Raw genomic sequence first — 576,716 nt, forward strand, 5'->3', positions numbered from 1 at the left:
GGGGGGAACTTTCAATAAGAAACATAATTTACTAATTCAACAAATATGTGGTGGGTACCTGCTCTATACCTGGCCCTGTGCAATGTTCTGGGAGTGCAAAAATGAAAAGGACATGGTCCTTGCCTTCAAAATTCTTTTGATTAAGTGATAGAGACAGATACATAAATAACTTTCTAAATATATTGCTGGAAAAACATAAAATAATTGCAGGCAATTTTAAGATGTAGGCATGTCTAACATGCTAGCGTATACGTATTCTTCTAAGGAGTGTCACGGAACTGTGCACTCTACACTCAGAGACACCAATGGACAAAAAGCTTGAATGGCTTCCCCTGTTACAAAAACATGAAAACACAAGAAACTAAATTTGGGCTGTGGGAACAAGAGAAGGGAGAAAAACATATTTTGCTTAAATGTCTATCATACTTATAAAGTTTGGTGGCTCTTCTAATAAAGTCGCTTTCTGAGCTTTATGTAATGATCCTGAATTGTGAAACAGTTCAGCTGCTGACAGTGTAAACCATTACAGAAAATATCCTTCCCATATCTCCAAAAAGTTCTGCTTTTCTCCTTTTGGCAGTTTGTCTAGTGGTGACTGTGGTAACAAAAGAAATGAAAGGCGAAGAAAGCCTTAGATCCATAGTGATAAGAGGGAGTGCTTTTTTTTTGTCTTTCTTGGCAGTTAGCGTGGGCATTTATATTGAGAGTTCACTAACAAGCATTTTCATTTTCAGTGTAATAAAACTCTTTTGTAAAGGTTTGGAGACAGAACTGAGGCATTCACTCATTCTTTTGGCTACCAATTTTCTATCACCAAGTAATTGCTGGACATTGGGCAGTGAAAAATGAGGAAGACCAGGCCCTTGAATTCACGCAGCAACTTATGGTGTCATGTAAGCAACAAATGTCCATAATACAATGGTTAATTCTATTAACCATATACCATTAAATATACAGTCTCCATTTCTTCACTCCTTTACTAGATATGTACTGAGTTTCTTCCAAGTACCAAGAACTACATTACACAAAATTGTGTGCAAAAATAGACAGGGCTTCTTTTCTCAAAGAGCACATAGTCTAGTTGGGGCAGACTTAGGTAGAAATGGTTAGCTCCCTATACAGTTTCCAGTCTCCCTTTTTCCTCTGTATTAGAAGCCTGGTTTTTATCTAGGCAGCAGTATGCCCAGCCCCTAATAATGTATTATGATTAGTCTGAGCCCTGGTTCCCAAATTGTGTGCCCAGTCATCCAGCATGCCACACTAAACTCACTGAGAGGCCACAGCATAACTTAAAAGTTTCAAAAGAACTGATTTGGTCTCAACATCTGTCAGACAGCATGCCAAGTAGCTTGAGGTAGTTCAAAGTTTCCACAGATTACGTTACATTCCTTTAGACTATGTCACAACTTTATAAAGCTGGGTTTTCAGCTGTGTGCTATTATTTAAAAAAAAAACAATGTATGGTGTGAAAATCACTGAGGCAAAGGAAATGAGGGTGGCAGTGAGTGTCCAATCTGCTTCCAAGATATGAGTAGTTGTAGCGCGCTAAACAGACATAAAGCCATTAGTGGTTGTGGTTTTCAAGAATGAAAAAAAAAATATTTTTCTCTCAATTTATGTGCATTATTTTTCAAACAGAACATTTAGATATTTCCTTTGGCACCATGAAAAATTACTGAGACCTCAAGAGAGCTATGAATCAAGAAAATTTGAGAGCTTTTGGACAAAGCCAATCACGTCAATCCTGTTTCCTGCTTCCCTAGCTGCCTTGTATCTAGTGATGAGCACATGATCCAATTCTGGCTTAAGTAGAAATCCCCTGGGGTGGGGTGAGGGTGGGGGCATTCTGAGAAAGCATTAGCTTTCTGGATAAAGAAAAATGACAAAAGCTGTTAGCTGTCCCTCTTCTTCCTTTAGTAATAGAATCCTCCAAAGTTCAGCTAAAGAAAACATATTCCAGCCTGCTTTTCAGCTGTATTTGCCCAAGTGACTAAACCCTGGCTAAAGGTATCTAAGCAGATGTGATATATGCCAATTCTGGATCAAATTCTTGAAAAGAATTGACATGTCTCCTGCTCCTTTCCTCTTTCTTGCTGGAACACGGAGAATTTAAACAATTAGCCTCAAATACACATGAGTAATATCGACAGAACTGAGCTTGGAATACCAGGCCTCCTTATTTCTAATCCACTCTTCTTTCTGTATAATACATTCATTGAGGTCTTGGATCTCTCTTCGCTGTAATTCTGTATACCTTATACCTTATTTAATATGTTAATACTGAAAATTCCCTTTGCTATGATGCCATATACTTTATTCAAATATGGTAAGTTCACTTGGTTATAATGCACAGACCATAGTATTTTGGTTATTAAACAAGATTTACTTAATTTGTGCATCGACTGAGTTTCTTAAGCTGTACAAGCTAAGGATTATACCCTAAATCTTGGTAGTTTCCCTCTCCAAGCCATAGGTCACTTTTGACTTAGATAATTCCTATCACTAAGAACAGAAGAGAGGCAGAGCTTTAGCAATGTTCTATGAATGAGGGGCTTCTTTTAATCAGAGCTGTGAATATGAAAGATTGATTGCTTTTATTCTACAGGATATAGGGATTTCCACTTTTACTTCACATAAAATAGCTGAAGTAAATATGACTTACAGAGATGTAAAGACAAAAAAACATTTAAATGACAGACATGAATCACAGATTTTAAAATGGCCAAAGAATTCACAAGGAGATTAGCAAGGACTAAGTCACATCTGAGACAACTGACTTTGTTATTAAGTTGTTGGGAGTTTTATAAGGCAACAGTTAAAAGGAATTTCAAGAAACAATAAAATTTTATTTCTTTAAAATATATAATGACATTTCCTCTACCATTTGCCACACTCAGATTCACATAGCATTATGAAATTATTGAATTCCTTTAAATGTGAAAAAGAACTATTGAATCTCCAAAAAGGTGATAATACTGAAGATGTCTGCAAGGTATAACCATTGTTCTGGTTTGCTTAAGCTGCTGGAAATGCAATATACCGGAAATGGATTGGCTTTTACAATGGGGGCTTATTAGTTTACAAATTTACAGTTTTAAGACAATGAAAATGTCCAAATTAGGCCTCAAGAAGTAGATACCTTCACTGAGGAAAAGGCCAATGGTGTCTGGAACACCTCTGTCACCTGGGAAGGCACGTGGCTGGCATCTGCTGGTTCTTTGCTCCTGGGTTGCATTACTTTCAGCTTCTGATTCCACTGGCTTTCTCCTTAAGCATCTAGGGGTTCTCTCTTAGCTTCTCCAGGGCAAACCCCGGGATTCATCTCTTAGCATCCCCAAATGTCTGGGTCTGTGTTGGCTCTGAGATTTATCTCCCTCTCTGAGCTCTCTTCAGGATTCCAGAAAACTAATTAAGACCCACCTTGAATGGGTGGGGTCACATCTCCATGGAAACAACCTAATCAGAATATCCCACCCACAATAAGTCTGCACCCACAAGACTGAATTAAAAGAATATGGCTTTTCTGGGGTACATAATAGATTCAAACCAGCACACCTATATACTCTATCTCTAGCCAACTACAGGACTCCTGGCAAGACTATATTATGTTTGCAAAGCCACAATCACTGAATCACAACTTTGTGGTGATCCAGAGTTCCTCAAACTTTACCTGACTCTCCTTGATGGCTTCTCTCAAGAGAGATTCAAAAGATTTGGCTGTGTCAATATGGTAAATACCACATTCTTTCAGTGCATTTACCACAGCTTCATTAGAATACCCCCTTACGGAAAGTACCTAGGAGAATAAAAGAAGAAAGATGATGATCACTAACATTTTAGGATGGTTACATTTTTTGTATCATCTCCCATTAATTTGAGGTCTCTTATGTCATACAAATGACTTCTTTGTGTAATCTAAACTCTTTTCTTTTTTCATGAGGCTGAAAATGAACTCATGGTGAGTTTATCTAATATCCAATTTAAAGACTGACTTTGTAGCTGTGTAAGGTAAACATACAAAGAAAATACACATTAGGTTCTAAACAAAGTCAATGTAGGCAAAAAAACAAAGGGGTATTTAGAAGAAACATTTTAAGTGGAAAGTACTATATTTCATTAGGTTTATGTTAAAATAGTTTTAGTGACTGCGATGGTTAGGTTCATGTGTCAACTTGGCCAGGTGATGGTGCCCTGTTTTCTGGTCAAGCAAGCACTGGCTTAACTGTTACTGCAAGGACATTTCATTACTGGTTAATAAACCAGAAAGCTGGTTTATTAAATCATCTGAAATTAATTGCATCTGTGGCTGATTACATCAACGATCAACTAAGGGAGTGTCTTCCACAATGAGAGAATCCAGTCAGCTGGATTTAATCCAATCAGATGAAGACTTTCAAGGGCGAAGAAAGAACTTTCACCTCTTCAGTCAGCCAGCCTCTCCTGGGGAGTTCATTGAAGACCTTCATTGGAGTTGCCAGCTTGCGGCCTGCCCTGTGGAGTTTGTGCTCATGCATCCCCACGGTTGTGTGAAATACTTTTATAAAATCTCATATTTACAGATATCGCCTGTTGGTTCTGTTTCCCTAGAGAACCCTGACTAATAACGGTGACTTATTTCTGAAAATGGCTTAGTATATAAGCATTCATTCTCATAAGTGTAAAGCAATCCCACTGGAGTTGAAAGAAGTTCTGAGTCGAGAAATGAAGAGAAGTTCAATAACTGGGCTACTCCCCCCTACATGGGATCTGACACCCAGGGGTGTAAATACCCCTGGCAATGTGGAATATGACTCCTGGGGAGGAATCTGAACCCGGCATCGTGGGATGGAAAACATCTTCTTGAACAATAGGGGATGTGAAATGAAATGAAATAAGCTTCAGTGGCTGAGAGATTCCAAAAGGAGCCGAGAGGTCACTCTGGTGGGCACTCTTATGCACAATATAGACAACCCTTTTTAGGTTCTAATGAATTGCAATAGCTAGCAGTAAATACCTGAAACTATCAAACTACAGCCCAGAACCCCTGAATCTTGAAGATGATTGTATAAAAATGTAGCTTATGAGGGGTGGCAATGTGATTGGGAAAGCCATATGGACCACACTCCCCTTTGTCCAGTGTATGGATGGATGAGTAGAAAAACAGGAGCAAAAAAAAAAAAAAGCACCCAGTTTCACTTTAATTTTTATTCTTATTACTTTTATGTGTGTGGTAATGAAAACGTTCAAAAATTAATTTTGATGATGGATGCACAGCTATATGATGGTACTGTGAACAATTGATTGTATGCTTTGTTTGACTGCATGGTATGTGAATGTATCTCAATAAAATTGAGTTATTAAAAAAATAATAAATAAAATTAAAAAAAAATAACTGGGCTAAACATAAAGGGTGCTAAGAAGCTGGAAATCTGAATCCAACCAATAATTTTCTCCCTCTGCATATGTTGTTGCCTCTGCCTAGAACACTTTTCCTCCCCCAAATTCTCTTAAAATCCTTCCATGTCACCTAGCTAGCTCCTCTTTAGAAGTGTCTAAACTTCACTTCAGGGAAGCCATACTGGGTTCCCAAAAGTTATACGCTTCTACACACCCTGCAAAGATCTTTGCAAAACCCACGGCACTTGAAATCACTTATCGAGTCTGCTTTTGGTTAGATTATAACCTCCATTAGGGTGGATCAATTCTGTCTTAGCCATTTTTAAATCCCCAGCACAGGCTTATCACTTAATGCATGTTAGGCATTTGATAAATAAATATTTGTTCCATAAATGAAAAAACAAAAGAAGGGAGAGATCCTGCACATTCAGCTGGGATGATCGAGAAAGGGTTTATGTAGGAGGAAGCTTGTGAGGTTGGAATTGAAAAATGGATGCAATAGTGATGGGCAGTGAGAATCGTTGGGGTTGAGTCTTGGAGACAAGAGAGGCAGTGGTGTCCAGAGAAGAGTGAAACATCTACTGTGGCTACAGAATATGGACCATATAGGAAGGTAGGAAAAGATTAGGCTGGAAAGGAAGGTCAGAGTAATATGGTGGGGGAAGACCTGTCTTAGAGTTGTTTGTAGTTGATGGAGAGATCATGAAGGAATATGGTACACAGGCTAAATGAGAGGGGAAAGAGAAGATATATAGGAAATCTGTTAGTGAATTTATATAAAAGCCTAAACTGGCAGGCTGACAGCAGGAAATAAATTGAAAAAGAAAGAGCAGAAATAGAAAGAATTACAAGTTTAAGATGTATTCTGTGGAGAAAGACTAAAAATATTTAAACTATTTTGGGGGTGGTAAGAAAGATAAGCCAGCATGCCTCTTGAGATTTTGTGAGGGTAACTGAAAAAAAAAAAAAAAAGGTTGGAGCCAGGAAAGACAGGATAATCTGACTTTAGGGAAGGAAATGATGAGTTTATTTTGTAATGTTAAGGTAGATTTTTTAAAATGCATCAAGAATATAGCCACTGTCAACCAGTGGCTAAAGACTGATGTACAACTTTAACCCTAATGATAGTTTCTATTTACATTTCTGGTAATTCCCTTAGTTCACAAACTGAGACTTTTGCATCAGGGAGTGCTTTGAGCCATGGAGTAAACATAGTGTGTCTTCTTGGAGAAATAGTTGCACAGAAAATTTGAGACAACTGCCAACTAACTTGGCCCATTCTCCCCACCCCTGAGTACAAGTTTATTTTGCTAAGTAATTGTCTAAATAGCCTTTTGCAATTCATATAGCTAAAAAGTGAAAAAGAAAAATTTTAAACCAGATCTCTCCAAAGTACTACACTATATATTATTGAATAATTTAATGGTGCTTGAGTTTTAATTAATAGTATATTTAGCATCATTCACTCTGTTAATGACAACATAAGGTCAAATACTGGCAACAATATTTTTCAATAATGAATTAGCAGGGGCTCCAAGAATGCAATCAAAGCAAAAGTGATTTTTATAGCACTGCTTGTAAGACAGTAAAGACAAGATCATCATATAAGAGAAAAAGATTAGTGTGGTGTTCCCTAGTCCAGCGCCCCATTAATTAGACAGCTATGTTAAACATTCTTTCAAGATCCAACCCATCCTCCAAACTTTTAGAACACAGAGCTGACATCATTTCCTACTCAAAACCGTGTAAGCACAGCTTAGAAAGTTCTTCACAATCTGGTTCCAAATTACTCTCCGAAAACTAATCTCCATATAATCTCAACTCCAAGCAAATGACACTATTAATTAATTAACAAATAAAACTAATATTTACTGAATGGATACTACATGCCAGGTGTTTTTTGAGGTGCTGGCCCCAGGCTTCAGAGAGCTGACAGTTAGCTGGGAGACTGTTCAATTGAATAAGTAATTAATGAAAAATAATTAATGTACAAGCGGCTACACTAGTTGAGATCATGGAAGGCCTTCTTGAAAAAGTAACTTTAAGGTTGAAACTTCATGGTAAGAGAAGTTTGTCAGATTAAAAGGAGGAAACAGGGTTGGGAGGAAGAGTACTCCAGCCAGAAACATGTAGAAACAACAATATGTAGGAAGAAAGAGTCAGGTCAGTTGAAGAAAGGAGAGGAGATGGTGGGAAATGAGGCTAAAAGCAGGTAGGCAGAAGCCAGGAGGAGGACTTAGTAAACAACATGGGACACAGAACTTCTCTCTAAGGACAACGGAAAGAACAAAGGATTGTAAGCAATGGATGGTGTCTCGGTTTGCTAAAGCTGCTGGAACGCAATATACCAGAAATGGACTGGTTTTTAACAATGGGGATTTATTAGTTTACAAATATATAGTTTTAAAGCCACGAAAATGTCCCAATTAAGGTTATCAACAGGACAATACCTCATCTGAAGAAGGCCGCTGGCATCTGGGGTTCCTCTGTCAGTTAGCAAGCCACGTGGCCGGCATGTGCTGGTCCTTTGCTCCCAGGTTTCGTTGCTTTCAGCTCCTGGTTCCAGTGGCCTAATCTCTGAGCTTCTGTGGGTCCTCTCTCAGCATCTCTGGGTCTTTTCTCTCTCTCTGCTTTCTGGGCTTTTACTGTCTTTTATCCTCTCATAAAGGACTCCAGTAAAAGGATTAAGGACCCACCTTGAATGGGCTGGTCACATCTCAATTGAAATAACCTACCTGGAAGGTCCCACCCATTATAGGTCTGCACCCACAGGAATGGATTAAAAGAACATGGCATTTTCTGGGGTACATAACAGCTTCAAACTAGCACAGGTGGCATGCACAGATCAAATTTGCACTTGAATTTCACTCTAGATGCCACTTGGAAATTTCATTAATGCATAAAATAGCACCACTACCATTTCCACATGTACACCCTGCACTGACTTCTACAGGTAAATGTGGAAACAGATTAATGAATTGCCTAACAGAACTGTAGTTTTGATTTCTCATCAGATTTAGTTTAAGTATTGAAAAATACAGTAATTAAAAACACAAAGGCCTTTCTCTTAGAACTTTAGAATACATATTATTGTATTTTTTTTTAACTTTGTAACCATAATAAGCAAACTACTTTGGACCACTCCATTTTAAAAATGTTTCTTAATGCATGAAATGTCATATTACAGCATTACCGAACCACTCTATAACCTTTTTAAAAATTGTGTTAATTTAATTACACAAATATGATCAATGAATACAGAATTATATAACCACCAAGAAGAGTTACTAAAGTTTTCATAATGGTCTCTTGGCTTTTCCGCTGCTGATATTGGTGCCAAAGAAATTAGGTTATAACTATTGTTTCTTTTTGTGGCTGAAGAGACATTTCCAAGTACAAAATGAATGGAGTTCATTCAGAGTCCTTGCAAGTGGGCTGTGGTTCTTTTTCATGCATGATAGGCCCCAGAAAGGATATTTAGGACAAAACCAACGTTTACTTTTTTAACCCTTTGAAACACAGTTCTCACATTTTAAAGGAGTTCCATGAGCTGGTTTACTTAGGTTTATTTGTTCTTTCATCACGATTTCCAAAAAATAAAATTAAGGATGCCAGATAGTCTACCACTCAGGCAAAACAGCTGAATTCTTTCATATAACAGGGTAAATCATATGTTGTTTAAAACCAAAATTACAGAGTACCTAGGAATTTCCAATAGACTAAACCTGACACCATGACATGAAATAATAACATTTGAGAAAAACAGAACTTGGGGGAGATAGCAAGTCCCCGTGAAAGGGAAAAAGGTGAAAAAGGCATGCATATTTCCATAATACTTATCTTTTTTTATTGTTGTACCTCAATACATCAGAGCTTAATCAATTTTTTAACTGACTTTTTAAAAAAGACAAGAAATGCATTATGACAGTTGGGAGAAAAAGAGGTGTAACCCACCTTCTCCACACCCTTTTCGCACTTAACATTAATACTTTGTGTGGTCTTTGTCTTATTCAATATCCTGTCTTGTTATGACTGGATTGTTAAGAGTCAAATAACTACCATCAACAATACATTATCAAATTGAAAGCCCTATTTTTTGTTAAGTTTATCCATTTGGTGAGTTTACTTGTTTCTTTTTTAAACCACAGAACATACTCCTGAAGGTATCAAATTTACAGGGTAATAGAGAAGTAAACTATAACCTAATGCTATGGCTTCAGAACAACACAACCAGAAGATTTTAATGTGAGAGGAAAGAGGAAAGGACTTCCAAATTATTTGACCTATAAGTTCAATATCTAAAGGGCCCTAGTATTTTCTCCTGCCTTGCAAGGTAACTTGGCCCAGAGGTGTCTCTCTCCTCAAAGTAATTTGCAGGTTGGCCTACAAAGAACATATAGTAACCCAGTGAAAAGAGAGTAACAAGGTGGAAAGGAGACAGGTTCTTGGTATCTGCTTGCACTGTGGCCTGCATCTCTGTCAACAGTGACTCATGCCAAACTGAGTGCAGCATTCAGTGGATGGCTGGGAAGCCTTTGTCCTGCACACTTTACTCACCAACAGAGTATCATTAATACTCATTCACATTGTATACTTTTGAAGCACTTAATAGAAACTCTTCCTAACGGAGATAGTAAAGATTAAAGAACATTTCTGATACTTGAATAGTTCTCGGAAGAAAAAAACTAAATCAAGTGAAGACATCTCTGACACAAGTTATGCAAAGAGAGAGGACAGAAATTCTTTTCCCACATACTCTTTAGGCTGAAGATAGATAATTGCTCATCAATTCCTTCATGTTTTATTAAACAAACATTTATTAAGCTGACCACATATCCAGAGCTGTATGTAATTGCTATGCATATATTCTAAGCATTTATTATTTAAATAATTTTATTGTACTATTATATAATTACAGGGCAAATTATAGTTGTAACCATATCACTGGATTGGAGAGAGGAAAAAAATGAGGTAAGAAATGTCAAGTTCTATAAGCAATATTCATGGTGCATTGTAAATGTGCAATAAATGGTGGTTATTATAGTTGCCTCTGGATTTTTGATCCAGAGGGATATATAAGGTTGTGAAGCATCCTGAAACATAGATTTCTTGCATGCTTCCTAATTCCTGAAGTTTTAAAAAATTTTATAATTTTAAGCTTGAAGTCTACTTTGAATCTTGGCTCCAAGACTTAATCTCTCTGTACCTTAGTTCAATTATTTTAGCTGGATCTTCTGGATAACTTGCTGCAGTTTCTACATCAGCATTTGCTGCTTCACGTTGTACCATAACCAGAGAATGGACTGTCAAGTATTAGGATTATCAGTTCTCAAGTGAAAAGATATATCCAGGGCAGAATTTCTGTCCTTAGGCCTAACCTATGAAGGCAGGGATTACCCTGGTATCCAGGGCTCATACTTGATACTGTGGATACTCAGTGTGTTTGGGGGATATATTTAAGGTCAGAATTTGTACTGAGTGAAGATGCTGTGGACATCGTTGAAATGGCAACAATGGATTTAGAATATTACATCAACAAAGTTTGAGAGGATTGACTCCAATTTTGAAAGAAGTTCTATTGTGGGTAAAATGCTATCAAACGGCATCATGAGCTACAGAGAAATATTTCATCAAAGGAAGAGTCAATAGATGTAGCAAACTTTATTGATGTCTTATTTTAAGAAATTGCCACAGCCACCCTAATCTTTGGCAACCACTACCCTGATCAGTCAGCAGCCATCACCACTGAGGCAAGCCTATCCACCAGCAAAAAGATTTCTACTTGCTGAAGCCTCAAATGATGGCTAGAATTTTTTAGCAATAAAATACATTTTTAATGAAGGTATGTGCATTCATTTTAGACATAATGCTATTGCACTTAATAAACTACAATATAGTATAAACATAACTTTTATATGCACTGAGAAACTAAAAAATTTGTGTGACTCACTTTATCGCAATATTCACTTCATTGCAGTGGTTTGGAACCAAATGCACAGTATCTCTGATGTGTGCTGGAACATAGAAAGAACTAAAAGATATCAGGAAAGCAATGAATGAGCAACATGAGAGTCTCATTAAAGGACAGAAATTTTAAAAAGGAACCAAATAGGGAAGATGGTGCCGAAAGCGAAGAAGGAAGCCCCTGCACCTTCCAAAACCAAAGCCAAAGCAAAGGCTTTGAAAGCCAAGAAGGCAGTACTGAAAGGTGTCCACAGCCGCACAAAAAAAGATCTGCACTTCACCCACATTCCGGGAGCCCAAGATGCTACATCTCAGAAGACAGCCCAAGTATCCTCAGAAGAGCACCCCCAGGAGAAACAAACTTGACCATTATGCCGTCATCAAGTTCCCCTGACCACTGAGTCAGCCATGAAGAAGACTGAAGACAACAACACACTTGTGTTCATTGTAGATGCCAAGGCCAACAAGCACCAGAGCAAACAGGCTGTGAAGAAGCTCTATGACATTGACATGGCAAAGGTCAACACCCTGATCAGGCCTGATGGAAAGAAGAATGCATATGTCTAGCTGGCTCCTGACTATGATGCTTTGGATGTTGCCAACAAAATTGGGATCATCTAAACTGAGTCCAGCTGGCAAATTCTAAATATAAGTTTTTTGACCATTAAAAAAAAAAAAAAAAGGAACCAAATAGAACTACCAGAGTTGAAGTCCATAATAACTGAAATGAAAAATTCCCAGGAGAATTTCAACAGCAGATTGGAGCTGGCAGAAGAAAGAATCAGTGAACTCAAAGAGAAGACAATTGAAATAAGTCAGGCTGAGGAGCAAACAGAAAAAACAAATTACAAGAAGTGAAAATAGTCTAAAAGACCTCTGGGATAACATCAAGCATAGCAATATACGCAGAAGGAGAAGAAAGAGAAAAATTCCTTATACTAGGAAAAGACATAAATATGCACATCCAAGAAGCTTGGAGAACACCAAACAGTATAAACTTAAAGAATAATACCCTCTGTCACATAATGATCAAACTGTCAAACGCAACAGACAAGGAGAGAGTTATGAAAGCTGCAAGAGAATAGAAATGTGTTATGTATAAGGAAGTCCCAAATTGATTAAGTGCCTATTCTCATAAGAAACCGTGGAGGCAAGAAAGCAGTGGGTTGAAATACTTAAAGTGCTGAAAGAAACCAATTGCCAGTCAAGAATTTTATATCTAGTGAGACATTATTTCAAAACTGAGGGAAAGATTAAGATATTCCAAGATAAATAAAAGCTGAGGTAGTTCATCATCTGCCCTACAAGTGATGCTAAAGAGAGTTTTTCAAACTGAAAGGAAAGGACACTGGACAGTGGTTCAAAGCAGCATAAAGAAATAAAGTCCTCCAGTAAAGGTAAACATTTGGGTGATTCTAAATGCCAGTACTATTGTATTGTTTGTTATCTAACTCCACTTCTTAACTACTAGAGGTGCTAAAATGCAAGCATATAAAAGTAATGATAAATCTTTTGTTTGGGATATACAGTGTACAAAGATATAATTGGTAACAAGTACAAAAGAAGGTGGGAGTAGAGAAGGATATAGGAAAATTGTATATGTATGCCACTGAAGTCATGTTAGTCTCCACCATATATGATTATTACACATTTAGGGTGTTAAATTTTAACCTCAAGGTAACCATAAGGAAAATGTATGAAAAATATATCCAGATAGAAATGAGAAGGGACTAAATATGGTACAATACAAAAAATCAAGTAAATATGAATGTAGGCATTAGCAGAAGAATTGTGGGACATAAGAAGTATAAGACTTACATAGACTAAATGGCAAAATGGCAGAAGAAAGCCCTGTGTTATCAGTAGTGACTTTAAATGTTAATGGATTAAACGCTCCAATCAGAAGGCAGAAATTGGCAGATTGCTTTAAAAGAAAGCATGACCCAACTATATGCTGCCTGCAAGAGACTTACCTTAAATTCACAGACATAAACAGGTTTATGGGAAAGGATGGGAAAAAATATGCCATGCAAGCAGCAAAAAAAAAGAGGGCTGTGAGAGCCATACTAATATCAGATAAAATAGACTTTAAGTAAAAATCAATCGTGGGGGACAAAGAAGGTCATTATGTACTGATAAAGGTGTCAAGTCAACAAGAAGATATAACTATTATAAATACATATGCACCTGAGAGCAGAGCCCCAAAATATACAAAGAAAATACTGACAGATTTGAAGGGAGAAATTGGCAGCTGTACATTAATAGTAGGAGACTTCAATACACCACTCTCAATAATAGAAAGAAGATAAATAAGAAACATCTAGACAGCAGATAAATAAGAAACAAGACTTGAACATTACTCTAAATCAACTAGACCTAACAGACATATATAGAGCACTTCACCCAACAGTAGCAAAATACACATTCTTCTCCAGTGCACATGGATTATTCTCTAGGATAGACCATATCTTAGGTCACAAAACAACTCTTAATAAATTTAAAATTATTGAAATCATACAACACATCTTCTCTGAACCACAATGGAATGAAGCCAGAAATCAATAACAGAGGGAGAAATGGAAAATTCACAAATATATTTAAAGTAAACAATGTACTCTTAATCAATGGGTCAAAGAAAAAGTCACAAGGGAAATTAGGAAATATCTTGAGGCAAATGAACATGAAAATACAACATATCAAATCTTAAGGGATGTAGCCAAGACAGAGCCAAGAGGGAAATTTATAGCTCTAAATGCTGGCACTAAAAAAGAAGAAAGATTTGAAATGAGAGACCTAACCTCAAAACTCAAAGAACCAGAAAAAGAAGAGCAAACTAAACCCAAAGCAAGCACAAAGAAAGAATAGAAATAGAGAAATAAAAAAACAATAGAGAGAATCAACAAAACCAAAGTTGGTTTTTCGAAAAGACAAAAAAAAAAAAAAAAAAGACAAACCATTAGTTAGACCAACAAAGGGAAAAAGAAAACATAACTTACTAAAATCAGAAATGAAAAGGGGGATGTTACTAATGACCTCACTGAAATAAAAAGGTCTAAGACAGGATGCTATGAATACCTGTATCCCAATGTAGAAAATAACTTACATGAAATGGACAAATTCCCACAAACACACAAACTCCCTACACTAACTCAAGAAGAAATAGAAGATCTTAACAAACCAATAATTAGTAAAGAGATTGAATCAGTAATCAAAACACTCCCAAGGAAGAAAACCCAGAACCTGACTGGCTACACAGGAGAATTTATCAAGCATTCCAAGAAGAATTGACACCAATCCTGCTCAGATTCTTCTGAAAATTGGAGAGGAGGGAACACTCCCTAATTTGTTCAATGAGGCCTACATCACTCTGTACCAAAACCAGATAAAGAAAGCACAAGACAAGAAAATGACAGGCCAATATCTCTTATGAATGTAGATACAAAAATCCTCAACAAAATACTAGTAAACTAACAACACATTTAAAGAATTATACACCATGATGAAGTGGGATTTATCCCAGATATACAACAGTGGTTCAATATAATTTAATTAGTGTAATTCATCACATTAACAGAATGAAGGAAAAAACCCACATGATCATGTCAATTGATGCAGAAAAGGTATTTAACAAAATACAGCACCTTATTTATAAAAACACTTAGAAAACTAGGAATAGAAGAAATCATCCTCAACATGATAAAAGGCATATATTAAAAACCCACAGCTAATATCATACTTAATGATGAAAGACTGAAAGTTTTCCCTCTAAGATCAGGAGCAAGACAAGGATGCCCTGTGGACAGTGGATTGTATATCATGGATGATTGTATGGTGTGTGAATGTATTTCAATAAAACTGAATTTAATAAAAAAAAAAAAAAGCAAAAAAAAAAAGCAAAAAAAAAAAAAAAAAAAAAAAGACAAGGATGCCCACTTTCATTACTTTTATTCAACATTGTACTAGAATTCTTGCCAGAGCAATTAGGCAAGAAAAATAAATAAAAGGCATCAAAATTAAACATTCACTATTTGCAAAGGCATGATCTTATATACAGAAAATCCTGAAAAACCCACAACAAAGCTCCTAGAACTAATAAGTGAATTCAGCAAACTGGCAGGTACAAGATCAACACACAAATATCAGCAGTGTTTTCTCTATATATTAGAGATGAACAATTTGAAGATGAAATCAAGAAAAAAAATCCATTTACAATAGGAACTAGAAGAATTAAATAGATAGAAATAAATCTAACCAAGGACATAAAGAATTGGTATACAGAAGACTAGAAAACATTGCTAAAAGAATTCAGAGAAGACCTAAAAAAATGGAAGGATATTCCATGTTCTTGGATTGGAAGACTAAATTTTCTCAAGATGTCTATTCTATCCAAAGCAATTTACAGATTCAATGCAATCCCAATCAAAATTCCAACAATCTTCACTGCAAAAATGGAAAAGCCAAACAAAAAATTTATATGGAAAAGTAAGGGGTCCTGAATAGTCAAAGCCATCCTGAAAAAGAAGAATGAAGTTGAAAGACTCACACTCCCCAATCTTAAAACTTATTACAAAGCTACAGTAATTAAAACAGCATGTTACTGGTATAACCACAGACATATAGACCAATGGAATCAAACTGAGAGCTCATATTGCAACCCTTGCATTTATGGCTAATGGATTTTTGACAAGGAGGCAAAGACCATTCAATTCGGAAAGAACAGTCTCTTCAATAAGTGATGCTGGGAAAACTGATCCCCATATGCAAAAGAATGAAAGCGTATCCCTACCTTACACCATATACAAAAATCAACTCAAAATGGATCAATGACCTAAATATAAGAGTCACAACTATCAAACTCCCAGAAGAAAAGTAGGAAAGCATCTTCAGGACTTTGTGTCAGGCAATGGTTTCTTAGACTTTATACCCAAAACACAGGCAACAAAAGAAAAAAATAGATAAATGGGACCTTATCAAAATTAAAAACCTTTGCACTTCAAAGGACTTTATCATGACATTAAAATGGCAACCTACACAATGGGAGAAAATATGTGGAAACCACATATCTGATAAGAGTTTAATATCCAAAATAGGTAAAGCAATCTTTCAATTCAACAACAAAAAGGCAAACAACCCAATTTAAAAACAGGCAAAAGACTTGAATAAACATTTCTCCAAAGATAAATAAATGGCCAGAAAACACAGGAAAGATGCTCAACATCATTAGCAACTAGGCAAATGCAAATCAAAACCACAATGAGATACGATTTCACACCCACTAGAATGGTTACTATTAAAAAATGGAAAATTACAAGTGTTGGAGAGGATGTGGAGAAATAGGAAAATGCATACATTGTTGTTGGCAATGTAAAATGGTACAGCTGCTGTGGAAGACAGTTTGGCAGTTCCTCAGAAAGTTAAGTACAGAAATACCATAAGACCCAGCAATCCCACTTGCTAGTATGTACCCAAAAGATTTGAAAGCAGAGACTCAAACAGATATTTGCACATTGATATTCATAGAAGCATTATTCACAACTTTCTACCAACCTAGGAATGGATAAACACTATGTGTTATATAAATACAAGTTAATATTATTCAGTCATAAAAAGGAATGAAGTTCTAATACACGTGACAACATGGATGAACCTTGAAGACATCATGTTGAGTGAAGTAAACCAGACACAAAAGGACAAATGCTGTATTTTTTCACTGATATGGAACATGTAGAATAAGCAAACTCAGAATCAGAATCTAAAATCTAGGCTACCAAGGGACGGGTTGGGAGTAGGAAAAAGGGAGTTAAGGCTTAAAATTTAAGGCTTAAAATGTAATTCTTAAAAGAGTATCTATTTGAGATGATGGAAAAGTTTTGGTAATGAATGATGGTGATGGTAGCACAACACTGTGAACATAATTAACAGCACTGAATTATATATCTGAATGTGGTTAAAAGAGGAAATTTTTTATTGTACTTACAGTACTAGAATAAATTTTTTTTTTTAAATTGTGGTACTGCACAACACAAACAGTGAACCCTAAGTTAAACCATGGACTACAATTAATAGTACAAGTATAAACATGTGTTTTCATCAATTGTAACAAATGTACCACATCAATACAAGTTGTTAGTAATAGGGTAGTATATGGATATCATGTATTCTATGCATGATTGTTCCGTAAACCCGCAACTCCTCTAATTAAAAAAAAAGAAAAGAAAAAGAAATAAATTTAAAATAATGTAGTGACTCTTTAACCAGGCCACACATGCCTTTCTGGAAAACTAATGAAATAGCTGTTTTGGAAAAGTCATTTATAAACGATATTTCTTCAAAGAAAATTGTATTTTCTCCTTTTAGTCGAATGACAGGGATACGTTCTAACAGAAAATGTTTATACTCATTTATTCTGCAACACACATTTAGAACCAGCCCAGGAATCACTCCAAAAGAAGAAATAGGGGGACACTCAGCTGGGGCTGCTCTAAACTGCCCCACAATTGGGCCTGTTGATATTTGAATAAAGAGGTACTTTAATCCTTAAGTATTTATTAGGGAAATGTGATGGTTAGGTTCTTGTGTCAACTTGGCCAGGTGATAGTGTCCAGTTGTTTGGTTAAGCAAGCACTGCCTGGTGGTTACTGTGAGGGAATTTCATGGACTTATAGCAGCAGTAAATTGATTGCATCTATGGCTGATTACATCTACAATCAACTGAGGAGAAGTTCTACAATGAGAGAGGCCTCATCCCATCAGTGGAAGGCTGTAAAAGGAGAAGTGATGATTTCAGCAGTTGCAAGAGAGAATTTCCACCTCTGCTTCAGCCAGCCAGTTTCTTCTGGGGAATTCATTGAAAACCTTCATCAGAGTTCTTGGCTTACACCCTGCCCTGTGGAATCTGGACCTGCCCATCCCCATGGTCACGTGAGACAATTTTTATAAAAATCACATTTTTCACAGGTATCTCCTGTTGGTTCTGTTTCCCTAGAGATCCATAACTAATACATGTATGTATGGATTGCTGCAGCCACCTTGCAACAGCAGCAAGACTGGCAAGAAGTTCACTTGAGTATGTCCATACCTATGGGAGTCACTCTTTAGGTTACATAGGGCCAGGACACAAAAGTGGCTGAACGCCAGAGGCGTGCATGTGAGATTTTTGGGAAACATCTGGATATGTGTGGTTTTTTTTCAAAACAGATGTGCTCAGGGCAGGCTGGGTTCAAGTTTAAGAGCTGAAGTTCAGCATGCTTCTAGGGAGTTACAGGGAGGGATGCCAAGGAGGGTGGGACAATCCTGGGTCAGGGAGGGGATGTTATATGTGTTATACAAGTACCAGTAATATTAAATATTAACATTAATTAATCCAAGGATTGCCAGCCTGCCAGAATGCTACTGACCCCAGAAGGAAGCAAGCCTTCTAGCCTCTGAAACCACGAGCTAATAAATTCCTGTGGTTTAAACCAACTCACTGTGTGGTGTTTGTCTTAGCAGCCTAGAAACTAAGACAATTCAGTATTTGTAATACAAGTTGAAGTCTGTTTTATCAGGTAGCAATCAATGATCATTATCCTATAAAATGAATAAGGAAATATATCAAAATACTTTTCATTTTTAAAAACCTTGTTTGAAAATAAAATACCTCCCTTCTCAAATTTTCTATTAAATTTGAAGTAGTCATGTGGCTCACATAAATTATAAAAAAAAACTGAAGCCAATTATTATGAACCATTTAAACCATGTATGGTTATTTCAGAACAGTGATATGATTATCATTTAAGCAATGTTATATGATTATCATTTAAGCAATGCTAAGCAAAGGCACACATGTCCGCTTTTCTATCTACCTATCTATAATTTATCTATTTTAGGGGTGGGAGGTCAGACGGACGCAGAAAGGAAATCCCTCAAATAAGTTTGGGAATGAGAGAAATTTCCCTTTGCTTCTTCCTTCTAATGGATTCGATTAGATCATTGGAAACTGTTTCAAACAAATCAGAAGTCTCCTAGTGTTTTTGGAATACAAAGCTCAAAATGTCTAAATTATAATCTTAGAGCAGCAGTTATCTCAGATAACCTACAAAAACTTTTTTTATATGTGCATATAATGCTGGATAGAACTATGGTATGTAATAGTTAAGGGCAAGAATGCTGGAGCCAGACAAGCCCATGTTCAGTTTCATTTTCTGGAATTCACTGTGGGACTCAGGATGAGGTTCTTAGACTAAATGCATTATTGTATATAAAGGGCTTACCATTTGGTAAGCACTCAATAATGGGAGCTGGAAAAAAAAATACACACACACACATACACACATTCATGTATATATGCATATATGTATATATAAAACAATGCTAGAGTTACATAATAAAAATCTTCACAGATAAACTTCAGTAATAAAGGTTATTGTGCCGGTTTGAATGCATTTTGTCCCCCAAACGCCATTATCTTTGATGTAGTCTTGTGGGACAGACTTTTGGTGCTGATTAGATTTGCTTGGAATGTGCCCCACCCAGCTGTGGGTGGTGACTCTGGTGGGATACTCCCATGGAGGCATGGCCCTGCCCATTCAGGGTGGGCCTTGATCAGTGGAGCCATATAAACGTGCTGACTCAAAGAGACTAAACGGAGTGCAGCTGTGAGTGACGTTTTGAAGAAGAGCAAGCTTGCTAGAGAGGAATGTCCTGGGAGAAAGCCATTTTGAAACCAGAACTTTGGAGCAGACGCCAGCCACATGCCTTCCCAGCTAACAGAGGTTTTCCGGACGCCATTGGCCATCCTCCAGTGAAGGTACCCGATTACTGATGTGTTACTTTGGATACTTTATGGCCTTAAGACTGTAACTGTATAGCCAAATAAACCCCCTTTTTATAAAAGCCAATCCATCTCTGGTGTTTTGCATTCCGCAGCATTAGCAAACTAGAACAGATTTTGGTACCAGGAGTGGGGTGCTTTTGCTGCTGAGTTTGCAAATACCAAACATGTTGGAACGGCTTTTTAAATGGATAATGGGGAGTTTCTGGAAGAGTTGTGAAGAGCATGATAGAAAAGGCCAAAACTGCTTTAAAGAGACTGTTTGTGGAAATATGGACTCTAAAGATAGTTCTGACGAGGCCATGAACAGAGATGATCAATGTGTTGTTGTGAACTGGAAGAAAGGCGATCCTTGTTTTAAAGTGGCAGAAAATTTGGCAAAATTGAGTCCTGGTGTCAGATGGAAGGAAGAATTTAAAAGTGACAACCTGGAATACTTAGCTGAGGAGATCTCCAGACTACCTGTGGAGGATATACCCTGGCTTCTCCTTGCAGCTTTTAGTAAAATGAGAGCAGAAAGAGATGAACTTAGAACTGAACTCCTGAGTTCAAAGAAACCAGAAGCTGATGGCTTGGAAAGTTACAAGCTTCCAGGGGGTGGAATCCCAGAAGCTACAGCCCAACATGAGGATGTAACCAAACATGGAACCCAGCCACCATTTCAGTACAAGCCAAGATTGGAGATGGAATTATCCAGAAAGGATTTGTGGAAAGTCCTATTGTCTAATGGGTTTGATCCCTGTGTGCTTCATGCAAAGCCAACAGAATTTTTGCGAAATCTTTATAGACAGAGCCATTGCTGGTCTGGACTGGAGGAGACAGACAAGGAAAAAATTGAAGGAAAAATTTCTTCAAAGACAGAGCCATGGAGGTTGAGGTCTGGAGTCAAGAGGTTTAGGGCTGGGAGAGCGGAGCAGCCCACACGCATGGAAAGGGTGAGTTTGCCCTGGAGGTCGAGGGCGGGCTTTCCACCTCGATGCTCTGGAAGAGTTTTGCCACCTCAGGTCACAAAGAGGTTGGAGCACATTCCCAGGGAATTGGGGAGAGCCTGGCTGCCACCACACTGTTCTGAGGGGGTTGAGCATGTGCCCGGGAGATGGAAGGGAATCCGGGAGCTGCCCCGATGTTTGAGGACGGTGGGGCCGAGAAGGTGGTCTCCCCAATGTGTGGGTATGTTGGAGCACTCATGTGAGCATTTGGAGAGGAAAGGGCTGCCGAAAAGGCCCTTAGGAAGGGTTAGGCTCCCACTCTCTCAAGCCCCAAGGATGCAACGTTGTTCTATAAATGACTCTCAGACTTTGAAATCTAATGAGGTTTGTCCTGCAGGTTTTAGGAACTGTTTTGGTCCTGTTAACCCTGTTTTCCTTACTGTTTCTCCTTATGGCAATGGGAATGTTTATCCTATGAATGTCTGTCCTTTGTAAATTGGAAGCATATAACTTGTTCTAAGTCCACAGATCCAAAGCTAAAGGAGAGTTGTGCCTTAGGACCCACCATGCCTGTAATTGATTTTGATGGGATCTTGTGCTTAACTTTTGGTTCTGAAATGATTTAAGTTTTTGTGATATTGTGATGGAATGAATGTATTTGGTACTTGGAAAGATAATGTCATTTTGGGGTCCAGGGGGTGGAATGTGCCGGTTTGAATGCATTTTGTTCCCCAAACGCCATTATCTTTGATGTAGTCTTGTGGGACAGACTTTTGGTGCTGATTAGATTTGCTTGGAATGTGCCCCACCCAGCTGTGGGTGGTGACTCTGGTGGGATACTCCCATGGAGGCATGGCCCTGCCCATTCAGGGTGGGCCTTGATCAGTGGAGCCATATAAACGTGCTGACTCAAAGAGATTGAACGGAGTGCAGCTGTGAGTGACGTTTTGAAGAAGAGCAAGCTTGCTAGAGAGGAATGTCCTGGGAGAAAGCCATTTTGAAACCAGAACTTTGGAGCAGACGCCAGCCACGTGCCTTCCCAGCTAACAGAGGTTTTCCGGACGCCATTGGCCATCCTCCAGTGAAGGTACCCGATTACTGATGTGTTACTTTGGATACTTTATGGCCTTAAGACTGTAACTGTATAGCCAAATAAACCCCCTTTTTATAAAAGCCAATCCATCTCTGGTGTTTTGCATTCCGCAGCATTAGCAAACTAGAACAGTTATATTAAAAAGAAAAACAACTATATATATCCCTGAAGCTTCTTAACTAGAAACACATAGAAACCATGAAACTTCAGAGTCTTATTACAGTTTTACATATTCAGAGTTGAATCTTTGACATGCAGAAAGGACTAGATAAAGACCAGGGAAATGCTAAACTACTAGAGATTAATTCTTTTATTACTCTTTAACTAAATAGTTCCAATACCTCATCAGTCAAACACACTATTAAATGCTACACTATTTTTTGCTCTATACTTGAATTAAAATGAATCATAGTTCCTAGTTATAGGATTATTTGAGATTCTTAGTTGCATTACAAGGTTTTTATATATTTGATAGGGGCATGAACATTTTCCTTAGCTTCCGTTACACAATTATAAGAACTTTTTCATCACAGACTTAACATTATAATAAAATTGTTCTTTGAAAATTGAATCTTATTTTAAAAAACTGAATGTGCATGTACAAATGCCCAAAGTGTGGACAGCTGCTCAAATAATAAGAACTCTTGTATGAGGACAGGTGCTGTTGTTATCCCCCAAATCCACAACACAATTGTTGGTTTATAGGAGGTTTATTTGGAAGAAAAAGATTTAATAAACATTTTTAAAAGTCAATATCCAAGTTGTAAAAACAAGACATTTCAATCCATTCCTTGTGCAAGAATCAACTCTTCTCTGAAAAGTCTGAAGAAAATTATAAGGGGCTGTCTACTGCTTTGGATGTATATCGATTTCCTAGCGCTGCTGTAACAAATCACCACAAACTAGGAGGCTTAAAATAACAGGAATATATTTTCTCAGGGTTCAAGAGGCCAGAAGTCTGAAATCAAAGTGTCAGCAGGGTCATGCTCTCTCCAAAGGCCCCAAAGGAAAATTCTTCTTTGCCCCTTCTAGCTTCTGGTGGCTCCAGGTGCTTCTTGGCTTGCAGCAGCATAATTTCACTCTGTGTCTCCTATGGCTTTCTCTCATTTTGTCTCTATGTGTTCAAATCTCCCTCTCCTTTCTCTTATAAAGATACCAGTCCTTGGGTTTAAGACTTACCCTAAGTCCAGGATGATTTCATCACAAGATCCTTAACTAATTACATCTGCAAGGACCCTGTTTCCAAATAAGGTCACATTCTGAGGTTCTGGGTGGACATGAATTTGTGGCAGGACACTATTCAACCCGCTACCGGAGGTGTCTTGATATCACATGATATCACCTAGTCCCAATTTAGGACATTTAGAACAGCTACCTAAAAAGCTCAAGGAACTGCTTCACAGTATTACTAAGAAACACCTGGTATGTTTCCAAAACCTGAAGAATTAACTTGATTTACAAATTGTTAAATTACTTCAGGGCAAGGAACATCTTACTCATTATGGTTTGGCCAGAGCATAGTATAAATTAGTCACTGAATATCTGAAGGAACATGGCAAATTTAAGACCTCTATCTACTAGAAGAAAGACCACACCATGGTAACATTACACGGTTTCACTGGCTTAAAATCTATGGCCAGGATGATCTAAAGCAGGATCTCAACCGGGGCGATTTTGCCCCCTAGGGGACATTTAGCAATATCTAGAGTTGTTTTTGACTACCACTACTTTGAGGATGAGGTCTTCTAACGGGAAGAGGTCACAGATGCTGCTAAACATCCTACAATGCACAGGACAGCCTCCTAAAGTTAAAAACAAAACAAAACAAAAAACCTGTATACAGTCCAAAATATCAATAGTGCCAAGGTTGAAAAAAGTTAGCTGAATGGTCATGATGACAGAACTCATTAAACCACACTTTGTTTAAATTAAAAAAAAAAAATTCATTTTAAGATTCAGCACTCATCTTCTAGAAAAACAATACTGCTGGAATGGAAATGTAGAATTAGAATGAAGAGACCTCCATTTCCATTCAGTTCATAGACAATGTTTCATACATCTTTGTGTTTATCACAAGTGATATTTTAGAACTATGGAAGAACATAAGTGATAATGATATGCCAACACATATGAAGTCTCGTTCTGCCTAGAAGATACACTGACTTTTGTTAGCGAGCTGTTTAAAGAGGTCGAATACGGAAGGGCTAGATTTGTAGTAGACATTTGTCATAAGAACACTGAAACAGGAGAGGTAAAGGTGATAATGGTAACGATGATAGTTAACATTCATTGAGTGCTCTCTGTCTGCCAAGTACTATGCTAAACACTTTAGTATAGTGTTCTCATTTTTAAATGGCAAGATCGATCAATTTTGGATTTAAGTATTGCAGAAACAAATCTTATTTGCTCATTTATATAAAAATTGTTTTGTAATTTCTCTTTTATATGCCCCTCTCCTTGCCTAGTTCAGAATTTCTGTAGGACAGGGTCCCTGGTCTTGTCATTGTTATCCTAAGGGCCTGGCACTTTACCACAAAATAGGGCATTCATTAGAGGTTTGTTGAGTGAATGAGGGTAACAATGTTCAATGAAACCTAAATCTAGGGAAACTATATTAAAACCCTCCAAATTCTGAGGAAAAGAGAGGTTGTCACAAGTCTAGTCTGTGAGCTCCAGGATATTGCACATAAGAGTCTGGCACATAGTATGCACTTAATTGGTATATTTTAAATTGAATTTATCTGGAAACTGTAACAAGTTTCACAAGTTTTACCAATACGGGGCTATCTTGACTCAGCAAATGCAGTTACTCCTCTTGTTCAAGTGTACTTATTTACAGCTCTTGTGTGGTTCCTGCCCTTTACAGGTTTCAGCTCTGATAATGCCACTTAATAAAGGTCAAAAGGAGGAAATAAGTCACTTGGGTAATTTCTTAATTCAGCTGTGTATTTGCCAGTGTGAGATGCAAAGGGGTTATATAAGTAAAGACAAATATTTCTTTCTAAGTCTAAAGCAGGGATCTACTGCAGCCCAGTTAGATTGTTACCTTATCTGGGGAGCCATCCTGTGGTGCTGTGGTGGATACTGTGGAAAAAAGAGGAAGAAACATAGGGACAAGTTAAATGTGCTGAGGCAGAACTACATTTCTATTTTGGACATACCATTTAGATGCCATCAACAACCAACAATCCTGATGTTTTACCAACAAACACAAGAATTACATCTCTTCCTAGAACTCTCAAAGTCTCCCCTTAATCTTAAAAAGTAAGTATATTTGTGTAACAACGGTAATTATAAAGTACTTGTTGCCATTCTTTTGATTTAGAAATGATTTCATTCCCTTTATGAACTCATATTTGTGGAAGACACTCACATACATGCTTCTCTATCATATACCACTCTGAGAAAGTTAAATTGAGAAGTTTCTGCCCTCCAGGAATCTGAGTCTTATTCCTGTCCTTGCAAATCTTCTAATCTAAAATATTGCATAAATTATTGTTGTAATCAGATTGACAATAGCAAGGCCTGGCAGAACTGAGTAGAGACTATATGCCCTCAGAGCACGGAGAAGGTTGAGTAAACATAAAATATAGCCTTCCAAGTTCTTTGAACACAATTTCTGAGTTTTCTAATTCTAAAATGAGAAAAAAAAAAAAACTTTCAGATCATCTCTGATACATTAGGGTCAGAATCTGTTCCCCAGGAGCAAATCCCTTCTCAGTTTACTCGCCGATGGTGGAAAGGTCCCAAGTGGGCAGCCAGAGACCTGCCACACATACAAAGCACTTGCAATCCTTCTTGTTTTCTTATTTTTCCTGTTTTCATTGACAGAAATTTTTCCCTGCCCAAAGAAGGGATGCAAATGAAAGCAGCTGTCCAAAGTGGAGGATGTTCAAAGACCAGAGAAGAAAGAGAAAGGAATGGAAGGTCAAATGAGGAGAACATCTGAGGACAAGAAGACTCTTGGCAACTCTGCTAGTACAAAAGTCGAAGGCAGAAAACATACTGGGAGACAGATGGACGGGTGGCAGCACATGGGCAAAGTGATGCACCCACAGGCTTTCAAGCGACAACTGAGTATTACATTTTTACACAGAATCACAAGCTTATATTACTTCCAGGGCAAGAAAGAATATTTCTTTTTCTAAATAGTTTCCTCTGATTGCCAGTGGCCACTTTTGTGGTTCCTGTCATATACTCATTCATGTCTCTGAATCATGTCACAGATGAAGATCTATTTAAAATTATATGAATCCCTTCTTCTGGTTTCACTATTTAAAGGTTATAGTGAAAATATTAGTATCCCATTCTGGATTCTGACTTCGATAGCTACAGTTGGAGGAATCGGTATATATACTGTGTTTATTTTTTAACCATAAACTTTACAGTTCATTAGATTCATTAGATATTAAAATTTAATCTTGAAATTATTATAAAATGATTCACTAGGTAAAGTATTGAAATGATTATTTTCTTTTGGGGGAGAACTTGAAAGAAATAAAGTAAATACAATTTAGAAGCATTTCAGAATAAATTTTATAGCTCATTAAAAAATATATAAATACCCTACTATAACTTAAGAGTTTTAGAAACCTTTTATGCAATTTATTTACTTATAATGCAACATTAATATAAGAATTCCAGAACGTTGGAATTCCAAAACAGATTGAAAAACTCAATGGAGTGCACAGATTCTAGGAGGCAACTTTGTTTGAATATATTTGCAAATTTGAATATCTACATTTTTAGCACAAAAACTTTTCTATTGTCTTAACTTCTTTAAAAGTATGTATTTACAAACAAGAAAAACTGTGAAATCAGACCTTTAAATGTTTAATCTATGTAGAAATTTCATAAACGTAGCTGTAGAAGAGTAAACACTTTTTACAGACGACTGCCAAATCTGGAAGCCTTTTCTTTTCAGTCAACACTTTCCCACCACCGTGAGAACCATTTCTCATTAACAACCAAATTGTTCTCAGATGCTGTGCAATAAGAAGTTTCCTTAGAAACCATTGGTAGAAGACTGTGGCTTTCTTCCATAGAAATCTCAAGCAGTGAAAAGGCAGATTTTCTGGCATAAATCAAACCCAATTTCTAGGGTTCACTAAACCCTTTCTCCTGAAAATAATGTGTTCCGACTTGATTTTAGCAGTTAATAGTACATGCAGAAGAGTGGTGTGAAGCAGTTTTAAATTATTTTTATTCCATTTCTTTTGCCATTCAATCAAAATCACTTGCAGGACCTGTTATACCTTGATGAAGGTTTAACTGCGCAACTAATGGGCATGATAGTACATTTTACTATGTGGCAAAATCTGTAATTGTTTTTCTCAAGTTTGTCCAAGTTAACTAATCTTTGTGTTGTTGGAATAATACTATCTGTTCTGATTCCAGACTTGTTTTTGCTTGTAAGTAAACTTTTTAAAAGAAGCTTGGACAACAAAGAAGTTTTTGTACTAAAAGTGTAGGTATTTTAACTGGCTAATGTATATGAAAATATACCAATAATGTTGTAGGAAGTTTCTTGATGCATACAAGTGCATATGAAATACAGCAAGAAGAGCAATGTATCAACAATTATGCCCCAAGTGTGGAATTGGCAGAGTACTGGGATGGAATCATTCTCTTCCATGTCTCCATAACTTTTGCACACATTGTTCTCTTTGCCAGCAATGGCCACCTGCCTCCTAAAGGGACAGAGTCCTTTCAGACTCTGCTCAACCCTCTCCTCATTCATTCATTCAACAAATTTTTACTAAGCACTTATTATTTGCTAGATTCTGTGCTAGTTGCCAGGGTGAACAACACAGATACTTTTCCTCGGGAGCTAATGGTCATTATGAATCCTTCCTTCTTCCCTAACTTCCTCAAACAGGTAAGTTTTTGGTCAGTGCTAACACTGCCCCTCTTTAACAAGTAACTAAAAAGCACCTACTAGGTACTAGGAACTTGCTGTATCATATTGTAATTATTTATTCATGAAACTCCTTCCTGTATTTGACATAAGCTTCTTGAGGAAAGAGCCCTTATTTATTTATCTTTGTATTCCCAGTACCTAGCACAATTCCTGGAATAGAACAAGTACAAAATAATGCTTATTGAATGAATAAGTGAAGAAGCTATACTACTCCAGACAAAAGAATAGGTTTTCTGCTTCTTGACAACTATCAATAACATACTCCATGTTTACAAAAATATCTACCCTACTTCACTAAAAACTTCAGTACAAAGTTAAGGAAACTTGAGAAATGGTCAACCAAGAAATTTGGCAACTGGAGTCTCTGCCCTATTACCAGGCTAGTCTTTGCCAAGACTGAATTAATAAGCTTGTAGGATGATTCACCTAAGTCCAAAGAATATTTCAAAGTAGAAATTGTTCTCTTTAATTAGATAACACAGGCCTTGTGGCAATTTGCCTTTCTCACCCTGCTCCTAACCATACTAACCTCCTTGTTATTCATTGAATTTGCCAAGCAATTCTGCCTGAAGACCTTGGTGCTTGTTGTTCTCTGTGCTTCGACTGCTCCTTCCCAAACCTTTTCAAAGTTCACTCCTTCACTCCCTCACTGTCCTTCAGATCTCTGCTGGAATGTTACCTTTATAGTGACTTCCTTGACACCTCATCTCAAACAGCAGGCCCCACCCCCTCTACTTTGAGCTCTCTCTACCCTCTTTACCCTTCACAGCACTTAGCACTTATCACCATCTGACATATGATGCATTTACTTTTTATTTTGTCTATCTCCCCCTACTAGCATGTACACTCTACAAGACTAGGTATTTTGACTATTCCTAGTGATTCGAAATATACTTTACCTGTAGAAGATAGCCTAAAAATATTTGTTGAATGAATGACTTGGTCAACTTAAAAATATTGTATATTCAGCATGAACTCTCTATGTTGTACTGTCCTAACAACTGTGGACCACAAATATGGTAATAGTTACCCTGAATTTGTGGATTTAGAAGTTACTATTTCAAATATCTAATAGGCACCCTGAAACTGATTCAGAAAACTAAACCTACCTAGTATAATTGTGCTCCCACATTTTTTCCTCCTCAAATTTTGTCTCAAAATCTTTTCACTAGAACAGACATTTTTGTGAACAACAGATTTCTAAGCATTTCTTAACTGTCCATGCAAAAACAGGGAGGGAAATTGAGACGTGACCCCTCCCACAAAGGTAGTTTTAATCTAATTAGGGACCTAAAGTGAAAGTACTATTTCCTCTATTGACAAATTCTTACAAGAAAGTCTCAAGCATAGCTAATTAGTTCTAAGTGTGTTTGGGAGTGGAGTGAGGGGAAACTTTAAATTAGGAACCTCAATTCATTGACTGTTAAGAGATCTTTTTGTTTTATAAAACCGTTTATGGAAATAAATCAGGTACTATAGTGTGTTTGGCTAAAATCATCAAATCCAAGAAAAGACCAGTTATCAGAAGGGTGTCAAGAAAAAGAATAATAGAAATTTCTAAAATACTTTGATTTCTTCAAAAATATCAAATGCATGAATATTTTAAATAAAACATTTAGTCACCTTCTTTGTTTCCTTATTTCTGATAATTATCCAATGCATCTTAAACTTCCCTATGAACTGTTGTTGTATTATCTGATTTGGGGTTATAACAGATATTATCTTACACCAGATTCTCATAGACATGTAATACCCCAACAGTTTACTTAAATTATGATAAAAATAAAATTGAGATTATTCTATTAATTCTTTCTTCCAGGTATGAAGCTGCTTCTTATCTGTCCTATCTAGTTACTACCCTAGTTCTACTGATCTTTCCAAAAGTTTTTCATAACATTTAACCTTCCTTCTCTGCCCCTCATTTTACAAACATACATGCACACACACATTCACAAGAGGAAAGAATCCTGGTCAAAACATACTTTTCAGCTTTATCTATGACATCATATTAGTTTTTCACTCCAGCCATCTGGCTTCCTTTCCCAGTCCCTGAATTTTTTAAGTGGGCAGGGTGTTTTAATTTGGAACCTGGTATTTTAGTTTGAAACTGGCTTGCCATACTCTATCAGTACTTTGTAATATGTTTGAGAAAATCAGCTCTCATATATATCTTATTTTTAAACCCTCAAAATACTGAGAAGACTTTCAAAACTTGGATTAGATTAAGGTGCAGATATGTTAAGACTTCAGCAACAAGGGCTAGATCTGTAGCATAGAATACAAGGCTTCTGGTGGGAAAGCTTGCCTAGACTCCATTAATTTGATAATACTGATGGTGGTGAAATGCTCTCTGATGTGTAATAAGTTTACTGGTAGAGAGGTTCTGGTTATATTTTTGAAATACAATTGAAGACAGGCACCAATGATATTAACACTCAAAGGGGTTCAAGGTAACCTAGTTATGAAGAAGCAGAGCTAAATTTTAAGTCTATATTTTGCTGGCCCCAAGATTGTTGCTCAGGCAATAAAGGTTAAGATATAAATTCTATGCATAGAAATTCATGCTCTTGCAATAGTTGTGTCCATGTCATTTCCCATTTCTAAGATTGACAAATTCTTTGAGGGTAAAGACTATTCATTATTTATCTTTGCATACTTTAATTAGAAAAAAGTCAGAAGATAGACAATAGGCTTTTGATAAATGCTGTTGAATTTTTAAAAATTAAATGAGATTTGTACATTCCTGCCTTGTTACTTTTACTCTTATTGGGTATTTTTGCTTGACTCATGGAATGTCCTTCTTCAAATTCTACTCAATCTTTAAAGCTTAGCTTAAATCCAGAATCTTTATCTGAGGTCACAGAGATCTCTTCCTTCTATGAACTCCAGCTTAATATTTTATCTTTTCATTGTTTAAATCTTAATATTCTCAAAGGTATCACCAGCTCCTTTGCATCCTTCACTATTATGCTTACAGCAGTCAGCTAACACTGGTTAACTTAAACCTAGAAGCAAAATTCTGTCAAAAATCTATCCGCCTAATCAACAATTCAAAACAGGAATGAACATTCAAAACAGGAAAAGAATTATAAACTTCCTAACTGCAGCCAGACATTACTATAGTCTGGGTATTGCTATTTGGTGTGCAAAAGAATTCCTTTTGTCCTTTATGAGGAATTAAGTGCCTCCAAATCTGAAGCATGGAGATTGTCATCATGTTTGTAAGGTTTTCTTTAAAAGAACAAAACATTTCCTTATGAAAAGAGATTCTCAGAATTTTCTAAAAAGAAAAAATATTAATATACAGTTGATATAAATGCTGTTTAAAACAGAATACTTGCAATAAAATCTAATAAGAGAAGGTGAAAAAAATCTAATAAGAGGACAAATACTTTTGGGGAGCTACACTGAAGCAAATCTCGTTATTCAAATCAAGTTTCAACCTTCATGATTTCTAATTATTTCTAGTCTGCTGTAGGAAGTAAATGAAACAACAATCATAAGAACTATACCACTTGTTAAGTATAAAAATACAAGCAAACATATTCTACTTTTGAATCAAGATTTTTACTTCCTTCTTTTGGGTAATCATTAAGAGTTCTATATTATAAAAGGCTTGGATTTTTTTCTCAACACAACTTTCTACCAATTTTCAGAGTGCTGGGGAAACTCAGTATGTAACTGAGCACTGGCCTGATATTTGTCAGCATCAGATAACTATGATGTCAGAGTCACACTGAGAATATGTTTCCTGATTCCTGTATTTCAGTGCTTAATTTAGAATGTTTCTTCTCTAGCCCAAGATTATAGTTGTGACTGAATAATTCCAAAACATTGTCATTTGTATGCAATATAGCATCATCATGCCTTTAAAAAACTGATGGTAAAATCAGAAGCAGAATTACTGTGAAGCTCAGGCTATAGGGCTCCTCTTTGTAGGCTCCTTCAGAGGCCCTTACAGGGACCCTAGCAATGTACTTAATGATCATATACTTTTGTACACTATGTAAAAATAAGATTTATTAAGCATAATTGGTTAAGACCAATGTCTTTTTTAATTATGTAGGAATGGCCATAAGCATTTTGGGATTCAGCTAAGAAGAGGTCAAATTAGGAATACAGTTAGGTTGGATTTAGTGAGATAGACCTACATGGCCTGCAGAGTTTTGTGCATGGTTAAATTATAGCTAGTCAAGCTAATTCAAGTCCTGTTTCTAGAAATCATCATATTTCTGTATATTGATTCATCCAGAATCATGACACAAAGGGTGCAGGTCCAGAGGTCACATTGGGTATGAATGTGTTCTACAGTGTCCACACAGGAAAAATGTGGGTAAGTGGAGAGGAAAGAAGGTTCTAAATGTAAGGAGCCAGAAAACCTTCCCAGTCCAGCAGATAATGTGTTTTGCAAGAAACTTGAGAGAGGCTTTCTCAAATTTGACAACACTCCTAGAAACTCAGAAGACATTAATAAAAAGTTATAAAATTGAAAAAAAAAGCTTTTATTCTATGAATAATTATTAAAATATGACTTCTGATTCCATCCATGAATGATACTTGCTTTGGGAATTACCTTCCCACTGTAGACAACTAGCAAACCAGACAAAATATATGAAACAATGATTTTTAGACATTATACAAAGGGGGCACAGAATTATGATCGCCAAAAGAATTGTGATCTCTCAAAGAAGTCTTCAGAAGAGTTATACATTAGTAGTGGGTTAAATTAGTTCCAAAATAAAGTACCACTATAACAAAGCTTAAAGACAAACCTTGAGAGAATAAAAATTGAATTGAAGTTACTTAACTGCATAACAGAACAAATCCAACACTCTTTAAGAAAAATGCAACAAAATCCAGTACCCAACAATGTACTGTCTGGCATTCAGTCAAAATTTTCCAAGGATGCAAAGAAGTGATAAAGTATAACCCATAATCAGTAAAAACAAAATTAGAAACTTACCCAGAAAACAAACAGATGATGGAATGAGTAGACAAGGATCTTAAAACAGCTATTATAACCATTATAATTTGTGTATTCAAGGATGTTAAGGAAAACATGAAGATGATGGAAAGTGAAATGCAATGTACAAAAAAGATACAAATGAAACTTGTGAAGATGAAATATACAATAGATGAAATAAAAATATACAGGGTAAACAGCAGATAAGACACTGTAAAAGGAAAAATATGTGAAGTTGAAATTAAAGTAATAGCAATATAAAGTAGTCAAAATGAGCCATACAGAGAGAAAAAACAAACCTAAAAAAAAAAAACAAAACAAAAATAAAACAGAACATCAGTGACCTGTGAGATAATATCAAGCAATCTAACCTATGTTTAAATACAATTCCAGAAGAAGGGTGGATGGCCTATAAAATTTTGAAGAAGTCATGGTGGAAATTTGTCCAAATTTAATGAAAACTATAAAGGAATCTAAATGAACCCCAACCAGAAGAAACATATAGAAAACCACACAAAGGTAAGTCATAATCAAATTGCAGAGAACCGGTGATAAAGGGAAAATCTTAAAAGTCCAGATGAAAAAAGACATATTATATTCAGAGTGACAAAAATAAAAAATGACAGCAGAATTCTTATCCAAACTATTCAGGCCAGAAGACAATGGAAAGACATTTTAAAGTCCTGAAAGAAAAAAAAAAATGCCAATCTTGAATTCTATACCCAGCAAAAATATATTTCAAACATGTAGGCAAAATAGAGACTTTTTCAAATGCACAAAAGTTGAGAAAATTCATCACCAGCAGAGCTGCACTAAAAGAAATATAAAGTTCTTCAGCCAGAAGGAAAATAATATCAGATAGAAATTTTCAACTACACCAAGGAATGATGGATATCAGAAATGGTAAATATGTGGGTAAATATAAAAGACTCATTCTTATCATTTTAACTCTCTTCAAAAGATAATTAATTTCCTGCTTTAAAAACTGAAGTTTGTAAGAATTAAATCAATCATCAAATTAGTACAGAAAGGTAAGGAGCCCCAAATAGCCAAAATCATTGTGAAAAAGAATGAAGTTGGAGAACATATACTTCATGATTTTAAAACCCATTAGAAAGCTACAGTAAGCAAAACAGCATGGTACTGGCACAAGGACATATATATATATAGACCAACAGAATTGTATAAGAACTCACAAATAACCCTCACACCTATGCCGACTGATTTTTGACAAAGGTGCCAAATTCACTCAGTGGGGAAGGATAGTCTCTTTAACAAATGGTGCTGGGAAAACTGGATAGCCACATGCCGAGAAATGAAGGTGGACCCCTAGTTCACACCATATATAAAAGTTAACTCAAAATTGATCAAAGACCTAAATATAAGAACAAAAACTATTAAAATCCTAGAAGAAAACATAGGGAAACAGCTTTGGGACCATCTGTTAGGTAATAGATTGTTAAACTTTACACAAAAAGCATGAGCAACAAAAGCAAAAATAGATAAATGGATGTGCTGGTTTGGGTATATTATGCCCCCCAGAAAAAGCCATATTCTTTAATGCAGTCTTGTGGAGGCAGATTGATTAATCTTTTTGATTAGGGTGTGACTTCTTGATTAAATATTTCCATGGAGATTTGGCCCTTCCCAATCAGGGTGGGTCTTGATTGGTTTACTGGAGTCCTTTAAAAAGAGCCAGATAGGGCCAGACGCTTGCTGACACTGATGCTTAGAGATACTTGGAGATGCAGACTGAAGGACATTTAGCTAAGAGATGAAGCCCAGAGTGTGCCCTGGGATATGCTAAGACAGGACCTCCAGGCACTTAGAGAGAAATATCCTGGGAGAAAGAACCAAGAACACACAGGAGCCAAGAGAGGAGCTGGAACACAACCTGGGATCAACAGACACCAGCCACATGCCTTCCCAGCTAACAGGGTTTTCCAGACCCCATTGGCCATCCTTCAGTGAAGGTATCATCTGTTGACACTTGGACACTTTTATGGCCTTAAAACTGTAAATCTGTAACCAAATAAACAGCCTTTATAAAAGTCAGTCCATTTCTGGTATTTTGCATGAAAGCAGCATCAGCAAACCAGAACAATGGTACAAAATTAAAAACTTTTATGCACCAAAGGAATTTATCAATAAAGTAAAAAGACAACCTGCTGAATGGAGAAAATATTTGTAAAACTTACATCTGAAAATGGTTTACCATCCAGAATATATAAAGAACTCCTGTCCCTCAACAATAAAAGACAAACAACTCAATTAAAAAAATGGAAAAGAGACTAATATAGAAGGTATGCAAATGGCCAATAAATATATGAAAAGATGCTCAAAGTCATTAACCATCAGAGAAATACAATTCAAAACCCCAATAAGATACCCCTTCACACTCACTAGAATGGCTACTATTAAAACAATGGAAATAATAATAAGGAGAAGGAAGGGAATAATAAAAATAATAGTAGTAGTCAACAAAATAGTAAACAAACAAAACAAGATACAATAGATGAAAACAAAATATTCAAAAAGATCAATCAAATTAATAAATTTTGAAACAGATTGAACAGTATAGATGGGTCCTCAAAACGACTACAGTCAGCATAACAAGTATAGGGGCTACTCTCTCCATTGCTCAGAAGCTACGTGTTCTCTCTCACATCTGCTGCTCTCTGCACATTTGCTCCATCCTTCTTCTGCATTCATTGCTCTGTACTTACTCATCTTATACATGACCCAAAATGCTTGCCACTGGGCTTCTCGCTCTACATTACAACCTTTCATTACAGCAACAGGCACCAACTGATTACAGTATCTTTGTAATTTCATTAAAATTCTTGCAAGAGAGTCTCTTTCCATGGTCACAAAGAGATTACTATTAATTCCTGTTACTTGTGTGTATTTTTAGGGGGTAAAAGGGACTTATGTAGGACCACATATTATGTAAAGCTAATTTTTCCATAGGCTGTGGGTGAACCAAGTTAACTTAGAAGGGGAAGTTAGAAATAAAAAGTAAATTAGTTGGTATCTACTATTACTTCAAATTCAACATGTCTAAAAACAGCCTCATTAACTTTTCCCTTTAAATAGTTTGCCATTTTGGATTTCTCTATTTCATTATCCCAATTACTACAGTTCAAGGGCATATAGTTGTTCTTAACTTCTCTCTTGTCCACAGCCATCGATTAGTTAATCACCAAGTCCAACCTCTGCAATGTTTTTCGTATCTGTTCAGGTCCTTTCCTTATCAAAATCACTTCATCACTTGAACTTTGTATTGTGTTACCTTCTAAGGAAGGACTACTGTTCCTCAAACTAGTTTCCTTGACTCTATGTTCTTCCTAAAATCTTCCCTGCATTAACTAACTCATTCATTTATTCAAAAAACATTTTTAAGCACCTACCATGTACCTAACAATGAACCCTTTATTGAAGATACAATGATAAATACAGCTGGTTCCTGCTATCAAAGATTTCAGTTTGGTGAAGCAGACTAACATTTACATGAATAAATACAATTAGTATATTAAATCGTAGTATGAATAACACAGAAGAGTAAGTAATGAACTCTGTCTGGGAGAGGATGGCATGCGAGGCTTCAGAGAGATCAAGATGTTTAAGCTGAATCTTAAACAAAGGGAATAACATAAATAAAGGCACAAACATCTGGAAGGTTTGGTGTGATGCTCAAAGAATAGTGATAGTAGGGTGAGGAGTGACTGGAGTATAGGGTTTGTAGGGCACTGAGGCAGGAGCCAGAGTAGAGAAGTCTTGTTTGGCATACTTAAGTGTTAAAACTTCAGTTAAAACGTCATTCTATAGGTAATGGGAAGCCATTAGAAAATATTAAGCAGGAGACATGATTCAATATGTATTTTAAAAGTGAACAATGGGCAAACATGGAAGGAAACTAGAGATGGAAAAAGGACTGGAGACAGTGAAACAGGTTAGGCATCTTCCAGGCAAGAAAATGATACAGGATGCAGGAAAAGCGATATTTTTAAACTTGGCAGGACTTGATAATCAAGTGCTGTCAAGTTCAGGGGTGAAAGGAGTCAAGGCTGCTGAGGTTGCTGGCTTGGCCAAAGGGAATTATGTTGGAGTCAGTAATGCAAAAAATGAGTATAAGAGGAGGGGCAAATTGTAGAAAAAAGAGTCTAGATTTGAACATGTTGGGACTGAGGTACATTTGGACATCCATATAGTGTCTAGTAGCAGTCAGACCATTAATACAGTCAACCCCCACTATTCATGGATTACCCATTTGCAAATTTGCGTACTTGCTAAAATTTAATCGTAACCCCAAAATCAATACTTGGGGCACTTTTGTGGTCATTTCAGACATGTGCTGAGTAGCAAAAATTTGCATCCCAGCTGAGGGTGAACAAGACTATGCTCTGCCTTCTTGTTTCAGCTCTCATGTTATAAAGAAATGTCCCTTTCACGGTCTATTTAGTTTCATGTTTTTCACATATTTTTGCTTTTGTTGGTAATTTCACTGTTTAAAATGGCCCCCAAGCATAGTGCTGAAGTGCTGCTGACTGGTCCCAAGTACAAGAAGGTTGTAATAGGCCTTACGGAGAAAATGCATGTGTTAGATAAGGCTCATTCAGGCATGAGTTCTAGTGCTGTTGGCCATGAGCTCAACTATATATTACAGATATATGTAATGTTAATGAATCAACAATATATATTAAATTAGTTGTCTTTAAACAGAAGCACTCATAAAACATGGTTACGTCAACTGGTAAAAATGCTGCTACCAGAAGCTTACAGGAAGCTTACCTGTGTTTTTCCTAGGGGCAATGGTCCAGTATTCACTAACAATTCAGTGTTCACAGAGACTTTATAGAATTAAGTGTAATGAATAATGAGAATTGACTGTAGTATCATTCTTCCTAAAACTGTAATTATCACCCCCGGGCTTAAGACTCTCCCTTGGCCTCCCACTGTCTGCAGGACATCACTTGTTTGCATTTTCACATTTACATAATGATTTAATATTCCTAAAAATTACATTTTAAAATTATTTTTAGGTCAAGAGCAGTTTTCTGAAAAACTATGTTTGTGAAATCTACATAAAACTACATACAAAAAAGTCAGAAGTATAAAATATATCTTCATTTACATGAGTATATACCTAGTCAAAGAAATAACAGTAAAAAAGGTTCATATAGTGCCTAGGACAGCAGTTAACAGCCCAAGCAGCTCATTTTTAAAGAACTTTTTATTTTGAGATAATTTCAAACTTACAGGACAATTGCAAAAATAGTACAAACCCCATACAGAGAACTCCCACATATTACTAGCCCCCCAAATATCCAGATCCTTTAATTTTATAATTTGTCACATTTGCTGCATCATTCTATCACTATTCTCTCTCTGTCTCTCTCATGAATATTTGAGAACAGGTTGCACACATCATATACATCATACTCCTTGAATAAATGATGTTCCCATTTACATTTCCTACAACAAGGATTTTCACTTATGTAACCATCTTAAGTGCAGTTATCAAGTTCAAGGAGTTTAATATTGACATAAAGCTTATATTCTATATTCCACTTTTTTTTTATAACCCAATTATGTCCTTTTGAGTCTTTTCTCCTGCATTTTGGATCCCATGCAGTAGTATGTATTATAGTAATTGTCATTATCTCTTTAGTTTCCCCCCTTCCTTCCTTCCTTCCTTCCTTCCTCCCTCCCTTCCTTCCTTCCTTCCAATTGTGGAAACATGTACAACATAAATCTTCTTACCCAACCACTCCCAAGCATACAATTCAGTGGGATTAATCACATTCACAGTGTTGCAGTACCTTCACCACCATCCATTACTAGAACTTTCCCTTCACCACAAAGGGAAAACCCTTCACTCAAATTTTGCATTAACTTCCCATTGCCCCTACCCCCTTTTCCCTGGTTACCAGTACCCTACTTTCTATGAGCTTGCATATTTTCTGATATTTTCTTGTGATTATCATGGGGATTAATTTTAACATCATAAATCTACAACAATTTCATTTTCTTTGACAACTTAACTTCAATAGCATCCACAAGCCATGTTCCTATACTCCTTCATTCCCCCCATCTTTATGCAGTTCTTTTCACAAATTACATATTTAAACACCAAGAGTCCAAAATCTTTGATTTATTATTACATTGTACACATTTGCCTTTTGTATCCTGTAGGAAGTAAAAAGTAGTTACAAATCAAAAATACCATAGTACTGGCATTTACATAACCCATGTCATTATCTTCACTGGAGACCTTTATTTTTTCATGTGGTTTCAGTCATTTGTCCAGTGTCCTTTTCTTTCAACCTGAAGAACTCTCATTAGCATTTCTTGTAGGGCTGATCTAGGGATGACAAATTCCCTCAGATATTGTTTATCTGGGAAGGTCTAAGCAGCTATTCTTGCTAGAAAATATGAATGACTTCTCTCCAGCTCAATTTGGAGCAAATGCCTGAAATGGTTCCAGCCTATGTCACAGCACACTGAGCTTCTTTTCTTTCTTCTCTATTCATTTCCACTGGAATTTGAAAATGACAGAATTGTTGTTTTTACTGGGTTGTTTTAAAATGAATAAAATGGTTTGTGGGTAGCAAAATTGTTCTTTCCAGAAACTGGGAGCAGAGTTAAGTGCTCTGACTTGAAGGCAGACCACGTGGATTCAAATCTGCGTCATCTCTTACCAGACGGGTTTTCCCAGGTGACTTAACTTCTGAGTGTCTATTTCCTCCTTTTTAAAATGGTAACTTTGCAAATTATATAATACATTATAATAATAAAAATACACATAAAGTGTTTGGAATAGTCTGGCATATAGGAACCACTATATTATTACTGTTGTTGTTGGTTGGCTTTGTGTAGAGCTAATAAACTGTCACTTCTTAATATGAAAAAGAGCACAAATGATGATGTCCATGGTCCCTTTCAATTCTAAATGTCAATGTTTATGAACTTTAAAATTGTAAAATACAAAGCATATATTATCTCAAGAAAGCTATTCTATTATGATAAATTTTTATTTAAATATATTGTTATTTAACAAAGCCCATCTACAATATGAAAACAGTACATTCTCTCTATTTGAAAAGCAGTGCTTTATTAAACTGTGATAATTAAAAAAATACAGTTGAGCAAATTCATAAAATAAAAAGCTAGAATAGATTTTAAATATAAATGTATAATCTGAATATATTTTGTCTCTGTAGATGTATGTTGATTCATTGATTTGCAGAAAGAATAAAACTAAATTAGGATCCACAGAATCAAGGCTATTTGATTATCTTGAAACTTCACTTAATTAACCTCTCTTCCCTCTCACAAATCCTCACAAAGGGTGATGCCACCTAACTCTCACCATGCAAAGGAAAACCCTGAAATTGCATTTTAACATTGTCAGAGCTTTGCAAGACACATGTCATCACAGACATACACAGCTTGCTATTGCTGGGATCTAACCACTTAAGTACTTTAATTAAAAGAACCAATTTTTAGTGTACTTACTCTTAATAAGTAGGAAATTATAGGTTCCAACCACTCTAGACAAGGTTTCCTGGTGTGCCTGAAGGGACGTTTTCTGTAAGAAAACTATAAAACACCATATGGATTCCAAACATGCTGTGTATGTATTCAATATTAATTATAGGTGATACTTCTAGGATTTGCTTTGAGAAAAAAGAATGTCTTTGAAAAATGTGCAACTGACATTTGCAACATAAAATCAGACAGAACACTGAAGCGGATGTCATTTTAAAGAATGTATGATTAATAGCAGTCATTTGTTTTTGGAACTGTTACTGGAACTGCACAATATGGTCTGCCCTCTTATCTCAGAACTACAGTTGTCCTGTCTCCTTTCCAAGCAAAACCCCCAATACTGTACTTGACAACTTTCCCTCTGTCATTCCCACTTGTCCCAAAATATGCTTAAGTTTTATATCTCTGTGCCTGTGTACAGATATAAAGATATAAATATCTTTATTTCGGAAATCTACCTTTATCTCTATAATTTATCACCATATCTCTAATTCTCACTGTGGCTTTTGCCTCAAACTACACTCCTGTTTTTCTTTTCCTTTTACTGACAAAGTTCCAGAAAAATAGGTCGTTTCCACTGTAAGCTCTCACTCACCCATTCTTTAGTGTCTTGTAGTATAGCTTCCATCTCACCACCTCTCTGAAGTAACTGAAGTCCTCCTAATCACAAAATCCAATATCCCCTCTTAGTCCTCGTTTTCCTCAGGTGGCTGCAGCACAGATTCTTAAACACACTTTTTATTGTTAAATCCTTCGTTGGATTTTAAGACTCCACTCACACTTTTACGAGCTCTTTTCCTTTCTCGTGTACTTTATTGTGTGCTTATTCCAAAGCCCTTTGCCCTTCTCTCCATTCTTCCTCCTGTAGGGTAACTCCTACTTTGTGACTTCAGCACTGCTTCTGTTTAGATAACTGAAAACCTAAATCTTCAACTCTGATTTATCATTTGAGTTTTAAACCCTATTTTTCAATGAGAGTGATTTTTTCAATTCTGCATTTTATTTTATTTTTCTTTACAGGTATTTTCTAATAAGAACCACACAGTACTTCTCCGTTCTCACCACTATTTTAAGCATTTTATATATATTAACTTGTTAAATATTCACAACAACCCTATAGAACAAACTACTATTGTTCTCTCTTAATTTAAATAAGCTGTGTGAGGCACTGAGTGGTTAAGTAACTTGCCCGAAGTCACATGGTCAATAAGTAGTGGAGCTGGGATATAAACCCAGACCATCTCACTCACAGTGAATCTTAGGTAACTCAGACACCTTTGAAAATTTGGTGAAAACTATAATCATTCTCCACATAAACACACACACACAAAGCAAAAAGTTTTCCATAAAATTTTAGAGTTCATTTCTTAGAAGTCCTTTTGTGTATTCTAGGTTAAGAACACCTTTATTGGAAAGACCTAAATCATTACAAATGTACTACTAAGAAGAAAAAGTAGCTGGATTTAACAGTTTCATTTGATTCCTTAATTTGACTCGAGAAAAGTATAATTTTTGCTATAGGTAGAAACTTCATAGATACTTATTATAATGAAAATGGTGAACATAATGCTTTTTCATTCAACATATATGTGATAAATGACTCCCAACCTAGAAAGGAAGACAAAACATGTAAACAAGTAATTACAAAGTAATGCAATACTTATGACAAGAAAAATAACCTTTGTGGATTTGTGGAGAATAATATGGACAAAAAAGAGAGCAGTGAACAAGGAGATCAAGGAAAATATTATTATAATGAACCATACAATAGATGATTAGGGAGACCCTAACGGAAGGCAATGAAAGTGGTAAGAAGGGAAGAGAGACAAGGGTTACTAAAGAGGAAAAATCTGTCCAAGTTAGGGACTGGTTGGTTGTACAATATGGAGAAGGAAGAATAAAGAATGGCTTTGAGGTTTCTACATAGGATGGTTATATGTAGAAAGATCATTAATAAAGATATGAAACAAGGGGAGCAGGGGGTTGAGGTAGGGAGAAAAATTGCATCTGGACATGTTGGATTTAAGATGGAATTGAGGCTCTCTTTCGTCTCAGCCGCTGACATGCCTTTCAGATTGAGAAAGACCCGGAAACTCCAGGGCCACATGAGCCATGGCCATGGCCATATCAGCAAACACCAGAAACACCTGGGAGGCCAGGGTAATGCTGGTGGCATGCATCACCACAGGATCAACTTTCACAAATATCACCCAGGTTACTTTGGGAAGGTTGGTATGAGACATTATCACTTGAAGAGGAACCAGAGCTTCTGTCCAATTGTCAACCTGATAAATTGTGGACCTTAGTTAGTGAGCAGACATGGGTAAATGCTGCTAAAAACAAGACTGGAGTTGCTCCCACCATTGATGTGGTACGATCGGACCACTACAAAGTTCTGGGGAAGGGAAAGCTCCCAAAGCAGCCTGTGATCGTGAAGGCCAAATTCTTCAGCAGAAGAGCTGAAGAGAAGATCAAGGGTGTGGGGGGAGCCTGTGTCCTTGTGGCTTGAAGCCATGAGGAGGGAGGTTCATTAAACGCTAACAAATGCTTTTCCCTTGGGGTCTTTTTTTTTTTTTTTTTTTTTAATCATCATTTTATTAAGATATATTCACATACCACGCAGTCTCCCTTGGGGTCTTAGTGTAGACTCGGAGCAGAGTCAGCAACAGGAACCCACCTTAACCAGGTTCTAAAAGAAATGTGGAGGCCTTAGCTAATTAGCAAACTTGAACCTTACTTTCATTTATAAAATGAGAATGATACCTCTTGTAAAATTTTAGTTGAACACCTGTTTGCATTATTCACAGGGGGTGGGAGAATGTACCCTCATCTGTTCCTTGGGGATTGAGACAGTTTTGATGGATTTGAGGCAGTTCTATAGAGCTAAATTCCTGATCCTAAGGGTTGCCTCCTGGGTTCCTCAGCTTGGACTGAACCATTCTAGTTACAACTAGAATCTAGCATTAGTAGTATTTCTTACAGTCAAAATGGTAAGGAGAAAATCAGGAAATCCTGAAGGCCAGAAACTGAGTCAGGTTTTCTAGGGTTTATATCTTCCTGTTGAAGCCGAACTATGATAATGACCAGTGATCCTGTGCACTAAAACCTATAGAGAATGGCCTTTCCTGAAGACAAATTCTAGTTTTTTATCACAGAATGAAAGAATTTGCTTATAATACCCCAAATAGCAATTTCTCAGCTTCAGTTATTTAAACGTTTATTCTCCATTGGCCCCTTATTTACAAAATTAGTAAGTACCATAAAATAAGGCCTTGAGAATATGTATGTGTATATATGTGTGTGTGTGTGTGTGTGTGTGTGTGTGTGTGTGTGTGTGTGTGTGTGTGTGTGTGTGTGTATATATATAAAGATGGAATTGAGGCATCCATGTAGATATGTCTAATAATTGGAAGTAAGATTAAGAGCTCAGATAAAAGACAGGTGAATATTCCAGATGTATTTTGGACATAGTGAAGAAATGGAAATGGATGAATTGTATAGAGTGGCATGAAGAATACAATAAAAGGACCGAAGACAGAAAACCAAAATTTCAGGGGAAAACAAAAGTCTGCAATTACTAAGAAGTAGTCAGAAAGGTAGAGAACCTGAAGAAAGGGATCACAGAAACCAAAAAAGCAGAGACCAGTAAGAAAAAAGAGCCAATTAACAGTGACAAGAAATATTAAAAGGTCACATCAGATAAGAACTGAAATCCACTCATGGAATTTGACATTGAGTTGTTCGCTACCTTAGCAAGAGATATTTTGGTTACAAAGGGAGCAAGAGTGCAATGGACTGAAAAGTGAAAGAGAGTTGAGGAAGTACAGGCATGAATGCAATATATTAGTAGGAACAATAACTGAAATGCTCCAGAAAACGTTTTTCCCTTCCTTCAGCTGGGGCTCCCCCATTAACAAATTATTTATGTGTTCCCAAGGCAAAACTCACTCCTTGAGGGGTTCCCCCAGCAACAGGTGCAGTCACAGCTGTTTAAATGCCAAGAATTATGGTAATTAGTTTTATAGCACAGATGAACAAATTAGACATTACCATAGAAATGCTGGTAATACTTTTATGAGATGTATAAGAATCCCTAGAAAAATTTCAGATTTCTCATAGAAGGAAACACAAATGTTTTCATTATTAAATAATATCACTTTAAAAAATTATTTGTAATCTATGTACTATTCTGGTATCAGAAAAGATTCAGTGTGTTACACATCATTTTGTTAACTGGCCATACTTTAAGTCTGGATGAGTAAAGAAAAGCACATTTAATAAAGAGTGCATGCAGGACAAATGGGTGCACAAGATTATTTCATGATAATAGTTAAATAGAACTTAAGTTGATTGTTCATTAAACTAACCATTAGTTTATTGCCAATAAAGTCAATAAAAACTGCTACTTGGAATGAAAATGCCATCTAAAATATTTGAATTTCATAATTGGTAGGAATTTGTTTAACATTTAATCTTAATATTGATTCAATAAAATAATAACCTTATGCGTGTTTCTTCTTAACTAAAAAGATATACAAAAATTATTTGGGACTCCGCAAGACTAAAACTACTCCCTGAGGGGCTTCTCCCAGCATTTAGGAGAAAAGCAATATGATTTATGGATTAAAACAAAAATTTTATGAAATGTTGCCTCTTTTTTAGCACTGATACTGGGGTAGAAGACTTACACTTAATTTACTGGATAATAATGATACATCTGGCTTTATAGTCCGTGAAAATTATACTTAATTCAATAATTTTTTCTTCAGACTCAACATGTGCAAACACTTTAGTAAATGAGCTTACCTCTTATTATTTCTATTTCCTATATAAAAGATAAAATATAAATAAAATAAAATTACTTGGAAAAAAGTAAGAGAAATATTTTTTAAAGGCAACAGTAAAAACAAATGCTATCCAAAAGCACAACAAAGGGCAAGCCAGTGCCTCTGCAATAAATAGCTACAGGTCACCTAAGAAGGGGAAAGTTAAAGGGATAATGCAGGGAGGATTTCTTAATCATAGCTGAAAGTTTCTGAGGATTTCACCATCAGAGAGACTGAGGCTTGGTCTCTGGAGGAGGTATATGCCAATTTATAGTTTCCTACATGCAGGCCCATGCACTGGCAAGGAGCAAAGCTGGTTTTCCTCCCAGCAGCAGCAGCAGCAGGCTCCCCTAGCTCTGAAAGGTCACCCTTAACCTCAAATTCTCAGCTATTATCACTTCCCTGCCTCGAACAGCTCTTATGTTTAGATGAAAGTTTTGGGCATAATTTTTACCCAGCAGAACTGATAACTTGGAGCCTTTTTCTACATGTAATCACTCAATGAAAATTACTGAGTGTCTATTATGTGCAACACAAACAAAAACAAAACACATGTTAAACATGGTAGAAAGAGGAAAGAATGAATGGTGGTCAGTAGAGGGCAAATATAAAATACAATCTTCCTCTTTTAAGAAGATGATTATTAATTTATTTTGTTCCTCTCCCTTTAATCCAACTAGGCCTAAAGTGTGCCTGGCATTGGCAATTAAGAGAAATATAAGACATTAATCAAGTCTTCAGACTTTCAAGGATTCAGTTAACGCTACATCTGTTTGCTGATCTCATGCAAGGGAATAAAATCTTACCATTTTAAAGTTGAAGGACGCATTAGATAGGCAGTACAACATAGTGGTAAAAAGTTTTTGAGTCAGATGGAATTCAGATCAAATCTCAGACCTAAGCACTCTGACTTTTAATTTTCTCATTTATAAGATAGGTAATATTATACATTATTTATTACATATATATATATGTATGTATGTATGTATCTCATAAGGATGTTGTGCCAATTAAATGAGAAACATATTTTAAAACAGCTAGTATAATTCCCAGCATATGGCAGACAATCAATAAAAAGGCTGTGATTATTATTAGCAGAGCATCTAGTATAAGCTTCTCATTTACTAGATGAGAACTGATACTCCAAATGAATGTCTAAGGCCACCCTGCTAGTGAGCAGTCAAATTAGGACTAAAACCCAGGATGCTTTAACTGAGGGAACCAAGCATCACTCTGAAAACCAAGCATTTCCAGAAAACGTGTTAAGGCATTTTTCATGTATTTTACAATACTCTAGGCTTTCAAAAATTTTAATCAGGTGGTACTTCTTTTAATAAGATAACGAGACAAATTTTTCTCCACTGCCTTTCCAAGACCTGCACAAATATCAATTTTCTCTTCCAGTACCAGCAACTGTCATATTTTTTTCTTTGATTTTCATTAGAATGTAGGTTAAAATGATACACTTTATAGGAAATACATGTTTTAGTATACCTACAATTGCCTTTGAATTTACACAAAGTATTTCTGTTTTTCTCCTCCACTACTCTCTGCCACAATACAGGGACAGTTCTTTTCCCTGCTTTTGAAGAATGCATTGCACTGACTTTACTTTGCTCTTCTCCTTGGCTTGTCTTTATTTTCAGTATTGATGGATCATATTGGTAGAACTGTAACTGAGCTACTACTTGATTTTCACTGTGCCCAAAGAAAACAGATGAGTAGCAAAGATAATTTGGAGTCAGGCAGTAGAAGAGCCATTTGAAGGGAGAGCCAAGTAGACAAGACCCTTAAGCCTCACTGGAGTGATCAATCCATCAGACTCACTGTATTCCAGCCTATAAATATTAACTATGTTGCTTTTACATCTCTTCCTTGCTGAACTCTGAAGCAGTTGATACTATGGAAAAACTTTAAACTGCAGTCAGTTGAACAGTTCAAACCTAGGCTCCACAACACACTAGCTTTGTGTCTTTGAGCTACAACTTTTCTAAGCCTCAACATACTTGTGCTGGTTTGGATAGATTATGTCCGCCCCAAAACTACATTCTTTAATGCAATCTTGTGGGGACAGATTTATTAATCTCTCTGATTAGGGTGTGACCTCTTGATTAGATTCTTTCCATGGAGGTGTTACCATGCCTATTCAGTGTGGGTCTTAATTAAATCACTGGAGTCCTATAAGAAGAGCTCACAGACAGAAGAAGCTCAGAGCAGCTGAGAGGGACATTTTGGAGAGAAGCTAAGAGCTGACACTGATGCTTTGAGATGCTGCCCCAGAGTTTGCTCCCGAGAAGCTAAGAGAGGACCCCAATGCTTAGATGCACAGGAGCTAAAAAGCTAAGAGATGCTAACCCAGGGATTGCCCTGGAGAAGTGCAGACACCAGCCATGTGCCTTCCTTGCTGACAGAGTTGTTCTGGACGCCATTGACTGTTCTTAAGTGAAGGCATCATTTTGTTGATGCCGTAGTTTGGACACTTTTATGGCCTCAGGATTGTAAATTTGTAACCAAATAAACCCCCTTTAGAAAAGCCAATCCATTTCTGGTATTTTGCATAATGGCAGCATTAGCAAAACAGAACACTACCTATCTGTAAAATGGAGATTGTACCTATCCAGTAGGGCTATGATAAGAGTTAACTGAAATAATGAACATAAAACACCTGATTTACAGCAGGATCTTAACAGGACTCTTCTTTTGTAATCCTGATTTTGACTTGACAGTCTGATGCTTATCTCATTATATTCTTTATTTTTATTATTCATTTAAAGTACATATTTAATTTATGATGAAGGTAAATTGGAGAGAACATGATTATGTTATTTTTAGACAAGTGGCTTTCCATTTGGAAAAGAATTTTTACACACTATCACATAACAAAATAAAATGTTATTTTGAAAATATAATGCACTACGTATGTATAAAGGTATACAAAGATACTAGCAACTAAAATGTTAAGCAAGAGGTTTGCTCTGGGTTAGTTCTAGGAAGGTTTTCATAGTTATACATATGCTGAGTTTTTGTTTTGTTTTGTTTAGTAAATTTACGTACAGTGCAGTAGGCAGCTCCTAAGTGTAAAATTAGATAGGTTTTGGTAAATGTTTTCATGTATGCAACCAACAACCAATCAAGAAAGTTCCCTAGAGCAACTTTCCAAAGTCAAGTCCCACTCTTCATAGGCAAACACCTATCCATCATCATAGTCTAGTTTTGCTGTTTTTAGATTTCTCATCAATGGGATCATATAGTATGAAATAATGCTTCTTGTGCTTAATACAATGTTTCTGATAGTCATCAGTGTTGCTGTGTGCATCATTAGCTGATCTTTCAATTGCTTAAAGTATGATATTCATCATATGATTATATCACAATTTTTCAAAATCCATTCTCCTTCTGATGGACATTTGAGTTGTTTCTGGTTTGAGGCTATTATGAACAAACTGCTACAAACACTTTTTTTTTTCAAGTTTTTAAAATTATTATTTGTGGGCATATGCATTCATTTCTCTTGGATAAACATTGGACACCAAATGGGTAGGCCATAGGGAAGGTGCATGTTAACTGCCAAACAGGTATTCAAAATCGTTTTACCATTTTACTGTGCACAAGCAATGTATAAGAATTCCAGGTACTCTACATCCTTGCCAACATTTGGGGTTAATCTTTTTAATTTTAGCCAATATAATGGGTATTAAGTGGCATCTCATTGCTACATTAATTTGCATTTCTAATGACTAATGTTGTTGAGGACCTTTCCACATGCTAAATGGTCATTGATATGTATTGTCTGGGTGAAGTGTCATTCAAGTCATTTTTAATATTTTGTTATTTGTCTTTCGGCTTTTCAGTAGTAGGATTTAATTGTTTATTCTGGATAAAAGCCCTTGGTCAGATACATGCATTGTGAATATTTTCTCTCAATCTGGGGTTGTCTTTTTAATGAACAGAAGTTTTATTTTTATTTTTTATTTTGATGAAGTCCAATTTATCAACTGTTTTTCTTTTGGGTTTAGTGCTTTTTTGTGCTCTCACTAAGAAATTCTTCTTTATCTTAAGGTCACATAGATATTCTCCTACGTTTTCTTCCAGAAGATTTCTATTGCTAGCATTTACATTTATGACACTTGTGACCTCCTGTACTCTTGAATACCCTTCCTGTTTGATAGATTTGCTTCTACACAGAACTAATCCTCATATATTCTGAGTCCAGTCTGGTAAACTGACTACAACCCCCTATTTCTTCCTTAGGTTGATAATGAGAAGCTTTTACCTCTTTATCAGCTCTGTCTCTAAACTCCAATAAATTCCATACAATTTTATTTAAATCGCTGTAAATACTGTGGGGTACAGAAGTAAAATATACATAACATAAAATGTATCATTTTAACCACTTTTAAGTGTACAATTCAGTGGCATTAATCACATTCACAATGTTGTGCAACCCTCACCAGCACTATCAATTTCCAAAATTTTTTCATCACCCCAAACAGAAACTGTACCCATTAAGCAGTAACTCCCCATTCCCCTCTCATCCCAGCCTGTTGTAACCTCTAAGCTACTTTCTGTCTCTATGAATTTGCCTATATGAGATTTTTCATATAAGGGGAATCACACAATATGTGTCCTTTTGTGTTTGGCTTATTTCACTTAGCATAATGTCTTCAAAGCTAATCCAGGTGGTAGTATGAATCAGAAACTTCATTTCCTTTTTTCTTTTTCTTGTTTAGTTTTGTATTTTTTTTATTATTATTCATTTTATTTCATTTCCTTTTATGGCTGAATATTTATATTCTACTGTGTATATATACATTATGCTTATCCGTTCATCTGTTCATGAAAAGTATGGATGCTTGAATTGGATCTGGGTTAGAAATCAGGCTCTACCACTTACCACTGGTGGGTCCCAGGGCAAGTAACATAGTCTTCATTTTAACAGGGGGTAGCAGTGCTGATTTTGTAAAGCTGTTGTGTGAGGGTTGTTGTTAATATGAAGAACCTCCTAGAATAGCGCTTTTTTCATAGTATAGACTAAGGGAACCTGGTTGTTATGCTTTAGTTTATAAAATTTAACTTGTGATTAAAGTTGGACAGATTGGGAGTTCTGAAAAAGCATCCTAATTTTAATTCTGACTTCACTGTTTATCAGAATTATTATGCTAAAAGCTATAATAAAAAAAAAGAACAAAATGAGTATAAGACTTGCATAAAACAAGCCAGAAAATTAAGGGACACTGTGAATACAAGCAAGACAAAATGGTAACAGTTTATTTCTAATCCAGTGCCACCCAACAGAACCTTCTGTGATGATGGAAATGTTTAATAATCTGGACTGGACTGTTAAATACAGTAGCCACTAGCCACATGTGTCTATTGAACATTTAAAATGAAGCTAGAGAGGCTGAAGAACTGAATTTTAAATTGTATTTAATTTTAATTAATTAAAATTTAAATAGCCACATGTGTATCCTTGTTGGACAATGCAGTATCTAACCTAAAGCACAGCATCTAGCCCCCAAATTTAAGAAAACTACTTGGTAAATTATTTTTTAACCAAGGGTCTCAGTTATACAATCCTATAGAGACTGAGGTATAAGAATGTACTAAATGAAACCTTAGGAAAAAGAAGAGACATGGATTGAGCTAAGTGCTTTACTTGCATTTTCTCATTTAGTTCTTAAGAGAATCCTGCAAGGTAGGATTTTATGGATGAGAAAACCGAACCACAGAGTGGTTATACAGTTTGTAAATGAAAAAAGCAGAAATTTAAAACTGGTTCTTTCTGATTCCAAAGATCTGATTCCAGGATTTTTCAAAATATATTTCACAGAAGGTAAATAGCTCGGAAGTGAAAATAGGAACTGTTTTGAGGTATATTAGAGAATTTTTTCTTTTTAAAAAAAGCTTTATTGAGATATAATCCACATACCATATAATCCACCCATTTAAAGTAAACAATTCAATGGTTTTTAGTGTATTCAGATATGTGTAACCATCACCAGTCAATTTTGCAACCATCACCACAGTCAATTTTAAAACAATTTCATCACCTCAAAAAAGAAACCCCCAAAACCTTTAACTATTACTTTCCTATCATTCCCACTCCAACCCCCCACCCCCAACCCCCGCCAAATTACTAATCTACTTTCTGTCTCTGTAGATTTGCCTATTCTGGATTTACATATGAATGGCATCATATAATATGTACTCTTTTGTGACTGATTTCTTTCACTTAGCATGTTTCCAGCATTCATTCATGTTATAACTTGTATCAGTATTTCTTTTTATGGTGGTCTGATAATATGGTCTGATATTAATCCATTGTATGGATATACCACATTGTTATTATTTATCCATTTGTCAGTTGATAGACATTTGGTTGTGAGAAATGTTTTCTTAAAAGGAAGCTGAATAAGACCTTCCACCATCTTGAGGAACATGTGATAAGTGGAACACATTGTGGGAAACACTGCAGCCCTGCCTCCACAAATTTAGGCACAGATGACGCCAAACTAATCCAGCTCCACAAAACCATACAAAAACAACTTCTGAAAGAAGGAAGTTCCAATTTGGCAAAAGTGGAGAAATTATCCCCCAAATTAATAACTGACTCAAAATAAATGTACAAATGATAAATTATTATTGTTTGAAAATGTATCTACTATGCCTGTATTTTTTAAACTCTGAAATGTCTGGATCGAGTATCTCCACTAGTCTTTTCCATTAAAACTAGGTTTCTGAATTTGTTGCTGAGTTAAAAATTCATTGATGTCAAAATAATTTCCTTGTTTTCTGCAGCCTTGTGACAGAGAAACTAAAGGAAAAACAGAGGCTTACTGAATAGCTCCTGAGGTCCATTCCAATTGAGTTCTGAATTTCACACATCATATTACACTAAGGACCTAACAAGACTTTCAAGTGATTTCCCCATACCAAATGCTCTGAAAAATAAATAAATAAATAAATAAAAATAACAAAATAACTAATCTACTCTCTTGTTTATTTTATAGTAAAATTTGGCTTGAAAGAAATTTGAGTCTAAGCCTCAAAAGATCTATATATGATCAAGTTGTTTCTCTCATTTAGTAAATTAGAAGATCAAAGGAGAAATAATTTAAAGGGTGATTTACCAGGAGAGTTAAAACTACTCAAGTCTAACTTTTAATCTCCTGTTGTATAATTATTGAATCATTTTTCTTGGTTCTAGCACACTCAAATATAACTGAAAGTACTAAAGAAAAATAATGTTCTTCACGTGTATTTACTACCACAATTCTATCTTTGCAGTGAAGCAAGAATGTGCTACACCAAAAAATTATAAAACCACCACCACAACATAGAACAGTGGTGTTTGACCAATTTTAGCTGGCGTCAAGTACCAGTCTACCCACCCATCAGTTTCAAAGAGCCATACCATGGGGCACTGTCCCTGGTGCCGCCAGCAAGGCTGATGCGGAGAAGGTGAGGCGGAAGGAAGACCTAGGGCCTGCTGTATTAGACACTGTCTGTAGTCTTTCCAAATATAGGATTCTATGGATTCCATTCTACAAAATAGCAAAGATCGATGCCAATGACGTTCCAATCCTTCCTGGGAGTATTTCTTAGTTGTTCCTTCCCTGTGCTCTATCTTTTTTTTCCCATTGAACACTGGTTTGAAAGCAGAATACAAATATTTCAAAACCTTAAGTTTGGCAAAGAATACTAAAGTATATCTGGGGTTTGAACTATCTGGACAGTCCCAAATGCAGATAAAAAATCTTGTTTTCAATTCCAGTTGTGGTAATATTGAAATAATCTCATATGTAATTGCCATGCACAGTCTTTCCAGGTTAAATAATTTCATTCATTTTTTTCTATCATTAACTATTACATATGCAGCTCTTACTTCTGGTCTTGAATCAGTATATTTCTCAAAAAGCATTTTTCTTTGGCCTAGGAACTTATTACATCTATCATGTATTTAACAAAATACTGTTTAAAAATATTAGTATATCCAATTTCTTCTCCAAATTATCACCAAATATACTTAAGACAATAGCGCTCTATGCATTAGCATGACTTCCCCTTTCCTTTATATCCATAGCTTAATAGCAATGCTTTAAATGCTTTTAGACTGTTCTGAACATTAGGTAGAAACCAATGTGGTGTTTTCAGATGCAGAAATGCCATTGCAATAGTATAGTTTACCTGGGGGCAAAGCATATGAGATGAGATAAAAGAAGTTAGCGGGGCCTTATAATATAGGGTGTTTTAATTGGCCAGAGGAGCCCGCTGATGAGTTAGAAGTAGGAAGTGATATAATCTGACTCACATATTAAGATTACTCCGGCTCTTTGTTGAGAATGGACTGTATAGGAGGTAAGAGTAGGAGCACTGAGGCCCATTAGAAACCAGCAGTAGTAGTGAAGTACCTAGCACATTTTGTACCTGGAATGGATCACTTTTTTTTTTTTAACACTCTCCCGTTCTCTATGGGACAAAATTGTTTTCAATAATGAGTCAATAATGAAATAGTAATAATCATTATTTTCTTGATTTGTTCTTTAGTTTTAAAAAATTAACAATAAATAATATATTTCAATTTTAAAGATATTAAAATTCAGTAAAATATTTCATTCATAAACTAAATTTTGCCCTGAACAAACATAATATGCCTTGCAATTTGCATTGCATTGTTTCACTGTTTTAAGTTTTAAACACAAATATAAATTCAAAGCAGTCACACAGGTCAGAATTGAAGTAAAGTTCTGTTTCTTTAACTTTACAACCCACTATACTATTGTTTATGTTGAATCTATTATTTAAACAAAGGAATATCAAATGGGTTGGTAGTATCACATAGGTGGGAGTTATGAAATACACCTGAGAAAAGCTCAAACAATTTCGAATAATTATAAATGCCACACCAGAGGTTGGCAAATTTTTCTATAAAGGGCCAGACAGTAAATACTTGAGACTTTAGGGCATTATGGTCTGTGTTGCAACTATTCAATTTTGCCTTCATAGTGCGAAGGCAGCCCTAGCAATAGTGAATGAATGAAAATAAGACTTTATTTATGGACACTGAATTTTGAATTTCATACATAATTTTCATGTCATGAAATACTATTCTCCTTTTCATTGTTTTCAACCATTTAAAAATAAAAAAAACATTCTTAGCACTTGGCTCTACAAAAATAAGCAGCAGGTGGATTTGGCCTCAAGGCTATAGTGTGCAGACCTCTGGAAAGTTAAGTTTTTCCTAAAGTTCAGTTTTTGTTAATGTTCCATACCGTTCCCTTTTGCAGAGCAGGTTTATTTCTAGTTCACTAAAAACTAGTTTTTTTTACAGTAGTTCACTGAAGGTATACCCTTTGGATATAATCTCTTTACACAGAGGTCTCTGGCCCAACTGTCCAACTTTGGACAGAGAACTTCATCTCTGTCCTCAGTGGCCTGAGTTGTGCAAACTGAACTCAGGGTCCAAAGGGTTTTGCACAAATCTCTAGGACAAAGCTTGAGTGCTAACTTATCTCTTTGGAGCTCTGTATGCACTTTGCTTCTAGACTCTGAATTCCTTAATTTCTTGTCAGCTCAGTTACACATTTTATCCAGCATCTGTTGCCATTTTCAGGAGGAGAGTTATTCATAGTATTTTGCCATTCTGCTAGAAACAGAATTCCTCCAATCACAAGTGATTTTTATTCACACTACCTAAAAACACTGTGTTCTCTACCATTTCCTTAACTTATAAATTTTCAAAGTGTTGGAGGTTTAAAGTTCTAGGGAAATCAGAAAATCTGAGACCTTAATTATAAACATCAAAACTTAATATATAGACTGTGATAAAGGGATAAACCTAGGAAGCGCTGTCAAATACATCTATACTTCCAGGCCCTCAGGAACAGCAATTGGACTGTAGCTTAATCAGCGCTTTTATTGTATAGAAAAAAATACATCAATATGAAACATAAAACAGTTCAGAAAGGGAAATTTATGGATATGGGGCTCACAAGAACTCTGTTAATTAGTTTGCTGTTGCAGAAGACAGATATTTCTTTGGCTCTTCCCAGAATCTAGGTAATTATAGCCACTTACCTGATCAGCTTTTATGCTCGTCAAGTAACCTCAAATTGATATCTGAAAGATATCAAATTGATATCTGAAAGAAGAAAGAAGTGATCACTTCTTTCAGATATCAATTAGGAATACACATTCATCACCTCTCCTCAAACCCCAATAAAAGTCAGTAAGTAGGCAGCCAGTTTTTTATATATCAGAAACAGGTAAACGTAAATAGTATTTGTCCATTGCTAAGAAATTGGTATTCTCATTCTGAAAAATCTAGTTTACATGTTTGCAAGGCTGGGGTCTATATGTAATGCTGTCCCATCTGAAGCAAGTTGGGCTCCATGGACAATATACCATCAATACAGTCCTCCCAAATCATGACATAAATAAACTCTAGTTTTCTGGTGACCAGTCTTCTAAACCATCATGTATCCAGAAAGAGCTCCCATGTGTCACCTAGATATTATAAAGAGAAGAGAATTAGACCAAGCTATTACAGCAGAATCCAGTTTAATTAATTTATTTTTCCTGTTCTCCTGCTATACTGTTTGTCCCTTTATTATAGTATACATCACATCACTATATGTTAGGGTTACCCTATAGCATAGCTATTTATGCTGTCTTCCCCACTTGACCATAATCTCTAGAGGATACAGATAGTAACTTATGCTTCTCTTTATCCCTTAGAGTGCAAAATACATAGCCCTATGCATGACAGACAAGCAAAAATTTTTGTTGACCAAATATTTGCTGGATTGAACCTGACACAATTAAGGCCAACTAGGTACTGCAGGGTTTCAAATTAGCTGTGTGAGGAATTAAACTAAATCTCTGCAAGTGAGGGACACTCATGAATATACAATAATCTGTCAAAAATATGATCTCTACAAAAATAAGTAATTTCAGCTCTCAGACACCTTTTTTGGGGGGAAGAGCAGACACAGGAGGGAGTGGTACAGTATTTCAAATGATTTACAGAGATGAATATTAATCTCAATTCTCCGTGCCTATTTATTTTTGTGTTCAACAGGTTAGAAAATGAAAGAAAAATCTGGTTTTATTGAAATTTCACCATAAAATGGAGATTATGTTTATAGTAATCAAATGTTATGATAGCCTTAGAAAGACTTTTCTAGCATCCATTTCTTTGTGGTTTTAAACATGATTAAACTGAATGCAGAATATTATTAATTTGGATCTGAACTTATTTTTATTTTTTGACATTAGACATAAACTTCTAAGAAGCTGGATCCAATTTGGATCACAGTCAGGTTTTAATCAATCCCAGCCCTCCCCTCTCCATTTTATGTTTATGGCCATCCACATTGATTTATAGAATCAAAACATCTCTACTCATTTTTTCATTAAGTATACTCAAGATTGATTATCACTTCATGTGTAGATCACTGCAAGAGTATATCAAATCACTTCCCTGTTTCTAGACTCCCCCCTCTCTGCTCCATTAAGCATATCTTTACTTGACTGCTCTTAAGTAGTACCTTCACCAAGACATCCCACAAATATCTATTTAGCATCTATTATGTGCAAAGCAATGATAAGTGCCGTGGAAACTATAAAGATTAATAAAACATTGCCCTTGCCCTTAAAATCTGTATTCTAACTAGAGAAATAACATGCTATAGTAATAAAATATAGGAAATTAAAGGAGGGAGAAAGGAAAGAAGTTTCAGCTGAGGTGAGGTAGGAAAACATCATGGATGAGAGGCTTCTGAATTAGAACTTAAAGGATAAGATTCCTATGGGATAAAGTAGGCAAGGAATATTCCAAGTGGAAGGCACAACGCTGAGAAATAGAATGGCAGTGGCACAAACAGTATCTTCTGGCTTTTTTGTTGTCAGCTCTTCCAGGAAAAGTAGGTATAAATGCAGGCATTCCCAAAGTGTGTCTTCATAATCTTCTTTCTTCTTTTTATTCCACAGATGTTCATCTTCCTTTATGTTTTTTTGGCATTATGTTTATGTGGATGATCTCCAAATACAGGTTTCTCACCTTTTCGCTGAACTACAAATTAGCACTTCTCATGTGCAAACATCTCTGTGGACATTCCAGCAAAGGCATCTCAAATTCAACATGATCAAACTTTAACACATAAGTAACCCTCAAACTCATCTTAAGATTGTAACTGAGTCAATTTCTGTAATTTGTCTCTCTGCTCTCCAAACAATTAGATGCCAAATCCTTTTTATTATACTTCTGCCATACTAGAACCCTCCCTCACTCTTAACTGCTTTGCCTATATTCTCATCTTCCTTCCATCCATCTTCTTCTCTGTACAAGTGCTCTTTCTAAAAAACCACAATCAGATTCTATCACTTTCCTGCTTAAAATTCTTTAAGAGCTCCTTATTGCCTTCATGAAAAAATTCAAACTCTTTAGCATGGCATACGAAGCCCTTCATGATCTGAACTCTGCCAACTTCTCTTCACTTTGAACACAATGACACACTGTGCCACTGAGCTCCCAGTCCTCCTAAAGCACAGTACCCTTCAATGCTTCTCTGCCTTTACACATTCTTTTATCTGAGTGCAATATTATTATGTCTTTCTTTGCCTAGATAACTGTCATTCAGCATTCAAAAGAGGCCAACACCATCTCTTTTAAGGTTTCTTCTCTGATACTGCCCACCTCCCACTGGAACTTTGTTCCTTTCTATAGTGTCAGTTAGTTGCCCCTTCTAAGTGCCCTGAAGCCCTTAGCTTAGCTCTGTTACTGCATTTTTTGTTTAACACTGGTAACGGTTTTATTGATTTGTCTCTCCACATACCATGTATTTTTCTATATTTCCAATTTCTAGCCTATTCTGGCATATCATGGGAACCAATTAAATGCTCATTAAATGCATATCTTTTATCCTCCAGTCCATGGCAGTGATTACATTCCTAATATAGTCTGCATTCTTCTGCACTCCTAGTACTTAAAATGTCCTTGCCTTCTGGTGTCTGCCTTCTGAAGTCTTAACCATCACATATATTTAGTGAGTAGGGAGCTTTTACAATAATTTATAATAAACGGTCCATGGAAAACATGTATCAAAGCCTGAACTTCAAATGTCTGTCATCTCACTTTGCTTGAACTGAAGTCTACTTATAAAGGTCTGATTTTCCCAGGCAATAAGAGTGTAAGACAGACATCAAGCCTCTGCAACTGGTTCCCTGTATACCAGATTCCTTACTTCCATAGATCTAATTTTCTCTATATAAATTTGTTTTTCCTTAAGCACTGGGTAACTGTGATGGTCAATTTAATGTGTCAGCTTGATTAGATTACGGTATCCAATTGTTTCAAGCAAGCACTGGTCTGATTGTTACTGTTCGGGTATTTTGTAGATGGATTCACATCATTATTCACTTGATAGCATCCACAATCAACAAAGGAGACTGCCCAGTGGAGCAAGTTGCTATATGACGTGTCGTGTGAACACAGGCTCAGGCACAACAGAAACTTTCAGCAAACGACAGCCTTTTACTTACATAGCACAAAGGGTCCAAAAGGGCAGGAGAAGAAATTGTGGCCGGTCTCCTGGTGAGGACAACTGCTCGGGTCAGGGTTGGTAGACAGCAGCTCCGCATGCTCTACTTCCCATCTGAGAGGAGAAAAGCCTGCACTACCCAAGAGTAGGTATTTATATACCCAGGGGGAGGGGGCCCTTCTACTGCAACTTCCCACCCTGATAAGCAGCTGGAACTTCTTGTTCCTAGTTTATGGTTTAAGGTATGGTCAGTTCATTCCCTTAGAACTAACATCTTCCCCAGGGCTGCAGAATGCAAACATAATGAAACATATGCACAGAACAGAAAAGGGAGGGAGTGTGGGTAGGCCGAGGACTTGGAGATGGCAGCTAGGCATGTTGGTGACTTCCCAAACATGCCCTCAGAGATAAGGGGAGTCACCTCATCTAACCAGTTGGAAGTCTTAAAGTGAGAACTGAGGATTTCAGAAGTCAGAAAGAATTTCAGCCTTTACTTTAGGCAGCTAGCTTCTCCTGGGTAATACAACTTCACTTTCTTGGATTTCCAGCTTGTGGACTACCTTACAGAATCCAGACTTGCCAATCTCCATGGCTGTGTGAACCAATTCTTATAATAAATCTCTTATATCCCATCAATTCTGTTTCTCTGGGGAACGCTTAGTAGAGATAAAAGCCTAATTAATAATTTTAGCAGCAAAGACATTTGACCAAGGCCAGGAATCTGAACATGAAGCAATAAGAACATGGATATAAGGTGGGAATAAAGCCATATCACTGTCCATGGGGCAAAGGAACAGACAGTACCCAAGCTTGTTCATGAGCCAAGACCCAACCCCCAAATAAATTAAATGAGGCAAAATCTAACCAAGAAAAGAAAAATAAGGATAAAATACACAAGAAACTAAACTGTGCTTCAAGCTGAAAGAGCAAAAAAACAAGGACATAGCTGTGACAATCAGCAAGGTGGATGACCTTGAAAGCTCAGAAAATTTAACCAGAAGCAAGAACAAAGCAGGTGAAATAAAATAATTCAAGAAACTGAAGACTACAGTCATTGGTTATAGGTCAAGAATCTCAGCACATTTTGTCTACTGAAGCCCACTCTTTAAAGCTGCTACACCAGGCAACATACTGCATGTATTACTAGTTAAAAACCAAAACAAAAACAAACAAGTTACATAAGATCCAGGAACTATCCAAGTAGGAGCACAGCAGGTGACCCATAATAGTCCAAGAAATAGGCAACTGGTCACTGAGCTACAAGGTTGCAGTTGAGCAGATTTTATGTAGTAATCTATGTGACTGGCACCTCATAAAGTTGTGCAGTGCACAACTGTTCACAAGTACTCAATGACTCTGGCAGTTTCAGAAAGGTGAGTGCCTGGCTTTGTGGGAGAGTCTAGCTCTGCAAAGGGAATTCATTCATGGGAAAATGAGGCTGAGGGCATGAACTCTCCCAGAAGAATGTGAATGTGATATAAAGTTCAATCTTTTGAAATAACAAGGCAAAGATGTAGGTCCTGAGGAACTAGGTACAAGACAAGGAACCCTATTACTGAGAAACATAGGGAGGCCAGACAGGAGCACAGATAACAGAAAACTGAATAAATAATGATGCAAGTTGCAAGATTAAGTTAGGGTGAATCACATCCTATGCTTGCCCAGGATTTTGAAAATAGAAACCTGAGTCCACTCCAAGAAAAATAAGTCTGTGGAAATGCTGCAACTTGATATAGATTGGGGCTTAATTTTGGTTTAAAGTTTCTAGGGTTACCATGAAAAAAAAAAATCACTATCTGTAAGTAACATAAATGACCAAAGTATTAAATCTAAAGATTAATTCAAGGTGAACACATTTAAAAATAATATTATTATTAATAAAAACCTGAAGGTTTTTTTAAAAAATTATATTCTGGTTACACTAATTTCCAGGCTTAAGGAATTACTTTTTGCTTAATGTTTCATATCAAAATCTGTTAAAGGGGGAAGGGTACGAAAGGAAGAAGAGGAGATTAACAGCGTTTGAAACCACAAAACAAAGCAAGTGCCCACAAGTGCAAAGAGCCTACCTTGGTGGATCCTGATCTAGTGTTCTTTCCATCTAACCCACTGCTTCTACAGAAGAAAGTTACTTAATCTTTCAATGTATCTTAGAAATCATCCAGCTGAAAGCATTCTTTTATTGGCGGGGAAAATGGTTTCGTGTAGCAGTGGTTCATTCTTCTTCATTGCTGTATAGTACTGTATTAACATACCACAATTAATTTATCCTTTCTATTGTTGCTGGACATTTAAAAATAAGGAAAAAAAAACACAAATTTTACTTTGAGATCCCAAATGAACATTATTTTTTCTGCTAACAAGCAGATTTTGTTCACTAAAATACCAAGAAGCAAAGTCCATTTACATATAAACCATCTTTTACTTTAAGTTTTAACAAACTGCCAGGCAACATTTCTTTGGTACCAACCAAGTTTACAGTGTTGTATTGAACCAAGTTTCAGTACTGAACGACAGAAATACAAAGTTTTTTTCTGAAGGTGTACCTCAGAGTATAATAATAATGTTTAATTAATTTGACTTCACTTTGCGAATCAATAAAATACTGTATCTAGAGGATTAATCTGTAATTACTGAACATATAAATGATTTCATGGAACTTTTGCAAATGGGGAAAAGAAATGAGGACCAACCTAGATGGGGTTAATGGGGCTGACTGTCACATTATAATTTAATGGACACTGTGGATAACTATTAAATTAATTTCAAGCTCTATATTTATATCTGCCAAGGTTTACTGAGTCTTTACTGTTTGTCTGGCACTATGCTAAGCCCCTTATATATATTTTCTCCTTTATCTTCATAATACTTTTGTGAGGGATAGATAGTAATATTACTATCTACAATTAACAGATGAGGCACTGAGGTCTAGAAAGGTTATACACACTACTGAGTGGAAAGCCTAGACTTAAACCAAGGCCTGACTGACACCAAAATTTGAGCTTTTGTTCATTTCCCTCTGCACAGTTCTTCCCTTCAAGTCATTTATTTACAATTAACCTTGAATTTACAATTATATATAATATGCATGTCATACACAGACATATATTCGTGCATTCAGCATATTCTTATTGTGTATCTACTATGTGCCAAACATTGTTGTAGGTACTTAGTAAACATCGGTAAATAGATTTAAAAAATAATAATAAACAGGCCCTAGACTTGTGGTAATTACATTCTAGTGGGAGAAGACAGACAATAAAAATAAACATACTAAATAAATTATAGCATTATGTTAGACACTGGACGGTGCTATGGGGGCACAGAGAAATGAAGTGATTGAAAATGTTAGTTGCAGATTTATTTGGGTAGCCAGCTGAGACCTCATTGTGGAGGTGAACTTTGGGTAAAGACTTCAAGGAGGTGGGGTCAAAGGCATACGGATATCTGAGGGGAATCCGGGAGAAGAGAATAGAGATGAGGTCAGAGAGGTCGAGGAGTGGTGTAGTGGGTGTGTGGCTAATGTAGAGTGTGACAGATCACTTTTAAGAACTTTGGCTTTTGAGTGAAAGGGAATTCCCATCTTCTCCCACCAAATCTCGACTAATTTAGATATGGTTTCCTAATTAAATCTTAAAAGAACACAGAAAGTGAAAATACATTATCCCTAATTCTACCTTTTTAGCAATGGACTTTGGAAAAAGGAACTACCAAGTATAAAAAAGGAATAGAAAGAGAAAAAAAAAGTTTAAACACACATATACACATACAAACACAAAGGGAACATCCTGGGGAGCTATTTTACACAAAAAACAGGGCTCCAGAAGACTTCCTTAGTCAGTCTGCATGCTTACTCTCCTACTTTATCTATTAAGCTGGGGTTAATGACAACAATAAAAATTCCTGTACTTTTCACAGTAAATGGCTCCAGATTTGGGGAAGTTTTTGTTTTTTACTATTTATACATCTTTTACATTATCACATAATTAATGTAAAAATGTAGATGAGTAAATAAGATCCTTGAATAAAGAAAACTGTGGCTCTTTTTCCTAAGTAACTCAATGCACAATAAAGTAACTTCAAATCTCTTCTTACCCTTGGTATATAGCTCCTTTTCCTAAAGCAATGCTATCTTTAATTATCACTTATTTGTGAATTGTTAGAAAATAATGACTATCAATCAATCAGGGTCTGTAAAGCTCTACAAATATTAATCAAGATTTCCTCTAACAAAGACAATCCCTGGGAACATGTAGGTTAAAAGGCCAGTTTCAGTGTAAAATAATATTCTCTACTGACATTAAGGTCAGATGAAGTTTTTAGCCTTTCTTCTTTTTCAATAGACAAACAATGAGCTCAAATAGGAAAAGTGAAGGAACACTTCTTTAGATACAGGGTGATTATAATTTGTTCAAAATGTAATGCAGTGTCTCAACTATTTTGTTATCATCTTAAAATACAAGTACTGTATGATGTATTTAAGTCAATAGAATGGAAAAGGCATGGTATTAATCTCATGGCTGTCTATATATCTCTCTCATATTTTATGACTATTGCCTGAAGGCCTCAGACAAGATTCAAAGAAGACTTTCTGACAGTGAGGGTATTAAAAATGAGTTGCTGACAAAGGTTATAAAAACATATTAAAGATCTTTTAAGGAAAGTATAAATGTTCACCCTAAGGGATTATTCAGTATCGTCCTACCTGAATGCAGGAATATGAAGTAGAGAAGTCTCTGGGTCTCAACTATCCTTCTTATTCTTTAAACTAAAAAGGCTTTTACTTCAGCCTTTTTTTGTTTCTCTGTTACTATTTTCATCTTTTTTCTGGTAGGTATAAGACTCTCAAATTTGCTAGAACATAATAAATAAATATCTACTTTGATTAATTGCTTTCATTATCATTCAAATACACCACAATGTTGCTTAAAAACAAAATTATCACAGCTCTGCCTAAGTTGGGGGAAGAACTATCATTTAATCAGCTATATCCTTAGGCATATTTATTAATCTGCTACCTAAATGAAGGGTTTATCTTTCAAGCAAAATGTAATCACATATATACTGATGTCTGCAACTTCCTTGAAAATGCACCAAAAAATAATATGACTAGCTGGATGGATAGATATATGATAAAGCAAACATAGCAAAATGTTAACAACTGTAGAATCTAGGAGGTGGCTATATGGATGTTACTGTAAAACTGTTTCAACTTTTCTATGAGTTTGAAATTTTTCATAATAAATTGTTGGGGAAAAATGCAATCACATTAGAATGTTTTAAATGGCAAAATCCCACAGAATAATTCTGTAAAAAAAAGGACTAAGCAAGACCTTGCCTCTTATATTTGTAGAGCTGGGGAGAAAAAAAAATTACCATATCCCCTTTCCATTATTTGTATACCTCCGAAAATGTCTAAAAATGTGCACCCCTATTGTTCCAGTTTGCTACTGCTGCCGTTTACGCAAAATACCAGAAATGGATTGGCTTTTATAAAGGGGGTTTATTTGGTTACAAATTTACAGTCTGAATGCCATGAAAATGTCCAAATTAAGGCATCAACATGACTGTACATTCACCGAAGGAAGGCCAATGGCATCTGGAAAACCTCTGTTAGCTAGGAAGGCACGTGGCTGGTAACTGCTGATTCTGGGTTGTGTTCCAGCTCTTAGCTCCTGTGCATTCTTCAAAATGTTGCTCTTAGGACATTTAGCCTCTCTTAGCTTCTCTGGAGCAAACTCTGGGCTAGCATCTCCTAAGTTTCAGCAAACGTCTGCTTTCAGCGGCTGTCTCCAGAATGTCTCTCTGAGCTGCTCTCTGGTCCTTCTGTTTGTCAGCTCTTTTATAGGACTCCAGTGATTAAATCAAGACCTACCCTGAATGGGCAGAGTCCATATCTTCATGGAAATTATCCAGTGAAAGGATTCTGATCTAATCAACACTAATACATTTGCCCCCACAAGATTGCATTAAAGAACATGTCATTCTGGGGGACATAATACATCCAAACCTGCACATCTATTGAGAAGTGAAGGCAGGTAGGAAGATTTGTTTGTTAAAGAATTATACAATGAAATTAAGTTCCTCTGGCAGAACTTTGAAGAGTGTAATTATTTCTGCATCTAAAAATATAAACAAGCAATAGTTCAATTCTTTGCCTACCCACATAACTTCATTTTCCATGCAGATTTATTCTGAACAGAGGTAAAGTATATCTTCCTTTGGATTACTTAATTATTATATTTAGCAATCTCCTTTTACTTTGAGCCTGAAATTATTCCAAGATCTGAAAACTAAACCAAACCAACCATAAACAATTCCAGTACACTGGAAAATGTGTTTACCTACTCAACAGTGTGCATATAATGTATATATGATATGTGTCATAAACCTTTCAACATAAATGAGCTTCTAAAGTGGCATAGGCGAGGCCATGTTTATCTTTGATATTCCATCAATAACTTTTGGATAGTTATCTAAAACATACCACTCTCTGCATTTCATAAAGATAGAAATATATAACTCCAAAGAAATTGCTCAGCTATTTCTTTAATATCTACTATGTGTCAGGCACTGTGCAAAGCCTTAGGGATAGGAATATGAATAAGACATAGACCCTGACTCCATGAAATTCATGGTTTGGTAAAGAAGACACACAGACAATTACACAAACGCTTAAACTGAATGATAAGTATATGCCCAAGCACTAGCTTGGGACTTGTGGTTCTCTGGGGTGGCTGTCTGAGCTTAGTCTTAAAGAACAAGTAGCAGTAACCTAGTTGGTAGAGAATAGGTGAGGGTATTCCACGCCAAGGCGGCAGCCTGACTAAAGGCATAGAGGCACAACGCAGCACACAGTGGGCAGAGAACTATAAGCTAGAGATAAAGCTCAAGGTGTAGAGTGGAGAGAGGCTGAAGAGGTAGGCAGTGGCCACCCCAAGGATAGTCTTGTAGAATATGTTAAAGCATCTGGATTTTCTCTTGGTCTTAAAAGCATTTTTTAATAGGGGAGTGACATTTTCAGATTGTCTTAGCTAGATCTATCCGGCCCCTGAGAAAAGGATGAATGTAAGGGAGACATGTTGACCACCTCCAGGAATGAGAGAATGAGGACCTGAACCAGGGTGGTGGTAGAAGTATAGTTTCTATTGTGAAGATGGGCAGACATGACAGATTTGATGTGGGGCTGACTCCCAGGTGTCTGTCTATGGATGATGACACCTCCCAACCAAAGTAGATTATACAGAAGGAAAAGTCAAGTTGAAAGGGAAGGTGATGGATTCAGCTTTGGATATACAGAATTTGACATGCCTCTGGGTCATGAGTTATCTAGGTGAAAATATTCAGCAGAAAGTTAACTATAAAAGGCTGAAGGAGAAGTCTGAATGAGAGATTAAAATGAGAGTCAACAAAAATATTCTAATATTCACTAAAAATAATAAAATTAGGGGTGAATAGTCAGTTTTTCTTTTTTAATTTTAGACATTCTAATAGGTGTGTGGTAGTATTTCATTGTGGTTTTAATTTTCAACATTGTGGTTTTAATTTTCATTTCCCTATGTCTAATAATGTTGAGTATCTTTCAAACGCTTATTCGCCACTCATAAACCTTTGGTGAAGTGACTGTTCAAATCTTTTGTCCATTTCTTTTTGTCTTTTTTTAATTGAGTTTTCTTATCCTTGAGTTTTGAGAGTTCTTTATATATTCCGGAAACAAGTCCTTTTTATCAGATATATACTTTGAAAATATTTTCTCCCAGTGGGTGGCTTGTCTTTTCATTTTCTTCAAAGCATCTTTTGAAGAGCATAAGCTTTTATTTTGTGGCAGTCTAAGTTATCAATTTTTTCTTTTATGGATGATGCTTTTGGTGTCAGACACCATCTAAGAAATCTCTGTTTTCTTCTGGAACTTTTATAATTTCAGGTTTTCCATTTAGGTTTATTATCCATTCCTGAGTCAATATTTTGCACATGGTGTGAAAACGGATCTTGGTAATGAAGGAGATAGAATAAGCCACAAAGAGTGTACAGAATGAGAAGTGTAAAAGGTGGTTGGAACCTGGGAAGAAAACATAAACCAAGGCTAAGGAAGTGGAGTCTGGCAAAAGGCGCAAGGCACTGTCAGAGAAACACCAGGAAAACGCTGAATAATCAACAATGTTCACCAAGATAAGCAATGTAAACTGTCTTTTTAACTTGGATGAGGTCACTACTGACCTTAGGAAGAGCATTTTCGGTCAAAACAAGCCTTTCTAACATCAGAACTATAACCAACCACTTTATAAGAATTTCCCCTTTGGCAGCATTTAAGGCCTGAAATCCCTGAACACTCTTTAAAAGGGGGGGTTCCTGGCTTCCCGACACTGAGGATGCCTCCGGATTCCAGTCACTCAGCTTGGGACACTCCGGAATAAGGTTTTGGGGACAAACCCGAAGAGTCACTGCCCCGCTGGGAAATCAGAATCACACCACTGGGTTTACCAATGGGACAGCTCACCCGGGAGAAAGCTGGTTAAACTACAACAGGGTGAGAAGGCAGGAATGGAAATCTGTGCACTTGGGCAAATCCGGAGCAAATGAGGGAAGTTCCGCCTACCCGCCGCTCTCATAGCTCGTGCGTGTGGAGGAGAGGCACTCAATGCTTGCAGCATCCTCACTTTCCCCGCCTCCTCCCACGTGTTGCGCGCGGCGTCCCCATTCCGGGTCCCGATCCTCCCCGACCAGGATCTCCTTCACTTACCCAGTCTCAGGACGGGGATGCTTAAGCCATTGGCCAGCGGTGGTCGGGGGATTGTCGGGTACCTTCCGGAGGCCACGACTGTGGGCACAAGAGGGGCTCCCTGGCCTACTGACCTTTCGCCTCTCTGCCTCTGCATCCCAGCGGGAAAGTACGTGGTCAAATCAAGACCCCCGACTCTCGGCTCTAAGACTACATCCCCACCCCCCCCAGTTAGTCGTAAAGTGCAGTAAAGGCGCCGGCGTTTTGCGGCAGCGTATGTGAGGCCGGCGGCGTGGGTCTATACTCACTGTGAATCCGCAGCTTCGGCCGCTTCCTCAGCGCCAACGTCACGGTTAGGAATTTAGAGAAGATTGAGACAGCTGCGGTTTTTTTCAACGGGTAACTGGCTGCGCCAAGTTTGGGTAAAGAGTGAGAAAGCGCGTGAGGGTTGTTTAAAGCACTTTACTACAACCGTTAATTAAGAGGTGTGGAATAAGATTCTCAAACCTCACTTCGTGTCTCTTGAGTGAGACACGTCACTCCTCTTTGCGCTATTTTGGATTATATCCTCGTGTTCATCACTGTATTTTAGGAATCCTTAGTGCAGCTGACACTTGTCTTTTTTGTTTGCTTCGTCCTGCAGTATCTCTCTCCTTGGTGTTTGAAATGCTTTACCTGATCGGCTTGGGCCTGGGAGATGCCAAGGACATCACAGTCAAGGGCCTGGAAGTTGTAAGGCGCTGCAGGAGAGTGTATTTGGAATCCTACACCTCAGTCTTGACTGTAGGGAAGGAAGCCCTGGTAGGTGCTTAAGGTTCTCCAGCCTTCTGGAAAGATAGCTGTCTAACATCTGATTTTCATTATAATAAGCAGAACGATTTTCAAGGCTGCTTATTTAATCCCTTTAAAATACACTCCCTGCATTTAAAGGCTCTGAGGAGCACAAGAATGGACACCATACACCAAGGAAGTGACTTGGAGAATGAAGTGTGCTTTGTCCCACTTCAGAATCTAATGTATGGCTTTCTCCAGTAAATCGAAAAGGAAGGTTATTTTACACCCCTGGGAATAGTTATCAGAATCCCTTATTTCATGAGATAGCCAAGAAATCCTTCCTGAGTTGAGTGCTAATGAGGTGCTGACGCAGCCTTAATGAGTTGGGTATATATTCAGAAAGCTGAAACCTTCCCCACTTTGAAGTATTTCCATAGGGAATGGTAATCACCTTTCTTTATGATTTCCAGAGAGATATTACCTTTAAATCCACATCTCCCAATAGGGCTTAGACCCATACACTTGTACGTATTTAGTGAGTATGGAGACTAAATAACCATAGGATTTGTTGGAGTATCATACATTTAGCTGGCTCTCCTTAAGGGCTCAGTAAATTTCAAAAGAAGGGCCAAGTTCAGGTATATTATCAAACTCCAAGTAAAATGGGATTTCCTTAACAAAGAGATTTATGGACATGTTATGGAAAGAGGGAGAGGATTTTAGAATTGTCTTGTCTACATGAGGATCTTCCAAACAAAGAGGTGACCAGAGAAGTTCAGGTATTTTGGCCTCTCAGTCTCACAACTTGAGAATTCTGAAGGTCTCAGTTACTTTAAAATTTTTAGGAAGGAATTAAGTCCTGCTACTTGAATTGGCCATGCATTGAAATAAAAGTTATGTCTATGTCTAATGACTGTTAGGGAGAAACCAAAATAACTTAAGTTCAAGATGATGGAAATATTCTTCTCTAGTCAGTGATTAAGAAAAACTAGAATGAACCTGAAAATCATGTAAGAGTAGAGACAGATAACAGCTTTTTAGGATAAGGTGTTAGAGCATTGCATAGAGGAAGGTTTGGACTTAGATGCCCCTCCTAGCTCTCCCACATGTGACCTTGGACAAGTCCCTTAACTTTGGTTTCTTAAAGTGTAAAATGGGACGAAAGTGTTCAGAAATGGTAGTCGTAATGGACATATTTCTAAACTCTCCAGGAACCTGAATTTCTTTGTTTTTCAAATGGAGATAATAACCACATTGGAGGATTATATAGGGTTTTGTTAAGTTACTCTAGTGAAAGTGTTTAGTAAATTTTTAGTGTTTGCCAAATGTTAATTTTGGTTGTTACAGTTTTTTTAAATATTTTTTTTTTCAAAAACTTACCGGTAGAGTTATTACTTACAAAGTCAAGGTCTGGGGCTAGGCCCAACCTCATCTAGAGGTAAATTATTTGTATTTTGTTACGGTGCTAGAATATCTCTTCCTCCACAATAGTAATTGCTAACATTTATGGAACACTTAACTGTGCACTGTTTAAAATGCTTTACATGTAAAATCATGGGATTATTGTCTAATTACTTTTCTCATTTTACCAGGCATTCTGTATTGAGGTCCGCCACTCTTGACCTCTACTGTGTCTCTGTATTCTTAGAGATAGTTAATATGTATATAAAGTATAATTGTCACAAAATTTCATTGGTCTTCCTCCATGACCTCCTCCACGTTCTCAGTTCATGTTCTTCCCTGAGCATCTTGCCATACAACAGCTGCCTTACATGAATCCTTTTGGAATAAAATAAGGTATAAATAAATAAATTCATGCCTTATATTGCCCAGTAAAATCTCAGAGCCACTTTCTCTTCAACCAGTTCCTTTCTCCTTTCCTTCTCTCCTGTTTTATCTTTCTTTTTTAAACAAATTGATTTGAAAAAAATGTGGCATGTGCTTACCCACCTATATATACAATCTGGTCTCAGTAACTATAGATAACTACTGCACAGTGAAAAAAAAAAGATTGGAAAAATCCATTTTCTACAATGGACGTGTGCTTTCTTTTAACGATAATCACAAAATGATAATACTTTGTAAAACACATGCACAGGTGCTGCTAAAGAAGTCTGTAATTTATCTGCTCTTTTATTGAAAGCTGCTTTCAAATTGTCAAACAGGAAGTATTATCTGTATGTTTTCTATTCAAAAGTTAATCTTGAGTTGGTAAATTTAGGAAAGAATTTTGGATTTGGTATATATAATCTGAATTTCTTCGGGTATGTTCTGTGGACAAATTTTGATCTTATTTGCCTAGTTGGTCTAACACACATCTGCATTATATAAACAAGTATAGGCAATGATCTTTGTGCTTGAATGGTTCATGATTCATTTGTATTATACCCTGAATAGCTTAAGTAATAATAGGAGATTTAAGTAACAATTCATGACAGCAGTGGATGGGAGCAACTGTAAATTCATATTTGTGGGAAGAACCTAGATGTTCTTATCCAAACCAGCACTCATACTTTCACCAGTGAAGTCGTATAAGCTGTCACAAATGTTAAATAATTACTAAATAATAATTACAATTGGCATGAGAGAGATCACTTCAAGCTGTGGCTCCCCGGGAATGCTGTGGAAAAGATGGAATTTGAGCTATATTTTAAAATGATGCATTTCAACTAAAAAATTTTTTTACATCATGGTCCAAATAAAAAATGATAATATTTGTAAAGCACTGCAGGGTAAACGGAGGAAGCTGCTCATGGCCAGAGGGGACTAACTCCAGGACTCCAGCTTCCCTACAGAAAGTGGAGGGGACCACTGGTCTTTACCTCTCTACACCTCATTTGCAGCAGATTTGTGAAGTTCTGCTTCTCCCAGCTCTATGACCTTGGACAGTCATTTAACTTTATGCTTCTGTTTCTTATGTGTAAAATGGAGATAAAAATAATACCTATTTCATAGATTGTGGTAGGTTAATTGCCACTAAACAGTATGACCTACAAGGCTAGGGGGTTATGTATGTCCTGTTCACCATTGTCTCGCAATACCAAGCATTGAGTTTGGCATGGAGGATGTGCATAAAAATTTTTTGGTGAATGAGTGAATAAATAAATAAGTGGATAAATAAATAAGTGGATAATAAACAATGTCTTATTTCTTTCTCTTTCCTTTTTTAGATTTTTTTTTTTCAAGAGGGCCAGGTGTTTGATTATTTTGGGATGTTTGTGTGCTTCTCTTTAAAGAAGATTTTTAAAATAAACATTCTGTTGTCTTAATTAGACAGATAATGAAATGTTTCTTATGTTAGGGGAAGTGATAAATTTGGAATGATGCGTGGTAAGAATTCTTGAGAGTGTTTTTTTTTTTAAGATCATTTATAAAATCTGGGATAAGTTTATTGCTTGCAATAAGCTAGTGGTATGACTTTTAGTCCTTAAGAAATATTTAAAAATTTAGAAAAGGCCATTGCTTGCTTCAGTTTCCAGTAAACATGGGTATGTTCTCTTAGACATGTCACATATGAATGTTCTGCAATATTTAAGTTTTCTGGTTTCATAAAACCAAAGTAAAGCACATGAAATTAATGATCACAAGAAAACACATGACGAAGTGAAAATAAAGAGCGTTTTTCTTCTGTAAAAACACCATTGTTACATCCCAAAGTAATCTAGGCAGAGAATGAGGATATATTCGCAGGGACCCCTGGGGAACTGGAGAAGAATGTGGAAATGTTGGACTTCCCCACCTGGATTGTTACTGGTGTTCTCGCAAACGTTGAGGACTGACAGTTTGGTAGGATGAGCCCTCAATCTTGGGGCGTACCCTTGTGAAGCTTGTTGCTGCAAAGGAGAGGCTGAGCCTACTTAAAATTGTGCCTAAGAATCTACCCTAGAGAACCTCTTTGTTGTGCAGATGTGGCGCTCTCTCTCTCTCTCTCTCAGCCCACGCAGCAGGTGAACTCACTGCCCTCCCCCCTGGGACTTGACTCCCAGGGGTATAAATCTCCCTGGCAATGTGGGACATGACTCCTGAGGATGAGCTTGGGCCCAGCATCATAGGATTGAGAAAATCTCTTTGACCAAAAGAGGGAAGTGAAATGAAACAAAGTTTCAGTGGCTGAGAGGTTTCAAATGGAGTCGAGAGGTCACTCTGGAGGGCATTCTTATGCACTGTATAGATATCCCTTTTTAGTTTTTAGTGTATTGGAATAGCTAGAAGGAAATACCTCAAAATGTTGAACTGCAGCCCAGTAGCCTTGATTCTTGAAGACAATTGCCTAACTATGTAGCTTGCAGGGTGTGACTGTGATTGTGAAAACCTCGTGGCTCACACTCCCTTTATCCAGTGTATGGACAGATGAGTAGAAAAATGGGGACAAAAACTAAATGAAAAATAGGTTGGGATGGGGGAGATGGAATGTTTTGGGTGTTCTTTTTTACTTTTATTTTTATTTATTTTTTTGGAGTAAGAAAAATGTTCAGAAGTTGATTCTGGTGATGAATGTACAACTATATGATGGTACTCTGAATAGTTGTACACTGTGGATGACTGGAGGGTATGTGAATATATCTCAGTAAAACTGTATTAAAAAACACCATTGTTAGTATGGAGTTTTGAAACATTTTCTCTTGAGAAGGTATGAAGAGAAGAGGAAGGGATCTTTTACATAATTGAGAGAGATTCTAGTTGAGTATTAGGAAATAATCATCAGAGTCGAAACTGTAGCCTTTATTTTTGGATGCTTTATCATTTGTTAACTTACTCATTTGTTTGACAAATATTGTCCAGATACTCCTACTACAGCAGTCCTTAAAACTTTTAATGAATAAAGCAGACTTCTCTGTATATAAGAAATAGCATAATTTATCTATGCATTCACTTTTACCATATTTGAATTACAGATTACTCCACAGGAAATCGGTTATCCAATTCATGATCTTGCATAATAGCTTATACTTGTAATTACGACCACTAACACAGTAGCTCACTGTTTATACTTACATCCTACCACTCCAGTTAAGGTCTGCCTACTGGGTTTGTTCTCTAGATTTGAATTTCAGGGGATTAATCCACAAAGCAATGTGTATGGAGGCTTGCTATATATTTAGAATTCTTTTATCCCCCTTACCTTTTTAGCAGGAACTAGGAAATGCAGTTTTAAATGTCTTTCCTGGAATTACATAGGAATGCTTGCTGGTTCTGTAAACAGCTCAATCTTAATTTTCTCTTATTACTCAGTGAAGCTGCCTTTGCCTTTTATGTTAGCCAGGGTCCCATAGATTTTACCATAGAAGATTTAATAAAACCTGAATTGTGAAGTGTGTTTAAAATTATTGTTTAATAATGTGTCATCATGCTTCTAAAATAAGGCTCATATGTATATACTCTGTCCATCCTATAATGTTCTGCCTGGTCTGTAAGAACTAAATTTAGAGGTAGATTTAAAATGCAAAAAGCTTCAGATGTTAAGATGTCTGCCTCCTCTTGGGATATTAAGATAGCCCCAAAGACAGAGTTTAATTGCAACATGTTGTAGAGTGGTAGCTCATTGATGAGTTGTATTCAATGATCTGTGTTTGGCTGCTTGCCAAGATTTGCACAAGCCTCAGACAAAGATTGTTTTGTGTGTGTGTGTTGAAGTGGTCACCTGCTAGCTCTTATTTTGGTATTGCATTTGAATCTTTAGGAAGAGTTTTATGGAAGAAAATTGATTCTTGCTGATAGAGAAGAAGTTGAACAAGAAGCAGATAATATTTTGAAGGATGCTGATACCAGTGATGTTGCGTTTCTTGTGGTTGGTGATCCATTTGGGTAAGCCAAAACAGATATTATGAGTTTTAATTTTTTTTTAAGCAATAAGAATTATTTTATTACATTTAAACCTTCTTTTATCTGCCAAGTCCTTATAAAGGACTCTGCTTACCTAGGATCTGTCTAAAATTTTGTAGTTTAAACTTTCATTATCTTTGAGTTTATTAAGAAAACTGCTCCGTAAAGTTGTCATCATATCACTACATTAGTTATCAAGTATCAATGCTGAAGTTTGTGTCATTGGTTCTGCTGTTCTTTCATAAGGTCACTTAGGACATTAAAGGACTTTTAACTAGCATTGTTAGTATTACATTGTCAAAATGTATATAGTATTACATTATACTATGTACAAAATATTATATACAAAACGTATAAGTATTACATTATCAAAAGTCATACTTTAATTTGCTATAAATAATTATAAGCATCTGCTGCTTCCTTTGTCCTAGACTTTTTTTTTTTTTAATCATCTAATATTTGGCAATACTGCTGTCACTTTACTTGCCTTGAATTTATTTGTTTATTAAGCTCCTGATTTCAAATCTTACACCCTTTGGGAGCTCTGGTCTTCCCCATTACCGGAAAGATGGGCTTCTACTTGACCAGTCAAGCATCATCAATCTTTAATGTCAAGCCAAACGGAAGAGTTCTTTGTCACCAGCTGTTGACCCGAGATTTATGTCACAGATTTAAGGAACATAAAGACAGCTAAATCACTGTGAGCCCACCACCAAGAATGTTTTTCAAAAGAATAGAATTACATGTGCGTGTGTTTGTCAAGAAGAAAGTAGTTTATATCGATATGAGGTGTCAGGGATTGTGTATCATTACTATACTTGGTTTTAAATGACATTGGATAGTCACACACTATAATATATTTAAATAGCTTGTTTTTTCTGCCATTTTCTGTAAAAGTCAGGCTTCCTCCAAATTAGCAGTACCTGTCTTCCTTTTCTAGACCAGAGGGTAGTAAAATAAATTAAAGGTTATGAAAATCCTATATTGAAAATGTCTTAGGACTCTGGTAGGATTTTCTTATCAAACTGACTCATTCTGCCTAAAACGCATGTTTTCTACGTGACGCTTTCCTATACCAAACTCCTTGACTTGTTGGTACCACAGTTCTTATAGTCACCTAGAGAGAGATCTCAGAGACACTGTTGGCTTTCATGGTACCAATTCAATAACAAGGTCCAGTAAATCCGTGTTACTCAAAGTGTGGTTTCCAGACTGGTGTCAGCCCACAAGCTGTTACCAGTCCATGATGAGATACGTACAGAAATTGAGAGTGAGCATTTAGAAACTTATAGCAATTTTAAACAATAATTTTTTGTCTGTTGAATCTGATAATAAAAAAATTGGTACTTATATTTTCTTTTTCTAATTCATTTTTATTGCATTTTTACAAAACTATTTTTTCCATGACAGTTTAGAATTTTAGAAAAAAAATTGGCCTTTCACTGCAGATTGTTCGTACTTTAGAAAAAAATTGGCTTTTCACTGCAGATTGTAAAGCACTGCTGTAGACTTGTTTTGCCAAGTTTTTCCTATCCTTTTATTCCTTTCTGGTCTGACTGCCACCATTCTACCAAATTCAAGTTATTATTATTATAATCCTGATCTAATGTAGAAGGCTTTTGCCTGATCAATGTACAGAGTCTTAACTCATTATTCATGCTGTGGTCAAATTTATATTTGTAAAACCCCAGTTCAAAAATCTTAACCAGGGCTCATAATTGAAAACTATTAGCTTTAAAAAGATGGGACATTAAAAACTGTCCAATCTGCCCTTCTTCCTTACGTCTTTCCACTCTTGTATTAAAGCCCACACTTACGCCACCCTGTTTGCTTTTCTCTGATCTGCATGCTTTCTGGACCTCACACCTTTGTTCAAATTGTTTCCTTCATTTGTAATGCCTTTTCCCCTATCTCTGAATCTCAGAAGTCTACCCATCTTCCAAACCACAGCTCAAACATAACATTCTCCATGATGTATTCTCTAATTACCCCAACCAGAAGTTACATCTCCTCTTAACTGGTGACATATATTATCATGTTAGTTTTCATATAGTGCCTTAGAGTATATTTTTTTAATGTGTATATATACTCTTGCTTTAGATTTGTTGGCTGTCCCCAGCTTCTTTTGCAATAGTTGGCATTTAGTAGACATTAGTTAAATATTAATTGAAAGAGTTGTTGAGTATTATTTTTTTCCAAGGTCACAAAGGAAGACCAGGCATGTTTTGGACTGACATTATCCATTCCACAAATGTTCTTTCAACACCTGTCTTGTGACAGGCATTCCTTTGTGTATACACTGGATGGTAAAACAGGGCTTAAAGTTGGATGAGGGAAGCTGACAAACAAAGAAAAAAATATTAAATGTTAATAAACCTGTAAAGGAAAAGGTAGGGAATAATAGGAAGACTTATTTATATAGGATCATAGGGAAAAGCCTTGCAGTAGTGGTACTATTTAAGCATATACTTGAAGAATGAAAAGGCATAGCGAGAGGAAAGAGTATTCTAAGCAGAGGTAACAGAAAGAATGTGTCAAAGAAACTGAAAGACCAGGGTGTCTGGAGCATAGTGAGTGAGAGAGAAAGGGGCATGAAAAAGAGTTTAGAGGTGGGCAGGAGCCAGTCCGTTTAGGGACTCGAGGGAGGTAGTACTCATTTTAAGTACAGTGATAAATCTTTTGATGATTTTAAGCAGGAATGAATCACAATCTGATTGACGTTTTTGAAAGACCACTCTTTTAATAAATTTTAGAAAGGCAAGAGTGATTTTGTTAGAGGAGAGAAAAGGGCAGGCTAGGATGTATATACTTGCCATGATGGAATCAGGTATTTCCTTCTGGCTATTCTGATTGATAACACTAGAAACTAAAAAGAAGTATCTATATAATGAGTCAGTAGTCCTAATCATTTGTCCAATCCGAATCTCTCAGTTACACCTCTTCCTTCTCATTTGATCATTCTCTCAATCTTTCAGGGATACCTGAGCAATGACCGTTTTAGGTTTTTTCTGCTGGAAAGGTGTGTTGACCTTCTGGGATAGAGAAATGCAAGTGGTTGATGTTCTTGGAGAGACTGGTACCTATGGGTTTCAGGGCTTATCTGGCATAGGAGCAATCTTGAGGCCCTAAGTTTCTGGAAAAATAAACTTACTGAGTAATACATTTAGAGTCTTAGATAGAGCCCAGGGTATTCTTTAGGGTTTTCAAGAATACTTTAACCCTAAATTCTTAAGGAAGATAATTAAAAGTATTGCTTAAGTCAGTTGATGTAAGTTTTGTCTTTGCCCTTTTATCCAGGTTATTAATAATTAATAATTAATAATATTAATATTCCAGGAAGTTAATCATATAAAGAATGTAAATGCCTAAAAAAAAAATACTGCAACAGTATGTCTGACTCAGTCACTTGAGAGATGACAGTTTTAAACATTCTATATTCCCATAAGGAGGAATTGAACAGGTTCTTTGTTAAACTCTTTCTCATGATGGTTCTGTTTTGTTATTCCATTCTGTATTTCAATATGCTAAGTAACTGAAGTGATAATTCATATAAATAAATGTAAATATGTTTAATAATAAATGAAAAATAATTTTTTAGCCTTATATTATGTGCCTTTTCCCTCATGACATACACAGAAATGTCCCATTATTCATCTGTCTCCTGTGTCCTAAAGTAGGTCATTTAATTGCCTCCATTCCATGTATTTCATTTGAACGGTGTTTGGCACCTGGTAGTTGTTCAATAAATGTCAGCCATTGTTATCATTAGACCATTTTATTCTCCACTATAAATAAAGCTGCCATGTACAGATTAGTGTAAATGATCTTTCCCTTTCCTCCTACTTCCCTGTCCTACATTTTGGATTGTTTCCTTATGGTAAGATTTGAGATCAGAAAATCAAAAGGTGTAGACACTTTTATGTTCTAGCACATAAAGCATATTGTCAAATTACTTTTCAAAAGGATTGTACAAAATTACAGTGCTTCCAGTAGTTCATGAGAACAAGATTTTCACCATCATCTTAAACATTAGTGGATTTCCGTATCACCAGCCTTATCTTTGTCAAATATGGTGGTACTATATTCACAAGCAAATATTATTATAAAACAAAATTGAAAATAAACATACCAAGTCCTATACATTCAAATGTGTCAGCTTTATTTGATTGATTCCATTGATCAAATCATTTTTGGACCTCTTCTTTTGAATTTGCCTTTAGAGCAGTTTCAAGTAACAGGCACATTATTGAGACAGATTTATTACTATATTTGGGCACATGTCTCTAATCAAAATCATATTGATATGTGTGTGTATTTATACACATACCTGTTCCCAGTTACCTTGAATGCAGCATTTTCATGAGCTATAGACTGGAAAGAATGCTTAATTTTAATACAATGGCTTAAGCCCATGTTTCAAATCATTTTTTTCTTTTTCATGAAACAATATGAACTTGGTAATCATGATGATAAAATACCAATTTTATCACAATTTTTCATAGCAGAAATCTAAGGGGATTACTTAATCACATTTATGGCAGTTTTCACGAAATTAAATCACTTTGCCAGGTCATTAAAATCTTATGGTACACCAACCACATCTGGTCATTTAAATGAACTGTGATAGAGTTATGATTTTAAACCAATTTTCCTTTCTGCTCATCAATTTAGATAACCCACCGAATGACTAATTCAGTTTTTCTTTATCCTTTTATAAGAGTCTTTATCTCTTTTGAAGGTGATATTAAAAACATTCTTTACAACTGGCATTCATATCATTTTTAAAAGCTTACTCTAAATCATATTAATGATTGTTTTTCATACTAGTTTTTATTTTATGTGTGTGATTAAAAACAGTCTTCCCTGGTGGGCATTTGTTAATCTGTATTTAACTGCCTTATGGGGTGAAAGCCCTTGATCTTCCTACTTAGTATGCATTGACCAGTTGACAGGTTCCCCTTGTTTGTATGTAGTTTCTCAAACATGCTAATGTTGCTTTCCCCAGTGGGGGCTGGAGTTTTCATCCAAAGGGAAAAAGGCCTTTAATAATGTAGTTCTCAATTGATGTGGGGTTACATTTCACAGTATCCATATTTATATTTACATATATTCTCTCTCCACCACGGTCTCCCTAATTAGAGTCATTTATATTTATCTACCAAAAAAGGAAAGGCAACAGGCAGAATACATAAACACACACACACATATATATGTATATACACAGTAACCATACTGAAAACAGTATAAAGAAAATGATGCTAGACAAATGTAAAATTCAGCTAGGATTATATCAGATAGAACTCTAATATAAAGACTAAAGATTGACAAGTCTTGAAAATGTTCTGTAAATAGAGCAGAAATAAAGGAGAGGTCTAGTTGTGCCATAATTTAGAACTCTAGAGCAGTGTTTTTGTGGTTCAGGGACCTCAGGGTGTTCCTGAGACCTTTTCATTGGGTACAGAGGTTAAAACTATTTTTACAATAAAAGATGATGTTATTTTTCTTTCTTTCATTCTCTTATGAATTTACCATGGATTTTTCCAAAGGCTATGTGATGGGTAATACTGCAACGGATTGAATATTAAAGCAGATAGGAGAATTCAGATTCTTCTTTTGAGCCAGACATTAAAGAGGTTTGCAAAAATTTAAAACTACCACTTTTCTTGCTTTTTATTTGTTTTTTCTTGTTTTGCTTTGGAAAATGCAGTTATTTTTCATAGAAAATGTTATTGTTGCTATGTAATAGATTTATTATTTTTTAATGAATTATTTTTTTTTAAATTTCTGTTTAATTTTGAATCCAGTAAATATCAATAGGTTAACCCATGTAAACAAACTTTTGGGTGTAATTTTAAGAGTTTAAAATTTGACCCTGAGAACAAAAGTTTGAGAATTGCTGTTCAAAAGGGTTAAGTTGCTGAATTTATGATCCAAAGATGTCTTTTGCAGGTATTAACAAGACAAAAAGAGCAAGTGAAACTTTCCTTTTTCAATAGCTGCCAAGGCTGCTTTAAGTGTTAGAATTGCAATTCAGTATGGTGAAGAGCATGTGTAGTCTTAACACTTTTCTAACGAAAAAGCTCAGATAAAAGCTTTGTGCAGATGTGTAGCAGAATTTGAGGAAAAGTGGGGCTTTTGACCTGTTGATTGACTTGAACTTATGAAATATTGTAATTTTACTGTCTTAAAAAATTGTACCTTCAGTTACTTGAACCTGATTTTTCTCTCTGAAGGGCTACAACACACAGTGATCTTGTTCTGAGAGCAACAAAGCTGGGAATACCTTATCGAGTTATTCACAATGCTTCCATAATGAATGCTGTAGGCTGCTGCGGTTTACAGGTAATGCTATAAAGATGGGTGTTTTTAATGGAATTAAGCAAAAATTTTTATTTTTTACTGATTGTGAGTAGATTTTATTGTATTTCATCAAATATAAGTCATACTATTATTTTATTTTTAAACTGTTTTACAGTTACTTGTGTTATTTTTTTTCATTGGAATAGACCATTGAGATTTAGCTAGAGAGAGATTTTAATCTTATATCCAACTTGTGCCTACATAAAAAGGAAAATGAAGCTAATTAAATTGGATAAATATTCCTAAAACCTTTTTATATTCTTCCCAATGACTTGCTTGGCATTCTTGAGGCCACTTTTTTTCCACACAGTGTTTTCTTCTGTACTATTAAGAGCATTGTGATGTAGCATTTCATAAAAGAATTTATAGAAGAGTTAAAATGTAGTGATACTCGGCTATTAAGCCAGCTTTGCAATTGCTGATGGTAATGCAACAATGCTGATTCTGAGGGGTTAAAAGACTGCTCCCCAACTGTTGCCAAGATTTCCTTCCAAGCTGCTGACATTCATTTTCCGAGTTTAATTCTTGTGTTCTGATGTTTGTACTTGCATAATCCATAATAGCTTTGACTACTGACTGTCACACAGGGGTTTTGAGATGTCATTGACTGTAAAGAAACATTCTTATTGTGGATATGTTATAATAGGAAAAAATGTGTGTTTTAGAAATTATGAAAGACAGTACTCCCCAGTATTTTTTCTTGAAATGCATAATTTAAAATAGATATTTACAGCAAGGAGATGTATTAGCATTACACACTAATGGTGTGTCTAGCTTTAGAAAGACCTACATTTTCTGTATTACTAGGAAGAGTAGCTCAATTTAATTGGCTAATTCTGGCTGGTTTATCTTAGAAATATTTCCTTTGATTGTGAAGAACCAGAGTAAAAATAAACAATTCCCCTTTCAAAATTTACCACTTGGCTCTTAGTTAATTTGCAGTGGCATAGATTTTGCTACTAATGCATATTTTAAAAAAAATTTCATATTAAAAAAAAATTGCCAGTTCAAGTCTTTTTTTTTTTTTTTTACACTTGAAACCCTTTTGAACATTTCTGGTTTGGAATAAATTGAATGTTATTCATAGAACCATAAATTGTTATTGCTACAAAGAATGCTAGAGAGCTGTTGATGCTTAGTTTCACTGATGGAGAAAATGAGGCCAAAGGTATTCCCAAGTTCATTCAGCTGGTTAATGGCAAAGATGGGGTTAAAAACCAAGTCTCTTGATTCCTATTCTAACATTCTTTCCTCTAGACAATGCTACATTTTAAGACTTGATGATTGCCAGGAGAAAGGAGATGAAGGGGGAAATAAATTATCGTGTGATAGGCAAGATACGTAAATCTTAAGCTAAAGGAATATATTTTTCATATTGGCCTTAATTTTATTCTGGAGAGGAAACTTAACTCTCTTTCTATCATATTTTGCTCTAAATTGTAATTATCTAAAGTTTCTTGCTTTTTTTTAAGCTTTTTATTTTAATGATCTTTATCTTCATGCCATGTAAATCTGTTATCCGGACTGGCTAGAACGAAACCTAGTGTGACCCTCTGGGTTTTCCTTCTGATCTTTTACACTGTTAGATATGTCAGATATGATTGTTCTCGTGTATAAAATGGATGAAAGTATTTGAAAGAGAATTTACTGTAAGAATTGACAAATTGTTTCCTTATTAACTCTTAGGAGTATGTCCACGTGTGCATTTACTTCCATAAATGTTTTAACTCATTTTTCAAAAATATTTAGCTTTCTCAGAGATTTGTATGGGATTTCTCTAAGCAGCCACAAAGTATTTTTCCTCCATCTTGGTTTTATTATCTAATCTGTATGAAATGACTGACTACTTGTGTAAAAACAGGAAGTGCCCTTCTAGGTTCTGCCTTAGGTAGTGATGCAATCTTTATGAGGGTATAGTTCTTATATGACCCAAGTTATTCATATCCCAGAAGAAAGAGATAATTATTGATTCCTTTGCTACAGTTTTCCAAAATAAAGGCATTAGAAAAAAATAATATGCATGACATACTTAAATTTAAAAATGCATGTATGAATATCCTGCATAATGCAAAAACTTCGGCAAAGTCCCCTCCCTTAGACTATCGGTTTATAACAGCTGATGTTTTTCTATTTACTATTTAGACTGGCATTTATGGGAAAAACAATTACCTACACTGGTGGTTCTCAGACTTTGGCATTCATTATAAACACCTGGATGGCTTTTAAAACAAAGATTGCCAATTCAGTGGGTCTGGGGTAGAATCCTAGAATTTGCTTTTCAAACAGCTTCACAGGTGATCCTGATGGTACATGTTCCACACTTTGAGAACTACCTGTCTAGATAAATAAAAAGTTTCTTAGAAAGTGAAAGAAGTATGTTATCTTTCCTTTAGCATGGCAGGATTGAAAATGTAGATTTTAGTTCCCAGAAGTATGCTTGCTAAATGTAGAATATTAACAGGTTATCTTCCCATGCTGTCTTGCTCAATCTTTTAAGAGGGAAGTGGGCATCACTTTCGAAAGACATTCTGTCATCTCTGTGAAAGTGTTGTCCCATGCTGAGAAAAAGAACTAGCCATCAAGTTATTGAACAGAAGTGATAGTGTGGGTGCTGTGGCAGACCTGAATAGTAGTATATGCTTTCCAACATCTTTCCCTTAAAATAAAGAGTAGCAATATGTAACTCAAACCCTAGAAATGGGCAAAAAACTTTAAACTATCAGGTTATCAACCCCTATTGAATTATCCTGTTGTGTGTGTGTGGTTTTTTTTTTTTTTTTTAATTTTCTAAAGAAGCAGCATAGGTTTCAGAATTGACCAATGCATGTTTTTCATTAACTTTGTAGTTTATTAACCAACAGAAGACTCTTGATTATTAGTATTTTTGAATGCAAGTAGTTGTATAGACTAACACTTCCGTAAGTTAAAATGCATTCATAACTACATGTAAATATAGATACAACCAATTGAAATGTATTCTATTATAGGTATGCCATTATTGCATGTAATGAATGACTTCAGAGTTCATCATAAAATTTCCTGCCACAAACACCATATTCCTAATGGTAGTTTTCCTTACAAAATGAAAAGTATATTAGAGGCTGCCAAGTTAGACATTGTTAAGAGGAATAGTGATTCATTCATTCATCAGATACTTGTTGTTTGCCTCCTGAGTGCTCTTGGATACAGTGATAAACCTGACCACAAGGTCCCTTCCATCAAGGAGCTTACATTCTAGTGTAAGGGAGAGGCATTAAACAAATAAGAAATGAAATAATCAGGTAGTGCTAAGTATAAGAAATCAAGTAGACTAATATAGTAGAGAATGGCTAGGTGACTACTGTAGTTGAGTGGTCAGACGAGGCATTTAAGATCAGAAATGAATCAAGAAGGAACTAGCATGCATATTCTAGTCAGAGGTAATAGATAGTGCAAAGGCCCTAATGTAGGAATGAGTTTGGCTTGGTAAAGTAACCAAAAAAAAAAAAAAAAAATTCTTGTTGGAGCATAGCAGACAAGGGGAAGAATCATCTTAGGTCAGATAGTTTGGTAGTGATCACCAGGCTATCTAGTTCGACAGCAGGACCTTGGATTTTTTTCTAAGTGACATAGACTGTCATTGGAAGGTTTTAAGCAATGCATATACTTGATCTGATAAATATTTTTTAAAAGATCTCTCTGGCCAGTGTTTGCAATTAGATTACTGCCTGGCAAGATCAGGAGTGGGAAAACCAATTAGGAGGCTGTTTTAGTAGCTTAGAGGAGAGATGGGATGGCTTGGACTGCATGGGGAGAGTAGGGTGTAAGACGAGTTTGGAGCAGTTTCTATTAAGAGAATAGAGATTTAGGGAGATAAAGAGAGCCATTTCTATTAAGGAGCAGTTTCTATTAAGAGAATAGAGATTTAGGGAGATAAAGAGAGCCATTTCTGCTTTACTGATAGACTTAGGAAAGAAATGACCTCTACAGGCTAATGGGTCCTTTCCCACCATCTCCACTGCTACAGTATTATGGTCCTTACCCCCACAAACTTGTCCATGAGGCTGGACCTTTCTGTCACCATTGCTCAATTGTCTTCCTGCTTTGGTTTGTTTATTACAATAACTTGTCACTTCCACAGCAGTTGCTTCTTGGCACTAAGAGCCTTACACCAATCTTCATGTGCTTTCAGAACCAATATCAATCGTGAAATTGATTGTATAGAAGAGTATGATTAGGTTTATCATACTCCAACACTCTTAAGGGCATGGATGCTGTCCTGAAGTCTCTTATGCAGAATTAGTCCTGGCATAGATATTAATTTAAGTACCATGTATGTTCAATGAAAGAAGCCAGATACAGAAGACCACATATTGGAGGAGTCCATTATATTAAATGTCCAGAAAAGACAAATCTATAGAGACAGAAAGTAATTTAGTGGTTGCCTAGGGCTAGAGATGAGAACAGGGAATGGGCATGAGGATCTTATTGGGGTGATGAAAATGTTGTAAAACTGAATCTAGTGATGGCTGCACAACTTGGTAGATTTACTAAAAATCATTGAATTTTATACTGGAAGTGGGTGAATATAAAGATATGTAAATTATACTTTATTAAAGTGTTTTTTTTTTTTTTTTAAGAATTACAAGAAGTTTGCCAAATAGACAAAAGGACATATGACGTTCTAGCAGAGAGAGAAGCACATGCAAATGCAGAGAGTTGGGGAAGCATTTTTGAGACCCTGTAAGGTGGTATTACAGAAACACACACCCACAAATACATACATACATTTATACCACAGAAACCTTGGCTACCTAGGGAGTCAGTTAATACAAGACTTTATATGTTGAGTAAAATTGGTAGAGGAAAAATATAATGGAAAATGTTTAGAATTTAACTGCAAATTAAAAGATCATGGTTTTACTATTTGTTCAGGCATTAACTAAGGAGTCATCTTACAAGAGGTGGGGATGGGGCAAGGGTGAGGAGGGAGATTGGACGAGATCAGTGGTTTTCAAACGGCGTCGCAGTCTATGAAGATGCTTTAGGGATTCTACAGATAGTGAAGACTTTATACCAAAATATTGAAGAGCTCAATATTTGTATTACAAATAAAAATATTTTGTATTTTACTTTTCATTACAAAAAAAAAATACAGTGTCTTTAACTGTATTATGTTCTGTTTAGGGGTTGGTTCATTTGGAAAAAAATATTTGACACTAAAGGGAATGAAAATTATTAAACTAGAGAAGCTGTAATTTCTTTGAGTCCTATAGATTTGGCAGTTAAAAAGCCAACTTGTTCTACAACTTTTAGCAAAAGTTTCCTTGGCCAATATGTGTTAGTTACTCAGATTTTCATTGGATAAATTTTAGGAGTATTTTTCATAATTAAAATATTGGTTCTAATCCATATGCTCTAAAATCATGTTGTTTGAAATTTCCAAGTAACAGGTATTTCTTAACACTTGTATTATTCTGGCATTTGCAGATTTTTCCAATCCATTCATTTGTCTAGATCCAGGCAAGTTGGTTGTGATTAGACATTTCTGAAAATGTAAGTTTGTTGAATAAATTCATCAATCTTAACAAATCAGGGATTTTTTTCAGTACACAAAAGACAGAACAAAGTTCTTCTTTTCTTGAATTCTCTGGGTTTAACATTTCTGTAAAAACATTTAGCAGCAGTGCTTCCGTTGGCATTGTTTCTGCTTTAGAAGAACTATTTTTTAAAATAACACTTTTCCTCAATAATAAATGTCATATGTACTCATTGTAGAAAATTAGGAAAATGCAACAAGTATAAAGAAAAAAGTTAAAAAAGATCCAGGGTCCTACCACCCAGAGGTAATCACAGTTAATATTTTGATACAGTCTTTTTCAGTCTTTATATTCAACACATACTATGTGTACAATTACCTGAACTTTATAGACCAAACAAAAATAAGACTAGAGTGTAATTCTAAAATACTGTCTTTGCATGGTATTAATTATATATTATTGTTGTGTGATATAATACACTGATTCTTCTTTACAAATTTGGTGACTAAGATGATTTTCAGACATGAAAAAGCAGATAAATGAGACAGTTCCATGAAATGAAGTAGCAATGACTTCTGGATAAAAACAGCATTATCAGTTGTGGCTGACTTCAGGGGAAAGGTTGTATAATTTCTCATTATTATGAAATGCTTCCACTCTCTCTGGGTGTTGCGTGAGTGACCTTGAGTTTTGCCATATGTTCCTCTGTTTATATAATACATTTCTTCTTTGGAAAAATGTATATTAATTTCAAAAAATAACAACTCATTTCCTTCCTTTTTTCATACCATAACACCCTCATGGTGGTAATCAGCATTGTTGACCTTGTAATAGTTTGTAAGCATTAAATTGTTTTCATTGTCATCCAGTGACTAAGGCAGAAACTAAGGCCTAGCTTAGTACAAAGAACACTAAATTGGATAATAAGAATATCAGAGCTCTACATTACTAAGTTCTCTATTCATTTAGCCATTTAGGAATTATTTTTGACCAGTTACTTACAAATCATGAGCATATTAAAAATTTCTTCCCTCCTTTCCATTTCTTTTACTGTTTCTAACCATTATTTAAATAGCTACCTTGCTGTCATTCTCTTCCACTTCATAGTTTTCTTTCTGAATTGTATATCAGATTGTGTCACTTTTCTACTCAGACAACTCTGGTAAATCCCCATCTTATACAGAGTGTATATGTATAGGTTTATATCTTTACCTCACGTAAACTTTTTGACTTACTTATCTTCACATCTTCCATAACATTTTATTACAGTGCCATGCACTTAATATGCAACAAATACTTGCTGAGTTGAATTGTGTAATTATTTATTTATTTATTTCTCATTCCCCTACCCTAGACTTTGCTCTTGTCTTTGGAATTGTAGGCTTTAAAGTGTAAGTCTTTCATTTAATTCATACGTGGATTCTCTCCTCTATGTGTAAGAACATAAACCTTTTAATGCCTCTGTCTGCATAGTCATTCAACTTTAACTATATACCTAGTGTATGGCCATGTGCATAAGCTTTCTTAGTGTCAGCAAAAGTCAATGTTAAGAAAAATAAGATTAAAAAAAAAAAACTGCCACATGATTGGTGTTGGTATAGAAAGAGAAAACTAGTAATTTATAATCATGCAAATGCAGAGTGATTATGTGGTTTTATGGTACAGTTTTGGCTACTCTGCTAGTTCAGCTTTTGTTCACCTCACAAATGTAACTGTTAACACTTAACAGATGTATATAGATGTTAAATCTATACACAGATATATGTATATCCTTATTTAGGATATACCTCTATGTAGGATACATGAAGCTTAATAGAGTCCTTAGCAAGTTAAATTTATACTTTTCTGTATGCATAGCACATTATTTTTTAACTTGAAAACTACAAAATATTTTTATTTGTAATACAAAATAAATCATTCACGCCTATTTATAAAATGAAGTTTAACAAATCATTTGTGCTCTTGAAAGCTTTTATAATACTACCTTCATTGAAATTGACCTTTCAGTAATCATATACTATTCAACAATTTATTTAAAACACTTTCTGCTTCCATCAATATGTTATCCACTATTTAATATTAAATATATTAGAAAATATTGCCCCTTTCCTCAAAAAATTGATATTCCATGTAATGAGACAAAGTATATCTTTAAAAGCAACCTGGACACAGCAAATCTGTATTCAAAAATTCAATTCCATCAACTGTTTATTGAATTTTATCATGTTTAAGAAATGCTAGATATTGTAAGGGATAAGAGTCAAATAAGAAATAAGTCTCTTTAAGGAACATACTATTAATTAAAAGCCATACACTGATAATATAAGGTAAAGTGCAGTTTATAGCACACAAGCAGTATACAGTATATGCAAAAATGTAAGATATATGTTTGTTGTTATAGGAATTCCAGAGAGGGGGAAATGTTTATGAGTTTAGTCATGAAAGACTTCTTACAAGTTGTAAAACTTAAGGAAGTATCTCAGGCAATTGATTGGGGGAAATTAGGATAGTTATTGTCCATTTATTTTGGTAGGGAGTCACAGCCCTTAATATTTATTTATATGTTCCCAGAATAACAGAGGTTGCTGTGATGAAAATTAATGTGAGCTACAAGTCTCTGATTTGGGTGAAGCCAAATGATGAACCGCCAGTTCTAAAAGAATTTTAAACTTAATCTAGTGACATCAAGATGGCCCTAGGTTCTTGAACAGAAGGGAGAAGGTAAAACAGCAGAGTTCTAAGAAGGTTAATATGGTTGGATTGGAACAGATGAGTGGTGTGGCTGTACTAAGAAAGAAGAGATTACTTTTCTCTGAGAACACCTGGGAAAATTGACTTCAAGGAAAAGATGGTGTTTGAACTTAGTCTTGAATGAGAGAGAGGATTTGAGTAGACAGTGATGGAGGCTATAGCATTCTAGGCACAAAAACAGATGAACAACATGGGGGAGGAGGGGAATATAGGACATATATGAAGGAACAACTTGCTTGGTTCCTGAAGTGGATATTGGGAAATCGTAGCCAGTTTCACAGGGCCAAGGCCAAGGAATCTGTACTGAATTGGATAAGAATAATGAACCATTGAATTTTTGTTTTGAAATAAAGTTTGATTTATTGAGAAGCTGCAAAGACAATAAAGAAAGTTCTTTTATACCCTCCACCCACTTTCCTCTAATTTTAACATCTTATATAACTGTGCTACATTTGTTAAAATTAACAAATCAACATTGGCAAGATACTACTAACAAAATTACAGATTTTATTCCGATTTCACTCATTTTTCCACTACTGTCTTTTTTCTGTTCCAGAATATAATCCAGGATACCATGTTGCATTTAGTAATCGTTATCTCCTTGGTCTGATCTCTGAGAGTTTCTCAGTCTTTCCTTGTTTTTCCTGACCCTGACAATTTTAAGGAGTTCTGGTTAGGTGTTGGGTAGAATGTCCTTCAGTTTGGATGTCTGATGTTTTCTCTTGGTTAGACTGGAGTTTTGGGTTTTGTGAAAGATTACTAATCAAAGACTTAATGTGCCCTTCTCATCACATCATATCATGGATTATGTGTTGTCGATAGGTCTTTAACCTTAATCACTTGATTGAGGTGGTGTCTGTCAGGTTTCTCCACTGTAAAATTAATATTTTCCCCTTTCCATACTCTATTTTTAAAAAAGTCATTAAGTCCAGCTTGCACGCAAGGTGAGGGAGCTAAACTCCACCATCTGGTGGAGGAGGTATCTGCATAAATTATCTGGAATTCTTCTGTAAGGAAGACTTGTCCCTTTTTCCCCATTTATTTATTTATTCGGTTATTTATTTCAGTATGGGCTTATGGATTTTATTCTTTGAGTTATAATTCAATACTATCATTTATTTTATTGTTAAAATTGTTCATTTGAACATCAGGAGCTCTTCAAGTTAGGTACCTGTATCCTTTTGAAATTCCTCCATCCTATTCATGTTTTTTAAAGTGAAGGCTGATGTTTATATTGGCAAGTTGAAGAATGTGCTTTCAGGTTAATATGGCAGGGATTTTGAGGATGGATTGGGGGAGGAAATACTATTGGCAGAAAGGTAAGTTAGGAGACTATTAAGGTAGTTCAGGCAAGTGTTCTTGAGGGCTTGAACTAAGGTGGTGGGAAAAGAATTGATACATTTCTAGTAACTTTTAAAGCTGGAAATTGACAGGAATTGGCTTTGGTAAGATGTCAGGAATTAGAGAGGCATGTTAGAAGCAAGTCAGGTGTTTTTAGCTAGTTTTAGAGAATTGCTTAATGCCATTCTAACTATTGCCCAAGACTTCCCAACTTTGTGACTTTGTTCGTACAATCTCATTCTTCCCCCATACTCAACATCCCGTCTAAATTTTATTCATCCTTTAAGGTCCAGCTCATGTGCTATCTCCTCAGAAGTCAATTTTTGTCTTAAGTGGGGTATGTACTGAGTTCTTATACTACTTATAGTCTGCATCTCACAATCATTTAATAATTATTATTGACTACCTAATACTTATCTTTCATCTTTCCTCACAATAACTGGATAGTGACTTATATGTAAGAAATGGATAATTTTGAGTTGAGTTTTCGTGTATCTTCAATAGATAAGATATGATCCAAGATCAAATTAGGCAAACTGCCCTTTCTATAAGTTACTCCAGGTTAAAAAAAAAAAAAAAAAAGGGTTTATTATTTACCTACTGTTTCTAAGAAGACAGCTGGTTTTGTAGTCTTTAAATTTAGATTTGCATCAGAGCAATGTTTTGGTGAAAAATAATCACAGTACATTAGGCTTACATTATAAGTCAGTTCAATACTTAGGCTTCTGCAACCTCAGTTCTGGTTACTGGATCGTTTTGCTTCAGTTTCTTTTTATAGTTTACTGGTAGATCCTTGAATTGTGAAACACAAAGTACTGGTACTTCTGTTCTTTGAGGTACTGACATCTAAATGGTGAAACTGTTTGCATAATGTTCCAGGATTCATTGAAGAAGCTTGCACCATAGCCACAGGAACAGTCACAGTTTATAAATCAGGGTCCTAGAAAGCAGTGCTTCTTTGAGGTTTTTTTTAATCCCCCAAATTAGACAATTCAAAGGGCTTTTACACAGAATGCTTCAGTTAGTGATTATGTGTGACTAGCATCTCAATTCTGTTTTAAATTTCCTCTTCCTTTTGGAGTGAAGAACTTAGAACTTAGTTATTAACTTCCATGACTGTTTTTCCATTATTCATAAAATTTTAAGACTGTTTAAAGTATTTATATAATGTCATATATAATTTTCTTTAACTTTAATCATTTTTCGTTGATGTTATTCATGAAATAATGTTAGTATTTCAAATTTAACCAGGATGCCAAAAATTCTTTTTAGAATGTAAACTGTTGAATTTGTCAGAATTACATCGTAAATGTAGTTTCAAATATTTGGTAATGTTTTTGAGCTTGCTCCGATAAGGAAGCAGTTGGATTCTAGCAGGACACACCATTTTAGAATATCTTCATATCTTATTATAAATATCACCATTATTATATCATCAAGTCTCTAACATTTATTGAATCTTTCCTATGTGCAGGACATACTAGGCACTCTATATGCTTTATATCACTTAATCTTTAAAACCTGCGTTATTAGATTTATAGTTATTATCCTCATTTTGCAGGGAGTTTCCTCCCGAGTGTTAGGAAGGTTACATGACTTGTCCGTGATCACCCAACTGGGAAGAACCAAGGCCATGACTCCAGATTCTTTCCCTACAGCATGAGGTACCAGTGAGACTGTGTGAGGGCAGAGCTCTGATTGCTTGTCCCCTCATACCTGTGCCTAGCATAATGTCTGGCACATAGTGGATATCAGTAATATTTGTTGGACATATATACCTCTTATAGGACAATAAAAATAACATTTATACAGTGCTCAGTATGTGCCTAGCTACTCTTCAAAGCCATTTATATGAATTCATATAATCTTCCTGGCAATCTATGAGAGTGCTTTTATTACCCCCAATTTATAGATGCAGAAATTGAGGCATGTATATGTTAAGAAACTTGCCCAGTGTCACAGAATTAGTAGTAGAGAAGTGTTAGCAGAATTCAGAGTCGAACCCACATCTCATTTCACAGTCTGGGGCTTTGGCTATAATTCCAAACAGCTTTCTTTGGGTCTTACTGTCTATTTATATTAATGTGTTTAAAACACATACATCTGGGGGAATGAGGGACAATTAGACATTGATAATTTAAATGACTGGATTTAAAATACATCTCCCAAAATGTGCTCAGGAAGCATAAGAGCCCCCCAAATCCATTTAATTCAAAACTTCATAGAGCAGTGGCCCTCAAATTTAACTGGTTATCAGAGTCTTTGGGGGGAGGTTTTTAAAAATACAGATTCTTCTTTCATTGGACTAGTGGTAGGGCCTGAAGAGTTATATATATATTTTTTTAAAGTCTTCCAGCTGATCCTGATGTTCATTTAGGTTTGTATCCATTGACCTGAAGGACAACACATTACATATAAAAGTTCTTGATCCACTATCTTGTCCACAGTCAGTAATCAATAGGCATTATTTTTCCTGTTTCCCTTTGCCTCACCCCATCAACTTTTTATTAAGTTTTAAAAACTCTTAGTAGCCCACGGACTATTACACCTTCCTTTGGAGTTTTCACCTGCCCTTTCTCACATGATGTGCCATTCATTCTTTTTTTTTTTTTTTTTTTTTAACATACTTACAGAAATTTCTATCTGGGTGTCTTTTTTTTTATTAATAATAAATTTTATTTTGAAATAAGTTCAATCTTACAGGAACAGTTGTAAAAACAGTACAGACCCCCTACATAGAATTTCATCATACCCTGACCCCCCTCCCCTGATGCCCTGATCCATCACCTTTAAGATCCTGTCACACCACTCTTTCTTTCCCTTCCTCTCTCCCTCCCTCCCTCCCTCCCTAACACCCATCATCTATTGCTCTATCATCTGAACATATGGGAGCAAGCTGCACATATCTTTGAACAGGCAATATAATTCACATATACCTTTCCCATGGACAAGAACATTAGTTTATGCAATCTCATTAAACGCCGCTAAGAAGTTCAAGAAATTCAACATTGATATAAAGCTTACATTCTGTATTTCCTTTTTTTTTTTTTTTTCCTTGTGTCCCAGCTGTGTCCCTTTGAGCCTCCTCTCCTCCGGCCTCAGATCCCGTCCAGGATCATCCTTGGCATTTAATTGTCGTCTATTTAGACTGTCTTATTTTTTTTTTTTTCAGTTTTGGAAAGATATATATAGCCTAAATCTTCCTATTCCACCCCTCCCTAGCATTCCCTTAGTGGGATTAATCACATTTAGAATGTTGCAATGCTATCACCTTCTGACCATCCATTTCTAGAAGTTTCCCTTCACCCCAAACCAAAACCCCTACTCTCATTTCTTAACTCCCCATTGCCCCTTCCCCCACTTCTTGGAACCCCTACTCTATTTTTTGTCTCTTTGGTCATATTCTTTGATACTTTCTTTGTGTTTACCATGGGGCTTAAATTTAACCTCTTAAATCTATAACAATCTTGTTTTTCTTTGAAACCAAGTTAACTTCAATAGGACGTGTAAACTGTGTTCCTATACTCCTCCATTCCCCCACTTTTATGTAGTTCTTGTCAAGAATTACATATTTTACATTGAGTTCAAAACCACCGATTTATCATTACAGTTTATGTATTTTAGATCCTGTAGGAAGTAAATAGTGGAGTTATAAATCAACCATACAGTAGTATTGGTCTTTATATCTACCATGTGATCTTTACTGGCAATCTTTATTTCTTCATGTGGTTTCAGTCAATTGTTTAGTGTCCCTTCCTTTCAGCCTGCTTAGGACTGATCTACTGGTGATGAAGTTCCTCGGCTTTTGATTGTCCGGGAATGTTTTCATCTCCCCCTCATTTTTATCTTTCAGGTGTTTGTGAATTCTCCAAGTCTTTGATGGTTATTGACTTCTATTTGTATTCCATTGTGGGCAGAGAATGTTCTTTGAACAAATTCATTTTTATATTTTTTATTTTATTGAGGCTTGTTTTTATGTCCCCGCATACAGTCCATTCTGGAGAAAGATCCGTGATCACTAGTGAAGAACGTGTGTCCCAGTGACCTGGGATGTAATATTCTATATATGCCTGTTTAAAGTCTCTGTATCTCTCTTTCATTTCCTTGTTTCTCTGTTGGTAGGGCTTGCTTTAGTATCTGAAGTAGGGCAGGTCTTTTATTAGCAAATTCTCTCAGCATTTGTTTGTCTGTGAAAAATTTAAGCTTTCCCTCAAATTTGAAGGAGAGTTTTGCTGGATAAAGTATTCTTGGTTGGAAATTTTCCTCTCTCAGAATTTTAAATATGTCATGCCACTGCCTCCTCTCCTCCATGGTGGTCGCTGAGTAGTCATTACTTAGTCTTATGTTGTTTCCTTTGTATGTGGTGAATTGCTTTTCTCTTGCTGCTTTCAGAACTTGCTCCTTCTCTTCAGTATTTGACCGTCTGATCAGAGTATGTCTTGGAGTGGGTTTGTTTGAATTTATTCTATTTGGAGTTCGCTGGGCATTTATGCTTTGTGTATTTATATTGTGTAGAAGGTTTGGGAAGTTTTCCCCAACAATTTCTTTGAATACTCTTTCTAGACCTTTACCCTTCTCTTCCCCTTCTGGGACACCAATGAGTCTTAAATTTGGACGTTTTATTTTATCTATCATGTCTCTGAGATCCATTTCGATTTTTTCAATTTTTTTCCCCATTCTTTCTTTTGTTCTTTCATTTTCTGTTCTGTGCTCCTCGAGGATGTTGAGTTGTTGTTCAGCTTCCTCTAATCTTGTATTATGAGTATCCAGAGTCTTTTTAATTTGGCCTACAGTTTCTTTAATTTCTGTAAGATCTTCTATTTTTTTATTTACTCTTGCAATATCTTCTTTATGTTCTTCTAGGGTCTTTTTCATGTCTTTCATATTCTGTGCCATGCTCTTCTTCAAGTCTTTTATATCCCATGCCATGCTCTCTTTGCCTGTCTGTAGTTCTTTGATTAATTCTGCCAGGAACTGTGTGTCTTCAGATCTTTTGATTTGAGTGTTTGGGTTCGGGTTCTCCATGTCGTCTGCTTTTATCATATGCTTTAAGATTTTCTGTTGTTTTTGGCCTCTTGGCATTTGCTTTACTTGATCTTTAATTTGGTAGAGTTGCAGTTTGGTGACATACACTTTCTCTAACTAACCAGCAGATGGCGTCCGTGAGTCACTTATTCCCCTCAAGTCAGTTCTCCCCAACTTTGTGTTATGTGGGGATCTGATTCTTTTGGGGTCCAATTGGTGCACTTAATTTGGGTGTGTTGTCGGTGCTGTCTGCCCTCAATGAGGGGCGTGTGCCTGAGTGGTTAGGGAGAAAGGGCAAGTTTAACAATCAGACCTCCCAGGTATTCCCAGAGATTTAAGGTTGTTCTCTGCCGCTGACACAAAAGTCCTTGGTATTGGTGTAGGTTCCCTGGGATTTCTGAGTGGATCCCCCCTCCCTGCTGTGCTTTTCCAGGACCTCTGTTGAGGGGGGGAGGGCCATGCCACGTCACAAGTGAGCGCCGGCCTCCAGGGAAGCTCTGGGTCGCCAGGCTGTGTAGGAGCGTTCCCAGCCCACTTCAAAGATGGTTGAATGGGACAAGTTAACTTCCCCCTTTCTGCACAGCTCCACTCTCCCAGCTCTGGGACAGTCAGCCGTGGGTGTATTCAAGGCCACTGTCCACGGCTGATATTGTGTCGTGTGAGCGGTGCTGCAGGAAAGACTCCCTGTCAGGCTGGGTTTCTTGTCTTGGTTCTGCGCTGCGTGCTTGGCCCCGGGCAGGAGCAGCCCCGCCTGCTGTGGTGACGGCCGCGAGGCTGGGCCTCTTGGCTCGGCTCTGCGCTGCGTGCTCGGCCCCGGGAAGGAGCAGCCCTGCCTGCTGGGGTGACGGCCGCAAGGCTGGGTTTCTCCCCTTTGTTTCCCTGGACCCGAGACAATCTGCAGTGGGTGTGGGAAGGGGTATCCTCCACCCCAGACACCGAGGCGTTAGTCCAGACCACTCCCATCTTATCTGCAGCTGTTCCCGGGCTTCTCTCTTTTTTAAAAAAAAAAAAAAAAAAACGCCAGCCCAGCGTCTCCCCCCACTGCAGCATGGCCGACTGATCAGCCTACTCACTCACTCATTTCAGAATGCAGACTCCTGGTTTCACCAAAAGCACATTCCCTGTGGCTTTAGCAGAACTTGTCCAGCTGGTGCTACTTTGGAAGTGGTGTTCTGGGTCCTTTCTGGTTTTTTATCTAGTGTTTTCCATGGAGGTGTACTTTTCTCTCTCTCACCTAGTCGCCATCTTAGGTTCCTCCTCGCCATTCATTCTTTATTATTTTTTGTTGTTGTTGTTGTTTTTTTTGTTTTTTTTATTTTTGTTTTTTTTATTTTTTTTTTTTTCCAAGCATGTGGTGATTTTTATTAAGAATAACTTTGGTTCTAAGAATTCCACCCTCGATTCTGTAATACTTTCCATTAAAAACAATTATACAAGAGCAAATACAAAAAATATTAAATTATGAAAACAAATCCATTAAGGCTCCCTTTATATATATTATATACACTCAAACAAGTCAAGATTTTTCAGAGTAGAAGAATAAAGTCAACTGTTTTAGCTTAAAAAGCAATGCTACTTCACTACTAGGAAACTATAAAACACTGAACTATTTTAAGAAAAGCATTGAGTGGAAAATGGAGCCAGTTTTGTCAAAAAGTGGCTCAAAGCACAAAACTGCTCAGGGGCTCGGGTCCTGGGGATGGGAATGTACATTCAGGTGTGAGGGGGATTGACTGCCTTTTTAAACTTAAGCTTGCTTGACCAGACCACTGCACAGCTTCTCTGTGCTCCCACAGCTCACTCATATAACATCACTTCACACTATTTACAAGTCATCTTTTGCCCAGACCTTGTACTTTTAACTACAAATAATTCTGCAGGTTTCTGTGGGAAATTAGGAGGGAAATGCTTTTGTAATTTCTTTCCCCCAGCAAAGACTGAATTCTAGGTAAGTTCTAGGAACAGAATTGGTCCTTCTAAAGGAGGCTGTTGGGGTCCTTGAGAGTTTTATCAAGCAGCAGAACTGCTTCTGGGGTACAGAACTAAACAACTGATATCCAGTTAGATAAAAGGATATCAGCCAGGCATGAATCTTAACCACATCGTTAGTCCATATACACACACAAAAAAAAATTCCAGTTAGTGTGGAGTCAGAAATGCACCAGTCACCACGCTGGCTTCCCTCAAAAGGAAGAATGACGGAGAGAACCATTAACTGATCCATCCTTCCAGAGCAAACTGTTACGTAGCAAAATTTTATCTTAAGCGGCTCATATTTTATCCAAATAGTACTTGCTGATGAGATAAAACAATCCATTTCAGGTGTAATTAACTAACATGTCGTCTAACTAGCAGTATCACTGCATTTACTTTTCTCTTGTTCACCGTGGGAATCGACATGAGCCAGTCGTCAACCATTAAGATGAAAGCATCTCCATAGGAAGCAAATTTCTACTAGGTTGATTCAGGATTCAAAAGCTCAGGATCCAGCATTCAATGAGCCTTTAAAGGAGATGTAAGAAGAGTCTTGAATGTAGGAATTACTGGCTGCCTCGTCCGTATGGAGAACATCCTGAACCATGCACCACTCAACTGAAAGAGCCCCCTGTGCTGATCACCCCTATAAAATGGATTTTGCTGTTGTCTGTCACTTGGTCTTTCCTTCAAAGTGTGCACTGGCTAAAATGAGGACCTTGGGCAGCCTCTCCCTTCACTTCAGCTTTTCCTGAGACACGATACAGTAGTCATCAACATCTTCAACAGTGTCACCACACGAAGGCTGGCGAAAAGTCCTTCTCCATGAGAAACAGATGAAAGAAAAAATACAGGCAAAGAAACATGTGACCACGAACCAGAAACTTCCAAACCTTGGATTCTAATGATATTCAAAATGTATGAATGCTACAAATCTTCCAACGAAGTCTCCTTGAGTCGACACTGGCTTCACATTAAAACACACAAAGAACGCATTGCCCAGCTCCCAATGGGAACTTTCCTTACACTCTCAGAAGAAATCAAAAGATTTTGGACCCTCTCCTTTTGACACGGGGTTGGGCTGTATGGACTAGTCTCTATTTGCCAAAGGAACAGGAGAATACATCATCTAAAAGTATATGTCTCATCTAACGCTGACATTTTAAAACAAAACAAAACACCCTTTTCATTACTCAAAGCAAGAAACGGACCTACACAATGCACCTCGTCTGTGCCGGAATATCATCATGTAGCATACTATTATATAGAGAACCAAAAAGGATGAAAATAAGATGGAGACGGATGTTAACACATTTTGGTTCACATGGTTTTAAACCTTCTCACCCTATTTCTGAATTCTAGTGCTGGGCCCAACAGTAACATTCCCTGGTGTCAATTCTAACAGGGATGGACGTATAAATTGAAAAAGAAAATGTTCGGTTCTCAAAAGAGTTCACAGATATTGGCTAGAACAGAATAAATGCAAACTAAGGCAAATTAAACTATCTTACAGATAACAAGAAGGATTAAACACAATTTCTTTAGCTTTAAACAAAAAAAAAGGCTCTGTGCCCCACTAAAGTTGGATTGGAAGGAAAACCAAACAGTGCAACCCTCAAGAATTTATTCCAGTGTCCTCTTCTTTTTTTAAAGTCTCTGAACACAGGTTCATTACCCCAATGGATGTGCTGGTCAATGTCCTTCATTTGGCGAATGGGAACTGCAGCCATCCCAGGCGACTCACCCACCCAGACGGCAGGGGGAGGAAAACCCAAACCTGTCCTCCGGACAGCGCGAGAGTCCTGTGGGCTGGACGCCCTTGCAGGGGCTCGTCCTGAGAGGAAGCGCTGAGGAGGGTCCCACGGACACGGCTGGGTGCGGACGGACTGGCCGTGCCAGGGCTCCGTGCAGCCCCTTAGGACTCCTGGGCCTGGGCGACCTCATGGCCTGTTCTTCGGAGATTGCCTTTGACCTTCACGAGCTCCGGGGCATTCTCTTGCTCTTCTTGTGACTTCTGCTTCTCGAGTTCCAGCTGTTCCAGCTTCTGTTGCCGTTTTAATAGTTCAATTTCCAAGTCGGATTTCTTCTTTTGTGCTTCTTCTTCCTTCTGCTTTATTACTTGGTCTCGTTTTCTCTTTTCCATTACCTTCTGCAGTTCTGGTTTATTCTGAGGGGCAAGACCTCTTTTCTGATTCATGAGAAGTTCTCTGTGAAGATCCTGATGGTTCCGAGATGTTTTGACAGGATTGATTAGTTTCTGAGGCCGAATCAGCTCAGGATTGTCATCTTCAATGTAGTCTGGCTCGGCCATGATGCTCCTCGGAATGAGATATGGACCCTTAAGGCCAGAGTCCTCAGACAGGCTGTCTCAGCGCGCACAAAGGGGCGCGGCTCCCGGCGCTGCGGGCGGCCGGCGGGGACGACCCGAACGCGGGCGGCGGGCGGGGACCGAGCAGCCTCCGGAGTCCGATCTGCGTCCAGTTCGGGCACCTCCTCGCCATTCATTCTTTAGTGATTGAAATTGATGAGTTGGGCCACAGTTGCCTGAATAGGAGTGGCCAGTGCTCTGGATAGTAAATTTTTAAATTCCACATACAAGTGCCAATGTTAACATGCTTGATTTTCTATAAGGCAGATGTGTTGCATATTCTAATAAACTTTGAAAAGGACAATACTATTAATGCTAACATCTTACTGGGTTTTGCAGACTTGCACCTACGTAATTGAAGGGATGTGTTCAGAAAAACATAGTGATAATTTGCAAATGATACAAGGACAAAAATATTAATAAAGTACCCTTTTTTTTTTATAATGGTGGGAAGGGAGTAGAATTAGAAAGAGATTGCAGAAGATCTTGTGACAGTAGGACTTCAAAATGTTTGTGAAAGATTTCCTCTCCTAATGAGGTTTAGACTGGATGTTGACCATGTCCAGTGGAGTGAGGGATAGAATGTGGTCACTAAAATATGCAGATAAATTGGTCTGTACCTCCCGTAAGTAACCTGGGACTACTGCGGGAGGGGATGGAAGGATAGGTCTAGTAAAATATTGGTAAAATTAGTCTTCTAATTTAATATGAGTGACAGACATGCATCCCTTTGTTGTGTGGGATGGCCATAGCTGCTAAAAGATTCACCCTCCTCTCCTGTAGGCCACAACCTGGGAATCCTCTCTGAGTTTCTCTCTTTTGGATGTGCATATAAGGGTCTGTAGCTATTAATAGAGAGAAAGGTAAAGAGTGACAAACCCTTTCTATCCACCCTCTTCTGCATAGCTCCTTCCTTCCTTTGCTCTTCAGATTTCAGAAGCCTATTTTTAATTTTAGTTATTTTCTTATTCTTCCAGGGGATGCATGAAGTCTGTGCTCTTCCAAAATATTATGGACAAGTCTTACTTCAGACTCTTGTATCATAAAATGTTAAACATTTAGGAGCTTAAGTAGGGGAAGTTATAGATCATCCAGTTCAGTTCCCTAACTTCACAGTTGACAGCCCTGACAGGTTCTGGGATTTTCTCAAAGCCACAAAATGCTAAGAGGAGAACTCAAAAGTATTAAAGATTGATTTTCACTGTGGAATATAAGAAGGGCCACTGAAGAGAGCCTTTTGTATTGCTGCAAAAATCTGTTGTGTTTAACCACAAAGGGGTTGGCATATACTTTAAAGACAAGGTAGAGTCCATTTTTCTTAATTAGGTCAAAGAGGAAAAACTACTGGAGAGATACAAAAAGCATTAAGAAAAGCAAAGCAACAGGTTGCCTTTGTGGCTAGTGAAAAACCTTAATGGGGGGATGAATAGGTAGTTCTAGGGCTAGGAAGTACTTTTAAAAAGAAGGGTTGGGGTAGTGGTGAGTTATAGGAAATAGAGATAGAGACTGTTAGGCATTTTATACATATTAACTCATTGAAAGATGTTTTGTTTTTTCCATTTTCAGATGAGGAAACTGAGACTTAATAGTTATACACACAGAAAATTACATCCCACAGGATTTGCTTTACCAGGACCTGGGACCATTCTTGGTAGCTTGGCAAAGAATGAATGTATTCTAAGAATCCCACATTTGAAGTCAACATATTTTTCACAGAGAAACCTTGTTAACATATGGCAGAAAGTTTCATGACTCTGAATACTTGTAGTTACATAGGTCTTTGTATACCAACCTATGAATTTGACTGCTATCCAGTACTAGCATGATTTCTGTGAGACAATACCTTTTAAGTAAGCAGCTTTCAAATAGACTTTGGCAACAAAACCCATTGCTGGGTAAATTGGGGTCTGGGGCTGTATGAGAAACATGATGAACCTTCCCTAGAGAAATCAAAGTCACCATTATGAGTATCAATTATAATTTTTAGTATCCCAGTATGTAAAAACAGAGAAAAGTTGAGCTTCTATAGGTGAAGTGGGGGTGAGGTGGCACCTGGGGGAAAGGGGGAGATTTAGGAAAAGGCTCTTATCATTTAAGTCTCTAATGAGGAAACAAATAGAATATTAAAGGGGTATAGGATTTGAGAAATGACGAATTAATATAGAATGTGGGGATTTTGAGACAGCTTGGTATAAAGGAGCACTCCCTCAGACCTTGATTTGAGTTTCTTTTTTAATTACTAGCTAGCTGTATGACCTTAGGCAAGTCACTTAGTCTTTCTGAGTCTCATCTATAAAATGAGGATAATAATATTAACCTTGTGAAACTGGCTTTGACTGCTCAGAAGTTTTTTTTTTTTTCTCCCAGTTTCTTTGAATTTCAGTAGTTTTAGTGGCTAGTGACTTCATGGCTAAACCATGAATTGGTTGCATGTGTTCCTATACTGAATTCTAAAGTATTAAAAGCTTACTCACTGAACATCTTCTTGACCAAAAGGGGGATGTGAAAGGAAATTAAATAAGCTTCAGTGGCAGAGAGATTGCAAAAGGAGCCAAGAGGTCACTCTGGTGGGCACTCTTACGCACACTTTAGACAACCCTTTTTAGGTTCTAAAGAATTGGGGTAGCTGGTGGTGGATACCTGAAACTATCAAACTACAACCCAGAACCCATGAATCTCGAAGACAATTGTATAAAAATGTAGCTTATGAGGGGTGACAATGGGATTGGGAAAGCCATAAGGACCACACTCCACGTTGTCTAGTTTATGGATGGATGAGTAGAAAAATAGGGGAAGGAAACAAACAGACAAAGGTACCCAGTGTTCTTTTTTACTTCAATTGCTCTTTTTCACTTTAATTATTATTCTTGTTATTTTTGTGTGTGTGCTAATGAAGGTGTCAGGGATTGATTTAGGTGATGAATGTACAACTATGTAATGGTACTGTGAACAATCGAATGTACGATTTGTTTCGTATGACTGCATGGTATGTGAATATATCGCAATAAAATGAAGATTAAATAAATAAATAAATAAATAAATAAATAAATAAATATTATGGCTCTAAGGACCACACTCCCCTTTGTCTAGTTTATGGATGGATGAGTAGAAAAATAGGGGAAGGAAACAAACAAACAAACAAACAGACAAAGGTACCCAGTGTTCTTTTTCACTTTAATAAAAAAAAAAAAAAAAAAAAGCTTACTCACTGAAAGGGGCATCAGAAAACCACCATCAGCTACAGACCAAAGAGAACTTTTATACCTTTATCATGACAGATTTGACCCCCAACATACTGTTAATTTGGTTATAAAGGGATTATATCCTTTCCTTATCTCTATGAAATAGTAGTTAGTGAATTGTTCCATTATTAATTAATTTTTTTATTTTTTTCTAGTTATATAATTTTGGAGAGACAGTTTCTATTGTTTTTTGGACAGACACTTGGAGACCAGAAAGTTTCTTTGACAAAGTGAAGAAGAACAGACAAAATGGCATGCACACATTATGCTTACTAGGTAAGAGATTTGGAGTTTCCCTGAAGTCACACTATGGTGTTGTCATATTGTTCTCATTTCAGTGGAGGTAAGAAAGGACAAATCTAGCCATTCTGGGAACGCTACATTCTTTCCAGTACTCTCAGGGACACATGCATCTTCTTTTCTGCATACAGCATGGCTGTGCCACACACACACTACAGCTCATGATGCCCCCCTTATGTTCTAATAGATCTTTTCCAGCATCGCGTATCTTACCCATTTTCCCTCAAGTCCTGTTCTTCTCAGTTTACTGCAATTCAACAGACTTGTATTGAGCATTTATTCTGTGCCAGACTTCATCTGGTGTGTTCCTATGAATGGTCTTTGGCTACTATAGTACTGATGCTATCAGAATCATAGGATGATAGATCTGAAGGAGACTCTGGAGATCGTCTTATTCAAATCAGTGTTACAGATGAAGAAATTGATACTCAGAGACATTAAATCATTTTCCCAAAGTCACCCAGCTAATTGTTGGCAAAGCTGGTTAGAATCTAGGTAGCTGTTATTCACAGCTCTTTTCACTGTACCAGGCTGCCCAGATCCTCTTTCCTGTCTATGAAGGAAATAGCCAGCATCACTGTTTCTCTATATATACCAATATGATGGTACTGATAGAGCTTTAAAAGGGCATACATTTCATTTTCCATTAGAAGCACTGGAATTGTACTGATTCACCTTTGCTAGCCAGTTTCTGTTCTAGCAACATATGTTGTAGTACTGGTATGAAAGCTTTAATCTGTGGCTGAAGAGCAGACCAGAGCTAATTGATCTTTAATAACTTTGAAAAGATACTTACACTTGAAATCAGAAGACCAACCTCAGTGCTGTTACTTACGAGTTGGAAAATATTGTGAACATTCCTTAACCGTTGCCTTCATATTTATCAAATAGGAATAAGCCTTCTGGCTTCAACAAGTTGTTCACAGCAGTGCTTCTCAAATTACTTGTGGTGAAGAACAAGTTTTGTATTTTTTTTTGTATGTTTTTTAAATTTCTAATCCTTTGTGTCAATGTCAAAATTACTACAAATGTTTCTAAACACTCTCATTCCTTAGTTATTTCATCAATTGGCAATAACAAAAGCTCCCATGCTAAATTAGTACTCGGATCACATTTTTAATAGAACTATTTTAGTGATACCTAAAATCAGATTGCACAGCTTCTGGGCAGAGAGTGAACCCATGATTAGTACCTCCGATATTCAGAAAATTAGACTCCTGTTTGCCAAAAATTTTTGGATTATTTGCTTAATATAGCCAGATCTCTATTATTCAATAATATGTAATTTATGCATTATCTGAGCCCCAGTCAAGATCTCTCTCTCTTAATAGAAAATATTATAATTCAGTTTTACTAATGGTTGGCATTTCTTAAGGGGCAGAAATTGGAAATTATTATCTCGTGCAAGGGTTTGCAAACTAGGGCCCACAAATTGAATAAAAAATACTGCCTGTTTTTGTAAGTAAAGTTTTGTTGAAACACAGCCATGCTCATTTATGTATTGTCTGTGGCTGCTTTTGTGCTACAATGGCAGCAGTGAGTAATTTTATGGCACACAGAATCTAAAATATTTTCTGTCTGGCCTTTTATGGAAAAAGTTTGCTGACTCCATATTTAGAGTGAAATTTTATCTAATCAGATACAGTATATCCTAAATCCCTCCAGTGACTCTTTCCCATTACCTTGTATTATTTTTTCAGTCTTACCAACCATCTTAATGATTTTGTTATTATCTTGTTTTCTACCCTGTTTCATAAGAACATTGTTCTCTCCTAATTTCTACTAGAGTCCAGCACAGTGTAGCAGCTCAATAAATAATTATAGAAATTAGTTGGTTGAAATGTCTTTTAGTTGATTTTCTCAGACATCTTACTATTCACTGGTACAGGAAATCTTTAACTCTTGCTGTGTTTTTTTTTCACTTCCAACTAGAACACATTTCTTTTATTCCATTCACAGTGATACCTAGCTAATTCTAGATCTTATCTCCCCAGGCCATGACTAATTGTCTAATATTTTTTGGCTTATGTGCCTGTATCCCACCATTAGCTGCTGTAATATGTTTTCTTACTTCAGCTTGTTGTCAGTGCAATTTATGTACTTTATTATTTATTTATTTATTTTGGTTTGTAGTTTTGTCCTTGGATTTTTCATGTGGAAAGAGACCAGTTCTTACTTTTTGGTTGTCCCTACACACATTCTAAGGTACTTGTTAGTTATTGTTGAATGTGCCATCAGATATATCCATCTTGTCTTCCCTAACTTAGAACCAGTTAAGACAAGCAATGGTTAGGTCAGAGTACAATGATAGGGGGAAGGACAGCTGTTAAAAGGACTTCTGTTAAAGGAAGAAGTGGAACATAAACCTGTGGGATGAAAAAAATGGATATTCCTTGGAGGTCCCATATCTTTGTATCCGTGTGTGGGTGTGGGTGTGTGTGTGCCTGTGATTTACAACAGGACTGAGGGCTTTTAAAACAGAATAGGGAGAGAAAAGTATAAGAGGCAGGCTACCTGATAATCTCCCCATAGTTCCATAAAAAATGGGGTGGGGAGGTGGGGAATGAATGGGTAGAGCAGCCTTTATCTTTTGGGAAGCTTTGGAAAGGCATGTAGAAAATCAGTTTACAGATATTTATTGAGTGCTGGCCGTATGCCTAATGTGGAGTTAGGTCTGTTTGGGATAGTATTAGACATGGATCCTGCTTTCAGGTGTTTGAAATCTGGTTTGGAACTAATATGTTACACACATGAAAGTTTAAAAAACAAGTTCTATTGTATGGCGAAGCAGGAAGGACAAACCAGAACTTTGGCTCTTATGCACTCTATGAGCTGCCTCTTTTCCTGGCTTTCCTGGGAAAAGACAAACAAGGCTAAACAATTTGTCTTCCTTGCTCCATTAACAAAAGCAGGAACAGGGCGTGAAGTATAGGATATCATGATTTTAAATCCTCAACCGTCAATCTCATCATTTTATCATCTGGAATTCTCATCATTTAATTTAGCATGTATTTATTGAATGTCTGCTTTGGACCCATCCCTGTAGGGATTATTGAGATTAAATCCATGGTAGGAAACCACAGAGAATTTAAAATTTATTTGGCAAGACGAGACTAAGGTATATAATGTAATTAGAGATTGATAAAAAGTAGCATTCATTGCATAGATTTTCAAAGAACAGAGCATTTGAGGGGGGGTCAACAAAGCTAAAAGTGGATAGATTAAGAAGAGTTGTTGAATTGAGTGTTAGAGAGCCACACAACCAAATTTATTCAGTAGACATGGAGATCTAATGGGTGCTTTGCATTTTGCTAGGTCCTGGGGATATTAAGATGAATAGGAGCTTCTAGAAGCTTACAGTCTAGCAAGTAGAAGTAGAGAGGGGGGAATAATTATGGCCTCTGTGAAGATAAGGAGTAAGTATTAAGACTGGTCTGGTTGAAGATATGAGACTAAATCACTAATGCAGTCTTATGCCTGTAAAAATTCTCCCCAACATTCATTTTTAATATCAGATTCTGTAGAGTGTATCACTGAAAAAGTTAAAAAACAAAACAAAATAAACCACACATACCTTGAAAATGTTAAATTAAAAACCTTATTATCACAAGTAACATTTCAGAATTAATGTGTTTAAAACATTTTATAGAAATATCATTTAAAGTTGAGTTACGCCATTAATTGTCTGCAGTCCACATTATCGGTAACAGATATGCAGGATTTTCCCCATATGTGCCAAACAAATAGGAATATTAAATAATTAATGATACTTTGAACCTGAAAAATACTTGTCACCACTGGTCCCAAGAACATTTAGAAATACATATGAGATAAATCTCTGCTATTCTTTCCATGCTAACTCTTAGTATCTTTTATAAGAAAAACTATCATAATCACTTAGAATGTCTTCAGGAGCCTATCAAAAAGAAGACCTCTCAGTTACACTATATTTATTTTTGCAAAAACAAACTTTGGCTGAACCATTTTGTTTTCAGCATATAAAACAGGAAGCAGCTGTTGCCCTTGCTGTTGTGTATTGAGTTCCTGTTAAAGTGTAGAGTGGTTCTGCTTTTTTACCTTTTACCAAATAGTTCTCTCACCACCAGTGATTAAAAGGTGTAAAGAATCTAATATTTGTAATGCTTGGACTGTCAAGTTTCATGAGAGCAGGGATTGTGTCTGTTCTGGTCCCTGTTGTGTGCTCCATATCTGGCATGGTATCCAACCCACAGTTGACACTTGGTAAATACCTGTTAAAAATATGAATATTTGGTCTTAAAAATGTTTATTCACAACTCTGATATGTTACCACACATAAAGAAGCAAAATCTCTTAAAAATTTAGTAAGAATTTTTTCTATTTATTTTATATCCATTGAAGCTTATATTCAGGTACCTGAATAATAGAGAAGAATATGAACATGACAGGAGTTTTCAATTGGGCCTATGTAGTTACCAGCTAGTAGAAATGAAATAAAAAATTTTGATTAGTTGTTAGGGTATATGCCAGTATTCGTCTAATTCATTTGTCTGTCTTCTTTTCCAAGAGGAAATTAGATCCTTCACGATGGTCTTAGGGCCAAGCTAGTGACCTTTGTACAACCACAAGCTTTCATTCTTCTTTATATTTCCATAAGAGAGTACCTTAGATGAACATTTTGGAGACCCAAATATTAAGGTGGCTTTTAACTGTAGTTTATACATTGAATTTTGGAACAGTACAAAATCAAATCTAAAGGGAAATATTTTTCGTTTTCTACAGACATCAAAGTAAAGGAACAGTCTTTGGAAAATTTAATCAAGTAAGTTCTTATTCTGAGAATGCTTATATCTATTTTAATTTCTTGAAGAATTCTTTTAAATTCTACTTAACATGAGTTTTAAGGATTGTTGAAAATCACCTTTCATTAACAGTTAAAAATTAAACAATTATTCTGTGAAATGGTAAGCAGTGCAATAGAATGTAAATAGCAATAGATTTCATAAAGCCAACACTTAGAGGTGTGGTTGGCACCTAATAGGCTCTCAATAAATATTTGTGGAACGAATTGGTTAATTGGTAGTCAGAAGACATGAGTTTGAGTCTCAAGTCTGCCACTAGTTTTGTGCTCTTGGGCAAGTCACTTCCATCTCTGAGCCTTGTTGTTCTCGTATATAAAAGAGAAATAATCCTGTTTAGAGTGGTACAGTGTCTGATGATGCAGTCACTGCCCAGATGTGGCTATTGAATATTTGAAATGTGACTAATGTGACTGAAGCACTGAAGTTTTAATTTTACTAATAATGATACTCAACTGAGTTATTGGAAAACTTTAAGTATGTTTAAGACAACTTTAACATGTGAATCTACAAAACAATAAATTTTATGAAATCTAAATACAGATCAAGTATTTCCAATGAAAATTTTACATCTGAATTAAGATGTGCTATAAGTATAAAATACACCTCAGATTTCAAAGACTTATTACAAAAAATACTTAAAACATCTCAATCTTTATATGAATAAGTGTAGAAATATAATATTTGGATATGTTGGATTAAATAAAGTAATATTAAAAGTAATCTCATATTTAAAAAAATTTCGTTAATGTGGCTAACTAGAACATTTTAAATTATGTATGATGCTCATATTTCTATTGGCTACTGGTGACTTATAGATGTATTTTGAGAATCAGAAAAATACTGTATGTAAACTTTTGTAGGCTGAAATAGCTATGTTTTTGTTATTATGACCATTGGGCACACCTGGTAAGCTTTTGCAGCACATAGAAGTAGATGGATCTTACCATTCAAGATTTTCAGATCTTTACACATTTAGTTTATTTTCTTAGAGGAAGAACCAAAAAGAGAATATGTGGCTTAAACATGGTAATAAAAATGAACCATATATAACCTGATTATAGTAGATTATAGACTCTGTTGCCACTTATTTTTAAATTATTTTGGCCCAAGACATCGTTTTGAGTAAAAGTAACTTTGATTTTGACATCTATCTGTAAATTGTTAACTTTTTCTTAGTGAGATCAGAGGGCAGTTTAACTAAAACAGTGAAAAATCTTAATCACTCCAACCATGATTTAGTTTGTATTTAAAGTAGGTATCACATGAAAGCTTCAAACAGAATGATGACTGTGGTGCTTGAGTATACCAAGGGGAGTACTTGCATTAATAACTTATTATGTAATTCATGGCTAAGAACACTGGCATCTACTTAAATATTACAGGGGAAGGAAGATCTATGAACCTCCTCAGTATATGAGTGTGAATCGAGCAGCTCAACAGCTTCTGGAGATTGTTCAGAATCACAGAATACGAGGAGAAGAACCAGGTACTCAAGACCCTATAAGGACAGATTACTGGGGGCCAGGGTGGGATTAGGGAATGGGGAGTTAATGCTAATTTGGTACAGTTTCTGTTTGGGATGATTAAAAAGTTTTGGTAATGGATGGTGGTGATAGTAGTGTAACACTTTAAATATAATTAACACCACTGAATTATATATTTGAATGGGTTAAAAAGGGAAATTTTAGGTTACAAGAATAAAAGTTTTTAAAAAAGGGATTCTTGATTGACCATTGCTTATTTTATTCTCATTAGTAGGCCTTCTTACAGTCATGATTACAAATAGTCTGCAGTCATGTTCTATATGCAAAGCTTGTACCAAGTTCCCTGCATGCCTGCTTGTTTTATTATAAATAATTCATATACAGGACTGTACAACCCAAACAGTGAACCCTAATGTTAATTGTAGACTGTAGTTTATGGTACAATTGTAATATTCTTTTATCAGTTAAAAAAAAGGTACCACACTAATATAAAGTGTTAATAGTAAGGGGGTTACATGGGAACTGTATTTTCTGCATGATTTTTCTGTAAATTTACTACTTCTCTAATTTAAAAAAATCTTAAAATAAAAAATGTAAGTAATAAAATAAAGTATAAAAATAAAATTAAAGACCCTGTAAGTGCTCTCATATATCCCCCTATTGATATAATCTCTGACACACTCTGACATATACCAGCACCAAGGCCACCAAAGCAAGAGTCTGTTTTTGCATTGCACTTTTTCTTGTCGTTTTTTCCAACTTTAATTTAAACCCCATAAGCTGCAAGTTATACTGAAAGAAAATAATAGAGTTCTTTCTGGTAAAATTAACACCATTACAGATTTTTCACAAAACATCTGTAAATCAGATTTGATGTAAATCATATGTTAAAGTATAAATATCTTGGTAAGACATAGAACTTCCATTTGGCCCTAATCTGTGGTAAAATCTGTCCTGCAAAAATGTATTTATTCAACTTATGCCCATTCTCAACACTGATACCAGTTAATAGTTTTCTTCAGGGTAAAGACATGATAATTTATCCTTATATTCCTAATATCTAGACACAGTGTGTGGTATATAATAAAGTGTCAGTCAATCTTTATTGAGAGGTTATTAAATGAACCTGTCATTTTCTTTTATAAGGTGCTGATGCCTTTGAGCACCCATCCCCTGATACATAAGCAGATAGATCAGGAGATACATTAAGACATTCTTAAGTGACCATTGCTTAGTTTATTATCATTAGTAGTTCTCCTTATTGTCATGATTACAGATAGTCTGCAAGAGTATTCTGTATCCAAAGTTTGTAAAGGGTTCGCTGCATGCCTTCTTGTTCTCAATAAAAATCATTTGCCCATTTTGATCATTTTTCAATTAGGACAACTTTTCCAACTAAATAACAAAACCATTAAAGGATCCGCCTTTCAGCTACAGCACCAGAATGAGTAATAGTAAAGGTTACTGAAGTTGGATATTTTGAACTTTTAAATAATGCCATATTATTTGTTAAGAGCTTTATAGTTTACTAAGTACTTTCATATCCATTATTAGCCCTCATACCCATCATTTAAGAGACAAGAGTATTCCTAAATTCAGATCTATGTATTTATCTCATAATCCATTGTTTTTTTCTAGTATATCTTAGTCAGTATGACTGTATCCTAAGCAATTTATTAAAAACATAAGTATTGTACTTTGTTCACTCATAATCGAAAGACAAATGCTTTGCAATTGTAAAGGGTATAGATAAAGCTAATTGTTTATCAAATTCTAAAAAACTTAAACTAGGGTAAGCCTTTGGGAGTCTGAAAGGATAGAATTGGGAAGTGCTACTTTATATGCCAGGTAGTGCAAAAATAAGAAAACCCTTAGATAAGTCTTTGGATAATCGGTCCATAATGAATGAGGAGATTTGAGATATTTAGGGCATCTCTAAATGGACTCTTGGTACTAATGTTTGTTTCAATGTTGTACAGGATGACTCATTTGCTGAATTGAATATCAGTATCTTTTTTTTTTTTTTTTTTTTTTAATCAATCAGCAATCACTGAGGAGACACTCTGTGTTGGCCTAGCCAGAGTTGGTGCTGAGGACCAGAAAATTGCAGCAGGCACCTTACAGCAAATGTGTACTGTGGACTTGGGAAGACCTTTACATTCCTTGATTATCACAGGAGGCAGCATGCATCCTCTGGAGATAGAGATGCTAAGTCTATTTTCCATATCAGAAGATAGTTCAGAACCCCAAAGCGTTGATAGACTCTATACATAGATATTTTCTATTGTCTATTAATTTCAGTCATATATACTCATACACATATTTGTATAACTAATTAAACAAGTCTTTTGGTTTATGTAATAAGTATAAAACAAGTACCTAAGAAGAAAGACTATGACTCAACAATGTTTGATTTCCTTTGGCAATGAATTTTTCCTCTATGATATCATCAGTTATTGCTGCTATTTTGGCAACTTTTCAGTATATACACATGTGGTGCTTGGATGTCCAGAGGCAGTTATTTTAAAAGCATTTTCACCTTTGGAGTCAGTTTATTCGAGGGGTTTGCTTGTAGTTACAGAGTGTAACTTTGAGAGGTAACTGGAATGTGAATTACTTTGATTTAACAAAAAGCTTCAGTTTTAAGAGGTAAGAAATGTCAGGAGTGGCCAGGAAAGCAAATAAAAGATTGGTAACAATTCACATTCTTTTTTTTTTTTTTTAATCATTCTCTTCTTTCTTAAAAAAGGTGTCCTGACTGCAAGCTAGTTGTCCTGATAGTGTTTAGTATTAGTGCATATAAACAGAGGTGGGAAGAGTAACTTTCCACCCAGCAGTCATACTTACTTAAAGCTTAACAGAGCACATGCCACAAAATGACACCCTTCTGAATTAGCTTGTCTTGTTTAGCTTACATCCTATTTATGTGGCTCATATTCTTCTATATTTTGGAAGTTGTGTAATTGTTGAATTGTGAATGTTCAGCCAGCTATGTACAGCTGCTGTTTGGTTTTAAATAGTATCTTTCACATCCAAGCTGTCAAATGGAAAGCTTGCTGACTACAAGATAAAATTTAAAAATTGAAAGTTGGAAGACAGAAATAAATTAGTCAAGATTCTATATACCACCTAACTCAGTTAATATGCTATTAATATATGCAACTAATCACATTCTTATTTGTTGTAAATAATGCTCCATTTATTATATTTTATGACTAGAGTTTTACACTTTTTGTCAGTTCAAAACTGAAATAGCTTTGTGATGGGGTAGTTAACTAGTCAGACTGAAAATTTCCATGGTCTGATCAACATATCTGACCTCTTTGCTTAGTAAAGTTTTTAGAAATTGAACAAAGACTTCCCTACTTCTTGGGAGCATCAATTAGCTGGAGATTCGTTTTTGATAGAAGATACTTTAATAAATATAAGCATTCCATTTTCAATCTGTTGGACACAAAAGGGTAAAGGGCCAAGTACAATTAAGTACGAGCTCTGCATTATTTTCTTTTAAGGTGTTAAATGAAACATTTAAAAATGATAAACTGAAGGAGTTCTGGTTCTGGTAATGGCAGAATAGCTTGTAATGGAGAAATTCTCCTGATTGTAAATTCTGGAAAAATAAAATAAAAAAACTAAAAGGCAGTGGGAATTGACCAAAGGCAGGCTGAGACTATGCTTATTTGGCTTTTTCTCTTAGGGCATTCCCCAGTTTGCCTGGTGAGGGGCAGTTCAAACTCAGAAGAAAATCGTCATCTTTCTTACTTGAGGTTGTTTAAAGATGGAATTGGGGACTGCTAGAAGAACCCAAAAGTGGGAAATCCTAGAAATGAAGGAGCCACAAAAGAGAGGAAACTTCCAATCTGCATAAAATTTCCCCTCAAGTCCTTGGCAAACCTCTGAACTGTTTATGCATAGAGAAGACTCCAAGAAACTGGTGGAAAGCCACAGCTGGAAGACTGAAAAAGCTGAGCAGACATTCCTACTCTCCATTGTAAGAGAAGACATTCAAGTTTGGATCCTGACAAGTTAGGACTTGATAAGTTCCTTCTGTTTTCCATCAAAACCCCAGAATGGCCATGCATAGTGGTAAAGACTGTGCCCCAGGACTAGAGATAAGAAAAAAAATCTTAAGCCCTCATAAATTGAGGCTGACTGGCTGATAATTTTACTGCCCTGATAGAATTTAACATGCTTCAGAGTGAGCTAACAGAATGAGTCTCTATAACATAGCAACAGCAATGAACAGAATACAATAAAATATTGGGAGGTATGCAAAGAAACAGGAAAATATGGCTTATGGTAAAACAAAACAAAACAAAACAACAAAAACTAAACAGTAGAAAGTTATCTTAATGCCACATGTTGGAATTTGCAGACAAGGATTTTAATGCAACAATTGTAACTATGTTCAAAGATGAAAAGGAAAGGTGATTGTAATAAGTGAATAGAAGTGGGTACCCTCAGCAGAGAATTGGAAAAAACAAGCAAAAAAGTCCGAGTGGAAATATCTAAAATGCAGAATTCACTGGATGGGCTTACCAACATAGTAGAAATGACAGATGAATAGAAATGATCCAATCTGAGGAACACAGAAAAAGGATTAGAGTACTGTGCGGGACAATATCAAGCAGTTTGACATATACGTAATTTGGTTCCCAGGAGGAAAAGAGAAAACAGGGCAGAAAAATATGAATGAAGGCCAAAATTTTCCCAAATTTGGTGAAAAGACCAATTTACAGAGCCAATAAGTACAGTGAACCTTACACAGAATAAATACAAAGAAAATTAAAACCTAATCAAGCAGAGTTAAAACTGGATGAAAACTGAAGATAAAATCTTAAAAGCCTCCAAGGAGGAAAATTCTGTTACATAGAGGGGAACAATAAATGATGGCCACTGATCATCAGAAACAGTAGAGGCCATAAGACATTGAAAACATTAAAAGACTTAAAAGCACAGAGATTAAAAACAACAACAACAACAACAACAAAACCTGGTCAATAAAGAATTCTATAGCCAGTAAAAAAAAAAAAATAGCCTTTAAAATTGAAGGTGAAATAGAGCGATTTTCAGAGAAACATAATTTGTTATTAGCAGACTTTCACTACAAGAAAGGGGAAATTTTTTAGGCTGAAGGTAAATGACATCAGATACAAGGAAGCAAATAATAAGTATGTGAGTATAAAATACCATTTTTTTCTTCTCGATGTTTTTGAGAGACAGCTGTTAAATTTAGGATGAAAATTATCTGATATTCTGGCATAACATATTTAGATGTAAAATGTATGTCAACAGTAGCAAAAGGTGCAGGGGTTAAATGGAATTATACATTATAAATTAAATTTTATGTGGAGTTGTAGAATACTAAGTAAGTAGACTGTGATAAGTTGAGGTTATAATTATACATATTATAATCCCTAGGTAACCACTACCAAAAAAACAAAAAAAGGCAAGGTTAAAATTTTTAAAGGGATTACATTTGAACACCAAAAGATATATAATTAACTTAAAGAAGGCAGGAAAGGTTAAAAAAAAATAGGACAAATAGAATAAATAGCAAAATGGTAGCCTAAATCCAACCAAGTTGATGATTACATTAAATGTAAATGGAGTAAATCCTTAAAGGAAGAGATATCCAACCGGATTTTTTTAAAAAGGCCCAACAATGTTGATAGCAAATGATACCATACACTTTAAATATAAATACACAGACAGGATGAAAGTAAAAGATATGGGAAGGGGGTTTGAAATAGACCATAGAAACTACGCGTACACTCGCAGGAAACTGGAGTGGCTGTATTAAGCGCAGACAAAATAGATCGTATTAGAAGGAGTATGCTGGAGATGAAGAATAACTTTTCATAAAGAAAAAAATAATAGGCTTGTCAACACGTAACAGTCCTAACTGTGTGTGCATCAAATAGGAGCTTCAAAACACATGAAGTGAAAGTGGACAAAACTATAGGTACCTAACAACAACAACAAAAAATCCACAAAGTTGGAGATTTTAACAACTTTATCTCAGTAACTGTTCCGGTTTGCTGGAGCTGCCATTATGCAAAATACCAGAAACAGATTGACTTTTTTAAAGGGGATTTATTAGGTTACAAATTTACAGTTCTAAGGCCATAAAAGAGTCCATACTAAGGTATCAACAAGAGGATACCTTCACTGAAGAAAGGCCAATGGCATCTGGAACACCTGTCATCTGGGAAGGCACAAGGCTGGTGTCTGCTGGTCCTCTGTTCCTAGGCTGTGTTTCAAAATGGGTTTCTCCAAAATGTCTCTGGACTTCTGCCTTCGCTCCTCTCTCTCAGCTCATGTGCATCCTAGCCTCTTTCTCCCAATGTGTTTATCTATCTAAGCATCTGAGGGTCTTCTCTTAGCTTCTCTGGGGCAAACTCTGGGCTTCAGCCCTTAGCTTAGCATCTCCAAACGTCCTTGTCTGCATCGCCAAGCATCTTCAAGCATCAGTGAGCGTCTGGGTATGTGTCGGCTCTTAGCTTCTCTTAAATACTCCAGTGAACCAATCAAGACCCACGTCAAATGGGCAGGGTCCACACCTCCATGAAAAGATTTCACCCTGAAATTGGGTTAAAAGATTGTGGTTCTTCTGGGATCCATAACAGTTTCAAACCAGCACAGTAACTGATAGAAGTAGATAAGTAAAAATATTGAAGATTTGAAGAGCACTGTTAACCATTTGACCAAATTGATATTGCTAGAATACTACAACAGTAGAATACACATTTTTAAGTGCATATGAAACATTCATCAATGTAGACCATATGTTTGGTCATTGACCACATGTAATTAAGTTAAAAATTGCTCACAAAAAGATGTCTGGAGAAGTCCTGAATATTTGGAAATTAAGCAACACGTTTATTCCTAACTGAATGAAAACTTGGGTGCAGATAAAACAGTGTTTAGAGAGAAATCTGTACCTTAAAAAAAAAAAAAAAGCCAATAACAACAGTAAAAAAAGGGTTTAAGACCAATAATCTAAGTTTCCACCTTAGAAAGCCAGAAAATGAACATGTTAAAATAAATAGAAGGAAGGAACTAACTTCAACATCAGAGCAGAAATCGATGAAATAAAAATGGACAATTGAGAAAATTAGCAAAATCACTAGAATGAAATAAAATTTTAAAAATCTAACAACCTTAAAAGTTGACCAGGATATGGAGCAATCTTACAAGTTAAAATCAGATAGTGTGATTCCTCTAACTGTATTCTTTTTTTCAAAATTGTCTTTAGCTATTCTAGTTCCTTTGCTTTTCTACATAAATTTTACAGTGAGCTGCTTGACATTTACAAAAAAGCTTGCTAGATTTTGATTAGAATTGTTTGATTATGATGTGTCCAGCTGTGGATTTTTTGGATTTATCCTATTTGGGGTCTTCTCAGCTTCTTGAACCTTTCACCAAACTTAGAAATTTTTTTAGCCATTATTTCTTTAATTTTTTTTTTAGCACTGCATGTTTTATCTTGTAATATGATATGATAATATCCTAAAATATAATGACAAGACATTTTTTCCTCTCTCTTGGACTTAATGCTGCCACATAATGGCTTCTCTCCTTTTGATATTAATGTATAAGGTATTATTGCTCTCTTGTAAAAACTCTTAGTTTAGAGAGCCTTGGTTTTCCTAGGAGGAAGACAAGTGACAGAAGATGAATGTTAAGTATAACTTGGCCTTTTAGAATTTTGGGTATCAGTAATCCACATCTTTTACACTTGGTTAGCAAAGTAACATTAAAGACATAAAATTAGCTACTGTATGCTTAATACTGAATAGTTCAAAGCATAACATTCTTTTACTAAGCAATTCAGAGGAAAAGAAGTCTGCTCTAAATACTATAACTACAAATGTAGTAACTTTGCCTTGTTTTGAAGTTCTATAGAAAACATTAAGACCTGTGCACAAATTATTGCTCAAGGGTATGATGCCTATATAGGGCAGATAAATCCCTGTGAAGTTGAACAGCCTTTTTTTTTTTTTTTTTTTTTTTTTTTTTTATTTTTTTAATCATCATTTTATTGAGATATATTCACATACCACGCAGTCATACAAAACAAATTGTACTTTCGATTGTTTACAGTACCATTACATAGTTGTACATTCATCACCTAAATCAATCCCTGACACCTTCATTAGCACACACACAAAAATAACAAGAATAATAATTAGAGTGAAAAAGAGCAATTGAAGTAAAAAAGAACACTAGGTACCTTTGTCTGTTTGTTTGCTTCCCCTACTTTTCTACACATCGATCCATAAACTAGACAAAGTGGAGTTTGGTCCTTATGGCATTCCCAATCCCACTGTCACCCCTCATAAGCTACATTTTTATACAACTGTCTTCGAGATTCATGGGTTCTGGGTTGTAGTTTAATAGTTTCAGGTATCCACCACCAGCTACCCCAATTCTTTAGAACCTAAAAAAGGTTGTCTAAAGTGTGCGTAAGAGTGCCCACCAGAGTGATCTCTCGGCTCGTTTTGGAATCTCTCTGCCACTGAAGCTTATTTCATTTCCTTTCACATCCCCCTTTTGGTCAAGAAGATGTTCTCCATGAACAGCCTTTTAATCTAACTTAATGCCTAAGGCGGAAGACAGTGATAGAGAATAAGACAGACCTTACTTTATATATAATTTTAGAATTATGGTATTTGCAAAACTAAATGGTAGTGTTCTAACTGCTGTGAAGCTGTACCTATGCTTAGATATGAATTGGAATTTGTTTACTTACACAATGTCAGCCTTTTAAAATACTATTTTGTGCCTATATTCAAGGAATACCTGGAATTTTTAAATTTTGTTTTGTGTTTAAACCTTTGGCTTTAGTGATGGCTGTCTTTTTAAAAAGTGCAATTGACTTTAACAATCCATACAGAACCATTTTTCAAAGAGGAGTTCAGCTTCATTTTAATAAACGTAATTCATCCATTTATTCACTAAATTTTGATTGCTTACTCTGTGCATTAGAGTATTATCTGTTAACATTATTACTCATTTTAGTTATAGAAATTTAGCAGATCAAGTTGAATTGTACATTTAAATGTGGGTAGCATATGCTGATAAACTTGAAATTAATGGTAGATTTTTTTTTTTTCTTTTAAGCTTGGAAGTAGAGCTTAATGAGCTGACAAGTTGTTTTAATGGACTATTAAAGTGCTCTGTTTTTTGTACAGAATGAAAATAGTAAACTGCTGTCACTCTGTCTACATCTGTTGGACTTGCTTGCCCCTCTGTTTTTGCTGTTTCTCTGATCTGGACTAATGAAAAATTTGCTTATTGTAACATTGTGGGCAATGAGGTTGGATAAGGAATTGCAGAGGAATTTGTTCAGAGAGGAGTTTGTACTTTATAAGCATTAGGGAGCCACTGAAGATTCCTGAGCTAGAGGATTGGGAAATGGGGAAGCTCTCTTAGTCTGTCAGTATAACACACAGTGGCTGTTGGGGGAAGGAAGCAAATACTCTAGATAGATAAAGATTGGGTAGTGAAGTGTTGTAGTAAATAACTTGCTAAACCTTAGCATAAACAGAAGAGACTGCTTTAAGGGGGTGTAAAGAGGGCACTGTAAACTGGCCAGAGGCTAAACCTGGAGAACACAGGAAAAGCAGGGAGTCTGGAAGGTGCTCTAGATCTGGCAGGTCAAAGTCCAGTATGCAGTAGGGTGCAAACAAAAGCTGATCAGGAAGCCAGGATAGGGGAAATGTTTTAAAAGGTCCTGCACAAAAGTCTGGTTCAGCTGAAATTCCTGTACTTCCTGCCTAAGGCAGAATTGTTTTTGTAGTGGGGATGGGGTGGGAGTGGGCTAGAGCTGGGCATGGAATAAATGGGAAGCCACGCAGTTCTCAAAAGTGATATTTGCTCTTACCAGTGAAGTCCAGGATTGGGTAGAGTCCTGGAAAAGGTGAATCGAAAAGATTTTAAAGGAAGAAAGGGACTTAGTGATTGTGGGTTCAGGAAATGGAGGTGTCAAAGGCAATGTTTAGATTTTTTAGAATTCTGTGAGGAATTCTAATAGAAATTGATAGTTGAGAAGATATTTGAGTGGGAAAGATGGATTCTTTCTCTAGAGTTTGAGATGCGGTAGTTCTCCCATGCAGTGACAGGAAGGAGGTCACTTATTGATGGCTTTTGAACAACTTTTACAAAACAGGGAGGAGTACGGCTATATTTACTAGGAGCTATGGAAATGGCTAGAAAGGGAGTGGAAGAAGGACATGTAGACCACATGTAAGGAATTTAACAGGAGACACATTGAGGATAAAGCCCTCAGAGTGTGGCAGAAATTGTTAGTAAATGGAGGCTGCTTTGATAAGAATACCTTTGAGTAGGTAGGGATGAATGGGGTTTTGTGGAAAAATTATTTTAAGAACAACTGCTTCTGACTAGAGGGGAAAATTTGGAAGGATAGTGGAGACTCATGTCAGACGCTTTTGGCCTTTCATGTGAGAGCATCCATGGAGAGTAAGAGGAGGGAAAAACAAATTTGGGGTTAATGGAACTATCTGGAAATACTGGGAGACATCTGTTTATGAGGTAATGTGATGAATAAGAGCCACAACGGTGAAGATATTTTCAACTTCCTAGCATCTCTTTTAGAATCTATTCCAATCATACTTAGGTTCACAGTGTTTGTTTCACTTCATCAAACTGATAGGCAATTCAGGAAAAGGTTTTTAAATAGGAATTTTATTGAAAGAATTTTGATACAGTTTATGATTTTTTCTAAATACATCTGAGGTTAAATAAAATATACACATAAATGCCTTCAAGTAGAAAAAAGTGAAATATACATTAAGGATCTGTTATATTATACTTAGGCAAATCACAATTACTCCCTTTAGCATATTCAACTCAAATTATAACACAGTCTTCGAAATTTGACATTCCAACCCAGTTTGTATTCAAATGTTTGTTTTTATGCCACAGTCTTCGTCTAAGGAATCAACCCCAATACAAAATTGGGTATATTTAGAAACCATTAAAAGCAGGGATGTAAAGTGTTGTAGGGGTGTTTAAAATAGGCTAACAAGGATTTTGGCAACTTTTCATTCACAGTATTTCTGATATAAAAGACCCCATTCTGTTTATTGATCTAATTCACAAACATTGGACAAAATATCACTCCGGCAGAAATGTTACTGTATTTGCTGCAGTTAGAGGAAGCAATGGGATTACTTGACAAACTCTTGATACATAGGGTTCAAAGTAGAATCTTCATTGAGGCTGCAGGCTATGCGTGATGTGATGTATACATAAAATCCAAACACTAAATTCAGAATAAAGCTTTTTTTCCTCTTGTATAAAATGGAAATTCTACAGTGAAAGCAGCAATGAAGAGATGAAAAATAAGGGAAGATATACAGGGAGCTCTACTAAAATTTAGTATTTGGAGGGGGAAAAAAGGAAAAAAAGGTAAAGATGATTCTAGGAAATATTAAATCACTTAATGAATATATGTAGTGTTGTTTTAATAGAAGCACCTCCAAGAAATACCTCTGAAAGAGTTTTGGATGATAGTACTTCTGGGAATAAATTAAGAAGACATGTTATGTGCACAATTCCTTCAAGTAATATGAATATGGCAGTTTTCAATAAAAACAAAGGAGAATGTGGTTTCTGATTTGGCTGTACAAATATAAAACTTCAAGTGACCCAGATTCCAAAATCCCAGTTCTGCTAAATTCATGTGCAAAACGGATCAACATCTCTATACTTCCACTGTTCGTGTATTAAAAAGAATGAATGGTTCACAAGACCACTTGAAAAAAAACTGACCCAAGAAAATAGTCACTTATTTGTACAAAAATGTCAAAGGAATTCTAAGATGTCTTTTATAATAAACAGTTAACTTACTGCTCTTACCTGTCCCTAAAACTCACTTTTGTATTAACAACTATCTACAGTATTTCCTTATTAGTTAAAACTTTTTTTTTTTTTTTTTTTTTTTTTTTTTTTTTTTTTTGCACATTAAGTGTAAATACTGTGCTAAGTTTGGGACTAAAAGGATGTATGAGACAAAGACAGTCTTCTAACAAGCTTTCCAACATCATGATCATTTTCAAAGCCATGGGAAGAGTTCAAAGTTGAATATTAAATTCAAGTATAGATTATTACTATTTATGAAACGTATTTCTTTGTTTTGAAAAGGTACATATAAAATATATCAAATCCTACCTATCCCTCTGCTGCAGCTCAAATTTTTTGTACTTCCTGGAAGGCAATCCCTAATAAATGAAGTTAAGGTCTCTTGGCCAGGAGTTCGGGTTCTCAACGCATACTGGTACAGAGGGCTCTATCTTTTGATAATCAATTCCTTTAAGCAGCTTACTCTGTGAATGTCATTAAAACTATCTACTTCTTTTTGAAAAAGTCTTGAAAGTGCTTTATGAAAGGAGCTCTGATTGCTCTTTTTAGAACAATTTAAGATCCATTGCAAAGAAAGGACATAAGATTAAGAGGACACCTATGGAAGGAACGAGTCTAAATAATACACTTTTCCCCGTATCAATTCTGTCAGGGTGATTAACTTACTTTATAGGAGTGTTTCAATCTGCTAAAACTTCTGGAAGCTTTAAAACATTGTTGACTGACATAAAACAGAGTAACTTGGCAGAATAAAGTACTGGATTTAGAACCAGTACCATACCATTGGCTATCACTCAGGCAAGTAATTTAAATTCTCTAGCAACAGCTTTCTCACCTGTAAAATAGGATTAATACCTTCTTCACAAGGATGTTATAAGAATTAGATGAGAAAATATATTTGAAAATGCACTGTCAATCATATAGTCATGCAAATATTAGTCAAATTTCTTTCTTTATAGAAAAGCCGTAAGGAATAAATGTGATTGCATAAGAAAGGCCACGCAAAGGGCCTGGCACATAAATGCTTAATACAGGTTATTTCCCACCCTTTCTTTTGGTATATTGTGCAATTAGGAAACAGTTAAACTTAAACTAAAGGTGCCCTCATCAAAAAGACTCACATCCATTTGACCTTTAAATAGAACTATACTCGATCTCCTTTTCTGCGGATATTTTTTTGACACATAATTTTTCATTGTATTTGAGTGTGTCTGAATTCTGTGGTAAAGACCTGAATCACTAAGGTTTTCCAGGGAATCAAGTCAATCTTCTTCCATTGATAAAGCTTTTAATGAATGTTTTTCAGTGTTTTTCAAAGAATAAAATATTTTCTTTTTTTACCAAAGTTCCTGTGAACTGGAAAGTAACGTTTTAAAGATGGGGACAAAAGAAAAAAGTTAAACTTTCCTAAGGTAATGCTTTGATAAAGATTTCAAAGTAGCAATTTAGCAATTAGGATTAGGACAGACTTACATTTTTACTATTTTGAATTAAAAAATGTGTTTTGTTGTATACAATATTTAATGCCCAATTTTGCATTGTGTTAAGAATAATCTTAAAAATGCAGAAGCTCCCCATGACTGAAAACTAAAGTAGCAAGACTGAAATGATAATGATCTGTGAATTAGCCTGGCTTCTAAAAGCTACCAGTTCAAAGAACAGAAACTAAATAAAGAAACTAAGCAATCATATTGGATTTAGCCTTGGACAAGTAACAGAAAAATTCACTCACAAGTTAAAAGTATTCAAAATACAGATGTCTTTTTTTTTTTTTTTTAAATGAGGAACTGGTTTCACAAGAGTTAAAAAAGTAAAAAAGTAAAAAAAGATGAATTATATCTTCCATTAAGCATTGTAAGGAAATAAAATTCTAAACCTTATAATTAAATTTAAAAAATGAGACTAAAAATGCCATTATAAAGTGCCTTAATGTACCCAAAACAGAAGTCGGATATCCTTTATTTACAAATGATTTTTTATCACATTTACAGAAAGGCAAACATTATGGTGGAGAGGCAGCACAATAGAGTAGAAAGAACTCTAGACTTGGAGTCAGAAGACCTGAATTCTAGTTTTGGCTTTGCCACTAATTATTTCTGACCTTGAGTAAATGTCAACTTTTCTGGGCTTCAATTTTCTCATCTGTAAAATGAGAGGTAGAACTAGACTGCTTTTAAGAATAGTCCTGACCACCCTTGTAGATGAAAATTTTATATTAAGCAATGAAATACTGTTATTCTTAAATGCCAGTACTACATAACAGAATACTATACAGTAGGTAAAAACATTAGCTAGAATTCTGATCAACTGCATGACTCAATGATTTGGCTACTTCATAAAGATGGTTTTCTAGCAGCACGAAAGTCACAGTACTTTGGCTACTGGTACAGTATGTATAGACTTTGAGGAATGCTAAAACAATCCAAATACAAGGGAAATCACAATGCCAATAACATCTGCTACCATTTCCTTATACCTCTGTTGCAGCAGACAGCATGGGGATGACAGCATGAGGAACTCTGAGCTACAGATAAACAACATACTGTCCTTCAAAAAGACGCACTAGGGGTTAGCAAAATGAGGAAGTTTGTGCATATGTTAAGTCCTTAATCTTGATTAAAATAATCTAGATTTAATAAAACAAAACTAGCATAGATATATTTCTGTTTGGGGAAGCTTACCTGGCAAGGTAAACTGTCTGAGTGATACAAATTTAATCTTCAAAAAGTATTTTGATATTTCGGTTTTTAAAATATTAGCAAAGTTACACTCAGATTTTTTTTTTTCCCAAGAGTTAGCCCAACATAGGGCCATTCTAAATTTATAACAATAATTAGGCATATTTCTCAATGAAATTGTCTGCTTTAATAACACATCTGGGCCAAACACACCGTTAAGAGAAAAAGGTGGCTTTTTCTCATACCTTTTTTTTTTTTTTTACTGCTGCAAACGGAGATATACTGGCATTTACGAAGTTTAAATGTTAATGCCAGCCTGCTAAATGATATGATGTGAGCTGGCAATCTCTTGTAAAAAAAAAAATAAATAAAACACAACATCAGAATCTCACATCAGTTTAATACTCTATACGCTCTATGCCTTGTCAAAGGTGGAATAACGCATTTGTGTACTGAAAGTACAGTTAAAGTGATACAATTTTGACAATTTTGAATGGAGGGCCTAGTGAAAGGCAGAATTGATCTCCAAAACCCACTGGTAAATTTTACAGGCCAGGGGAAATATTACATCCATATGTGACATATCAATAAAATTATGCATAATTAGTTTTTAAAGGCACATATCCAAAATATCTGCCTCCATCTAGATCGGTCATTTTCTATAATATGCCAAAACCCACAGAATATTCCAGAGTTCCCTAAGACTTGGTTGGTATAGTGGTTGCAAACTTCCAACTGACTATTTAAACTTGTAATGAAAAAGCAGTACCATTATCAGGACTTTTCCTTTTGTACTTTCCCTCCCAAAAGATCTCAACAATTGATTCAGTTAAATACACACGACTTCAGAAATTTTTAACTTCAGAACTGCCTGGCAGTAAGCAAAAATGTTTTGAAAATACTACTTAAATTACAAAAAAGGAGACTATCCACAATTCATGGTAATCTGCAACAGTTTGGAAAAGCATAAAGAAAGTGGTAGTTTTCCTAATATGTAAGAGTTTATAAATTGTACATCACAAAGAGTCAAAAAAGATACTCTAAAACTTAGGCAAAATCAACAGCTATTTCTGTCACATTAGTAGAAAAGTGCTTATTATTCATCTACATCCTAAACAATCATTTCTATCCTTTAGGCATTTTTCAACAATTTCAATTTTTTAAAGTTAAATGAGACTGTGATAAAATGAAGTACAATGGGAAATATGTTTATCCAAATCATATTTCTTCATAAAGCACAAAATGATAGAGTGTTCAAGCACTTGTCATCTCAAATTGCGATTTTATTTTTCAAATACACAAGGACCTAGAAAATCAACTTATTTAGTATCTAAGATACCTGTGTTAGGAAGAGTTCTACATCACCACACTTGCTCCATACCTGAACTAGTTCAAACTCAGTAAATCGCTGCTTTAGGATTCCTAAAAGCAATTATATTTGTGCAAAGCTTGCACAGGGAAACAAACTTGTATGACTTGGTATTTGAAGAATGAGAAAGCAAAATAACATTGTCACAACCATTTTTGCCTTCAGTCTGCAATGCCTATTCCTTTCATTAATAAAATTCATAAGAATGGCAAAGAGATATGGGAAAGTTTTATCATAGGCATTGTAGCGTTTTTAGAAATTTGGAATTTAGTAGATATTTCAGTCAAAACAACCTGCATAACAGATGCATGTGCAAAGTTTTGAAAATACAGTCCATGAAGTAATTTAATGTGATAGCTGAATTTGTTTTAAAAGTAAAATAACACCTTTTTTTTCTGATGAGATAAAACAATACAAGGAAAATTTTTATATATCTAAGCCTATGCTGTAATACAAAAAGAAAATTTGTATACATCACTAGCAAGAATCTTATTTTGTACAGATTACAGAATATTCATTTTTAAAAAGACACATACATGACCTTTGATGATACATTTCTATGCTGGCAAATACATTTTCTGATACAAAGGCACTTCGAAAACCCAATATGGTTTGGTTCATAAGTTTGCAAAGTACAAACAATTTTACAAACATATGGTTATACTGAAGGACACCAACAATTGTAAAATTACATGTAAAACCAATTTCCATTTCTTTTTTTTTTTTTAATAACACTGGTTTTGTGGGAATGAAAACAGCGGTTTCCAGCAGCTTCAGTGAAGACATTCCAGAAGACTGGAGGCCCACAGTCTGAATGAATCTCCTACTGGCTGGGGATAAGGAGTGAGGGGTGAGGTACAGGATGAAAAAAAGAAACAAAACCCACACCCCAGAACAAAACCAGAAACTGATGAAATCAAAATGTTTTGAAGGGAAGAACACAAAAAGACAAGACCAAAAGTCCAGGAGATATCCTTTTAATTCTGATCCGTTTGCTCTGTACTCCTGGCAGAGTACAGATGGCTGACTCTACCTGGTCTACTTGGTGCTAGGGAGTTGTAGTGATGATTGATTTCTCTAGTTTAAAAAGCTGGGTACAATGTTTTGGATTGTACAGTACCAGAAAAATTTGGTCCAAAAAAGCATAATTTCTTTTCATTGCCTACATGGCTGCAAAGTCAATCTGTACATAAAGCTGTCTCACTCCAGCCTAAAAAATTAAAACAAACAAAAAAAAATTAGAAAATCAAACAAGTCAATAACAGACTACACATTTCAGAAAAGTGATTCTCTCTTTTTTGTTTTAAATAAGGAAAGAATCATTTTCCTATCCTGCTTCAGGAAAATAATTCTTGTTTTCCATTATAAAGTACTAGAAAATTATTCTAGAAACAAATATATTTGTAAGTTGCAAAAAAGATTTTCCATTTATCATAGAAAAGAAAACCATGCTACTAGTCACATACCCTGTCCCAAGTGATATTTAGAAAAATGGGGTTACCCATCTACCTCTACTCTACTAGAGGATACCATAGTGCCTAACTAGTCAGCTACTAATTAAAATCAACAAATTAACGCAATCTAAATCCTCCCATTATAAATGATTAGTAAACACTTTAATAAGCATAACCATCTACTGAATATTTAATTATTTGACACTCCAACTCTTCTCTTCAATTTTGGATATGATCTTACTACTCAAGGACACTGCTCTGAAAATTGTCCCCTACCTCTCCGGTATTACAAATTTTTCCCTCTCTACTGGATCATGTTCCTATTAGTCTACAAACATACTGTAATTTCTCCCATCTTAAAAAACAAACAAACAAAAAAAAAAACTTTCAGTTAACCCCACATCCCTTTCTGGCTCTAGTTCTAATCTCTGTTCCTTTTTCTGGTAAAACTCCTCAGAAAAACTATATTTACTGTCTCCAATTCCTTCTCTCTTGAATCCATTTCAACCAACCTTTGCCTCCCACCACTTCCCCAAGACTGTTTGTCATGGTCACCTACAAGTTTCCTATACCAGTGCTCAAATCTCAGCCCTCATCTTACTAATTAATCTATCAGTAATAACCCAGGTGATCACTCCCTCCTCTTGAAACACTTTTTCCCTTCTTGGCTTCCAGAAAATACCAATCTGGTTGTCCTTTTACTTAACTGGCCTCTCTTTCTTAATTGCTCTCATATGCTGGTTCTTCCTCCTGTCTTTGACCATTAAACACTAACTACCCAAAGGCCCAGTCATCAGAACTCTTCTTTTGCTATACTTGTTTCCTAAATGATCTCATCTGTTATCCAGACTTCATATGCTCACACCTCCCAAATTTATATTTCCAGAACTCAAGTCTTATAAACCAACTATCTACTTGACAGTTCTACTTGGATGTCTGACAAGCATTACAACATAGCCAAATGATTAGTTTCCTTCCCTCAAATGTTGAACCTGTGGTCTTTGACAACTCAATTCCATTCTTAATGTTGCTCAGCTTAAAGACCTTTCTCTCATACCCAGTATCCAATCCATAAGCAAATCCTTTGGCCTTACCTTCAAAATATGCATACCTACAATCTGACCACTTTACATCAATTTCCACTGCTACCACCCTGTCAAGGCCACTATCATTTCTCGCCTACATTTTGCAATGGCCTCCTATCTGGTTTTCCTGTATCTTGTTTTTTTTGCCTTTGCCCTTCTTTGTTCTAGTCCCAGCACAGCAACTGGAGTGACGTTATGCTCTCATTCAAAACCCCCCCGCCAAAACTTATCTTCCTGAATCCTTACAAGTCCTGAGTTCTTAGCCCCCACAGGATCTGGCCCTGGATTACATGTCTGATCTCATCTCTTACTCCTCTCCCATTGTTCACTCTGCTCCAGCCACAGTGACCCTCTGGCATGGAAAACCTTTCCTCCAGAAATGTTCGTAAGACCTACTCCCGCCCTCTCTCATTTTATCTCTACTCAGATGTCACTGAGACCCACCTTAACCACCCTATATAAAATGCAACTACTGTCCAAATAGTCTTAATTTCTTGTCTCTTTCAACAGAATTGTTAAAGAAAGTAAAATGGGCAAAATAGATTGAATGCCAGTTGGCCTATGCTTATCCCCAGGTCCTAAAATGATAAAGAAATTAATAAGAAATGAAGTAGCTTAAGGCTTTGTAATAAAAAAAGAAAGATGAAAAACAAATTTTGCATAATAATGAGTTAATTACTATACCAATACATTTTCCCCCTAATGGACTAGGCTTTCCACAAAAGCTCAGCAAAAAGAGTCATTCCCTTTTAACCATCCCTCCCTATGGAGACAGCTCCAAGTTTTTCAGCTTCTCATTTTCCTCTTTTAATTTCCTTTAGAGACAAGAGTGGAATTTCCAAAGAATCCTAGGGTAAGTCACCTACTCCATGAATGTAAACTATGTTTCCTATACAGGACAAATATTCCAGCAGATAAAATAGTGCTCAGTTCCATTTAATATTCTATCACTAAAAGGACACCAGGAGTCAGAGACTGGCTGAGAGGTTATCATTAAAATGTAAAAAAAAAAAAAAACAAAACAAAACATACAATGGTCATTGTGTCTGATATCCAGAGAATAATGTACAAACCACAATTCAGTCAATGTCTTTTAAAATTGGAAAGTTATTTTTAACACTTACATACTTCTAAGAAAATAAATGTTAGCCTGGTGCCATAGACTTAGAATACCCCCAGTAAATATTCATTGTGGAAAAGGAAAACAAATCAGAAGTAAAAATTTATAGAAATTAACAGGAATATGGCTACAGAAAATTATTGGTTTACTTATATTCTTTACCAGTTAAAAATAACAGAAAACTTCTACTTTAGTTTTTGGCTAAACATAGTATTAATCTTTATCCCCTTAAAATGAAGTCTTCAAAAACTATCTTACTCTTCCAAGTGAAACCCTAAATCATTTCAGAATTAGTGAATTAGTGAGTGAATGTGATTAAATTATAAATAAGGATCAATGACTTGGGTCTCTGTTACAGTTCCTTTATCTGTAAATTGGAAAGAAAACCATCCATCTTGTAAGAACTGTAAATATGTTAACGCTGAAAAAATTTCAAGTCTTTTTATGAGAAATATACCTAAATGCAGTAGTCCAATTTTTCTCAAAAATAATTTTATTATTTTCAATAATAAATTTATGAATAAGATATAATTTTAAAATGTGAAAAATGAAATGAAAATTCTCCTGCAAGCCCTGGGCTATACTCATAGCATGAGGTATGCATTACTAGGGCATAAGTAGAAAAGGAAAACAAATTAATAAAAAATTTCAAAGTTGCCTATGTCAGAATTTAAACAGTGATCACCAAACAACTTTAAAATCATTAAAAATATGTAATGGAAGTCATTAGTAGGGTAACTCCCCCTCATCCTTGGGAAAAATGAGTTGAACCATCTTCACTGAAAGCCTCAATGAATCTTTGGTCTCTGCAAGGAAGGAAATAAAGTTGCTTGACTTTAGCTGACAAGAAGGCTTAAAATGTTTTTCAGAGCTTAAAATTTTCAAAGCCCAAATACAGTTTCCAAAACCAAAGAAGCAGCTGAATAAACTTTCAAATTCAGCCATTTTAAAAGCCAAGAATTTCTAAGGTTACCAGAAGAACCTCCCTCCACTTACTTCATTTACAACTTCAGCATTTCTCAAGCAGGCACACAGCTGCCTGCATATTTCTAAACCAAGAAATTTCCTTCTCAGAGGAACAATTGTGACTAAGTGTCAAAGTCTTAGGAGAGAATCAGGGTGTCCTATGGGTCGAAAGAAGCTCTCAATAACTGAGTGGGAAGACAGGGTATAACCAGGAGAAAAGGGAAGGTAAAGGAGAGACTAATGATCTGAAAACAGCTGTGAAAAGCAAGGTGACTACTGCTGGCCTCACAATATGGAGGAGGTGTGAGAAGGATTCAGACGTACTGTGAAGGTCTAGCATGCTTCTGACACAGACTTACTATAAGGTCTACTAAGAAAGAAGCTTAGTTGTTAAAATTCCAGATTAAACAAGCATGATATTGTTTTCTAGTAGAGTAAGTCATGCTGTCTCCTAGTTATACATAAAATTAATTCAATTATTCCCAAAGGAACTTATGCAACATTACGCCTTATTAGAGACAAGAGAGTGCTTAATTTATCCTAAGGTCTTGAATTTAACTCAAGTGCATATTAAATTATGGTACCCAGGTCTGAAGATGTATATATAAATACATACACATACATACATATATATCATTATGATCTTTGTGCCTGTAAGTTAAAAAGAGCAATGGGAACTGAACAATATTTTTACATTGTTGGCATATGTAAAGATCATTTTCAGTCAAATGCAGTTTTAAGAATTTGTCTATTCAACAAATTTATTATACATATATATGCTCTTCTAAACACTGAGAATACAAAATCATGACATTTGGTAGGAACCTGCAACAAATATGTACAATGTGAGAAGTATATCATAGGATAAAGTAATTCTGCTTAGGGTGTTCTCTAAGGCTTCAGAGAGAAAGCAATAATTGAATTGGACCTTTATGTTAGAGCAGGATTTTTGTCCTACACAGAAAAGTGAATAGTGTGGTAGGGTTAGAATATGGAATACATAGCAATTAACACCAGGAAAGAGGCTTGAAAAGCTAATTGGGCCATGTTAGAAAGTTTGGGCTTTATCCTAGGTGGCAATGGGAAGCCACAAAAGTTATCTTTCAACATTTTATTTTGAAAAATTTTAAAGTTAAAACAGTGGAACAATGAATACCTATTGCCATCACTAGATTCACCAATTGTTAACATTTTGCCACATTTGCTTTCTCTCTACTTACATATTTATTTATAGTCTTTTTACTTTTGCTGAAACATTTGAAAATTAGTTAGACATCGTGATACTTTACCAAATCCTTCAGCATGTATCTCCTAAGAATAAGAACATTCTCCCATAACCACAATACCATTTCATACCCAAGATATTTAAAATCTAGCTACACAATTAAGTTCATATTCAAATTTCTTTGATTACCAATAATATTCTTTGTAGCTGTTTTTTCCCAATCCAAGATCCAATCAAGGATCATAGATTGCATTTAATTGTGAAGTCTCCTTTAGTCCAGAATAATCCCACTTTTTTTTTTCTTCCTCCCTTTTACTTACAATGACTCTTTGAGAATCCAGGCTAATACTTTCGTAGAAGGTCCCACAGCTGGATTTGTCTTTGTTCGTGATTAGATTTGAGTTCAATATTTTTGGCAAGAGGACTACACAGATTTTTAAGGCACAAAACCAGTTTCCTCATTACATCTAGGTATTAGATAATTTTGACAGTAGTGTGGATGCCTAGATTTTTGCTACATGTTCCTAGGAAACTAGACCAAAAAAGTATTTCTGTTCTCTCTCATTTTAGATATTATTGACATGGTCCTATTCTCCCACTCTATACATAACACAATAATAATCACCCTTGCTTTGATTAGCACTCACCCAACTATGTCAATTCATGATTGCATGAGCATTAACTGAAAAGAATTTGGTTGCAGGTAGGAACCAATTAATTCATGATTCCAAATACAATATTAAGAAAAACCCAATAGCATATTAACCTATTAAAATCACACAAAAGGAAACTATGGCTTTTCTAGCGTACAAAAAAATAAACAGTCTGCTTTTAGCGAAAGCCACTGACAAGTATTTTTCTTATTCCAAGCACTGTTTTGGAATTCTTGGCTTCAAAGAGTATCTAACAAGTCTTAGAGAGGAACGTATGGTAATGGAAAATCTACTTTTCTTGAAAGAACTTAAATCAGTACAACTAAGAGTAAGTAGAAACTATCTTTCTTAAGAGTATTAACTAAAATAAGGATCTCCCAAATTTGACTCTGTGGCCGAAAAAAAATCAGTTTTATGCCTACTTCACAGCATAGTAGCAACATATAGTTGATATGTTAATAGTAAATGTCTTATAAACTAGTAGATACAATAGATTTTAAGACTCTTGGAAGAAGTTGGTAAAATGGTCTTACCTGAGTAAAAATATTATGTGTTTGGCTTAAAATCCACCTTGCATCAGCATCAGGTGCTACTACTAATTTCAAGGTCCCAACATAAACGTCAGAACATAAAGTCCAGAAGTGCTGGTCTTGTAAATTGTAAACTCCTTGCAACTGCTGCACCTAAAATATAAAGTACAGATACTAATATCATAATCAAATGTAAGTGCCCCTCCCACTTAAATTACTATGAAACATACCAGTAAATATGGATTCTGCATTCAAGTTTAAAAGATGGGGGTGGGGGTGTGGACGTTTGACTTAACAAATATATACTGAGTACTCATTATGTGCCAGGTACTACAACAGGACAGAAATCAATGATACAGAGATCAGAAAATGACAGTATTCACAATATCACAAAACTTGTTCTTTGTAAATATTAAAGAGTTAGAGGAGTCAGTGTTTCACAGAACAATTCTTCACTATGCACGAATGTCCCAGGAGAACTAAACGCCAGTGTACACACCCTTCCCCATCATGACAACCAAATAAAGGGAGGCCTCTTAAGTTTTTCCAGTGACTTCCTAAGGTTTCAATAGCCTTAGGTTAGAAAATACTGCCAAGACAAACCTCTGATTGAGGGTGAAATAAATAAATAAATAAAAAGAAGATGCAATTAAACAACATAAAATGAAAAGGGGAATAATAAACACAACAGATTTAAAAAACAAATTAAAGGTACTATGAATACTATATGAATGTATCACATATGAATATACAAAGTACTGCAACTAAATAGAATATAAACACTTCTTAACAGCTCTACTGAGATCAGCCTAGTCCAAACCAGCATTATCTCTGGTGTGGATTATTATAACAGCTTTTTTTTTTTTTTTTGCAATTTGACAAAAATAGTGTATATATTTTTTATGAAAAATAACTTTTTCAAAGCAAAACAATTAGTGAGAAGAATGGCATTGTTTTACTTTTTTTTTTAAAATTCAGTTTTATTGAAATATATTCACATACCATACAATCATATAGTTATGCATTCATCACCACTATCTATTTCTGAACATTTTCCTTACATCAGAAAGAATCAGAATAAGAGCAAAAAAATAAAAGTAAAAAAAAGAACACCCAAACCATCCCCCCATCCCACCTTATTTGTCATTTAGTTTTTATCCCCATTTTTCTACTCATCCATACACTAAATAAAGGGGGTGTGATCCACAAGGTTTTCACAATCACACTGTCACCCCTCGTAATCTACATTATTATATAATCGTCTTCAGGAGTCCAGACTACTGGGTTGGAGTTTGGTAGTTTCAGGTATTTACTCCTAGCTATTCCAATACATTAAAACTTAAGAGGTGTGTAACAGCTTCTTAACTGGTCAACTGTCTAGCCTTGCACCCCTTCCACATATTCCCAACACTATAACCAGGGTGAGATCCTTTTACTTTAGGTCAGATGCTGCTACTCCTCTGTTCATAATCCACCAATGGTTTCCAATCTTAAACTAAGTAAGAACCCACATCACAGGGCCCCCCTGTTATTTTATTCACCTCAGCTCCTACTCCTTCTTCCCTTGGCCTGCTTTCATCAGCTACACCAGCCTCCTCACCATTCTTTGAACAGGCCAGGCACACTCCAGCCTCAGGATACCTGCTAGTCCCTCTGTCTGGAATGCTCTTCCTCCCATATTTCTGCATGTTTCACTTTGTTGGGTCATTACTCAAATATCATCTTCTCTGAGGGCCCTATCTAAAATGACAATTTTTGCATTTTTATATTCTTCCACTTTATTTTACTTTTGGCACTTACCATTACATAAATATGTATTTATTTATGTATGTATTTATGTATTTATTTCAACTGTTTATTCCCTTTATATGTTTTCTATCCACAGCACCTAAAACAGTGCCTGGCCCAAGTAAGGTCTCAGTAAATAGTATATACATCAAATGAATAAAAAGACAATTTTGAAAACCTAGAGAAAATGGATAAATTTCTAGAAATATAGAAAATGCCACAACACAAGAAAAAAATGTAGAAAATATGAATGGACTTTTAGGTAAACTGAAATGGTAATCAAAGCTCTCTTTTTTCAAAAAAAAAAGCCCCGGACCCAGAGAGCTTTATTGGGGACCTCTACCAAAATTCAAGTACCAGATAACCTTTGTTTTATACCATTTTTCTAGAAAACAGAAGAGATGCCAGCATATATTAGCAAGAAATTATCTTGACCCCAAACCAAATAAAGACAGTAAACCATAAGCTAATTTCTCTTACAAAGTAAATTAACTAAATCCAACAGAGTATTAAATATATATATATATACCATGTCTAAGTTGTGGTTATCTTAAGGAGAAAGAGTAGTTTAACATTACAAAACCTATTAGTTATTCTTCAGTTAATGGAATAAAGGAGAAAAAACCCACACAGTCATTTGAATAAAAGCATTGCAACAATTTAATAAAGTTCAAAACCTATATATAATTAGAAGAAAAAAAAAATTAGACACCTCCTTAACTTAATAAAGGCTTTCTACCAAAAATATATGGCAACATATAGAAGTTTGGACCAAATGAAAATAAAATCCTCTTCAACTCTGAGATTCTCTGATTTTAAGTAATCTACTTGGGAAATTAACTAAGAAAAAATTGTTCTTATGTCTAACCAAAATATTTATTTTAATCAGAATTTGATTATTGTAGATATCATTTTCTATAAACTAAAAGATAGTTATATAGGGGAAAAATGTGAGACAATACCTAGAATGCAATCTATAAAATCTGCTTTTACTGGGGGAAGGAGATCAAGGTATACTTTCTCTTCTAAAATTCACGTCTAGGACTCTAAAAGGCATACATAGTTTGAACCTGATATCCCTGCTCATTTTTCTAAATGACATCCTCATGTTAGTGAAAGAACAACCTGCCTGAATAGATTTCCTCTACCTCCATGGAAACAGCAGTACAAATATATACTAGCAGGTATCCTAAAGCATGGACCAAGGAATGATTCCTGTGGAAACTGGCTTTTAAAGCTTCTCAAATTTAAAATTGTGGGAAAGTAGCAGATGAAGATGAAAACCTGTGCTATTATTCTTCCTCTGGCAGGGTGACACTGGAGAAAGAGCTGAGCTTTAGATTTAGAGTCAGAGTGATGTGGATTAGAATCCTAATTCAGCCAATTAGCATGTGTCTCCTTGGATGAGTTATTTAAATTCTCTGAATCTCAATTTTACCTGGGGAAAGAAGGATGATACTTACCTCGTAGGTTATTGTGAAGAACAGAAATAATATATGTAAAACATTTAGTATAGGAACCAGCTTATAGTAGGCATTCAGTAAATGGCTGCTCTCTCTTCCACAATTATGCTGATGGGTCCTATCTTAAAATTATGATTATGAATCTCAAATAGGCAACACTTTACTTTCACTATGTCAAAAATATTTACAGCTCCTTTAACCTCTGCCCGCCTTATCCCTCCGCATGATTACAATACTTGTATCTCACAGAGCAAACAGAAGCATGTGGTAAAATAATCCCTTATCCTGTACCACCAAATCTACCAGTCAACCCTCATCTATGTCAGTACTTTCTACCTTCCCTCATGTCTTTTTGGATACAGTACCCCTGCTCCTACCTACAATTAACTCCCCCATGATGCTTTGGGTACTATTCTTTCTCTCCTTCTTGAGAACTTCATTCCTTCAATAACCCCCTTCACTACTATATTACCAAGTTTTTCCCCTCTATTGGACAGATCTCATCAGTAACAAACATGCTCTAGAACTGTACTGTGCAATGTGGAAGTTATTAGCTACATGTGGCTATTTAAATTAATGAAATTAAATTAAAAATTCCATCCTTCAGTTGCACTAACTACATTTCAAGTGCTAAATAGCCACATGTGGCTTGTGACTTCCATACTGGACAGTGCAAATTATAAAACATTCCCATCATGATAGGAAATTCTTTGGGATAACATTGTTCTAAAATATCCTATTTTAGAAACAAATACCCTCTCTCTTGATACCACATCCATATCCAGGCTTTCAAGTCATTTCTCAGCTCTCTTTCATAACATTTCTTAAGAGTTGTCTTAGTCACTACCTAATTCCTTGATTCATTTTTTCTTTCATCCATTCAAATAAGGCTCTTCTTCCCAAAACCCCACGAAAGTACTCTTGTCAAGGTCATTAACGATGTTCATGATGGCAATCAACAATTACTTCTCATTTCTTCTCCTGCTTGACTCCACAGACATATTCTGCACAATTGATATCCTCCTTCTTCAGCTCTGGGATACTACACTCTCCTGTTTTCCTGCTCCCTTACTGTCCATTCCCTGTATTGTTTTTCTCTCTGTGCCCTAAATCTGGAGAAGAGAATAGAGCTAAGAAAACAGACTATAAACTCTCCCAAGGTAATCTCATACAACCCCAAAGTTTTCAATGCTACCCATATATCAATGACTCAAAACTCTTTCTAGCTGTAACTTGGTCTCTAAACTCCTGATCCGCATATCCAACTACTTATCTGTTATTTTTCCCTAGAAGTAAAGAGGCATTACTATTTTAACATACACAAAATTGAACTCTTGAATTGGGGAGATTTTCACACTCAAACCTGCACCAACCCAGCCTCAATCTTAACAAATGGCATTAACATCGACCTACTTGCTAGCCAATACTTACAAATCACTTTTAATTTCTTTTCCCCCTTCTGTTAATATAATCTGCCTATAATGACATATCCCAAATGTTTACTTCCATCTTCACTGCTACAACTGTACTCCAAGCCACCTTTTTTTTTTTTTTTTTCATCTAGATGATGAGAGCCTCATAATTGGTTTTCTTTGCTTTCATTCTCCCTAAAATTCATTCTCTACATAGCAGGCAGAATACATATTTAAAAACATAACTTAGATTTATGTCTCTCCCCCTGTCTAAAAGCTTTCCAATGTTTCCCAATGCATTAGAATTAAATATAAACCTCTTAGTATGACCAAAACCCCTATATGATCTGGCCACTGCCATTCTCTCTAACCTTACAAGCACTCTTCTCTTTATTCATTATGCTTCAGCCACAATGGCTTATCTTCTATTCCTAAAACACACTAAATTAGTTCCAGCCACAGGACATTTGCATTAGCATTTCCCTTTGCCTGGAATGCTCTTCTGCAGGATTTTCATATAGCTGGCACCTTCTTGTCTTCAAGGTTTCAACTTAAATATATCTTCCTCAGTGAATCTAATGTAACCATCCATTTCTATCACATCATCCTGTTTTATTTTTATTATAGTAAATATCACTGATTTATTTATTTAAATAAATAAATAAATTATTATTTAAATAAATAAATAAATTATTATTTAAATAAATAAATAAATTATTTATTTATTGTTTAGTGCCAGTGTGCTGGTTTGAATCTGTTATGTACCCCATAAAAAGCTATGTTCTTTAATGCAATCTTGTGGTGGGATCTATTATGGGTGGGGTCTTTTGATTAGATTATTTCCAAGGAGGTGTGACCCCACCCATTCAAGGTAGGTCTTAATTAGTTCACTGGCATCCTCTATGAGAGAATAAAAGGCAGAGACATTTTGAAGAGAGCTCAGAGAGATCCTCAGACAGAAAATGCCCAGAGACATTTTGGAGAACAGGAGAGAACAGGAGAGAAGCTAAAAGATGAAGCTCAGAGTTTGCCCCAGAGAAGCTAAGAGAGAACCACAGATGCTTAAGGAGAAAGCCACTGGAATCAGAAGCTGAAAGCAATGCAACCCAGGAGCAAAGGACCAACAGACCAGCCACATGTCTTCACAACTGACAGAGGTGGTCCAGATGCCATTGGCCTTTCTTCAGTGAAAGTATCCTCTTGCTGACGCCTTAGTTTGGACACTTTTATGGCCTTAGAACTGTAAATTTGTGAACTAATAAACCCCCATTGTAAAAGCCAATCCATTTCTGGTATTTTGCATTCTGGCAGCCTTAGCAAACCGAAACAGCCTATTTCCCCACTATGCTATAAGTTCCTTGAAAACACAGACTCTGTCTATCTCATTTACCATTACATCCCCAGTACCTTAAAAATGCTTTGCACAGAGTAGGAGCTCAAAATATTAATGTAGAATAAATCCTTATATCATCTCTTACTCATACTCTATATTTTAAAAGAGCTATTCAATTTTGAGACAAATTCTACTTCATTTTCTTCAGTAAAGTTCAATGTTTTCCAATGATTTTATTCTGTTTTGTATAAATGGCATTCATGGTCAGCATTCAGTTTTGGAAGAAATACTAAATTATACACACATGCTATTCATGTTTAGAAAAGTTTAAAACCCTAACAGTTTGGAAACAACATAAAATCTGGAAGCTCTGCAACGTACCCTCTGATAGCATTGTGGCAAAGTATTTTCCAACAGAGGTGGAGTTCTCTGCATTAATATTCCAACAGACTCTCTTAAAAGAGGAATAACACTAAAAGAAAGAAAGACAAAAGTTCATTAAAGCCACATTCTGACAATCCCATCCTGTAAGAAAGTAATAATATACCTCCCTATAGCAGAATATAAGATTAGAGTAATATGAGGAAAAAGAATACAATCATCATTCCAAATTTTTTCATGTAATCAGTGAGTCATTAACTAAAAGTAAGAACTAGAAAAAACATATATCAATGTATGAAAGAATAAACTTATAATAATCAATAATATTGGACCACCTGAAAAAATCTAAATACAGCAGCTGTTCAACTGTATTTAAAATATGACTTCAAGCGGCCAGAACCTTCCTCTCATGGCCCACTGGCCCTTTATATTTACCAAATATTTACATGCATTTATCTGAACACCACTGTTAAGGAAGATACACAAAACTAATATGGTACATTCAATCAATATTTTTCAAACCTGGTTATACATCCTTCTTACTTCATTATTTAAAAGATACAGAAGCCTGGATAAACCACAGATATAGTGAATCTGCATCTCTAGGGATGGCCCAACAGTCTGTATTTTTGATGTAGCTGGTCCTTGACTAATATTGGCAAACTACTACTCTAGGCTATTTGGATGGTTAAATGTACAAAAGCAATTACAGTGTAATGGTGAGGTTGTTTTTTGTTTTCATTTCTGACATACTGAATCAGAATCTTTGAGAGAGGATTTAGGCATCTATGTTTTAAAAAGCTCTGCAGGTCATTCTGGTGAATGAGGGTGCTGATCAACCACTTGAAGTAGACTAAGAGGGGTAGTTAGAAATAACTTCATTACATTTAATAGCTTAAGCCAGTGCTCTCACATGAAACTTGCAGAATATCAAGATTTCCAAAATAAAAATCTCTCCTGATTATAGCTGTAGACGATGGAGCTAAAAGGAACATACACCTTTCAGGAAGGTCTCATGGGAAGAGTAGACGTTGAAACAGTACCTTAAAGGATTAGTGGTATTTCTGACAGTTGGAAAGGAAGAAGATACTATTGAAGACCCAAAGGAACTGAGACAATGCTTGTCTTATTCACTATTATATTCCCAAGGCCTAAAGTAATTGTCACCAAGTGGGCCCTCAGTAAATACTTGTTGGTTGAATAAATGGTAAATATGTAGCTATCAGATGTTTTAGAATCTGGATAGAAAAAGGGAAAAGCCACAGGGAAGAAATTAGGAGAATGTTCTCATACTTAAGTGTACAGTGACTAGCACTCGGGTAAGGAATATAATAATAGGAACAAAGACAAATAGCAAAATTAAACCGATATTGTGAGAAATTACTAGCATTTAATCAGATATAGTGGAAGAAACGGTAAGAGCAATGTCAAGAACAAATGACGATTGAAAGTAAAAAGGGGTTGACAGTTAATGAAGATGAAAAGCTCAATATGGGCAAGAGTTTCAGTTACATGCAAGTGAAAATATTCTTCAATTAGATGGTGATTTAAGAGCCAGAATAATTAAGAAGTCATCCTTAATTCTTTCTTCTCCCTTATGACCCTCATACTCTAGATTACCAATGTCTCATGATTTAACATCTTGACTCCATCCCATACCCTCCATTCTGCTACACATGTCTACTTTAATCTCCATATCTTTCACATGATTATAATAATCTCCTAAAACGTCCCTTTGCCTCTTGTCTTCTATCCTCAAGCTCGTTGTGATTGGCAGCTTCAAAGGTGGTCCCAGTGATTCTTACCTTCCTGGTTTTCATGCTCTATGTAAGCCCCTCCCCTTGAGTAGGCTGGACCTAGTGAACAGGCAATGAACAGAGTATGGCAAAAGTGGTAAGATGTTACTTCCAAGATCAGGTTTAAAAAAAGGACTCTGATTTCCCTCTTGTTCACCTGCCTCTCTTGCTCTCTCACTTGCTCATAGAAGCCATGTTGTGAGCTGCCTTATGGAGAGGCTCAGATGGCAAGGAACCAAGGGAACTGAATACTGTCAACAACCACTTCAGTGATCTTGGAAATAGATTAAATAGCCTTGAGATGACTGCTGCTCTGGCTGACACCTTGACTGCCACCTTGTGAGCAAGCCTAAGCCAGAGAGCCCAGTTAGCCATGCCCAGATTCCTGAGCCACAGAAACGATAAAATAACAAGTATTTGTTGTTTCAGCCACTAAGTTTCTGTGTAATTTGTTACATAGTGTGGTGGTTTGGTGTTATATGTACCTCAGAAAAGCATGTTCTTAAACTTAATCCATTCCTGTAAATTCACTGTAAGTAGGATATTTTGATGAGCTGACTCCAATTAAGGCATGGCCTGCCTCAATCAGGGTGGGTCTTAATCCTATTAAGGGAGTCCTTTATAAGCAGAATGAAATTCAGACACAGAGAAAGCCAGGGGAAGCAAGAAGCTGAAATTCAACGGAACCCAGAAGAGAATGGAGAAGCTAGGAGAGGTTGCCATGTCCACTGTCATGCGACAGAGGAGCCAAGGACCAAGGATGGCTGGCAGTCAGCCCCATAATGGCCAGTCTTCGGGAAAAAATCATCACCTTGATGGCGCCTTGATAGTGCCTTGATAGGAACTTTCTCTTAGCCTCAAATCTGTGAGCTAATAAGCTCCCACTGTTTAAACTAACCCATTGCATGGTATTTGCCTGAGCAGCCCAAGAATCTAAAACACATACCATCAGTAACTACTACAACCATTCTTTATAGAGCTATTAGATTAATGTATCCAAAATAAGTATCTGACTATATCCCTTCCCCATTATAAAATCTTTCAAAATCTTCTCACTAGCTAGGGAATAAAGTGTAAGCTCCTTAACACGGAATATAAAATCCTTTGGATGTGACATCTCTGGCTTCACCTCCTAGAAATCCTTCCTTCACGTTGTATGCTCCACAAACACAAAAATACTTACACTCGATCTTATGCTGTATTTTACTTTCATGCTTTGGCTCATGTTGTAACCTCTGCTTAGAATGTCCCCAAACTGGCCTGTATTTTTTTTTTTAAGCCCTCATGTTTTACTCCTTATATGGTATTTTTTCTAATACAAACTGTCCTCCAAACTGTATGAAATATCCTTTGTGCTCCTATAAAAAAATCTTTGATACCAATGGTATTATTACATTGCATGATAATTATTAGCTTGTATTTTTCTCTCCCTCAAAACTGAAAGCTACTTTAAGGCAGGGATTGTGTTTTATTTATGTTTGTTTCTCTAGCATCACAGACAGTGTTTGGCAAATAAATGTTTATGGAACAGGATGATAGCTGAATCCATGTAACATAATTAATTCAGGAAATTTTAAAAAAGTATATTTAAGTCCAGGGATCAATGACTAAATTTTATAGAATGTCTAGAGTTAGCAGTTAGGAAAAAGAACTAGTGAAGACAATAAAGGTACTATTGGTAAAGTATCAGAGTAAAAAAGGAAAAAAGTAGTAAAAAAGGAAAAAAGCAGTAGTAAATGCCAAAATGAAGGAAGAAAAATAAAAATTGAAAAAGGCCACTAGATTTAGCAATAAAAATAATCATTGGTAAAATTTTACGAGGAGCAAAATCCAGGTTGCAGAAGACTAAGGAGTAATGAATGGGTGGAAAGCAACTGGAAGTGGAGTTAATTTTAACAGTTAAAAAATATTGGTTCATCGAAGCTGAGCTGTCATTAAATAGGTAAAGACTTCCTGGATTTACAGAAAAAGGAAAGAAAAACATGATGGCAGACTAATAAGGTACAATTCAATCACTGGTCATTAAAAAAATGAATTACAACTATCATGGCATTTTTCTTTTCCCTCCCCATTCTCATTTCTCAGGAAAAAAGGAGCAATTATAGAATATTTTTGTATACCTAACTTATAATTTTTATGTTTTCTCACTTCCTTAACATACTTCTCAGAACAGGAGGCACAAAAACAACTTTCTTCAAACTATTGTTTGAGAATAGGAAAAAAGTATTTTTTCCCCTAAATATGTGCCTCTGAAATTTAGCCATTTTGATAATCTCTTCTCCAATCTTTATCCCAAGGAACTCTAATAACGCCTGGAGATATCTGAGGTGGAAAAGACACTCAAATGGAAATCATGACGAGTTCTAATTCAGTAAGCCATTAAACAGCTTTGGGCAAATCAAATAACCTTCCAGGCATCAGTTTTCTCATCTATAAAATGAGAGAGTGGATTAAATATCAGGGCAATTTCTATCTTCAATAAATTTTTTTATTCAATAAGAGAAAGTGGTCAAACCACAAGGACTAGTAGAGAGAGAATATATTCAGAAAAAAAGGGAAATATGTTATTTTTATATACTAAAAAAAGCAGCCACCATATGGAGCATACGATATGCTTAGCAAACCAATGTACTCCATCATTAGTTAAGCAATCCTCCAGATGAATTTTATTAAGAAACCAATATAAACTAAGTGATTATTAAGCACCTCCTATATGCTTGGCATAAGATTTTCTAGAAGCAAATAGAACCTTACTTTTAGTTGTGGAAATGGAGTCCTAAAGCACCAAAGAATTTTGAAAAATTCAATTCAACAAACATTTATCATATGCCTAACATGTAAATCAAGTGCTAGGTACTGGCAATAAAGATAAATAAAACAAAGTATCTTACATCAAAGGAAGTTATAACTTTTTTTCCTTATTGGCTTGTTGATAACTTACTTTTAGATGTACCTTTAAAAATAAAGGAGAGAATAGAAGAGGACATGCACCAGAAGGCATATAGTATACACAATGAAATTACTGTGGTCTATTTAGCAATACATGTGAAGTGTTTTTTGCAATAAACTTTAAAAATAGTTATTGTTTAAGAATACTTAGGTTTAGTCTAATTTTTCCCCCTAAGGACCTTGAGTGAAAACACAGTTGAAGAGATGATGAGTCCAATCTATAAAAATCCTTGAAGAGATGAACCTTAAAACCTCAGGATATTTCCTTAAACAGTCCTAGAGTCTCTTAATAAAATCACCCAGAACAACTATCGACAATTTTATTCAAATCTTTGGGTGCATTCCATTCATGTTGCCTCCCAAAGTCTGCTACTCCCTGCTGCCACCTTGGTAAAACATAATCTAGTGCTTCCCTTTTTCTCCTCTTTCACATGAGGTCCTTAGTTTGAGGATCCTAGAACTAGTAAACAAGTTTCATAATCACAGATAAAAGACGATTAAAATTAAAAAGGAATTTATAGCCTACTCACTGTAACACTCGAGAAAATAAAATATAGAGCACTTTTTTTAAATACAGATTGAGGTTTTTATTGATTTTGCTATACTACAAAATTTGAAATGGTTGCCTGCTTAATAAAATATTTACATTTAGCAGTAATAACAAGCCTTTAACCAAAACATATGGATGTGTCAACTCTAATTTTCTCCAATATGTAAGAATTTCAGTTTTAGGAACTATAAGCCATGGAACTGGTGGGGGAAAAAGGGTACTTGCCAAATCACAGGGTGACATGTAATTTAGAACCAATGTTAATTTCCATGTTAATTTCAAAGGTCGTAAAAATGTAAAGGAAACCTGTAATAACTCTATTTTTTGTCTTTTAAAATTGTGTTTAACTCAGGAGTTTGTGGCCATTTTTTTTCTGATTAACTATCGTAATGGGGAATCATAAAACAGATTTTAGCATGGATCTATCTAGCCATAATGAAAGGATATGTAGAAAAAAGACAAGCTTAGCAAATTCCTTACTGAGCTAAGTAAGCATTTGGAAACAATTAGAGGTTCACTTCTGGTTGACTAACCCAATTCTAGCTTTAACAATGAAACACCATTTTCCTAGCATATATAAAAAGGGATGACTCATTAGGTATATGAGTTTACCAGCAAAAGAGGGTAATGATTTTATTCTTCAAAAGCTGAAAGTGAATCAAATTTATAATTACACAAACAAGAACATAAAATTAATTGTGAAAGCTTTAATCTTAAATGCTAACAGATTAAATGAGCAACAGTTACTTATTACTGTTTACTGCCAGTTACTTTACAAATAGAACTACATTTAAATCTTGCTTCAGAAGCAGTTTTTAATGAAAGAGTCTCACCATTTCAAAAATAACATTATCTAACAGCAATTATAAACAAACAAAACAAAAGAAAATTAAAGATATGCATTATAAAAACTTCTGAAGAATAGTCAGACTAGTCACAATCACAATACTTAACTGAAAAATTTCAGAGAACTGAAACTGGTGCTTAGACAAAGAGAATAAACATCCAATAATTATAATCAAAACAAGATTACTGATTCATCTTTGTGAATTAGTTTATGGGTTAAGCCTCCTGCAGATTATTAGGGTTTCTTATAATCTACAAACATAGAGAAAGATGACTGTACTTTTTAAAATAACCCATACATTAGAAGCTCTGGCATATGACATACACTTGAAAATTTTTAGGTTAAAAAAAAAGCAAAAGAAAATTGACCAAAAATTGTAAAGTATTTTACATTTAAACATGATGGTCCTGTGGCAGGCTATAAATAATAGTCACAGTTGCACAAATACACAATTATTCCATAATGATAGACAATTACCTATTAACCCAGACTTTCACAAACCTAGTATAGAATAGATAACCCAAAATCACTGCGGATTGTGGCTTACTTTATAATTAAGCCAAGTTCCAGAAACCTATGGTTTAAAACAATGTATATTTACAGAGTACCTACTTTTCTACATAATGGAGAGAATATGTTGCCCCTACTTTACTTAGTAAGGGGAATAATAAATTGCCCTTAGTTGCCTCAATAATGGGGATAATAAAGCACCCTTAGTTCTTGGAGCAGAAGTTTGGAACAGGTTATTCTTTTCCTTAAACTTCTGGAACTTAGTTGTAACACCTAATGCTTCTGGTCTCTGGACTAAAAACAACAGTAAATATGTCAAATTAGTAAATAATTAGTAATATCTTTGTTTATGAAGCACTTAAAAGTTTTTAAAGTGCTTTTGTAAAATTTTTCTAATTTGACCATCATTACAACTTTAAATAACCTTAAGAAAACTTTAGAATTACAGAATATCATATGCAGGCAAAATCTTAGATCATTTAGGCTCAATTCTATAAAAATCAATTGTCTCATTTTACAGATGAGGACAGAATCAGAGAAGTTAACACAGCTTGCTCTTTGTTACACAAGCATCCAAGCATAGGTGAGAATTATACTTAAGGAGAAACAATCAGCATTCCCAGTTCTTGTGAACAGTTTATTATCTTAGTAAAAGCTCTTTTCTTTATACTCATGAATAAGAAACTAAAATCATACCAGTAACATAAGTAAAAAAAAAAAATCTTAAAATGATCCATTATTTATCCTCATAAAGAGCAAAGGTATACATAAAGAAGAAAAATGAGTAGGAATCTACACTAGTATCCTTTAGTTGATGGAGTAGGAAAATAAGAAGAGATGATGGAATCAATGAATAAAAAGGCAAAAAGCACTATAAAATATACATGGCTTCAAGAATAGATTAGGCAAGAATAAATTCAATATATTTAAAAGTGGTAACATTTTTATTGAAAAGATAATGAAAACTCTACTACCTCTGAACCAACTGAAGGCAGAAGATGAAGCTCTTTAGGAAAACCTGTTTTAGAAAAGTATAGAAGTGAAGAAACAAGACTTCAATCACAAAAGCTAGATGAGATGGCAAGAACTATTTATTATGACTGTCAAAAATCAAATGAATTAACATTCAGGTAACTTCAGAGATCACAAGTTTTAGCCCAAAACAGAAAGTAGAGTCCTAGGAATCAGCAAAAACATCAGCAAGAAAAATGCAAGAATGGGACCAAAGCATTGATTCATTTCTGGGTTCAACAAGGCTATTAAGAATTTGAACTAAACAGTATCTTTCTAGTTTAAGTTAAAAAGTGATATATTTGTACTGATGTAATCTACACAGTGTTGGTGTTCAAACCCCATCATTTCCTCAGAATATAGTAACAGAACTTTTTTTTTTTATATTAAAAATTTTTTATTAGAGAAATTGTAGGTTTACAGAAAAATTCTGCAGAAAGTACAGAGTTCCCATATACCCACCCCCTATTATTGTCATGCATTAGTATGATACATTGTTACAACTGATGAATATTATTAGCTATAGTCCATGGTTTACATTAGGGTTCACTGTTTGTGTTGTACAGTTCTATGTTTTCTTTAAAAATTTTTATTCTTCTAACATATACAATCTAAAATTTCTCCCTTTTTTTTTTTTAATCTTCATTTTATTGAGATATATTCACATACCACGCAGTCACACAAAACAAATCGTACTTTCGATTGTTTACAGTACCATTACATAGTGGTACATTCATCACCTAAATCAATCCCTGACACCTTCATTAGCACACACACAAAAATAACAAGAATAATAATTAGAGTGAAAAAGAGCAATTGAAGTAAAAAAGAACACTGGGTACCTTTGTCTGTTTGTTTCCTTCCCCTATTTTTCTACTCATCCATCCCTAAACTAGACAAAGTGGAGTGTGGTCCTTATGGCTTTCCCAATCCCACTGTCACCCCTCATAAGCTACATTTTTATACAATTGTCTTCGAGATTCATGGGTTCTGGGTTGTAGTTTAATAGTTTCAGGTATCCACCACCAGCTACCCCAATTCTTTAGAACCTAAAAAGGGTTGTCTAAAGTGTGCATAAGAGTGCCCACCAGAGTGACCTCTCGGCTCCTTTTGGAATCTCTCTGCCACTGAAGCTTATTTCATTTCCTTTCACATCCCCCTTTTGGTCAAGAAGATGTTCTCCGTCCCACGATGCCAGGTCTACATTCCTCCCCGGGAGTCATATTCCACGTTGCCAGGGAGATTCACTCCCCTGGGTGTCTGATCCCACGTAGGGGGGAGGGCAGTGATTTCACCTTTCAAGTTGGCTTAGCCAGAGAGAGAGGGCCACATCTGAGCAACAAAGAGGCATTCAGGAGGAGGCTCTTAGGCACAATTATAGGGAGGCCTAGCCTCTCCTTTGCAGCAACCGTCTTCCCAAGGGTAAAACCTGTGGTAGAGGGCTCAACCCATCAAACCACCAGTAACAGAACTTTGACTCTAAATGGCTAAGCGTATTTGCTCTGGAGAACTCCAGTGACAGATGGGTACTGGAGAGAAGTAGAAAAGTGATAAATGGTGGATGTAAAACCTTTCAGGGTTTGGTTTGGAGCTGGCTCATCATAGTGGCAGAGATTATATGAACCTTGTCAAGTGGCAAGAATTGGTGATGGGCATTATGAAAACCAAAGTAACCAGGTTAGAAATACAATGAACTGTATTCCTCCCTCCCTCTCTCCTTCCTTCCTTCCTCTTCCCTTCCTCCCTTCCTCCCTTCTCTCCTCTTCTCTTCCTTTTCCTTCCCTGCCCTTGCCTCCCCTCCCTTCCCTCTTTTTCACCAAAGAGTGACTGATGGTCAGTTAACATGAAAAAAAAAAAAAAAGCATGTCACAGTAGTAAAAGCAGATAACATTTTAGTGGATCGTGTCTGCTTCCCAACAACATTCCTTTGGGAAGGAAGGCAAGCAATTAACACTCATGCTTCCTGTGTGGCAGGCACTATTCATTTGAACACAGGCAGTTTGTCTGCATAGTGAATGCTCTTAATCGCTCTGCTTTACTGGCTCCAATAAAGTGGTTTTGTGGGCTCTCTCAAAGAACCTACACCTACCGGAGAGTCCTGACTTCAGAAGTGGATCTTAAAAGACCCCAGAAAGAGCTAACAGCTCAGGAACAGATGAACAAGAAAAATGACCTGAGAGGACCTTGGCAAAAGGCAGTAACAGCTAACAATGCAAAAGTTTTCCACCATCGAGAGCTGACTGGATTAGTAAACATGACCAGAAACAAATCACTGACACCTAATTTCTGTTCTGGGCCTATATTCAATGCTGACTTTCAAAAGCCACATGTTTGCTAGGAGTAACCCCAATATATGAAATAAAAAGCAAAGGAAAAAGAACTCTTGTTCACTAAAATTAAGCTTTTAAAAATATCATTGTGTGAATATATATTTTTAAATAACATATCAAAGTAGATTTCTAATCAGTATATTATACTGGTTGCTCACTACATTAAAATATTTAGTTGCTGAGGTAGGAGCAGATATAATGTTTCCAAAGGATTAAACAAATGAACAGCGTAACTGATGTGCAGGCTATACCCAGTGTTGGAGACTTTCAAACAAATTATATCAGTGAACAGTGAACATTAAAACTGAAAACCAAAAGGGGCTGATGGGCTTTTTTTTTTTTTTTTTGCAGTAAGTAAATTAAGAGTTGAAAAATCTTAATATACGTTCCATCTTTTTTTAATTTAATTTTATTTTTTGAAAAGGTAAAACATGTAGATGATTTCGAAGTCAAAGCTATAAAAATATGTATTTTCAAAGTTTCCCTTCTAATCATTTCTCCCTTTGTGTAGAAATAACCACATTTATTATCTTCATTTTTGGTTTATTCTACCACTGTTTTTTTTAAATTATAAGAAAACATGCAGATTATATTTGTATCCCTTCTTCTTATATAAAGATATCAGTGCTACCTATATGTCATGTGCTATTTTGTTTTCTTAACAATATATCTTGAAGATCATGCCACATAACCATAGAGATCTTCCTCACTGTTTTTGTTTTCTTTTTAGAACTGCAAAGAACTCCTTTACTGGTAGAATTCTTTCAAATCTTTGGCTATTACAAATAAAGTTACAAAGAATGACCTTATAAATATGTCCTTTTATACTTCTGTCAATTTATCTTTGGGATACATTCCTAGAAGTGAGACTGCTGATTCAAAGGTAAATACATGTGCAATTTTGCTAGACAGTGCCAAATTTCCCCTCTACAGAGATAGCAAGTACCATTCTCATTACTACCAGCAAAGCCCTGCCAAAAGATAATGCAAACTAATGAATATTTATACTCCTGATAGGTGAGAAGTAGTATCTCAATGTAGTTTCAATTTGCATTTCTTTTTTTATGAATGAGGCTGAACAACTTTCACATGTTTAAAAGTTATTTTATTTCTTTACCTGCAAACTAAATAAAAATATTTTCCCCCTATTTTTCTATCAGGCTGTTAGTCTTTTAATTTAGTTTAAATTTTATTTTTAGGAGCTTTCTCTATATTAAGAAGGTTTGCTTATGATCTCAATTGCAAATATTATCCCCGTTTATTATACCTTTTGGCTATGCTCATGGTTCTTTTTATCCCCATGCCAAAGTTGTTCTTTTTTATGCAGCTTAATTCAACAATTTTTTCTCACTGATTCTAGATTTTGACCCAGTTATTGCCCTAATATTCTAATGCTATAAACTCATTCAGCCATGCTTTCTTCCAGTACTAGCACAGTTTCATGTTTTACTTTAAGAGCTCTAATCTATTTGGAGTTTATCCAGATATACAGTGTGAGGTACAGATCCAAATTTACTTCCTCCAAATGGCTAGCCAACTATCTTAAGCCCCTCCATTTCCACTGATTTGAGATGCTTCTTTTATTAATATAAGCACTAAATTTCTCTCTCTATATATATATTTCTTTGCTTCCTAATCTGTTCCATTAGTCTTGTTTCCTTTTCCAGGTATCTAGCTATTTTAATTGTAAAAACTTTATATTTTATATCTTTTCCAGGGTTTTCTTGGCTATTCCTGATTATTTTTCCTTATAAACTTTCAAATCAACTTTTACTGCCCCCTCCCCCTCACCAGAAAAAAGCCTATTGGTATTTTTATTAGGATAGTTTTAACTTCATAAATAAACGTAAGAAGAGTTGACATATTATGATGCTGATTCTTCAAAAACATCACAGTCGACAAAAACACGACTCTGTTCAGGTGCACTTTTGTGTTTTCCAAAAGGGTTTTAAATTTTTCCTCACACAGGTTTTACATATTTCATCTCAAGATTAAACTTTGTTGTTGCTATTGAAAAGGTGTCTTCCTTTTAATTATATCATTCAACTGGATTTTGCTTCTATATAAAGGGTATTGATTTCTGTATGTTAACTATATCTGGAACTTATAAATAAGTAACTTTACTAAATTATCATTTTTGTATAGTTTTTCCATTGGTTTTACTGTTATACAAGCATATACTTTGTAAAAAAAAACTCAAGAACTCTCTTCTTTCCTATTCTTAAACCCTGAAAACTTTTTTTTTGTCTAATGTTATTGGCTAATGACTGCTAATAATACTATATAAAATGGTAGGGGCAATGGGGACAATCTTTGTCTTAATCTTGTTTTTGGTGGGAATTACCCCATAAAGAAAGACAGTAGCTTTTGGGCTGTGATACATATATCATATTAAGGAAGTATTCACTGATTTCCTACTTTATGACTTAAAAAAAATCAGAAATGGGTATTTGCATTTTTTTAAATGCCTCTCCCCAAAGTGTTTAATATGATGAATAATATTAATGGACTCTGTAATACTGATTCATCTTTGCATTCTAGGAATGAATCCCAATTGGACATGCTATACTATTCCCAAAACACTTGTTTAAATAGTAAAATTTGTCTTTTCAAATATTATCAGATTACACATAACAATGTAACCTGAAACACAAATGATTTTCATTTCAAATAGTCTGAATTTAAGGTCTCTAGGCATTTACCAAATCTTTCTAAGGGCTTTAGTAAACACAGAAAAAGGATAAGACTAAATTGATTTATTCTTAGGGACTAGAATCCCACTAGCACCATAACTAGAGAATATCTTGAGATAATACAAACACTTAACAGGAGAGCATAGCCTAACAGTAAAGCCTATGAGTCAGAGTCCAGAAACCATGTCTGAAACATGGTATAAATGACAAGTAGCCTGTGCTTCAGTTTTCCTGTCCATCCACTCATCCATCTACTCTTTCATTCCACACTGGCAAACACCAACTCTTTTCTAAGCACTGGGTTAGGTATTTAGAGTATAGCAGAAAATTAAGATGTGAAACACTCTAAGGTGACTCCCCAGTGAGTCACACCCTTGTATAATCTCTTCCCCTCCAGTACAGGCAGAACCTAGGACTTGTTTCTGGCCAATAGAACAGGGCAAAGGTGAGGGACTTTGCAAAGGCAATTAAGAAACCAAATCAGTTGATTCTAAATGACTCAAAAGAGAGATTATTCTGGGTAGATTTGACTTAATCAGATGAAAGCCCTTAAAAGAGGGATTGGGGACCTCCCTGAGGTCAGAGACTCCTGCTAATGTTGAAGGAATAAGCAGTCATGAAATCTACAGATGCATAGATATGATTTCTGCCAACAATCACATGAGCTTGGAAGAGGAACCTGAGCCTCATATGAAACCACAGCCCTGGCCAGCACCCTGCTGGCAACCTGAGCAGAGGACCCAGGTAAGACCTGCTCAGATTTCTGACTCACATATGTGTTGATTTAAGGTGGTAAATTTGTGGTAATTTGATACACAGCAACAGAAAACTAGTACTTATGGTAACTCTTTTACAGTCTGGTAGAAGAAGAGACATTCAAACAAATAAGTTTAAAGAAATGTGATAGGTGCAATAACAGAAGTATTCACAACACAACAGAAACATTTAATTCTGTATAGCATTGTCAAATCAGGCTTCACGGAGGGGTGGGGCAAGATGGCAGCATAGAGAGGTGTGGAATTCAGTTAGTCCTCTAGAGCAACTAGTAAATAGTGAGGAACAACTAGTAAATAGTCTAGAACAACAGTTGGGGGACAGCCATGACTGTTCACACATCGTAACACCAGCCTGGAATGGGTGGAATGGCTGAGATCGTAGCATAAAAGCTGTAAGTAAAAACTGTTGAATCAGCACCCCTCCCCCACCAGCACAGTGGCATAGCTGCAAAACACTGCTGTGGGAGAAAGAAGCAGTCCCTCCTGGGAATAAGGGAGTGTAGCTCAGACAAGCTCCAACTGCAGTATTAATGAACAAATCTGGACTGCTGAATACAAGCTACAAGCACAGATAAACTTTTAACAAGCAGCAAAGTACCCTGAGGTCACTACCAGTGGAGACGAGGTGGGACTAACAGAAAAAAATACAGAGGCTTTTGGAGATAGCTGAGCTTAGAATACTAGAAAACAGCTGTGTCCCAAGAAAAGGAGTACAGAGGACCAAGTACTATCTCTGGTTAACAGGTGAAACTGGGGAGCCAGGAACTGGCTCTGAAAAGGGACTTTCTTTCTCCACTCAGAAGTGGAGTGGCTCAGTGGAGAAAGCCTCAGGCATTCTCAGTTCTTCCCCATGACCCAGGCAGGAAGAGAGACAAAGGAGTAATTCAAGTGCAGAAGGTAACTCTCTAGGGGGTATATCTTCCTTAAGAGGAGGGGGCAGGGCCCAGCTCATGTGGCTGCCCTCCCTTCAGAATGCAGACTCCAGAGCCTGGGGGAAAACAATCAAACTAGAAACAACTTAAACTTGGCTTCTGCCACCCTTGGTCTCTGGACAGGACAGGGTCTGCTGAAAATTAAAGGGACCACACCTCTTTACACCAGTGGGGAGCAACGGGCTGACAGGCACCACCTGCTGCACAGGTTAGGAAAAGCACAGCATCTAGAGGCCTCACGGGAAAGTCTGTCAATCTTTTAGGACACACCATCAGGGAAACCTGACACTGAATACAGCCCGTTCCTGAGACCTGAGCCCGTTCTGGTTCTGGGAAAATCTGATTGGGGCAATCAAGGAAACCAGTGGCCTAGACAACAGAAAACTACAAAACACACTAGGAAAAATGAAGATATGGCCCAGTCAAAGGAACAAACTCACACTTCAACTGAGATATAGGAATTGAAACAACTAACTAAAGATCTTCAAATAAATATGCTAAATAAACAGAAAAACCAATTCAATGAGTTGAGGGAAGATATGGCAGAAGAGATGAAGAACATAAAGAATACATTGGGTGAACATAAGGAAGAACTCGAAAGTTTGAAAAAACAATTGGTAGAACCTATGGAAATGAAAGGCACAACACAAGAGCTGAAAAACACAGTGGAGACATACAACAGCAGATTTCAAGAGGCAAAAGAAAACACTCATGAACTGGAGAACAGGACACCTGAAATACTACACACAGAACAGATAGGGGAAAGAATGGAAAAATATGAGCAATGTCTCAGGGGATTAAATGACAACATGAAGTGCATGAATGTACATGTTATAAGACTATGTGCAGATTTCTCAGTAGAAACCATGGTGCGATATATTTAAGATACTGAAAGAGAAAAACCACTAACCAAGAATCCTATATCCTGCAAAACTGTTCTTCAAATATGAGGGAGGGTTTAAAATATTCTCTGACAAAGAGACGGAGAGTTTGTGAACAAGATACCTCCTCTGCAAGAAATACTAACGGGAGTGCTAGAGACAGACAGGAAAAGACAGGAGTGAGAGATATGGAACACAATTTTGAGTGATGGTAGCACAACAATGTAGGTACACTGAACAAAGATGACTGTGAGTATGATAGAGGGAGGAAGGTTAGGAGCACGTAGGACACCAGAGGGAAAGAGGAAAAATAAAGACCAGGACTATATACCTTGGTGAAGCCTCGAGTGCTCAACAATTGTGATATAATGTACAAATGTTTTCGCATGGGAGAGAACAACTGAATGTCGGCCTTGCAAGGTGTTGGGAATGGGGTGGTATTAGAGAAAAAAATGCAATCGATGCAAACTAGAGACTATACTTAACAGAAACATTGTATTATACTTCCTTTAATGTAACAAAGGCAATATACCAAAGCTAGATGCCTGTAAGAGGGGGATATAAGGGAGGGGTATCAGATTCTCGGCATTGGTGATGTCATCTGACTCTTTCACTGTACTTATTTTAAATCTATCTTTCCTTTTGTTGCTTTTTAGCTGTCATTTTGTTTTTCTTTCTTTTTTGTTTTCTTTTTTCTATGTTCTCTGACTCTTCTTCTTTCTTTGCGGAAGAAATGGAGATGTCCTTATATAGACAGTGGTGATGGTGGTGAATGGATAAATATGTGATTACACAGGGAACCATCGATTTGTTTACTTGGGATGGAATTTTTGGTTGGTGAACAAGACCATATTAAAAAAAAACACAGGTTGATGAAGAAACCTTGAGGGCACTATATTGAGGGAAATAAGTCAGACACAAAAGGACAAATATTGTATGGTCTCAATGCTATGAACTAATTGTAAAATATAAACACATAGACATGAGATATAAGTTACCAGGATATAGAATAAGGCTAAAGAAAGGGGAGCAATTGCTTATTATGAACAGAATGTTTAACTACGTTGAACTAAAGTGTTTGGAATTGGACTGAGATGACGGTAGCAAGTTACTGTGAGAATAACTAACAGTGCTGAACAGTGTGTGAACATGGTAGAAAGGGGAAGCTTAGAGTCACGTATGTCACCAGAAGGAAAGTTGGAGGTTAGTATAAAACAGTGAATCTTGTGGTGGACTATGTCCATGATTAATTGTAGAAAACAAGAAATCTCTTTCATGAACTAGAACAAATGTATGACACTATAACTAGAAGTTAATAATAGAGGGGTATATGGGGAAGAAATATACCTATTGCAAACTGTGTACTACAGTTAGTAGTATTTTAATACTTTTTCATCAACAGTAACAAACGTACTATACCAATACTATGACTCAATAATGGAGGGGCAAGTGGTTAGGAGTATGGGAGGATTCAAGTTTTCTTTTGTCTTGATTTCTTTTCTGGAGTAATGAAACGTTCTAAACATTGAAAAAACATTTTATTGTGGTGATGGATACACAGCTGTATGATGGTATCATGGGCAATTGATTGTGCCCTTAGATGATTGTATGGTATGTGAACAATCTCCATAAAATTGAATTAAAAAAAATGCTAATGTGAGGTACACAGGTTTTGACAAGGTAAGATGGTTGTCATGGAGATGAGTAGTAATATATTTATTTAAGTGAAAAGTGAAGTAAGATTTCTGACAGGAAACAAAGGCTGATTTGACTAACTAGGTTGATAATAAAGACAGGCTTTGCCAATTAAATTATAAAGAGGATATTTCCATAAATGAAATAAACTATATCTGCAGTTTGACAGTTTTGATTAAAATGTATTAAATAAAGTTTCAAATATGAGACACAAATGGAAAATACAGCATTGAATATTTGTATTATAGGCATAAGTTTATAATTAAGCAGATTGTTACACAGATATATAGTATGCTCTGTAGGTAGTAACAAAAAGGTTTTTATTTACTTAATATTAATTTTATATACTTAATATTAATATTAATATTAATTTTAAAAATTAAAAATTAATTTTCCCCAATACTAGACAGATGAATTATAAGAACATTTAAATCATAAGCTAAATGAACAGCTACATGAACACTAATATACTGATCTATAAACATCCCTACTGGTAAGTCTTGCTTTTTCCATTTACACAAAGATACAATTTGAATAATTTCTCAGGAAAATTATTCTATCTTAACACTTAAGAAGATGTAACCTCTGACTTTCTCATTTTTGACCAAGATGTGAAAATATCTAAGTGCTTAATCTACGTAATAGAGCAAAGAAAAGATGAGATTCCTACATTCTAACCTAATTTAGTTTATAAGTTCATAAGCTAAATGACTCCTGGTGGCCTCTATTCAAATCTGTAAATTCTAGTTAGTTTCTGCTTTCTAGTACTGTTTGTTCTCAGGTCCTGATAGCTCACTGACTGCACAGTCTATTTCTAAAGAAATAGACTATACCTTGTGATTTCCTACATTCCATTATTAGCCTGGGCTTCTAACATGCTAAAGGTATCGTGTATAAACACTTCTTGAAGTACAATCATTGAAGTACAATCATTTTCATACAATCATGAAAATTAGAAGATATAACAAACTCCACACTTGAGGAAAGAAGGTCCAGAAAGTTGAAAGTAACAGAGCCAGAACTATAACCCAAGTCTCCTGATTTTCTAGAATCTAGGTCACCAGAACTCAGCAAATATTACTACACACAAGGCACAATGATACAAAGATGAACACTCCGTTCTATTCCCATACTCTGGTATGTGTATGTGTGTATACAGCGATACACTACCACATATAATACTATCATTTAAACAACCAATAATGAGCCGTTTCAGGGTTCCACTTGTTGGACAAGGTCTGCTACATCCACAGAGACTATGCACTTGGTGAATCCAAGAGTCTCCGTTCGGAATTGACTAAGTGTTTGAGGCTGCTGGGAAAAGGGCAGCCACACCACAATGGGGAGACACCTGGGTTGCATTTGGAGATGCGTTAGTTTAAAAACCCAGAAAGTGGCTGCAGATCTGGCAGTGAGAGTTTCGCAGTTGAGCACGATGGGGAGTGCCTTCCAGGCCCCAGACACCCACCTCAGTATCTGGCATGGATGATAGCCTTTTGCACACCTGCAGCTTATTGTCCCAGAGCCAGAAATGGGTTGCTGCAGCAGGCGGAGGACTGCAGAAGTGGGAAGTTACCATACCCCATATAGCCATCTTTTCAGCAGGCTGGGTAACACCTCTTTGCAGCACTGCAGCCGAGGGCTTCAGCTGGGGATTTCGCTTGCCTGTGACACTGCACAGTCTTCATCCACGGAGGCCCACAGAGTGCACAGCTTAGAGGCGGGGTCCTGCAAGGAAGTGCCAAGAGCCCGAAACCAATCCCAGTGACTTGTGGGCCCATGGCAGAGAGAGACTGTGGGGAATCTGAGCTGAAGGGCTGGACTCATGCAACAGCTTTAAGATTCTGGGAATGGCTGGGAGTTCTGGATCTTAAAGCTGTCTTCCCTGTCTAACTGCATAGGGAATACCACCCACCCTCGAGGCTGGCGGTCCCAATTGCACATGGAAAATTGGTACACTGACTGGACCTCCACAAGGTTTAGACCCCCACTGGCTGCACATATGAAGTTGGGGAGAACTGGCTTGAGAGTAATAAGTGGCTTGGGGGTGCCATCTGCTGGTAGGTAATGGAAAATGCACTCCACCAAGCTGCAGCTCTGTCAAATTATAGATAATTGTTCAAATAAGCCTGCATATCCTAAAAGAACCCTATCAATATGAGCAAATGCCAAGAGGCCAAAAACAAGAGAAAATTTTAAAGCATCAAAGACACCAGAAGATATGGATAACCCAAACACCCAAATCCAAAAACTAGAAGAGACACAGAACTTGGGGCAATTAATCAAGGAAATAATCACAAACAACAAGGTCATGGATCAGGATATAAAGGACATAAAGAAGACCCTAGAAGAGCAGAAAGAAGAATTTGCAAGAGTAAATAAAAAAATAGATGAGCTTATGGAAATAAAAGAAACTGTTGATCAAATTTAAAAGATCCTGGAAACAAATAGCAGCAGATTAGATGAACTTGAAGAAGGATAAGGGAACTTAAAGAAAATGTTCTGGAGAGTGAAAGTACAAAGCAATGAATGGAGATAATAAATGGAAAATTTGAAATGGATCTCAGGGATATGATGGATAACATGAAGGGCACAAATATAAGAATCACTGGTGTTCCAGAAGTGGAAGAGAAGGGTAAAGGTCTAGGAAGAGTATTCAAAGACATTGTTGGGGAAAGCTTCCCAAACCTTCTAAATGACATAAATACGCAAATCATAGACACCCAACAAACTCCAAACAGAATAAATGCAAATAAACCCACTCTGAGACATATTCTGATCAGATTGTCAAATGCTGAAGAGAAGGAGCAAGTTCTGAAAGTGGCAAGAGAGAAGCAATTCACCACATATAAGGGAAACAACATACAACTAAGTAGTGCCTACTCAGCAGCCACCATGGAGGCGAAAAGGCAGTGGTATCACATATTTAAAATTCTGAAAGAGAAAAATTGCCAACCAAGAACTCTTTATCCAGCAAAGCTCTCCTTCAAATTTGAGGGATAGCTTAAAATCTTCACAGACAAACAAATGCTGGGAGAATTTGCTGACAAGAGACCTGCCCTACTAGAGATAGTGAAGGGAGCCCTACCAACAGAGGAAAAAAAAAAAAAAAAAAAGGAGAGAGAGGTATGGAGAAGGGCTCAGAACTAAAGAGTTTTACTAAGAGTACATTAAAGGAAATAAAGAAAGAGAGGGAAAAAATATATCTCACAAATAAAAACCAAAGGATATGATGGCTGATTCAAGAAACGCCTTCACAGTAATAACATTAAATGTGAAAGGACTAAACTCCCCAATTAAAAGATATAGATTGGCAGAATGTATTAAAAAACATGAACCATCAATATGTGGCTTACAAGAGACTCATCTTAGACACAGAGACACAAAGAAATCAAAAGTGAAAGGATGGAAAAAAATATTCCATGCAAGCTACAATGAAAAGAAAGAAGGAGTAGCAGTATTAATCTCAGATAAAATAGACTTTAAATGCAAGGATGTTATAAGACACAAAGAAGGTCACTATATACTAATAAAAGGGACAATCCAACAAGAGGAATATAACACTCATAAATGTCTATGCACCCAATCAATGTGCACCAAAGTACATGAGACAAACATTGGCAAAAACTGAAGGAAGCAATAGATGTTTACACAATAATTGTCGGAGACTTCAATACATCACTCTCTCCTACAGACAGATCAACCAGACAGAGGACCAATAAGGAAACTGAAAACCTAACCAATCTGATAAATGAATTTGACTTAACAGACATATATAGAACATTACATCCCAAATCACCAGGATACACATTCTTCTCTAGTGCTTACAGAACTTTCTCGAGAATAGATGAAATGCTGGGCCATAAAACAAGCCTCAGTAAATTTAAAAAGATTGAAATTATACAAAGCACATTCTCTGATCACAATGGAATACAACAGAAGTCAAAAAACATCAGAGATTTAGAACATTCACAAATATCTGGAGGTTAAACAACACACTCCTAAACAAACAGTGGGTTAAAGAAGAAATAGCAAGAGAAATTGCTAAATATATAGAGACGAATGAAAACAAGAGCACAACATATCAAAACTAAAGGGATGCAGCAAAAGCGGTATTGAGGGGAAAATTTATAGCTCCAAATGCATACTTTAAAAAGGAAGAAAGAGCTAAAATAAAAATACCAATGGAACAGCTGAAGAAGTTAGAAAATGAACAGCAAACTAATCCTAAAACAAGTAGAAGAAAAGAAATAACAAGGATTAAAGCAGAAATAAATGACATCGAGAACAAAAAAATAATAAAGAGAATAAATAAAACCAAAAGTTGGTTCTTGGAGAAGATCAACAAGACTGACAAACCCCTAGCTAGACTGACAAAATCAAAAAGAGAGAAGACCCAAATAAACAAAAAAATAAATGAGAGAGGTGACATTACTGCAGATCCCAAAGACATTAAAAAAATTATAAGAGAATACTATGAAAAACTGCACACCAACAAATTAGATAATGTAGAGGAAATGGACAATTTCCTGGAAACACATGAACACCTAGACTGACCAGAGAAGAAACAGAAGACATCAACCAACCAATCACAAGCAGAGAGATCCAATCAGTCATCAAAAAGCTTCCCACAAATGCCCAGGGCCAGATGGCTTCACAGGGGAATTCTACCAAACTTTCCAAAAACAACTGACACCAATCTTACTTAAACTCTTTCAAAACACTGAGGAAAATGGAATACTACCTAACACATTTTATGAAACTAACATCACTCTAACACCAAAACCAGGTAAAGATGCTACAAGAAAGGAAAACTATAGGCCAATCTCCCTAATGAATATAGATGCAAAAATTCTCAACAAAATACTTGCAAATAGAATCCAGAGACACATTAAAAAAATCATACATCATGACCAAGTAGGGTTTATTCCAGGCATGCAAGTATGGTTCAACATAAGAAAATCAATCAATGTATTACAACACATTAACAAATCAAACGGGAAAAATCAAATGATCATCTCAATAGATGCTGAAAAAGCATCTGACAAAATCCAACATCCTTTCTTGATAAAAACACTTCAAAAGGTAGGAATTGAAGGAAATTTCCTCAATATGACAGAGCATATATGAAAAACCCACAGCCAGCATAGTACTCAATGGCGAGAGACTGAAAGCCTTCCCTCTAAGATCAGGAATGAGACAAGGATGCCTGCTGTTACCACTGTTATTCAACATTGTGCTAGAAGGGCTAGTGAGAGCAATACAGCAAGACAAAGAAATAAAAGGTATACAAATTGGAAAGGAAGAAGTAAAACTGTCATTATTTGCAAATGATATGATCTTATATCTGGAAAACCCTGAGAAATTGACAACACAGCTACTTGAGCTAATAAACAAATTTAGCAAAGTAGTGGGATACAAGATTAATGCACATAAGTCAGTAATGTTCCTATACACTGAAATGACCTAACTGAAGAGACACTCAAGAAAAAGATTCCATTCTCAATAGCAATTAAAAAAATCAAGTACCTAGGAATATACTTAACCAAGGATGTAAAAGATTTATACATAGAAAACTACGTAACTTTAATAAAAGAAATAGAAGGGGACCTAAAAAGATGGAAAAATATTCCCCCGTTTATGGATAGTAAGGGTAAATCTCATTAATATGTCAATTCTACCCAAACTCATCTACAGATTCAATGCAATGCCAATCAAAATTCCAACAACTTACTTTGCAGACTTGGAAAAGCTAGTTATCAAATTTATTTGGAAGGGAAAGATGCCCTGAATTGCTAAAAACATTCTAAAAAAGAAAAACAAAGTAAGAGGATTTATACTCCCTGACTTTGAGGCTCATCATAAAGCCACAGTGGTCAAAACCACATGGTACTCGCACAAAGACAGACATATTGTTCAATGGAATCGAATTGTGAATTTGGAAATAGACCACCAGATCTACAGTCTTTGATAAGGCCCTTAAAACCAATGAACTGGGACATAAAAGTCTATTCAAAAAATGGGGCTGGGAGAGCTGGATATCCATATCCAAAAGAATAAAAGAAGACCCCTACTGCACACCCTACACAAAAACTAACTTAAAATGGATTAAAGGCCTCATTATAAGAGACAGTACCGTAAAACTCCTAGAAGATAACATAGGGAAACATCTTCAAGACCTTATATTAGGAGGTCACTTCTTAGACCTTACAGCAAAGCACAAGCAACAAAAGAAAAAATAGATAAATGGGAACTCCTCAAACTTAAAATCTTTACCTCAAAGGAATTTGTCAAAAAGGTGAAGAGGAAGCCAACTCAATGGGAAAAGATATTTGGAAGCTATGTGTCTGACAAAAGACTAATATCTTACATATATAAAGAAATCCTCCAACTCAATGACAACAGTACAAACAGCCCAATTATAAAATGGGCAAAAGATATGAAAAGACATTTCTCTGAACAGGAAATACAAATGGCAAAAAAACACATGAAAAAAATGTTCATCTTCATTAGCTATTAGGGAGATGTAAATTAAGACCACAATGAGATATTATCTTACACCAATTAGATTAGTTGCCATTAAATAAACCTGAAACTACAAATGTTGGAGAGGATGTGGAGAAACTGGAACTCATTCACTGTTGGTGAGACTGTATAATGAGATAGCCACTCTGGAAAACAGTCTGGTGGTTCCTTAGAAAACTAGATATAGAGCTAATCTTTGATCCAGCAATTTCACTTCTTGGTATATATCCAGAAGATCTGAAAGCAGTGACACGAACAGATATTTGCTCACTGATGTTCATAGCAGCATTATTCACAATTGCCAAGAGACGGAAACAATCCTAATGTCCTTCAACAGATGAGTGGATAAACAAAATGTGGTATATACACATGATAGATAACTATGCGGCAGTAAGAAGGAATGAGGTAATGAAACATACGACAACATGGATGAACCTTGAAGACATAATACTGAGTGAAATAAGCCAGGCACAAAAAAGAGAGATACTGAATGCTACCACTAATGTGAACTCTGTGAAAAATGTAAAATAAATGGTTTATATTGTATAATGTAGGGACCTAGCGATAGACAGCCATTACTGCACTTACTGCATTTCTTCCAACTTTCTGTCAGCTTTTAACTAGGTTCCTTATCTGAACCACAGAACACAGAAAATGATGTGAATAACTATTTCTCTATTACCCCAAGGATAGTACATAACCAGTACCTTTATACTTGCATAGGTGAGAACTCAATAGTTATGTATAGTTGATGCATTAGGGCATTAGGGCTGAAGTCTTTCCTAGAATGTTTACTGAGAAAGGCTGTCAAATTAATCAGTATTTATAAATGTTCTCACTACGATCTTTTGTTTTACATATCATTAAGAAATACAATTACTTAGAAATAATGTTCTCATTTGTTCAATTTTACAATTTGGATACATATACAAGCAGCAAGTTAAAATCTTGGCAAACTGTTTACCTGTATCTTACTCCTCAAAAGTATAGCTCATAAATTACAACTTCTCTTGAAAGGTAAACCACAAAGGAAATTGTTAGGCAACACCCAAAACCATTTTTGAAAAAAACAAAAAATCTCCATAATTTCTCAAATATATGACTATTTGAAAATATGGTAGCTTCCTACATGTTAAAAAAATGCCTACATTATATTTAATATAGGCCATAAAAATGATCTATTCAACCACAGAATCAACAAGTTTTATCAAAATCAGTATCTGGTCCAAATCCTGTACTTATGAACAATAACAATCAACTGTGATTCAGAATTTCAAGGTGACAATTTTCTTTTCATTAGTGCATTTTCTTTCCACTTAGTACATCTATGGAAATCACTTGTCATTTCTAAAGTATATAATTTAGTTTGCCTCTAAAAGTTGGGATATTTTTCCCTCCAATATGATGAGAAATAAAGGCACTATTTTAAAACTTTTTGCAAATAACAAATTGACATTTTCTCTTAGTTACAAAGCTTTTTGTCTGTATTTACAAATGATTATGGTAAAAGGATACAAAAGGGTATCTGGTGAATTGTAGAAAACTGATTAACAACTCTGAAATCTCTTATAGGAAACATATTTTTTGAAAAATAAAAAATTACACTTTCACTCTTATACTCACTGTCCTGTTTTTCATTAGGAAACAAAATTCATCACAGTGCCACCCAGTTTTACCCAGAAAATTATAATATCACCCTCTGCCTGTGTTAGAAAACACTGAGAGAAAAACTTTTTTTCCTAAGAAATCACTTTCACTTGGAAAGTGAAAATGGAACATTGGGTAGCTTAGAAGGAATAAATGTAGATTTCTATGGCATGCTCTCAACTGAGCAACATTAGCCTCAGAAAATATACAAAGAATGCCATTAGTTCTCTTGCGCTTAAGGAATTTTAAATATATATATATATATATATTAAGGGTAAGGAAGATTACTCCTTTATATTCTATCTTGTTGGGTCTTGAAGATTTTTCACCTATTTCCTAAAATCAGCCTTGGCTAATCAGGCAAACTCTTAACCAACTGAAAACATCTCAGTGATTTCTTTGCAAATATTTCATCATCATATGGACATCTAAGTAAATTAAGTTTGTTTTCTTAACAGAAAAATGACTGAACTGGGATTTCTTTATTTTGTACTTAGGGGCTAATTTTTTTTTTACTGTCTTCCATTTAAAAAATTATCTGCTTTTATAAGATATAAGCTAGAAATGTTGGTCTAGCTTAGAGAAATTAGAAAAGTACAATTTAAAAATTAAACAACCCGGAGAGAACCAATTAACATTTAGGGATATGTACATACACACACACAGACACACACACACATACACACACACACAATATATCTTTTCCTCTCATATGTGTAAAGAGAAATATATACTTAAGATATATACTTTTTACAAGAATGAATCATTCCTATGTGTTGCTCTGTATCTTGTCATTTATTGTCATGGAACTAAACCTTTGCTCCCTCATAAAGCATCCCAAAATTTTAATGACTTAAAATAATAACTGTATTATCTTCCATCTAGAGCCTGTTCTAATGAGCTGATGTTAACCAAATTTAACAATCAGTACACACAGAAACTGAATAGTGTTAAAAAAAAGCACACACACACAAAACAAAGTTACTGTAAAGAAATACTGTTAACACTGGGAATATAACCTCTAGGTGTTGCGCTCCTGATTTTTCTTTACTTGTTCATGCTTTTCAGCATTTTCCAAATTTTCTATAAGGACCATATATTACTTTTATAATCAGAAAAGTTAAAAAAAATTTAAGTCAGAATATAATTTTATCTACATATTACAAAAATATTAAGAAATTAACAAGAAGTTCAGAATAAAAGAAAAAAGCCTAAAGAAAACCACAAAAACTTGGTTCTCTTGGCTGGTGGAACTATGGGAAATTTTTGCCCTTATTCTTTTCTTTATTTTACCAGGTTTCTTTGTCAACATAACTATTTCCATAATTTAAAAAAAAATAACTACTTTTAAATATGCAATTTTCATTAAATCCTCAGCCTCTTCTCTGAGCAGTCATAGCACGTCCTTGCTCTACCTGAAAACCAGCTCACCTTAGGATGTTAAATCCAACTCTCTTGTCTATTCCATACCTTTTACCAACCAGCTAAATAAGACTGGAGAAAAACATACAACTATACTGGTTGTTTTCACTTTAAATTCATGACCACAAACCTCAAAGTGGGACCTCAGTGCTGCCAGGCTATGACACTGTTATGCTTTATAGCAAAAGGCCTTAAAAGAGTTGATACTTGCTATCTCCATTTCCTCCCTCTCAGTCTCTTGAAGCTACTCTGATCGGGCTACTGTAATTATCCTCCCTCTCTCATAGATCTTCAATTTTTTTCACAGTTCCTATTTTCTAAAAAAACAAAACAAACAAAACAAAACAAAACAAAACAACACAAAAACTAACCTATCTTGACCAGACAACCCCCTTCAGGTATTATCCCTTTCCCCCTTTACAGCAGAAGGCCTTGAAAGAGTTGGCTATACTTGCTCTCTCCGTTTCCTCCCCTCCCATTCTCTCTTGAAGCTACTTCAATCAGGCTTTCATTCTCATCACTCTTCTGCAACCACTCATGTCTAAGTTACCAATTATTGGTCACAGCAGCATTTGACAGGGTTGACTCCTTCCTTTTTGAACCACTTTCTTTACATAGCTTACAACATGTGCTCGTATCTTTGCTCCCACCTCACCGGCCACTCCACTTTACTCCTTTTGCCAGTGCTGCCTCATTTTCCCTACTTCCTCCCATGCTCAGTCCTCAGACCTCTTCTCCTTTCTATCTCTGCTCATTCTCTGGGTAAACTCATCCAATCTCATGGCTTAAATACCATATAAATACCATACAAACCCCAACCTCTACCCTGAACTCTAGATACATTATCTATCAGTCTCTGCCTTGCTCATGGTACTCCAGCTACACTGCCCTTCTTGCTGTCTGTCAAACATGTCAGGCAAGTTCCTGCCCTGTGTTTACACTTGACATTCCCTCTACCAGAAATGCCTTTCCTCTGAATAGTCCTTTGCCCCACTCCTTCACCATTCAGTCTCCACTCAAATGTTACCTCATCCACAGGAGTCTTTCTAAAATAGCATCCACTTACCCTGATTCTAGCACATATCACCACCGGACATTACATTAATTACTTGTACGCTCATTTGCTTTATTAACTGCCCTCCCCCATTAGAATGTAAGCTCCATGAGGGTAGGGTATTTGATTATATTGTTTATTGCTGGCACAGAGTAGGAACTCAAACAATTATTGAATGATTTTAAGATACATAAAAGTTTTATAGTTATCTCTAAGGGGTGGGATTATGAGAACATTTCAACAGATAAGTTACACATTTCAGTAATGTTTGAATTTTTTTATAAATCAGTATGTATTACTTTATCAGAAAAAAAGAGCAAATAAAAATATGAGAACTTAACAATAATGAAAAGAAATCAAATTATATGAACCTGAGACTATAAATTTATAAAAACTACTGAAGAAACGTATAAATAGGTCAGTAGGACCTAGAAAAAGATGATAAATAGGTTTTATCTTAAAAGTCAACTATGGTTTATTGGTTGTGGCTACTTGGAAGCACAGTATTGAAAGAGACCATGAAGCTAAGTAAGGTTCACAGGAAAGAATACCACAATAAGGAATGTCTTCCAGGAGACTGGAAGGGTGGGAATGGTGGCATTCATGCCAAATAAGCACCACACCATGACTTTAAATCTAGATGTGGACTATTTTCAAATCTACATATTTAGCTCAATGTCCTGAGAATTCTATATTTGTACATATTTGTACAACCACTGCCTATCTGAAATCTCCATATGAATGTTTAATGGAAGATCTCAAACGAGTAACAACCAAAACAGAACTTTTGATCTGCAGTCTCCTTCAAAAATAAACCAAAAACCATTACTCTTCCTCCAATCTTCCCTCTTTCAGAAATGACACCTTTGTTCACTCAATTGCTCAAGTAAAATTCTAGGAATTATCTTTGACACCCCCTCTTTCACTCGCACCTCACCCATAGATTCATATCCATAAGCAAATTTCATTTGCTCTATGTACCCAAAACATTTTCTAACTTTATCTGTGTCTTTCTATGTTTGAGATTAGTACCCAGCCTCTCACTTGGCACACTGTAGTAGCCTTCTAGCTGATCTTACTGTTTGTATTCTTGTCCCCTTACAATCCATTACCCACATAGCAGCCAAAATGATTTTTAACAATATAGATCAAATAACATTACTTCCTTAGGGCTTTCCACTGCACTTGGAATAAAATACAAACTCCTAACTCTGGCTAATTTTCCCCAGCCTGTTTCTCCAACTCTATCTCAAAACACTCTCCCCTTTCTCCCCATGCCTTTCAGTCATACTGGCCTCCTTTCAGTGGCAAGGTTGTTTTCACTATAGGGTTTTTATATTACTTATTCCCTACATTAGAATGTTCTTCCTCAGAAAGGCTTTTTTTGTGACCATTCAGATGTCTCCCTAAATGCTCCCTCTTCAGAAGTCTTCCCTTATCACAGTCTGAGGTGGCACTTCAGTCACCCTATCTTAATTCTCTACCCAGCACAAATAACAACTTGGTATTTGAATATCTATGTATCAATCTGTCTGCTGTTTCTCTTCTCTACTATAAGATCAAAACAACAGGGATCTTCCCTTTTTCACCACCCACTGGCCAGATAAATATTTCAACACCCTATTTAATAAATATTTACTGAATATTATTATGTGCAGTTTTTAAGTGTATATTATATTTCAGTAAAAAGTTTTTTCTTTCTGTGTGTATTTATGTATTTGTTCATATTTGTGAAATAACTAAATGGCAACAGAACTAAATAAGAATTCCTTCTTTGGAAATAGAGAAAGTAACACTTCGAGGTTGAAAAACATGAATTTAATTTTGATTCAAATATGTGCTGTATACCAACATTTTGTCAGGCAGAGTTAGGTACTGACTTTACAGTCTGCCTTCATGAAGCCTGAGAGAGACAATATAATAGGCTACTTTAAAATAGTAAGTAAATTCATGAAAGAAGCAGAAGATGCTGCAGGTATTTTGGACAGAAGAAATATGAGCAAAGCCCAGAATCCAGAAAGCTCAAACGTGTTCAGGGAACTAATTTACTGTAGCCAGAGAACAGAGTATAAACTGCAAAGTGGCAAGGAGAGACAGAAGAGATAAACTGAGGTAGTATCATGAAGCCCCATTAAGGAGTTCATAGTTTATTCTGAGGGTTACAAAGAGACACTTAACAAGGCAAAATAATTTTTATATGTAATATAATCCTCATTAAGGAGAAATCATTTTGGCCACAGTGTAGAGAAGAGTTTAGAGAGAAACACAGATGCCAACCTGGAGGTTATTTCTTCCAAGAAAGAAATAATAGTGACTAGAATTAAAGTAGTAACAGTGGAGACAGAGAAAAGTGAATATTAAGATCCCACTTTAAGAAGTTTTAGCAGCAACTAAGAATTGTAATATAAAAATGAATAGAAGGAAACCTGAAAGCATATGTAAAAGCTACTAAATTTATTGTTAGGTTTCATAGACTACATGACACTTAAACTGAACTTTTAAGGAAGAACAGTCAGATTTCCAAAGATGAAGAAAAGGCTTTCCAAGATTTATGAAAGACTTTTACATAGCAAAGTTGCTTCCTAATACAAATAATATAAATTAAAAAGAATTACCTACATGTTTAAAATGTATAGCCTATTTTTAAGAAAAAGCTTTAAAATTTGCATTTATGACTGATTTTAATGGACTATAATTTCATCGTAATCTATTAAACAAATCTATTCTATTCAATTATAAACCATAAAAATCATCACAGTCTGCCCTCTAGTAGGTCTTTGTTATCATTACAAAAACAGTTTTACTGACAGTAAAATCATTTGGATAAGAAAAAGCAGACCAATCAAAAAATATATATGTACACCTTTAAATAACTGAAGAATGTGAAATAAAATCACATATTATCTTACTATTATAATAAAAATTAAACCAATAATAAAAATATCTCAGGGTGAGATAATCTTAAGAAATAATAACTATGTAATCTAATTCAGCAAATATTTATTCAGAAACCACACATACATACACACATATACACACACACCTCTATACACACATTAGCACTGTGGTAAGCAATAGAGAGGTAAAGACTAAGAGACAGATCCTTCCTCAGGAATTTTATAATCTTGATGGGGAGACAGAAATAAATACACTTCAGTAAGCATTTTTACAAACTTCTAAAATAATGTGATTTTATAAATTAAAAATAGCTCTAGCAGAAGTGTTTTGAAAATTCTTTTGCATTTGATAGTGCAAGATACTAACCCCAAAGAATTAAGATTCTAACTATAATTAATACATTTTATGCTTCCATTGTTCTACTCTACACATGAAGCACTGGATTCAAGAAAACTACTACTGATTTGAATTATGGCCCTAAAAGCTTAATTGCTAAATACCAAAAAGAAACATCAAACTCTAAGCAAGAAATAAATGGCAACCACAGACAGGGAAAAAAAAAGGATGGTAAAAAGAGAAATAATGTATATAGGAATGTGCTAAAGATCAAAAGAAAACCAACATACTAATTTGTGTGTTACATATGTAATTTAAGTAGCATATTTATCACTGATTTCTCTCTTTAATACTTGAAAATAACATCCTAACACTTACCTTATAACTATAAGCATGGCTATAAGAATTGAACAGATAGGATCTGCTATCATCAGACCAAAATTTTGCATCATTATGGCAGATGCAATTACACCGATACTCCCAAGTGTATCTGCTAGAATGTGTAAAAATACACCTAGAAATAAAGCATAATCATAATTAAAATAATACATTTTGAACAATTTCAAATACAAATATAAAAAACTATATTCTTTTTTATATCTAATAAAACTAAATTCCAATTTGAAAAATCAGAAAGAATGTGGATTCACAGTACAGTTAATATGGAGTAGTACCTTTATGAATTGAAATAATCTTTCTTTTGTCAAATCAGGAGTTAAAATATCTGACTTGTAAATGATATTTGCTCCTAATGAGACTTGCTATTTTGTTATAATGTAAATGAAGTAGAGAGATGAATTGATTTTAAAGATTGTACACATTCATCTCCAATTAAACAAGTTCAAAAGTTACTTTGTTAGGGGAAGAAAATTGCATTAGGCTAAAAGAATTAGTCAGGGAAACATTAAGTTTATAACTACAAATATATGTACACACAGAGCCCTCTGCTGGTGATTCAAATAATTACCACGTGAGACTAGAATTTCCTGTGGAACCTAACTCTACTAATCCTTTTTATATTTATTAAATAGCCTAAAGATTCTATCACCTAAAGTTACATACTAAGCTCATACTCAATGTGAACAAAATCAGGAATTTGAATATTTAAAAATGGACATTAAACATATTTTGAACTTTAAGTATTCAATTAAATATTAATTTGGTAGAATAGTAAACTGTTATTCTAACTGCCCAAGAACCTAGTATACTATTAACATTTAATAAATGACACTTGTCTGGAAAACCCAATAATAATATCAAGAATTATATAATCCTTTTTAAAAAAACTCGTGAACAATAGCAATTAGTCAACATTTAGATCATTAATAGGTAAAATTTACTGTATAGCAAACCACTGTCTCAGACTTCAGCTATACTTCGCTAAAAATAAAGCATTCTTCAATAGCATCAACTACCACATCTGAAAATAAATAGCTAGAGTGTAGAAAGTGTGTATCTACTTTGAAATATTTTTATTATGCATTGCACAACTAAAGGTAAACTGTAACTATTTCAGGTATAGAAACATAGATTTACTTAAACTTAAAAACTCTTCGTAATAATTTAAAAATTGACTATTAACAAGTCTAATTGAATCTTAATATGCTCTAGGAAAACATACTTCAATTCATCTGCTACAACAGAATTTTATGTCAAATATGATACTAAATATAACTCATCCTTCAATACCAAGATATACTTTTTTATTTGTATAGTTTGAGTTTTATAACAATTCCTCAAAAAACTAATGGTACTCTTAAGAGAAAGTTTTCTATAACAAAAACATCATTCAGAAGCTTACTCATAGAAAAAAATACTCTGTTTTCTAGGGTGAATATTTCAAACAACAATGAATTAAGCAGATTAAGTGTTGGGACCACTTTAAGTTTTAAAAATAGTACAAAAAATACGCATCAAAGTTTAAGCTACAAATTCTTAAGAAATACATGCTTTTAAACTTTCACATTCTTTAATTAGTGTTTTGGTGGAATCAGAAATGAAAATATCTCTACACACTAAATGGAAAAGACAATAATCCTTTGTTCTTGATTTTCCTTAGATTGGAAAGTCCCTGGCTACACCTTATTTGCTGACCTGAAAACTGGCTTTATTAGCATCATTAACTATCTGAATTCTTACTTTCTAGTAAATCTTTAAGAAGAAATATTAATAAAGAAAGAAATATAAACTAGTATGTTTAATTTAAATAAAAGTTGAAAGCCTCCAAAGACTTGGTAGCATACTGTTATTCTAGGTATCCAAGAACCTAGATGCAGCAAACAATTGAAAAGTTCAGTTCACTCGTAGTTTTTCATGTGTATTTATCTGGTTGTTTTGCAGGAAAGTTTTAATACCAGGCAGTTATCTCTATCCTTCAGTTATCTCTATCCTTCAGCTCTCTACTGGGCTGCTTCAGCTACCATAAATTGATGTATACTCAGAAAATATAACCAAATATTCACAATAGCTTGGATAAAAGATAATTAGGAAGTCACCTAACTACCTCCCCATCAACTTGTGATGATTTCCAAAACTGAAAATAAATTTTATCAAGGCTAATTTATAGCACTGGATATAAATGTATCAAATATGCATGATCATAAGCTATTTCAGGAGATACTGTTCTAAAACAATTGTATATATTTTGCCAATGGAAACAAGTGACTGGAAGACATATTTAAAACTCCTGGAAAAAAACTCCTCAGTAGGGAGGAGTTCACAGGGAAAAACTCAAAGTCAAGAGTTATATCAAGAAATAATGGAGAAAAATAGATGCAGTCAAAACTGGACCACAGGCTACTAACAAAGTTAGATTGAAGTCAAAAGTTAATAAAGGCAGAATATAAAAGTTTGATAATAAAGTCTAAATAGAAACTCAGAGTCAAAGATCGGTTTATATCCCAAAAGAAAAACTACCATAGTTCAGAAACAAGATTGATTTTCTCTGGCTTATAAAACTTTGCAACGTATTTATCATGACATGTATGTTTAGGTATCATCAGTTGATGCCAACAGATATAAATGACTGAGGTCTCACTTTGCATTGCATTTTTAGCACTAAATTTTTGCACAACATAAATTATTATTCTTGGAAACACTACTATTTAATAATTTTACTCAAGCAACCATATTATTGTATTGTTATGATAGTCATAGGCATAGGTATGATTTATACTTAACCAGTATTGTTTCTGAATATTTTGTTCCTCTTCTTAAATCTAAGAAAACAGTCAAATAACAATCAAAAGGATTTCTGCTGATATACCAAACACTATACATAAAATAATCTCTAGAAAGGTTTCAATTTTAAACACAAATACTATGTTATGTATATTTCTTAAAGGAAAACTTTAGACAACTCAAAACTATGAAATCAGTTTCATATAGCTGAAAAAAAAAACATACAAACTGATTCTCATACCTTGTAAAATCTGTCTGCTGGGTCCTGTTGTTTCTTTTAAGGAGGTACCATCTGCAGAGAGTTAAGTTAAATTATTTTAAAACATGTCTTCAATTCCTGATTCAGATTTTTGCAATTCAGAGTACTTTGATTCAAATGTATCATGAAGGATGCATGACTATACAGCCACGTCAGACCTACAAAATTATTTTTAAAATTTAATATAGTAATTTAATGGAGATAAACATGGGCAATTTGAAAATACATCAAGGATATGGAATATTTACAAACTTACTTACATTAAGCAATCTGATAAAAAGCACAGTAAATAGAAAGAAATGGGCAAGTGCTCTCATATTCATAAAATACTTTATAATAATAAGCTTGCTATGCTAATTTTACAATCAGAAAATACAGAGAAAACCAAATCCACTGTTTGCAATTATAAGAACTCTAAGAAAAGAAGCCAGGACAGAATCTAGCATAACTTGACTTGCAAACAGTAAGCAGCTTTCTAATACCTTCTAAGTGGATGTGCTTTCTCTGTTTTCACACAGAACAGATAAGAAAATTTTTTCATTTTGCCTTTATGATGAAAAGGTGAAAAAAAAACTGTAATTTCTATTCTTAAATTTTTTGAAGATTACTGAATCAGTTTTAACAATGAAGCAGAAAATAGGTAAACTAGATAAAGGATCAGCAGGTCATTAGGAGGACCAACAAGCTCCATGATCATGACTAACATCCACCCACTTGAGGTCATGGTTCTTGGTCCAGCACCAAAGGCCGACATAACCTTAACTCTAGAACTTTGATAGGGCACTGTAACAATGCTAGAAGACATATAAAAGCATAAGACAGTCTGGATATGGCACTGCTATGTGAGGAGGAAGTTATCCTGAAAATTCTGCTGACAGTCCAAAGTATAACTGTTCTACAAATCCAGCTCCTGATCAAGCTACTGGACAGGCAGTCTCCAAAACAGATTTCTATCAGTAGTAGGTCTAGATAGTCATTTTTGACAGAATTATTTTTAAAAGTATATTCTGCTATACTGTCATAATAGTTATGTAAGAAAACATAAATCTGGACTATATATAAAATCTAAAAGTACTCTTGAATATAAAATTTGACATTTATGGCAGAGATTGGCTAGTTGCTCACAATTTCTTCTTCATTATTACTGGAATACAATATTAGGCTACTATAAATATCTGTTGAATTCTCCAAAAATAAACTGATAAGTTTTTAAAAGATTTGTTCCCAGTCTACCAAAATAGAAATGTAAAGTTTTTTATTAAAACCTAAACAAAAAAAGTATCTTTCCTCTTCTAGCAAATTACTTAAAATTATTTTTGTATACTACCTTCATGCAGTCATAAAAAGAAAGTAAGATTTAAATTCTGGTTTTTAGTACTATTTATTTCAGAGGGGTTGGGGAGAACTGGAGAGAGGGCTGGAGAAAACTTATCCAGTATTTAAGAATTATAAAACAAATATAAATAGCATTTATAAATTCAACAAACATTTAATGAGTTGCTTCTACGTGTCAGGAACTATGAAAGAATCTGTCAATAGAAAGGTCAATAAGACAAGGTCCTTGAGCTCAAGGAACTCACAGTCTAGTGAAGGAGAAAAACCATAAAAAGTAATTACACTGATTGGCTCTTTCTTTTGACTTTTAATTTTGTCTATGTGGAATACCATAAACAATTTAGCTGAAATTCTCTCTAGGTTAATTCTAGAATCCCATGATTATGCCAAATTAAACATTTTGCAACACAATCATTGTTTCCATTAAGTAAGAGTTATTCAGGGTTTTATGTAAGAACAAGTGAAATACCTCACTTAAAGTAATAAGAAGTAATACAGGTAAGGGATTTAGTTTCTAGATTCTCAAAATTCAAAAGAAGCTTTTCTAAAACTTATCTGCTTGAAAATGCCCTGATGTCATATTATTTCTTCTTTTCCACTCACTCTTCTCTCCCTTAACCTAAAAAAGACTACCTTTCATCTATCTAGAATCTTACTAAAGTGCATTGGCTAGGGTGTAAAAAAATTCTGAAGCAACAAAAAAGGGGTCAACTGCAAATACTGGTGGCAATGTGAGGAAAGTAATAACTCTAATAGATGGTTAGCAAATCCTTTTGTAAGTCAAGTGGTTTCCAATTCTTTGCTTTTAATAAAATATTGGAATCAGCTAATGGAACTATTATTAAAATAATTTTTGATGACAGGTTATGTAATTCTTAGAATATAATTCTGAAGGTGTTCGAAGAATTGACTAAAATTGCTATAAAATCATTCCTACTTAAGATTTCTCAGTACTTACATTTATAAGGATGGAAAACAGGAATAGAAGTGATCCTCAACTATGTTTCATGCTAATAAGTATAACTAATCCATAAACTAATTTAGAAAAACAAAAGAGCTCTAACCATCTGTGCCAGTTTGAATGTATTGTGTCCCCCAAACACCATTATCTTTGATGTAGTCTTGTGGGGCAGACATTTTGGTGCTGATTAGATTTGCTTGGAATGTGCCCCACCCAGCTGTGGGTGATGACTCTGATGAGATATTCCCATGGAGGCATGGCCCCACCCATTCAGGGTGGGCCTGGATCAGTGGAGCCATATAAATGAGCTGACTCAAAGAGAAGGAACTCAGTGCAGCTGTGAGTGACGTTTTGAAGAGGAGCAAGCTTGCTAGAGAGAAACGTCCTGGGAGAAAGTCATTTTGAAACCAGAACTTTGGAGCAGACGCCAGCCACGTGCCTTCCCAGCTAACAGAGGTTTTCCAGACGCCATTGGCCATCCTCCAGTGAAGGTACCCGATTACTGATGCGTTACCTTGGACACTTTATGGCCTTAAGACTGTAACTGTGTAGCCAAATAAACCCCCTTTTTATAAAAGCCAATCCATCTCTGGTGTTTTGCATTCTGCAGCATTAGCAAACTAGAACACCATCTCATTAAGATACGTGTTTCAAATAAAATGCTGCTTTTTTATGGTTAACAATTATATCAAAATTTGAAATATAATTATTTTAATTAACTCTGTACTAGTAATAATGGCAATAACTTCATCAAGAAGAAATGCTTAAATGCTTAGTCTTATGGTCACAGGAAATAAAAACTTTAATATATAAATATTTTACTGTCAAAAAGTATAACATGTCATCATTTAAAGATTTAACAAAAATATACCCATTATTATAAAATTCTGGAAAGGAAATAGAATGGAAAAAATAGGATGATGAAAAATTTATAGCTGTCTGTATGTTTTTAAAATGGGTGAAAGTGGGTGTCAAATCACTACAGTATTTAGAGTCCACTGAATATATTCAGTAGAATAATGGAAAAGTTTCATTCTAAAATATCATTATCCACAAATGTGTCAGAAATTATACTCTCTGTAGCTTTTTAAATGAATAACAAAACTTTTTTAGAAATCATCTTAAAATGTGTGAGAGAATATACAGCTTTTTAAAATTATTTTGGGATACATATGAGCAAACAAGTCTTGAAAAACAAGTTTTTAAAGCATTCCAGTATATAAGTTACAAAAATTTCAGAGACTGAAAAATTAGGGGCCTAGAATATTCAGTCTCCAAGGCTGCTTTCATATTTCCAAATCTAAAGTTTTAGGATTCTGTCTATGATTGTGGCAAGAACAGACAATAATTAATCATATAATCAATATAATGATTAATAGAATTCTGTCACCTAAGCAGCTTCCGTCTTGTAACCTATACTCTGAAATTTCCTGCACAGACTATTTAAAATACAATTCTAAAATAAAATATTATTTATTTAAATTGATAAATACCTGATAATTTAGCACCCAAAAGCTATAGAAGTAAGCATATAAAGATTTCTAAGGGAAGATGGAGGGAAATATCAGGCAAAAATCATAAAAAATTACAATAAAAATGTGAAAATTAAAACCCCCATTGTATTTTTATAAGACTATCTAGCACAATAGGCCTAATTATACTAAAAAAAATCATGATTTCATTTGCTAAAATTCAATTATTCCTCATTCACTTACACTCATTTAAAATACTGACATTTTACTATGATATGGCTTACTGGAAAAAAGCTACATCCATGGCACCATAAAGAATTAATTTCATGATAAAATAAAAATGAACTGGCTCTGGGAGCCATTCAATTGATTCATTAAAAAGATAGTTGATTGTAATATCCTTTTAAAGACTACTTCAACTAGGAAAATAATCTATATAATTTCTGTTCCAGAGACAATCCACTTTGAAAGTCTTTAGGCTATACTCACCATGAGCGTGAAAGTGTCCATGTCCATGAGCATGATCATGGCTATGTCCAGTGCTATGTTTCATTTCATGACTGTGGCAATGATCTCCATGGCTATGTGACAGATCCAGAGCACCATTAAAGAGGGAATGACTGTGTCCGTGACCTAGAATATAAGGTATTAGAATGGTAGATATATAAAAGCATATTATATAAATGGTTACAATAATACAGGTATAGGTAAAAAGAGACAGCTCTAAAACCAAATTCAATTCAATAAACACTTGTATTAAGTGTTATTCATTCATTAAATAATACTAAGTTCCTAGTACAGAGTACAGTAAGGAAATGAAAATATTGAAGGAAGTGATGGACCTTATGGAGATTAAAATAAAATCAAAGTACACAGAAATACTGATGTCATTAGATAATGTTATCATTCATTCAACATTCCAGGCACTGGGGATAAAGGAGTTAAGAACACAGGCAAAAATCCTGGCAAAAACTTTGCGAAGTTACTATCACACACACTAACAAAGATAAACAAGATGTTGGAATATGGTCACATTGAGGCGGAGGCAGGGAAGCTGCTGTATTTGGTAAAGGCAAAAATCAGTAAAATTACATTAAAGCAGAAACCTTAGCAAAAGCCAAGAACAAAATAATTGGCAATCCTCTCTCCACAGAAGAACTAAAAACCACTTAGTCATCAAGAAACAAACAAGGCCCATCTTATACAAGCTATTCCAAAGCACAGAGAAGAACTGGATGTTATCCAATTCAAAACTATCACTTAGAAACACTTCCTAAAAATTCTAAATACCAGTAAATCAAATCCAGCACTGTATTATATGAAAAATAAATCATGAATATGGCAAGATCAACCTCTGGAATGGTAGAGTGAGGACTGGTGAACTAGCTCTCCCCCTAAAACAACTAAAAATTATCCATTTCAGAGCTCTGACAATTACCCAAAGCCACAGAACAAACTGAAAATCATCTATCCAAGTGAAACTACTAACCTCAGTAAGACAGTAGGGGTCTGTGACATTTTAACATGAGGCTCCATTTCCACTCCATCTCCAGATCAGGGATGAAGTTGCCAAAAACCAGCAGTATTGCAGTCAACAAAGAAATCTGATCTTTGGAGAATCAGTAAAAGCACCATCTCCAGAGCACAGTCAATATTTTGTCCAAACTTGCAGTTCCCTGGAAAATCTCTGTTCCCAAAGGGTGGTGGCAATAAGACTCAGAGTTCGGCTCAACTTGTGGAGCTGGGAGACCTTAAAGGGAGAGGGGCATTACCAAAACAAGAGCAAATTCCTAGAATATCTCAGCTGTCCAAAGCTAGGATTTCAGTTTGAGCAAATAAGAGTCTAACCAGGAATTTCAAAGGAAATCCTTGAGAACTAGATAACTACTGGCAACTTTGAAAACCTCCAACATATTCTTATGGATCTAAAAAGCTGTGTGCTCAGGAAAAGATGTGGGTAAAGAGAAATCATCAAGCATTCATCTCCTGCTGACCTGGAGGCCCAGGACAAGCAGAAGTGAAAGCAAGGCAGTCTTGTAAACTGCTTAGCTTTCAGGTGTGCTTTCTCACACAGAGAGCCTTGGCAAAGGGTGAAAGACACACAGGCAAGGCATTTAAAGAAATCATCTGAGTAATCAACGACTGACCACTAAACCATACTGACCCAAGGAAGCCAGGTTAAAAATAGAAATAACTTAAAAAATGCAAGCAGAGAACTCAATGGCCATACACTACAGGGAATAGAAGGTCTGGTGAATTCATCCAGGAAAGTTACAATGCAAAAAAGCAAAACAACAACTAAAACAAACAAAAGCATCAGCAACGACAAACCCTGGGGCCAGGAGGGGAGGGGAGTAATTTGATTCCATAGTTGTTACAGTACATTGTCTAAAGTGTTGTTTTTAACAAAAATTACAAGACTTGCAAAAAAACAGGAGAATAGGCCACATAAACAGGTAAAAAAAGCCACCAACAGAAAATGTCCCTGAGAGGGCCCAGATTTTGGACTTATTAGGCAAAGACTTTAAATCAGCTATTATAGGTATGTTCAAAGAACTAAAGGAAACCATGTTGACAGAATGAATAGAAATTATGACAACGACTTCCCAAATAGACAATATCAATAAAGTAATAGAAAGTATATTAAAAAAAGAACCATACAGAAATTCTGGGAATTGAAGAGTATAACAACTGAAATAAAAATTTACTAAAGAGGCTTAGTAACAGTATTTGAGCTGCAATAACAGCAAACTTGAAGATGGGTCGATAGCTATTATCTAGACTGAGGAGTAGAAAGAAAAGAAAATGAAGAAAAATGATCAGAGCCTCAAAGACCTACAGAAAAATGAAGCATAACAACATAAGTGTAACAGGAGTCCCAAAAGGAGAAAAGAAAGAAAAAGAGGCAGAAAAAAATTTTGAAATAATAATTGCAGAAAACTCAAATTTGATGAAAAATATGGATCGACACTTTCAGAAAGCTCAATGAACTCTGAATAGAATAAACTCAAAGCCATACATAGACACATTATAGTCAAACTGATGAAAGTCAAACACAAAGAGAAAATCTTGAAAGCAGCAAAAGAAAAACAACTTATGTACAAGGGAACCTCAATAAGATGAACGGCCAACTTCTCAACAGAAACCATGGAGGTCAGAAGACAGTAGGATAACATCTTCAAAGTGTTGAAAGAAAAATACTGTTAACGAAGAATTCTATATCCAACTAAGCTCATCTTTAAAAGAACAGGTGGAAATTAAGTAATTTGGAGATAAACAAATCCTGCCCTGAAAGAATTATTAAAGAGAAGTCTTTTAGGCTGAAAGGAAAGAACACTAGACAACACAAATTCATCCAAAATAACAGAGTACTGATTAGTAAAGGAGGTATTATGGATGGGAGTATAAACATTTTTATTTATAACATCTTTTTATTTTCTTCTCCTATCTGTTTTAAAACACAACTACATTAAGCAATAATTATAAAACTGTGTTGACGGCCTTCTAACATATAGAGATATAACTGGTTAGACAATAATATTAAAGAGGAGTGTGGAAGGAACAGAGGCATAGCGAGGAGTTTTTATATACTATTGAATTTAAGTTACTATTACTCTGAAAAAATTTGCTTTAAGATGCTACCTGAAATCCCCAGGGCAACCATTAAGAAAATAACTCAAAAAATACATACAGAGAAAGACACAATAAGAGAATTAAAAATGAACACTAGAAAATATCTATTATTTAAAATAAAGCCAGAAATAGAGGAACAAAAATGACAGAAAATATTTTTTAAACAATTATTAAAATAGCACACATAAATTTTATCTGACTGGTAATTACTCTAAATATGAATGGTTTTAAAATACCAATCTAAAAGCAGAGAATGTCAGAGTACATAAAAAAATTATCAAACTATATTCTGTTTACAAGAGACACATTTTAGAGTCAAAGACAAACAGGTTGAAAGTGAAAGGAGGGAAAAAAACATACCAGACAAACCAGTTTAAAAAAAAGAAAAAAAAAAAAGCTGAAGTGGCCATACCAATATCAGACAAAATAGATTTCAGACAAAAATTATTTTGAGAGACAATGAAGAGTATCTTGTAATGTAATGATCATAAAAATATACGTACTAACAATAAAGTTCCAAAATACATGAAGTAAAATCAAACAAAATTCAATAGAAAAATAAACAATTCAACAATGATAGCTGGAGACTTCAATAACCCACTTTCATTAATGGATAGAAAAACTAAGCAGAAAATCAATAAGGAAGAGAAGACTTACACAACACTATAAACCAACCAGACCTAAAAGTCACCTACAGAACACTCCACCCAACAATAGAATACATATTCTTATCAAGCGCACATGAAACATTCTCCAGGATAGAACCAAATGGTAGGCCATTAAACAAACCTAAATAAATTGAAAAAACATTAAAATTATAAAGACTACATCTTTTGACCACAATGGAATTAAACTAGAAATCAACAGAAGAAAATTGGGGGAATTCACAAATATGTGGATATTAAATAATATGCTCCTAAAAAACCAACATGTCAAAGAGGAAATTATAAGGGAAATTATAAAATGCTCTGTGATTAATGAAAACAAAAACACAATATAACAAAATTTATGGGTTAGTTACAGTGATGCTTACAGAGATATTTACAGCTGTATATGCCTACATTAAGAAGAAAGCCCTCATAAATAAATCTAACATTCCACCTTATAAATTAGAAAAAGAAGAGCAAATTAAATACAAAGCAAGCAGAAGGAAGAAATAATAAAATATTAGATCAGAAATTAAAAAAAGAAAAAGAATAGAAAAATAGCTGAAAAAAACAATGAAACCAAAAGTTGGCTCTTTGATAAGATTAAGGAAATTGACAAACCTTTACCTAGACCAAACATGAAAAAAATTGAGAAGACACAAAATACTAAAATAAGGAATAAAAGAGGGGACATCACTATGGAACTTAAAAAAAAAGGGATTATAAGGAAATACAATAAACAACTATATGCTAACAAATTAGATAACTTAGATGAAACGGACAAATTCCTAGAAACACACAAACTACCAAAACTGTCTCCAGAAGAAATAGAAAATCCAAATATATCTATAACAAGCAAAGAGAAATTTTAATTTTAAAACTTCAAACAAAGAAAAGCCAAGCCCACGTGACTTCCCTGGTAAATCCTACCAGACATTTAAAGAAAAATAAATGTCAGTACTTCAGAAATTCAAGAGAGAGAGAGAGAGAAGGAGCACTTCCCAACTCACTGTAAAGGCCAAAACCAAGCAAAAACATCAAAAGAAAACTACAGACCAATATCCCATATGTATATAGATATGAATATTTTAACAAAATACTAACAAACTGAACCTAGCAATACATTAAAAGGATTATACATCATGACCAGGTCAGATTTATTTCAAGAATGCCAGGTTGCTTTAACTCTCCAAAATAATGTATATACCATTTTAATAGAACAAAGCATAAAAACCACATGATCATCTCAACAGATACAGAACAAAGCCTTTTAAAAAAATCTAGTACCCTTTCAGGATAAAAACACCCAGCAACTAGGAATAGAAGAGAACTTCCTCAACCCAATAATAGATATTTATGAAAACTCACAGTTCAAATACTTAATGGAGAAACGTGGCAGGATATGAGTAATTCAAAAATAAGCTGCATTTCTATACACCAGCAATGAACAATCCAAAAATGAAATTAAGAATACAATCCCACTTATAATTGCAGCCAAAAGAACAAAATGCCTAGGAATAAATTTTACAAAAGAAATGTAAGATGTATACTCTGAAAACTATAAAATATTGTCGAAAGAAATTAAAAAACTAAATAATTGGGATTAATGATTCAGAAGACTTAACACGGTCAAGACTGTAATACCCCCAAATTGATCTTCAGATTCGATGCAATTCCCATCAAAATCCCAGCTGAAATCTTTGGAGAAACTCTAACCCAATCCTAAAGTTCATATGAAAATACAAGGAAACCAGAATAGCTAAAACATCTTGAAAAAGAAGAACAAAGTTGGAGGACTCACACTTACTGATTTCAAAATTTACAACAAAGCTCCATTAAGCAAAACAGTGTGGTACTGACATAAGGACATACATGTGGATCAATGGAACAGAATTAAGGGTTCAGAAAAAAAACCCTCATAATATGGTCACTATCATTTGACAGTGGTACCAAGACAATTCAATGGGGAAAAATAATCTTTTCATAAAACATTTCTGACCCACCAGGATATTTATATTCAAGAGAAAGATTTTGGACCCTTACCTCACACCATATACAAAAATAAATTCAAAATGGATCACAGACCTAAATATAGGAGGTAAAACTATAAAACCTTAGAAAAAAATCTAGGCATAAACATTCATGACCTTGGGTTTGGCAATGGTTTCTTAGATACAACAACAAAGCACAAGCAACAAAAGCAAAGCTACAAAAACTGAACTTCATAAAAATTTAAAACTTACTGTATGTCAAAGAACACCATCAATAAAATGAAAAGGCAGCCCAGAGAATGGGAGAAAAGATTTGCAGTCATATATCTGATAAGAGACGTGTATCTAAAATATATATATAACTCTTTCAACTCAAAAGGAAGACAAATAACTCAATTAAAAAATCAGTGGGGGAGGGACAAGATGGTGGAACGCTGAGCTGTGTCTTTCAGTTACTTCTCTGCGGCAGCTGCTGATAGCCAGGAACTGTGTGGAACAGACGCCATAGAGAAATATGAGTTTGGACACATGGCACACAACTGTCTCCAGTGAGTGTACGAGCTGAGATCAGTGAAATCTGTAAGTTCTCATGGCCAGGAGGCCCTTGCCCCTTCCTGACAGGCACTGTTTTGTGCTAGTATCCCGAGGGAGGAGGGGCTGTTGGTGCTGGGAACGAGGAGGGAGAACTGCAGTTGCAGCAATGATTAACAAACTCAGACTGCTGAACAAAAACTCCAACCATAGATAATCTGAGACCAGACACTGGAGAATCTGGGAGCAGTCAGCCTGGCAGAGAAGAGATGGGGCTAGCAAAAATAGCAGGAAAAACAAAAACAAAAACAGACTTTTGGAGTTGGGGGTGAACATAATATGGAGAAGGACTAGGTTCAAATAGAACCTGACACATTTGCAAACGGGGGAAACCAGGACCCTTCAATGAAAAGCTGGTTTTTCTGGTTTCATGTTTGCTACTCAATTGCCTTGTCTTTTTGCATTTCAATAGCCCATCAGAACTGCAAGGATGGAATTAAGGGCCTGTCTTTAAATAGTCTATACTGGACCCTTCTTTTTCTATTGTCTTTTTTTTTTTTTAATCTTTTTTTATCTGTTTTTTTAAATAACTGTTCTAAGGAGCCCATTACAGAAAGCCTCAAAGACTTGCAATTTGGGCCCAGGCAAGAGCAGAGCTAAGATAGCTCTAAGAGAAAGCAATAAGTCTAGTGGGGGAGAAAACTTACTAAAGACCATAACTTCCCCAAGAAAGCCCTCCTTTGGGGAACTCAGATGCCAGGGGCTGGAATTCAGAAACCAGCTTCAGTGAGCCATGCCCCTGACAGGGTCAGGGTCACCAGGAGAACAAAAGGCACTGCACCTCCTCACAATGGTGGGGGAGCTGCGGGCTAGCAAACGCCACCTGCTGGACAGCACAGGAGAAGCACAGAGTCTAAAGGCCTCACAGGAGGGTCTCATTCTCAAGGGAACTCCACACCCTCCTCCTGAGACCTGGGCCTCTCTGGACTGGAAAAACCTGACTGGGGTTGACCACATCTGAGGAGATGCCCACACAAAAAGATTACATAGAGGCAGGGCAAGAAACAGAAAAACAAGAGGTGAAAAACTGTGATCAACTAAACAGAATCTAAGTTAGAGGTCTAGAGTAAGCTGAAAGAGGTGGGCTAGGGGCATGAATGACACCTGAGGTAAAGACAGAAGATAAAGACTGGGATTGTTTAACTCAGCAAACACTGGAGTGGTCAAGGATTGTGACTAAATGTACAAATATAAAACTGTTCTTGCATGTGGGAAAACAAAGAATGTCAACCATGCAGAGTGTTGGAAAGGGGATGGTATTGGGGAAAAATAATCAAAGCAAACTGGAGTCTATGGTTAACAGTCACACTGTAATGTGCTTCCATTAAATGTAACAAAGGCAATATACCAAAGCTAAATGTGTATGAGAGGGGCATGTAAGGGAGAGATATGGGATTCTTGCTATTGGTGTAGCTACTATTATATTGTATTGTATAATATTTTATTTTCTTTTTATTATCTTTTTATTATTCGTTAAAAAAAAACTTATTTTTTGTAGTAATCAACATGTTCAAGTGCTGAATGGGGAGATAATGCAAAACTGTATGATGATACCATGAATAACCGATGGTACATTGTGGATAATTATATGGTTTGTGAATATAGCTCTATAAAATCATATGGAAAAATATAAACAGGGATAAAAGTGCTGGACAAAACATGGAGAGCAAGATGTATGTATTTACTGTCGGTTAGGTGGTAGAATGGTATAGGCTTTCTGGAGGACAGTGCAGTGGTTCTACACGAAGCTAAGTATGTAGGTGCCATAAGGTCCTGCAACCTCATTAGGCCGCATTTACTTGGAGTACCTGAGAGCAAGGACATGAATGGACATTTGCACACTGGTGTTTATGGAAAGAGTATGCATGATTTGCAATGGGTGGAGGTGGCCTAAGAGTACATTAACTGAGGAACAGAATGGTGATCTCTTGTGTGTGCATACAATGGAATATTGAGCAACTACGAGAACAAGTGAAGCTGTGAGACACGCCACAAGGTGAATGGAACCTGTAGACAGCATTTTGAGTGAACTATGCCAGAAACAAAGGCAAACACTATAATGCTTCACCAATATGGACTAACTACAATGTGTAAACTCAGAATTGAATCTCAGAGCACAGCCTAACATGGGAACAATTATTGTAATGGTCCTTAGATTGTAAGTTCTTACAGCAGTCAAATCTATTCCTGAATTGTAATGGCTGTCTCCAAACTCTGAGATGCTGATCCCTTTGTGTATAACCTGATGGGTCTCTAGAACATTGGGTGTCTGTTTTACACCTGAAACTCAGAGCCAGAACTTGGCAGATATGAATGTCAGCATTAGCACATAGAGCAACTGTTAAAAAAGTTGAAAGAGTACAGACTTCAACTAGACAGATGAATGAAGCAGATGTCATTAGGACTAGGACAAACTGGGCCAAAGGGTAAAGGACAATACTGACTGTGTTTTAAAACCTCAAATTCCATGTGGGACCAAGGGAAGAGATGGTTAGTTGGTGCAAGAGATAATATTTTCTAAACAACTCAACTCATACAGTTTTTTCAAATACCATAATTACATGGAACTTTTAACAGATAGTGAGACCTAGTAGATCTGCATAGCTTACTGTAAAATAGCGGCACATCCCAAAGTAATTTGGGCAGAGAATAAGAATATATATGCAGGGCCCCCTTGAGGAGCCAGGGGAAAATGCGGAGGTATTGGGCTTCCTCACCTGGATTGTTGCTGATATTCTCACAAACATTGAGGACTGATGGTTTGATGTGCCGAGCCCTCTATCAGGGAACTTGCCCTCATGAGGCTCATTACTGAAAAGAAGAGGCTAAACCTGCTTATAATTGTGCCTAAGAGTCTCCCTCTGAGTGCCTCTTTGTTGCTCAGATGTGGCCCTCTCTCTCTAGCTAAGCCAACTTGGCAGCTGAACTCACTGCCCTCCCTCCTACATAGGATCTGACTCCCAGGAGTGTAAGCCTCCCTGGGAACATGGGATATGACTCCCGACATTGCGGGATTGAGAACATCTTCTTGACCAAAAGAGGGATGCAAAATGAAACGAAACAAAGTCTCCACGGCTGAAAGATTCCACATGGAATCAAGAAGTCACTCTGGTGGGCAATCTTATACACTACATAGGTAACCCTTTTTAGGGTTTAGTGCAGTGAAATAACTTTGACTCTTGAAGATGATTGTATAGCAATACACCTTACAAGGGGTGAAAGCGTGATTGTGAAAGCCTTGTGGATTGCACTCCTTTTATTCAGTGTATGGATGGATGAGTAGAAAAATGGTGGAAAAGAAAACTAAATGAAAAATAGGGTGGGGGTGATGATTTGGGTGTTCTTTTTTACTTTTATTTCTCATTCTTTTTTTCACTTTTTCTGATACAGGAAAGCTGTTCAAAAAGTAGATTGGGGTGATGAATGCCCAACTATATGATGGTTGTGAACAATTGTTTGTATATTTTGAATGACTGTATTGTATGTGCACATATCTTAATAAAAATGAATTAAAAAAAAAAAAAAAAAAACAACCAAGGATGGTGGCATAGAGAGGAGTGGAAGTTAATTAGTCCTGCTGGAGCAACTAATAAACCACCAGGAACAACTAGTAAATGATCTGGAATAACTGCTGGGGGACAACTGTGACTGTCCACACATCGTGCACCAACCTGGATTGGGCGGAATGCCCAGGATCGCAGTGCGGAGTCTGTGAGTACAAACTGTGGACCCAATCCGGGAGCTCCCTCCCGCAGCGGCAGCCCGAACTGCAGAGCCATGCTGTGATAGAGAGCAGCACTCTCTGAACAAATGAATATCCCTCAGTCCACCTCCAACTGGGGTTTTAATTGGCAAATGTGGACTACTCAATGCAAGCTACAAATTCCCAACAAGCATCCAGAGGCTTTCAGTGACAACTGACCTTCAAGAGTCAGGGGACTTCTCTGTCCTGGGAGGGGGAGCCATAGGACCAGTGCTATCCCTGGCAGACAGGTGAAACTGGAGGCCATGGACTGGCCCAGAAAGGGGGATTTCTGTCCCTTCTTCTCTCTCTCTCAACATGAGCAACTCAGTGGAGAAAGCCTCAGCCATTTTCAGTTCCAAGCCCTCTGACCCAGACAAGGGTGGAGACAGCAGAGCCAGAGAGACAAAGACCCTATTTAAATGCAGATGATAACTCCCTAGGGGGGTCTATCTTCCTTAAGAGGAAGGAGGTAGTGCCCAGCTCTACTACCCACCTTCCATTCAGAACGAGAACCCAGAACCTGGGGGAAAACAGCCAAAGCAGAAACTAAGTGGGCCACACCTCCTTACACCAGTCAGGAGCTGCAGGTTGACAGGAGACACTTGCTGGGCAGGTTAGGAAAAAGCACAGCGGCTCGAGGCCTTACAAGATGTGTCAGTATTCGAAGACACACCCTCAGGGAAACGTGATACTGAATACTGCTCCCTTCTGGGACCTGAGCCCATTCTGTTCTGGGAAAACCTGATTAGGGTAACCAAGGAAACCAGATGCCTAGACAACAGAAAACTACAACCTACACTAACAGAAATGAAATTATGGCCCAGTCAAAGGAACAAACTTAGACTTGAACTGAAATACTGGAATTGAAACAACTAATGCTAAATCAATTCAAAAAGTTAGGGAAGATATGGCAAAAGAGATGCAGCATATAATGAAAACAGTAGGCATACATAAGGTAGAAATCAAAAGTTCAAAAAGAAAAACTGGCAGAATCTATGAAAATGAATGGCACAACACAAGATGAAAGACACAATGGAGGCATATAACAGCAGATCTCAAGACGCAGAAGAAAACACTCAGGAACTGGAGAACAAGATATCTGAAATCCTACACACAAAAGAACAGATAGGGAAAAGAATGGAAAAATACAAGCAACATCTCAGGGAACTGAATGACAGCATGAAGCACATGAATGTACATGTCATAGATGTCCCAGAACAAGAAGAGAAGGGAAAAGGGGCAGAAGCAATAATAGAGGAAATAATCAATGAAATCTTCCCATGTCTTATGAAAGACATAAAATTACAGATCCAAGAAGCACAGCATACCCCAAACAGAACAGATCTGAATAGATCTAAGCCAAGACATTTAATAATCAGATTATCAAATGTCAAAGACAAAGAGAGAATCCTAAAAGCAGCAAGAGAAAAGTGATCCATCACATACAAAGGAAGCTTGATAAGACTATGTACAGATTTCTCAGCAGAAACCATGGAGACAAGAAGGAAGTGGCATGATATATTTAAGATACTGAAAGAGAAAAACTGCCAGTCAAGAATCCTATATCCGGCAAAACTGTCCTTCAAATGTGAGAGAGAGCTTAAAATATTCTCTGACAAACAGACAATGAGAGAGTTTGTGAACAAGATACCTGCTCCACAGGAAATACTAAAGGGAGCATCACACACAGACAGGAAAAGACAGGAGTGAGAAGTTCAGAACACAATTTAGGATGACAGTAGCGCAGCAATGTAAGTACACTGAACAAACATGACTGTGAGTATGGTTCAAAGAGGAAGGTTAGGAGGATGTAGGACACAAGAAGGAAAGAAGAAAGATAAAGACTGGGACTGTATAACTCAGTGAAACCTAGAGTGCTTAACAATTGTGATAAAATGTACAAATATTCATGAGGGAGAACAAATGAATGTCAACCTTGCAAGGTGTTAAAAATAGGGAGGTATTGGGGAAAATACAATCAATGCAAACTAGAGACTATAATTAACAGAAACATGGTATTATGCTTCCTTTAATGTAACAAATGCAATATACCAAAGCTAAATGCGTATCAGAGGGGGACAGAAGGGAGGGGTATGGGTATGGGACTCTTGGCATTGGTGATGTTGTCTGACTCTCTATTCTACTTTAGTTTAATGCTATCTTTCCTTTTATTGCTTCCTAGCTGCCATGTTTTGGTTTGTTTTTTTTTTTTTTTCTTTTTCTTTTCTTTTGCCTCTCTACCTTCTTTGACCCTTCCTCTTTCTTTGTGGAAGAAATGAAGATGTCCTTTTATAGATAGTGTTGATGGTGGTGAATACATAAATACATGACTATACAGGGAACCACCAATTGTTTACTTAGGACGAGATGTATGGTGTGTGAACAAAACCGTCTTAAAAAAAAAACGGGTTGATGAAGAAACCCTGAAGGCACTATATTGAGTAAAGTAAGTCAGACACATTAAGGACAAATATTGCAGGGTCTCACTGATAACAAACTAATTATAATAGGCAAACTCAGAGACATGAAATATAAGTTACCAGGATAAAGAACAAGGCTAAAGAATGGGGAGTGGTTGCTTATTATGAGAAGAATGTTCAACTAGGTTGAACTTAAGTTTGGAAATGGACACAGATGACAGCAGCATATTGTAAGAATAACAGTGCTGAATGGTACATGAATGTGGTAGAAAGGGGAAGCTCAGAGTCATGTATGTTACTAGAAGAAAAGATAAAGGTTAAAAGATGGGAATGCATAAAACAGTGAATCTTGTGGTGGGCAATGAATGTGATTAACTACACAAATATTATAAATCTCTTTCATGAACCAGAACAAATGTATGATACTATAACTAGAAGTTAATAATAGAGGGGCATATAGGGAAGAAAAATATACCTATTGCAAACTGTATACTACAGTTACTAGTATTTTAATGTTCTTTCATCAACAGAAACAAATGTACTATACCAACACTATGAGTCAATAATGGAGGGGGGTGGTTAGGGGTATAGAAGGATTTGAGTTTCCTTTTTTTGTCTTTATTTCTTTTCTGGAGTAATGAAAATGTTCTAAAAATTGAAAAAAAAAAATTGTGTTGATGGATGCACAGCTATATGATGGTACCAGGGACAACTGATTGTACACTTTGGATCTTTGGATAATTGTATGGTATGTGAAAAATTTCAATAAAAAAAATCATTCCAGTGTGATAATGGAATAGTCATACATAAACAGACCCAATACCCAATATATAAGGAAATTTAATATATGGAAAAATGGTATTTTAGTTCCATGGGGTAAAGGACAAATTAATCAATGGTCCTCAGAAAACTGCTTATTCATATTGAAGGCAAAAAAAAACTAAGTCCTATCTCACTCCATTGCAAAAATAAATTCCATATAGATAAAGGACCAAAATGTGTGAGGAAAAAAACCACCAAACCAAAATTTGAAAAGTATTAAAATATAAGAGGATATGTTTATGACCTTGGACAGGAAATTCCTTCTTAAACAAAGTAAAAAACATACCAGATAAAGTTTAAGATAAAAAACTAGACCATATCCAAATTACAAGCCCCTATGTAAATGTTAAAAGACAAGCCATAGACTAGAAAAGATATTTGCAATGCATTAACAAAGGAGTAGTATACAAAATATAGAGAGAACCATTACAAATGGATTAAAAATAAGAAAATAGAAAAGCAGGCAATAAATATAAATAGGTAATTCAAAGAAGAATAAAAACTGGATGGCCCAAAATCTTACAGAAAGATATTCAACCTCAATACTAATCAGAGAATTCACAAGACAAAATGAGACTTTTAGAAAACTGTTTTAAATCTGTAATATTAAGGTATTGATATGGATAGGAGGAAATTAGTAGGACCAACAATAAATGTGCTAGATGTAAGCATGAATGACTGGGCAATTTGCAAGTGTCTGTTGAAACTAAAAAAGTATACAACCTATGTTCTAGCGATTCTTATACTCTAGCACACTGCAATTTAAAGAACCTTCTGTGATGACAGAAATGTTCTATAACTGTGCTATCAAATATGGTGGCCCCACATGACTACCGAGCACGTGAACTATCGCTGGTACAATTGGGGAACTGGATTTAATTCAAATAGCCATATGTGACTAGTGGCTACTGTACAGGACAGCATAACTCTGGAAAACACCTGCATGTAGTCACAAGGATATGCTTTACATAGATTAGTGAAAAACTGGAAATAACTTGAAGTCTATCTATAGAAGATTGGCTAAATAAACCATGGTAATCCATACCACAGAATCTCATGTAGCAGTTAAAAAACAAGGTAGACTGATGTATACCAAGTGGAAGAATCTCAAAGACAAGGTAAAGTAAACTTCATATACACACACATATATACTTTTTTTAAATAAATGATTATAATTTTTTAGTAAATAGATTTTTTGTGGTTTTCTTATATTTGTTTAATATAAATGATATCATACTGAACAGATGAACTATAGAGATCTGGAAGGATTCATACTAAACTGATAACATGTAGGTCTAGAAAGCAAATGAGATGGAGGGATATGGAGAAGTGAGGGGGATGACTCAGGAATATATTATCAATTTTCAAAAGTGAATAATAACAGAAATCTTGTAGAAAATGAAAAACAAAGAGTTCTAACCATCATACCAGAGCCATGAGAATGTCCATGACCTCCATGCTTGAAAACAAATATTCCTATTAGGTTTACCACAAACCCAAGTATTGAAACAAGTAGCAGTCTCTCATGGTGTACATCTGGGGGGGCTAGTGCTCTCTAGAAAACATATAACACAAACAAATAGCATTGACATAATTTCTGACTGATCAACTGGTAACAACATAAAATGTGTTTTAAAATTTTTTTATTTTCAGAATTAGGAGAACACTAAAAATATCTTCCAAAATAATTTATGGATATATATGCTGCATATCCAGTGGTCATAAACTGTAAAAAAAGGTAACAATTACTATTTTTTGATAAATATAAATATTTATAAGTGTGACTATTAAGTTCAAAACCTATCCCTTTCTGATATCTTAAAATGCTGCCTTTAATATTAAGTTTATTAATCTTTAAGTTTTCTTTTTCACTATTCTATTTTTTTAAACTACTAAATAATAAAATCCACTGGCAGAACTCCAGGTTCTATTTTCTTTAAAAACTTTTCCCAACTGACCTCATTACCCAAATTGTGCCTTTACTTTTCATAGTGTCAACACTTTATTTATGTCTTGTAAAACACTTTCATTTACTTGTTTTCAATTTCAAGTAGTTTCACATACATTTAATTTTTTCAATTTACTATTATTGGATTAGATAAGATCACAATAAGATCAAGAAGCTTACAAAAATAGTTAAAAAACTTAAATACTTGATAGTGTAAAAAGCAACTCTATTATATGTATCATCAATAAATAAACATTTTCATGACAGAAAAGTAATTAACTAACTTTATCATTATCTACTATACCTCAACTCCTTCTGAGAAAATAAAAAAAGCAGTGAAGATCAAAAATAGGCCATTAACAAAGCCAGCCAGAACTTCCGCTCTAACATACCTAAAGAGGAACAAAATGAACAACTGAATTATTAAGTTATTTCTTAAAGATCAAACCATAAATTTATACAGGTTCGGAGATTCTAAACCATATTATATGGTTATAAGTAACCAGCGAAATTCCAGTATTTATAGTATAATACATTTCATTTTACATATATTGTAGAAATGAATGAAAATGATTTTTAATTATTATGAATTATGTTTAATAGCAGAATGCCAAAAAGGCACATAGATTTCTACAAGGCAACCAAAAGACCTTCTTAAAGTAAGTAAGTTTAGAAAGACCTGTCATAGAAATATAAATCTCAAGTTGCCCCTTGAGAAGGAAAACAGGGCCAGACAAGTGGGCAAAGAAGGAAGGATGAAAGAATAAAAAGTAAAACAAAGGGGCTAGAAAACGGAATTTTTATAACTCATTAATCCCTCCTCTTCTAAGAACTCCTTATTCTTTCTGATTTGTACCTTTCGGCTTTTAAATCTTTGGAAAGTGAAGCTTTGATTTGAAAGAAAATATATTATTTCTGAATTATTCCAGAGGCAATATGAGATTTATATTTCTATCACTTCTTTTTCTAAGATTAACAAATGTAGCAAAAACTTTTTAATTACCTATTTTTAGAATCAATGCTAGCTTCATATAATTCTAAATAAGCTATTTTTTAAAATACCTGTCTTTTTTCTCCATGGACTTCTGAAGCTTTCTGTTTCCTACCTGTGTGAAGCATTGGGGAAAGATTTTATTTTTCTATAAGGTATATGTGGCTTAGTTAAAGTCATTAGAAATAACTTTAACTTGGCATTTTTACATATTTAAGCATTATTCAAAGGGTGCTGATAGCTGGTAATCACTCTGGTCCTTAATATAATAGCAGCATCAAAATGCTACTTTCTCTAGCTTTCTCTGTTAACTTCTAGATAATATAATTTTTACTTTGAAAATATTTTTAAAGTAAAGAAAATAAACTACTTAAAATGCATACTATCCAGTTATGTTGGGAGTTTGCCCTGTCAAATACATTCCAACATAGTGTGTGTGTGTGTGTGTGTGTGTGTGTGTGTGTATATATATATTCATATTCAGAAATAATAGATACTTCTACCTTCTAAGGCATGAAAATGACTTATATTATTTGTCAAAACATATACATACCTTTTTCTGGAAAAAAGTTCATTAAATTCAAATAATTAGCAGTCTGCTTAGGAATTTATCTAATAAATCAGCAGGGTTAGAGTCCAAAACATAATAAGCTTTTCTTTTAATCCCCCTTCTTGTCCCATAGTTAATGCATGATTGAAAACCTTTTGCCCTTGAGTTCAACTAAATTTCAAGAACAAAGGAAGGGATGTCTTTCAGGCATCTTTTTGTCCCTAATGCCCTAGCTTAGTGTTTCATAAAATCTGATAAATTGTTGGACTAAAGTGATTTAATTAGGTTTAATATATTTGCTAAACTTGGTCACAGGTTTAAAATGAAAACTAGACATACTTGCATATACAAACGATTGGAATTGGAACATGTAAATCATGAATGTGGTAAGTGGCATTGCCTAATTAAGTGTGGTTGGTATTTGGATTGTTCAACCAGAGCAAAAAAAGATACAAGCATACAAACATGTATGCATGCATCTACCCACCTATTAGATGTACATTACTTTTATGCTGGTTTTGCTGTTTCAAACTTGAGCGTTTAACAAGACACAAAACTGATTTTTATGTAAAGAAATACTGGAAAGTCTTTGCTGCCTCTCAGATTTCCTCTATTATTTCCTCTATTGCAGGAATAAGGGGAGATCAAGATAAGAAGTAACAAAAAAGTAGCAAAAATATTACTCTCTTATCAATTAGTAAAATCTGACTTTTACAACCTGCTATGAGACTGAAGGTTGCTAAAAGCCATCTTATAGCAGGTGATAATGCACTCTAAATGGGAAATAGCACATATCCCAAGAATTAAAGAATAAGGGAGAATTTTGAAGTCATCTACGGTTTATCCAAAAAGACTGTTTAATAAGATATTCCGGTTAGATTTTAGACATACAACATATATGAATTATTAATTTTCCAACAAACAAAAAGATAACTTTACAGATAATCTTTTCTAATGATTCGAAATATACTTAAGAATCTTTTATTACCAACAATTCAAGATTATTTGATTGTCACCAATACAGCACTGTAGAAAATATTCTCATCTGAGCCATTAGCTATTTGGATTTACAGATACACAGAATTTCTTGTTCTATATTTATCAAAACATTATAATTACTATTTTTTCCTCATTTTTTATAATTTTACACATAACTATATCCCATTTGGTTATAATTAAAATCAATTAGACCTGCCATAAGAACTTCATATATCTCTCTTAGCACTTGTCACAATATACAGTTATTACAGTATTTTTACAGAACTGTTTCCCATCAGACCACAAGTTCCTCCAAAGTAGGAGCCATGTCTTACTCACCTTTGTATCATCAGAACTATCAAAGTATTTGACTCATAGTGAGTCCTCAATAAATATCTGAAGAGAGCATGTGTCTTTAGCAGAATGAAAGTAAAGCTGGAAAGAAAGATTAAGTAGTGAGGCAGCAAGAGTAAAGGAGAAAACAAGTGGCATAAGACAGTGCATAGAACTGGCAGGATATGTACAAGAAAGGAAGAGAACAAAAGAAACTGGATAGGAAAGATAGAGCTCAGAGAAGGAGAGGGAAAGTGAGATTGGGAAAGAAAGAGGAAAAAGAAACAGAGCTGAAGTGTTAAGAGAGGGGAGAGGGAGATTGAGAAAAAGCCTGTGAAATACAGTGGTGAAGAGAAGATGGAGAGAACAAGGAAGAATAAGAGAGAAAAGTGTGTGGGTAGTGGAGGGGTGGAGAAAGGGGAGAGAGAGGGAGAAGGGGGAGATAAAGAGGGAAAAGAAGAAAGGGAGAGGAGAAGGGCAGGGAAGGAGAGAGAGAGGAGGAGGAGAGAGAAAGATCATAGCATAGGCCCAACTAGCTAGAAAGAAAGAACAAGAGGATGAGAGAGAGAATCACTATGAGAGAGAAAATAAGAAAGAAGATGAAGAAAGGAAAGAAAATGGCAGAGTACTCACAGAGAGGGGAAGAAAAAAGAGAGAAAAAAATAAAGAATCAACAAGTAAGCAAGAGAAAGAGAGGAGGAAGAAAGAGAAAGACAGTGGGAGGAAAGAGAAAGAAAATATTAGTCCTGAGCTCTGCTTACACACAAATATAATTGCAAGGCAAAATATTCTATGAGCTGATAAAAGGAAAAACTCAGGCAGCATAAGTCAAATAATAGAAAATCGATTTCTTCTCCCCATTAGAAATGGCAAAAAGCAAACTCTGCCTATAAGACTACTCAGCTCAGAAGTGAGACTAGATAATCCAATATAATCCCTTCAGCATAAAAACATTCCCCAAATATCTAGTAAATTGTCCAAATTTAGCAAGAGTATGAAAAGAAGAAAAAAAAAACATAAAATTTTCACATACTAAAACTTTTTTTTCCCCCAAAAATGATGTTAAGAGTTGAGAAATGCCCCTATATAATAACAATCTCACCTAAAAATTTTGGGTAAAATCAAGATGTTCTACCCACTAAGCAAAATTGCTTGGCGGGGGAGTGTATATGATAGATTATAATTATGTAATGTTCAAAAGCAGAAAAAACTAACCCATGATGTCAGGAAAGTAGTTACCCTTGGGAAGGTGAGTGGGAAGGAACTAGAAGGAGGTATAGGGGTGGGGAGGTGGGGGAAGTTCAAGAATGCAAGTTACACAAGTGTATTAAATTTATGAAAAGTCACTGAAATCAAGATTTGTATATTTTTCTGTATACTTATACTTTAATGAAAAGGTTTTTAAAAAGTCTTACCCATAAGAGAAAGCATCATTATCTCTCCATTTTGAGATAACAGAAGCTGCCAATCCAGCCAAAATGGCAGTGCTATCGAAAAACATGTGGAAAGAGTCGGAAATCAAGCCTAAACTGGAAAAAACAAACAAACAAACAAAAAACATATTATAATAAAAACCAAATAGCAGGCATCCTTCTCTAAAAATTTAAGATTCAGCCTCAGCTTACTGGGAACTCCTCTTCTAAAAAATACGACATATATATATATATAAAGATATTAAGCATAATTTTTGAACTTCTAAAAAAGAAATCTTCACACCCCCAGCTCAAGGAAAAGCTCAGCTCCTGTTGAAAGAGGGGTATAAGCAAAAGCCATATACTGTTGGGTAAGGAGGGATCTGCCGACCCTCTTGGTCAATGGCAAAGTCAGCTGCCACCAATGGAGAGACAGAAAAACAGCCATCTGCTACTGGGAGCAGGGCTGAAACAGGGTAGGAGTCAGGGTCTTACATGGATACAAAGCAAAGGTCTACAATTGCTGGTGGAAAAGCAGAAAACTTGTTCCTTCAGGAAACCTGCTCTCTTCCACGTTTTACAAAGTAAACCACAAAGAAAAAAGAGAATTCTAAAAAAAGACACACAAAAAAAAGTAGGACAGAGTATCCAAACTTGGTCAGATGATATCAAGCAGACTAAAATGCATGTATTTAGAATCTCAGAAGGGGAGAAGAATGGGGTAGAAAAAGCATTTAAAGGGAAAATGTTTGAGAATTTTCCAAAATTAATAAAAGAAAATAAACCATAAGTCCAAGAAGCTTAATGAATCCCAAGGAGGGAAAACACCCCTACACACATCACAACTTGCTGAACACCAAAGAAAAAGAGAAAATCTTGAAGGTAGCCAGAGGAAAAAAAGAGTAAAAGAAAAACTGTATATAAAGAAACAAAGATAAGATTAATAACAGATTTTTCAGCTGAAACTATTCAAACCTGAATGCAATGGCACATGCTTAAAGTACCAAAAGAAATATGTCAACCTAAAATTCTACATCCAGCAAAAATATCTTTCAAAAATGAAAACAAAATAAAGACTACTTTCAAACAACCAAGACTGAAAGAATTCACTGCCAGTAGACATTAGTTAAAAGAAATAATAAAGAAGTCTTTCCAGTAGGAATATGATACCAGATGGAAACTAAGAAATAAAGAGTACTTTAAATAATAAATAGGTAAGTAAATATAAAATATTTTTTCTTACTTTTAACACCTTTAAAAAATAATTGAGAACAGAAAAACAGTAGGAAAAAAAGATCAACAAATCCCGAAGTTGGTTCTTTGAAAAGATCAACAAAAATAACAAACTTTACCTAGACTGACCAAGAAAAAAGACTCAAATTCAAAATTAGGAATGAAAATGAAACATTTCTACTAACTTTATGGAAATAAAAGGATAATAAGGAAATACCATTAACAACTGTATGCCAACCAATTAGATGAATAACTTAGATTAAATGGACAAATTACTAGAAACACACAAATTATCAAAACTGACTCAAAAATGAAATAGATTATCTGAATATGCCTATAACAAGCAAAGAGATTGAATTAGTAATTTTAAAATTTCCAGTAAAGCCCAGGGCTACAAGGCTTCACTGATAAATTCTACCAAACACTTACAGAACAATTAATACCAATCTTTCACAAACTTTTTCTAAAAAATAGAAACAGAGGGAACACTTTCCAACTCATCGTATAAGACGTAACGCTGATGGTAAAACCAGACATCACAAGAGAACTACAAACCAATAACTACTGTAAACATACATGCAAAAATTCTCAGCAACACTAGCAAATTGAATCCAGCAATATATAAAAAGGATTATATATTATGACCAAGTGGGATTCTTTTCTCCCCAAGAATGGAAGGTTTATATAATACATGAAAATTGATTAACATGATTCAACCGTATCAAGGAATAAGGGACAAAATCCACATTATCATCTCTATAATGCAGAAAAGCATTGGACAAAATCCAACACCCCTTCATGATGAAAACACTCAACAATCTTGGAAGAGAAATGAACATTCTCCACTTGATAAAGGGTATCTACACAAAATCCACACCTAAAATCACCATCCTTAATGGTCAAAGACTAAATGTTCTCCCCTAAGATCAAGTACAAACTAGGGATGTATACTCTTGTCACTTCTATTCAACATTGTACTGCATACTCCAGCCATGGTAAATAGGCAAAAACTGAAATAAAAGGTATTCAGATTGGAAAGAGAAAAGTAAAACTACCTCTATTGGCAGATGACATAGCCTATACAGAAAATCATATGGAATCTTCTAAAAAAACTATTAGAATTAATAAGCAAGTTCAGCAAGGTTGCAGGATACAAGATGAATACACAAAAATCAATTTTATTTCTATGAACTTGCAATGATCAATCTGAAAAGAAATTAAGTCAAAGAGAATGTGCTAGTTTGAATGTATTATGTCCCCCAGAAAAAGCCATATTCTTTGATGCAATCTTGTGGGGCAGACATATTAGTGGGGATTAAGTTGGAAACTTTGGATTAGGTTGTTTGCATGGAAATGTGCCCTACCCAACTGTAGTTGATAACTCTGATTAGATAATTTCCATGGAGGCGTGGCCCCACCCATTCAGGGTGGGCCTTGATCAGTGGAGCCATATATATGGGTTGACAAACAGAAGGAACTCAGTGCAGCTGAGAGTAACATTGTGAAGAGAAGCCACAGCCAAGAGGGACACTTTGAAGAAAACACAGGATCTGCAGATGAGAGACAGTTTGAAGATGGCTGTTGAAAGCAGACTCTTGCTCCGGAGAAGCTGAAAGAGGACAAATATCCCACGTGCAACTAAGAGTGACATTTTTGAGGAACTGCTCTAGAGAGGTACGTCCTGGGAGAAAGCCATTTTGAAACCAGAACTTTGGAGTAGATGCCAGCCACGTGCCTTCCCAGATAACAGAGGTTTTCCGGACACCATTGGCCATCCTCCAGTGAAGGTACCCAAATGCTGATGTATTACTTTATGGCCTTAAGACTGTGACTGTGTAACCAAATAAACCCCCTTTTATAAAAGCCAATCCATTTCTGGTGTTTTGCATTCCGGCAGCATTAGCAAACTAGAACAGAGAATAAGAATAAAATTTAAAAAGAAGTGCAAAACTTATACTCTGAAAACTACAAAATATTGTTGAAAGAAATGAAAGAACTAAATATAAGGAAAAACATCCCATGTTCATGAAATCAGAAGACTTAACATTGTTTTAATGACAATTTCCCCAAATCGATCTACAAATTCAATACAATCCCTATCAAAATACCAGTGGATTTCTTTTGGAGAAATTGACAAGCCAATCCTACAGTTCATATACAAGTAAAAGGGACCCAGAACGCTCAATCTTGCAAAAGAAGAACAAAGTTGGGGGGCTCACACTTTCAATTTCAAAACTTACTACAAAGCTACAGAAATCAAAACAGTATAGTACTGACATAAGGACAGATACATAGATCAATGGAATAGAATTAAGGGTCCAAAAATAAGCCCTTTCAATTACAGTCAATTCAGTTTTGACAGTGGTGCCAAGACAACTCAATGGGGAAGGAAGAGTCTTTTCAACAAATGATGCTAGGACAACTAGACATCCATATGCAAAAAAATGATTTTGAACCCGTAACTCTTGCCATACACAAAAGTTAACTCAAAATGGGCTAAAGATCTAAACATAAGAGCTAAAACTATAAAACCCTTAAAAGAATATCTAGGAGTAAATATTTATGGTTTGGGGGTAGGCAATGGTTTCTTAGATATGACATCAAAAGCACACGCAACAAAAGTGAAAACAGATAAGCGGGACATCATCAAAATTTTACAACTTTTGTGCTTCAAAGGACACTATCAAGAAAGGGAAAAGATAATGCACAGAATGGGAGAAAATATTTGCCAATTATACATTTGACACTCGGCCTGTATCCAGAATACTTAAAGAACTCTTATAACTCAATTAAAAAATAATAACCCAATAAAAAAGTGACTTGAATAGACATTTCTCTAAATGACTTGAACAGACATTTCTCCAAATAAGATATACAAATGGCCAATAAGCACATGAAAAGCTGCTCAACTTCATTTACCATCAGGGAAATACAAATCAAAACCACACTGAGAAACCACACCCATTAGGATAGCTATAATCAAAGCAACAGGTAAGTGTGGGTGAGGATGTGGAGAAACCTGAACTCTCATACACTGTTGGAATATTATTCGATAATATAGATAAACAAAGTACTGATAACATGCTACAACATGGACAAATCTTGAAAACATTATGCTAAGCAAAGGAAACCAGTTACAAAGGATCATATAGTGTATGACTGATTCCATTTATATGAAATGTCCAGACAAGGCATATCCACAGAGACAGAAAGTAAATTAGTGTTCCCTAGAAGTGGGGCAGGTCAGGGCATGGAGGAGTTAGAAAGTTATGAGTAGAGGTGCAAGGTTTCTTTTGGGGGTGGTAAAAATGTTCTAAAATAACTGATTTTAATGATAAGTCATTCTAAAATGAATAATTGTTGTGATGGTTGTACAATTCTGTGACTACATCAAAAGCCATTGAATTGTACACTTTAAATAGGTGAACTATATGGTATGTGAATTATATTTCAATAAAGCAGTTTTAAAGAAAAAGATAACTCTCTACAAGCAGGAGTCAGCAAGCTATGGCCCATGGGCTAAATCTGCCCTACCATCTATTTTTGTAAATAAAGTTCTATTGGAATACAGATATACTCATTTGCTTACACATTATCTATGGCTCCTTCTGGGCTACATCAGTTGAGAGGAGTAGTTGTGACAGAGATCTTATGTCCCTTAAAGCCTAAAATATTTACTATCTGCTGTTTATACAGAAAGTTCACTAACTTCTGGTATAAAGCAAAAACAGGAACAATGTGTTGTGAGGTTTCCAATATGTAAAGTAGATGACAGTAATAGTACAGAGAACGGAAGGAGGAAAAGTAAGTGTATCACTGTGAGGTTCACATATGATAATGCAAAGTGACATTATTTGTAGTAAGTTAAAGATTTGTGTTACAAACACTAGAAAAACCACTAAAAAAAAACCCACTAAGGGAGGGTCAGGAAACCTTACTGAGCAGAGGCCTGCACCAATACAGACAGTTTTCTGCTATTATGGGGGGAGAGCCAGGAAACTTGCTCCAGCCCAAGACCAACCATAGGTGTAAGGCAGAGTTTGGCTGTCATGGGGAAGGGTAAAAATGTTGAGAAAACCCTAACCTAAGGCCCAGGCTCACAGGACCTGCCTAAGACTGAATCTGTGTCAGGTTAATGAATATCCCTATGCCCTCACCACAAAACTGACACTGAGTAACAAGCAAGAGCAGTCTACAGCTTTGGGAGGACCAACAGCATGAAGAGAGAGCTTCTGTGGCACATGCACACAGAACTACTGAAAGCACAAGGTAATAGCAGCCCACTACCAAAGAAATTTTAAGCAATAACAAAATCTAAACCTAGCTCAACTCCTAACAGAAGATGCCCATTTCCAGTCATAATTACTATTTACCTCAATATCTACTGCTCTTTACACAATGTCTAGCATTTGATCAGGGACCCTCATTGTCAAGAGATAAAGCAGTGAACATAATGAGACCAAGAAATGGCCCAGATATAGGAGCTATCATAGCTATGATTAATATGTTAAAGGATCTATAAAGGATCTATGGAAAGGTGGAGAAAAAGCATGAACCAATGGTAAATGCAACAGAGAAATGGGGAAATATGGAAAAAAAGATCAAATGGAAATGCTAGAGAAAAACAAACAAACAAGATATCAGCAATGTAGAATTCCTTCAATTAGCTTAGCAGACTGCGGAAAGAAATCAATGAACTTGAACATAGGTTAACAGAAATTATCCAAATTGAAGTACAAATAGAAAAACAAAAAAAACAGACCTATGGAATGATATCAAATTGTCTAAAGTTGTATTGCAAGGTAGCCTGAAATATTTTTAAAGCAATCCTATCAACAACTCAATCTTTAAAACCAAGAGCACTGTTTCTGAAGTCAGAGTATCTGGGTTCAAATCTCAGCTCCACCTCTTACTAGGCCTGTGACCTTCAATTTGCTTAACTTCTTTGTACATCATTTTAGCCATCACTTAAGCAGGGTGATAGTATAAAAGTGTCATAGTTGTTATAATTGGGTTAATAAATGTGAAAAGCTTATCCCAGCATTTGCCACATTAAAGCCACATTATTATTATTATTATTATTATTATTATTATTATTATTATTACTATAATATATAGTATTCCTAGCATGACCCATAGTTCTTAACATTAGGCTAGATGCTAGAATTTTTATCAACTGGAAGCACTACAAACTGAATCAAAAACACTCTTCAGCCAAGTAGAAACAACACAGTTTTCAAATTTCTTCATAATTTGGAATAGCTGTAGAATTAGAAATCAAAGTCAAATACATTTTTCATCCACATGAAAAAGCACAATAATTTATAAATTTCTCCCAAATCATTAAAAGCATTTTGGAAAATATCTTAAATTTTATCATAAATCTTGTATCTTTCATCCAAATATACATGCATCAAAAACTTTACATGCTGGCAGTACTTAAAGCATGTCATCTGATACTCAACTCAAAGCAGAATGAGAATGAATGCATTAATGAAGAAGTTGAATACGCAAATTTATACCTGAGGAAGACAAGGAAAGGGGCCCAGTATTCATGCAATTCTCTCAGATTTGATATTTTAAATTTTGTCCTTGGACAGTTAGATCATGAGAAAAATACACCCTGGGACCGTACCAGCTGTGTTTCACTGAAAAAAAAGATTTAACTCATGAGGAATGAAAGATCTCTTGGAGAATTGAGAATTTCTTAGTACACATTATAAAACCACTCATAAAAACAGTATGATTTTGTTTTCTATCCCCACATAAAGAACAAAAAAAATTCCTTTTAAAATTTGATTTCAGAAAGCCATCTTCCAACTCTGATAAAATGGCATAATTGTGTTGTTGTGGTTAAATATGAAAATGAGAATCTTTACCCATCCTGCTTCCCTTCTTGCCTTGACCTTACAGAATTTTATAACTAAATTTAAAAGTCAGTTTCAGCAAGTACATTAGCCTACATGTTTAACAGGCTTATTTTTTCTCCCTATGCATGGTTTTTAATGTTTTTATTTCTTATTTTAAGGGATTTATTGTTGTTGGGGATTGCATCATGTCCTCCACAAAAGACATATTCAATCCCAAACCCTGGTCCTGTGGGTGTGAACCAACTGTAAAGAGGAACTTTGAAGAAGTTATTAGTTAAGGTGTCCCCAAATTGAATGATAGTGGGTCTTAACCCAATAGGGCTGAACTCCTTATATGCAAAGGAAATTAGACATGGAAAGAGAAGCCACAGGGAACAGCCAAAAGCTGGAAGTCAAGGGAACCTGGAAGAGAAAGAACACACTGCCATGTGCATTGCCATGTGATGGAAAAGCCAATGAACCAAAGATTGCTGGCAGAACCACAGAACGTCAGTCTTTGGGAAAAAGCATCCCCTTGCTGACACTTTGATTTTGGACTTTTCTTAGCTTCAGAACTGTGAGCCATAAAATTCCCTTTGTTTAAGGCAACCCACTGTATGGTATCTGTTGCGGCAGGTGGACTACTAAGACATATGACTTTCATTTTAAATGGCTATGAACTAGTTGTTTTTTTTTTTTTAATTTTTATTGGGATTGTTCAGATACCATACAATTATTCAAAGATCCAAAGTATACAATCAGTTGCCCCTTGTACCCTCATACAGCTGTGCATCCATCACCACACTTAATTTTTGTTCAATTTTTAGAACCTTTTCAATACTCCAGACAAGAAATAAAGTGAAAGATGTAAAAAGAAAAAAAAAAAAAACAAAACAAAAGAAACAAAAGGAAACTCGAATCCTTCCATATCCCTAACCAACCCCCCTCAATTGTTAACTCATAGTATTGGTATAGTACATTTGTTACTGCTTATGAAAGAATGTTGAACTACTACTAACTGTAGTATATAGTTTACAATAGGTATATATTTCTTCCCTATATGCCCCTCTATTATTAACTTCTAGTTGTATTGTCATACATTTGTTCTGGTTCATGGAAGAATTTTCTAATATTTGTACAGTTAATCATGGACATTGCCAACCATAGGATTCAGTTTTATACATTCCCATCTTTTGACCTCCAATTTTCCTTCTGATGACATATATGACTCTGAGCTTCCCCTTTCCACCTCATTCACGTGCCATTTGGCACTGTTAGTTATTCTCACATCTTGCTACCGACACCTCCGTTCATTTTCAAACATTTAAGTTCATCCTAGTTGAACATTCTGCTCATACTAAGCAACCACTCCCCATTCTTAAGCCTCATCCTATATCTTGGTACCTTATATTTCATGTCTATGAGTTCACATATTATAATTAGTTCTTATCAGTGAAACCCTGCAATATTTGTCCTTATGTGTCTGGCTTATTTCACTCAGTATATTGCCCTTGAGGTTTTGTCATTTTTTTTTTTTTAATGGTTTTGTTCACACCCCATAAATTCCAACCTAAGTAAACAATCAATGGTTCTCTGTGTGGTCACATATTTATGTGTTCACCACCTTCACCACTATCTATATAAGGGCATCTACATTTCTTCCACAAGGCAGGAGGGAGAGTCAAAGAAGGTAGAGAGGCAAAAGAAAGAGGAAAATAAATCACATCTAGGAAGTAGCAAAAAGAAAAGTAACCTTAAATCAAAGTAGAATAAAGAGTCAGACAACACCACCAATGTCAAGTGTCTAACATGCCCCCCATCCCTCCTCTTATCTGCATTTACCTTGGTATATCACCTTTGTTACACTAAAGGAAGCATAATACAATGATTCTGTTAGTTACAGTCTCTAGTTTACGTTGATTGCATCCCTCCCCCAATGCCTCCCATTTTTAACACTTTGCAAGGATGACATTTGCTTGTTCTCCCTCATAAAAGAACATATTTGTACATTTCATCACAATTGCTGAACACTCTAGATTTCACCGAGTTACACAGTCCCATTCTTTATCTTTCCTCCTTTCTTCCGGTGTCTCACATGCTCCCAAACTTCCTCTCTCAACTGCATTCATAGTTATCTTTGTTCACTGTACTTACATTGCTGTGCTACCATCTCCCAAAATTGTGTTCCAAACCACGCACTCCTGTCTTCTCCTATCACTCTGTAGTGCTCCCTTAAGTACTTCCTGTAGGGTGGGTGTCTTGTTCACAAAGTCTCTCATTGTCTGTTTGTCGGAAAATATTTTGAGCTCTCCCTCATATTTGAAGGACAGCTTTGCTGGATATAAGATTCTTGGTTGGTGGTTTTCTCTTTCAGTATCTTAAAATATATCACACCACTTCCTTCTTGCCTCCATGGTTTCTGCTGAGAGATCCGCGCATAGTCTTATTAAGCTTCCTTTGTATGTGATGGATTGCTTTTCTCCTGCTGCTTTCAGGATTCTCTGTCTTTGACATTTGATAATCTGATTATTAAGTGTCTTGGCGTAGGCCTATTCAGATCTATTCTGTTTGGAGTATGCTGCACTTCTTGGATCTGTAATTTTATGTTTTTCATAAGAGATGGGAAATTTTCATTGATTATTTCCTCTATTATTGCCTCTGCCCCTTTTCCCTTCTTTTCTCCTTCTGGGACACCAATGATACGCACATTCTTGTATTTTGTTTCATCTTTAAGTTCCTGGAGACGTTGCTCATATTTTTCATTCTTTTCTCCATCTCCTCCTTTGTGTATAGGTTTTCAGGTGTTTTGTTCTCCAGTTCCTGAGTGTTTTCTTCTACCTCTTGAGATCTGCTGTTGAATGTTTCCATTGTGTCTTTCATTTCTTGTGTTGTGCCTTTCATTTCCATAGATTCTATCAGTTGTTTTTTTGAACTTTCAATTTCTGCCTTGGCTATGACCAGTGTTTTCTTTACAGCCTCTATCTCTTTTGTGAAATATTCTCTAAACTTTTTGCATTGATTTAGCATTAGTTGTTTAAATTCCTGTATCTCAGTTGAAGTGTACGTTTGTTCCTTTGACTAGGCCATAGCTTTGTTTTTCTTAGTGTAGGTTGTAGTTTTCTGTTGTCTAGGCATCTGACCTCCTAGGCCACCCCAATCAGGTTTTCCCAGACGAGAACAGGCTCAGGTCACAGAAGGAGGAAATATTCAGTATCTGGTTTCCCTGATGGTTTTTCTTAGAGGATTGATACACCTGTGCTTTTCTGCCCAGCAGGTGCACCTGTCAGCCTGTCACCACCTGTGGCCTATGGCTCTCCTCCCCCAGGCTTTGGGGTCTGGTTCTGGAAAGGCAGGCAGTAGACCTCTCCTTCAGAGAGGTCATATGCATACCAATAAGTTCTTTGTTTCTCTGACTCTGCTGATCAAAGTGTTCTGATTCAAAAATGGCTGAGGCTGTCTTTACTGCAAAGCGCTGCAGGCTGAAAACAGCTGAGGTTTTCTCCACAGAGACAGAAAGGGACAGAAAAGCTCCCAGGTTCACCCATCAGCCAGGGATAGCACTCAATCCTCTGGGCTCCCGGTCCTGAGACAGATATGTCCCCCGACTCTCCCAAGGTCAGTTGTCACCAAAAGCCTCTGTCTGCTTGTTGAAGATTCACTGTCTGTATTGAGCAGTTAACATTAAAACCCCAGTTGGAGTTGGGCTGAAAGAGTGCTGCTCTCTAGCATGGAGAGGCTTCCATGAGGGAGGGGCTCTCGGCTCTTGGCTCTCAGCGCTGGTCCGCGGTTTTACTTACAGATTTTATGCTGCAATCTTGGGCATTCCTCCCAATTCAGGTTGGTGGATGATGAGTAGACAGTCACGTTTGTCTCCCCACAGTTATTCCAGGTTATTTACTAGTTTTTTGGTCATTTATGAATTGTTCCAGAGGGGGACTAACAGTTTTCCACTCCTCTCTATGCCACCATCTTAGCTCCTCTGAACTAGTTTTTAAAGGCAGGGTATTTATTCAAATAAATATAAATGAGTATTTATCAACTTATTGACTTATATATTTAGTAAAACACTAACTTTTTTTCAACAAATTACTTTGTATACATTCAGTGGACACCAAACATTCATTGTTTTAGTGAAGAATAAATACGGTAAATTTCTTCTGTATAAGATAGGAATCAGGTTTAGATATAGTATAGCAATTTAAATTCTCATCAAAATGAGATTTTAATTCTACTTAAATTGTAAGTAAATTTAATTTTAATTAAAATGTTATTTTATTTTCAGTATTTATTAAAATGTGATTCTACCAGAAAATTTAATCCCTCTTCTGAAGTGGAAAAACATCATGTTTTCTTTTTGTTTATTTTTTTATTTTCAAGAAAGTAGGATTTTTTTAAAAAGCAGTCTCATTGAGAGATATTCACTTACTTTACAATCACAGAGTTGTGCATTCATCACCACAAACAATTCTAGAATGTTTTCAGTACCCCAAAAACATACCCCTTAGCAGTCACCTCTCAATCCCTCTAACCTTATCCAGCCCTCGGTAACCACTAATCTAATTCTATCTCTATAAATTTATTTATATTTAAAGTTCATATAAATGGAATCATTCAATATATAGTACATTGAGTCTGGTTTCTTTCACTTAGCATAACACACTTTTTTAAATTGCAATTTTTTTTTTAATTAGAGAAGTTAGAGGTTTACAAAAAAGTCATATAAAAAATACAACTTTCCCAGATACACCCCTATTGTTGGCACTTGCATTAGTGTAGTACCTTTACTGCAACTGATGAAAGAATATCAAAATACTACTTTTAACTATAGTCCATACTTTATATTAGGTGTATTTTGTCCACATACACCCTATTATTAACGCCTTGTAAGAGTGTCATACATTTGTTACAATTCATGAAAGAACATTTTTCTATTTGTACTATTAAACATAGTCCATTGTCCACAACAAGGTTCACTGTTACACAGTCCATGTTTTGTCTTCTAACTTTCCATCTAGCAACATACATGACCTAAAGCGTCTCTCATGTTTCAACCACACTCACAAACATAATTCACTATTGTTAATTGTACTCATGATAATGTACCCATTTCCAAACATTTACAATCAACCTAAATAGAAAATCCGCACAAATTAAGCATCAGCTACCCTTTCTCAACCCCATTCTATGACTTTGCTTAATATAATTAGTTCACATAAGTGAGATCATACAACATTTGTCCTTTTGTATCCAGCTTATTTCACTCAACATGTCCTCAAAGTTAACCCGTGTTGTAGCATGCATCAGGACTTCATTACTTCTTACAGTGAATAATATTCCATCATATGTATGTACCACATTTTGATTATCAATTCATCAATTGATGGACACTAGGGTTGCTTCAAGCTTTTGGCAATTGTGAATTATGCCATTACAAACATCGGTGTGCAAATGTCCATTCAAGATTCTGCTTTCAGTTGTTCTGAGTATACACCTAGTTGCAAGATTGCCAGATCATATGGAAATACTATATTTAGCTTCTTAATGAATCAGCAAACTGTCTTCCACAGCAGCTGCACCATTTACCTTCCCACTAGCAGTGAATGAATTCTTCTTTTTCTCCACATCCTCTCCAACACCTGCAATTTTGTTTTATTTTAATAGTGGCTATTCTAGTGGGTGTTAAATGATATCTCATTGTGATTTTGATTTGCATTTCCCTAATAGCTAGTGTGCCAATTTGAATGTACTATGTCCCCCAAAATGCCATTTTCTTTGATGTAATCTTGTATGGGCAGGCATATCAGGGTTGATTGGATTATAATTCTTTGAGTGTTTCCATGGAGATGTGCCCCACCCAGCTGTGGGTGATGACTCTGGCTGGATGATTTCCATGGAGGTGTTACCCCGCCCATTCAGGGTGGGTCTAAATTAAATCACTGGAGCCATATAAATGAGCTGGCAAACAGAAGGAACTCAATGCAGCTGAGAGTGTCATTTGGAAGAGGAGCTACAGCCAAGAGGGACACTTTGAAAAATGCACTGGAACTGAGAGAGGAGCTTCAGCTTACAGAGACATTTTGGAGACAGCCTTTGAAAGCAGACTTTGCTCTGGAGAAGCTAAGAGAGGACAAACGCCCCAAGAGCAACTAAGAGTGACATTTTTGAGGAGCTGAAGCCTAGTGAAGAATGTCCTGAGAGAAAGCCATTTTGAAAGCAGAACTTGGAGCAGATGCCAGCCATGTGCGTTCCCAGCTAACAGAAGTTTTCCGGATGCCATTTGCCATCCTGCAGTGAAGGTACCCGACTGTTGATGCATTACCTTGGAAACTTTATGGTCTTAAGACTATAACTGTGTAACCAAATAAACACCCTTTATAAAAGCCAATCCATCTCTTGGTGTTTTGCATGCCAGCAGCATTAGCAAACTCGAACAGCTAGTAATGTAGAGCATCTTTTCATGTGCTTTTTAGTCATGTGTATTTCCTCATTGGAAAAACTTCTATTCAAGTCTTTCATCCATTTTTAAATTAGATTGTTTGTCTTTTTAATATTGAGTTGTAGGATATCTTTATATATTCTAGATATTAAACACATATCAGATATGTGGTTTCCAAATATTTTCTCCCATTGAGTAGGTTGCCTATTCACTTTCTTGACAAAGTCCTTTGAAGCACAAAAGTTTTTAGTTTTGAGGAGGTTCCATTTATCTACTTTTTCTTTCATTGCATGTGCTTCGGGTGTAAAGTTGCACTGCCTAAAACAAGATCTCAAAGATGCTTTCCTACATTTTCTTCCAGGACTTTTATGGTCCTAGTTCTTAGATTTAGGTCTTGGGTCCATTTTGAGTTAATTTTTGTATAAGACGTGAGATAGGGCCTGCCTTTCATTCCTTTGCATATGGATATCCAGTTCTTCCAGCACCACTATTCTGTCCCAGTTGAGCGGACTTGGCATCCTTGTCAAACATCAATTGGTCACAGATGAAAGGGTCTATTTCTGAACTCTCAATTCCATTCCATTGGTCAATATATCTACTTTTATGCCAGTACCATACCAGTTACAGTGTTTTGAACACTGTAACTTTGTAATATGCCTTAAAGTAAGGAAATATGAGTCCTACACTTTGTTCTTGTTTTTCAAGATATTTGTGGCTACTCTGGGCCCCTTACCCTTACACATTAATTTGATAATTGGCTTTTCCATTTCTGCAAAGTAGGTGTTCCTGTTTGCTAAAGCTGCCGTTATGCCAAATACCAGAAATGGGTTGGCTTTTATAAAGAGGATTTATTAGGCTACAAATTTATAGTTCCAAGGCCATAAAAGTGTCCAAACTAAGGCATCAACAAGAGAATACTTGTACTGAGGTAAGGCCAATAGCATCTGGAACACCTCTGTTAGCTGGGAAGGCATGTGGCTAGCATTTGCTGGTCCTTTGTTCCCGGGTTGCATTGCTTTCAGCTGCTGATTCCAGTGGCTTTCTCTCTCAGTGTCTGTGGGTCCTCTCTTAGCTTAGCATCTCCAGAAGTCTCTCTGTAGGCATCTCCAAGTGCCTGGGTCTGTGTCGGCTCTTAGTTTCTTCCAGAGGCAATTTCTGTGCTTCATCTCTTAGCTTAGCATCCCCAAACATCCTTCTGTCTGCACCTCCAAGCATCTCTAAGCATCTGTCTGCACCTTGTTCCCATAAGCGCTCTTAAAGGACTCCAAAGATCTAACTAAGACCCACCCAGAATGGGCGGAGTCACATCTCCATGGAAATAATTTAATCAAAGGTCTCACCCACAGTTGGGTGAGTCACATCTCCATGGAAACACTCAATCAAAAGGTTCCACCCAACAAGACTGGATTAAAAGATTATGGCTCTTCTGGGATCTATAAGTTTCAAACCAGCACAGTAGGCTATTAGAATATTGATTGGGATTGCAGTGAATCTCTAAAGCATTTGGGTAAAATTGACATCTTAACGATATTTAGTCTTGCAATCTATGAACACAGAATGTCTTTCCATTTATTTAGGTCTTCTTTGATTTCTATTAGCAAAATTTTGTAGTTTTCTATGTACAAATCCTTTACATCATTGGTTTTTTTTTCACTTGTACACCAATGTTCATATCAGTATCATTCACAATAGCCAAAAGCTGGAAACAACCCAACAAATGAATAGATAAACAAAATGTGGCACATACACACACAATGAAACATTATCCAGCCATAAGAAAGAAGTTATAAGACCTGCTGCAATGTGGAAGAACCTTGAAAACACCATGCACAGTGAAGTAAGCAAGACACAATATCAAAAGTTGTATGCTATCACTTGCAACAGATGACTAGAAATAGCACATTCACAGAGATAGAAAGAAGATTAGAAGTTTTGGAGGGATGGGGGAGGTGAGAACCTTGGTTAAATTTATTCCTAGATATTTGATTCTTTTGGTTGCTACTGTGAATGGGTTTTTTTTTTCCTGATTTCCTCCTCGGCTTGCTCATTACTAATGTATAGAAACACTACTGATTTTTGCATTTTGATATTACATTCCACAACTTTGCTGAACACATTTGTTAGCACTAATAGCGATCTATATATATGGCTATATATAGGATTATGTAATCTGCAAATAGTGAAAGTTTTACTTCTTCCTTCCTTTCCAATTTGGATGCCTTTTATTTCTTTTTCTTGCCTAACTGCTCTAGCTAGAACTTCTAGCACATGTTGAATAACAGTGGTGACAGAGGGCATCCTTATCTTATTCCAGATCTTAGAGGATCTTTCACCATTGAGTATGATGTTAGGTCTGAGTTTTTCATATATGCCATGTATCAATTTGAGGAAATTTCCTTCTATACATGTCTTTCAAAGTGCTCTTATTGAAGAAAGAATGCTTTTCTAAAATGCCTTTTCTGTGTCAATCGAGAAGATCATGTAGGTTTTCTCCTTCAATTTGTTATTGTGGTATATTATATCGATTGTCTTGTTCTAGTTTGCTAATGCTGCCGGAATGTAAAACACCAGAAATGGATCGGCTTTTATAAGGGGGGTTTATTTGGTTACACAGTTACAGTCTTAAGGCCATAAAGTGTCCAAGGTAACGCATCAACAATCGGGTACCTTCACTGGAGGATGGCCAATGGTGTCTGGAAAACCTCTGTTAGCTGGGAAGGCATGTGGCTGGCGTCTGCTCCAAAGTTCTGGATTCAAAATGGCTTTCTCCCAGGACGTTCCCCTCTAGGCTGCAGTTCCTCAAAAATGTCACTCTCAGTTGCTCTTGGGGTGTTTGTCCTCTCTTAGCTTCTCCGGAGCAAAGTCTGCTTTCAACAGCCATCTTCAGACAGTCTCTCATTTGTAGCTACTCTCTCAGCTTCTGTGCATTCTTCAACGTGTCCCTCTTGGCTGTAGCTCCTCTTCAAAATGTCACTCTCAGTTTGCACTGAGTTCCTTCTGTTTGTCAGCTCATTTATATGGCTCCAGTGATTTAATTTAGACCCACCCTGAATGGGCAGGGTAACACTTCCATGGAAATTATCCAATCAGAGTCATCACCCACAGCTGGGTGGGGCGCATCTCCATAGAAACACTCAAAGAATTACAATCTAATCAACACTGATATGTCTGCCCACACAAAATTACATCAAAGAAAATGGTATTTTGGGGGACATAATACATTCAAACCGGCACACTTGTGTTGAACCACCCTTGCATGTCTGGGATAAAACCCACCTGATCATGGTGCATAATTCTTTTCATGTGCTGTTAGATTCAATTTGCAAGTATTTTGTTGAGGATTTTTGCATCTATATTTCTTTAGAGAAACTGGTCTGTAATTTTCTTGTCTTGTAGTATCTTTATCTAGCTTTGGTATTAGGGTGTTTTTGGCTTGATAGAATGATTTAGATAGTGATCCCTCCTCTTCAATTTTTTGGAAGAGGTTAAGCAGAATTGGCATTAATTCTTCTTGGAATGATTCGTAGATTTCACCTGTGAAGCCATCTGGTCCTGGGCTTTTATTTTGGGGGAGGTAGGTGTATTAGTTAGGGTTCTCTAGGGAAACAGAATCAATAAGAGACATCTATGAATATAAGATTTATAAAAGTGACTCACGCAACTGTGGGTATGCATGAGTCCAAATTCCATAGGGCAGTCAGCAAACTGGCAACTCCAATGAAGATGTTCGATGAACTCAGGAAACAAACTGGCAACTTCGACGAACTCCTCAGGAAATGAACTGGGATCTTCTACGAACATGTTCAATGAACTCAGGAAACAAACTGGCAACTTCGACAAACTCCTCAGGAAACGCTTCGCTGGGAAGCTGAAGAAGAAGTGAAGATCTTCTATCTGTCTTGCTTAAAAGTCTTCAACTGATTGATTGGATTAAATTCAGCCAACTGCATTCTCTCATTGTGGAAGACATGCCCTTCAGTGAGTCATCAGTCACAGCTGCAGCCAATTGACTGATGATTTAATAAACCAGCCTGTTGGTTTACTAACCAGCCACAAACGTCCTCACAGCAATGGTTAGGCCAGTGCTTGCTTGACCAGACAGCCGGGTATTATCACCTGGCCAAGTTGACACATGAACCTAACCATCACAGGTTTTTGATAACTGATTCAGTCTCTTATCTTGTAATTGGTCTGTTGAGGTCTTCTATTTTTCCTATAGTCAGTGTAGGCTGTTGATGTATTTCTAGGAATTTGTCCATTTCATCTAAGTTGTTTAATTTATTGGCACCCAGTTGTTCCTAGTATCTTCTTATCATCTTTTTTATTTCCATGGGTTTAGTAATGTCCCCTTTCTCACTTATTTATTTGCAACTTCTCTCTTTTTATCTTTGTCAGTCTAGCTAAGGATTTGTCAATTTTATTGACCTCAAGAAACCAACATTTGATTTTGGTAATTCTTTCTCTTTTTTTATTCTCAATTTCACTTATTTCTGCTCTGATCTTTGTAATTTCTTTCCTTCTGTGTTCCGGTTTGCTAATGCTGCCAGAATGCAAAATACCAGAAAAGGATTGGCTTTTATAAATGGGGTTTATTTGGTTACATGGTTACATTGCTAAGGCCATGAAGTGTTCAACGTAAGGCATCAATAATTGGCTACCTTCAGTGAAGGATAGCCAGTGGCATCCATAAAACCTCTGTTAGCTGGGAAGGCACATGGCTGGCATCTGCTCTGGAGTTCTGGTTTCAAAATGGTTTTCTCCAAAACGTCAGTCTCAGCTTCCAGTGGCTGTCTCCAAAATGTGTCTCTCAGCTGCAGCTCTGGCTGGGCCTGTGTGGCTCTTTTTAGAGTACTCCAGTGATCCAATAAAGACCCACCCTGAATGGGTGGGGCAACACCTCCACAGAAATAATCCAATGAAAGTTCTTGCCCACAGTTGATTGAGTCACATCTCCATGGAAACAATCAAAGGATTCCAGTCTAATCAACACTAAATACATCTGCCCACACAAGACTGCATCAAAGAACATGGCATTTGGGGGACATAATACATCCAAACTGGCACATTCTGCTTGCTTTGGGATTAGTTTGCTGTTCTCTTTTTAGTTCTTTCAGGTGTGGAGTTTGGTCCTTGATTTTTAGCTCTTTCTTTTTTAATGTAGGCATGTAGGGTCATAAATTTTCCTCTCAGTACTGCCTTCACTACATCCCAAGTTTTGTTATACTGAGTTCTCGTTTTCATTCATCTCAAGGTATTTACTGATTTCTCTTGCAATTTCTTCCTTGACCCAATAATGTATTTAAGATTGTGTTCCATATATTTGTGAATTTTTCAGCTCTCTGCCTGTTATTGATTTCCAGCTTCATTCCCTTACGGTCAGAGAAAGTGCTCTGTATAATTTCAATCCTTCTAAATTTATTAAGACTTGTTTTATGTCCCAATATGTCATCTATACTGTAGAATGATCCATAAGCACTTGAGAAGAATGTATATTCTGCTGTTTTGAGGAGAAATGTTCTGTATATGTCTGTTACATTATGTTCATTTATGTTATTCAAATTGTTTCGTTATTGATCCTCTGTCTAGTGCTCTATATACTGAAGAGTTCTATATTGAAGTCTTCATTATTGTAGAGATGTCTGTATCTCCCTTCAGTTTTGCCAGTGTTCGTCTCATGTATTTTGGGGTACCATGGTTAAGTGCATAAATATTTATGATTATTACTTCTTTGGTGGATTGCTCCTTTTATTAATATATAGTATCTTTGTCTCTTATAAAAGTTTTGCAATTAAAGTCTATTTTGTCTGGTATTAGTATAGCTACCCCAGCTCTTTTTTGGTTACTATTAGCATGGAATATCTTTTTCCCAACTTTCACTACCAATCTATTTGTGTCTTTGGGTGAGTCTCTAATAAACATATAGTTGGGTCACACTTTTTTTTTTTAATCAATTTTGCCACTCTGTCTTTTGATTGGGGAGTTTAATCCAGTAACACTCAATGTTATTACTGTAAAGGCAGTACTTACTTCAACCATTTTATCCTTATTTTCTTTATATCAAATTTTTGTCTCTCTTTTTACCCTTTTAGTTACCCTTACTGATAATCTTCATTTCTATACTCTACTCCAACCTTCTCTCTCCTGTCTTTTCCTTTCAGCCTGCAGAACTCCCTTTAGTATTATGTAGGATAGGTCTCTTTTTTATGAACTCTCTCAGTTTCTGTTTATCTGTGAATATTTTAAACTCTCCCTCATTTTTGAAAGACAGTTTTACCAGATAAAGAATTCTGGGCTGGCAGTTTTCTCTTTCAGTACCTTAAATATATTATAACACTGCCTTCGTGCTTCCACGGTTTCTCCTGAAAAATTGACACTTAGAATTTTTGTGGTTCCATTGTATGGGATGAATCACTTTACTCATACTACTTCCTGGATTCTCTATATTTTGCATTTGACATTTTGATCAGTATGTGTCTCAGAGTAGCTCTATTAGGATTTATTCTGTTTGGAGTATGTTGCACTTCGTGGACGTGCATATTTATGTCTTTCATAAGAGCTGGGAAATTTTAAGCCATTATTTCCTCAAATATTCATCTACCCTTTTTCCCTTCCCTTCTTCTTCTGGGACACCCACTATGAATATGTTTGTGCATTTTGTTCTGTCATTCAAATCCCTGACACACTGCTCAATCTTTTTTTCCATTCTTTTCTCTATCTGTTCTTCTGTCTGTAAGATTTCTGTTGTTCTGTCTTCTAGTTCACTGATTCTTCTACTTGATCAAATCTGCTGTAATATGCCTCTAGTGTTATTTTAATCTCTTCTATTGTGCCTTTCATTCCCATACTTTGTTTCTTTTTATACTTTCAAATTCTTCATGCTCACCCAGTGTCTTCTTAATATCCTTTAAATATAGGATATATCCTTTATCCTTTAGCCATAGTTTCCTTCATCTTCTTTAATTTGTCTGAACATGCTTAATTGTTTCAAATTCTACATCTCCTCCAAAGTTTTAATTTGTTCCTTTGTCTGGAACCTATTTCCTGTTTTTTAGTATGTTTTATCATTTTTTTTGTTGATGTCTAGGCACCTGGTTATCTTGATGAGTCTACCCTGAAGATCAGTTTCTCTCTTTTGCCTAGGATTTTATTATTGATTAGCTTTGCATTAGGCTTTTCTTTGACACTTGGTTAAACTTATTCTAGACCTTTAGGATTGCCTGTTTAACTAATCAGATTTTTCCAGCTCTTCTTCATCTGACTCTTGCCCTGGATATGAGGTAAAAAACTTAAGACTGCACTAGTTGTGCAACTGTTTCACCCCCAGAAGAAAGCTTCCTTTCCTCTGTTCCATCTCCCGGAATCTTGATCTGTTCTGTTTTTGTTTTGCCTCTATCTTTTTTTTTTACACTCTTTTCATTGCCTCTAGCTGTTTTTTTGCCTGGAGGAAGGTTACCCCGGAGAGGATTTTCTCAAGTCAGTATTTCCCAGCCAAAACAGGGTCAGGGAACTATGAAGGAGGTGCAGATCAGCTCAAAGAGCCCTGGGGAGAGGGTAAGAAAAGATACCAGAAGACTTTTTGAGGACTCCCCAAGGCTGTGCTTTCTTTGCCTGCCCAGCAGATGGAACTCTTCAGCAAACTCTTACTGGCACCCCTAAGGAGGTATGGTGTCTTTAAACTTCCACCATCTTCACCCTTGCCAGAGGTGGGGTTGAAACAATGGCTCCAGCCTTCCCTATATAGGACAGGCTCAAGAACAACTCAGAGCCAGATCCAGCAATCCAAACTTGCTTATTAAAAGCTGTGATCAGTGCTTGGCTGTGCCCTCATTCTTGGGCAAGAGGACTTCCACATCCCTCTCCATCCACAGCAGTCATCCAGGGACGAGACCCCAAGGTGGCCTGCCTCAAGATTGAGGGAAGGGTACTGACAGCCACCCCAGAGGGAACTACTGGTTTAGCTCTTCCTCCCACTCTTCTCTGGATGCTATACAGTGCTCCTCTGGCCTCCGGAGCCCTAGTACAGTTGTTTCAGACAGTTCCTGCCTGTCCACTAGCTGTTTTGGAAAGGAGTGAGTTCTGAGGCTTCCTACTCCATCATCTTCCCAGAAGTTCTCTAACATCATATTCTCTTAAAGCATTGCAATATAAATTTTTTCACTTAAAATTGGTATAATGATTTGAAAATTATTTAGCTAAGACTAAGTCAACAAACTCGTGAAAAAACAGTTTACTTCTAGTTCTCTGCTCATCTATCATATGTAAAGATACTATTCATGAGGAAAATAAATAAATCTTCAGTAGTAGCAAATGTTTCTTATGAATTATCATTTATAATGATACATGCCATACATTTCCTTATAAGAAAAAAGTAGCATAGAGAGTATCTGAAGTTACAGGATTTATATACTAAATGTAACCTCAGTAAATCATGATAATGAAAAACTAGTTGCTAAAAGTTGCATACTTATTTAGGCTCTATGGTGGTTTGAAGCTGTTACGTATTCCAGAGAAGGCCATGTTCTTTTAATCCATTCCTGTGTGTGGAGACCTATTGTAGCTGGGACCTTTTGATTAGATTATTTCAATAGAGGAGTTGCTCTAGGGTGGGTCTTAATCCTTTTATTAGAGTCTTTTAAGAAAGATGAAATTAAGAAAAGCTCACAGAGAAAAAGCCCTAGATGAGCTGAGAGAGGAAGCCACTGAATACAGAAGCTGAAATCAACAAAATGTGGGAGAAAAGGACCAGCAGATGCCGGCCATGTGCCTTTCCATGTGACAGAGATGTCCCAGATGCCAGCAGCCTTTCTTTAGAGAAGGTATCATCCTATTGATGCCTAATTGGGACATTTTCATGGCCTTAGAACTGTAAATTTGTGAACTAATAAACCCCCACTGTAAAAGCCAATCCATTTCTGGTATTTTGCATTCCAGCAGCTTTACCAAACTGGAACAGAAACTATTTAACATGTGTTGCAACTAAATCAATTATTTATATGGTTTTTTATTTGTGAGAAATGTGTTTTATCCATTTTTGATCATAAATGAGAAAAAGATTTTGACATTTCGTGTGTGAAACATCTTTAAATTTAATTTTTAAACAATGAAAATGAACACAGAAATGACTATGACATACAGAATGGGTTTGTGGGGGTGGGGGAGGGGGTATTTACTCAAGGAACTTAAAATTTAGTTGATTCTGACACTCTTCCAAAACGCAGAAGAGGAAGGAACTCTCCCTAAGTAATTCTATGAAACTGGCATTACTCTAATACCAAAGCCAGTAAACAACATCACAAGAAGAGGAAATTACAGTTCAATTTCCCTTAAAAATATAGATGCAAAAATCCTCAACAAAATACTATCAAACCAAATCCAACAGTATATTGAAAAGATTATATACCATGACCAAATGGGAATTATCCCAGGAATACAAGGGTAGTTCTCATAAGAAAATCAATGTAAATACACCACTAATAGAATAAGGGGGGGAGGATCACATGAGCATATTAATTGATGCAGAAAAGGCATTTGACAAAATCCAACACCCTTTCATGATAACACTCAGAAAAATAGGAATTTACGGTAACTTCCTCAATATGATAGAAAGTATATATGAAAAACACAGCTAACATTATACTCAATGGTGAAAACCAAAGCCTTCCCCTGAAGATCAGGAACAAGACAAGGATGCCCACCTTCACCCCTGCTATTCAGCATTGTACTGGAAATTCTAGCCAGAGCCAATAGGCAAGAAAAATAAATGGCATTCAGACTAGAAAGGAGGAAGTAAAACTATTTCTATTCACAGGTAACATTATCCTTAATTGGAAAAACCCAAAGTATTCACAAGAAAACAAATAGGGCTAATAAACAAATTCAGCTACAAGAGTAATATGCAAAAATCAGTAGTGTTTCTATAGGGCAGCAAAGAATATTCCAAAATAGAAACTTAAAAACCAAAAACAATTCTACACACAAAAGCATCTAAAAGAATATCTAGGAATAAATTTAACCAAGGAGGTAAAGGAATTGAACACTGAAAACTATAACAACTGCTGAAAGAAATTAAAGAAAACCTAAATAACTGGCAAGACATTGTGTATACATGGATAGGAAGCCTTAATATTAAGTATCAATATTACCCAAAGTACTCCACAGATTAAATGCAATTCTTACCAATATCCCATCAGCCTTTTTTGCAGAGATAGAAAAGCTAATCCTCAAATTCATATGGAATTGCAAGGAACCAGTGGTTGGTTGAATTTTGTGCACCAGAACAAAATATTTACTTAATCCACTCTTGTCGTCCCATTGTAAATAGGACCTTCTGATGATGTTATTTTTTAGGTAAGGATGGCCCAACTGAATAAGGATGGGCCTTTATCCTATTACTGGAAACTTGATGAAGAGAAAGGTACATGGAGGAAAAGAAGATGTAAGTCTATGGAGTCTGGAAGAAAAAGGAGAGGATGTTGCCATGTGCAATGCGATATGATGCAAAAGCCAAGAACCTGAGGATCACTGGCAGCCAGCCCCAGAATGCCAGTCATCAAGGAGAAAGAATTACCTTGTTGACACCTCAATTTTGTACTTCTCTTAGCCTCAAAACTATGAGCGATAAATTCCTGTTGTTGAAGTGAATCTATTGTGTGGTATTTGAATAACAGCCTGGAAACTAAGAGAGGCTCCAAATAACCAAATCAGTATTGAAAAAGAAAAAAAGTTGGAGGTCTCACCCTTCCCAATTTCAAAACTTATGACAAAGTCAGTAATCAAAACAGAGTGCTACTGGCATAAAGACATATAAACCAATGGACTAGAACTGAGAGTTCAAAAATAAACCTACACATCTAGGGTCAACTGATCTTTGACAAGGGTGCCAAATACATTAATTGGGGAAAGAATGGTCTCTTCAACAAACGCTGCTGTGAAAACTGGATCTCCACAGTCAAAAGAGTAAAGTTGGACCTCTACCTCATACTGTATAAAAAACTAACTAAAGGATCAAGGGCCTAAACATAAGAGCTAAAACCATAAAATTGTTAGAAAACATAGGGATAAAAACTTCATAATCTTGGATATGGTAGTGATTTCTTAGATATGACAACAAAAGCATGAGCAACAAAAGAAAAAATAGATAAATGGGACTTCATCAAAATAAAAAATTTTCATATGTCAAGGACACTATCAAGACAGTGAAAAGACAACCTACAGAATAAGAGAAAGTAATTGCTAACCATTTATCTGATAAGGATTTAATTTCTAGAATATATAAAGAAATAATACAACTCAACAATAAAAAGACAAATAGCCCAATGGAAAAATGGGCAAAGGACTTGAACAGACATTTCTCCAAAGAAGATATATGAATGGCCATTAAGCACATGAAAAGATGCTCAACATCACTGGTCATCAGGGAAATGCAAATCAAACCCATAATGACATACCACTTCAAACCTATTAGAATGGTTACCATTAAGAAAGCAGAAAATAACAAGTATTGACAAGGATGCAGAAAAAGTAGAACTCTTATTATGTTGTTAGTGGCATAGTAATATGGTGCAGCCATTATACAAATCAGTTTGGCAGTTCCTCAGAAGGTTGAATGCTGAATTACCACAAGACCCAGCAATCCCACTTCTTGGTATATACCCAAAAGAACTGAAAGCAGGGACTCAAACAGATTGTTTGCACACCAATGTTCAGAGCAACATTATTCAATAGGTGGAAGCAACCCAAGAGTCCATCAACAGATGAAAGGATAAACAAAATGTGATATATACACACAATGGAATATTATTCAGTCATAAAAAGAATGAAGTTTTGAAATATCCTACAACATGGATGAAACTTGAAGACATCATGTTGAGTGAAATAAGTATATATATACAAAAAGACAAATATTGTATGATCTCGCTTATATGAAATACACAGAATAAGCAAATTCACGGAGACAGACAGCAGATTACAGGTTACCAGGGGATGGGGGGGTGAGAAGGAGGGGGGCGTTATTGCTTAATGGGTACAGTTTCTGTTTGTGGTGATGAAAAAGTTTGTGTAATGAATATTGGTGATGACAGAACAATATTAGAATGCAATTAATACCAATTAATGGTACCTTGAAAGTGGTTAAAATGAGAACTTTTGAGTTGTACATATGTAATAATAAAAAGTTTAAAAAAATTTCAAACCTATAGAAACAGAGATAATCCTGTGATATATAAGAAATTGTTGGTCAGGCAACAGAGGGAACTAAAAATTGTGTTTAATAAGACTTAGAAAGCTAGATTATGAAAAGACCCAAGATATTTCTATATCTGCCATGGCATCAACGTATGTACCCCGTATCCAATGACAAAAATTAATCTTGAGAATAAGTGGTTATGGATATGGAGATAAGCATACATGGGCATAAGAAGATGAATACCTGCTAAATGATCTAGGTAATACACATACTAGTTTAAAGCTGGATTTCAAACCTAGAGAATATAACACCACCATGAAAGAGAATAAACTGGAAGAATACAGAGCATAAGGAAAGAAGAACAGGTCACCTACAAGTAGAACAAGTCACTTACCACTGATATTTTATGTACTTATATATTTTGACAAATGGCTTGGAAAACAATGGTTTTAGTAATTCCTTTAACAGGTCACTGCAGATTAAAAGAATTACTATATAGCCAACTTCACATGAAAGAGATGGTTTAGGTACTTCAAATATGAATCCCTTGAACAAGACATTTCACATGGTAACTTATGTAATGGAAGACCATAGTGAAATATAATGTATCGCAAATATAAAGTCACTGTAGCAAAACATGCATTGCATGCCAATATAATCTTGATACAGCCAGAATGTATACCAAAATTATGGCATAATTTAGGAAAAGGAAATATATTTATAAGCAAGAATAAAGTAGGATTATTCAAATACAAGTTAAGACAATGTAAGCTGCAGGTAGCACTTTAAACATGTACAATACATTGAATAGTATTAATATTACAGGATTAAAAAATTAACCCATGACAGTATATCCTTCAGATACATATGTCTGATTCCCAGAAGATTCAAATGGTTATTACATAAAGATTTTATTGTGTTTCAATATGCCTTTACACCCAACTGGTGACTGGGTTGGTTTTCATCAAATTCTCAAATAAGTAAGATCTAAAGACAAACCAGTACACCTAGAAGGACTATGATAACCTTATTACTAACTGAAAAATTTCATAAGACCTGAAATTATTCAAGAGGAAATACCTGAATACTAGTATTTCATTTTCATAAATTTACAGTGGATTTACCACTTTGCAAAGCAATTTCAAAGACAGACCCAAAGCTGACACCAACAACCATCAACTCGTGAGATTTAAACTTCTAGAAAACTATATGGAATTTTCTGCAGTTCAGACCAAAAGAAAATCATGGAATAGCTTTAAAATTAAATTAAAGAGAGAAGAGAATCACATATATTTCTTCATATCCCATTTATAATCCTCTTCCCCATTCCAAGACTTATGTAGAATATCTCAGATATTCCCTCTCAGAATCTTAAGGGTCAAATTCAATGCCACACCCCCACATGTTTATAAAGAAAGGAGACAGGGAATAGGTTTCTCCCAATTCCAAGAAAGTAGGCAAAGCTAAGGCATACAGAGTAGAGATACAGTCTCCCCAGCTGCCAAAAGGAGGAGGAGACTTGTCACTCTCGTCTGACAGAGGGGGCCACTGCACGAGATGGGCCCTGAGACGCAGCCCTGCCAGACTGATGTGGTGACGAGAAAGCAGCTCAGCAGCAAAGGTGGTGGTGGCAAAGGTAAGATCTGCACCTCCTGGTGAAAAGCTACGTGGCACTGAGCAAACAGTGCTCCGTCTCCCCCACCCGCTTCCGCCCCAACCATTTCCCCCTTTGGTTACCAGTTGCTCCAGATGCCGTAGAGTAGTTCCACAAAGGCGAAAGAGAGATTCAGGCACAGGAAGAAAAACAGGTTCCGGGACGTCTTGTCCGACAGGATAGACCTAGACAAGACATCAGTGGGGAAGGGCCAGGAGAGTCATGGGGGTGCCGGAACGCCGAAGCCGGGTACCCCTTTCAAGACTCTCCCAGTCCACACACTCCTCACAGCTGGCCGTAGGGTGGGGGCTGCCCTGACACCCCCTCCCTGGACCTCGGGCCACCCTTAGGTCTAGGCCTTCTGCCGGACACCTCCTTCCCGCAAACATAGCACCCCGCACCTAAACCAGCCCGAAATCTTGCCGAACAGATTGAACTTGGGTGGTTTGTATTCATCATCCTTGATGGACAGGGGCAACATCTTCTCTGCCCGGCGAAGGGCCGGGTCTACTCCTCTCTAGAAGTGACTCCGTGGGATGGTGGCAGTGACAGTGGTGAAGCCTCAGATGGGACTCGCCAGCGCTCGTCCCGGGCCGCGCGTGCCTTCCAGACACAGACACACACCCGGGAACTCGCTGACTTCCGGCCCGGGCCGCGCAACGAGCCCTGGGACGGGAAAGAAGGGAGAAGGGGCCGCGGGCCGGGGGCGTGGCCTGCACTGCGGCGGGCGGGGCCTACGGCAGGAGCTGGTGGGAGCTGCGCCCTGGGGGGAGGGTGGAAGGGGAGGCGATTACGAAGGGGTTCCGAGGCGCCGACCTGGCGTCCAGACTCGCCACCTGGGATTAGGGAGAAACTCTGAGCTGCCAAACCTGTAGACTAGGCTGGCTGGGAGGTTGAGACTCCGCTCACGTCCACCCGGCCGTCTCCCACCCATTTTCTCGGGTGCACTGGCGCCTAGTGCCTGCCTTTCGCCATTTTACTTGTTGGCATTAAATTCCGTTGCAGTAGGTAGCAGTGCTTAAGAATCTAGGCGGCGGCATGTTCTCTTGCTTCCAGTCTGCAGGAGGCGCAAGTGATGGTTTTGCTGGGTCAACTCTATGGACATCCAAATCCTAGTAATTCACTTCTTCCCCGAAAACAGTGCCTGACCCTCCTGTATTGCCACACAGGAGGCGATCAGTAAAAGTCTGTTGAAAGAAAGAGTATTAAATGTGTTTAAAAGAAGCCCTTCCAAGGGAGCGCCTACGAGAGGGTTTTTCAATTGAGAGGTTTGGTTAATGCATTGCTTCCCAGGCAATCTCAATCCGCAGGAAGCCAGCAACTCGCTTGCACATCCCTCTAGCTTCCAAGTTATCCCTGGGGCAGCTGCCGAGGCTATAATTCTTATATAATTCTCACTGCCAATTACAGGGACGTGCAGGGAGAAGCTGTCTCGTGGATGAGACCCGAAGAGTGTGCGGAGCGCCAGCAGGTGAGCCCGGCGGGCCTTCCTGAACACCCACGGCCAATGGAAATGCTCCTTCGGGAGCCTCTCCGGGAAATTGCTTGGGTATGGTCATGTGGTCCGTGACGTGAATGATTAAAAGTTGTTACCTCGAGGAAGAAATGGGGGAAAGAAGGATTGGCTTTCAGAGGTGGGCTGGAAACTACAAAACCGAGCTTCTTGGGAATTGCCTTTTAGTCTAACAGGAAGTGAAGCGTCACCGAGAAGGAGGGGCACCCACTGGGGGACTGTCTCCTGCTCCAGGCGCTCACTTTGCGGGAGGCGCTTTTTCCAGGTTATCAATCCAGCGAATGAAACGGTATATGCACGCTGCTTGGTTTGCAAAAAAGAAGAAGTAAATGAACAAGCGAGACGCCCCTTCCGTTTTATGACTACCAAGCTGCAAGCACATATATCGGTTGACTCCACTGCAATCATCTGCACTCGTGGTAAGGAGACAGCAAAATGCTCTCCTGTTAAAAATTTTTGCAGTGAGGATTTATGCATGTTTGGCTCTCGTTCTTGGAACTTTTGTAGGGGGAGGCGGGAGAAGAGGAGGTTAGTTAATTCGGTGGTTTTATTTTTCAACATACAGTTTACTCGTTCTACAGTTTTGTTGTTTTTAAGTGTTCATGCTAATTAAGACTGCTCTGAAGAGAGACAGCTATGTTCCAGAAATTAAGTTCTGGAAAGAGAATTTTGTATGCCTTTCTTGGCGTAAATTTCATTATTTTAATTTGAACATAGACATATTTTCAATAAGTAGCATTTATTTTTATATTTTTTAGGAAGCTTTTATAATACCAATAGACTGAATTTTACTCTGCTGCGCTGCTGGGGAAACATTAATTGGGTGCAAACAAGGTAGTTTAAAGATAAATATTTCCATGGCAATTGAGCTTTTCTCCAAAACTGCTTTATTTCTTTACGATGTAACTTATTGGGGGAGGGGGGAATTTATGGAAATATTCAAATTTCGGCAACTGATTGTCAGCATTCTCTTAATGCATCAAGGTCAACCGCAATTTGAGTCTGTATTCTTTGGAAATAAATTCTGCATTTTGTTAGGTATTGCTAGAATTCAGAAATTGCTCAACTGGTTTATGGAAAAAGTTGCATTACCCTCTTTCAAAGAGTTTTGACATAAGTTGGAGAAATAGGGAGGTTTAATTTTGGTTTTGTTGGTTTTCTGGGACCCCCAAGTACCCCCAGAAAGATATAAGGTAGACACTCCCTTTCAAAAAGTGGCAACACCACTTGGATGGCATAAGGACAACTAAATGCATTAATTAACATATGTGAACCATCAGGATAATTTCTGGCCCATAGTAGGACAATAAGTGCAATATGAAGGGTAGATGGACAATGTTTAAATCAGGAGTTCTATGAGTAGAAAATGTTTGATGATGCCTCACTTGTCATCTTGAAATAATATTTATCCCATATATGTTAACTCACATATAGTTACATCAAAGTTAGTTTCTTTCATTCATTCAGCTGTCTTTTAGTGAGTGTAATCTATGTGCCAGGCTCTGTGCTAAGCACTGGGAGCTAAAAATCAGATAAGTCAAAGTTATTTCCCTGGAGGAATTTTATGGATTGAAGACGATTTGAGGAGAGGTAAATAGCCACAAGCAAATCAGTCTAGGATTTTAAAACTGTGTGATGTTAAAAATGTAGACAGGAATGCCCTTGGAGCAGTAAGGAGGGACATCTATCCCTCAATGAGTCTTTCTATATATACTAAACCATTGTTTTTGCACTTTCAATAACATAGAAGAATGTGATTTTGGACAATCAAAAATGATTCTTTGGCTTTGTTTAGGTAGTCATTACAGATATAGTGTATGAAAGTCTCCAATCAGAATTTTTAATTCCTTCATATAAGATTAAATATATTTATAATATTAGAAAATATATATAGTCCTGAAAAACATTTTAAACTGTTAAATGGATTTCTACTCTGAACTTTTTAATATGTATTTATATTATCTCCTACTAACTAATTGCATTAGGCAGACTAAATGGAAAAAAATCCAGCTGCCCAGACCTGTGTTCAGGACTGTGAGAAATGAAAGCAGCAAGAATTAAGGGGCAGAAGCTCATCTCCAGCCATGGTTCCAGCTCCTTCTGGTCAATAGTCAGCAAGGATAGGAAGGATGCCATCTGTCATTCCTCAGTAAGCAGTCCTGGCATTTATCTGAAACCCTATTTTAGACCCTGTGGTTTTATAGATGCTTCAGATTGACTGCCTTGGGATCCTTTACTGAAAAAAGAAATCTTAATAGTGGATAAAACTAGAGATACATGTAAATCTAGAAATTGAATACAAATGCAAGCTGCTAGTGCTGTCAGAGATTTTTCTCTGTGGCATATATGCTGTGGTTTCCAACGTGTAAACATATCAGATAGTTGGCATGATGTGAATTTATTCTGCTTCTGTATCCTCAAAAGATGAAATAAAAAATATAGCAATGTTAATTCTAAGCGACATTAAAAGTGTTGTTATTTTGGAATTACCTGCTGATTGACAAAAATGATGCAGAAAATTCTTTGATTTCCCTTAATAGTGTCAAGAGAGCCTGTTCCTATCAATCCCTGAAGCCATAAGGAAAATTTAAAAAAAAATTTAAACTTTACTACAATGAGGTAAGTACCATTATTTGTATCTGAGAAAAATTATTTTCTGTAGAGGTGTTTCTGTTTCCTTGGAAATAAAAGTTCTTACTTGAACCAGGGTCCTTTAGAAAATACCAGTAAGGCCTCTTTTAGGACCCATCCATTGAAATTATAATACACATCATAGAATGAAGTCAATACCTATAAAGTTGCAATATTGTTGTAGACTAAGACAAAGCTGAAAATAGTGGAAACTGTAGGAGACATTGAAAATACAAAGTAATCCAAATGTGAGAGTTGGGAGCTTGGTTCTGACCTACCACTCTTGCCGTGGATCAGGAAAAATTGTTTTATATTCTCAATCCCAGCAGTACCATCTACAAAATGAGGTGGTTATATTAACGGCCTTTTTTCTAAAGATTCAAAAAATTACAGATTTGAGGTAATTGCAGAGCGTGATAGGGGAAAACTTCTGACAACTCTCATTACTATTGCTAAACTATATGAAAGCAGAAAGTGGGTCTGTCTGGTTATCAGGTCCCTAGCACCTGATAGTGTGGGGCACATGGTAAGCACCTATAAATATTTGTTGATTGATAGCCCACCATGAATACTTTGACCTTCCCCTAATAAAGTTAGAAAGCTCACATGAAGAGGGATTTTTATCAATTTGAAGTTTTAAAGATGCATACATCTTAGGTTTATTGTCTAAAAATAGAAGTTCTAATTCATATGCATGACGCCTATTTCTCTTAGAGAAATGATTTTGCAATGCGAGTTTATTGCTGAAAATGAGTATTTGTTAAAAGTGAGAGGGTTTCATAGACTATTCTGGGATCTTCTGCTTAACAATCTTGCCTCTCCTCCATTTTCCTGTGACTAAAATAGATAGAGGTTCAAATGAAAAGCTTCAGTATCCTGGAAGGGTAAAAGTAATATATTCACAGATGTACTTGCTTTCTTTTTGACCCATTTCTGGAACTAATTTTGCATGGCACTGTACTGAGCTAAAAATGCTTTCCTATATCTAGGCTTTCTTCTTAGGATGCATTGACTTCTTGGATCCTTACCAGTAATGAATGTGTGCCTCTTAGGAATAAGGCCTTTCTTACCCCTGCCCTAATATATATCCATTGGATTGGTCATCCCCAAACATTATCATCATAATAAGAGCTACAATTAGTTGACAATTCCAGGAGACAGATACAAGGTTAGAAAGAAATTTTCTCTAGCTTAATTCAGACCTGTGCGTTTTGAGGATTAAAGATAGCAGATAGTGCTTTTAAAAGATTTTATATGTGATATCTATGGTATTTCCCCTTAAATCAATGACAGTGAAATAAACTCTACCAGTGATTATAGTGGCTGAAGGTACATTGAGAATGAATCTGAGGCTTATATAGACTTAGGAATAATAATAATAATAAAAAGCCAGACTGATGAGTAGCATCAGTGGGGTTGGGGAGGGATATGGAAACATAGGTAGCTAGTGTCAGATATACCTGTTTTAAATGCTGCCCTTGTTGTTCAACAAGGGATAGCAACAAACAAGATAAGATTTAACAAAGGTCTATGAATACTGAAACTTTATATAAATATATATATTCAGATGCTGGGGTGTTGGAGTAGCTGGAAGGAGGCTAATGACATTGTAGAATTGTACCCTATAACATCCTTTGAAATTTGTTCAACAGCTACTTGTTGAATTGTGTTTTGAAAGTCTTCACCTTTCTGTATATACCCTATATTGCATAATAAGGAAAGAAATGAAACTGTGGAACTGTACCCCATAACAATTTTTGAAATTACCTATATAACTTCTTAAGCTCTACATTGAAGATTAACACCTTTCTGTAGGTATGTTATATTTTACAATAGTAGAAATAGCTGAAGTTGTAGAACTGTGACCCATGACATTATTTGAAATTTGCTCTCTAACTGCTTGTTAAATCATAGTTTGAATGTTATCACTGTTCTATATATATGTATATATATTTATATATATATATATATATATATATTTGTATTAGTTAGGGTTCTCTAGGGAAACAGAACCAAGAGGAGATATCTGTAAATAAGAGATTTTATAAAAGTGTCTCATGCAACTGTGGGGATGCACAAGTCCAAATTCCGTAGGGCAGGATGCATGAGTCCAAATTCCGTAGGGCAGGCAGCGAACTAGCAACTCCAGTGGTCTTTGATGAACTCCCCAGGAGAGGCTGGCTGGCTGAAGAAGAAGTGAAAGTTCCCTCTCCCTTAAAAGTCTTCAACTGATTGGATTAAATCCAGCTGATTGAATTCTCATTGCAGAAGTCATGCTCTTTGTTGATGTAATCAGCCACAGATGACTTAATAAATCAGGCTTCTGGTTTATTAACCAGCCACAAACATCCTTGCAGTAATAGTCAGGCCAGTGCATGCTTGACCTGGGCACCCATCACCTGGCCAAGTTGACATAACCATCACAGTCCACCCCTTGTCAATTTGGCAGCTGTACACATCACCTTAAACCGCACTTGATCTCTAAATAGAACACAATAACAAACATACATTTTGCCTAACAATACTCAGCTGTCCTGCATACAACTAGAAACACACTGAATCTCTCCACAAGAGGGTACAACTCCTTGGGTAACATTAACTCTTGAACTTGATATCCTATAACTTAAATACTATGAAATAAATGAACAATACAACTTATGTCATATGAAAAGGGGATAAGATAGAGAAGAAAACAAAGGTATTTGCTTTATGGACAGATAAAAACATACTCAACAAAACAAGGATGAAATATTCATGCCATCATAATCCTCATTTTTGTAATTGTTCACATGGTCGTAGTACATATTTATCACTACCTTCTTCCACTACCCATTCCATGTTCCTTTTACCCTCAGCAAGCACTTCAGCTGGCTGTGGTTCTTTGCCTGGTGGGGTGACCCAAACCTTCATTCCTGAAGTTTCTGGGCCATTGGTAGTTCTACCTGGATTGGGTTGTTGCAGTTTTCCATTGACTTTAATCACAGGGTATAGTAGTACTAAGAGACACCCTAGGGGATTTCCTGTATTCCAAGAAAATTCTTCTTTACCTCCATTGTGTAGTTGCAGTCCTATTTCCCCTTGATAGTCAGGATCAATCACCCCATCCAGTACAGTAATCCCCTTCCTTGATTCAGAGGTATGAGAAGCCCAAAGTGGCCAGGTAGCAGTCCTAACTTCCAGTTCAGTGGAATTATTGTTGTGTCTTCTGGTGGGAGCACTCCTCCTTTTGGAACTAAGACCTGTAGACCAGCAGAGCTTAAGGTTGCAGGGACAGGAAGCAAACATTTTGCTAGTGTATTACTAAGAGTGATAATGAGTGATGCCACTTCCATTTCCACCCCTTGATTCCTGGACCCATGAATCCTGGCTATGGGAAAAACAGCACCATAGAGCAGATGCTGATTCAGAGCATACACAGCCTCCTGGAGAACACTGCACCGGTCCTGCAAGGTATTGCCACCTCGTTGGCACCATAACTGAGTCTTCAAAAGGCCATTCCACCATTCTATCAACCCAGCTGCCTCTGGATGATGAGGAACATGTTAAGGACAGAGAATTCCATGAGCATGTACCCATTCTCTCACTTCATTTGCTGTGAAGTGGGTTCCTTGATCAGAAGCAATGCTGTGTGGAATACCATGACAGTGGATAAGGCATTCCATAAGTCCATGGATGGCAGTTTGGGCAGAAGTATTGTGTGCAGGGAAGGCAAATCCATATCCGGAGTACGTGTCTGTTCCTCATCATCCAGAGGCAGCTGGGTTGATAGAATGGTGGAATGGCCTTTTGAAGACTCAGTTATGGTGCCAACTAGGTGGCAATACCTTGCAGGACCGGTGCAGTGTTCTCCAGGAGGCTGTGTATGCTCTGAATCAGCATCTGCTCTATGGTGCTGTTTCTCCCATAGCCAGGATTCATGGGTCCAGGAATCAAGGGGTGGAAATGGAAGTGGCATCACTCATTATCACTCTTAGTAATACACTAGCAAAATGTTTGCTTCCTGTCCCTGCAACCTAAGTAATTTGTTCTACTTAGAACAAATTACTGTCCCTTCCATGATGAAAGTGGTCCAATGTAATCAAACTGCCACCAGGTAGCAGGCTGATCACCTCGGGGAATGGTGCCATATTGGGTACTGAGTGTCTCCTGCTGCTGGCAGATTGGGCATTCAGCAGTGGCTGTTGCCATGTCGGCCTTGGTGAGTGGAAGTCCATGTTGCTGAGCCTTTGCATAACCTCCATCCCTACCACCATGACCACTTTGTTCATGAGCCCATTGGGCAATGAAAGGAGTGGCTGGGGAAAGAGGTTGACTGGTATCCACAGAATGAGTCATCCTATCCACCACTTGATTATTAAAATCTTTCTGTGCTGAAGTCACCTTCTGGTGGGCATTCACATGGGACACGAATAGCTTCATGTTTTTTGCCCGTTCAGAAAGATCTATCCACATACCTCTTCCCCAGGCTTCTTTATCACCAGTTTTCCAATCATGTTCCTTCCAAGTCCCTGACCATCCAGCCAAACCATTAGCAATGGCCCATGAATCAGTATATAAATGCACCTCTGGCCAGTCCTCTTTCCAAGCAAAATGAGCAGCCAGTCACACTGCTCAAAGTTCCACCTACTGGGAGGATTTCCACTCACCACTGTCCTTCAGGGACATCCCAGAAAGGGGCTGCAGTGCTGTAGCTGTCCATTTTTGGGTGGTACCTGCATATTGTGCAGAACCATCTGTAAACCAGGCCCAAATTTTCTTTTCCTCAGTCAACTGATTGTAAGGAACTCTCCAAGAGGCTCTGGGCTAGGAAAGAGAAAGTAATGTGGCAGGAGTGGGGGCCATGGGCATTTGAGCCATTTTCTCATGTAACTTGTGCCTTCAGGACCCACTTGAGCCCTATCTTGTATATACCATTTCCATTTTATGATGGAGTGCTGCTGTGCATGCCCAACTTTATGGCTTGGCAGGTCAGACAACACCCAGCTCATGAGAGGCAACTCAGGTTTCATGGTAACTTGGTGGCCCTTCGTTAAGCATTCTATCTCTACTGAGGCCCAATAGTAGGCCAAAAGCTGTTTCACAAAAAGAGAGTAGATATCTGCAGAAGATGGTAAGGCTTTACTCCAAAATCCTAAAGGTCTGCATTGTGATTCTCCTATAGGAGCCTGCCAGAGGCTCCAAAGAGCATCTCTATTTGCCACTGACACTTCCAGCACCATCGGATCAGCTGGATCATATGATCTTAGTAGCAGAGCAGCTTGAACAGCAGCCTGCACCTATTACAGAGCCTCATCTTCCAGTCCCCACTCAAAACTAGAAGGTTTCCTGGTTACTCCATTAATTGGCTGGAGTAGCACACCCAAATGAGGAATATGTTGTCTCCAAAATCCAAAGAGGCCAACTAGGCATTGTGCCTCTGTTTTGGTTTAGGAGGGGCCAGATGAAACAGCTTATCTTTTACTTTAGAAGGGATATCTCAACATGCCCCACACCACTGGACATCTAGAAATTTTACTAAGGTGGAAGGCCCCTGTATTTTTTTTTTTTATTTATCTCTCATCCTCTGACATGCAAATGTCTTACCAATAAGTCTAGAGGAGTTGCTATTTCTTGCTCACTAGGTCTAGTCAATGTGATATCATCAATATAATGGACCAGTGTGATGTCTTGTGGGAGGGAAATGATCAAGATCCTTGTGGGCAATATTATGACATAGGACTGGAAAGTTGATATACCCCTGAAGTAGAATAGTGAAGGTATACTGCTAGCCTTCCCAGCTGAATGCAGACTGTTTCTGGTGGTCTTTACTAACAGCTATTGAGAAAAAAGCATTTGCCAGCTCAAGTTGTATTTTTTAGGGTTCTCTAGGGAAACAGAACCAATAGGAGATATGTGTAAATTTGAGATTTTATAAAAGTGTCTCACACAACTGTGAAGATGCGCAAGTCCAAATTCTGTAGGACATTATGCACAAGTCCAAATTCCATAGCTCAAGCAGCAAATTGGCAACTCTGATGAAGGTCTTCATTGAACTCCCCAGGAAAGGCAGGCTGGCTGAAGAAGAAATGAAAGTTCTCTCTCTTCTCCCTTAAAAGTCTTCAACTGATTGGATTAAATCTAGTTCATTGAATTCTCTCATTGTGGAAGGCATGCCCTTCATTGATGTAATTAGCCATGGATGCAATCAATTGACTAAAGATTTAATAAACCCACCTCTGGTTTATTAACCAGCCACAAATGTCCTTTCAGTAATGGTTAGGCCAGTGCTTGCTTGACCAGACACCGGGGCACCATCATCTGGCCAAGTTAGCACAGGAACCTAACCATCACAACGTTGAAGTTCGCAATTAAAAAAAAAATTTTTTTTTTTGAAAGAGCCTAGTAAGAGTAAATGAGTTCTTTAGGAGGAAAAGTGAGGAAAAATCGTTTAGGATGGAGATGATAGAGTTGGTAGAAAGTGAGAAGAGTTAAATGATGCATCTAAAAGAAAAAGTGAAAAGAACAGATTTCCTGAATATGGGTAAAATCCTAAAAGCAGAACTCCACAGAATGCTATGTAGTACCTGGAAAATAGAAAGCAAACCTTCAAGTACTATTTCTGGCATTCTATATTTTTCGGTGAAGTAAATGCTAATTTGCCAAGAATAAAATTTTAATTGAAGAGGCTTACTGTGGGTAGTTGTGAACTGATTTGAGTAGCGTTTTCTTTTTCTGCCAGCCATCCTGTAGTTGGTTTTTGTCACTTTCTGAACTCAAACTAAATTTTCATTCCTCAAAGTAAGACTTTTTTTTGACAGTTTGTATAAATCATATATGCTGCCTGCCAGATTAAGTAATATAGCTTCTGATTATGTTACCTCCTAAAAGTTTGCAGAAACTCATAAGGATGGTATTAATGAACAAAGGATGATATCACCCCAAGCTCCATGTCCAAGAGCCTCCATAAGAAAGGATGTGCAAAAGTATTTCATGCAGAAAATCTTTGAAAAGATGTGGAAAAAAAAACAGGGTTGTAGGCCATCTTAGATATGTTAAGTAGCTTCGGCTCTGAACTGAAGGGAAAAAGGATGGTCTGTGCTTAAGGACACATTTCCTGACTTCTCCTTGTCAGTAGATGAACAGTGGCCCAGGGCTGTTCATGAGGGAAAGGAGTCTTGGGTACTGTTTAGTCTTAACTGGGCCTAAATTTGCATTCAATCTGTGTTCCTTGTTAAACTCTGAGGCATTTCTTATCCGTTGTGAACTTGAAAACAATTTACACATAGATTCCCTCCATTCATATACAAGAGTTGTGAGCACTTTTTCAAAAAATAGTCCTTGGTACCATTCTGGGTTACAAATACTAATGGAAACTGCCCTTAAGATACATTCAGACTAAATAAGGAGATGGAGGCACAGCCAATCACTGTAATACCTGGAAAGAAATTGTAGGAGCACTGTGTTCTGAGTTGACAGGAGCACTGAGGATGGAGAATGGTGAGGAAAACATTCACAGGGGACATGATATTTGAGAGACTGATGGGGGGGTGAGGGTAGGACTTCATCACATGAAGAAAGAGAAAGACTTTTTAAGTAGAGAAAATAGCACATACCAGCACCTGTAGTCATGGATCAGCATGCTATGCATGGGTACCATTTGGAGGTGTGTATATACATATATATACCACATGCCTCTTTGCCTCCATTTTAATATTTTCTGTCACCAGCATGCCGTAAACCTGGACAGAAACTGCTCTTCAATTGTACCAGCTGTCTCATCTGGTTCTTTGCTGACATGTTCATAGAAGGAAGGCCCAGGTACTAAATAGTGCTCTGGATTCCATCTTGGAATGATTTTATCTCTTGACTTCTGAGGACCCTTTCCTAAGCATCTATATCTTACGATCATCAGCTTTTAAATAAGCACATGTTTTGGAGGATGAGCCAGAAGAGAAAATAATCTCATTGTACAACATCAAGCCGCTTATTGCTTGCCTACCTTATGAGTCAGAGAACAAAATGAATCTTTGTTCATATTGTGCTCTGGCATATTTGTTTTCAACTTCTCCTTGTGTAATTATTGTTTTTCCAACATGAAGGAAAATAGCCTTAAGGAATGAATTCTGTATTCATCAGAGATCCTTTTAGGGAACTTTGGTAGATGATGTAGTAAATAAATAAATAGCAGACCTTTGAAGATTTAAATTGCCTGCTCCACTTAAAGACGTGTGAAAGAATTTCTGACTTGCTTCATAGAATATTTATTGTTTATTTTCATATTCTATTTTATATCCACATTTAAGAAAATTTCTTAAAATTTCAAGTAATGGTCCAGAGTATTGTGGGAAGATGGTGGAGTAGGAAGCTCCAGAATCAGTCCCTCTAACTGAACAACTATTAAACAGACAAAAGCAAAACAAAACAAAAAACTTTCTGAATCAACCATTTTAAAACACAGAAGTCCCATAGAACACTGTACATCATTCAGGAAAGAGCAGGAAGAAGAGGCTGGTAAATTACACTAAATATCCATAAATTGCTCTCTTTGCATGGCAGCTACTGTCACTGGCATGCAATATGGGATCTGGCCCCTGGCATAGCTTGCTGGCACCAGAAACAGACATAAAAATCCACTTCCTCAAGATCCAGGGTTGGCATGAGCCAATCACTGCTCTCGGTTTTGATTAGCTACTTCAGATCACTGGGGGCTTGTCTCTGAGGGCAGCCATTGTTCCATTCCACCCCAGACAAAGATGGCAGAGATTTAAAGATGGTGTGCTTCCTTAGAGCTGTGGAGGACAGTGGAAAGGCTGCATTTGCTAGATAGGTCAAGAAAAGACAGCTTTGGTGAGCCTTGGAAGAAGCTTTTGACTCCCTTCCGGGCACCCCCTATCCCCTCCCCAGGGCAGTTGGAGCCAGTTGCCACTCCTTTTGTGGATCATGGCCTTGTTCTGACTGGAAAAGATTGACTTAGGAAGCTGCTCTCCGGCATGCCCCCACTCCAAGAATTTACCTTTCAGGCAAAAGCAGGTTGAGACAGTGAACATATTCAAAGAAATAATTGAGGCAGGTGGCCTGGGGCAAAGGCTTACCTGCTTTAAGACTGTTGGGGAGACCTGGAGAGGAAGGAGGTCTGTCTCCTGGGAGTAGAGAACATTCAAATTCCTGTAAACAGTGGAACTCTTAAGGCCACTACAAAGCACAAGCTCAGGAAAAGACACAGACCCGAAAGTCAGGGAGGTCCCTGTACTTTGCATTCATCTTGGATGGATCTTCCTAATAGGAGGGAATATGTACAGTGTGCAACAGAATATAAAGACAAACAGAAAACAAAAATGATGGCCCATTCAAAGGAAGAGATAAAAATCCAGAAAAAGTCAGTGAAGAAGACAAGACTGTGGACATACTGGACAAAGACTTAAAAATTGATCTTCGATATGCTCCAGATGAGGGAAAATACAGAGAAAGAACTAAAGTATATCAGGAAAACAATGAATGAACAATAAGGGAATCTCAATAGAGAGATAGAAATTTTAAAAAGAAGTCAAATGGAAGTACTGGATTTAAAGACCATAATTATTGAAATGAAAAATTCCCTGGAGAGTTTCAACAGCTGATTGGAGCTGACAGAAGAAAGAATCAGCATGTTTGAAAATAAAATATTGAAATGAGTCAGGCTGAGGAACAGAAAGAAAAAAGAAGTATAAAAAGCAAAAATAGCCAAAGACGACTCTGAGATACCATCAACTGTACCAGTAAACGCATCGTGGGAGTCTCAGAAGGAAAAGAAAGAGAGAAAAAGGCAGGAGGAATTTTCAGAGAAAAAATGACAGAGAACTTCCCCAACTTAGCAAAAGATGTGAATATGCACATCCAGAATGCCCAGAGAACAGAAAACAGGATAAACTTGAAGAAAAATATACCCTGTCACATACTTATCAAACTGTCAATGCAAAAGAGCAGGAGAGAGTTCTGAAAGCTGCAGGAGAAAAGCATCGAGTCATGTAGAAGGGAATCCTAATTAGATTAAGTGCTGGTATCTAATCAGAAACTATGGCAGCAAGAAAGTAGTGGGTTGAAATACTTAAGGTACTGAAAGAAAACAATTGCCAACCAAGAATTTTATATCCAATGAGACTTTCTTTCAAAATTGAGGAAGAGATGAAGAATTCCCCATTAAACAAAAGCTGAGGGACCTGCCCTACCAAAAATGGTATAGGGGTTCTTCAGACTGAAAGGAAATGATGCTAGACAATGGTTCAAAATGGTACAAAGAAATGAACACCTCTGGTAAAGGTAACCATTGGGTAATTATAAATGCTATTAGTGTTGTATTCTTTTGGTGTGTAACTCCGTTTTTTGCTTCCTCCAAGTGGTAAAATGCAAATGCACAAAAAATAATGGTTAATCTATGGTTTGGGACATACAGTGTCGAAGATATAAATGGTAACAAATACAAAAAATGATTGGGAGATGGAGGAGTATAGGAGAAGTGTATGTGTAAAGTATTGAAGTCAAGTTTGTATCAAATAAAAAAAATGATTGTTGTATAATTAGATGTTAAATTTTACCCCCATGGTAACAACAAGGGAAATATATGAAAAATATATCAAGATAGAAATAAGAAGGCACCCAATATGGTACAATACAAAAAATCAAATAAATATGAAAGTAGGCAAAAATGGAAGAATTGAGAGGCAAAAACAATGTAAGACTTAAAGACTAAATAGCAAAATTGCAGAATGAAGTCCTACATTATTGGTAGTGACTTTAACCATCAGTGGATTAAACTCTCCAGTCAAAAGGCAGAGATTGACAGAATGGAAAGAAAGCATGACCCAACTATTTGTGTTTACAAGAGACTCACCTTAAATTCAAAGTTCACAAGTAGGTTGAAAGTGAAAGGATGGAAAACAATATACCATGCAAGTAGTAACCAGAAGAGAGCTGGGGTAGCTATACTAATATCAGATAAAATAGACTTTAAGACAAAAGCTGTTAAGAGAGACAAACACAGTCATTACATGCTGATAAATGGGTCAATTTCATGAAGAAGATGTAACAATTATAGATATATTTGCAACTAATAGCAAAGCTCCAGAATACATAAAGCACTGACAGATTTGAAGGGAGAAACTGATTGTTCTACATTAATATTTAAAGAGATTTTAAAGCACCACTACTTCCAATAATGGATAGAACATCGCAATGTGAGATCAAAAAGGAAACACAAGGCTTGAACAGTATTCTAAACCAACTAGACCTAATAGACATGTTTAAACACTTCTCTCAAAAACAAAATACAAATTTTTCTTAAGTGTACATGGATCATTCTCCAGGACAGACCATATGTTAGGTCACAAAAAAAAGTCTCAGTAAATTTAAAAATATTGAAATCATACAATGTATCTTTTCCAACCACAATGGAATGAAGGTAGAAATCAATAACAGAGAGAACTGGAAAATTCCAAATTTGTCAAAATTTGTCAAAATATCTTGAGGTGAATAGCAATGAAAATACAACATACCAAAACTAATGGAATGCAGCCAAGACAGTACTTAGAGGGAAATTTATAGCTCCAAATGACTGCATTAAAAAAGAAAAGATTTCAAATAGGAGACCTAACCTCAAAACTGGAAGAACTAGTAAACAAAGAGCAAACTAAACCCAAAGCAAGCAGACAGAAAGAAATAACAGATTATTGCAGACATAAATGATATAGAGAATTAAAAAAGAGAATCAATAAAACTAAAAGTTGTTCTTTGAAAAGATCAATAAAATTGATAGACCATGAGTTAGACTGACAATGAAGAAAAAAGAGAAGACACAAATGACTAAAATCAGTAGTGAAAAGGAGGGCATTACTACTGACCCCACTGAAATAAAAAGGGCTATAAGAGGAAACCATGAGCAACTGTACACTAAGAAATTAGAAAACTTAGATGAAATGGATAAATTCCTAAAAACACACAACCATGTGCACTGACTCAAGAAGAAATAGAAGGGAGGCAGGGCAAGATGGTGGAGTGGTGAGGTGTACGTTTTAGTTACTCCTCCAGGGAAGTAGGTAGAAAGCTAGGTACTGCATGGACCGGACACTGCAGAGCAATTTGACTTTGGGCATACTTCATACAATGCTCATGAACACATGGAACTGCTGAGTTCAGTGAAATCTGTAAGTTTTTGCAGCCCAGGGACCTGCACCCCTCCCTGCCAGGCTCAGTCCCATGGGAGGAGAGGTCTTCAGCCCTGGGAACGAGGAGGGAGAACTGCAGTTGCGGCCCTTATCGGAAACTCATTCTACTGATCCAAACTCCAAGCGTAGATAAACTGAGACCAGACACCAGAGAATCTGGGAGTAGGCAGCCCAGCGGAGAGGAGATAGGGATAGCAAAAACAGCAAGAAAAACCCCAAAAATAAAAGCAGAGGCTTTTTGGAGTTCTGGTGAACATAGAAAGGGGAAGGGCAGAGCTCAGAATCAGGCTCATTTGCAAATCCAGAAGAAAAACCCCAGTTTCTCTGCCTCCTGGACCTTTCCTTAATGGCCCTAATTGCTTTGTCTCTTAGCATTTCCATAACCCATTAGATCTGCAAGGAGGGCCTTTTGTTTTTTTAAATCTTCTGTTTTTCTAAAACAATTACTCTGAGAAGCCCAATACGGAAAGCCTCAAAGACTTGCAATTTGGGTAGAGAGCTCTGAGACAAAAGGCAATAAGTCCAGTGCCTGAGAAAATTCACTAAACACCACAACTTCCCAAGAAAAGGGGGGCATCCTCTCACAGCCATCATTCTGGTGGACAGGAAACACTCCTACCCATCGCCGGCCCCATAGCCCAGAGCTGCCCCAGACAACCCAGTGTGACAGAAGTGCTTCCAATAACACACGCACGCACCACAAAATCAGGCATGGACATTAGCCTTCCCTGCACCCTCAGCTGGTTGTCCCAGAGTTGGGAAAGCAGAGCAGTGTGAATTAACACGCCCAATTCAGCCATCCTTTCAGCAGACTGGGAGCTTCCCTACACAGCCCTGCAGCCCAGAACCACCCTGGGGGGACGGCACTCACCTGTGACATAGCACAGTCATCCCTCAATAGAGGACCTGGGGGTGCATGGCCTGGAAGAGGGACCCACTTGCAAGTCTCAGGGGCCATACGCCAATACCAAGGACTTGTGGGTCAGTGGCAGAGACAAACTGTGGCAGGACTGAACTGAAGGATTAAACTATTGTGCCAGTTTTAAATCTCCAGGAACACCAGGGAGATTTGATTGTTAGAGCCACCCCCCCTCCCTGACCACCCAGACACACACCCCATATACAGGGCGGGCAACACCAACTACACAGGCAAGCTTGGTACACCAATTGGACCCCACAAGACTCACTCCCCCACTCACCACAAAGACAAAGCGGGGGAAAACTGGCTTGATGGGAATAGGTGGCTCGTGGATGCCATCTGCTGGTTAGTTAGAGAAAGTGTACGCCACCAAGCTGTAGATCTGACAAATTAGAGATAAGGATTTCAATTGGTCACCAAATCCTAAAAGAACCCTATCAAGTTAAGTAAACTCCAAGAACCAAAAACAACAGAAAATTTTAAAGCATATGAAAAAACCAGATGATATGGATAACCCAACCCCAAGCACCAAAATCAAAATATCAGAGGAAACACAGTACCTGGAGCAATTAATCAAACAACTAGGGATGAATAACAAGACCATGGCACAGGGTTTAAAGGACATGAAGAAGAGCATGGCACAGGATATAAAGGACATCAAGAAGACCCTAGAAGAGCATAAAGAGAAGACATTGCAAGAGTAAATTAAAAAATAGATGATTTTATGGAAATTAAACTGTTGACCAAATTAAAAAGATTCTGGATACTCATAGTACAAGACTAGAGGAAGTTGAACAACAAATCAATGACCTGGAAGATGACAGAATGGAAAATGAAAGCACAAAAGAAAGAATGGAGAAAAAAATAAAAAAAAATTGAAATAGACCTCAGGGATATGATAGATAATGTAAAACATCCAAATAGAAGACTCATTGGTGTTCCAGAAGGGGGAGAGAAGGGTAAAGGTCTAGGAAGAGTATTCAAAGAAATTGTTGGGGAAAACCCCAAATCTTCTAAATACCATAAATACACAAATCATAAATGCCAAGCAAACTCCAAATAGAATAAATCCAAATAAACCCACTCTGAGACATATTCTGATCACACTGTCAAATATGGAAGAGAAGGAGCAAGTTCTGAGAGCAGCAAGAGAAAAGCAATTCACCACATACAAAGGAAAGAGCATAAGACTAAGTAGTGACTACTGAGCAGCCACCGTGGAGGCGAGAAGGCAGTGGCATGACATTTAAAATTCTGAGCGAGAAAAATTGCCAACCAAGGATACTTTATCCAGCAAAGCTCTCCTTCAAATTTGAGGGAGAGCTTAAATTTTTCAGAAACAAATGCTGAGAGAATATGCTAACAAGAGACCTGCCCTACTAGAGATACTAAAGAGAGCCCTACAGACAGAGAAACAAAGAAAGGAGCGAGAGACATGGAGAAAGGTTCAGCACTAAAGAGATTCCGTATGGGTACATTAAAGGATATTAATAGAGAGAGGGAAAAAATATATATGACAAACATAAACCAGAGGATAAAATGGCTGATTCAGGAAATGCCTTCACGGTTATAATGTTGAATGTAAATGGATTAAACTCCCCAATTAAAAGATACAGAGTCACAGAATGGATTAAAAAAATGAACCATCAGTATGTTGCATACAAGAGACTCATCTTAGACACAGGGACACAAAGAAACTGAAAGTGAAAGGATGGAAAAAAATATTTCATGCAAGCTACAGCCAAAAGAAAGCAGGTGTAGCAATATTAATCTCAGATAAAATAGACTTTAAATGCAAGGATGTCATGAGAGACAAGGAAGGCCACTACAAACTAATAAAAGGGGCAATTCAACAAGAAGAAATAACAATCATAAATGTTTATGCACCCAATCAAGATGCCACAAAATACATGAGAAAAACACTGGCAAAATTAAAGGAAGCAGTTGATGTTTCCACAATAATTGTGGGAGACTTCAACACATCACTCTCTCCTATAGATAGATGAACCAGACAGAAGACCAATAAGGAAACTGAAAACCTAAACAATCTGATAAATGAATTCTATTTAACAGACATATATAGAACATTACATCCCAAATCACCAGGGTACACATTCTTCTCTAGCACTCACGGAACTTTCTCCAGAATAGATCATATGCTGGGACATAAAACAAGCCTCAATAAATTTAAAAAAATTGAAATTATTCAAAGCACATTCTCTGACCACAATGGAATACAATTAGAAGTCAATAACCATCAGAGACTTAGAAAATTCACAAATACCTGGAGGTTAAACAACACACTCCTAAACAATCAGTGGGTTAAAGAAGAAAGAGCAAGAGAAATTGCTAAATATATAGAGACGAATGAAAATGAGAACACAACATACCAAAACTTATGGGATGCAGCAAAAGCAGTACTGAGGGGGTAATTTATAGCACTAAACGCATATATTAAAAAGGCAGAAAGAGCCAAAATCAAAGAACTAATGGATCAACTGAAGAAGCTAGAAAATGAACAGCATACCAATCCTAAACCAAGTAGAAGAAAAGAAATAACAAGGATTAAAGCAGAAATAAATGACAGAGAGAACAAAAAAAAACAATAGAGAGGATAAATAACACCAAAAGTTGGTTCTTCGAGAAGATCAACAAGATTGACAAGCCCCTAGCTAGACTGACATAATCAAAAAGAGAAGACCCATACAAACAAAATAATGAATGAGAAAGGTGACATTACTGCAGATCCTGAAGAAATTAAAAGAAATCATAAGAGGATACTATGAACAACTGTATGGCAACAAACTGGATAATGTAGAGGAAATGGACAATTTCCTGGAAACATATGAACAACCTAGACTGACCAGAGAAGAAACAGAAGACCTCAACTAACCAATCACAAGCAAAGAGATCCAATGAGTTATCAAAAAGCTTCCCACAAATAAATGCAAAGGGCCAGATGGCTTCACAGGGCAATTCTACCAAACCTTTTAAAAAGAATTGACACAAATCTTACTTAAACTCTTTCAAAACATCAAAGAAAATGGAACACTACCTAACTCATTTTATAAAGCTAACGTCAATCTAATGCCAAAACCAGGCAAAGATGGTACAGAAAAGGAAAACTACCGGCCAATCTCCCTAATAAATATAGATGCAAAAATTCTCAACAAAATACTTACAAACCAAATCCAAAGACACATTAAAAAAATCATACACCATGACCAAGTGTGGTTGATTCCAGGCATGCAAGGATGGTTCAACATGAGAAAATCAATGTATTACAACACATTAACAAATCAAAAGAGAAAAATCAAATGATCATCTCAATAGATGCTGAAAAAGCATTTGACAAAATCCAACATCCCTTTTTGACAAAACCACTTCAAAAGGTAGGAATTGAAGGAAACTTCCTCAGTATGATAAAGATCATATATGAAAAACCTACAGCCAGCATAGTACTCAATGGTGAGAGACTGAAAGCCTTCCCTCTAAGATCAGGAACAAGGCAAAGATTCCCGGTATCACCACTGTTATTCAACATTGTGCTGGAAGTGCTAGCCAGGGCAATCCGGCAAGACAAAGAAATAAAAGGCATCCAAATTGGAAAGGAAGAAGTAAAACTGTCATTGTTTGCAGATGACATGATCCTATATCTGGAAAACCCTGAAGAATCGATGATACAGCTACTAGAGCTAATAAACAAATTTAGCAAAGTAGCAGGATACAAGATTAATGCACATAAGTCAGTAATGTTTCTATATGCTAGAAATGAACAAACTGAAGAGGCACTCAAGAAAAAGGTACCATTTTCAATAGCAACTAAAAATATCAAGTACCTAGGAATAAACTTACCCAAAGATATAAAAGACCTATACAAAGAAAAGTACATAACTCTACGAAAAGAAATAGATGGGGACCTTAAAAGATGGAAAAATATTCCATGTTCATGGATAGGAAGGCTAAATGTCATTAAGATGTCAATTCTACCCAAACTCATCTACAGATTCAATGCAATCCCAATCAGAATTCCAACAACCTGCTTTGCAGACTTGGAAAAGCTGGTAATCAAATTTATTTGGAAAGGGAAGATGCCTTGAATTGCTAAAGACACTCTAAAAAAGAAAAACAAAGTGGGAGGACTTATACTCCCTGACTTTGCAGCTTATTATAAAACCACAGTTGTCAAAACAGCATGGTACTGGCACAAAGATAAGACATATTGGTCAATGGAATCGAATTGAGAATTCAGAGATAGACCCCCAGATCGATGGCCAACTGATCTTTGAAAAGGACCCCAAAGTCACTGAACTGGGTCAAAATGGTCTTTTCGGCAAATGGGGCTGGCAGAGTTGGATATCCATATCCAAAAGAATGATAGAGGACCCCTCCCTCAACCCTAAATAAAAACTAACTCAAAATGGATCAAAGATCTCAATATAAAAGAAATTACCATAAAACTCCTGGAAGATAATGTAGGGAAACATCTTCAAGACCTTGTATTAGGCGGCCACTTCCTAGACTTTACACCCAAAGCACAAGCAGCAAAAGGAAAAACAGATAAATGGGAACTCCTCAAGCTTAGAAGTTTCTGTACCTCAAAGGAATTTGTCAAAAAGGTAAAGAGGCAGCCAACTCAATGGGAAAAACATTTTTGGAAACCATGTATCTGAAAAAAGACTGATATCTTGCATATATAGAGAAATCCTACAACTCAAGGACGATAGTACAGACAGCCCAATTATAAAATGGGCAAAAGATATGAAAAGACGGTTCTCTGCAGAGGAAATACAAATGGCCAAGAAACACATGAAAAAATGTTCAGCTTCACTAGCTATTAGAGAGATGCAAATAAAACCACAAAGAGATACCATCTCACAGCAATTAGAATGGCTGCCATTAAACAAACAGGAAACTACAAATGCTGGAGATGTGGAGAAATTGGAACTTTTATTCAGTGTTGGTGGGACTATATAATGGTTCAGCCACTCTGGAAGTCAGTCTGGCAGTTTCTTAGAAAACTAGATATAGAGTTACCCTTCGATCTAGCAATTGCACTTCTCAGTATATAGCCGGAAGATTTGAAAGTGGTGACACGAACAGATATCTGCACACCAATGTTCATAGCAGCATTACTCACAATTGCCAAGAGATGGAAACAACCCAAATGTCCTTCAACAGATGAGTGGATAAGTAAAATGTGGTATATACACACGATGGAATACTACGCGGCAGTGAGAAGGAACAATGTCGTGAAACATATGACAACATGGATGAACTTTGAAGACATAATGATGAGCAAAATAAGCCAGGCACAAAAAGAGAAATATTATATGCTACCACTAATGTGAATATTGAATAATGTAAAACAAGTGGTTTGTAATGCAGAATATAGGGGAACTAGCGTTAGAGAGCAATTAAGGAAGGGGGAAAGATAATCCAGTAAGAACAGATAAGCTATCGTGGGTAAATTTAACATTCTGGGAATGCCCAGGAATGACTATGGTCTGTTAATTTCTGATGGGTATAATAGGAACAAGTTCACAGAAATGTTGCTATATTAGGTTACTTTCTTGGGGTAGAGTAGGAACATGTTGGAAGTAAAGTAGTTATCTTAGGTTAGTTGTCTTTTTCTTACTCCCTTGTTATGGTCTGTTTGAAATGTTCTTTTATTGTATGATTTTTTTATTTTTTTAAATTTTTATACAGTTGATTTAAAAAAAAGTTAATTAAAAAAAAAGGAAAAATATATGCAGAGCCCCCTTGAGGAGTTGGTGGAGAATGCAACGGTATTGGCCTGCCCCACCTCTGTGGTTGGTAATGTGCTCACAGACATAGAGGACTGGTGGTTTGATGGGTTGAGCCCTCTACCACAGGACTTGCCCTTGGGAAGACTGTTGCTGCAAAGGAGAGGCTAGGCCTCCCTATAATTGTGCCTAAGAGCCTCCTCCTGAGTGCCTCTTTGTTGCTCAGATGTGGCCCTCTCTCTCTAGCTAAGCCAACTTGGCAGGTGAAATCACTGCCCTCCCCCCTATGTGGGATCAGACACCCAGGGGAATGAATCTCCCTGGCAACGTGGAATATGACTCCCGGAGAGGAATGTAGACCCAGCATCGTGGGATGGAGAACATCTTGACCAAAAGGAGGAACTGAAAGGAAATGAAGTTAGCTTCAGTGGCAGAGAGATTCCAAAAGGAGCCGAGAGGTCACTCTGGTGGGCACTCTTACGCACAATATAGACAACCCTTTTTAGGTTCTAATGAATTGGGGTAGCTGGTGGTAGATACCTGAAACTATCAAACTACAACCCAGAACCCATGAATCTTGAAGACGATTGTATAAAAATGTAGCTTATGAGGGGTGACAATGGTATTGGGAAAGCCATAAAGACCACACTACCCTTTGTCTAGTTTATGGATGGATGAGTAGAAAAATGGGGGAAGGATAAAAACAAAGAAACAATCAAAGGCACCCAGTGTTCTTTTTTACTTTAATTGTTCTTTTTCACTTTAATTATTATTATTGTTATTTTTTGTGTGTGTAGTAATGAAGGTGTCAGGGATTGATTTTGATGATGAATGCACAACTATGTAAAGGTACTGTGAACAATCAAATGTATGATTTGTTTTGTATGACTGCATGGTATGTGAATATATCTCAGTAAAATGAATATTTAAAAAAAAAAGAAGAAATAGAAGATCTCAACAAACCAATAACTAGTAAAGAGATTGAATCAGTAATCTACACCTCCCAACAAAGAAAAACCCAGGACTGGATGGCTTCCCAGGGGAATTCTAGCAATTATTCCAAGAAGAATCAATAGCAATGCAGCCAGACTTTTCCAGAAAGCTAAATAGGAGGGAGCACTCCCTAGTTCATTCTACAAGGCCAACATACCGCTTATATCAAAGCCAGATAAAGATACCACAAGAAAAGAAAAATGTAGACCAATATCACTTTCGCATCTAGATGGAAAAAATCCTCAACAAAATACTAGCAAAGCCGAATCCAACAGCACATGAAAAGAATTATACAACATTACCAAATGGGATTTATCCCAGGTATACAAGGGAGGTTCAACATAAGAAAGTGAATTAATGTAATATAATATTAACAGAATGAAGGGAAAAAAAAAGCACACATGATCATCTCAATTGACACAGAAAAGGCATTTGACAAAACCTAGCTACCCTTCTTGATAAAAACGCTTAGACACTAGGAACATAAGGAAACATCCTCAACATGATAAAGGGCACATATGAAAAACTGACAGCTAACATCCTTAATGGTGAAAGACAAGGATGCCCACTGTTACCAGTTATTCAACACTGTACTGGAAATTAGTCAGAGCAATTTAGCAAGAAAAAGAAATAAAAGGCATCCTGATTGGAAAGAAAGAACTAAAACTTTCCCTAATTGCAGATGATATAATCTTATATGCAGAAAATCCTGAAAAACGTACAACAAAGCTCCAAGAGCTAATAAACAAATTCAGCAAAGTGGCAGGGTACAAGATCAACACCCAAAGATCAGTAATGTTTCTATACACTATAGAAAGATATAACAATTGAAAGAAGAAATCAAGGGAAAAAATCCATTTATGATAGCATCTAAAAGAATCAAATATCTAGGAAGAAATCAAATCAAGTATGTAAAGTACTTCTAAACAGGAAACTACAAAACATTGCTAAAAGAAAAATCAAAGACCTAAATAAATAGAAGGACATTCCATGTTCACGGTTTGGAAGACTAAATATTGTTAAGATGTCAATCCTACCCAAAGCAATTTGCAGACTTGATGCAAAATTCCAGCAAACTTCTTTGCAGAATTAGAAAAGCCAATCAAGGGTAACGGACCCAGAATAGCCAAAGCCTTCTTGAAAAAGGTGAATGAAGTTGGAGGACCCACATTTCCAGATCTTAAAACTTATTACAAAGCCACAGTAATCAAAGCAGCATGTTACTGGCACAAGGACAGTTGTATGTACCAGCGGAATCAAACTGAGACCTCAGAAACCAACCCTCACATTTATATCAACTGATTTCTGACAAGGGGCAAAGACCTCTCCATTGGGATAGAATGATGTGTTCAGCAAATGGTGCTGGGAGAACTGTCTCCATTTGCAAAAGAATGAAGGTGAACCCCTACCACACACCACATACAGAAAATCAACTCAAAATATATCAAAGACCTGAATAAAGAGCCAGAACTGTAAAAATCCTAGAGGAAAACATAGGGAAGCATCTTCAGGACCTTGTGTTAGGCAATGGTTTCTTAGACCTTACACCCAAAGTAGAAGCACCAAAATAAAAAATAGATAAATGGGTCCTTATGCAAATCAAAATCTTTTGTACCTCAAAGGACTTTATTCTGAAAGTAAAACAACACCCAACAGGAGAAAATATTTGGAAACCACATATGCAATAAGGGTTTAAAATCCTGAATATATAAAGAAATCTTTGAATTCAACCACAAAAAGCAAACACACAATTAAAATATGGGCAAAACATCAACATCATTTGTTGAAAAGGCTACCCTCCCTCTAAAGAAGTGGTTTTGCTCACTTGACAAAATTCATTTTAACATATTTGTGTGGGTTTATTTCTGGGTTCTAGATACTGTTCCATTGATCTATGTATCCATCTCTCTGCCAGTGATATATTGTCTTGATTACTGTAGCTAAATAATGTCTTAATATTAGAGTAATTCCTCTACCCAGTTTGTTTTTCTTCATCGAGACTGTTTTAGGTATTCTAGGGCCTGTGACTTTCCATATAATTATTAGAATAAGTTTATATGTATCTTTTTTAAAACCTCACTGTGATTTTGATAGAGAATTACATTGGACCTGTGGTTCAATTTTGGTAAATTGACAACTTTGATAGATTTGACATCTTCCAAACCATGTGCACAGTTTATCTTGCCATTCACTGAATTCTTTCATGAGTATGTTGTAGTTGTCAGCATATGGATCCTGTATATGTTTTGTTATGTATATACCTAAGAATTTCATTTTTAGGGGAGTTTTTATAAATAGCATCTTCATTTAATTTTGGTTTCCACAAATTACCTTTTAGTATATAGCAATGAGATTGATTTTTTTGTATTTTGATCTTGTATCCTGAGATTTGACTGAACTCAGTTATTAGTTCTAGGATTTTTATTTTTAGGTTTCTTGGGATTTTCTATGTAGATAATCATGTCTTCTGCAAATAAGGACAGTTTTATTTCTTCTTTACCAATCTTCATGCCTTTGATTACTTTTTCTTACCTTATCACAGCAGCTAGAAATTCCAGTCCTATTTTGAATAAAAGTGTAGGGAGTTTTCCTTGCCTTGTTCTCAGTCTTGGTGGTTACACATTCAGTATTTCACTGTTAGGTATGAAGTTAACTGTAGGTTGTTTTTATAGATTCTCTCTTTCAAATGGAATTTATCTCTATGCCTAATTTTCTGAAAGTTTGTATTATGAATGGGTATTAGATTTTGTGAACTGTGTATATCCATCAATACGATCATTTTATTTTTCCTCTCTAACTTGTATGGATTACATTGATGTTTAAAATTAATTTTACTTAAGAGTTTTGAAAAGTACCAAGCACTCTATCCCCACCAAGCAACAACTCTCCCTTTTGCCCTCCTACCATCCACTGGTAACCTCTAGCCTGTGTGCTCTATGAATTTGCTATTTCTTGGTATTTCATTAAAATGGAGTCATAAAAAAAAAAATGGGCAAAAGATTTGAATAGCCATCTCTCCAAAGAAGTTATACAAATGGCTAAAAAGCACATGAAAAGATCCTCAACATCATTAGCCATTAGAGAAATAGAAATGAAAACCACAATGAAATACCATTACACAGCCACTAGAATGGCTAGTATTAAAAACATCAAAAATTACAAGGGTTGGAGGGGATGTGGAAAAATAGGAACACTCATTCTTTGCTGATGAGAAGTAAAACGGTGCAGCTGCTATGGAAGATAGTTTCAAAGAATTGAAAGTTGAGACTCAAACAGATATTTACACAATGATGTTCATAGTAGCATTATTCACAGATGCCAAAAGATGGAAGCAACCCAAATGTCCACCAACTGATAAATGGATAAACAAATGTGGTATATATATACAATGGAATATTATTCAGCCGTAAAAAAGGAATGAAATTCTGATAAATATGACTACATGGATGAACCTTTAAGATGTAATAGAGTGAAATAAAAGACACCAAAAAAACAAATATTTTATGATTTCAGTAATATGAAATATTTATAATAAGCAAACACATAAGAATCAGAATCTAGAATACAAGTTTCCAGGGGACAGAGTGGGAATAGGGAATAGGAAGTTGTTTTTCCCATTGCTTTACTTTGTTTTGTTTGGAAATTTTTTTTATATTTGATAAATAAAGTAATTTTAAATAAAAAAAAAATCCAGGAAAAAAATGTTAAGGCTGAGAATTTCTATTTGGGATGATGGAAAAGTTTTGGAAATGGATGGTAGTGCTAGCAGCACAAACTTGTGAACATAATTAACAGCACTATATTTATATTTGAATGTGGTTAAAAGGGAAAACTTTAGGTTGTATATATGTGACTAGAATAAAAATTAAAACAAAAAAATCCGTGGTACTGCACAACACAAACAATGAACCCTTTTAAACCATGGACTTTAGTTAATAGTACAAGTATGAAAATGTACTTTTATCAATTATAACAAACGTACCACACCAATGCAAGGTGTTAATAATAGGTGGTATATGTGAATCCTGTATTTTATGCATGATTGTTCTATAAACCCATGACTTGTCTAATTAAAAAACAAAGAACTGTGAAAAAATTTCAAATAGTGCCCTTCCAAACGTCAGTCTCAGACATTAAAATATCCCTGACTTAATAAACCAGCTGTTCACTCCTGGTTATATGCTCAAGAGAAGTAAAAAACATACCCACATAAAAACTTGTATATGAATTTTTACAGCCGTGTTATTCATTATAGCCAAAATGTGGAAACAACCCATATGTCTAGGAACAGATAAATGGATAAAAATTAAAATGTGGCATATCCATACAATGGAATGTTATTCAGCAATAAAAAATAATGAAGTACTGATATATACTACAACATGGATGAACCTTGAAAACATTATGTTTAAGCCACTTGCAGAAGACCACATAATTCCATTTATATGAAATATCCAGAATAAGCAAATCCATTGAGGCAGAAGGAAGATTAGTGGTTGCCTGGGCTGGGGTAGGGATTGGGGGTTGGGAGAAGTAAAATGGAGAGGGACTACTAATGGGTACAGGGTTTCTCATTGGGTGTTGAAAATGTTTTAAATTTACATTATGGTGATGGTTGCACAACTCTGTAAATATACTGAAATCCACTGAACTGTACACTTTAGAAGGGTGCATTATATGGTATGAAATATATCTCAATAAAGCTGTAAAAAAAAATCCCCAATGTATCAGATATAAACTTTTATATTATCTTCCAGGTACCCTGGGGACAGTCTCATGTACTAATTCTTGACACATCCTTGCAGAATTTACCATAACACAGGGGAAAGAATCATGAACTGTGCCAATAGGAGATCTAGGTTCTTATCCTAGCTCTGCTGCTGGTTAGCTGTATGCAGCTGTGTGGCCTTAGGCAAGTCCCTTATCTTTAGACCTTGGGTTCTTTTCCAGTTTGCTAAAGCTGCCTAAATGGAAAATACCAGAAGTGGATTGGTTTTTATAAAGGGGATTTATTAAGTTACAAATTTACAGTTCTGTAATGGCCTTAGTTCTAAGGCCATAAAAGTGTCCAAACTAAGGCATCAACAAGATGATACCTTCACTGAAGGATGGCCAATGGCCTCAAAAACCTGTGTTAGCTGGGAAGGCACATGGCTGGCGTCTGTTGATCCTGGGTTGTGTTCCAGCTCCTCTCTCAGCTCCTGTGGGTTCTTGGTTCTTTCTCCCAGGATGTTTATCTCTAAGCGCCTGGGGTCCTGTCTTAGCATAACTCAGGGCAAACTCTGGGCTTCATCTCTTATCTAAATGTCCTTCTGTTTGCATCTCCAAGTATCTCTAAGCATCAGTGTCAGCAAGCATCTGGGCCTGTGTTGCTCTTTTTAAAGGACTCCAGGAAACCAATCAAGACCTACCCTGAATGGGTGGGGTCAAATCTCCATGAAAACATTCAATCAAGAGGTCACACCCTAATCAAAGAGATTAATCAATCTGTTACCACAAGATTGCATTAAAGAATATGGCTTTTTCTGGGGCACATAATTTATACAAACTAGCACAGGTTCTTTACTGTGAAATGAGGAGGTTGATTGAGAAGGGCTCTGACACCCCTTTTAGCTCTGAGTTTATGTCTTTGTTCAATGAGGCATATAAATATTAGGACAGTTTTAGAGATGTGGCTATGTCCCTCATTGTTTGAGTATAACAAGTAGTCATGGAGTTTTCAGAGGCCAGCTGATCCCTATCATGTTCAAGTGTGGCTTCTTAAGTAACTTACATAGAGAGCAAGGTTTCTCAACCTGAACACTTGGCATTTTAGGCTGCCTAATTTTTTGCTGTCAGGGGCTATCCTGTGCATTTTAGGATGTTTAGCAGCATTCCTGACCACTACCCACTAGACAGCAATAGCATCCTGCATCCCCACCCCCAAGTTGCAACAATCAAAAAATGTCTCTAGACTTTGCCAAATATCCCCTCTGGAGCAGAATTACCCCCAGTTGAAAACTTCTGATGTGGAAGATGCTGGAGGAACACTCTGTCAAAATAACTAAAAGGATGTGCTCTCCATCTATGAAGAGCTAGCAAATTATAGTTGCAAAAAAAAAAAAAAAATCACTGGAGGAATTTTTTATTTTTCAGATTATAAAGAAGAAGGAGGATTTTTGTTTTGTTTTGCTGACATTTGCTGTGTTTATCAAAGTTAAATTTAATCTATGGAAGTCTTAGTTGATGGGAGGACAGGAAAGGGAATAGAGAAAGAGCTGTCAGCTGCTTTCTGGAATCAGGCAGTGTATCAGTTAATATATGCAGATATAATTTAAAACAATATTTAAAACCCTGAGAAGAAGGCTTAGGAATTGAAGTCAAGAGAATTGGCAGGTGCCTATTTACTTCTTGGTTCTTCTCAGGTAAGAAATCAGTTATCCAGATGTATTTTATCTCATATCTCCAGTTCAAAGCTGAAAGCTGTGAATTAGGGGACAGGATTTTTATCTAGAAAAACAACAGAAGGCAGCTATAAACTGTGAAATCCAAATAGCCATGAAGTCATCATTGCAGTCACTATTAGCTAGCTCTCCATGCTGTCCTGAAGCTGTTTTTAATGGGCCTACAATAGAGTTCCAGACTTTAGCTATTCTCCAAGCCCAGACGTGCCCCATGCACTGCAGTCCATAAAGCCTTAGCTCTCTTGCTTTTCCATATAGACTAAAAAATTTACATAATTTTATTGGGCTGCATTATTTAATAAATACCACATGAAATATTTACATTGTGTTTCTAAAGATATAAATTATTCATAACTCCTAAAACCTTTTTAATACAGGTAGAATAGGGGATTACAAGCTATCCAAAAGAGGAAATTTCTATGATTGGGTAGAGCAGATAAACCCCTATGAAGAAGTGTAGATAAAAGTGAAGCAGTCCCTCATGAGTGTCATTGACAGTGTATGTTTATAGTGGACCATAGTAATTAATTTGCATTATTTTTCTTTGAAAATAAAGAAAAAAAATAAAGCTGTCCAATAGTAAGTTATCAGTTTCTGCTTCAGAGACTATGTACGTTTTATGTACTTTTATGTACGTTTTAAGATGTGCTGTTTCTACCTAGTTACTGAAAATGAGCATAAAGATCTTATTCAGGGTATACTTTAATGCAATTGTCAAAATGATTCTTTATTGTGAGGGCTCATAGCAGGACATTTTTGCACAGAATTGAAAATATGTATTTTTGGACCTGATTTTGATTCAGTATTAAAAGGACTTTCAAGGCCGTTGAACTAAGATCATTAATTCATAATGGTTTGTCTTTGGTTGACTACATTAACAGTATGTGTCATTTTAGAGGACACATAAATGCAAACTTTGTAGTCTAAAGCTTTATATTACTGTCCTTGAAAAACAATCATGGTAAAGCTAGGGTTATTTCAAAAGTAATTCATTTTATTCATATCTTAGAGTGAAGCCATGATGGAAGGGGAGACACAAAATTGCTTTTCTTAACAAAATAGGCTTCAGAGAAAAGTCCAGGAGAGAATATCCTTGAAAGCACTCCAGAAAGGTAACTGCAAAGTTGACATTGCTTTTCAAATCTGGACTCATGAAAAGTGAAAGCTGCTAAATGACAATGGCCATTTCCTTGTGCTTGTGAATAAGCGCTCTCTTTGTTTGCACAGGCCCCAGCACACTGCACATCATGGAGTGAGTTTTGTACACCTCTGCCCCCCTCAGAATTCTCCCATTCTCGTAAACTTCAAAGGAAGATGTTAAAGGCATGGTTTATATTCTCTTTGTATATCCTTGCTGAAACTATAGAGAACCTAACAGAGAAAACTGTTTCTACAATTATAAAACATACCTAAAAACAGGAAATAAGGTCATGGAAATGTGATTATAAATTTAACCACTTTCAAGTCTCCTCAATGAAAAACAAAATGTTGGTCAGCCATCATTTGGAAAGTCAAGTGAGATTTAGTTCAGAATCTAATATTCCATTAAACAAGAAGATTTAGACTGCAGTCTTAACGGTTGCCTATGGAATGATAGCCTAGTCACAAATGCTGAGATCCAGCCATGGGTGTGAAATCAAGACCTTAAATATCTGTGTATATATATGCACAAAGCATACTTTTCCAAGAAGGTGGAAAAAAACAAAAATACAATGTACAGAGGCAATATGTACAGAAAGGAGCAGTAATATGTACAGGCTGAAGTCACAGCCCTATAGTGTTAGCATACTATAGCTATACTAGTCTAAACCTAGTGAATGAGAATTCAAGATAATGCAACTTTTACTGTAGCCTGCAACAGCTACGGAAAAGTAAATTAAACAAAGAGACATTTAACTCTGGACATTTATGCTAAATGGAAACTTAAAGCAATATTTTAAAGTAGATCAAGCATTTTAAGTATTTCTGGAATATGATTCTATTTTCAAATGAATTCTACATTTATTTTTGAGCACTTGGCTGTAGGAAATATCAGAATGATTAAAATATCGTTCTTGCCCTTAAGGAACTCACCATCTGCCCTATTCTATTATGCAGTTTGACAAATGATATACTTAATACATAATGTCTATTAAAAGAAACAATCCTTTAGGCTGCTAGAGGCAACCTCGTAAGTGGAAAGGACCCGTGTTTGAATTACAGTTCAACCAATAGCTGGTCATGATCTCCTAGACAAGTTAACCTTTGAGCCTCACTTTCATTATCTTTAAAATTAGATTAACATCTTCACTGCTGCTGTGTTGTATATGTAAAGGACCTAGCACGATTCCTGACACAGGCACAGGGTAGGTACTCAATAAATGGTTCTCCCACAAGCACGCACACACGTACACCTATATCTTATGTATGTCATTGTACTAAAAAAATTTGTATTTTCTAATTAAAGAACAGCAGTAATGACAACCATCTGAAAACAGGCAAGAGTACTGGAGGCAAGACACAGAGAAATGATGTCAGGAAAAGAGGGAAAATGAGCCTGTCTAGACTGGAGAAAGTATACAAGTTTAGCCAGTTGGGTGTGTCAGTTGTAAACCTGAGATAGTTAGGCCAAGGCCATGGGCATCAGCCTGTCATTTCCACTTGGTGCTGTGTGTCCCTGGTGATCTTCTTCGCGAATGCCTGCCCATGTACACGAGGAAAACCAGGAGAGTGTGAATGGTCCCTTTGCTAGGAAAACACTGTAAATATACAGCCAACTAAGGTGAGTTAGCAGTGAGAAGTCTTCCAGCTTTATCGTATTTGTCTGTATTGAACAATAGATGAGAGTTATCTGTATCATACAACCTAAAAAGAGAAATTTTATCAAAAGTATTAAGAATAGATAGAATATGTATCAGTTAAAGCCACCGTGGCTGTTCTAGTTTGCTAATGCTGCCGGAATGCAAAACACCAGAGACGGATTAGCTTTTATAAAAGGGGGTTTATTTGGTTACACAGTTACAGTCTTAAGGCCATAAAGTGTCCAAGGTAACATATCAACAATTGGGTACCTTCAGCGGAGGATGGCCAATGGTGTCCAGAAAACCTCTGTTAGCTGGGAAGGTATGTGGCTGGCGTCTGCTCCAAAGTTCTGGTTTCAAAATGGCTTTCTCCCAGGACGTTCCTCTCTAGGCTGCAGTTCCTCAAAAATGTCACTCTTAGTTGCACTTGGGATATTTATCCTCTCTCAGCTTCTCCGGAGCACGAGTCTGCTTTCAATGGCCGTCTTCAAAATGTCTCTCATCTGCAGTTCCTGTGCTTTCTTCAAAGTGTCCCTCTTGGCTGTAGCTCCTCTTCAAAACGTCACTCACAGCTACACTGAGTCCCCTCTGTCTGTCAGCTCATTTATATGGCTCTAGTGACTCAACTTAGACCCACCCTGAATGGGCGGAGCAACACCTCCATGGAAATTATCCAATCAGAGTCATCACCCACAGCTGGGTGGGGCACATTCCAAAGAAACACTCAAAGAATTACAGTCTAATCAACACTGATAACATCTGCTCACATAAGATTACATCAAAGATAATGGCATTTGGGGGACACAATATATTCAAACTGGCACAGTGGCTAATAATATTTCATTCTTTCTGATTCTTAGAGATCTTTTTTTCTTAAGGGTATTTTTTAAATGTTTAGAAATTTCTGGTTGATTTTTTTTAAAACAAACAATATTTTTAGAGCAGTTTTAAGTTTATAGAAAGATTGCACAGAAAGCACCAGGGTGCCCATATACTGCCCCCCCCCCACACACACACACACATACGGTTATTAATATCTTGCATTAGTGTGGCTCATTTGTTACAATTTATGAACCAATATTGATAATTATTAGTAATGAAAGTCAATTATTTACACACGGGCTCATTCTTTTTTTTAATTTTGAAAAAATTTTATTGTGGCAACATTGCTACATAAATTTCCCATTTCAACCACTTTCAAGTATACAGTTCTGCAGTATTAGTTACATTCACAGTGGTGCTACCCTTAGCACCATCCTTTACAAAAACTTTTCCATCACCCCAAACAGAAACTCGGTACCCATTAAACATTAACTCCCCATTCTCCACTCCCACCCCCACTCTCCCCTAGTAACCTGTAATCTACTTTCTATCTCTGAATTTGAATATTCTAGTTTTTTCATGTAAAGGAAATCATATAGTATCTGTCCTTTTGTTTCCTGGTTTATTTCACTCAATGTAGTGTCTTCAGGGTTCATGTATGTTCTAGTATGTATCAGATTGCCTTTCCTTTTTGAGGCTGAATAATACTCCATTGTATATGTACCACATTTTGTTTATCCATTCATTTGTTGATGGACACTTCCACCTTTTGGCTATTATGAATAATACTGCTATGAACATTGGTGTACAAATATCTATTTGAAGTGCTTTCAGTTCTTTTGGGTATATACCTATGAGTGGGATTGCCAGGTCATATGGTAATTCTCCATTTAACTTTCTGAGGAACTGCCAAAATGTTTTCCACAGCAGTTGCACCGTCTTACGAATGTTGCACCAGTTTACAAATTTTCCTGTTTCTCCACATCCTCACCAACACTTCCTATTTTCTGGTTTTGTTGTTGTTGTTGTTGTTGTTGTTGTTGTTGTCATCGTTTTTTAAGCTAAATAAATATGAGCATCTTTTCATGTGCTTATTGGCCATTTGTTTTCTTCTTTGTAGAAATGTCTATACAAGTCCTTTGCCCATTTTTTCATTGGGTTGTTGGTCTTTTTGTTTTTCAGTTGTAGAAGTTCTTTATGTATATTCTCGGTAATAAACTCTTATCAGATATATGATTTCCAAATATTTTCTCCCATTCTATAGGTTGTCTTTTCAGTGGTTTCCAGTCTTTTCATAAGTAAATTTCTTTGAACAATTATTTTTCCTCATGTCTGGCTTTTGTACTTGACTAAAGTAGTAGAATAGATCCAGGATCTGATAAAATGGATATGAAGACTTAATTGCCAAAATACAAAATAAGGACATCACTAAAGGCTTATGGAGGCTTGTGGAGGCATAAGTAAAATCTGGAATCAGAAGCAGAAATAGCAGAAGAATGAATAGTGGAAATAATTGAAAGCCAACAGACCTACAAAGAGGCAGCAAGGATGGAACTGAAAGTATAGTATAAGCCAGGAAATCAGAGTTCTAGGTCTCTGTAAAAACTGTGAGATTTATCCTTTCCTCACATATATAATTGAGAGTGTTGATGAACAAAAATTTTTGACCAGTGAATATCCAGGCCACATCCCTCAGTTATTTGTTCACCCACTATTCTGTAGCCAACTCTGGAGATACAAAGAAGACCCTTTAGGAACAGTGAGAAAAATAGGACATTAAATAGCTGATGCCTCGTGATCTGTACTGTGAGAGAAGGGACTGGAAGCTCAAGAGCCCCACTCAGTTCAACCTGGATTTGAATCCATGTACTATACCCCCAGAGCCTATAATATGATACACAGCGTGGGCTCTGGGGGCAGATTTTCCTGGATGTAAATCCTAGTTACATTACTGAAGGTGCTCGGTAATCTTGGGAAAGTTAATCTGTTGGGAAAGTCCAATCTATTCAATGGAAATAATAATAGTAAAAGATGAATCAGATCATGTCATTCCCCTGATCAAAACCCTCCAATGGCTTCTTACCTCAGAATAAAATTCATCTCTTTAATGAATCTGACAAAACCCTATATTGTTTGACCCCTGCTTATGTCACTCTTATTTCTTCTCTTCATAAGCACTTACCACTATCCCAAATTACCTTTTGCATGTGTCTCCTTTGTTATATGTCTCTCCCCACTGTCTCCTCTGCTTCTAACAGCAGGGACCTCATCTGTTGTACTCATTGCAATATTCAAAGAACCTATAACAGTGCCTGGCACAAAGTAAGTACTCAGTAACTATTTGTTTAATTTGTTGAATGAATATGGCATATGAAGCGCATAGTACAGAGCCTGATAAACCCACTATAATTGTTTGCTGCTGCTACTTTCATGTATTAGGGTTCTGCATATGGTTTCATTTGGAAAAAAACTTACTTTTACAGAAAGTGAGTTTAAAATTAGTGTGCTAATAAGGGAACTACAATCCCATTTAAAAAAAGCAATCTCAGTTGCAATTTTTTAGTAATAAAATGAAGGCAAATTTTAAAATATACTGCTTAATTCTTCCTGTTTGGTGTATATACAATATTTTGTTTGCAATTGCAATACAAGCAGGCACAGAAGGGAGGGAATATTAGACTGTACTTTCTATCTCTTAGATCTATTTACCTTGTCAAAGAGGAAGGGAGAAATGAATTTGAATCAACTAAAATAAGATTGACCTCTCTCCTCCCTAAAACAAAAAAGCAAAAGCATGGTACCTGGTAAGTACGATAATGTTCTGTATTTTATTTCTGTTTCTACTACAGGTGTTGCCACATCTGCAAACTTCCCGGGAGAGTAATGGGGATTCGAGTGCTTCGTTTCTCTTTGGTGGTCATCCTTATGTTACTACTGGTAGCTGGTGCTTTGACTAGTTTACTTCCTAATATCAAAGAAGACAAGCTGCTCACCTTGCGTAGGGAGATAAAGTCCCAGGGCAAATCCACCCTGGATTCCTTTACTCTCATAATGCAGACCTACAACAGAACAGATCTCTTATTGAGACTTTTAAATCATTATCAGGCAGTACCCCATCTGCACAAAGTGATTGTTGTGTGGAACAACATTGGGGAGAAGGGACCAGATGAGTTATGGAATTCTCTGGGGCCTCACCCTGTCCCTGTGATCTTTAAACAACAGACAGCAAACAGAATGAGAAATCGACTCCAGATCTTCCCTGAACTAGAGACCAATGGTAAGTTGCAGTTGGGTTCTTGGCCTGGAAGGGCTGAAGCTAGCCAGAGCTAGAGGTGAGGATGCAAGTTTCTGGACCTTTACTTGTCTTAACTGCCTGGAGAAACTGGGGGGATTTAATTATCTGAAAGTACTTTGAAAGCTTAAAGGATAATTTCTAAGGTGTCAAGAAACAGTTTCCTAGGAAGGAAATCATGTGCATTTTGCAACAGTGACAAAGAGGTTAATATCGTGAAAAAAGATACCCTTTAATTACATATTGTTACATTACAGAAGATAATAAAATGCCATTTGACTTATGCCTATTACTTTTCTGCCACTACCCTCCTCCCTAATCCCTCTAGTTCATAGCAGTTTCATGAGGTTGTAGCTTGTGTAAAACAACCTTGGTTTTATTTATTTATAGGTTCATTCATTTTTAGATTGATGAGTGATAACTAGATGATAATTTTCCCTGCAGACAGTTATAAAATCAATTACCATTCAAGTAAAAACTTTTTCTACTAGACAAATCTCTCTGGGAATACATTTCTTATTTACTAATTGGGTCAGCAAATGCTTCATCTGAATGATTTATATAATGACAGTATTGTATCTTACTAATTTTGTTTTCATTTCCAAACTGTTTAATTAAAATTTTTTCCCTTTCATTTCAGCAGTGTTAATGGTAGACGATGACATGCTAATTAGTGCCCAGGACCTCGTTTTTGCCTTCTCTGTTTGGCAGGTAATATTGCTATATCCTTTATAAAACCATCTTTATAAGGTCTTATCTAGGGCTTAACCAGGGGTAATATGGTTTAATGCAGGAGTTATCTAAAACATTATAGAAAATATTTATCTAAAAGACAGATTAATTTGTTATAGGACAACCAAGATTTTCTGAGCTGAGTTTATGTCAAACTGAAAGTCAAACCTATCATGGTGTCTTTTATCTATATTTGATTTGTATTATGGTATATTGTAGAGAAGAGCTAGAACAATGAGGAAGTGATCTGGTGTAACTAAAACTAGAATCCAGAGATATTTTCCACAAGTCTACAGATACGTATTTCAAATAAGTAATGTTTTTCTGATCTAAAATTGTATATAACATGTTTTAAAAGAAAGCATTTATTACACCCACAAAATTTAGTTCTGGTTCTGAGACCACTATTTAGAAATTCCACAGTAGTAATTCTGCATGCGCCATTGAGGTGGCAAGTTTTTTTTTTCCTAAATCCTAGCTGGGATAAACAGGTATAAATGCCTTGCCCTCCTATAAAAACAGTTCCCTCCCATTGAGTATGCATTCACAATAGCTGGCTTTTTACAAAATGCACTACAATTACCTAAAACCAGAACTGCATACAAATACTCTGAAACCCTGTCAAATAATTAAACACTGTGCTGCCAAATAAAGTCTAATTTGCACCATAGTTACTCTACTTAATTTGCTACTTGGATATAACAACATGAGATATTAATAGTAAGTGGTCACAGTATCTGCAGATATCAGCATTCTAAAAACTTCAGTTTTTAACTTCATGCTTGGCGTACTGATCAACAAATTGAATTTTTTTTCCGTATCAGCAGTTTTTCAGGCCCTGTAAATAAAAGCTTCTTAGGCAAAAAGTTCTAAAGTAATAACTCCAGCTGTGAGATTTCTATTTAAAACAAAAAGTCAGTTTACACAAATATCAGAAGTAGAAAAATACAGACTGTAGTTAATTAGAACATCCTGAGTAGGCCATAATTAAAGATGGATAAACACGATTTTAGGCTTTATTCATAAAAATATCAAGGACAATTTTAATTCATTGCCCAAGTGTAAGGTGATTTCTTAAATTCAGACCAATCAGTGCTCTGCAGTGCCCTCCATATGGTAACTATTTGGCATATGTTGGTAAACCAGATTAGCCAGTCACCTCTGCCTTCGCACTTGTCCGTGACCTCTGCATTTAGTGCTTTCCTGTGGTAGCCTCCCTTCTCTCCCCCAGCCACCTCTGAAATTCCCTTCATTCAAGTGGTACATCCCCTCTGAAACATCCAGATTTTATCCCCCACTCTTCGACTTCCAGGAATACAATTGTCATTCTATCCTCAATGCTCCCAACACATTTTCCCCAACTGTATTTACAACTTTCTCACAGTATTATAATTTCTTGTTCACATATCTGTATCCCTCTCTATACTAGGGGTTCTTTGAAAAGGGATTTAACCCAGCCTCATTTTTTTTATGTGTCCCTAGCTCATTGTCTGTTCAATAAGTGAATGAGACTCAAAGTATTTATGAGATTGAACTAAACTTTTAACTCTGTAAGTTCTTACCAGTTTCCCATGTTTTACTGGTTTTTTTGTTTGTTTGTCTGTTTGTTGATTTTTGGCTGTTTTTAGTCACTCTCACCTTAATGCTATTAAGTGTATTGATACCTTCTATTCTTTATTCAAAGATCCTGACACATCTCTTATATTTTTAAAAAGGAAACATCTGAGCTGAAAGAGGATAAAATATAACATTGTTTAAAATAAGCAGTGACTTTCAAGAACATTGACTTTAACATGGAAAAACAATGAAATCTCACATGTAGATCTGTAATTTTATATACCTCTCAGAGATTACAAGTTTTTAAAAATGATCATGTTAAATCTCATTATTTCCTACAATAAATAAATAGCATTTATACAATCAACTTTGAAGGATTGGACCCTTTGGTGACTGGAATTTGCTAATATCAGATAATGTTTGAATTAGAACATTTGTGAACTTGGAAAATTTGTTTTTGGAGAGATTTGGGTTGTGATGGAATTTGACCGGTAAACCTGTCAGGACACAGATTTATGAAGTTGCCTGTAGTTATTGAAATTGAGATACAGAAGCTACAAAGAAATAAAGTTGATAAACCACTTTAATTCTCTCTGTAATATCACTGCTTTCTTCACCATGTCTCCTCTAAAGGAATACCACACTCATTTGTTTTTCCTTCTTTTCAGCAATTTCCTGATCAGATTGTAGGATTTATTCCTAGAAAGCATGTCTCTACTTCATCAAGTATTTACAGTTATGGAGGTTTTGAACTGCAAACACCTGGGTTTGGAAATGGTGACCAGTACTCTATGGTGCTAATCGGAGCTTCCTTCTTCAATAGCAAATATCTTGAACTCTTTCAGAAGCAACCAGCAGCTGTGCATGCTTTGATAGATGAAACTCAAAACTGTGATGATATTGCCATGAATTTTATCATTGCCAAGCATATTGGGAAGGCTTCAGGGATGTTTGTGAAACCTGTAAACATGGGCAATTTGGAGAAGGAAAACAACGGTGGATATTCTGGAATGTGGCATCGAGCTGAGCATTTCCTGCAGAGGTCTTATTGTATTAATAAGCTTGTTAGTATCTATGATGGCATGCCCTTAAAATACTCCAACATTATGATTTCTCAGTTTGGTTTTCCATATGCCAACCACAAAAGTAAAATGTAAAAGTAAAAAAACAAACAAACAAAAACAAACCTCAAAACTGCTTGATATTTGAGTAGCTTCTCTGTGTTTTGTAGTTTTTTTTCAAGCAACATTATGAACTTTTATCCATTCCAGAAGTCTCTACAAAGGAAAAAATGTGCAGTGCTTCTAGGATATAAAATTCATACTAACTTTAAAACCAAGAAGCTGGTATCATCCAGATAAGTCTTCTTTTGAGGAGCTTTTATCCAGGGATATAACTTCTGAGTTAGTGATTTCATTGTTTACATTCTGGGACTGTTCTACAGTGTCTTTGAGTCCTGGCATTTACCTTAAAGAACTATAGCAAGCTTTTTCCAGGATCAGAAACTCAAGAAAGGCATTTCTCAGCATTTTCACTGAAGGTTGATTGTTTTAATAGGAAGCTTGAATGTCTCTTTAGCAAAAGCTAAAGGTGGGAAAAAAGCCATGTGAGAAAAGGATAGTCACAATCCCGTATATGAATAAGAGGAAAATGGGTCATTACCAATGTCTGCTTCCCTTCTGACCCTTCCAACTAGCCCTCCCAGAACCAACTCATCCCAGCATGGTTTTTTGTCCATAAGTCTGTTGTGACTGGCAGGGTTCATTTTAGTAGCTGAAAGCTGTCTAGTTGTCTGCTTGATTTTTCTGAACATTTACTGCATGGTCACAATAATAAAAATGCAGCATTTCTTTCTTATATGCAGCTAAAGGAGTAAATGTGTTACTAGATTCGGGTCATGCATTTTGTGTAAAATAACTCTTCCTAAAGAATGACTAAGTAGGAGCTGACTGAAGTTAAAACTCTTGGTAACAAATGATATTTATTTTTTGAGTGTAGGTGATCTCTGGGATACTAAAGAGACTGTGCATATTGCACACAAAGCCAATCTCTTGCATTCTGAACTTCATTGTTTTAGTTGTTTTTTTGTTTGTTTGTTTTCCAAAAAAGACCCAAAGCACCATTCATCATAATTAAATTCCAATTACATAGGTTGAGGAAAAAATAAGGTCATACCAGAGGAATTCTGTGGGGAGTCTGCAGCAGTTAATTGTTAAGTGTCCCCATTCGGTTATGTATATTTGAGGATCTCTTCCACACCGTGTCTTATGTTTAGTCTTTGTTCGCTGCTGGCAGCAAGAAATACTTAAATAGGCCTCTTCTCCTTCTTCTTATTATTCTTTTTATGTAATGTCAGTATTTTTCACAATTGCAAAATTGTGAATATATTAAAATAATCATGGTTAATGTCCCAACAATGAGGACTCTGCGCAGCTACTTCAGTATATGTTGCTTCTTTACACTGGAGTGTGTACATGTTTTCATGCAGTCAGAGAAAACCAACAAAACTCAGAACCTCACTAAAAATTTATCATGTTAATTATCTGCTCTGTCTAACCTCATGATTTCTTTTTGCCTCCTGGGATCTCACTAGCTGATAAATAAAATAAACTTTTACCACCTGTGTGTTCTATCTGAATTAAGCAAACTCTTGTTTTTATGGCTGGTGTTTTTTTTTTAACAGATTACTAAATATTCTGGTATATGGCCCAGAATAAGGTAAAGGCTTTAGCTACATTCCCAGTGGGAAAATAGTCCCAGATTTTAGTTCCCGTTTTATATTCTTAAACTTGTCTTAAGCATCACATAAGTTAAGCATATCATGTTTTCAGATTTTAGAGCAAATGTAAAACCAACGTGAAAATCACTTGTATTATGGCTAAAATCCTACCAAAATCTTTTTTCCCTGAGCACCTCTAAGTCCTGCTCCAAGTGAACACAGAAAAGATGCTCAGGCTTAAAACTGCTTAAGAGAAGCAACATAACATAGTGGTTACGTGTGTAGGCTTTGCCAGTAGAGTGCCTGGGCTCAGCTCCTCATATTTACTTAACCATTAGGAGATATTTACTTAACCATTAGGAGCTTCAGTTCCCTCATCTGCAAAATGAGAATACTGTCTGCCTAGGGGTTTGTTTGAAGAAATAAAGAAGATAACTTTTATAAATATGGCACTATGCCTGGCCCATTTTAAGTGCTCAATACTTAGAAGAGCTGTTGAGGTGATATTGTCATTGATAATAAGGGTATCAGAAAGGCACCTGCACCAACCAGATGAAATAGGCGGGAAATTGTTTCTTAGTAACAATTGACAAGAGACCATGGCAATTTTCATTTAAAACAACAGAATGCCAGTATATATATTTTCCAAAATAACTTTTTATCTTAAGAAAGCAGAACATATTCATTCTAGCAATTTTGGAATATTCAGAACAGTACAAAGAAGGAATTAAAAGCCTACCACCCCATTAACAACTGCTTAACATTTTAGTGTGTATTCCTCCAGCTTTTCTAGGTATACATTTTAATAACATGATTTTTTTGATATTTCATTCTATGGATAAACCATAGTTTATGTAATCAGTAATTATATTACCTTTTTATTTGATAATTTCTTATAACAATATTTGGATAAACATCCCTGCCTTGAACAGACATTTTGAGCATATTTATGATTTATTTAAAATTAAGTCCAAGAAGTTGAATACTTGGAGCTATCTAGTAGTATGTATGGTTTTAGGGTTTTTCTGGAGGCTAAAATGCCTCCAGAAGTGTTGCCCTAGCTATACTATTACTACCACCTCTGAGAGCACCTGTTTCCCATCAGTCTTCCTAAAATTCCCTGGTATCTAAACATTTCTTTCATTTCTTTTTCATATACAAAATAATTGAATTCTTCAGGGTTTGAAAGGACTCAGACTGCTCATTCATAAAACTCTGTGCTAAGAAACCTGAAAAAGCAGGCAGTCATCTGTCAAATAATAGATTTGAGGACAGTGTAAGCTTCAAGAAGCTTTTGAAGTGTCTCTAGATCTTACTCCAAGGTTTATAGTATAAACAATGAATTGCTGATCTTTTCCTGATCCCACCAGTAAGCCATTTGGAAGCAACAAAAAAATGGGCACACATTCTCCCTGGAAAAGCTACCAAGGCGTTGGCCCCAAGGTCAGGTGTAGATTATATGTGTGTGTGTGGTGTTGGGGGATAGAGGAGGCAGGATGGTGGGAGAAGGGTGGAAAATAATGCTGTGATGGAGGGAGGAATATGAAGATGCCTGAATCTCAGCAGATGCTACAGTGACATCAGTGGTGACATCTGATCATCCTCCTGTTTCATAAACAAGTTATTGTTTCACTAGGGGTCTCCCCCAACTTTCTGGGATAAATAGTAAAACTGTATCTCTCTCTCCTCTCTGTTCTTTTCTTTCTTCCCTCTCTCTCCCTCTCCCATCATTCTCCTCTTCCTTCTTCCTTCCATGAAGGCCCTATTAATGTAAAGCATTTATATTTGTAAAGCAAATATTTTCAAATAAAGACATACAGTGAATGAAATATAAAGAATATTTTATGCATTGGAGACATGCATTGAGTCTTATCTCAATTTCCTTATCTGCAGAATGGGGGTGAGGATACTTGCCTAAAATTTCACAGGCTGTTTTGGAGAACTGTAGGAAACTGAGTCTTCCATGTTGCCTGAAGCATATCTAGGGTGGCGGCTTAGAACGCTAAGCCTCAGGCCTGCATGGAACGCCATGCAGGCCCACCCTGTAAAGATATGTGTCTTGTGACTATGGCGACAACATTTACCATTGTCCTAAACCTAGATTGTTCCTTCTGATATGCAACAGGATGTAAATATAGGTATCTGGTGGGCTCTCCCGAGCCTGAGGACATTTAGCATATACTCCCCGATCATCTGAAATAAATAACTGGAGCAAAGGTGCATTATGGTCCACTTAGCACGAGATGCAGTGGGCCCCCTGCTCCCTTAGTTCTTAACTTTGTGTCTGTGTCTCATTCCTGCACCGCCCTGTCAGCAACGAGTGGCGCCCAATGTGGGGATTGAAGAACTGGACCTGGTTCCTGACAGAAGAATCGCTTGAACGACTGAGGTACAGCGGCGCTGGAACTCGGGTGGAGGTAATGGCCGTCTTTTGTATGCGTTCCTTGTAGAACAATCCCGAGCATTATAAGCAGGGTAATGGGTAATGTTGGAGGACACAATAAATATGTTCCCTATATTTCCCTCTTACGGCAGCTGCTGCGGGCCAGCAGTGTCAGGGTGGGGGAGTCACAAATCTTAGAATTGCTGGAGGTTATTGAAAAATACTGCTCTTGTTTCCCTACCCTTGGCTCCCTTGAATTGCATGACTGGGAGTGGGTAGGTAAGGAATTGAAACAAAAACATATGCAAGGAGTTAATTTACCTATTACTATTTGGTCTACATGGTCTTTAATTAAGTCTATTCTTGACTTAATTTAAAAACTGATGATGACGGGATATGAGTCTGATGACAATACTGGTCCCAATCCTCTTTCTGATAATGATAAGGGTAAAAAAGATCCAGTGAAATCTCAAGTTTTTTATTCTTGTCAATGCCCCAAACCTCCTTCTGCACCTTGCTGGGAGGAATGGCCCCCGCCTCCTCTGCTGCCTCTTCCTGTGCATAGGTGTACCCTAGTAGTTAAACCTGCCTGCCTCTCTGGCATACAGCAGGGTCTGGCAGAAGCCAGGCAGCAAGGAGATTTAGAGGCCATATGTTGTCGTGTTGCCTTCCCTGTTACGGTTCATGAAGTAGTGCCTCCTGGCCGAGACGCTAATTTTCCTGATGGAGTTTATACTTACTTCCATGAGCATGTCCCATTTGCAGTTCTTAAAGAATTGAAAAAAGCTGTACAAATGTATGGGGTTCATTCCCCTTTTTCAGTTGGCATATTGCAAAGTTTAGCTGAAGGTTCTCATCTAATTCCCATAGATTGGACCACATTAGCCTGTACAGTCCTTAGCCCAGGAGAATATCTACAATTTAGGACTTGGTGGACTGAGCATGCAGAACGACAGGCTGCACATAATCGGCAACAGAAAGTAAATATAAATTTAGATCAATTACTGGGCCAAGGAGCTTATTCCACTGTTGAAAATCAGTCTGTTTATAATGATCAGGCAATCGAGCAGATTCGCCGTTGTTTGCAAGCTTGGCACAAAATTGAAGCTAAGGGTAAAGCTGCACAATCCTTTCAAAAGGTTTTACAAGGGCCAAAAGAATCGTATCCAGATTTCATTGGCCGGCTCCAAGAGGCAATACACCGGCAGATTACTAGTTCAGAGGCTGCCAATACTATTTTGCAGCTGCTAGCATATGAAAATGCTAATAAAGATTATCAACGAGTCATTGCCCCATTTAAAGGTGAAACTGATCTTACTGGCTATATTCGTTTATGCCAAGATATTGGGACTGAAGGTTATAAAGCAGAAATGATGGCTCAAGCCATGGCTAATTTGAGAGTTGGCTTTCGTTTCCCAGGAAAATGCTTTTCCTGTGGAAAAGTGGGTCATACCAGAAAAGAATGCGGTCACTTTAAAAATAAATCTCCACGAAAGCAGCCTGGTATGTGCCCAAAATGCCAAAAAGGTCGACACTGGGCTAACCAGTGCCGATCTGCTTTTCATAAGGATGGCACCTCCCTTTCGGGAAACAGCAATCGGGGCGGGCTCCCAGCCCTTCATAGGAAGGGAGCATTCCCATTCCAACATCAAAATCTGCAGGCTGTCCCTCCACCAACTCCAAGCCCTCCATCTTGGAGCTTTCCCCAGCTACAGCAGGGAGCGCAGCAGTAGACCTTGCTGCCAGTGCTGAGGTATGTCTTCTCCCCAATAATCCTATTAAGGTCCCCACCGGCTATTATGGCCCCTTACCTAAAGGGACAGTGGGTCTTTTGCTTGGATGCAGTTCTCTCAATCTTAAGGGTGTTCATGTACACACTGGAGTCATTGACTCTGACTATACTGGGGAAATTCAGGTGGTCATGTCTTCTTCTATTCCATGGACTGCCCATAAAGGTGAAAGAATTGCTCAACTCTTATTATTACCTTATGTACCTGTTGGTTCCTCCTCTAAAAATCGGAAAAATGGAAGTTTTGGTAGCACAGGAAAGGCAAGAATTTTTCTCACAGAGGCTCTGCAGGAGCCGCGCCCTATGTGTACTCCTACAATTCATGGGCATAGCTTTACTGGGCTTATAGATACGGGCGCAGATGTCTCTATTATTAGTCAACAACATTGGCCCCGACATTGGCCTTTGCAAGAGGCACGAATTACTGTTGTGGGCCTAGGCTCCCCTCAGGGACTTATGCAAAGTGTTCATATTTTGCCTTGCCTTGGCCCTGAGGGACAGAAGGCCACTTTACAACCTTATGTGGCTGCTCTGCCTCTTAATCTTTGGGGCAGAGACCTACTTGAACAATGGGGTGCTACTGTACATATCCCTCCTCCTAGTGGAGTGTACAGTATTCAAAGCCATAAAATGATGGCAAATATGGGGTATGCCCCTAGCTGTGGGCTTGGCGTACATTTGCAAGGTACCCCTTCACCCACACAAGTCTCACCAAAATGGGATCAATTTGGTTTAGGATATAAACCTTTTTAGTGGTGGCCACTGTTCATTCGCCTCCCCAACCTGTCCCATTAGTATGGACTACAACAAAACCAGTATGGGTAGAGCAGTGGCCACTTACAAAAGAAAAATTAGAGGCTTTACATGAATTGGTTCAAGAACAATTGTCCTTGCAGCATATCGAAGAGTCTTTTAGTCCTTGGAATTCTCCTGTGTTCCCAATAAAGAAAAAATCAGGAAAATGGAGAATGTTAACTGACCTAAGAGGTGTTAATGCTGTCATTCAGCCCATGGGACCTTTACAACCTGGGCTTCCGAACCCTAGCATGATTCCTGAAAACTGGGCTTTAGTGGTCATTGATATTAAAGACTGTTTCTTTTCCATCCCTTTAGCTGATCAAGATAAGGAAAAATTTGCTTTTACTATTTTGTCCCTTAACAATAAAACCCCTTCTAAACGATATCAGTGGAAGGTTTTACCACAAGGTATGCTAAATAGTCCTACAATATGTCAATATTATGTTGACTGTGCCTTACAGCCTGTCTATTTAAATTTTCCTAAAGCTTATATAATCCATTATATGGATGATATTTTGTGCTCTGCACCTCAGGAGACTGAAGTAGAAGCTTCGTTCTATGCTGTTCAAAAAGCTTTACAGGATGTAGGATTGCATATTGCTACTGACAAAGTGCAATGTACTTTGCCTGTACAGTATTTGGGTTCTAGTATCAATAGACTTACAATTCAACCCCAAAAAGTACAACTCCGCAGAGATGCTGTTAGCACCTTAAATGATTTACAAAAACTACTAGGGGATATTAATTGGCTTTGCCCCAAAGTAGGTATAGCTAACTATGAGCTTCCCAACCTATCTTCTCTCCTTTGTGGAGATTCTAAATTAAACAGCCCTAGATCTTTAACTTCAGCTGCAGAGAAGGAATTATAATTAGTGGAAGCTAAAGTTCAACAATCTCAGATATCCCATGTTGATTCTACACAACCTTTATCTGTACTTATCTTTTCCACTCCCAAATCCCCCACAGGCTTGCTTTTGCAAAATGATAAGCTTGTAAAATGGATCTTCTTGCCCAGTTCTTCTGTAAAATCCATTTCCCCTTATCTAGATCTCTTAGCTACTTTAGTTGCTCAAGCCAGAAAAAAGGCAAAACAAGTCAATGGTTTTGACCTTCATTTGATTGTGCTCCCTATAACTGCTAAAGAATTCTCAGTTATTTTGCAACAACATCTAGCTTGGCAAATTGCTCTAGCTGACTATGTTGGCCAGCTGGATAATCATTATCCAAAAAATTATCTTTTCCAGTTCATTCGACGTACACAATGGATACTGCCTAAGTATACTTCTTGTGAGCCTTTAATCAATGCTCCCATTGTTTTTACTGATGGGTCATCTAAAGGCCGAGCTGCCTATACTGGCCCTAAGTCCAAAGTTTTAGATCTTCCTCATTTCTCTGCCCAGCAAGCTGAACTGGCCGTTGTAATAGCTGTCTTAACAGACTTTTCTGAGGCTGTTAATATTTTATCTGATTCTGCCTATGTTGTTCATGTAGCTAGTAAAATTGAAACAGCATCCATTAAGCAACAGTTGCCTCCTTGTTTATTTAACCTTTCTCTTGAGCTACAATTAGCTATTCACACTCGTGTATCTCCTTTTTATATTACCCATATTCGTTCCCATACCAACCTCCCAGGCCCTTTAGCAGCTGGCAATGCTGCTGCGGATAAATTATTACTGCCTGTTATTTCAGAAACTTCTCATTTTCACTCGCTTACTCATCTTAATGTGCAAGGACTCATGGCTCAATTTTCCCTTACTAGAACACAAGCTAAAGATATTGTTTCTTCCTGTCCTAATTGTCAACTGCTTACTGCTCCAACTTTGCAGGATCCTGGTGTTAACCCTCATGGTCTAGCCCCCAATGATTTATGGCGAATGGATGTTACTCATATCCCTTCCTTTGGCTGCTTAGCCACTGTTCATGTCAGCATTGACACTTACTCTGGCTTTCTTTGGGTTACAGCACAAACCGGTGAAACATTTCGACATGTTCATACTCACCTTTTTGCCTGTTTTGCCTCTATGGGCTTGCCCCGTGCTTTAAAAACTGATAATGGCCCAGCCTATACATCTGCAAAATTTGCTACTTTTACTACAACTTGGGGCATTCATCATACCACTGGTATTCCTTATAATCCCCAAGGACAAGCTATTGTTGAGTGTGCCCATCATACTTTAAAAACTATGTTAACAAAACAAAAAGGGGGAGATGATGGAACTCCCCATGAACGATTATCAAAAGCTTTATTTACTTTAAATTTTCTAAATTTTTATGAAAAACTGGGTGGCACTGCCGCAGAACAACATTTTCCAGCTGAAAAGACAACACTGAAACATTATTTCCAGAAAGCACCTCCTATATGGTGGAAGGACATGCTAACTAATGAATGGACAATGGGTACTTTATTAACAAGGGGAAGAGGTTATGCTTGTGTTTCCCCAGGTGGCGGACGAGCGCCACTTTGGATACCGGCCTGATGACTGAAGCCGTACCATGAACCCAGCAAAGAAAAGAAAATTCCTATGGGACGTCGAGCCACCAGTGATGCAGTTCCAGGGTCTGACGCTGAAGACAACAGTGATCGGGCCAACACCCCGAACTATGGAAGCCCAACATCCAACTTGGGGTCAGATAAAAAAGCTGTGTCAGGATGCAGGAAAAAAAAATCCAGAAAGCCATGCTGCCAGTAACAGGTCCTAACCTGACTGCAGCAATGTTGGCTCTTATTGTTGTTGCTGTGAGTATATCTCCAGCATGTGCTCATTCTGGAAATTATACCTATTGGGCTTATATTCCTAACCCCCCATTGCTGCAACAAGATATAAACATTGGCAATGCAAAAGAAAACAGTTCGTTCAGTTTTCCCTCCTTCTTATTTTGGCTGCCTGGGTCCAAACCATTGTTGGGCATGGAGGCCACGGGGCATAGGCTGTCAAGGAGACAAAACTAACTCTCTTGGGGGGCATTGCCTCTCCCTTACATCACCCTGTATGGCCCCGGAAGATGGCTGGTTAGCCAGAAACGGGTAAGATTCCTCAGGGAAGGAACAACCTAAGACAGGCACAGTCACAGAGGGGTCATCAGGAGAAAACTTGGGGGCCAACAGAGGTGGGGCACAGAACCTCACCCCCCCCCAGCTTTGCAAGGGTCTGAACCCTCACCCCTTTTAAGGGAGGTCTCCTGCCCCCGTGGCTACTTTGTTTCCCACGCCCAGCTCAGATTAGAGCCCAAGTGGCAGACAGAGATCTGGCCAGCGGCTAAAAATGGGGGACATGTGGGAAACTGAGTCTTCCATGTTGCCTGAGGCATATCTAGGGTGGTGGCTTAGAACACTAAGCCTCAGGCCTGCATGGAACGCAGTGTGGGCCCACCCTGTAAAGATATGTGTCTTGTGACTATGAGGACAACGTTTACCATTGTCCTAAACCTAGATTGTTCCTTCTGATATGCAACAGGATGTAAACATAGGTATCTGGTGGGCTCTCCCAAGCCTGAGGACATTTAGCATATACTCCCTGATCTTCTGAAATAAATAACTGGAGCAAAGGTGCATTATTGTCCACTTAGCACGAGATGCAGTGGGCCCCCTGCTCCCTTAATTCTTAACTTTGTGTCTGTGTCTCATTCCTGCGCCGCCCTGTCAGCAACAGAGAACAAAGAACATAATGTGTAGAAAAATACTTTGTACTGTCAGGAAAATAAAATATTTTTTAAAAAGCTGTTACAGATAAGGGAAGAGCAGCTTGGCCAAGAGTTAAAGAGACTTGGTTGTGAATTAGTTTCTTGTCAAAATTATATCTTAGAACATAAAAAGAAGTGAAAATAAATATGCAAATGCTGAAACAATTTAAGAAGCCCACATTAGCTGAGAAGGGGCTATTTAAATGAGTATTTATCTAACCTAGAGATGACTCTTGATGTTCTTTCTCTTTTCATATGTCAATATTTATTTTATTTGAAAATAAAAAGAATCAAATTCCTGCTTGGAATATTTTAAGTCATTTTTTAAAACTGAAGAAAACTTTATTTTACAGTGGCGGTTCTTAATTTGAGCTGATTTTGCCCTCTTCCCTACCCCACCCCCAGGGACATTAGCAATGTCTGGAGACATTTTTGGTTGTTATAACTGGGAGTATGCTACTGGCCAGGGATGCTGCTAAATATTCTACAGTGCACACAACAAAGAATCATCTGGCCCAAAATGTCAATAGTGCAGAGGTAGAGGAAAAAAAAAAATGGCTTTGCATTATATTATAGAATATTTAGTTATTTATATACCACATGCTATATCAAAATGCAAGTTGCATTTCCAAAGTTTTATTCTGTATAACAGTGCCTATTGGAACAGAAAGTGAAGGAGAAAACATGCGTGTATAAGTGATATGTGATCTGGAGCATGATTTCATAACTGAACCCTGATCAAAGAGCCAGAAATTTCCCTGGTTAAGATTTATTTCTGACTCTTTTTTTCTTTTCTCTGATCCAAATGCATCTTTCTATTTTCACATCTGAAGAAACAGACAATGGAGCTTCATTTTCTTGGAAGAATAAATGAATACAGATTTTGGAAGCACTACAGAGCACTATTACATAATACACTGTTGAAATAACACATCCCTAGTTAGAGAAAGTAGGGACAGTTGAGTTGAAATAAGCCAAATGGAAATTCTCAAATAATCATATTAATGTGCACATATTTGTGTTCAAATATTTTTTATTTAAGCAATAAACTTAAATAATACAAAGGTGGTAAAGACAATATAGGAAAGAATCCTGGAATGGAAATTTTTTTCTAATATCAGCTAGGTAACCAAGTTATTCCAATTTATCTGGATCTCGGTTTTGACTTATATAAAAGAGAGAATGCATGAAGTAAATGGTTAGTAAATTTCTTTACAGTTGTAAAATTCAGGGTGTTGAATTAATAGGTTTTAAATGGGCCATGTTATAGTTCCTGACAAGAAAAATAATCCCCTCAAGTTTAGTTCTGTTGGAGCCTTCCCTATGTACAAAACCCATCTCTCCAGGAGTGCTGTTTCAAAGTGAATGCTAACTTAATAAACATTGCTACTGTTGTAGTATTTTAGGACCAAAAGAGGATAATGGTGATAGGAGGAGGAGGAGGGGATGATGATCTCATCATCCAGTGGCAAAGAACGACTGGAAGAGGTTATGACTGAAACGGTGTTTTACTTCTTAGCAAAATTTCTGGTTAAAAAATGCCACCATCCGTTAGGAAGAGCCCAAAGAAAGTTGTAACAGGCTAAGAAACCCCTCATATCAAATTGAACTACAATTCAGAAAATACAATGCACAATCTCTAATTTGTTAAACCCAGAATACAAATAGGCATTTCAAATAGGTATATTCAAATAGGTATTTGATTCCATTTAAACACTGAATTTGATTCCATTTAAACACTGAATTTATAGAATTTACTGTCTTACCAGCAGATGTCAGTGCAACCTAATTAACTGACTAACGTTTTTAGCAGTTGACATAACTGCCAGTAAACTGAGTGAAAATAGTCTTAAAATAGCAAAGTTTAAAACCTACTGTCAATGTTTTTGATTAAGTATATCTTCTTAAGTGGCTCTATAGAAAGAAAATCAATCCTTTCAAAGTTACTAAGTTAAAGTGGGCCCTTGCCTATGTAAATCATATTACATAAGTTATAATACATTATTATCACCATAATTTGTGTGACAATACCATTTCGCAGTGACATATAAAAGACATGACCTTAATTAAGTACAAAATGCTAATGTGTGTTGAAGTGTTAGAATGGCACATTATTTTTTAAATTCACACATCATAGACATTAGAGCCAAACGAAATTCATTTGCTTCTGGGTGACATATTTACAACCCTTGGAGAAACACATTAATTTCCTAATGAATCCCAAAACATCATCAGTGTGAAGCCATTTGTTTTCTAGAATGTAGCCTGTCAGCAAAAGTCATTAATGGCAGTAACAGCAGCGCCTATTATGAGCTGAACACTTGGCTTACATTATCCCATATTACCTTTATAATAATCTTGCAATGTAGATAACAATTGATATTTAGGGAGGTTAGGTAATTTGCCTAAAGTTACACAGCTAGTCTGAGTGACAGACCACATATAATTCCAAAGCTGAACTCCTCCCTTTATGTAATACTCCATTCTTTACAAAAATACCATTTTATGACCCTGTATTGAAGAGGCCTCTTGTTGCCTTTTCATCACACTCAGTGCTAAAGCTGTATTGTTTACCAATGTTTCTACAACAATGATATGGGGCACTAGTAGAATTAGGTTAAAATAAAGATAAAATCATGGAATATGTGTATGATTGTTTTTTAAAAGTAAAACACACCCCTTTTCATTTGCCATTGTGATAAATACATTACGAAGTGTTATTTTTATTCATGTTTATCTTGTTCAATGTTTTCTGGGCTTCTTGGATATCCATATGACCATCTTTTGCTAAGTTTGGGAAGTTGTCTGTCGTTATTTCTTTGAAAATTCCTTCTGCCCCTTTCTCTCTTTCTTCTCCTTCAGGAATTCCCATAATGCATATATAACTATGCTTGCTGGTGTCCCAGAAGTCTCTTAGGCTGTTTTCACTTCTTCTAATTCTTTTCCTTTCTGCTCCTCAGCAGAAAGAAATTTCAATTGTCCTGTCTTTGAATTCACTGATTCTTCTGCCAGCTCCAATCTGCTGCTGAAACTCTCCTGGGACTTCTGCATCAACAATGAGCCATAAGTTAAATCATGATCTATAATTAATAGTACAATTATAAAAATGCACTTTCATCACTTGTAACAAATGTGCCACACCAATGCAAGGTGTTAATAATAGGATGGTATATGGGAATCCTGTATTGTATATATGATTGTTCTGTAATATTTAAAAAGCAAAATTCATACTTTCTTATAAAGTTAAGCATATACTTACCATACAACCTAGCAATCCCATGCCTAGGTATTACCCCAAGAGAACTGAAAACACATCTACGCAAAGACCTGTACATGTATGTTTATGAGAACTTTATTCATAATTATCAAAAGCTGAAAACAACACAAATCTCCCTCATTTGGCAAAATGATAAATTGTGGTATATCCAAAAAACAGAATGCAATAAAAAAGAACAAACTATTAATACATGCACAACATGGATGACTCTCAAAAGCATCAAACCAAGTGAAAGAAACCAGACACAAAAGGCTACATACCGTATGATTGCATATATACGTCATCCTGGAAAAGGGAAAACTATAGGGAGAGAAAACAGATCAGTGGTTGTCAGGACCTGGAAGTCGGGAAAGGGGAATAACTACAAAGGAGATGAGGGAAACTTTGGGGATGATAGAAATATTCTAGACCTTGATTGTGATGGTGGTTACAAGACCATACATATTTGTCAAAATTCACAGAACTCTACTTTAAAATCAGTGAATTTTACTTTACTTTTTTTTAAAAAAATTAAAAGCCATTAGACACATACCAAGCATTAGCAATGTCCTCATTAGTAAAATTTCTGATTATTTGAGTTAAGTAACAAGAAACAGAAGAGAAATTGTTAACCTGAACCCTTGCCTTGGGATATCTTGCCTAAACTGACCCTATATTGGCTGGCCATCCACCAATGTGTTTTGTGACCGTGAGAGAGTCATTTCTTCTCTCCAAGTCTCAGTTAACTCACTGTAAGGAAATTGCTTTAAATATTTAAATTCTTTAACCTCGAACTTGTAAAGTTAAAAAAGAATAAACAAGAAAAAGACCAGGTTCACCACTCCAAAAATTCTCCCCATTGCTTGTCATTAAAAGAAAGCCTATGTCTAATGTTCTGGGCATTAAAAGAAAGTCCATGTCTAATATATAATTCCTTTGATAGGAAAATGGGGTTAATAAATATTAGCTATAATCACTCAGCATTCTTTTGGAGAGGAGAGTTATATAATTTGGCCAGTAGGTGTCACACACTCATTTATGAAAAACAGACAGGTCTTCATATCAGAATGCTTTTAAAAAGAATATTCGCTTAATATTTCCATCTGAAATGATTATAAACATTGTTTGTCTGTATAAATGCTTAAGGGAAGATGTCCTAAATATTCAGTCTGCTCCTTATTTTTTTTCTTGGCTCTAATCAAGTATGGTAATTAAATCCATGCACCAAGATGGAAAGGAAAAAATCCCTTTTCCTCCATCACATTTAACGTTTCAAACAGTTTTAGAAAATGGAGAAAAGGATTCACAAATATTACTTACCCAGTATGGTTAGCTCAGTCCTTTAATAAGAAGACCTTCATTCTCAATTTCACCTTCCACCTGCAGCCTTCCTCTGGCATTTCTCATATGCCATTAAACTTTATATATCCAAAATAAAGCAGTTTCCACATGTCTTGTAATTATTTATGTATAAGTCTATATCCTTCCTCTTTAACCATCCCCCAAACTATAAATTCCTAGGAGTTACCAGGATTACATCCCCAAGTATGCAGCATAGTATCTTGCGTTCGATAATTTTTGTTGATGGTGAGCAAATCAACAAATGAATATTTGAATCAATTGTATTTTCTCAAAACAGTTGGTATCTCTATGACTAGGTGAAAAAGAGTGGCTCCCAATAGGTTGGTCAGGTAAATTGAAAAGCACATAGAGGCACATGGCTATTTTCTCTGGAGGGATAATTGGGACAATTGTGGCTTAATGACGCTAAGGGCAGCAACATACAGAAACCTAAAATTGGGGGCCACAGAGTAGATACATACCTTATGTAATGGACCAGCAAGATAGTCTTAACCTTTTTGTGCCAAAGACCCCTTTGGATTCTCGGGAAGCCTGTGGACCCCTTCTCAGAATAATGTTTTTAAAAGCATGAAATAAAACATGTAAGATTACAAAGAAAACTGATTATATTTATATATACTTAAAATATTTTTGAAACAAATTTGTTACTAAGATCTAGAAGTAGGTCTAAAAATTCATAATTTCATAAAAGTGAGGAGTGTAAATGATATTTTGAGAAACTTGTGACAACTGTAATGTGAGATGAAAATATATTTTTGACAGTTTACAGGTACTGCTAATCTTCTGTAGTTTTTGTCTGAATTCATAATCGAGGAAAACGCTAAATTTTATGCTAGTGAAATCAAAGATAACTTTTTCTCTTTTCCAAATACATAGATCCCCTAAATTCTATATGCGGACCACCTGAGGCAGTCTATAGACCCAAGATTAAGATCCCTTGGGCTAAAGGGAAGCTAGTCTGATGGAAAATAAGGAGTTATGAAAGATGAGGAGCCAAGAAGGATTTTCCTTTCTCAGGTAGAGTCCTATATTTATCCTTTTCTTCAGAGCCAAGCTCACAGTATTCACTTCCTTACCTCTCATTTACTCTTTGCTCTAATTTACTAGGGATCATACATACCCTGTCACTAACATGAAACTTCCCTTGCACACGTCACAAAGTCCAAAGGGTACCTCTTGGTCCTCACCTACGTGATTTCTCTTTGGCTTTTTCACTGTTGATTACTCTCTTTAAAACCCCTTACCTCCCTTGATTTGTCTCTTTCTTTTCTTCTTACCTCTTTAGAGGTTTCTTTTCAGCCTCCTATGCTACCCCCTCTTCTGCCTGTGGATGTGTGCCTGAAGTTCTACCTACCTCCTGCTCCACTTCTCACTCTGCACAATTTCTCTGGATATTCTTCTCATCTATCTACTCTGAATCTTTAGCCAAAGCCTCTTTCCTGAGCCTAGATCCCTATATTCAACTAACTATGGCACATCTTTTCTTAAATGTACCAAGGATCCCTCTAAATCAACACACACAAAATTAAAATCCTTTTTTGCTTGCTACTTCCTCTCTTATGTTCCCTATGTGGATACTGAGATCTAAGAGCTGCCCAAATCAGAAGTATGGGAGCTATTTTTACTTCCCCTTCTCTTTCCCCCCAACAGAAAATTAATTGCCAATTTCTCCAGGTAAATATCTTTAATATTTCTCAAACTCATCCCCTTTTCTCCAGCTCTACCATTACTGCCTTAGACATTTAATAGCTAACAGTCATTCATTGCATACAGTGTGGTGTACAGCGATAAGTGCTTGATTCACACTGTCTTACTTAATTCTCAAATCACTCCATGGGATAAGAATTAAAATGCCCATATTTACAAATGAAGAAATAGAAGCCAAGGGAGGGTGTTCCAGTTTGCTAATGCTGCCATGTTGCAAAACACCAGAAATGGATTGGCTTTATAAAGGGGGTTTATTCAGTTACAAAGTTACAGTCTTAAGGCCATAAAGTGTCCAAGGTAAAGCATCAATAGGGTACCTTCACTGAAGGATGCCCATTGGCGTCCGGAAAACCTCTGTTTGCTTGGAAGGCACGTGGCTGGCACTGCTTGCTCCCAGGTTGTGTTTCAAAATGGTGTTCTCCAAAATGTTCCTCTTGGGACATTTTGTCCTCTCTTAGCTGCAGCTGCTCTTCAATATATCACCCTCAGTTGCTCTCAGGTCCTTCTGTGTGTGAATTCCTTTATACGACTCCAGTGATCCAATTAGCACCAACCGGAATGGGCAGGGTAACACTTCCATGGAAATTATACAATCATACGTTTCACTCACAGTTGACTGAGTCACATCTCCATGGAAACACTTAATGAAGAATTCTAATCTAATCAACACTAATATGTCTGCCCGCACAAGATTGCATCAAAGAATATGGCATTTTGGTGACATAATACATCCAAACCGGCACAGACGGTTAAACTTTCCCAAAGTCATAAGGCTTTTAAATAGCAGAGCCAGGATTAGAGCCTCAGTCTGTTGGACTCCAAAGCCATTTGCCTCCATGTCGCTCTCAAGGTGTCTGTATTGTCTTCCTTCAAGCTGTTCATTATACTACAGATAAAATTCTTTCTCTCAGAGGCAAATCTGATCACCTTACTCTGCTCCTGTGATCCTTCAGTGCCCCCCAGCGCCTTCACCCTAATGTCAAACTCCTAAACTGGACTTCTTGAGCTGGCCCCTGATCACCTCTCCAGCCTCCTCTCTTGCCACCACCCAGCTTGTCCCCCATGCTCAGGTGATTTTTACCCAAGCCACACATCTTACTCTCCTACTCCCCTCACCTAGCTAACTCCAACTCATCCCTCCGGCTGATTTGTTCATTCCTCCTTCTTGAGGAAGTCTTCCCTGACTGCCCCAGGTCTATGTTAAGATACTCATGGACTTTGCTCTAGTTTTAGCATTTACCATTCTGTCTTGTGATTATATTTTTACTTCTCTGAAGCCTCCTTTGGACAAGGTTCCTTGAGCACAGGAACCATTTCTCATTATTCATTTTTATAGTCATAGTGTAAAACCCAGCACCTGGATCACATGAGTGTTTAACAGTCCATTATTCAGTTCACAATTTCTTAGTATTTTCTAAATGTTTACTTTGGTCAGGAACTTTTCAAGAAATTGAGGCTACTGTGGTGAGCAAGACAATTAAAACCCCTCCTGTCATGTAGTTGACATTCAGACAATAAATAAATGAAAAAGAAATTCTGATAGTTTGAAGGGGTAGGTACTACAGAAAAACATATTCTTAAATTTGTCCACTGCAAGCAGGACCTTTTGATGAGGCTACTTCAGTTAATGTGTGACCCACCTCAATCATGATGGATCTTAATTCTATTACTGGAGTCCTCACAAGAGAAAGAAATTCAGACACAGAGAGAAAAAGCCATAGGAAGCAAGAAGCTACATCAACAGAACAAGGAAGAGAAGGAGAGACCAGGAGATGCCACCACATGCCTTGCTATATGGTCAGAGGAGCCAAGGATTGCTGGTAGCCAGCCCAAGAATGTCCGAGAGAAAGCATCATCTTGATGGTGGCTTGTTTTGCACTTTCTTATAACCTCAAAACCGTAAGCTAATAAATTCCCATTGTTTAAGCCAACCCATTTCATGGTATTTTGCTTGAGCAGTCTAGGAAATGAAAACATAAAATATATAATTTCTGTTACTGATAAATGTACTGTATAGAGAATAAAATAAGGCAATCTAATGGAGAACAGCTACACAGACTTCCTTGTCTAAAGGAATCAGGGAATGCTTGGGGAGACATTTGAGATGTGGCCTGAATGATGAGGTTTAACCATGCAAGATCTGGGGTAAGAGAATTACATTATAATGGATTTTCAGGTAACAAAATAATGGCTCTACAGGCAGACACATACATCCTATGTACATGTGTATATATATGCTGATTCTCATTATTTGTGGTAGTTATGTTCTATAAAGTGGTTGTGAATGCTACATTAGCAAATACTGCACCATTGCTCCCAGGGGAAATACAGGCTAGGGTCCTGTGAGCCTCTGGTCACAACATTTTCATCAACCAATCAATACAGTCTTGTTTCATGTGTGTTTCTGTTTAAAGACACCTTATTTAATATATATTGCTGGTTCATTAACTATAAATCGTGACCAACAGCACTATAACTCATGCCTGAAAGAAGCTTATCTAACACATATTTTCTCTGTAAGTCACATGACAGTCATGAGTTGTTTTCCTTAAAATATCATAATTACTAAGCCTGCCACTGAATGCAGCTTTATTTTCCTTTATTGGGGGCTTTTCCATCCAAGTTCATGCAAAATTTGTCAGAAAACTTTGAGAGGCACTCTTTTATTACCATGATTGAAAATCAATATCTATTCTATTCTTTACTCTTTTAATTTGCAATTTAAAAGTAAGAAGGAAATTATTAATTGTGTAGCATGACCTGGTGTTAAAAAGACCGACTTTCCTTTTGTTGTTCATCTCCAGTTAGCTGGGGAAAAAAGAAAAAACATGCTCCTAATCTTAATCCATTCCTGTGGTTGTAAACCTATTATGAATAGGACCCTTTGAAAATGTTATTTTAAAAGTGTAACCCAAATGAATGAGGTTGAACTTTAATCCTATTACTGGCAGAACTTATGGAGACAAAGCCACATGGAGAAGAAGCTGGAAGTCAATAGAACCCAGAAGAGAAAGGAGAGAGCATCACCATGTGACAGAAAAGCCAAAGACCCAAGGATTGCTGGCATCCAGCCCCAGAATGCCACAGTCCTCAGGAAGAATTCATCGCCTTCCTGACACAGTGGTTTTAGACTGCTCCTAGCTTCAAACCCGTAAGCCAGTAAATTCCCCTTGTGTAACCCAGCCCATTGTTTGGTACTTGTTTTAGCAAATTGGAAACTAAGACAGGAATAGTAATTTCCAAGGATACATTTTCTCTTTTAGGAGGCTGTACTGTTGCTTCTAGTCATCTGATTTATTCCCGGCTTTCAGTGATTCTTCAAAACTCATTTTGAGTGCATTAGTAAGTATGCACACAATATATTATAAATAAGACCAGCTGGGCTGCTGACTCTGGCTGTGTTCCAATTGTTATTGTTTTTACAATATTGGTTTTTAGTATTTGAAAATCTTTTTGTAGGGGTCTATTTTTTGTCAATATGTTTGTGTGTACAGGCAAACAAATTTAGCTTATTATGATTAACACAATTCTTTTTATAAGATCATTATTGAGTAGGTCCAAAATTAATAATTCAGTCAATCTCAATTGCTCTGATTTCTTCAGCCTTGTATGGAGACCTAAACTGGTCTTGTCTCATGAACACCATTAAAATGGACTTAAGTAATAACAATAATGGGTTTTCTGGCAATAGAATAATGACTCTATAGGCAAACATATACACCTATACATATATTTGTATATATGTTCTGATTCTCATTATTTGTGGTAGTTATGTTCTGTAAAATGGTTGTGAATGCTAAATTAGCAAATACTGCACCATTGCTCCCAGGGAAATATGGGCTAGGGTCCTGTGAGCCTCTGGTCACAACATTTTCATCAACCAATCAATACACAGCCTTGTTTCATATGTGTTTCTGTTTAAAGACACTTTATTTAATATATATTGCTGATTCATTAACTATAAATTCATGACCAACAGCACTATAGCTCATGCCTGAATGAAGCTTATCTAACACATTTTATTTTCTTTGTAAGTCACATGATAGCCTTCCTGCACTTAGGAGCACTAGACAGCACTTCAGCATCAAAGTCACCAACTATGCTGGTTTGATTGCATTATGTCCCCAAAAATGTCATGTTCTTTAATGCAATCTTGTGTGGACAGATGTATTAGTGTTGATTAGGTTGGAATCCTTTGATTGCATGTTTCCATGTAGATGTTACTCAATCAACCATGAGTGAAATGTTTGATTGGATTATTTCCATGGAGATGTGAACCCCACCCATTCAAGGTGGGTCTTGATTTGATCACTGGAGTCCTATAAAAGTGCTCAAAAACGGAAGGACCTCAGAGCAGCTGAGAGTGCCATTTTGGAGATGGCCACTGAAAGCAGACTTTTGCTGACACTTTGAGGATGCTAGCCCAGTGTTTGCTCCAGAGAAGCTAAGAGAGGACAAAACATCCCAAGAGCAACATTTTGAAGAAAGCACAGGAGATGAGAAAGGAGCTGGAACACAACCCAGCATCAGCAGATGGCAGCCTTCCCAGCTATCAGATTTTTTCAGGTTTTCCGGATGCCATTGACCTTCCTTCAATGAAGGTATACTTGTGTAGATGCCTTAATTTGGACATTTTCATGGTCTTCAGACTGTAAATTTGTAACCAAATAAATCCCCTTTATAAAAGCCAATCCGTTTCTAGTATTTTGCACGATGGCAGCATTAGCAAACCGGAACACCAACCCAAAGCACAAAATTGCAAAAACCGTGGCACTAAATAGACCAGGAAAGGGACCCTTGTTTACACTATGAGAACTAAAACAAGAAGAAAGAGCATTGCCTTGCTCAATTTCAGGTGGGAACATGTGCATCGGGCAACTCAAATGTTTCACTGTCTGCGCATGTCTGTAAATTACTGTAAAACTGCAGGGGTATTGATTTTTGGGTTACAAATAAATTTCAGTGAGTAGGTGAATTCACAAATCCAGAATCTATGAATAATGAGGATCAACCCTATATATATATTAAGGTAAGCTAAGCCAATAAAGTTTAAATTATAAACTAGGGGCAGGAGAATATATCTTGTTATTTTCTGTCTGTTCCAGAAAGCCTAATGCAGGTTTATGAATATAGTAGATATTCCAGACTTAGATGAATGAGTAAAAGTAGGTGGGGAGTGGGGGGAGGTGGTATCTGTAATGAACTTAGATGGTAAAGGCAATTGCTTGGGTTGACATTCTGGCTCCATTACTCACTAGCTATTTGACTTTGAGAAAGGCACTTGAACTCTCCATGCCCCAGGTTTTCAGCCATTAGCTGTGAATAATAAATATGCTTACCTCATAGGATTTTGTGAGCATTAAACAAATTAACACATACAAGTATTTAAAACAGTACCAGCACATAATATACATTTAATTAGTATTTGTTACTGTCATTTGGAATAGATGTGCTAAGATGGAGCATTTTTCTCAATACTTTGTATGTACATATTTTCTAAATCTATTACTTCAAATTGATCAGCACAGAATGATTGCTCAATGAAGTTTCTTACTTCTGTGGGGGTTAAATGAATGTTAAAGGTCCAGTTCAATTCCTGACACATGAATAAATACTAGCTTTCCTTCTCCCTTTTGTCCCCTACCCTACCACCTCCTTTATTTCATGCCTCTTTCTGATGACTTATTATTTTATTATGAGTAAGTTTTTGGCGTTGCAAATCCCACACCTTGGATCTCAAGACATCTGTTATTCTTGTGGCTCTTCATCTTCATCAAATACAAAAAGTGGCCCTTCGTCATCAGACTAATTGAATTCACACCTTGGCTCTTCCATTTAACCTCTTCAGTCTCTATTTGCTCACCTATAAAAAGGTGGTCAATAAATTTATTTTACAGGGTTGTTGAAAGGATTAGGGCAATTATAAGTTATGTTTCCATCACAATGCCTGCTACGTAGTAGGTGATCAAAATATATTAGTTCCTTTTCTACATGAACTCATTTCCCTTAGTTTGCAGTTTTCTGCATTAACTTATTTCTTTAAAGATTAAGATAAAATTCTTAATTGACTTTGACCCATCTTTTCTATGACATTTCAAATTTTCATTTTTGAAAAGAACTTAAAGTATTTTTCCACAAAGCTGTTTTGAATTTTCCAGCCTCTCTTAAGGATTGGTCTAGGGCCTAATAGAATATAAAATGTTACAAAACATCAGTTCTTCCCTCAAAATGAACCTGTAATTCACTGGTAGTTATCATTGTCATGTTAATGGCTATTTGGGAGCATTAACCATCAAATTTCTAATATGTACTGAGTAGTGAGCATGGAGTCCTCAGGTCACAAATATGAATATTTAAGAAAGTAATTTTATTTCTCTGTAACAATTTAGTTTCTATCTTAATATCCCCCTTTTGCCCTTATGTCAAATAAAATAGCCTTGCCAATTCTGGGTAAACCCAGTCAAGTTTCTGGTTTCCTGACTAGTTTCTTCACCCTTTTCTAGGCGGGGCATAAGAAAATTAACTCCTCTCATGCATTGTTGTTTGGGCCTCCGAAACTCAGCAGGATAGTTTCTACCTACCCCCACCTACTCGCACAACCACTTCCTACCACTGACCCTGCTCCATGGTGCTGTGTGGAATTCCTGCAGCTGATGTTCCCTTCAAGAACCCCCTACGATCTTACTATTTAAAGTATGGAACATGGGCCAGCAGCACTGGGATCACCTGGGAGCTTGTTAGAAATGCAGAATCTTGGGTGCACTCCAGACCCACTGAATTTGCCTTTTAACAAATTCCTGTGTGATTTGTGTGTACATTGAAATTTGAGAAGCCCTGTGCCAGTTTGAATGTATTGTATCCCCAAATGCCATTATCTTTGATGTAATCTTGTGTGGGCAGACATTATCAGTGTTGATTAGATTTCTTTGAGTGTTTCTTTGGAGCTGTGTCCCTCCCAGCTGTGGGTGATGACTCTGGTTGGATATGTCCATGGAGGTGTTGCTCCACCCATTTGGGGTGGGTCTAAGTTGATCAGTGGAGCCATATAAATGAGCTGACATAACAGAAGGAACTCAGTGCAGCTGTGAGTGACATTTTGAAGAGGAGCTACAGCCAAGAGGGACACTTGGAAGAAAGCTCAGGAGCTGCAGATGAGAGACAGTTTGAAGACGGCCGTTGAAAGCAGATTCTTGCTCCGGAGAAGCTGAGAGAGGGCAAATATCCCAATTGCAACTAAGAGTGACATTTTTGAGGAACTGCAGCCTAGAGAAGAACATCCTTGGAGAAAGCAATTTTGAAACCAGAACTTTGGAGCAGATGCCAGCTACGTGCCTTCCCAGCTAACAGAGGTTTTCTGGATGCCACTGGCCATCTTCCAGTGAAGGTACCCGACTGCTGGTGTGTTACCTTGGACACTTTATGGCCTTAAGACTGTAACTGTGGAACCAAATAAATCCCCCTTTATAAAAGCCAATCCATCTCTGGTGTTTTGCATTCTGGCAGCATTAGCAAACTAGAACAAGCCCTTATCCCAAAGAATTGAAAACAGGGTCTTGGACAGGTATTTGTACACCAATGTTCACAGCAGCATTATTCACAGCAGCCAAAAGATGAAGGCAACCCAAATGTCCAGCAACAGAAGAATAGATAAGCAAAATGTGGTGTCTGGGAATATTGTTCAGTCATAAAAAGGAATGGAGTACTGACGCATGCTGCAACATGGTTGAACCTTGAAGACATCAATCATATTGAGCAAAATGAGCCAGACACAAAAAGACAAATATTGTGTGATCTTGCTTATATGAAATGCCTAGAATAAGCAAATTCATAGAGACAGAAGTAGATTAAAAATTACCAGGGGATGGGGGGAGGGAAATAGGAATGAGATGTTATTGCTTAATGAGTAGAGAGTTTCTGTTTAGGGTGATGATAAAGTTTTGGCATTAGATGGTGGTGATGGTAGCATAACATTGTAAATATAATTAATATCACTGAATTGTACATAGCAAAGTGGTTAAAATGGGAAATTTTGTGTTGTATATATATTACTACAATAAATGTTTAAAAAAAAAAAACACAAACAAAGCCCTAGTACCTGGTTTGCAGAAATAAAACATACATCCAATCAGCCCTTCAGAAAAAGATAATTTGAGAATAGTTGTCAATATATGAGATACAATATGAGATGCAGAGCAGAGTTTCAATATATCCTCAGACTCCTGACCCTATCAATGGGTTCTATTGCTCCCTCATTCTTAAAGAGCTAATTATGATGGGGGAGGTTAGGGAAGTAGGGCCAGGAACCCTAGTAGTGATCTTCACCAAAATCTTATTTCCTGTTGCCACCCCAACTGTTTTCTTTTCTTAGCCCAGACAAAGATGTAAACTATCTTCTTCTGGGTGGGGAAACTGGCCCAGCAAGTATGTGATTAAATTGTTTACCATATAACTGAGCATTTTTAACCTAAAAGCCAAGATTTTTATATTTTCATTTTCTGATTCTGCTGCAAGTCCCTCTCTTTTCCTTGTTCCTCACCCCTCTGCTTGGGGCAATGGGAGAATCCAGTCTAGTGCCTGGGATAGGGGAGGTTCAGGGTGAAAGTAAACATTAGTCAATATTCACAACAGCATCCAATAACATAGGGATTTCATTTAGGGTTTAAAATATTTTAATTTCAAATAGATTTTGATTTTCTGGAAAACTGAAGCATAATTAATCCTCTCATATTGGAAGTCCTTCTATGAGCCTTTATTTTATCACCAGAGACTTTACTATAGATTTTTTTTGGTTTAGATAGTGAATATTCTTGGAAGTGATTAAGTCTCTTGTCTTCAACTATTGGTTTGGTGTAATATCTGGTATGTCAGAGCATCTGTTATTTACTCCAGGAAGTCTTCCTTGACCCCTTAAGATTGCGCTCCCAGAGCTCCAGTATGTGAATCTATAACAGCATTTAACACCCTGTATGCTCGCTGTCCATATCCCTAACCAGACTGCAAACCATTGATGACAGGGTTGGTGTCTATTTCACCGTTTCATCCCCAGTGCTTACCCCAGTGCCTGGCTCATAGGAAAAGTACAAAAAAAAAAAAAAAAAAAAATGCTTGCGTGAATGCATAAATAAATTCATTGGCATTATTCAAATCTCTCCCCACCTATCCTCTACACATGAGAAGAAGAGAATAAGCATAAAAATTGTCATAGAGGTTTTTTAGTCCAATCGCTGACTCAAAGTAAGAATTCTATATATAGAAGCTCTACAGAGAGTGGAGCTTTTGCTAAAATAGTTCCAGAAAAGGGAATATACTTAGCATTTTCCATTTATGGGTAGTTTGCATTTTTAGAAAGTGCTCTTTTTTTTTTTCAATTCAATCAAAATCCATCTCCTTGATTCTATCTGCCCTTTGGAGTTTTGTAGATTTGCACTTCTATAGGATAACTCCCCAAATTTGTTAAGAAGACACAAAATCAAAATAACTTGAATTGTGGTAAGTACAGTTAATCTTCCATAGAAATCACCATCAGCTGCAATGTGTTTCTTTCCCTCCAGTAGAATGCACAGGTATTGCTTTTGGATTCAGGATATTTATAGAACTGTCAGAAGTGGAAAGAGGAAGGAATACTGGTGGGTTCAATTACTACATGTAAGAAGAGGAAATTGCCTTGAGTTTTAGCCTCATCTTCAAGGAGAGGAAAACTCTGCTTAGAAATTTTATGATATATGTCACATAGCAAGATATGAACATTCGTTTCTGGTTATGAAGTTTTATATTAGAAAATGCTCAGCCAAATTTCTCCATATGCCTTTACTCTGTTCCCGTATACCAACTGCCTAGTTGTCAATGTCACCCCAAATTCCACATTTATAAGGCCAAAATCACCTTCTGTTCTTAACCAACTTATATCAACTACTCCATTGGTGGTACCATTATTCTCTCAGGCATTATAAAACATGAGGTCCACTTATCCTGCTCATTCCCCCATATCCTGACAGCTATCCAGACATCTGTATTTCTCCTTTGTAGTGTTTCTCACGTCTACTTCTTCCACTCCAGTTATATTGACAGAAAACCCTCATTAAAGCTTCCTTCAATTTTCTGCTTCCTTCGCATTTTAATCCAAAGAAATACCACAGCCATACTACTTTTCCTTAAATACTACTATCATCAGTCTATCAGCTAATTTAAAACCCACAATGTGTTGCTGTCCTGCATCAGAACCTAAGCTCACCTACCTCCATCTCAAGGTCCTCCCCCCATCCCCAAAATGTCCACTTCCAAACTGTCCAGCCTTATTTTAGCTACTGCACTCCCCATTCAACCCCCTCAAAACCTCATGTTCACTCTAGTCAGCAGCCTTCTTCATCACAACCTACTTACAAGCCCCCCCACCATGAACATGCTACTTTGGCATTTGTATCGAACTGCTCTCTCTTCTGTGCCAGTACTAAAGCCTGCCTCAAGTCCTGTTTTTCCCCACAAATTTTTGTCCCAATTATTCCAGGCCTTCTTTGTCTCCTTCTTGTTCTTTCCTTTAACATTTTTATTGTGAATTATTATACAAAGAAAAGTGAAGAAAATTAATGTGTACAGTTTAACAAATGGCCGTAAAGAGAACACCCACGTAATCACCACTCAGATAGGAAATCGGATATTACTGGAACCCTGGGAGTCCCATACACTGCCTCCCATGTATCCCTCCCTGGTCAGTTTTACAGAACTAATAGGCTGTACCTCATAATTTAGCACTTACAGAATTAAGTGCCATCTTGCCTTGCCTTGTGGCATTAAGTGTATTGATTTTATTCCTCCTACTCAACTTTAGGCTCTCAAAGGGCAGAGACAGATTATTCTTTAGAATACCCACAGGGTCTCCAACACTGCTAAGCAAATACTAGGTATTCAATGAGATACTTGCTCATTAATTATAGACTTGGAAAAAGCTATACTGAGGACAAACAATATGTATATTATTGTCCAATAGCTAATATTGTTATATCTTTGAAAGACATGTCAACCTTTAGAAAATGACACAGTTAATACATTCTTAAGTTCTTTACCCACGTACTGCGCTCCTTGGTTTTAGTTTTCTTTTCCTTTATATGGTGTTCAGTGTTCTTGGAGATTTTTCAGGGAATTTCCAGTTTTGCAAAGCAGAATACAGAATATTGTGTTAATTAATAAAAGGTCCATGGCAACAAGATGGAAATACCAGAGATTTTCTCCCCTATTTCAGTAAATCACAAAGTAGCTTTCTTTCCTCCACTGCAAAATTCCCTGTTTAAAAAAAACTTTTCATTGTCTACAAATGTCTTTAGGATTAAATGCCTAAGCATGTGTTAACAACGTTCCATTTCTTATCAGACGGAACTTCTAGCAAAGATTCCATGTCAGGAATAGAAAAGAAAAATATTTACTAAATGAATAAGGAAATAGTAAGCATAGGACATGAACATTTAAAAAGAAACTAATACCTAAAGGAATTCTTTGTGTAAGTAAAACACTTGACTCAAAGGAAAGATGCAATGTTAAATTGCATTTAAAAATTATGAAGCATGTCAATGATGACATATAGGAAATAGCAATAAGATTATAATCAGACCATAATAATTCTAATATTTGGTCAGACCAGTGAATCATTGGGCTGTTGAACTAAAGTATTCTTTATGTAAGGGAATCTGAGATTTAGCAGCAGAAGGAAGAAAATCCACACTTTTGTCTAATACTAGTGCTTGCAAGACTAGGACAAAATTCATTGTATTGAAGAATTGTTTCTGGCTTGGGTTAATTATAATCAGACAGTAGAGACAAGCAGGAAGAACATACACCTTTATTGAAATGCATTTATTTACAATGGCTTAGTTCTTGGATAGGCTAAGATAGCAAGCTACTGAAAATATTGCCTAAGAGTCATGACATTCAATCAGTTAAGCCACTCAGTTTAATTGACATGCTTCAGAAATGCAAAGTAGGGCAAAAACTATTTAGAAGACTTAGTTTTTCATTTGTTCAGTTAATTCAATTAATAAATATTTGTTGAGTTCCTAGCATATGCCAGGCCCTGATATAGTCTCTTAGGATGTATCAGTGAACAAAACAGCAAATTTCCTGCTTTCATGGAGTGTGCATTCTAGTAAGGGTACTCTGATTGATAGTAACTGATATAATGTGCTATGCCATTTTTTATGAATTTCAAAAGCAAAACATATTGTTTATTTTGTTTTCAAACAATAGAAAGACTAAAGAATATAATATAACACAAACCTCAGGGTAGAGGCTAATTCTGGGTAGGGAAAAGATGGGGAAATGGGTTCAGGAAGGAACAAAAAGGTAGTGTGCCAGTTTGAATGTATTGTGTCCCCCAAATGCCATTATCTTTGTGGTCTTGTGTGGGGCAGACGTTTTTGGTGCTGGTTGGATTTGCTTGGAATGTGCCCCACCCAGCTGGGGGAGATGATTTTGATGAGATGTTCCCATGGAGGCATGGCCCCGCCCATTCAGGGTGGGCCTTGATCAGTGGAGCTATATAAATGAGCTGACTCAAAGAGAGGAAAGTGAGTGCAGTTGTGAGTGGCGTTTTGAGGAGGAGCAAGCTTGCTGGAGAGGAATGTCCTGGGAGAAAGCCGTTTTGAGGCCGGAGCTTTGGAGCAGACGCCAGCTGCCTTCCTAGCTAGCAGAGGTTTTCCGGATGCCATTGGCCATCCTCCGGTGAAGGTACCTGATTGTTGAGGTGTTACCTTGGACTTTTTGTGGCCTTAAGACTGTAACTGTGTAGTGAAATAAACCCCCGTTTTATAAAAGCCTATCCATCTCTGGTGTTTTGCATTCTGCAGCATGAGCAAACTAGAACAGGTAGCTTCAATTATATTGGTGATATTCAAGTTCTGAGGATGGGTAATGGATCTGAAACTGTATCTATTAGGAGTTGGAATGTTGTGGTGGTTAAACAGACTCGAGTTAAAATCTGAGCTCTGTTTGCCCTTGAGGAAGTTAATCGAAATCTATATAAAAATTTTTTTTATTTATAAAAATGGTTATAATAATACTTTTCAGACAAGATTATTAAAAGGCAGCCATTATTATTATGTTAATATCAAATTCCAACTTAGAGCAATTTGTAGTGGTTGCTTAGAGTGCAGTGTTTTGAAGCTTCTGGTTAGGATGTTGCTGGATGTGAAGGAACTTTGCTCCTATGGTAACAACAAGAAAAAAGTCCAAGCAAATAAAGATTTTCTGTGGGGCTAGAGAAAAGGGGACACAAGGAAGACTTTGGGAAGTAAATTCCAAAAAGAAATGGGCCATTCATATTTTATCAGGAAGCTGTGGCTATTTCCATACCTGGGTGGAGGGTGTGGAATATCTGGTCTGCATCCAGATACAGGATATAGTCTGTCATAGATGGAGAGACATGACATGGATAAGGAGAAATATTTTGCTTTAGCCTTAGATGACAGTATGTGCTGCTGAGGCAGAACGGCATCTGGAAGAGCTCCAAATACTAAACAAATTGCTAGACATGACAATTTTCTGACTCCACCTTGAATTTTTACTGAGAAGGTACTGAGATGGGATGTAAGGGAGTGAGGGTGCAGTCCTTTGCATTTTTGTGGTAATTGGATTCTAGTACTGTTACCGGTTTGCTAATGCTAGTGTTATGCAAAATACCAGAAATGGATTGGCTTTTACAAAGGGGATATTATTTGATTACAAAGTTACAGTCCCCATGCCATAAGTGTCCAAACTAAGGCATCAATAGGGTACTTCACTGAAGAATGGCCAATGGCATCTGGAACACCTCTGTCAGCTGGGAAGTCATGTGGCTGGCGTCTTCTTCCTTTGCTCCCAGGTTGTTTCAAATGTTGTTCTCCAAAATGTTGCTCTTGGGGCGTTTTGTCCTCTCTTAGCTTCTCTGGAGCAAACTCTGGGCCAGCATCTCTAAAGCATCAGCAAAACTCTGCTTTCAACATCCACCTCCAAAATATCTCTCTCAGCTGCAGCATCAAGCTCCTTCTGTCTGTGTGCTCTTATAGGACTCCAGTGATTTAATTAAGACCCACATTGAATGGGTGAGGTAACACCTCTATGGAAATAATCTAATCAAAGGTATTACCCATACTGGGGTGAATCACATCTCCATGGAAATACTCAATCAAAATGTTTCACCCAACAAGATTGGATTAAAAGATCATGGCTTTACAGGGGACATAATATATCCAAACTGGCACAAGCACCCTGTCAAATTGAGCCCCAAAAGTGTGTCAAACATATATGAAAATATATCCCAATTGACTCCTAGCTCAAATACTAACAAGATCAAAAAGGGAGAAACATAGAAAGCTGTGGCTTTGGATTAATCACAAGTGAACTTAATCTAATTAAAATTGTGACCCAGCCTCCTCAGTTCAACATGACTCCAGGAGGAATCTGAACAATCAACCCTTTGCCCTAACTGACAAAACAAACAAACAATCTCCTGGTAAACACAATATTATATTTCAATGCTACTATTCTTTTTATATATATATGATGTCTGGAATGCAAAAAAAAAATATTACAAAACATGAAAAGGCAGAAAAACTTGTTCCATGATCCAAAGGAAAAATGGTCAATACAAATAGATCCACTGTTGAGTGAGTATTGGAATTAGTACACAAGGAATTTAAAACAACTAATATAAATAAGTTATAGGAAAAGATGCATACCAGAGGTAAAGAGATGGCCTATTTCAGGAGAGAATTTAAAGCTCTAAAATAAGCAAAGACCATGCAACATCTAAAATTGAAAAATAATATATTTGAAGTAAGAATTACATTGGATGTGCTTAACAGCACCATCACAGCCAAAAGATTCATAAACTTAAAAACAAGTCAATAGAAATTATCTAATTTGAGGCAGAAAGATAAAAATGATTTTTAAAAATGAACAGAGTATCAGGAACATGTATCAAATATCAAGTGGTCTAATACACATGTAATTAGAATTCCAGAAGGAGAGGAAAGAAAGAGAAGAGGGCACAAACTCTGAAGAAATAGTGGCCTAAAAATTTCCAAATCTGATGAACTAACACCTGTTCATTATAGGTGGTTGAAATATGGGTGTTTGTTATATTACACTACATTTTTCTTTAGTTTTTATACTTTTCAATATTAAAAAAGATCCATGTTTAAAGGTAAAGGCTTTGGAGTTAAACTGATTGAATCTCTGCACCACATATTCCATAATTTGGGGCAAATTTCTTTGACTGTATAAGCTTTACTCCCCTTATTTATTTATTTTTTTTTTATTAAATTCAGTTTTATTGAAATACATTCACACACCATGCAATCATCCGTGGTATACAATCCACTGTCCACAGTATGATAACATAGTTATGCGTTCATCACCACAATCTATCTCTGAACATTTTCCTTACATCAGAAAGAACCAGAACAAGAATAAAAAATAAAAGTGATAAAGAACACCCAAATCATCCCCCCATCCCACCCCATTTGTCCTTTAGTTTTTATCTCCATTTTTCTACTCATCCATACACTAGATAAAGGGGGTGTGATCCACAAGGTCTTCACAGTCACACTGTCACCCCTTGTAATCTACATTATTAGATAATTGTCTTCAGGAGTCCAGACTGCTGGATTGGAGTTTGGTAGTTTCAGGTATTTACTTCTAGCTATTCCAATACATTAAAACCTAAGAGGTGTTATCTATATAGTGCATAAGAATGTCCACCAGAGTGACCTCTCGACTCCATTTGAAATCTCTCAGCCACTGAAACTATTTCGTCTCATTTTGCATCCCCTTTTTGGTCAAGAAGATACTCTCAGTCCCACGATGCCGGGTCCACATTCATCCCCGGGAGTCATATTCTGCATTGCCAGGGAGATTTACAACCCTGGGAGTCGGGTCCCACGTAGAAGGGAGGGCAGCGAGTTCACCTGTCGAGATGGCTCAGTTAGAGAGAGAGGGCCACATCTGAGCAACAAAGAGGTACTCAGGGGGAGACTCTTAGGCACAATTAACATGCAAGTTTAGACTCTCCTTTGCAGTAACGAGCTTCATAAGGGCAAGTCCCATGCTCGAGGGCTCAGCACATCAAACCGCCAGTCCCAATGTTTGTGACAACATCAACACCAGTCCAGGTGAGGATGTCCAACACATCCGCACCTTCCCCCAGATCCTCAGGGCTGGGGAGGGGGTGTACTCCCCTTATTTTTAAACTGTGTACAATAGCATACCCACCTCACCGAGAATGTTACAAAATAATAAAGTTTTAGCACAGTTCCTGGTATCTAGTAAGCATTCAATGAATGTCAAGTTTCTACTCCTCATTCTCCTCCTCCTCCCTCCTCTTCTCTCTTTTCCTCCCCTCCTCCTCCTTCATTTCATCACCTGGGGAATTTGCAACCCAGTGATCATGCATATGAGTATAAGCCAAATTCACATGTAATACAGAAAACTAGGTAAGAGTCTACTTCCAGACCATTCTAGAGAGGAAGTTGCTTCAAAGAAGTATGGTACTACATATTTATCAACATCCAGAGGAGATGAGCCAGCAGACAGATAGAAGAGACTGGAATAATCAGGGTCTAACTTTACTTGAGGACATTGCCTTTGGATGAGCACACCTGTCTGCTGAAAATACCACAAGGCCTGGAGAATGGTGCAGGGTAGCTTGCCACTTGGTGACTAAGTTTTTGTTATGGTGAAAAAGCAAAACAGTTCAATGAGCCCATCAATGACATCATGTCTTCCAACTTCCTTCCCAACCAAGTTGTGCATTTGGTTTGTCTTTTTGGCAGAAGAGTATACTAGAATGATGTGTTTGGGGGCAGTCTACAGGAACTCTGTGTCTACCTCTTGATGGCAAGCAATCCTTTACACATTTAATTTGGTTTTACTCTTTTAAATGGTTCCCTAATATTTATTTCCATTGGCTGTTAATTTCACTATTAGGAAGCGCTGAGTGCCTTCAGAAAATCTGGGAATATTCATTATGTTCTCTCTTTTTTTAAATATTACTTCTTAAAATATTAAGTGAGAGAAGTTAATGGTTTTTATCCTTGGGAAAACCACTGTTTATACCTCTTTCAGGTTAGTGTTATTTCTTACCTTAAATTGTGATCTTTACCCCACTCTATTAATTCAAACATTTTAATATATTTAGTAAAAAAAATTTTATTTGCCAGGCATTGTTCTTGGTGCTTGAAATACACTAGTGAATACAACAAAAGCGTGACCAAGACCTTGACTCAGTTGAGCTCGCAGCCTAGAGGGAGACAGACAATAAGACAACAAACCTACATACTATAATTACCAGTCATGGTAGGTGCAGGCTGCTACACGAATGAGTAGCATAGGGACTGGTGTGGTCAGGGATGGTTGAGGAATTGGCCTTTGAACTGTAAGAGGAAGGATGCTTAGGAGGGCACTAGCAGAAAATCTTTTAGACGATAGACTTAGGTTAAGTTCTTGAGGGAGGAAAGAAGGTGGCGTATTTAAAGAATTTAAGGAAGGTTAGTGTATTTGAAGCACAGTGGCCAAAGGGAATACAGCCTAAGGTGAAGCTGGTGCAGAAAAGGTGGAGGTGGATCATGCAAGGCAGGCACAGCCAAGAGCAACACAAAAGTGTTCAAGGGTTTTCAGAGGAGACTGACATGGTCTGCTTTGTACAATGCCAAGTATTGAGGGCACAGAGGTAAATAAGACAGTCCCTGCCATCCAGGAGCTCACAGTCTAAGTGGGAGAAAAGGTAGGGAAATGTTTAAAATACAGTTAACTTCCCTGAATTACCCTACTTCTTCATTTCCCCACATCCACCCCTAGATTAGTTCTTTTCCCATCCTGAATGATTGTCAGAATTCTCTAGGTTTACCTTTATCCCTCTAACTACCACATTTTCCTCTTTTTGTATCTATTTTCTTCATTATACTTTGAGTTTCTTGAAGGCATGCCCAGGCTTAATACAATACCTGTCCCTTAGTAAATGTCCAATAAATGTTGGTTGAATGAATGAATGAGTTCATTAGTGTATCTCTCTTAGCCCAATCTCTCTTTTAGGGTTTTCCCCTAAAAGCAGACACTGAGACAAAGATTTAAATATGAGTAGTTTTGTATGTGTGTGTTTTTTTTAAAAATTTGATTGCAGGGGTGGGAGGTGGGAATAGAGAAGGAGAGGAAACCAATGCAAGGGTGGGTTATTGAATTGGCAGCCTCTGTGGGTACCTGTTGGTTTAGGTACTCTGTATCCTCTGAGAAACACTATGAAATACATTTTGGAGCCATTCTCCTGGAGGAAGAAAGCAAGCAGCATGTATCAATGGGTTCCTTTTGCACACTGATCAAGGGAAGCCCCACAGGTGTTAACTCCCCCCAGGACTGGCTACATAATTTGTGTGGCCTGTACGAAATGGAAATGTTGAGCCTTTGTCTGAAAATCATTAAGAATTTCAAGACGGCAACACCAGAGCATTAAATCAAACACAAAGCCCTTCTCAACACAGAGCTCTGTGCTACTGATCCTCCTACCCTTCTGTGTTATAGATGCTTGAGTTACTGTGGCTTTATGATACGTCTACTTGACTAGACTGAAATACAATTCCCAGAGTTCATGTTTCCTATCAGCGTGGGCCACAAAAGAGATTCTTGTGCCAGATTTGGAGGACAGACATGATTTTTGCAGCAGCCATTTTCTAGCTCACATATTTTGTTTTTTATCTGCTGGCTTACCTCGTTGTAGTGAGGCAGCTAATGGGCCTGCAACTACTCCACTTTCCCAGAGATCCTCTTTCAGGTTCTCCAACCCCTGGGCCAGGAATGCTCCATGAGGAAAGGCCCTGGCATCTGTGGGATAAAGCATACCAAGGCCCCAGGCAAGAAAAACTGACACAGACTTCAATCTACCTTGTGGTCTCCAGCTTGTTCTTACTCTTCTTTACATAATATCTGTCTTCTCTTGTTAACTGCCCATGAACTTGAAGCTCCAGCTTCAGACACAAGGACAACCTTACAGAGACAGCCTAACCAGCATCCACCATGGTCAAATCCCAGGTAATGAATATAAATATACATAAAATTTACCCAGTGGTTCTGCTTCTCTGATTGAATGCTGACTGATACTAATACTGAGCAGGTTTTCATAGGCATCCTAGACCTGAAGGCATCAGAGAAGCTCCAGGCAGGTCAGGACGTGAGAGGTGCACAGAGATAGACTGTCAAGTTGCAAAGCTGGTCGAAGCAGGTATGACAAGTAGCGGCAGCAGGGGCTGGAATAAGAGGTGAGGCAAAAATGATGTGAATTACTGTGCAAGAGGTGCCAGATACAGCATTAGATAATAAAAATATGTGTAAGATGTTAGGGAAATGCCCACTTCAGTTGTGGGAGGTGGTATTAAGGGATGGATGCACAGTTCTCTATCTAGGCAGAACAGTGTTCTCAAATAAATGTCATCACATTTGTTAATGGTAATTGCAACATTCCTGATATTATTAAAGCTCCTTACTTGCCTTAGTTTCAGATTGTTTCAGGTTTCAATTGAATATCCATATTTGGTAAGGAGGTTGATGCTTCTGCTGCTGTAAAAGTACAGCTTGTCGACATGAAGCTAGAATGAATTTAAATGTTCTTGCTTCGTAGTGTACAGAACATCCGTAAAATTAACAGCATGGGACCTTTTTGGGGACAGGTTTTCAGTACTTCTTTTATAAATGCAGGGTTTAACATTTTGTTTTATAACTTGCACCTCTCTTTTCCTTTCTTATCTTCAGCATCATTAAGGAATTTTTTCAGCTGTAACAAAATGACAAAAAATAGATTGCGTTTAGTACATATTCATAGTATGTTTGCAAAATTCTTGCTTACATTTTGCCTGAATATAAGTATTTACAGCATAAATCAATGCTAAATATATACTAATAAATAGAAACTACATAATCAGATCTGCCTTTCACTAGCTTTGTGTTCTTGGGTAAATAAATATAAACTCCCTTGGGCCTAACCTTCCTTTTTATGTAAGATGTTTTGGTTAGATACATTTTCTTCTAGTTCAAAAATTCTGTTATTTTGTATTATTTTACAATAAAATTTCCAATCAACCAAGAAGTCCAGAAAATACCAGGAAAAGTAACATTATATCAATTGTTATTATTACTGAGTCTAAAGCTCCTTTGGTATTAATAGTTTTTTTTGTTTTTTTTTTTTGTTTTTTTTTTGACAGCTTGTGGATTCCCTTAAGAGAGGAAAAGTAACACCCAAATGCTTATTACACTAAGGCATATTACCTTTAGATTTTTATCATTTAAAAGCAGCAGAAAAAATTCCCTTTGGTATTGTCTAAAAAAAGCAAAACAATTCATTTTTAATAGCAACACATCAGCTTAGTAAAAATTTGACACACACACACACACCCCTTGAAGAGTACCTTGAAAGAAAAATCAAAACCTTTTAAAAATCTTCATAGCATCAGAAGCTCCCATTTTCCTTGGGAAATTCCCATGCACCCCCCACTTGAAGAGTACTTTGAAAGAAAAATCAAAACCTTTTAAAAATCTCTGTAACATCAAAAGCTCCCATTTTCCTTGGGAAGTTCCCATGATTCATGAAATTCAATAGTCTAAAAATTCAGATCTGATGAAAACTGAAAGAAAATTCATTAACAATTATGTTTATTAATATTTTAGAAAAACAAAGTTTAAAATTTTAATGAGTGTGTTGGACCGGATATGAGACATTCTGAGACCACTTTTTTGACCAGATTCCTATCAAAAATAAAAGGAAATCCAACCCAGTGGCCTGAAAGGGCAGCAATTCTCTGCAGTAAATGAAAGCTCATTAAACTAACAATAATGAATCAAAGGGATGTCAAATATGAGAAGGTGAAAAAGAGGAAAAGAACCCTCTAAAGCTTAGAAACTGGAAAAGGGGATTTACCATGCAAGTTGTTTGTGACTATCATCACCACCAGCAGTGCCACAATTTCTCGAACTTCTATCTCCTAATGCTCTACTGGGTGCTGTAAAAGCGTACATGAGTGACTATCTCTGCTTGAAGCTAAGTACAGCCACTTAGGGAGTCCAGGCATGTCTGAGAAGATTTGGGCAAATCTGTTTTCATGTAGGCGCAGAGGATTCTCCTGGGAAAGATTTCATTCTAAGGGAAGAATGAGCCAGATGCCATGGCTCTGACACAATATCAGAGACTTAGTTATCAGAAGAGAGCAGAGAGTCTGAGTTTACCCACTCCTCAGTCACAGGGTCACTTAGATTTATCCCCCGCCTAATTCCATGGACTCTGTCTGGGTCAGGAAGAGAGAGAGAGTAAGGGTGAGCTCTAAAAGTCCATTTCCACTAAAGCCCGGAAGACACTGGGGCACAGCAACAATACTTTGGCAGTCCTCTAATGCAGTGTAACACAAAAAGGGGAGAGAGGCTTATCTCCTCTTTACCACAATCCAAGAAATGGCTTTGGCACCTTGAGGAGACGGTGGAACTGGAAGGGCCTAGCAGTGGGAGGTAACAGATTGTTTTAGTTTCCTAGGCTGCTCAAGCAAATACCATAAAAGGGTTGGGTTAAACAATGGGAATGTATTCACTCATGGTTTGAGACTGGGAAAATCTACAAATAAAGGTGTCATCAAGGCGATGCTTTCTTCCTGAAGACTGTGGTGTTCGGCAACTGGCCATTGGTGATCCTTGGTCCTTAGCTTGTCACGTGGCAAGGCACATGGTGGTGTCTCCTGGTCTCTCACTTCTCACTTTCATTCCGGGTTCTGTTGATGTTCAGCTTCTTGCTTCCTTTGTGTGTGTTTGTGTCTCTCTCTGTATGAATTTCATTCTGCTTATAAAGGACTCCGGTAATAGGATTAAGACCCATCTGAATGAGGTGGGTCACACCTTAACTGAAGTAGCCTCATCAAAATGTTCTACTTACAATGGGTTCACACCACTGAACTGGATTAAATATAAGAATATGTTTTCCTAGGGTACATATAGCTTCAAACCACCACACAGATAATTCAAAAGGGGCCATGGATGTAATGTATGTTCATGTTAACTGACTATATACTCATTAGCACTTCTAGAAATTCATTATCACATTTAGAAACTCTTTAATCAAGGGGATGGGTGTATTAGTCAGTAGAGAGTAGGCTGTCATAACAAACATGTCACTTCCACCAGAAACCCATTGGTGAGAAGTAGTCCCATGACTCTGCCTAACTGCTAGGGAATGTGTAGGAGCAGATGATATTTTTTTGTAAGCATTACTGTCTCTTCTACAATAGGGGGCAGATGCTGTAAGGAGCAAATAGGTGGGGGCAAAATTTAGCAAAATTTACTCTTTATTTTGACCTCATTCGTTCCCACATACTGCTGAGGCCTATGGAAATGTTATATACACGATGCTTTCTTTTAATCTTCATGACAGCCAGAGAAAACAGATTCACAGAAGTTGAGTAACATACCAAAGTCACACAGCTGTTCATGTGTCCTTGACTCCAAAGCTATGCTCCTTTCACCATTCTGTTTGCAAAAAAAGTTATATACTTTAAAATAACCCAAAATGTTTACTGAGTTTCTACTCCATTCTTTATGATTTCTTTTAGTTTTTTCACAATCACCAGTGAGGCAAGCTTGGTACAATTCTCAACAGGATCAGAGAGGTTAAGTAAATTAATCAATGTCACAACGTCTTGAAGAAGAAAGGCATGATTTGGCCTCAGATCTTCTGCCTTCAACTCTATTATCATTCATCCTTTCAAACAGTTGCATGCAGAAAGGTTAAGAATTTACCCAAGATCACACAATTAGCAAACAACAGACTGGAATTTGAAACCAAATCACACAACTCCCATTCTGATGCTCTCTCCACTGTACCACAACGCTTCTCCTTAATTAGCGATGGAGCCATTTCAATTATACATATTATAATTGTTATAAATCAGAGGCTATGAACTAATGTATCATTGCAGCAACTACTACTCTGAAGAATAAAAGTTTTTCTTTTTTTATTTAAACCTTTGTTTTTCCTCTGAATAAGTCATTGAACATCTCTAAAGCATAGACTCCTCTGGCTTTCACAAATTGAACAAAAATAACTTTTCCTTTAACAACATTAAAAAGACCCAGAGGCATCAAGTGTGTAAGATACTTAACTCTTACCCTTAGGATGCTTTTGAAGCAGAATTTATAAAGCAAAACTCAAACAATTGTCAGTTGATGCAAGTTGAGAAGGAAGGTAGGTGGAAGGCTATCAGGGTAAAAGAAGAGTTTAAAGGAAACAGTAAAGATGAATAAAAACTGAGGACAATTATTTTTTTAAATGTAAGGGAAAATGTATGCCACAAAAAATTATAGGAAAACAGATCGTATGGTAAGGATTTATTACAGTGCAAGAGGTGGAGTCAATGCAGAGAAGAGTCTACTGCACTAGAGAAAGACACTGAGAGTTGGAATAGCAACTAATTTATATCCCATCCAGCCCATTTGCAGATAAGGTTTGATACCTGTCTCAAGTAGATTAAACATTAACAGTTTATCTGCAACTAGACTGATTTCAACTTTAGCAATATAGTTTGTTTTAAAAAAATGACCTAGACTCTCTCTCTAAGCCAACTCTGCAGGTAAACTCTCTGCCCTCCCTCTTACATGGGGCATGACTCCCAGGCATGAGCGTGGCCCTGGCATTGTGGGATTGAGAAAGTCTTCCTGACCAAAAGGGGGAAGTGAAATGAGACAAAATACAGTTTCAGAAGGAAATACCTGAAACTGTTGAACTATAATCCAGTAGCCTTGATTCTTGAAGATGATTGTATAACTACATAGCCCTTAAGGTGTAACTATGTAATTGTGAAAACCTTGAAACTGACATTCCTTTTATCAGTGTATGGACAGATGAGTAAGAAAACAAAGACAAAAAATAAATAAATTATAGGGGGGATATGAGGTATAGTATGTTTTGGGTATTCTTATTTTTTTATTTTTAATGCAATTTTATTGAGATACATTCATATGGTATACACGATCATCCAAAATGTACAATCAATTGTTCACAGTATCATCACATAGTTGTGCATTCATTACCATAATTTTTTGAACATTTTCATTACTCCAAAAAATAAGAATAAAAATAAAAGTAAAAAAGGACACCCAAAACACCTCATACTCCCTTTTCCCCCTTATTATTCATTTATTTTTTCTCCCCCTTTTTTCTACTCATTTGTCCACACACTGGATAAAGGGAGTGTGAGCCACAAGGTTTTTACAATCACACAGTCACACCACATAAGCTATATAGTTACATGATCATCTTCAAGAATCAAGGATATTGGATTGCAGTTCAACAGCTAGCTCTTCTAATACACTAAAAACTATAAAGGGATATCTATAAAATGCATAAGAATAACCTCCAGAATGACCTCTTGACTCCACTTGAGAGCTCTCAGACACTGAAACTTTATTTTGTTTAATTTCTCTTCTCCCTTTTGGTCAAGAAGGCTTTCTCAATCCCACGATGCCAGGTCCAGGATCATCCCTGGGACACATGTCCTGTGTTGCCAGGGAGATTTATACCCCTGGGAGTCATGTCTCACATAGCAAGGAGGGCAGTGAGTTTACCTCTTGAGTGGGCTTAGAGAGAGACAGGCCACATCTGAGCAACAAAAAAGTTTCTCTGGGGGAAACTCTTAGACACTATTATAAGTAGGCTTAGCTTCTCCTTTGCAGTAACAAACTTCTTAAGGGCAAGCCCCAAGACTGAGGACTTGGCCTACTACAATGCTAGTCCCCAGTGCTTGCAAAAATATCAGGAATTCCCCAGGTGGGGGAGCCCAATGTTTCCAAATTTTCCACCAGGCCCTCAGGGGGGCTTTGCAAATACTTTTTATTCTCTGTCCAAATTACTCTGGGATGCATCCGGGTTTCATGCTACTCTGTACAAACCAACAAGATCTCAGCCCCTATTCAAGGTTCCTTGTAATTATGGTGTTTGAATAAACTGACCATACAAGTTAAATTATTTAGAATGCTACAGAAAGTATAGATTTTGCACCAAATAAACATCTCTTCCTTTGGTCTCATACAGAAGCTGAATTTTTAAAACACAGTCAATATCATCTTTTTCCTTTTAGTCTGGTTTACCTTAGTTCTAATCAAGTCCATTTTGTTCATATCTCTAATTGAAGTCTGATCTTTTTTTCAGCTTTTTTAACATTTGCTGTATGGCATAATGCTGACATTCATAGCTGCAGAACTCTGGCTCTGAGTCTCAGGTGTCACACAGATACCCAAAGTTACAGGGACCAACCACGTTATACACAAACTGCTTTAGAATTTAGAGATGACCATTACAACTCATGAATAGATGTGACTGCCATAAGAGCTTACAATTTAAGAATCTTTACCATAAGCCTTCCCCTGATAGCCTATGCTCTCAGATTCAATTCTCAGAGTTTGCACATTATAGTTAGTCCACATTAGTGAGGTGTTAAAATGTTTGTCTTTTTGATTCTGCCTTATTTCATTCAACATACAGTCCCCAAGGTGCATGCACCTAGGTACATACCTCACAACTTCATTTCTTCTTGCCACCCCTCGATGTTCAATTGTATGTATACACCATAGTTCACCATCCCATTTATCAGTCGATGTGCCCTTAGGCCACCTCCATCCATTGTGAATCATGAATATGGCTTCCATAAATACCAGTGTGCAATGTCCACTCATGTCCCTGCTCTCAGTTCTTCCAAGTGTATACCCAATAATGGGGTTGCAGGACCAAATGCCAACCCCATAGTTAGATTCTTGTGGAACCACCACACTGCCCTTCAGCTGGGCTGTACCATTCTACTTCCCTACCAACAGGGAATAGATACATCCCTCTCTCCACATTTTCTCCAGCACTTGTATCCCTCTGTTTATTTTTACAGTTTTATTCACACACCATAGAATCCACCCTAAGTAAACAATCAATGATTCCCAGTATAATCACATAATTATGAATTCACCACCACAATCTATATGAGGATATTTCCATCTCTTCCCCAAAGAAAGAGGAAAAGGAGAAAAAAATGAAGAATAAATATACAAAAGATAGAAAAAAAATAAAAATAATATACAATGAGAAAGTCAAACAACATCACCACCACCAAGAATCCCATATCACTCCCTTATATCCCCCTTGTATAGAAATCTAGCTTTATTATATTGCTTTGTTACAATTAATGGAAGCATCTTCCAATGCTACTGTTAAGTATGGATTCTAGTTTGCACTGATTATATTTTTCCCCTATACCATCCAATTTTCAACACCTTGCAGTGTTGACATTAATTTGCTCTCCCTCATTTAAAAACATTCTTATACTTGTACATTTAATCACCATCATTGACCACTCTAGGTTTTGCTAAATTCCTTCTGTACTCCTTCGGCATCAAACGGCTGATCTCTAACCTCATTCTGTCTCCTGATAACCTGTGTTCTCAACTCTCAAATTTCACTTATCATTGTTAGTCCATATTAGTGAGACCGTACAGTTTCTTTCCTTTTGTTTTTGGGTAATTTCACTCAACTTAATGTCTCCTGTCTACCATTTTGTCTTTTGGATTTTATATGTCATATCTTACTTTATTTTTATTTCATTCCTCTCTCTCTCCTTTGCTCTTATGATAGTCTTCATTTCTGCACTCCTCCAAACCTCTCTCCCCTGCCTTTTCCTATCTGCCTATAGTGTCCCCATTAGTATTTCTTGTAGAGCAGGTATCTTGTTCACAAATTCTCTCAGTATCTGTTTGTCTGAAAATATTTTAAACTTTCTCTCATTTTTTTTCATTAATTCAATTTTTTAAATGTTTTTAAAAGGTGGTTGTGTTCACCCACCATAGTTTCTGTCCTAAGTAAACAATCGGTGGTTCCCTGTATAGTCATATATTTATGAATTCACCACCATCACCACTCTCTATATAAGGACATCTCCATTTCTTCCACAAAGAAGGAGGAAGAGTCAAAGAAGATAGACAAAAGAAAAAGAAAAAGAAAGAGAAAAAAAAACATGACAGCTAAAACGCAACAAAAGGAAAGACAGAGTTAACCTACAGTAGAATAAAAGAGTCAGACAACATCACCAATGCCAAGAGTCCCATACCCCTCCCTTATGTCCCCTCTTAAAGGCATTTAGCTTTGGTATATTGTCTTTGTTACAATAAAGGAAGCATAATACAATGTTTCTCTTAACTATAGTCTCTAGTTTGCATTGATTGTATTTTTTCCCCTATACACCCTATTTCTTTTTAATTAAATTCAGTTTTATTGAGATGCATTCACACACCATACAATCATCCATGGTATACAATCAACTGTCCACAGTATGGTAACATAGTTATGCATTCATCACCACAATCTATCTCTGAACATTTTCCTTACATCAGAAAGAACCAGAACAAGAATAAAAAATAAAAGTGAAAAAAGAACACCCAAATCATCCCCCCATCCCACCCCATTTGTCCTTTAGTTTTTATCCCCATTTTTCTACTCATCCATACACTAGATAAAGGGGGTATGATCCACAAGGTCTTCACAATCACACTGTCACCCCTTTTAATCTACATTATTATACAATTGTCTTCAGGAGTCCAGACTGCTGGGTTGGAGTTTGGTAGTTTCAGGTATTTACTTCTAGCTATTCCAATACACTAAAACCTAAGAGGTGTTACCTATGTAGTACATAAGAATGTCCACCAGAGTGACCTCTCGACTCCATTTGAAATCTCTCAGCCACTGAAACTATTTCATCTCATTTTGCATCCCCCTTTTGGTCAAGAAGATACTCTCAGTCCCATGATGCTGGGTCCACATTCATCCCCGGGAGTCATATTCTGCATTGCCAGGGAGATTTACAACCCTGGGAGTCGGGTCCCACGTAGAGGAGAGGGCAGTAAGTTCACCTGTCAAGGTGGCTCAGTTAGAGAGAGAGAGAGGGGGCCACATATGAGCAACAAAGAGGTACTCAGGGGGAGACTCTTAGGCACAATTATATGCAAGTTTAGCCTCTCCTTTGCAGTAACGAGCTTTATAAGGGCATGTCCCATGATCGAGGGCTCAGCACATCAAACCGCCAGTACCGATGTTTGTGACAACATCAGCACCAGTCCAGGTGAGGAAGTCCAACACTTCTGCTCCTTCCCCCAGATCCTCGGGGCTGGGGAAGGGGAGCCTGTAAATATATTTTTTATTATCTGCCCAAATTACTCTGGGATGTGTCACTATTTCACTCCAGCCTATACTAACCTACTGTATCTCACTTCATATTCAAAGTTCCATGCAATTGAATACCACCCTATTTTTAACACCTTGCAAGGTTGACATTCATTTGTTCTCCCTCAGGAAAACATATTTGTACATTTTATCACAATTGTTGAGCACTCTAGGTTTCACTGAATTATACAGTCCCAGTCTTTATCTTTCCTCTTTCCTTCTGGTGTCCCACATGCTCCTAACCTTCCTCTTTGAACCATACTCACAGTCATCTTTGTTCAGTGTACTTACATTGCTGTGCTACCATCACCCAAAATTGTGTTCCAAACCTCTCACTCCTGTCTTTTCCTGTCTGTCTGTAGTGCTCCTTTTAGTATTTCCTGCAGTGCAGGTATCTTGTTCACAAACTCTCTCCCTGTCTGTTTGTCAGAGAATATTTAAACTGTCCCTCATATTTGAAGGACAGTGTTGCTGGATATAGGGTTCTTAATTGGCAGTTTTTCTCTTTCAGTATCTGAAATATATCACCCCACTTCCTTCTTGCCTCCATTGTTTCTAATGAGAAATCCGCACAGTCTTATTGAGCTTCCTCTGTATGTGATGGATCACTTTTCTCTTGCTGCTTTCAGGATACTCTCTTTGTCTTTGACATTTGATACTCTGATTATTGAATGTCTTGGAGTAGGTTTATTCATATCTATTCTGTTTGGGGTATGCTGTGCTTCTTGGATCTGTAATTTTATGTCTTTCATAAGAGATGGGAAATTTTCAGTGATTATTTCCTCTATTATAGCTGCTGCTCCTTTTCCCTTCTCTTCTCCTTCTGGGACACCCATGACAGATACATTTATGTGCTTCATGTTGTAATTCAATTCCCTGAGACATTGCTCATATTTTTCCATTCTTTTTCCTATCTGTTCTTTTGTGTGTAGGATTTCAGGTGTCTTGTTCTCCAGTTCCTGTATGTTTTCTTCTGTCTCTTGAGATCTGCTGTTGTATGTGTCCATTGTGTTTTTCATCTCTTGTGTTGTGCCTTTCATTTCCATAGATTCTGCCAGTAGTATTTTCAAACTTTCAATTTCTGCCTTATGTTTGCCCACTGTTTTCTTTATAGCCTTCATCTCTTTTGTTATATCTTCCCTGAACTCATTGATTTGGTTTTTGATTTGATTTAGCATATTTCTTTGAAAATCTTGAATAGATTGTTTCATTAAAGTGAAACAATATCTCAACTGTATCTTGATTGAGGTGTAAGTTTGTTCCTTTGACTGGGCCATATCTTTGCTTTTCCTAGCATAGATTGTAGTTTTCTGTTGACTAGGCATCTGGTTTCCTTGGTTACCCCAGTCAGATTTTCCCAGATCAGAATGGGTTCAGGTCTCCAAATGGGGTTATATTCAGGGTGTATCTTAGAATGACTGGTTTTCCTGTGAGGTCTCCAGTCACTGTGCTTTTCCTAACCTGCCCAGCAGGTGGCACCTGACAGCCTGTCACACCTGACTGGTGTAAGGAGATGTGACCCCTTCAGTTTCTGTTTTGGCTGTTTTCCCCCAGGCTCTGGGGTCTGGTTCTAAAAGGAAAGCTGGGCCCCACCTCCTTGTTCTTAGGGAAGACACACACCCCTAGGGAGTTATCATTTGCATTTGAATTGTCTCTCTGAGTCTGTTGTCTGCACCTCTGTCTGGGTCAGAGTGCTATGAACTGAAAATGGCTGAGGCTCTCTCCACTGAAAATGGCTACAGCTCTCTCTCAGGTTGAGAGAGAGAAAAAGGGACAGAAAGCCCCTCTTTTAAAGCCAGTACATTGCTCCCCAGTTTCACTCATTAGCCAGAGGTAACAGCTAGTCTTCTGGGCTCCCCCTCCCCAGACTGATGAGTCTTCTGGTTCTTTAAGGTCAGTCATCACTAAAAGCCTCTGTCTGCTCATTGGGGGTTTGTAGCTTATATTCAGCAGTCCATGTTTGTTAATTAAAACCCCAGTTGAAGCTTGGTTGAGCTATATTCACTTGCTGGGAGAGTGGTGTTCTCTATCACAGCAAGGTTTTGCAGCTAAGCCTGCCATGGGGGGAGGGGGCTCCTGGCACAGTTCTGCAGTTTTTGATTGCAGATTTTATGCTGCAATCTCAGGCATTCCTCCCAGTTTGGTTGGTGTATGATGTGTGGACAGTCACAGTTGTCCCCCAGCAGTTATTCCAAATTATTTAGTAGTTGTTCCTCGTTGTTCATTAGTTGTTCCAAGGGACTAACTAAATTCCACTCCTCTCTGTGTCACCATCTTGCCATCCTCCTTCCCTCATTTTTGTAGGACCGTTTTGCTGAATATAGAATTCTTGGTTGGCAGTTTTTCTCTTTCAGTATCTTAAATATATCATACCATTGCCTTTTCACCTCTATGGCTTCTACTGAGAAGTCCATACATAGTCTTATTGAGCTTCCTTTGTATGTGATGGATTGCTTTTCTCTTGCTGCTTTCATAATTCTCTCTTTGTCTTTGATGTTTGATAATCTGATGATTAAGTGTCTTGGAGTCAGTCTACTCAGATCTATTCTATTTGGTGTATGCTGCGCTTCTCAGATCTGTATTTTTATGTCTTTCATAAGAAATGAGAAGTTTTCAGTTATTATTTCCTCCATTATTCTTTCTGCCCCTTTTCCCTTCTCTTCTCCTTCTGGGACACCCATGACATGTACATTTGTGTGCTTCATATCGTCATTCAATTCCCTGAGATGTTGCTCATATTTTTCCATTCTTTTCCCTAGCTGTCATTTGTGTGTAGGACTTCAGATGTCCTATCCTCTGGTTTATGAATACTTCCTTCTGCTTCTTCAAATCTGCTGTTTTTTTGTCTCCATGGTGTTTTTCATTTCTTCTACTGTGCCTTTCATTCCCATAAGTTCTGTTGATTGTTTTTCCAAACTTTTAAGTTCTTCCTTTTGTTTGCCCAATGACTTCTTTATACTCTTCATCTCTTTTGCCATATATTCCCTCAACTCACTGATTTGATTTTTGAATTGATTTAGGAGATTTGCTTGATTAATAATTAGTTGTTTAATTATTAATTCCTGTATCTCTGTTGAAGTGTAAGTTTGTTCCTTTGACTGAGCCATATCTTTGTTTCTCCTAATGTGATTCATAATTTTTGTTGTCTAGGCATCTGGTTTCCTTGATTATCCCAATCAGATTTTCCCAGACCAGACAGGCCTAAGTCTCAGGAGGTGGCTGTTTTCAATATCAGGTTTCCCTGAGGATGAGACCCAGAAGATTACCAGACTTTCCTGTGAGGCCTCTAGACTCTGTGCTTTTCCTATCCTGACCAGCAGGTGGCACTTGTCAGCCCACAGCTCCCCACAGGCATAAAGAGGTGTGATGTATTTAATTATCAGTGGGCCCTATCCAGGCCAGAGATGAGGGTGTCAGAAGCCAAGCTTAAGCTGTTTCTGTTTCTGGCTCCTCCTCCCAGGGCCTAGGGTCTGAGTTTTCTGAGGGAGGGCCACCACTGAGATGGGTCCTGTCCCCCCTTTTCTTAGGGAAGATAAACCCTTTAGGGAATTGTCTCTTACACTTGAGTTTTCCTTTGACTCTCTGACTAGCTAAACTCCACCCTTGCCTGGGTCAGTGCTAACAATTGAAAATTCCTGAGGCTTTCTCTAATGAGCTACTTAAAATGAGAGAGAAAAAATGGGGAAAAAGCAAGAAGTCACCCTTTCAGAGCCAGTCCCCAGCCCTCCAGTTCACCAGGCAATAACCAGAATTGGTACCTGGTTCTGTGTGCCCCTTTATTTGGGGCACAGCCCCTTTCCAGTATTCTGATCTCAGTGGACTCCAAAAACCTCTGTTTTTATTTATTTATGTATTTTTTCCCCATCAGCCCTGCCTCCTCTCTGCCTGGATAAACCTCCAGTTTCCATTCCTGCTTGATCTGGATTTATCTGTGCTCATAGCCTGTATTCAGTAGTCCAAATTTGTTAATAAAACTATAATTGGAGTTTGGTTGAGCTACATTCCCTTGCTCCTGGCAGGGACTGCTTCTTTTTCCCAGAGGAAAGATTTGGAACTCAGCCTGCCATGCCTGTGGGGGAGGGATGCCAGCTCCACAGGTTGGGGAGCTTTACTTACAGTTCTGTTCTACCATCTCAGCCATTCCACCCATTCCTGACTGGTATATGATATTGTCTGGTCATGGATGTCCACCCATTAGTTGTTCCAGACTACTTCCTAGTTGTTTCTGGCTATTTGCTAGTTGCTCTAGGGGACTAACTAAGTTCCACACCTCACTATGCCACCATCTTTCCCCACCTCCTATTTTTATTTTTATTCTTTTTCTTTTTCTGGAGCAATGAAATGTTCAAAAATTGTGATGATGAATGTACAACTTTATGATGATACGGTGAACCACTGATTGTACACTTTGGATGATTATCTGGTATGTGAATATATCTCAATAAAATTGCATAAAAAATAGCCTAAGACATATTTGTAAGATGGTCAAGGGTAATCACTCTGTTTTTAATTTACTGTGAAAGAAAGTGGTGTTAGATTTAGCTTTTACATTTCCCTAAAGGGCAAACAACAAGCTCCAATCAAAGAGAACATCAAAATGACTATATTTAAATAAAATTGATACAGTGGGTTTACAGTGGGGTTTTATACTGGGGAAGTATAAAAACATTACTAACATCTTGGCTTCATTCTCAAAGATTCTGATTTAATTGGTGTAGGGAGGAGTACAAGAAACATTATTTTAAAAATTCTTCCCAGGTAATCTGATGTTTGATATATAGCTTTCCACTGTCAGTCCTGTATGAGTATAATTTCTTTGACTTGTCAGTCAGCCAACCCAAACAAACACAACAAAACAAAAGCCCTAACTATTGGGAAAGTATCCCTCCACATAATGCTATGACCAGTTTTAGTCATCAGTGTCTTCTTAGAAAATACATATGAATAACATTGAATCACATTTTAAGATAAGAATTCATAACACGCTAGTGTTAAGTCTCTTACCTTAATGAACATGATAAAAACCTTTCCACACTTTACTGTTCAATTTAAAGCTTTATCATTAGCAATTCTCTCTGTTCAAATTCTATGTCCCTTTTTTGTGTGTGATCTGATGGTGCTCAGCATGTTTTCTGTACTTGTTCTTATATTCATCTATTCCTTTATAATGTGATAATTAGTTTGAAGATGAAAGCCAATCCAACTGTGAGAGTGCTGGGTTATTATTACTGCTGGCTAATGTTCCACTAGAAGACCAGGCACAGCAAGACAGAAAAAAAGGCTTTCTTATGTTTTCTTATTGGTTTATTATTACAATTAGGGGAAAATTGTGCAAAAGATCTCTTCAACAGAAATGAGAGTAGAAATGGAAAAAGCAAAGAATATTCAGATGAGAAACTGAGATTTTAGAGGGCAATCACTAAGCCACTTTACGTTAAGTTTGTGTCTGTGTATAGTAGGAGTTCAGCATCTAAACCCAGACCCATTGGCCAGGGGACAGAGATCTTTAGGGTTTCATATGTGCTCTAAAATTGTAAGCAAAATATTATGTGTGCATATGTGAAGTTTTAGGGAGAGAGGTACCTGTGACATTTGCCAAAACTTATGAATGAAACATCTACAAATTTGTATAAAGGGGCATTATGTCCTCAAAACTACTCTTTCTTCACAGTAACCAACACTGACTCTTTTTTGACTAGTCTTAGGCTCTCTTTGCTGACACAAGCCATAGTACTTGATGCATTTCTTCAGTGTGTCCTTATGAGAGTTCCTGATTAACAAACAAATATTGGGATTCGGCTTGCCTCAGGTGTATACTAGGCCACTAGGGTCAGCATCTTATTTGCCTGAACCACAATTATGGTGACTTTTCTTCCTTTTCTGCTAATACTGCCTCCTGGTGATCCTGTTTTCATCTCCTCTTACTTGACTTTTGCATGTCTGCTTCATTGGTGAGTGGATTAGCTAGCTGGGTGACACTGAGATTTATTTCCTACCCAGATTCATGCACATCTCCCTTATTTTCTGGTGGGGTGGATTAGCATCCTCTAAAAAGACAGGACCTCAGCTATATTGAGTAAGTGGAAGAGATTAAAAAAAAACAGGATCCCATCTCATTTTTTTCCTAACTTTGGGTCAGAGGGTATCCATCCATCTGTGGTTGTCCTCCCCCTTGTTCATGCTAGTACTATTGGAATGCATTTTATTTATTTAATTTTGGCATCTGAGGAATCTGCAGTAAGAATATGTCTATACTTCTCTTTCTGAAGAGCCAGAGCTCAATACCAGACTGGTTATACAGTCTAGATGTCTAGATCTCTACATGTAGAGCATATTGTAGCCTATAGACCTTTAATCAGGTGACTGATGCCATTAGCCATGCCAATAATAATAATTGCTCATATTTATTGACACTTAGTATATATCAGGCATGTAATTTATATTATCTTATCTAATATCCATAATGATCCTCTTAGGTAGATCAAGTTTTTATTTTCAGACAAGTAGTTACAGATAATGCAACAAAGGTTTAGTATAATTAAGTAAATTTTACAAGTTCATACAGCTAATAATGGTTGAGTTGGGATTTAAACCAAGGTCTGTCTGACTCCAAAGTTTCCATGCTTAACTATATTAACTCCATGTAACCTAGAAAGATCCAAATTCTTCAGGGTGAGAAGGGTCAGGATCAGAGAAAAGTTTAATCACTATTTTAGTTTACTAGCTGCTAAAACAAATACCATGCAATGGGTTGGCTTAACAGCAGGAATTTATTGGCTCATGGTGTCAGAGGCTAGAAGGCTAGCTTCCTCCCATGGCTGGTATCTTCTCATTGACTGGCAACCCTGGGGTTCCTTAGCTTTTCCGTAAGATGGCAACACATGTGAATAGGATTAACAGCCGATAAGATACTGCAAAAGATAGACTTAAACCCAATCATAACAGGTAATTACACTGAATATAAATGGTTTAAATGCTACAAGTTAGATTGGATAAAAATATGCTGCCTAATGAAACCTGTTTAAAAATAAATCCACATATTGGTTAAAATTAGAATAATGGGGAAAGATAGATCAAACAAATACTAATAAAAAATCTGGAGTGGTTTTATTAATATAGAAGCAGACTTTAAGACAAAAAGTGTTATCAAAGATAGAGGGACATGTCATAATGACAAAGGGTAAAGTCTTCAATATAACAACCCTATATACTGTGCACCTAAAAATAGACAATAATTTCAGAACTAAAGGAAAAGCAGACAAATCCACAATTAGAACATGTAGACAGAAAATCAGTAAGAATGCAAAAGATCTAAATAACACTTTTAACCAACTCTACCAAATTCACATTTTTAGAATGCTACACCAACAGCAACAGAGTACGTATATTTTTTTTCAAATTAACATGGGACATTTTTTGAGATAGACCATATTCTGGGTGATAAAACAAGTCCCAATAAGTTTAAGTGGATTGAAATTACAAAAAGTATGTTCTCAGATCACAACAGAATTAAACTAGAAATTAATAGCATGTCCGAAAAATCCCTAGATATTTAGAAATTAAGCAGCACACTTTAAATAAACCATTTGTCAAAGAAGAAATCACAGGTAAATTGGTAAATATTTTGAACTGAATGAAAGCAAAAACACACAATTTGTGGGGTGCTGCTAAATTGGTGTTTAGTTTGAAATCTGTCATGAATTGCTTATATTAGAGAAGAAGAGATGTCCAAATCAATGATAAAAGTTTCCACCTTTCTGCTCTTACAAAAAAGAGCAAGCTAATACCAAAGTGAGAAGAAAAAAAAGCCATAAAAAGCAGAAATCATTTAAATAAAAACAGAACAGCAATATAATGAATCTCAAAACTAGATCTTTGAATAGAACAGTAAAATTGACAATTCTCCAGCTCAGTGGTTCTCAACCAGAAGTAATGTCGCCTCCTAGAGGACATTTAGCTATGTCTAGAGACATTTTTAGTTGTCACAATGGAGAAGCTGCTACTGGCATCTAGAGACCAAGGATTCTGCTTAATATCCTATAATGCACAGGACAGCTGCCCACAACAACAAATGTCACTTGTGCCTCCCCAAATGTCACTAGTGCTGCTACTGAGAAACTCAGCCCCAGCCAGACTACTCAGGACACAAATTACCAATGTATGGAACGAATGAAGAGATATCACTACAGCTCCTACAAACATGAACTGGGTAACAGAGGAATATTATGAACAACTTCATGCCATAAAGCCCAACAAAATAAATGAAATGGAAAAGTTCCTTGAAAGGTCAAACTTCCAAAACTCATTCAAGAGGAATATATAATCTGGATATTGCTATGTTTATTAAAGAAATTGAATTTGTAGCTATAAAACTCCCAATAAAGAAAACTTCAGGGTCAGATGGCTTCACAACTTTAAGGAGGAAAAAAATAATACCAATCTTACACAAACACTTCCAGAAAACAGAAGAGAAGGGAACACTTCCCAACCCATTTTATGAGGCTGGCATTATCCTGACTCCAAAATCAAAGATTACAAGACAAGAAAGCTATAGACCAAAATTCCTCATGAAAAGAGATGCAAAAATCCTTAATAATATTTTAGTAAATCAAAACCAGCAATGTCTTAAAAGTATAATACTTCATAACTAAGGAATTCAACACTGGAATGCAAGGTTATATTCACATTAAAAAAATCAGTCCATAAAATTCAACATATTAACACACTGAAAAAGAAAAACGTATGATAGCATCTCAGCAGATGAAGATAATGCATATGATAATTAAAAAGTTTGAATTAAATTATGAATAAAAGGCAACTTTCTTAACCTGAAAAAGTTTATCTACTAAAGATCTACAGCTAACATCATACTCAATGGTGAAAGCAAAATGCTGTCCCTCTAAGTTAGGAAACAAGGCAAGGATATTTGACTTTATACCTTTTATTTAACACTCTACTGTATGTCCTAGCCAGTATAGTAAATCAGGGAAAAGAAATAAAAGATACATAGATTAACAAGAAGGAAGGAATGCTGTCTTATTCACAGACAACATGTTAACCTATCTAGAAAATACTAAGGAACTTCCAAAAACAACTACTAGAACTAATAAATGAGTTTAGCGAGGTTGCAGGAAAAAAAGTCAATATACAAAAATCAATTTTATTTCTACATACCAACAATGAACAATTGGAAATTTCTATCTGGTCCTTTACAGAAAAAACTTGCTGAATCCTGTTCTAGACATTATTCTTTATCTTCCTTCTTTCCACATCAGGCCTCTTTAAAAGTAGCCCTCCTTTTCACTCTTCAACCAACTGCCATCTGACTTGTCCTCACCCTTCCACTGCATCTGTTCTCATTAACACCACCAGTGAAATCTTAGCCGAGAACCCAAAGAGATATTTTCAGTGTTTTTCTCATATACATTATGTTCATCATTTGACACCACAGACATGTCCTTCCAATACCTTCTCTTACCCCAGCTCCCATAGCATCATCGTCTTCTGATTCTATTACCTCTCTGTCCACTCCTTTTCACTCTCTTTTTTTTATAGGCCCCTTATCTTCTAAATGTCCCTAAAATAATGTTCTCTACCCCTCTCCCCCACCCCAGGTTTTATCCTTGGGCCTCATTTCTTGTTACTCCATACATCTTGATTGCCCTACCTCATCTACCACTGCTCCTTCATCCTCCATATCTTTGAGTTCTCTGAGATCAAAGCTTATATTTAGCAACTAATTTTGGCATTTCTATTTTAATGTCTCACAGATGCCTCAAACTCATATTTCCCAAGACATCTCCTTCCTTTGTTTTCTCCACCTTGGTCACTGATTCCTCTTTCTACATTGGTGCATAAGCTAGATACATGGGACTCCTTGTTAATTTCATTTTTCTTGCAGCTTCCATAATCATATTGTCTTTTTTTTTTTTTTTTTTTAACCCTCTTATTTTCTCAAAATCTTTTTGCTCCTCTACAATATTAGTGCCACCCTTTAGTTCAGGCAGGGCCTGTTCCAGCCTCTTTTCTAGTTGCTTTGTCTGTGGCCTCCACTCCTTCCAATCCATTCTCCATATTCCCTTCACAAATTGTTAACTGATCATGCCACTCTCTTGCTTAAAACTCCAGTGTTCTCTAAATGTGTAGCATTCCCTTCCTGAACACATCTTCAGCAATTCTGAAGAAATGAAAGACATCTTTTCCAATGCTCAAAGTTCTAAGAAAATGTACTGTAGCTGAGAAATTTTGAAACATTAATTATTTTGTGTTACTTCATCAATCAATTTACTAAACAGTATCTATTGAGTGTCTGTTATGTGTCCAGCTAGATTTTGGACATTATATCCATCTTATCTTAGAATTTGATATAAAAATAAAAGATCTCCTTACTTTGTCATTCATGAGCTATATCTCACATCTGCTATCACATTGTAAATTTGATCTTCTGCAGCCAGTAAGAAGCAGCTAATAGATGCTGAAATAACTTTTGCAGTGATTTTAATATCCTAATAAAAAATCTCATTAATTTAAACAGTCATTCAACAACTTTATCTTTGCTTTTATGTGTGTGTGTGTGTGTGTGTTTGTGTGTGTGTGTGCATGCATGCCTGCCCCTGCAGAAGACAGAAGTTAATTTTTCCAAAGGAAGTCAATAACAGAATTTTGATGTCTCTGGGATATTTCCTAGAGACACTTGATTATCTAGTAAAAGTTATTTTAGAAACCATGATGTTATGGACCAAAATGAGAAATCTAATTTCATAACACATTTTACAATACCAAGTAAATCTGCACCTCTATTGTCAGTAATTGAGAGCAAAAAGGAAGAAATGACTGTGACATCTATCTAATTGACATGAAAAAGACATAAAGTAGTCTCTTGAGAAATCAATTGGCCTGACTTATAATGAGTGACCTTGATGATATTTTAGTGCCCAATGACCATTTAGTTCCTTGAAGATATCATGTTTGCTATTTTTCAAATTCACAAATACTATACATCTTTTCATGTTCTAACCTATGCATGGGGAAATCGACACAGAATAGAATTTCAGAGTTATCACAAAAGAAACCTTCTTCTTATGCGGCATTTTATAAACTCTTCTGTGTTCCCACTTTATGAGAAGAATCATCTTATTTTTTGAAGCCTACATGCAATAAAATCCTTCTTTTCATTTCATCCCATTAGAATCCCCAAATAACAATTAATGATATTTAACATAACTTTGAGCTTTAGGGAGATCCTGACTACCTCACATGAACGGGGATCAATCCCTGGAATTCCATCAAATTGTACAAAATAACTCCAAAATTATAAGCCTAAAATAGAGAGCCATGGGTGTTCAACCCATAGTGACAGACTGATTACTGCCTGCACATACCCAACAATTTAAATAATTAGGACAAGCTCTTTTCTGAAAGTTTGCCCCACAAGTCCTTTTTATAAGTGTCAGCAATCTTTTAAAAATCCATGGTTTCTGCTCCTTTTTCTGTTGTTATAGCAACCATCATACCCTAGCCAATGCAAAGAAAAGAGCGTTACCTAACCAGTAAGGTCAAATTGTCACAATTTCTATGTCAAATACAAAATGACAAACTAATTTCCAACCACTGAAGCTTAAAATCAGGATAAAACTACATTTTCTGATCCATTTAGCAAATATGTATAATCATGATAGTGGTGATGGTGGTGGTAGGTGATGGGATTAGAGAGGGGAGATCAAAAGAGACCAGAAAAGAATAAAATATTAGACAGCTATGTAAAATGGGTTTGAGCAAAAGTTAAAATTCAATGTTAAATAAAAGGGAATAGAAGAGAGGGTATGGGATTTTTGTTGTTTCTCCTTTTTTTTCCTTTCTCTTCTTTCTTTGCAGAAGAAATGGAAATGTTCACATATAGATTGTGGTGGTGAATGCATAACTGTGATTACTCCAGGAGCCATTGACTGTACACTTAGGATAGACTGCATAGTGTGTGACTAAAACTGTTTAAAAATCAACAGAAAGATACAGGTGCTGGAGAAGATGTGTAGAGAGAAATATACCTATTCACTGTTGGAGGGGAAGTACAATGGTACAACCCCTCTGGAGGGCAGTGTGGTGGTTCCACAGGAGGCTAACTATAGGGTTGCCATGTGAATCTGCAACCCTGTTATTAGACAAAGACTTGAAAGAAGTGAAAGCAGGGATACAAATAAGCATTTGCACACTGGTGTTTATGGAGACATTATTTACAATTTGCAATGGATGAAGGTGGCCTAAGAGTACATTGACTAATGAACAGAAGGGCAAGCTGTGGTATATACATACAACTAAATATTGTGTAGCTGCAGAAAGGAATGAAGTCGTGAGACATGCAACAAGGTAAATAAATCTTGAGAACATTATGTTTTAGTTAAATAAACCAGAAGCGAAATAACAAATATTTTCTGGTCTCACTAATATAAACTAACTAGAAAGAGCAAACTCTGAGAGTTGAATTCAAGAGAATAGGTTAATAGGGAATAGAAGGTGGGCAGGGAGTGGCCAATCGATGATTAAGGAGTACAGAAAGTTCAATAAAGCTTATTATAAAGGTTCCTAGATTGTAAGCTCTTACAGCAGTCACATTTATTCCTGAGTCTTAACTTTTATTTCTAAGTTCTGAGATGATGTGCTCTTTGTGTATAAACTGGTAGTTCCCTGGAACTCTTGGTATCTGTGACACCTGAGACTTAGAGTCAGAGTTCTGCAGCTCTGAAAGTCAGCATTACTCCATACAGCAAGTGTTAAAGAAGCTGAAAAAGAGACCAAACTTCAATTATAGATGTGAATGAAGCAGAATTGGTTAGGACTAAGGTAAATCAAAATACAGGGTAAAGGATGATATTGTCTGTATTTTGAAACTCCAACTTCTGTGTGAGACCAAAAGGAAGAGCTGTTTATTTTGTCCAAAATTTAAATTTTCTGTAGCACACTATCCAGTCTAACCTCTCTGGTCAGTGTATTTTTTTTTTTTTTAATCATCATTTTATTGAGATATATTCACATACCATGCAGTCATACAAAACAAATTGTACTTTCGATTGTTTACAGTACCATTACATAGTTGTACATTCATCACCTAAATCAATCCCTGACACCTTCATTAGCACACACACAAAAATAACAAGAATAATAATTAGAGTGAAAAAGAACAATTGAAGTAAAAAAGAACACTGGGTACCTTTGTCTGTTTGTTTCCTTCCCCTACTTTTCTTTTTTTTTTTTTTTTTATCATCATTTTATTGAGATATATTCACATACCACACAGTCATACAAAACAAATTGTACTTTTGATTGTTTACAGTACCATTTCATAGTTGTACATTCATCACCTAAATCAATCCCTGACACCTTCATTAGCACACACACAAAAATAACAAGAATAATAATTAGAGTGAAAAAGAGCAATTGAAGTAAAAAAGAACACTGGGTACCTTTATCTGTTTGTTTGCTTCCCCTACTTTTCTACACATCCATCCATAAACTAGACAAAGTGGAGTTTGGTCCTTATGGCATTCCCAATCCCACTGTCACCCCTCATAAGCTACATTTTTATACAACTGTCTTCGAGATTCATGGGTTCTGGGTTGTAGTTTAATAGTTTCAGGTATCCTCCACCAGCTACCCCAATTCTTTAGAACCTAAAAAAGGTTGTCTAAAGTGTGCGTAAGAGTGCCCACCAGAGTGATCTCTCGGCTCGTTTTGGAATCTCTCTGCCACTGAAGCTTATTTCATTTCCTTTCACATTCCCCTTTTGGTCAAGAAGATGTTCTCCATCCCACGATGCCGGGTCTACATTCCTCTCTGGGAGTCATATTCCACGTTGCCAGGGAGATTCACTCCCCTGGGTGTCTGGTCCCACGTAGGGGGGAGGGCAGTGATTTCACCTTTCAAGTTGGCTTAGCCAGAGAGAGAGGGCCACATCTGAGCAACAAAGAGGCACTCAGGAGGAGACTCTTAGGCACAAATATAGGGAGGCCTAGCCTCTCCTTTGCAGCAACCGTCTTCCCAAGGGTAAAACTTATGGTAGAGGGCTCAACCCATCAAACCACCAGTCCCCTATGTCTATGGTCATGTTAGCAACCATGGAGGTGGGGTAGGTGAATACCCCTGCATTCTCCACAGGCTCCTCAAGGGGGCACTACATCTTTTCTTGTTTTTTCCTTGTTTGTCTTTTTTCTTTTTCTTTTTTTTTCTTTTTTTTTTTTTTAACTTTCCCTTCTTTTTTAAATCAACTGTATGAAAAAAAAAGTTAAAAAGAAAACAAACATACAATAAAAGAACATTTCAAAGAGACCATAACAAGGGAGTAAGAAAAAGACAACTAACCTAAGATAACTGCTTAACTTCCAACATGTTCCTACTTTACCCCAAGAAAGTTACATAATATAGCAACATTTCAGTGAACTTCTTCCTACTACATCCATCAGAAATTAACAGACCATAGTCATTTCTGGGCATCCCCAGAACGTTAAATAGCTTATCTGTTCTTCTTGGATTATTGTTCCCCCTTCCTTAATTGCTCTCTACTGCTAGTTCCCCTACATTCTACATTATAAACCATTTGTTTTACATTTTTCAAAGTTCACATTAGTGGTAGCATATAATATTTCTCTTTTTGTGCCTGGCTTATTTCGCTCAGCATTATGTCTTCAAGGTTCATCCATGTTATCATATGTTTCACCAGATCGTTCCTTCTTACTGCCGCGTAGTATTCCATCGTGTGTATATACCACATTTTCTTTATCCACTCATCTGTTGAAGGACATTTGGGTTGTTTCCATCTCTTGGCAATTGTGAATAATGCTGCTATGAACATTGGCGTGCAGATATCTGTTCGTGTCACTGCTTTCCGATCTTCCGGGTATATACCGAGAAGTGCAATCGCTGGATCGAATGGTAGCTCTATATCTAGTTTTCTAAGGAACTGCCAGCCTGACTTCCAGAGTGGCTGAACCAGTATACAGTCCCACCAACAATGAATAAGAGTTCCAATTTCTCCACATCCCCTCCGGCATTTGTAGTTTCCTGCTTGTTTAATGGCAGCCATTCTAACCGGTGTTAGATGGTATCTCATTGTGGTCTTAATTTGCATCTCTCTAATAGCTAGTGAAGCTGAACATTTTTTCATGTGTTTCTTGGCCATTTGTATTTCCTCTTCAGAGAACTGTCTTTTCATATCTTTTGCCCATTTTATAATTGGGCTGCCTGTACTATTGTCATTGAGTTGTAGGATTTCTTTGTATATGCAAGATATCAGTCTTTTGTCAGATACATGGTTTCCAAAAATTTTTTCCCATTGAGTTGGCTGCCTCTTTACCTTTTTGAGAAATTCCTTTGAGGTGCAGAAACTTCTAAGGTTGAGGAGTTCCCATTTATCTATTTTCTCTTTTGTTGCTTGTGTTTTGGGTGTAAAGTCTAGGAAGTGGCCTCCTAATACAAGGTCTTGAAGATGTTTTCCTACATTATCTTCTAGGAGTTTTATGGTACTTTCTTTTATATTGAGATCTTTGGTCCATTTTGAGTTAATTTTTGTGTAGGGGGTGAGGTAGGGGTCCTCTTTCATTCTTTTGGATATGGATATCCAACTCTCCCAGCCCCATTTGTTGAAAAGACCATTATGGCTCAGTTCGGTGACTTTGGGGGCCTTATCAAAGATCAGTCGGCCATAGATCTGAGGGTCTATCTATGAATTCTCAATTCGATTCCATTGATCTATATGTCTATCTTTGTGCCAGTACCATGCTGTTTTGGCAACTGTGGCTTTATAATAAGCTTCAAAGTCAGGGAGTGTAAGTCCTCCCACTTCGTTTTTCTTTTTTAGAGTGTCTTTAGCAATTCGAGGCATCTTCCCTTTCCAAATAAATTTGATAACTAGCTTTTCCAAGTCTGCAAAGTAGGTTGTTGGAATTCTGATTGGGATTGCATTGAATCTGTAGATGAGTTTGGGTAGAATTGACATCTTAATGACATTTAGCCTTCCTATCCATGAACATGGAATATTTTTCCATCTTTTAAGGTCCCCTTCTATTTCTTTTAGTAGAGTTATGTAGTTTTCTTTGTATAGGTCTTTTACATCTTTGGTTAAGTTTATTCCTAGGCACTTGATTTTTTTAGTTGCTATTGAAAATGGTATCTTTTTCTTGAGTGTCACTTCCGTTTGTTCATTTCTAGCATATAGAAACATTACTGACTTATGTGCATTAATCTTGTATCCCACTACTTTGCTAAATTTGTTTATTAGCTCTAGTAGGTGTATCGTTGATTTCTCAGGGTTTTCTAGATATAAGATCATATCATCTGCAAACAATGACAGTTTTACTTCTTCTTTTCCAATTTGGATGCCTTTTATTTCTTTGTCTTGCCGGATTGCCATGGCTAGCACTTCCAGCACAATGTTGAATAACAGTGGTGACAGCGGGCATCCTTGTCTTGCTCCTGATCTTAGAGGGAAGGCTTTCAGTCTCTCACCATTGAGTACTATGCTGGCTGTGGGTTTTTCATATATGCTCTTTATCATGTTGAGGAAGTTTCCTTCAATTCCTACCTTTTGAAGTGTTTTTATCAAAAAGGGATGTTGGATTTTGTCAAATGCTTTTTCAGCATCTATTGAGATGATCAATTGATTTTTCCCTTTCGAGTTTTTAATGTGTTGTAATACATTGATTGTTTTTCTTATGTTGAACCATCCTTGCATGCCTGGAATGAACCCCACTTGGTCATGGTGTATGATTTTTTTAATGTGTCTTTGGATTCGATTTGCAAGTATTTTGTTGAGGATTTTTGCATCTATATTCATTAGGGAGATTGGCCAGTAGTTTTCCTTTTTTGTAGCATCTTTGCCTGGTTTTGGTATTAGATTGATGTTAGCTTCATAAAATGAGTTAGGTAGTGTTCCATTTTTTTCAATGTTTTGAAAGAGTTTGAGTAAGATTGGTGTCAGTTCTTTCTGGAAAGTTTGGTAGAATTCCCCTGTGAAGCCATCTGGCCCTGGGCATTTATTTGTGGGAAGATTTTTGATGACTGATTGGATCTCTTTGCTTGTGATGGGTTGGTTGAGGTCTTCTATTTCTTCTCTGGTCAGTCTAGGTTGTTCATATGTTTCCAGGAAATTGTCCATTTCTTCTACATTATCCAGTTTGTTGCCATACAGTTGTTCATAATATCCTCTTATAATTTTTTTAATTTCTTCAGGATCTGCAGTTATGTCACCTTTTTCATTCATTATTTTGTTTATATGGGTCTTCTCTCTTTTTGATTTTGTCAGTCTAGCTAGGGGCTTGTCAATCTTGTTGATCTTCTCAAAGAACCAACTTTTGGTGATATTTATCCTCTCTATTGTTATTTTGTTCTCTATGTCATTTATTTTTGCTTTAGTCCTTGTTATTTCTTTTCTTGTACTTGGTTTAGGATTGGTTTGCTGTTCATTTTCTAGCTTCTTCAGTTGATCCATTAGTTCTTTGATTTTGGCTCTTTCTTCCTTTTTAATATATGCGTTTAGTGCTATAAATTTCCCCCTTAGCACTGCTTTTGCTGCATCCCATAGGTTTTGGTATGTTGTGTTCTCATTTTCATTCGTCTCTATATATTTAGCAATTTCTCTTGCTATTTCTTCTTTAACCCACTGATTGTTTAGGAGTGTGTTGTTTAACCTCCAGGTATTTGTGAATTTTCTAAGTCTCTGATGGTTATTGACTTCTAATTGTATTCCATTGTGGTCAGAGAATGTGCTTTGAATAATTTCAATCTTTTTAAATTTATTGAGGCTTGTTTTATGTCCCAGCATATGATCTATTCTGGAGAAAGTTCCGTGAGCACTAGAAAAGTATGTGTATCCTGGTGATTTGGGATGTAATGTCCTGTAGATGTCTGTTAAATCTAATTCATTTATCAGATTGTTTAGGTTTTCAATTTCCTTATTGGTCTTCTGTCTGGTTGATCTATCTATAGGAGAGAGTGATGTGTTGAAGTCTCCCACAATTATTGTGGAAACATCAATTGCTTCCTTTAGTTTTGCCAGTGTTTCTCTCATGTATTTTGTGGAACCTTGATTGGGTGCATAGACATTTATGATTGTTATTTCTTCTTGCTGAATTGCCCCTTTTATTAGTATGTAGTGGCCTTCTTTGTCTCTCAAAACATCCCTGGATTTGAAGTCTATTTTCTCTGAGATTAATATTGCTACACCTGCTTTCTTTTGGCTGTAGCTTGCATGAAATATTTTTTTCCATCCTTTCACTTTCAGTTTCTTTGTGTCCCTGTGTCTAAGATGAGTCTCTTGTATGCAACATATTGATGGTTCATTTTTTTTGATCCATTCTGCGAATCTATATCTTTTAATTGGGGAGTTTAATCCATTTACATTCAACGTTAAAACCGTGAAGGCATTTCTTGAATCGGCCATCTTACCCTTTGGTTTATGTTTGCCATATTTTTCCCTCTCTCTATTAATATCCTTTATTGTACCCATACCGAATCTCTTTAGTACTGAACCTTTCTCCAAGTCTGTCTGTCCTGTCTTTGTTTCTCTGTCTGTAGGGCTCCCTTTAGTATCTCCAGTAGGGCAGGTCTCTTGTTAGCAAATTCTCTCAGCATTTGTTTGTCTGTGAAAAATTTAAGCTCTCCCTCAAATTTGAAGGAGAGCTTTGCTGGATAAAGTATTCTTGGCTGGAAATTCCTCTCACTCAGAATTTTAAATATATCGTGCCACTGCCTTCTTGCCTCCATGGTGGCTGCTGAGTAGTCACTACTTAGTCTTATGCTGTTTCCTTTGTATGTGGTGAATTGCTTTTCTCTTGCTGCTTTCAGAACTTGCTCTTTCTCTTCTATGTTTGACAGTGTGATCAGTATATGTCTCGGAGTGGGTTTTTTTGGATTTATTCTATTTGGAGTTCGCTGAGCATTTATGATTTGTGTATTTATGTTGTTTAGAAGATTTGGGAAGTTTTCCCCAACAATTTCTTTGACTACTCTTCCTAGACCTTTACCCTTTTCTTCCCCTTCTGGGACACCAATGAGTCTTATATTCGGACGTTTCATATTATCGATCATATCCCTGAGGTCCATTTCGATTTTTTCAATTTTTTTCCCCATTCTTTCTTTTATGCTTTCATTTTCCATTCTGTCATCTTCCAGGTCACTGTTCCGTTGTTCAACTTCCTCTAGTCTTGTACTATGAGTGTCCAGAATCTTTTTAATTTGGTCAACAGTTTCTTTAATTTCCATAAGATCATCCATTTTTTTATTTAGTCTTGCAATGTCTTCTTTATGCTCTTCTAGGGTCTTCTTGATTTCCTTTATCTCCCGTACTATGGTCTCATTGTTCATCTTTAGTTCTTTGAGTAGCTGCTCTAGGTGCTGTGTCTGTTCTGGTCTTTTGATTTGGGTGCTTGGGCTTGGGTTATCCATATCGTCTGGTTTTTTCATATGCTTTATAATTTTCTGTTGTTTTTGGCCTTGTGGCATTTGCTGAACTTGATAGGGTTCTTTTAGGGTTTGTAGACCTATTGAAGCCCTTATCTCTAATTTATCAGATCTACAGCTTCGTGGAGTACACTTTCTCTAACTAACCAGCAGGTAGCGTCCACGAGCCACCTGTTCTCCACAAGCCAGTTCTCCCCTGCTTAGCCTTTTTGGTGAGTGGGGGAGTGAGTCTTGTGGGGCCCAATTGGTGTACCAAGCTTGCGTGTGTAGTTGGTGTTGCCTGCCCTGTATGTGGGGCGTGTTTCTGGGCATTCGGGGAGGGGGGGTGGCCCTAACAATCAAATCTCCCTGATGATCCTAGAGTTTTAAAGCTGCTGCAATAGTCTAATCCTTCAGTTCAGTCCTGCCACAGTTTGTCTCTGCCACTGACCCACAAGTCTTTGGTATTGGCGTATGGCTCCTGAGACTTGCAAGTGGGCCCCTCTTCCAGGCTGTGCACCCCGGGTCCTCTGTTGAGGGATGACTGTGCTATGTCACAGGTGAGTGCCGTCCCCCCAGGGCAGTTCTGGGCTGCTGGGCTGTGTAGGGAGGCTCCCAGTCTGCTCAAATGATGGCTGAATGGGGCTTTGTTAATTCACACTGCTCCACCTTCCCAGCTCTGGGACATTCAGCTGAGGTTGCAGGGAAAGCTAATGTCCACGCCCAGTTTTGTGGTGTGTGCCTGTTATTTGAAGCACTTCCGTCACACTGGGTTGTCTGGGGCAGCTCTGGGCTATGGGGCTGGCGATGGGCAGGAGTGTTTCCTGTCCACCAGGATGGTGGCTGTGAGCGGACACCCCCCTTTTCTTGGGAAGTTGTGTTGTTTAGTGAATTTTCTCAGCCACTGGATTATTGCCTTTTGTCTCAGAGCTCTCTTAGTTCTGCTCTTGACTTGACGTGCCCAAATTGCAATTCTTTGAAGCTTTCTGTATTGGGCTTCTTAGAGTAATTGTTTTAGAAAAAGAAAAAAGGATTTAAAAAAAAAAAAAAAAAAAAAAAAAGACGGCCCTCCTCAGAGATCTAATGGGTTATTGAAATGCTAATAGACAAAGCAACCAGGGCCATTAAGGAAAGGTCCACAGGGCAGAGAGATCAGCTTTTCTTCGGGATTTGCATATGCGCCTCAAGGCCTGAGCTCCGCCCTTCCCCTTTCTGTGTTCACCAGAACTCCAAAAATCCTCTGCTTTTATTTTGGAGTTTTTCGTGTTGTTTTTTTTCTATGCCTGTCTCCTCTTTGCTGGGCTGGCTGCTCTCAGAGTCTCTGGTGTCTGGTCTCAGTCTATCTATGGTTGGAGTTTGAATCAGTAGAATGAGTTTCCGATAAGAGCAGCCACTGCAGTTCTCCCTTCTCCTTTCCGGAGCTGACAGCCCCTCCTCCCACGGGACTGAGCCTGGCAGGGAGGGACGCGGGTCCCCTGGCCGCAAAAACTTACAGATTTCGCTGATCTCAGCAGTTCCACGTTTTCATGAGTGTTGTATGAAGTATGCCCAAAGACAGATTGCTCTGTGGTGTCCAGTCCACGCAGTTCCTGGCTTTTTACCTACTTTCCTGGAGGAGTAACTAAAACTTACAGCTCACCAGTCTGCCATCTTGCCCCGCCTCCTGGTCAGTGTATTTAAGCAACCTAATTACATGGAACCTAGAAGAGGGAACGAGATCTTGTTACTCTATACAGGCTAATGTAATACCCTGATATATTCCTCAGTATTCTGGGTAGAAAAGAAAGTATTTGCAAAATACCCTTGTGGGATTTGAGAAAAAAATGTGGAACTACTAAACTTTCCCACCTGGGGAATTCCTGATATTCTCTCAAGCACTATGGACTCCCAACTTAATATGCCAAGACCTTTATCTTGAGGCTTGCCCTTATGAAACTTATTTCTACAATGGCAAAGCTAAGCCTACTTGTAATTAAGCCTAAGAGTCATCCCCAGAGAACTTCTTTTGTTTCTCAGATGTGGTCTCTCTCTAAGCCAACTCTGCAAATAAACTCACTACACTCTGCCCTATTTGGGACATACCTCCCAGGGGTGTAAGTCTCCCTGGCAACATGGGACATGACTCCCAGGAATGAGTCTGGCTCTGGTATTGTGGGATTGAGAATGCCTTCTTGACCAAAAGGGGGAAGAGAAATGAAACAAAATAAAGTTTCAGTGGCTAAGAGATTTTAAATAGAGTCAAGAGTTCATTCTGTAGGTTACTCTTTTTTTTTTATCTTCATTTTATTGAGATACATTCACATACCATGCAATCATACAAAACAAATTGTACTTTCGATTGTTCACAGTACCATTACATAGTTGTACATTCATCACCTAAATCAATCCCTGACACCTTCATTAGCACACACACAAAAATAACAAGAATAATAATTAAAGTGAAAAAGAGCAATTGAAGTAAAAAAGAACACTGGGTACCTCTGTCTTTTTGTTTGTTTCCTTCCCCTATTTTTCTACTCATCCATCCACAAACTAGACAAAGTGGAGTGTGGTCCTTATGGCTTTCCCAATCCCATTGTCGTCCCTCGTAAGCTACATTTTTATACAATTGTCTTTGAAATTCATGGGTTCTGGGTTGTAGTTTGATAGTTTCAGGTATCCACCACCAGCTACCCCAATTCTTTAGAACCTAAAAAGGGTTGTCTAAATTGTGCATAAGAGTGCCCACCAGAGTGACCTCTCGGCTCCTTTTGGAATCTCTCTGCCACTGAAGCTTATTTCATTTCCTTTCACATCTCTCTTTTGGTCAAGAAGATATTTTCCGTCCCACGATGCCAGGTCTACATTCCTCCCCGGGAGTCATATTCCACGTTGCCAGGGAGATTCACTTCCCTGGGTGTCTGATCCCATGTAGGGAGGAGGGCAGTGATTTCACCTTTCAAGTTGGCTTAGCTAGAGAGAGAGGGCCACATCTGAGCAACAAAGAGGCATTCAGGAGGAGGCTCTTAGGCACAATTATAGGGAGGCCTAGCTTCTCCTTTACAGCAACCGTCTTCCCAAGGGTAAAACCTATGGTAGAGGGCTCAACCCATCAAACCACCAGTCCCCTATGTCTGTGGTCATGTTAGCAACCATCGAGGTGGGGTAAGCCAATACCCCTGCATTCTCCACAGGCTCCTCAAGGGGGCACTACATATTTTTTTCCTTGTTTTTTTTTTTTTAACATTTTTTTCTTTTTTAAATCAACTGTATGAAAAAAGAAAAAAACAATAAAAGAACATTTCAAAGAGACCATAACAAGGGAGTAAGAAAAAGACAACTAACCTAAGATAACTACTTTACTTCCAACCTGTTCCTACTTTACCCCAAGAAAGTTACCTAATATGGCAACATTTCTGTGAACTTGTTCCTACTATATCCATCAGAAATTAACAGACCATAGTCATTCCTGGGCATCCCCAGAACGTTAAATAGCTTATCTGTTCTTCTTGGATTATTGTTCCCCCTTCCTTATTTGCTCTCTATTGCTAGTTCCCCTACATTCTACATTATAAACCATTTGTTTTACATTTTTCAAAGTTCACATTAGTGGTAGAATATAATATTTCTCTTTTTGTGCCTGGCTTATTTCGCCCAGCATTATGTCTTCAAGGTTCATCCATGTTGTCATACGTTTCACGAGATCGTTCCTTCTTACTGCCGTGTAGTATTCCATCGTGTGTATATACCACATTTTATTTATCCACTCATCTGTTGAAGGACATTTGGGTTGTTTCCATCTCTTGGCAATTGTGAATAATGCTGCTATGAACATTGGTGTGGAGATATCTGTTTGTGTCACTGCTTTCCAATCTTCCGGGTATATACCAAGAAGTGCAATTGCTGGATCGAATGGTAACTCTATATCTAGTTTTCTAAGGAACTGCCAGACTGACTTCCAGAGTGACTGGACCATTATACAGTCCCACCAACAATGAATAAGAGTTCCAATTTCTCCACATCCCCTCCAGCATCTGTAGTTTCCTGTTTGTTTAATGGCAGCCACTCTAATCGGTGTTAGATGGTATCTCATTGTGGTCTTAATTTGCATCTCTCTAATAGCTAGTGAAGCTGAACATTTTTTCATGTGTTTCTTGGCCATTTGTATTTCCTCTTCAGAGAACTGTCTTTTCGTATCTTTTGCCCATTTTATAATTGGGCCGTCTGTACTATTGTCATTGAGTTGTAGGATTTCTTTATATATGCAAGATGTCAGTCTTTTGTCAGATACATGGTTTCCAAAAATTTTTTCCCATTGAGTTGGCTGCCTCTTTACCTTTTTGAGAAATTCCTTTGAGGTGCAGAAACTTCTAAGCTTGAGGAGTTCCCATTTATCTATTTTTTCTTTTGTTGCTTGTGCTTTGGGTGTAAAGTCTAGGAAGTGGCCGCCTAATACAAGGTCTTGAAGATGTTTCCCTACATTATCTTCTAGGAGTTTTATGGTGCTTTCTTTTATATTGAGATCTTTGGTCCATTTTGAGTTAATTTTTGTGTAGGGGGTGAGGTAAGGGTCCTCTTTCATTCTTTTGGATATGGATATCCAACTCTCCCAGCCCCATTTGTTGAAAAGACCATTCTGATTCAGTTCAGTGACTTTGGGGGCCTTATCAAAGATCACTCGGCCATAGATCTGAGGGTCTATCTCTGAATTCTCAATTCGATTCCATTGATCTATATGTCTATCTTTGTGCCAGTACCATGCTGTTTTGACAACTGTGGCTTTATAATAAGCTTCAAAATCAGGGAGTATAAGTCCTCCCACTTTGTTTTTCTATTTTAGAGTGTCTTTAGCAATTCGAGGCATCTTCCCTTTCCAAATAAATTTGATAACTAGCTTTTCCAAGTCTGCAAAGTAGGTTGATGGAATTTTGATTGGGATTGCATTGAATCTGTAGATGAGTTTGGGTAGAATTGACATCTTAATGACATTTAGCCTTCCTATTCATGAACATGGAATATTTTTCCATCTTTTAAGGTCCCCTTCTATTTCTTTTGGTAGAGTTATGTAGTTTTCTTTATATAGGTCTTTTACATCTTTGGTTAAGTTTATTCCTAGGTACTTGATTTTTTTAGTTGCTATTGAAAATGGTATCTTTTTCTTGAGTGTCTCTTCAGTTTGTTCATTTCTAGCATATAGAAACATTACTGACTTATGTGCATTAATCCTGTTTCCCGCTATTTTGCTAAATTTGTTTATTAGCTCCAGCAGCTGTATCATCTATTTTTCAGGGTTTTCCAGATATAAGATCATATTATCTGCAAACAATAAGTTTTATTTCTTCTTTTCCAATTTGGATGCCTTTTATTTCTTTGTCTTGCCGGATTGCCCTGGCTAGCACTTCCAGCACAATGTTGAATAACAGTGGTGACAGTGGGCATCTCTGTAGGTTACTCTTATACAAGCTTCAACCAGATTTTGCAAATTGCCACAGTATGCCAAGCCCCAACCAACAGTATCCTTGAAAACCCTAAAGAATATCCCAGGCTCTATCTAAGACACTATAAGTGTATTACTTAGTAAGTTTATTTTTTCAGAAACTTAAGGCATCCAGATTTTTCCTAGACCAGATAAGCCCTGGAATCCAGAGGTTCCAGTCTCTCCCAAAACATCAACCAGTTCTATTCTTCTACCCCATAATGTCGAACACCCCTTTCCAGCATGAAGAACCTAAAATGGTCATTGCTCAGATATCCCTGAAGATTGAGAGAATGATCAAATGAGAGGAAAGAGGTATAACTGAGAAATTAGGATTTGAGAAATTATTATGACTACTGACTCATTATACAGATATTTCTTTTTAGTTTCTAGTGTATCAGAATAGTTAGAAGGAAATATCTGAAATTGTTGACCTGTAATCCAGTAGACTTGATCGTTGATAATGATTGTATAACCATATAGCTTTTATCATGTGACTATGTGATTGTAAAAATCTTGTGACTGACACTCTCTTTATGCAGTGTATGGGTAGATGAGCAATAAAGACATGCATACAAAATAATAATAATAGGTCAGGAATAAGTAATCTATGGACAATGGTAATAGTACTACTTTAATAATCTTTCATCAGTTGTAGCGAATGTAACTACTGTTAAAAAGTAGAATTACAAAAAAAATGTTATCAGCTACTATAACAAATTTTCCACACTAACGCAAGTATTGGTGGTGGGGTGGTGTATGGGAATCCTATATTTTTTGCATGATTGTTCTATAAATCCACAACTTTTTAAAAAAACTTAATTAAAAATTCAATGTTAACTGAGAATATAGGACATGAAAATGCTACTAACTATAAAGTGGCTAGCTTTTACACAAGTATAAAACATGATCTACCAATCTAATAAAAATTTTACCACCTATGTGAGTCTTTTGGTTTGTAAGAAATAGTTGTATAACATTTCTTAAGGTTATGTGATGGGCTATTGCATTAAAGCTAGGAGAGTCATAATGTAAAACCCTAGGGTTCTAGAGCAAGGTCATACATCAGCAGGGGAGAAGTATATGCCATTTGGAAAACAGTTCCTGGCATGCCATATGGTAGAGACAGAGTGTAGTGTCTGACCATGGGCAGTAAGTAACCAGGTGGCCAGATCTGCTCATCATAAGTTGAATTTTGTCAGATCCACCAAGTCATAAGACCAGCAACAATTAATTGTAAAGCGGAAGTGAAATATCTGGAATTCGGCATGAGCAAGGGCAACAGGCCCAAGTAAGCTACGTGACTAACTATCCCAGACTCCCATATCACCCAAAACCCTCTCCCTTAGCTTACATGGATAGCTATAGGAGGGGAGTGTCCTCTATGATCAGCTAGCTGGTGAAAGAGAAAAAAGATCAAGCTTGGTTTATGGTCTCAGTGTGAGCTTGCAGTCCATAAAGAACTGCTGCCATACCAATTGAGGGGAGGCCCTGAAATTCAGTAGTGAGGGAGTAACCCTTCCAATGGGTACAGCTTCTGGGAGTGCATACTTCTTCTTTGTTTTAGGAGAAGTGGCTTGAAATAAGAATTTACACAGTCTCATGGATTATGGTGAATGGGGTGGCTGGATATTGAGGGGCCTGGAAAAAGAAATACTTGAAGATAAAGGAAAAGAAATTTTGGAGAAGAGGCATATGGATGATTTAAGAAGTGTGCATGAAGCATGAAGTTCTTTGTATTGTATTAACACCCAAAAGACAGCACCTATCATGGAAGAGGCACCAAACAATTAAGAAGACAGAATGAGCAAGCCACAGAACATCTGCCAGCCTCTGTCATCAGTTACCTCTGTAGGCTCATGAATGGAGTAGACATGGTGACAGGGGCCCACATGGGCTTCCAGTCACCATATTGGATCTATCTACTGCTAGGTCAAATGTCTAACCTGCCAGCAACTGAGCCCATATGCAGCCTCACCTTCGAGGAGACTGATCAGCAACTGGGAAGCAACACGATCAACTGGAAGGTGATTACAGTCTCCTGTAATCACCAAACTGTTACAGTGGGCTTATACTTAGAAGTTTTGGTTTCCATTTTGATAGTCAGATGTTAGAGATGTTTATTTTAATATTCCCTATTAAAAATTAACTTTTAGGCTGACAGTCTACACCAAATAAAATGTTGCTGAGTCTTGCTCACTAAAATGGAAACAGTTCCAAATTGAAACCAGATATCAATCTGTCCTTGGTATGACAAACTCATTTTGGTTAGATCTGAGTGTTAATGAGACCAAAGTTGAAGTCATTGACCTTTTTTAAAATTTTATTTTAAGAAGGCAGATCTTATTTTTAGGATGTCTCTGTAGCAAGAGCCATCTGGTGCAGGCCATCCGTCTGCTGCTTACCATCTTATTCCTTGGTCAAATTGGCAGAAATGGCTTTTATACTTTATCATCCCTCCAGCCCCAAGTTACGGAACAATTTAATATTATTTTTGGTGGCTCATATTTCTGATGTTGAATTCAAACTAGGTCAATGGTTAATACTCTTAAGTTTAGCCAACATAATACCATCATGGAATGATAGAACCAGGCCTTAGATATATTGGGCATTAAAAAGGTGTTTGTTGAATTAATTAATTTAAATGTGAATGAATAATTCCATAAAACATAAGTCTGTTTTGTAGGAGCTTCAGAAAATATTTTAAAATCATCTCTCTCCCTATTCCTCTATGCTTTGACTCCCTGAATATATCTAAACCCATCTACTTCTGTCTAGCTCCACAGTCACCACTCGGGTCCAAGCTACTCATCTCTTTCTTACAGTACTGTTAACCATCTTATGCCCGTCCAGTGTAGTCTCCACAGGGCAGCTAAAGTGATATTAAACTGAAATTTTTTATCACTTCATACCCCTGTCTAAAACACTTTAATGGCTGTTCATTGCTCTTAAGATAAAGGAACAAAATACTTACAGAGACTTGGAGATCCTTCAGCTCTGTCCTCTGCTCATCTCCATGCCAGCAGTAGTTTAGAATTCTTTTAGAGGTAGTGATCTGAAAGGCAAGGCCAGAAGGCTTCTCTAGAAGGTGTATTTAAATAGCAAACAGTTTTTTCCAAGCACTCATATTTATCTGGGTAACTTTTGGGCTAATGGCACCTCTTAAAATGCCACTACTTTCCAGCCTTAGTTCCTTCACACTCCTCCTCGCTCCCTCTTTTCTGGTTTTCTTTCAGTTCTTCAAATGTCACAATTTCTTTCTCATCTAGGGGACTTTTCAGTAGCTCTTTCTACCTAGAGTCTTTTTATTGGTCTAAGTGTTACTCATCCTTCAATTCTCAGGTTACATTGTCATTTCCTCAGGGAAGATATATTAGTCAAGATTCTCTAGGGAAACAGAACCAACAGGAGATATCTGTAAATATTATGAGATTTTAATAAGAATTGTCTCACATGACTGTGGGGATGGGCAAGTCTGAATTCCATAGGGCCAGCTGCAAGCTGGGAACTCCAATGAAGGTTTTCTATGAATTCCCCAGGAGAAGCTGGTTGGCTAAAGTAGAGATGGAAATTCTCTCTTCTGTCTCCTGACATTGTCACTTCTCCTTTTAAAGCTTTCACCTGATTTGATGAGACTTCTCTCATTGTTGAAGGCACTCTCCTCAGCTGATTGCATATGCAATCAACTTACTGATGATCTAAGTCCACAAAACGTCCTCACAGTAACAATCAGGCCAATGCTTGCTTGACAAAAAACTGGACACCATCACCTGGCCAAGTTGACATTTGAACCTAATTATCACAGAAGACTTCCCTGACCTTCGACTAGACCCCTGCCATAGGCCCTGTCCTTCAAGAGCAGAGCACAGTCTCCCCCATTAGACCATAAGCTTTGAGAGACAGGGGCCTAAGTATTTGCCTTGTTTACTGCAGTGTTTGTAGTACCCAGATTAGTGTGTGATTCACTCTGTGCATGTTTGTTGAATGAATGAATAACATTGCAGTAAGAAGAGACTTTTGTGATAATGAAATGGGGTCATGGGATGGTAACTTGTATTGCTTAAGATCTTGTAGCTAATCAACAGAAACATTAGAACTGGAACACTGTAAAGAATGCTGATTTTGTCTAAACAAACCCACGGTACTTTCCATTTCCTCATCAACGGGTGAGGCTGAAGTCATTTTACTTCAGGGTATCAGGCAATTCCTCTAAATTTTACACCAGCAGCCACTTTTTACTGGTCTTAGTGTTGATTATTTTCCACTGGTCTGAAGCTAGTCCTATTTCTCTATGTGACCCTTTCAGCAGGACTCTTCACTTTTTCTGTTTGAATTCAGATTCTAGATTCACCACCACACACAGTCTTTCCATTGTCCTTTGTTACACATTATATACATTGGAGTAATCTGCCTCACCCCATATATCTCTGTCTAGCTGCAGGAACCAGATCTTTGCACAGAACTTGAGGCCCTGCTGCTTCTTCTAAAGTGTGTGCCCATTGAAAACAGGTTACATGGGGTTACATTTGAACAATACTTTCCTAGTCCACAGGCTTGCTGCAGTATTAAGTCTTTAAGCCCTTTAAATTCAATACTTCTTCCTCTACAATATAACAATGAACATGTACTGAAAGCATTGTTTTAAAAGCTTTACACATATTAATTCATTTAATTCCCCAACAGACATAGGAAATAGGTACCATTAAAGTAAGTTGCCCAAAGTCACACAGTGATAAGTGATGGAACTAGGACTTAACCCAGGTGCTTTGGATCTGCAGTTCATACCCTCAACTGTTACACCATACTGCCTCTAAGTGGAAATGGTCATTCAAAACTCAATAGCACAATTGAGAAAACAGTCAGAAAATGGCCCCATCATAGGCAGAGAGAAAGTAAGGAGGTAAAACAAGAAAAGGCAACGACAGTGGTAAGAATCTAGGTGCAAGAAATGCAGAGTAGACATAGTCTTTTAAGGTGAATTTGTATCTTGTGAATTTGTGTATGTTGTAATGTATCCTGTTAATTTGGTAAGTACCACCTGTACCTCAAAAGTAAGGGTGAAGCATATATTGTGGCTGAAGAAGCTAGAAGGTTGCACTTCAGAGATGATGAAAACATGCTTTTTTGGTGAAAGCTGCTGCTGTCAGGGCCCCTACTCCAGGAATGGACCATGAGGCTGTGACATGAGTGGAGTCTACACATCACCTGCTACATTTTGTTCATTACAAGGGCACTAGACAACATTCTCAAAACCAAATGGGGGGATACTTTTGTGTTTCAGGGAAAGGAGAGAAGAAGAGAAGAGAATAGGACAAGGTGTGAAAGGAAGACAGAAAAGAAAGTGAGACTTGAGGGGAAATAAGGAAAGATATAGGAATGAAGAACAGAGTATGAGATAAGGCTGCATTTTGGTATAGAATTCAATACTTGGCCAAAAGAACTTCCTCATAGATTTCATTAATTGACAATGTGAGTGATAGAATCTGTGAGCTTTGTCTTTATTAATATTTCTACTGCCATTTCTAAAACTTATCACTTTCTAAAAATAGTAATGGCATATTTATGATCACCAATGTCATTCAGCTTATCTCCTTTAACCTGATTGGTTGAAGCACAGTGCTTGTTGGTTGGTTCCTTACTTCCCCTAAAGCCCCTGCAAGCTGTACTCAGACCTCAGGCCACCATCTTTGATAATTATCCCTTTGATACCCAGTGAATTGGGTAAAGGAGTGGGACTGTGTCAGAATGATCCCATCACCACTTCTAGAAAAATCGAGGACCCATCCCACTATATACTCCATTTTTGCACCCTATGGCAGCACATGATTATAAAAATGAACTCTTATTCACAATTTTGAGCATAATTATGAAATTGTTAGACTTTCAGGTAATTCTAAATTTGAATAGGATGACACAAGAGAAAGGTGGGATTTTGATTTCAAGAGGGAGGATGTTAATGTGGCATTCAATCTGATGTGAGATGAAAAATAAAAGCTCACAATTGGAAAGTTGACTCATGTGTCATATAAAAATTAGGGTTGTAGAATCCTGACCCAAAACTCCTCCGATAATGTAGAGGTCATGTGCATTGCAGTTGGTATATTTCACAGATGAATATTATAATCCTTATAAAAACATTTTGAAACTACAGAATTGTGAGTCATGACAAAAATCTCAAGGATTATTATCTTATTTCTTCCATGCAGGAGGGCTCAATTTTTGCATCTCATCAAGAAATGTGTATTATGAAGATCTAATAAGATGAAATAAGATGAAAGCTAATATCAAAATATAAAACCAAGCATAGTTCTTAAAGTACTAATTTCTTTATTTAAATTATATTGTTCCTTTTCAGTGAAATGTCTCAACACTTTCTCCTCACATTCTAAATTTCCTTTGTAATGGACTGTAAATTTGAAATCTATTTGGTCTATTAGCCAATTTATTTTATATTTACCTGATTTAGTATAGAAGAGTTTTTATATTCTGCTTATGAAAATAGTTTTCAGCATGTTACAAAAAACAGACTGTCATGCAACCAAATCTGCCAAATTCTGTTTTATCCAGGAGCTAGGATAACAAGTTAATTTCAATCTGTTCATTTAAAAAGTTGATTTAATAAACACCAGTTATTGGCTTATTTGAACCTATTTTATGTGTGCAGAAATAGCCTACCCCTATTTTTAATACATATTAATAAGCTCTTCAGAGTTTTCTTTATGTCTATAACATACAACTTTAAACTTACATGTAATGGATTAGGAGTTCTTATTTTTTTATTCCATTGCCACTACTAAAACAATGGCAATTACTTTCTAGAGCATATTTCCTTCCTTCTGTTTCTTTTCTGTCATTTTATCTTCCTAAATGGTCTATTTTTATTCTTTTTTCCTGTTCATTTGACCTTTACAGACCTTGAACTTGGTTATATTTAACCCTCACATATGTACTTTCAATCCAGAAGAGGATACAAGTTTTTACAGACTGCATATGTTGGAATCTTAGAACTCAAGCCTGCTAGAAGTATGAGATTATTTAAAACATGAATTAGTTCATTACCATAGGTAATAAAACCCCCACTAGTAACAATTTGGTCTTTAGGATACTCAGGGACTAAAGTGCTTCTCAGGAAAAAAATTAAATTAAATCCATAAATATACACAATTTATCTAGATAAACTTATAGTCATAAACATCATTTCCCAAGCAGTATATTACACTCATTCCTATCTATGGCAAGTGCTTGTACTTTGAGGTATCCACAAAATACAGAAATTCCCAAACAGTCCGGGTTCTACAGAGTTTCCCTCACATTTCCAGCAGTTCAGCAGTCACTCTAATCTTCATTAGTGCAAAATCTTGTTGAGGTGTCATCTCAGGAGTCGAGCCCATGGTCTGTTTATTCCACACAGAACCAATCTTTCCTCCTGTCTTCCTAGGGCTACTGCAATAACATTCAACAAACTGGGTGGTTTAAAATGTCAGGAATTTATTGTCTTGCTGTTCTGGAGGCTAGAAGTTTGAAATCAAGCTGTCAGCTAGACCATGCTCCCCCTGAAACCTGTAGGGGAGAATCTGTTGCCTGCCTCTTTCCTGGTTCCTGGTGTGGCTGGTAATAGTTGGTATTCCTTGGGTTGTGGCACAGCTCAATCTCTGCCTCCATTGTCACATGGCCATCTTCTCTCCCTGTGTCTGTCTGTGTCCCCTCTCTCCTTCTTTTAAGGACACCAGTCATATTGGATTAGGGGTCCACTCTATTCCAGTATGGTCTCATTTTAACTTTAATTCCATCAGAAATAAACCTATTTTCAAATTAGGGCACACTCTTTAGATATTAGCGATTAAGACTTTAACATACATTTTTTTCAGGGGGGATGTGAGCAGGGGTTGACAAAATTCACCCCACAATACCCCTTTCCTATAACAGTCCCAAATCCCCTGCAGTGATTTCCTGACTCAGCTCTGTGGGACAGGTCCACTGTCCACCTGTCCCACCCATTCATCTTTCTGCTATGGTACTCAAGTACCTATGGATTCCCTAACTTCAGAGTCAGGTTCATTTCACAGTGGTGTTGACTTGACTAGCGTGTCTTTCTGAATTTCAGAGCTTTTATTTGTCCTCATCAATAATACCTACCCATTCTCAGTGTATGTGTGTGTTTAAGCATGGATTATCCTGCTTGTTCTGAACCTCTTAACATTATTGTTTTATTCAATTCTTTCTTTGGGAAGTTGACCTACATATGCTAGGAACTGCACATCATCAACCTGTTGCATGAGTCTCTAAGAACCTAAAAATCTGTCTGACTTCTATCTCTGAAAAATATGGCCACAGCTTAAACTTTACTTTTGATGGTTCACAGAGAGGGTATGAGTCACTTGTGGGAGGGAGGCAAAATGGTGCAATTTGCTAGACATTTCCCTCTCTTCTGAGGCAATCTTTGTCCATTGCAACCCCACCCTAAAATGCCTGGCTTTGTGTCTCCTCTCTCCTCCCATCTTCCAGGGACCAGAGCTAACTGGGCCATCTTCAGGCAAAAGAGCTAAGCTTTCAAGCTCCTGCACTGAGCAGCCATTGGCTACAGGTTGCTGGGCATGTCCTCCTCTCAGGGCAGCTAGATAAAGGAACCCCAGTTCTCTGAAGAAGGTTGCATGTACTAATCTTTAGGAACAAAGCACTGAGAATCTAGGAGACGGATACCAGCAAAGGGTGGGTGAAGTGACACAGTGACTTCTACACTAACTGACATGGTAGTTGGTAGACCCATCCTCCTTCTTAGTACTGAATTAAGAATTTAAGAAATTAGCCTGAGTTGCTTATCATGAGCCACTGTGATCCTTGGTCCATCAATTCTCTTTGCAAATTGCTGTTTCAGAGGCCATTTGTCAAATCTCTCAAGTGACCATAGCTAATAGCCATGCCAATGCTGTTTCTAGCTTGGAATGAGAAAGGAATGGGAGAATATAAACCAGCACAGTTATCTTCACATAACAAAGCTGCAAACACCCAAGTACCAACCTCAGCATACCCCCATTTTCCAGGAGTTGTTACAAACACAGTGTTTCTTTTCCTAATGAAATACCAAGTTGCTTCTGCAGTATTGCTTATTGTCTCATATTTCCAATACCAGTATGTGTTCTCTCTGTTTCAATGTGGCTATTCAGTAGCTCTATGAAGAACTACTTATAAGAGACTAATATTTTAGTAGGCTCATATGTTTAATATTTAGGAATTTGAAAAGTGTGGAAACTTGACTAGTAGGTGTGGCAACAATGGAAGCATTTAGAATAAACAGAAATATTTTTTTCTTTATAGATCATACCAAGTAAATCTGTAGCAGACAATACTTTATTTCCAGGTTTGTCACCTTTGGAATTATTTCCCAAGGAGGTGTTATTGATTGTTTTCATAATGTCACCAATACTGGAGCTTTGGATAAGCACTAATAAATAATTACTACTCTGCTCATCTCAAGTGGGTCACACTTCTCTGTGCCATACATTCAAAATCTTTAAAAAATCTGGTTACTTAATCAAGGTAAAGGATGTATAGAATTAAGCAACTAGTAAGCAAACTTAGTTGGTCATTATTCCAAGGCAATTAATCCTATTTCAGACTCTGTGTCAGTGGTAATCAGTGATGCTCTTTGCCAAATATTCCTGCTTCTGCTCCATTCCAGGCACATGGTAAGCTTACACTTCCATACCCCTTATTTTTGGGAAGAAGACCATGTGATCAGTTCTGGCCAGTGAGTTGTGAGTACAATGGCACATTCCATTTCTGGGCTAGAACACTTAATTTTCATGGTGAGACCTCCCTTTGCTTGCCCCAGATCATTCTCTTTCTCTCCGCATGGCGACTGATAAGGTTTAAGGTCCTTGAGTGACTAGGATAAATCTAGTCCCCAAGCCCTGACTCTGCTGCTCCAAAATGTATATGAACAAGGAATAAACCTTTGTTGTTCTAAGCTACTGAGCTTTTGGGACTGATTGTTACTCCAGGTGATTCTAATATATCTTGAATGATATCTATGCTTCTGGGAAAGTACAGTTATAAATTATTAGTTGGACATAACAAGAGAAGGAAAATCCCCTTGAGTGGTACATACCTGACCATAGAGATTGTTGGACATCTTGCCTCCGATCTCACAGTCTTTTCTTGGCTCAAACTCCCGTTAAGCATCCTTCAATAGTGGCATACTTCAGCACTAAGTGTTTCACTAAGTAACATGTTTCTCAGATAGCTTCCCTGTATGCACAAGATAACATAGAAGGACCTAAAATTAGCATGGTTAAAATACATTGATGCCTTCAAATGAACTCAGTGCAACTTCTAAATGTAATTCAACTCCTGTCACACTGGGCAAAACACTGGAGACAAATATCTTGTAAGATACATCTTTATATACAGGAGCTCAAACATGTGGGTGGAAAAAAAGACACATTCCACTTGTTTTTCTAAAGTATATTGTGCAATGGACTTAAATACATTGTTTCAGTTTGCTAAAACTGCCAGAGTATAAGACACCAGAAAGGGTTGGTTTTATAATGGGGATTATTAACTTACAATATACAGTTCTTAGGCCATGACAATGTCCAAATTAAGGAATCAAGAGGATGATACCTGAACTCTTAAGAAAGGCTGCCGGCATCTGTGGCACCTCTGTCACATGGGAAGGCACAGGGCCAGTGTCTGTTGGTCCCTCATTCCCAGGTTTTGTTGCCTTCAGCTCTGGTTACAGTGGCTTTTTCTCTGTGTTTCTCATTCTGGGTTCTCTGAGCTTTTCCTGTCTTTCATGCTTGTAAAGGATTAAGACCCACCTTGAATTGGGTGGGTCACATCTCAAGTGAAACAACTTAACCAAATGGTCCCACCCACAATAGATCTGCACCCACAGGAATGGATTAAAAGAACACAGCCTTTTCTGGGGTACATAACAGTTTAAAACCAGCACATTCATTTTCTCAGCTAATCTGTAAAACCTTGTGGAACAAGCATTGTGATCCCCATGAATTGGTAATGCTAATGATTTGTTGTTTTTATGAGCAAGGCATTATGATGGGTGCCTTACATGTATTGACATGCATTTGCTAGAGAAAGCCCACAAAGAGGAAGCTGAAACTCAGAGACAAATACTAGTAAGTGACAGACCTGGATTTTTGAAATCCAGTCTGATTTCAAAACCCAGAATTGCTCAGCATTGTGGTAGATGCCAAGAAGGGATTATGCTGGTTAGGGTGCAAGCATCTGTTGAGAAGATGACTGACCTTTCCTGATATGAAACAGAAAAATTCTGGCAAAGCTATGTAAACATAACTAGTAATTTGCTTTTGTTAAGAACCATTCCTCTGCGATCTTCTCCATTGTTCATCTGTTCCAATGATTACATCTATTCGGTGATATGGGTATTTATTTACTTTATTTAAAGAACAATTATTACACATTAACTAATGGCCAGTCTCATCCCTCCTTGTGTGCACTGGATCTCAGCTGCTCCTGCATCCACTCATGAGTCTCTTTTAATTTGGCGTCTTTAAACCTTTCCCACTCATTTACTCAGTTTGTGCCTGAGACTGAGATTATACTCAAATGAGATTTTTTTTTTTTTTTTTTTTTTTGGTAGTACAGGAAGGACATCACTTCACCTTTACTTGCAGGCGATTATCTCTCCTAACTTAATTGGACCCATAAATGCAAGCAGGCAACTGGAGAGGCTCAGACACCATGGATCTTAATTTAGAATATGGATGTGGGAGATGCTAAGGTTATAAAGGCAGAAGAGTACATATCTGACAAGGGAAAAATTCTTTCCTTCGTTACCACTAGGTGGGTTGTCAGTAGTATGTGTCCCAAATATATCTCATCCTATGAATATATTGTTCTGCAACTACCTGCACCATCTATTGCTCAAATTTGGTGGTTTCTCCAAACCATATCCTTGATTTTAGCCCTCACGATCTTCTTGCCATCAGCACCTCCCTACTCTGGTTTGTTTCCCACATTGTAGTCTGAATTTGTTTCCTAAAACATAAAACTGATCAGTTTCTTTCATGCTTATAAACATCTGTTGACCTACAGGGGAGAAATAAGCTTTGTAGCCTCACCTGTTACTTGCAATCCAGTACCAGCTTTCTTCTTCATCTGCCTTTCCTCACACTCCATTGTAAACCCTTGCTTTCCTCTATTCATACTCCCCACCTGACAGGTGAATCACAGAATGCCTCTCTCTTACCAGAATATCTGACGATTTTTCAGGTCAATGTGATTTGGTACATTACTGGAATGTCTTCCTCCTGATTTTGCTACCTGGAAAACTCTGACCTATTCTTCAAATCCAGTTCAAATGTCAGCTCTTCAGTAGAGCTTTTCCCAGCTCCCCCATACCTCTCTATGGGGCCAGCACTTTGTCCCCATTTATAGCATGAACTTCACTTTATTACAACTTATCTTTTCACATGTCACTCTTTCCTACCAAATTGGGAGCAGGCCTATATTTTATACATCTTTTTCTCTTTTGTAACTAGTATAGAGCTTGGCACAGAGCAGATGCTCAAAAATGTTCACTGAATAAAAGGAGAAAGACTTTTCCCCTTAGTGTTTAAATTACCAGTCCAAAGTGATAACTCAGCCACAGGCAACAGACATAGTGGTCCCATCATAACTTGTCCCTCTGATAACTGAATTTTAGCAAGTGTTCCACTGAAACAAAACAGGCAGTTCTCCTGCAGGATTTTAACACAAAGATCTAGGTAAGCAGCATTGCTATTTTGGGCATCCTGTCATCTCCCACTTGCCTCCAGAACAATTGTAGAATGGGCTCTGCGCTGCACTGATGACTTAGGAATTTGAGCTCTGTGAGCTGCCCCTGCTGTTTGTCTTCCTGCCACCGGCAGCCCTCTGAGGAGGCCCCCAGCATTGTGTGAGGCTTCCTTATTCAGAGAAAATCAAGATAGATGGCGGGGTTCTAATGTAGCATTCCTGAGAGATAAGCGGTATAGCCGCAGGTTAAAAGAAAACATTCCTTCCATGACGCATGAATATTCATTAACATTAACACACACACACACACACACACACACACACACACACACACACACACTCCCTACTTAGAACCAGAAATATATAGCAGGAATGAGAAACCATACACATCTCTCAGCATTTACTTTGGGTGTGTTCCTAGAAAATCCTGCTTCTGTGTATTATCCTTTTCCCATCCATAGAGGCCCAATTTAAAATCTATCCGGTCGAGGAAGCTTCCTACGCTGCTGAACCACGGTTGGAGGACAGGTTTGAAATTTACCATTGTCAATATTTTCCTCACTTATTGCCAATTATGATAATGTACTACTGCCAAAATTCACTTATCAGTCATCTGTGAGTTTCTCCCCCTTGTAGACAAGTCTGTTTATATGCTCATATTTCACAGAACAGTGACACAGAACATATGGATTGACTCATTCTGCTGTAGCCAGTTCAGAATCAACAATTTGCCTTAACTCAGCTAATTAAACTTTAAAATTAGATAGTGGAGACTCGGGCAAGATGGTGGCATAGAGAGGAATCGAAGCTAAGTAGTCCCCCTGGAACAACTACAAAAAACTAGAAACAACAAGTAAATAATCCAGAATAACTGCGGGGGGACAAACAAGACCATCCACTCATCATACACCAACCTGAATTGGGAGGAATGCCCGAGAACACAGCATAAAATCTGTAAGTAAAACCTGCGGAACCAAGTCGTGAGACCCCGTCCCCCATAGCCCGAGCTGCAAAGCCTCGTGGTGCCAGAGAGAAGCTCTCTCCCAGCAAGCAAATATAGCTCAGCTGAGCTCCAACTGGGGTTTTAAGTAGCGAGTGTGAACTGCTCACTACAGGTACACATCCCCAAAAAAACAGACAGAGGCTTTGGGTGACGACTGACCTAGGAGAGCCGGAGGGTTGCCTTGGACTGGGTCTGAAGGGGGCTATCTGTTTCTCTTTTGGCTCAGTGGAGAAAGCCCCAGTCATTTTCAGTTTCCAGGGCTGTGACTCGGGGAAGGGCGGAGACAGCACAAGCAGAGAGAGAGAGACCATTGAAATGCTAATGACCTCCACCTGGGGGGTCTGTCTTCTCTAGGAGGAAAGGGGTGGGGCCCTTTCCATTCAGAACCAGACCCCAGAGCCTGGGGGAGCACGGCCACACCTCTTCACACCAGTCAAGAATTATAGGCTGACAGGCGCCACCTGCTGGGCAGAAAAGCACAGTGACCTGAGGCATCAAAGGGTGGAGCAATTTTCTAAGACACACCCGCAGGGAAACCAGATACTGATTATTTCTTCCCTCTGGGACCTGAGCCTGTTCTGGTCTGGGAAAACCTGATTTGGATAACCAAGGAAACCATGCCTAGACAACAGAAAATTACAACCTACACTAAGAAAAACAAAGTTATGGCCCAGTCAAGGGAACAAACGTACACTTCAACTGAGATACAGAAATTTAAACAACTAATGCTAAATCAGTTCAAAAAGTTTAGAGAAGATATTGCAAAAGAGGTAGAGGCTGTAAAGGAAGCACTGGACATGTATACGGCAGAAATCAAAAGTTCAAAAAAACAACTAGAAGAATCTATGGAAATGAAAGAAATGAAAGGCACAACACAAGAGATGAAAGACAACATACAACAGCAGATCTCAAGAGGCAGAAGAAAACACTCAGGAACTGGAGAACAAAACACCTGAAAGCCTACACGCAAAGGAGCAGATGGAGAAAAGAATGAAAAAATATGAGCAACGTCTCCGGGAACTCAAGGATGAAACAAAGTACAATAATGTATGTATCATTGGTGTCCCAGAAGGAGAAGAGAAGGGAAAGGGGGCAGAAGCAATAATAGAGGAAATAATTAATGAAAATTTCCCATCTCTTATGAAAGACATAAAATTACAGATCCAAGAAGTGCAGTGTACTCCAAACAGAAGAGATATGAATAGGCCTACACCAAGACACTTAATAATCAGATTATCAAATGTCAAAGACAAAGAGAGAATCCTGAAAGCAGCAAGAGAAAAGCGATCCGTTACATGCAAAGGAAGCTTAATAAGACTATGTGCGGATCTCTCAGCAGAAACCATGGAGGCAAGAAGGAAGTGGTGTGATATATTTAAGATACTGAAAGAGAAAAACCACCAACCAAGAATCCTGTATCCAGCAAAGCTGTCCTTCAAATATGAGGGAGAGCTCAAAATATTTTCTGACAAACAGACAATGAGAGACTTTGTGAACAAGACACCTGCCCTACAGGAAATAATAAAGGGAGCACTACAGGGTGATAGAAGACAGGGGTGCATGGTTTGGAACACAATTTTGGGAGATGGTAGCACAACAATGTAAGTACACTGAACAAAGGTAACTATCAATATGGTTGAGAGAGGAAGGTGGGGAGCATGTGAGACACCACGAGAAAGGAGGAAAGATAAAGACTGGGACTGTGTAACTTGGTGAAATCTAGAGTATTCAACAATTGTGATAAAATGTACAAATATGTTCTTTTACAAGGCAGAACAAGCAAATGTCAACCTTGCAAGGTGTTAAAAATGGGAGGCATTGGGGGAGGGATGCAATCAGCATAAACTAGAGACTGTAACTAATAGAATCATTGTATTATGCTTCCTTTAATGTAACAAAGGTGATATACCAAGGTGAATGCAGATAAGAGGAGGGGATAGGGGAGGCATGTTAGACACTTGACATTGGTGGTATTGTCTGATTCTTTATTCTACTTTGATTTAAGGTTATTTTTCTTTTTGCTGCTTCCTAGCTGTCATTTTTTTTTTTCTTCCTCTTTCTTTTGCCTCTCTACCTTCTTTGACTCTTCCTCCTGCCTTCTGGAAGAAATGTAGAAGCTCTTATATAGATAGTGGTGAAGGTGGTGAACACATAAATGTATGACCATGCAGAAAACCATCGATTATTTACTTGGGATGGAATGTATGGTGAGTGAACAAAACCATATTAAAAAAAAAATGGATTGATGACAAAACCTCGAGGGCAATATATTGAGTGAAATAAGCCAGGCACATTAGGACAGTTATTACAGGGTCTCACTGACAGGAACTAATTATAATAGGTAAACTCATAGACATGACATATAAGGTACCAAGATATAGGAGGAGGCTTAAGAATGGGGAGTGGTTGCTTAATATGAGGAGAATGTTGAATTAGGATGAACTCAAATGTTTGGAAATGAACAGGGGTGTTGGTAGCAAGATGTGTGAATAACTAACAGCGCCGAATGGTGTGTGAATGAGGTGGAAAGGGGAAACTCAGTCATATATGTCACCAGAAGGAAAGTTGGAGGTCAAAAGATGGGAATTCAGTATAAAACTGAATCCTATGGTGGGCAATGTCCATGATCAACTGTACAAATACTAGAAATCACTTCCATGAACCAGAACAAATGTATGACAATACAATTAGAAGTTAATAATAGAGGGGCATATAGGGAAGAACTATATACCTATTACAAACTGTATACTACAGTTAGTAGTATTTCAACATTTTTTCATAAACAGTAACAAATGTACTATATCAGTACTACGAGTCAACAATTGAGGGGGGTTGGTTAGGGATAGGGGAGGATTAGAGTTTCCTTTTCTTTTTTTCTCTTTTCATCTTTCACTTTATTTCTTGTCTGGAGTAATGAAAAGTTTCTAAAAATTGAACAAAAATTAAATGTGATGGATGCACAGCTGTATGAGGGTACCCAGGGGCAAGTGATTGTACACTTTGGATCTTTGGATAATTGTATGGTATCTGAACAATCTCAATAAAAATGAAAAAAAAAATTAGATAGTGGATTATAGTCTCTGTACACATGGCCAGAATATTTGGGAACAATGTATCATTGCAATCCTAATAGCTACTATAGTTCATTTTAGGTTTATGACTCCTCATTCCTACACTGACAGTTTTAAATTGCAAGTGTAATTTGGGGGTCATTTGCTCAGCTCAGCATACGAAAACATGCCCCCAAACTGAGCAGACTCATCAACTTTTTAAGGTTACAATACATATATGCATATATACCCACAGCTTGAGTTTCCTACCTAAGCAAAATTAGGAGATGAGATTTTGCACTTTTAAGATTTTTTTTATAGTGAAGAATATAAAATACATGGTTAGTTTCTTTTGTTGCCCAACAAAAATTCATACTAAATCTTACTACATTATTAGGATTATCAAATTTACTGTTGCTGAAAGCAATTTTTATATCAAAAGTAAAATAGTAGAAGCTGGGAGTCAAAATATCTGCATTCTAGGTCCAGGGAAACTACATTGTGAGATTTTGGAAACTTTAGTTTTCTAAACTTCCATTTTTATAGCTTTAAAATGAGGAGGTTGAACCAAAATGGTGTTTAATGTTATTATTATTTTGCCATCGAACCCCTTGAGGGCTAATGAAATCATGTACATATACATGTAAATGAAAGAAGAGAATTCTCTTTATCCCACCCCTGGGAGTCTTGTATGTACACAGGTTCAGAAATCCATATTCCCTCCTTTCAAGTCACAAAAAATAGTGTAAATACAGCCTACCTAGAAATGCTATTTGGCCTAAGGTGGTGAAAACTGGTAACTTCAGAGTTTCTGCCAGGCCTTTAATAGGTAGACAGATCTGAAACAGGCTCCCACTTCTTTTTCACTTTTATCCTCAGGTGCAGCCTAGAAACCAGAGTTGGAACAAAATTATGAGGAAGTGGTTACAAGTAATACCTTTGCACATACTGTAAGGTGCTATTATTTTTCTAAACAGGGGACTATACAGATTATGTTGCATTTAGGGAAATTTCTTCTTTAACATGCTGATCTAGATTATACTGTTTCCAAGAACTAGCATGTGTCTTTAGGAGGTGTTTGTGTTTGCATATGTGTTGATTCACTAAATTAGACTGGACAACTAGCAAGGCTTTTCATTCTGAATCTTACACTGTGGGGAGATTTCAAAGGGGATCACACTCTCAGAGCCAAAGTACCTCTGGGACTGTCTTCCTGAAGCCTCACCAAGGGGTTAGGATGCACTGAATAAATCAATCTTTAGAAAGTACATGGTAGGGGATATTGTATCTCAAAAATTGTCCTGTGGGGAAAGGAAGTAAACCAGATGAAACTAAATTTCTGCCTCCGAATCTCTATGCAGTTTGGCTGGGAGAAAATATAACCTTAGTCCTTTTCCTCCAAACTCCATAAACTCAGGTTTGCAAAGGGTTACTGTGTCCAGAGAGTGTGTAGAGAAAGGATTATATTTGGAGCGTAGTCAATTGTCTACGTGGTTGCTGAAAATCCACTGCCTGTTACAGTAAGATATCTTCAGGCATCTGCTGATTCCATGCCTTGATTCCAGGAAATAGAATCTTTTGTTAAGCTGCCTGTGTTCATATTTTTCCTAGATGTAACTCAAAACCATTTCCTCTGTGGGGATTTGCCACCATCCCTGTAGCACTGCTAGAAATCAGACTTAGGTCATCCTTGCCTATAGGACAAAAAGCTCTCTTACCTGGGCTCTCCCCATCTCCTTTTCCCTCTCTCTCCTACCTTCCTCCGTTTCTCTTCTCTTTTTCATTTTCTCTTTCCTTTCTCCCCAGTTCAGGGGAATCAACTGGTATGGTTGAACAGAGAAGAATCTTTGCTTGATATTTAAGAAACATTTCAAACTTCACAGGAACAAAACAGAATTTCTGCATTTCAGCCCCCAAACTGTTCCTTCTTCAGTATTACCCATCTCGTAAATTGACACTTCCTTGCGTTCACAAGCCAAAAACTTGGGAGTCATTCTTGATTTCTCTCTTTTCTTCACCCTCCTTATGCCCACTCTTGGTCTGTTTGTCCTCGAATCCTTTCCTTCCCCTTCCTCTTCTCTGCTTCTATCACAGGGGGACTCACTGCTGCAGGCTGTACTTCCTGAGTTCCCTGGCAGCCAACTTCTAGCTGGATTTGACTTCAGAGGCATTAGCAGAAGATCAGAGAGCAGGAAAAAGAGAGAACCCAGGTTACTTCTCCCCTCTTTCTTTGCCCCTTCTCTGAAGCTTCTTCAGTGGTGACTGTCTCTCCTCACGGCTCTAGCCTCCCAATGGACAGGCCCACCATGTTCCAGTTTCTGCCAGATGGCCCTGGCTGCTGGGCTCCAATAATAACACTTCCTCACTTCACCCCTCCAGCATAGGGGCAATAATGCTTCCTGTTGTTAACAAACCTCTGGGATGTCTTGCCATCTTATAAGTGATTTCTTAGCACTTCTATCACTTGTATAAACAATTCCTCCTTAAATTCCCTCCTTCACATTTTATTGGTCAGGATGGTATCAATGGCTACAATTTACTTACAAGAGGAATAGGATTATCTTGAGTGGCTTACATTAGTTCACCGTTATCCTCTGAGACTGGGAAGAGCCATGAAGCTCTTAGTTGCTGTTCTAGTTTGCTAATGCTGCCAGAATGCAAAACACCAGAAATGGATTGGCTTTTATAAACAGAGGTTTATTTGGTTACACAGTTACAGTCTTAAGGCCATAAAGTGTCCAAGGTAACACATCAGCAATTCGGGTACCTTCACTGGAGGATGGCCAGTGGCATCCGGAAAACCTCTGTTAGCTGGGAAGGCATGTGGCTGGTGTCTGCTCCAAAGTTCTGTGTTCAAAATGGCTTTCCCCCAGGATGTTCCTCTCTAGGCTGCAGTTCCTCAAAAATGTCACTCTTAGTTGCACTTGGGGTGTCTGTCCTCTCTTAGCTTCTCCAGAGCAAAGTCTGCTTTCAATGTCTGTCTTCAAACCGTCTTTCATCTGCAGCTCCTGTGCTTTCTTCAAAGTGTCCCTCTTGGCTGTAGCAAGTTCACTCCTTCTGTCTGAGCTTATATAGTGCTCTACTAAGCTAATCAAGGCCCACGCTGAATGGGTGGGGCCACGCCCCCATGGAAATTATCTCTTCAGAGTTATCACCTACCGTTGGGTGGGGTGCATCTCCATGGAAACACTCAAAGGATTCCAATCTAATCAGCACCAAAACGTATGCCTCACAAGATTGCATCAAAGAACGTGGCTTTTTCTGGGGGACACAATACATACAAACTGGTACAGTTGCCTAATACTTATTTCTCCATTTCACCTATTTATCCTCAGCAGCTATTTCTACTACTTCTTGGTCCAAAGGGGTAAAAGATAAGTTACTCAGTTTATGTCTCTAGATATGTGGTGGTATTAGTGAGTATTCTGAGGTCTGTTTCTTTTTGGGGGGTAGCAAGTTTAGAAATTGAAATTTGCTGGGTTTTTCCATTTTGCTCAAGAATTTTATCTTTCTTTCCCCTGGTTGTCACTTTTTGAAATGCATTACATTAGATTGTGCCCTTCTTTGATTGTTGTGGGTGAAAAAAATGTTATTTTTTTAAAACTGTTTTTATCATCTTGAATTGGGAAAGAGAAATTCTATGAGGCCATTGGCCATCTTAATGTAGAAGTCATACAATATTTATATAAAATCCAATAGCAAGAACACTATATTGTATAGGGATGCACTGTTACAAGGTAAAACTACCAAGAAAATCAAGGAACTGAATATTATACAAGTAGGCTGGTGGTCACTCTTGAGGGGAGAGAGAGTTTTGCTCCAGAGAGAAAATGTGCTACGGTTGCTTCTGGGGGTTGGCAATGCTGTCTTTCTTGATCTGTGTTGGTTACATGAATCTTTGCTTTATAATTATTTATTAAATTCTATGTGTGTTTTATATTTTTTTTCTGTATGTGTTATATTTCACAGTTAACTTATCAATGACAGCTGCAAACTGAAGGACATTATTCCTTAAAATAAAATCAGATTATACTACTCCCATGCTTAATAGTCTCCTATAATTTCCTCAGTATAATTAGAATAAGATCCAAACTTCTTACTGGAGCCCACAGGGCTTTACAGGATCTGCACCCACCCTGCTCACTGAGCCCCACCACACTAGCCATTCTTTAACCTTCCTTGAATATGTCATACCTATGCCCACCTCAATACTTGTGTACATGCCATTTCCTCTGCTTAAACTAATCCTTTCCAAGCTCTTCACAAAGTTGCTCCCACCTCAAATGTCATCTTTAGCTCTCAGCTTCTTATCACTCAGATGTCTTCCCTCAATGTTTGATCTTTAATAAATACCATCCCTGGCCCCACCGTTCACCCCACCCTCTCCTCACCACTGTACTTTATCCCATTCCTTAGTTTGTGTCTTCCACATACTTATCACAACATGAAATCAACTTGTTAATGTGTTTACTTGCTTATTATCACCCTCCACTAGAATATCAGCTTCATAAGAGCAGGAAATATTTCTGTCCCATTTGTATTTATTGTTTTTATCTCTGTCCCATTTGTATTTATTGTTTTTATCTACTGTGTACCTGGCACATAGTAGAGTCTTTTTTCGCTGAATATTTGTTGAATACATGAAGATTCTTCAAACAGTCTTTGGCTGTGAATGTAAATTATGCTTTCTTAATGTGTCTCCCTCAGGGGCACTTAGTGTGCATATATATATATATCTCCTCAATGGGTTTAAGCCAGGGGTCATGCAATGCCGACAGGGGCAGGGCAAGTAGTATAAGTGAGTGAAGCTTTCTGTTCAAGGAAGGGACAGTGGTGGGAACTGAAGAGCTGAAGAGTAAGAGACCCGCCCTGAGGCAGTAGCCTCTACTCAGCTCCAGCTGATTGTGGCCACGTGAAAACAGCAACCCAAAGCCATCAGGTCTTCTAATTTTCTGGAGAAGTGAGAAATCCAGATTTCTACGTGAAATGTCTCAAATTATTAAATGTTGGCTCAAGTTTTTAAAATGCTATGCCAACCAAATAAAACACATCTGTGGGTCAAATTAAGTTCTGGGGTCTCTGGTTAGGGATCTGGTTTAGGAAATAGGAAAGAAACCTTTAATAGCAAACCTCCTCTGGGGTAATGAAACATGGAACCTATTAGATTGAACAGAAGGAAGGAAAAGAGGAAAATAAGGATACAATAAAAAGTAGATTGATATCTTGATATTGTCCTGCCACAAGGTTTTACTTAGGGATATTCTGTGTGACATTTTGGCTACATCAAAGTGTTAAGATTGATTTTACATTGAGGAGAAAGAAGGGTGAGTTTTATTTGGGTTTCATGGATAAAATAAGACAAAATGGTGTCTTGACAAAGAGAGGGTAGACAAAAAGAGGGAAATCACTCCTTATGAAGCCTGTTACTGCTTTATTTAGGGCAAAATACACACCATGTGACAAGGAACAGAAATCCATTAGCAACAATCTGTGGAAGCACTTAAGGTAGGTAAGGCAAAGAGGGCAGGAATTAGGCTGACTTGGAAAAATACACACACATAAACTGAAGTGGCCTGAAAGGAAAAGTTGGTCAAATATGAAATCATTAAAGAAAAAAGTTTATTTTTTTCACCCATGACTGCTTTGTTTGAGTTGATTAGCAAAGTCTCAATTTGTACATTTAGGCACAAACTGTATCTACTAAATAAATAGCAAATGTATAATTCTACTTCATGTATCATCAAGCAGAAAAACCAGTAATCTGCTAGGACTGTTATTTGCCTTGAGATGATTAGACTAGGCCTATTTATCAAAACCAGAAGCTTTTGTAATTCTAAATAAACATCAAATCTTTCAGGTGATGAATGGAAGAAGTTTCAGCTCTGCTTATGGGAGTGGGTGTTGAGATGCCCTTTATTTAACAGATGACTAGAAGTGCTTTCACTTGATGATGAGAAGTGCCATGTGGTCAAACCTATGGTTCAACCATAACCAAGGAGATTTCATTTTAATGGCAGCTTGGCAATGAAACCCTGACAATCAAATTTAGATATTGGGAGATAGAATTTATGTAAAAAGAATGGGAATGATATTGATGGGAACTTGGTAGATATGAGCCAGAATAAAAGTAAGGCAAGAAGAGAAAATCAGAAATGGAAAAATAATGCTAGTTATGACTTGGAGATGGAGGGTTGGAGGGTAAAGGACAAAGAGAATACCAAATATAAAAAGAAAAGTGGAAAGGAAACTGTGGAAAAGGAAGATAAAAGGCAAGAGAAGCAGGATAGTAAGGGTTACAGCAGTAGCAGGAAAATGTTTGACCCCAGATCTAGGAAGTCTCATACAGTTCACAATAAGACATATGTTTTGGAGAAACAGGAGGTCACTTTGCAGAATGTATAGTTGGGACAGAGTTGTTTTTCTCATGTTCTAATGCTGACTTCTGAGTTCTGCTGCCTCTTTACTTTGATTTTTGCTGTGGATAATTAAACAGCTTGACTTGGTGTGAGACTTAGGAGCAATTACTGGAAGATTTGAGTCCTCTCATTTCCAATTTTCTAAGTGCAACATTTGCCAGTGAAAAGACTTTCCCCGAAAAGGATCCTGAATCATGTGACAAAGGACTTTCTGAGATTGCCCTTGAAATAATACCTTCCACTGGGGAGAACAGGCCCTCCCAGGGCTTTAGAGCCCTCTGGTGATTAGAGTACAGCTAAAACCCCATCAATTATAATCATCAATGTCCACTTCTTAAGCTCTCAGGTTATCCTGCCTTGCTAATAGTGCTTTTAAATACGTCCTTTGATAGACCAAGACAGAATTTTACTGCATTTTTTATTCTCCAGAGGACACAGTGCTGGCCACATAATCATTCACTGATTCGCTCACTTATTTTACAAAAATTGAGAAGTTATAACTACAAATAGTTATGAAGTACCAACAATGACAGGCACTGTGCTAATTGCTTGACATTAAAGATTGAAAGATACTAGTCCCTGCCTTCAGGAGTCTTACAATCCAATGGAGAGAAGGGCATGAGAACATGTAGCTACAAATGCAATAGGAAAATTGTTATACTAGCGGTAGGCACAAAATACCAGGAAGATATAAGAGTGAGGTCACTTTTGAGCTGAAATAAAAGATTATGAGGAACTTGCAAGGCTGAGAATAAGGTGGAGGTTGTAAGTTGTAGACCCCAAAAATAGCAGTTGTAAAGATATAAAAGCGAGAGACAGCTTGTGTTTGCTGTAGTTAGCTCAGTGAGTGGTGAGTTGAAAGAGATGGAGGGAAGGTTATAGTTAGTATCTGATGAGAAATGAGACTACCCAGCTAACCAGGAGCCAAATCACAAAAAGGTTTTTGCAATGAAAATTTCTTTAGACGTACTGGCAGTGGGAGCTATTGAAGAACTTTAAGCAAAGGTTAAAGGTTTGTTTTGTTTTCTGTGGAAAAATTCTACCCCATTCTAAGGCCTGGTGCCTTGAGCAAGGCCTGGTGCTCAAGTAATTCAGAACAATTTGTGGAATTTAGATAACCATGGGGCATTGCATCTGGACTACACAGTAGCACCTCCAATACGTATATAAGCAAGTAGTAAGCATTCAGTCATTTTTTTAATGATATCAATGAATAATAACAAATCTTGCCATTTTTCCCATTGCCCTTTCAGAAAATAAACACAAATTATTAGTATAGTGGTTGGGAGTAGTGGAAGGAACCAAAATTTGATTTTTTGAGGACTAATCTTGGGCACAAACACCTCTTAGAGCTCCTACAGTCCCAATATTGAAGAATATACCTTCTATTGATACATTGTTCTTCTTTTCCTCTGATCAGCTCCCTAGAACTAGTTTCTCTCTCCCATCCTTTTAGCTCCCTTTCTCTGTCATTCAATCCCAGCTCTAGGTCCTGGAATCCAACTTATTTTAATATTGACCATGCAGAAGAAAATATGTACTAATTATCTGATTAGTGGATAGGGAAAGTTTAAATGCAATGCAAGAAATCACAAATAAAAATACTACATAAAAGACTTCTGGATATTTAAAAAACACATTTTAAAAAGATGACAACACTCTGGAAATTTGGGTATCTGTGTGACACCTGAAACTCAGAGCTAGAGCTCAGCAGATATGAATGTTAGTATTAGCACATACAGCAAATGTTAAAAAGAATCCAGACTTCAATTAGAGATATGAATGAAGCAGATCTGGTTAAGACTAAGGCAAATCAGGCCAAAGAGTAAAGGACAATACTGAGTGTGTTATAAAACTTCAACTTCTGTGTGAAACCAATGGAAGAGATGTTTATTTGGTGCAGGATCTATATTTTCTGTAATACACTAAATAATTTAACTTGTACAGTCAGTTATTCAAACACCATAATTACATGGAACTTTGAATAGGAAGTGAGATCATTAAGTTCGTACAGGTTAGTGTGAAAGAGCTATACATCCCAAAGTAATTTGGGCAGAGAATAAAAATATATATGCAGGGATCCCCTGAGGAGCTGGGGGGAAATGCAGAAATGTTGGACTCCCCCACCTGGGTTGTTACTAATGTTCTCACAAACATTGAGGACTGACAGTTTGATATGCTGAGCCCTTTATCTTGGGGCTTGCCCTTCTGAAGCTTGTTACTGCAACGGAGAGGCTAAGCCTATTTATAATTGTGCCTAAGAGTCTCCCCCAGAGAACCTCTTTGTTGCTCAGATGTGGCCCTCTCCCTTTAGCAAAGCCAATTTAGTGGGTAAACTCACCGCCCTCCTCCCTATGTGGGACCTGACTCCCAGGGGTATAAATCTCCCTGGCAATGCAGGATATGACTCCCGGGGATGAATCTGGACCTGGCATCATAGGATTGAGAACATCTGCTTGACCAAAAGGGGGATGCAAAATGAAATGAAATAAAGTGTCAGTGGCTGAGAGATTTCAAATGGAGTTGAACGGTCACTCTGGTGGACATTCTTATGCACTATATAGATATCCCTTTTTACGTTTTAGTACATTGGAATAGCTAGAAGTAAATACTTGAAACTATTAAACTGCAACTAAGTAGCTTTGATTCTTGAAGACAATTGTATAACAACTTAGCTTACAAGGGGTGACAGTGTGATTGTGAAAAACTTGTGGCTTGCACTCCCTTTATCAAATGTATGGATGGATGAGTAGAAAGATGGGGACAAAAACTAAATGAAAAATAGCATGGGATGGGGGGGTGATTTGGGTGTTCTTTTTGTTTTTATTTTTTATTCTTATTCTGATTCTTTCTGGTGTAAGGAAAATGTTCAAAAATGGATTGGGGTGATGAATGCACAACTATATGATGGTACTGTGAACAGTTGATTGTACACCATGGATGATTATAGGTATGTGAATATATCTCAATAAAACTGAATTTTTTAAAAAAGAAGACAACAAGGTGGGAGAAATGTATTTTTTAATTTACAACATATTTCCGAGTTGCCAAAATAATAAATGCTTGTAAAAAAAGAAATCTAAATGATATAGAGGAGATACATGAAAAAGTGTAAATGTCTTTTCCTCCCCCCACCACGGCCTATTCCTCACTATTGTTCACAGTTTGTTATGTGCTCTTCAAAGTTTTTTTCTGTGTACATATAAACATAATTGTATACCAAGTGTCTCCTCCACCTCCAGATGCTCCCCCGTCTCTGGAGGGTGACCTCTCGCCAGCATATGTTGCAGAAGAGGTGGTTCTCCTGTTGAAGGTTTTCCTTTAGAAATATCTAATCAGCAGAGTTATCTGAATGTCTTGTGCTCCTCCTTGGACCACATTCAGGTGGCTGCAGATCACCCTCGGAACCCTTAGATATCCTTTAACAGGATGGTGTTTCCTTCCCATATGTGGGCCACAAAGGGACTAATGTGGAGCAGGCTGCATTTCCCTTTGCTGCCCCATCTCCTTGTCCTCCACTGTGCCCCCAGGGTTGTGGAGCACTTCAGATTTTGCTGAAGAGGTGAAGCAAAAGGAAATGCAAAAAGGTGTTTGCTAGGGATGACTTTTCCTTAGGAAACCTTCAGAGGGATTCCATTCCTAGGCAAGTCTCTGTTGCTAATCTGGCGCCGAGCTTCAAATTTTAGCTCTCTTGAGCATACTTTTCCTCTAATTTCCACCATGGAACTCTCATTTTTTAGGAAAATATAAACTGTTATCATGGAGATAGTCTTCTAATTGAGATATTCACCTTAGGGTAAGACTCCCCAGGAGGCCTTTGCAGGACAATCAGTGACAGTTGTTGACACACAAAGTCCCAAGAAATAAGCCCTGTGGAGTGGGAGTAGGTGGGCTGTGGGCATGGACACTCCAAATTTAGGCCCCCTTCAAGATTCTCCTTACCAGTGCAAATGAAAGATGTCTGTTTAATTTTAATTGTTATAACTGTGCGGTAAATGTTCAGCCAAACACACACTTACAGGCACACTCACATTCAAAGTAACATACTAATTCTCAGAGGCTGAGCAGTGTGAACCACTCAGAAGAAACAGAAATATAGTCTAAATTGGTTCAAAAATTTCAAGATGTATCTTTCACTTTGGAGTTAATACTTCACATTATTTTGCAGAATAGAATTAATTGCTTTCCTTCATTCTCAAACCACCTCATTCTCACACTCTCTCAAATTGGGCTCTTTCACACCTATGGAGAAAATAAAGGGATTGACTGAATAGCAATACCCCACTTAATGGCTGTACATTTAGCTAAGCAATATAAAATTAATCTGGCTTATAATAACTCAGTTAAGTCTTTAAGAATTTTCCTTTTGAGAGAAATAAAAAGACTAATTGTATTCTTCTATTTACAGCTACAATCACTGATAAATAGTATTCCGTTTTTATAAAGGGAGTTATACTGTACACAATTTGCAAATTGTATTTGTAAAAAAATGTAGAAGTGTTAATATCCTTGATAAAAAGAAAAGCTCTTACAAATTCCATAAGGAAAGAAAAAAGTTCCTAACAGCTAAATGGGCAAAGGATCAATACCATTTACAAAAGAAAAATAAATAATAAAATAAAAATATGTTCATCTCCATACATACATAATCAAAATAAAGTAACAACACTGCTGCCCATCACATTTACAAAAAAAAATTTTAATGATAGCTGTGTCAGTTTGAATGTATTATGTCCCCCAGAAAAAGCCATATTCTTTGATGCAATCTCGTGGGGGCAGACATATTAGTGGGTATTAAGTTGGAATGTTTGGATTAGGTTGTTTGCATGGAAATGTGCCCCATCCAACTGTGGGTGATGACTCTGATTGGATAATTTCCATGGAGGTGTTGGCCTGCCCATTCAGGGTGGGTCTGAATTAAATTACTGAAGCACTATATAAGATCAGACAGAAGGAGCAAGCTTCTACAGCCAAGAGGGACACTATGAGGAAAGCACAGGAGCTGCAGATGAGGGACAGTTTGAAGACGGCTGTTGAAAGCAGATTCTTGCTCTGTAGAAGCTAAGAGAGGACAAATTTCCCAAGTGCAACTAAGAGTGACATTTTTGAGGAACTGCAACCTAGAAAGGAACGTCCTGGGAGAAAGCCATTTTGAACCCAGAACTTTGGAGCAGACGCCAACCACATGCCTTCCCAGCTAACAGAGGTTTTCTGGACACCATTGGCCATCCTCCAGTGAAGGTACCCAATTGCTGGTGTGTTACCTTGGACATTTTATGGCCTTAAGACTGTAACTGTGTAACCAAATAAACCCCCTTTTATAAAAGCCAATCCATCTCTGGTATTTTGCATTCTGGCAGCATTGGCAAACTAGAACAATAGCCCTGGTGAGAACATATAATGAGATTAGCCCTCTCAACCAATCTTGATGGGAATATAGATTAGCAGAGCTGATCTGAAAAACATTTTGGCAATATGTATCAGGATCCTCTCTCCCAGTATTTATAATTAATTAATCTTTTCAAAATAAAAAATAAGAACTATTGATAAATTTTATGCATAAAATATTATTTCAATATTATTTAGAATATCAAAAATTTAGAACTGTCCAACATTAGGGAACATACTAGTGTTTTATGGCACATATATGCCATGGAATATTATACAGTCTTTAAAAATATTTACAGATTTTTTAATAATGTAGAAAAAGTCATATGATATAATGCTTAGTGAAAATTCAGAATATAAAATTATTTTAACATCAGTGTAAAGACTTATGGATCAATATTTGAATAAACATTAATAGTGGCCAACTCCAGTTACTTGGGGTAGAAGACTTAATACATTTGCTATTTTTTCCAAATTTCTCCACAAGGACTATGCATTACTTTTATCATCAGAAACATAACCATTTTATTTAAAAACTGTGGATAGAGTTGTTATGCTAGACATAGACAAAATATCAAAGACACAGAGAAAGAAGAGGTTAGGATCTGATCTAAGTCCTTTCTGCTCTAAAAGCAGTGCTGTTTCAACTCATAGGCACCATGATTTGAAACCTTATACATTCTTGAAGAAAACCACTAAAGTTTCACCTGCAAGCTCATAGAAAAATCTCAGGACTTTGTAAGTTCTATTTCCCACCTTGAAAAATAAAGTCCCATCCATACTTGCTTTATACTTTCTCAGAAAAGAATGCTATTACCTCTAAAGTTTTAAGAAATTAGGATCTTATATTTAGAACAATATCACACTATTATAAAAAATCTAGTGCTTATCTTGATAAAGTTAATTGACATTGAGTTGTGTATTAACAGGTATATAGATAAAAAGCAATATGCATCCTCAGAAAGCCTTGAAATAAATTAAATTCAAAACTATGTAAATGAAGTAAAATATATCCTCGAAGAGGCCATATAATGATTTAGATTTAGGGAAGCTGATTACAGATTCCAGTGTGAAGCTTTCACACTGAGTGGACTACGTTAGTCCTATTTAATAAAATTTAGAAGTCTGGTAATAAATCCACTGATTATGCAGTTAACTGAGTAATGCTTAGTGGGCAGACTTAAGGATGAATTCAGCATTTCTGAAAATAAGAAGTGCAAGGTAAACTGAGAAAGCAGAAAATTTCCTATATCCTTTTATTTCAGGGGCCAAGAGCCGAATAAGGGCCACTTTACATTAGCATTCTCTGCAGAAAACAGAAAAGAATTCACAGATTTATTCCTTAGGCAAAATAAGTTGCTCTTCAAGATGTTTTCCAACACTGTTTAGCAGTTGAGAATGTAAAATAAAACAAAATCTTATTTGGCAAAATGGAGATATTTGAAGGGTCTTTTGTATTTTAGTTTCTCATTTTAATTGGTCGGTAGATAAACTGACCAAACAATTGGAAAACTGTATCTAATATAGACACACAATTAATAAATCTGTGTTGAGCACTTATTCCAAGCCCTGGAGATATAGCAATAACATAAAACAAAGTTCCTGCTCTCAAGGAGCTGATATTCTAGTGAAGGAGCACATTAGTAAACAACAAATACATAAAGTAATTTCAGAAAGTAATGAGTGCTGTGAAGAAACATAAAGCACAGTAAAGGGTTATAGTGACAATACTTGGGTGTATGAGAACCTACTTTAGACCTCCTTTAGCTAGGGTGCAAAGATTCAGGTAGAAGCAAGCTTGTCCCATTTGAAGAACAACAGAATGGCTAAAGTAGAGTGAGCAGGAGAAGAATGAAAGAAGAGATTGAAAAGCTGGTCAAGGGTCAGACCAGAGTACTAAATGCATGCATTAGATTTTAATCAAAATGCAATGGGAAACAATTGAAACACTTTAGGAGGGAAGTTATGTGATCTGTTTTACACTGATTTAGGACTTCTGTGAGGAGAATCAATTTGTTGAGGGGGATAGGAGTGGAAATGGGAAAGCTAAGTAAGAGAATATTGCAGTAGTTCGGGTGTGGCTTGGACTAGGGTGATAGAGATGGAGGTGGTGAGAAATGATCATACTTGGTGTTCTGGTTTGCTAATGCTGCTGTTACGTAAAATACCAGAAATGGATTGGCTTTTATAAAGGGGGTTATTTGATTACAAATTTACAGTCTGAAGGCCATGAAAATGTCCAAAATTAGGGCATCAACATGAGCATACCTTCACTGAAGGAAAGCCAATGACATCTAGAAAACCTCTGTTAGCTGGGAAAGCATATGGCTGTCACCTGCTGATGCCAGGTTGTGTTCCACCTCCTCTCTCACCTCCTGTGCATTCTTCAAAATGTTGCTCTTGGGGCATTTTGTCCTCTCTTAGCTTCTCTGGAGCAAACTCTGGGCTGACATCTCCAAAGCATAAGCAAAAGGCTACTTTTGACAGCCAAAATGTCACTCTCAGCTGCTCTGCATTCTTCTGTTTGTGATCTCTTTTATAGGATTCCAGTGATTAAATGAAGACCCACCTTGAATGGGTGGGGCCCATATCTCCATGGAAATAATTTAATCAAACATTTCACCCACAGCTGCTTGAGTCATCTCCATGGAAACACTCAATCAAAAGATTCCAACCTAATCAATACTATTATGTCTGCCCCCACAAGATTGCAGTAAAGAGTATAGCTTTTGGGGGGACATAATTATATCGAAACTGACACACTTGGGATGTGTGTTGAGAACAGAGCCAACAGTATATACTTAGTGGACTGCATTTATCATATGATATATGAGAAGGGTCAGTGGTGATTTCCAAGATTGATGGTGGCATTTATTCAGATGTAGACTAATAAAAGAAGAGCATGTTTGAAGATGGTGGGGAAGATGAAAGGTGGGATGTGCTCAGAAAATTAATAGTCAGGTTTTAGACATCTCAAATTTGGGATAGCTATTAAATATCCACATAGACATGGCAACTAGGTAGTTGTTTACTTAAGACTGGAGCCCAAGGAAGAGGTTTAAGTGATAAACATAAATAATAGCTATAAATTTGGTAGCCACCAAATATAGGTGAGATTTAAAGCCATTGAACTGATTGAGATTGCTTAGAGAGTGAATCTATCAAGAGAAGCAAGCTGAGGACTAAGTGCTGGACCACTGCAATAATCAGAAGTGGGGTAGTTGATGCAGAGACACCAAAAACATGGAAAAGGAGTGTCTAGTGAGGGAAGAGGAAAACTAGTAAAACATGGTATCTAGAAATCTAAGCAAAGAGTGTGTTTCTAGGAGAAGGGAGATTGTGAGAGTGAATTAAAATGAGGACTGAGAATTGACCATTTTATTTGGCAACATGAAGCTAACTGCTGACCTTGAGGAGAGCAGTCAGTGAAAGGTGGGGGCGAAGCCTGATTGGAGTAGGGGAAAGGCATTGGGAGGCATAGAAGTGGTGACAGCAAAACAGACACTTCTTCCTGTGAGTTGCCGTGAAGGGAAGCAGGGAAATGGGGCCATAATTGAATGAGGTAGTGGCATTAGGGAGATTTTTTTTTTTTTTTTTCCTGAGACAGAAAAGACCAGAGCATATTTGAGTGCTACTGCTGCTGATTGGAATGATTCCAGCAGAAAGCAAAGAACCTGCAAAATTTAACTTTCCTTGGTTTCATTGGTTCAAACTAAAAGCATTACTAACCATGTTCAATGCAAACAAATCACTGTAAACTGTATTTTAGCATGGTCTGCTTCAAATAGCAATGCATTTTTCTGCGTTTACTTGGATATATTTTTTCTCCTGTATCACAGACAGAAGAAGTATGTCCTGAATTGTACAGATATTTGACAAAGCACTCTGATATAATTTCCCTGACTACTGCCTTCATATTTCATTTTGTATTCAAACTTCTGATGTTGCCAAGCGTATGAATTGCATTTTCAAAAGGAGATTGGTAAGAATTAAACTATATTTAATGAGCAAACTTTTGAGATGTCTGCTGTATTGTTTCAAATGTAGTATACTTTACTTCTCTAAAAATGAGCAGTGTATCCTCTGGCAGTCTATCCACCAGATTCATTTTCAGCTTGCCTGATAAAGTCTGACCTCATCAGTTACTGCTACAGAAGTTTCATTCTTTCTTTTCCAGGAATTTCAGGAGCCTTTTGTTCTAACATTTTAATGTCCATAGTTAGCCATTTTTAGGAAGGAAAGCATATGTTCTAATAGAAAATATGCTTTAATTTTCAAAGTCTATCTCTGATAATATTTTTCTTTAATTTTCTGCTCATTCAACCACAAAATTTTGCATCATTAGAATTTGGTTAAATTATATTCCATTATTATGTAATAACTTTAAAACTATCTTTCAAAGAACTATGTGTGTATTATAGGTGCTGCCATAGAGTTTGTGCTTTTTTTTCAATTATCTGGAAACAGCATTCATTTAAAATAAATCATATGAATTTTAAAATAAAGAATCTATATCTACTAACAAACAATACAAACTTAAGAAATTGCAAATAATGAAAAACCTGTCCATATATTTGATATTTCTTCAGACAATAGGCATTTCTTCAATGTATTATGGAACAGAAGTCTGGAAATTGAGAAAATATTTGAGCCTTGAAACATTGATGAGGAGAAGGTAGGTTATAAATAACACTTATTGATATATGACTAAATACTTCACAAAGATTGGCTGAAACATTTTTTGAATAGGCAATAATGTTTTTTTTTCATTTAATGACAAAAAAATTAAGCTGAGAGGTGCTAAGTAATTTGTCCAAATTTAGCAAGTGGAAGAACTGAGATTCCAATTTAAGCCTGTTTTCCTCCAAATCCTGAGTTCTTAACCACCAGAGGCAGATGCCTCAAAAAAGTATTGTTCTGATGGGTTATCAGTGGCCAAACTCTATTTAGGGAGGTGGACCTCCATTAATGTAAAAACAAAAATCCAAGCGGAGTGAAAACAAAGAAAGCCACATGTAAGCATGTCATAGCCAAACTGCTAAAAACTAAATTCTTCAGGTGGAATTCTGGTTCTGATATTGGCAGAGTACCTGGTATCAGGTCTACCCTTGTGCAGATGACACTTCTAAACTCTGGACAAAATATAAAGAAAACAACTGAGTGAAGGTATTGGAGAGCAACCAAAAGCAGGGAGAAATTGGAGGATATTTGACTCTTGAAAGAAGGCAACCGTGCTGGAATATATATATATTTAGAAAGGTTTCTTCCGGGGGTCATTTCCCTGTCAATAACATGTGGAGTAGCTAGAACTGAAGCAGAAATGTGCAGTCTTATGAACCTGTGGAAACAGAGGAGGAGTTTGGGACTGCTAGAAGAGCTAGAATTGAGGGGTGCATTACAGGAGAAAGAGATCCACAGAGGGGATCTCCAAAATGTGCTCATAAAATCAACTCAAATCCTTGGCTAAATTCTGACAGCACCTGTATGGGCAATACTACAACAATAGCAGGAACAGGGAGAGAATTGAGGGATCTAAACAGAGATTTTAATTGCTGTCCCTTCAGAGGAAACAGAGTTTTGAGTTCAATTCCCACCAAATTCAAGAAGGGCTTGGTAACTATCTTGGGCTTTCCACAGAAATCCCAGAAGGACGAGGCCTGGGAAATAGGAGTATTTCCCAGAACTAAGGGATTCACTCAAGGACCAAAGGCAAAACTGAAACAGTTTCTCCTGAACAGATTGTACAATCAAGTTTCCATTCAAAAGCTTTAACTGCCTGCTCCAATAATTTAACTGCTTGCTTAGAACAAAACACTCTTCAGAAAAAGGTAACAGAATCCAGTGTGTCTATACTGTATTATTCATAATTTCCAGTAGACTATCAAAAGTTAATAGATATCAAATCAATCAATAGAAACTATCCAGATATTGGTGATATTGGTTAGTTTAAAATTGTTTAAATTAACTATAGTAAATACTTTATATTTTATAGGAAAGATGGCTATTGTAGGAAAAGAGATGACAAATTTCAAGAGAGATCTAGATCCTGCAGAAAAAGAACAAATTGGAAATCCTAGAACTGAAAATACAATATCTGAGATCAGAAATCCTGGATGGTATTGACAATGGATTGGATACAACAGAAGGAATGACCAGAGAATTTGAAGACAGAACAACAGAAATTATGTAAACTGAAGCACACAGACACAAAAAGAATTTTTTTAAAGGAACAGAGACTAAATGACCTGTGGGAAGTGAAAAGTGGTAAAACGTAAGTGTAACAGAAAACCCTGGCGAACAGGAATTAGGGAATGAGGTAGAAAAAATATATGAAGTAGCTGAAACTTTTCAAAATTTGCTCAATTAGAGCAATCCACACATCCAAGGAGTTCATCAAACTCCAAGCAGAGTAAAAACAAAGAAAGCAACATGTAAGCATGTCATAGACAAACTGCTAAAAACTAAAGATGAAAAACAAAAACAAAGTTAGCCAGAAGAATAAAATGCATATTAAATATACGGGAAAACAACAATAAAATTGGCTGAGACATTGGAGGCTATAGGGGAATGGAATAACTTCTTTAAAGCAGTAAAAGAAAAAAATAAACTATTAACTTAGAATTCTATTTTCAAGAAGATATCCTTCAAAAATGAAGGAAAATAAAGACATCATTAGATAAAAGATGAGAAAACATGTTGTCAGTATCTCTACACTATAAGAAATTACAAAGGGAGATTTTCAAGTTGAAAGAAAATGATACAAAAATGGAAATCTGGATTGAAAACAAGAAAGAATAAGGACTGAAAATGATAAATATATGGGTAAATATAAAGATCTGTCTATATTTTCTTAATTTCTTTAAAAGTTAATTGACTGAAGCCAAAGTAATAAAAATGTATTGGGGTTTAAAATACATGCAAAAGTAAAGTGAGTGACAATAGAACAAGTAACAGGAGAGGATGTAAATGGAATTATACCATTGTAAGTTTCTTATACTATATGTGAAATAGTATAATATTAAATCTAGACTGTGACAAGTTAAGGATGTGAATTATAACCCCTAGGGAAACTATAAAAGTAATAATACAACAAGTTGATTAAAAACCCAAATCGAGGGGATAAAATGAAATACAAAAATAATAACTCAACAAAAGACAGAAAGAAGAAAAAGGAACAAAAAAATACTAAGATGGTAGATTTAAACTCATTTATATTAATGATTACATTAAATACTAATGGACTACATAATATAATTAAAAGGGAGACTGAGGTGATGATAGCAAGATGGCAAAGTGAGAAACTTCAGGGTTCTATTTCCCCACAGCAACATCAAAATATAGCAGAAACTGAAAGAACAAACTTCCTCAGAGCTTTGGAAAACATATAAAGCATGTCAATGCTGAATCAAGAAAAAAGGCAATGTAAAAATGGTAGGAATACCTTTTGGTACCTTCACTGGCCCTTCCCCAACACATTCTTTGGCTCAGTGTGGCACCACCCCATGCTCTTAGTGCAGGCCTCTGGTCCTGGGTTCCAGAGCAAGCAGAGTAACCTTATTCACATGTGAGGGTACATGTGTATTTATACCAGCCTGTAAGGGTTGGCCTGAAGGACTGATCCAGGATACTAATCTCTGTATCTTTGGTCACAGAACATGTACTGGAAGAAGTGACTGGCAGGGCCACTAAAATGCATTTATATTCTAACTACTTCCTCATTTTTCACATTAAATTCATCACCAAGTTGTATTCATTCTACTTTCTAAATTTTCTCATATCCTCCCCTTATCTTCATCCCAATTACCACTGACTTAGTTCAAGCCCTCAACTTTTTCCACTCATATTACTGAAGTAACTGCTTAACTGGAAAACCTGCTTTTAGTGCTCCCCAAGATTCTGTCACACTGAAACATTTATAATTCCCTGAATGCACCATTGAAATAGACATAAACATCAATGCCTGACTCACAATTCCCTGAGGGACCAGATACATTCCCTAGCATAATTATATACCAAATGAGAGGACCCTGCCTATCTTTTTCAGGATAGTAATAAGACAAGAATTAATGTGGATTAATCAGATTTATTCTCAGGAATTAGCAATTTTCATGTCTCATATCTTATGCAGAGTTTTATCTGAGAGAAGGAATTTGGCCCATAGAGGGGAACAAAGATGAAAGAGCAAAAAAAGGGTCCTGAGTTTGTGGTTCCAGTTATCTATCCCTTCTCTTCCCAAAGTTTTCTTATGCAAGTTCATAGAATTGTTCTTTACTAGATTGAATTGGTTTTCTATCATTTGCAACAAATGGAGCCTCACTATTACAGTCATGTTTTTACCCATCCATCTCTTTTACCTTATAACTCCTTTTTGGAGTGTTCTTCTTAGCCCCTTTCATTTGCGTAACATTTAACCATCTTTCAGGACCCAGCCTAGGCATTGTCATCTGGGACATTTTCTCTGGAATCCCTGGCAGGCTTTGAGTGACCTAAGGGAAGGGACTCTTTCTTTTATTCCTTAATATCAGACATATTTTGCTGAATGAAGACAAGGTGAGGGTGAGGGAATGAATGAATTAGGCTCACATCAGCTTGTTACTTATGCTAAGAAGGCATCGGGTGGCCATGGGCTAATACCATATTCATCACATCCGTTCCTATCCACTTTATATTCATCAAAATATGCTCCATAATCTTGCCTTTGGGCCAGTGGGCAACTGCTCAGATGTATACCTTCTTAACAAGTTTTTCTTCCCTGTTAATCAAGTTTTCCTTCCCTATTAGTCTATTACAGTACTTAAAAATCTCTTTAATATATTCTAATTTTGAACTCCATCAGTCCGAAACCAAGTAATATTTAAAAGATTTTATTTACCACCATGTGTTTAAAAGTTGATATGATTTCCTAAGATCTGGGAGAAATACATAAATCTGTAGGCCATATGTCTTGATTCTAAATACGTGATCACTTTCAGTTCTTATATTACTACTCTGCAGCATCTGAAACTGTGGATCACTATCTTCTTAAAATCCTTTTCCTTTGGCTTCTTTGAAAACACATTTTCTTGTTTTTCTTCCTACCTGTCTAATGGATGAATCCTGATCAGTTCAGAGTCAAGTAGAGCTTTAAATTTAACTTTGTTTACTCACCCAAATCCCCACTTGTATGAAGGAAGAAGCTGTGAAAACAACCAAGACCAAGTTTCAAGTGCTTACAACTTCATGCTCATTAAAGATTCTCCCTTGGTTTGAGATCAACTGGAGTGAGTAGTTGTTAGTGGGGTTGATTTTTCTTAACATGCTCCACCATATCCTGGATATAAATAACAACATACAATACATTACTACATTGACTACACTGCTCTCAGAGTTTCATGATTAAACTAAGTAATACATCCTATGATTCCCAGCCTGCTTATTTCTCACATCTGCCCCACTCCCACCTCATCCCTGAGTCACCATCCCCTTTTTAAGGCCATGATTAATTCCTCTTGAATTGCTGCTGTACCTAGTGGCTCTGTCTTCTGTCTTAAAACATCCCTCTAGTTCTCACAAAGTTGAGTAAATAATGTGCCTAAAGCACACCCCAGTTCATAGAATTTGCCTGTTTCTTTTTGCCAGCAGAAAAGCATCATACTCTTAGGGAGGCATTCGGGGCCTTCCAAGAGCTAACACTATTTAGCATTTTCCTGGCCATTTTGAATTCCTGATTCCAACTCAGCTCATCAGTGCCAAGATGCAAATAATCATAGAAATAAAAAATCGTATTTATTGAGTATTTACTCCGTGCCAAGCACAAATCATCCTTAACATAGTGGTCACAAGATTTGATCTGAAGAAAGTCTTGATCTCCCACTGCCACACCCACTAGTCCCATTACTTTGCTTCCTCTCTATTCTGGTCCCTCTGGACATAGCATCCTGATTTTTTGGCTTCTCTAGTTGCCTCTGCCACCTTTTCTGGAGTTCAGTCTCCTCATCATCATGGCATTTATCCAGTTTTCCTGTTTATTAACTAACCCCTTTGGTTGCCCTCTGGATGCCCTTCTTAGAATTAGCCTACAGGAAGCCCTGCTGGCACTGGCCATAGAAATCTGAGCTCATTTTGTTCTTTGGCTTTGATATCATAGAGCTGAGCCCTGGTTATTCTGAACCTTGCCCTCCTGGTTTATCATAAAATCATACTACACATTTCCTAGACTCTCAGGTTTAAAAGGAATCCTAAAGTCTATATGATACAATGCCTATCTGAGTTAAAAAAAAAAACAAAAAAACCTATGTTCCTTCTGTTATTTTGCCATTCTTTATAATAGGACCTCCAATATTTGAAGGAAGATTTCAGACCCTTACGTCTTCTCTTTCTAGGCTAACTATCCCAATTCCTTCAATCACTGTCACCAGCCTGATGAATTTCCTTTAGATCAGCTTCAAATTACTGCTTGTTTTACAACAGTTGGTGGGCAGAATTTTAAAACAATGTCCCAATTATGTTCTGACCAGTTTGGACTAGAATAGGGTTTTATATTATTTGTTATTAAATTTTTCTTTATACTCTGTTCTGCGATGTAGATTGGGATCTTTTTGAATCCTTGGTCTGGAATCAGTGTCTTAGCTAGCTACATCTAGCTTCAGCCTCATCTCAGACTCAAATCACATAGCATAGATTAGAGAGCAATACTTCTTAGCACTAGAGTAGCAGCTTTCAGTAGTTTCTCTGCAGCATTGTACAGATTTACAACATATTGCCATGTATACATCCAGATGTGTTATGAGTGTTTGAGGGTTAAACACATTTCCCTCCTGCTAACTGTAACTCCTACTCCTCTCTCATTTACCTAAACCATCTGAAGGCCAATGAGCAAGACAGGTGTTATTAGAGGAAAACCTTGAAACCATATTAATTTACTTTTTACTGCTATTAATAAATTCCTTGTCACATACAACTGACTGAAACACATCAGTGTGTTCTTCTACCACAGATGAGATTCCCCCACAAATGAAACTTCCCTTTAGGTAATTTGATCCATTAACCCAGTACACACTGTGAACAATCATTTATTAAGTTTTTCTAATTGTTCCATGTCATTTATCCAGTTATTCTAATTGTTCCATGTCTGCCCCAAAAGATTCAGGAAACTCTATACAATTCCTTACCAGAACTCTGATTTCATCAAGTTTACCACATTCCCCTTATTTACAGACTTTGTGAAAAATTAAAGTGATTTAATTTGGCATAACTTTCCTTCCCCTTTCAAATCCTAGTTGTTACTGCTCCATTTTTATTTTAAAAGTTTTAAAATTTTTATAAATACCTTTGTCAGCTCCCCATTCTATGCTGTTTGGCAATCTGCCTCCATTTACAAGCATTATTCAAGAATTAGTGATTTTTTTTTTTTTTTTTGAGTAATTGGGGTTAATTCTCTTCTCTGGTGAGATCTCTCCCCATGCTAAGAACTTGCCCTGGCTTTTCAATCCTCCTTAAACTGTTCCTCTTATACTACTTACACTGTCCTTTGATTATCCTGCCCAGTGCTGTTATGTACTGTGTCTGTATACTTTGACTACTCATATCCAACCAGAGATCTCTGAAGGGTAGAGTCCTTTATTATACTTCATAGTGTCTAGTGCAGAGCATAGCACCTAGCAGAAGTTCGGTAAAGACATGCTTTCTGAATGGATAAATGAGAACACGCATTTCTTTTTTGGCTTTTTCCACCATGAATAATTCTGCAATGAATACTCTGGAATATATGCTCTCATATGCTGGAGCCTTCATTTCTGTGGTAGAGTCCCAACAGTGAAGTTATTTGTATTTTAAATAAGAGAGGTAGCCTTTTCCAAAAGGCTATAATACACATTTCTACCAGCCATGTATGCACCAGTCATGAGAGTACAGCTTTTCTTACAAATCTTCTAGCATATCTTGTGGCTCATTTAAATCTTCCAAGGGCATATATATTTAAATTGATACCTCATTATTATATTATGATATAGTACCCTTCCTATTGAGTTTGAGCATCTTTCCACATATATTTTTTTATCTTTTTAGTTTTCTCTTCTTTGAATTTATTCTTCGTGTGAATATGCACTTGCTTTACCTATTTTCCTGTTGAGTTCTTTGTTTCTTCTTCTCAGTTTATAAGCTCTTTGTGTATTCTAGATATTTATTCTCTACCTGATGTTAACATTGCAAATACTCTTTCCAAATCCATAGTTCATCTGCTGATCTTCTTTATTGTTTATTTTCTCATTCTTTATATTTCATTTCGTGTCTTTCAATAAGATTTTATACCTTTCCTTATAAAACTTTCTTGGCAAATTCATTCCTATTTATTTTATAGTGTTTGTCATTATTGGGAAAGGGATATTTTTTGTCTCATCTACATGTTTAATGCCTAATTACTATTGATAATAAAATAAAGAAAAGCTATTGATGTTTATTTATCTGACCGTTACTACTTTTCATTGTTGTTTCTCAATTTGGGGGGATGTTCCAAGTTTTCAATTGTACCATCAGCAAAAAGAGATAGTATGATTTCATCTTTTTCAAGCCAGTTATTTCATTTTCTTGCTGTTTTGCATTCCCTAGAACTTTTAAGATAATGTTGACTAATGGTGGCAATACATATGCCTATCCAGCCCATAATTTTACTTGAAGATGTCTTAGTATTTTACCATATAAAGTAAAATCTATTATGTTGGATATGGTAAATTATTTTAATTACATGTATTTCAATTCTTATTTCACTTGGAATCTTTGTAACAACTGCTTAATGCCATGAATTGCCTTTTCCACAACTATCAGGTTAATCGTATTACTTTTTTAAAATGTTGATGCTATGGATTATGTTGCAATGTGGAGCAACTGTTGGATTATTGGAATGCATAATATTTGGTCATAAAGTGTTGCAATGTGGAGCAACTGTTGGATTATTGGAATGCATAATATTTGGTCATAAAGTATTCTTTTAATACATTGCTGAATTCTAGGTGCCAATATTTTATTTAAATATTCTACATTTATAGTAATAAATGAGATTTGTCTGTAGTTTTCTTTTTTTGTGGTAACTTTGTAGGGCTTTGGTATTAAATGACCTCTTTGGTTTTATGAAATGAATTGGGGGATTTTCCATATTTTTTCCTATGACCTGCCTGGAAAATTTAAATTTGTGGTTCACTAACTTGACTGCATATTGGAAACACCTGAGTCTCTAGATTAGTAGCTCTGGGATGGGGCCTGGACATCGGAACACTTAGAACTCTCCAGGAGATTCTCATTTACAGCCAAGTTTGAGAATAAATGGTTTAAATAATATTGGAATGAGCTATTCTTTACAGGTAGCTGGAACTCAGCCAAGGGCCTATCTGATCCTGCTGACTTTTTCAATGGCAGATCTATAATCACATTTCTCATCTTCTTTGCATAATAAAAATTTATAATTTGTATTTTGATACAAAATTATCCATGTCTTCCAGATTTTAAATTTTTTTGCTAGAGTTGCATGTAGTAGTCTCTTAAAACAACTTTAATCTATTTTGTATTTATGCTTTAAATTTCCATTCTCATTTTAATCTTTCATATTTTTGCAGTTTCTCTTTTTCCCTTAATCAGGTCCACAAACAGCATCTCTATTTTTATTGGTCTTTATAACTACACAATGTGCTGGTTTGAGTTATTATGTCCCCCACAAAAGTCATGTTCTTTTCTGCAATTTTATGGGGTCAGACTTATTAGTCTTTTGATTAGGGTGAGACCTTTTGATTAGGTTGTTTCCACGGAGATGTGACCCTCACAACTGTAGGTGAGATTTTTTCATTAGATCATTTTCATGGAGGTGTGACCCCACCCATTCTGGGTGGGTCTTAATTACATCACTGGAGTCCTTAAGAGAGCTGAGAGCCCACACAGACCCAGAAGCTTGGAGATGCTTGGAGATGCAGACAAAAAGATGTTTGGCAAGGCCAAGCTAAGAGATGAAGCCCAGAGTTTGCCCCAGAGAAGCTAAGAGAGGACCGCCAGATGCTTAGAGAGAAATACCCTGGAAGAAGAAGCAAAAATGCACAGGAGCTGAGAGAAAGAAGCTAAGAGAGACAGAAGCCCAGAGACATTTTGGAGAAAGCCATTTAAAAACCAGAACCTGGGAGCAAAGGACCAGCAGATGCCAGCCACATGCCTTCTCAGCTAACAGAGGTGTTCCGGACACCATCAGCCTTTCCTCAGTGAAGGTACCCTCTTGTTGATGCCTTAGTTTGGACACTTTTATGACCTTAAAACTGTAAATTTGTAACCTAATAAATCCTTTTTGTAAAAGCCAATCCATTTCTGGTATTTTGCATAATGGCAGCTCCAACAAAGTGGACAACACAGTTTTTTTATGTTTTTGTTGTTTACTTTTCTTTCATTTAATTTTTTTTATTAATTATATCTTCTGAGTTTCTTTTTTACCTATAATATCTCTTTTGTTCTTTTCTTCTTTTTTATTAGAGAATTTGTGGGTTTACAGAAAAATAATGCATAAAATACAGAGTTCCCATTTACCACCCTATTATTAACACTCTGCATTGGTGCAGTACGTTTGTAACAATTCATGAAAGAACATTTTTATAATTGTACTATTAACCGTAGTCCACGTTTAACATAGGGTTCACTGTTTGTGTTGTACAGCACTATAGTTTTTAAAAAATTTTTATTCTAGTAACATATATGCAACCTAAAATTTCCCCTTTTAACCACATCCAAATATATAATTCACTGATGTTAATTACATTCACAGTGTCATGCTACCACCACCATCATCCATTTCCAAAAAATTTCCATCAATACAAATAGAAACTCTGTACAATTTAAGCATTAATTCCCCATTTCCTACTCCCACCCCATCCCCGGTAACCTGTATTCCAGTTTCTGACTCTATGAATTTACTTATTCTAATTATTTCATAGCAGTGAAATCAGACAATATTTGTCCTTTTGTTTCTGACTTATTTCACTCAATATGATGTCTTGAAGGTTCATCCATGTTGTTGCATATATCAGAACTTCATTCCTTTCTACACTTGAGTAATATTCCATTGTATGAATATGCCATATGTGATTTATCCATTCATTAGTTGACAGACACTTGGGTTGCTTCCATATTTTGACAATTGTGAATAATGCTGCAATGAACATCAATGTGACAATAACTATTCGCATCCCTGCTTTCAGTTCTTCTGGGTATAAACCTAGAAGTGGAATTGTAGAGTCATATGATAACTGCATACTTAACTTTCTGAGGAACTGACAAACTGTCATCCTCAGTAACTGCACCATTTTACGTTGCCACTGGCAATGAATGAGTGTTCCTATTTCTTTGTATCCTCTTCAACATTTGTTATTTTCCATTTTTTTAATAGTAGCCATTCTAATGGATGTGAAATAGGCTCTCACTGTGGTTTTGATTTGCATTTTCCTGCTGACTAATCATTTGAACATCTTTTCACATGCTTTCTGGCCATTTGTATATCATTTTTGAAGAGATGCCTATTGAAGTCTTTTGTCCATTTTTTAATTGGTTTGTTTGTCTTTTTGTTGTTAAGCTGAAGGATATCTTTATATATTCTGGATATATTAAACCTTTATCAGATATGTGATTTCCAAATACTTCTCCCATTGTGTAGGTTGTTGTTTTACCTTCATGATAAAGTTCTTTGAGACTCAAGAGTTTTAAATTTTGTTGAGATCCCGTTTATTTATTCTTTTGTTGCTTGTGCACTGGGTGTAAAGTCTAAGAAACCATTGCCTAACAGACGGTCCTGAAGATGCTTCCCTACATTTTCTTCTAGGAGTTTGATAGTTTGGGCTCTTATATTTAGGTCTTTAATACATTTTGAATTAATTTTTGTGTATAGTGTGAGGTAGAGCTCTACTTTCATTCTTTTGCAAATGGAGATCCAGTTTTGTTTCATTGGGCTTTTTGAATGTGTATGTGGCAGCTTGAAACTGTATACACCCCAGAAAAGCATGTTCTTAAATCTAATTCATTCCTATGGGTAGAAATCCATTGTAAGTAGGATCTTCTGATAAGGCTATTTCAGTTAAGGTATGACCCATCTCATTCAAGATGGGACTTAATCCTATTGTGGAGCCCTTTATAAATGGAATGGAGGGGAGTGGGAGTCATGGAAGCAAGAAGCTGAAAGCAAGGAAACCCAGACAATAAGGGAGACAGACCAGCAGGTGCTGCCAGGTGCCTCGCTGTGTGGCAGAGGAGCCGAGGATCATTGGTAGCCAGTCTTTGAGGAAGCAAACATTACCTTGACGATAACTTGATTTGGATATTTTCATGGCTTCAAAACTGTAAGCTTGTAAGCTAATAAAATTGTGCTTGCTAGAGGCTTTACGATTTTTCCTACTTAAAACTTACAGGAGTTAGAGCCAGTGCCTCCTCTACTCCCTTTGAAATATATTTCAACCCCTCCTGGGTGTTCTTTTGAGTGACTTAATGTAGGTAGTCCTTTGCCCCAGGGCACTTCAACTTAATTGTTTCTCACAATTTCTCAACTGTCTGCAAGCTGCTTTTCTGCCCTCAAGGTAAATTTTAGGAAGGCAAGCCCAAGACATTTTTCCCTGGCTCAGTCTCTCAGACTTCTAACGATAGATAGATTGGCACTGACATACACGCACCCCATTATGCACACAGAGGTCAGTTGGCTCCCTCTGGAACAGGGCTAATGGGAGTGCAAGCTGGCTCCAGCCCACATCATGGAGGAGGAGGGGAAGGGATCAGCAAGGGTGCCAGGAATTTCTTCTATGGCTTTTTTTTTTTTTTTTTTTTTTTTTTAATCATCATTTTATTGAGATATATTCACATACCACGCAGTCATACAAAACAAATTGTACTTTCGATTGTTTACAGTACCATTACATAGTTGTACATTCATCACCTAAATCAATCCCTGACACCTTCATTAGCACACACACAAAAATAACAAGAATAATAATTAGAGTGAAAAAGAGCAATTGAAGTAAAAAAGAACACTGGGTACCTTTGTCTGTCTGTTTCCCTCCCCTACTTTTCTACACATCCATCCATAAACTAGACAAAGTGGTGTTTGGTCCTTATGGCTTTCCCAATCCCATTGTCACCCCTCATAAGCTACATTTTTATACAACTGTCTTCGAGATTCATGGGTTCTGGGTTGTAGTTTGATAGTTTCAGGCATCCACCACCAGCTACCCCAATTCTCCAGAACCTAAAAAGGGTTGTCTAAAGTGTGCATAAGAGTGCCCACCAGAGCGACCTCTCGGCTCCTTTTGGAATCTCTCTGCCACTGAAGCTTATTTCATTTCCCTTCACATCCCCCTTTTGGTCAAGAAGATGTTCTCCGTCCCACGGTGCCAGGTCCACATTCCTCCCTGGGAGTCATATTCCACGTTGCCAGGGAGATTCACTTCCCTGGGTGTCTGATCCCACGTAGGGGGGAGGGCAGTGATTTCACCTTTCAAGTTGGCTTAGCCAGAGAGAGAGGGCCACATCTGAGCAACAAAGAGGCATTCAGGAGGAGACTCTTAGGCACAAATACAGGGAGGCCTAGCCTCTCCTTTGCAGCAACCGTCTTCCCAAGGGTAAAACTTATGGTAGAGGGCTCAACCCATCAAACCACCAGTCCCCTATGTCTGTGGTCATGTTAGCAACCATGGAGGTGGGGTAGGCGAATACCCCTGCATTCTCCACAGGCTCCTCAAGGGGGCACTACATCTTTTTTTTTTTTTTTTTTTTTTTCCCCTTGTTTGTATTTTTTTTTTTTTTTTTTTTTTTTTTAACTTTCCCTTCTTTTTTCAAATCACCTGTATGAAAAAAAAAGTTAAAAGAAAACAAACATACAATAAAAGAGCATTTCAAAGAGACCATAGCAAGGGAGTAAGAAAAAGACAACTAACCTAAGATAACTGCTTAACTTCCAACATGTTCCTACTTTACCCCAAGAAAGTTACATAATATAGCAACATTTCAGTGAACTTGTTCCTACTACAACCATCAGAAATTAACAGACCATAGTCATTTCTGGGCATCCCCAGAACGTTAAATAGCTTATCTGTTCTTCCTGGATTATTGTTCCCCCTTCCTTAATTGCTCTCTACTGCTAGTTCCCCTACATTCTACATTATAAACCATTTGTTTTACATTTTTCAAAGTTCACATTAGTGGTAGCATATAATATTTCTCTTTTTGTGCCTGGCTTATTTCGCTCAGCATTATGTCTTCAAGGTTCATCCATGTTGTCATATGTTTCACCAGATCGTTCCTTCTTACTGCCGCGTAGTATTCCATCGTGTGTATATACCACATTTTATTTATCCACTCATCTGTTGAAGGACATTTGGGTTGTTTCCATCTCTTGGCAATTGTGAATAATGCTGCTATGAACATTGGCGTGCAGATATCTGTTCCTGTCACTGCTTTCCGATCTTCCGGGTATATACCGAGGAGTGCAATCGCTGGATCGAATGGTAGCTCTATATGTAGTTTTCTAAGGAACTGCCAGACTGACTTCCAGAGTGGCTGAACCATTATACAGTCCCACCAACAATGAATAAGAGTTCCAATTTCTCCACATCCCCTCCAGCATTTGTAGTTTCCTGTTTGTTTAATGGCAGCCATTCTAACCGGTGTTAGATGGTATCTCATTGTGGTCTTAATTTGCATCTCTCTAATAGCTAGTGAAGCTGAACATTTTTTCATGTGTTTCTTGGCCATTTGTATTTCCTCTTCAGAGAACTGTCTTTTCATATCTTTTGCCCATTTTATAATTGGGCTGTCTGTACTATTGTCATTGAGTTGTAGGATTTCTTTGTATATGCAAGATATCAGTCTTTTGTCAGATACATGGTTTCCAAAAATTTTTTCCCATTGAGTTGGCTGCCTCTTTACCTTTTTGAGAAATTCCTTTGAGGTGCAGAAACTTCTAAGCTTGAGGAGTTCCCATTTATCTATTTTCTCTTTTGTTGCTTGTGCTTTGGGTGTAAAGTCTAGGAAGGGGCCTCCTAATACAAGGTCTTGAAGATGTTTTCCTACATTATCTTCTAGGAGTTTTATGGTACTTTCTTTTATATTGAGATCTTTGGTCCATTTTGAGTTAATTTTTGTGTAGGGGGTGAGGTAGGGGTCCTCTTTCATTCTTTTGGATATGGATATCCAACTCTCCCAGCCCCATTTGTTGAAAAGACCATTATGGCTCAGTTCGGTGACTTTGGGGGCCTTATCAAAGATCAGTCGGCCATAGATCTGAGGGTCTATCTCTGAATTCTCAATTCGATTCCATTGATCTATATGTCTATCTTTGTGCCAGTACCATGCTGTCTTGGCAACTGTGGCTTTATAATAAGCTTCAAAGTCAGGGAGTGTAAGTCCTCCCACTTCGTTTTTCTTTTTTAGAGTGTCTTTAGCAATTCGAGGCATCTTCCCTTTCCAAATAAATTTGATAACTAGCTTTTCCAAGTCTGCAAAGTAGGTTGTTGGAATTTTGATTGGGATTGCATTGAATCTGTAGATGAGTTTGGGTAGAATTGAGATCTTAATGACATTTAGCCTTCCTATCCATGAACATGGAATATTTTTCCATCTTTTAAGGTCCCCTTCTATTTCTTTTAGTAGAGTTATGTAGTTTTCTTTGTATAGGTCTTTTACATCTTTGGTTAAGTTGATTCCTAGGTACTTGATTTTTTTAGTTGCTATTGAAAATGGTATCTTTTTCTTGAGTGTCTCTTCAGTTTGTTCATTTCTAGCATATAGAAACATTACTGACTTATGTGCATTAATCTTGTATCCCGCTACTTTGCTAAATTTGTTTATTAGCTCTAGTAGGTGTATCGTTGATTTCTCAGGGTTTTCTAGATATAAGATCATATCATCTGCAAACAATGACAGTTTTACTTCTTCTTTTCCAATTTGGATGCCTTTTATTTCTTTGTCTTGCCGGATTGCCCTGGCTAGCACTTCCAGCACAATGTTGAATAACAGTGGTGACAGCGGGCATCCTTGTCTTGTTCCTGATCTTAGAGGGAAGGCTTTCAGTCTCTCACCATTGAGTACTATGCTGGCTGTGGGTTTTTCATATATGCTCTTTATCATGTTGAGGAAGTTTCCTTCAATTCCTACCTTTTGAAGTGTTTTTATCAAAAAGGGATGTTGGATTTTGTCAAATGCTTTTTCAGCATCTATTGAGATGATCAATTGATTTTTCCCTTTCGAGTTTTTAATGTGTTGTAATACATTGATTGTTTTTCTTATGTTGAACCATCCTTGCATGCCTGGAATGAACCCCACTTGGTCATGGTGTATGATTTTTTTAATGTGTCTTTGGATTCGATTTGCAAGTATTTTGTTGAGGATTTTTGCATCTATATTCATTAGGGAGATTGGCCGGTAGTTTTCCTTTTTTGTAGCATCTTTGCCTGGTTTTGGTATTAGATTGATGTTAGCTTCATAAAATGAGTTAGGTAGTGTTCCATTTTTTTCAATGTTTTGAAAGAGTTTGAGTAAGATTGGTGTCAGTTCTTTCTGGAAAGTTTGGTAGAATTCCCCTGTGAAGCCATCTGGCCCTGGGCATTTATTTGTGGGAAGATTTTTGATGACTGATTGGATCTCTTTGCTTGTGATGGGTTGGTTGAGGTCTTCTATTTCTTCTCTGGTCAGTCTAGGTTGTTCATATGTTTCCAGGGAATTGTCCATTTCTTCTACATTATCCAGTTTGTTGCCATACAGTTGTTCATAATATCCTCTTATAATTTTTTTAATTTCTTCAGGATCTGCAGTTATGTCACCTTTTTCATTCATTATTTTGTTTATATGGGTCTTCTCTCTTTTTGATTTTGTCAGTCTAGCTAGGGGCTTGTCAATCTTGTTGATCTTCTCAAAGAACCAACTTTTGGTGATATTTATCCTTTCTATTGTTTTTTTGTTCTCTATGTCATTTATTTCTGCCTTAATCCTTGTTATTTCTTTTCTTCTACTTGGTTTAGGATTGGTTTGCTGTTCATTTTCTAGCTTCTTCAGTTGATCCATTAGTTCTTTGATTTTGGCTCTTTCTTCCTTTTTAATATATGCGTTTAGTGCTATAAATTTCCCCCTTAGCACTGCTTTTGCTGCATCCCATAGGTTTTGGTATGTTGTGTTCTCATTTTCATTTGTCTCTATATATTTAGCAATTTCTCTTGCTATTTCTTCTTTAACCCACTGATTGTTTAGGAGTGTGTTGTTTAACCTCCAGGTATTTGTGAATTTTCTAAGTCTCTGATGGTTATTGACTTCTAATTGTATTCCATTGTGGTCAGAGAATGTGCTTTGAATGATTTCAATCTTTTTAAATTTATTGAGGCTTGTTTTATGTCCCAGCATATGATCTATTCTGGAGAAAGTTCCGTGAGCACTAGAAAAGTATGTGTATCCTGGTGATTTGGGATGTAATGTCCTGTAGATGTCTGTTAAATCTAATTCATTTATCAGATTGTTTAGGTTTTCAATTTCCTTATTGGTCTTCTGTCTGGTTGATCTATCTATAGGAGAGAGTGATGTGTTGAAGTCTCCCACAATTATTGTGGAAACATCAATTGCTTCCTTTAGTTTTGCCAATGTTTCTCTCATGTATTTTGTGGCACCTTGATTGGGTGCATAGACATTTACGATTGTTATTTCTTCTTGCTGAATTGCCCCTTTTATTAGTATGTAGTGGCCTTCTTTGTCTCTCAAAACATCCCTGCATTTGAAGTCTATTTTATCTGAGATTAATATTGCTACACCTGCTTTCTTTTGGCTGTAGCTTGCATGAAATATTTTTTTCCATCCTTTCACTTTCAATTTCTTTGTGTCCCTGTGTCTAAGATGAGTCTCTTGTATGCAACATATTGATGGTTCATTTTTTTTTATCCATTCTGCGAATCTATGTCTTTTAATTGGGGAGTTTAATCCATTTACATTCAACGTTAAAACCGTGAAGGCATTTCTTGAATCGGCCATCTTATCCTTTGGATTATGTTTGCCATATTTTTCCCTCTCTCTATTAATATCCTTTATTGTACCCATACCGAATCTCTTTAGTACTGAACCTTTCTCCAAGTCTCTCTGTCCTGTCTTTGTTTCTCTGTCTGTAGGGCTCCCTTTAGTATCTCCAGTAGGGCAGGTCTCTTGTTAGCAAATTCTCTCAGCATTTCTTTGTCTGTGAAAAATTTAAGCTCTCCCTCAAATTTGAAGGAGAGCTTTGCTGGATAAAGTATTCTTGGCTGGAAATTCCTCTCTCTCAGAATTTTAAATATATCGTGCCATTGCCTTCTCGCCTCCATGGTGGCTGCTGAGTAGTCACTACTTAGTCTTATGCTGTTTCCTTTGTATGTGGTGAATTGCTTTTCTCTTGCTGCTTTCAGAACTTGCTCCTTCTCTTCTATGTTTGACAGTGTGATCAGTATATGTCTCGGAGTGGGTTTTTTTGGATTTATTCTATTTGGAGTTCGCTGAGCATTTATGATTTGTGTATTTATGTTGTTTAGAAGATTTGGGAAGTTTTCCCCAACAATTTCTTTGAATACTCTTCCTAGACCTTTACCCTTTTCTTCCCCTTCTGGGACACCAATGAGTCTTATATTCGGACGTTTCATATTATCTATCATATCCCTGAGGTCCATTTCGAGTTTTTCAATTTTTTTCCCCATTCTTTCTTTTATGCTTTCATTTTCCATTCTGTCATCTTCCAGGTCACTGATTCGTTGTTCAACTTCCTCTAGTCTTGTACTATGAGTGTCCAGAATCTTTTTAATTTGGTCAACAGTTTCTTTAATTTCCATAAGATCATCCATTTTTTTATTTAGTCTTGCAATGTCTTCTTTATGCTCTTCTAGGGTCTTCTTGATTTCCTTCATATCCCGTACTAGGGTCTCATTGTTCATCTTTAGTTCTTTGAGTAGCTGCTCTAGGTGTGTCTCTTCTGGTCTTTTGATTTGGGTGCTTGGGCTTGGGTTATCCATATCGTCTGGTTTTTTCATATGCTTTATAATTTTCTGTTGTTTTTGGCCTCGTGGCATTTGCTGTCCTTGATAGGGGTCTTTTAGGGTTTGTAGACCAGTTGAAGTCCTTATCTCTAATTTATCAGATCTACAGCTTCGTGGAGTACACTTTCTCTAACTAACCAGCAGGTGGCGTCCACGAGCCACCTGTTCTCCACAAGCCAGATCTCCCCTGCTTAGCCTTTTTGGTGAGTGGGGGAGTGAGTCTTGTGGGGCCCAATTGGTGTCCCAAGCTTGCGTGTGTAGTTGGTGTTGCCTGCCCTGTATGTGGGGCGTGTTTCTGGGCAGTCGGGGAGGGGGGGGTGGCCCTAACAATCAAATCTCCCTGATGATCCTAGAGTTTTAAAGCTACTGCAATAGTCTAATCCTTCAGTTCAGTCCTGCCACAGTTTGTCTCTGCCACTGACCCACAAGTCTTTGGTATTGGCGTATGGCTCCTGAGACTTGCAAGTGGGCCCCTCTTCCAGGCTGTGCACCCCGGGTCCTCTGTTGAGGGATGACTGTGCTATGTCACAGGTGAGTGCCGTCCCCCCAGGGCAGTTCTGGGCTGCTGGGCTGTGTTGGGAGGCTCCCAGTCTGCTCAAATGATGGCTGAATGGGGCTCTGTTAATTCACACTGCTCCCCCTTCCCAGCTCTGGGACATTCAGCTGAGGTTGCAGGGAAGGCTAATGTCCACGCCCAGTTTTGTGGTGTGTGCCTGTTATTTGAAGCACTTCCGTCACACTGGGTTGTCTGGGGCAGCTCTGGGCTATGGGGCTGGCGATGGGCAGGAGTGTTTCCTGTCCACCAGGATGGTGGCTGTGAGCGGACACCCCCCTTTTCTTGGGAAGTTGTGTTGTTTAGTGAATTTTCTCAGCCACTGGATTATTGCCTTTTGTCTCAGAGCTCTCTTAGTTCTGCTCTTGACTTGACGTGCCCAAATTTCAATTCTTTGAAGCTTTCTGTATTGAGCTTCTTAGAGTAATTGTTTTAGAAAAAGCAAAAAGGATTTAAAAAAAAAAAAAAAAAAAAAAAAAAAAAAAAAAAAAAAAAAACGGCCCTCCTCAGAGATCTAATGGGTTATTGAAATGCTAATAGACAAAGCAACCAGGGCCATTAAGGAAAGGTGCCCTGGGCAGAGAGATCAGCCTTGCTTCGGGATTTGCATATGCGCCTCAAGGCCTGATCTCCGCCCTTCCCCTTTCTGTGTTCACCAGAACTCCAAAAATCCTCTGCTTTTACTGTGGAGCTTCTCGTGTTGTTTTCCTTCTATGCCCGTGTCCTCTCTGCTGGGCTGGCTGCTCTCAGAGTCTCTGGTGTCTGGCCTCAGTCTATCTATGGTTGGAGTTTGAATCAGTAGAATGAGTTTCCGATGAGAGCAGCCACTGCAATTCTCCCTTCTCCTTCCTGGAGCTGACAGCCCCTCCTCCCCCGGGACTGAGCCTGGCAGGGAGGGGCGCGGGTCCCCTGGCCGCAAAAACTTACAGATTTCGGTGATCTCAGCAGTTCCACGTTTTCATGAGTGTTGTATGAAGTATGCCCAAAGACAGATTGCTCTGTGGTGTCCAGTCCACGCAGTTCCTGGCTTTTTACCTACTTTCCTGGAGGAGTAACTAAAACATACAGCTCACCAGTCTCCTTCTATGGCTTTTGAAGCTGTGTTTTCTTGATTCAGCACTTGCCTAGTTAATGCAGCCCTCTAACTGTTTTTTGTGGTTTTAAGGTAGGTTACTGTCTTTAAGATTCCTCTGCCACTTTGCCTGAGGGAGGTTGGAACAGTGGCCACCCTCAGAGCCAGCCCCTAGTGATCTGAAGCAGCTGATCAAAGCAGTCATCAATTATCAGACCACACACCCTGGAGTTTGGAGAACTAGGTCTTTATGTCCCACCCTGGCACCTGCAAGCTGCTCTAGGAGCCTAAGCTGCTCTCTATGAGGGTGGGGAAAAGAGACTATTAGCCACTGCCAGGAGGGTAAAAATCACTGGTATTTATTGAAATTCATCAGCTTCTTCCCCTGCCCCTACCTGGTGCTGCACAGTGTTCCACAAGACTCTGGTGTTTCAAAATACTTGATTTAGGCAGTTCTTGTCAGCTCAGTAGTTGTTTTGGTGGAAGGACTGATTCCTGGAGGTTCCTACTCCATCATCTTCTCATAATCCTCTGGTACTTCTTTTAACAGATCTTTAACTTCTTAAAATGAGTACTAAGTTCTCATTCTTTAATAAGGACCCAACTTGAAGAAAGCATTTCACAACTCCAACATTATTGTGAGCCATATACAAAATGGTACCAGGAAATGTACTCCCAAACTAAGCCCAAGATGCAAATTATTGTTCAACAGGGGATAGACAGCTATGAATATCTCCCAAGGCACCTCCTGTACTTTTTCCGAGACTCGGTGTAATTGGTTTTGCTGGACTTCTTGGACTCCTTTTGGCTAGAGGTTCAAAAATAAAGAAGCTGGTGTATCCACCTGGTTTCATGGGATTAGCTGCCTCAATCTATTATCCACAGTAAGCTATCGCATTTACCCAGTTCAGTGGGGAGAAATCATATGATTGGAGTTTGCAAGGATATACAGTTATTGAAGACTCATGGAAGGAAAATTTTCAAAAGCCAGGAAATGTGAAGAATTCACCTGGAAATAAGTAGGATACTTCTTGCTCTGTCCATTTTAATCAGTTATAGGTAAACACTGGAAACTCCATACACTAAATCAGTATTTCTACAGAAAAAAATGGCAGAGAAATCAGTTCTGAATGTAATAAATTGGCTTTTTCTTCTTCATGAAAAACTATACTAGCCTCTCTGTTAACTTGGGTGATACCATGTTACAAGTGGACTAATCAGGAATCTTTTCAGCTAGAGACAATGTACAAGCCTCAGAACTCCTAGTTCTCATGTTGCTATTTATGTACATAATTAAAATCTCAAGTAAAAAACCAAAAATAAATAAATAAATAAATAAATAATATATTTCCCTTTGCACATAGTATTTGCTGTATCATATAGATTTTGGTAGACTGTCTCTTATTCACCCCTCTCTAGATAGATTATATTTTTACTTTTGATTTCTGTTTTGATCCAAGTATTTTCTAGGAGTATCATCCTTAATTTCTAAATAATTCCTACTTTTTTCATGTTTTAATATTTATTTCCAGTTGTATTGAATTGTGTTCAGAGGTTGTACTCTTTAAATTTAAAATTGTTAAGATTTCCTTTGTGGAAAAATGAACGTCAATTGAGTAAATATTCTACTAAATGTATCTTCTCTATTTAAGGGGTGTCAGTTTCTTCATATCTAACAATTCCAACAAAATTATTCAATTCCTTTATGACTTTACCAATGTTTTGCCATTAGATATGACCAATTCTGAAATCTATGTAATGAAGTCTCCCACTGTCATTGTATTTTTATCATGTTCTCTTTGCATTTCTAATTTGCAGTTCCTTCTTTTTAGTGACTACATAGCAGTTCATGTTATGATGTATCATAATTTTTTCATTCTCCTATTGGTAGACATTTGCTTTCATTTCAGTGTTTGTTGCAATAAAAAATGTGCAATAAACATCCTCTTCCTTTTCATCAGTCTTTCAGGAATTTGGTGTGCCTTGTCAATCTTCTGATTCAGGTCTTCCTTCGAATCAAATATCTGTTCTTTTATTACTTATTTAGTTAGTGCCTCTTTCCTATATTTTCCTTTTTCTACTTTTGAAATTCCTATTATTCATTTTTGCTCCCTTGCCTTTTCCCTTGTCTCTTTCCCACAACTTACATATCTGAATTTTTGTTCTGCCCTTTGAGGTACGTCTTTCACTTGATCATTCAGGCTACTAAAATGGGCCTCAACAGTGATGATCTCCTTCAATTCAAATGTTCATGTGTTTAGTCGGGAAATCATAATTTTTTAGAGTCAGAATGTATTTTTGGTGCATGTGTTTCACTTTAATATCTTTAAAATCTTATTTTTTTTTTAATTTTCAGCTGTCTCCTCCCAAAACTCTTTCACTGGCATTCCCATTTTCTGTGCTGAGACCCCTTAGATGCTACTTACATATCTTTAATTTTTTTTCCCCTGGATTGTTGGGGTTGAGGCTGATTGGTGGAACACCTCATGTGTTGGTGATCCCATAAATTGAAGACGGTAAAGGAGACTGTACTCCTGATGCAGCAATGGGCAGGCTGCCAGGCCCTTGCAAGGTGCCAGGAGGGAGACTTGGGTCCATTATACACTTTCACCCTCAAAATACTCTCTCTGAATTATTGCTTCTTTTGCCTCTTGCAGATTAGGGACACAGGCACAAACCTCTCTCCAAGGCTCACTGATTCTCTTTCCCTGTTCACAAGGGAGAAGCCTCTGCATCACTTCCCCCCAGCAACCAAGACCTCACTGCACCCAGCTGTTTTTCAAACTCTGCAGCATTTGGCCTCAGATATATAAACTAGAGTTGGAAAAGGAAGCATAGCAAATGCAGTTCAGGTTACCATCTTCCCAGAATCCATGAAATCCAGTGATTTAAATAAACAAGGAATTTTTAGGCATTCACTATACATTAGACTCTGGATAGAAGTTAAATGATATACAAGACACTTTACCTGTTTTTAGTTGCTTATATTAGTGTAATATTTATTCACAGAAGTAAATATAAGCTCAAATGTGATAAATGCTTTAACAAATTTACAAACAAATGTATTGGAAGCAAAGACTAGAGAGGTAATACTTCCTGCTGAGAAAGCTGGGAAAGTTTCAGGGATGAAGTAGGTTAGGTCTTGAAGGATAGATCCAATTTCAACAAGTTAGTTAAATACCAGGAGATAAGTATCACAAGAGTCCAGAATGCTGAGATGGTCAGGCAAGGCTTTACAGAACAGGTGGGACTTGAAGGGGTCTTGGTGTTTGGTGTGTGATGTGTTGAGATGAATAAGAGGGAGAAAAGCATTCCAGTATTCCAGGCAGGGATCACAGTATTAGTATAGGCATGAAGTCAAAGGTGTATGGAGCACATTCAAGGGTGAGTGTTCTTTTGCAGTGGGAGATGTTGCAGATAATAAGGGTCTCAGTTGTCATCATGAAGAATTTGGACTTTATTTGTAGACAATATGGAGCCAACAAAATATGGAGCCTGAGATATTTACAAATGTTAGCTTGGTGGTGGGTATGGGGCCACACTCCAGTTAGCCTGGAGGGAGAGGGGTCAATCATCAGGAAACTGCTGTCTGCAGTCATTCAAGTGTTTGTGGGGAAAGGAGTGGAAGGGGAGTATGTTCAAGAAGTGTGGAAGAGTAGGCAGATTTTGGTGGTGGACTAGATATTAGGGTTGAAGATAAGATGACTAAAGGAGTTCATGCTTTTTTTTCCATTGTGGAGCCTTAGAATTCTCTGAGTCCTATGTATTAATTTCCTAATACTGCTGTAGCAAATGATCACAAACATAGTGGCTTAAAATAATTCAAACTTATTATCCTACGTTTTGGAGGTCAGAAGTCCAAAATGAGTCTTAAGGGACTAAAAATCAAGGTGTTGAGAGGGATGTACTCTTTCTGGAAGCTCCAGGGGAGGACCAGTTTCCTTGCCATTTCCATCTTTTAGAGGCCACCTCTATTCCTTGGCTCATGCCCCCTTCCTCCAGCATCAAAGTGTGTCACTCTAATCTCTCTGCTTCCATTATCCTATCTCCTTTTCTGATTTCATCCCTCTTGACTCCATCTTATCAGGACTGGTGAGCGTACATTGGTTCCACCTCAATAACCCAGGATAATCTCCCCATCTCAAGATCCTTAGATCTGGAAAATCACATCTGCAAAATGTCTTTTGCCATGTGTGCTGGTCTGAATGTATTATGTCCTCCAGAAAAAAGCCATATTCTTTGATGCAGTCTTGTGGGGCAGATGTTTTGGTGCTGATTAGATTTGCATGGAAATGCGACCCACCCAACTGTAGGTGATAACTCTGATGAGATATTTCCATGGAGGTGTGGCCCCACACATTCAGGGTGGGCCTTGAACAATGGAGCCATGTAAATGAGCTGACAGGCAGAGGGCACACAGTGCAGCAGAGAGTGATGTTTTGAAGAGGAGCTACAGCCAAGAGGGACACTTTGAAGAATGCACTGGAACTGAGAGAGGAGCTTCAGCTTACGGAGACACTTTGGAGACGGCCTTGGAAGGCAGACTTTTGCTCTGGAGAGGCTAAGAGAGGACAAACACCCCAAGAGCAACTAAGAGTGACATTTTTGAGAAGTTGCAGCCTAGAGAGGAACGTCCTGGGAGAAAGCCATTTTGAAACCAGAACTTGGAGCAGACGCCAGCCACGTGCCTTCCCAGCTAACAGAGGTTTTCCGGACACCATTGGCCATCCTCCAGTGAAGGTACCCGATTGTTGATGCGTTACCTTGAACACTTTATGGCCTTGAGACTGTAACTGTGTAACCAAATAACCCCCCTTTTATAAAAGCCGATCCATTTCAGGTGTTTTGCATTCTGGCAGCATTAGCACACTAGAACACCATGTAAGGTAAGATATTCACAGGTCCCAGGGATTAGGACGTGGACATCTTTAGGGGGCCATTATTCAGCCTACCATACATAAAATTGGGTATACTTCTGTTTTCCAAAGTGATCAATTTCAGCTAAACACACATTAATTAGGTCTTTTTCACTATCTTGTTGCCTTCTCTATTTATTTGGTTTGATACCACAGATTTTGGGTCAGGTTTTGTCTTTTGGGGCAGCTTTCATTTTATTTGCCTTATATTCCCGAGGACAGAACACCGTGAAGCACCCATTTTATCTTTTAAAACAACACCTATCCATTGATTTTCAATTTTCCTTCTTGTTCCTTTCCTACCTCTTTTTTTTTCAAAGTTTCCAAACTGAAAAAGTACAAACATACATAAAGATCAAATATATGCTGGATTTTAGGTCTAAAGCAATTTCCTCTGGAATTTGCTTGTGATGGCAGATAGCTATTTAAACATAGTAATCCATGTGTTTGTTTTTAATTAAAAACAAAGAGGATAAGTGTTCAGTGAACAGTCCTAGATATTTAGCTTGAATCATCTGAGATTCTTGTGTTCTTCAGACCAACACACAGCAAAAACTCATCTAGATGGCATAAGATAAACTTCTCTTTTTAGCATTATTTACCATCTGTCTTTCAAAGATGTCTTAGCTTGTGGAAGTCTATTTCATGTGTATGACTTAAAGATAGTACAGCATAGAGAATAGCTGTGACCAATCATATCTCCATCCCTTACTGGCCTTGGGAAAATTACTTAAATACTCTAAATTTAAACTTCCTGTCAGTCAGATAACAGTACTTAGTGAGGCTTACTCTGAGTAGTAAAAAACATATAATTCATGGAACCCTCAACTCAGCACAGGCAAGCAATAAGTTCTCAATGAATATTAGCTATCAGTTCTTTTTATCAGGTCCCATTAAAATATGCCAGACATAGTGAAACAGAGATTTCCTTCCCTGGCTTTGGGTATTCTGAGGAATTACTACCGTAAACACAAACCTGAAGCAATAAGACCACTGACTAAGGAAAACTTTTAAGGCTCTTAATTCTCCCTATGATTTTCATTAGCGCTATCCTAAGCACCATTTATTGATTAGAAAGAAATAATTTGGTTTCTGTTGTCATTATTCTAAGATTCCAAGGATATATTTCTTCAGAAGGAAACAGGAAAAAAAAAAGATCTCATCCTTTACAATTACTGTTACTGTTAATCATGTTTCCCCTTTCTCTTACTGGTAAACCTATAAAAATACCTTTTAAGGACTCCTAAAGTTTATTTACATTATTTGGAGAGTTTGAAAAAAGTTTGGACTACGGTTATTCAGATAAATCCTAGGGGACCCCAATTCTGGTCCCTTTGCATGACAGAAGGAAGGGCCAAAAGCTGACCTTGATTAGCAAGGGTGAACTTAGAAGAGATGGATAACAAAAAGTTTTGGGATTTTTTAAAATGTGAAACACATAGACAATACTCCAGAGCTACCTGACTGAAAATTTCTAAGCAAATCAAATGAATTAATAAATCAAGTATCTTAAATACAGTGATTTAAAAGAAAGACATGGCAGTTGTCTTCTTTCCGAGGATTTCCTTAAATCCTCCTTAATCTGCTTAAATATCAGCAGATGATCACAGGAGTAAAATATCCAGACTGGAAAATAGTGAACAAACAAATTGAGCCACAAAATCAACGTTTCCATGAGACACCAGTGCTAGGCAGAGTAGCTGGCAAGCCCTTGCTTGTACCTGGAGCCATAAACCTCACTATTTCCCCGCAATGTGGCATCTTTAAGTAGTCATCGCTGGGTCCTTCCCTGCTCCAAGCCCCTGTGAGGTGTGGAGTGATGATGTGCAGGCTCTTTGTGTCACTTTGACTCCTTCCAAAAGGCCTTATTTAGAAATTCATAGAGGCTGCTGAGTGGTAAAATGTTAAAGCACTTTTCTCTCCTTTTTCTTCTCTCCAAACCAAAGCCAAGCAGCTTCCTTACCCCCATCTGGATCTCAAAGCCCTGAATATGCATAGGCTTTTGAGAATTCTGATTCTCAAGTTCAGGTAGGATGCTATTCTTACTTGGTTGTTGTTTGAAGACTTACTTGATGTCATTAACACACTTGAAAATAACTTTTTTTTCTGGCTATAACTGTAATACATTCTCATTTGGAAAATGGAGAATGGTACAAAAAGAAAGTAAAGACACCCACAATATCACTCTCAAGGTTAACACTTTGATTTCTCTTCTTCTCTCTATATGTACAGCATTTTGATTTTTATGTTGGTTTCAAATTTTATATACAACTTTTTATTCTGCTTTTATCAATTTATTATTATTTTATTTATTCATTATTGGAACATAGCCATTTCAGAAAACATTATTTTAATAGTTAAATAATAGTCTATTGTATCTAAGTGTAGAATAAGAAAATCGTTCTCTTTTCTCATTAAGATGGCAGAACTGGAAAGGCAATTACCACTAAATGCAGGGGGATGGACGAGAGAATCTTGAAATAGGGAATAAATAGAGGAATGGATTAAAAAGTGCCAGGCAAATTTGATATGACAGCCTCCTTAAGTAATGCCCTAATATCGTTAATCCCTTTCAATGGCTTTTACTGCTGAACAAAACCCAAACTCCCCAGTCTGGCATTCAAAGCCTTCCACAATTTGTTACAACTCATTTTTCCAATCTTAATTCTCACTGTACTTTTATACTCCTTCATGTTTCTGCCAAATGGACCAACTTACTTTTGTCTACACAGAAGTCTAAGTCTTTTACCACTCCATACCTATGCTCACTCTTTTCCCTTTGCTTTGTCTCTATCCTTCCTCATATCAACTTATCTAAATCTTATCTGTTGATTCCTGATGTAGCTCAAATACCATCTCCTCCATGGAGCCTGTTCTAGTTTGTTAATGCTGCCAGAATGCAAAACACCAGAAATGGATTGGCTTTTATAAAGGGGGTTTATTTGGTTACACAGTTACAGTCTTAAGGCCATAAAGTGTCCAAGGTAACACATCAGCAATCGGGTACCTTCACTGGAGGATGGCCAATGGTGTCCAGAAAACCTCTGTTAGCTGGGAAGGCACGTGACTGGCGTCTGCTCCAAAGTTCTGGTTTCAAAATGGCTTTCTCCCAGGACGTTCCCCTCTAGGCTGCAGTTCCTCAAAAATGTCACTCTTAGTTGCACTTGGGGTATTGGTCCTCTCTTAGCTTCTCCGGAGCAAGAGTCTGCTTCCAACAGCCATCTTCAAACTGTCTCTCATCTGTAGCTCCTGTGCTTTCTTCAAAGTGTCCCTCTTGGTTGTAGCTCCTCTTCAAAACGTCACTCACAGCTGCACTGAGTTCCCTCTGCCCATCAGCTCATTTATATGGCTTCACTGACTCAATTTAGACCCACCCCGAATGGGCGGAGCAACACCTCCATGGAAATTATCCAATCAGAGTCATCACCCACACCTGGGTGGGGTGCATTCCAAAGAAACACTCAAAGAATTAGAATCTAATCAACACTGATAACGTCTGCCCACACAAGATTACATCAAAGATAATGGCATTTGGGGGACACAATACATTCAAACTGGCACAGAGCCATACCTAATTCCTTCAATCTCTGCCAGTCAGACCTAGTATCTTCCTCTTCTCAGTTCTCATCTCTATCTACACGTCATTTTAATTTAAATTGTGGCTATTTGGGCACATATCTAGTTACTCCTCTGAGATTATGTATTAATGATTATTTTTTGTCATTTTAATATCACAGCACCCTTTTGGACATCATAATTTTTATTGGCACAAAGTAAGGAATTAGTAGCATCCATACTTATTCTACTTCCTTGTCACTTGTATCCTTGCTTGAGTAGAACTGTCCTAACTCATTTCTCATATTGATCAGATAATTGTGTGGGGTGTGTGTGTGTGTGTGTGGCAGCTAGTCTCCAAAGACAGTCACCAATAATTCCTCTTCTCTCCGTACATGAATGCTGCTGCACATTTCAAGAGGTGGAACTTATTCTCCATCTCTGTCACCCCGTTGCTTGGAATCTGTGCTGGCCTTGTGAACTGGCTTTGACCAATAGAATGCAGGAGTTACCATTCTGGGACTTCCAAGCCAAGGCCTTAGAAAGATGAATACCTCTGCTTCCTATTCTTGGGAATCCAGCCACCGTATTGTGAGAAACCCACATCACATGATAAGAAGCCGCATGATGGCCTGTGTTTGACAGCCACAGCTGAGCTCCTAGTTCACAGCCAACACTGACTGCCAACATGGGTGAACCACCTTGAACATTTCAGTTCAGTCGAGCCCCCAGAAGACTGACCCTCAAGCAACAGCACATGGTGCAGAAAACCCATGCAGGTGATCTAGTCAGCCTAAAAATCATGAGACATGATAAAATGACTGCTGTTTTAAGCCACTGAGTTTTGGGGTGGTTTGTTACATAGCAGAGAACTCTTAATACTAATGTATAAATTAAGCCATGTGAATTGCTGATATTTGATTGTTTCTGGCTAACAATTTCATATAGTTCAACTTGATGATGCCTCGATGTTACTCTGTCTTTCTTAGTTCTTATTGAAAGCAAGTTAAAACCTTGTTTCAGAATCTACTCATCAAAGACTGGTTGACAGTCATCATTGTAACAGCACGTAATAATAAGAGTAGATAATAATAATAAATAAATGTTATATGTTGATCAAAATTGAACAATTCAACAGTGAAGTGTGTGTTATATATACCAAAGTCTCATATACAATGCTAGGGAGAACCATTACCTAGTTCAGCTTTTCCTAACTTCAGTTCTTCACATACCACCTTCATGACATAGGTTATATCTTCATACTTTCTATATGATTATTTCCATTGTTGTCTTTACTCACACAAATACATTTTAATGAAATATTTCATTCCTCTCATAAATGGGAAGAATTACTTCCAAAGAGTAGCAGATGAAAATAAATACATAAGTATTGAAATTAAAAAAGTGTTTTTCCATGTACCACATAAGATTATCTTGAGTACCAGATTTTGGAGACCCTGACCTGTATTTTAATTTCCTGAGTCCAGATTAGTGTCTGATTCAACTTTGAATTACCCACAGCACCTACCACAGTGCCTTAAAATAGCAGAATTAAAATTAGATTATTAGAGCTGGAGAGGATATTAGCGATTGTCAATGTATTAGTTACGGTTCTCTAGGGAAACAGAATCAACAAGAGATATATAAATAAAAGGTTTTATAAAAGTGTCTCACACAACTGTGGGAATGCACAAGTCCAATTTCCGTAGAGCAGGCAGTGAACTGGCAACGCCAATGAGAGTGATCTATGAACTCCTCAGGAAATGCTTCACTGGCTAGCCAAAGAAGTGAAGGTCCTCTATCTGTCTCCCTTAAAAGTCTTAAACTGATTGGATTAAATCCAGCTGATTGCATTCTCTCTTTGTGGAAGACACACCCTTTGTGGATATAATCAGTCACAGCTGCAGCCAATTGACTGATGATTTAATAAACCAATTTTCTGGTTTATTAACCATCCACAAATGTCCTTGCAATAATGGTTAGGACAGTGCTTGCTTGACCAGACACCTGGAAACCATCACCTGGCTAAGTTGACACATGAACCTAATCATCACAATCAGTAAGGGCTTAAATTCAAAACTTTTGATGCTTAGGATGGTGCACTTTTAATAACTCCATGCTGTATAATTTGTTAGCTGTGTGATGATGAACAGGCTGTTTGATTTCTCTGTGCTTCAGTTCCTCCTCTGTAAAACGAGAACAATGAAAGTATCTACCTAATAGTGTTGTGAGAATTAAATGAGAGAAAAAAAAAAACCATAAATGCTGAGAACAATGCCCAATAAATGTTGGTTATTGTTATTAGAAGATATTGCTTTATTATATTCATGAAACGAGTGTCGCTGATGAAAAGTCTGATAACAATCTGATGTCCATCTAATTTTCTTTTCCCTTATGCCTAATATTTGTTTTGTCTCTGAAAACCTTGACGATTTTCTCTCTATTGTTGATATTCTAAAATTTTACTACAATTTATCTAGATTTGGGTTTTTCCATATTTTATCCTTATTGGTACTGGCAGTTCCTTCCATCTTGTACAGAATCTTATAAACATCCTAGATAACAGATTGTTCTTCAGGAAAGTCTATGTATTTTTCATCTTTCAGGGATCTCTGAAAATATCTAATCTGTTGATCATTAGCCTAACCTTCATGTCTTTGATTGAGACAATCCACATATTTTTAAAAAATAACTTTTCTAACTTCACTAGGGGTTTGCTGCACAAGGAGAGACTGTAGTACCAACCGTCTTAAAATAGAAGTCCAATCTATTTTCTCTGGCATAGCCCTTATCAAACATTTGCAGGCATGGTCCTATTCTAAATCCTCAGTGTAGAGGCTCAAAGTAATAAAATGCTCCTGGCCTTCTTTGGAGTTTACATTTTAAGATGGACACATTACTGTATCCCCAGATTCTGATTAGCCCACCAGACACACAGGCAGCACCCTATGTATGATAAAACACAAAAAACAGGGCTCTTTCTTAGCAACATTATGAAATAGGAAAAGCTTATCTTCAGTTCCAATTCCTCTTTTACGGCATACTCATCACCCTCCAAACCCAGCGTGAGGTGTCCATGCCCACCCACTGCTCCAATATGCCTGGACTACACTATGACACTTTTATTTAAAATTTTCCTCAGTGCACAACACTTAGCCTCCGGAGACTTAGTGTCTTCTCTTCCGACCATATCTATACAGTTCACCAACTCCACGGGTCTTGTACACCAACAGGCAGCAGCCAGCTAATATATTATTGATGCTTTTGCCTCCAAGGTACCGTGTAAGCACCATCTATTTTATTTGTTGGTTTACTTCTTTGTATTATGGCCTTTCCTTAAAATGTTTAAGGCAACTTATGGAAAAGATGTTTAATAAATTAATAAAATATAAATATAAGAAAAAGAACTACTTGAACAAGGAAAAAATAGCAAATTAGTGTAGAGGTATAGACCAAGGGAAAAACAGTACTCAAACAAACAAAATATGTCATAAAATACCATGCAGATATACATTTGGCTAAAAATTTCTTGGTGCTCAATGAAGAAAGGAAACATGACCTTTTGTATTGTTCTCATTAATCACAATTAACTCCTTAAGAAAAACATTTTCCTTGAATTATATTCTAAAATTAATGTCTAACATGAGGCATTATAAAGTGGAGCAGAGAAATGTAGACTATAGTGATCTTACAAACATCCCTACCACAAATACAGTAATGGATTTTAAGAAGTTATTTCTATTGTATTCCTTGATTAAAAGTGAGTACAGACTTCGACTTCAGGCCAAGATGAAGTAACAAGGACTGGATTTACCATTCCACCTTAATCACCTAAAGAACCAGAGAAAATATATGAGGCAATGGATCTCAGTCATTGGAAATGAGGCAGCAAAAGACAGGGATATCTGAGAGAGTGGAAACAAATAAAATGGCCCTTATGATTTCCCAGGCTACCTAGAGAGTGTTTCCAGGCAGTAACTCCGGGAGAGGGAACCCAAGCAAAATCTGGTGGTTTCCTGAAATGGAGAAGAAAAGAGTTGGGGGTCTGGGAGGCCCAAGTAGCCAGAGTATATACATAGAGTACTGAAAGGGAGAGAGCTACACAAGGGAGAGCTTTGGACATCTTCAGAGGATCTTCCTCAAGTCTGCAGCTGAAGTATGAGCAGTGCATGCATGTGAGGAAACTACCCAAAGCTGGGGAAAGAACTTTCCAATAAGGGCAAAGAGAATCATTCTCAGATCCACAGGACCAGGAATAGTTTGTGAACCTGCCAGCAGGAGTGGAAAAACCTCGTAAGCCATGGGGTATCAAGTAGAGTACCACAAAGGTTGTTGACTCAGTATTGTCCCACATAACAGTGCCTTAAAGAAAGGCACGAAAGGGTTTTACAAATGTTTCCAGTACTCAGCAATGAAAAGAATGAATAATTGAGACCTGCAGCAACTCTAATGAATATCAGCATTATCATGGTGAATGAAAGGTGCCAGACAAAAAGAATGCATAGTGTTATTTCCATTTGTATAAAGTTTTTAAAAATGAAAACTAATGTATAATAACAGAAAACAAAGCATTAGTTGTCTGGAGAAGGAGTGGAGAAGCAAGGAGAGACAGGAAGGAGGGATTACAGTGGGCACAAAGACACTTTGGGGAGTGATATTTATGATTATGATCATGATTGTGATGATGGTTTCATGGGTGTGTATGTAGGACAAAACTCATCAAATTATGCACTTCATTATGTGAGGCTTATTGTATGTCAACTATGTCTCAATAAAGCTGAAAAACAGTTAAGCTGTTTTCTAAAAAGTGAATATACACTGTTCCTACCCTGTTTCTTAGAATTAAGTTCATTTAATACTCCATCAACATTAGGAGATAGTTTAAGACAGTGTCTTAAACTCCAGGTCAAAGCACAGACACTAGAGCAAAACCACAGAGTTTAAATCATATCTCTACCAGTTACTAGTTATTTGACCTCAGACAAATTACTTAATTTCTATTCCTTTTAATTTTGTCATCTGTAAAATGAGGATAGGTGCTATCATAGGTGGCTGTGATGATAAAAACTTTATATATATATATAAAGTCTTTAATACTGCACCTGGTACATAATAAGAACTCAATAGTGTAAACTGTTATCATTATTCCTCAAATATCAGTTACAAACCACCTTCATGATTGTTTGCCATATACACATACCAGCTGAACTATTAGTTTATTTTTTGTGTTTAAACTTAAACTAATTCAATAAGAAAAGTTGGTTAATAACCTTATATATTTTCTAGATAATGATTTTGATGTCATTATATTTTTCCTAATATACATAAAACAAATAACTAGCAATCAATATTGTGTTTGTATGTGTATTTAGAAAGAGAGAGAAACAGACAGAGAGAGGTACATCTATTTGCCATCATAAGTCTTTTGATAATCCCCAGTACTAGGCTTATCACATTTGGGAAAACTGGCCCAAGGGATAAGCAAGGGCTGGCATACAGGTTTTCTGGGTTCTTGATTCAACATGGATTCAGGAGGATCCCTTAAACATCATCCAAAAGAATGATTTTAATTCTGATTTGTGTCAGGCTTGTGGGGAGAGAGATTTGAGCAAATTGTCTTTTAAATAAAAAGGCCAAACACTCAGAGGACCAGCTATTCAAAAGGTAAAAGCTACCATGTTAGGGGGTTCTCAGATTGAAATGACACTGTTTCAAGATCTCTCCATGGCACCCTGTGCCATATAAGGGAAAGCAGTGCTCTAACTTTGCTGAGAGGACCCTTATGCCAAGGCCTCCTGGGACTCTTGGGATAGATTAGATTTCCCCTGTGAGAAATCCATCTCAAGCCCTCTCTCCTTATCAAGAGGAACTGAATGGTGTGAGAGATAAAGCAAAAAGACAATAGGGTGTCACCTTGAATGTGAAAAACGAAAGATTTTATGTTTTTTTTTTTGTTTTGTTTTAGAGCATGCTAAATTCAGAATGCTTTTTGAATTTCTATTTTTAAAAATGAATAATATTTGCTTATTTTAGTTAAAGGATTCCACATATCAAAAAGGAGGTAAATGTTTTCTTCCTTTCCTGTTGCACTTTTAATTTTGCATCTGCTATCCTACCTTGTTAAAATCAGTTAATCATGCAAAAACTGATAGAGAGAAAACAAAAGGCAGAAGCTCCATTTTAAGGAGAAATAACAAATTACATTTATTTGCAATACATGATTCTTTAATTTGCAGTGATCAATGAACAAAAAGCTGAAAGAAAACCCACGGAAGACTGTTTTTCTAATGCTTAGATTGCCAAGCAGAAAAATGGAAAGCTCTACGCCTCTATCCTCAGTATGTCATAGGAGCAGAGGGCACATAAGTTTGTTTTAATTCTTAGATTATAAATTAATGTTCCAAACAGTTGTCCATAACTATGCAATGTGTGCTAGAAAGTCCAGAACCCCAAGACGTGAGAAAAATCCAAATCTAAGGCACTTCTGGGTGGAGGATGGTTTAGAGTATATGGAAGTGTATACAAGGAGATGAATTAAGAGGTTATTTCAGTAAGCCTGGTGAGAGAGATGTGTAAATTGAGCCACCAGTAAAGAGAGAAGGAGACATGTTCAAAATATTTTATAGATATATTAAGTGGATATAATGGCATTAAAGATGGAGAAGAGACTAAAACTACAAAGGCATCATTCAAAATTACCTTCCTTGTGGAAAAAATATACATGTCACAAACCTGCTGAGAAGCTAGTGAAACCAGTCTCAAAGGGAGTTTGACAGATAATATGCTCAAAGAAAAGGCAAAAGAAGTTATTAACTCTATAAAATGACAGTTTTGAATCATTGATGGCACACATTACAGAAAAATATTTACCTATATGTGTTAGTTATTGGGCTCTACAAAAATTGGGTGAAACCACCAAGGAGGAGAGTACAAATAATACATATTTAGGGAATAAAGAGCTCAATGAAATTAAATTCTGTTTATTACTGAAAAACCATTTGACAGGAGAAGAAATTTTTCCTTTAGTTGATGGTATTTTTTGCGCCACAAAGTAGACTAGAAAATATGTGTTGGGACTGTTAGGAACAAACACAGCCCCCTGTGCAGGAAGAAATGACATTGCTATAGAAGTTGCACCAGAACGACAACCCACAGTCTGCATCATTCACAGAGATTTGACAACCTAGAACATGCCTCCTAGTCTCAATGCAGTTATAGAAAATAGTGAAAATTGTGAATGTGATCAATTACGGCCACTGGGATACCTCAGAGTATACCAGCTGTTGAGATGCTCATGTGAACTTTGAAATGAGACATGAAATTAAAACACATTTCTTTATGTCATTGCTGATGACAACGAAGATAGTTTCTCCGAGTCCAAGTGACCTACCTGCTCCAGTGGTATTTCTTTGTGATAGAATCTTAGTATGATATTTTGAACAAGCTCTCTGGATTTCCTAAGAGGTCCACACTCTTTTGAAAATGGTATGTGTTCTGGTTTGCTAATGCTGCTGGAATGCAAAACACCAGAGATGGATTGACTTTTATAAAAGGGGGTTTATTTGGTTACACAGTTACAGTCTTAAGGCCATAAAGTGTCCAAGGTAACACATCAGCAATTGGGTACCTTCACTGGAGGATGGCCAATGGTGTCCAGAAAACCTCTGTTAGCTGAGAAGTCACGTGACTGGCATCTGCTCCAAAGTTCTGGTTTCAAAGTGGCTTTCTCCCAGGACATTTCTCTCTAGGCTGCAGTTCCTCAAAAATGTCACTCTTAGTTGCACTTGGGGTATTTGTCCTCTCTCAGCTTCTCCAGAGCAAGGGTCTGCTTTCAACAGCTGTTTTCAAACTGTCTCTCATCTGCATGCAGCTCCTGTGCTTTCTTCAAAGTGTCCCTCTTGGTTGTAGCTCCTCTTCAAAACGTCACTCACAGCTGCACTGAGTTCCCTCTGCCCATCAGCTCATTTATATGGCTCCACTGATCAAGGCCCACCCTAAATGGGTGGGGCCACACCTCCATGGAAATATCCAATCAGAGTCATCACCCACAGCTGGGTGGGGTGCATCTCCAAAGAAACACTCAAAGAAATCTAATCAAAACTGATAACATCTGCCCACAAAAGATTACATCAAAGATAATAGCATTTGGGGGACACAATACATTCAAACCGGCACAGTATAATGGCCAGGAGTTTGACTCTTTCTAATATTAAACCATGGATTGTTGGAAATATTTACAACCCTTACCAAATTCTGTAAGATAATATGAAACCACACTTTCCCAGAAGGAAGACAACAAAGAGAGCATTAGAAATTCATTTGCCAATGTCTCCCAAGTTGAGACATTTAGTCTAACAGCTTTTTTTTTTTACTTTTCACTATATACTTTTGTTGTTGTTGTTGTTGTTGTTGTTTCCATTTTTATTGAGATTGTTCAGATATCATACAATTATCCAAAGATCCAAAGTGTACAATCACTTGCCCCTGGGTACCCTCATACAGCTGTGCATCCATCACACTTAATTTTTGTTCAATTTTTAGAAACTTTTCATTACTCCAGACAAGAAATAAAGTGAAAGATGAAAAAAGAAAAAAAGAAAAGGAAACTCTAAACCTCCCCTATCCCTAACCAACCCCCCTCAATTGTTGACTCCTAGTATTGATATAGTACGTTTGATACTGTTTATGAAAAAATGTTGAAATACTACTAACTGTAGTATATAGTTTGTAATAGGTATATAGTTCCTCCCTATATGCCCCTCTATTATTAACTTCTAATTGTATTGTCATACATTTGTTCTGGTTCATGAAGTGATTTCTAGTATTTGTACAGTTGATCATGGACATTGCCCACCATAGGATTCAGTTTTATACATTTCCATCTTTTGACCTCCAACTTTCCTTCTGGTGACATATATGACTCTGAGCTTCCCCTTTCCACCTCATTCACACACCATTCGACGCTGTTAGTTATTCTCACATCTTGCTACCAACACCCCTGTTCATTTCCAAACATTTAAGTTCATCCTAATTGAACATTCTGCTCATACTAAGCAAGAGCATCTACATTTCTTCCACAAGGCAGGAGGGAGAGTCAAAGAAGGTAGAGAGGCAAAAGAAAGAGGAAACAAAAAAAAAAAAATGACAGCTAGGAAGCAGCAAAAGGAAAAATAACTTTAAATCAAAGTAGAATAAAGAATCAGACAATACCACCAATGTCAAGTGTCTAACATGCATCCTCTATCCCCCCATCTTATCTGCATTCACCTTGGTATATCACCTTTGTTACATTAAAGGAAGCCTAATACAATGATTCTATTAGTTACAGTCTCTAGTTTATGCTGATTGCATCCCTCCCCCAATGCCTCCCCATTTTTAACACCTTGCAAGGTTGACATTTGCTTGTTCTCCCTTGTAAAAGAACATATTTGTACATTTATCACAATTGTTGAATACTCTAGATTTCACCAAGTTACACAGTCCCAGTCGTTGTCTTTCCTCCTTTCTTCTGGTGTCTCACATGCTCCCCATCTTCCTCTCTCAACCGTATTCATAGTTACCTTTGTTCAGTGTACTTACATTGTTGTGCTACCGTCTCCCAAAATTGTGTTCCAAACCACACACTCCTGTCTTCTATCACCCTGTAGTGCTCCCTTTAGTATTTCCTGTAGGACAGGTGTCTTGTTCATAAAGTCTCTCATTGTCTGTTTGTCAGAAAATATTTTGAGCTCTCCCTCATATTTGAAGGACAGCTTTGCTGGATACAGGATTCTTGGTTGGTGGTTTTTCTCTTTCAGTATCTTAAATACATCACACCACTTCCTTCTTGCCTCCATGGTTTCTGCTGAGAGATCTGTGCATAGTCTTATGAAGCTTCCTTTGTATGTAATGGATTGCTTTTCTCTTGCTGTTTTCAGGATTCTCTCTTTGTCTTTGACATTTGATAATCTGATTATTAAGTGTCTTGGCGTAGGCCTATTCATATCTCTTCTGTTCGGAGTACGCTGCGCTTCTTGGATCTGTAATTTTATGTCTTTCATAAGAGATGGGACATTTTCATTAATTATTTCCTCTATTATTGCTTCTGCCCCCTTTTCCTTCTCTTCTCCTGCTGGGACACCAATGATACATACATTATTGTACTTTGTTTCATCCTTGAGTTCCTGGAGATGTTGCTCATATTTTTTCATTCTTTTCTCCATCTGCTCCTTTGCGTGTAGGCTTTCAGGTGTTTTGTTCTCCAGTTCCTGAGTGTTTTCTTCTGCCTCTTGGGATCTGCTGTTGTATGTTTCCATTGTGTCTTTCATCTCTTGTGTTGTGCCTTTCATTTCCATAGATTCTACTAGTAGGTTTTTTGAACTTTTGATTTCTGCCGTATACATGTCCAGTGCTTCCTTTACAGTCTCTATCTCTTTTGCAATATCTTCTGTAAACTTTTTGAATTTATTTAGCATTAGTTGTTTAAATTCCTGTATCTCAGTTGAAGTGTACGTTTGTTCCTTTGACTGGGCCATAACTTTGTTTTTCTGTTGTCTAGGCATGGTTTCCTTGGTTATCCAAATCAGGTTTTCCCAGACCAGAACAGGCTCAGGTCCCAGAGGGAAGAAATATTCAGTATCTGGTTTCCCTGCGGGTGTGTCTTAGAAAATTGCTCCACCCTTTAATGCCTCGTGTCACTGTGCTTTTCTGCCCAGCAGGTGATGCCTGTTGGCCTATAATTCTTGACTGGTGTGAGGAGGTATGTCCGTGTTCCCCCAGGCTCTGGGGTCTGGTTCTGAATGGAAAGGGCCCCACCCCTTTCCTCCTAGAGAAGACAGACCCCTCAGGTGGAGGTTATTAGCATTTCAATGGTCTCGCTCTCTGCTTGTGGTGTCTCCACCCTTCCCAGAGTCACAGCCCTGGAAACTGAAAATGACTGGGGCTCTCTCCACTGAGCCAAAAAAGAAACAGATAGTCCCCTTCAGACCCAGTCCAAGGCAAATCTCCGGCTCTCCCAGGTCAGTCGTCACCCAAAGCCTCTGTCTGTTTTTTGGGGCTGCGTACCTGTAGTGAGCAGTTCACACTCGCTACTTAAAACCCCAATTGGAGCTCAGCTGAGCTATATTCGCTTGCTGGGAGAGAGCTTCTCTGTGGCACCACGTGGCTCCGCAGCTCGGGCTATGGGGGAGGGGGTCTCCCGACCTGGTTCCGCAGGTTTTACTTACAGATTTTATGCTGTGTTCTCAGGCATTCCTCCCAATTCAGGTTGGTGTATGATGAATGGATGGTCTCATTTGTCCCCCCGCAGTTATTCTGGATTATTTACTAGTTGTTTCTGGTTTTTTGTAGTTGTTCCAGGGGACTACTTAGCTTCCACTCCTCTCTATGCCGCCATCTTGCCCGAGTCTCTCCTAGTCTAACAGCTTTTGAATGTGGTGTGCTAATTGACTTAGAGTTAGTGAGGAAAGTTGAAGTTACCTCTAGTGAGAAATCACTCCATAATTCCTGAGTCTATGTGCAATTCATATCTGAGACTGACAAAAGGGACTATCATCTCTAAAATACCAGTATCCCTCAGTAAGTAGCATATCAGATTACCAGCACTTTTGTGGGAAGGAATTGTCAGGCCATTTTCTCTATGACAGAATGGGAGCACTGGAGTTTAGAAAAAGAGAGACCAGAGAGAAAAAAATCTCTCTTTATCAGACTTGCCAGGAGTCCACCCTGAGCACAGTGTCTGAAAGGGACCATTTGTACCTTGGATTTAATTGCCCCTTGAAAAAGTTCAAAGTGATCTGTGGGAACCAAGGCATAAATAATTCTTTTAGACCAGAAGAGACTAAAAATATTTTTGTATAGAATGTAGCATAATTCTACTTTAATACATTCATCCCACAAACATTTAAATATAACCATGTGCCAGGCACCGTGCAATGCATTGGCAATATAGATATGAAAAACAATACTCCTAAAGTAATTTAGAGCCTAGAAGTAGAGATGGACAAAGAAATGAATGAAATGTGGTAAGTTCTAAGATAGAGGTATGGACAGAGCATATATAGAATAAGGACACATATCTTAGCATAGAATGGTCAAAAGACATAATAGAGAAGATGACAGACTTGAGTTGGAAATAACAAATAGGTGATTAAGTGGAAAGAGGTGAAAAAATGGGACAAAGACATTGAAAAAAGAAGGAAGATCATGTGTGAAGGCCAAGAGGTATAAGAGAGAGTGTGCATTAGGAGATCTGCTAGAGTTCTTTAATTTTAGATCATAGAATGTGTGTGGAACAAGGTGGAGAGGTGGGCAGGGACCATATCATGAAGAGACTTTCAAGACTGTACTTTATATTAAGGGCTATAAAATACGTTAAAGGGTTTTACTGAGGGAGAGTAATATAATTTGTTTGCATTTTAGAAAGTTACTCCAGTAAAAGGATGCAGAACTAATTGTATTCTGAAGGGTATAGGATTGAAATTGGAGGCTAAAAGCCTATCAAGAAGCTATCACAATCATCTAGGTAAAATTTTAAATGGACATAAATAAATAAGATTGGTACGAACAAGGAAGGAGAAGCAGGATTGGATTCAAGAAATGTTTGGAAAATATAATTAAGCAAATTTGACAACTGGAAAATAATGGGACAATGAGATTGGGCAGCTGGGTGGATAGCTTGGGGCATGCTGAAATAGAGGTGCTTATGACAGATCTGTGGAGATGACCAAAAGACATCAGAATACACTGAGAGATTGTGCCTTGGAATCTTTATTTGAAATCACGACCATATAAACCAAGAGAAGGATGAGGTCATGTGAGGAGAGTATCTAAAATGCAAAAAGAGCCCACTATTAACTCCGTGATCCAACAACATTGAAAATGCTTAATTCACATTTTCTCTGAGAAGCTTAAGCTTGTGGGAAAAGGAGGTACTAGCCCTCTTGCTTCTCATTCTCTCCAACTTACTTGAATGATTTGGTGGCAGTGCTTCTTCTGTAATATTGGACCCTATACAGAGGGTGGCAAGGATATTTTTGTCCAATATCTTGCCATTCCTATCTCTTTCTTTGCTTGTCTTCCCACTCCTGGAAGAGCTTTCTCTGTATGTCAGGGATTTATTATATATCTCCTGTGTTTTTTATACTATAACTTATTATATTTATAAGCTCTTGCTATGTTAAGGAAATTTTTGGAATGTAGAAAAGTACTTTTCTTTCTCTATATGGTCTGCCTTTCAAAACTGCTGTTTTCCTATGGATTCTAATAAATCTGACTAAATTTTAATTTGAGCAATGATTCTTCTTTTCTCATCTGGGTTCTCTCTGTCTCTGTGAAACAATGAATGGGTAAGTAGGGAAGCTTTGAGAAAACTAGGAATTAGAAATTATGAGAAATGAAAACATGCTGGCTCTGTATTTCAAAATTATCCCCATTACATCAGTTAAGAGATCATTACACGATAGTAGGTACAGAAACCAGATAAGAGTGTGTTAACCTGTGACTGAGAGGTAGTGAACAATATGACTATCCATTCTAGAATATTGCCATGAAAATAAATGAGAATAGCGCTATAACTAGGAGGGGGTATGAGATTGAGAAAATTTTTGTTAGTTTTTTTTTTTTTAATTGATGGAGGATATTGAAGTCTTATAAGAATTAGTAGAGGTATACATTGAAGACAGAAGTGTTTGAATGATAGTTCAAGTTTCCAGAAAAGGTGAAAAGAGATGGTGGCAGATTAAAGGGGAAGGGATTAGCCTTGGACAGGAGAGATCTTTCCAAAATTCAAAGCTCAATCTATGCCTTCTGGGGATTAAAACCCATTGAATAGTTGATTAGGACAGTGTTTCCCAAATTCAGACAGAAGAATCACTAAGGATATTTATTAAAACTCTCGATTTTCAGGTCCCACCTAAGAGATTCCAATTCAGTAGTTCTCAGGGCCCAGGGCTCTGTATTTTAATGAGTATCCCAGGAGATCCTCATAATCAGGAGAGCTTGGGAAATGCTGCCAGGATACTCCTAAATGGCCACAGAATATGTAAGTGTGTGATATTAAGGATCAAACAAAGGTGACTAGGTTGCTTAAATAAGAAGAAACCAAACAAACAAGGAAAAGCAAGAGACTATCACAGGGAAAATGTGCTCAGTTCAGGTGACTGCCTGAGAATGTGAAGTTGTTTTCTCAGTAATGTAGAAAGTACCCACAAACCTTGGCAAGACAACGGCAGTACCCAAAAGGAAAGCAGTTACTTGAGTTGCTTCTTTTCAAGTGGGCTCCATGTGTATATTCCTAAATTCCCAGATATTAAATATGACTTTAGGCCAAAGCAGTGAGGTTCATTTTATTGAATTTTCAACATTCTTTATTTAATATCACTTCTTGTTGGATTTTCAACATGGTGGCTTTCAATGTCCTCATAACTGAATGGCATTTAATTGCCTGAATGTTAGATTAAAGAAAGGTGGTCATAACATTTTTAAATGAAAAATTGTGATGATAAAATCTTCTTATACAGACTGAAACATTCATTTGTGAAAGTTAGTTAAAATTCTTCATGATAGTATTCACCCTCACAAAGTCAATGTCTTCTCCTTATTCTTTCTTTTCAAGACTGAAAAATAGCTTTCTTAAATTTCCATATCAACTTGTTTTACAGCCTCACAATATTCCAAGAGTCCTTGTCAATGAAGAAAGAACTAGAAACAATAAAATGCTGTCTCCTGAGAGCATTGTCCTTCACTAAATTAACCAGACACTTGTTTCCATTCAATTCATTATATCCTTTCTTCTCGAGAAAGTCCAAGATTCTCCAGATTAGTTCCTTTTTGACAAAAACCATATTATTCAATAGAAGCAATTAGCAGAGCAAAAGATTTCTGTGGATTTCAGTATGGAAAGCAAATTTTTAAAATATTTTTTGTGTGTTAAATCATTACTTGAACCTACATATCATCAAGAATTTTTTATGGACCTGTAAAGCTCTTCTTTAATTATAAACAATATTGACTTCTATTTTCCCTGCATCATTCAACAAAATGGGGATAGGCAATTGGAATGGTTGTAAGAGTTGGAAATCCATGAATTTTTTTCAACCTGTTAATTAGCCTTGGTTTGAGCAAGACAGTATAAGAGTAGGAGATGGCAAACTTGCCAGTCACATGATGAAGTTTGAACCCATTTCTAAGAAAATGGGCTATAAACATATTATGAGGGAAGTGAAACTCCACTAATATCCTAAAAGTACTTATGTACCTTCGAAATCAGCAATTTACTTCCTTCTCGCTAGAGTATTAGGCAAATGAATGAAATAGTTTCATACTCAGACTTATAGACAATATGAAGAATATCTGCTGTAGAGAGCAAGTCCTAGCAGATACTTCTGTGCTTTACTATATCTCTAGGCAGCCAGAGAAAGATGGCAGTAGCATCCAGTAAAAATGACACCCATTTTAGAGATAAGGAGGGTCATAAAAAATTCCCTTCTTCCCAAAAATCTGACAACTATCATCCAGGTATAAGACTTACCATCTTCAATCTCATTTCTGCTAATTCCCTTTAAATATTCTGGTAACCAAATGAGGAAGAGGAGGTGGGGCCTCTCACTGAAGAGTGATCCATGCCTCTGGTCCCTGAGCTGAGCCCTCTGTCATATTTACCCACTGTGGTGGTTTGGAGCTGTTATGTGCCATGTTCTTTTAATCCATTCTTGTGAGTGCAGACCTGCCTGTTGTAGGTGGGACCTTTTGGTTAAGTTATTTAATTGAGATGTGACCTACCTCATTCAAGGTGGGTCTTAATCCTTTTACTGGAGTCCTTTATGAGAGGTTAAAACATATACAGATGTAGAGAGATAAAACCAAGGGAAGCTCATAGAGAATAAGTCCCTGGAGGCACTGAGAGAGGAAGCCACTGGAGCTGGGGGCTGAAAGCAACGAAACCCAGGAAAGAAGGACAAGCAGATACAAGCCATGTGCCTTCCCATGTGACAGAAGTGTCCCGGATGCCAAGAGCCTTTCTTCGGAGAAAGTATCAGCCTGTGGATGCCTTAATTTGGACATTTTCATGGCCTGAGAATGGTAAATTTGTAAACTAATAAATCCCCATTGTAAAATCCAACCCATTTCTGGTATATTGCATTCTGGAAGCTTTAGCAAACTGAAAAACCTCCCCTCCCCCCACCCCCCGCCACATCCCACCCATCCACCCACACCTTAGTTGGTCTGAGGGCAATTTTCTGGAAAAAGAGAGAGCTGTGAACTTTCAACAGTCAACAATCACAGGAGCTTGGGATAGAAGCAACCTCCTTATGAAAGAAGCACCAACAGATAAACCACAGTGGATATAGGAGGGAGGAAGGCATTCCAGTAGGTTTTTATCCTCTATTATTAAAGCACTGATTTCTCAGGCCACATTCAGTCTTCCACTGCGTTTATAGTTGCTACTTTGAGGCTTTACAACCCGTTAATACTGACTGCTTTTCATCAACCACTCTCCTGCTCTTTAAAGCTAGTTTGTACTACGCATTGGAATGCAAAAGAAGTGACTAACATTTTTGATTGAATGAGGGGGAATGGATGTTGATAGACCTGGTGAAGGATCAATCAAGCAATTTCCAAGAATTTAGTGAGGATCTCCTGGAATCAAAGCCCTGTAGGGATAAGGTGGCAGTTTTCTGCACCACCCTTCTCCCAATACTGAGCCATTTCCTCCTTGTTCCTTTATGGAAAAACATCTAATGATAAGATATCTAGAACTGAACCAATCATGTTCCTTTGCTCCAAACCAGCTTTTATTCCTGAAAGCTCTATTGTTGCCATTCAACTCAAAACATCAGAATCACCTCAAGCGCTCTGTTTCCCATGCTTTCTACATTCAGTCAGTTGTCAATTTCAGTAGGTTCTATTTAACATTTCAGTGGTTCCTATCCCCTTCTTGATTTCCATTTCCACTGTGTCTGGTTATAGCAGAATATTTCATTCTCATATTCTGGCACTACTCAATTCCTTTCTTATTGGTTCCCTGTCTCTTCACTCTGCAATCAATCTACATGTTGATGGAATATTAAGCTCCTCAATTCACAGCCCCAGTTATGCTCAAAAATCTTTCAGGGATCATCATTATCTTCCAGAATAAGTACAAAGATATTAGTCCAGCATAAAAAGCCATATACATATATGATTCAAAATACCTTTCAAGCCTAATCTCCAAATGTTCCCCATGTGTCTTAAACTCCAGTTGTCAAACCCAAGAATGGTTAAAAAGTCCACTGTCTTCCTACCACACCTTGTTGCCTTGTTTTATCATCTGAAAAAAATAAAATTGTATCCCTATGTTACATTATACATAAAAATCAATTCCAAGTAGATAAAACACAATAAGGGTAAAATGTAAAAATTTTTTGAAATGGCATAGTAGATGTTTCTACCTCCAGGTAAAAAGGGATTTCTTATATTTGACACGAAACACAAGTCATAATCAAGACTGACAAATCAAATCCACCAAAAATGGAGTGAAATGACAGGTTACTGAATAATTATGTTTACAAAACATAAAAGTAACAAAGGACTAGTATCCATATTGCATGTTTAAATATTTTAAGATCAATAAATAAAAGACACCCAGCCATTGGAAAAACAGCAAAAGAAATTTACATAGAAGAGGAAGTTCAAATTTTAAGGACAAAAAAGGTCCTTAAACACATGAGAGATGTTCAACCTCACTAGTAAAGAGGGAAATGCCAATTAAAATCACTATGAGAAATCATTTTACACACATCTGGTAGGCAGATTTTTAAAAGTCAGACAATACCAAATTTTGGTAAGGTGTTCAGTAATAATGGGAACACTTTATTCACTGCTGATGGGAGTATAAATGGTTTTGATGACTTCAGAAAACAGACTGGCTTTCCTTACAAACCTGAAAATGTACATATCCTACAACCCAGCAATTTCATGAGTGTGTATAGACTAAAGAAATTACTGCTCCCTAGGTAAATTCTTGCCCATGTTAGCCAGGAACAGGTGAAAGAATGTTTACAGAAGCTTTGTTCATAATAGTAAAACAACTTGAAGCATCCAAAATATCCATCAACAGCAGAATAGATAAATAAGTTTGGCAAAATCCTATAATAGAATACTATATAGCAATGAAAAAAATGAAGGACCTGTTGCTATACACAATAATGTGGATGAATTATGCAAAAATATAATTTTGAGTGAAAGAAAAAAGTGACAGGGAAATAAAACACTTGATTATATTTGTATAAAGTTCAAAACATGGCAAAACTAAACAATGTACTATTTAGGGCTACATATATAGGTATAAAACTTCCAAGAAGAAAGCAAAGGAATAGTGAATATGTAATTCAGGATATTGGTTACTGTTCAGAGAAAGGAGAAAGTTATAATCAGTGAGTGGTATAAAAGAGGCTCTGAAGAATAGTAATGCTCCATCTCTTGGCCACGGTGTTTTATACATAGGCTTTAATTTATTGCCCTTTAATGTGTACATATTCAACACAATGTTTAAAAATTTTTAAATTTCAGATTCCAAGGACCCAAACCACATATTCCATTTCCATAAGTTAGGATGGCACCCAGAAATACAAATTTTTATCAAGTTCCCATGGTGATCCTGATAAAAGTAGTCTTAAGTACACCACTTATTATTTCCATAGTCTTGGACTCTTCACTTTTGGAACCTGGCATTTTAAAGAGCAACAACAGGCTTAAACAAGGCAGTTTATGATAAATAAACACACACACACACATCTTCCAGTTCCAGATATTATCACTTTACTACACAAAAAACCTAAGCATTTACAAAAGAAGTTGCATTTCTAGACCACATTGGGAAAGTTACACAAGAGTTTGATCAACAAGCAACATCCAAAAACGTCTCCGTACCACGTCAGTACCATACAGAGCAATCCAGTCAACCATTATACCACAGGTTGAGTTGTTTAGTACCTGAAAGTCAAACCAGTGCCTTCTTTGTTATTATTTGCTATAAAAATATAAAACCCTAGCATTTTTATAAAATGTGAAATTGTCATCAAAGAACTTTATAGGAATAAAACCTTGTTAAAGGAAATAAAATTTTAAAAAAAGATTACATAGGTCAGCTGCCAGTCAATATTAATGTAAAATTTTCCTAGGATGCATTAAGTTATAACAGTCAGTTCAAGCAACACTCTATTTTAGGAATCTCAATATAGAGTGTGGCTATTCCAAGCAACTTTTCCATGGAATAATTTTATTTTACATATGTACAGATTATGTATGTATATACACCTCAAGGAACTGCTCCAGTCATCAAATCTCAATGGGCCAGTGTCTATTTTTCAGACAGAAAGTTTTCCTTTGGCTTCTTGTTCATAGCAAGGGGCTCAGTAGCCATTTCTTTCCATGTGTCCTCTGTGTTGAGGGAAGTCTGAACTCTCAGCTGGTTGTTTTTCTTGAGGAATGATGAGCAATATAAAGGATTTGGACTGATAAATAATGTTTCTGGTTGAACATTTCAAATGTTAGCTACACTTTTGATTTCTGTGCTTCGACAAGACTGTATGACCCTTTCATGTTGGCTTTTCTCGCAAAGTAAATGATCATTCCAATGGCAGGTATTATCAAGAAGGATGTACAACAAAGCACGAGAAATTCAGGAGAAAAATAGTCATTATTTTCTCTTCCTGGAAAATAACAAAATGAATGTGATTAACATCTAGTACAAAAAGAAATCATTTAATAATAGTAGTTACTTGTTTTATTTTAGCAGTACAACTAGATCTCCACAGAAAAGTGAACCAAAGCAGTCGTAATAAGGACCATCAGGGCTCAAACTTCATATTTCTCTGAATTATCTAAATAATCAGTTTGGTGTTTGTTATGGTAAGGGCAGATCTGGTGATAACAGTTATTGATGTCCACGATCTGGGATTCAATTAGATTCATGCTCAGTTGTAGAATGGAAGACAGGGTGCAACATTTTAGTATCCCTTTACAAAAGGAGGAATTGGGGATCGAGGAGTGTTTGCTCTAGGAAATATAAATGTCTACTAAACAACTGGGGCTCTGATCATCATGAATTGAATTGAAACGACTGACCAACCATCCAAGAAAATTCTTTTTACATTTACAGGGCAGCCATTATAGTCAAATACCATATATAATCTAGTATTTAAGATAAGAGAAAGAATTCTCGCTATGGCTTTTTCAGAAATATATAGAAAACTTCATATCTTTGTATATCTGAAGTAGGGCATCTTAGCAGATGTTATTCCTCTTCACCATTTGTACCATCTCTTGATAAACTGGAGTTCTTTATAGTATCAGGTTTCAGCTTACATGTTACTTCCTTGGAAAGGCCTTCCCTGAACCACATCTCCCCCTGTCTAAACTGGGAACCCCAATATATCTTTATAACCCACGACACTTTCCTTACACAGTCCTTATCACAGTTTGTAGTTAAACATTTATTTGTATGATTATTTATTAAATTTGGTTTCCTCTGGAATATAAGCTACATAAGGACACATAAGTCTATTTTCTTTGTGGTCCGCCACCAAATAGTCTGACTCTCTGCCTGGCATAGATGACACTCAATGTATTTTTAATACATTTTAAAATAATATTACATTTTTTTATTCTTTCTAGATCCTGTCATTTTTCTCAGTTGTAAATTGAGTGCAGAAGGCAACAGTATACAAAATTTTACTTTATAGTTAGTACTTTTTCTAATATACTAAAAATCTGACAGCTGCAATACTATTTAACATTCTAACTTTATAAGAACCTCTGAAGACAGCCATGGCATTTACTGGACTGGCCTCTGTTTATATTTATATTTACACAGCATCATATGACCTCACAAGTATTAAGTTTCACTACATGGAATGCAGGTTGCCTCAGTCCTAGCAGAAATGAGTGATCTGACTTGGGTGACCACTGTATCCCCTCTAGAGATTTCTAATCACTGAAGGTCAACCAAATAGAAATGAATCCCTAGACTCAGATAATGCTTTATCCTAAGCATAAGAATAATTGCCTCATTTTTACTCTTCCTTGCTAGAGCAGAGCTAGTCAAAGCATAAGGATAATATCTTAATGGGATGTTCATCATCATCATAATTATGATTAGGCATCAATATTGATGACATGCTAAGCAATGGTATTTATGCTCCTAAAATTTAATAAATATTATTTTTTGCCTTTTCAGTTTTCCTCTCATGCACCTGCAGTAAACCACAAATTTGCTGCTGAGTCAGTAGCCAGGGCAACCTTTAAATATAATTTTCTATTAGCTTTATAAACATTACAAATCCTAAAGACTCTCAACTGTCTCCATCATTGGAATACATTCAAGCCAAAACAAAACAAAAAACCCATCAGATACAAAGGAAGACTAGTACAAAATACCCAGATAAAAACTATCAAATATTTATCTCTATTCATAGCTAGTTATTTTAAACCATATTCAGTTTGGGGGTCTGAGTTCCTAGCTCAGTGCCCAATAGTCTTTGATTGTTCATTTAACTAATGAGTGAAAAGTGGCAAATATGTAAGTTGTTAAGAAAGTAATTAGAAAACATAAGGTATAACAATTGTGTGAGTTAAAAAGTGGAGAAAAAGCTTTGAACTGAGTCTTTAAAAGAGGACAATTAACTACAAACAGAATTACAAAAATGCTAGGAATCAGACTGACTAGGCTCAATTAAAGGTGGTCTGGAAGCATCAAGGATTAAAGAAAACAAGTATGAATGAATTTCAACCAACTCATAACTGAGATCTCAATCCATCCAGAATCATCCCCAACCTCACTGGAACAGTGATTACATATACCCCCATGTCATTTTGAGTGACATGATATAGGGTGAATGTTCCATTCTTTGAACACATAGTAATTTCATTGGCCAGATCAACTCTTTTCAGGACAACCACTGCAGGTGGGTGACTAAAAGTTATACATGTAATTGTGACATTTTCCCCTTCTTTAACATTTCTAGATGGACGTATTGATACTGTTGTGTTTCAAGGAGGTACTGTGAAGACAGAAAACATATGGTAAGACTTGCAATTCTGAGAAAGTTGGCCAGTTGAGTAAAATTTTTACCTGCTTTCTGACCTAGGTTCGAATTTTCTTTACATTGACAAGCGGTTGCTAACTCATAGCCCAGTGACAGCCGCTCTTAACAGCTGGCATTTGTTTGCAGTACTGTTCACTCCAAAGCCAAGTCTGACTTCCAATACACAATGGGAGCTCATTAGCATGCAAGGAGAGTGTGAAACTGATTAATAAAGGCTGAAATATTCTGCTTACTTCACTAAAATCAGCAGATCCTACTGTGCATTTACAAGAAAGGTTAGGAGAGTAAGGGTCCTGTGAAGATTCTTTGATGAGGTCATTGCCCCTCTATTTCTCCATCTGAAGAGGTTAGAATGGGCCAGGGGCTTGGATTTTTAAGGAGGCTTTTGTTTAGTCTAGGGATTTTTTTATGATGTTTAGCATCAAGATTGCCACTCCAAATTATTATCCTGAAAAGAGTCAACCCAGAAAAATATGCAGTTACTCCACACCCAGAGAATGGTGTTCCCTTTCCAGTAGGAAAGAATAGAGTCTGGATAGAAGCCTTCTTTTCCCTCCACATCAATCCTACTGATTTAGTTTCCTCAAATCCTCCAGGAAAAGGTTTTGGAAATGTGGTTAAACACTTAGCAAATGCAAGACCTCAGAGACCAATGATGAATTGCCAACTTTGAAAAAAGCAAACAGGAATTCCACACTCGCCAATGATTAACATCAACTTCCTGGCTAAACTCCATAGGATAGAGCAGCTGTGCTTGATTATTTCAGGAAACATTAAGAAATAACCACGATCAACATGGAATTCAGCTCCATTTTGACAACTTATTCATCTAATCCCAGGAATTCTTTATGATCCACCAAACCTCTGAACTCTTTAATGACAAAAAAACTAACAAACCTTTTACATCGAGTGTTAAACTTCTCAATTGTGAGCCAACCTCATTTTTAGATTCGCATTCGTACACTCCTGCATCCTCTAACTGGGCCTTGAGTATGGTATATGCACCTCCTATAGATTTTAGCAACTTGTCTCCCATCTCCGCTTTTTTCTTCAGGATTATCCATGCTTCTGGAACATTTCCACAAGTACAGGAGATGATGACAGTATCTCCTTCCTTAACACTTTCAGAAGGAAAAGCTGTAAGTTGCACGTCTTTTGGAGCAACTGTAAAGAGAATTTAAAAGTCACCTCTGATTAAATGAAATATAAACCAATTCCATATTAATTTAATAATACCAACAATAGCTGTCAAGAAGCTAATTTGTACTTATTTGTACCATTGGCATTAAATGTTCAGAAAGGCAAGTAAAGAAGTCAAGCATTTGCTAGATTGTTATAAACGATTATGTTTTTAATAAGAGAAAGATGTCTTATGCTTCTTTCATATCCCTTAATATAATTCTTTACCCAGCATAGCACAAAGAATAGGTGTCTAATAAATAGCTACAGAATTTAAAAGTGAAAAGGAAAATCCATCTTTTTGTGTTGCTATTGCATGGCTTTGCAATTGTTCCTTGAAGGACAAAGGCCTTTACTGACTTCTGAGTTTTGAGTTGAATCCTCTCAGATGAAGAAATTAAGCTGTACATTCAAGGCTTTGTTATTATTAGCAAACACAACTGCTGTTTACTACCTCCTAGACACTATGTTAAGTACTTGACACACCATATCTCTATTAATACAATAACCCATGAAAGGAGGTAGCATACCACCATTTATTAAGTTAGCTTCCTGTTAAGGTCCCATCTATCTTGGGACTCGATTTGAGATGCTTTCACCATTCAGGGCCACAGTACCATAATATCCATCCTAAGGGTTTTCTTTGAGCTTGTTGATTGCCCTTTAAAGGCCTTTCTTTTAAAATACAAATATCACTGAGATGGTGTAACATGAAAGCCACTGTGCTTTAGTGGGAATAATAACAAAGGAGAGGGGAGGTAATGACAGCCCTGATGAAGAAAAAGGCCCCTGATTCCCAAAGGGAAGGTATGGGGACAAATCCAAATTGATCATTTTACAGTTCTGCCCATACTTGGCTATGGCCTTGATCTGCCAACCAGGAGACAGCTTTGTTCTCAGTCCTGACTCCCCCTCCAGAGAGAAGTGCCCTGGATCTGACGACTTCATCTCTTCTCATGATTCTATGTCACAAAGCAGATGAACCAGAGTACACAGTCATTGCTGCCCTTAATCCCAGAATTTACAAAAAGTTGGAGGGCATTATTAAGCTTCTAAGCAAATACTAGCAGGCCCCTTAGGATATTCCCACTGAGGGTCCACTTCAGCCAGATACAGTGGTTTTAGTCCTAAATGATTTCCAAATACACATATACCTCTTGTTTAGTGGTTATTTCGACACCATAATCACAGCCTCATAAGTGTAACTGGAACCTCTGGCACAGTTCTTGGAATCAGCTTTCCACTTGAGGTTAAAAGAATTTCAGGGTAAGCAACTTTGGATTGATTCATGTGAAAGAACCATGCCAGGAGCTTTCCATGCAAAGGAAACAGCATGAGCTTTTCAAAACCCTAGTAAAAATGTTGTTTACAAAGAGTACTTTGTTCATAATTAGTAACACAGCCAAAATGATATCATCAAAAAATCATTAATAATGTTCTGCTCACCCTGAATAATCAATTCCACTTCTTTTCTGCTTATTCCAGCCTGGTTAATCCCTTCACACACATAAATACCAGAATCTTCCATCTTTGTAGAGATTAAGGTAAGAGTTGCATTCTCAGAAAGAGGCTGCAGATCCCCATCATTTAGCTGCTTGCTCCACAGGATCTTTGGAGCTGGAAAGCCACCACTAAAGCATGTCATGTCCACAGAACTACCTTCCTCCAGGATGGTAGAGGGGTTGACCAAGACGGTTGTATCCATGGGGGCAACTGAAAAGGTAAAGTCACTTGTTAGCATAACCCCTTATACTTTGAGTTCCAAAGAGTTTTAATAATGGTGCAAAACTGAGCTATGGATTCAGTGGATTAGAACAGTTTTAAACTTTGATAGCTTTACCAAAGGAGGTCCCTAACTTACCATTTGCTTTACCAGATAAAGAATAACAGAGAGTAAAATATGGACACAACATAGATATTTTCTAATGGAAGTAAGTTCTATAGAAACACCCTTGCTACTAAAGAATGGATCACCAATGATAGTGTGTATTGTCATTTGTGATAGATCAAACAAGATCACAAATTATTTTAATCTCCTCCCATCAAAAAGTGGAGTCTATTTTTCATACTTTGAATCTGGGCTGGCCTTCTTATTTGCTTTGACCAGCAGAACGCAGAAGTTGGTAGGACTTCAAAGCAAAGGTCTTAAGAACATCTTTCATTACTACCCTCTTGAAACACAACTCCCTGGTGAACAAACCCACAAACTGACTGAAAATGCATGAGTGAGCTCAGCTCATACCATGTTGTGGGGAAGACATTGCCAGCTGATCCCTTCCCAAATTGCAATTCATAAAATAATAAGCAAATAAACAGTAATTATTTTAAGTTTGGGGGATGGTTTGCTGTGCAGCAAAAGATAAATAAATCACCATTATTTTGAAGTTTCCTTTCAATTACGTTTTTTTCACAGATGTTTTAGCTATTCACCTCATGTTAACTATTGTCTGGAAACATGATAAAGAAATCCATACTATACTGTGGATATATCACACATATACTTACCATTAACATAAAGTGTCTGTGTACTCCACCTTTGTTTGGGTTCAAACTCCATTCCATCAATATGTAACTTAGCCTGACAAACAAGAACTTTCCCAGTATCTTTGGTGGTAGGGATAAAGGTCATTTCCAAACTCTTGGTCTCTAGGGATTGCTTATCCATGTCCTCCAAAAACTCTTGCTTCTTCATAAGACTCTCCCCTTGTAGTAATTCGATCTCCAAACGGTCTAAAGGGTACACATTAGGAACCTTGCAGCTTACAGTGACAGGAGTTCCATTCACTAGTAGATCACTCATCTCAATTTCTGGATCACTAGGGAAAGCTGCAAATACCGAGCAAAAATGATGCTTGCATGTGATATTCAAGGAAAAACTGAATTACCCTTTATTAAATGCAAAGTCTGAAAATGACAGATTTGACTCATCTGGGATAGAATAATTAATATATAAGTAATGACATTAAATATAAACACTTATTTGATATTAAATATAAATAATCCTGGAAATAAAAAATGCTTAGTACTTCAAGTCAACAAGTAAACACATTTCTTATTTCTTTCTTCTTAGTGGTGCAATCTTGCTGAGAGACATGGCCTGATCTTTTTCGAAGGACATGTCAGCTTCCATCAACCTATTTGGTAATTACATATTTTAAATGTTTATAAAATTAACATAGTATGAGAGTCTATGATGTATTGAATACTTACTAGGTGCTAGTCCCTTAATATTCATTATCTCAGACTTTGAAACAGCCTGATGAAATTGGTATTATTTAACTTTTTTTTATCGCTTAGGAAAAATGAAACTTATAGATGCTAAGAGACTTTCCTTGGGTATCATATCAAGTAAGCCTCTGTGCTGAAATCAGAACCTGTATTTCTCTGACTTCAGAGCTTGGTTTCACAGGGCTAAGCAGCCTCCCAGAATCAAATAAGATTCATAGGACAGTTCTCAATTTAGACACTTTAAGTTCTAAGGCCAAATTTAGCCAGAAAGTTTTAAGTATTTCTCAGATAATACTTGTAGTTAATACTTGCGAGAACTTGAGATTGTAAATGATAATATTTGTAATACATCCTATGCAAATCGATAAAAATGAAACTAAAATGGTAATAAAGAGCAAGGGCAGTGTTAATTTTTTCTCCCCTAAGCAAAGTGTTGTTAAAGTGATACATTCTCAAATATTTCCATATTGTAATAAGACTTCACTGCTGGTTCTCATTGCTGTTGGGAATGTACCTACATCAGCAGATCGTAGGCTCTGAGTAATATAATAATGCAATAAAATTTACCCATCTTCTGAGAGATTCAAATCCCTGTACAGACATACTCTAACTCATTCTGACCAAAATCTTAGAGGTGACACAAGTTTGGGCACTGTTTCAGATGGAAAATCTCTACGATAAGCCTCGAATTCTGCTGAATAAAACAAGACAGAGTAGCTCAAAGTAATAACTCTGTAGACACTTTTTACATTTTGTCCCTCATTCATTATAAATGGAGACAGTCAGCAATGTCAAATTCATAGAAAGACTCCAGTTGCAAAGGATCTTCATGAAGAACAGCAAGAGAAGGTGTAGTTTATGTACGTAGTTTATGTAGCTTATGTATGTAATATTATAAATCAATATTAAGACGGGAGTTTCTAGTGCAGTCCCCTGATTCTACTTTTCACCTAGGCATTTGTCACTGGATCGTCTACCTTCGCCAGTATAACACCCCGTTTTCACATTTTACATTCCCCTATTCCCTAATACCTCATTTCCTTTCCTACTTACAGATCAGTTTTCCAAATGTGCCTTCAAAAATGTCGACTCAGGCCTCACTCCCAATTCAAATAGCTGAGCAGGCAGTCACCCAGTCCAGTTATCTGAAGGGGAACTGACCTTTGATCATTGGGTGTCTCTGAGATTTGTAGTCAGTAATTTCTCCCCACTCCTTGCTCACTACCACCTCCAGCCCCATATACAAACAGAGGGGATGGAGAGGAGGGAGCATGTGAAGTGTTCAAGTGAATGATGAGAGAATATTGACAAGTCACAACCAAGGCACATGAATGCCGAGTGCATATGTAATATATACTTCAGATTTGGGCTGATCATGCTGCAGCAGGCAATTCTGGCTTGGAAATTCAGGAACCATACTCAATAATAAATTCCCTTTCTAAACACCTGGAACTCACCACATATCACAGACTTTCATTCTTTTTTCCTCCACTGAACTAAAAAGAAAAAATGAAAATAAACAGTAAACAATTCTGAAAATCACTTACAGTAGAGGTTCACCTGGATTCCTCTTTCCACTTTCATATCCCCACAGGTCACTGTACACACATACAAGTGTTCGTTCTCCAGACTGACAGGGCTCAGGGTCAGTGTGGACTTGGTCCCCTCACTCCACACCTTCTTGCTCAGCGGGCTGTCGATCTGAGTTCTCCAAGAGAAAGATGGGGACTCGCAGCCTGTGACACCACATGTCAACACGACTGAATCACCAATCTGAGCAGCAATTTGGGGTCCAGGGGAGATCTCAACTGTAAACGGTTTTTCTGGGGGGAGAAAGAACAAGATGAAAAGAAGGTAAGAGTCTTTTTTTTTTCCCAACACATTCCAATACGTGATTTATTTTTCTGACCTCCTTTCAGCTAACATTTGTGCCAGGAAGAAGTTATTCCTTTCCATCTTGAGGCCATCAGGAATGAGACCACATCTTTTGAGAATGAGTCCAAGATACCCCATCGATTTGTTCATTTAACAGAATGAATGTAGGATAAAAACTTGCCAAGACAGAGGTTGACATCTTTTCATAGTATTAAACTAGTCTCTGCTCAAATGTAGTTTATCAAATCACTGCAACAGCAGGTAATAACTTACATTATTTAAATGGTTCCTGTGTCAGGAAATGTGCAAATCATTTTACATATATTGTCTCATTTAATCCTTCTCCCCCTTTCCTTCTCCTTCTCTCCTACTCCTCTTTCTCCTCCTCCTCTTTCATTGAGGAAATTTAGGCTCAGAAATACTAAATAACTTTACACAGCTTGCACATGGCAAAATTAGGGCTTGAAGTCAGTTAGGTCTGAATCAAGATCCCAAGCTTTTCAGTTGTTAAGACATGGAGAGAGAACAAAATCCGAGAGGTACCAGAAAAAAAAATTACCAACAATACTGAATCTCTTATGGACCCCATAAAAGACTGTTTTTTTTCATCCATTCTTGTGTGGGCAGACCTACTATGGGTGAAATATTTTTATTAGGTTGTTTCCATGGAGATGTGACCCACCCAGATGTGGGTAAGACATTTTGATTAGATTATTTCCATGGAGATGTGACCCTGCCCATTCAAGGTGGGTCTTAATTAGTTTTCCGGTGTACTCTATGAGAGGATAAAAGGCAGAGGCATTTTGAAGATGCTTAGAGGGAAAATGCCCAGAGACATTTTGGAGACAGCCATTGAAACCAGAACCAGGAGAGAAGATAAGAGATGAAATCCAGAGTTTGCCCCAGAGAAGCTAAGAGAGAACCCACAGATGCTTAGAGAGAAATGCCTCAGGAGAAACAAGCAAGGACATACAGAAATGGAAAGAGAGAGAAAGCCATTGAACAGCAGACATCGCCATGTGCCTTCCCATGTGGCAGAGGAACCCTGGATGCCATTGGCCTTTCCTCACAGAAGGTATCTACTTCTTGATGCCTTATTTGGATAAGTTCAAGGTCTTAGAACTGTAAGTTTGTCAACTAATAAACCCCATTGTAAGAGTCAATCCATTTCTGGTATTTTGTATTCGGCAGCTTTAGAAAACCAGAAGAAATACCTTCCAAATTAATTTAATACCTGTAATGGACCAGGGCATAGAATTTCTGACCCAATAATATAAAATTATACCATTGAAAGTCACACAGCATCACACTGAGAGCAATGTCAAAATCTAAGCATTAAAGTGATACACCACTTCTAAAATTTTTTCAGTGCAATATAAAAATGCTCTGTAATTAATTCAGGGACTGAAAGCTGAGATTTGAGGGCAAATTTTAAGTGTCTCAAATATCTGGGAAAGCTGCCATAGTAGCCTCCTGGGTACACTGGCTTTTTTTTTTTTTTTTTTTTTTTTTTTTTTGATGACTACTGTTTAGGGAGAAAGGGAATTCCAAATCCTGGCTTCTTGTTCCCTTGAAGAAATGGGGAGTGATGGGCAACTCTGAAAGTGACAGATGAGACTCCACAGGAAATAACTAAAATTTTCATTATAAATATCAGGCTGGAGATGGAGGAAGGAAACCTCGATAAATAACCCACATACACTACATTTTGTAGGGTTCATGTCTGTACTCAGAGAAGTTATTTTTCTCGATATGATTTGTTTAATTGTGACATCTTTGAATCTTCCAAAACAGGCTTTTCTCAAATTATCTCAATAAACTGATATGCTCTTAGAGTTTGAAAGAGAAAGGTCATTCAGAACAATAATCAGAACTTCCTAATTCCTTACAGGCTAGTGTGAGAATGGGGAACTTTAAAAACAGATCCGATTCTTGCCTGTTCTCAGATCATTCTTTACCATGGCTGCACATTTCACACAGTGACCTTGTGACTCCTAGAGGAGTAACTCTTTTAGGTAACTGAAAAGGTGTTTCCAAAGTTCAAGACTATCCTTAGTACTTAAGGGGGTCAATATACCACGGTGATGTAAAAGGCAAAGCAACCCTCTCAGAACACATTTCCTTTATATCATTGAAATGAGGTACAGGTTATTGTGGAGTGAAGTTATTTCATGATGAATGATTAGCTTCACTTGCTTCTGTTAGTCTATTATCTTTCCTGGTCTCTTGGGATGGTAATCTAACACCTAAGTGAATTCATATAGTGATGTTAAGAGTTTGAAGCTTATTATTTTAACCATCCAAATTTAAGCTTCATGTTTTCATTTTAGTTGTGTTCACCATGTTTAAAATTTATTCATTCAACAAACATTCACTGAGCACCTATCATGTGCCAGTGTGCTAATCTATGCTAGACACCCCAATATTAAAATACACACACACGCACACACACACACAGTTCCCAACTTTAAGGATCTTACAGTTTAATGGAATGCCATGTTTAAATAGACACATTATCTGAGGCACTTACAAAAATATATTCAATTATCTCTCTATATACCTGTCTTTCCCTCTGGATTGTAAGCTCTCCCAGGGCTGTCACCCTGTGTTTTCCTTGTCTGTATCCCCAGCACCAAGCACAATTCTTGGGTCCTTGAATAAGTGCTCTTAATTAACATGTGTTGAAGTACATAGGAGTACAAGCACATCTACAAGAAGTGTTGCGTGGACATGAAAGGAGAACAACTGGTTTTGCCTGGGATAGTCCGAAATTGAGGGGCTGACATGAATTTGTCTTAAAAGATGGGTAAGACTTTGCCGGGTGCAGGAAGGGGAAGGGTGTTCCAGGTAGAAGTAACAGCATGCACAAAGGCATGGGATCACGGATGAAGCCACAAAGGTGAGTATGACCAGATTATGAAGCATTTTATCTGACTCTTTTAAGAAATGTGAATTTTAATTTATATGCAATTAGGGTTTAGGTTGAAGTCGTATAAAATTAGCACCTTTTGTTTAAGATAGATAACATTGGTAGCAGTGCATAGGATTGATTATCTCGAGGACTGACTGATAGCACTGAGACAATTTAAAGATAATCAGCTGTCGTTGAAAAGGCACTGCTTTTGAATTTAAGTGAACCTGTGTTATAATCATGGTAATACTACTAATGAGCTACTTGATCTTATGCAAATTATGAACTATGCTGAACCTTAGTTTTTATCCACCTCAAAGTGTTACAGTGAAGAATAATGAGATAATATATATATCTGAAGTGGAAAGTAGAATTCCTGACAAATATTAGTCAATTAGTCAATCAATAAGAGCCATTATTAATGTCTCTGAGGGCCTCCATTTTCTTACCTTTAAGAGGATTATAAAATGCTTATCTTTTAATTATTTCTTGCAGCTTACAGGAAATGTATGTGAAATGCCTGGAATATAGCTGGTGTTTAATGAATGTTTAAAGGATGTCTTGCAGGAGTCCAAGTCAAGTGAGAGATGATAAATTAAGTCAATGGCAAGAGCTGAAGAAAAGAAGTCAGATTCTAGGGGTCATTTTGAAGTGGAGCTGATAGGTTTGACAATATAGAATAGGAACACAAATTTGGGAGTCATCAAATTCCAGTAGTCCAAATCTTGGGAGTTAGACTAAGAAAAGAAGAGGTCTAGGTGTGGAAGCCGAAAAATATCAGTATCTAAGGGGCCAGAGGAAGAGAAAAAGGCAGGGAATGAGGCAGTGAAGGAATGATGGGAGATGGAAAAGAATCAGAAAAGCAGAGCCATCGTAGCTCAGGGAAGAAAGACTTCCAAGAAGTATGAAGAGGTCAGATACATCACTGGGCTGAATACAACCAGATGGGCCATCAGAGAACCTTAAGGAAGCAATTTCAGCACGGAAGCCAATTGCTCAAATACCAATGACAGCACCTTTATCATTCCTTTTTCACATTCGACTTACTTTTTACAATTAATTCCACCTCTTTTCTGTTTCTCCCAACTAGATTAATTCCTTCACACACATAAATTCCAGAATCTTCTGTTCTCATGGCAGTTAAGGTGAGAGTTGCATTCCTGGAAAGGGGCTGTAGAGTCTCATTTTCTAACTTCTTTCTCCATAAAATCTCTGGAGCTGGTAGACCATCACTGGAACATGTCATGGTCACAGAGCCACCTTCTTGCAGTCTTGTGGAGGGATTCACAGAGATAACTGTATTCTTGGGTGAGACTGAAAAGGCAAGACCCATTGTTAGCTATTGCTAAAATCATCTCAACCCCATAGGGTAGTGTATTTCTCTCATAGTCTATATTCATGTTCTTCCACCAATTTGTCTAACTTTTTCTGCAAAATTATTGTAAAGAACTGCTGATCCACTAAAAGATAGTCACTCCAGTTTCTGACTAACCTGATTGAGCTACATTTTTTGATGTTTGGTGTTTTCCAACAATCATAAATACTGAAATTAAGAAGGATTATTAGAGTCATCTGGTTCAATCTCCCACCTAAGATGGGAATCCTATCTAAGTATCCCCTCCAAGTGCTCATCCAAGTTGGCTTCTTCGACACTTATAGGAAGACACTAACCACCAGCTTACAAAGCAGCCAATTTGATTTTTGGACTGCTCTAATTATTAGAGCATTTTCCCCCTTTAAGCTGAAATCTTCTTCTTTGAACTAACTTTTACACATTGATCATAGTTCAGTCCTCTGCTTTTATACAGAATAAATTAAATCCTTCCACACTGTCCTTCAAGCACAAAATTATAGGTCTCTTTTCCAAGTTTTGTCTTTTCTGGGAAAATTATCCCCTATTCTGGCTGTTCTTCTCAACATATTGTTAAAAGTCTCTCCATCTACGTCTCTTTCTGCTAAATAGGAAACAGTTGATAATACTCCTTTACTCCTTTTCAAACATAGTGAAAGCCCCTGGCAGTCTTGTGGAGCATGGGTGCAGTCAAGCTCCTTCACCTTTCCCCAAGCCAATGCAGTGTGTGTGTGTGTGTGTGTGTGTGTGTGTGTGTACACATATAACACCTCAACAAGTATAAATACCTCATCAAGTTTTATAGCAGTGCAGCTCATATTTTAGAGCATTTTATGAGAGTTTACAAGACATGATTAAAAACATTTTCTTATTTACTGTAATCCAATCAGGTATTATTATTATTATTCCTCTTTCATAGATTGGGAAATGGAAACTTAGAGAAATTAAGTGACCCCAGCTCACATAGTTAAAGAAGCCAGAACCTAAGCTAAGTCTTCTCAACCCAAATCCAGTGCTCTTTTCAGTGAATTACACTGATGACAAATACTGTGTTCACAATGAATAAAAATGGAGTAAAAACTACAATAAAGTTTCTTTTTGCCTTTAGTTGCTATGTTTATTTGTATATACACCCAGTATGATTCTCACAAAGACTAGGCTGCATTATACAAGTACTTACTGTAGACTTGTAGTGTTTTTGTAGTCTCTCTTTCTTTGGGCATAGAATCAATATCAGCAATGTGTAATTTAGCTCGACAAACAAGGGATTTTCCAGTATCCTCAGAGATAGGAGTAAAGGTTACTTCCAAACTCTTGGTTTCCAGGGACTTCCTGTCCATATCCTCTAGAAAGTCCTGAGTCTTCATGAGATGGTTGCCCTTCAGTAAATCTATCTCCAGCCTGTCAAATGGATAAATGTCAGGGACCAAACATGTGACTGTGACTGGCTTCCCGACCTCCAGAAGTCCACTCAAATGTATCTCTGGGTCCTTAGGGAAAGCTGCAGAGGCCAAACAAATAAATGTGAGTGGCTTTTTGCTCAGGTTGTATATGGTTCCTTACTAGTTGAACGCAAAGTAAACCAAGTCTAAGTTTTGGTTAATACAGCCTCAGTACAGCAGAATTTATAGTTTAAGTAATGTTCCACAGGCTTTGGTAGGTTCAAGAAATGAGAATCAGAATCAACCAACTTTTGGAGAGCTCTGGACCTGCTCTTGTATATATAAAGGGATGCATGTTATTGGAGCAAAAGTAGGGAGAAGAAAGTAATGTTTACTGAATATCTGCATGTGCTGGTCACTTTGCTATATATTTAACATGAATGATTTTATTTTATCCCCACAATAACCCCATGAGATAGAGACCACATTTTACAGATAAGAAAATGAGAATTGCCTGAAGTTGCCCAGTTAGTAAATGTTAAAGCTAGGATTTAAACTCAGGATTTCTACTACTTTGTATTGCTGTTGCTGATTTCTATTGTATCACATTTTTTATTTTAGTCAGAGCAGTTACATTTCCATTATATAGATCAGGAATCTGAGGTTCTGAATGACATTGCAAACAATAGGTAATAGGCAAGATATACCAAGAAACAAAAAGATCAACTTTAAATAATTGATTTCTGAGAATGGTGCCTCTGACAGGAACTCATCCACCAGAAAGGCACACCTGTGCAATCTTTAAATTCTAGAAGGCATATTTGCCTCCTGAAATGCCTAACTCAATATCCCAACCAGTGCTCTGCTTGAATCTTCTGTTATCAAGAGAATGCAAATAATTCAATGGGCCACTGACATCTGTGCATGGCTACCATTTCATTACAAACCATCCTAATGGCAACACACTGGCTGGATTCAAGACCCTGTGTAGTAAGAATACAAAGGTCTCAACTCTAAAGAATATTACAATCGAATGTGGAATGGAGGCAGGACTGTTAAATATAATGAGAGACAGACTTCTTGGAGAAAATCCTCTGGCAAGATAATTAAAGCCAGAAGGGCCTTCATTTTTCTTTTTTTCAATCTTCACCTTTTTTGGTATTTGTAGGCAAAGGAACTGGAAATGTTTACTGCATAAAGAAACAGTATTTTTTTTCATTTTTTTCACTAATAAGTTTTGTCCCTCATATTCTGTAGGAAATGTGACTAAAATACACACAGTTTGAGGTCAGGTAATATAATAACTTGTTACTTTTCTCTGTATTTACATAGGAGAACTTTCAAGGCACACAGGGGATAGCACAGATATCAACTGTGCATGTACAACCAGCATAATTGGAAACAGCCGTCCAGACACAGTTTCTTGAGAAACATTAGCAACACATGGGGCTTGCTGAAGAATCAGTGAAAGTTACTGGACGAAGTTAGGTTTCAGTACAATAGAAGAAAACTAACATAAGATATACAAATGAGGTCTTCATGAAAAAGTGACCAAATGATTTCAGCATTTTAGAAAGAGTAGTCTTCGGCAACCAAAGGCAGGTGATTTATTTCTGGTTAGTGCTTACTCCTTTTGCTAACTTTATTTGCTGTATTAAGAATGGACCGGGATGCATTTTGGTAGTCTGGTAAATGAGGGGTTTTCATTAATGAGGTAAATCTAATTCATTCTACAAATATCCTTAAGGTTCAGCATCAAGTCTTGATGGTGACAACAACAAAAAATACTAAATTTATCTATACCAAAGTTAAAAGAGTGAAATGTTTGCATATATTTTTTCATATGTTTAAGGGGAAAGCTTATGTACAGGAGCATATTACTAAATTATAAATCTTCTACTTACTCTTTAAGCTGATTTTAAGCACCAAATAGCATAAGATTAAATTAATGGAAAACCTCTGAAGGATGGAATTCATAAATCATTTCAACATATGGCCAGGTAAACATGTAAGGATATAATCAAATGGAAATATTTTTAAAAAAACAAAAACAAAAAGTAATCTTTGTGGTTTTCATTTTATAGTTAAGGAATCCAAGCCCAGAGAGGTTAGAACTTAATGGTCACTATGTTTGTGGCACAGTTGGAAAGAGAAGTCAAGGTTTGGGTTCCTGGTCTAGTGTTAGACTCCGCTATCTCCAGCCTTACTGATACAGTATGTCCTCCAGCCAAAACCTCAACATGAACATCCTTTCTTAAAAACTGCCTTTCAAAAAATTTCTTTTAAAATTATTTTAAAACAAAATTGAGAGGAAATCAAAGAATCTCTAAAGCACTCACAGTAGATCTCCACTTGGATTCCTTTTTCCAGTGGTCTAGAATTGCAAGTCGCTGTGCACAGGTAAGAGTGTTCATTCTCAAAACTAACAGGACTCATGGTCAGCGTAGACTTGGTTCCCTCACTCCTCACCTTCCCGTTCAGTGGACTGTCTATCTGGGTTCTCCAAGAGAAAGAGGGGGCGTCACAGCCCATGGTGCTGCAAGTCAGTGAGACAGAGTCACCAATCTGAGTGACGATTCTGGATTCAGGGGAGATCTCGACTTTAAAGTCTTGAGCTGCAAAGGCAAAAAGAGAAAAGCAAACTTACTACTGGGTTTATTTAGAATTCTTCTCCCTCTTCTCTGTTCTAGTATAATGTCCAAAATACAATCTGACTGATCATTTTCCTAAACTCCTTCAAACTGAACTGCAAGATAGCCAAAAGGCACTAAAGTTGCTGCCAAACGAGGTGTTGAAATTATCTTCACTTAGGAGAAATCTCAGTTCAGGCTTTGATGTCCATTTATCCGAGTAGGTTTGTTTTGTTTTGCCTTGTATTGTTTGGGTTTTTTTCATTGGCTTTATTAACTAAGTTTGATATCACCAAGTGAGGAAACCAAAGGGATAAACAGACTAGAGATAGAATCAAAATTACTCTCTTGACATTGGAAAAAAAAGCATCAAAAAGCATCAATTTGCGGCTTCAACTATGACAATAGAATGGAATATAGCAAAACTCAGTAGCACATTAAAAGCTAGGTTAAGTTTTCCCACTGCTTAAAAATCCTAGTTCTTTTCTTCTCTACCATAGCAAAACTGAATAAAGCCAAAATCTAGGCTAAAACAGAACGCTGGCATTTGAAACAGATCAAGAAGAACATACAACCTGCAAGCACCATCCAAAGTATACTTGAGACTCCAAAGATCACGATCATCTTCCCAGACATTTTAGGTTGCTGCTGTGATGAGAAAATAATGGTTCCAAAACCCTTCTTTCTTTACCACCTGGAACTGCCTAGGAAGAGCCTTTAGCTCATAAAGCCAGTGAGGCTCAGTGAGGGTGAAATAGAAAGTCTGCTCTTTATAAAGGGTCTGGTTGCAGAGGCGGAGGGAAATCCCTTCTAGGGGAAACCCGGGACAGAGTCAGGGAAAAAAAGTTTAACTGACACCCAGCCAAGTTCCAGTATTAACCCCTTCAGTTGCTCTGCTGAGACTACCCTCTCTAACTTAGAAAAGAAGCAAAATGCTTGTGAAGTTTTAAAATACAAGCTTTTCCTGATTTTCAACTCCATAGGATATCTTTGCTAGGAAGATACAACGTAATGTTCCTGTCTTATAGGAACCAGGCTTTCTGAAGCCAGCGGAGGGGTGGGGGAGAAAATTGTAAATTATACTCTAGTTTTTGAAGTGGATAAATAACCACTGTGTCATGTGGACTGATTTTCTCCACTAAGAAGATATATTTGCAATTCTAAATTGGAGATTAGATTTTCTCTTACAGGAAAAAGTTCCTTTCTTTTGATGACTCATCATTAAAAAGGAAGACAGCATGACTTCTTAGTTTTATACTTTTTATTCATAGAAGTAGTTTTTTGATAACAAACATCAACTTTCTGAAATTATATTCTTGAGTGCAAATTTAAGGAATGTAACTGAATTTTGCTACCAAGACGAAGGAAATAATTTTTTCTCTTTTGTTTCAGGAAAGTTGCCAGCCTCTTGGTTTGATTGCTAGATAATTAGAAGTCTTTTGCAGACTTAAGTGCAGATGTATGGAATTTATATGAAGTGGTAAATCTCTTGGGCTGTGGGATTTTACCACAATCCAGAATTAAAACATGAAAAATAATTTGTTTTTGTTATATGGGAGGGAATTAAAATCAATTTTATGTTCTCCTCCCGACTGCTTCAGTGAAATGACGTTTTTTAAAAGCTCCATTAACTGGCTGTGTTAGCATTGCACACACATAGCCCAAGTCCTTGCAAAACACTTCCCCATCAAAAAGGAAACAGAATAAACACTTCCTTCATGCCTATGCAGTTTACCTCCTCCATTGGATCATAAGTTCCTTTCATGGCAGGGACCAGCTCTTGTTCATTGTTGTATCCACCTCTAGCTTCCCAGTGTCTAATGCATGGTTTTGTACTTCATTCATTTATCAAATGTTTACTGAGACTCTACTATTTTCCTATAGATTTGAGGAAAAAAACTCTATAAGAACCTACAGACTCGCAGTGATATATACAATAAGCAGCACTGTACTGTGGGATAAAAGACCATTACTGAATTTGGATCCGCAGCTGTCCTTACATGGCTGAAGAGGCTTCTGGACCTCCTCTTGGATATGGATGTGCCCCCCACTAAGGGACATGGGATGAAAAATAAGTGAAAGCATCTATTCTAGGGCTGTGGTAATATGTAAATTTGGTGCCTTAATCTACCAAATATCTAGGGATCAGAAAAATGGCTTAGGGCAAAATTAGCTGGTAAACAATCTAGAGTCTCTTTACAATGTCATTATCATGGAAGATTATTAGCATCATTTATGTTGGCTGTTTAACTTCAGAACAGACGTAAAGGGGATTATGGAGTTTTAATACTTCCTCAAAATTGTGAAGACAAGAGGCCAATAGGACCCAAAATGGGATCACTAAGACAGCTTCCTAGTAAATAACTTCAATTCTGACTTTGGATATGATTTCATGGTTGACACATTGATTTAGCTTATAGAGGTCTCAGGAAATTATTTAATAAAGTCCCTCATTAGGTCTTTTAGTCAGATGACTTTTTAGTCTACATGCCCCTCCCGGGTAGAGTTGATTGCACCCTCTTCTGTGGCCTCACTATAACTAGGGCATACCTGTGGCAAAGCCCCTGTCATGCTGCATTCACCTGTCAACACATCTATCTTTCCTGATTTGCAAACTTAGGTGGTTTCATTTTTTCAGTTCAGCATATATACCAGAATAAGGTACTTGTTGAAATCTGTCAAATGAGTAGTGAATAGTGTTGCAAGTGTAAGATTGCAGATTGGAGTTAACCTTTCTGGATGGTGTATTACTGGGTTTTGTCTTTGAACTTGTGTATTTCGACATTTTTATCAGTGACATAGAGGACATTATTATCTGATTTATTTCTAATGCAAGACCAGGAAAGAGGGCTAACCTTAGAGATAGTGGAATCAAGATACAGAAAGATCTCAAAAGGATGGAATAATGGTCCAGAAAATGAAGTGAAATTTAATGAAAATACATTAAAGTCTAGCATGTAGATGTAAACATTAAATGCTTCTGTACAATTTGGGTGGGGGGGTGGATTTGACTTGGCAGTAACTCATAGGAAGATACTATGTTGATTTTAGTTAACTATAAAATGAACATGAGCTGACATTGCCATGGGCAACCAAAATAGCTGTGATAAGTTCAGGTGGAAATCATAGCAATTCAACCTTCTAATCCCCTGAGGTCAAGGTCTCTGAGCACCAGGCACTCACCAGACTGCATTGGGACCAGGGCATCTGATTCAGTGTGCCATTCCTTAAGAGAGAGACTGACAAAATAGGAGGTATCCAGAGGCAAGTGATAAGAATGGTAGATAGCTCCCCAAATCCCCTTTTTAAAAAATAGTCCTAAATTGTTACATAAAATAATAGGAAGAAGACTGCTAATATAAAAATTATTCCCCCTTTCCCTTTTATAAATTTATTTAACAAAATTCAGAGTTCAATCATGTATGCTTTGACTATACCATGTGTTTTAAGTTCAGCACTTCATATGGACAAAGGTGCCTTTGCGTATTCCAGTTTTCCTGGGGTGGCCTTCTTCTCTTCTCTGCTAATCCACAACTCTGCCCTTCTTAAAAAAACACCTTGCCTTGAAATTATTCCATTACTTACTATTTACAGCATGGGCTTTGCTGTCTCAACAAATTTTAGCTCTTTGGTTGTAGGACTCTTGCCCTTTTAAACAAAGGACCTGGTCTGATGCTCTGTCTCTGTTTGCCCCAAGTGCCTATGAAGTGATACAGAATAAACAAGTGCATGCTTTCTGAGTTGCCGAGTGTTGTCACTTCAATACATAACTACTAAGGCAATAATTCTGAAAATTTCTTTCAGTTATTAATCATGCCTCACATTTGTATAACTTTTGTTACCCAACAGATTTTTGAAGTTCTTTAGGATTATCAGATATGATCATCTTGATGGGGAAACTGAGGCTCAAAGGAGTCACATTACTTGAGTAAGATCACGTGGATAGTGAGTAACAGGAATCAAGTCTTAAACCCAGCTCTTCTCACTCCCAGTTCACTACTCACTGCACTATGTCAACTTGCCTCAGTATTTGGTAGAGGGATCATCTTCCCTCCAAGCATCAAGGCCGTCACTCAGAGAATCAGAGCCCATGATCTGCAATTCCAATCAGCTACTATGAATATGACAAATGCCCCAAGAGACTGCATCTATCTCTCCTCAAGTTGATGGCCATAAGCTTTTCAATACCACTTTTTGGGCCACTTTTTTATTTTAAATATCAGAACAACTTGTGTTGAGCATTCAGAATCATCTGTAAGTGTCCAAGAAGGAAAGGGGTAGGTACAGGAATATCTTCTCCAGATTCGCTCTCAGCGGCCTAAGGCTGTAGCTCCAAAAAGGAATTCCCTTTCCCCCCTTGTTGGAGTGTAGAAGGAAAATTAACGGAGCTTTGAGCATCCTTGTTCTTGAAGCTACCTCCAGTTAGACCTAAGTGGGATTTCCTTGGAAGTCAGCCCCCTGAGACCTTCTTATCGTCTTGGCCCCAAATGAATCCAACTCCATTCCTCATTTGCAACATGAACAAGTATTAAGGAGTTAAGGAGATGAAAATATTCACATTCTTTCTCATTCCAAAACGATTACAAAATATCTGTTTACATTTTAAGAGGACAATTGGAGAGAAGAAAAAAGAGGAAATACCAGGATGGAAAATCACTCTAAACCAAAATACAAAATATGTAATACATATTAATAAATTACTGTTACAATTTGGGAACAATCACCTATGTACAATGATCAGAGTTTTGTACAGAAAACAAATTTAAAGTCACATTTTTCTACCATTGGACTATAGCATGAACATTTTCTTCCAAACCATGACACCATGGAAAATTCCCTTTAAAGTATGATTTTGTTTATGGGTTAAATTAAAACCCCAATACTCAAAAGCAATACACAAAATGTTCTTTTGGAGCCTAGGCACACTCCAGGAACTGTAGCTCAGCATTGCACTGTTAAACTGTTGAAGAAGGCAGTTAGACATTTTCAGGGTACCATGCTGAAAAAAGTAGCAAAAAGTAGCAGTCAGGAGTAAGGAAACCTGGGTTCTTATCTCTAGTCTTTAAATAAAAGAGTAATCTGGAGCAAATCTCTTCATTTCTAGGGCACAGTTTTTCTCATTTGCGAAGTGGGAGAGGACAAGCTCTCTTAAAGTTTTTCCCTTTTGTCATACGATATCTGCACTAATATGAGTAGACACAGAGCCATAGACAGACTGGCCAAATGTCTGCTGGCCTCAAAATTATGACTATAAACATATTAACACAGGTCCTCTTACAAGGCACACAGTCCTTTGCAGAAACTCTATGAAAATACATGAACTCCTTTTCTTTAGGTCATTGCTATTGCTTGCTTATTCCTTAGACAGGCTTTCTGGTGCTGACTGTAGCCTTGGAATTCGTGGGTTTGCTCTACATGTCCCAGTGTTTCAATTTGCTAAAGAGGTTCTGAGTTTCTGGACACAAACATGCCTATTTCCTCTCTAGTTGGAACATAGCTAAGGTTGGTGACAAAGTAAGTGTTTATTGGGTGCCTTCTCTGTACCTAGAACTGGGCCAGGTGCTAGGGATAAAGTGGTTACAAAATCAACAATATCCCTGCTTTCAAGGAGTTTATATTCCAGTGGAACTGGGCAAAGTAACATGGGAAGCAGACGGAATACCAGAGGAAAGTTAAGAAGAACAGGAGAGCAAAACAAACAGTGTGAAGTACAAGTATTTGGACACGAATATGTAGAGTTTCTTTCAAAAGCTCCCCATGTCCCCACTTTCCCAGTCTCTTAAAAAAAAAAAAAAAAATTGTAGTGACCTGATATATAATATGATGTGAAATAAATATCTTAAGTCATCCACCTAAAAGACTTACTAGTTTTGCTTCAGACATATTTAGCTACAGTAGTGGAGTTTCGGTGAGGTGAAAAAGAGGATTAACTAAAGGTGGTAGTTTTCTAAATAAGGAAAATTGGGAAAATGTGTTCACAACGGAGTGATTGTAGTGCTAGACCGTGGTATTTAGCAACAATAGTACAGAAGCAAAGAACTGATAGATTGGGATAGTAGTATGGTAAATGAACAAGAGAAAAAAAGAGAGGTGGTGGTCAGAAAGTGGGAATCTTAATATCAAGATTTCACAGTTAGGGATATTATGGGTGATGACAAGTTTTAGGAACGACCGTGGGAAGGAACGACTAAGGTTGGGTGGAGGAAATGACTCTTAGAAGCGAGAAACTCAGAGGCCAGGTCCATGAGGATATTGAGTTACTAAGAATAAAGATAGGAGTGATGGATAGGAAGAGGATAAACAAGGCGCCAAAATCATTAATGAAGGAGGTGGGGTGGCCAGAGGGTATCAGATTAAAGGAAATGAACTTTACGTGGCAGTGAGGAGAAATGTTTTGGAAATAGCAATGTGAAGCAAGGAAGATCACTAATCTAATCTATTTTTGTGTGTGCACATTTTTTTAAAGAAAGAAATTGTAGGTTTACAGAAAAATCAAGCAGAAAATATAGTTCTCATATACCTCCCCCCCCCCAATACACACAGTTTTCCCTATTATTAATACTTTGCATTAGTGTGGTACCTTAGTTGCAATTGATGAAACAATATTATTATAATTATAGCATTAGCTATGGTCCATAGTTTACGTTAGGGTTCACTGTGTTGTACAGTTATATGTTTTTAAACAAATTTTTATTCTAGTATCATATACACCTAAAAATTTCCCCTTTAACCATCTTCAAATACATAATTCAATAGTGATAATTACATTCAAAATGTTATGCTAAAACCACCAACATCCATTACCAAAACCCCAAACAGAAACTCTGTACTAAATAAGCATTAACTTCCCCTTCCCTAGTCCACTCTGCCCTCTGTATTCTAGTTTCTGACACCGTGAATTTGCTTATTTCAATTATTTCATATCAGTGAGATCAGACAATATCTGTCCTTGTATGTCTGGCTTATTTCACTCAACATGATGTGTTCAAGTTTCATCTGTGTTTTCACATGTATCAGAAAGAACTTCATTCCTTTTTATGACTGAATGATATCCCATTGTATGAATGTACCACATTTTGTTTATCCATTCATCTGCTGATGGACACAAGCTGTTTACATATTTTGGTAATTGTGAATAATGCCATTACAAACATTGGTTTGCAAATATGTTTGAGTCCCTGCTTTCAATTCTTCTGTGTATATACCTAGAAGTGCGATTGCCAGGTCATATGGTAATCCTATCCTTAACGTTCTGAAAAACTGCCAACCTAGCTTCCACAGTGGCTGCACCATTTTACATTTCACCAACAAAGAACAAGTGTGGTTATTTCTCCACAACTTTTCCAACCCTTGTTATTTTCCGTTTTTTTAAAATAGTAGCCATTCTAATGGATGTGAAAAGGTATTACATCGTGGTTTTGATTGCATATTCCTAATGGCTAATGAAGTTAAGCATATTTTCATGTGTTGTTAGCCATTTGCATATATTCTTTGGAGAAATGTCTGTTCAAGTATTTATCTCATTTTTAAATTGGATTTTTAGTCTTTTAGTTGTCGAATTGTAGGATTTCTACATATATTCTGGATAATTAAACTGTTATTGGGTATGTGGTTTCCAAATATGTTCTTCCATTCTATAGATTACCTTTTTACTTTCATGAAGCTGTTTGATGCACAAAAGTGTTTAGTTTTTATAAAGTCCCACTTCCTAATTTTTTCTTTTATCATAAAGTCCAAGAAACCATTGCCTAGCACAAAGATGCCTCCCCATGGTTTCTTCCAGAAGTTTTATAGGTTTGTTTCTTAAATTTAGGTCTTTGATCCACTTTGAGTTAATTTTTGTATGTAGTATGAGGTAGGAGTCCACCTTCATTCTTTTGCATATGGATATCCAGGGTACCAGTACCATTTGTTGAAGAGATTATTCTTTCTCCATTAAGCTGTCATGGCACTCTTGTCAAAAGTCAATTAGCTATAGATGTGAGGGTTTATTTCTGTACTCTCAGTTGAATTCCATTGTCTATATGTCTGTCTTTGTGCCACTACCAGGCTGTTTTGCAATAATTTTTAAAAACTGGAAGTGTGAGTCCAACTTTGTTCTTTCGAAAAATGATTTTGGTTATTTGAGGCTCCTTACCCTTCCATATAACATTGATGATTGGATTTTCCATTTCTTCAAAGAAGGCTGTTGAAATTTGCATTGCAATTTCATTAAATCTATAAATCACTTTGATAGAATTGACATCTTAATAGTATTTATTCTTACAATCCATGAACACAGTATGTCTTTCCATTTATTTAGGTCTTCTTTCACTTCTTTAGCAATGTTGTGTATTTTTCCATGTATAAGACCTGTACCTTTTTGGTTAAATTTTTTCTTATGTATTTGATGCTTTTAGTTGCTATTGGATATAGACTTTTTTTCTTGATTTCATCTTTCCTTTCAGATTGTTCATTAATAGGGAAGGCAAACTACTGATTTTTCTTATTGATCTTGGACTCTGAAACTTTGCTGAATTCATTAATTAGCTCTAGGAGCTTTTAGTGGATTTTTCAGGATATATATATATATATCATTTGCAAATAGGGAAAGTTTTACTTCTTCCTTTCTGGTTTGGATGCCTTTTATTTCTTTTTCTTGCCTAACTGTTCTAGCTAGAACTTACAGCAAAATTTTGAATAACAGTGGTGACAGTGGGCATCCTTGTCTTGCTCCTGATCTTATAGGGAAAGCTATCAGTCTTTCACCTCTGAGTATGATGTTAGCTGTGGGGTTTTCATATATGCCGTTTATTGTGGTCAGGACGTTTCCTTCTATTCCTAGTTATCTAAGTAATTTTTTTTGTCCAATGCCTTTTCTGAGCCAATTGAGATCATCAGGTGGTTTTTTCCTTTCATTATATTAATAGAGTATGTTACATTAATTGAATTTCTTACTTTGAACCACTCTTGGACACCTGGGATAAATCACACTTGATCATGGTGTATAATTCTTTTAATGTGCTGTTGGATTTGATTTGCTAGCATTTTGTTGAGGATTTTTGCTTCCATAGTCATAAGGGATACTGGTTTGTAATTTTCTTTCCTTGTAGTGTCTTTATCTGGCTTTGGTATTAGGGTGACGTTGGCCTTACAGGATGAAGTTTAAGAAGATCAGCCTGAGACAAATGTGATGTACAGGGTCTCTCTCTTTTTTGAACCTGTGTCTTATACTGGGCTCTTGCTTGCTTGTAGCCTTAGGAATTCTCCAGTTAACAAGAATTCAAATGCCCCCTCTTTTACCCATGAAATAGACTTTCTCCCCAAACTGCTTTAGCTGTCTGCAAGTTGTTTCTGTCTACAGGGAAAGTTCTGGAAGGGTGAGCTCAAGAAGACTTTAATGGTTCAGTCTCTCAGGCTGCCACCAGATAGACTGACACCAACATTCAGACACTGTAGTACACACATAGGAATTACTCTTCTCCCTCCAGTACAGGGCTGGGAACCCACAATAGGAGCGCAGGTCAGCTCCATACCATGCAAGGGCAGAAGTGGGGAAGGAGCCAGCAAAGATGCCATGAGCTTCTCCTACTATTATTTAAAGCTGTTTTCTTGCCCAGTTATTACAACCTTTTAACTCTTTTCTGGAGTTCTGAGGAAGATGGCCCTGCCAGTTTTTTGTTAGTTGTTTAAAGTTTCTGTGAGGGAACAGCACCCTGGAGTGTCTTACATCACCATCTTGGTCAACAGAGCTCCCCCAATCTAAACTTCAGCCTTTGTGGCATGTGGGGTCACCATGTGGGTGGGCCTCATGGGAGAGAGTGTTATAAGCCAAGCTAAGCTCCCATGAGAATAAAATAAAGGAAAGTCTTCAGTTAAGGGGTAGAGAATATCAGCTATTTTGTTGATGGCTTATTTTAAATTCTAGAGAGCACAGTGAAGGACTTGGGAGACAAGAGCAGGGAATGCGCAGAGAGCTATCAATGATGAGTGCAGAAAGTTGGATTTATCAAGAGCATGTAAGGAAAGATGAGATTAATCCTGATGGTTTTTTAGAGGAAGATTGGAGATCAGACTTAATTATCACCATCTTCTTGCTCTGGCTTCATAGACAATTTCTAATGATAAGATTGGCAGAGGAGGAATGTTCTTTCCAGGAGCTCATGGAAGTTTGGAAGCAGAGCAGAATGAGGGAGGGTGGTGTCAATAGGAATAATAAGAACTCAACAGGCTTGCTATAAATCACAGAATCATTAATAGTTTCTGAACTTGCTCCAAAGAAATAGCCAGATAGACTTTGGAGGGTATGAACAAATATTAATGATATGAACACTAGGCCCTGAAGGCTAAAAGTCTCCAATTAACCTTGGCTTCCATTCCAAATTAAGCATTACATGTTCAAAAATTAACCAAATTATGGAAAGATGTTATAAAACTATCTCACATTTGTAAAATACTTTATTGTTCTCTAGATGCCTTAATATATTTTATTTCAATGGAGCCTTCTAACAATCCTAATAAATACACAAGACATGTCTTTTCTTCCTCCATTAGAAAGAGAAGGAAACTGAGGGTCAGAGAGGTGAACCAACCTGTTCAAAGGCACACAGCTAGATAAAAGGAAAACTAGGTATTAGGAAAACTAGGACTGGAAGCTAAGTTTCCTGATTCCCGGTTCACAGACTACTTTCAGAACAGTCTCAACCTCAGCTCAAACCCAGACCTTTTTTGGTCTTCCTTTCCCGGTAGCAGTACAGGAAAGCCTTGTAGATAACTCAGGCATCACCCTTTCCTGGGCTAAGGTATCGTTAGAGGCAAACTATTTTTTACTATTTTTTTCCTCTAAGTTCACAAAAACCAACTTTCCATTTCCAAATCATACTTAAAAGTCATTGCCCTCTTAAGCAAGTGTATTTGCAAAAAATAATGTCATGAAGTAAATCATCTGAATTCAAAAACTCCCTGCTTTCCATCTCTGTATATTTTTGTTGGCTCAGAACATAAGCAGTGGAAATTCCAAGACTTCCATATAAAACAATATAAAAACTTGCTTGTGGCTTACCGCGTTATAGCTAAAACAGGACTTAAGGAAAATATCCTGTTTTTAAAGCCTTTGTGCCAGGATAAATAGAGTAAATACCAAGTGGTTAGAATGTTCAAAAAGGAAATCGTAACTCAAATATTGCTTTGTCCTTATAGAGATTACATATATTCTCTAAAAATTCCCCAAGCAGACTTATAAGTATTCCAAAGGGAAGTAAGTAGGGAGAAATGCTGAAAATAACAATGAAAGTAGACAGCTTTGTCCTGAAGGATTTCCCCATTTGAAGAACTTAGGCAACAAAGAATCAGTGGTCTGTGTTCTCCCATCTATCCCAGGGCCGAAGTCATCTTTGCTCCAGATGACAATAATCTTCACAACCCAGCAGGCATCAGGCACCCTAATATCTTCCATGCCTCTCAGAATTCTGAAAGAGAAATGGTAGAGTCTGCAATTTTGTTTTCTTCTCAAAGGTGTTTTGTAATTCTCAAGGAATTACTGCAGTATCCTTTTTTTTTTTTCAGATTAGCAACCTGCACAAAATTTAGAAGAATTGAGCCATCTAACTCATCTTTAAAGCAGTAAATCCAGAAAGACCCTCTTGAAGGTGCATTGGATAAAAGTTCCAAGACCATAAACGAGATGATCATGTTGAAAAGGTTCTTAAAAATTGTCCAGATCTGTGGTTCTCACCCACAGAGTGGTGATGGCAGTTGTGAGTTGCATCACCAATAATTTATTAATAATATGCTGTTGTTTGGAAATGTCTTACTTTTCTATTGTGGTAACATATTTTAAAAACATGAAATTCAACATTTTAACCATTTTTAAATTTGCAATTCAGTGGCAATAATTACATTTACAATATTGTGCTACCATCACTGCCATCTTTGCTTAAACTTTTTCATCACCCAAGCAGAAACTCTGTACATATAAAGCACAAACTGCCCATTCTCTCTCCTCCCAGCCCATGGTAACCTCTAATCTACTTTCTGTCTCTATGAATTTGCTTATTCTAGATATGTCATATAATAGGAGTCATATAATATTTGTCCTTTTATGTCTGGCTTATGTCACTCAACTCGATATCTTCAAGGTTCATCCATGTTGTAGCATATATTAGAACTTCATTCCTTTATATGGCTAAATATTATTCCATTATGTTATATACACATTTTGTTTATCCACTCATCTGTTGATGGAATGATTTTAAAAATAAATTAGATTTGATTCCTGGTAATTCCCATGACAACATCTTCACACTTACTCACTTGCATTCTGAAGTGCTTTCTTGACTTGTAGTAAAGAGGTGGAGTTACAGCCAGCTTGCCTGGAATTGCTCATGACCCTCAGTCTGTCTTATCCATGACACAGTGAGAAAGATAACCAATGTTCTGATAATTATTATAGATGCTATAATTAGAAAGAAACATTTACAATAACATTTGCTTTCTATCCCTACAAAATATTTATCGGTTTCACCCAAGCCTAGGTTTTTGAATATGAAGATCATCTATCCTTACTGTAGTGGAAAATATTTAAGTCACAGTGAGCAGCACAGCAGGAGAGCATGGGCCAGAACTCAAGTCTCATCCAGATCTCTCTTTCCAGTATTCTCTGGTGACCCCAGAACATCTGCATTTAGGTTAAAATTAAAATCATTTTTGAGTAGTTCTATTGAATGTCATCAGGAAAAAGGAATGTATAACCATTTCAAGGAAAAGGACATAAAAATAATTCTTTAAAGGAGCAGAAATGCAAAGAGAATAAAAGATAATAACTGTAGCATTTTATTTGTCCTGGAAAAGGAGAGCTGCATCTAAAATATTTCGAAGAGTAGTATCTTATAGCCACAACTTCTTCTCTATGACACTCAACGAGACTTCAAATCTATTATCTTGTGCATTCCTATATTATTTCTGAAAGTCAGGCTCATTTTACAGAATGCTGAAAGTACAGGGGGTGTTTGGTGGGTTTCTAGTGTCACATAACTAGAATGTAGCAAATGTTAATTCTGCCACTTATTTTTTGGGTAGCCTCAGGCAAGACACTTTGCCTTATTAGGTCTTGGCTTCTCCATATATAAAATGGGGATACAAATAACACCTATCTGATAGGAGTGTCTCAGGAGTCACGTGAGGGAAAAAAAGTAAAATTAATATCACATTATGGTAAATAGAAAATAATAAATATCCGTTACTCCTGAGAGAAAGGGAAAGACTGAATTCTGATTTGGAATCTTTATCTGTTGTATTCTGTTGAAAACTGATGATGTACCATCCAAAATACACCAATATTTCTTTCTTTATCATTTTGGCTGATTATGTGAACTGGACTGTCTACAAATCACCATCCTGCTATCTACACAATCCTGGGCTGATGGTTTCCCTGAAACTGATTCCTGCCGTGTCTCCCAGCGCATCCCCAGGCTTCCTTCCTCTTGGGGCTGCTGAGATGGTGGACTCTATCCTGAGTCCACTCCTGGAGACCAACCTTCGGACATGGCAGTTTTGAGCCATGAAAAGAGAAAGAATGGGAAAATTGAGCAAGAATATGTAAGTTTGTCTTATTCTCCATTTTCTATGCTGCTGTTTCCTCCCTTTGTGTGGTGGTTATTGCTGGCAACAAGATCTTCTGGAATCATAAATAGAAGGCTGTGGTATCATCTCAAAGGCTACCCATCACGTACTATAACATGGGAACAAGGTTGGCAGGGAGAGGTTCAGATCACACCTCAACACTGTGCAGATGATGTTCTGTAACTGATTCTTAGTGGTCAACCAGGAACTTGTTAGAAATACAAATTCCTTGACCTCACCCAGATCTACTAAACCAGAAACCCTGGGGGTGGATCCCAGCAATCTCTGTTTTCATAAGCCCTGTAGATGATTCTGTTACTTTAAAATTTGAGGGCCATTATTCTCTAAAGAGCCCTTCCCAAAGGAATCTTCTTTTCTTCCTATGCTCTCTAGAATCAGAACACGTTCCTATAGCCCACTTATTGCTTAGAACAGAGCCTCCACATATGTTCATATTTTTGCTCCAGAGAAGAATAAATCATAGAAATAATTGACAAGATGACAGGAAACTGGATTTTATGTTGTTGGCCCAAAATTGAGAAAATTAGGGCAATCAGAGGGCTAGTATTCTAAGGTCCCATTGCAGTTTGTTTTTTCCTCTGGTTTAGGAGCCTAATAATTTTTTAACTGGACATTTGCTTAGTCCAACTAAAGCCCAGAAGAGTTTTCTTATTTCCAAACACATAAGGCTGGCTTACAGCAGAGAGAGCACAACTAGAACCCAGGTCTCTAGCTTAAAGTTAGCTCACTGCTTTCTCAGTGGACCAATATACTGTGATAAGTTTTGAAAAATAGAAATATCATGGCAATGAGAGAAACCAAAGAGAATTTTACTTCTAAAGTTCTAATCTGGTCTATCACTTAACCCAGCTTTCTAAATTCTGTTTTACTGACTCTGTACAAGACATCTACTCAGATAACCGTTAGCATTGCTATTGTCTGAGGGTAATGGATTGAAAACCACTGGGGGAGGGCATCAGAGTCTCCCAGGTAAGATTTATAGTGTTGAAAACTTCCCACCTCCCTAAACATATACACTCTAAGAGTCTAAAAGTCTCCTTTTCCTCTGCCCAAGTTCAGAATCAAACACTGCTCTTGATGAAGTTAGTTTCCGTTGAGAATTATAGAATGCATTCTCCCTGTAAGAGGATTCTTTGACTCATTATCAAAGAGTCCTCATAAAAGACAGAAATGTCTGCGTGAGAATGTCTGGAATGACTGTATCGGGCTTTCTCAAGGACTGAGAACTTCATGTTGATAAGAGAGGTATCGCGGTGGCGCTACTGGGACCACCATGTGACAGTATCAGAAGAACATGGAAGTGTTATGTGGAATAACATTAAAAACAAAACAATGGGTGATGAATGCACAACTACATGATGATACTGTGAACAACTGTTTTACCCTTTGGATGACTGTGTGCTATGTACATATATTTCCTTAAAAAATTTTTAAAAATAAATGGGGGGAGAACGGGTATGGGATGTTTTGAGTGTTCTCTTTTACTTCTGTTTTTATTCTTATTTTCATTTTTATTTTTTTGGAGTAATGAAAATGTTCAAAAATTGATTATGGTGTTAAATGCACAACTATATGATGAAACTGTGAACAATTGTACACTTTAGATGATTGTATGGTATGTGAATATATGTCAATAAAATTACATTAAAAATGTATATTTTATCATGGTGTGTTTTACAGAATAAAGTTGCTCAAATACTCAGACTAGTTATCTTAAGTATTTATAAAATACATTTGAGGAATCTGTCATAAAGTGAGTGCTCCATTTTGCTTTCCCAGCAGATTTAAAGCTAGTCTCCCTTTTCACAAGCCCATGCTCACTTTTTGTTCAGATATTCACTATGTCCCACTTACAAGGGGACCAATTAAAAACTGTATTGCCCTCACCTTGACAGATCTTCAGGAGTTAGTCATCTTCTTGGAGAGTCACCTCTCAGGCCTGTGGCAGCAATAGGCAGGCATTTCATTGTCCCTGATTTCAGTACTGAGGTACTGTTCCTAGTAGACCAGAAAATAGTTAAATGAGTTCACTGGAGTTGCTACCAGTCAAGAGGGGACTTGTCTTCCCACATCATTAGCCTAACTCTGAGTCGCTAATTATGCTATATTCACAAAGGAGAGAGCAGTTAGACAGTCCATGCAAAATGTAATACAACTAATCAAATAACAATTTCTTCCACTTTCAGGATAGAAAAAGTTTGTGGAGGCAAAGTGATGTGGTGCAAAGCATAGAAAAGCATGCTGCAGCCAAAAGAGAAAGGTTCATAACTGGGGTCCATTCTTTACTCACTGAGTGACCTTGGACATCTTACTTAATGTCTGATCCTTCCATTTATTCACCTGTAAAATGATGAAGAAATAATACTCCAACCTCAACTATAAGAAAAAGTGGTAAAAAACAAAGGGGTTAAAAATGTCTGGCAATACTTACACTAAATATATTCTTACTTCCCACCAACAATTTTACTCCTAGGTAATTCCTAAGAATTACTACAAAGAAATTCTCACACAGGTCCTTAAGAGGCAAGTATGAATACCGACTTTGGCATTATTTGGGGTGACGGGTAGTTAGAGGGAATCTGAGTGTACATCACTGACGAGTGGATAGGGAAATTGTGGGAGACATACTACCACATTTGTGTACTATGTAGTGGCTAGAAGCAAGCGACTGTACATGCACACACAGCAACATGGATGGATTTTAAACATGTGGTCCTGAATGAAAGGAAATTTAGAAAAAGATTGAAATATAAGATATAAAAATATATAACAAGAAGTACATAACAAGATATATAAATTAAATCAAATGCACACAAAACAACACACGTTTTGCAAGAACATTTAATACATTCAAATGGCTACCTGTGGGGAGGTAGAGGAGAATGGTAATGAGAAATGGAAATAAAATGGAATAAATTTTAAATTGAAAGAGGGGTCTTGCTTGAAGCAGTGACGTTAATGTGGCATGGACTGTAAAAATGATTAACTCAATCCTCTGCATCTGCTATCCAGAAAGGGAATAACAAATTATTAAACAAACAATATTTGTTCAGAATATATTTGTTAAGGAGATTATCATGGCCTCACATGCCAAACTCTTTTTCTCTCCCAACTCTTCATCTGTGTTTTTTTTCCTCTGGTCCTTATTTTTATAAATTATTACATTTCTTCTGTTAGAGAAACTGATGTGAATGATTGATTTATAGTATGTTGTCTGTAGTCCATTGTCCTTTTCATTCTAAAATTATCTTTCTATTACTAGATTACAAAAATTATGTTTAAAGTGAAGGACTCCCTTATACATGGTGGATTTTAAGGCCAACACAAAGTGGGCAAGCCATGGGGGCATTCCGGGTACCCCACTATCACCAGGTCAGAGATATCAAAGGCTGTGAGAGATGGGTGATTGTAAATTGAAATTTTGAAAAGGATCTTGTATAAGTAAGGAAAGGATATCACAAATGGCTGATGCACTGTCTTATCCTTTGAAAATTGGCTCAAATCAGAAGTTTACAGGTCAAGGTGAACCCCTACCCCCACTCCCACCTGCACACAGAATATTCAATGAATGTGTCTGCTCTAATCTACTTATTCCCTTGGAGTGATAAAAGAGGAAATGAGGCAGAACTGGGAGACTTGAATAGCTAGCATTTGTGGGTAACAAATAAACAACTGGTTAAAGTAAAATACAGCTTGCCAGAAGCATTGTCCGGAGAGATGCCCAATCAGAGCTCTCCCTCCAGGCATCTCACACCAACTAATCATCCCATTTCCCTACACCAAGGAAGTTAAGGAGTTACACTAAGAGGCTCTCTTTTAAGTATTAACAAAAGGGCAGGGGTTTGTAGGTGTACTGCGGAGGAGGCTTCTGACGTTTCTTATTCCGTGGATTATGTTTAACTTGTCACCTTGTCATCTTCCTTCTGTGTTTCTTTTGCATTCCCCTTTAACATTTTCACCTTGTTTTACTGACTCCTTTGTTCCATGAGATATTAAGGGTCATCAAGCTTTCATAGCCATTGTCAAGCATTGTCATTTTGTCAGAAAGATCAGTCACTGCGTTTGTCCCCTTCTACCTAATAACTTCTTCCTGAAGTTGAAATGTTGCATACACTTCCTTTATCCTTTTCTCAATCCTGATTACTCAGTCTCCTAGATCTTGTGAGGCAATGAAGGAGCATAGTATCTGGCCTGCCTTCAAATGGTTTACCTTCCAAAAATATCTTCCAGAGCTATTTTACAAATAAGAGCATTAACAAATAAGAGCATTGCCATCTCCTGTTCTCTTTTTTGTTTGTTTGTTCATTTGTTAAGGAGCATTTCTGTAATAATTAGTTGGCCAGCATGCTCTGTGACTTCTAAGAAATATCCAGATGTTGAGTTGTCAGTTGCTCAAAAAATAAACATTTTTGAGGCCCCATTATTTCTGGTATACTACATTGAGTGGTTGGGTTCACTTTCCATCATTTGTAAGAGTTTAAATTCTATTCTGACGTCCACATAAGCATAAAATTCAGTGCATATTGTTTGCCTGGAATTTCCTGTGGCTATTACAGGTCACCGGAAAATTCACCTCAGAGATGCAGAAAAATGTACTGGCTAAGTTGGATGCTACCAGCTGCTCTAACCAGTCGCAAGCCAGATTTAGAAGTTAAAGGCACAGGAAGGGTGTTTTCCCCTTTTTGTTTCTAAGGAAATACTGATGCAATTTATGGATCCAAAGGGAAGAATTGGGTAGATGAATGGCATTCCAAAATAATAAGAGCAGCTTTTTGTTGTGATACAGCCTTCTCATCACCTTTTGGAGCAACTGAAACAAACAGATTTCCTAAGTGCATTTCTACTCTGGTACACGGGCCAAAAAATGTATAACTTTTCAAAATTCCTATGATTCAAAATATAATCTTAATTGCCCCTTTCCAGGGCCTGAGGCATGTGGAAGAGCTCCCTGCCAGGCTGAGATGACCTGCAGGTGGGGCTCCAGCCAGGAGAGGCTGGCGCAGCTAAGACAGAGCACCAGGCTGGGGTGAAAGCCCTGTGCCCAGAGAGTCCAGGCCTCCCACACAGCCCACCTACCCCCTTTGTGACCGTGACAAGTCACCTCACCTCTGTGAGCCTCAGCAGCTCATCCGTGAAATGGGGCCAGCACAAAAAAGAACTGTGTCGAAAAGGTCTCCAGGAAAACTAACCAACAAAGCCAGCTAAGTCAAGTCATTTTTTATTGTGTTCTTTATATTACTTTAATAATTTATTACCAAAAAAACCTCAAAATCTATATTTAGAATGTGATTACTATTGCACGATAGTAAATACACAGGCTGCTGCCAACTACCCCCTCCACCCAACCGTGACGTTGCTACACGTGTGATGAGGAAGAGGTTAGAGCTGACACATTAGTTAAGAACTGGAAAGGTCTAGTAGATAGGCAGTTGTGTTTCAGTTAATGAGAAAGATAGATGGGTGGGTAAGAGAGGGAAACTACCAGACTAGGGTTGAAGACAGCTGGAAAACATGGCTGAGAAATAAGTTGGGGGAGAATTTTAGAGTTACACTATTTTCTTTCTCTCTTATTGCTTTAGAAGGGCTATTCTTGTTTGTCATGTTGCCACTGCAGAGCAGGAGAATAGCCAAGTCAATGCAGTGCTGGCTGGGAACAATGGGGTAACAACAGGGCTGAGTCAAATCCCAGAGTGGGGAGAAGTTAATTGCTAATGCAGATGGAAGAGCTGGCCCCTAGGAGTTTCTTCTACCTCTTTTCCTCCTCTCCTTCCATATGCTGAGGTTATTGTGGCCTTCTAATGTGTCCTCTTGGCTAGGAGGCACTATGTTGCCAAGAATTCCTATTCCTGTATTTTCAGTTAGGATTAGAGACACTTTTGTGCAATATTGGAGAGTGGAAGTGAAGCAGCATTCATGTTGCTTTTGTTTTTTTATATACTCAGAAAGTCAGGATAGGATAACAAGGAGCTTTTGAAGCTCATGCACATTGTCACTTTGCTTGCTAACTTCACAGATATGCAATTGTTCAGTCTTCCTCGGGATCTTTCTTCAGCTTTTCTACTTCATGGAAAAGATGTGTGTTTAGCTACATGATAAAGGACTCCAGCTTTTTGCTGCCTCAAGATTGAGAACTGACATGGTTTTCAGCTGCCATTGTGGGTTCCAACATGTGCTCATAGAGTTTGTCCTTGTTCTCCTTGACTTTACATACATTTTTTCTTCTTGACTTCCTTCCCTTCAGACTTCAAGTTCTATCATCAGTGTTGAAGATAACATCCTTCCAGAGACCATTTAACCAGCTTCTTCAGCAGTGTAATTTCAAATCCCTTAATTTATGGATAGCTAGATGGATAGATACATACGTAGATGATAGCTAGTTGCAGATAGATTTATAGATGACAGAAAGAGAAAGATAGGGAGAGAGAGATGATAGGTTGGTGAGATGATTGATTAGATGATAGAGAGACCAATGATAGATAGATGATAAATTATAGATATAGAGAGATAGAGAAAGAGATGGATAGAGATAGAGATAGAGGTCATAGATATCTTCTAGTGGCTCTGCCTGGACTGACAGAGATCTAGCATATTACGATCAAAGGAAAAAACTTAGAAAGAGCAGTCTCCTAAGTGGAGTCATGGCAAAGTTTGCTGGAGAATCAACTGCTTGATGGAGGGAAAATTACAAAGAGGTAGACAAAATGTAGATCATCTGTAACAAACAGGTATCTGACTGACAGATTTTACAACAGTAACCTGGATGCAAGAAAAGAATAGAAGATATTGGTTTGAAGAAAGAGAACTTTAGACTTATGCTTTCACAACAAAGCTATTATTTAAATATGATGGAAAATAAATATATTTTCAGGCATACAAGTTTAAGTTTACTATACAAGAATCTCTTTTAAAACCTTTTGGGAGAGAGAGGCAAGATGGCAGCATAGAGAGGTGTGGAATTTAGTTAGTCCCCTGAAGCAACTAATAAACAACCAAGAACAACTAGTAAATAATCTGGAACAACTGCTGGGGGACAACCGTGACTGTCCACACATTGTATAGCAACCTGGAATGTGTTGAATTGCTGAGATCACGGCATAAAATCCGTAAGAAAAAAACTGTGGACTTGTGCCGGGAGCCCCCTCCCCCCATAGCAGGCTGAGCTGCAGGACCTCACTGTGGGAGAAAGCAGCATTCTTAGAGCCAGTGAATAGAGCTCAGCCCAGCTCCAACTGGGGTTGTAATTAACAAAAGTGGACTGCTGAATACAAGCTATAAACACAAAACTCTAACAAGCAGCAAAGTACCCTGAGGTCACTCCCAGAAGAGAGGAGGTGGGGCTGATGAAAAAAAAAATTAATTTAAAAAGAAGGAAAAATACAGAGGCTTTTAGAGACTGACCTTGGAGAGCTGGAGGACACCAGTGCCCCAGGAGAGGGAGCTCAGAGGTCCAGGTGCTCTATCTGACTGAAGGGCAAAACCGGGGGGCAATGGACTGGCTCTGAAAGGAGGGGTTCTTTCCCTTTTTCTCTCTCTCAATCTGGGTGGCCATTTTCAGTTCACAGCACTTTAACCCAGACAGGGGTGGAGTTACAGAGTTAGAGAGACAAAGAAGCTATTCAAATGTAGAAGATAACTCCTTAAGGGGTGTATCTTCCCTAAGAGGAAGGAGGTGGGGCCCAGCTCTAGTACTGACCTACCCTTTAGAACTCAGACCCCAGGGCCTGGGGGAAAACAGTCAAAACAGAAACAAACTAAGCTAAGAATTAAAGGGGCAACACCTCCTTATATCAGTTGGGAGCACAACAGCTAGAGGCCTCACAGGCAAGTCTGTCAATCTTCTAAGACACACCTTCAGAGAAACTTGACTCTGAATATAACCCCACTCTGAGATCTGAATCCAGTCTGGTCTGAGAAAATCAGTTTGGGGTAACTAAGGAAACCAGATGCCTAGACAACAGAAAACTACAAATTACATTAGGAAAAACAAAGATATGGTCCAGTCAAAGAAACAAACTTACACCTCAATCAAGATAAGGTTGAGATATTGTTTCACTTCAATGAAACAATCAGTTAAAGATTTTCAAAGAAATATGCTAAATCATATCAAAAACCAAGTCAATGAGTTCAGGGAAGATATGGCAAAAGAGATGAAGGATATAAAGAAAATGCTGGATGAACATAAGGTAGAAATCAAAAGTTTGAAAAAACTACTGGCAGAATCTATGGAAATGAAAGGCACAACACAAGAGATAAAAAACACAATGGAGACATACAACAGCAGAGTTCAAGAGGCAGAAGAAAATACTCAGGAACTGGAGAACAAGACACCTGAAATCCTACACACAAAAGAGCAGATAGGAAAAAGAATGGAAAAATATGAGGAACAGTTCAGGGAATTGAATGACAACATGAAAAGCATGAATGTGCATGTCATGGGTGTCCAAGAAGGAGAAGAGAAAGGAAAGGGGGCAGAAGCAATAACAAAGGAAATAATTACTGAAAATTTCCCATCTCTTATGAAAAACATAAAATTACAGATCCAAGAAGCACAGCATACCCCAAGCAGAACAGATCTGAATAGACCTATGCCAAGACACTTAACAATTAGATTATCAAATGTCAAAGGAAAAGAGAGCATCCTGAAAGCAACAAGAGAAAAGCAATCCATCACATACAAGGGAAGCTTGATAAGAATATGTGTGGATTTTTCAGTAGAAACCATGGAGGCTAGAAGCGAGTGGTGTGATATATTTAAGATACTGAAAGAGAAAAACCACCAACTACAAAACTGTCCTTTATATATGAGGGAGAGTTTAAAATAATCTCTGACAAACAGACAATGAGAGAGTTTGTGAACAAGATACCTGCTCTACAGGAAATACTAAAGGGAGCACTACAGACAGGAAAAGACAGGAGTGAGAGGTTTTGAACACAATCTTGGGTGATGGTAGCACAATAATGTAGATACACTGAACAAAGATGACTGTGAGTATGGTTGAAAGAGGAAGTTTAGGAGCATGTGGGACACCAGAAGGAGAGAGGAAACATAAAGACTGGGACTGTATAATGCAGTGAAACCTAGAGTACTCAACAATTGTGATAAAATGTACAAATATGTTTTTTTTGTGAGGGAAAACAAATGAACGTCAACCTTGCAAGGTGTTAAAAATGGGGTAGTATTGGGGAAAAATACAATCAACGCAAACTAGAGACTATAGTTAACAGAAACATTGTATTATGCTTCCTATAATGTAACAAAGGCAATATGCCAAAGCTAAATGCCTATAAGAGGGGGTATAAGGGAGGGGTATGAGACTCTTGGCATTAGTGATGTTGTCTGACTCTTTTATGCTACTTTAGTTTAATTCTGTCTTTCCTTTTGTTGCTTTTTAGCTGCCATTTCTTTTCTTTCTTTTTCTTTTGTCTCTCTACCTTCTTTGACTCTTCCTCCTTCTTTGTAGAAGAAGTGGAGATGTCCTTATACAGATAGTGGTGATAGTGGTGAATGCATAAATATGTGATTATACAGGGAACCACCAATTGTTTACTTAGGATGGAATTATGGTGGGTAAACAAATCCATCTTAAAAACAAAACAAAACAAAAAACAAACAAAAAATGGGTTGATGAAAAAACCTTGAGGGCACATATTGAGTGAAATAAGTCAGACACAAAAGGACAAATATTGTATGGTCTCACTGATATGAACTAATTATAACATGTAAACTCATAGACATGAAATATAAGTTACCAGGATATAGAACAAGGCTAAAGAATGGGGAGTGGTTGCTTATTTTGACCAGAAATTTTATCTAGGTTGAGCTTAAGTGTTCAGAAATGGACAGAGGTAATGGTAGCACATTATTGTGAGAATAACTAACAGTGCTGAATGGTGTGTGAATGTCATGGAAAGGGGAAGCTTAGAGTCACATATGTCACCAGAAGGAAATTTGGAGTTTAAAATATGGGAATCTATAAAACAGTGACTCTTGTGGTGGACAATGTCCATGATTCAGTGTACAAATACTAGAAATCTCTTTCATGAACTAGAACAAATGTATGACATTATAACTAGAAGTTAATAATAGAGGGGTATATAGGGGAAAATATACCTATTGCAAACTATATACTACAGTTAGTAGCATTTTAACATTCTTTCATCAACAGTAACAAATGTACCATACCAATACTAATCAATAATAGAGGGGGTGTGGTTAGGGATATGGGAAGATTTGAGTTTTCTTTTTTGTTTTTATTTCCTTTCTGGAATAGTGGATGCACAGCTATATGATGGTACTGTGGACAATTGATTGTGCACTTTGGATGATTGTATAGCATGTGAACTATATCAATAAAATTGAATTAAAAAAAAAACTTTTGGAGAAAGTACTCTAGCCATGAGAGCAATAGATCCAGAAGGATGCTGTAAAATACATGGTGTTTTAGTTATCTAATACTGCATAATAAATAACTCCAAAACTTAGCAGAGTTATTAAACAACGACATTTATTTTGCTCACTAATCTGCAATCTAGGCAGGACTGTAAGGACACTGTCTGCTCCACTTAGCAGTATGGCTTGAAGACTCAGTTTTAGAATGATCTGAAGGCCCACTCATCCATATGTCTGGCACTTGGGCTAAGAGGACTCAATAATCTGGGGACACTTTCAGTGGTCTTCCCATTTGAACTTTCTAGCACAGCAGCTTCAAGGTAGCCAAACATATAACATGTTCACTCAGGATTCTCCAGGCATGTACCTCAAGAGAGAAATCTAGGCAAATGTTGTGTTACTTTCTTATACAGTCTTTCCTGTCTCATCTGTCAAGAACTGTGAAGAGTGTAAGTTTTTACAATACTTGCAAGCTAACAAATTAGCCTGCCACAGGCAGAAGTCACAATTCTCCTGGGTCGAAGACAAAGGGTAGTTTGTTACAGCAATAGCAGTAGATCAAAAATAAGCATTTCCTTCCAGTGATTCCCTAAACTCCAGTTCCTACAAGGTGACTGAAAGAGGGCAGATTACAACTGTTCACACAGTGGGTTGAATTACAGAAGAGAACCATTGATCCTAGGAAACCTAAATATAGTGTCCTGGACACAGTAAACATGTTTGTCCTTTGCTGTAGAGAGAGACTCAATCTCTCTTTTCCAAGACTTTAAGGAAACCTGCCCTTTGCTTCAAAGTGAGACACTATGTATATCTTCTAAGTCAGTTCACTGTACAAATGTCCTTCAAAAGGTAGTTGGAACAAAGATGGCCATTGTTTCTGCTCTGAAGACATGCAGAAATGCAAGAGACCCATCGAGAATTGCCTTTCAACAGTCTCATTTCTACTGCATTCTATGTGTTAAAAGTGAGTCACTGGGGCTTCTGTTTATAATCAAGATAGAGTAACAAGGACCAGATTTACCCTGCTTCCTGAAACAACTAAAAAACTGGACAAAACGTATGAAAAAAAAAGAACCACTTTAAAACATTTGACAATCAGACAATGAGGAATAGTGACCCCTTAGAAATGAGAAACAAATGAGGTAAGCTTTGATTGCTCAGATACTGACTTAGAGAGTTTCCAGGCCTCAGTGAAGGGAGAGAAGATCCAAGCCAAGTCCATCAAACTCCTTTAGTTGAGAAGATAGAAATGAGAGTCTAATGGGACCAAGATAGCCACAGTTCCTAGAGTAGAGTACCAAAGAGTAGAAAGCTGCCTAGAGAAAGAACCCAAGATCTGCAGAGAGATACTCTTAAGTATCCAGCAGAGTACTGATCAGTGCATGTGTATGAGGAAGCTGCCCGAGGCTGAAAACAACTACCTGAAAATATTAGAAAGAACAATAACCACATCTTACACAAGTCCAGGAAGAGTGCCTCCCACCAATCAGACTGGAAAACTTCACAATTAAAGGAACTTTAGCAAGAGAACACAGAAATGTCTTGTGTTAGTAGCAAGGATTAATCACTCTAGAGTATATACCACTCTGGACTTCCCCTAACAAATGTTAAGAAAATTATTATAAGTGTATTCCATATATTTACAAATCTAGAGAAAAAAATGAACACATTAAGTAGAAACATGTAAAATATTTTTAAAAGAACCAAAAGTAACTTCTAAGATATAAAAATTGCAATGTATGAGATGCAAAAATGCAAAGGGTAACTTAGTGACAGAGTAGACATTGTATAAGAAAAGATTAGTGAACTTGAAGATAAAAAAATAAAACCTTTCCAAAATGAAATGCACAGAGAGAAGGAAACTAAAAAATATATGAATGGAGAACTAAAGGGCACTATGGACAACTTCAAACATTTTAATACAGATGTAAGGGGAATCCCAAAAAAAGAGGAGAGAGAAAAAAACTGTTGAAGAAATAATGGCTAAAAATATTCCAATTTGATTAAAACTATAATCCCACAGAGCTAAAGTTAATTTCTTAATTTTGATAAATGAACTATGATTATGTAAGGGTTAGCATTAAAGGAAATTGGTGAAGGGTTTATGGGAACTTTATTATCTTTGAAAATCTTCTGTAAGTATCAAATTACCTAAAAAAATAAACATAAAAATTACTGTAGAGCATTAAAATATGTAAGACTTAACTGAATGCTGCCTTCAAGAAACCTATTTTAAATATAAGGACACAAATAAGTTTAAAGTAAAAAGATGGAAAAAAGGTACCATGTTAACACAAATCAAAATAAAGCTACACTACCTATCTTAATATCAGTCAAAGTAGATTTCAGAGAAAAGGATATTAAAGGAATAAAAAAGGCAATTTCATAATGATAGAGACCAATTCATCAAAAGAGCATAATATTCATAAACATTCATGCACATAACAAAACTTCAAAATACAAAAAGCAAAAAAGTTATTTCAGGATATTTGTTTTTCCCATTGCTTTTCTTGTTTTGTTTGGAAATATTTTTTTATTTGACAAATAAAGTAATTTTAAATAAAAAAAAAGCAAAAGCTGATAGGACTCGAAGGAGAAATAGACAAATCAACAATTATAGACAGATATTTCAATAGCTGTCTCTCAATAATTAATAGAACAAGTATATATAAAGACAGTAAGGACATAGAAAACTAGAAAAATACTATCAACTAACTTGACCTATTTGGCATATATAGAACACTTTACCCAAGAACAGCTGAATATACATTCTTCTAAAGCATACAGGGAACGTTTACAGAACATACCATATTCTGGGTCATTAAGCAAATCTCAAGAAATTTAAAAGGATGCAAATCAGAGAAACTATTTTCTCTAATCACAGTGGAATTAAATTAGAAACCAGCAAAGGGAAGAGCTCTGGAAAAGCCTCAAATATTTGGAAAGTAAAATACTTCCATATAACACAATGAGTCAAAGAAGATATTGATGAGGAAATTAGAAAGTATTTTGAATGGAATAAACTTTAAAAAGGAAACTATGTAAAATTTTGAAGGATGCTGCAAAAGATGTATTTAGAGGGAAATTTATAGCACTAAATACTTGGGAAAGAATGAAGGTCTCAGTTCAATAACTTCATCTTTTGCCATAAAAAAATAGAAAAAAAATTGGCAAATTAAGTCCAAAGTAGGAAGAAGAAATTAAATAATAAATATCAGCATGGAAATCAATGAAATGGAAACTAGAGAAGTGGAAATCAAAAGCTGGCTCTCCAGGAAGAGCTAGGAAATTGACAAATCTTCAGCAAAGCTGACCAAAAAAAAAAAGAAGACAATAATTACCAGTATGAGGAATGAGAAGGGTGACAGCACTATAGATTCTACAAATACTAAAAAGATAACAAGGGAGTGATATCATCAATATGGCAACATAAGACATCCCCTGAATAAACCTTCCAAGAGATTCAGTGAATAAAAGAACAAATCCCACTTGCTTAGAACACTGGAGGGTGAGAGAGACTGGAGAAGAATTCCACAAATGCTGAATTGAAGAAAAAGGAAAATATTAGGTAGGAAACTTCCATTCTGGACAGACCAGTCTATTTCCTCTTTCACTCAATCCTGCACAGCATTGGGAGTTGCTCAGAGGCAGCAGCCCAGATCCCTCCCACCTCTCAATGGGGAAAGAAGTGCTAGAACCCACACATATCCAGGCACAGGGATCCAAATCCACAGAGACCCAGAGCAGAACACAAGTCACTGAGGAATGCTACATATAAAAGTGTCCCCAGGAAGAAAAAAGAGAGAGAGTGACCATGGAAAAATGGTGGCTGGAAAGTGCTGTGTACATTCAGCCCAGTTTCTGTTGACTTGGCCACCTAAATGCAAATTGGACATTTCTGGAGTGACCCACCCTTCTGGATTGACACTATCTGACTCCCCAGGGCAAAATACACTATCAGGGAAGAAACCAGAGGCAGAAAAATCTCACAGAGAAAAAAAAAGGGGGATGAGGAAAATTCTGCACCAAAACAAACAGAACAGATCAAGACTCTCAGAGAAGGAATAGAGCAAAGGAAGATTTCTCTTGGAGGTGAAATAATTACACAAAAAGTGCTATCATAAAAACATATCCAGGGCAAGAATCAGATGAAGAAGGCCTGGAAGAAACTGATCAGTTAAAAACAGGCTATTCTAAAGTGCCACAATAATTTGTACCAAGCATTAAAGAAGAGCCTTAACACAGTCAATCAACAATAAAACCCTAGATAAGAAGGAAAAACTGATCTCAGAGTTAACTCATAAAGATAATCAGATGCTGAGATGTCAGCTAAAAATTACAAACCATACTAAAAAAATATGAAGATATGGCTCAGTTAAGGGAACAAATTAAATCTTCAAAGGAGTCACAGAATCTAGAACAACTAATCAAAGAAATTCAAAGAAACCTCCTAAATTGATTAAAGGAGATGAAGGAAAATATGCATAAAGAGATAAAGGATATTAGGAAGAATAACGTGTGTGCATAAAGAAGAATTTGTAAGTATAAAAAGAAACATAACAGAAATTATGTGGATGAAAGGCACAATAGTAGAGACTAAAAATACACTAAAGGCATGCAGCAGCATATCTGAACAGGCAAAAGAAAGATTCAGTGAGTAGAAGACAAGGCAATCAAACTCATACAACAGAAGAACAGATAGAGAAAAGAATAGAAAAAAATGAGCAGCTATTAAAGTGACAACATGAAGCATGTGCAGATACCTGTAATGGGTGTCCCAGAAGGAGAAGATAAGGGAAAAGAGGCAGAAATAATATTTGAGGACACAATGGCTGGAAACTTCCCAATTGTTATGAAAAACTTAAATATACAGGGCCAAGAAATGCAGTGTACTCCCTGCAGAGTAAGTCCTAATAGACCTACTCCAAGACAAATCAGAATATCAAATGCCAAAGATAAAGAGAGAACTCTGAAAGCAGAAAGAGAAAAGTGACTCTTCACATGCAAGGTACCAATTTCTCATCAGAATCATGAAGGCCAGAAGGCAGTGATTTGATATATTTAAGGTACTGAAAGAGGAAACTGTCAGCCAAAAACTTCTTTATCTGGCAAAAGTGGCATTCAAAACTGAGGGATAGTTTAAAATATTCACAGATGAACAGAAACTGAGAGCATTTGTCAACAAGAGAACTGCCCTACAAGAATTACCACAGGGAGTTCTGCATGGTGAAAGTAAAAGACAGAAAAGAGTGGCATGGAGTAGTGTGAAGAAATGAAGAGCATGAGTAAGGGTAACTAAAAGGGTAAATGCAAACCAAATTTTCCTCTATTCTCAATGTATTAGTTAGGGTTCTCTAGGAAACAGAACCAACAGGAGATATCTGTAAATATGAGATTTTATAAAAGTGTCTCATGCAGCTGCAGGGGTGCATAAGTCCAAATTCCATAGGGCAGGATGCAGGAGTCCAAATTCCATAAGGCAATATACAGAAGTCCAAATTCCATAGGGCAGGCAGAAAGCTGGCAACTCTGATGAAAGTCTTTGGTGAACTCCCCAGGAGAGGCTGGCTGGCTAAAGAAGAAAGGTAAGCTCTCTGTCTTCCCCCTTAAATGTCTTCAATGGATTGGGTTAAATCCAGCTGATGGAATTCTCTCATTGTAGAAAACACTACTTTTGTTGATGTAATCAGGCATAGATGCAATCAATTGACTGATGATTTAATAAACCAGCCTTCTGGTTTATTACCAGCCACAAATGTCCTTGGAGTAACAGTTAGGCCAGTGCTTGCTTGACCAGACACCTGAACACCATCACCTGGCCAAGTTGACACATGAACCTAACCATCACACTCAATAGCCAACTCTACTTTTTAAGTCCTGTAAGAGTCAGAATTCAAATGAACAAGAAAAAGGCATATTTCCTGACAATGGATATGAAAAATATAAAGTGATAAAGTGGGGCAAAAAAAAAAAAGAAACATAAAGATGGGGAACAGGGACATGGGAACAGAGAACATGTATGCTATTGAAGCTAGATTGGTATTTTCAAAGTAGTAGGTTATAGATATAGGTTGTACAATATAAACCCCAGGTAACCATAAAGAAAGTATTTTTAAAATATACAGGAACATAAATGAATTAGGGATGAGTTAGATACATTGCAAAAGATCAACCACACAGAAAAGGAGGTTGTGATAAAGGAAAAGAGACACACAAAAAAGATATGACATACAAAAACCAAAGAACAAAATAAGTGAAGTAAGTACTGCCTTGACAGTAATAACAATGAATGTTAATGGATTAAACTCCTGAATCAAAAGACACAGAGTGTCAAAATGTATAAAAAAGCATGAACTCAAAATTTTTTGTTTACAAGAGACTCACATTAGATCTAAAGATGCAAACAGGTTCAAAGTGAAAGGGTGGAAAAAGATATTCCATGCAAGTAATAACCAAAAAAAGAACTGGTGTAGCTATACTAATATTGAACAAAATATACTTTCAGTCAAAAGCTGTTATAAAAGACAAAGAAGAACACTATATATTAATAAAAGAAGCAATTCACCAAGAAGAAATAGCAATCATAAATATTTATGCACCTAACTGTGGTGCACCAAAACTTGAGGCAAACACTGGCAAAACTGAAGGGAGAAATAGACACCTCTACAGTAATAGTTGGAGACTTCAATATACCATTGTCATCAATAGATAGAACATCTACACAGAATATCAATAAGGAAACACAAAACTTGAATACTCTGATAAATTAACTAGATTCAACAGACATATAAGGAACATTGCACCATCAAACAGGATGGTATACATTCTTTTCAAATGTATAAATTTCAAAAGATTGAAATTATACAGAGCACCATCTCTGGCCATAATGTAATGAAGCTGGAAATCAATAACAAGTGGAGAACTGGAAAATTCACAAATATATAGAAGTTAAATATCACAGTCTTAAACAATCAGAGGGTCAAAGAAGAAATTGCAAGGGAAATCAGTAAATATTTTGAGACAAAGGAAAATGAGAACACAACATATCAATACTTATGGGGTGCCATGAAGGCAATGCTGAAAGGGAGGTTTACAGTCCTGAACATTTACATTAAAAAAGAAGAAAGAGCTAAAATCAAAGAGCTAACTGCACACCTGGAGAACTAGAAAAAGAATATAGCAAACTAATCATAAAACAACCAGAAAGAAAAAAATAACAAAGATTAGAGCAGAAATAAATGAAATTGAGGATAAAAAAAACAACAGAGAGAATTAACAAAACCAAAAGTTGTTTCTCTGAAAAGATCAACAAAATTGAGAAATTTTTAGCTGGACTGACAAAGAAAAAAAGAGAGAAGATGCAAACAAATAAAATCAGATGAGAGGGAGGCATTATTACTGACCCTACAGAAATGAAAATGATCATAAGAGGATACTATGAACAACTATATACCAAAAAAAATAGACAACTTAGATGAAATGGAAAAATTTCTAGAAGCACACAAACAATGTACACTGTCTCTAGAAGAAATAGAAGACCTCAGCAGACCAATTACAAGCATAGAGATTGAATTAGTCATCAAAAACCTCCCAACAAAGTAAAGTCCAGGGCCAGAAGGCTTCACAGGTGAATTCTAGGAATCATTCCAGGAAGAATTAATAACAATCCTCCTCAAACTTTTCCAAAAAATAGAAGATAGAACATTACCTAACTCATTCTATGAAGCTAATATCACCCTGATACCAATACCAGATGAGGATATTACAAGAAAAGAAAATAACAGACCAATCTCTCTAATGAATATAGATGCAAACATCATCAACAAAATACTTGCAAATCAAATCCAACAGCACATTAAGAGAATTACACACCTGGGTTTTATCCCAGGTATGCAAGGATGCTTCAATATAAGAAAATCAATTAGTGCAATACACCATGTTAACAAAACAAAGAGGAAAAAAACACATGGTCATCTCAATCAACACAGGAATGGCATTTGACAAAGTCCAGCATCCTTTTTTGATAAAAAATACATTGAAGATAGAAATAAAAGGAAACTTCCTCACCATGATAAAGGGCATATATGAAAAACCCACTGCTAACATCATATTCAATGGTAAAAGATTGAAAGCTCTCCTTCTAAGATATGGAAAAAGATAAGGGCACCCACTGTCACCAATGTAATTCAACATTTGCTGGAAATTCTACCAGAGCAATCTGGCAAGAAAAAGAAATAAAATGCATCCAAATTGGAAAGAAAGAAGTAAAACTTTCACTGTTTTCAGATGACTCAATCCTATATGTAGAAAGTCCCCAAAAAAACCTGCAACAAATCTACTAGAGCTAATAAACAAATTCATCAAAGTGGCAGGGTATAAGATCAACACACAAAAATCAGTAGTGTTTCTATTCCCTAGTAATGAGCAATATGAGGAAACAATCAAGAAAATAATCCATTTACAATAGTAACTAAAAGAATCAAACATCCAGGAATAAATTTAACCAAGGATGTAAAGGACTTTGTTCCAGTTCACTAATGCTGCCATTATATGAAACACCAGAAATGGATTGGCTTTTATAAAGGGGATTTATTTGGTTACACAGTTACAGTCTTAAGGCCATAAAGTGTCCAAGGTAAGGCATCAACAATAGGGTACCTTCACTGGAAAAAGCCCTTTGGCATCTGGAAAACCTCTATTAGCTGGGAAGGCACGTGGCTGTCATCTGCTTGCTCCTAGGTTGTGTTTGAGCTCCTCTCTCAGTTCCTGTCCATTCTTCAAAGTGTCCCTCATGGCTGCAGCAGAAATCTCCTTCTGTCTGAGCTCTTATATAGGGCTCCAGTAAACTAATCAAGGCCCATTCTGAAAGGGCGGGACCATAACTCCATGGAAATTATTTAATCAGAGTTATCACCTTCAGTTGGGTGGGTCACATCTCCATGGGAATGACTTAATCCAATGATTCCAACTTAATCAACACTAATATGTCTGCCCTCACAAGATTTCATCAAAGAATGTGGCTTTTTCTGGGGGACATAATATATACAAACCAGCACAGATTTGTACACAGAAAACTGCAAAATATTGCTAAAAGCAATCAAAGAAGACCTAAATAAATGGAAGTAGATTCATCTTCATGAATGGGAAGAATAAATATTGTTAAAATGTCAGTTATACCCAAAATGATCTATAGATTTAATGCAATCCCAATCAAAATTCCAAGAGCCTTCTTTGCAGAAATAGAAGTCAATTATCAAATTTATTTGGAAGGGTAAGGGGCTCTGAATAGCCAAAAATATCTTTTAGCAGAAGAACATAGTAGAAGGACTCACACTTCCTGACTTTAAGACATACTTCAAAGCTACAGTGGACAAAACAGCATAGTATTGGCACAATGATGGAGATATTGACAAATGAAATCAAACAGAGAGCTCAGAAATAGACCCTCACATCTATGGTCAAGTGATCTTTGACAAGTCCACCAAGTCCACTGAAGTGGGGAGGAATAATCTCTTCAACATATGGTCCTGTGCAAAAGAATGAAAGAGGACCCATATCTCTCACCATACAGAAAAATTAACTCAAAATGTATTAAAGGCCTAAATATAAGAACCAGGACTATAAAACTCCTAGAAAAAAATGTAGGGAAACTTCTTCAGGATCTTGTGTTAGACAATGGTTAATTAGACTTTACATCCAAAGCACAAGCAATGAAAGAAAAAAATAGATAAATGGGACCTCCTTAAAATTAAAAACTTTTGTTCATCAAAAGATTTTGTCATGAGTCATTGTCTCAAACCCTTATAACTGGCTTGCCATCCTTTTTAATCATGCATTCAACTTCCCTGCAAATGCGATGCCTGCCTGGTGTAAGAAAGCCATCAAGATCTCTTCATGACTTCTCACCCTGTTGGTAAGCCCTGAATAAAAGTTCATGTATCAGACAATGCTCGGTGTCTTCTTTGGCCTCTGGACTGGCAAAGCCCTCATGGGCCACAACAATTGGCAGAGCCAGCCAGGAGAATAAAATTGTTGCCAGGCTAGAGGCTAAAGAAATAGCAGGCATTGATAACATGAACTTGGGGAAGGGAAAGGAGAACCCAGGCAAGAAACCAGGGTGGCCTGTGACATCTATATGGGAAGAAGAACCCACCCTCCCAGAGGAGTGGATGTCTACATGGAGAGGGGTGCCTACCCTCCTAGATGAGTGAAATCTGTCAAGGAAGTATGGAAATGTTATAACTCTCTGGCTGTCTAATAGCCATCCTGAAGCAAGCCACAGGAGCATTGGCCCCGGGAGGGATACGGGGGTGGCCTGGAACTTCAGTGTGGGGAGGAGTGGCTATCTTCTTAGATGGATGGGACCCACCAAAAGAGTATGAATGTGCTTGCACCTCAGCAGCAGGATTAGTAGACATCCTGCAGCAGGCTGCAGGAGCATTGGGGATCAGAAAGAAAAAAGGGCTGCCAGACTAAAGCTACAGTGGGCTGGCCATTGTTAAGAGGCTGTACATGCTGCTACTGAGGAAGCTTTAGCAGCAAATGTGGCCATAAGCCACCTAGGAGATAAATTAAAGCTAGATAAAGATATGAGGCTAGCACAAGCAGAATTGAAAGATGCTCTGGATGAAAGTTTAGAAATACTGGCATGCCAGCACACTAAGGTAAGAGGGAATCTGCTGCCCAAAGGGCAAGTTAGGCATATCCTAGCTTCCTCTAACTGGGACCCTAAAGTGTGGGACCCTGTTGATTCCTCTTCAAAAGATGATGAGCCCTGTCTGACTGGGAAATTAACACCAAGGAAAGTAAGCATGCTTGACCTCTGGTCCAACAAAGGGTTAAAACAGAAAATTCAACACCCTGATCCCCCAGAGAGAAGAGGGCAGGGCAGTGGCAGTGGCTTCTAATCAAAAGGTGCTCATTTCATCCCAGGAGTTTTCTCCAGCTGAATTAAAATATATTAGTAACCAATATGGACAAAAACCTAGAGAGCCATTAGTGAACTGGTTGCTAAGGCTATGGGATAGTGAAGTGGATAGCACCTTGTTCATGGGACATGAGCTGATAAGCAAACTGGCCACAACCTCCACTCACACTTCCTGTGGCAGCCTCTGTACTTGCTGGAAGACCCATTCACTTTTTAATTGGCTGGTAAAGCAATGCAAAATAGTGTGGCAGCTTGAAGGGGATTTACCCCATAACCTGTGGAGTAAATTACCTAAGGAACAAAGGTTTGTTAAGCTAGGTACTAAAACCTTGGAAAAAAGGGCTGCTCAAACACACAATATGTGCAGAGAGCTCTCCACCCCACTGGTAAAAAAGTCTTATGGCTCTTAGAGAGTGACTATTGATTACAGAGAGATAAATAAGGTAACCTCTCCTTTGTTTGCAGCTGTGCCAAACATCACCACATTATTCCAGATATTAGCACAAAGTTAGGCCTGTTTCATTTTGTATTAGATCTTGCTAATGCCTTCTTTAACATTCCTCTAGATTCTTCCAATCAACCCTGCCACATTGGGGTTGTAGGGAGGTGGAATGCTGCCTTGTTGCAGAATATGAGCACTCAATTAAGCCAATTTAACTTTGTGTTAAATCTTGCCAATATGTTATTTAGCATATTTTTAGATTCTTCCAGTCAACCTGTGTTATCCTTCATGTGGGGAAAACAACAATGGACATTTGCTTTGCCTCCACAAGGATATCTTCAAAGTGGAAACTGCCAGAAAAGGCTGACTACTCTGTCAAGTTCTTGGGTATTGTCTGGTTGGGTAAAACTAAGGCTCTTCTTTCAGCTATTGTTGTTAAAATACAAAGTTATCCCACATTGCTTACTTCTGAACAGTTAATAGCTTTTTTTGGCTTATTAAGTTATTGGAAAGTGTTTATATTCTATTTAGTATGAACTTTAAAACTTTGTACACCCTAATTAGAAAAGGGAAAGTGTGAGAACAGGATTTTCCATGGCAGGCTGTATTTAAAAAGGCTAAGCAAACTATTGAGCAAGCACAGGTTTTAAGAGGGGTGGACCCTGATATACTCTGTGAATTGGATGTGGCCAGTGCCAATATTGGCTTTGGGTGGGGTTTGTGGCAAAGGCAACAGGCTAAATGTGTACCTATTAAATTCTGGTCCCAACTATGGAAGGGCACAGAACTCAGATATAGCCCTTTGGAAAAGCAATTGTGCACAGCTTATAATTCTGTTACAAGTTGAAGTCTTAACTCAAAGGTGCCCAGTGACCTTACAGAATACCATACCCATACAGATATGTGGATACAGGATACTATAAATGAGCCCTATTTGGGGAGTACTCAGGTGAGCACATTGACAAAATGGAAAGTCTACCTCCTATGATGTCACATTTTTTAACACAACTCTAAGTAAAGAGATGCATGAAATTTTAGGACTGGTCTCCTGTGTGGAACAGTGGCATGCCCTGCTTCCTTTTGATCCTCCCAAGGTGGCTCCACCCATGCCCACCATTGATAAAGAAATATACCTGACTCTGCATGGATTGGCACATGGGCAACCTGCTACCTGGATGGCTATGACTGTCCAGCCCAGTACCTGACACTATCTGGTGGGAAGACATCTGGACTGCCTGCCACAAATGTAAGGTAACCATTTTTCATGTCTCTGCCCACAAAACCAATTCATTACCAGGTACATAGAAGAGAATACCCTTGCAAAATTCCACAGCCTAAAATCAACAATGCATGAAGTGGCTGATGGCTGCACCAGATAACTGGGCACTGAGGACACCAAATCCCTATCACCTGGTGGCAAGTAGACTATATTGGCCCCCTTCCTCTGTCCAAAGGGACAAAATATGCCTCCACCACTGTGGATACAGCTACAGGATTGCTGCTGCGCCTTCCCAGTGGGCAAGACCAACCAACAAGCTACTATACATAGCTTAGAAAAATTAAGTGCCTTTTTCAGGGTCCCCATACATGGACAGCAATGGGGGAACCCCCTTCATTGGGCAATTATCCCAGGTCTGGGCTACAGAACATGATGTCATTTGGACTTTTCACTTGCCCTATAGTCCCACAGCAGCTAGGTTAATTGAAAGAATGAATGGCCTTTTAAAGGAATACTTAAAGGATGCTAGAAACTTAATGGCTGTATCAGCATTAACTCTAGATCCAAAGCGGCCAGCTCCTGCCCCTGTGGTCATGGTAACTGCTGGGCCCAGACAGGCCTTACAGATTCAGATAAAGGGGCCAGCTGCCTTCAAGCCACAATGGGGCAATGATAATAACTTTCTCTTAACTGTGCCACAAACACTAGAAATTGGGGAAAATAAGGTCAGTTGGCTCTGGTTCTGGCCCATGCAGCCACGCTGGTTGAGAATCCTAAGCCCATGGATATTAGAATTACATAGGAAACCAACTGTAGACCTGACCCTGAAGGGCTCTGTGTGTGTGGGGGGGGGGGGGATATGGTATTTAAAACCCCCCTCACCTGGAACTCTTCTATCTACTAATGAAGAGTCAGCTTATATATTGTTAAATCACTCAGCTGTCCAATTTAGTGCTTATATGTGTTGTTAATTCTTGTTTAAAAAAATGTGTATTACTACTTCAATAATGCATTAACTAAAATGTTTTGAGTATTTAGCATTATTCTAACAAATTTAAATTTAATGGTAATAATATGTTGTGAAATATTTGCTTAAGAACAATTTCCAGAATTGTTTTGGTGACTTCAATGTAGAAGTTATGGGAGATGTTTTTATTGAAGGAAAAAGAAAGTAGTTTTGTCTTAAATGACTGTTGCTTCAGAATGAAGAAAAAGAAGGGATATGGAACAAAACCTGAATGAATATAGAAAGTTGCAGAAAGTTGTTGGAAAGGTAAATTGATTACTGTTGTCAAGATTTAAAAAATGATAAAAACTAATATCACTGCTTAATGATGAAACCTCACAATGGTCAAGGTTGAAAAATGGCAAAAACATGATATAGAATAAAGCAGACTGCCTGGTAGTTTCATCCTTTAGCTATTTTAGCCCCAGGCAGTACTTGTGCTTTAATTAATATTCAATGTTGTATGTATGTGCCTGGTAATCCACACAATATAACCCACAGTCTTGATCATATGCAAAATCCTGTTGTCTAAATGGTGGAACTCATTAACTTGGCCATAGCACCACTTGCTAATAAGTTTATTATCTTTCTCTACCAGTATATTAATACTATGCTGTTTATTATATTGTTGTGAATTATGGATGTAAATTCTATCCTATGGTCAATGCAAACTGTCGTGCAGGGATGTATTGTGGCAGCCCATGACCTGAACAGAACAGGCCTATGAATCTTGGTGCACAGCAATCTGCATGACCTGGGCAGCTAATGTTTAACCTATCATCATTGTAAGCCAGTAAAGAGGAAATGGTAAATTAACCTTAAAATGTAACTTTAAAATGCAAAATGGGAAGTAAGCAGGAGGTGAGAAACTCTTGGTCTCACAAAAGAGCAAGATGTAAATGTACCCCAGATCTCCTGCCATCAAATATTAATCTAGTCTATCTGCTTCCTGGCTCCCAAATGTGATTGTCTATCAATCACCACTCCCTCCCGCCTTCAAGACTCTTTTCCTGCACTTGCAACCTTAGGAATGTCTTTGTCTCAAACCCCTATAACTGGCTTGCCATCCTTTTTAATCACATGGTCAACTACCCTATGAATGCAATGCGTGCCTGGTGTAAGAGAGCTGTCATAATCTCTTCATGACTTCTCACCCTGTTGGTAAGCCCTGTATAAAAGTTCATGTATCAGGAAAAAAAAAAAGACTTTGTCATGAAAGTGGAAAGACAACCTACCCAACAGTAGAAAATATTTGGAAACCACCTATCTGATATCCAGAATATATAAAGAAATCATGCAACTCAACAATGACCAGACAAGCAACCTAATTTTAAAAATGGGCAAAAGACTTGAAAAGATATTTCTCAAAGAGAATATACAAATGACTAAAAAGAACTTGAAAAGATGCTCAACATCACTAGCTGTTAGGGAAATACCAATCAAAACCACAATGAGATATCATTTCATACTCACTAGAATGGCCATTATAAAAAAAAAAAAAAAAGAAAACAAAAACCAGAAAATTATAAGTGTGGGAGAGGATGTGCAGTAGTGAAAACACTCATTCACTTCTTGTGGCAATGTTAAATGATGCAGCTGCTGTGGAAGACAGTTTGGCAATTCCTCAGGAAGCTAACTATAAAATTACCATATGACCCAGCAATCTTGCTACTAAGTATATACCAGAAGAACTGAAATAGGAACTTGAATAGATATTTACACACTGATGCTTGTAGTGGCTTTATTCACAATTGTGAAAAGATGGGAGCAAACTGTGTCCATCAACTGATGAATGGATAAATGAAATGTGATATATACATACAATGGAATATTATTAATCAATAAAAAGGAATGAAGACTTGATTATGCAACAACATGGATGAACCTTGAGGGCATTCTGCTGAGTGAAATAAGCCAGACACAAAAGGGCAAATATTGTATGATCTCATTGATATGAACTAATTATAATAAGCAAACTCATAGAGTTAGAATCTAGAACATAGGTTACCACGGGATACATTAGGGTTAGAGAATGGGGAGTTGATGCTTAATTTGTACAGAATTTCTATTTAGGTTTATTGTAACAGTTTGGAAATGGATGGTAGAGATGGTAGCATATTATTTTGAGTGTAATTAATGGCACTGAATTACATAGGTGAATGTGGTTGAAAGGGTGAACTTTAGGTCGTATATGTCACTAGAATAAAAATTAAAAGATAAAGCATAGACTGTATAACACAGTGAACTCTATTGTAAAAGACAGACTATATTTTATAGTAAAAATATAAGAATGTTCTTTCATGAATTATAACAAATGTACAACATTAATACAAGGTGTTAATAATAGGGTGGTATATGTAAAAAAAATGTCTAACATAAACTATAGATGATCATTAATAGTACTATTTTAATAATTTTTCAATTTTAACAAAGGTAACTAATGTTAAAAAACAGTATAATAACAAAAATGTCTAATCATCATTGTAACAAATGTTCCAAACCAAAGCACGGTTTTTGTGGTGGGGTGGTATATGGGAATCCTGTATTTTATGCATGATTGATCTGTAAACCCAAACTTTCTCTAATATAAAAATTCTTTTTAATAAAATAAAAAATGAAAAATATACCTAGGGAATATTATAAACAACTTTATGCCTATAAATTTGACAACATAGATGGAATGGACAAATTCCTTGAAAACACAAACTAACAAAATTCACTCAAGATAAACTGAATATCTCTATATTAGCCAGGTGGCTTTATTGGCCCAATATACCAAGCATTTAAAGTGTAACTGATACCAATACCACACAAACTCTTCTAGAACACTGAAGAGGAGGGACTAGTTCCCAGTTCATTCTTTGAGAATGGCATTACTCTGATGCTAAAACTAGAAAAACAAATTATAAGAAAAAAAACTACTGTGGTAGTTTGAAGCTGTTATCTACCTCAGAAAATCATGTTCTTAAATTTAATTCATTCTTGTGGATGTAGACCTATTGCAGCTGGGAAGTTTTGATCAGGTTGTTTCTATTGAGATGTCACCCACTCACTCAAGATGGATCTTAATCCTCTTACTGGAGTCCTTTATAAGAGGATAAAAGAGACATAGAAGCTAAGAGATGAAATTAAAAGAAGCTCACAGAAAAAGCCCCAGAGAAGCTGAGGGGAAACCACTGAAGCCAGAAGCTGGAAGCAACAAAACTCAGGAGAGAAGGACCAGCAGACATTGCCATGTGCCTTTCTATCTGACAGAGGAGCCCAAGCTCACAAGTAGCCAGTCTTCAGAGAAGGTATCATCGTGTTGATGCCTTAATTTGGACATTTTTCATGGTCTAGAAACTGTAAGCTTGTACGTTAATCCTCATTGCAAAAGCTAACCCATTTCTGGTATATTGCATTTTATCAGCTTTAGCAAAGCAAAACAACTATAGATCAATATTTCTCATGAACATATACATAAAATTTCTAATCAAAATTTTGGCAAAAAAATCAATAACATATTAAGAGGATACTATATTGTGGCCAAGCATGATTTACCCTGGAAATGCAAGGTTGGTTTAACATTCAAAAATCAATCAGTGTAATTCACCACATTAAAAAACTAAAAACAGACAACCACATGAATATCTCTGTAGACACAAGAAAATTATCTGACAAAATCCAACATTCTTTCTTGATTAAAAACTTCCAACAAAATAAGAAGAGATGGGAATTTCCTCAATTTGATAAAGAGCATATTCAAAAACTCACAGACTGGTGAAAAACTGAACACTTTCCCCTTAAAATCAGGAAAAAGTCAAGATATCTACTCTCACCATTTCTATTTTACATTGTGCTGGAAGACCTGGACACTGAAATAAGGTGCACACACACACACACACACACACACACCCCACATAAAGGTATGGGGTTGGAGGGAAGGCAATCCAGATTCAAAAGGAAGAAGTAAAATTGTCTTTATTCCCAGATGACATGATCACTTTTGTAGAAAATCCTATGTAATCTACAAAAAGCTCATAGAATTAGAAAGTGTGTTTAGCAAGGTTGCAGCGTATAAGATCAAAATACAAAAATCAATTCTATTTCTATATACTAGCAATGAACAATTGAAAATTAAAATATAAGAAAACATAATTTATAATAGCAGCCAAAATATGAAATACTTAGGTATAAATCTGGAAAAAAAAAAGATATTCAACACTGTACACTGAAAGCTATAAAACATTACTGAGAAATAGATTGAAATCTTTATGAACAATTAACTTTTGACAATGGGGCAATGGCAATTCAGTGGTGAAAAGATAGCCTTTTTAGTAAATGAAGCTGGAACAATTGGGTATAGATACGCAAATAAAGGGAAAGAAGAAAGCAAAGAAGGAAGGAAGGGAGGGAGGGAGGGAAGGTGGGAGGGAAGGAGGGAGGGAGGGAGGAAGGAAGGAGAGAAAAGAACTTTGCTACATACACACTTCATGTATAAAATTTGATACAAAATGAATCATAAACCTAAATATAAGAACAAAGCTATAAAACTTCTAGAAAAAAGCATAGAAGAAAATCTCTGCAAGTTTGAGTTAGGCAAAGATTTCTTAGACGCAACACCAAAAATACTTTTCATAAAAGAAGAAATTTATAAATTTAACTGCATCAAAATTTGAAACTTTTGCTCTTTGAAAGATACTTGTTAAGAGAATAAAAAGACATGCCACAGACTGGGAGAAAATATTTTAAATCGTACGCCTGATAGAGCACTTGTATCCAGAATACAGCCTAACCATACCAATTATTGAGAGGGATGTGGAGCAACTGGAACACTAATACATTGCTAGGGGAAATGTAAAATGGTATAAACACTTTGGAAAAGTTTGGCAGTTTCTTAAAAAATTAAATATATACTTACCATATGATTTAACCATTCCACTCCTAGGTATTTTACCAAGAGAAACGAAAGCACATGTCTATATGAAGACTTGTACACAAACTTTTCTAGAAGCTTTATTTGTGATAGTCAAGATCTGGAAACAATTCAAATGTCCATCAACACATGAATGAATAAACAAATTGTGTTATATCCATTTAATGTGATACGACAGCAATAAAAAGGAATGAACTATTGATACACGTAATAACATGTATAAACTGAAATAACTGTGCTGAGTTGAAGAGGTCAGTCCAAAAAAGAGGGTACATAATTATGTTCTTCATTTATACAAAACTCTAGAAAATGCAAACTAACCTATAGAAAGAGAAAGCAGATCAGTGGTTAACCACCTGGGAACAGAGAGTGAGGAAGGAGGCGTAAAGAGAGAGGTGGGAGGACAGGATTCCAAAAAGGCACCAGGAAACTTTGGTGTGATGGATTTGTTTCTTATCTTGATTGATCTGATGGTTTTATGAGTACACACTTATCGAAGTCTACACTTTAAATATGCTCAGTGTATGTATGTCAGCTTTATTTCTACAAAGCTGTTTCTACAAAAAAGGAGTTAGACACTAATGGGGTTCATATTTAATGGGAGAGGAATTAGAACCTATGTTTTATGGGAGGAGTGCAAAGAATTTGCTGGCATGTATTAAAACCACCACACATGGAAAAAAAAAATGTAGATTAAAAAAACTTACCAAAGTTTACTACTATCTAAAAAAAACCCAAGGATCCAAATAACAACAAAAAACAACAAACCCCAATTCACAAGAATATTTGTATCTACCCAGAACTAAAATTCTAGACAATAACAAGAGGGGGTGGAGACAAAGGACAAGAAAGAGATGAGAAAAGGAGATGAACATGTGTTAATGTGCTTATCTCTTTGGGCCTGGGGAAGATATGAAGTGAGATAAATTGATTTTTTTAAAAATTTATGTGTAAATACAGGTAACAATCTTTTAAATCACCAGAATATAATTTAATCTACCTAAATAGAAGAAAGCAGTTTTTGTTTCTTTGTTTGTTTAAAAAAGAAAGAGAAAGAAAGAAAGAAAGAAAGTATTTAGAAAATATCAAATAAATTAGAAACAGTTCTTAATGTAATAACAATTACAATAAGAGAATATGGACAAACTTAAAAAGAGGAGAGTCTACGTTTGTGTTTTCAAAAACAAGACCAGCAGTAATAAGTCTATAGTAGTCACATAATTACAAGAAAAGGATAAGAAGAGTTGAAAATAAAGAGGTAAACAGCAAATATGAACCAAAAGAAAGCCAGAATAGAAATTTTAATATCAAAATATAATTCAAAATAAAAACATCATAAAGGATAAAGAGGGACATTCCATATGCTGAGAAAAAGGACAGTTCAAGAAATAGCAATTGGTAGTTGGGAATTTTAGTACACCTCTTTCAAAAAGTGATAGATTAAGCAGACAAAGCATTAAGCAATGTGTGGCAACCCATGGCCTGAACAAAACAGGCCTGCAATCTTTGGTGAACAGCAGTCTGCATGACCTAGGCAACTAAATGTCTAACCTATTGTCTTTCTAAGCCAGTAAAGAAAAAAAGGGTAAATGACCTTAAAATGTAACTTTATGGAAAGCAGGCAGGAAGTGAGAGGCTCTTAGTCTCACAAAAAGAGCAAAATGTAATTGTTCAAGTGTTAGTCTAGTCCTTCCTGCACCAGCCCTCAGGTCGGAGTGACTGGTTTCCACATCTATGCTCCCCCCATCCATAGGAAAGCCTTTGTCTTAAACCCTTATAAAAGGCTTTCTGCTCTTTTTGCATCACTCGGTCATCTTCCCCGTGAACGTGATGCCTGCCCGGCCTGAGAGAACTGTCATGAACTCTCCATGACTTCTCACCCTGTAAGTAAGCCCTGAATAAAATTTCATGTATCAGAAAACGCTCATTGTCTTCTTTGGCCTCTGGACTGGCATGGCCCTCTTGGGCTGCGACAATTGGCGAGCCAGCCAGGAGAAGCAAATAGCTGCCAGCCAGAGACTAAGGAAGTCCCAGACACTGATGACATGAACTTGGGGAGGGGAAAGAAGAAGGCCCCGGGAGGGATACCGGGGAGGCCTCCAATGTCTATGTGGGAAGGGCTGCCCACCCTCCCAGTGGAATGGATATCTATGTGGGGAGGGGTGGCTACCCTCCTAGATGAGTGGAATCTGCCAAGGGAGTATGGAAATATTTATAACTCTCTAGCTGTTCACAGGCCACAGAACCACTGGGGATTCAGAAAGAAAAAAAGGGCTGCCAGATTGTGGCTGTGGTGGACTGGCCATTGTTAGAGGCTGTATGTGCTGCTACTAAGGAAGTTTTAGCAGCAAAGGTGGCTGTAAGCCACCTGGGAGGTAAATTAAAGGAAGAAAAAATATGAGGCTAGCACAAGCGGAATTGAAAGATGCTCTGGGTGAAAGTTTAGAAACATTGGCATAACAGCACACTAGAGTAAGAGGGCATAAGCTGCCCAAAGGGCAAGTTAGGCATATTCTGGCTTCTCCTGACTGGAACCATAAAGTGTGAGACCCTGTTGATTCCTTATCAAAAGATGATGAGCCCCTGTCTAGCTGGGAAATTGATTTTAAGGAAAGTAAGCATGCTTGGCATCTGTTCCAACAAAGGGTTAAAGCAGAGGAAGTTCAGCATCCTGATCCCCCATGGAGGGAAGAAGGTGGGGCAATGGCAGCAGCTTCTGATCAGAGGGTGCTCATTTCATCCTGGGAGTTTTCCCCAGCAGAATTAAGAGATACTAGTAACCAATAATGACAAAAACCTAGAGAGCCATTAGCAAACTGGTTGCTCCTTTTTCAGTTTGTGTTAAACCTTGCTAATATGTTATTTAGAATATTTTTAGATTTTTTTCCAGTCAACCTATGTTAGGCTTCACATGGGGAAATCAACAATGAACATTTCCTATGCTTCCACAAAGCTACCTTCAAGTGTGGACACTTCCAGAAGAGCCTGACTACTCTATCAAGTTCTTGGGTTTTGTCTAGTTGGGTAAAACTAAGTCTATTCCTTCAGCTGTTACTGTTAAAATGCAAAGTTATCCCACATTGCCTACTTCTGAACAGTTGATGGCTTTTCTTGGTTTATTAAGTTTTGGGGAAGTCTTTATACTCTATCCAGTATGAATTTTAAAACCTTTGTATACCCTAATTAGAAAAGGAAAGTGTGGGAATTGGATTTTCCACAGCAGGCTGTGTTTAAAAAGACTAAGTGAACTATTTTGCAAGCACAGGCTTTAAGGGGGGTGGGCCCCAATATACCATGTGATTTGGATGTGGTCAGTGCCAATATTGGCTTTGGGTGGGGTTTGTGGCAAAGGCAACAAGCTAAATGTTTACCTATCAGATTCTGGTCCCAACTATGGAAGGGCAAAGGAGTCAGATATAGCCCTTTAAAAGAGCAATTGTGCACAGTTTGTAATCCTCTGTTGCGAGTGTTGAAGGTCTATCTCAGATGCCCAGTCACTTTACCGAAGACCAAATCCATACAGGTATGCAGATACGGGACACTATAAATAAGCTCCACTTGGGGAGTGCTCAGGTGAGCACACTGACAAAATGGAAAGTCTACCTCCTACAACATGGCATTGTTGGCAATGGCTCTTTAAAAACAGAGAAGCATGAAATTTTAGGACCGGCCTCCTATGTGAAAGAGCAGCATGCCCTGTTTCCTGCGGTACTCCCGAGGTGACTCCTCCCATGCCCACCATTGGTGGACGGGGAGGTACACCTGACTCTGCATGGACTGGCACATGGGCAATCTGCTACCTGGACAGGCATGACTGTCCAGCCCAGTACTGACAACATCTGGACTGCCTGCCACAAATGTAAGGTACCTGTTTTTCATGTCTGTGCCCATAGCACCAATTCATTATCAGGTAACATAGAAGCAGATGCCCTGGCGAAGTTCCACAGCCTAACGTCAACAATGCATGGAGTGGCTGAGTGTCTGTACCAGAGGACTGGGCACCAAGGACACCAGATTCCTGTCACCTGGTGGCAAGTAAACTATATTGGCCCCTTTCCTCTGTCCAAAGGGACAAAATATGCCTTCACCGCCGTAGATACGGCTGAACACTTAAAGGATGATAGAAACAATGGACTCGAGGACTGTATCAGCATCAACTCCAGATAAAGGGGCTGGCTGCCTTCAAGCCACAATGGGGCAATGATAATAACTCTCTCTTGCCTGTGCCACAAACACTAGAAATTGGGGAAAATAAGGTCAATTGGCTCTGGTTCTGGCCCATGCAGCCATGCTGGTTGAGAATCCTAAGCCCATGGGTATTAGAATTACATAGGAAACTAACTGTAGATATGACACTGAAGGGCATCCTGCAGGGGAAGAAAACATGGTATTTGAAACCCCCTCACCTGGAACTCTTCTATCTACTATGAAGACTCAGTTTATATATATATATATTGTTAAACCACTCAACTGTCCAATTTAATGCTTATATGTGTTGTTAATGATTGTTAAAAAAAATGTGTTACTATTTTGATAATGCATTGACTAAAATGTTTTCAGTATTTAGCTTTCTAACAAATGTAATGTTATTAGTAATAACATATTGTGAAATTCTTAAAAACAATTTCCAGAATTATTTTGATGACTTGAATGTAGAGGGTATAAGGGATGTCTTTTCCTTTTATTATTGAAGAAAAAAGAAGTAGTTTTTTCCTAAATGACTGGTTGTATCAGGATAAAAAATAGGGGATATGGAACAAAACCTAAATAGGTGTGAAAAGTTGCAGAAAGTTGGTGGAGGGGGAAGTTTGTTTCTGTGGTCAAGGTTGAGAAAACAGTAAAAACTAGATACAGAATAAAGCAGAATGCCTGGTAATTTTATCCTTTAGCTATTTTAGCCCAGTCCATACTTGTGCTAAATAGTAGAACTCATTAACCTGGCCATAGCACCACTTGCTAATAGGTTTATCATCTCCCTGTACCAGTATATTATTACTATGTTGTTTATTGTATTGTTGTTGTGAATTATGGATGTAAAGTCTGTCCTATGGTCAATGCAAACTGCTGTGCAGGGGTGGATTGTGGCAACCCATGGCCTGAGCAAAACAGGCCTGCAGATCCTTGGTGCATGGCAGTCTGCATGACCTAGGCAGCTAAATGTTTAACCTATTGTCTTTCTAAGCCAGTAAAGAAAAAAAAGATAAATTGACCTTAAAATGTAACTTTATGGGAAGCAGGCAGGAAGTGAGAGGCTCTTAGTCTCACAAAAAGAGCAAAATGTAATTGTTCAAGTGTTAGTCTAGTCCTTCCTGCACCACCCCCCAGGTCAGAGTGACCTGTTCCTGCATCTATGCTCTCCCCACCCTTAGGAAGGCCTTTGTCTTAAACCGTTATAAAAGGCTTTCTGCTCTTTTTGCATCGCTTGGTCCTCTTCCCTGTGAACACGATGCCTGCCCGGCCTGAGACAGCCATCATGCTCTCTCCATGACTTCTCACCCTGTAAGTAAGCCCTGAATAAAATTTCATGTATCAGAAAATGCTCGTTGCCTTCTTTGGCCTCTGGACTGGCATAGCCCTCTTGGGCTGCAACACAATATTACTTCAATGCAAATGATTTTTAGTACTTTTCTGCACAATTCCACAATTTCTTGAGAATTAAAATCAACTTGCTGTGATGAAAAAAGCATGGGATTTTATATCAGAAGACCTAGATTCCAGTTTTCATCTCTATTTATGTGGTAGCTTGAAAAAAAAAACATGTTCTTAAACTTAATCCATCCCTGTGGGTGTGAATCCATTGTAAATAGGACATTTGGGTGAGGTTACTTCAGTTAGGGTGTGGCCCAACTGACTCAGGATGGGCTTCAATCCTATTACTGCAGGACTTATAGAGAAGCCAGAGAGCACAGCCAGAAGCTGAAATGGAACCTGGAAGAGAGAGGAAAAGTCAGATGCTGTGATGTGCATTGCCATGTGAGAGAAAAGCCAGAAACAAAGGATTGCCGGCAGCCAGCCCCAGAACACCACATTCTTATGGGAGAAAGCATCACCTTGACGCCACTTTGATTTTGGACTTCTCCTAGCCTCAACACCATAAGCCAATAAACTCCTGTTGTTTAAGCCAACCCACTGCATGGTATTTGCTTCAGCAATGAGGAAACTAAAACAATTTACTAACTTTGCTTCTTTCAGCTAGCCTCTAATGTCTTTGAATGTCATTATCTTCTCTACAATAGGATGCAGAATACCTCACTGAACAACTATGTGACTTTATATTTGCCTGTCTGATTCTCAATTTCCTAATTTCTAAAGTAGTTATTTAAAAATATCCACTCTGCCTAATTCACTAAGTTGGTAAGCCTCAAATAAGAAAATATATGTAAATGTGTTTGACAAAATGTAATATCCTATAAATATGGTTGTGGCTGTTATCATTATAGCAGCAATTTGCCCGCTGTTTAACTGTACCTTTTTTAAAATTAGAACATTTCAGTTCTAATACTACTACATATTGGGTGCTAACTCTAAGTAAAATATTTTTTTCCCATTATTTTACCACCTAAAGAGATGGCATTGATAGCCCCACTGAAAGATGAAACTATGGTTCAGAAAAGTCATAGAACTTGACCTGGTCATCCAGTTACAAAATTACAGAGCTGGTATTGAATCCACATGTGCCTGACACCAGTGTTAAAATACATCAACACTATGTTCACCAAGTAAAATACATGTAATAACCAAATAGCAAATGGACACACTGAAAAGAGTTAAAAACTAGGAAAGGAAATGGCCCCTTAATCCTTAAAGAGGTGTGAAGAGTGTAAGGAAGTAATTAGAGTAGTCGGCACTCATTACACCTCAGAGCATGAGAGAAGGGCAGTGTCACAAAAATAACGAGGTGTCTAGTTCCCCAAGTCCTTGGCCAGTGGTAGCCAAGAACCACAGAGAAAGCCCTTCTGCTCCATACAATGCTTTATTTCAGAAGAAATGTATTGAGATATTTTCCTTTGCTACATGGAGCTTTCCCAGAAAGCACGAAATGAAACCAGATGCTGAAACAAAGGAACAGCCTTTCTCATCAGGCAACCAGCTGAATCTTCTGAGCTCTGTTATCTTCTAGAATTATCAAGAGCATCCAGGAACCTGCTGCCTTTCCCAGCAAGGAAGAGCAATTGTGTGCAGTGGAAACTAGATAAGAAGAGTCTCAGTAGCAGATTTGCTTTAGAGATACCCATGGCATCTGCCAAGTACCTTCCCTCAGTGTTACTGAAAGGCAAGATTTAGTTAAAATTGTGAAGAAGCCACTGTATGCCTTCCCCCTACCCCATACCATCGCATTCCGTATTTCAGAATCTTCTTGCTGGGAAAGTCCCCTTTTCCCTTCCTCAGACTGGCCAGCCTTCTCCAGTTTCCTCATTGCTCCATCTACAAATCTATTTGTAATCATTTATACCTCAGAGTAAAAAAGTGTTTTTTCTCCAGGGATATTTGCATGTAAATGTCATCTCTAATTGTTGGCTGAGAGACTCAGTCACATAATACAGGTAACTGTGGGGAGGAAGAGGAGGAACTTGGGGTGGGAGAAAATGAGGATCCTTCCCAAGCCTATGAAATCTCAAGACTAAGGCCAGTTTTCTCCCAGTACTAAGACTTACTCCCAACACTGCAGGACAAAGGAGTGAGTGGGCAATTCCCCTTTCACTTACCAGTTGTGAGCGCTATTTACTAGATGAGCATTTTGAGGAAGGAAATTTTGTGGCTACCTTGTCAATAAGAGAAAAAAATTAGGGGAAGGGGGGCTGTTTTACTAGCCACAAAGAGGAAATTAAAATATTTTCCCACCGAAGCATCCAGCTATGCTATCTTTAGACTAGAAGTAATTAAATCAGAATGAGAAGAAAAGTACACAGAAATCACAAGATTTTATAATTAAATGACACATTTCAATCTCAGACCTTTCAGCAGGGAAGACGAGAATAAAAACGGTCTTAGCCTTTTTACCTTTTACCAAAAAAAGTAAAAGTTACGCACATTATAGATTTCTTGAGGACAGAAAGTGCAATAGGAGTGAGGGGGCAGGTGGGGGTAAGGGGCTGTTGACTTTCTTCCACCCACAGAAGTGTAATGACCTTAAATGTAAAGATTGTATCTTGTTCACCTTTGCATATTCCATGTTTGGCAAGTAAAGGACCATGAATGGTACAAAGGTTTCAGCTTGTTTGTCAGTCTGCTACAATCTGCTGGTAGCTGCTACCAGGAGCTGTGGGTGGTGGATTCCAAGGCTCAGAGGAAGCATGCTGTGATCCATTAGTGCTGTCAGCCATGGGTGTGAATTAAGAGACTGGGGGCACATGTACCATGATGACTTTACCATAGCTATGGTCAATATATTGTCAATAAGTGATGACTGACAGAATAAACTTACCTAAGGCAGGCTTTAGCAGGGAAAGAGATGAAGGAAACTTTGGCAATGTAAGCACTTATTCTGTGAAATCCAAGGGACTTTTCTGCAAAAATAAAGAACCATTTGGCCATGATCTCTCAGTGTTTGAAAGATATCATATCACTTCCACCAAAAAAATAAAAAAATAAAAATCCTCAAGCAGGGAGTAAACATTTCTTTTCAGTAGTGGGTCACAGACCAAATCTATACGTGGGCTGGCAAGTTTGTTTGTCAACAAGAGAATATGGCCAGAGGACTGAGATAGCAGTGGGCCCCAAAGTGAGTAAAGTCCATGTTCAGGCTTTCTTCATAGCCATCATCTTTTGGTTATAAATCCCCAAGAAGGTCACAGTTTTCCTAATGCAATTTTAGTGAAATTAAATCCAGGTATCTCAAAATTATGTTGTTGGTTGCATTCACTTTCAGTCACACAAGCAGACTGATCCAAGCCTGCTGGCCTGACACCCAGAGGCTGTTAGATGACATTGGCAATGGCAGCAGGTGGTGAGGCCCTTCAAGTACACCTGCCAAAAGTGTTTTAAAAAGAACTATTTTTACTACAAACCTCAGACCAGTCCTCCTCAGGTTAGATAGGTCCTTGGGTCGTATTTTGAACGGCAAAAGGATTTCCTAGACAAGGATAACTTAGCTCCATTCTTCCTCTATCTTCATTCCATGTGGGAGGAAAGCTCACTGTTAAGATCTTTAATTTATTTTTCCTAACAAAAGGAGGATTGATTGTACCCAAAGGAAGAAGGTGTTCAGGAAGAGGAAAAGATAAATGATCATTCCTCTGCCCAAAGGAGACATTCAGGCTTTTGTGTTTGGCCCATGGGATGGTTCTACTCCCCAGTCTCCAAACACAGCAGTCTCAGTACCCAGCGGGGAGAAATTACCGACAATCTGCATGTGTGTTACGCATGAAACACCGTGCAGCTGCCAAATGCCTTCAGTGCAATGGGAGTATACGGCTTCCTTTAAGAGGCGATATTATAGTAACTGTTCTCATATGTCATGGGACTCTTGATTAAACGCTGGAAAAAAAAACAAGCCTTTTGCCTTTCAGCCATTACCCTGATTTAGAGAGGGAGAGAAAACACAGAAAGGAGCAACTAACAGGGAGTGGGGGCCTTGTCAGGGAAAGATTTCATAGAAGGGTAACTCTTGAGCTGAGACTTCCAAGATTGGTAGATGTTTCCAGGGAATTACAGAAGAAGGGACAGCATGATCCAGAGGTGGGAAATAGCCAGGCATTTAAAATTCATGTCTCCCACATCATCTTCATTCTCTGGCATGTGTTCATGATTTGCTATGGTGGGCAGGCATAATAGCCTGCACTATTTAAATAGTATTTCTCTCTTGCTCTCTTCCCAGAGGCTAAGGAGTCAGACCTATTATAAAAATATCTACTTTAAACAATGAGCACCCACAAAAAGTTTCTAAAGGAGGGTATAACATGATCAGAATTGTGTTTCTCAAAGAACACTCATGAATGAGTAAGGATGATGAATGGGAAAGGTGGGAGGCTGAGGGCAGAAGGCCACTTGGAAGTAAATGAAATAGCCAAGAAAAGTTACCAGCCTGAACTGGAGAGCAGGCAAAAATATATGGGGAACCTGAGCAGGCTAATTATATACTTCCCCTACAAACCATTATTTTGCACATATTTGCTCAAGATTTGTTTAGAGAAAGGGCTGGGAGCTAAGTGGAAGAAAATTCCAATCCCCACTCCACAAAAACAGAGCCCTGAATTACCCAAAATCTACCTGCTTCTTAAGACAGTTTAGTGACAGTCTGATGTTTCTGAAAAGGCCCTGCAAAGTTTTCAGCCTTCACTCCAAACACTTTTCAATGTACTTCTTTCAACCAATGCAGTATCCTCCTGAGAGAACTTCTGGTATATACAGGATTTCCAACGATCTTTAAGCATCTTTTATGGATTAGTATCCCAGGGTGTCAGCGGGCTTGGCATACCCATTGATTGTCTCTGCTTAAACTAAATCAGGAAAGAGTGGAGAGGACTGACACAGGCACTGTTAAAGTTGTAGAATCCATATGACCTGGTTGCTGATAAGCAGGGGTGGGACAGAGGAAAAACAAAAGTCAGCCATGGACAATGAGAATGACTTAGCCCCATTCTCTGTAGCTTATCATAAAAGTCTCACTCATGCAAAACCCAATGTAATTCCTAGTCGGGAGGTCCTCTTGGGAGGCTGTCCTCACAGTGGTACGCTGAGACGCGAGTACTTCCACCTTATGGCTCTGCCATCTTGTGGTTTCATAGTTGCCCTGACCTGCTAGCAGGTGTTGAGAGGATCATGCACCTCGGCTCAGCAATTACGCACAACACTTCTGCTCGTGTTCCGTCCACAATAAGTAGTCCCAGGGCTCACCTAGATATAAGGGTGGCTGGGAAATGTAGTCCCTGCCTGAACACTACCCTCCAGCAACTCTGCACAATGGAGGAGAATTACAAATTCAGTGGTCACCTGGCCAACCCTGCCACAGGAGCCGAGGGAGGAGAAAGTGCAAACCCTCATGTACTTGAAAGATTTTGAAAATTTTCAAGAAGACACTTAGCCTTGCATAATAATATCTAATTTCTAATCTTTATCAGCCATAAATGCTTCCAGGACATGACCGGAGATGGTTGCTTTCTTCTGTATACTTATTTTCTTTTTCCAAAATGTATTTAATAAGCATGTATTACTTTTACAATCCACTAGTCTAAAAAGGCAGACAGTTCTCAGACTTTGAGACTGATTTTATTAACTTCAGGAAAAAATCTTCCAGAGTGTATACAATAGGGGGATATCTGAGATATGTCTTCCTTTCAGGACTTTTTCCTAATACAAGTACATTTGGCACCTTCTAACTGAGGCTACTTAATGCTTCTGCAAACTTAATTGTCCTCTGTAAGTTAACACTTCTCTGAGGTACAAAAGATGAATCTCTTGCCAAGGAACGTGCCACATAAACAACTTGTTCAGTAATTTTTAACCTTCCTAACAATTTTTTCTGTCACAGAGGGCACAGGGGAAGTGCAGGATGTCCAAATAAAATATGCAACAATAGCAAGAAATACATTTATGAAATTACCCCCAAAGTCCTGACGAACACAATTTTGTATTCTTCTATTCCTTTCTTGCCTCCACTCTTCTCACCCTTTTGTTTTGATTTCCCTATTTGCCTGTCCTTCCTCAGCCTCTTTCTAGCATCCTTTTGCACAGCTATTGGGCAAAAGGGAACATGAACTCAATGCTCATCTTATAAGAACATAATGCCTGGTACAAAGTAAGTACTTGATAATTTTTTTTTTTTAACCAGAGCCAAGATAGAAGGCTTAAGTAGAATGGCTACTGTAGAAGCCATTACAGTAGCAGTACAGAGATTAGCTAGTTGCCCATTGTAATCTGCTTTCAGAGGGACAGCAATGGGGCCAAATTTATAGACCTTTAGGGAGGAACTGAAACAGAGTAATTCATTTTCACTGTCCTTTCAGTAAGGAAAACAAATTATAAATTTCACAGGGCATTATATAATTTTATAAACATTATGGCACATACAATTTGAATACAAAACTTCTTGGGTTTCTTCTCAGATTTAATGACACTTTTTCTACAATTCCTTCCTATATGGATAGTAGTTTATATCTCCCAAAGTGATTTACAATCCCAGAGTGTCAGAACCATGTTTTATAACTTCTCTTTTATCATGGACAGAGTCAAGCACTTTTCCAGGCCCATGGTAGATGCTTAATATATACACATCGATTTATTTTTGAATCAAAGAAATTTATTTACTTTTTAAACTAAACAGCAGCAACAAAAATGATCTAAGAGTTTAAAAGACATTCCCAGAGGGAAAAAAACCCAATAGTCTCCTGTATACATGTCCTATCCCCCCACCCCTCCTTGCCTTAAGAAACCTCTTTGAAATCTTATAGCCATTTCTTCTGGTATTTATTTCCATATATATAATATACATACACATATATAATATTTATATTTATATTTATAACTAATACAAATATTATTTCTTGATTTATCAAATTTATACCTTCCCTATTGATTCCCTGCGCTGGTAGAGAATTTAACAGTCACCATTTCTTTTTTTTTTATGCAATTTTACTGAGATATAGTCACATGACATACAGTCAAAGTGTACAATCAGTTGTTCACAGTAACATCATATAGTTGTGCATTCATCGCCACAATCTTTGAACATTTTCATTACTCCAAAAAATAAAATTAAAATTAAAATTAAAAAGAACATTCCAAACATCCCATTCCCCTCCTCCCCCATTCTTCATTTACTTTTTAGTACAGTTTTACTGAGATATATTCACACACCTGCAGTCATCCACAGTGTACAATTATTCACAGCACCATCATACATTTGTGTGTTCATCACCAGAATCAATTTTTGAATGTTTTTCTTACTCCAAAATAAAAATAAACAAAAAAGAACACCTAAATCTTTCCATCCCCTCCATCCCACCCTATTCTTCATCTAATTTTTGTCCCCATTTTTCCACTCATCTGTCCATACACTGGATAATGGGAGTGTGAGCCACAAGATTTTCACAATCACACAGTCACACTGTGCAAGTTACATAGTTATACAATCATCTTCAAGAATCAAGGTCACTGGGTTGCAGTTCAACAGCTTCAGGTATTTCCCTCTAGCCATTCCAACACACTAAAGACTAAAAGATGATATCTATATAGAGCATAAGAGTATCCTCCAGAGTGACCGCTCAACTCCATTTGAAATCTCTCAGCCACTGGAACCTTATTTTGTTTCATCTCTCTTCCCCCTTTTGGTCAAGAAGATCCTCTCAATCCCACAGTACTGGGTCCAAGCTCATCTCCAGCTGTCATTTCCCGCATTGCCAGGGGGATTCACACCCTTAGGAGTCACGTCCCACGTAGAGGGGAGGGCAGTGAGTTCACCTGCCGAGTGGGCTGAGATAGAGACGCAGCCACATCTGAGCAACAGAGAGGCTCTCGGGGTGGGGGAGGGGAGGGACTCCTAGGCATAATTATAAGTGGACTTAGCCTCTCCCTTGAAGCAACTAGCCTCACAAGGGAAAGCCCCCAGTTTGAGGGCTCAGCCCACTAAATTGGCAACCTCAATGTTTGTGGGAAAATCAGCAATAACCCAGGTGGGAAGTCCAACATTTCTGCATTTCTCCCCATTTGCTCAGGGGGCTATACAAATACACTTTTACTCTCTGCCCATATCACTCTGGGATGTATCGGGATTTCACCCCAGCATGTAGAAACTCACCAAATCCCGCTTCCCTTTCATACCTCTATGCACCTATGGTGTTCAAACAAACTGATCATACAGGTTAAATTATCTAATGTGCCTCAGAAAACATCAATCCTGCACCAGATAAACATCTCCCTTGGTCTCGCACAAAAGTTGCAGTTTTAAGACCTAGTCACTATCATCCTTTACCCTTGGGCCTGATTTCCCTTAGTCCTAACCACATCCACTTTGTTCATATCTCTAATTGAAGCCTGAACTCTTTTTCAGCTCTTTCAACAGTTGCCGTATGGGGTAATACTGACATTCATAGCTGCCAAGCTCTAACTCCAAGTCTTGGGTGTCACACAGATACCCAAAGTTCCAGAGACTGACCAGGTTATACATAAGAAGCACAGCAGCTCAGGATTTGGAGATAACCATTACAACTCAGGAATAGATATGACTGCAGTAAGAGCTTACAATGTAGGGACCACACCATAAACATTCCCCTGATAAGCTGTGCCCTAAGATTCGGTTTTCAGAGTTTACACATTATAGCTTAGTCCATTAGTGAAGCATAATGTTTGTCATCTCGTTTCTGGCGTGGTTCACACAAAATGCCATACTCAAGATCCATTCATCTAACTGCGTGTCTCACAGCTTCATTCTCTCTTGTAGTTGCTCAGTATTCTAGTGTATGCACACACCACAATTGACCATTCTGTTCATCAGCCAATGTACCCCTAGACAACCTCCATCCATTGCAAATAGTGAATACTGCCACCGTATACACCAATGTGTAAATGTCTATTTGTGTCTCTCTTCTCCAATCTTCCAAGTATATACCCCATAGTCAGGCTGCAGGACCTTGAGTCATCACTTCTTACACACTCAGTTCCCCTCTTCCCTCATCCCAATAAATTCATGTCACAACTTTTGGTAAAAATAAATAATCATTGAGTTTATTACAATGATGATGTAAATATTGTTCCCTGCTAAGCCAAATCACATGTAAGAATTACATTTTCCTTTTCCTGCAACTTTCTATTTTGCTTTCTTTTTTCATTTCCAAAAGTTTTCTATGTGACTAATTACTCCAATCATATTGGTCAAATGCTTGCCAATATTATTGTGTAAGAACTCTTGTTTTTCCTTCCCTTCAGGTTCTCCCTTCCGGGTTCCTGCATCCTCCTGCACAGTTGTCACTCTAGGACTTCCTTCTCTTGGCTGATGTTCTTTAGCTAGCTGTTTCCCAAGCCCTGCCATTCTCTTCCTTGTTTTACCCATCCTGCAATAGCTTTCTATGACACATGGAAATGACACTTTTTTAGATTGCGTGTGTCTGAAAATTGATAGTTTTTCCACCCTTGATCCTGAATATGAATAAGCCAGTGAATGGGGAAAGGAAGGATATGTGCAAAGGCCCAGGGGCAGGAAAGCAGGGCACACTTGTGGAACTGGAAAAGAGAAGAATTGGAGCTTACACTGACCAGACAATGAGAAACTGGATTGCAGCATTATTATAAGAATAAAATCTCAAATGAGAACAACAAAAAATGACTTCAGTTGAATATTAATTCAGTAATTTACAAAGGCCAAGAATCATGTAGAAGATCACAGGATAATTTTAACTACAGTCATACAGAGTTGTAGACAATACCATTAATGAATATATATTCTAAATAACATTCTAGCAGCAGCAAGACGATGTGAGGAAAGATGGTTCAAAGAAAATTTTGCCTGCTGCCTTCCAACAATTTCTCTTATCCGCATGTAAGATCACTGTGGCTCTTTGGCAGGTGATCTCACTGCCCTCCCCACTACATGGGATCTGACTCCCAGGTGTGTAAATCTCCCTGGCAAAGCAGGATATGACTCCTGGGGATGAATCTGGACCTGGCATCGTAGGATTGAGAACATCTTCTTAACCAAAAGGTGAATGCAAAATGAAATGAAATAAAGCTTCAGTGGTTGAGAAGATTTCAAATGGAGTCGAGAGGTCACTCTGGTGGACATTCTTATTCACTATATAGATAACACTTTTTAGGTTCTATTGTATTGGAATAGCTAGAGGTAAATACCTGAAACTACCAAACTTTAACCCAGTAGCCTTGACTCTTGAAGACGATTGTGTAACAATGTAGATTACAAGGGGTGACAGTGTGATTGTGAAAACCTGTGGTTCACACTCCCTTTATCCAGTGTATGGACAGATGAGTAGATAAATGGGGACAAAAACTAAATGAAAAATAGGGTGGGCCAGGGGGGATGGTTTTGGTGTTCTTTTTTATTTTTATTTTTTATTCTGATTCTGATTCTTTCTGGTAATAAGGAAAATGTTCAAAAATAGATTGGGGTGATGAATGCACAACTATATGATGGTACTGTGAACAGTTGATTGTACACCATGGATGATTGTATGGTATGTGAATATATCTCAATAAAACCGGATTTAAAATTAAAAAATAAAAAGATCACTGTAGCTATTTAATCATACTGTGGTCCCCAAACTTGACTGTGCTTCAGAATTATCAAGAGCTTTTATAAAAAAAAAATATACAAATTCCAGTTCTCACTCAGACCCACTGAATTAGAAACTCATTTGGTTGGAGCTTGGGCGTAGGAACGTGAGAATAAGGAAGGAAATGAGACTAATGTGGGATCCCAGGTCATGTCATCCCCAGGCCATGGAAGCCCAGCCCTCTTCTCTGGTCTCAGAGAGTCCAGTTATCGGCCTATTCAGTGGGAGGGGCTTGATGTTGGGCATTCCTGTATCCCCAATGCCAGAACTGCCCCTGGCTCATGACACACATTCAATAAATTTATGCTGAATAGAAGAGGAAAGGCACTCTTTTTCTTACACTATAACTGTTGATTGTATATCTGCCTCTCACCATTCGTGACTAGCCTGCAAGATCTTGAGGGACTTCATACCAGAATACCTAAGGAAAATAGTGCAAGTATAAATATATGAAATAGTAAATAAGAATTTTAAACTTCTTAAATATCTCCTCTATTCTGGTACAAGAACTTTAGAGGGAATTCGTTTTTTGAAAAGACACCACATACACACACACAAGCAAGCATGTGGATTTTAACGCTCTGTTCATATGGAAAAAAAAAAGGGGGTGGGTGGGTAAGGAGTCTTTAAACTTCATAAGATGCCCCAGGCATGGGGGCATGTTGCTCTTAAGGAGATGTGTCCTGGAGATGCTAACTTTGATAACTTGAGCCTGATGCATCAGTCAGTTTTGCCAACTAGAAACCTGTGTGGATTCTGAATCTTTACCCCTCAATATACATTGCCTTAGCACCTGTAAACAAAATGGACTTTGACCACATAAGTAAAGTGTTAATAATACATCTAAAGCAAATAATCAGGGGTATGGGCAAGAGTTACACAGAAGCGAGTTCTTCAAAATATGATTTGTAACACAAAACATCAAGAACAACTTAATGGCAACATATAGGGGAATAGTTCAATGTATTATAGAACATTTCATAATGAAATCCTTGGCAACCATTACAGTGGTGTTCACAGTAATTTTTATTGACATAAAGAAATACTCATGATATAATTCCAAGTTTAAAAGCAAAATGCAAAACTTTTAAGAAATTAATCACAATTATTAAATATAAACATTGAAAAAGCACTGATTTACAATAAATGAAATAAAACAAAATGATAATGTGTTATTGTGAGCAGTGGAATTACTGATTTTGATTTTCCAAATTTTTATAATGAGCACAATAGTCAGGAAAAAAAAAAACATGTATCAACAATATACAATGGTCCCAGATACCTTGTCTGTGTCTTCTAATACCAAATGTGAATGGCCTTTGGCCCTTCCTGGGGCTAGAATCTGGAGATGGGGGGGGGGGAGTGAGAGTCTGGGCAAACTAGCTATCTCCAACTAGGCCACCTGTTAGACCATTCATTAGAGAAGCTCTTGACGCCAAACCAGAGCTCAGCTACCAAACTAGATAGGGTTCTTTGGCTCCAAGCCATGGAAATGAACACTAGCTAACTTAAATAGAAAGGGCTGTATTGGTGGGATATTGGGGAGCTCATAGAATGGAAAAGAGGCTGCAGAAATCAATTCAAGAACAAGACACAAGCCAGGGATGCTCTGGGTATCCAGGTAGGGGGAGCCTCCCTGTCTCGCCATTGCTGCTGGAATAAATATATTCCATCAATTAAAACACACACACATACTGAAGTATATAGAAAACAAATTATGTAAATTTAGTATCAATTTTAACTGGTTGTTCTTTTTCTGCTATCAAAGGCACCAGCCATGGCATACAGTTTTGTTTTTATTTGATTTCTTTTTAAGAAAATTTAAGAAGGAATGAAATTTCAAGATTGGAGATGAGGCTGAGAGACAGAACAAGAAATAGCTGAAGACATCAGCAGACTCCTCCAAGCTGATGCCCTTTGAATTGGACATGAGATCCCTATCAGGAGGAAATCTTGTGATATTCTGATTACATAATTGTTAATACGCAGTGTATAGACTCTGTTGGATTTTTTAATAAATAAATGTTTATGTGATATGAACTGTATCCGACTATTATTTGCAAGAGATAATAAAGCGCTGACTAAGAGTATCTTTAGCAAGGACATTGAAAACTTCCTCATCCAGGAAGACAATGCTTAACAGGGTAAGTTTAACCAATGAAGTGCTGATGTTTATAAAAAGAGCCAAGTGTAATAATAATAATAAAAAATAATAATAATAATAAAACAAGCTTGAAAAAAAATTGCCCACAAATTTAAAATTCAAGAATTGGTATTTCTAAGCCAAGTCTAGCCAAACTTGAAAGATTTTATCTTGTGTATCATATATATGTATATATAAAAGCCCACACACACTTAATTTTTGGTGTGTAAGTCTCATATGAGGACAAACTTTGTGGCAAGCAATTTTCCTTTTCTTCCTATAGGAAGAAATAGGAATTCTGTTAAGAGTATTCTATGGTTGTTTTCTTTTCTTTCAGTTTTTCTTTTTTTCTGATTATTAAAATAGTAAATATTTATTTGGAAAATACAAATATAAAAGAGCAGGAATAAAATCAGTCATTAATATCTTGGCATATTACATTGTAATCTTTTTTTCCAACTTCTTTACATAACTGAAATACAGTATTTAAATTTTGTATCTTCCTCTTTTTCCACTTACTGTCTTTATGAATAAATGTTTGACCCTTTCCTGATTGTTCTCTTGTAATATATTCCTAGAAGACTAAATAGGGTATGAACACTATAAGGATTTTAATATACGCAGCCAAATTGCTTTCCAGAAATCTTGTACCAACCACCAACATTTGATGATGGTGCCCATTTTATTTCTCTCTGATTATCACTGAATTTTTATAAATTATTTTTGCTAATCTGAAAGACAGAAATGTAGTTTCCTTTTTGTTTTAAGTTGTATTTATTTGAATCCTGGGGTTGTTTATATTTACTGGCTAGTTATGTCTTTCTTAGGTGAATTATCAGTTCATGTCCTTCATCCATTTAACTCTCAAAGTCTTACTGTTTTTCACATCTCCATTTATAAGTTTCTAATATATTAAGACTGTAAACCTGTCTATCATGTTTCCTGCAAATACCACACTTTCTTGATTCTAAGTTGTGATTGGTTGTAAGACACACCATTACTTTAATAACATGTTTTAGGAAAAAAAAAAGAAATACTATATTCATGAGATGTTGATTTTAAGAGATCATGCTTTCAAAAATGTTAAGATGTAGGTAATGTTAAAATACTAAAATGTGGAGAATGTTAAAATGTAGAATTGGCTCTGTATCAATACAATATGAATTTATTGTGTATCCTGTTAACTGACCATCTGATGAATATTGCTACCAGAGAGACTAACATGACCTGATAGCTAAAAATGTACTGTTTGGATGAAATACAAAGATTTTAATATAGTTCATTAAAATATGGAATCAGTGGCAGTTGGCTGAACTTGGATTATAAACTACCCCAAACCATTCGGTTAATAAGTGCTATTTGATGATGTAGAAAGAAATCTGCTGTTAATGCTGTGTCATGTATTGAGTTATAATGTGCTTATTTATTCTAGTTATTATCAAGAAACTTGTAAAGATATATCTATCTATCTATCTATCTACATTTATCTAGGTAATGTATTATGTAAAGATACGTGTGTGCATGTGTGTGTTTATAAAATAAGCCATTAATTTTGAGTGTTAACATCTATAAAAGTTGTCACAAAGTCACTTTTCCAAAATCTTTTCATGTCCAATGTCTGAGAATCATTGAAATTCCCAGAAAATGTAGTGGTTTTGATACATGAAGTTTTATAGATACGGAAGACTTCTCATAATGGCATAACCTAATTTGAGCTTCTCTTATTGTATAAAAGCATTTTTTCAAATCAAAGGCCTGAATGTAGAGTAGTAATTATCCATCCTTACCATTAGTTGATCCAGGGCCATTTTCTAACTCCCCACAATAGCAATAATTACTGCTATCATTGAATGTGTCATTAATGTGCTAATCACAGTAGAAGAATTTTGTGAAGGAAACGTAGTCCAAGCAGAACTAGTAGTATGGCCCCACCTCATTTATTTATTCCAATGTTTCTCAAGCACCTCCTCTCAAGAGGCCCTGTTCTCTGTGCAGAAAATACTGGAGCAGTAAAGAGAGACAAGGTCCCTCAATGCATGGCACCTACACCATGGTGGATTTCAGGGTAAGTGGGCAGGTTTGAATGTATTATGTCCCCCAGAAAAAGTCATATTCTTTGATGCAATCTTGTGGGGCAGACATATTAGTGGGGGTTAAGTTCGAATGTTTGGATTAGGTTGTTTGCATGGAAATGCACCCCACCCAACTGTGGGTGATGATTCTGATTGGATAATTTCCATGGAGGTGTTGGCCCGCCCATTCAGGGTGGGTCTAAATTAAATTACTGGAGCACTATATAAGATCAGACAGAAGGAGCAAGCTGCTACAGCCAAGAGGGACACTTTGAAGAAAGCACAGAAGCTGCAGATGAGAGACAGTTTGAAGACAGCCATTGAAAGCAGACTCTTGCTCCAGAGAAGCTAAGAGAGGACAAATACCCCAAGTGCAACTGAGAGTGACATTTTTGAGGAGCTGCAGCCTAGAGAGAAGCGTCCTGGGAGAAAGCCATTTTGAAACCAGAACTTTGGAGCAGACGCCAGCCACGTGCCTTCCCAGCTAACAGAGGTTTTCCGGACACCACTGGCCAGCCTCCAGTGAAGGTACCCGATTGCTGATGTATTACCTTGGACACTTTATGGCCTTAAGATTGTAACTGTGTAACCAAATAAACCCCCTTTTATAAAAGCCAATCCATCTCTGGTGTTTTGCATTCTGGCAGCTTTAGCAAACTAGAACACTGAGGAACAGAAAATAAAAAGCTAACAAATAAACAAGAAAACATCAGGGTGTGATAAGTGCCATGAAGGAAATGAAATAGAATCGCGTGGCAGTGAGTGGTGCTGGATTGTCAGGGGAGAATTGTGAATGGAAATGCATCCTCATAGGGAGCCCCAGACAACCTCTTGAGTCCTGGGCTCTCCTACACCTGCCACTTTATCCCAACACTTTCCCTCTATGGCCATAAGACTATGCCTTATATTAATTAAAGTCTGTTGGCCTTGTATTACAAGCAGGCTGATGCACCTTGTTTGTAATGTGAGAGTTTATAATTAGGTATAAAAATTATTTGAAATGGAAGATAGTGGCTGGGTTTTAGCAATATAATTTAAAATCCTTACTGGGTACCTTGTACACAGGTGGCCCAGCTGCTTTCCATGAAAACAATAACTTACCCAGTTTGCACCCTTAAGCAAAAGGCTCTCTGGGTTTTTTTTTCCAGGGCAGCCACCTACTAAGCTCCTCTGGTGGAAGAGCTGCTCCTCCTTGTCTGGATGAGCAGAACTAGCTCCTTGGGGTCCCATGCCTGCTAAAACAAAGCACACTCCAGTCTCTACATCTTTGTGCTCTATGAGAAAATGTAAACATTTTTTTCCCTACTGGACCAAAGGCTCTTTTTTCACTGTAGGGTCTAAGCGTGGTAAGAGGGAACAATATTGCATGCTTTTGTGTCATGCATTCTTTGTGAATCTACATTTTACGTACAGTTCATTCTACTCTTAGTTGGATGTTGAAAATTAGTCTTTAATTAGCCAGCACCACTCGGTCTCACTCGCCTTATCCTAATCCCAGCTCTGTTGGATGCTGCCTTTATATACAACTTTGATATTTTGTTCGTAATGGATTTTCGGCATTAATTTTGATTGTTAAAAAATGTTGCATTGCTTAAAATGGTGCCTAAGAGTGTCCCCCTGAATCCCTCTTTGTTGCTCAGATGTGGCCCTCTCTCTCTAGATAAGCCAATCTGGTGGATGAAATCACTGCCCTCCCCCCTACGTGGGATCTGACACCCAGGGGTGTAAATCTCCCTGGCAATGCAGAATATGACCCCCAAGGAGGAATGTGGACCTGGCATCGTGGGATGGAGAACTTCTTGACCAAAAGGGGGATGTGAAATGAAATGAAATAAAGTTTCAGTGGCTGAGAGATTCCAAATGGTGTGGAGAGGTCACTCTGGTGGGCACTCTTATGTACTATATAGATAACTCGTTTTAGGTTTTAATGAATTGGAATCGCTAGTAGTAAATACCTGAAACTATCAAACTACAACCCAATAGCCTTGAATCTTGAAGACGTTGTATAACAATGTAGCTTACAAGGGATGACAATGTGATTGTGAAAGCCATGTGGATCACACTCCCTTTTATCCAGTGTATGGATGGATGAGTAGAAAAACTGGGGCAAAAAAATAAAGGAAAAATACGGTGGCAGGAGGGGGGACGATTTGGGTGTTCTTTTTTTACTGTTTTTTTTATTCTTGTTTTCAGTTTTTCTGGTACAAGGAAAATGTTAAAAAAGAATAGATCAGGGTGATGAATGAACAACTATATGATGATAATGTGATCAATTGATTGTATACTTCGGATGATTGTATGGTGTCTGAATAAATCTTAATAAAATTTTTTTTTGAATTTTGCATTCAAATAGTATTTATCTTGATTACTGAGTTTTTTGACACTCCCTTAAATTTTGCACCTGAGGTGAGTGCCTCACTCAACCCACCCTAGTCCCTAAGCCTCCCTCAAAGGATTACATAGAGGAGAACCCACTCACCAACCACACTGGACTGTGAGAAATAAACGTCTCGTTTCCTAAGTCACTGTGACATGGGAGCCACAGATGTTATTTACATAATACAACTCATTAATTGCCCCTGCTTTTATTACCCAGTGGGTGTTCCTCAAGTTTTTCCTTTGTTTATTTAGTAAAGACTTCCATTTACATATTATCTAAAGCTTCTCTTATGGCTGACTGTTAGCTTCATATTATAATTTTCAAACCCATTAAAAACTTATATGTATCCCAGTTGTGATAGCATACACTTCTTAGGAAGCAGTACAGCATAGCAGTTACAGTCATAAACTATGAAGTTAGATATTCTGGATCTGAATACCAATTTGGTACATTGTGTAACCTTAAACTAGATACAAACCTCTCTAAACTTCAATTTCCTCATCTATAAAATGGAGCAAATAATAGAACCTACCTCATAGTGTTGGGTAAGATAATGCTTGTCATATAGTAAGGCACACAATAATTAGTAGTAGTGTTATTCTAAAGTTCTTTTTTTTTTTTTTTTTTTCCCCTATTGGGTGGAAGCCACTTCTTATCTCTCCCCCTCCTAAATTTTATGTAAACCTGAACTGGGAAGATTTCTCTACCTGATTTCTCTTAGCAGAACCATTAATGTTAACCAGAAATTTGAACTGCAAATTAAACACTCAGTCTTGTTGCTGGAGAACTCGGTGATACTGACAACAGTCCTGGTTCAGGCAGGATTACAGGAGACTTTGGGACTGCAGGTCCTAGAAACTCAGGTGCCAAGAATGGCTCCAGTAAGATGTTCCCATAATGGGAGCTGTCAGCAAGGGAATTACAAATAAGGAATGGAATATCCTCTCCCATTGGATTAAATTCAAAATATGCAATGGCAGCCAGAATTAAGCTATCTTTGCCAAAAAGAAATCAAGTAAAAACAATGGGCATTGGAATTTTCTCTTGAAGTCGATTTCCCGCAGGGACTTTTTTGTTTGCTTTTACCTGTAAGTTTCACAATTCACAAAGAGAATAAATAACACAAGGAAGACTAATACAATTTTCCCCAATGTCTTAATGGAAATTTTTGGGAAAGATTCTCCTTTGGCTGATGAGAGAAGATGAGACTGGATAAGACAATACACTTTTTGTTTCAATTTACTGAAAATATTTGCTTCCTGGATTACAGACTCACAGAAGGTTAAAGCTAAGAGGGACCCTAGAAATCACTCAGAGACCAACTTCTATTTTTATTTTGCAAGCAAAGAAACAAATTCTTAAAAGGAAATAGAAGCCAGGTCCCCTGATTCTTGGTCTAGTGCTTATTGCACTATGCTTCTTTGCCTGGCATCTGTTAGCTAATCTTTCTTTAGTGTTTTGCAATCATACAAAAGCCCTCCAAGGATCTTCAGGCTTCCCAAAGACTTCAGGGCAGGCCATTCATATCATGATAGTATTTGTAAGTTCCTTTATCTTTTTACACTTAGCAAAGTATGTAAAGCGGTAAGGATCAAGCAATGGTTTTGAAATCAATATCAATATCTATTTCAAAAGAGCAAGCAATAAATTTTAGCTGCTTTGGGTTGGAGCTCCAGACATACATCTGCTCTTATTATTTTGCACTTGGGCACTCTCATAAGATTCGTGTTTTGGTAGAATACAGAGAAAAGGAGAAGCAGCTGTGAAGGGGCTGATAGCCAAGTTGATGATCTTTGAAGGCTTGTATAAGAACCTAAGCAGCATAAAATCCAAAGACACGATGCTGTTACCCTCCTTTACACATTAATTCAACGAATATATGTATCAGGCACTGTGTTACTAATTGGGGAATCAAATTCTCTGCTCTAAAGGGAGGCAGACATAAATTACTGTCACTTAATCTGATAAACATAGTAACTAGCTGTGATTTGAGAAGTCAGGTGAAGCAACACAGACGGGGATTGGTAACCAGAGTTTTGAAGGATGAATAGGTTTGAAGGATGTTTTGAAGGATGAATAGGTTTGAAGGATGTTTTGAAGGATGAAGGTGAGTTTTGAAGAATGAAGGTGGACAAGATAAGAAGGGCATTCCTGACAGAGGAAACAGTAAATTTTAAGTGTCACTCTTCAGATATGGTGACTCATGAGCTAAATTCTGAAGGCTAAGCAAGAATAGGTGGACAAGATAGGAAAGGAAAAACCTGACCAAAATCCTGGCAAAGGAAATAGAGCAAATCATGAAAGTTTCACACCAGATTCTACAAGCTTCTGATGGTCAGGGAACGTGTGCTACGGAACTTTATGACCCTAACTGCTGCACAGAGCCTGCCAGAGAGAAGGGTGTGTGGAATGAATGGTTGTTGAGTAAATAAATGGGTATTTGCTGGGTTCAGGTATCTCATTTTCAATCCTCAGAATTTGGCCTTGTGTCCCAAATGGGGCCTGAGACTCTATGCATTTTTCCAAGCTCTCCTGGACCTCTGGCATGATCCATTAGGCCTCTGTGATAAAGGGCAACGTTTGGTGGCAGCTGTTTGGATACCCAGGACACACTAAATTGAAGAGGAGGAAAGCACTGTTTTCTTAGCTTTGGGTTCTGCTGGGAAATGGATAAGCCTTAATACAGAGATAAAAGTAAACTGTCCAAAAAATCAAGTTGTCCTTTCATGAAAATATGGACTTAGGATGAGGTTGGGAAGGGGAGGAGGAGAATGCTAAATTCCCCTTACAGAGCAAACAGCTAACTTTGATGTTGCTTTTTAAATTAAGGATTATTTTTTGGTTTCTGGACAAGGCTCACTGTGCCTCTAGCTACACAGCTGACAGAATCCAAGAGCAAAAAGGCTAAGGCTCCCCAGACCCTTAGTCCTTGAAGCTTTCTCCTGTTTTGGATGACTAAAGGAAAAAGCCTGTGGTTGTGCAGCCGATAGGTCAAATCACTTCCATTATGTTGGCTTCTTTTTAATGTAAAAATAATACATACATGTGGTAATTTTTTTTTTCAAACAGAACCTAGATGATGAGTAAATGGGTGAGGGGATCATTATATCATTCTTTTTACTTTTGTGCATTTTTTAAATCTTCCATATTAAAACTTTTTTGTATTTTTTAAAAAGAGTATCGACCCCATCCCATGCTCTTTATCTCCTTAGGCCCTTAGGCCTACTCCCCAGAGTTAGAAAAGATAATGAATTCTTCTATAGTCTTCCCAAACACTTTCTGACCATTTATAAGCACATGCTTGCATATACAGAGCCCTTTTTTAAAATAGTATTTTAAAATCAGATTATTCTTCCCCTTGATTTTTTTCTTCTTGATAATATATTGAGGCAATCTTTCCGTAGCAGAACATATAGATCTACCTCATTCTTTTAATGGCCATGCAATATTCCAATTAGAATTATATATCAACACACCGTAGTATTAGTTATTTTCTATATCTTTGCAAATATAATAGGTGGGAAAAATTAATTATAAGTGAGGTTCAACATTTTTTTATATGTGTATTGGTAATTTGCATTTCTTTTTCTATGAATTGTCCATTTGGATCCTTTGTCCATTTTTCTTTTAGGATTTCTTGATCTATTTTTACTTATTTACAATATCGCTCCAGTAATAATGCAATTTTCCTCTTGTCTGATATACTGCTGCAAACATTTTGGGACCAGTGTAGTGGCATGGTTGAGAGTGACCCTCTGGAGTCAAATGATCAGGCTGCTGTGGACATTTGTCACTTCTGACAGGCAAAATGACCAGCATACTTCAAATGTCTGTCTGTTGAGATATACTATTGGAACAAAATGTTACGACTTGCCTCTCTGAACACCAAGAGCACAGGGAAGAAAAACCTTTTCTTGGGAAAAAAAAAAATTAAAAATAAATAAATAAATAAAGGAGCGCTCCTGAAAGTCCTTCCTAGGAGCCTCCATAGATGGACCCAGGCCATGGTGACTTGTCAGAAGCCGCAGTCTCCCTGGCTTAGTTTCCTGGGGCTGCCATAACAAAGTCCAACAAACTGCATGGTTAAAACGACAGAAATTTATTGTCTCAAAGCTCTGGAGGCTAGAAGTCTGAAATCAAGGTGTCAGAAAGGCCACACTCCCTCTGAAGTCTGTAGGAAAGAATCTGTTCCATGTTTCTGTCCTGGCTTCTGGAGGTAGCCAGCAATCCTTGACGTTCCTTGGCTGTGGCAGCATAACTCCACGTGCCTTCTTTCTGGTTTCCATCTTCACGTGGCGTTCTCCCCTCTGGCGTCTGTGTCCAGATTTTTTCTACTTATAAGGACACCAGTCATATCAGATTAAGAGCCCACCTTTTTCTAGTATGACCTCATTTTAATTTAATTAATTCCTTTAAAAATAACCCTATTTCCAAAGAAGGTCATTCACAGGTATTGGGGGTTAGGACTTCAAAATTTCTTTTTGTGGGGACATAATTCAACCTATAACACTCCCATCTTTCAAAACAATTACTCATTTGGAAGTGCAAATCCTCCAGGATGCCCTGGCTACTGAACCTATCACCTCCTCCCCTTTCTTCATCTCTTCTCTTCACCTACTGATTTACTCATATCCCCAACAAGGAGATGGACTTCTATAGCCATAAAAACTTAACATATATAGTAGGGACAATCTTGTTATCCCTTTCTCTCACCCCAACTCCCCATTGCTCTTCTCCCTCCCAAATCTTGCCTATGAGTCTGCTTTAACTCTCATTCCATGATTACACTCTCCCACATACTAGACCTCTTACCAAGCCTTCTCTCCTTGCTTTAACTGAGATCTGGCTCTTTTCTGAGACACCAAATTGCCCTCTCAAGTGAAAGCTGCTCATTTTTCCACATCCCAAGGATCTTTGAAGTCAGAAGATTAGATACTTCTGACACCCTACTGCTGCTTCCAGACTATTTCCACTTCATACTATTGAAAAACCCTCAATCTGCTGTCACCAAGCCTACAAACTTACCAGCTGCCAAATGCTTTCTATGCTCCCTTTCTCCTCTTTCAACATTCTTCCTGTCTAGGTTTGACCTGTCCACTTGAGCTCTTGATCCCATTTCCCTCCCACCTTCTGAGGTACCTAGTTCTACTAGTTTCTCCTAGCCCTCCTATACCTTCAACCTCTTCTTCTCTAGTATGACCCCTTCCCATCAGCAAAGTTGGCAAAGCACAGCAAGGAGCCTATAGGTTAATGGTTAACGGCACAGTCTTTGGAGCCAGGTAGCCTGGGGGCAAATCCTGACCCTACCATTTACAGGTTATATGGCCTTATGCAAGTTTTTCATCTATAAAATGGAGATAATAAAAGTACCTCTCCTATTAGGGATTTCATGAGAATTAAATAAGTGAATATGTATAAAGTATTTAAAATAGTTCCTGGCCATAAGGACAGAGATACCAATCAATGGAATCGAGTTGAGTGTTCAGAAAGAGACTCTTGCATCTATGAACAATTGATCTTTGATAAGGCAGTCAAACCAAAGCAACCGAGACAGAGCAGCCTCTTCAACAAACGGTGTTTGGAGAACTGAATATCCATTTCCAAAAGAATGAAGGAGGACTCCTATATCACATCTTATACACAAATTAACTCCAAGTGAATCAAATACCTAAACATAAGCACTAAGACCATAAGACTCTTAGAATAAAACGTAGGGGAATATCTTAAAGATCTTGTGATAGGAGGTGGTTTCCTAGACCTTACACCCAAAGTGCAAGCAACCAAAGAACAAATAGACAAATGGTATCGCCTCAAAATCAGACACTTTTGTAGATCAAAGGACTTTGTTAAAAAAGTAAAAAGGCAACCTACACAATGGGAGACAATATTTGGAAACCACATATCAGATAAGGGTTTAATATCCCGAATATATAAAGCAATCCTACAACTCAACAACAGGAAGACAAACAACCCAATTAAAAAATGGGCAAAAGACATGGAGACACTTTTCTGAAGAAGAAATACAAATGGCTCAAAAACATATGAAAAAATGTTCAACTTCACTGGCTATTAAGGCAATGCAAATCAAAACCACAATGAGATACCATCTCACACCTACCAGAATGGCCATTATCCAAAACACAGAAAATGACAAGTACTGGAGAGGATATGGAGAAAGAGGCACATTTATTCATTGTTGGTGGGAATGTAGAATGGTGCAACCACTCTGGAAGACAGTGCAGATGTTCCTCAGGAAGTTAAGTATAAATCTGCCATATGACCCAGCTACTCCATTGCTAGATATCTACTCAAAGGAACTGAAAGTTAAGACACAAATGGACATTTGTAAACTGATGTTTATTGTGGTATTATTCATGATTGCCAAGAGATGGAAGCAGCCCAAATGTCCATCAACGGACAAGTGGATAAACAAACTATGGTATATACACATGATGGAATATTATGCAGCTGTAAGACAGAACAAAGACATGGAACATATAATAATGTAGATGAACCTTGAGGATATTATGTTGAGTGAAGTTAGCCAGCAACAAAAGGACAAATACTGTATGTTCTCACTAACATTAACTAACATTATGAGCAAACTTTGAGAGTTAAAAGCTGATAACACAGGCTACCAGGAGACAGAAAGAGGGTAGAGATCAGGCATTTGATGCTGAAGGACTACAGAATGTTCAGCAGGGATTGATTGTATAGATCCAGAAATAGATGGCATAATACTGTGTGATAGTAGCACAATATTGTAAGTACACTGAACAAAGATGTCTGTTAGTAAGGCTGAAAGAGGTGGGATAGGAGAATGTATGACACCAGAGGTAAAGACAGATGATGAAGACTGGGACTGTATAACTTGGCAAAAACTGCAGTGGCCAATGACTGTTACTAAATGTAGAAATATAAAAATAGTCTCACATGTGGGAGAACAAATGAATGTCAACCATACAAAGTGTTGAAAAAGGAATGGTATTTGGGAAAAAACATAATCAAAGCAAACTGGAGTCTATGGTCAACAGTAACATTGTAATATGCTTCCATTAAATGTAACAAAGGCAATATGAGAGGGGGACATAAGAGAGGGATATGGGATTCTTGGTAGTGGTGTTGTCTGCCCTTACTAATATATTATATTGTATGACACTTTATTTTTCTTTTTATTATCTTTTTTATTATTCACCAAAAAAACACTTTTTCATATTAATCAATATGTTCAAATGCTGACTGTGGTGATAAATGTACAACTATATGGTGATACTGTGAACAACTGATTGTACACTGTGGATAATTGTATGTTATATGAATATATCTCTATAAAATTGTAGGAAAAACTATATTAAAAAAACAGTGCCTGGCTCATAGTAAGTATTTTATGTTTGTTAACTAGTTCAGCATTTCAAAACATCTTTCCCTTCCCAGACAAGCAATATACTCTTCCTAGTTCCCACTTTCCTCTACAATCGCCACCTTATCTTTATGCCTCCCTACACCTACTCTCTCTACTTTCTCACCTTCTAGTCATTACCCAACTTTGCTGCAATTTGACTTCATTAACGCTACTCTTACCAAGGACACTATACTCACAACCTCCTAGTAGAATCCAATAGCTGCTTTTCAGTCTTTATTGATCTCTCAATTAAATTTTAAGTCACCAATTATTCCCTCCTTGAAAGACTTGCTTCTCCCAATTCCATGTTACAGTTTGCTAAAGCTGCTGGAATGCAAAATACCAGAAATGGATTGGCTTTTACAATGGGGGTTTATTAGTTCACAAATTTACAGTTCTAAGGCCATGAAAATGTCCCAGTTAAGGCATCAATAGGACGATAACCTCTCTGAAGAAAGGCCGATGCCATCTGGGGTTCCTCTGTCACATGGGAAGGCACATGGCCAGAGTCTGCTGGCCCTCTCCAGGGGTTAGCTTCTGGTTTCTGTTGCTTTCTCCAAAATGTCTCTGGGCTTCTGTTTTAGCTTCTCTCTCTCAGCTTCTGAGCGTCCTTGCTTGTTTCTCTCAGGGCATTTCTTTCTAAGCATTTGTCGGTCCTCTCATCTTCTCCAGGGAAAATTCTGGATTTCATCTCTTAGCTTCTCTCCTGGTTCTGGTTTCAATGGCTATCTCCAAAAGGTCTCTGGGCATTTTCTCTCTAAGCATCTCTGAGCTCTCTTCAAAATGTTTCTGCCTTTTATCCTCTCTTAGAAGACACTAGTAAATTAATTAAGACCCACCTTGAATGGGCAAGGTCACATCTCCATGGAAATAATCTAATCAAAAGAGCCCACCCACAATAGGTCTGCCCCCACAATATTGGGTTAAAATAACATGGCTTTTGTGGGGTATATCAAACCAGCATTCTCGGTAACATCACCCTCTACTGTTTTTCCTCCCAACAATCCAGCCATTCTCTTTCTTCTTTTAAGGCTTCTTTTTCTTGCCCCAATCCCCTAAACATCAGTGTCCTGGGGATTCTGTTCTTAGTTGTCACTCAGGGATCTCAGGCACTAACAAATCTTTAATTGCCATCTATATGTAGATGATTTTCAAATCTAAATCTCTATCACAGATCTCTCTTTGGACTGAGATCACCACTTGCATGAGGAGCTCAGACTTAATAAGTTCAAAACATAAATTTGTCTGTCTCTTTTCAAACATTTTCTACCTTCTGAGTTCCCTTTCTTAGAGAATGGTGCTACATCCATCCTGCTTGACTAAGCTTGAAACCTAGACTTAATTCTTGGATACTTCCCTTTTCTATGCCTCCATATCTGAACCAATCATCTATTGGCTCTAATATCTTCTAAGTCTATTTTTCCCTCCACCCCAAAGGACACTATCTCCATTAAGCTTCTCTTAATTTCTGACCAGGATCTTTATACCAGCTTCCCTGCCCCTAGACTTGCCCTCTCCCCTTCTTAGTGAAGCCTGAGTGATCTTTCTGATATTCTGCCTCCCTGGATGAAAGCACTTCAGTGGCTATCCATTGCCCTAGAGACAGTCCGAACTATTAATCCAGCAATGAGGATATTCCACAGGACTCTTGGGAGAACTAATTATCTTTAAAAATTCAGGAATTTTTCAAGCTGGCTTTTAAATTGTGATAGCTTGAAATCACCCATGGTGGGAATATTTACACCATGGAAATCATTAAACACCCCCAGAGGTGGTTTACCAACACACTCCACCTATCCAACTTCATGTCTTAACACACTCCAGCTGGTGCTCTGAGCTCCAGTGGGACTATCCTACTGCCAATCATCTCTCACCTCAGCCCCCTTACACCGCCATTCCCTCTGGCGGGAATCTTCTACTCCCGCTCTCTATTGGCCATCTCCAATTCCTCCTTCAGGTCTTGCATTAGCAGCACCTCTTCAAGGAGGCCTTTCCTTCAAGTTGACTAATGTGCCCCTTCTATGTGCTCCCACAGAACCCTGTCCTACATAAGTTTGTGTCTACATTTATGACCACATATAAAATGAGGGCTTGCTATTTACCAGGCAATGTAAAAAGAGTTTAAATGCATCACTTCATTTGATCCTCATAACAATCCTATGAGATGGGACTATCCTTAGCCACATTTTACAAATGAAGAAACTTGGGCTTAGAACAATGTCATTTGTACGTGATTAGCAGTACATCATTTATCAAATGTCTGGTACTTATCCAAGTACAGAATAAGTGCCTATTTATTTGTCTGGATCACACACTCGTCTGTAAACTCCATGTTCATCCAATACTTATGACACTGCCTGGCACTTAGTAGGTGTTCATTGTAGACAGATATTGAATAAATTAATTCTAAACCTTTAAATTAACTGCTTGCCAAATTCTATGTTATAATAACATCCACAGCTCATTTTTTCCAACATCATATTAATAATTGCAAATTCTTTAGAAGCTTACAAATAATTCTGACTGGAAGTTTATCCACTAATCTCCGTGAATAGCTGGTACAAGACTCCTTTTTCAGGAAACAGCAATCAAGGGCACACCCTAAATTGCTGCTAGTCAGACTCCAACCCCAGATTCCTCACAGGTTTCCATTCACCGAACTTTAGAGGCTGGGAGTTCTCCCTTAAAAGCACTGGCTTCCCAATGTTCCTACAGGACAAAATGCTCAAGCATTTTTCAGTGTTTTGATTTTAAATTGTTATTTCTCCATGACCACTGCTGGGGTTCAGTCAATCTCCTCATGATTCCAAAACAGTAGAGGGCAAGGGTTATGGAGCTGAGACTTCTCCCCCTACCGTTCCAGCCATTGTGTTGAACCGTGGACTCTTAGGGCATTGCATTAAATGAATATTTATTCTAGCTTGAAATTCCCATGAAAGACACAATAGTCACTTGGGAAGGAAACTGCTCCCAACTCACTTTGTCTCTTGGACAAAGTCAATCTTCATGTCTAATGTCTATTGCACCCCAGTGGGATCTTGCCTATAAACAGCTTCCTCAGTGCTCTCCTGTTTCGTTATGTATTGGTTCCCTAAATGGCAAGAAAGTTTCTCCTTCTTGAAATGGAACTGTGCTCCCTGCAGATATAGAAACAGTTTATTTGAACCATTAAGAAAAATCAACCTCAAGGGAAAGGCATTTTTTCCAAGTCAGTCATTTAAAACTTGGTTCTTTTTTGTGACATAGAAAACTAAGGTTTTTATTAATTGCTCCTGAAGATGAGCCACCAGGATCAGAGAAGTTGGTAGTCCACTCTATTTGTAGAGAACTGAAGTAAAACCATTCTAGAAGGGCTTGCTCTCCCTTTTCTTTAAACTCCCTTGGCAACACACTTGTAATATAGCACGACAGACTTCGTTATGACAATTCCATAACGTGGCTATTTACTTCTTCCAGATCCCTACTATACTTGAAGGGAGTTCAAGACACTATAAAAACAACAAAAATATTTGTTGAAGATGAGTGAACCTACATTCTGTACTGGGTATCAAATGCACAATGAACAGTAGTTTTTGTTGTAAAACCTGATGCCCAAAAAATATGGAAATTGATTGCAATTTCCTATTATACTTAGTTTTCTAAAATTGTGGGCAAGAAACTATGTTTGCAGGGACTTATTGGATAGAGCCATTATTACTAATTGTATCATCAATAGAGAGATGGCAACCAAGTACAAATTTCTAAAAAGGCTCCTTTTCCATATATATATATGTGTGTGTGTGTGTATATATATATATATATATATATATATATATATATATATATGTATGTGTATATATATATATAAAATCTTAGGTGCATAGCTTGATTCCTTTTTACATGTATGTATGCCCATGTAACTACCATACAGACAAATATAGAATATTTCTAGCTTCCCAGAAAGCATCCTGGTGTCCATTCCCAGTCAATATCATCCAAAGATAACCATTATTCTTCTATCACATAGATTTGTTTTGCCTGTCCTTGAAGTTTATGTAAGTAGAATCATAATTATTTTATTCTTTTTGCACCTAGTTTATTTTGCCCAAGGTTATATTTGTGAGATTCATCCATGTTGTTGCATGTAGCAATAGCTTGCTCTTTTTTATTGATGTGTAATATTCTGTTATGTGAATATTCCATTGTTTCTTTATCCATTCTATGTAGATGTACATTTACATTGGTTTCCATCTTTGGTCCTTATAATAATGCTATTATGAAAGTTACATGTTTGGAATGGTCATTTTTCTCTTGGATCTAGTCCCAAAATTGGAACTGCTGGATTGTAAAAGAGGCTATGTTTGGGATCTTTATCTTTAGCTAATTAAAAAAAAGTTGAGGGAGGGAGATTGGCAGAAAAATTACCTTCTGCTTATGTCTATTGTGTTACTTGACCTGCTTAGAGCTTATTTATAGCTACAGTTGGCAAAGCTGAACAGAAGTGCTTCTAGGTAAAATCTCAAGGAGTAAGTGGTAACACCAGAAGGGACTTGAACTGCATCATTAATATATTGCATATGGGCCTATGAGAATTATTTATGTTATTTAAGCCTCTCAGGAAATGCCAAAGTTCTGAATATGCTGAGCATTAAAAGTTCTTGGAAAGATGGGAGTGCTCTGATTAGACCCAACTACAAGACCTTGGTACAACACAAAGCTATTTATGGGCCCCAAATAATCACAGATGGATACTTTTTCACTTTTTAATGTTCTCATCTAGCTTTATCTTTGCCATGGGTCACTGTGGTATTTGACTCTTCCACTTGGAAGTCATCAGTGAGACAGTATCCTTCAAATAAAATATGACCTCCCCTCCCTTAGGTTTTTCCTAGGTTTGAGTTAAAGTCTTTGTGTGCAGAATAAATCTGGTGCCAAATACAAGTTAATAACTGAATGATGCTTATCCTCTGGGGAAGCTGAAGTCTGTTCAACTTCCTCCCCATTGTAGAACTGTTTCTTCTTTCCCTTGGATGCCCCCCTGCCCTTCTCCATTCTCCCTCAACACCACCACACACAGATGACTTGTGTTTACCTTTTAGGTCCTAGTCTCCTTTTGCAAATCACAATATTTACCGTAAAACTCCTTTGATAATGCGGATCTCTAACCATATTCTCACATCCCATTGGCATTAGATCAATTGTGCAAACGTTATCTTGGGCTTTTGTCTAGACTTTTTTTTAAAATACATCCTGGGAAAGGTGCCAGGCTTTTTGATTAACTGGACAGTTCTGGAAATTAAGCCTGCCTTTGCCATTCCTCACTTGAGTTACGGTATTCATTACTGGCTCCCTATAAAGGGTGTACTGCTGAGAGTTTCTGCTAATACAGGATGTAGCAGCTTCCAGTCTCATGACACCGCTCATTCCAAGTGCATTTTACCTTCACATATACATCTTTATTTAGACTTCTTAATAAAAGAGCCAATCAGTTTTAGATTTTTTTCCACAAACTTCTACCAAGGCCATCTCATAGAGATTGGTGGTGTCCGCATATCTTTTCCGTTCTGATAGCCTTAAACCCTGTTGGTCTGATTTAATTTTGTTTCACAGGAATGTGGATCACAGCAGACTATTATATACACTATGTAGACAACCACTCTTTAATGACTATCAAATTTGTTCAGAGGTTGGAATCTATATGTACAATTCAGAGAACTATGACAACCATAATTTCATTCAAATTGACTAGTAGTGTGTGGCTACATGAGAGACCCCAATCAATTGACAGTAATAAACATGCCAATGGCAAAGCCAGTTCAACTTTACCTTCACAAGATGGGGGCAGGAATTGCTTATTGCAAAGCGACCTTTCTTATACATTGCCTCTAGAAGAAAGGAAAGCAAGAAACTAATATTCATTGACTGCCACATGCCAAACATTGCCAGGCACTTTACACGGGCTACCTGAAAATTCGTAGTTACAGGAGAGGAGTGAAATCACTCCTCATAACAACAAGAATGGGGAATTCCTTAACCTATGGTGTTATGGATTTTATAGATTCTTGTCTAATCTGAGGGAAGTTTCTTTAGGGATGACTGGAAGGGAACGGGCAACTAAATTCAAAGACTCTTCCAGTCTTGAATAATTGCTGGTGGAACTCATGAGTATATTTTCTTATTGGCTGTTTCCTGCACTCATTGGCCTTGCCATATATCTGTCCCATTCAGTATTTAATTTAATAACTTATTTATCTACTTCTATATTGCTGTTTAGCTGCTCTCCTCTGGATGAAGCTTCTCCTAGGTTCCTGTTCAGGATCTTATGCTGGCTATTGTTCTGCTTAGGCTGCCTGCCCTTCTCACCTTCCTGGAAATTCCTGGCAGTATTTTTGATTGCCTTCTGATTTTATACCTGCCAACTCTCCCATATGTCACTTCTTGGCTCCACGAAGTCAGCTCCCAGTCAGCTCTGGACTTCTTCCACTTGAAATCAGTATCACATCAGGTTTCCCACTCTCGTCTTAACCCACTCTGGGTCTGATACCTGGAAACATGATTACCCAGGGCACAAATGATTGTCCATGCCTACTGCATGTCTGCACAGTTAAATTAAATGGATCACATTGACCAAAAGTTATGACCAGAATAATTCTGGAGGTTGTTTTGTCCCCAATCCTATAGCTTCAGGATTAAAAATAAAATCAAAGAGTGTTTAAATGGTAGATCCTGAAAACCAACACGGCATTCGAGAAGAATCTGGATTCTGTTTATTTTTTTAAGAAATAACATCTGAGGCGGGGCAAGATGGCGGATTGGTGAGGTATATGTTATAACTACTCCTCCAGGGAAGTAGGTAGAAAGCCAGGAACTGCGTGGACTGGACACTGCAGAGCAATTTGACTTTGGGCATACTTCATACAACACTCATGAACACGTGGAACTGCTGAAATCAGCGAAATCTGTAAGTTTTTGTGGCCAGGGGACTCATACCCCTCCCTGCCAGGCTCAGTCCCATGGGAAGAGGGGCCGTCAGCACTGGGAACAAGAACGGAGAACTGCAGTGGCGCCTCTTGTCGGAAACTCATTCTACTGATCCAAACTCCAATCATAGATAGACTGAGACCAGACACCAGAGAATCTGGGAGCAGACAGCCTGACAGAGAGGAGATAGGGATAGCAAAAACAGCAAGAAAAACCCAAAAATAAAAGCGGAGGCTTTTTTTTGAAGTTCTGGTGAACATAGAAAGGGGAAGGGCAGAGCTCAGGCCCTGAGGCTCATATGCAAATCCCAAAGAAAAACCAATCTCTCTGCCCGCAGGACCTTTCCATAATGGCCCTGATTGCTTTGTCTCTTACCATTTCTGTAACCCATTAGATCTGCGAGAAGGGCCCTTTTTTTTTTATCTTTTTTTCTTTTTCTAAAACAATTACTCTAAGAAGCCCAATACAGAAAGCCTCAAAGACTTGCAATTAGGGCAGTCAAGACAAGAGCAAAACTGAGAGAGCTCTGAGGCAAAAGGCAATAATCCAATGGCTGAGAAAATTCACTAAACACCACAACTTCCCAAGGAAAGGGGGGCGTCCTCTCACAGCCATCATCCTGGTGGACAGGAAACACTCCTGCCCATCGCCAGCCCCATAGCCCAGCGCTGCCCCAGACAACCCAGTGTGACGGAAGTGCCGCCAATAACATGCACACACCACAAAATCGAGCATGGACATTAGCCCTCCCTGTACCCTCAGCTGGTTGTCCCAGAGTTGGGAAGGTGGAGCAGTGTGAATTAACACGCCCCATTCAGCCATCCTCTCAGCAGACTGGGAGCCTCCATATACAGCCCTGCAGCCCAGAACTGCCCTGGGGGGGATGGCACTCACCTGTGACATAGCACAGCCATCCCTCAACAGAGGACCTGTGGGTGCATGGCCTGGAAGAGGGACTCACTTGCAAGTCTCAGGGGCCATACACCAATACCAAGGACTTGTGGGTCAGTGGCAGAGACAAACTGTGACAGGACTGAACTGAAGGATTAGACTATTCCATCAGCTTTAAAACTCCAGGAACACTAGGAAGATTTGATTGTTAGAGCCACCCCCCCTCCTTGACCACCCAGACACACGCCCCATATACAGGGCAGGCAACACCAACTACACATGCAAGCTTGGTACACCAATTTGACCTCACAAGACTCACTCCCCCACTCACCACAAAGACAAAGCGGGGGAGAACTGGCTTGAGGGGAACAGGTGGCTTGTGGATGCCACCTGCTGGTTAGTTAGAGAAAGTGCACACCACAAAGCTGTGGTCTGACAAATTAGAGATAAGGGTTTTAATCGGTCTACAAATCCTAAAAGAACCCTATCAAGTTAAGCAAATACCAAGAGGCCAAAAACAACAGAAAATTTTAAAGCATATGAAAAAACCAGACGATATGGATAACCCAAGCCCAAGCACCCAAATCAAAAGATCAGAGGAGACACAGCACCTAGAGCAGCTACTCAAAGAACTAAAGATGAACAACAAGACCATGGCCTGGGATATAAAGGACATGAAGAAGAGCATGGTACAGGATATGAAGAACATCAAGAAGACCCTAGAAGAGCATAAAGAAGATATTGCAAGACTAAACAAAAAAATAGGTCATCTTATGCAAATTAAAGAAACTGTTGACCAAATTAAAAAGATTCTGGATACTTATAGTACAAGACTACAGGAAGTTGAACAATGAATCACTGACCTGGAAGATGACAGAATGGAAAATGAAAGTACAAAAGACAGAATGGAGAAAAAAATTGAAAAAATCGAAATGGACCTCAGGAATATGATAGATAATATAAAATGTCCAAATATAAGACTCATTGGTGTTCCAGAAGGGGAAGAGAAGGGTAAAGGTCTAGAAAGAGTATTCAAAGAAATTGTTGGGGAAAACTTCCCAAATCTTCTAAACACCATAAATACACAAATCATAAATGCCCAGTGAACTCCAAATAGAATAAATCCAAATAAACCCACTCTGAGACATATTCTGATCAGACTGTCAAATACTGCAGAGAAGGAGCAAGTTCTCAAAGCAGCAAGAGAAAAGCAATTCACCACATACAAAGGAAACAGCATAAGACTAAGTGGTGACTACTCAGCAGCCACCATGGGGGCAAGAAGGCAGTGGCATGACATATTTAAAACTCTGAGTGAGAAAAATTTCCAACCAAGAATACTTTATCCAGCAAAGCTCTCCTTCAAATTGAGGGAGAGTTTAAATTTTTCACAGACAAACAAATGCTGAGAGAATTTGCTAACAAGAGACCTGCCCTACTTCAGATACTAAAGGGAGCTCTATAGACAGAGAAACAAAGAAAGGAGAGAGAGACATGGAGAAAGGTTCAGTGCTAAAGAGATTCAGTATGGGTACATTAAAGGATATTAATAGAGAGAGGGAAAAAATATATATTACAAACATAAACCAAAGGAGAAGAAGGCTGATTCAAGAAATGCCTTCACAGTTATAACATTGAATGTAAATGGATTAAACTCCCCTATTAAAAGATATAGATTTTCAGAATCAATCAAAAAAAATGAAACATCAATATGTTGCATACAAGAGACTCATCTTAGACACAGGGACACAAAGAAATTGAAAGTGAAAGGATGGAAAAAAATATTTCATGCAAGCTACAGCCAAAAGACAGCAGGTGTAGCAATATTAACCTCAGATAAAATAGACTTTAAATGCAGGGATGTTTTGAGAGACAAAGAAGGCCACTACATACTAACAAAAGGGGCAATTCAACAAGAGGAAATAACAATCATAAATGTTTATGCACCCAATCAAGGTGCCACAAAATACATGAGACAAACACTGGCAAAACTAAAGGAAGCAACTGATGTTTCCACAATAATTGTGGGAGAATTCAATACATCACTCTCTCCTATAGATAGATCAACCAGAGAGAAGACCAATAAGGAAATTGAAAACCTAAACAATCTGATAAATGAATTGGATTTAACAGACATATATAGAACATTACATCCCAAATCACCAGGATACACATTCTTCTCTAGTGCTCATGGAACTTTCTCCAGAATAGATCATATGCTGGGACATAAAACAAGCCTCAATATATTTAAAAAATTGAAATTATACAAAGCACATTCTCTGACCACAATGGAATACAATTAGAAGTCAATAACCATCAGAGACTTAGAAATTTCACAAATACCTGGAGGTTAAACAACATGCTCCTAAACGATCAGTGGGTTAAAGAAGAAATAGCAAGATAAATTGCTAAATATATAGAGACAAATGAAAATGAGAACACAACATACCAAAACCTATGGGATGCAGCAAAAGCGGTACTGGGGGAAATTTATAGCACTAAATGCATATATTAAAAAGGAAGAAAGAGCCAAAATCAAAGAACTAATGGATCAACTGAAGAAGTTAGAAAATGAACAGCAAACCAATCCTAAACCAAGTAGAAGAAAAGAAATAACAAGGATTAAAGTAGAAATAAATGACATAGAGAACAAAAAAAACAATAGAGAGGATAAATAACACCAAAAGTTGGTTCTTTGAGATCAACAAGATTGACAAGCCCCTAGCTAGACTGACAAAATCAAAAAGAGAGGAGACCCAGATAAACAAAATAATGACTGAGAAAGGTGACATTACTGTGGCTCTCAAAGAAATTTAAAAAATTGTAAGAGGATACTATGAACAACTGTATGGCAACAAACTGGATAATGTAGAGGAAATGGACAATTTCCTGGAAACATATGAACAACCTAGACTGACCAGAGAAGAAACAGAAGACCTCAACCAACCCATCACAAGCAAAGAGATCCAATCAGTCATCAAAAATCTTCCCACAAATAAATGCCCAGGGCCAGATGGCTTCACAGGGGAGTTCTATCAAACTTTCCAGAAAGAACTGACACCAATCGTACTTAAACTCTTTCAAAATATCAAAGAAAATGGAACACTACCTAACTCATTTTATGAAGCTAACATCAATCTAATGCTAAAACCAGGCAAAAATGCTACAAAAAAGGAAAACTACCAGCCAATCTCCCTAACGAATATAGATGCAAAAATCTTCAACAAAATACTTGCAAGTCGAATCCAAAGACATATTAAAAAAATCATACACCATGACCAAGTGGGGTTCATTCCAGGCATGCAAGGATGGTTCAACATAAGAAAATCAATCAATGTATTACAACACATTAACAAATCAAAAGGGAAAAATCAAATGATCATCTCAATAGATGCTGAAAAAGCATTCGACAAAATCCAACATCCCTTTTTGATAAAAACACTTCAAAAAGTAGGAATTGAAGGAAACTTCCTCAATATAATAAAGGGCATATATGAAAACCCCACAGCCAGCATAGTACTCAATGGTGAGAGACTGAAAGCCTTCCCTCTAAGATCAGGAACAAGACAAGGATGCCCGCTATCACCACTGTTATTCAACATTGTGCTGGAAGTGCTAGCCAGGGCAATCCGGCAAGACAAAGAAATAAAAGGCATCCAAATTGGAAAGGAAGAAGCAAAACTGTCATTGTTTGCAGATGATATGATCTCATATCTAGAAAACCCTGAGAAATCGATGATACAGCTACTAGAGCTAATAAAAAAATTTAGCAAAGTAGCGGGATACAAGATTAATGCACATAAGTCAGTAACATTTTTATATGCTAGAAATGAACAAACTGAAGAGGCACTCAAGAAAAAGATACCATTTTCAATAGCAACTAAACAAATCAAGTACCTAGGAATAAACTTAACCAAAGATGTAAAAGACCTATACAAAGAAAACTACATAACTCTACAAAAAGAAATAGAAGGGGACTTTAAAAGATGGAAAAATATTCCATGTTCATGAATAGGAAGGCTAAATGTTATTAAGATGTCAATTCTACCCAAACTCATCTACAGATTCAATGCAATCCCAATCAAAATTCCAACAACCTACTTTGCAGACTTGGAAAAGCTAGTAATTAAATTTATTTGGAAAGGGAAGATGCCTCAAATTGCTAAAGACATTCTAAAAAAGAAAAACGAAGTGGGAGGACTTACACTCCCTGACTTTGAAGCTTATTATAAAGCCACACTTGTCAAAATACCATGGTACTGGCACAAAGATAGACATATTGATCAATGGAATCGAACTGAGAATTTGGAGACAGACCCCCAGATCTATGGCTGACTGATCTTTGATAAGGCCCCCAAAGTCACTGAACTGGGTCATAACGGTCTTTTCAACAAATGGGGCTGGGAGAGTTGGATATCCATATCCAAAAGAATGAAAGAGGACCCCTACCTCACACCCTACACAAAAATTAACTCAAAATGGATCAAAGATCTCAATATAAAAGAAAGTACCATAAAACTCCTAGAAGATAATGTAGGGAAACATCTTGTATTAGGCAGCCACTTCCTAGACTTTACACCCAAAGCACAAGCAACAAAAGAAAAAATAGATAAATGGGAACTCCTCAAGCTTAGAAGTTTCTGTACCTCAAAGGAATTTGTCAAAAAGGTAAAGAGGCAGCCAACTCAATGGGAAAAATTTTTTGGAAACCATGTATCTGACGAAAGACTGATATCTTGCATATATAAAGAAATCCTACAACTCAATGACGATAGTACAGACAGCCCAATTATAAAATGGGCAAAAGAGATGTAAAGACAGTTCTCTGAAGAGGAAATACAAATGGCCAAGAAACACATGAAAACATGTTCAGCTTCACTAGCTATTAGAGAGATGCAAATTAAGACCACAATGAGATACCATCTCACACCAATTAGAATGGCTGCCATTAAACAAACAGGAAACCACAAATGCTGGAGGGGATGTGGAGAAATTGGAACTCTTATTCATTATTGGTTGGACTGTATACTGGTTCAGCCACTCTGGAAGTCAGTCTGGCAGTTCCTTAGAAAACTAGATAAAGAGTTACCGTTTGATCAGCGATTGTACTTCTCGGTATATACCCAGAAGATCGGAAAGCAGTGACACGAACAGATATCTGCACACCAATGTTCATAGCAGCATTATTCACAATTGCCAAGAGATGGAAACAACCCAAATATCCTTCAACAGATGAGTGGATAAATAAGATGTGGTATATACACAAGATGGAATACTATGGGGCAGTAAGAAGGAACGATGTCGTGAAACATATAACAACATGGATGAACCTTGAAGACATAATGCTGAGCAAAATAAGTCAGGCACAAAAAAAGAAACATTATATGCTACCACTAATGTAAACTTTGAAAAATGTAAAACAAATGGTTTATAATGTAGAATGTAGGGGAACTAGTGATAGAGAGCAATTAAGGAAGGGGGAATGATAATCCAACAAGAGCAGATAAGCTATCGTGGGTAAATTTAATGTTCTGGGAATGCCCAGGAATGACTATGGTCTGTTAATTTCTGATGGGTATAGCAGGAACAAGTTCACAGAAATGTTGCTATATTAGGTTACTTTCTTGGGGTAGAGTAGGAACATGTTGGAAGTAAAGTAGTTATCTTAGGTTAGTTGTCTTTTTCTTACTCCCTTGTTATGGTCTCTTTGAAATGTTCTTTTGTTGTATGTTTTTTTAAATTTTTAAAATTTTTTAATTTTTTATACAGTTGATTTAAAAAAAAAAGTTTAAAAAACAAGGAAAAAAATATGCAGAGCCCCCTTGAGGAGCTGGTGGAGAATGCAGGGGTATTGGCCTGCCCCACCTCGATGGTTGCTAACGTGCTCACAGACATAGGGGACTGGTGGTTTGATGGGTTGAGCCCTCTATCACAGGATTTGCCCTTGGGAAGACTGTTGCTGCAAAGGAGAGGCTAGGCCTCCCTATAATTGTGCCTAAGAGCCTCCTCCCAAATGCCTCTTTGTTGCTCAGATGTGGCCCTCTCTCTCTAGCTAAGCCAACTTGAAAGGTGAAATCACTGCCCTCCCCCCTACGTGGGATCAGACACCCAGGGGAGTGAATCTCCCTGGCAACGTGGAATATGAATCCTGGGGAGGAATGTAGACCTGGCGTTGTGGGATGGAGAACATCTTCTTGACCAAAAAGGGGAAATGAGAGGAAATGAAATAAGCTTCAGTGGCAGAGAGATTCCAAAAGGAGCCGAGAGGTCACTCTGGTGGGCACTCTTACGCACAATATAGACAACCCTTTTTAGGTTCTAAAGAATTGGGGTAGCTGGTGGTAGATACCTGAAACTATCAAACTACAGCCCAGAACCCATGAATCTCGAATACGATTGTATAAAAATGTAGCTTATGAGAGGTGACAATGGGATTGGGAAAGCCATAAGGACCACATTCCCCTTCATCTAGTTTATGGATGGATGAGTAGAAAAATGGGGGAAAGAAACAAACAAACAAACAGACAAAGGCACCCAGTGTTCTTTTTTACTTTAATTGCTCTTTTTCACTTTAATTATTATTCTTCTTATTTTTGTGTGTGTGGTAATGAAGGTGTTAGGGATTGATTTTGGTGATGAATGCACAACTATGTAATGGTACTCTGAACAATTGAATGTACAATTTGTTTTGTATGACTGTGTGGTATGTGAATATATCTCAATGAAATGAATATAAAAAAATAAAAAGAAATAAAAAAAGAAATAACATCTAATAATTTAATAACATCTTTGACATTAACATCAAAATCATTTCCATGGGTTGGTTAAGTTTTGTAAGATACAAAACAATTGGAAAGCTCTGATTTTCTAACTATAGAATGGATTATATATCATGCAAGTTACCAGATATTTAGTTTAGATGTATGTCCTTATATAGAATTAGTTCAAAGAATTAATTTAAAACAATAGTCTTTGAAACGGCTAAACAATTCCTGTATGTGAGGAAAATGGTTACAAGCTGATTAAATGCTGAATTAAATGGTGCTCATTTCCCAGATGGCTGTCATCAATTCCTTCCCTCCCTATGTGTACATACCACACCTCCACTAGGAGACGGAGTCTATTTCTCCACTACCTGGAATCTGGGCTGATCTACCAACAGAATATAGCAGAAGCGACACAGTGTGAGTTCCAGGCCTGGCCTTTGAGAGGACTAGAAGTTTCCACTTCCTGCCCCTTGGAATGCAGAGCTGCAGTATAAGTAGTCCAGGTTACTCTGCTGGTGAGAGAGGCCACATGGAGGAACACGGAAGTGCCAGACTTGACACAGAAGCCATCTTGCACTCTCAGCCAATTGAACATTCACCTGGTGCCAGCCCGAGCTGCTATATGATTACAAGTGCATGAGAGACCCCCAAGCGAAGACTGCTCAGATGAGCTCAGACAATTCACAAAACTGGAAGAGATGGTAATAAATTGTTGTCTGAAGCCACTATTGCTCGGGGGTGACAAGGCAATAGATAAAAATAAGCAAAAGAATTCCAAGGTTCAGGATAAGGCAAGCATCCAGATCAAGTACTTCCCATTAACAAATTTCATCTCTGGATTTACCTTTCCACACTCAATTGGCTTTTCTCTAATTGTTTTACCCATAACTTTAGTAATGTATGTGAATTGTTACTGTTAAGACACACACACACATATATATATACATGTTTATATATATGTATAAATCTGAAAATTTGTTTTTAAATTTACCAGATAAATACAGACAATTCAGAAAAGCTATTGGCACATCACAATGTCATTACTGTGTAATTAATGGTGGGGAATCCCTTTGGAGATCACCAAATTTTACATTTCTGTGATTTATTGGGCAAAAGGGATATACCATCTGATATATGCCACTATTCTTTTTCCATAAGAGGATGATAAGAGAAGTCATTCTATGACCCTCTAAAAATATCCTACATGATAATTTGCATTTTAGTTCCTAAAGAAAATATCCTGCCTGATAATTTGCTATCTGGCTTCCAGGGGAATGTAATTCTCTGCCATAACTAAGAGACCAATCCCACCACCAGAAAGTAGAAATATAAAATGTCTAGCTTCGTAGCTTGGCTTCTGAATATCAAATTAGCCTCCCTGTTGAACCTCCGGACCCTACGTTTTAGTCTGTTAAAGCTGCTGAAATGCTGATACCAAAAAACGAGCTGGCTTTTAACAATGGGAATGTATTAGTTTATAAACTTACAGCTCTGAGGCTATGAAAATAACCAAATCAAGGCATCATCAAGATGATACCTTCTTCCTGAAGACCGGCTGCCAGCAATCTTGGAGTCCTCTGTCAGATGGCAAGGCACACAGCGGCATCTGCTTGTTTCTCCCTTGTCTTCTGGGTTTCGTTGCTTCCAGCTTCTGGCTTCAGTGGCTTCCTCTCTGTTTCTGTAGCTTTCTCTCTCAGCTTCTGTGTCTTTCTCCCTGTCTATCCATCGCTTTTATAAAGGATTCCAGTAAGAGGATTAAGACCTACCCTGAATGAGGTGGATCACATCTTAAGATTCTACTCACCAAAAGATCCTACTTACAATGGGTCCACACCCACAGGAATGGTATAACTTAAAAACATAGCTTTCTGGAGTCCATAAAGCCTCCAAACCATCAAACCCTATATCCTGATTTCACTAATTGGATCTTTGATTTGTACTTTATGTTCAAAAATAAAGAAGAAATATTGTACAGTGAAAATAATAACCAAAAATATATTTTCCACTTACAACGTAATAGGCATTTTTCTATGTGCTTATAGGTTACCTTTTATCCCAATGACATAGACAGTTTTATTATTCCCAGAAATCTGTTTCTCAGCAAAGGGCTTCAGCATTCATCCAGTTGCTTAATCCATGACATAAGTGATATTTTTGCTGCCTTGCTTTCCTTCAAACTTTCTATCAACTCCGTCATCAACTCCTGTCATATCTATCTCTAAAACCATTGAATTGTACATTTTCAAAGTGTGCAATTAAATAAAATGTATGATACATTAATTATATCTCAATAAAGCTGTTATTTTAAAAATACATCAAGAATCTTTCCACCTTCCCCCATCAAACTCTGCCATCTTTGTTCAAACCACCATCTTCTCTCACGTGGATTACTGACACAGCTTCCTCCTACCTGGTCTTCTGCATCAGGTCTTGCCCTCTTATGTTCTATTTCCACATAGCAGTCAGTGTGATCTTCTGAAAGCATAATCCCTAACACATTGCTCTCTAGCTCAAAACCCATTCAAGGACTTCCCATCACACTGAGAATAAAAGCCTTCAAGGTCTCACATGATCTGATCTCTCTTTCTAACGTCATATCTACCACCTTCCACCTGCTTATTCTATTCCTGCCACACTGAGCTTCTTTCTACCCCTAAAATGTGCCAAGTTCTTTCCTGCCCCGAGAATGGAGAGTTTTAGCATTAACTGATCTCTCTGCTTGGGACACAATTCCTCCAGATCATTCAGATCTCTGTACAAGATTTTCTCATCTGAGAGACTTTTCCAATCCGCTCTGTATGAAATGGCAGTCCCTCCCAACTCCCCTCCATTAATCTTTATCACTTTAACCTACTTTATTTTGTCTTTTTTAGCACCTGTCATTGCCTGATATCTTCTTTATATTTGTTCATGGTGATATATTCTCTGTGAGTGCAGAGGCTTGGTCTGTCTCCAGCTCTTAGAATAGAACTTGGAACATAACAAGTGCTTAGCAAATATTGTTGAATGTTGAACAAATGTGAAGGAAAGAAGGAAAGAAGGGAGGGAGGGAGGAAGGGAGGGAGATTATTATACATTTCTTATCGCTAAGCTCACCAGTACTTCCTGCCGAAGGTTATGCTCCACATACCAGGGACATCAGCCTAGCATAATATAATTATGTTCTGGTTGGCTTTTATTTTCCTCCCAGATCCTTATGTGTTGCAAATGTCCTAGCCATTTGAAGAGATATTGGGGAGGTGTGGCATAAAGTGCCTTTCTCTAACTGAAAGGACGCTTAGCTCAAGAAACAAGTTCCAGATCACAAAAAATTTCCCTAAAAATTTCAGTCCTGAAGCCCATTAATACACTCGCCAATAACTACTTATCTTTCATGGGAATACTTGGCAGTCCCTGTGCTAGACACTGAAGATTTGAAATAAATACAATATAGGCACTTAGAAGGTCCCTACAGCTTCCCCTGACTGGTTGTATATACATGGTTAAAAAATGTTAACCTGATTTTTCAATAGCAAATAATTATTTTTTATTTCAAAGAGTGAATATATTCTTTATTCTATACTCTTGTAAGGGATGCCTTAATTATTCCTCCCTGACAACTCCTCTCTTAAATCATTTTCCCCTCCTGCCCTCCTCTTGTAAAATAAGACCCATCTTCTTTTCAGAAGTTAGCCTCCTCACTGTACCCTTGGCTGAACCCCTTCCAATGACCCCTGCATCATTCAATATCCATAATTTTCATTATCAAATATCTCAAAAAAAAAAAAATCCCCATTCTTCACTGAAATTTTGTTTCCTTTATCCTTCACCAACAATCTCCTACTCTAACCTCGATGACATTTTCTCTTCATCCTGGAGATCTCTAAAGCATCTGACACCTTGACCTCTCCTCTTCAGACTGTCTGCCTCAGCTTAGTTGCTTCTACACTATTCTGTTCCCATCTCCCTGGTGGTGATCCTCAGTCTCCCTCCCTAGCTTATCTTCATTCTTCCTCACCCTACATGTGGATAGCACTCAAGGCTTGCTTTTCAGCCCCTGTTCCCCTTTGGTATTCTCATCCACAGCCACGGCTTCAATTGTCACCTCTTTAGAAGGTCTCATAAGTCCACGTCTCCAATTGCAACCACAATCCTAAACTCTATTCTCACATTTCCATATGACTACTAAACATTTTTATCTGAAATTCCTCAAACTCAACATACCTAAAATAGCACTCATTATTCCCCATTCCTCAAACCAATTCCTAATCTTACTTTTCTAATTCCATTAATAACACCACCACCATTGTCTAATCATCTTCTGTCTCTCTGCCTCTCCTGTCTCTCTGCCTGTCTCTCTCTGTCTCTTTGTGTGTGTGTGTGTGTGTGTCTTTCTCTCTGTCTTTCCTTTGCCCACTAAACAGATCAGGTTTCAAGCTTTGTTGATTTCTTTTGCAAGTGGCCAACAGTGTTCTGTCCTGTTCACATTACACTTATGGCTGCCCTGGTTCTGGCTTCTACTATCTCCTATCTGGACTCTAAGTAGCCCTATAAATGTTTTCAGCTTCTCTGCAACCCATCCTTCAGTTTGCTTCCAAAAGCTCCAATGGCTTACCCTTGCCTGCTGAACAAACTCAAAATCCCTTAGTTTGGAATTTATGGCAGTTATTTCTCTATGTGGTAACTTACCCTCCAGCATAAATGGACTCTTCACTTTTTCCTGAATGCAACTTTTGCTTAAGTTCCTTCATATTTTCTTCATATTCTTCTCTTTACTTAGATTGCCTTTTCCCTATTTCCTTCTTACAGAATCTTACTTTTTTATGCCCAACAGAAAGAGCACATCCTCCCTTAAGTATTCTATAACTAACCTCGGTCAAAAGAAATCTCTCCTTCCTCTTAACATCTATAGAATTCTGTTTGCACGTCATTTTAAAATTGTATTTAATTGTGTACAAAGCTTACTTCCTCAACTACATTTTAAATTCCTTAAAAATAAGGACATCTATGGTAGATTATATTATTATTCCCAAATACTTACTGCCCTCCTCTTGGAAGAATTATGCTTGTCTGTCCCACTTGTGGTACATTTGGCTAAGCAACTGGCTTTGGCCAATGTAATGTGAGCAGAAGTGATGTGAGTCATTTCTCATCCACCACATGCTTCTGCCATCCCTCTTTTCCCCGTGACAAGACAGGCTTGTCCCTATCAGGAGCTGCTCCTCTTGTCCAGGTCCCAGAATGAAAAGATGGGAAATAGAGCTACTACTAGCTCACAACAGACATCAACATGGATGAGAAATAAACCATTGTGTTGTGAATTACTGAGATTTATGGGTGGTTTGTTACTGCTGCAAAATTTAGCCTAAATTGAATCAACATCCTCAATTCAAAAAATATCCATTCAGTCATTCATTCCACAAGATGTAGAAGATACTCTATGCCAAGACTACTTTAAGCACCGTGTTGTATACAAAAATTTGTAAGATATGATGTCTGCTCTCAATTGTCTTTGTCATGAATAGTGAGATAAGATATTCCCTCGAGTTACCATGATACAAAACAAACTGTGATAAATCTATGCGAGAATTGTAAACAAAAGCTTACTAGGTTTCAGGAAAGGAAGAGATGACATTACACTGGAGGAATCAGAAAAAGTTGCATGAAAGAAGTGTTATTTTTATCTCCCACTGCGCCTCGCACATAATTGGCTTTAAAGATTTCAAATTGAGATGTAGATCAGTTAGTAATAAAGCAGACACAAATGGAGAGCTAGGTATAGTCAACAATGGCTGTCATTTCTGTGTTAATGAAATCAATTAATTTGCCACACTGGAGCAAGTGAAATGTTCCAGGGTAGAAGATAATGGGACTTGAGAACTTGTGAGTGGGTGATTTTCCTTTAACTAATTCCCTTGATGAAAGAGGTCTTACTCATCCACACTGGCATCTTCTAAGCTCCAATTATTTCTGGTTAGTCATGTGGCTTTTCATAAGATCTGCTGCTTTTGGCAGACTACTTAACAACTTTATCCCACAGTCAGCAACCAATGGCTTCCTATTTTCGGTTTTACCCTTGATGGGAACCATCAAGCAGAACTTTCAGGTCCAGTACTTCCGAATTCACTAGGATTGGGGGAACGCAGTCCAGGGATCAGCAAGGCATGTACAAGTATCTCCAGGGCAGGCAAACAGAGTCACCTAAAATAGCCTAGAACAATTTTTAGGAGAAATCTTTCCCTCACTGACTCTGTCACATGCTTCTGGGATGATTCAAATGACAGATGCCCCTTTCCTGGGTTCATAAATTACAAATTCAGGAATCAGTTCAATATCTTAATCATGCACCCAGTGCTGCAGACAGGAAAACATTGAGTTGCAGAGAACAGAAGGGCCATAAGTTAACCCCTGCCCTAGCTTTCCCATAACCTAGACCGAGCAGTGGAGCAATGTCTATCTCTAAAGTCTGTTCAGCTCTGCAATTCTGTGATTACAAATTGTGCAGATTCATAAAGATTTGCCTCTGGGAAGTGGGTAGCCTGCTCTAACTTGAACATTTGACAGTGGGATTGTGGCCCCAAACCCTCACCCCCAGTGTTTTCCTAAATCAACAGCACAGTAATCTCCTGACATTGGACCAGTTGCTTACTCTCTCTAAGACTCAGTATTCAGATCTTGCAAGACTACAATGATGTTATTTTGTGGATGTGAAAGTACCCAGGCCCAACATGCACTCACGTGAATTCAATGCGGGTTTAGTTCTCTTCCTCTCAGGATTCCCCCTTAGCACATTTCAGTTCCTATCTTGAATATTATTGTATTAACTTTTTAAAAACTTTATCTTTTGGTTATATCTTGCTTTTATCTATGTTTAATATATTTCACAATAAGCTGAGAAACTATATGCAAAAAAAATGTCGACAACCCAGGAGGAAAATCACCAAATCATCCCATGTAAAAGCATTATCTACTTTCAGACTTATCAACAAAATTTGGGATTTCTCATCACCACACTAAGATTCCTTTAGCCCATGAAATCTTTACTTTTAAAATTCCCTAAATATTCACACCTCCTGGCACATGGTCCATAATTTTCCCACAAGCATCCGCCTGGAAGTTGTCAGTCTGATCTTGCCCCAACTCCCTCCCCAACAGCCCAATTCACTCAAATTCCCGGATCCACCCAATGCTCAGCTCGGCCTCCACCAACAAAGTGACAGCTCTTTCCACTGCCCACTCTTATCACTCCCAACAGTAATAATCACCATCCTGCTCACACAGTTTAATGGAAAGGAGTTTCATACACATTATTTTTAGTGCTTTATCTTAAATGCCAGTAGGTTCAGACATAATGTTGTGTGTGTGCTTTCCAATGAACCAACCTTCAGTTTACACAGAAGGAAACTAAAGGACAAGAAGGTGAGTGATTTGTCCATTGCCCTTAAATTAACAACAAAGGTCATTGTTGTTGTTAAGGTGGAGCTCTAAGCCCTTCTCCTTTTCATCCTTTCAATTAGTAGCAGGGCCCTGGGGGCAGGGTGGGCTCTTCATAAATGTTTATTGAATAAGTGTTAAATGAATGAATATTCATTCTGTAAATGAAGGGTCACACTAACTGGTTTCTGAAGTAGGTCCCATTGGAGGATATCTTTCTTTCTTCAACAATGCTGTCTTCAGGATTAAGTGTTTGAATATGACTTAGGAGTCCAGATGTTTGTTGTCCAGTTCTGCTGCTTCAGCTTCATAAGACGTCATAAGGCACACAACACACACGTACACGATCATACAATGTTCAGATATTTCATAAGTTAAGACAAGAAACAAAAAAGAGAAAGTATGTTAGGGTCTCACTCTCAGGAGGCAGAAGAAGGAAAACAAACACACATGGATCAGTGCTTTATTATTTATTATGTGCTTTCATAAACCTTAGCTCATTTAACCTTCATCAATCTTACGGGAATAGTAAGGCAGATATTATCATATCCATTTTACATTTTAAAAACTGAGATCTCAAAGAATTTAAGTTATTTTCCCAGGTTACAATCTTAATAAATGGTGGAACCAAAACTAGATCCAGTTCTTCTCTTTCTAGATGAGAATTAGTCATTCTTGTGCTGTCAATCAACATTTATTAAGACATTTAATACTTGATGCCAAATATGATTTTTCTTTTTTAATGGGCACTTTCTATCTTCCCACCCTATTTAAGAACCACACACTTTCTGTCAAAAGGTAGAACCTCCATGATGTTTAATAATATTATTATTGTTTTAATGAAGAAAAGCAACATTTTTAAGACAGCAGCTGCACTTATCAAGTTGGCTATTCCAGAATATTTACTGGTTTCCTGGTCACATTACCCAAGCAAGAATGAAAAGTTTATTTCTTGATGAACATCCCAACAACTTGGCCTGAGAAAAATTTTTCATTGGAGAAATTCATTCATTTTAAGAGAAGCCATTTTAACTCTTTCAGAAGGTGCCCTTTTCAGTGTCCTTAAAAGATCCTCGATTTCCTCAAGATGAAAAATTTATTACTTCCTAAACTCTAAGATTAAAAACATTCCCTCCTCCCTTTCTCTTCTGCTTTTTCCTTATATCCCTGTTGGAACAGGTTTCTCTCTTACCATTCAGAGTTAGGTTTCAGCCCAAAAGCAACTTTTCATTTTTAGAAGGTAAGGGATGTTAAAATAAGAATCTCCATCATTTATATAGATAATATTTATGGAGTGCTCACTGTGTGCACCATGCTTTTTGTGCATTATCTCATTTAACCATTGTAGGTTAATGTTCCTCTGACATAGGAATATTATTATTCTTAGTATATGGTTAAGGAGGTAGTCTTAGAAGTGTCAAGTAAATTGCTCAAGATCACAAAGCCAGTAAGTAGCTGAAGTGAGATTCCATCTTAGGTATCTATAAATTTGGAATTTAACAACCACCCTACAAAGTTTCCATTATTAAGGATGGTGGATGATGAACCTCACATCCTAGTGGAACATAGTCTCAGTTTCCTTTTGAATCTAATGAATCAAGCAATTGACCCAGAGAAAAAAGGGCCTATCTCATTTACTTTCTAATCTATACACTTGCAATGGAAAGATTTTTAACTTAAAAACTCTCTGCATGTAGTATATACAATTAGATTAAAGTGAAGTAATTGCCAAGTTATGACCAATCAAAATGTGTTTGGTCAAAAACTACAGGCATTTACACGCAATGCAATAAAAAATGAACAAAAAACTTGGAGTCATATTCTTGGAGGGTGCATTGTGTGTTTGTTTTAATACACTTGCAACACATAACAAGGTAATTAAAAGGTAATCCAGATGCACAGGACATCTCATGAAACAACTGATATGTGATAAGGCCGGGAGAGACTTGGCAGTCTAGATGGCTAATTCATCACCGTACGGAAGGCACCCTCTCAAGAACTTGTAAACGAGATGAAGAGCTCTCTCGGAAGGTTACAGAGAATATGCTCCAGCCTATGTGTTCCCGTCGAGGGTCATTTCACTTACAATGATTCATTGCAATCTTTAAGATTCTGGGAAGCATATGACATACCAGGAAGGAGGTACCATGTTTCTTAACTGCCAGCCTTTAATATGAGGAAGAAATTCTTTCTGGATGACCACACTCTAAGGGAGAAACCAGCAGGGCACGGTCCAGAGTTCTGCATGGATTGTTTATTCTAAAAATTTCCAATAACTAGCAGAGCAAAAACTGGATTTAGGAAGCTAAATTAAAAAACCTATTTCAATGATCTTCAAGAAGGATACTTCAAAACAAAGATTTAGTCTAACTTGTAACATATTTGGCTCTTTGAAATAAATTTCACTTACTTCTGATAAAATACTGCTGGATATTTAGCCCTCTCCTTCAACTGCTGTTTTTCTGGAATATATTCCATGTCCTTCCCACAAATTTTGTTCTTGTTTTCAATGGAAAAGGAATCTGATGGGTCATGTGTCCTTAAAGGTCTTTTTTAGCTTTTTCTAAGTTATTTATATCCCTTCTCCTAATCTGTCAACCCACCCTGAACCCTTTGTACACCATAATAAATGGTAGGTATTTTGAAAATGGCTGATATCAATGCAACTCAATTTAAGGCAGAGATTTGTAGATCAGAAGTCAACTGGTCTTTACAGGGATTGAGCTTATGACTCTCCTATAATCATAATACCCTAATCCCTGTGACAAGCACTAAATCTTAGAGGTAACTGAGGGATCTAATAAACAGTATTTAACTGCAACAAGTTTATGCCATCTACAAACCCACAGAAATGGATATTTATAAAATACCTACAATGTTACTGCATATGTTACTGAATAGCACATAAACATTTTACTCTAATGTTGGCTCTGCCATTTATTCATTCATTCATGCATGCATCCATTCAGCAAGTATTTATTGAGTGGTTACTACATGCTGGCCACTATGCTAGGCACAGGAAATATAAAGGTGAACAGAGAGATATGGCCCCTACAATCACAGAATTTATAATCTAGTCCAGGGTACAGAGAAGTCAACTGGAAATCACAAAGCCTGGTAATAAAAAATGCTGTCCTAAGGGGGACTTACAGTGTGCCATTGGGGCCAAAAAGGAGGGACAACTAATGCAGCTCCGTGTGAGTGTTTGTGCATTGTGTGTGTGTGTGTAAATGGTGGTGGTTATCAAAGACCAGGATTAAATCATAGTTGCTATTTAAATATGAGTTTTGGTTAGATAGATGGTAAAGTGGTAAGGGGCGGGAAGAGGAGGGACTACTATGGACAAAGTTTCAAAAGTGTTTTGACAATCTTCCCACATTTTTTTTTCTCTGTAAAGAAAGGCAGTGTCGTGGCCAAACAGTTGGGCAAGAATGTCTCAATTTGCTGAAAGCTATTGCTCATAAAAGTTGTTTTTCCTTGTTTATAATGGTTAAGCTGTTTGGATATGCCATTTATTGCCTTCCCACTTAAAATATAACCAATTTGCAGAAAGAGAGCACAATACACTGTATTTCCCAGAAACCAGTGCAACATTCTGTAAACACTGGAATTATGTAAATAGGGCAAGTGCTAAACAAATAGATAAACGGTAAAGAAGGGTCAGCAGCGAAGCTGGAACTCCCAGAATTTTCAAAGGAGCAGCAATGTTTATCCAGCAAGCTTTTTTAGCCAACATTACTTCCTTAAGTTTCAGCTTTAGAAGCTTAGTAAAAAAGATCCTCATTAAAAAATATCTTGGCAATCCAAACAGTTACTGTACTGTCCCTGTAGCTTGAGTTAGCTGACTCCATTGATTCAGGAGGCCAAAATCAGGAGTTTCAACCCCATGAAAGGTTAGTTAGCTTCAGGGAAAGAAAGAAAATCCATTCTACTGTGTCACACATCAGTTGCACCCTGAACTCTGGCCAGGTTAAGAGAAATATCATTGGATACAGTCTTTGGCCCACATTATGGACTAGATATTATGCTAGATGCTGTTGACTTGAAGATAAATAAGGAATTCCTGCCCCTAGGGTGAACCTGGTACACAGCAGCTGCTCAATAAATATTTGTTGGAAAACTGAGTGAACACAGTCCAGGAGGTGTCACATATATAGACAAAGCACTTAAAAAGTATGCTAGAGATTTACTTTTATATGTGGAATTCTCTCCTAGACTATAGAAATTTTTGTATCCTACAAGCTCTTTGTAGTCTATATAAAAGGCTAATTCCTCTCTTAGGTCCTGAAGGAGCTCCAGCCATTGCTTCTAAAGATAGCTCAAGTGCTGCAGCAGCTGAAGGGGCCCCACTACTACTGCAGTCAATGCCTCTGTTCCAACATTACCCTACCCTGGCTGCTACTGTTGGACCAAAAGAGTTGCTCTAAGACTTGCAGCATGGACGGTAACCCAAAATAAGTGAACAGCCATCATCCTGAGAGAGCTCTCTTGTGCAAAGAACACACATTCATAAGTAGCAAGACTCTACTTTTGCTCTTGGATTGCCCAGCTCCAACACTGATGACCACCAAGAAGAGAGAAGCAAACACAAGCTCTGATAAGAGGGATCAGTGACATTTCCTAATACAGAAGACAAACTCATTAGCTCCCTCTGAAAGCCTGGAAAAGATTACTGTCATGTTTATTCATAAATGTAGTTGAAATAAGGTCTCTCTCCCCTTGGACAAGGACAGTCTCAAATCTTGGGAAGTCAAGTTACTCTTTTTACTAATCCCAGTGATACTGGCCAGAAGCTCTGACTTTTGAATTTGCTGAGTCATAAGCAAGAAGTTCACTTCCAGGACACTTTCCTCAGGCTGGCTTGGTGTGAATTCCCAGTGAAGAAAGCCGCTTGGTTTCTCACACTGTGGAATTAATGTGGATCATTGGGCGTGCCCAGAGGAATGAAGAGGGTGCTGCGTGCAATCCCTACGTGATTGTTTATCTCCTGCATTGATGAAGTAGCAGGGCAGGGGGACAGGATGAACCAAACGGCAATGCAGTAACAGGCGGAAGATGCAATGTTCATTGCTGCCTGATTTGAGAAGGAAAGAAAATGATAATGACAAGCAATAGCCCACCACTTGAGTTTCACTGACACAAAAATGTTCTCCATCAAACCCCAACCTCTTTTATTCTTTTCTTCCCTAATTCTCACCTCCCCAAGATGACTGGAAATATTTTCTGCACTGGTTTCTTTCATTCTGTTATTTGTTTGTCCATCATTCACTCAGTAAGCATTTATTAAGACTCTGTCATGTGCCAGACACTGGGACTCAGTTACAGTTTTTCTGTCTAGGGATTAAATATTTTAAGTATAGAGAAGTACTTCAATAACAAGATATCTGCAAATCACAGTGAGAGGGAGCAAAAGGCATAAATCAAGAACTCTGTTAGAGCAGTTACTGATCACTTCCCTCAAAGTGAGACGCTGGAACGGAGTCTTGCAGGACGTGTAGAGGTTTGCTGACAAGTAAGGGCAGGGAGACGTGCAGGGGTATGAGACAGAATTCCAGGGAAAGGAAAAATAACAACTGCAGTAGTCAACACTTCCCAGTGTGCTAGGCTCTGATGTATTTACAATACGCTAGGTACTGTTCTAAGCTTTTTATCTGTGTAAATCTTTTTAAGTTTCACAAGAACTATATTGTGGCTACAGATACACAGAGAAACCAAGCAGGTTGACCAAAGTCACACAGCTAAAAAGTGACAAAGCCACAATGAGAGCCAGAGCCTGAATTCTTAATCACTACAGAATACACAGAAAAACACGTGCAAAAGCTCAGAAATGAAACAAAGAGAGAACAGGGTGTTATGGGGAAATGGGAATGGGTATAAATGGGACAGAGCAGTCGGGGGTGGAGGGGAAGAGCAGTGGAAGTAAATGAGGATGAAGAAACAGTGAGCTGGATTATGAAGGATCTGTGAATCCCATTAGAGTTTGTACTTAATCCTGTGAACAACTGGGAGCCATGAAAGGTTTTATAACCAAGATCAGATCTACATTTTAGGAAGATGTCTGAGAGCAGAGTAGAGAACAGATTGAGGAGGGGTGGCAGTGGGCAGGACCACCAGTTAGGTCAGTGCTGTAACTGTGCAGGGAAGAAATGGTTAGGGACCCAACAAAGGAAGCAGGAACAGGGCTGAGAGGAAGGGAGAGAGACAGGAGCTAGCTAGATAATAGAATTCACAGAATTGGGAGGGAAGTTGGCTGGATGTGGAAGTTCATCCAGAAGGAAAGGAAAGAGAGATGACTTCCAGGTTCAAGATTGGGTAGGTAGCAATGCCATTAACCAGAACAGGGAATGTAAGAGGAGAACCTGGTTTATGAGAAAGACAGTTTGTTCAGTTTGGTAATATAACCATTAGATTTGGTTGAGGTGCCCATTCCAGTTCTTGATTGCTGCATAACAAACCATCCAAAATCTAGTAATTTAAAACAATATTTTGGGATTATCATTCATAGTTCTATGAGCTGACTGACTCAGCTGGGAATTCTTGCTTCGGGTCTCTCCTATAGTTACTGACAGGCATCAGCTGGGGCTGCCATCAACTGAAGGCTCAACTGGACTGGTTGTCCAAGAGGGCTCACTCACAGGGGTGGCAGTTAATATTGGCTATTGGACAGGAGCCCAGTTGAGCTTGCCCACCTGCCTGTGGCCTCTCCATGTGGCCTGGGCTTCTCATAGCAGGGTAGCTGGGTTACTAGAGATAGAGTCCCAAGAACAAGTCTAGGCAGAAACTACAAGACTTCTAATGACCTAGCCTTGGAAATCACATAGCATGGTTTCTATTCCATTGGTTAAGAGTGAGTCATCTCTCATAATTGCTTAAGCCAAGCCCTCGGTCTTGAGGCTTGCCTTTATGGAACTTATTTCTGCAAGGAGAAGCTAGGCCTGCATTTAATTATGCCTAAGAGTCACAGGGGTGTAAGCCTCCCTGGCAATGTGGGACATGACTCTCAGGGTAAGCCTGGCCCTAGCATCATGGGATTAAAATGCCTTTAGAACCAAAAGGGGGAAAAGAAATGGAACAACATAAAGTCTCAGTGACTGAGAGATTTCAAATAGAGTTGAGAGGTCATTCTGGAGGTTACTTTTATGCGAGCTTTAGCCAGATATTGCAAACTACCACCGTATGCCAAACCCCCAACCAACAGTATTCCTGAAAACCCAGGGAGTGCACTGGGGTCTATCTAAGTCTCTATAAAAGTTTTTCTTAATAAGATTATTTTTTCAGAAACTTAAGGCCTTCAGATTGATCCCATGCCAGATAAGCCCTGAAACCCAGAGGTACCAGTCTCTCCAAGAACATCAGCCAGTTTCAAGCCTCTATCCCATAAGGTCAACACCCCTTTCCGGCACAAAAAAAGTTAAAATGATCATTGCCCAGATATCCTTGAAGATTGAGAGAAAGATCAAATGAGAGGGAGGAGGTGTAACTGAGAAATTTGGATTTAACTAATGACTGTGAATACTGACTCATTATTTAACTATTCTTTTTAGTGTCTTGCTTTTTAATAGCCAGAGGAAATACCTAAAGTTGTTGAACTGTAATCCAGTAGCCTTGATCTTTGATAATGATTGTATAACTATATAGGAAAAAAAAGTCAGTTGCCTGTGTTTGTATGGATCCACTTCTGGATGTTTTGTTCTGTTCTACTGATCTATATATCTATCGCTGACAATACTACACTGTCTTAGTTAACCTACCTTTATTGTAAGTCTTAAAATTGGGTAGAGTGCAATACTAGTGATCAATAAGAGGGAGGGATAAGGAGCATGGGATGTGTGCCAGTTTGGATGTGTTATGTCCCCCCAAACGCCATTATCTTTGATGCAATTTTGTGGGGCAGACATATTAGTGTTGATTAGATTGGAATTATTTGATTGCATGTTTCCATAGAGATGTGACTCAATCAACTGTGAGTGAAACATTTGATGGGATAATTTCCATGGAAGTGTTACCCTACCCATTCAGGGTGGCTGTTAAATGGATCACTGGAGTCGTATAAAGGAGTTCACAGACAGAAGGACCTCAGAGCAACTGACAGTGACATTTTGAAGAGGAGCTGCAGCTAAGAGAGGACAAAACACCCCAAGAGCAACATTTTGGAGAACACCATTTTGAAACGCAACCTGGGAGCAAGCAGATGCCAACCACATGCCTTCTGAGCTAACAGAGGTGTTCTGGATGCCAATGGCCATTCTTCAGATGAAGGCACCCTATTGTTGATGCCTTACCTTGGACACTTTACGGCCTTAAGATGGTAACTTTGTAACCAAATAAACCCCCTTTATAAAAGCCAATTCATTTCTGGTATTTTGCTTAACAGCAGCATTAGCAAACCAAACTGGATGTTTGGGGTCTTCTTTTTCCTTTTTATTTCTTTTTCTGGAGTAATGCAGATGTTCTAAAAATGACCATGGTGTTGAATACACAAATATGTGACCATATTGTGAACCATTGATTATATACTTTGGATGGATTGTATGGTGTGGGACTATATCTCAATAAAATTATGTTCAAAAAAAAAAAAGACTGAGTCATTTGAAGAATGAGGAGTTGGACATGCAATGATTTCAGAATAACTTTCTTGTCTGGGGTAACAGCAAGGGTGTGAGTGTGCTGGGAACACATTTGTCGTGTTCAATGTAGAGACCAGAGTGAGACAAGTTGGCAGGTGGAGTGGGGGTGGGAGACATGGCCAGAGAGTAGATGAGATTGAGTAGGAGAGGGAAACAGAATTCTGATCCTTCTGGTCTTTATACCTCGGTTGGATTTCATTCTAAGTGCAATTAGAAAGTTATTGGAAAATTTTAAATAGGGGAGTGACATTATTTGACACATTTTAAAAAGATCAGTCTGTTTTAAAAATAAATATACACCTACTCAACAAATCTACTAAGCATTTACCCAAAACAAATGAAGACAGATGTTCACTAAAAGACTTGTGTAAAGCTGTTCATAGCAATTTTATTCATAATATCCAAAAATTGGAAAGATTTCAGGTATCCATCAATAAGAAATTATGAACAAATTGTGTAATATTCATAAATGGACTATCACTCAGCAATAAAAAGGAACGAATTACTGATACAGGTATCAACGAACTATATGATTCCATTTATATGATATTCTAGAATAGGAAAAACTAATCCACAGTCAAAAAAATTAGAACAGTGGTTTCCAGGATGAGGGTCAGGGAGGAGGCAGGATTAACTGGGAAGGGTAAAAGCAAACTTTCCAAAGTGAGGAGAATGTTCTATACTTGATAAGGGTTAAGGTTACACAGTGGTCAAAACTCAGCAAACGTAAACTCAGAACTCAAATTGTACATTAAAAGACAAGAATTATACACAAATATTGAACTCGTTAATGATGTGCATGCTAAATTATTTAGAGGGAAAGAAATTAATATCTGTAATTTCTTTGAAATACACCAAAATTAATATAGATTAATGGGCGAATAGAGGGATGGATAGGTGGACAGAAATGTGATAAAACAAGTATAAACAAAATGCTAATGGTAGAATCTACATTTTGGGTATCTGGATGTTCACTATAAAATGATTTCAACAATTCTGTATGTTTGCAATTTTTTATAATCAATCATTGGGAAAAAAAAGATCACTCTGACTTCTCTAGGCATAATGGATTTAGGGAGGCAGTGGTGAGTGTTGGGAGGAAGCTACTGTAGTGGCTTAAGTGAAGGGCAATGTTGACTTGGACTAGGTTGGTGAGAGTTGATTTGGAGGGATTGGCAGATTCCATATTTATGTTGGTGATAGAAACAGCAGGACTTTCTATATTAATTAAATGTATGATATGAATTATGAAAAAATCAAGGATGAGTGTTATGTGTTTCTGTAACTGGGTATTGGTAGTATCAAGTACTAAGATGGAAAATATCAGATTTATAGGAGCAAATCAAAAGTTTTGTTTGGGTCCTAAGTTTGAAATGACTATGGAATAGTCCAGTGGGATTATCAGGTAGTAAGTTAAATATAAAGTTTTATATCTCAGAAGATATAAAATATGTAAACTGGCACCAGGCCTGACACATGGTAAGCATTCAATAAATGCTTAGCATACAATTATTTGAATTATAGGAGAAGTTAGTAGAGGCAAATCTACTAAGATTATAGGCTGGTATACTGGTATATTCCACCTTATAAAAGCAATAAGATCAAAATTATGGTTAAATCTGAGTTGTATGTGAAACAGCTTATACAACGTGTTTAAATAAGAACTTTTACTGAATAATATAGGGCAGAGAGAGAGCTGGTATGACCTGTTAGCTCATTCACCCCTTAGGCAGTGTCACTTCCAAACCACCTCAGATAAATGAGAATTTATTTTCTAATAAATAAATCATTCTAACATTTAATAACTGTTGGAGTCACTTTTTTTTTTCCCAACATGAATTTGTCTAAATACAGTAAGAGTTCAAATTACCAGGCCCTAGAACCCAGCTCCTTAAAATCCTAACATATGATATGATTATGTTTATGTTTATCAGATATGCCAGAGTTCCTGGATGGATTTGCAAGAAACGTAATAACATTTTAAACATCTATGTTAGAATTTTCTACTTTTCACCAGGTGCAGCACACTGATAGAGCCCCTAGATTAACCACGTAGGCAGGAAAATTGGGGGGAAAATGAAAACCTGTCATCATGTCATTATTTCAGCACTGAGCCTTAAGGGTGTAGGAGAAGTGTCACTCAGAAAGTCTTTGCATTCGCCTGAGCTGGCATCAGTATCAGCAGCTACATGATCACTTAGAGCTTGTTGAAACTCTCACTTTTTTTGCTCCCATCTATGCACTCCCTTCTCAGAAACTGGACAAGTGTTTGTTCAAATGCAATGGAAAATAGTAGCAAGTACAGTCACAGTTCAGTTTCTCTTTTCACCATTACAGCTAATAGCTTACTTGAGCTCTTAACAGAGTGTCAGGCCCATTATCACCGTGCAAGCATCATTTCATTCAATCTTCATAGCAACAGCCCTAAGAGGTGGCATCTATTATTATCTACATGTTACAGATGAGGTGACTGATGCTCCAAAAGATTAAGTAACCTGCCCAACAAGTAAGCAAAGGAATTGACACTCAAAAGTGAAGTCAGGCAGAGGAAAATCTCCTAACCACTGTATCGTCAGTCTCACAACAGGAATGACATCAGAAGCCTGGAGTGTGAGGGAACATTGACTGAGGCTCCTGAATTTTCAGCAACAGCAATGAAGCTACATGGTTCTCTTCTGCTTCAGAGGGCAACGCTGATTTAGCAGCTCCTGCTTTGTATGAATTCGGAGGCTTGCCTAGCCAGCCCTTCCTACACATGTCCCAAACCCTCCTGAGATCCAACTTAAGCCTGCAGTGCTTTCACAAAGACATAAAGCTTTACATTCCCCAGTGAAGGTGAAGTTGAACTATAAATACCCCTTAACAAAGCAAAGGTGGCTTAGAGTCACCCTAAGCTATACATGACATGTGTTGAGATCCACCTGTATTAGATTTAGCTGGCAGAGATTGGGGAAAAAAGGAAGAAGAGCTTAGAGGGACTGGGAAAATATTCAAAAATGAGTATATAGACCCTGAAGGCAGACTTCACCTAACACTTTGCTGGTTGTAAATCAATCCTTTCCAATAGGAATTAAAGGTTATGCATGCTGGCCCCCACCCTATTATTTTTGGAGCCATGAACATCCAGTATATGAGATTTCACATAGCAGTGACACCAAGCTTTGACCTTGCCTCTCTTCTCTCTTGCTGCTGTTTTCCTGCATTTACTTTGAAATGTGTGTGTTGTGAAGGAAAAAAGTCTATTTCTTAGATAAAACATAAAACATTAGATAGATAGATAGATAGATAGATAGATAGATAGAGAGTCTAGTGAGGGGCTGTTAACAGAATTCAGATCAGTTAAGAGAAAATGAATTATTCTTAGAATTGCACAAATATTTTCTGCCCATTCAAGGACAATTCAGTGCACTTTCAAGAATTTGTTCTTATCTTTGCCAAGTTCCATGCCAGTACATGTTATTCTGAGGGCCACAATCTGGAGCAGAATGGGGTGATTCTCCTCCAGGAGAGCCTGTAATGTGTGTTCTGCCATTAACATACATTACCTAAATAAAGAATTTGCCACTGCCTAGTATCAGATTTGCACAAATTATTGTCTTCTTGAGCTGACAAATCTTTATAGCAAATTAAACATCTCTCTCCTTTGGGTTTGTAATGTTTCATTTATAAAGTTTTTCTGTTTGAAAGACAGAAAACCCCACCACCAAGAAAATTATATGGTTTTATCCACACATAAAAATCAGCTTGAAAACATGTAGTAAATTGTGTGGGGGTTGGTAACTAGTTTATCACCAATTGTCCAACTGAATTCAACTCTCTTTTCTCCCAAGTCAATTTATGTGTAGTTATGACCTAGTCCAGATCTTTTTAGACTTGCAATAAACTTTCCATCCCAATGTATCCCTAATAACTAAACAGCTAAGACATGGTTTCAAATGGCCTGAATTTGATCCCTGGAATCTCCCTAAAAGTGATTTCCCTGGGGCAGAATTTCCCTGAGAAAAAAAGAACAAAATAAATGAAATCAGACCTTGTTTTGGAATATATGCGTCCCTTATTGTGGGAAAGGAAGGGAGCTATTAATCACAGAAAATGTGTCTTAAAGTTGAACTTTCTAAAGTAGAGCTGCACAACAATTAGTAAATTAGAAATACAGAAAACAAGTCACGGACAATAGAATGAATGACTCAGGAGCCTCACATTAATTGTTTTATTTGGTTATTAAGTGACCAAGTACAAGAGACATATCATGTCTGAGGAAGAGACACGAGATGTTATCTCCGGCAGACATGACATGGAAGCCAACAACCACTGAGAAACAGAGTATGTGCTAATAATTCTCCCCAGTTAGAAGAGTCACCTTGGAAACCTCTACACATCCATATGAACTGACATGCAATGACAACCACAAACTACTATTTTCAAAGCAGGATGCAAAGTAGGATTTAATTTTGAGTAAAATATGTAACTATAATTTAAATGTCAATATAAGCAAAAAGTCAAAAAGATATATGCACTACAGTGTTAACAATGAATAGTGTTGACTGACGGAAGGGTAAAGGATCTTTATTTTTCTCTTTGACTTTATTACACTTTCTGAATATTTCTAATAATACTTTTTAAAACCTTTTTAAACCTACTTTTCTCTTTCCTGATGAAATTTCCTTTCTTTTTGCAGCCCTATTCTCTTAACACTCTACAAATACAACAGTTACTATAATACCCTTAGCTATTTGCAGGCAAGAGGAAGGAATTTAGACTCCTTGAAGACCTGCGTGTATTGATGATAGGGTATCTTGGTGGTTACTAGATTCAATTGGAGGCCACAAAGAAATAGGAAATTCCATTTGACTTTTTTTTCTAGAAGAATTTTTAAAGGCCCCTGAAGGCTTATATAACAATCTGGTGATACACCAAATTGTTGTATTTACAGCATCTGTTATCATTGGCAGTCATAAATATAACTAGACTTTTTTCCAAAAGAAAGAGAAGTATGCAGTGTTCTCTGATTAATTCACATAATTAAAAGCTTCAAAATCTCCCGGAATTGATAAAGTCTATCAAAGTTCCTTTGGTAGGAATGAGGCGAAGCTTATGCATTTAATAGTCATAAGTTTTCATACTCAAAAGAATTTCCCAAATATGAATGGTTAACACATTTTTTTAAATTGTAAAATAGAAGGATTTCTGGCTGCACAGCTTTGCATTGACTTAAATACGAAGTCAGTAGGCACTGACTTTGAGAACATACGAGTCAAGGGAAGGATACTGGCAGTAAAACAACAGAGGAATACAACTCTCCATATGCCCTTGACTGCTTCTTCTCTAGGCAAAGGGCATTCCCTGGGTCAGACACACAACTGCATGAGGGAGGGTCATGCACAAAACTCCGGAAGAGGAAGGAGACACCCACATAATCAACCAGAGTCAATTGGGCAACATTGCAGTTAGATCACCTAAGCTTCTAGACAGTGAAAAATTCACTGAATGCAAAAAACTACAATACAGGAATTAAGAACATAGCTTCAAAAACAGTGCTTCAACATTTGGTGGGCATAGAAATTATCCAGCAAGCTTGATAAACACAGATTCCTGGGCCACTCACCCAAGGATTTGATTCAGTCAAATCTAACAAGAACATGCATTTCTAGCAAGTTCCCAGCTATTGTTGATGTTGCTGATCGGTGGGACACTCTTGGAGAATTAATAAAGTCAGGCACTCTGGGCTCAAGTTATCATCTCCACCACTTATTGCCTATATGATGTTAAACAATTAAATAAGCTAATCCCTTTCTAGCTCAGTCAACTACCCTGTAAAACGGGGTATTAATAGTTCCTGCAGCTAAGTGCAGCTGTGAGAATTAAATGAGATAAGCCATGTCAGGTTCATGGCACACTCCCTGGCAACACACTCAATAAATATCAGCTACTTTTACTAATATCAACAACGTTATGCTATTTTACCTGACCCTCTTAATTCAAAGTTGAGGCAACTGAGGCTTCAAGAAATTAAGGGACTGTCTCATGGCCCCAGAGCTAATGACGAGTGAAGCTGGGACGCAGACCCCAGCTTCCATGCTCTCTCGCTTCACCAGACTGAGTACGCCTTTGGGACATCTTGTGGAGGCTGAATATTTTCAACTGGTCTCAAACCCATTGTTTTCATGTGGCAAATAAATACAAAACCATGCCTGAAAAGAATATAAGCATCTAACAGATGACTGACAACAACTTCATACCAATTCTGCCAAACTGAGAGAGAACATACTATCCTGGGTTATCAAAATGGGAAACCAGGGCCATGATGAATGAGAAAACTGTTATAGCCTGAATAACTTCAGTGCTGGTATTTACCCCAAGGGTAGTGGTTCACATTAAACACATCCCCTGAGAGCATGTGTGTGTGTGTGGGGGGGGGGGGGGGGTAGGGACACAGATCACAATCATAATGCAAGCTTCCAAGAGGACACTTGGGATAACAGAGTTATTGCCAGAGTGTTGCCTACCTTTGGCCTACTAAGAGAAAATTCCTTAACTTGTGCTTTAATATAATGCACAATTATGCATTTTTTAAAGACCAAAACAAACCTCTTTTTCCCAGCCAGTAGAATGTGATGTGATTTTCAATAAAGCTGCTGAGAAGGGCAAAAAATCCTAAGCCTTGCTGTAATAATATGTCTAAGCTAAAAATCAAGGACTAAGACTCTTCTGAAGTCTCCAATCAGCTTTCTGATTTGGACACTTGGGACACTGAAGAAAAACAGAGATCCTTAGAGCATTTCCTTCAATGCAGATCTCAAAGGAATATGTTAGATTAAGAATAAACTCACAGCATTCAGAAGATTCCAGTAATCCTCACATGATATCAGAAAGCTGTTTTGAATCTTAATTACTTCATAGAGTTGTTATGATGATTTAATGGAGTAATATATATAAAGAGTCTAATAAATACCCTATCTCATACTAAGTGCTCTTAAGTGTTGGCTATTATTACTATTAATTATTATGGCTTGATACTATGGTAAAGTCATAGAGTTTACAGACTGGTTCAGATCTTTGTGATTTTCATGACCATGTGAGATTAAGAAATACGTTTCCCTAGGGGTATTAAATATAGGAAATAGAAAGTGCTTGAGGGAAAGAGAAATATTTTGACAATAAAAATTTCACTAAACTGGAGACAAGCCTTTTTACAAAGAACTGAGTTTGTTTTTTCAAATTGCCCTACATAGTCTGTGGAAGGACATTCAGGACTTTTCAAAACCACAATTGATTTATTTTAATCTAATATAATCAGAATATACACACAAACACAAAACAGGAAACATTCTGTCTTTTCTTCTGACTTTCCTGTTCATCAAAATCATGTTCTTAAAAACCCAGATGACTCACTGGAAATTTGCTTACTGTGCTTATTTCACTAACTGTTTAATTAATTGTTTCATGTAATTTTTTCATGTGTCTTGACCTTATAACAAGTCTGAATGGCCATTTTACTATTATACTTGAACAGGAAAGTTGCTCCTATTCATAGTGTTAGAGCACAAATGCATATGTTTCATATAATGCTAGGGATATAAAACTATGAACTATTCATGAGAGTAGTAAAAAAGTATGCTGATTGTAATCATTCTTTCTCCACCATAAAGGAGAGAGTTATGGCTCACTGAACATGGATAATTTCAGCTGCATAAAAAAATATATGTGCATGTGACCAAGAGAGAGCGTTGGAAACAGAACACGGTTTTCAGTCATCCTGTATCTTTGTCAGTCCTACACTCCTGCAGGCTCCTTCTGATCCTGTCCTGCTTCCGTTTCTCAGGCAATTGAACTATTGGCTCTATTCCCATCCCATGCTGTCTTGGTTTTCCAGGGCTGCTAAAACAAATACCACACAATGATTGGCTTAAACCACAGGAATTTATTTTCTCACAATTTTGGAGGCTAGAAGTCCAACATAAAGGTATCATCAGGCCATGCTTTCCCCTGGAGTCTGTAGCATCCTCTTGGTGGCTTCCCAACAATTCTTGGGGCTTGTAGATACACCTTTGCTTCCATCACATGGCTATCTCTCTCTCCTCTGGCTTCTCCTGACTGCATCCGAATTTCCTATGCTTACCTTGAATTCAGTCATATTGGATGAGGCCCATCCTGATTCAATTTGACCTCATCCACCCACAGAACTGGGGGTTAACACTTGAACATGTCTCTGTATTCAGACCTGCCCTTTGGAGTAGGGTTGGATCTGACTTCTCAAACTCCTCTACTTTCTTCTGCACTTCAAATATTAGCTTAGAGGTGAGTTTCCAGCTCTCTGAGTAGTCTGATCCTGGGGAGTTTACACCCTCCCTCAGCTGGCTCTTACTGACACAAAACAAACTGTCATCCAGGACTTAGAAGCCCATACAGCCCCCAGAACTGCAAGGGGTGACTCCTAAATTGATACATTAAGTAGGATTCTGGTTTAGTTCAGTTTTATTAGTTAGCAAAATTTAGCATAATTTCATACAATAACTTGAAGTCAGGAGAAAAATAAAAGGGTAAAATTTTAACATAAATTGCAAAACCTGTGTAAAATAGGTTCTCTTTGTATAAACCTGCTTTTACGCTGTACACTGGACTTAACTTCTTCAATAGCAAATTTATGGCTTAGACCAACATGTACTGTTGGTGGAGGGTGTCTAGGCATCTTCCCCCACTTCATTCTGCCATTCCGCTATAGACGTAAGAACTTTTATTTTTTGAAGACTGCTGACTGGCTACATCAGATACCGGATGTTCCTAAATTAACCTAGCTCTTAATGCTACTTTCCCCAGGAAGAAAAACTTTAAGGAAATCACAACTGCAGCAGTTTATCCAAGCAAGCACTTATTTAGCTGTCTTTAACCTTCAGTAGGATTCCTAATTCCACCACAAAAGGAAAAAAAAAGTCAGCTATATTTCTCATCTTCATCTTTTGAAATCTGAGAAACAAAAATGGTATTTTTTTCTTTATTGAAGCTCAGAAGGATATAATGGCATACCTTTAATCACTTTAATGTTTAATTTACAGAATATAATAAAGATTTCTTAAGTATAATGTGATTGTCATCTACAAATAAAATTATGCCTTGGATAGCAGAATTCTGGCAAATCAGCTGGCTAATTTAGGGCCAAAAACCAACTCTCTTTCTCTAGAAAACTTCCAGGATTCCTATTTCAAAGCTCCACTGAACTCAAAATTCATTTAAAACCAGATACCCGGAGCCCTAAAAGAACAGAGGCTGGGCAGTAATGCAGTGCCACCTAGCTTCCCTCCTGAAGGGTGTAAATCCATCACCAGATTTGTTTTGAATGCCTGAAGAAACTAAACTGGGTTCACCAGTGTGTTAAGGCTTTATGAGGCACTTGTCCATATACAACTGAACATCAGAGATGTACCTGGAATTAGGCAAGATCCTCTAGAATCGGGTCCCACCACCCAATCTAAACTTCCCTCATCCCCACTCTCAAAACTTTTCAGGAGAAGGCAGCTTGTATAACATGTACAGTGCTCATGATCATAATTTCTCATATCATGTATTTCTCCTAATCACCCCGAACAGATATGTCGTGGCTATTACATCTTGTGTTGTATATGCATTTTTCCAGCCCCCCAAATTTCCTCTTTTCTTGCTCTCCCTTTCAAACCTTTCTAATCCTTCAAGTCCCACTTCCTTGATACAGCCTTCCCTAACTACCCCAAACCCCAGTAATAATCTCATGTCTGAATTGCATTGTGTTTTCAGTTCTTCATTGTATCTTTCATTACTCTCCACACACCTGCCCATTCAAGAGTCAATAGATGACCCTCTTATTCATTTTCAACACTCGGCTTCTTCTCCTTCAGACAAACTGATTTGCTGCCTGTTTGGTATTCCCATAGCGCTGTGTACAGAACTCATTTTTTTCTCCCCCTATTACACTCTGAGCAGGGACTGTGTTTTAGTAGTCTCATTTTGCATAAGCGTTAATAAATGGTTGTTGAATTAATAAATGGTTGAATGAATGATATATAGCCTTTTAATTATTTCATGTGTTACTTGATTTTCCATCTAGTCCACATTGCTTGGGAAAGGACCATATCTGTTAATCCTTCTATTTTCATACTGCTGGACCCAATGACTGATTCACGTCTATCCCTTTTGACCTCATCAAAAAACAAACACTTTTCCTTAGTGAGTTTATTCTTCCACTCCCCAAGACAATTAGTCTCTTTTTTCCTCCCATCAGTAACCCCACTCTCATTCCCACCTGAAGATTTTGCTTCTTATTTCACTGAAAAAGTAGAAGGAATCAGGGTTTCTTGCAATATGGTCAGCCAGAAACTCTGAAACCCTCCATCTATATAATATCTTAAAATTCTCAATAAAGTATATATTTAAAGAAAAAAACCTTTGCAAATAATAGGATGAACTGGCATGAAAATTAGGGAAATCAACTGAGGTAAAAAAAAAAAAAAAAAAATGAGACCAATAGATAAACACTGACGTTATAAAATATACCTTTGCCTTCATTATTCAGCAGGGACTGAAGATAAAGCCTTTAGAGGGCCCGAGATATTGCAGCCAGATGGGAGTCTGCCCACACAAATAGTCTGAGACCCAGACTATTCTCAACACATTAGCCAGAGTGATGTTTTAAAAATGTCACTCAGCTCAGAGGATTGTGGGAAGATGGCAGAGTAGGGAGCTCTAGGAATCAGTCCCTCCATCAGAATAGCTATTAAACAAGGTGGAACCATCTGGATCAACTACTTCAAAACTCCAGAGTCAATTAGAGCACTGTGCAGCATCCAAGGAAGAAAAAGAGGATGAGGCTGACTAATTGCAGTAAATACCAGTGATTTGCACTCTCCCAATGATGGCAATAATCACACATCACCCAACCTCATAGCATGCAGCAGTGGAGTACTGACACAACTTGCTGGTGCCAGAGTGGAACATAAAGACCCAGTTCCCCAAGATCTGGTGGTATACAGTCCAAGCACTGATCAGTGCTTTTGATTAGCTACTTTGGGCCCAGCTCTGAGAGCAGCCATTGTTCCAATCTACCAGGAAAAGGCAGTGACTGTACACTTCATCTGAGCTGTGTAGGATAGTTGAAGGGCTGCTGGGCATTTGTTGAGACTGGAAAGTGCAGCTCTGGAGAACTGTGGGGGTATCTCCTAGCACCCTTCCTGTCCATTTCCTCATCCCTCCCAGGGCAGTTTGGAGCCAGTCAGCACTCAGTTTGTGGGTCCCTGGCCTTGTTCTGGCTGGAAAAGAGTGACTTGGGAAATAATTTTCCCCTTCCAAGAATCTGTCCTCCAGGCAAAAGGAGCCTGAGACAGCCAAGGCAGACTATGAAACAATTAATTTAGGAGGCTTGGGGCAAATGCTTATCTGCTTTAAGTCCTGCAGTGGAACAAACCAGAGAGAGAGAATGTCTGTTTCCTGAGAAGTAGAGAGAGTATTCACATGCCTGTAAATAGGGGAACTCCTATCACTACTAGCAAGCACAAGCCCAGAACAAGACACAGGCCCAGAAAAGACAGGGAGGATGCTGTACTTTGCATTTGCCTTAGGCTGACTTTCTTGATAGGAGGACTAAACTCAAGGATTACACCAACCAATGCAAAACCAATTTGCAAAGACAGGGAAAGGTGATTTTTTGCTTAGGTTTGCTTCATTTTGTTAGCTCCTGACACTCAAGAAAATCTCTGCCATATCACTAGCTGGAAAAAAAACTCAAGAAACAGACATCATAAATCCGAGAGTTAACATTTTAAAAAATTAATATGTACAGTGCTAACAAAAGTTCACAAGACAAACAAAGAAACAGGAAATGATGGCCCTTCCGAAGAAAAGGGATAAAAATCCATAAAACATCAATGAAGCAGACCAGACTGTGGACATACCAGAAAAAGACTTTAAAAAAATGTTCTTCAATATATTCAAGAAAGTGAAGGAAAATACAGAGAAAGAATTAAAGGATCTCAAGAAAACAATGAATACACACTATGAGAAATCCCAATTTCTATCAAGAGATAGAAATTTTCAAAAGGAACAAAACAGAACTACTGGAGTTGAAACCCACAATAAGTGAAAGAAGAAATTTCCAGGAGGGTGTCGACCACATACTGAAGCTGGCAGAAGGAAGAATCATTGAACTTGAAAACAAGACAATTGAAATGAGTCAGGCTGAGGAGCAGAAAGAAAAAAAAGTAATTATTAAAAGTGAAAATAGCCTATGATCCCTTGAGACACCATCAAGTGTACCAATATACACATTATGTGAATCCCAGAAGGAGAAGAGAGAAAGCAGCAGAAGGAATAGTCCAAGAAATAATGGCAGAAAACTTCCCAAACTTAGCAAAAGACATGAATATGAACATCCAAGAAGCCCAGAGAAAGAAAAAATAGGATAAATTTGAAGAGAAACACACTCTTTCATATAATGGCCAAACTATCAAATGCAGAGGACAAGGAGAGAGTCTGAAAGCTGCAAGAGAAAAGCAACATGTTATGTAAAAGGGAGTCCCACTTAGATTAAGTGCTGATTTCTCATAAGAAACCATGGATGCAAAAAGGCAGTGAGTTGAAATACTTAAAGTGATGAGAGCAAAACCCCCTCTGGGTATGGACCTGTGAAACTTAGCATAAGTTATCTGCTTCCAATATACAAAGGGGGGACAGTCATAGAACATTCTCATTGTCATAGGGAGACATTGGAAGGAAAGCCAGGGTCAAGGATCCCAAACAATTCCAAAACCGTCCATTAGATTTCAACTCTGAGGGTCATTTCCTCAGGGCTTGATAGAGTGGCAGCTCCACCCTTTACAAGGGTTTGTGCAGGGACTCTGCTCTCTCCAAACACTAGGGTGAGGACTTCAACATCGACAAGCACTGGGGAGATGGCCATGCTTTCGGCTCCATCCTTCTCAAGCTTCAGGGTGGTGATTGGACTCTGCAATTCCTGGACTCAATGACTTCGGAACAGTGGCACTAGACTCTCCAATCACCATGTAACAGTCACTTTTAAAATATAACCTTAAACTGTATGCAAGCAAGAACATGTAAAATGTAAACTTCAAAGCTAGAGACAGGATACAGTGGACACTCCTATTCTCACAAAGGAGCAATTTGTAAATGTAAAGTCTGCAAACATGTAAATGTAAAGTTTGCACCTTGCCACCTGGCTCCTGAAGAAAACAGGAAAACAGGAAATAACTAAATTGGCTCCCTTTGTCTCTAATGGGTTTAGCCAATTAAAGAATCACTGGGTGACTGCCTCAAACCACCCAAATAGATGGGCCGTTTGTCTATCAATCTTGTTGCATGATTATCTCTCTTTGTCTCTGAACCTGGGATAAAACCCAACTGGAGAAACACTTCAGTGGAAGCAGATTTGGGAAAACTTCCCCTGCTTTCTGCTGGCATAATAAACCATCTTTTCCTCTTCAGCCAGGATCAGTGTGACTTCTATTAGCCATGCCAAGCAACAGACCCATATTTGGGAAGGGCCCCTTCTTCAACCAAGGAATATGCTCCACAGTCTCTGAAGACTGGGACAGCAGCACTCTTCCTGAGCAACAGGGTAGCTAAGCTCTCTTCAATCCCCCAGGCATCTGAGAACCCTGGGGTGGTAACACTCTTCCTGAATGAAAGGAGGTGGAAGGCCCACCCCCTGCAAGGGCCAGGGCACACTCACTCTCTCCACACACATGGGTGGGTCCACTATCCTGTCCAAATTGTCTTTGCTCCAGACCTCATTTTCCATAGTTCTGCCTTTTAAGTCATTTTTCCTTCAATCTGTCCCTTTTCTGTCCCTTTTAGCCCTGGCTGGCAGTGGTTTCTTTCATACAGATATTGCAAAAAAAAACTTGTTGATTTCACATGCAGCACAAAGGGGTCCCAACCATCGGACAAAAAGACTTTCCACAAATCCTTTCTGGATAACTGCATGTCCAATCTGGGGGCACTATCCTTTGAGGGGACTTGCTTTCCAGAAGCTCAGAATTTTCCAAACTATCAATTTTTGGTTTCCTTGTGTCCAGGAGTTCAGTTCTCAGCTTATCCCTTTAACTACTGTATTTTACTATAAGCTGCAAAGAGAAGCTAGGCCACACTTTCCACATTTAGTTTCGAAATCTTCTCGGCTAAATATCCAAGCTTGTCACTTTCAAAGTCTGCCTTCTATCTGACATCAGTACTCAATTTTGCTAAATTCTCTGCCACCAAACAAGGATCACTTTTCTTCTAGTTTGCAATGACATATTCATCATTTCTGTCTAAGGCCTCATTGGATGTACCTTTAGTGTCCTATTTTCTACCAACAGTCTCTTCAAAGTAATCCAGGATTTTTCTATCAAGTACCTCACAATTCTTCCAGAATCTTCCCCTTACCCATTTATAAAACTGTTTCAGAATTTTTGGTATTTGCATCTCAACACCCCACTCTTCTGGTACCAAAATCTCTTTTGGTTTGCTAACGCTGACAAAATGAAATATGCCAGATATGGACTGGCTTTTAACAATGGGGACTGTATTAGTTAGGATTCTCTAGGGAAACAGGATCAACAAGAGATATCTATAAATATAAGACATTATAAAAGTGTCTCATGTAACTAACTGGGTATGCATGAGTTCAGATTCCATAGAGCAGGCAGCAAACTGGCAACTCCAATGAAGATGTTCTATGAACTCAGGAAATGAACTGGCAACTTCGATGAACTCCTCAGGAAATGCTTCACTGTTTAGCCAAAGAAGAAGTGAAGGTTCTCTATCTCTCTTAAAAGTCTTCAACTGATTGGATTAAATTCAGCTGATTGCATTCTCTCATTGTGGAAGACATGCCCTTCATTGAAGTAATCAGCAACAGCTGTAGCCAACTGACTGATGATTTAGTAAACCGGCCTTCCGGTTTATTAGCCAGGCACAAATGTCCTTGCAGTAACAGGCCAGTGCTTGCTTGACCAGACATCTGGGTTACTATCATCTGGCCAAGGTGACACATGAACCTAACCATCATAGGGATTTATTAGCTTACAAGTTTACAGTTCTAAGGCTGTGAAAACATCCAAATTAAGGTATCAACAGGATAATACCCCCTCCATGCAGACTGGCTGTCAGGAAGCTTGGGCTCCTCTGTCAGATAGCAAGGTACATGGTGATGTCCTTTCCCATTTTTTTTAAATTAGAATTATACTGTCTCTGATGGGTATAAAAGCCAAGTGATACACTGTATTCAACTCCACCAGATAAATTAATATCACACTTGAATTAAATAAAGCTTTAGGTGTTTCCAAAATCATAGCTATCAATATTTTCCCATTTTTCTCTTTATAATTATAAACTTTTCCATTTCTCTCAGTCATTACAAATCCACAATAATTACAATTTAGAATAAACAGATGTAAAACCCAGATGTTGTAAAGCCATGGAAGAAGAAAAGGAGGAAGAACTAGTTTGTTTATTTTATTTTTCTAGTCTGAAGAAAATATAAGTGTCCTAAAAGGTAGAGGGAAAATGAAAGCATCAGCCATCAGCACTACTTTTTTGTTTGTTTGTTTGTTAAGGAGGAGGAGGAGGGAAATAGGGTTTACTTACACCACTGGGAGGACAGAGAAAGATTTCCCAAATCAGCCTCCCAAGAGGGATTTTTCAATTGGCTTTTATACTCATCAGAGACAAAGAGAGATAATATCTTAGTTAACAGGCAACCAAAGTTTGGAGAGTTTCAGTAGTTTATCCTACTTCCTTCAGGATTTACATCTTGTGACACCTGGGAAAGGTGCCTCCCAGTCTAGGGAGACAGAAGAAAGGTTTATTCATATCTGGGAGGTTTGGGATAATAGATTAAAGCTCATTAAGGTCTAACTGTAGACTACATTTACTTATTGTTCCTTTGTGAGACTAAGAGCTCTCATTACAGCCTGCTTCCAGATTTGAAGGTTACATTTTGAGGCTACTTTACAATTTCCAGCTTGCTTACAGTTTTAAGATTATATTTAAAAAGTTACTGTTCAAAGGAAGGCACTGCAGTTCTGAGTCAGGCCCTTCTCTGCCTCCCTCGGCCTGAACGGCCTCAGGTATGGCGAATAGCCAGGGCGACGGCTGCGGGGGCAGCCTTGGCGGCGAATCTGAATGCTGTGAAGGAGACCACGGACCCTCAACATGAGTAACTGAAAACCATTTCCAAATAACTGCATCACATTACAAAGCTCAAGAATGTTTATAGGAATATAAAAATATCCAACACTCAACAAGATAAAGCCACAATGTCTGGCATCCAATCAAAGATTATCAGTTCTGCTTGAGATTTCAAGAATTTTGAATACTGGCTTAGATATGGAAACTCTGTCTATTTGTGTATGGCTTTGTGAACAAGGAATTAACCCAGAACCTTTATCATCAGTTATTAAGAAACTTCGCATGGCCTCCAAGCACTAAAGACTGCTGAAAATATGACAAGTTGACTTTCTGGAGAAATCCTGATGAGATACGTCAAGCTCAGCAAAAGGATTTGAAGACTGCATTGTAGTCAAAAATGTAGAATGAAATTACTGCATGCGGCAGTGTAAAACATTTTGTGTGTTTTTAAAGAATTATAAACTAAGCTTTATAAATCAGTGGAAAGTGGCTTAAGAGAAAACTGTCAAATATGTTTACTTCACATCTTATTCATTTTTTTTAAAGGCTCTAATGCTTTGGCATTGCTGTGTTCATATTGATGTATTCCTTATTTATAGCTGGTAGCTTTAATTTTCTAAGCAGTCTGTCTATCAAATGTACATATCACTGTGCTTGGTTGAGAGTCTAGTGGAACTCATCAGCAGTGATGTAGTAGTTATGCCTTGTTAAAATTTCCATTATAAACTATAATTTTGAATTGTTTATGCATAATAACTATGGATTTAGTTGTGTTGAGCTGTAAGTTGACAGAATTTCAGCCACCATTTGAGAATTTTTATTTAGATTCATTATGAATATTAAAATTTGTTTTTTTCTAAATAAGAGCATAGAAAGCACTTCTTTTGAGCTCTTTAATGAAGAATATTTAGTTTTATAAACAAAGTTTGACTGGCTGTTACTGTGAATCTGATCATTTTTATACTGAAAAATAAAACTTAGAAACTTAAATTTATAAGTAATGACAGTGCTTAACTTAGTATTATTTGTAGTTTTATTCATTTAAATCTAGTGAGAATGTTTTACTTTCTAAGTTTTATACCCTATAAATGAAGGTCTAAAAAAATAATTTATAAAGTGAAATACGGCCAACATGCAAAATTCCCTTTTGATTTGATTACATAAAAGTAATTTGAGTCTTAACTAGTAAATCTTAAATAAAAGTTAGGATAGTGTTATTCTCTTCCTTTAACAGAATTTCAATAGAAGATTTTTCACAAGATTAATATGAATTTAATCCGATTTTATTGTTTCTTAAATTCTAGACTTTTTAAGTTTACATTTAAATGATAGTAGAAGCATTCCCTCTTTAGTGGCATTTTTTTCAGACATGCTGTAGTGGTTTCAAAAATGCTTAGCAATATTTAAATAGCAACTTTACTGTTTTAAAAATCTAGTCTTTTAACTAACTCGGCTTTTTAAACACATAGCATCTTTATCAAGCACACTGGAAAGGTCTATTGACAGAACTGACTGAGAGACAATAATTTGTGGCAATAAGAAGTCATTTGATTGATAAACACTGAAAACACTGCATGTTATTTATAAAATCGTATAAAGAAAACACTTTAGTCAAGCTCTTAATTTGAGCAAAATTTGCATATTATCTCAGGCCTTAAGAGTTGATAGTTTTCTTCATGATTTTGTAGATTAAGCTGTGTATGAAACAAAGCAGGAAAATATATTGAAAAGGGATTGTTTACAAAGGGCTTCTTTAACATGTTATATTTCTGAAATGTAAACATTTTTAATGTATACTTAAATAATATTTAAGGGAATCAAACAAAATAGTGATGCAGTTGCAGTGTATGCGTATTGTCAATGACAAAATTAAAACCATTTCGGAGGTAAAAAAAAAAAGTTATTGTTAATATTTCCCTTAAAACAATATCTATCTCTGATCTTGGGAATTCGGTCATCACTCATTGTGGCTATTTCCTGCCAAAAAATGGGGTGACATAGTTAAGGAGTTGTCTGGTGGATTTTTTGACTCATAATTTGTAGATATTGTTGATTTCCTTTGGGGTAGAATGAATTGCTCTTGGCAGGAGTTAGGAGTTACAGTTCCATGGCGGTGGCTGGTCAGGAAAGCTGGAAGTTAGCACCCTGCCAGCACTACTTTTTAAAGTACTTTTTACATATCCAAAATCACTCTATGTGATAACACCTCTTAACACTGAAGTGGTAGAATTATGAGTGAATAATTTCTTTTTCTCCATCAAGCTTTCTGTGTAAGTTCATTTCCTGTATAATTTTTTTAAAGAATAAAGATAGAATCACTTCAATAAGTAAATTTGCTCATAAAATTATCAGGGATATCTGGATTCAAGTCTCAGTGTAACCAGGCAACAGTGCCAGGCAGAACACATTCCAGGCTCAGGACTCTTGTGACAGAAAGAATTCAGAGATGAGAGGGGGCCTGTAGAAATAAGTAGCAAATTTTATTAAAGAAAAAGAGAAATAGGACGTTAAAGAGATAACATGGGCATGTTCCAGAGAGAAGCATGCTCTTAGTGGGAGTGGGTTGCCTTGTTATGTAGGAAATTTTACTGTGGTCTTATCTCCACCTTTGAACACCTGGTATCTTCTTTTTTCTAGGAGGAGACAGCTATCACAGTGATCAGAACTTCTGACCTGCCCTTGCATGTCTAAAACTGTCTTTAGGCAGATGTTTAGCAACCTTTATGAACCTAGGCTTTTTGTCATTAACTGAGAATTTACTTTGGGCCCATGATTTTACAAGTGTTTATGGCTTTGTGAAGCTTCAGAGCTTTAGGGGAAATTTTGGCTCCATGAAGTCTGCAGTTGAAGCTTTGCAGGTTTGCATTAACTCTTTTGAAGCTGAATGGAGGACCAGGGATCACAGCCTTTAGGCCCTATTCTATCCTGCCTCATCAGCACCACCACTTACATTAATATCAATACTATCATTATTATTTATCATTATGACTTTATCATTAGTATTATTAGATAGTTTTCAGCACTTCTTATGTGCCAGTCTCTGTGGTAAGCTGTTTATATACATTATCTTATCATTAGTATTATTAGATAGCATTCAGCACTCATGTGCCAGTCACTATGGCAAGCAGTTTATATACATTATCTTATTGAATCTTTAAACATATTTCTCACCTATTAAAAGTTGATAAGAACTCTTACTTTGTAGGACAGTTGTGAAGATTAGACGAAATTATATATGAAAAGCAGGTTGTAAACTGTTTAACATTATACAGGTGTTTGTTTTAATCTTGGTATATTTTAATTATAAAGTATATTCAGATAATAAATACAAATTTACTAATACTTTAATTTTTTTAAGCAGTGATAGGATTGTCCTACCACTGAACTTTAAGGATTTGGCCTCTTTTAACTATAACTAGTTTCTGAGAAACAGGCAAACTGTTAAGAACTGAATCAAAAACTGTTATTTTGGTTTTAGGGCTTATTCCACTTTGCCAAAGCTGCCGTTATGCAAAATACCTGAAATGGATTGGCTTTTATAAAAGGAATTTATTAGTTACAGATCTACAGTTCTAAGGCCATAGAAGTGTCCAAGCTAAGGTGTGGAGGCACAGAAGGTTCCCTGGCTTGGCAAGTTAGTCAGGGAGGCTGCCTCCTAAGCATTATGTGCCTGAAGGCAGGCACCAAGGCACTGTGGGCTTGGGGGCAGGTGCCAAGGCATTGTGCACCTGACAGCAGGCACTTACATTAGAGAATGATGCTGGGCTCCTTCCTTGCCCCTACTTTCCCACCTGGTTCAGAAGAGATCGTTCCCTGAGATTGCTATTGTCCTCAAGCTTGCACCCAAAGATTGTAAACATGCTAGTCTTGTGATTTTAGAACAAATGCAGTTGCCTGGGGAAATGGGAAAAACAATTATGTAGCCCAAAGAATGTTTATGCTATATAATCCTGTGCCAAAAAGCCAATAAAGAACTTCTTGCAGGAATGGAAAGACAAAGTCGGCTCCCTTCTTTCACACTAAGGCATCAACAAGAGGATACTTTCACTGAAGAAAAGTCGATGGTGTCTGGAACACCTCTGTAAGCTGAGAAGTCATGTGGCTACTTGTCCTTTGCTCCTGAGTTCTGGTTTCAAAATGGCTTTCTCCAAAATGTCTCTGGGCTTCTGTCTCTCTTAGCTTCTCTCTCTCTCAGCTCCTGTGAATTCTTGCTTGCTATCCCACGGCATTTCTCTCTAAGCATCTGCAGGGTCCTCTCTTAGCTTTTCCAAAGCAAACTCTGGGCCTCTTCTCTTAGCTTAGCATCTCCAAACATCCTTCTGTCTGCATCTCCAAGCATCTCCAAGCATCGGGATCTGTGTCAGCTCTTAGCTTTTCCTGGGGGCAAACTCTGGATTACATATCCAGCTTCTTTCCAAAATGTCTCTCTCAACTTCTCTGAGCTCCTTTTGTCCATGAGCTCTCTTAAAGGGCTCCAGTGATCTAATTAGGACCCACCCAGAAAGGGTGGCATCACATCTCCACAGAAACAACCCAAACAACCCACAGTTAGGTGAGTCACATCTCCATGGAAAATACTCAATCCAAAAATTCTGCCCTAATCAAAAGACTAATAAGTCTGCCCCCAAAAGATTGCATTAAAGAACATGGCTTTTTGGGGGATATAACAGATTCAAACCAGCACAGGGCTTCACAGTTCTACACATGCAGAAAACACTTAGAAAAGAGTTAGGAGGTAGAGTTGGAGAAGAGGGAAAAAGTTTCCAAAGTCCTTGAGAACAGACTTATCAGAATCATTAATCTGAGATCTCCCCATTGTCTATCACTGCTGCTTTGGATGCTTTATTTTTATTCTCTTTATGGGCTTACTAAAACGTATAGCATACCCAGAGTGGGCAAACTCCTCTTCCTTTTCTTTTCTAGTCTAAATTAATGTATAGAATATGCAAATTATTTTTACAGGCTGCAAAAGATGAAAGAATTTGAACAGGGAAGAGGGAAGTCTGCCTGTGTTCACCTTGCCATGTGGAGCTAGGAAGTTTTGCTTAGCAGAATACCAGGCTGTATTTCTGCTTCAAATTTTGGGTCCTTTTCGTTGTTACACCTTCTCAAAGAAAGAACCATTTGGTTGCCAAGCTGCTCAAGCTAAAAACCAAGGACTATGTACCTCAGTCTTCCCCTTCCCAACTCAACAACCCCTATGGCTCTCTTTCAAATGCCTCTCACATTCGCCCACCATTTATATCTTTGCTACCCATCCCAAGGCCAAATTGTGTCTCACCTGGGCTTCTACAACAGTCTCATAACTCATCCTTTCTCCCTCTCATAGAGAGAGTATTTGTATCCCTCTTGGTGCTTAATTTTTCTCTCATATTTTCTTTTTTCTTTCTTTTATACAATGTTTTGGGATCATTCTTTTAATTCAGTCTCCTAGCTCTACATAGTCCAATATGGTAACCATTAGTCATCAATGTGACTAATCTGTGCAGTGAGTACAAAATACACCCTGGATTTCAAACACTCAGTGTGAGAAAAAGAATGTAGATACAATACAAACAGTGAACCCTAATGTAAACCATGGACTATAGTTAATAGTACAATTATAAAAATGTTCTTTCATGAATTGTAACAAATGTACCACACTAATGCAAGATGTTAATAATAGGATGGTATATGGGAACTCTATAATGTATACACAATTTTTCTGTAAACCTACAACTTCTCTAATTAAAAAAAACAACAAAAATAATGTACAAAGTCTCAATAATTGTTTATATTGATTAGATATCAAAATGACAATATTTTGGATATATGGGTTCAATAAAATACATTATCAAAATGAATTTCATCTGTTTCTTTTTATTTTTAATGTGGTTACTAGAAAAATTTAAATTATATATGTGGCTTTCATTATAGTTCTATCAGACTACACTGTTCTCTGTTGCTAATTCAGTTAACTGTCCACTTGCCCTTTTTATCAAGGGGTATGGGACTTTTTGGAAATCAAGTTTTAAATTTCCAAAAGCTCTTTAGTGTTCTCTAATTGCTTATTTTTCATAGTAACCTATTTTTGTTTTATGGGTTTAAAATCTTCTCAAATCTTTCTGGAGACATAGAAATAAAATTTTATTAAAGTTCTCTTCTATTTCTCATGTTAATTCTATTTCTTCATTACCTCCTCTTTTTTTCATTTTGGAATCTCTCTTTCATGCTGGTTTCTTCCCCAGTGGATGTGATTCTTGGCTATCCACAATTGAAATGAATATCTAGACTAATCAGTTATTGGTGCCCACATTATGTTTTCTCGGCCCAGCTGGAAATGTCACTTCCCTTAGCAGTGAATAAAGATATTGATCAGCATAACCTTAGATGTAAGGAGTAGACACGACATGTGGCCTGGCTGGCCTCTCTTTAGGGTGCATGAGGAACTTACCTTTTTGGTGCAGTGACTCCTTTTCCATCATATCAGTTGTACAAAACCTGAGACACTGCCCTCAGTATCTCTCTAGCCCCAATGCCTACTTTGGAGCTCCCTAAGGCATATCATCCATTCTATTTAGTGTTTTCAGTCTATTATAAGAAACAATTTTAACCTAAAAAATGGAAGCTGAAACTCACTACAGAACTGTGTGGTAGCATAGTCAATAGAAGAAAAAAAAAAAAAGGAAAGACAAGATATCATTATGGGAATAACTTTCAATCTACTCAAGTAGTCTGGATATCATCTTCATACTAGCCCAAACCTTGGAAGAAAGCAATATGAGAGAGAGATGAAGGATATCAACTATCCAGATAGCTGCTGACGACAAATGTCTAGCTACTGAACCTATCCAAAAATGAATTGACCTGTCTTGGAGTTTTCACTGGATAACTTTGCATTGGCTAAGTAGGAGAGGAAATTCAAGTATTTAACATATTTAAAACTGATGATTTCTAAGGTCTATGCTGAAGGTGTATCAAGAAGAATATCCTTGGTTGTATTGGAAAAAACAATGACATGGAAGTGCTGGTGATTTACTTCCAGTCCCAGCAGGGTCAGGCTCGAGCAAATCTCTTAACCTCCCTGGGCCTTAACTGTGAGTAACGCAAGAGCAGAATGTGTCTTTCCCACAGTCTTACCTGGGTTCCATCCTGACTCCCCCACTGGAACCTCTTTTTGGCTCAGTCGCATCATTTATAACAGGAGTCAATAAACTTTTTCTGTAAAGGATCAGATAGCAAATATTTTAGGCTTTTCAAAGCCTAATACAGTTTCTGTAGCATATCTTCTTTTTTTTTTTTTAATGCAGCCTTTTAAAAATGTAAAACCATTCCAAGCTCATGGGTATACAAATACAGACAACAAGTCATACTTGGCCAAATCCTGATCTATAAAATAGGGATAATAACAGTACTGCTACATAGAGTTTTTACAGAGTTAACAAGTGGAAAGCATTTGTAACAGCAAATGGCACATAGGGAGCTCTCAGCAAATATTAAATGACCTTATTACCATTATAATTTTTATTATATCTTAGGTACCTAGCTTAGGGCTAGGAGCATACCTTGCTCTCAGTACATGGTTATTAAATACATGAATATGTACTAAATGAGATATCAGCACACTGATGTTTTAAAGCAGTATTATTAACAATTGGTAAAAGATCAAAGCAACTCAAGTGTCCATCAGCTGACAAACGGATAGTACTCAATTCTCTGAAATCTTCTAGCATTACCTGCACCAAAATTAGAACTCATAATCGCACTCTGTCTTGCACTGATACTAAGTTGTTTTATTGATTCAAATTAAGACCCTACTGGAAGCCACGTTTTGGGCTAGGCCCTGTGAGAGTTCAGACACAGAGCCTACCTTTAAGGAAATTAATCAAGTGACAGGGGAGAAAAAGCTCAAAACTAATAATAAAATAAAGAAACCATCTTTAAAGATGCACAGATATAAGCATTATTTCTTAGCTATCCCTTCCTTTCCCAGGTGTTTAAATAATACTTATATGCACCATAAGAAAATCCAAAACTTAGATCTTTAGCCAGAACTCTCCAGTGAACTTGTCTTACAAATTCAACTCTCCACTCCACATCTAAACCTGAATGAGGTATAGATATCTCAAATATAGCTTATCCAAAACTGAACTTCTGTTCTTCCCAAAACCCACTCCTTCCCCTACCTTCCCATCTTTCTCTTATATCACAATTCAAATGTGAGTTTCTGCCGACTTGACTTTGAAAACACTTGCAAAATCTAACCACATTTTGCCACTTCCACCATTATCACAATGGTTTGAGCCTATTAGCAATGCTCTGACTTCCATTTCTGACCCATTAAAAGCCTATTTGCAACCCAGCAGCCAGAGTAATCCTTTTTAAACATAAGTCAAATGATGCTACCTCCCTACTCAAAGTCCTGCAATGGCTTCCCATCTTGCTCTAGGTAAAAGCCAAAATCTTTAAATAGCTACAAGACCCGCATCCCCATCCTAATCCCACCCTTACATATCTGAACCTCCTCCCCTGTTAATCTCTCTCTCACTCACTCCTCTCTGGGCTCGCTGACCTTTGCACTTGCTGTTTCCTGTGTCTGGAGAACTTTTCCAGCTTACTCCCTTACTTCCTTCAGGTCTCTGAGTAAAGATCACTTCTTAGTGAGATCATCCTACTTAAATGTGCAATATTTCTCCTCCAGCCCTGGAACTCTCTATGCTCTGTTCCTGATTAGATGTTCATCACCATCTAACATAATATATGTACTGTATTTTGTCTGTCTCTCCTCACTATATTATAATCTCCATGAGAGCAAGGATTTTTGTCTACACACAGTAGATATTTGTTAAATGAATGAACATATGAATAGGTGAACAAACAAATGAATGAAATGCTACAGGAGCTCAAAGGAAGGGTAGGTTACATCCTCACCAAGGAGTAAAGAAAGGTTTATGGCAAAGGCAGCATGTGAGTTGGTCCTAGAAAAATTGGTAGAATTTGGACAATAAAAGATGATACATGGAGCCTTATCATTTTGCCAAACTTAGGAGAGTCCATTATGCCCAAATGGAAAGAAAACACTGCACAATTATATTACAGCTATATTATAAAATACAGAAAAAAAAATCCTTTCAATACTATCATAAAATTAATATTTAATATTAGCCATTCACCAAGTCAAAAATATTTAAAAATTGTTCTTGTGTAAAAGTGGTTGAACACATGGAGAAGGAAGAAGTGAATGGAAAGGTTATTTTCTTGGGGTAGAACAGGAACATGTTGGAAGTAAAGTAGTTATCCTAAGTTAGTTGTCTTTTTCTTACTCCCTTGTTTTGGTTTGTTTGAAAGTTTTTTTTTTAATTGTATGTTTTTTTAATTTTTTTTTTTGATATAGTTGATTTAAAAAAGAAGAGTTAGTTTAAAAAAAAAACAAACAAAGAAAACAATACGCAGAACTCCCTTGAGGAGCTGGTGGAGAATGCAGGGGTATTGGGCTTCTCCACCTCGATGGTTGCTGATGTGCTCACAGACATAGGGGACTGGTGGTTTGATGGGCTGAACCCTCTACCATGGGACTTGCCCTTGGGAAGACTTGCTGCAAAGGAGAGGCTAGGCCTCCCTATAATTGTGCCTAAGAGCCTCCTCCCGAATGCCTCTTTGTTGCTCAGATGTGGCCCTGTCTCTCTAGCTAATCCAACTTGAAAGGTGAAATCACTGCCCTTCCTCCCTAAGTAGGATCTGACACCCTTTGTGGGAGCTCCCTGGCAACATGGAATATGACTCCCAGGGAGGAATCTAGACCTGGCATTGTGGGATGGAGAACATCCTGACCAAAAGGGGGATGTGAAAAGAAATGAAATAAGCTTCAGTGGCAGAGAGATTCCAAAAGGAGTCGAGAGTTCACTCTGGTGGGCACTCTTATGCACAATATAGACAATCCTTTTTAGGTTCTAATGAATTGGAATAGCTAGCAGTAAATACCTGAAACTATCAAACCAAAACCCAGAACCCACAAATCTTGAAGATGATTGTATAACAATGTAGATTATGAGGGGTGACAATGTGATTGGGAAAGACACATGGACCACACTCCCCTTTGTCTAGTTTATGGATGGATGAGTAGAAAAATGGGGGAAGAAAAAAAAAAAAAGGCACCCAGTGTTCTTTTTTACTTTAATTGTTCTTTTTCACTTTAATTTTTATTCTTATTATTTTTGTGTGTGTGGTAATAAAAACATCAAAAATTAATTTTGATGATGAATGCACAACTATATAATGGTACAGTAAACAACTGAATGTACACTTTGTTTTGTATGACTGCATGGTATGTGAATACATCTCAAAAAAATGAATTTTTAAAAAAATGAAATGAATGGAGACTTCTGTACAGCAATCCTGGGCACTCAGAAAGGCTTTAGAGGTGGGTGGGACTAAAGATGTAGAGGATTCCCCTTTCCCTTTCTAGGAAGGGGTATAGCCCAATATTCCGTATCTGATGGGATTGGGGATATTTTTTTCTTCACAAACTGATGGAAGGGAGATTTTTCTAGGCAACAAGGCAAGAGTAAACAGCCTAGGACTAAAGAAGACGTGTACCCATGAGTAAGTGTGTGCATGTGTACTTGAATGTTTGTAGGAATGAAAGATTGCTTGAATGGTGAGCTGTGAAAACAAAGAAAGGGTGGGGGGTGCTGGTTTCAGACAAGGTGACAGAGGGCATGATTCCAGGGAGTGGGCAGGAGGGCATCCATAAATAATTGCTGAATGGATGAATTCCCACTTATTTAAAATACCCCAAGTAGAATCTGTTCAACTACTTTCTATCTTAGTTCGCCAGGACTATACTACAGTCTAGTTGGCTTAAACAACAGGAATTTATCATCTCACAGTTTTGGAGGATAGAAGTCCAAAATCAAGGTGTAAGCATGGCCATGCTTCCTTTGAAGTCTGTAGAGTTTTGGGAGTGGCTTGCTGACAATCCATGATGCTCCTTGACTTGTGGCATAACTCAACCTCTGCCTCCATCACATGGCTGTCTCTCTTTCTCTATGTCTCTACATCAGTCCAAATTTCATCTTCTTATAAAGACTCTAGTCATATTTATTAGGGCCTATGCTAATCCAATTTGGCCTTATCTTAACTAATAGCATCTCCAAAAATCCTAATTACAACTGAGTTCACATTCACGGAGTTCACAACATGGGGACTAGGGCTTGAACATATCTTTTCGGGATACACAATTCAGTCCATGACATCTGCTGATGATTCTTTGATGCTGCTAAAGCTCAGCATGTGAATTATCTCTCCCACAAGAATCAAACGGTGTACTGATTTTATCTTCAGCAGGAAATGTGGCATGCGAAACAGAATGTTTACTCTGGAAAGAATCTTAGGGTTTTCTTATTCCAACAACTCTCAATCTTCAATGAAAAAGTGGGTTCCTGAACATGTAGAGCCTATTCAAGGTCACAGAGCAGGTTAGTTTGAGATCCTGGACAAGAACTCTGGGCTTCTGGATTCCTGTCCAGGGTTCTTTCTCCTTTGCTAGGCTGACAGCCATCCACTAAGGCAGCAAGGCAAGAGTAAACAGCCTAGGACTAAAGACGACATGTACCCATGAGTGAGTGTGTGTGTGTGTGTTTACTTGAATGTTTGTAAGAATGAAAGATTGCCTTACTTTGTTTTATTAAGTAACAAAGTAAGTCTGTTAGCCAATACTTGTTGGATATTGTGCTGGTTTGAATGTATTATGTCCCCCAGAAAAAGCCATATTCTTTGATGCAATCTTGTGGGGCAGATGTTTTGGTGCTGATTAGATTGGAATACTTTGAGTGTTTCCATGGAGATGAGACCCACCCAATGGTAGGTGATAACTCTGATGAGATAATTTCCATGGAGGTGTGGCCCAACCCATTCGGCATGGGCCTTGTTTATTGGAGCAGTATATAAGCTCAGACAGAAGGAGAGAGCTTGCTACAGCCGAGAGGGACACTTTGAAGAATGCACAGGAGCTGCAGATGAGAGACAGTTTGAAGATGGCCATTGAAAGCAGACTTTTGCTCCAGAGAAGCTGAGAGGACAAATATCCCAAGTGCAACTAAGGGTGACATTTTTGAGGAACTGCAGCCTAGAGAGGAACGTCCTGGGAGAAAACCATTTGGAAACCAGAACTTAGAGCAGACACCAGCCACGTGCCTTCCCAGCTAACAGAGGTTTTCCGGACACCATTGGCCATCCTCCAGTAAAGGCACCCGATTGCTGATGTGTTACCTTGGGCACTTTATGGCCTTAAGACTGTAACTGTGTAACCAAATAAACCCCCTTTTATAGAAGCCAATTCATCTCTGGTGTTTTGCATTCTGGCAGCATTAGCAAACTAGAACAGATATTATCTGCAAAATTTGAGTTCTGGTTCCACTTAAGTTCCTACTAAAAGTCAAGGTTGTCCTAACAGTTTTTCATATCATTCATTCAGTAAATATTTACTGAGCACTTACTATGTGCCAGGCACTGTCAGTACTATCAATCCAACAATGAGCATGATAGTCAGAGCCCTTCCTCCACAGAGCTTACATTCTGGTAGGGATGGCAGAAAAACAACAACAACAAAAATTACTAAATGTTGTGATAAGTAATATGAAGGTAACAAACAAGATGGCTGTGGTGGAGAATAAGAAAAAAACCTACCTTAAATAAGTTGGTCAGAGGAGGTTGCTAAGAAGAGGTGTCATTTAGGCCTGAAGTATAAGAAAGATCCAGGCATTGGAAGAGCTTCTTGGCAGAGGGAATAACGGATGAAAAGACCCTGATGCAGCAAAGAGCTTGGCTGGTCTGAGAAATTGAGAGAAGACGTGCGTGTCTGGGGCACACAGGTGAGGGAGGGAGAGAGTAGACTGAAATGAAGGTGGAATGGAAAGCAGGTACAAGGTCACTCAGAACCTAGAGGCCCTGGTTTAGAGCTTGAATTCTATATCAAGTACATGGAAAGCCATTGAAGGATTTTAAGCATGGTGTAAAAGGATTTTATTTACATGTTAATGAGAGTTTTCTATGTTAGGCACTGTTCTATGCACTTCAATGGGAAAAAAATTATCATAATAACCCTATGAGAAAGGTGCTATTATTATTATCATTTTATAGCTGAGGCAACCGGCACAGAAAATTTAAGTAACTTGCCTAAACTCACATGGTGAGTAAGTAGCAGAGCCAAGATTCAAACTCAGGTAGTATCAATTTAGGTGTTCACTCCTAACCACTATCCTTTTGCTTTTATGTGCAATAAGGATTTGGTGGGGTGGGAAAGGGGGCAAGAATGGAGGCAGAGATTCTTAGTTTGGGAGCTATTGCAGGGGTGTGAGGCTGAGATAATAGTTGTCATATAGTGGCTAAATTAGGATAGTGACAAGGAAGATGGAGAGAAGTTTGTGGATCTCAGATATGTTTTGGTAGTGGAATCGAAAAGATATGAGGAAAATTGAGGAATCACAAATGGCTCTTACATTTCTAGCAAAAGTAGCAAAATAATTAGATTCTGGTGCCATTTACTGAAATGAGGGAGATGATAGAGAAGAGAAAGGAGTTTTAGAGGTTAAGGAAAAAAAGCAAGGCATTTAGGTGTTTTAAGTTGAACATGTCAAGTAAACATGAGGTTGAGTCTGGAGCTCAGAGGGCTGGATATGAAAATTTAGAAATTGTCTCCATAAAGATAATTTATAAAACCATAAGTATGGTCAAACAAATCTAGGGAGAGAGCGTAGAAAGAAAAGAAAGACTGAGACTACCTTCTGAGGGACAATAATATTTAGAAATTGATTATGAAAATACCCATCAAATCTACCTGAGACACTTTGGACAGTGAGATGGGAGAAGCAAGGAAGTGTAGTGACAGAAAACCCAAGACAGGTTTAGGTTTCATAAAAAGGAATGGCCAATGGGTCAAATGCTGCTGCAAAGTCAAGCAACAGGAGTGAGTTAGATCACATACACCACATGATTCTAGGGAGCTCCCAGCTCTTAAAGCTTCTACCCACCAAGGCCCCAGATGTATGAAAGTCCATACACAAGGCTTCATTCCTTATCTATTACATTCGAAGTCCCAAGAGTGAAATATCAAATTGGGTCACTTCTACCCCCTAGAGTGAACAAGTTTCAGATCATTTCTGGTTTCTGCAGATTTGACAAGGAAGAGGAGAGAGATGAGTATAGGGTAGTGAGGGATGAGGGGATACCATCCAAGTGGAGAAGAGGAAAAGGCAGGAATGAGGAGTATGGGAGACATCAAATAGCAACTTTATTTCACCCATTTTCTGGAGCCTGCAGTGTTTCTCACTGGTATTCTGTCTGATATTTTATTTGAAGAATGAGCATAAAATCTCCCTTACATCCCTGCAGGGTATAAACAAATGTTCTTTCAACATAATACACTGTTGATAATGAAATTCTTTACCCATTCTCTTAAAAGTCCTTGTATCACCATCCTCCCTGAGGAGTGAAGAGTAAATACCACATGATGCTACCATTTTACTAATGATGTGGAGACCAAGAAAGACACATCAGGAGACTTGCTCTTCAGAGCTGCTCCAAACCAGTACAACCTGTAACTCTTAGGAGTGTGCATTTGCCACAGAAAAATGATGCCATTCCTTGTTGGATTTGAATTACAGTTGACACACCGAGCCTGAACCCGCTGGTTGTCTACTTCTTCACATTCTCTTAATCCTTCTTCTTGGATCTTTCACTGACCCTGAGGGTAGAGCTAAGCTGGAAAACGGGGTGTCAAATGTTTCCAAAGTAAATGGGTTCCAACCCCATGATAATATCATTCATCAAAATACCTAATACTCTGGAAATGCTGCTTTCATGTGTCTTTAGAGGAACAAAACAAAGGAAGATGACATCCTCTCCATGGCTTGTGGCTAGAAAAACAAAGATGTTGTAAAACAAATGTCTCTTAACAATAGAAAATCTTAACAATAGGTCACGAATGAATGAATAAATGAATGAACTAATGAATGAAAGAAAAAAGAACACTCTATATTCATTCCCTCTAGATTGTTCCAGATATGTTTCCAGTGGCTATTTCTTTCCAGACTCAGATTAAGTTTAAGATTGTAACATATGATGGGAGTGCAGGAAAAGCTATGAGGGGCATAAATAAAGAGACCTTGGCCACTGGGTAGTGGGGTGACTATGTTCTGGACTTTGTCCTTGTAGACTTTTTTAGGCAGTCACAGCCAACAATTCTCAAATCCCTTATCTGAGGATGAAATTTCCCTGACTGTGCAAAAATGAGGCAGCTGGTGGCCTCCCTAAGGAGGTATTTTTGAAAAGCAAGCATTTCTCCTATTCAGAGCAACCCCCTTCAGAGGTTAGCGTTCCTGGAGAGGCTCCAAACTGCCCAGAGAGATTCTGCCCCTGGAATCTGTACAGAACAACAATCAGAAGGAGAAAATGCCTTATAAACAAAAACAAAACAAAACAAATACCTTTCATTTGCAGCCTACAGGGGCAGGTTAATAAAGACACTGAGGACAATCGCCGTTCCCAGGGTCATGAAGCCACAGTAAGTCAGTCAGAGCCGCAATTGTGATTTGGCTCTCGAGTGACTCTGACAAGCAGAAGTCTGTCTGGTTTGTTTTTTTTTTAATTAATCACTGATATTTCTTATATTAACATTGCTCCTAGATTGTCAGTGTAGTATCAATCATGGTATGCTTCCAGTTGTTTGATGGGTTTGCCCTTGGAAATGGTGCCTTGATAAGAGTCCACATCCGGCAGTGAGAATACATCACCAGCCTCAGGACTTTTCTTCAAATTCTTCTCTCTCCTGGAAGATCTGTCTCCTTTACCCTCACTACCTATGAAAAATGGTCATGTTGTCTGGAATTACCATTTGTCCCAATACCTGGAGGCAGCATAGAAGAGGGAAAAGAGCAGAAAAAATCAGATAAAACTGGGTTAGTATTCCAGCTCCACCATTTACTAATTGCTTGATCTCCAGTAAGCTCCTAACTTCTCTGAGCCTCACTTTCCTAACCTTACACAAAGCTAAGAATACATACAGCACAGGATTATTGTGAACATTACACAAAATAACATATGCAAGCTCATATCACACCATTGGCACTTGGCAATCACTCAATAAATGTTGACTCCATTCTGTCCCTGACACCATGCTCACCCCAACCAGAAATGGCCCTCATTTTTCCTACACAATCCTAGAATATTTACAGGCATGCCTCATTTTACTGCATCTTGCATTTTTGTGCTTCACAGATAATTGTATTTTCTACAAATTGAAAGTTTGTTGCTACCCTGTGTTGAGCAAATCCATCAGCACTATTTTTTCCAGAAGCATGTACTCACTTTGTGTCTCTGTGTTACATTTCAATTAAGGTATGTACATTGTATTTTTTAAACAGAATGCTATTGCACTCTTAATCGACTATAGCATAGTGTAAACATTACGTTTATATGCAATGGGAAACCAAAAAACCTGCGAAATTTGCTTTATTGCAGTATTTTCTTTATTGTGGTGGTCTGGAACTGAACCCACAGTATCTCCTAGATATGCCTGTACTCTTTATTCATTTATAGAATGCCTATCGTGTCTCGCCTTATCTCGTCTATGACGCGGCAAGCTCCACAAGAACATAGAATATGTAGTATACAATCTTGTCACCCCCATTGTGTCTAGCAATCAGCTTCACATGGAAAGTACTCTCTGAATATTTGTTAAATCTTGAAAAAAACTTTGTTTTATAGTAACAGATCAGTATGTAAACTTTCCTAATGTCTTTCTTATTTACAAGTCTTAAAAAAAAGAAAAGATTGAAGAAGTCAGTTACAAATGAGCTGGTAGGAAGAGGGCAATAGCTCTTACTGATTGCCTATTATGATATTTATTCATCACATCAAGTCTCCTTTTAGTCCCCATTTACAGAAAGGAAACTCAGAAATACCAAGAACTTGCCCAGAATTTCACAGATAATAAGAGCAAATCAATTACTCTGACTGAAATGTTTCTATACAAAATTAAAAAGAGATTGAGGAAGAAACACAGGTTTGGGTCCAGAACCCCTGGTGATCAGCTCTCTATTTTGCCCAGACACTGTCTGAAAGTGACAATAATAACTGAGAATCTGCTAACAACTTGACCAAATGTTATAAACTAGCCATTCTTTAAAAAAAAAAAAAAAAACTATAAAGTTTGCTCCTGGAACCCACAAGCCTTCTCTATTTGCTAATATTCGAAATCTCTTGGTTACCTTTTGTCTCATTCAAATATACAAGGCCCTTCACCCAGCTGAAAAATATTTGTCCTGAGAGATGTTATTTTAAAAGCTCAGCAGTCTTGCCCTAGAGTTAGGAACAGTCTGTTCGACCGAAGATCCCAGAGCTTCACTATCCAAACAAACATGATACTCAGGATCTCCTCCCCCAAGCCAGAGGATAGGGTCCAGAGACCTACAGAAATAAAGTCGTCTTCCAACAGTGTTTTCCCAGCACAGGCACTTCAGATAGCTATTCATTTTCTCTCCAAAGTTTCTATGTTTTGAAACTCTGATTTACTTAAAAGGAAAATATCTTTTTCGTTCCTAATGGTCTTGAGCATCTATTCACCTCCTAAACAAAGACAAACACAATGTTCAATATGGCATGAGGCAGCCGGAGTAGCTTGGGCCCAGGAAAGGAAGGGTGGTAAGGATACAGGGATGAGGTAAGAGATGTAGTGATTAATTGTCCCAACATTAGGGAAAGGTTATTTTGAAACACAAGTCTAAAATGCACAAATTCATAATGTCTAAGCTGCTTAATTCAGAATTCAAGCTGAGGTCAATGTACAAGCCAATGCAGGTTTTAGAGCATTGCCCACCCCCATTCTTCTCCCCCATGAACTGGACTTGTGTTCTAGTCCCTGGCTCTTCTGAGCCCTGCAATCTTGGCCTGCCATCTTAGGGCCACCAGATACCTCTCCCTGCTCTTCTCTTCCCATTTCCTTTTGGTGACTTTATTCAACACCAACCTGATTTCCTGTCTCATGCCTTTTTTTCTTTTTTAGGTCTGCTTCACATCACAGTGAGCCACATCAAAGTCACCCTACATCCTTATATATTTGTGGTTTTATCATGCATATTTGAATTTCAAATTATAAAACTTGATTTTACAAACTCAGTATTTCAACACCTTGCTTCTCAGTCCAGGAGAAATCTGCATGAAAAATCTCAATTGTGTTTTTAGGGAGATGGGCCATGGTTCTACAGATCACCTCTAGGTTTAACTCATGGGCAAATAGGAGGCTTCATGGATCACACTGTCCCACAAGAAAGTCTCAAATAGAAAGATGACTCTAGCTTAGTTCACTTGGAGAGGAAACCCAAACTTGTCAAGGCCAGGGCAGGTTATCACACCTCCATTTGTATTACGGAGATGAGTTTTGTAGTTGCACAATGGAAGTTATACAATAATTAGGTTCAGGAAGAGTGTAAATAACTTAATGGATGATAAGTTCATGAAAGGTTATTTAGAGACTCAAGGACATCCTGAATCATTAAGGTCAATGGCCAAGTGCAATTTTTGTGCACTCATGCTAACTCTCCCTCAATACTACTAGAAAAGATCTCTTTTTTTAAAAAAAGGATGGAAAACTTAACAGATAAGCAAGGAAAAAAATGAATCAATCTGTCCCTGCACAAGTGACCCATGTCATCAGTAAATATTAGGGCTTCTTACAAGAAACAGTGAGAAGGACACATTTCTGTATATATATATATAGTAAAAGATGAATGAGAATTTTGACTGATGGTTGGGCCGAAGAATTAAAACCATGAAACAAATTTGAAGGAGAGGTTGACGGGAGAGTTAGGACAAGAAGATTGAGATACCATGAGTTTCCCAGGACTAGGGTTGATTTTCAATGGAGACAGAGGCTTTTAGGAACAATTTTGCCTGAAAGTCACCTTGATAATTCTCTGACCCAGCCCTGAGGAAATTTGACCCATGTTAAGAAAACCAAAAGACCAAGGCCAACTTCAAAGAAGCCCCGTAGCATTGTGATGATACTTGTGAGGGAAGGGATCCCCCCAGACTCAGTGAAAGAAACGTCATCAATCTCTAGGGTGAGGTGGTTGATTGGGGTGGTCATGGTTGACAAGCAAGTCTGCTTCCTGGGCACAAACGGTAGTCTCGTTAGCCAAAAAAGGCCATGAGGGAGAAGGAGCCGTCAGCCAATCTGAACACTTTAACAGGCGCTATATCTTCCTTTAGCAAGACTCTCTCAGTCATACTTTCTCTAAGTATGTAAAGTTCCCATCTGCAATGAGGTTTGGAAAACTTCATCCAAATCCATTGTGTTTTGGTTCCTGAGGCAGCGCAAGAGCTAATCAGGCTCTAAGTGAAGATCAGAGGTAAGGCAAATTGCATTCATTACCCCGTTACCCACTTTTTCCCTTTGCAATCTCTGATTCAAATTTTTGTCTGTGTCATGTTCTCTTCCTTCTGAATAACTTTTTTCTGATGGCCATATCCTTATTGTTTATTATTACTTACTAACTAGGGATAATTTCCTTTTAATTTGATTTAATTTGTTTATAAAGCTACTCTTATACTTTAATGACAGAGTTCCAACTGGCATATCAGCATTTCTGTGGGATGTGTAACAGGGAACTGATGAACAAATCCCCTGGGATCTAATTGTCCAAACAGTAGCTGGGGAGACATATTTGCAAGAGAGATCCGGTTCTGTAGAGAAACATTGTGTGCTTTATCTAGATGAAGAATCATTTGTATTTATTCCAAATACATACCTGATGATGTTCACTTCAAGTGATTCTGCAGGTGAAAATACAAAGACAGAATATCTCCCCTTTAAAAATGATTACCACTGGCATGGAAAAATTTGCCAAAATTGTGTTCATCTGAATGAAATATCACATGTCAACAGGCAATGAATCTAGAATTCAACATTTCCACTTCAGACTAAGTGAATATTCTTAAGGTCTAGCAAGATCTGGCATTGGCAGTTATTGAATTTGCCTTAGCCGAGGGCTGCAACTGTCTCTGTGTGTGTGTGTGTGTGTGTGTGTGTGTGTGTGTGTGTGTGTGTGTGTAGCCATTTTATAACCTTCATCATGAGGCTCTTCCTCTGCATAGAGAATCTGATGAAACTTCTGCATCAAGTGCTACAAGCTAATGCTATTTTTTATACCAAATGCACAAATTATCTCTTCCTAAATTGTGAAGACTAATGGAGTTACTTTACTGCAAAGGTGATATGCAAACAGGACTTGTGATAAACAGCATATTTGAAAAAAAAAACAAAACAGCAAACAGTCATTCAGAATGGTGTAATTACTCTTGAAATCAGGAAAAGGAAAGTAAAGTGTTATTCTTCCTCAAAGGGACAGATCTGGAGAACCCTACTGTGGGCTCAAATAATCCACTTGAAAATTTCAAAACACAAGAGATGAGGAAATTACAGGCTTTCACTGTTTATAACTTCCCTCCAACCAGAGCCACTTGCACTGCTACATCTGAAACCAGTGCATGTGGAAAGGTTTCCGAGGCATGGCCAGCTGGTTGGCACATTCGTTGCTGCCAGATCTGCTGGTGCCACAGCCTTGAACAGGTGTGTGACAGTAACTTTGGTCAACTAACCCTTAGCCACTACCTTAAAGAGCTGTGCAGACAGAAGGGGCTGGGGGGCAGATTATGGAAATACATTCTGAAAATCAAGAATGCAATTGAAGTTCCAATCTTAATCAAAAACAGTAGCAGTTTCTGCTAGGTACCCACAAGGCCTGCTAAAAATATGCACAGTTCATCCTCAGTTCAAATCGCAGAATTATTTTTAGTTAACAGCTTAGGCCTATTTTAACAGCTGTGAAGACTTTAGTTGCTTTACCTAGAAGATGGTCTGTCAGTGCAAACAAACTAACATGTTCTTTTATGACAAAATGAAGCCAGAACTCAAAGAAACTTGATAAATCTTTCCTTGTCATTTTACCAAGTTTTACCAAGTTTCCTTGTCGTTTTACAATTTTTTTCTTGTCATTTTACCAAGCACAGAGTTTGGAGTCAGTTGAACCTGAATTTGAAGTTACTAGCTTCATGACAACCTCTTTGAGACTCATTTTCTTAACCTTTAAAATGCCTTGTTTGTGAGAATTAAATGATGTCACATATATAGGAACATAGGCCACTATACTGCACGGTAAAGGACAAATTCAATAAGTTCTTTCTTCCAACTTTGATGTTTTGCTTTGGATCATGTGTTGCAAATCCTCTCTCTGGTCAGACTTAACAATGTAGCTGAACTATAGGTGCTTCCCACTGACCAGAGACATTTATAAAAGATAAGACATTGGCTGAAGAGATGGGAAGAGTTTAATTTGGAAACCAAATGTCTTTAAGACAGGTAATCCACATGTATGCTAAGATCACCCTCTTCTCTGAGATTGATAGAAAACTATACTGAGCGCCCACCCCTCATTCAGTGAGAAGTCCAGTGATTTACCTAAGATTTCCACAAAATCTCAGGGGCTTGGGTGTTCATGGTCATTTCTGACTTCAAGTCCATGCTTCTGCTGAACTTCCAAACTCACTTGAGACTCACCTCCACTTCTCATGCCCTCTCCTCAAGTGAAACTCAACCTCTGTTCATACAATTCTCCAAAAATAAAGCAAAACCAAGAAAACACTCATGTAAACGTTTTATGAATGGCACGTTTTACTGAAGTTTTAAGGATGCAAACAACTGAATATACACCATTAGGCATCCTGTACTTAAAAGCATCTTGCTGCTTGCCTTTCTTCAGACACCCTCCCATAGCCCAGACCTTCTCCCTCTCAATACTCTGGCATCTAGACCCCTTTCACCTATTTGCAGAAAGATTTATTCTTCTACCCCTCTGTTGATCCTTGGCACATTCAGAGAACCATCTACTTGAAGTCTCACCCTTCACAGAGGAACTAGCAGTAACTGTGAATTTTTAATCTTTCCTTCCTTGCATTTCCCACCCCCAGCAGTCTCTGTAAGTGGAAGGAAGTATATAGAGATTAATTTCCCCATTGATATGTTATTCTTCCTCCAAATGCCTAAGAAGACAAAAAGTTTTAGATAACTTTTTTTTTGATCTGGTTACACTTAAAAACAGCAAATGGCAATGAGGGTTGGTGCTTACTCTTAGCTCAGAAAAAGGGCTTCAAAGAAGAGTGAGCACCATGTTTTTCCGTATGATACAGATCGTCTTATTCTTAACCACACAAAAATTCATATTTAAACAGATGTGTGTATATTGCTGTGCAGAATGATCAGGGTTAATAAGGCAGATAATTATTGCCTTGAAAGAACTCTCCATCCAAATAGCCCACTTGGAGCTTTTATAGATTTAACCAATCTTAAATAAAAATCACCAAATTTCCAGTTGCAAATAGAAATATTTACCCTCTAAGGTGGAGTAAAGTGAAGTTTTCATATTCAGAGATACTGAGGGTTATTTTTAAGCAATCTTATAATCCTAACAAACCACTTTAATTCATCTCTATTTCTCCTACAAAGGGAGTTTCTATTGCCTTTCTCCTTCCAAGGTTAAATCCCAAGATTAAACATGATCAGTCCCCACAGCCATGAACACCAATAGAACAGAGAAATCTCCAGTGACTTGCGTCTATTTTAACTGGAATCTTACTTGTTTATTTATTTATCCCCTTGAAATGCCAGTGCATAAACTCCTCAAGGTCAGAAATCATGCCCCCTGAGGAACACAGTAGCAATTTTGTGGCAAGTCTTGCCACTTCTCCTCCTGGAAACCATATGAAGCAATAAGAAGAATGAAGAAAAATAAAAACTAAGAGCTATTTTTCAGTGAAACTACAGAAAAAGAGAAAAGCTGCAAACTCCCAATTGCTTGCAGTAATGCGTGAGAAGTCACAATGCTATGGAGAAAGACAAGGAATACAGAGAAGGCCTAGAAATGGCAGAACCAAGAAATCTCCAGCATATATGCCCAGGAAAGAGTCCTAAAGAGATAGGATTATGGATGAGATAGGGAAACAGTCCCCCAAAAATGAAATTTCTTCCAATGTGAGAAACAAAAAAAAAGGAGTATGTGTACCATACACCAAGGAAACCAAGTAGAACACAGCAGTACAACTTTCCTACAGAAAATTAAAAATTACCAGAAAATATTACTTAACAGCAGATAAAAATTGTAACCTAGAATTCTAACATAAATTTTTAAAAACTTAACGACATAATCACAATTCTGAGAGTAGACTATAAAGCAGAAATAAAAGAACTCAGGGGAGAAAGTGCCAATAGCTCAAGGATATGAAACAGGAATCAGCAGCACTGAAGATAAGAAAAGAAAATAGAACAAAAAGACCATTTCAGAAATAAAAACTAAATTACAAGGAGCACAAAGGAAAATAAATATCACAACATAGGCCTGAATTGAGACAGAAGTAAAGAAATGAAAGGGATTAGAAGAAAAATTATAAAAGGTGAACAAAGGAGATCCAACCTACTCATAATTGGAGCTCCCAAGGAAGAAAACCAAACAATGAAACAAATGTTTTAAAATATAATTCAAGAAAACTTTCCTGAAATAAACAAACAAACAAATAAATAAATAAACAAACAAACAAAAAACTAAATCATTATATTCAAAGAGCATAGGAAAACACCCAGAATAGTCAACACTAAGTTATCCCAATAAAATTGTCAGATTTTAAATACGAAAAAGAAAAAGAATCCTTTGGGCAGTTAGGAAAATAAAATCAAATAATTAATAGAAAAAAAAATTCAGATTTCATTATACCTCTCTACAGCAACTTTCAAGACAGAGGAACAAACCTGTAAGACTCTCAAGGAAAAGATCTGATGAGGACTTTGGCTTTTGGAGGATTTTAAGGCAAGGTCTGACAGGATTTAACTTACGTGTTTAAAGGGCATTTTAGCTCCTGCACTGACAACAGATTGGACTGTAAGGGGGCAAGGGCAATAGCAGGGAACCCAGGTAGGAGGCTCTTGCAATAATTCAGATGAGTATGGCTTGGACTAAGGTGGCAGCGGTGGAAGTGGTGAGAAATGGTAGGATTCTGAAAA

At 37.3% G+C, this 576,716-nt stretch overlaps 5 protein-coding genes and 1 pseudogene across 12 annotated transcripts; 3 read left to right on the forward strand and 3 right to left on the reverse strand.

Moving 5' to 3' along the window:
- Positions 1-42,671: 42,671 nt before the first annotated feature.
- Positions 42,672-43,147, forward strand: LOC119526955 (annotated as a pseudogene).
- A 24,522-nt stretch (positions 43,148-67,669) lies between these two features.
- Positions 67,670-114,583, forward strand: DPH5 (diphthamide biosynthesis 5). Of its 3 annotated transcripts, none has more exons than XM_037826522.1 (8): positions 67,670-67,863; positions 68,338-68,495; positions 74,149-74,273; positions 80,525-80,633; positions 103,027-103,147; positions 107,933-107,972; positions 109,395-109,498; positions 111,541-114,583. In XM_037826522.1, the coding sequence occupies exons 2-8, from the start codon at positions 68,361-68,363 to the stop codon at positions 111,768-111,770; spliced, it is 864 nt and encodes a 287-aa protein (XP_037682450.1). In that variant the 5' UTR covers positions 67,670-67,863; positions 68,338-68,360; the 3' UTR covers positions 111,771-114,583. The 3 variants fall into 3 exon arrangements, with proteins under 3 accessions (XP_037682450.1, XP_037682451.1, XP_037682453.1); XM_037826523.1 differs by lacking the exon at positions 67,670-67,863 and adding an exon at positions 67,981-68,093; XM_037826525.1 differs by lacking the exon at positions 67,670-67,863 and adding an exon at positions 67,987-68,116.
- On the reverse strand, positions 96,843-99,750 carry LOC119526956 (protein FAM107B-like). The gene has a single exon (XM_037826526.1). It carries the CDS (start codon positions 99,570-99,572, stop codon positions 99,177-99,179), a length of 396 nt encoding a protein of 131 aa, XP_037682454.1. The 5' UTR covers positions 99,573-99,750; the 3' UTR covers positions 96,843-99,176.
- A 6,861-nt stretch (positions 114,584-121,444) lies between the features above and the next one.
- Positions 121,445-224,962, reverse strand: SLC30A7 (solute carrier family 30 member 7). Its single transcript, XM_037826527.1, has 11 exons — positions 224,720-224,962; positions 224,402-224,503; positions 196,966-197,079; positions 193,003-193,090; positions 192,179-192,305; positions 177,391-177,534; positions 173,116-173,166; positions 170,073-170,208; positions 138,843-138,933; positions 132,469-132,618; positions 121,445-126,642 (listed from the first exon to the last, which is right to left on the reverse strand). The coding sequence occupies exons 1-11, from the start codon at positions 224,797-224,799 to the stop codon at positions 126,595-126,597; spliced, it is 1,131 nt and encodes a 376-aa protein (XP_037682455.1). The 5' UTR covers positions 224,800-224,962; the 3' UTR covers positions 121,445-126,594.
- Positions 224,233-266,540, forward strand: EXTL2 (exostosin like glycosyltransferase 2). Of its 6 annotated transcripts, XM_037826529.1 has the most exons (7): positions 225,057-225,067; positions 225,729-225,789; positions 226,097-226,250; positions 228,372-228,450; positions 261,192-261,619; positions 262,275-262,345; positions 264,592-266,540. In XM_037826529.1, the coding sequence occupies exons 4-7, from the start codon at positions 228,446-228,448 to the stop codon at positions 265,078-265,080; spliced, it is 993 nt and encodes a 330-aa protein (XP_037682457.1). In that variant the 5' UTR covers positions 225,057-225,067; positions 225,729-225,789; positions 226,097-226,250; positions 228,372-228,445; the 3' UTR covers positions 265,081-266,540. The 6 variants fall into 6 exon arrangements, with proteins under 6 accessions (XP_037682460.1, XP_037682457.1, XP_037682456.1 ...); XM_037826532.1 differs by lacking the exons at positions 225,057-225,067; positions 226,097-226,250 and adding an exon at positions 224,233-224,300; XM_037826528.1 differs by lacking the exon at positions 225,057-225,067 and having other exon boundaries at positions 225,132-225,789; positions 226,066-226,250.
- A 148,679-nt stretch (positions 266,541-415,219) lies between these two features.
- On the reverse strand, positions 415,220-433,834 carry VCAM1 (vascular cell adhesion molecule 1). Its single transcript, XM_037826534.1, has 9 exons — positions 433,661-433,834; positions 432,795-433,070; positions 430,254-430,574; positions 428,770-429,036; positions 424,484-424,759; positions 422,214-422,534; positions 421,155-421,421; positions 419,427-419,693; positions 415,220-416,135 (listed from the first exon to the last, which is right to left on the reverse strand). The coding sequence occupies exons 1-9, from the start codon at positions 433,719-433,721 to the stop codon at positions 415,978-415,980; spliced, it is 2,214 nt and encodes a 737-aa protein (XP_037682462.1). The 5' UTR covers positions 433,722-433,834; the 3' UTR covers positions 415,220-415,977.
- Positions 433,835-576,716: the final 142,882 nt, after the last annotated feature.

Source organism: Choloepus didactylus, chromosome 2 (genome assembly GCF_015220235.1).
Source record: "Choloepus didactylus isolate mChoDid1 chromosome 2, mChoDid1.pri, whole genome shotgun sequence".
NCBI lineage: Eukaryota > Metazoa > Chordata > Mammalia > Pilosa > Megalonychidae > Choloepus > Choloepus didactylus.

Excerpts from the sequence above, each read along its gene's own strand:
- DPH5 (XM_037826522.1), top strand. The coding sequence starts at position 68,361 with ATGCTTTACCTGATCGGCTTGGGCCTGGGAGATGCCAAGGACATCACA. Across the intron at positions 68,496-74,148 it reads CTGTAGGGAAGGAAGCCCTG|GAAGAGTTTTATGGAAGAAA; the intron begins GTAGGTGCTTAA and ends TTGAATCTTTAG. Across the intron at positions 74,274-80,524 it reads GTGGTTGGTGATCCATTTGG|GGCTACAACACACAGTGATC; the intron begins GTAAGCCAAAAC and ends TTCTCTCTGAAG.
- LOC119526956 (XM_037826526.1), bottom strand. The coding sequence starts at position 99,572 with ATGGCCGAGCCAGACTACATTGAAGATGACAATCCTGAGCTGATTCGG.
- SLC30A7 (XM_037826527.1), bottom strand. The coding sequence starts at position 224,799 with ATGTTGCCCCTGTCCATCAAGGATGATGAATACAAACCACCCAAGTTC. Across the intron at positions 173,167-177,390 it reads TGGACACTTTCACGCTCATG|ATGGTACCTCCTTAAAAGAA; the intron begins GTGAGTATAGCC and ends AACTCTCTGCAG. Across the intron at positions 138,934-170,072 it reads GCCATGCTTATAGTTATAAG|TGTTATTCCTCTTTTAAGAG; the intron begins GTAAGTGTTAGG and ends TCTTTCTTTTAG.
- EXTL2 (XM_037826532.1), top strand. Across the intron at positions 261,620-262,274 it reads CCCTGAACTAGAGACCAATG|CAGTGTTAATGGTAGACGAT; the intron begins GTAAGTTGCAGT and ends CTTTCATTTCAG. Across the intron at positions 262,346-264,591 it reads TTGCCTTCTCTGTTTGGCAG|CAATTTCCTGATCAGATTGT; the intron begins GTAATATTGCTA and ends CCTTCTTTTCAG.
- VCAM1 (XM_037826534.1), bottom strand. The coding sequence starts at position 433,721 with ATGTCTGGGAAGATGATCGTGATCTTTGGAGTCTCAAGTATACTTTGG. Across the intron at positions 429,037-430,253 it reads AAAAACACTACAAGTCTACA|TCTCACCCAAGAATACAGTT; the intron begins GTAAGTACTTGT and ends TTGCCTTTTCAG. Across the intron at positions 419,694-421,154 it reads AGTGGAATTGATTATTCAGG|TTGCTCCAAAAGACGTGCAA; the intron begins GTGAGCAGAACA and ends TTCTCTTTACAG.